Source organism: Lissotriton helveticus, chromosome 11 (assembly GCF_964261635.1).
Source record: "Lissotriton helveticus chromosome 11, aLisHel1.1, whole genome shotgun sequence".
Taxonomy (NCBI): domain Eukaryota; kingdom Metazoa; phylum Chordata; class Amphibia; order Caudata; family Salamandridae; genus Lissotriton; species Lissotriton helveticus.
Window position 1 is genome coordinate 8,369,629 of NC_136072.1, and position 442,516 is coordinate 8,812,144.

Consider the following 442,516-nt stretch of genomic DNA (forward strand, 5'->3'; position numbering starts at 1 on the left):
TTTCCTCCACTATTTTGGCCAGGGGGCTCATATACACGTTGAAAAGCAACGGGCTAAGGATAGAGCCCTGTGGAACTCCGTGTTTGAATGTCATGGTATCGGAGCAGGCAGTTTGTGAGAAGACCTGGAACGTGCGGTTTTCCAATAATGATCTAATCCAGTTGAGAGCTGCCCCACGGATGCCCAGGGAGTGGAGTGTTTGGGCGAGGACCGCATGCGACACGGTGTCGAATGCCGCGCTGAGGTCGAGCAGCACAAGTGCCACTGTTTCGCCCTTGTCCACCATGCGGCGGATATTTTCAGTTACCCCCAGCAAGGTAGTTTCTGTGGAAAAGCCTGAACGAAATCCCGACTGGTGGGTTGGTAATAGGTCATGAGTGGTGATGAAATCAGTGAGGCAACGATGTACATGTTTCTCCAATATTTTTGCAAAGGTGGGCAGCAAGGATATTGGGCGGAAGTTAGCTGGCAAATTGGGGTCTGCGCCAGCTTTCTTCAGGAGCGGATGAATCATTGCATGTTTCCATTCACTGGGTACAAATTGTTCCAGTAATGAAGCATTGAGAAGATCAGTGATGGTAACCAAGACGTTGCTGTTAAGTTGCTTTAAGACTGAGCATGGCAATGGGTCCTTAGGCGAGCCAGATTTAATAGTTTTTAGCAGCCTTTGAACCATATCAGGGTTCAGCAAGGGCCAACTATCAAGTGTGACAGAAGATGCATTAACCGGAGTAGAGCAATCCGGAATGCCTGGGGTATTACCCGAAATAGGTAATGCACATTGTGGGGTAGCTTCAGTGGTTAACTTATATTTATTAGAAGCTTGATTAATGTCTTGATGAATTTGGTTGACTTTATTGATGAAGAAGGCAGCTAGTAGGTCACATTGAGTTTTATTAAGTTCAGGTGGAAGTTGAGACGTATTAGAGCCAGCCAGCTCTTTTACTAGCTTAAAAAGTGTTTTGGAGTGGTCTAAGGCATTTGTGATTTTTGTGCAGATGAATTCTGCTTTAGCCTTGCTACACTGCTTTTGATACGCTGTTAACTGAATTTTGTATTTTTCTTTGATTACAGGTGAGTAACTCCTCCTCCATTGACATTCAAGATTTTTACATCTAGTTTTTTCATTTTGTAAAATATCGTTGAACCAGGGCGCAGGAGAGCGGTGGGTGTTAGGTTTAAGCTTTGTTTTGGGCAGGGTGGAGTCAATGGCTGCAAGAAGCCAGTTTTGTACCGTGGAGGAAAGCTGTTGAACAGAGGTCTTAGTGCAAGGCCTATGTTCTTCCAGGAGGGTATTGAGACTGTCAATGTCAAGTTGTTTCCACTTTCTTATAAACTGGGTGGGTAGGGGAGTATTATCTTTATTTATTGGGTCAACCTGAAGGGCAAATTTAACCAAATAGTGGTCGGACCAGGGCAGAGGCTGGGCAGATTGCGTCACAATATTGTTAAGATTGGAAAAGATGGGATCTAGCAGGTGTCCAGCTCGATGAGTAGGCCCTGAGTTCTTTAAGGTTAGATTGAGAGCTGCTAAGTCATTTATGAAGTCTTTAGCTAAAGAGCATTCCTCATCCTCTAGATGCAAGTTTATGTCGCCTAAGATTGTGAAATTGGCAGTTCTCATGGCTAACGGTCCGATAAGTGCAGACATATTTGTCACCCATTTGGATGCTGCCCCCGGAGGCCGATACACAAGGACTCCGGCTAAAGTGAAATAAGGGGCTAGCGTAAGTTTAAATGTCGCCGCTTGGCAGCCATCACATAGAAGAGGTTTAAATTCGCAATTAAAAATCTTTTTGAAGATGATGGCAATTCCTCCGCCAGGTATCTTTTCCCTGTCAAGTCTAGTGATAGCGTAGGAGTCCGGAAGTGCCATAGCTATGTCTGGACCCGAACTTTCTTTGAGCCAGGTTTCAGTAATAAACAATGCATCGGGTGCTTCATCTAAGAGTAGGTTAAAAATTTCTAGTTTATGCATTGGTAAAGGGCGACAGTTGAGGCTAATAAAGGAAAAGGATTTTGTCTTTGATTTTGAGGAGTTCTTGAGGGAATCAGACGGCGTAGATTTGATCCCTACAGGGTCAATGTGTAATTGACAGGTTTGACAGGAATCCTTCTCCCACCCCAATTTTAACAACCTGCAGGAGGGTTTTGTTGCCGGTTGTAGAGCCTTCAAATCGACAGACGTATATTTGATGTAGGGGGAATCTATTGAATGTATTGCTACATCGGCTATAGGTACCTGTTGTGGGTTGGGGACTGAACCATATGGTGGTGCCATAGCCCTGAGACACGTCCGAGGCGCGGACGGGCGCAGACGGGCTGACTCTGGCGTGACTCAGGCGCTGAGGAGGCGCTTCCGCAAACGCGACCGCTAGCGCGGAGATAGACCGTTTCCTTAAATACCGGACACTAGAGCGCTCTCAGCGCTCTCGCCCCCTCACTCAAGATGGCCGCCGTAAATGCTGTTGTCACTAGCCCTCGATCTACAGCCCTAAAATCGGCTGGGAAGGTCAGGAACAAAGCGAAAATAGTGGCAAGTGAGTGCCAAGTATGCCAGGTATGCTGTATGCAAACAGTATGAAAATTCGAGCAGTTTTAAAATTCGGCGTTTTTAAAATAAAATAGGTTGCACAGTAGCTGGAAATTGCTCCTAGCGTGATCAGGAGTCAAACATTATGTAGGCAAAGCGCTGGGATCTATCTATCTATCTATCGCTGGGATCTATCTATCTATCTATCTATCTATCTATCTATCTATCTATCTATCTATATCTATCTATATCTATCTATATCTATCTATCTATCTCTCTATCTATCTATCTCTCTATCTATCTATCTATATCTATCTATCTATCTATCTATCTATCTATCTATCTATCTATCTCTCTATCTATCTATCTATCTATCTATCTATCTATCTATCTATCTATCTCTCTCTCTATCTCTCTATCTATCTCTCTATCTATCTCTCTATCTATCTATCTATCTATCTATCTCTCTATCAATCTATCTATCTCTCTATCTCTCTATCTATCGAGAGGGAGAGGGAAAGGGAGAGGGAGTTGGCCTAACGGCTAGGGCGCTCGACCTCGGACCTGGGGATCTGGGTTCGAGTCTCGGTAACGACGCCAAAACCTCCTGTGATTCTGGGCAAATCATTTAATCTGCCCGTGCCTACAATGAACGTGTGTCCTCATGTAACGTAACTGAAAAAATATGTAAAGCGCTCTGATACCTGATTGGTTCGGGATTAGTTTGCGCTATATAAAACTCTGCAAAAAAAAAAAGAAAATATATCTATATCTGTCTATATATCCATTTATTTATCTATAGTTAATTACAAAAATGATATAGCATTACATGTATTATTTCAAAAATTAATAATAAACTTCAAGTAAAAATAAAATAAAATTAAACATTTGTTAAAAAGTAATTTAAATTAATTTTACTCATGTCTCTTAACTATGGGCGGGCGATAAATTTGACTCCGCATTCAGGGTTAGCAGAGTTTTGGCCCCTCAGCATTAAGCATGTAACGTGGAGTTCCGGCACGATTCCACCAACCACAGCGTGGTGGAGTTTTTTCACGTGCATGGCTTGCTAATGGCATTTTGGCGACTGTTCGTGGTGAGATAGCTGCAGCTCATGTAGAGAATCTACCCAAGCTGCAACAAAATCAACTCAAGTAGCAACATCCTCTGGTGTGCTGCATGGTGCCGTTCTCTCAGATTGTCCCAGTGCATAATGAGTTTACGGCACCAGAAATCGGTGCAAGCAGCACAATGTGCCTAATTCCACCCATTCTCAGAACTCCATTGAATCTCATGGAGATTTCATGTAACCGCGTGTACCACCCTTGTCTTAACAAACAGGAACACATATTAAATAAAAAGTTATTGTATTCTTTAGGTAATATTATTTATAAATGAATTAACTGTATGTTAAATTCATTTGTAATGTGCATTTAATTTATTGAGTTAGCGTGTTGTCACATTTTGCTTTAATAATTATAGCTTTATCATAGAAAGTTTTGATTCTTGTAAATGTGTATTTTAAAATAAAATGGTTTTAATATATCCATAGGATATAATGGGATTTATATTTTGGTGAATGGGATATCAGTCACCGTCCCATAGGATATAATGGGGTTTATATTTCAGTGAACGGGATATCAGTCACCGTCCCATAGGATATAATGGGGTTTATATTTCAGTGAACGGGATATCTGTCACCGTCCCATAGGATATAATGGGATTTATATTTTGGTGGACGGGATATCAGTCACCGTCCCTTAGGATATAATGAGTTTTATATTTTGGTGGACGGGATATCAGTTACCGTCCCATAGGATATAATAGGATTTATATTTCAGTGGACGGGATATCAGTTACCGTCCCATAGGATATAATGGGATTTATATTTCGGCAGACGGGATATCTGTCACAGTCCTGTAGGATATAATGGGATTTATATTTCAGTGGACGAGATTGTGAGAAGTTGGGCTGATATATGATGCTCACTAGTTCTAGTGATCACCTTGTATCAGTCCAAACAACCATTATGGTGATTGGTTGTAAGTCAACCTTATAGAACAGCTATCCTAGTAGCGTGGACAAAAGCAGTCTTAGGCTAAACTCTTTTGGCATGTGAAGCCAGCTGTTTTACCTCATATAACCCCTTGAATACCAGATGAGAGGACACCACAGAGGTTGTTATGAAAATAAACAATATATTTATTAATAACAACCAGCTCTGAGCTCTTTATGAGATCAGAGGACTAAGCACATAACAATACTCTTAAAGAAAAATACGATAAGTGTCACAAATTACAATGGTGCCCTAGGGGCACGACAAACCATATACTTAGTAAATGGTATAAGGAAATCGATAGAGGAAATGAAGATGCCCAGAGGCTGTAGGATTGCTGGGACTACACTACCCTAACCTTAGGTAAGTAGCAGGAGGCCAACGGGACGCGTGTGCAGAGTGTGAACTCACACGCGAGATGCGGAACAAAGTCAATGGGCAGAACAGATTACGAAAAGGTAAGTAACAGACAGTTCCGACTAGTTAGGACTAAAACGACTGGATATCTGGACACTAGGAGAGTCAATCTACCCTTGAGCACCGAAATGCTCTTGTTACCTCACCCACGGGCTGCGGGTGCATAGGTGCCAAAGTGTGTCGGGTTTCCGCGTTGAAGTCAATGGAGCCTTGAAGAAAGATGCTGCAGGCGACCAGGAGGAAGATGTCAGTGCGATCCAAGGGTGGATCGAGGAAGAAGAGGACCTGAAAGCAGAGGGGACAGTGTTCAAAGTCACTAGCCAGTGACCGGAGTGGAATCAGGAAGGAACCAGATGCCGTCGTCGCGATCAGGTGAAGAGTGGACGCTTGTCTCCGTAGCCACATGGACCAGGCGGTGCCTTCGACAACCAGGATGGAGGCACGAGCTGTCCCACGCAGGCTCTCGCTGTCAGCGGGTCGGATCCGGATTTGGAGTCAACAGGCCTTGGTAAAGGCAACCCACGCAGTGAGTGGAAACGGCATCTGGTGCGGACCAGGAGGGTCCGGGGTGCTCCTCTTTTGGAAGGGAGCAAGGGCCAGTCTGGAGCAACCAGACCAGTGGTGCAGATTTCAAGGCTCGTCGTCTAGGAGGCCACTAGCCAGCCGGCAAGTGACCAGACAACCCGTCGAGCAGCAATCAAGCAAAAGGGCCCCACGCAGATCTCCTGGATGCTGGGGGGCTGATCTTTGGTGCAGGAGCTGCTCGGGCCTGGGGCTTCTCAATCCCCAAAGCACTTACTCGAGGATGCCTCTGAAGTCGTGCTGGAAGCGAAGTGCAGTTTCTTCAAGATGGTCGGTCCCACGTGCCTCGTCGCACCCACGGATCTCAGCTGTGCTGCAGATATAGGTTGAGGTCGGAGAGGTCTGAAAGTCTGGATCTCGTTGGGCTCTGAAGTCTGGTTCCGGCAGGAAGGACGACAAAGTGAACCGCTAGGACGCTTGATGGTGCCTGCAGTTGCAGGGTGGACACTCCTTGCCCACAAGGGAGATTCTTTAGTCTTCTGTGGAGCAGAACGTCGAAGTCCAGAGTTTCTTCTTGTAAAGTTGTTCAGGATAATCTAACTTGGAATGGGACCAGCTCCTACCTTTATCCTGCTAAAGAGGGCTGTACTAGTGACTAGGTCCCTCCCATGGGTGGGACCAGGAAGGGGGGGCGGTTACACCCCCTATCCTTTGTCCGGTTTCGCGCCTGAGCTGGGGCTGGAGTGCCCCAGCAACTGGTTTGAACCTGGGTATGCACAGGGACACCTTGTGTGCCCCAGGCATGTCTCATTCCTTTCAGCCCTCCCTACCTCAATACACAAAATCCTGTCTGGGGTGGTGCTAGCACCTCCCAAGGCAGGAAACCCTTTGTCCAGGCCTCCCTCGCTGGCAGGACTCCCAGCAGCAGGAGGTCAGACTTGTGTCTGTGGTGGCAGCATCCATTTTGTGATGCTGAGGCTTCGTTTAACTTTAATCGGGGTTCACAGTTACATACATGCCGTGTCCTTCTAAAAGAGTGGAATGCTACCCCCGTCGCCGGAACTGGCGAGGGGGTAGTATTCCAATTCGTATGACACCTTACTCGACATGTTTTGATAATGCTATACCAAAGTTAACAATAACCGCAAGGATTATAATGCACATAAGAGTATATGGTATAGCGTTATCATGGAACAGCTATAAGGACTTGGTTCCGCAAGCTGCAGACAGGCTCAGCTCATGCTAGAGCACCATCTCACATAATTCCAAGCACTCTGCCTTCAGGATTGATAAGGCCTGCCATAGGAGTGACTGATAGGAGTATATGTGTCCATTTTAGGTTTAGATATAGGTATACTATATCTATAGCAAAGGGTGATTACACCACCTTGCCCCAGCTGTCGTGCAGCCAGTTGTGTCTGTTTAGATGGCCAGCCAGGGGTGGCATAATACATGCTTCAGCCCCTGGTAGGCCCTGGGTACACCTATGCCCTGGGCACCTAAGGTACACTATACAGGGGCTGATAAGAGTGACCCAATACCAATTGGTAAATGCACCTAAAGTACATGCTTGTCAATTTAGAGAGAGAACAGCTAGGCTGTGGGTCTGATTAGCAGGTCCACAGCCAGGGAAAGTCGTAAACCAGTGAAGCAAAAAGCAAAAATTGGGGTGACCATAGGATAGCAGACCCTACGCTCCTACAGGGATATCAGTCACCGTTGCGATGGAGCAACCCGCGCGCCAAGATCTAAGTCAGGCCCAAAGGCTGGTCTTGTGTTGGGTTTTATCTGCACAGCATATTCCAGCGCGACACAGAGATATGATGAGCGGGTGAGAATAATGAAACAGCAATCACAGAATCCTGGAGGTGGGCGGGTCACTGAACCGCGAACCAGATGCCTGGCTTTGGTGCAGATCAATGTCCTTTTGGAACTTCAAGCCCAAAATGAGCCGAGCGTTCCCTGGAGGAGAGGTGGTCTAGGGGTTACAGCTACTGACCCAGCCATGTTGGAAACCAGGTTCAAAACCCAGCCATGTTCAACTAACATCCTGTGAATCAAAGGATAATCTCTTACTCTTCTCTTGCTGAAAAAGGTTGAAGTAGTCTGGGTCATTTGTGAATGATCTTATGTCCTTGTGAAACAAATGTGGCATCTGTCTGCCATGTACGCTTTAAAACATATGTCAAGAATTAAAAACAAAGCATTACCCTTTGATATGAGAAAGAGATACTCACCTAGTGGCTGGATTGCACAGTGTGAAGCCCGAAAACCTGTGGCCAATTCTAGCTACCCCGCTGGTCCAAACTGGGTAATCCTAAGTGAATACGTTATTTCATAGAACCTCATTTTTCTTCATTATCACATGTGAGAACAATTTATAATATGTGATTGCAGGGTTACTTTGCATAAAAAGGTGCCTTCTGTTTGATTTAATAGCTTATAATGTTTCTCCATCTGCTTCTTAGCCCACTAATGGCATTGGCGGGGAGCCCCCAACAAGTCGGAGTACATGTTTTAATAAATTCTTGCCAACATAATTTTCTGCCTGAAGATGAAATGCTTCAGCACGGTAAAGAAATACACTTTTTTGAATTTTGAACAGACAGAATTGTATTTTTTTACATGATGTGTGCTGCTGGATTCAAATGTCAAATGTTTTCACTGCTTAGGTACAGCCAAGCCAGTTCACCAGCACCGGCTTGGCTCATATGTTGGCTTGCTCACCTCTGTGGCGTCTTAAAGTTTCCCTAGATTTCTGGTTCAGCTCCAACAGCACAGTTGTGGTGGTGGAAAAGCAGGGCACGGCCTTCCAGCGGGGACCATCATTGGTGATGGATGTGGTGTTGACCCTGTGAAACAGCACACAGGCTGTCTGCAGTTGAATCACAGAACAAAACATGCCTTGTCATTGGTACCCATGCCTAATAGGTTGTTGAAAATGGATGGACAAATGAAAATGCGGGAAGGAGTCGTAGCCCGACGGATAGAGCTGCCGACGTTGGAACTTGGGGAGCCAGGCTGTGGTGATTCCGGGAAGGAGATTTAGGGGCTTATTTACAAGCTCCTGCGCTGCCGCTGCATCACTTTTTATGATGTGCGGGCAGTGCAGAGTGCACTCTTGCGAGGCTTTTTATGGCCTCTTAGATATGGTGTAAGGTAACGCAGTGCAAGTCATTGCGTTGCCTTACCCTGCTTCAGGGTGGCACTCGATGGACGTTGTGGTGGGTGTTCCCAGGTAGCACCCATGGGTTTGACACACTCCCAGATCACAAGGATCTTTAAACCCGGGAATGTGTCAAAACTGTACGCCTCCCCAGGGACGGGATAACGTGAAGAAACATCTTTATTTCTCCTCGATGTTTGGGTTTCATCTGCACAGTGCTTGTGAAATCTATTGTTTTTAATATAAATTTTAAAGGGGGCTTACATCCCACCCCCTTGCTTTCCTGGCTCTTCATTGGTTCCTGTGCTTGCCACTTATTTTTCCTCCATATCTATTGGCTGTAGCATATTTCCAGCCTTCACCAATGCTTGTTCCTTGCTGCTTCTCTTATCAGTTTCCCGTAGCCAAAATTCTGTTAACATCCGCTTTTGTGAAACAGTTTTTTAAAAAAAATAAAGTTTTGCCTCTTTCTGCTCTTTTTTGTCTTGCTTCAGATTTATTTAGAGCAATCGGAGGGAGTAAGGCCCTCCTTACGATGTCGGTCGGAGTACTACTGTTTCGTGGAAAGAACCTCCCAACCATAGGTCAACGGTTCCGATCGTTCAATTAGACTGCAGCATGGTGTGGTCACAAAGTTCAATTTTTCAACTTCTGATTATTCTAAAAGCGCCCATTGCACACACTCCTAATTTAAGTCTTAACATCTCTGCCCCGGTGCCTGCCACAATTGTGTGGGCATGATAAGGGGGTCCTTTGCGGAGCTGCTCTATGCCAATTCATTGTAAATGAGTCCCTGAATCTCCCGCCCCTTCCTGTGGCATGGTCTGGTTCTGCTGTTGGGTACTTTAACGCTGAGGGCCAGGTTTGTGCTGAAGAAAGGGAGGGAAGAGAAAAGAAACCTCCAGCAATAAATAAATAACTAAGTAGATGGAGGTTGGGGTTTTTGAGGGAGTCTACCGATTCTGTTGCTGAGTACCAAGCTGCCTGGCCCTGATTCCAAAGTGTGTGTGCTGTCCTTTCACCACCCTCGTTTCCTGTCTTTCACTTGTGCAGGTTGGCAGAGTCCTTCAGCCCTCTCCATCACCTGTGTCAGTTCACGGATGGGGGGCGGCCGGCGCGGCCCCTAGCCCACCTATCTGAGGTGCCCCTTTCTTTCACTGTGCCAGGCTTGGACACCCCGCCCCTGCTCTGGGGTATAACTGAGGATGAACACCAGAAGACATCCACTCCTGTTTTATATAGCGCCAACTCACCCCCAGTGCACTAGAGCGCTTGACATGAGCACAAGATGACATTACACAAGGTCAGATTTCTCTATTTTAGGCACAGGGAGATTGAGTAATTTTGCCAGAATGGCAATATAATGAGCTTAAGCTGGGACTCAAACCTTGCTCTCCAGTTCAAAGGTCAGGCCACATCACCTCGCTTTCACACAGGAACAAACAACTGACAGTTGTACAGATTCTACATGGGCATTTTAGGTAGCCCAGTCAAGAAATATACTGCTAGGATTGAATAAAAAGACAAGCCTCGAGTTCTCCGCCTTTCATCATTTCACAATGCAGAGAGGCAGAGTCAGCTGTGGGGAAGGAGGTAAATGAGAGGCATTTCAGGTCATGCCTTCCCTGCCACCCCGTGACAACAGCTGCTGCGCTCATCTGTGCCAGACAGGACGTCCCGGGCAGGTGGGAGGCCGACTGGAAGGGAGCAGCACGGAACTGATGCTCCAGGCTGATAAACAGAGGAGTGCGCCTCCCTCTGGTGTTTATTTACCTTTCTCGTTCTCTTGTCGGCCTAGGCATCCTGTTTCTAATGTATGGATATAAGAACAAATAAACTAGAAATGGAAAGAGTCCCTTCAGCGGCCGTATACTTCAATTATGTAAATGCATCAGTAAATATCAAAAAACAGTGACAGAAAAAAGTTTATACTAAACAGAAATCATTCAAAAATTGTATTTATTATTTCTCTTTTTTGTAAATATAAGTTCATATAAATATTGTTATAAATCAGACAATTCTATAGAAAACACATCTATTGATTACACAAATTCATGAAAAACACAATAGAATCATAAAAATAAGCAACAAATAAATATATATACCCCATGGTAACAGTCATACAAAACAACTTGCTCTCGTGCCACCAATCATACTACAGTCAAGCCTCATAAATTGATGGAAGAAGGAACTGGTTTACAATTAGCTAGATCACAAAGCTATAATTGTTCAAGGGCTCCAGAATAGAAATAACGGCCCTTGTAGCAGGTCTACGCGCGTTTCGGTGGTTCAAGCCACCTTCATCAGGACCTTGTTCATCATTTTGTGCAGAGCCAGGGGATCAGACAAAACAGAATAACCTAAAAAGGAAAATAAATCTGTCACTCAGACATCCACAAGTGAAATTTTATAAAAAGACTTAAGACATTCACTATTAAGTTAAGCTGTGGGGGCTCATCAACGTGACTATAGTAGGATCCTATATTTAATGAGTGGAAATAGGGACATGATTTGGCTAGCTTCATAACAGAAAGAGAGAGAAACCTGTTTAACCAAAAGTACCTATTCACTCTCAAAGCATATTAACGGCCAGATTTTGAACAACAGATTAAAAAAGACACACAAGTTAACTGTTTACATAGAAGCCTAACCTTTAGAAAGGACTTTAAACTCACAGTAGCACACCTTATCGTTACATATACTAAATACTATATTTAAAAAGGCTTACCATCGTGAATGGCGCTATTGGTAAGCCTTTTTAAATCTGGGGAAACACAAGAGTTTCAGCTAGTCCCCACTATATCTCATTTGACAGCCTCCCTTGATTCCCTTGTAGATGCTGTTTAATCGATCTGGTCCTTCCTTTGACCTCTATAATCACACTTACAAATGAGAAGTACCTCCTGTGCTACTTTGTAAGTATATGTAACGATAAGGTGTGCTACTGTGAGTTTAAACTCCTTTCTAAAGGTTAGGCTTCTATGTAAACAGTTAACTTGTGTGTCTTTTTTAATCTGTTGTTCAAAATCTGGCCGTTAATATGCTTTGAGAGTGAATAGGTACTTTCGGTTAAACAGGTTTCTCTCTCTTTCTGTTATGAAGCTAGCCAAATCATGTCCCTATTTCCACTCATTAAATATAGGATCCTACTATAGTCACGTTGATGAGCCCCCACAGCTTAACTTAATAGTGAATGTCTTAAGTCTTTTTATAAAATTTCACTTGTGGATGTCTGAGTGACAGATTTATTTTCCTTTTTAGGTTATTCTGTTTTGTCTGATCCCCTGGTTCTGCACAAAATGATGAACAAGGTCCTGATGAAGGTGGCTTGAACCACCGAAACGCGCGTAGACCTGCTACAAGGGCCGTTATTTCTATTCTGGAGCCCTTGAACAATTATAGCTTTGTGATCTAGCTAATTGTAAACCAGTTCCTTCTTCCATCAATTTATGAGGCTTGACTGTAGTATGATTGGTAGCACGAGAGCAAGTTGTTTTGTATGACTGTTACCATGGGGTATATATATTTATTTGTTGCTTATTTTTATGATTCTATTGTGTTTTTCATGAATTTGTGTAATCAATAGATGTGTTTTCTATAGAATTGTCTGATTTATAACAATATTTATATGAACTTATATTTACAAAAAAGAGAAATAATAAATACAATTTTTGAATGATTTCTGTTTAGTGTAAACTTTTTTCTGTCACTGTTTTTTGATATTTACTGATGCATTTACATAATTGAAGTATACGGCCGCTGAAGGGACTCTTTCCATTTCTAGTTTATTTGTTCTTCCCCTCTGTCCCTTGGCCACATCTGCTTATTTGAGGGGGTCCCATTGTATATGTTACCTGGATATAAGAACCATAAATAAATACCACAAGGTGTATTCAGCTATTTTTTGACAGGCCCGGCTGGAGCTATTGCCTTTTTAGGTCTCGCCTGTGCCAGCGCATGTGCTGCTCTAGCGAGACATTTAGTAGCTGTATTGAAAAGTGCTACCTTGCCGGCCACCAGCTTGCTATTACGCTCACAAGAGCGCGCGCGACGTGCACAGCTGCCATTTGCCAGGCTGCCATTGTGTGCGCGGGCTGTCACTTTCAGGGCCGCGACAACCCACCACAGCAGAACACTTCCGCTTTCCGGCGTCACTTTCGGGGCCCCACCAACCCGCCCCCCCCTTCCTCGCGCACACACAACTCAAAGTATTTGTGCTGTTTCTCACTGCCACTTCCTGCGTGGGCCGCACTCTGCAGTCAGCACGCCTGAGCCCTCCTCCCGCCTCTGCCTCCGCCGCCTCTACCCATTGGCCGGTGCCGTTTGTTCCTCTCGCCCTCACGAGCCTCCTCTACAGGTCACTGCAGGCCGCGCCGCTCCAAGCACTTTTTTGGTCTTTAAGCACTCCATGAGTGCTTCTGTTTTCAGTCGCTCCTTCGCTCCGTTAGCACTTCCTGCGCGGGAGGCACTCTGCAGTCAGCATGCCTGAGCCCTCCACCCGCCTCTGCCTCCGCCGCCTCTACCTGTTGGCCTCTCGCGCTACTTCCAGCGGTTTCCTTTCTATCTTGCCGGGAGGTTAGGTGCTGTTTGTTCCCCTCGCCCTCACGAGCCTCCTCTCTGGGCTATTGCAGGCTGCGCCACTCCAAGCACTTTTTAGGTGTTTAAGCACTCCATGAGTGCTTGTGTTTTCAGTCACTGCTTTGCTCCGTTATCATTTTTTGTTAGAAAAAAAACAAAGGCACAAGTCTCACTGAGTGCTTTCCCAATGGGAGCACGGACATTCTGGGACAAACGTTACAAAGGCTGCAGTTCCCAGGAGCCACTCTGAAGGGAAAAAATTAGGGAAGGGACTAAGCGGTTTGTGTACATTCTGTTCGTTTATTAATCGATCATTCCTTTAGACACTCTCCCTCTTCCGTATTTGTTTCCTTTCTGGGTTGCTCTTTACAATGCTCCCTCTTGGCCTGGTAGCAGGCTTGTATTCCATATATCGGCATGCCAAAGAGCCAGTCCTGCCATTGGGGCCCCCAGACCAGGTCGCTGTCCACAAATGTGAGTCATTCTAGACTGTGAGCTGGAACTCTACAATAGAAGGGCCCTTGCTTCGTTATACTATTACAGCAGACAGGTTTCCATGGCAGACTCAAACCATTTGCAAACAAAGTAGTACAAAAGGGGTGGTGATGGACGGAGCATTTGTCACCATAAGTTGGCAGGGTATGCTCAGACGTGAGTCCCTTGCTCACATTGCCACTGGATTCAAGCAAGCCTGGCTGAAGACGGCTGTAATGCCAGAAACCGGTCCTAGAAAGCTTGAATCCGGTCCAGGGAAGGCATGGCTTGGCAGTTCGGGTTGGACTGTTCCCATGAGGCACAGGGTCAGACTGATTTGCATATGGCCATGTCTGAACTGGGGTGGCAGAGTGGGCTAAAGAACGGTGATAGATTAAACCCAGATCTGTTGACTGGGTGTGAGTGTTTGATTGGTTCAGATGCTCCGTCCATCACCACCCCCTTTTGTACCGCAATCAGTCCGACACACTGCACCATATCTACAAACTGACGCCATATCTGCAAACAGAGCCAGGTATAATGTATGCAGGCTGGGCGTTCCCACCTAAAAAGCATTGTGGAACGGACGCATTGAAATCTACAATATTTCATTGCATCACTTTACACCTTCACTGCGTTAAAATACCTACGCCTGCTCAGACCAGGCGTAAGGAATGACACAGGGCTTTTTGAAAGGGACTCACCCTTCCGTTGTGGCACATTGCTGGAGTTGCGTCACTTTCATGAGCAACTCCAGCAATGCGTCACTTTTGTGCCAACAAATGCGTCAGAATTTCAGACTAATCTGTTAATCCTTGCGCCATGCAGCACTGTATTATAAATACAGCACATCCATGGTGCGCAAGGACATTCGGCCCTGGCACAAGAAAACTGACGCATCTATGCAGATGCGTCAGTTCCTCGTAAATAATATTATTAAATGATCAGCAAACGTTTTGGACAAAGGTCAATGAGTTTAATGACCAAAATAGGGGCACACTTGTCTGTATGATTCCGGAAGCTCAGTGGGCTACTTATTTGACAGACTTATATAGGGGACCTTCTGATTCAGATGGCCCTCAGAATGTTTTTGGGCAAACTCTTCCAGTTATATGGTTCTCGGTAAAGGAAGTGAAGGCTGTTACTGCGAGAGTATAACTCTCCCGAGCCACTGGCCCCGATAAAGTCCCAGCAGTAATAATTAAAACAAATAGTGTCTGGTGGGCCATGATCTATTCCTCCTTGTTCAGTTGGATTGCTATGTCTGGTCTTTACCCTTTTTCCGGGAAAGAGGCTATAGTGAAACCGATTTTTTTTAAAAAGAAGTGGTACAGACCCTACTCGCTATAGGCTTATTACGCCCTTGGATATTTCACTAAAGATCTTTTCCAAGATTATCCTAGCTAAACCCAAATACTGGGCCATTGAAACTAAGAGAATCGCAATAGAATGGGGGGGTTTGTGATGGTCATTCCACCATAGCCCACTGTTTTGCTCTATGGGCCATTATTCGAAAGGATCTGGAGGAAAATCAAAGGCTATGCTGTTGCTTTGGAGATTTTAAATGCGGCTCCGAGCGGATAAGCTGATCTTTTATTACTTGACTAACATTTGTCTCTAACTATTATCTTTACCAACTTTGAGGCTATATTGTTGATGTGTGGTCCTTACCCCACCCCTCTAACCCCTGCCTCCAAACCGATCTCCAATTTTCGGAGATTCCCTTAAAAAATTCCCCCTAACTCTGGAGCTTTCCCACCCCCCTTGCAACCCTTCTCACTGCGCTTTATACCGCGTTTATTATTGCCGTAGCCCCCTCATTTAAATTGCCTCTCTAACTCCGTGCTCACTCCTTATAACATCGCGCGTTAACATCAGGCTAATATTTACCTCAAAATATTTGCATAATAGCCTATCGAGATAAACCCTACCTCAAATAACCACAGCTCAAGCGTGAAGCCCTCTTTCTCCAAACTCCTGCTCCTATGAAGGCATTAAAGGAATGACCCTCAGCAAGTGGCTCGCTTCATCCCTGCGTTGCCAAGGGCCATTCTTCATGACTCCTGTGCCTTCCCTTCCTCAAGCTGAACTTCAAACAAGATCAAGCTGGAGGCACCATATCCCCATGGAGACTGGCATCAGCAGTTCTTAGGGACACGCGAGCGTCAGTTGCTTGTTTCCCAACCGAAACCAGCTGATGACGAATCCGGTTCTGTAAGCACCCCAATTACTATTTTGCATTTTTTTTATGTGGGAGATACACACAAGGCTTAATCCTCTTAACCCTACGCAGGCTGTAACAAAGACATCAGTCTTAAGCCTATAAGAGCTTAAATCACTTGGTTTAAGATTTAAACAAATTAAGGGCCTAATTTACAAGAGATAACATATAATCCTGCCCTCAGCATCTTACCCAGTGCCTTCAAGACCTTCTATCCTACAGTTGCCTCAACATTATAAGGCTTACAGCAATATATCCACCTTAAGTGTGTCTGCACAATGTCTGACATTGATTCCGACGACGCTGTCGCTGTCATCCATAATATTATACAATGAAGCCTTCAAGAAAATGATTCATAATGAAATGAGGTTGTGCATGCGCGAGACCTTGATTCAAGTCATGACATCTAAGAGGTCCTTCCCTAATGAGGAGCACGACACTACAGAGTTCCAAAGCTCCCATACCTCTGACGACCTCATCGAAGTGAGGAGGAAAAGACATAAGAAAAATAAAAACATCAAGCCTCCACCCCGAAGAGCACAATGGGAGGTCCTAGCACCTCAAATATCTCAGGAGGTCTTAGCACCTCAACAATTAATGGAGGCCATCGCGCCTCAAACTCCCTGGGTGTCCTTGGCGGCACAACTTATTGTGGTGTCCTTAGCCGCACGAAATATCTGGGTGTCCCTAGCGGCACAACACATCTTGGTGCTCATCTGAAATGGGAGATAAAGATGATGATAATGACAATAACGATGAAGAGGCTTCAGATACTGGATGAATATGTCTTAGATTTGGACAATGACAACGACCAAGAATTTTACACACAAACCACCGAAGAGGAACTCCCTTGCTCATTCAAAGACAGTATCTTCAATGCTTTGGGGGAAGAAATGTTCTCCCCTCTTAACATCAGACATCCGAGAAGCTCGGAATGGTGGTCACAGGAGCATGTGGCCAAATTCATTAAGAAATGGTTGAGAAACCTTTTAGAAAAAGATACCAGAAACATGCTCAGAGCTGAATGCTCCAGACCTTCAATTCTGGACAAAACCTGCCAGACACCTAATTTAGAACCAGAATGAATCAAATTCCTTTTTAAACTCAGCAGAGACCCGAGAACAGGCATGGAGAGATCCCTCAAAGGATGCCAAGATCGCCTCCTCGATATCATGGGTCCTCTTGCCAGGATTATCGACTCTGCTGAGGAGAGCAATATTACCGGCACACCCCTGGACACTAATTTAATTAGGGGATGAAGCCAAAGGGTGATGATTCTACTGGGTAACCCCAACGCCAGCCTTAACGCAGAGAGGAGAAGGGTGGTTCTGACCAACATTAGCCCGAAACTCTCCGATATGGATGACAGAGAACCATCTCAGAATGCCAAATGGTTACTTTTTTGGAGAAGACCTAATTAAGTTACTAGGCAAGTACGTGTCCACATTCACAGCCCTTGATAAAGCACAAGATATGAAGAAAGTCTTCAGCTCTAACCTTTTTGGTCGGTCCGGAAGAAGGGGCCTCTCTACCGGCTGCTACAACTAAAGCCCCTACTCAAGATTCTGTTCATATGGAAGAGGCTACCAAGCCTCCAATCCTCCAGAGTTCTACCCCCAAAAAGGGAGAGGCCCTCGCAACAGAGGCTTCAGGTCACGTGGACCCACCAACAGCAACAACCCACAAAGTGAGTATTCTACCTCCTCTTCCTGCTCCTTCTTTCCCCAAAAGGACGGAGGCAGACTCAGATTCTTCTATCAGAACTGGAAGTTAATTACACAAGATCCATGGGTTCTAAACGGCTTCACAATAGACTTTACAGAAACCCCTGCACAAAGACCCAAAGAGATATCCCACTCAATTTAGACCAACAAAAAATAATAAAAGAAATATCCTCCATGCTCGAGAAAGGAGCAATAATAGAAGTTCCTCTGGAAAAGCTGAGTTTTATAAGTACACTTTTCCTTGTAGAGAAAAAGGATAAAGGCTGGAGACCGGTTGTACATTTTAGAGAACTAAACAAATATCTGGTCTACAGGCACTTCGAGATGGAAGGCATACATCTCTTGAGGGACCTACTACTAGAGGGAGACTGGCTAGTCAAACTAGACTTAAAAGATGCATATTTTACCATCCCAAAGGCCAAAATCCACCAATCATTCCGTCAGTTTATGTGGAAAAACCATGAAGTTCAACCTTTTGGCCCCTCCCTTGTTCTTCGTCATTCATTTTACTTTGGATTTGTGACAAACGTTTGGAAGAATTGAAGTTTGGACTTATGCTCTTCTTCACCACATTTAAAAGAGGCAGATTGTTGTTGGCTCATGCCTATTATTTGTTACTAATGTCCTGGAACTTTTACTTTGCGATGTATGCAGCTGCTTTTAGACTGCATTAAAAGTGTTATGCATAATGTCAGCCTCCGTGTCTTTAATGAAATACAGATTCTCTATTCAAGGTAATGGGACAATCGCAATTTATGGATAGCCTTTTATTCTGTGGACAGGGATATTCTACGGGGAAAACTTGCGACTTGGAACCTCCCACCAAACCTTCTTGGGGCACTTCAATCCTTACACTCCTGTAATTGGGCCCAGGCGGAGTTAGATAAGTCTGGTCGGCTATTACAAAGAATTTCAATTGACAACAGCCTGTGTAAGGGGTGCGTTTTAGCACCCTTGTTTTTTGGTCTACTTTTGGCCGACCTCCAAACCTTTATTTCCCAATCTAAATCCTGTACGTCAGAAATTGTGATCCAGCTTCATGCAGACCACTTGCTATTACTGGATTATACCCCAATTGGTCTGCATTGGAAACTCAATGTCCTGGCAACTTATAGTAAGCAGAACCAGCTCCGTATCAATCTGGAATAGACCAAGATCATGATCTTTGGTTAAAAAGTAAAGAGTTTTTCCTAGCATCTAGATACGTAGGTGTCGGAGCAAGCTGATCAATATAAAGAGCTGGTCTTAATCTTTAGGAGGAACATGAATTGGGGTGCACATTAGGATGCCACTAAGCAGAAGGCCCTATTGCAGGCTAGCTGTCTGTCAAGATTCAATGGTAGGTTTGGGGGGCTATCTCACACTCCAATATTAAAGGTTCATGAAGGGAAGATACCTCTGCTAGGCCTGTATGGGGAGAGGTTTTCTCCCTTGATCCAACTTATGAATGGGATAGATTGGAAGGGGTAGTGCTTAAAAGACTCCTACCACTCCCCCAAGGTACCATGGTTCAGGGCATAAGGAGAGAGTGCAATCTGGTCTCTTGGAATATGGCAGACTCAACTCGGGCTCTAAGCTATTTCAACACATTGTTGGAGGATAATGAATTGGTTAAAGTCTCCAAATTGTGTTGGGAAGAGATCCGTTTGCACACTACACAGAATGTCCTCAGTGATCATAATGTTCAATAAGTTTATTATACAAACCTATCAAACAAAGTGGTACTCTGAGTCTCTCAGTTCTATATAGGGGTCGATTCCGATTCTGGAAAAAAACGTCTGTACGATTCGTATCCGGAGCCCTCGCCGTACGAATCGTAAACATGCCATACGACCCGACGAGTATGATCCGGACCGGGGTATGAGGATGCGATTTGTACGGTCCACGTCAGGTAAGGTCGATTTGTACGGAAAAGCTCACAATCGCATACACACCGTACGGTCCATACACCCCATGATCGCGGGGTACGGTGCGTACCCCTGCGATCATGGGGTGTACGCACCGTACCCCTGCGATCGCAGGGTTTACGCAGCGAACATGGGGTACGGTCCGTACACAACATGATCGCGGGTACGGTGCGTACACCTCATGATCGCAGGGGTACGCACCGTACCCCTGCGATCATGGGGTGTACGCACCGTACCCGGGGGGCGTTCCGTACCTGTTTCAAGGCCAACTCTGCTTTTACGGCTATTTTCAGCTCCCGTAGAAAAAGGTTAGTACGGTGCGTACCCGACATGATTCATACTTCCTGGTTTGGAAAAACCAGCCGCGAACCATTCGGATGTCGCGTACAGCGGGTTCCGAGGAAGACTCGTACGGGGATTTGAGTCGTGAAAACGAACCAGGGGTGCCACGGAGAGATGAGCACACAGTTTGTAAATCAGTATTAAATAGTATGTTGCACTTATTTGCATCTAAATTCAACACTGCTCCGTGTGATCAGACCTGCAGTGGTTGCCCTGGGCCTACAGAGGGCAGTGCAACCTCACTTTCAAGGCATCTAGTATCAGGACAGCAGGGAGACGAAGATATTTCAATGCATTTGCTTTCGCACTGTCCCGTGAGGTGAAGCCCGCTGTCTGAGTGTTGGACTTGGCCCTTTTTGCAGGGTTATCCCTGAACTTTTTGCCATCCTCCTGTATTTTGTCTGAGCTGTTTTTGTTGATTTTATGACTCTGGGCACTTTACCACTGCTGATCAGTGCTAAAGTGCCTATGCTCCCCCTATGGTAAATTGATGTATGGATTAGCTATGATTGGCTGATTTGGTTTACTTGTCAGACCCTAGTACAGTGCACTGATTGAGCCCAGTGCTTGTAAACCAAATGCTGCTTGTGGACTTGCAGCACTGGTTGTGCCATCCACAGAAGCAGCCTATAAAAATGTGTCTCAGGTCTGTCATTGCAGAGCCTGCGTTCAGTCTGGTACTGCCATGTTGACTGGGCAAGTGCACCCACTTGCCAGTCCCTAAACCTTCCCTTTTCTTCATATCAGACACCCCTATGGTAGGCCCAAGGGCAGGGTGCATTGTAAGTATTAGGTAGGACATGCCCTGGTGTGTGTGGCATGTCCTAATAGTGAATTACAGCCATTTTCGTTCTTCAGTATTGCAGTGCTACCTGTTCTCCATAGACCAGAATGGGCAGTTAGATTATTATATCTTATAATCCTAACTGACTCAAGGAACATGGTAGAAATTCGAGTTTAGTATGCCTGAACTCAGAATGATAAAACACATCTTTTAGTGAAGTTGGTTTTAACATTCTGTGTTTGAAAATACTAACCCTGGGTGAAGCACTACGCTACGCTCGCGTAGTTTGGGAAGTTTGCGCAACTTCGCACTACGCGAGCTGCACGTAGCACAGTGCGAACACGCGTAGTGCAGTGCAGCGTAGCGTAGTGCACCGGTCATTTTTTGCTTGTTCGCGGTCCTCAACGTCATGTTCGCGTCCGCGAGCAAGCAAAATGACATCCCGGCGAGATTCTCATCGCGGGGAGGTCAGGTTTCTCATTGCGAGTGGTTGCGCATGCTCGCGACCGCTCGCGATGAGAAACTACCAATTCGCGTTGAGAAAGCTGCCGCTCGAGTAAAAATCTACTCGAGCAGCAGAAAACTACAGTTCGCACTGTGCAAGATGCCGTTTTCAATGATTGCACAGTGCCGGATGCTTGTCCGCACTGTGCAATCATTGAAAACGCATCTTGCACAGTGCGAACATGCTACTACGCAGCTCGCGTAGTGCTACGTGAAGTTCGCGCTGTGCAAAGTGCACTTCGCGTAGCTTCGCGTAGCTTCGCGTAGCGCTACTTCGCAAACTACGCCCACCCTTAGAAAATACCACTTTTAGAAAATATGTATTTTCTTGTCTAACTATCCAAGCCTGCCTCTGCTAGGTTGTGTATTCCTTGTCTGGAGTTTGAGTGCAGGGCAGGGGGATTCCAGGAGACAGAATGAGTCAGCCCAGTGGTGAATAGAGAGATCTGCATCTAGATGGGATGGAGGAGTTGTACCTGGGACCTGAATAGGGCTGAGCCTGCCCCCACAGTGCTGGGTCCACCCCTGTGGTGCTTCTGATGTCTCTGCTCTGCACTGTGAAAGAAGAGAAGGAATCATGTCAACAAAGTGCTCCAGGGCTGTGCTTTTCCTCCACAATGCTGGCTCCACCTCCTGTGGGGCGTCTGATGTTTCTACCCTGCACTGTGAAAGGAAAGAAGGAGTCATGTCAACAGAGGGCTCCAGAACTGGTTTGGACTGGGCAAATGCCCCTCTGCCCTCAGAGGACAAAGGATTTTGGGGTATAAGTATTGGTACCCTGATCCCAAGAACTTAGATCACTTTTGGACAAACAAGAAGAAACCTTTGCTGAGGAGTGGAACCAGAAGAAACTGAGGAGAGACTATCCCTAAGCTGAAGTGCTGTTTAGGGGATTGGCCTGCAGTGGTTGCCTGACTGCCACAGAGAGGAGAAAGGGACATTTTCTGTACTTTCATCAACTTGTAAGGATCTCCAAGGGCTTGGAACAGAGCTTGCCTCCGGTTGAAGTCTCAGGGACAACAGACTTCAACCCCCAGCTCCCCAGAGTTCTTTGGAAGTGCCTGCTGCTGTTTTGGGCATTTTGAGGGAGTGCGTGTCGCAAGGAGCTGGAAGCGCGACTCAAGAGGAAGAAGCGTGTCACCGTCGCTGCTGCTGCCATCGCATCGTGGATGTCGCCACTGTAGCTGTCGTATTGCACCATATCGAGAGAAGCGTCTCGCAATGAAGAGGAAGTGTGTCGCCATCGCTGCTGCTGCCGTCGCATCTTGGATGCCGCCGCTGTAACTGTCGTATTGCACCGCATCAAGAAAAGCGTCTTGTATCCACTGAGAAGCGTGCCACCATCGGAGCTGCTGCCGTCGCATCTTGAATGTCGCCGCTGTAGTTGTCGCATTGTGCGGAAGCGCCACGCAACGTCGGAAACGAGTATTGCAGCCGAAGCTGTTGTCATCGCATCACGGAACAAGAGTGTTGCCGCTGCAGCTGACGCATCGAATCGAGACTTATCGCATCATCGGAAAAGCGTGCCGCATCTGGAAGAACAAGGGGTCCCAGACTGGGAGAGACAAAGAATCAAAAATGGAATAAGTGTAAGAGGAATCAAAGAAACAATTCAAGAGTACAGTGTTTTTATTCACAAAGTACTCAACCTTATTATTAGTTATACATTCGCATAGAAGGTTCATCAATTACAGTTGCAGTTGTGCCCAAAAAGGAAAGGGAAAAAAGGGGGGGGGGGTTGGTGCGGTGAGGGGATTTGTGGAAATTGGAACAAGAATGTTCATTCACTTAAGTGAAATCCCAAAAAAAAAAAATTGTATATACATCTATACTACTATTATAAAGAGAGAACACAAGCCTTTGAGCCAGGTAAACTACAAAGGTAATGCACCAATCACTACACCCAATCCACCATTTGAAAGGGGAGATATAGCAGAAGGACATAGGCTATAGATGTGTACACCATATACATTACAAAAGCAGAAACGCCAAAAGTGTAAAAGTAGTCCCTTGGGGGCGTGGTCGTGTGTAAGAACGTGGCCGTATCAAACAACAAATGACGATTTATAACATTTGAAAATACAAAAACATACATCGGAAATGCTATTTAGATACACACATACAGCGCGGTATCAGCGCGGTATAATCAGCGCAGTATAACAAATATACTTATAATCAGCGCGGTATAACAAATATACTAAAATAACAGAGGGGCGCGCTATATACACACATTCCTCGTAGTTACCCTCACAACATTGACGCCTTCGTACTCCCATTACATTCAAAAGCGGGCGTGCCTTCCATAGACGATGACTCTACAATTACGTCACACAGGGGGCAGGGTGAATAAGATTGTAGACCAATGACAACGCAGCAAAAAAAACACAGAAACGACTTCAGAACAAAAATATAACAACTCTGTAACCATTGGCCAACGACGTCATAAAGGGGCAAAACAGGAAGAAAACAAGGCGCCATTTCTTCACAGAGAAATGCTATAGAGGATTCATTTATGCGTTTTTACATGGCGAGGAAATTACCCGAAGGCGTAATTATATAGTGCGGACCCCCTCTTAGATAGCGCTGAACTAAGCCGAAGGGGTCTTTATATATTGCGGACCCGTTCTTACATAGCGCTTAACTTAGCCGAAGGCGTCTTTAGATAGTGCCGACATTACCCGGCGTCAGAGCGCAGAACAGAACAAAAACATAAGGAGCACATTACACGCTAACAAATTACAAAAGCTGACTTTAGGATACATGAGGGAAAAGTGACAATTGTGACCAAACAAAATACATGAGGTAGCAAAAACTGACAGGAGGGAACACTAACAAGTGTGCAACACAAAACAAAGTACAATTAGAGGTATAATCCTGCAATATATGCTCCACACTCAGGCACAAGAATAAACGTTACGTAGGCAATGGTGGCACTTGTGCAAGTATCAACAGCAAACAAAATGTGAGAGGTAGCATACTGTCTGTTACAAGGGAAAAGTGTTGTGTGCAACTAACAGAACTGAAACATAAGGAGCACATTACACGCAAACAGATTACAAAAGCTGACTTTAGGATACATGAGGGGAAAAGTGACAATTGTGAACCAACAAAATACATGAGGTACCAAAAACTGACAGGAGGAAACACTAAAAAGTGTGCAGGTTACAAGACAAAACAAAGTACAATTAGAGGTATAATACTGCAAGATATGCTCCACACTCAGGCACAAGAATAAACGTTACGTAGGCAATGGTGGCACTTGTGCAAGTATCAACAGCAAACAAAATGTGAGAGGTAGCATACATTCTGTTACAAGGGAAAAGTGGTGTGTGCAACTAACAGAACTGAAACATAAGGAGCACATTACACGTGAACAGATTACAAAAGCAGACGTTAAGATACATGAGGGAAAAGTGACAATTGTGACCAAACAAAATACATGAGGTACCAAAAACTGCCAGGAGGAAACAGTGACAAGTGTGCAGGTTACAAGACAAAACAAAGTACAATTAGAGGTATAATACTGCAATATATGCTACACACTCAGGCAAGGGAATAAACCGTACGTAGGCAATGGTGGCACTTGTGCAAGTATCAACAGCAAACAAAATGTGAGAGGTAGCATACTGTCTGTTACAAGGGAAAAGTGGTGTGTGCAACTAACAGAACTGAAACATAAGGAGCACATTACACGTGAACAGATTACAAAAGCAGACGTTAAGATACATGAGGGAAAAGTGACAATTGTGACCAAACAAAATACATGAGGTAGCAAAAACTGCCAGGAGGAAACAGTGACAAGTGTGCAGGTTACAAGACAAATCAAAGGGGCTCATTAGGATGGCGGACGGACTTGCGTCCGTCCGCCACCCTAGAGGAGGAGGGACTGTCCGCAGGGGCCGCGGCAGTCCCTCCAGTGCAATTAGGATGTGACCGCCAGGGTGGCGGTCACATCCTCTATCTTTAACATTGCAGCGGGTGCAGCTTCAAGCTGCACCCGCCGCAATGTTAAAAAGGAATGCACCGCATTTGCGTGCACAAAGCGGCAGGCACCGCGCGGTGCCTGCTGCTTTGTTCACGCAAATGCAGGGGGGTACCATAGGTACCCCCCATGTGCATCCCCCACCCCCCCTTCACCCAGGGGGCCCACAACGGGCCCCCGAAGTGAAGGTCCGTATGCTTTTCCACGGCGGAAAAGCTGCCGCGGAAAAGCATACATTTTACACCATCCTAATATGGCTGGCGGTGTCTGATAGACACCGCCAGCCATGTTAGAGCTTTCCCGCCGTGGTTGTAAGCCAACCGCGGCGGACTGAAACCAGAACCCACCAGCCATCCTAATTTGGCGGTGGGTCTTTGGTGGGTCCGCAGAGGATTTTCCGCATCCGCCGGCCCGGCGGTGGCTTCCGCCGGCCCGGAGGATGCGGAAAATCCTCCATCCTAATGAGCCCCAAAGTACAATTAGAGGTATAATACTGCAATATATGCTACACACTCAGGCACAAGAATAAACGTTACGTAGGCAATGGTGTGACACACATTACTACGGAAAAACAATTAGGGAAAGCAACAGTGAACATCAACGTAACTACATTACTCTCTCTTTTGTAAATATTTAAAACATACATTTCAATATGGTGAAGAGGAAAACACATCTTTCACGGACTACATATAAAAAACGCGCAAACACAAACAAGTGCATAAGACTGACACAGACAAATAATGAGGAAACATTACATAACAGCGATGCACCATCAACCTCATATCTTTCACAAACAACAAATACAACACATTTACAACAGCATCATAACAGTACTCCACAGCCAACAACCTCTAATACCACACACACTAACAACACTAACTACACCAACAAAGACAACACTGACACATTCATTCCCAATCAAACACAGCAGACACACAACATACAAAAACACCAAAGTTTCAGAACTCCAACTATGCTATCACATCAAGAAGAACATACAGTACAACACCCACACACTCTCAGATCTACATTCAACTACAACCCACTTCATGACTACAGCAACAATCCACATGTAAAAATTGGACCCATGAACAATATCTGTACTCACTGCAACACACTTAAATGGAAGGCAGAGCCTAAAGGCCTTTGCTGTTCATCAGGAAAAGTAATTCTTAACAACATTGAAGATCCACCGCCACTCATTAGACAACTACTGGATGGCACTCACACACTTTCAAATCATTTCTTAACAAACACACGCTGTTATTATACTCTATTCCAAATGACATCCTTTGGTGCAAATGAAGTTAGGGAAGGAAATTTCATGCCAACATTTAAAATACAGGGACAGTTATACCACTTGATTGGAAGTATGCTTCCAATGGAAGGGAAAGCGCCACAGTTCCTACAAATATATTTCCTATCTCAACAGCAACAAATAGACGCACGCTCACACATGGTGCCAAATTTGAACACAGACCTTATTCAACAACTACAAGACACATTGCACCATCAAAACACATACATTCGTTCACTAAAGTACAACTATGAAATGCATTCACAAGAGGAAGATTTGTGCATTATTATACACACTGATAAACACCCACCAAATACACATGCAGGAAGATTTAATGCACCAACTACCGATGAAGTTGCAGTTCTTTTAGTGAACAAGAACAAGGGGCCACGCGACATTGTATTACATACCCGAGAGGGAGTACTACGCAAAGTATCTGAATTACATAGATCCTATGATCCTTTACAATACCCCATCCTATTCCCTAAAGGTGAAGATGGTTATTGTCTCAATATACCACAAAGTAACTCTGCAACAAACAAAACCGTTACATGCATGCAGTACTATGCCTATACTCTTATGGTTAGAAATACAACTTTCAATACCTTGCATTGGTTACACAATCTCTTCAATCAATGCATTGTGGATATGATGGCCAAAATGATCACAGAAAGACTCGACTTTATCAGGCACAATCAAAAACAACTACGTGCAGACAACTACATAAATTTAAAAGATGCTGTCAATCAAGATCACAACGTACAAGCTCAAGACATTGGACAGCACGTTATTCTACCAGCTACCTTCACTGGATCACCAAGGTACATGCAAGAAAAAACACAAGATGCTATGACATACGTCAGGCACTATGGCAGACCAGATTTATTCATTACTTTCACATGCAATCCAGACTGGCAAGAAATTAAAGATCAATTGTTCCCCAAACAAAAAGCATGCGATAGACATGACATCGTTGCACGGGTCTTCAATTTAAAAATAAAAACACTAATGAAACTATTAACGCAACAAGGTATCTTTGGATCTGCTAAAGCTTACATATTTACTATTGAATGGCAAAAGAGAGGACTACCTCATGTACACATACTATTATGGCTTGAACCAAAAATTAAGGCAGATGACGTTGATCTCATTATCTCCGCTGAGCTGCCTGATCCTATTAACGATCCTAAACTATTTCTTATTGTCAAGAAAAACATGATACATGGTCCAAGTGGTGAACACAACATTCTTTCACCGTGTATGAAAAACGGTATTTGCACCAAAAAATACCCACGCCCTCTCATTAATGAAACTGAAACTGGAGTTAACGGCTACCCCATTTACCGGAGGAGGAACACCGAACATGGTGGACATACTGTCACAATGACGGTTAGAGGACACCAACCCACTGTCAATAATCAGTGGGTTGTTCCATATTCACCACTACTCTGTCGCACTTTCAATGCTCACATTAATATTGAATACTGCCAATCTGTTAAAGCTATCAAATATATTTGCAAATATATTAACAAAGGCTCGGATCAAGCAACTGCTGCTATTGAAAACAAACACAATGAAATAGACACATATCTAAATGGAAGGTATATTAGCACTTCCGAAGCAGTGTGGCGCATTCTAGAGTTTCACATTCATGAACGCCATCCCACTGTCACACATCTAGCTGTGCATCTCGAAAATGGTCAAAGAGTCTATTTCAATGACAAGAACATTCTACATGTAGCACAGAACCCAATGCACACAACGCTTACTGCCTTCTTCCAATTGTGTGCCACCGACAATTTTGCAAAAACATTGCTATACCAAGAAGTACCACAATACTATACATGGTCAAATTCAAATTTTCAAAGCCGCAAACGTGGACAGCAAGTATTAGAACACCCTGGTGTACAAAAAGACTCAGCTCTTGGTAGAATGTACACTATTCACCCAAACCAATCGGAGTGTTTCCAGTTCGCATTCTTTTACAACATGTTCGCGGACCTACAGGGTTTCACAGTCTTTTAACTGTTAACGAACAACTAATGCCTACCTATCAAGCAGCAAGTAAACAACTTGGACTCATTGAAGACGACCAACATTGGAAACATACGTTAGGCGATGCAGCACTCTCACATTCCCCATCAAAGCTACGTGATTTGTTTGTTAATATTCTGCTGTTTTGAAACCCATCTGATCCTCTCACTTTATCGGACCAATACAAAGAAGATTTGTGTGAAGATATACTACACAATAGGCATCAAGAAACAAATGATGAATCAATACCAATGAGTAATGACATATTTAACCAGGTTCTCATACTAATTGAAGACTCGCTGTATGTACTAAGTGAAAAAACTTTAAAAGATTTCAAACTGCCGCAAACAAATAGAACTATACATACACCGTATAACCATACTGATTTAGAAAACTCTACAGAGAACCTACTGCAATACGTTGCACAACATTTGCCAAACTTAGTGCCCGATCAAACAATAGCATACAACACCATTGTTTAAAGTGTGGAAACAAAAGATGGAAAAATATTCTTCTTAGACGCACCAGGAGGGACTGGGAAAACTTACTTAATCAACCTAATACTTGCAAAAATACGCTCTTTAGTACTATTGGCTCTGGCAGTTGCATCTTCTGGAATAGCTGCCACTTTGTTAACTGGAGGTAAAACAGCACACTCCACATTTAAACTACTTTTAACTGTTTCCACTGAAAATGAATCCACTTGCTCAGTACGCAAAAACGGACCCTTAGGCACCCTGCTTCAAATAGTGGCTCTTATTATGTGGGACGAATGTACTATGACACACCACGCATATATAGACGCCGTACACAAAACTCTACAAGACATTAGAATTTGTCCTACAATCATGGGTGGGGTCACTTTTTTCATTGCAGGTGACTTCCATCAGACTCTTCCTGTTGTCCCAAGAGGAACACGTGCTGATATACTAAAAGCATGCTTAAAAGCATCACACCTATGGGACTCCGTACAAACTCTTACCTTACGCACTAACATGAGAACACATTTAGGAAGTGGAGATAATGTCTTTGCTGATCTTCTACTACAAGTTGGTAATGGAGATTTACACAACACAAATGATAACATTAATATTGAAAATTTAGGGACGCCTGTCTCGAACTTACAGGAACTCATACAACATGTATACCCAGAGGTTCACAATATTATTAACAAAGACTACCAATGGATTTGTGAAAGAGCTATAGTTGCACCCAGAAACACAAGTGTCAACCACATCAATGAACACATACTACTTCAAATCCCAGGGGAAACAAAAGTCTATAAATCCATTGACACAGTATTAGATACTCAAGAATTCCTAAACTCACTTAACCCTTCGGGACTTCCACCTCATGTACTCCAAATAAAAGTTGGCATCCCAATCATCTTATTGCGAAACCTACATCCGCCAAATCTATGCAATGGAACCCGAATACAAATTAAAAGTCTTTTACCTTATGTCATTAAAGCAACTATTCTATCTGGCCCTGCTGCAGGCCAGTTAGCTCACATTCCACGCATACCCATGATACCTACAGATCTACCATTTCAATTTAAACGTTTGCAATTCCCGATTAACATTGCCTTTGCTTCTACCATTAACAAATCGCAAGGTCAAACATATGAAGTTATAGGCATCAACTTACGAGAAGACTGCTTCACTCATGGCCAGTTATATGTTGCACTCTCTCGCACCGGGAATGCGCAAAATCAATTTATTCTACATCCTCATTCAAATGAAACTAAAAATGTAGTTTACCGCGAAATCTTACAATAATGACATACTTCATCTGTAACAACATTAAACACTTTACTTTTCATCCCCGGACAACGTCGGGACGGGCTGCTAGTTATTCATAAATACATTACTATATTGGCTTCCCAGAGGGGCCACATAAACATGCCATACAGGTCAAATGATTCCTGTAACCAGGCTTCCAATAACAGCTGTATCAATCTTGCTAGCGGTAGAAGCTGGTATCACGGGGGGTAGATAGTCTACGTTTTTACCCTATTACGTGTAGAGTATTTTCCCTTACAGTTTGGGTCTTCGTCAGGACAGGAGGGGAGGGATGGGCGGGTTTCCTTGAAATGAAGCAGATCAACGGGCCAAATGATTTTGTGATGGCGGTTCAATCTAAAAGAACGTCGAGTAGACGGTCCTCAAGTGAATTACTCGTACTCCATTGAGCCGGGAGGGTGGTGGTTATCACTCTTGTAAATTTAGCGGGTGTTCAAAGGTCCTGGATCAAGGTAATATTCTATCGTATGGTAAACGGACGTGGTATCAGTCAGTCCGCGGCTGTGGATTCAAACCAAGGTGCCTAACCCAGTAGACACGCATAGATCACGATGTTCCATCACGTAAATATATTTCTGAAATGGGAACTAAATAGAGAGTTTATAAGCAGTGCTTTTTGCACATCTCACAATTATGGATACCCATACAAGCATGTGAATTGGAGGTTATTTTTCAAATTCTTTTTTTATAAATTGTCTTACATTTGAAAGGAAGAAATGCAAAGAAAGTCAATTGGTAATAACACTTGTTCTACTATTCCGTGTTCCCCTAAGTCTCCTGATGAAATGCTACTGCACTTGTCTGGGTAGGCCTAGTGCCCGCGACAGTATCTGGCCCAAAACACAACATTTTTACAGTGAAAACTGGATTTTTAACCCTAGCTCAGCCGACACCTAGGGAAACCTAACAAACCTATAAATGTTTGAAAATTAGACAACCTGGGGAATCCAGGATGAGGTGACTTGTGTGACTCTCACCAGATTTTGTTACCCAGAATTCCTTGCAAATCTCAACCTTTGCACAATAAACACATTTTCCTCACATTTCTGTGATGGGATTTCTGGAGTCAATGTCAATCCACAAACTTCCACCCACCCCGCATTTCTCAAAGTCTCCCGATAAAAATGGTACCTCACTTGTGTGGGTAGGCCTAATGATTAAGACAGGAAACGGCCCAAAATTGCAACGTGGACACACTGCAGTTTTACAGTGAAAACAGACCCCTTTTTTGCAAAGTGCCTCACTGTGGATTTTGAACCCTACCTCAGCCGGTACCTAGGAAATCCTAGCAAACCTATACATTTTTAAAAACTAGATACCCAGGGAAATCCAGGATTGGGTGACTTGTGTGTCTCCCACCAGGTTTTGTTACCCAGAATTCCTTGTAAATCTCAAACATTAAAAAAAAAAAAATCCTCACATTTCTGTGATGGAAAGTTCTGGAATCAGCATGGATCCACAAATATCCACCCACCCCACATTTCTCAACGTCTCCCCAAAAAAATTGTACCTCACTTGTGTGGGTAAGCCTAGTGCGATGACAGGAAACAGGCCAAAATGCAATGTGGACACACCACATTTTTACAGTGAAAACTGACCCTTTTTGTGCCTGGCTGTGGGTTTTGAACGCTAGCTCTGCCGGCACCAAGGAAATCCTAGCAAACCCATACATTTTTGAAAACTAGACACCCAGGGGAATCCAGGATGGGGTGACTTTTGAGTCTCCCACCAGGTCCTATTACCCAGAACCCATTGCAAATGTCAAACTTTAAAAAAACATATTTTCCTCATATTTCTGTGATGGAAAGTTCTGGAATCCGCGTGGATCCACAAAATTCCACCCTCCCCACATTTCCCAAAGTTTCCTGTTAAAAAGGGTACCTCACTTGTGTGGGTCGGCCTAGTGCATGCGACAGGAAACCACCCAAAACGCAACAGGGACACACCACATTTTTACAGTGAAAACTGGCCCTTTTTGCAAAGTGCCTAGCTGTGGATTTTGAACCAGCACCTAGGAAAACTTAGCAATCCTATACATTTTCATCACATTTTGTGGTAGGAAAGGCCTCAAAACGTGTTTTGGAGACAGCAAAGTTACCTATCACAACTGACCTGGTTTTGCAATACGGTATCACCTGGGTTTTTGGACCTGGGCTCGGCGCCATCTAAGAAAACCTATCAAACCCACACATTTCTGAAAATTAGAAACCCATGGTAGTCCAGGAAGTTATGGCTTACGTGGACCCCCCAACATTTGCCTACCCAGAATCCACTGCACACCTCAAATTTAGCTGAGAAAAGCACATTTTTACCACATTTCTATGTGGGAACATTTTGGGATCACCGGGCCAACACAGAATCCCACCGACCAGCGTTCGTCCAGGGCTCAACTCACAGGCAGTCAAACATGTGGGGACCCCTACACCTCTACCTATCATCGCATAAACCCCCATAGGCGCAGAACCCAGACAACCACGAGAGGCACACTCTGCGGATCCACGCGCTGACATAAGGGAACCAGTTTGCAAGGCTCATCACCTCTTTCATTTCCGACTTCTGTCCTTCTCTGTCCCCTCTATGGTCAGGGAGTGGGACAGGAAACCAACCTTGCATTGAGAAGGGGGGCAGCAAGACACAACGACAAGCAGGTCTTGGAAATCTGACATCCGAACTATTCGAACTCGACCTATCGAACTATCGAACTACCGCAAAAAAACGGAAGACCAGCGGCCAAAGGCCAAACACCCCCCCCCCCCCCTGGGTGCCCCCTTTTTTTTTTCCTTTTTTCTTTCCCTTTCCTTTTTCTCTTCTTTCTCTTTTTCTTCTTCCACTCATGTATATTCCATGCTCCATGTAAATATATATTTTTTATACACAATAAAAAATTAGAGAAATCAAAAAAAATGGTATCTCACTTGTGTGGGTGGGCCAAGTACCTGCGACAGACAAGGGCCCAAAACATATTCTGGAGACATCAAAATGACCCGGTTTTGAAAGGGGGGTCAGCTGGGTTTTTGGCATCGGGTTCAGCTGCCATCTAGGAAACCTACTAAGCCCAGGTTAGCTGTGAAGGGTGCAATGTTCCATGTCTTGCATGTAAAATTTGGGGGTGGCAAAACTGAAAGTTGTGCTGACTCAGGGGTGTATTCCATAAAACCCCATGAGCTGGAGTAGATTCAGAGCCTGCAGCACACACCTACCACTTCTTCCATTAATGACCCCTTAACATCAGTCAACAGGAAACGTTTGTGACCTGTGCTGGCCTGTGGGGTCGGATGTGAGGAAGAGAGATGGGTCTGATCTCAGAGTGCTGTGGATGTTGTGATGAAATGAAGCTGTTCCAGGCACACCTGGCACACACCTGGCAAAGGGCATAGGAGAGGCTAAATTGCTGTAGTGGCATGGCCAGCCGTGGCCATAGCTGAAGCAGGGGTCTGGCTTGGCTCTAAGAGCTGAAGCATGTGCAAAGCCATCAAAATATGTAAATTCGGCAACAAATGTCATGAATACATATGATAAAGATTTTAAGAGCGTAAACATGTATTTTCCAACATCTTAGTATCACAATTACACAGGATTTTATCACTGAATTGAGTGACCATTATTCAAAGTAATATTTAGACCTAGACAACGTGCAGTGTAGCTTGAGAGCAACATTTGCTACAAGGAGTCTTAGGCGATGTGCAGCATGGCTTCAAAACAACTGGCCTGATTCACAGAAATGCTTAAGACAAACTCCTAAACGTACTGCCATTTACTAATCTTGGTATTCACAGAAGGCACTTACTCATTTTGGTATTCACGGAAGACACTCACTCACTTTGGTATTCACAGAAGGCACTTACTCATCAATGAGTAAGTGCCTTCTGTGAATACCAAAATGGTAGTAAGTTGCCACATAGACCTAGGTGATGTGCATTAAGTCTTCCGAACAACGTGTTTGTTTCTAGCAGACTTAAACAGACCTCTCTCCCCCCAGGATATTGTTGCTTCGATTCGGAAAAGTAAATTTTGTTGCACACTATTGCATTTTTTGTGGCAATTTTGCAGCATTCTCTCTTTGCAACCATGTGTTATTAATTTTAAGGACCAGTGATTTAGGTTTAAACTAATGTTCTCCACTCTAAATCCTTTCCAGGTGCTCATTAGGACACCTACAGTCAGTCAGCCTTTTAGGAACAAGAACTTTGGGCCATATTATCAAGAAAGGGAGATACATTATCGCAGCTTTCATCGGCAGAAAAATGCCGATAAAGCGGCGATAATGGGCTTGATAATATGCCCTTGTGAATTCCCATAGAAGCCCAGGTTCTGGTGTTAACTGCTTTATCTGCAGTTTCCTGCTGAGAAAAGCTGCGATAATGTATCGCCCTTTCTTGATAATATGGCCCCATATGTGTTGAAATTTCACAATCTCTTCAGTCACAAGAGGGCTGAAGTGATCGTGAGAAGAGAATTTTGCAGGCTCTTGCTGAGTACACACCTGGAGTTAAGGACCACAGTATTCGATGCTATGGGCTTATACAGCTCCCAGTGTCTGGGTCGTATGACATTACCACGCCTTCCTTCACCACGCATGTCTTAACATCGCAAATTTTTTAACACATACCACTACCACCTATTTACATTCACTCGCATTAGAAACACCTTCACCACGCATTCCACTACCATGCATACTTTTTCGCAGTCCAACACTGCCACCTACTGTTCCAAAATGATACATTAATCCTTAACACATTTTAAATTACATTTGTCGTTTACAGGTTTCGTACTATTTTAAATGTTTTAATTCTTCAAGGGAGACCCCACTAGCCCCCTTTTTTAATTACCCTCAAATGCTTGGTTTTGTCTTGCAGTGGAAAGACTTGCATGCCAACATTCTTTACGATGTAAAAAATGTGTGGTAAATTTAATACAAAGTAAAAACTATGGAGTACAGGTTGTTTCCCCAATGAGGGTCTGGTCTTTGCCCATTAATTTCTTTACTGATCAGAAGTACATCCACTCACTGCACATTAGCTATGCATATTGATTTGCTGTTCCTCACTTGCACTCTGAAGGGGCATTTGTGAAATAATTAGCAGTATATATATATATATATATATATACATATTCACTGAAAAAAACATAGGTTTCAGGGATGTTATAGTTAGCTGGATATTTCACTCGTACAAAACCATAGAAATTCCTCCATTATAGTTTGTTCTGATGACATCTCAAAAGACATCACTGATGACATCATCCACATGAAAATCTAATGCACCTTGTCACACTCTAAAATAACCTTTGATACACACACTGTAAAATACAGACTACCATTTTCGAAACCATCGACACACCAATACCAGTTACTACATACACACTCACTGATTCCTAGGTCTACATACACATCCACTCATTCACCCATACAATCACTCATACATACAGTCACTCTTCAATACAACACTATCATATGCACTCATACACCTATACAGACACTCAGGGCCAGATTCACAGAACTAATTTAAGACAAAATCCTAAACTTACTACTTTTGCTATTCACAGAAGTTAGGATTTTGTCTTAAGTTTGTCTTAAGACAGACTTAAGACAGACTTAAGACAAAATCCTAACTAAAGTCTGTCTTAAGTCTCTCTTAAGTCTGTCTTAAGACAAACTTAAGACAAAATCCTAACTTCTGTGAATACCAAAAGTAGTAAGTTTAGGATTTTGTCTTAAATTAGTTCTGTGAATCGGGCCCTCACACACTGCCACTCATCCATGGAGTTACTCACACACCTAGTCAGTCATGCAAAGAATCATTCATTCATTTGATAACTTTATTTCGGTCGGCAGACCATACAAGAGCAGATAAAATACATACAAGAAGACACAAAAGCATTAAGACAATAAATAAGTTAAAAATGAATTAAGCTAGATAGTTATCAAAAAGACGTAAAATATAGAGTTCATAATTTGACAAAGATATTATAAAAAGCTTTTCCTTCTACGCCATATACCAAGTAAAAACCACGATACAGCAAACACAATAGGGGGAAGGGTATCATATCTCAAAACCCTACAGGCTTCAGCACAATGTCTTAAGCCAAGGTTCCTGCATAGTGGAATCAACAAACATTTTCTTATTGCTTGATAGGCAGGGCAGAAAAACAGTACGTGATGTACATCTTCTTAATTATACTCACATGCTGGGCAAGCATTATTTTCTAATTTAGACCATTTGCTGGTAAATACCCTGAGTGGTAAACTGCCATGTCTTAGCTGCATATATAGTTTCCTCGCAAGAGGTGGTTGAATGACATCTAGGAATTCCTCCATTCGTAATTCGATTTTTACTTGGAGGAACTCTACAGTCAGTATTCCCAAAGTTGTTAGTCTCTGGAGAGCTAATGAGTTCTGGTGCCTCGGCTGGCGCAGGAGTTCTAATTTAGTTATCCCAGGGCAACCTAACTCGGGATTCTCCCAGAGTTCGGGTAAGCCAATCCGAGTACTGAGAGCCCCAATGTGAAGCAGCCACGGAATATTTTTACTTTTTAAAAGAGCCCAAACCTCTATAAATTCCTCTCTATAGGAAGCCAGTTCAGGCACTGACCAGAGTCTCTTACAATAGAGCATAGGTCGCAGTGCTGCTAGGTCCCCTATCGATTCCAGCCCCAAATCCAGTCGCAGGGGGATGAGCGGTGTACTTGCTGGTAAGCCCAGGAAGCTCCTCATAAAGCCATGCTCCACCCTCAGGAGGTTAGATGTACTTTGGTGGCCCCATAGTTCGACACCATACATTGAGGCCGTTCTAGCCTGTAATCTATATATTTCAAGGACCGGTGCTGCTGGTTTGAAATCCGAGATTCTGTGGATTTTATTGATACCCCCCACTAATTGGGATAGCCTAAGCGCTGACTTAGAAACTTGAAAACCCCACTCAAAATTTTCCGTTAGGGTGATACCGAGATAATCGAATGTCCTGACTCTTTCCAGAGGAGTGCCGTTCAGAAGGGGATTAGGGTGGGTATGCTTCGGGGGAATAAAAATCATAAACTTGGTCATATCCAAGTTTATCTCAAGTCCACGCGAGGCACGGAAGGCTGCAAAGCCATCCAGGGTACGCTGGATGCCCGTTGATGTTTTAGACAACAACAAAGTGTCGAATGCAAACATCAGAGCGGGCACCCGCCCAATAAAAAACCTTGGGGCATCATTGTCTTTTACACCGATTAAATGATCAACCAGACCATTGATGTAAAGACAAAATAACGTTGGAGCCAGGACGCACCTTTGGCGTACCCCCTTCAATACAGGAAAGCTGGCCGACAGGTCACCATGCCTCCCGCACCTGACTTGGGCATAGTTGTTGGTGTGTAGTCTGATTAAGATGTTCAGTAAGTAAATTGGAAAACCCAACTCTGCTAAAACTCTCCACAGCTTCTCCCTTGACACTAGGTCGAAGGCGGCCCGCAGGTTGACAAAGATGAGGTAAAGGCTGCCACCCTCCACTCTCACAGTTTTCCAAAATAATACCTGCAGCCAAAATATTTGATCTATGGTTGAAATACCCGTCCTAAACCCAGTCTGATATATAGTCAAAATCTCGTTTTCCTCAATCCACCCCAGGATTCTATCTAAAATGATCCTGCCCATTAGTTTTTGAGTGGTGTCTATAAGACTAATGGGCCTGTAATTTGATGGGGTTAACGGACAACCTTTCTTGTGAATCGGGACGATCTCAGCTCCAAGCCAAGTGCCCGGCGGGTCTGTCCCCTTAAGTATCGCGGTAAATAAGACAAACAGGTACGGTCCCCAGATTTTGGGTTGGGACCGAAATAGATCCCCGGGCAATTTGTCTAATCCAGGGGCCTTATTAGGTGGCAATTTAGCTATTGCAGACTCAACCTCCATGAGGGTGATGGCCTCAGTCCCGTCTAGGTGGTACTCATACCCGGGATCCGCGGAGGTCTGAGTCTGTTCAGTATCCAAGGGCCCCGCCAATCGATACTCATGGCGGGGTCCTGGGATAGCCAGCAGAGGGATCTCCACGGCTTCCCCCACCTCCAAGTCCCCCGTCCCCACCAATCTATACTCATGGAGTGGTTCGGTACCTGAGAGGGATATGGGCTCTTCACCAGAACTGGCATAGAGAGCTCCAAAATGGGTCTCCCAAACTCTAGGCGCTATATTCGGGAGTGGTGCTGGTCCACCCCCGCACGCACCAGAACTGACAATGGCCCAAAACTTTTTGGGGTCCTTGCGTAAAAGGACAACTCTAAGTTCTTCCCATCTGCTCTCCTCCCAGTCCTTCTTTCCCCTAGTAATGGCCTTTTTGTATTCAAATCAACAAATCTTTATACTAATTCTGTCTTTTGATTTTATTGCAGTCAGCAGGTCTTTTTTTGCTTTCCTGCAGAATACATCATACCATGGGTGTGTTTTTGCCAGGGGATCTTTTCTACTGCTCACGGGGCAGACCACCTCCGCAAGCTTGACAACCAACTGCTTATGGATCTCCAAGGCTTTAACCTGGGAGGCTGAATCTAAAGTTTTGTTGCCTATTTCCCCCATATCTGAAAGCTGCGGTAAGACCAACTGATATATTTCAGCGAGTTTAGTGTGAGAGCCCTGAACATAAGACCATTTAATCCTCCGCCTATTATTTGATATCGCAAGGGGCGGCAGAACACTATTGGGCTCAGGGGCCGGACTTGACAGCCCAAAACTCCCGGGTTTCAGTGTTAGGACAAGGGCGTTGTGGTCGCTATCGTGCCTTGGGTAGACCCTAAAATTCAGCACCCTGTCGCAGTGTCTGGCTTCCATCAATATATAATCAATGATAGAAGTTTGCCCTGATCTGTTAAAAGTGACTGACCCCGGTCTATCAGATTCCACCCTCCCATTACACGCCCGCAGAGACGTTGTAAGGGAGAGCGATTTCATCTGAAGGACCAGCGGAGTCCAAGCTTTGACAGGAGGAATCAAGGGGTCGGGGATGTGCCAAAACTGGTCCCCATCGTCCAGCTCTCCCATTTCTGTACTCACTGGTGGCTCAAACTAGCAGTTAAAATCACCTCCGACTAGTAGGGCAACTGACGGGTCAAGTGATAGTATAAAATACCTTAATGATTCAATAGTGGCAGATTCTTGTTCACTATGTAGTGGTCTTGAATAGATATTTAGTGAGGCCACCTGGGTCATGTCTTGGGGCGTTAGAAGTATGCATTGGACGTCAGGAGAGTTGGTAGGCATCTGAGCTGCCTGGACGCCCAAATGCGTGCCCGCCCAAATTGACATGCCGCCTGAGGGTCTCCCTCTACCCCTAGATGTTGCCAGGGTATCAAAAGTGGCAAAGCCAGCCCTTACGCTCTCCTCCAGTGCCCATGTTTCCTGCATCAGATAGATGTCATGCTTTTCCATAAAGGAGCCCCACTCAGGTAGAGATAACTAATTTTTCATCCCAGCCAAATTCCAGGACAGGATTTTTTATGCTACCATCAGTTACCCCAGTACTGGCTGGGTGTTTGCCTTTACCTAGTTTAAGCCCACTAGAAGACATTGGGGTCTCATTCTCTAACGTCTTATCCTTTGCCTCATCACTTGGCATCTCCACAGTAGAGCCATGGGCCCCCACCTGTCCCCTATTTTCCTCCAGTTCCACCCTGGCCCCTGTACTCACATATTGGTATGTGATTTGATTTGCAGCAGTATTAATAACACCATCACACTCCACTATTGCTATTTGAAGGCCCGGACCGCTAGCTATTTGAGGTGTTGGGCTTTGTCTCTCAGGGCGTCAGTCCACCTGTTCCAAAACACTAAACCTATTACTTTGAGGAAAAAATGGGAGTGGGGGGGGGGGTATTTGGGTGGAAGCCCTCCCAAGTTAATGTCCCCTGTTGGATTCTATGGGGTAACATGTTCTGGCCTCAAGGGGCTGGACACCCCTATTTCGACTAGATCCCAACTGACGGGTGCGGGAAAAATACGATAAATGTAAGGGCAACATTTGTGTTTTGGACCAGATAGACGCCCCACTGCAGATATGTTCCACGGCACGGGTGTGCCTAAAATTAATTACAACACAATTCCCTGCAATGGTTTTTGGTCCCGACCCTAGCCAGTCGACTCGTCTAAGACACAAAATTTCCCCGGAAATGTTTGTGGGCAGAGGCCTGTTAGAACTAAGCCAATGTATACATTTGTTTTTAAGTTCGGCATGGTCCTCTTTTTTCCCCTGGTTTAGCGCAGGCACCCCAGCAAGCACCACCACATATGGAAGAGACTCCGGGGGAAGATCAATGCAGGGCAGGGCTTTTACAGACCCATCTCCAGCGATTTTTCAACCGACTTGAAGTTGTTGGTCCCGGTGCACTGTCCCCCCTTCCAACATCCCCCTCACAGGTAAAATAATACTACTGACTGCTTTTCTCGAGACAAACAACTCGCTCGACACTTCCCAGTCTGGTTTTTGAGCCAACCACAGCACCGAGACCACCCTCATCGCGGCCACGAACGACATTGGGACCCTGATGGACAACAGAGAAACAACCGCCCTCATCCTCCTGGACCTCTCGGCAGCCTTCGACACCGTATGCCATCACACTCTAATAACACGCCTCTTCAACACTGGGATCCAAGGAAAAGCCCTGGACTGGATCACCTCATTCCTCTCCAACAGAACCCAGAGAGTCCGCCTCCCTCCCTTCTGCTCAGAAGCCACCAAAATCATCTGCGGCGTACCCCAAGGATCCTCGCTCAGCCCAACGCTCTCCAATATCTACATGAGCTCCCTGGCCGCCATCGCACGCAAACACAACATCAACATCCTCTCCTACGCCGATGACACTGAGCTGATGCTCTCCCTCACCAAAGACCCAGCCATCGCCAAAACCAACCTACAGGAAGCAATGAAAGACGTTGCAGAATGGATGAAGCTCAGCCGCCTGAAGCTGAACTCAGACAAGACGGAGGTCCTCATCCTCGGACAATCCCCCTCTGCCTGGGACGACTCCTGGTGGCCCTCAGCACTCGGCCCCGCACCTACACCCTCAGACCACGCACGCAACCTGTGATTAATCCTGGACTCCACCCTCACGATGACCAAGCAATTAAACGCCGCCTCGTCATCATGCTTCAACACCCTGCGCATGCTCTGAAAACTATTCCGGTGGATCCCCACCGAAACCACAAAGACGGTCACCCAGGCCCTCGTCACTAGCCGACTGGACTACGGAAATGCCCTATACGCAGGAACCACAGCCAAACTCCAGAAACGACTACAACGCATACAGAACGCCTCCGCACGACTCATCCTCGACATCCCTAGCCAAAGCCACATATCCACCCACCTGAAAGACCTGCACTGGCTCTCCGTCAACAAGAGGATCACATTCAGGCTCCTCACCCACGTACACAAAGCTCTCCACGACATGGGCCCCGAATACCTCAACAACCGCCTCACGTTCTACACTCCCACCCGCCAGCTCCGCTCCGGACAGCCTCGCCCTCGCCATCGTCCCATGGATCCGCAGAGCCACAGCCGGAGGAAGATCGTTCTCCTACCTGGCAGCCAAGACATGGAACTCCCTCCCAGCACACCTACAACTGATCCAGGACCATCTCACCTTCAGGAGGCACCTCAAGACCTGGCTATTCGAGCAGTAGCAGCACCCCCTCCCCCCCCTTCAGCGCCTTGAGACCCTCACGGGTGAGTAGTGCGCTCTATAAATGTATTGATTGATTAATTGATTACTGTCTGCAGTTCTATCCATTAGTAGTGGTAAAATAACATCAGGCGTGGAATGGTGAGTTTGCCCGAAGAGGAGCAACTGGAATAATATTACTGGTTGGCAAAGTTTGGTAATTACAGCTAATCTCAATTGGACTAGGGATCGATCTAGCAGCCAAGTTCCCCGTTGGACTAGCTGGCTGCACTCTCCCTAGGCCTTTATTGTTTATCATTGAGACTAATCTGTCAATCCTTGATGACAGGGATTTGAGATGAGAACCAATAAGTTGTTCCATGTGGGCCTGCAACTCAGATATTAAGTGGGTAGCCCAAAGGGGAGGTCCTGGGGGGAACGGAGAAGGACCAGGGCATGGGGTGGAGAGCAGGGTATAGGTACAATTCTCTTAATTATTTTTTTTGCAGGTTTCAGTTTCCTACTTCTAGTACGGGGTTTAGGGGCCTTTCTGCCTACTGAATGTGGTTGGGGCGGGGCAGCCTCAGGATTGATATTTACGTCCGGTACCGCCTGAGCACAGGGCAGATCAGCAAATGAGGACATGAGAAATGATGTAAACTCGGGAGGATTGACCGTAGCTGCTGATGAATCCGCTACGGCCTGTAGAGGGGGAATAGCAGGGGTAAGTGAGAGCCACCTCTCTGTATTTTCAATAGCGGTTGCCACTACCCCTATTGTTTTCTGGAGCATCTTATCAATGGCTGTAAGGCTCGGGAGGGGTTGTGTCATGGCTGCTTGGTGCCTAGTCATAGGGCGTGAAGTAATGGGCTTGATATTTTTCCCCATATTACTCATCAGCAGGATTGGGGTGAACAAGTCCCCACTGTGCACAAAATTTTCTCCCCAAAATAATCAAAATATGTCTACACAGTATAGTCTTTTAAATGATGAATCAAACGACGAAGCTCTACTAATATGGAAGTTGTGCTAAAAGCGAAATACCCAATTTTGGATCTTTAACATTACTTTTAGTTTTTTTTCTTTTTTCTCCTTTTTGTCCAGAGGAAAGATGGAGATGTTAGGGGGGGTGCCCAGCCTCCTCCGGGCTATGACAGGCGTTAACGGGCCTGTCCTTGGCCCGCGCGCGTCCCGCGCCACGGGAGGCGCCTCAGTCTTTTGAGCGCCACCGGGCGCTTGGCAGTGGCGTCAGGTGTGCGTGCCCCAAGCGCTCTGGGACTTGTAGTCCTCCTGCAGGGCTGGCAACTCGGCAAGCTGGCGAGTCGGCGGTGTCCTCACGGGGCTTTAGCTATCCTCAACACAGTGCTCGCAAACAACGACGTGAGATCTAGCAAAATTGCAGGCAATGGAGCGCCCCGCGGCGCGGGAGGCGCCTCAGTCTTTTGAGCCCCTCCGGGCGCTTGGCAGTGGCGTCAGGTGTATGCGCCCCCAAGCGCTCTGGGGCTTGTAGTCCTCCTGTTAACTGCAGCAGGGCTGGCAACTCGGCAAGCTGGCGACTCGGCGGTGTCCTCATGGGGCTTTAGCTACCCCCAACACAGTGCTCCCAACAACGAGGTGAGGTCTAGCAAAATTGCAGGCAATGGAGTGTCCCAAAGAATCAATTACACTCCCATTTACTCACCTATACAGTTATACAAATACCACCTCATTCATTCATACAGATACTATCGCATACTTACTCTCTTATATAATCACTGATACAAGTACACACTCATCTATACAGCCACTTTCACAATCACTGACTCTCAGGTATAGTCATTTATATCCTCCAACTCTCACATACACTGCCTTTTACATATGTAGTTACTTGGATATGTACCACTACGACATCCATTCACTCACCAACAGACCCATACACACACTCATCAACCCATGCAACTGTTTCCACATGCACTCTTGAACCCATACACCCAGTGAATCAACCACTCACACATCTATGCACAGAGTCACACATCTCCCACTCACCCACACACACACTCAGTCTCCCATACAAATACTCAGGCAACCAATCAATAACCCATAAAGACACTTATGTAGCTACTGACCAAACCATAAAACAGCTTAGACAACAACAGACAGACTGATACAGACATTCACACAGTTTAGTCACTAACCCATGCATTCAGTAAGACATATTTAATCACTCACTTATACAGTCAGTCATGCACCTACTAAATCCTCCATCCAGGCACTTATACACCCACTCATTCTTCAATACACCTTGTCATATATATTAAACATATTTATACGTTACAGAAACACACAGTCACTGGATGATGTCATCAGTGATGTCATCAGTGATGTCATTTGAGATATCATCAGTGATGTCACTGACCATGTCATGAATGATGTAATATGTGACATCATCAGCAGTGTATTGCGGGAGTGCGAGTTATAGTTAGCTGAACTAACTATAATGGAGAATTCCTCTGGTTTGTACGAGTGAAATGTCCAACTAACTATAACGTCCCTGAAACTTATGTTTTTTTCTGTGAATATATATATATATATTCAAACTGAAAGGTTGCCCTGAGTGAGGACGCCCTCACGGAGAGATACCTCTGGCGGTGAAGACAGCAGAGACATCCGCATACCACTTTCTCACACATATCAGGCTTCAGGCTTTAAGCATTTCAGATTTGCATCCTTGTTCACAAGCCACCCAGCAAGAAAGAACAGCAAACGTGAGTAGAGACCACCTGTGATTTATTGACAGAGTCCAGCCCTTGTGGGCATGTGCTCCCGCCCCGTTGGGCGTTCGCTGCATTGCCTTCTGGTCTTTGTAGTCTCTACTAAAATAAAATCCGCAGTGGGTGTTTGCCGCTATTCTTTGTATCGCAAATAACATCCCCAGTGGGTTTGATGAAAGGGGGATGTCGGGTGTACTGCTAATACTCGAAGTCTTGCACGTTAGAGTTTCTCAGTCCTTTGGTGAGCATCGAGTGCTTCCCGATGCCTAGGATCCGCGTTAATGCGGCGGTTCGTCCTAGCGGCTAAGGCACAGCCGCTAATATCATATCATATATATATATATATGTATATATATATATATATGAATATTCACTAAAAAAAACATAGGTTTCACAATCGTTATAGTTAGGAATTAGCATTTAAAAAACGTTTGACATTCACTAAAAAAACATAGGTTTCACACCAGTTAGCTGAACATTTTACTCATACAAATCCATTGAAATTCCCACGTTATAGTTAGTTGGACTCACTATAACTCGCGCGCCTTCAATCCACTGCTGATGATGTCACATATTACATCATTCATGACATCTCAAATGACATCACTGATGACATCATCCATGTGATAATACGATGCACCTCCTCACACTCTAATCTAACCTTTTATAAATCCAGTGTTCAATACAGACTACCATTCCTGAAACCATTGACACAGCAAGTCAATTTCATAGTTTATTTTAAAGTTAATTCCTTTGTATATCAACTTTGTTACCTACGATTTTTTTTTATTAGCTGTTTTTTATAACTATTAATTATAATTATTATTATTTTTTTTTAATTATTTGTTCACTGTATTTTTCTTTTTTTTATCATTTTGTCCTGGAGCGCTCAGGGTGCGCGCACCAGTAAGCTCTCCCGAGAGCGCAGCGAGAGCGCAGCGAGAGCGCTATTCCTGCGTTCGTAAAAAAAAAATATGTATGAAAACTAAATAATGATGCAAGACATTCAGTACCATGCTTATAAAAGTAGTATTTTTGATTTTCCGAATGGAAATGATTTTGCATTTCCGTAAAGCTACCACAACGTCACTCAGGCGATTTCACTGCATCACTTTTAGGACACCGTTGCATCAAAATCTTGCGCCTGCCTCACAGCAGGCGTGAGACTGACGCAGGCCCTTTCATATGGGGCTGGCCCCATGTGAAAGGATGCATTGTTGGAGTTGCGTCACTATTGTGACACACTCCAGCAATGCATCACTTTTGCGCTTACAGATACGTCAGAAATACTGACGTATCTGTAACTCCTTGCGACATAATGCGTCATACATTAAATATGATGCATGAGTAGAAGACTGGAGGCCTCATTTATGAGGCCATGCGTCACTTTTACGCCGCCGGTGCGTCACTTTTTGTGACGCACCAGTGCTGTAAAAAATGCACCTTGTTGAGTCATATTTACAAAGTGACGCATCTAGGTAGATGCGTCACTTTGTAAACCCCTGCGCCACATTATACCTGCGCCAGGGGTAATGTATGCAAAGGGGGCATATTGACGTAAGAAAGGGTCGTAGAAGTGACGCAGTGAAATCTATGAGATTTCACTGCGTCACTTTTAGGACACCGTTGCGTCAAAATGTTGCGCCTGCCTCACAGCAGGCGTAAGACTGACGCAGGCCCTTTCACATGGGGCTGGCCCCATGTGAAAGGATGCATTGCTGGAGTTGCGTCACTTTTGTGACACACTCCAGCAATGCATCACTTTTGCGCTTACAGATACGTCAGAAATACTGACGTATCTGTAACTCCTTGCGACATAATGCGTCATACATTAAATATGACGCATGAGTAGAAGACTGAAGGCCTCATTTATGAGGCCATGCGTCACTTTACGCCGCCGGTGAGTCACTTTAAATATGACGCATCAGGAATGTCGCAAGGAGAGCGCACTGAGAAGTGATGCATCGCTGCTTTCACGCAGCGATGCGTCATTTCTCATAAATGAGGCCCTGACTGAGAGAGGAAAGAAACCATAAGTGAGGGAGTGCGCGTACCGGAGCGCGCACCTGGGAACGCACCCAGCGCTTACCCCGCAAAAAAAAAAAAAAGTTTATTTGCCCTTCAGGGTCCTTCTAGACTCCCAGAAGCAATGCTCTCGCAACCACAAAGCAGTGTAAACACACACAAAACAAGACGTTTATTGGATCCACATTCAGCCGACACGTGTTTCGTCGTGTTCACAAAAGTGGAGTCGACACGACTCTTCAGGGCTGATAAAATAAAACAACATATGTATAGTATATTTTGCTTTAGCAGAATTTAGTGTTACAGAAGTGCACGGTAGTGATAGTGGGTTTCCATCCACGGGTATTGTGTGTCTAGCATCCGTATTTGTGATTGAAATACCGTGCACATCTACATGCCATTATGGTGGTGAAAGTGCAAGACATGCGTGAGGCAAACCATAATCATATGTATATTGGTTATAACGCAGGGAATCGCGTCACCTGTTGTCTCATGCTCACGAAGACCCGCGTCTGAGAAGGAATCAGGGTGCAAAAATGTGTTTCTTGCTCCAAAATAGAAGAGAAGTGTATCGTGCTCAGTGCTAAAGAAGGGTCTATATATATAAGGTAAATTATCCATGCAAGTCGGATACATCACTAATAACCACTCCCGCATACCTGGTAAATAGACCCAGGCATCTATGGGTCGATGCGAAACGTAGGTATAGTTGAGCGAAGAATCTATGTGGCACAAGAGTAAGAGAATTAATTTGCATAGGGAGGAGAAGCTAAGAGCGGGCACGTAGTTGTAGTAACAGAGTGCCATTCAAAGTATTGTTAACTGTCGCTTACCCAAGTTATAGATTGACAAGTAGTCAATCTCTTTACGATTCAAAGAACCCTGGTTCCGGGTTAAAAGTTATATGTGTGACTAATCTTCTGACGTGGGGCTCGGTAAGGCGCATTCATACAAAAAGGAGACTGTAGGGACAATGGGGAAAAGGAAATGAAAAGGAAAAACCTTAAGTAAAACGAAAGTTAAAAGGGGATAGGTAAAGCAAAATTCAGTTAGAACGGAGACAACGTATGGTCAAACTCATATTGCAAAGTTTACATACCTAGACACGTGTAAGTGTCTGTCTATACCGGGAGGGGATCCAAATGTAAAGATTGAGGGCTGGATTTCTGTTCCGTAATCCTCATACGAGTGTGCACTAAAGTGAACAAAAATAAAACGGAACAACCGGAAAAGGAGTCAAAGAGCCGCAAAAGTAATGTGCTGGGCATCGGAGATGGCAGGTATACAGAGTACCGTAGTCTTACCTATGGTTCGAGATCCCTCCTCTGTGTGTTCCCGGTCGCCGTGTTCCAAGGACGGACACGTGACCGGAAACCGGAAGGAATCATGTAGTTTTCGTCTGCCAACAACTAGAAAGTGCCGTATGAGTTACGAACAGTCAGTATGAGCCACCATCTTAGGTGAGGGAGAAAGTAAAGGGTCACTAAATCATTTTGAAGCACTATCGGTTGAAGGCAGGTTAACCTCCATTAGTAAATGAACTAGCTAAGAGAATTGAGAGATGAGTAACACGTGAGCCAGTGTGACTCCGTATATCCACAAAAGGTTGTATACGTGTGTTCCCATACTATAAGAGATTCATGTTCAGAAACAAGCATGAAAATAAAAAATATAAAACCAGCAAGGAAAAAGGTTGGTTACGCATGTTGGTATGTTTTGAAGGTTCACAGGTCATTTGGAATGAGAGAGCGAACTGTCTAAATGGTAAAAGTATAAGGGTAGTACACTCTCTGGATATGAGTGACAGTCTAATTGTCATGGGTATAATAAAAAATTGTTGGGTTAAATGTTCCTCGCTGTACAGATTAATGCCGCAAAGTAGGTCAGTGTCTCATATAAGTGCATGCCGCTGCAATTCATCGAAAAGCCCCGATTGGTGCACCCATAAGTGAAACCAAGAAAATCCACGCAGTGACTGGTGACAAGACAATCTTCATGTATACATTGCGATACGTATTCTTGTATATTTAGTGCGAATTTATATCACCGTAGGCAGACTTAAGGATACAGTTACAACCTTAGTATCCTTATATATAATCCAATACGAAAGACTAACATTGGTATTTAAGCACAATAAAATCACATGGTACAGTAACGGTAGAGCAAAATGAGCTAGATTTTTGATTGTCACTACAGAATAGTAGTAAAAAAACATTATTCAAAGTGAAAACATCTATGCAGATCTCATTTTCAAACAAAAGGTTTCATGTATGTCAACAGAGTAAGTAAGGTAAAACTGTACGAAGTTCATATACACACAGAATAATTGAGCGGTTAGTATTTAATTCCCCAAGAAAAATTGAAGCTCTGGGTCATAGTTAAGCCCGTGTTCCACGCATTGCAAACGCATGATCCACGTAGCCTCCCTACGTCTCAAGGTGAGTTCCCTGTTGCCCCCCCTAATGTTTGGGGGGATTACGTCAATTCCAAAGAAACGTACCTTCACTTCATCCTCAAGTGGTTGACATGCTGCAACGTGCAGGGCAACCGGGTACTTAGGATCCCTTTTTTGGATAGCCCTCATGTGTTCTGCTAATCGCTCCTTAAGGGGTCTGATGGTGCTGCCCACATAAATCTTGCCACATTGGCATTCAATGATATAGATCACATACCTAGTTAGACATGTGATGTTATATTTGATTTTATACACAACACCATCATGTCCTGTAAAAGTCTTAGTTCCATGTTTACCCCAAACACATAGAGAGCAGAAGCCGCATTTATAGAAGCCTAAGCTCCGCGTGGTAAGCCAGTCTAAGGCTGAAGTGTTGTGTGGGACTGTGGGACTGAGTTTGTTTTTCAGAGTACATCCCTTTTTGTATGTAATGGCCGGTGTCTCTGGTAGCCATTCTCTCAGGGTTACATCCTCAGTTAGGAGTTTCCAATGTTTGTTGAAGCTTTTGGAGATTGTGTGGTGTAGTGCATTAAACTCAGTAATGAGTCTGATTTTATAGGTAGAGGATTCCATTTCGGTACGTTTCTTTAAACAATCTGGTCTTAAGGCGCGACAAACCCTTTTTTCTGCAGATTTCAGAGTTTTCAGGGGATAGCCCCTATTGAGAAATCTGTTTTCCATGTTGGTTAAACAGCTGTCAAATTCTTTTTGATCGCTACAGTTACGTCTAGCTCTCAGGTATTCACCATAAGGTATAGCCTTTATTTGATGTGTAGGGTGAGAGCTGCAAGCATGGAGAATAGAGTTACATGAGGTTGGTTTCCTGTAGAGTCTACTGTGCAGTTCATTCTCTTGCACGTAAAATTCCAAGTCTAGGAATTCCATCTTCTCTTTGCTGAATTGCATGGTAAATTGTATACCCCATGTGTTGTTGTTGAGATGTTTGTAAAAGGTGGACAGCGAGTCTAGTGTACCAGACCAAAGTAGAAAGCAATCGTCGATATACCGACCCCAAAACAAAATTGAGTCGATATACGTGGCACCTTTCGGGCCCCAGATAAGGTCAGATTCGAGGGCCCCCATGAACAAGTTGGCAAAGGAGGGGGAAAATTTCGAGCCCATCGCCACCCCCTTTGTCTGACGAAACCATTTACGGTCAAAGATAAAATAGTTGTTGTCCAAAATTATTTCCATCATATGTATTAACATCTTCGTGTGAGCCCACAACGAAGCTGGTCGATTGGAGAGTATTTTCTCCATAGCTTGCATCCCCAATTTGGGGTTGATGCTGGTGTACAGAGACACCACATCCAATGTGACTATTATGGTGTCTGGTTGCCAATCAATGTCTGACATCACCCCTAGGATGTGTTTGGAGTCTTGGATATAGGAGGGTAAGTTTTTAACCAAAGGGCCTATAAATAGGTCTACATACTCCGCTAGTCTCTCAGTCGGGCCCCCAATTCCCGAGACTATTGGTCTACCTGGCGGGAATGGTAAATTCTTGTGTACTTTGGGAAGTGTGTACAACCATGGGAAAGTAGGTCTAAAAACCTTTAGATAAAGGTATTCGTCATCGTCCAAAAGGCCAGATTGTTTCCATTCAAGTAGCGACTTATTGATTAGGATAGTCAGAGGACCCATAGGGTTATGGGAGAGTTGTTCATAACAAGAATTATCAATCAGTTGTGTAAGTATCTCGTTGTTGTAATCCACGAGATTCATCACAACCACATTACCTCCCTTATCTGCCTCCCTAATGATGATATTAGGGTTATCGCTGAGAGTAGAGAGTGCAAGACGTTCACCTTTAGTCAGATTATCCTTGTATTTAAACTTGTCATTAAGGTTCTTGATGTTCACTTTGTTTATATCTTCCAGGACATGCCTATGAAAATTGTCTATAGCATTCCCCCCAGATAGAGTAGGGGTCCACCTAGATTTATTTTTTAGACCACTGGCCATTCCATAATCTGTCTCAATGTCTAGTTCCTCTAGAAGCCTCTCCATATCGTAAGGGCTATCTTCTCTATCTGTCAAGGAAAGAAGCAGATGAGTTGCTTGAACATCTTTAATAGTCAAAATCTCTTTGTTAAAGACAGTAGGAGAGGGTACAGAAACACTGGTAACATTAGGTTTACAAGCAAAATGTTTCTTCAACTTTAAATTTCGTATAAATTTGAAAATGTCAATTTTACTCTGACAGATATCACCAGTAGTGTATGGGTTGAAATTCAAACCTTTGCTAAGTAATGAAACCATCTCAGTAGTTAAGGGAAAGGAAGAGAGGTTGATAACTTGGACCGTATCTCCCGAATTGGTCACTTCCTTTGTGTGCCTGACCTGAGTTTTCTCCGGTATTCCTCGTTTGAGACTACGCTTCCCCCTATGGGGTTTGGGTCCATAGCGCCCCTGTTTGGTACTGTTCTGTTGCCCTTTCTGATGCGTTCCATTTCTAAAAAAAAGGGCATATTGGTCAGATCAGTGTTAACCACTCTTTCGTTATCAGAATCACTGAGTCCAGTAGAATTCAGTGAGGAGGTACTAGAAGCGACTGAACTCGCCAAGGTCGATCCACCCGTCTGGGAGCCTTGTTTTGTTCTGGGAATTAATGAGTCATATTTTTGTTCATACGTGTAGACCCTCCCATTTCTATAATCAGCCTCATCCCTTCTGATTTGACGGGCTTTCCTGGTTTTGATATCTGCCTGGTGTTTAAGGAGAATTTCATCCATGATGGTATAATTCTTAACAGTAGATTCAGGTTTGTTGAGATCTTTGATCTGTTGTGTAAGATCTGCAACCAGCAGCTTACATCAACCGGCAAAAGCACAGACTTGTTCACAATGACGGCCAGTCCTCGAAAAATTAACATGAATTCCCCCTTGCAGGGAACCCAAGCTCCAGCCTCCACAGCATTTGGAGAGCCGTGCAGCACAAAGGGGACACCCACCCCTCTCCCGCTTTAGGTAAGAGCCTGAACTGAGTTTAATAAGTAAACCGGGAGCCATGTCGGGTAATCATACTAAAATACCCATAGAAATTCCCCCCTAGGGTGGCCACGCTCCAGGCTCCACAAGCCGCCAGACTAAAGTAAGTGCAACGTCACTGTGTGTGGAATGCAAGGAAGATTGTTGTGAATTGGTGGACTGATAAAGTTTTTGTTACATACAGAGGGTGCCTTGTGGTGCTTTGGTGTAGTGACAGATGATCCATACATCAGCAGACTGCTCTATTGGATTCTAGAGGTAAGACATGGAGGCTTGAGTAACAAAGGTTGTTTATCAGGTGAACACCAATTTTTTGATATGACCCTAAAGGAAGGCTTCTTGTTCTCCTTTCTCCACAGCACATTTGTCCTGATGAGAACTCCGCGACTTGTGTGAGTTCGAAACGCGTAGACAATCTTTTTCGCCATCTAAAATATAGGAGTAATAGAAAGAATTCCCTTCAAAATATCGTTAATATTGAAAAATTAACTGTATATGGCGCACTGTGTTTATTTGGGATTCCAGTCTTTTTTGATAACACTGTCATGTTATGTATGAATGTGAATGTTTGAGGGTATGATTGTTTGAACACCAATTGTGAATATTGTAAATGTTTTTTCTTGTGAATAAGTTGTAAATATATGTATATTGAGATGAGGTTGTTTTAATGCATAATGAATTGGTGAAATAATAACCGTTATCCTTGCTTTAAAAAATATATAAATAAAATAGTGGATTCATTCAAACTTTGATGTGTTATTTGACCATATTACACAATTTGTATGGTCTGGTAAATAAAAAATAAGTAGTAGAGACAGTACTGGCATCTTGTTTGTTCATTTAGATTTTGTGGCTCAGCCTTGCTGTTGGGGGCCCAGACCCAGTGGTGGTTTGTTGCAATGACATAAACAGCATAATACCAGTAGGGCGCAACACTATGCTAAGCGCAGATTTTTAGCCCAGGTGTTTTAAACTGCGCTCTTAATTACATCCAACACCCCCTTTGAAGAGACCCCCCCCCAGTTTTTTTACACCGCTTAAAGCCCTGGAAACAACACCATGTTACAGTAACTTCACATCCTGGCACTGTGCATCATGTGTGACTCATGACTTCTATGTTTTCAGTCTGCCTATGTGCAGGGGCATAGTGAACTCTCCCCCACCGCACCCCACCCCTTGCTGTAGTTCGTTCTTGATAAGACTCTTCTGCCTGCAACTCTGCAGACAAAGGCTCAGCTCATAATGTGGAAAGGTGGGTGAATAAGTGAAGGAATGTCTGAATGGCTGGATGGATTACTGAAAGGATGAATGCATGAATGAAAGGGGGAATGGATAGATAATGAAAGAAAGGATGGATGGATGAGTGAATAATTGGAAGTATGGATGAGAGAAAAGGTAAATAGATGGATGTATGGGTGGAAAGGTAGATGGATGGGTAAAAGTGGATGGGTGTGTGAAAGGATGGATGGATGAGTGAAAGGGCAGCTGATGGGTGAGTGAATTGGTGGATGGGTGTGTGAAAGGATGGATGGATGGATGAATGAAAGGGTAGATGATGGGCAAGTGAATGGGTGGATTGATGAATTGATAAGTGAAATGGTGAATGGATGGATGAGTGAAAGGGTGGATGTAAGGATTGATGAGTTAGTGAAAGGGTAGATGGACAAAAGGATGGATAGATGAGTGAAGTGAAAGGGTGGATGGATGACAGAACGGATGGCTGGATGAGTGAACGGATGGTTGGATGAGTGAAAGAATGTGTCCCAATTACTTTAAGGAAGATAACAGGAGGTACATACCACCCACCTACCAGTAAAAAAATGGTGGGGAGCCACGGCCAACTGCCGATTAGGTCAAGGGAGCCACAGGTCAAATAAGTTTGGGAACCACTGCCCTACAGGATGAAAATCAGCTGACACGGTTTAAACCGAGTGTCACTGATTTTCATCGCTGTTGCAGCACTTGGCCACTTGAGGGAGCCAAAGCAATATAAACTGTGGTGCCTGGCGCGGAGGTGTCAGGGGAAAACAGTGCTTCTGGGCAGGTCCACACAGGGGGATCCGTGGTCTGAATGGCCCAAGGGCCAGAGCAACACCAGGCCCCCTGCCTGGCTCACTTGGGGGGTGTCATGCCCAGACAGTGGGCACTAGGACCCCGGGGTCAGGGGTGTGGGGAAGGGGACACCGTACACCACTTCCAGTCAGGGGAGCAGGGCGGAACATTACAGGACCAGGGGGACGAGAGGCAGGACGGGGACATAAGCTGTACAGTAAAGAAGAATAAAGATACCTGAAGACGAAGTCACTGTGTCGTGTGATCCTTGGGGGCTTCACAACACTACAACTGGCGAAAAAGGACGAAGAACACACGTGTGTGTCGACTGCCCAGCAGCTCTAAACCAGGAGCTCACCCTGGATCGTGTCGAGCGCCAAACGACGATCACAGCGAAGCCAGGAGCCTACCCTGGTTTGCGCAACGGAGGAGAGCAACGGCGCGGGAGCCCACCCCGACCGCTGCAGAGGAAAAGAAGAAACATCCTGATTGCCCGGTAAGCGCCGATTTAAAAAAGAAAGTGATCGCGAAGATCGAGAAAATCAAGCGCGAGCTCTCGCCAGAGTCTTGGCCGCAATTTTGAAACCAGGCAGAAAAGGCTAATCAGCGCGCTAGAAGATCGCGCGGCCATCTTTAAACCAGGCAACACTTGGATTGGTCCCGAAGTCTCGCGAGAGTCTCGGTGGCCATTTTGAAGTCAGGCAAAAAGGACCAATAAGGAAGCGGAAAGGGCCGGCAGCCATTTTGAGGCCAAGCAAAATCGAAAATTTAACAAAAGTGCCAGAGAGAGCACCAAGAGGGCTGAAAGACAGCCCAAATCAATGGAAAGAGCAATTGAGTGCCAGAAAGGGGGAAATAAAGAAGAGAAATAACAAAAAGGCACAAAGAGAGGCCAAAAGAAACAAAAGAGGGCCAAAGACAAGCAAGTGAAAGAAAGGTGGAAATAAAGAGAGGCAAAAAGAGATGCTAAAAGGAAATAGTCAAAATAAGAAATAACGTAAAAGAATATTGCAAACTGTGAAAGAAAGGAGAAAGCAAAAGTGCCACTAAGAGCACAAAGGAAAGAAAGATGGCAGAGCCAAGAAGTGAAAGGCAGAGCACCCAATATCGCAGACCTCTCCCATTCAACCTCTCAGAGCCACATGTGGGAATACGATGGGAGCGATGGGTCAGGAGATTCGAGAGGTACATGAAGGCCACAGATGTGACAGAGGCCAAGCAACTGGGTCTGTTCCTCAACTTAGTGGGCGATGAAGTAGATGACCTACTGGTGACCCTACCAGAAGATGAGACATCGACGTACAAAGGGCTAACAAACAAATTTGATCCGCAAAGGAACATTGATTTCGAGCGCTACACTTTCACCATAGCGTTCCAACACGCGACGATGCGCTGGATGATTTTGTGACGCGACTATGGAAACTAGTAACTCACTGCGAGTTCGACAAGTATGACAACGAACAAGCGATTCGCCTGCGCATCATTGAAGGATGCCGTGACACGGATTTCTGTGCGAGAATTCTGAAGGAACCAACCTCACTAGAGAAGATCCAGTCACTAGCTAGGGCCGAGTCAAGAGCGACAGTACAAGCAAAGCAAATGGAGCGGGGAAAAGAACGACGAGTCGAACAGGCACACCGCATGACAGAGAGTAACCGCACAAACAGCTGGAAGAAGGGGCACAATGAACAAGCGACAACAAAGCAACCTGAATCAACATGCTACAGATGTGGACTTGAGTTTCCACACAAAGGCACGTGCCCAGCATTTGGCCAAACATGCAGGAAATGCAACAGAAGCAACCACTTTGCCAGTGTCTGCCAGGGGCTGCAGTTTAGAGGTGAAACAGGAAGATCGGGAAGACCACGGATAACGACAAGCAGACATGTCAGACATGTAGAAACAGTAAACAGAAGTTCCTCGATAGAGTCAGGAGACAAAGAGGAAGAAAAAAAAGTAGAACGACTATTCCTCAATTCAGACACCGCTGCCCTGCCCACGGATGAAGGCAGAATGCAAGAAATCATCCGCCTCATGGACAAGAACACCATAAAGAAGACGGAGTCTGTGACCATAGATGTAGGACCACACAAAGCACGGTTAGTGCTAGATAGCGGTGCAACATGTAACATCATGTGTGTGTGTCGGAATATGAGAAGATGGAAGTGAAGCCAGCACTGAAGCCGTCAAAAGTTGAGATATTCACATGGGGTCAAGGAAACCAGTGACCAACATGGGAAAATTCACAGAGAACCTGACATACAAAGGTCAAACGATAAAAGAAGAAATTCATGTGCTGAGAGGTGACATTCCAGCACCGTGCCTTTTAAGCAATGTCACAGCCCAAGTGATGGGCCTCCTCGAAATGACATACAGCATGTCAGGAAAAAAAAGCATCTTGAAGGAATATCCCAAACTACTGCAGGGACTAGGGAAGCTAAAGGGGCCCCAAATAACGCTGCACATCGATGAAGCAGTGAAGCCAGTTGCTCAACACCACCGGCGAGTGCCAATACACCTGCAACCGCAAGTAGAAGAAGAGATTGAAGCGCTGCTAAAACAGGACATCATAGAACCAGCCGAAGGACCGACGCCCTGGGTGTCACCAATAGTGGCAGTACCAAAAAAAACACGTCCAAGATTTGCATCTGTGTCGACATGAGAGTACTGAACACAGCAATCGAACGTGAAAGACACCCTGGACCTCACCTCGATGATATGATCAGCTGCCTAACAGGCACAAGATGCTTCTCCAAATTAGACTTGTGCAAGGGATATCACCAGTTAGAGCTCGACCCTCAGGCCATGTATATCACAATGTTCTCCACGCACCTGGGTCTGTTCCGATATAAGCGTTTAAGCTTTGGAATATCATCCGACTGCCGAGATATTTCAAGAAACAATAAGGCAAGTAATAAGGCCAGTAAAGAATAGCCTGAACTACAGTGACGACATTCTGTGTTCAGCAAGTCAGATGAGGAGTATAACAAGGCACTACGAGAGGTGTGTTCCCAACTACAGCAGGCGGGGCTAACGCTAAATGAGGACAAGTGTGAACTGGGGCGAGATGAGTTGGTATTCTTTGGCCACATCTTTTCCAAAAAAGGAATGTGGCCAGATCGCAGTAAAGTGGACACACTGGAGAAAGCAAGACAGCCAAGCGACGTTGCAGAAGTGAGGTCATTCCTTGGCCTTGCTAGCTACTGCGCAAGGTACATAAAAGACTTTACCACAGTCAGCGCACCGCTGTGAGAACTAACGAAACAGGGCCAGAGCTTTGCATGAACAGAGGAATGCAGGAAAGCTTTTGAAGAGATCAGACACGCTGTGACAGCAGTAGACCACCTGGCGTACTTTGATCCGCTACTTTGCACCGAATTGATGGTGGATGCCAGCCCAGTGGGGCTGGGGGCGATACTGGCACAACACAGACCTGGCAAGGACTCACCAAGGTGTGTAGTGGCCTACAGAAGCAGGAGCCTATCAGACGTTGAGCGAGCATACTCTCAACCGGAGAAAGAGAGTCTGGCAGTAGTGTGGGCATGTGAATATTATCACATGTTCATCAATGGGAAACCATTCACAATAATAACAGATCACCAAGCACTAATACGATCTATGGAAATCCCAATGCAAAGATACCACCCCGGATAGAAAGGTGAGGGATTAGAATAATGGACTACAATTTCAAAATAATATATAAACCTGGAAAGGAACACAACCCGGCTGACTACATGTCAAGACATCCTCTGCCACATGCAGTTGAGGCAACGACAATGGTGGAGGAATACATGAACTTCATACTGAAGCACAACATGCCGGCATCAATAACAATGGCACAGCTGGAACAAGAGACAAAACGAGACCCCACCATGCAAGCGATACAGAAAGTGACAATACAACAAAGGTGGAGACATATCAACAACAACAGCATCCTGGATGAAGGAGTAATAAAAGAGGAACTGTTGGCATTCAAGAAGATCCATGAAGAGCTCTCAGAGACCGAAAATGGCATCATGATGAGAGGAACAAGAATAGTGATGCCCCGCACGCTGAGGAGACAGACGATAGAGCTGGAGCATGAGTCACACCGAGGAATTGTCGCAACCAAGAAAATGCTACGGAAAAAAGTGTGGTTCCCGGGACTGGACAGCATGGTTGAAGTGACGGTCATGCATTGTCATGTCTGCCAAGTGACGGGGCAGCCGCCCAAGATGGAGCCGCTACATATGTCTGAACTACCGAAAGCAGTGTGGACAGAATTGGCAGCCGACTTATATGGACACCTGGAGACGGGAAACTACCTGTTAGTAATAATAGACAAATTCTCCAGGTTTCCCATTGTAAGGCAAGTATCGTCAACGTCAGCAAGTGCAACACTGTCAGTCTTGGATGATGCGTTTGCAGCATGGGGCTCTCCACAAACACTAAAGACTGACAATGGCCTGCCGTTCTCAGGAGAAGAATTAGAAAAATGTATGGAGTACCTAGGAATCCGTCATCGGAAAATAACACCTCTGTGGCCACAAGCGAATGGGATGGCAGAAAGATTCATGGGAACAATCAAGAAGGCGGTACAGAGAGCGAAAATAACGCAGATATCGATAGGGCAAGCCCTATGCCAGATACTAAGGGACTACAGGAACACTCCTCACAGCTCCACAGGCAGGTGCCCGGCCGAGCTCGTGCTCGGACGCTCAAGCAGGACACCGCTACCGCAGATGGAAATGACGACAAGTGTGGGGCGAAGCAACATAGCTACCAAAGATGAAGAGGCAAAAGCCAAAATGAAGGCATACGCAGATCAAAGGAGGCATGTCACTAAAGCAAAACTAAAAGAAGGAGACACAGTGGTAGTGCGGCAAATACAATAGAGGAAATCAGACAGTGCGTTTGAAAAAGACCCACTGGCGGTGACGGAAGTTCGAGGACCTATGATAACAGCATCAGCAGGGCGGTATCACATCACAAGATGCAGCTCGCACTTCAACGAACTGAAGACAAAAGAAGTAGAACAGAGGGCACCAGCGCCGGAGGCAATTAAGCAGGAAGAAGATGCACAAGTGGACAACGGAGAAACACGGCCGAGAAGGGAATGCAAGAAACCACAGAGACTGATTGAAGAGATGTAATTTGACGAGGGCCTGTGAGGATCTCTTCTCTCTCTCTCTCTCTCTCTCTCTCTCTCTCTCTCTCTCTCTCTCTCTCTCTCTCTCTCTCTCTTGCTCTCTCTCTCTCTATCATTTCTGTCTATCAGTATCCCTCTACCAGTGGCAACAGGCCGCGTCACAGAAATGTTTGTTTGCAACAAAGGGGGAGATGTCATGCCCAAACAGTCGGCACTAGGACCCTGGGGCCAGGGGTGTGGGGAAGAGGATACCGGACACCACTTCTGGTCAGGGGAGCAGGGCGGGACATTACAGGACCAGGGGAACGAGAGGCAGGATGGGGACATAAGCTGTACAGTAAAGAAGAATAAAGATACCTGAAGACGAAGTCACTGTGTCGTGTGATCCTTGGGGGCTTCACGACACTACAGGGGGGGAGAGGAGCTGTTGTGCTCGGCTGTCTTACAGCGGCAAGTCACACCCGAGTACTTCACAGGTCTTTAACCCCTTGGGTGCTGAGCTCGTCATGGCACACAGTGCTCGTGTGCTCATGACGAGATCAGCTCATCATGACACCCACCCCAGGAAATCCCTCTGGTGCAGGCACCAGAGGGATTCCCTCTTCTCCCCCAGAGCCTCGGGAGCTCCCGAGGCCCCCCCCCTGGTTTCCCTGAAATGACGATCAGCGAGCACGTCGCGCTGACGTCATTTCAGTGAAACCGAAACTGAAATGAGCCAAGAGGCTCATTTCAGTTTCCCTTTCTTGGTGCTCAGGGGGCTATCTCAGCCCCCTGAATACGTAGAAAGACGTGAGAGGTATCATTGGAAAGGGGAGAATCTCCCCAGTGGACCCGTGCTTGGGGATCGCCACAGGAGGGCGATCCCCAAGCAGGGATCCACCCACTAGACCCCAGGGCGAGGGGAGCGGCCCCTTGGGCAAGGGCCTTTGCTCCCCCCAATTCTTTTTGGCAATTTATAGTCTTTTTGCCCCCCCGGGGGGGCAGATGGGGGCATAAAGCCCACTAGACACCAGAGATTTTATAATACATTTAAAATAAGGGTGGGGGCTGCCCAAAATGGGCATGCCCATGCCCCCCCCCACACGATTGTTACAGTCTTTCTTCTCCCCCTGGGGGGCATATGGGGCATTGGCCCCTAATCTGCCCCTTTGGGGGGGCAGAAAGCCCACTAAACACCAGGGTTTTGTTTTCTGACTTATTTTTAGGGTGGGGGCTGCCCGAAAATGGCACGCCAATGCCCCCACCCACCCACCACCATTACAGCCTTTCTGCCCCCCCCCGAGGGGTAGATGGGGGCAGTAGCCCCCAATCTGCTCCCCGGGGGGGGGCAAAAAGCCCACTAGACACCAGGGATTTCTTTGGGCAAATTTCTATTAGGGTGGGGGCAACGGCAGGCCCGTTTTGGGCCGACCCCATCCTAATTAAAATTTGCCCCAAAAACTCCCTGGCATCTAGTGGACTTTCTGACCCCCCTGGGAGCAGATGGGGGCATTACCCCCCAATCTGCCCAGCCGGGGTGCAGATGTGGCAGGAGTGTGCGTGTGGGTGCTGTCTGTGAGAATGGTATGGAGAACAGTGAGCAGTGAAGGAGATGTTTCCTGCAAACAAAATCCCTTGTGTAGTGCGTGAGAGAGTTTGATTGCCTTTTCTGGACCTTTTTAGTGTGTGGCATTATTCCATGTAATCACAGTAACTGAAGCATTTACACATGAAGTGCCAGACACCTTCCAGGAATCCTTCATTTCCGGTTCATACACCTTTTTTTTTTTTTTTTTTTTTTTTTTTTTATTTAAACAGATCTTTATTAACAGCATAGCCATTGACAGCACCAGCATGATCACATGAGCATCAATAAACATCACATATAGCTCCAGATACACAAACTCAAGTAGATGTCGTTAGTACACAGCCTTAGTGCCGGCATCCCGGAGGCCCGGCGGCAAGGTAGAAAGGAAGTTATGCAACAGTGTCAAACGAGTACTCCCAATACCAGCAGTGTACTGTAGTGGTGTGTCTACTGACAATCCGTTTGTCCACTCGCTAGATAGCGATCCAACATCCAGGTTACCCTAACAAAAAATGTAAACAGTCCCAACAAACCCCCCCCCCGCCCGCGTGTGTGTGACTATGTGCCTGTCTAATCCCTCCCGACTGTGCTACCTCCCAAGCGTCCCATCCCCGTGTCCCCATCCTGTCCCCCCCACAAACCTACTCTAGTAAAGCCATCCATCAGCAACTCGTCAACCTGTACTCACAGCTACCCTCAGTCAGCCAGGGGCCTCTCCCCTCCCACCTCCCCCGTGTCCCCGAGTTCAGTATGGGCTTCGATCTCCACTACCCCGTCCTGCAGCTCCACCTCCTCAGCGGAGTCGGAGTCTATCTCCTCACTCCTCTGCTTGTACTCTTTGTAGAGGGCCCAAAAATTCTTTGGCCTGCTTCTGGGCGGAAGGAGGTCGCTATACAGCTCCGTCTGTGTGCAACAATACTGCAGGTCTCGTAGCCATGCAGCTTTGGTGGGGAGGGGTCCCCTCATCCAGCATGTCGCCACCACTCGCCTGGCCAGGAGCAGCGCCAGGTCCACCAAACGACGCAGTCCCGGGGCCAGAGGCCTCGAGTAGCCGAGTAGCGCCAAGGCAGGGGCTCGAGACAATGGCTCCCCCAGTATCCGCTCAAGTTCCGCAAAGACCTCAGCCCAGAATGCCTGCACTCCAGGGCACAGCCATGCCAAATGGAAAAAATCTGCCGCCGGAGTCCGGCAGCGCTCGCACTCGGCCGACGTGCGAAGGCCATAGCGGTGTAGGCGAGAAGGGGTGTAATACACTCGTTGTAAAAATTTGAAATGCACCAGGCGGTGCCGACCATTTAGTGAGATCTTGCGCGTGCTTGTGCAGCAGTATCGCCACATTCCGTCGTCTATGGGAGATTGTAGGTCTGCCTGCCAGGCCTCCCTGGCCTTCGACGGTTGCAGACTCTGCTGTGTCACACCAAGCTTGTTAAGCCGTGTGATGAGTTTCGCCGCGGAGGTGGACTTCAGTATGTAAGTCAGTTCCGGGATCTCTTCAGGTTCCTCCAGCTCCGGTCCCAGTAGTTCACGGAAGGCCGAGCGGAGCCTATGGTATTGGAATTTTTGCAAAAGAGAGTGTCCCGCCCCGGCGACTGATAGCTGGTCCCAGGTCTTGAGCACGCCTCCCTCAAACAGGTGTTCCATCTTGGTGACGCCAAGAGAACACAGCGCTTTGATTACTCCCTTCTCGCCGAGCGGATCGAGCCAAAGGGCCCACTCCACCGGTAACAGTGGGGAGTAAAGTAGTGTACAGGCCCGCGCGCGCACCAGGCAGTTCCAGGCGTGGTTGGTCGCTTTCAGCGAGACCATGCGGCCAGTTGCGCGGTCCGTAGGCAAGCAGACAGTGGCAGGTAGAGGGAGCGGAGCTGCGAACAGTCGCTCCAGTATAAGGTGCGGGACCCTCGAGTCACCATGTACCCAGGAGTATAAGTGCGACGCCTGGGCAACTCTGTAGTACCGTTCTAGGTCTGGTGCTCCCAGTCCCCCCATTTCGCAGGGCAGAGTCAAAGTCTTCCAACTAACCCGAGGCTGTTTCCCCCCCCAGGCCAGTTTCACCAACACCGAGGTGAGTTGTCGAAAGAAGGACTTAGTCAAAACCACCGGCAAATTTAGAAAGAGGAACAAGAACCGGGGGAGCACCACCATCTTTATCAGTGCAATCCTACCCGAGAGGGAGAGGGGGAGACGAATCCACTGATCCACATCGTCCACTAGTTTGTTATAGGCAACCCCATAGTTATCTCGAACAAGGACTTCCGGGTCCGAATGAAGTTGGATGCCCAGGTAGCGAACTGAGTCAGCGGACCACCGCAGTGGGTAGTCCATGTCGAATTGCCGCGTCACCGGAGTGAGCGGGAACGCAATCGACTTGTCCCAATTCACTTTCAGGCCCGATAGTGAGCCAAAGCGGACCACCTCTCGGAGGACCGCAGGCAGATTGACTTCCGGTTCTCTGACATACAGCAGCGTGTCGTCTGCGTAGGTTGAAATCCCTATGTTGTATGTGGGGAAGCTAATCCCCTCTAGGCTATGATACTCCCGCATGGCGCACGCCAGGGGTTCCGCCACCAGGGCGTAAAGCAGCGGCGACAAGGGGCAGCCCTGTCGGGTGCCCCTGCTTATGTCGATCGGGTCCGTTACCCTGTCACCCAGTCGGAGCCTAGCAAAGGGACGATGGTACAGTGCGCCAACCAGCTGAAGGAACTGTTCGCCCAGTCCCAACTTGCGCAACACCCGAACCATGAAGGGCCATTCAACCGAGTCGAACGCCTTCTCCATGTCCAAAAAGATCGCCAATGCGCTATGATCCTGCTTAATATGTTGCATCACGCCTAACACTGTCCTGATATTGTAGGTCAAGTTCCTGCATGGGACAAACCCGGACTGTTCCGGAGCGACCAGCCCAGGGACTAATAGGGCCAGACGAGTAGCTAGGACCTTTGCATAGATTTTGGCGTCAACATTCAGTAGACTGAGGGGTCTGTACGAGCCGCAAAGATCGGGGGGTTTACCGGGCTTGGGGATGGTGATAAGCAGCGCCTCGCGCATGGTGGTCGGCATTTCCCCGTTCTCGCAAATGGCATCAAAGAGTGTGAGTATGTGTGGCAACAGTAGGTCCTGAAATGCCTTATAAAACTCAACCGTAAGACCGTCCGACCCCGGCGCGCTACACGAGCGCATGCTCGCCAGTGCCTCTAGTATCTCGTCTCGGTGGAAGGGGGCCATTAAGAATTCCCTGTCTGAATTCTTGAGGAACGGCATGGCTAAATGGTCTAGGTAGTCTTCCATCTCACCCTCCACACCCCGTGTTTTCGTACGGTATAGTTCCGCATAGTAACTCTTGAATGTGTGGAGGATCTGCTCCTCGTCAGTCACCGTGTCCCCCTCCGGGGTCTTCAGGCCCTCTACGACCAATGATCGTCTGGTGTTACGAGCCATACGCGCAAGGAGCGCTCCAGGCCTCTCACCCTCCCCATACTGTCTCGCCGTGGCGTATTTGCCCATGTAAAGGACCTCTCTATCCGCTAGCGCTTGAAACTCAGACAGGAGCTGGGACAGGACTTCAGCTCCGGACTCGCCGCCCAGTCGCAGCTGTTCCGCCTCCAAAGCAGCCATCTTCGTCTCCAGTGTGGTGAGGTCCCTACGTATGGCTCTCAACACTCCAGAATGTTTCGAAATTGCCACCCCCCTGATGTATACCTTGAATGCCTCCCACACCGTGAAGAAGTCCTCCACTGTGCCTACGTTCTCAGTAAAGAACTGTACTATAGCCTCCGCCAGTTCCCCCCTGAAGGCCTCGTCCAGTAGTGCAAAAGGCGGGAACCGCCATGTGAAGGCCGGGATCTCCTTTCTGGGAGTTGCGAGTCGGAGGAGAATAGGAGCGTGGTCTGAGAGTGTGCGTGGGAGGACTGTGCACGTGTGAATATTCTTAAGTACCAAGGGAGTCGCCAGCCAGTAGTCTATCCTGGTGTGAATGTCATGAAATGCAGAGTAGTGCGTAAACCCACCCGCCCTCGGATGTTTTTCCCTCCAGACGTCCAGCAAGTCAGATTTGACCATCTCAGCCGCCATGTACTTGTATCAAACACAAAATTAAAGTCCCCGCCCCAGAGTACCCAATGTTGTGTGTGTGTTCTCGCAATAGCCGCCAGGGTCTTGAAGAATTCAGGGTGGTCATAGTTAGGGCCGTAGACGTTCACCAGCAGCATGTCTAACCCCTTACCCACACATCTCGCCAGTACATATCTACCGTCTGGATCCGAATGTACCGGAATAAGCTGCAGTTGTGACTTCGGGTTAACCCAGATTAACACCCCGCGGGCATGTGTAGTGAAGCCCGCCGCCACAGTGTACCCCAATAGCCCCCTGGACCTAAGCATTCTGCTGGAGAGTGGCAGGTGTGTCTCCTGCAGCAGAGCTATGTCAACATGGTGCCTGTGCAGGTAGTGGAGAACTTTCCGTACTTTGCGGAAGTCGTTCAGTCCCCGCACATTCCACGTCATGAAATTCAGTCCAGTGTGGGCCTGTGTATGCGTAGTCGGTGTGGTATTAGCCATTGTCAGGTGGGAACAGAGCGTGGACCAATAAATGGGATAAAGCGGGACACAGTAGGACACCCCCACCCACGTTCGTCTCCCGGCGCCTGCAGACATGAACAGCAGGGCACCCCAATTCACACACATCACTGGCAAACCCCGTCACCAACCCCAACCAAACTTCCCCTATCCCCTCCCCAGAATCGTCACCCACCCCAAGAACAGTGACCCACCCACAGCCGACCTCCCCCAACCTGGCCAGGCAGACCCCACATCCCCCCCCCATGGATCCCCAAACGTTGTGGTGTCAAATAGTCCGACACCCACCTCGCAGTGAACAAAAGAAAAAACCAACCAAAAGCTCAAGGGCAGAGCGCACCAATGCAGTTCACCCCTAACGGTATCAAAAGTGTTCGAGGTCTGCTCCCCCTCAGCTCCATGCAAAGATCAGTGCTCAAGGCTGGGTTAAAAGTGTCACTCAGCACCCCTTCGTCCAGCCACCCCGGCCTAGTGTATATTGCCGCGAGGTACATACCCCCTTACCAGCGCCATAGGGTAGCCAGGTTGTCCGTTCCAATTGCGTGGATCAGGCGCTATCTCCAGGTCGGGGCGTCCCCAATGTCCGGGACCGTGACCTGGTGCCCGTGGGCAGAGTCGGTCCCATCCCCGGTCGCCATTCAGTCCTGTTCCTCCAGGGATACCTCATCCCCGTCCTCCCGGCTACTCCGGCTCTCCTTCCTCTCCCGCATCCAGGTTTTAAGGGATTTGTGCAGTTCCTTCGGGTCCGTGAAGAAGTGTGACTTCCCTCCAGTGTTGATCCGAAGCTTGGCTGGATACAACATGGCGTAGTCAAGGCCTAGCGCTCTGAGTTGCTTCTTGTATGGCGCGAACTGTCGCCGCTCCTCTTGCACCTTGGCGGTGAAGTCCGGGTAGAGGGAGACATTCATGCCCTCATGCTGAAGGCTGCCCTTCTCTCGCGCCACTCTCAGAGCTGTATCCCGGTCGCGGTAGTTGAGCAATTTCGCGATTATGGGGCGAGGTGGCAAGCCAGGCTTGGGCTGCGGGCCTAGCGTGCGGTGGGCGCGTTCCACAATGAACATGGGGGAAAAAGCTTCTTCTCCCAGGAGTGATTTCAGGAGATTCTCCACATAAAGTTCCATTTTCCCCGTTTGCGTGGATTCCGCCACACCCGTGATTCGCAGGTTGGATCTGCGGGAACGGGCCTCCAGGTCCTCCGTCTTGTCCCTTATGACGGTCAGAAGTCTGTCGAATTGCTTGCGCTCCTTGTCCCATTCCATCTGGGCTTCCTCGGCCTCAGTGAGCCGGCGCTCCGCCATGTCTAGGCGCTCCGCATGTTTATCCACGCGCTCTGCCATACGGTCCATTCTGTACGATAGAGCGTCAATTTTTGTGCCCACTGCTGCTATACTGTCCTGGATGCCTTTCTCCATGGCTGCCAACATGTCCCGGAGCTCCGCTGGAGCCTGGGCCGGCGCTGCTGCCGCGCCCTTCGGCGATGAGTCCGGCGCCGGAACCTCCGAACCTTTCAGACGGCGCCGTTCAAAGGAGATCTTCCCCTGGATCGCGTCGTTTTTCCCCATCGTGTGCACAGTGCGAGGCCGGGCCGTACAAGGGAGTGCGCCGCACAGGCCGAGCAAGTATCCACCTCCGCCCCCTGTTCCACAACTCTAGCGGCCAGGCAGCCGAAGCGATGAAAATGGCGGCTGCAGCGGACGGCAGCACCTCACCGCCAGTAGTTCCTAGAGCAGCTCAGTGCCAATTGGGAGCCAGTCTTGTGCAGTCGTCCCAGATGCTCAGTCTCTCCGTAGAAGGCGAAATCTCCCGTGCACTGTGCAGGCGAGCAAGGCAGCTACGCCGGGACCGATGTCTCCCCACCACGTGGCGTAGCTCCGCAGTGCGGGTGCACCGCCGCTCCGCTGCTTCTCCAATCCCCTCACCCACCAGGGCAGTGCCGTGCAGGGAGGTAGAGGCCTCACCAACCAGTGCCCGTGCCAGATATGTCTCAGCGTGCACAGCCCGCGGCGGTTGCCGATGGTATGGCCGCACGTACAGTGACGTCGCCCGGCCTCCTCACTAGGACAGTCCGCTGCTCTCGGCCTAGTCCGCGCCGAGCGAGTCCCCAGTCGCAACGCACCAGGATGAACAGGGATTCGCTCTCCGCAACCTGCCGACAGGATCTTCAAAGGTCGCCCGGGGTGCCAGCAGATAGCCCCTTGCCCGCTATAGCCAATTCGAGCAATTCAAGGATAGTTAAACAGGATAATGCTGGAGCTTTGCGAGGAGCCGAGGGCTCACGCGTCCACCATCGACGCCGGCTAGCTCCGCCCCCTTCCGGTTCATACACCTTTATTACATCCTGTCATTGGAGGTGTTGGGCCAGATTCCCTTAGGCTGTGAGCAGCAATGGAAACATCTTCAAAACATGTTTTGGTTTCACCCAGGCTGCAGTTCCCCATCTTGACTGATGTGAAACTTCAAGTGGTTTTTGCTCCCGGGTTCAAGGAGTAACTGCCTCCATCCTGGGGAGGGGCCAGGATCTCTGAAGTTATTTACAGACTGCTGTCTTATCTTAATAACGTTTGTTCTATTGAGCTAAAACTGAGATATTGTCGTTAATGACCGCAGGTGGTGTGGGGGTGGGGTGGGCTGACATACGTTTAACAGACAGTGTGTTTTGACATTAGTTTAAGATCTATACCGGCTGGAAGGCTTTCCTCGATAGGGATTTACGGTATCAGTCCCTCTTTCGCTTACATGCACACCAGACACTATTACCTCTCTCCTTTTCTGTGCTTTGTTGGTGTTTCCTTATTGTCTTCCGTTTCCCTTCCCCTGTTTTCCCCGCCAGTTCACTCTCTGTTTTTCTCCCTCCTCATATGCTCAGGGAGAGAGAGTCGCAGGGTCACCTTCTCTTCTGGTCTCGTAGATTGCAATAATAAATTACAATTGTGAAACTTTGTTGTTTTTTAGGTTTCGCCTGGCGTTTACTGCGCAAGCAGTATCGCGCAGGCGAAATCTTTTGAGATACAGTATGGGGCTTTAACCCGCCTCTCGGTTCCATTGGCTAGCTCCATAAATGGAGGCTAGCCATTGGAACAGAGATGTGTCAGTCATTGTCCGAGCAGATTCGTGGGCATTCCGGCGATTTTTTTGCTCTCCGCCCCTTTAACAACGTCATTGCGGCGGTGGGCGGATGTTTTTTTTTTCTGTTATGTTTTGGTCTTTTTCGAAGTGTCTTTTGCCGGAGTGGGCTGCGAGATTTAAGTTGCCAGGAAGTACTTTGTATTTGCGATCAGGTAAGCAGCATTTTGTTTATAATTTTCTTTTCACTTTGTACGTCTACCCCGTCTCATGTCGTCTCCCTGTTTGTTTTACGTCTTTGCGTGTCTCCCGGTCCCGTGTGGTCGTATCCTGCCCCCCTCCTGCTGTCCGTGTCTTTCAGGGGCTGCTTGGCTCCGCTCGCCTCCCCCCCTTCCCTCTGCCCTCCTCCGTCGTGCTCTCACCCCCCCTCCCTCTGCTCAGCTGTGGTCTGAAACTGCTGCTGGCCCTCGGACACGCGAGCCACCTCATTACCTCACCAAGAAATTCCCAGCTGCTGCCTCAGCTTGTCTGCCTTTGTAATTTGAGACTTGTTTTTGTTTTATTAATTTAATGCGTTTTTATGTAGCGCAGACTTTACCCGAAGGTGTCAGAGCGCTTGTTTAACTAGCCGCCTCTTCCCGGCTAGCCCCGCACTCCTCTGTGATCCTCGACAGAGAGCAGTCCTCGCACAGCCACGATAATGGAGAACAGGGTGTTCTGCTTTTCCGCCTTCTACGCGTCGGCCCTGGTGACCCCCCCTGACCGGTGCAGTGGTTGGAGCTCCTCGATACAGTGGCTGGATCTGCTGTTTATCCTGCAGGGTGGTGTGTGAAGGATGCTATCCCCAATGAGGGACTGGCTCTGCAGTTCATCATGCAGGGCAGTGAGTGAAGAATGTAATATATCTCACAGGGGTTGGGAGGGGCCAACTCTGCTGTTCATTCCACAGAGCGGGGTGTGAAGGATGGTATCTCGAGGGAGGGAGGGGCTGGCTCTGCTGTTTATCCCGCAGGGCAGTGTGTGAAGGATGCTATCTTGAGGGGAGGAGGGGCTGGATCTGCTGTTCATCCTGCAGGGCAGTGTGTGAAGGATGCCATCTCGAGGGGGAGGAGGGGCTGGCTCTGCTGTGTATCCTGCCGGGTGGTGTGTGAAGGATGCTATGTCGTAGGGGGAGGGGCTGGCTCTGCTGTTTATCCTGCAGGGTGGCATGTGAAGGATGCTATCTCCGATGAGGGACTGGCTCTGCAGTTCATCATGCAGGGCAGTGAGTGAAGAATGCAATCTATCTCACAGGGGTTGGGAGGGGCCAACTCTGCTGTTCATTCCACAGAGCGGTGTGTGAAGGATGGTATCGTCGCGCTCTCGCCCCCCCTCCCTCTGCTCAGCTGCGGTCTGAAGCTGCTGCTGGCCCTCAGACACCCGAGCCACCTCATTACCTCGCCCAGAAATTCCCCGCTGCCGCCTCAGCTTGTCTGCCTTTGTAATTGGAGACTTGTTTATTTTTTTTTATTAATTTAATGCGTTTTTATGTAGCGCAGACTTTACCCGAAGGTGACAGAGCACTTGTTTAACTAGCCGCCTCTTCCCGGCTAGCCCCGCACTCCTCTGTGATCCTCGATAGAGAGCAGTCCTCGCACAGCCATGATAATGGAGAACAGGGTGTTCTGCTTTTCCGCTTTCTACGCGTCGGCCCTGGCGGCCCCCCCTGACCTGTGTGGTGGTTGGAGCTCCTTGATACAGTGGCTGGATCTGCTGTTTATCCTGCAGGGTGCTGTGTGAAGGATGCTATCTCCGATGCAGGGCTGGCTCTGCAGTTCATCATGCAGGGCAGTGAGTGAAGAATGCAATCTCTTTCAAAGGGGTTGGGAGGGGCCAACTCTGCTGTTCATTCCACAGAGCGGTGTGTGAAGGATGGTATCTCGAGGGAGGGAGGGGCTGGCTCTGCTGTTTATCCAGCAGGGCAGTGTGTGAAGGATGCTATCTTGAGGGGAGGAGGGGCTGGATCTGCTGTTCATCCTGCAGGTTGGTTCGTGAGGGCCCCTGACGTCAGTTGCACACTCGGCCTTGGTGCGGTTCATTGGTGATGTCTGAGCCTGGCTTTGGTCTTTTACTGTCTGTGATTTGATCTCCCAGTGAGGACCTGTCCTGCTCCGGTGATTTCCAATCCATTTACTTCTGTTTTGTGTTTTGGTTTCCGCTTGGGGTGCATGATGTTGTTTGGTTTGTTTTGAGAACAGAGTTGTGTCCTGTGCCTCTGACCACTTCCTGTTTCCTTGAGCAGTGCCTGCCTCCTGTGTCATACACGGGCGCCTCTTCCGGTTTCTGGGAGCTTTTCAGCATCTTCAAGTGTCTGTTTTTAGGTTTCGCCTGGCGTTCACTGCGCAGCAGAGTCGCGCAGGCGAAATTTTTTGTTTTCGCCGCGGGGAAACTATGTGCCAGGCTCCACACATAAAACCTCCATTATTTAAGTGCAGTGCAAGGGGGACAATTTTAATCAGTAATCCCCTGCTGACCATTTGACCCGGGGAGAGTTCAGATTAAAAATAACGTGCCCGTTTGAACCTTACTGTAGATTGGCGAAGGGGGATGCGGGGGGAGGGTTGAGCCAGGGGTGGGGGTGCATGTACTTCAAAATGCAGGTGGAAAGATGGAACGTTCACTTCAGCATCATGCTTAGTTCGGTTGAAATGTACTTTGCAGCAGTGTCATTCCCCTTTCATTGTCCTGACATTGGCGGAGCTTCCGAGCCGATAGTCTTTCCTCGGCTTCTATTGCGCGGTGCAGGTTGTCCCCGCCAAGAGTCGTTGTTTGGGCGACACTATTTAGGCGTTGTCAGTTTTATGGCTCCGATGGACCTCCAGTGTTGCCACATAATACTCGTGGCCGTTCCTGTTTAGTGGTTATTGTGTTCGTTTAATTGTTCGATTGTTAATGCGTGTTACTTGGAGTTGCCGACATGATGTGTTTTTGTTTTGTGGATTTGGTTTGTGTATGTTTGCGGGTGCTGTGCTTCTTCGCTGATTGGTCTGTTCTCCGCGACTATTTTGGGTAAGAGTGTGTGTGTGGCTCTGTGTGTGGCTGTGTGTGTGTGTGTGGGGCTGTGTGTGTGGCTCTGTGTGTGTGTGGCTCTGTGTGTGTGTATGTGGCTCTGTGTGTGTGTGGCTCTGTGTGTGTGTGTGGCTCTGTGTGTGTGGCTCTGTGTGTGTGTGGCTCTGTGTGTGTGTGTGGCTCTGTGTGTGTGTGGCTCTGTGTGTGTGTGTAGCTCTGTGTGTGTGTGGCTGTGTGTGTGTGGCTCTGTGTGTGTGGCTCTGTGTGTGTGTGTGGCTCTGTGTGTGTGTGTGGCACTGTGTGTGTGTGTGGCACTGTGTGTGTGTGTGGCACTGTGTGTGTGTGGCGCTGTGTGTGTGTGCAAATGCAATAGGTCTTGCATTTGCAAGAGATTAAGCTATTGACATTGTAAATGACAATGCCATTTATTTATTTGTTTTCAAAACCAACACATAAATAAAAAGTTTGTCATTTACAATGCCATTAGCTCTAACTTTTGCGAAGGCGAGACCGTTGCATTGTAAATGCTTGTTTTGTTTCCTGCCGTTTTCCACGCATAGGCTACAGCCAGACGGCAGAATTACCTTTTCCTATCTAGCCAGATTATACTGTCACAAGGTGTGTGTGAGGGCCCCCTCCACCATGGGGAAGACTGCCCCCCCCCCCACAGGCACTGCAGGTGGGGGCTACAGGGCCCTGTTTTGGCCCCCTGGTGTGAGGAGAGAGTTGCCTTCTGCCTGGCAGGCTCAGCACTCACTGTATGTTGGAAGGATTATCTGCTGAAATATTCAGCAATCGCCAGACTAGTGGATTTAAGGCCCCCCCCATTGCATTTATATGAAAGACAAAACATTTGCACATTTGCAAGCCAAAAGAAATGCAAACGCTTCACCTTTAGCTCGGAGGCCTTGCATCAGTCATCGCCCTGCCTGCATTTCGCTGGTGAGCCAGCCTCTAATTGTCTGCATTTGGCAGGTTTAACACTTCCTGGCAGGGGGCGATTAAGGAGAAGTATTTGCACATACCTGTCAGAGGCAGTAACAAAAGTGCGCCCCTTTCAATGTGTGGCACCGCTAACCTTAATGAAAGGAAATTACATTTTCTACCAACTTCCCTTCCTCCTTCCCGTCTTGGGACCATGGGGCAGAGAACTTAAAAATAAAGAGGGTTTGCTTTATGATTGAACAGAAATGGTCACATTTCGAATCAAACAAACAGTGGGCCTCATTTATGAGGCCATGTGTCACTTTTACGCCGCCGGTGCGCCACTTTTTGTGACGCATCAGCAGCGTAAAAAATGTGCCTTGTTGCACCATATTTACAAAGTGACGCATCTAGTTAGATGCGTCACTTTGTAAACCCCTGCACCACATTATACCTGCGCCAGGTATAATGTATGCAGGGGGGGGCGTATTGACGTAAGAAAGGGTCGTAGACGTGACGCACTTCTAGGACACAAATGCGTCAATTTCTTACGCCTGCCTCAGAGCGTAAGACTGACGCAGGCCCTTTCACATGGGGCTTGCCCCATGTGAAAGGACACATTGCTGGAGTTGCGTCACTTTTGTGACACACTCCAGCAATGCGTCACTTTTGTGCCTACAGATACGTCAGAAATACTGACGTATCTGTAACTCCTTGTGCCATGATGCGTCATTTAGTAAATATGACGCATCAATCATGTTGCAAGGAGGGCGCAGTGAAAAGTGACGCATCACTGTTTTCACTCAGCGATGCGTCACTTTTCATAAATGAGGCCCAGTGTTCCTGCAACTCTAAGTGTGAGTGTTTAAATGTAACTAACATTTTAAGGGATTGTAATTGTTATTGATAGGAATGCAAATTGCCACACAGGCAAGAAAGAAAGCACAGTTAAACGCTCCCATGCGGGTTCCGGAGTGAGCCTACAGCAGCAACCACCACAAGGCAGATTCCACCCTTCATCCTTCTGAAGTCGATAAAAATAAGTACAAGTTGGGCCGATGTGATTACATTGGCTACTTTCTGCTTTAAAAATATGGCGAATTACACAAAGAATCACCAAGTAAACTGCAATGTGTTGTTGTTTTTTTTAACATTCAAGTAGTTTTATTTGTTTACAATTATAAATTATTTTGTCTTTTTCTTTCTGAGATTCACAAATTAATGTGTTATTGATAGATTAGTGTTGGGAGCAAATGAGGTAGATAGCAGGATTGTATACGTATGTTGTGTTACATCACATTTGACTTTGGCTCAAAAGTAACATCTCAATGCATAACACTCAGCGTATATCGGCAGCCAGAAAACGACTGGGAAAGCAACAAGAACATGGGTTTAAAAAACAGCATTAGCATAGCCTATAGGTCTGGGCTTTGGGACCTTATACGTGTTTAGCCATGCAACAGTTAATGATGTTGCACCAAGGATATTGTGCTGCATAACTAAATAATAATAAGGTCCCAAAGGCGAGACCTATTAGCATGATGCACCTAACAGTACCTTATTGCATTTCAACACTTGCTACACAATTCTGTTGGACAGCAGTCATAAAAGCAAAAGCTACCATCACTGTCAGAAAAAAAAATAAAGTGCAAAAACAAAGCCCCAAATACTTATTATTTTTTTTTGCTAGAGGAAGTATTTTTCTTAACCCCCTATTTTTGACTTGCATATTCCCCTTCGGCCACACCGCAATTTCATCGTAGCATTTTAAAAAAAATTCTACGTATATTTATTGACAAACGCTGAGTGACCAATTCACGCTTACATTTAAAACAAGCATTTGCAATGCAATAGATCTCGCATTTACGCAAGTTTGAGCTGTTGATATTGCAAATAACAATGCCTTTTATTTTTGTTTTCTTTTTTACAACATAAATAAAAGGCTTTGTCATTTATAATGCCAATGGCTTAAACTCGCTTAAATGTGAGACCTATTGCATTGTAAATGCTTGTTAAATATGAGCTGCAGAATCAAAGGACAATGGAAAGTATTTCATGACTGTATTAACTTCTAAAATGTAGAGCAGTATACCATTTCTGAAGAAAACGGATGTAAGCAATAATAAAAGCGAAGCGTTCCACAAACACCGGTAAAACACTGTTTCAGTTGATATTTGTTTGGCGCGAAAATGAGTAACCACTGAAAAGCACTGTTTTTTAAGGTATGGAAATCACTGGAAAACACTGAAAAAACACCACCAGAATTTACCAAGAATAGAAACTGAGAACAGGAAAGCCTACAAACACACTATAAGTCATTAGTTGACAAAACGTGTGAAATACATGCGGCCATGTAGAACAATGTTGAAAGTCCCTCATAGCTGATTTACCACCCGACAATGCCTAAACGAAATCGGCGTAGTGACTGGCATCCAAAAGTGACTGCTAAAACTGCCTGGAACAGAGATGGCGTGATGTCGAGATGACGTGATTTTGTTGGCAAAGAAAATCACAATTGAAAATCATAGAGCTCCAGTGGTGCCAGACAAAAGGAGGCACGCAGCGCGGCGGGTGGCTCCAGGCTCGTTGATCTATGCTGGAATGCAGAAGAAAGACCGCAGCTCAACATGCAGGAAGCGTCACGAAAAACGGAGGCAGCAGAAATGACGGTGAGAGCATACTTCTTAAACCAAAAATCTTTCCGTCAGAGTTTTTCAAGGGTGATGATTAGTGCACTATAAATCAAGGCTCTTATCAATTGTCAGACCTACCAAGACCCAGACCAGACAAATCCTTTCTGTCTGTGCCCTGGGGGGAAGAACTGTTGGGCAAACAAAGAGAACTTAGCTCGGGACTGCTGTTGGAGTTCCGTGGCTCGCGAGCGGAATCTCAAGATGCCCGCCGACTCGGAAGATGAGTCGGCGGTCTAGTGGTTACACTTCCTCACAGGTGCAGAAGGATAGGTGAAGCGTGCGCGCTAACACTAATGCGCACTTCACCAGAGTTTTCTGAAGAGACAGTTTGTAGCTTTAGCGTTCCTGTCACTTTCCCGATATCCTGACCATATGCGTCACGTTTTCTCCCGTTATTTTGGGTCCGCTTTCTAGTTGGACACTTCACTCCTTCTCCTTCTCCCCAGTTGGTGATAATTTAGATACTAAAGAAAGAATACGAAGAGTCACCTTAATATCGTGTTCTTGTCCTCGTTTCAGTCCGTAGCTCGAGCGGTAACTTCAGCACCTACGCAGCGTCCTCGAGAAGAAGAAAGAGCATAGATAAGTGAATGTGGTACCAGGGTTAATGAAGAGAGTGTGGGTGTGCAGTTGAGGAGAAATACAGAGAGATAAACATTATTAGTACTAGGGGATTGGCAGAGAAGAAGATTAGAGTATAAGGAATATACGTACCTTTGTGATAGTCCTAAGAAAATTCTGAGAAGACCTGAAAGACAGAAAATAAATAAATTAAATTATGACAAGAGAGACTAATACACTCTAGGAAAATAAGAGAAAAGACTCAACAGACAAAACTACTAAACAGAGATTACTCTAGAGAAGGTAAGAGTAGAAATAGAAAGGTTGCAGAATAGTATTTGAATACACAACTGAAGGCAAAAAGTTAATACATATATATATTTGCAGATTAAAGTTTCTGGAGGCAAGAATAGAAAAAGAAAGAAGATAAAAGAACGAAGAGTAGCACTAGTCTCTGGAATGTTAGGTAAGAACTATAAAAAATAGAATTAGGTATTTGGAAAAATAGGAAGGGTGTTTAATCTTTCTCTCCCTTGGTGTATTAGGACTTCTAAGATCCGTCAAACTACAGACGAGACCCAAGAAGCAGAACAGAACAGTTCCAGAGCAGTCTCTTCTATTGTTTATTATTTTATCCATTCCCCCTTCCCCCTTAGGGGTCCTTGAGGGTCAAGTTTTTAATAACAGACCCTCTGTATCCTTGAGGAGGAGTTGGGAAAAAGGCAGCTACCTGTTCCTGTGCAAGTCATGGTAAGAATTCACTTATAATCTGTCACATCAATGACATGAAGAGCTAACAGAAATTAACTTAAGAATAAAATCCTTCAAACAAATAACTTCCTACCAGAGTCTGAGATGCGAGTGTGTAATAATTATCGCTCCATAAATCAAGACGCTTTTCAAGCACAAGAAGAGCTAAAGAGAAAATTAGATAAAAAACACATAACTGCAATTTATATCACAAATCTAAAAGCCTTTACTAAATTTGTGGCGCAAGAAAGAAAGACAGAAACATTAAATTCTCAGAACCCCATTTAATACGGCCAGTTCAGTTCAACACACTGTAAGTACACAAATAGAAATAAGAAGCACTCCATTACAAAATTAAATAAATGAAACTTAGACTTACCTGTACCATTTCTTGTGAAGGATGCTGAAGTAGGGTAGGCGCAGGTCATCTCTGAAAAAGAAGAAAGAAGATTACCGAACTGCACTTCTCTTCATGAATTTAGAAGAAAGCAAAAGAGAAGTAAGAAGAGAAGAAGGCTCCCAATCATATCCTGGTAAGGCAAGCAATCTTAAATGTTAAAGGAAGTAAGTCATTATTAGATAAATGGAAAAGTAATGTTACATTACATATGTGCGTTTTAGCACTATAAGAACACTAAGAAGAAGAATAGAAGGTAGGCAGAAAAGCAGAGTGTTGGGCGCTGTCTCTTCTCTGTCCCATTCCCCTTTCCCCCCTTAGTACTTACCTGCAATTGTTTATTGAAATACTAAGCAGGGGGGTTCTGAGAGGGGCATTGGAAACAGGGTCGTTCTGCTCCCGTGCCATTAGAACCATAGTTGCTAGCCTTGACACGTACAGAGAACATCAGGGCCCGTCCCTTTAGTCCTGGTGGACGAGGTCCTTGGCCAGTACGGGTGGCTATATGGTGCTGCAGAGGTACTGGTAAGTGTATGAGTTATAGATTGAGAGTTCTCAGAATGCTCACATGATGTTACTGTACACTAGTATGTGGCTGTGAGTGCAAGCCAATGTTCATGCACTCCAAGTTTGCCTACAGCATGGTCCATACATGACCTAGAATATTTTGCACTTGAGTATGTGGGGAGGATGGCAACATAGACACTGGTGCAGCTCTATTGAAGCCCAAGATCACACATGTTGTTCTGAGACTGGGTAATGTAGATGTGTGAAACACTGCCTAGCATGATGACTTCACATCAATGGGGTGTATAGCCTTATTCCCCCAGATCCCTGACTGCATGCAATAATGTAAATGACATACTGTGGTACAGCAGTTATAAAGTTACATTGCTGATTTGAGAAACTCAAACTCTGAACACACATTCCCTGTGCCATGTAATGTCATAGTTCATTAAGTGCTCATATGCTCATTTGTGACATTTCAAATGTAGATTGGCCAGATAGTACTGAATAATGTGAATTCTGCTTTGAAATTGACCCTATGGAAATGTGACCATTCTGCACAGGAGTACAAGGCCTAGATCTATCACTATTTGCGGTAAATCACCTCGGACACATCTGCTAAATGTAAGGTGGACATGTCATCCTTGTATTGATTTCTTAATGTGTAGAGTCTTGCATGTGTATGTACTGTTTCAGCATTCTCATTGTACATGCATGTGATTTCTGTGATGAACCACGTTTTTCCTCAGTGAAAAGACCTCTGGCCTGCCCAGTAACTGCACAATGTTACAAGGATCCATCACTAAAAGGACTTAGAAAAACATATGTGTTGTACACCATCCTATTTTTGAAGGAGATATTTTTTTTTCTTTTTTTTTTTTGATTGTCCTCATACCACCGTAAGCGTCTGCAATCGTAACATTAGACCCCTTTGATCCTGAACGCCTATGGTCCATGTTCCTGCATACACTACGGGCCGCCAGGCCTGCTTCTTTGTACGATGCTTGGAGTAATCCTTGGATGATCTTAAACCAACCTTAGTGCCTTTCCCCAGCACACCAAGGGCGCCCAAACGTTACCTTCCGTACGATCAAGCCTTGCCATTGCAAGTGCGGCTCTAAGCCACTTCTCATATAGGGGGGCAGCTGGATCTTTCCTTAATATACATAGTTCCCTACGGGCCAACAGAATTAAATTTAAAAAAAGGCCAATCTGTGCTCTCGACATGGAATTTCCAAGTAAAGAATTTAAGACAAAAATAACTAATGCTGGGTCTAAATTAACCTTTTTTCCAAATATACCTGTTAGTGCCTTTTCTACATTCTGCCAGTACCCTTTGAGTTGGGGACATTCATAAAACATATGCAGATCCTCTGCCTTAAGCATACCACATTTAGGGCATCTGGGGGTTGGGTTGTCGACAAATTTGGCAACTCTATATGGGGTGTAATAAATCCTATTTAGAGTAAAAAAAAATGTTTTTTCTTCAAGGATGCTGATTTTACGAACTTATAAAGGTTTGTGATAGATGGAAAAAAATACTCTGCAGCACTATTTTCTAATATTGATGTTCTCCATACCATGTGGGGTGAAGGTTGTTCAATATCTTCTCTATCTAATAGGTACCTATACCATATCCCAACTTCCTTTTTAAGAGGGGTGGGGTTTTGCGGTTTGAACTCTATTTCCCAGTTTCCAACAATATTATTCTTTTCTGCTGTAAACCATGAGCGTAGTTGTAAATGTTGTAAATAGTTTTTATTGTTTTTTTTTTTAAGGAGATATTATAGGCCTGAGGAGTACACAAGACAGGCCTACGCCTTGTGACAAGAGTTTGAGAATATAAGATCAGGTACCTAATTGTGACTTCCATATCACTTGTAGCTATGCAATGGTCAAGGACATTAAGGGGTGTGTAGTGTAAGACACAGTGAGTCTGACCAATACACATCATTTGCAGTGTATCATATGTCTTGCTCACTCACATAGTGCATCACAGATGAGGCCCATTTTCACATTGGTTTCTGTGCTGGCACTCTGCATGTGTATGAAATGGGCATGTAGTGTGTCCATCATCATAGATGTATAAATTGCAATGATATGCCTTGATCCAAGTGTACTATATGACATGGTCCATGGGCTCTGCTCTCCATTGATGTATATGTGTGTGTTATGTGTTTACATGCTCCTGTACTGTCACACAGTGGTACACAAAACAGTGTTACAAAAACTTCCTCTTCTTGTTTCCCATGCCTACAGCTCAAAGTCCATCAGCGTAAGGCCATATGGAGGATCATTGACCTCAAGCTGAGGTCCCTGGGGATCTCAGACCAGCACCATACACACTGCCACATGAGTTGGGATGACGTCTGCCGCCTCAGCAAAAACGTCACAGAAATTACACTGGGGCTGGTCCCTCGGTGTGGCAGGTTGGCGCGCCGGAGCATGACACCACTAATGGCCTTCATCCTGGCAGTCAGAATGCCAGAGCTAGATAGACGCTTGAGGGCCCAACATGTGACTTAGTTGTTGTACTGTAATTTGTTAGATGAAAAGAAGCAAATGTTACTCTGAGTGTCAGTCCTCAGTAGGTGTGCATTGTGGAGGGGGTGTCCATGTGCATCAGTGCATGGTGAAGTTGTGGCTACTGCTTTTAATCAGTGAGTTAATTGTTGGCACATAGATGTGTCATCAATGTCATCAGTCAGCACAACGTTGGAGTTTGAACTGATCAAACTCCAATCCAACTATCCAATCTTCCAACCTTTCCGCCATCTCAGGCACCTACGCTGCTAACCTGTGATTTGTTTGTTTCTTTCTTCCTTGGAAAGACTATTAAGATTGAAAATGAGCTACGAGCTCCACAAGGCAAACAGCCAACTTTCCTATGCCCGACTAATCCAACTTCCCCGCCTGTACCTCATCCTCTGACTGCTATTGTTCCCCCACCCAAAAATATCACCTGCTGGAATAAACGCACTCCACCTCAGCCTCTAGTTTCTTCAATGAAATGAAAGAGTCCTTAGTCCCCCTCTGGACCAAAATAGTAAATGCCTCCCTTCATCAAGGCATGATTCCTGACTGTCCGAAGGCAGAACAGGTTTCACCCATATTCAAAAAACCCACTGCGGACCAAGAGGACTTTCATAACATTCATCCTATCACTAGCATTCCAACTCTTGCAAAGTTCTTTGAGAAATGTGTTCTTGTCCAACTTTGTAACCACATTGATCAATTCCAGCTTTTAGATCAATTCCAATCGGATTTTCGCCAGGGCCACAGTACTGAAACAGCTATTACTCATATAGTCGAAGACGCCCTAAAAATGCTGGATCGGAATGAAGCTTGCCTTCTAATCCTCCTTGACTTATCTTCAACGTTTGATACAGTCAAGCATGATAACCTTCTGGACTTACTGGAACCAAGGATGGGCCTCTCTGGCCCTGTATTAAACTGGTTTACCTTCTTTCTCATCAACAGAACGTAAAGATTTAAAGTCAATAATTCCCTTTCTAACTCCCTGTCATCCACTCTTGGGGACCCTCAGGGATATGCACTCTCTCCCACGCTCTTTAACTTGTTCTTGGAGCCTCTTACAGATTTACTCAATTCATCCAACATTCCCTATCACATGTATGCCAATGATACCCAACTTTACCTGAAAATCTCTTCACAGGCAACATCAAATCACTGAACTCAACCCTACTCAAAACACAACACTGGCTTACTTCCCAACATCTTAAACTCAACTCCTCCAAAACTGAATTCCTCCCAATAGCACCAACCAAACAGACTGCCATCATCGCTGAGTACTTGAACCACCTAAGAGCTCTCAACTGTACCCCACACCTCATTGACTCTGCTAGGTCTCTGGGAATTATACTTGACAAGTCATTGAGCACGAGGGAACAAATTAGCTCAGCCACCAAAGGTGCCAACTTCCACTTGAGTATTCTGAGAAAGATAAAACCCTTCCTCCCCCTGGACGACTTCAAGTCTCGCCGGTACTGAAATCCTTAAATTTCCTTTGGAGGCTAGGATTCATCTCAAGCAAACATCTTCGTGGGAAAGTCCGTATCCAGCTCCTGGTCTTCGTCAACACCTCCTGGTCCATGTGGCTGCGGAGACAAGCTTCAAAACATCACCTGATTGCTTCGCGACATCACCTGGTTCCTTCCTGGTCACTGGCTAGTGACCCAGACTCTTTCCCCTCTGCTTTCAGGTACTCTTCATCCTCAATCCCCCCTTGGATCCATCCGGACACTTCTCTCCTGGTCGCCTGCAGCATCTTTCTCCAAGGCTCCATAGGAATTAGCGACGAAACCCGATACACTTTGACACCTATGCACCCGCTTACTGTGGGTGAGGTAATGCGAGTATTTTGGTACTTCTGTGGGTATTGACTATCCTAGTGTCCTAGTTTCAAGTAGCTTTTCCCTAGTCCATCCGGAAGTGTCCTAAAAGAACCAGTTTCCAATTCTTTCGTTCCCATTCTATGGTAACTTGCGTGCGTTTAAAGACACTGCACGTGCATCCCGTGGGCCTCCTGCTCCCTATCCTTTGGTAGTACAGCGTAGCCCCAGCGATTCTACAGCCCTATGCCTTTCCTTTGTTCATGACGTGGTTCTTATACAACTATTTTAGTATATGGTTCGAAGTGCCCCTAGGGCATTACTATATTTTGTGCAACTTATTGTATTTTAAGTAAGTATCTTGTTATGTACTGGTGCCTCTGACCTCATAAGGAGGTCAGAGGATTGTGTTAGAAATAAATACATGTATATTTTGATATACAACCTGTGTGGTGTCCTTTCACTTGGTATTAAAGGGGTTACATATGGTAAAACAGCTGGCTTCACATGCCCTCTTGAGTTTAACCTAAGACTGCTTTGTCCATGCTACCACTAGGATAGCTGGTCTATAAGGTTGACTTTACAGCCATTACCATAAGGGTTGTTTGGACTGGTGCAAGGTGCTCACTAGAATGGTGAACAACATATACCAGGCCAACTTCTCACAGTCAGGTTCTGTTGTTGGGTAATTAAACACTGAGGGACAGGGTTGTGCTGAAGAAAGGACGGGAAAAGAAGAAAAAAAACACCAGCAATTAATAAATAAAAATGTGGGGATGGAGCTATTCGAGGGAGTCCACTGAAGCTGTTGCTGAGGACCAAGCTGACTGATCTGGATTCCAAAGTGTGTGTGTTGTTCTTTCACCACCTTTGTTTCCTGTCTCTCTAACACTTGTGCAGGTTGGTGGAGCCCTTCATGCAACTCCGACCCCTGTGCACATTCATGGATGGCGAGCACCAAAGGTAGCCCCTAGCCCACCTATCTGAGGTGCCCCTTTCTTTCACTGTGCCAGGCTTGCACACCCCGCCCCTACTCTGGGGTATAACTGAGGATGAACACCAGAAGACATCCACTTTAGTTTTATATAGCGCCAACTCTCCCCCAGTGCAGTAGAGCACTTAACATGAGCACAAGATTACATTACACAAGGTCAGATTTCTCTTTTTTAGGCACAGGGAGATTGAGTGATTTTGCCAGAATGACAATATAATGAGCTGAAGCTGGGACTCAAACCTTGTTCCCCAGTTCAAAGGTCAGGCCACATCGCCTCACTTTTACACAGCAACAAACAACTGATGGTTGTTCGGATTCTGTGGGTGCATTTTAAGTAGCCAAGAAATGTCCTGCAAGGATTGAATATAAAGACAAGCCTCGAGTCCTCTGCCTTTCATCAATGTAAAGAGGCAGAGCCATCAGTGGGGAAGGAAGTAAACAAGAGGGCATTTCTGGTCATGCCATCCCTGCCATCCCGTGACAACACCTGCGGTACTCATCTGTGCCAGACAGGACGTCCCGGGTAGGTGTGAGGCCGCTTGGAAGGGAGCAGCACAGAGCTAAAGCTCCAGGCTGAAAAATAGAAGAATGAGCCTCCCTTTGGTGTTTATTTACTCTTCTCACTCTCTTGTCGGCCTAGATCTAACCCCTTCGCTGCCAGGACTTTCCCCCATCATGTGCTAAGCCTTTTTTGGGCTTTTTGGGGTGGTTCAAGCTTAGGCCCCCATAACATTTTGTCCACATAAGCTATCCTTGCCAAATGTGTGTCCTTTTTCCAACATGCTGGGGATTCTAAAGGTACCCAGGGTTTGTGGATTCCCCTGGAGGAAACTGAGAAATTAGCCAAAAAACAGCCAAATTATAGTTTTTTTTTTAGAAACAAGTGCTGCAGAAGGAAGCGCCTTTTTTTCCATGCTAATGGCATCAATAAAGAATTGGTGTTGCTAAAATCACCATCTTCCCAGCTTTCAGGAACAGGCAGACTTGAGTCAGAAAATCAAATTTTTAAACACAGTTTTGCCATTTTACTGGCTCATAGACAATTTTTCATCATTTTTGTGCTTTCAACCTCCTTACAGTTAGTGGTAGAAGTGGGTGTAAAACCCACGGTGGATTCCAGAAAGCTAAGCGTTACTGAAATGTAGACAAAATTCTGAATTCAGCAAGAGGTCATTTGTGTAGAATCTTCAAGGTTTACCTATAAAAAGTAACAAGGGGTGCCGCAGTGTGGAGGTTTCCTGTTTGTGCCTTGAAACCCACGTGTTGTCCCTTGGAGCGTGGGCTTTGGGAGAGAGGTGTGGGGCTCTTACCTGACTTCTGGAATCTGGGGGCTTGTTGAGCGACGCCTGATCATCGGAGGCGGACTCCAAGCCCCAGAATTCCCTCACATACCACACCTGGGCTGGGATTGAGCAACGCCCACTCCCCTGGCTGCTATAACTAACCTCGCTGCACCCGCTCCGCGGGTGCCGCAGCGTGGAGATTTCCTGTTTGTGCCTTGGAACTCTCGTGTTGTCCCTTGGAGCGTGGGCTTTGGGAGAGAGGTGCGGGGCTTTTACCTGATTTCTGGAATCTGGGGGCTTGTCGAGCGACGCCTGATCATCGGAGGCGGACTCCAAGCCCCAGAATTCCCTCACAGACCACACCTGGGCTGGGATTGAGCAACGCCCACTCCCCCGGCTGCTATAATTAACCTCGCCGCACCCGCTCCGCGGGTGCCGCAGTGTGGAGGTTTCCTGTTTGTGCCTTGGAACCCTCGTGTTGTCCCTTGGAGCGTGGGCTTTGGGAGAGAGGTGTGGGGCTCTTACCTGACTTCTGGAATCTGGGGGCTTGTCGAGCGACGCCTGATCATCGGAGGCGGACTCCAAGCCCCAGAATTCCCTCACAGACCACACCTGGGCTGGGATTGAGCAACGCCCACTCCCCCGGCTGCTATAACTAACCTCGCCGCACCCGCTCCGCGGGTGCCGCAGCGTGGAGGTTTCCTGTTTGTGCCTTGGAACTCTCGTGTTGTCCCTTGGAGCGTGGGCTTTGGGAGAGAGGTGCGGGGCTTTTACCTGACTTCTGGAATCTGGGGGCTTGTCGAGCGATGCCTGATCATCGGAGGCGGACTCCAAGCCCCAGAATTCCCTCACAGACCACACCTGGGCTGGGATTGAGCAACGCCCACTCCCCCGGCTGCTATAACTAACCTCGCCGCACCCGCTCTGCGGGTGCCGCAGCGTGGACGTTTCCTGTTTATGCCTTGGAATTCTTGTGTTGTCCCTTGGAGCGTGGGCTTTGGGAGAGAGGGGTGGGGCTTTTACCTGACTTCTGGAATCTGGAGGCTTGTCGAGCGACACCTGATCATTGGAGGCAGACTCCAAGCCCCAGAATTCCCTCAAAGACCACACCTGGGCTGGGATTGAGAGGTTACTGCTATATAACTATCCCAGCATCCCCGCGTCGCGTGAGCGCGCGGGAGCGTCCCGGGAGAAGCCCGGGACAAGGGCGGGACCGTGTGTGGCCGGGTGAGGCTGGGCCACCTCTCTTGGTCTTGTGTATTTGTGCTCTTATAGCCTGTTATGTACTAAGTTGTAAAGCACATAGCACTTGTTGTGCGAATAGTGCTATTCTCTAGTGTCTCACACTGTGGTATATTTTGCGTGGTATTTTTTTTTGTGTCAACTGATTGTAGAGTATTTGCATTTATACTATTTTTCCCTGCACCCATAGTGATAAAGAATGGTGAAGCACAACCCTCACACCTGTTCCTGCCCCAAAACAGAAGGCGGTTGCGAATGTCCAGCTTCCTAGCCTGACAGCAATAGATCGCATGCTGCAGAAAACCATCGGGGTGGGGCAAATGCCATAGAAAGCACAGAACGCTGCCTTTCGCTCCCTGCTAGTTCCCTTCCCCCCTTGCCCTCTACTAATATTTCGATGTTCACTATTAATTCCCAGGACTCGATATTAGCACAATCTTTTGTTGCTCTCCCAGGGGTCGGCCATATCCCAATATCTAAGGATATAGGGCCAGATGTAGGTAATTCATATTTACCGACTCTTAAATACCGAATGTTACCGATTCGGTATTTAAGAGTAGGTAAATATGAAGGGGGGAGATGTAGGTATTTCCAGATGTTGAAATACCGAATCGTTAGAATTCTGTATTTACTGATTCGGTAAATACCGAATCGGTATTCCCTATTGATTCCTATGGGCTGTGAAGCCCATAGGAATCAATGGGAAATACCGATTCGGTAATTACTGAATCGGTAAATACCGAATTTTGCAAAGGTGCAGGGGGTGTCACTTTGACACCCTCTGGCACCCCAAAAATAGGCATGTGCGCCATGTGGCACACAGACATGCCCTAAGGGCATGTCTGTCTGTCACATGGCTAGGTGTGCATGCACACATGTGCATGCACACCTGAATTCGGTATTTTAACACCCAATTGGATTGGGTGGTAAAATACCGAATTTGTAGGGCCTTTGGGACTCAGAAGAGTCCCACCTACATCTGGGATTTACCGAATCGGTAAAAATACCGATTCGGTATTTTACAGAATCGGTAAATTTACCGAATCGGTAAATTTACCGATTCTGTAAAATAATGCCCCTACATACCAATTCTTACATACCGCTCGGTAACGGCCGAAAATACTGATTTTTGGCCGTTACCGACCGACCTACATCTGGCTCCTAGTTCCTATGGTGGACAACGTATCTCCTGAGATTCTCCTTTTATCTGAAAGGTTATCATTGCCCCCCCCTATTTTCCAGAACGAGGTCACTGCCGATTTTCATTCCCAGGTAGTGGCTTCTAACGACAATGGGTGCTGCGATATGTCATTAAACTCCAACTCGGCCTCTGACTCGCAGCTAAGTACAAGTGGCAATGGACCACGTGTGACAACAAGAGGACAGTTGGCTAGGCTTAACTCTAAATACGCTATCAAGGAATGTCCAACTGTAAAAAGCTGTGAGGGGAATGTAGGTGGTATTAAACAAAATAAATTGACTGTCAAGCACAATATAATAAAGGGGAAGAATACTAATAGTGACGCAGCTGATACCGTAACTACTCAAACAAATAGCAGAGGTCCATCATCTGATGCATGCTTTTGGGAAAGGATGGAGACTCTTTTGGAGAAATCCTATAATATTCCAGTAAGCAGTGGACTGGCCAGTGATAATATTGCCACACCACTCCATACCATCCCAAACATAGTGTGCCCTCCAAACCCTGAAAAAGAAACCCCTCTCATTGCTCAAATGGAGCAAATTGTGAAGTCTCTTGTACTCTCGGTACTCGAGAGGGTAAAAGTTCTAGCAGAAAGACTCGATCGCTTTGAACAAGGGACTCTTGACAACTTTTTTTCTGTAAAGGCTCTAATTAAGTTACACTCTAAAAATAGCCTTGATACAGTTGCACAGAAGCAAACTCCATCGGTTGATCCCTTACAAATGGGTAAACATGCTTCTTCAAATCAACAAGGTGTTTCAGGGCCCTCGAGTGGAACTAATCCCTTAGTGACAGTTGCTACAACCAATAAGACCAGTAAACCACTAAACAAAACATCGACCAAAGGGGATAAGAGAACTTGTGATAGTGTATCCATACAGAGCCAGAAGGGTGAACATATTCGTAGCAATGCAGTGAGGCAGAGAAAAGATCTATCTTTAAAGCCTGATTCGGTTGTTAGTACTGAAACCAATCTTCCTCATATTAATTTGCCTCCAGCTTGTTTGCCCTATGTAGTAGTTCTGGCGGGAGTTCCACAGCTAACGCCGGATAAATCAGAATCATACACTGAACTCAAAAATAAAACTTCATTCTGGCTAAATAACAACAGGTCTCTCCCGAGGCAACTTGATGGCCAGGTCCTCTTTGCCAGAAGAGTTAGCTGGGTGGGAAGCAGGACTAAGGATATCCCAGGCGACTGCATCCTAGTTAACTTTAGGGACGTGCGAGTTGCAAGGACCATTTGCAACCAGCAGAATGTGCATGATGATTCTGGAATTAGCACACATGATCTGGGATACTTTCACTCAAGGCCAGCATGCTGGTACCAGGGACAGAGCAATGGAAACCAATCTTGGGAAGGGTTCGCGGGCGATTACCATGCTTATCATAACTCTGCTTTCCGCAGAGGTCCTGATTATTACTATGAAACCAATATTGGCTACTGACATGGCGACCATCCGCTTACTAATACTAATATCTTGCTTGCCCCTGTTGACAACAAAAGGCCTTATGGGTGCAGGTCTCCAACTATACTCTTCGGTATTTCTCTTACCTCCCCTAATTTAACCCCCCAGGAACTTATCTACCTGGGGGAAAGGCATGGGTTAGTGTCCGAGGATGAGGAGGTCAAACGTTGGAGTATCGATGTGGAGGATCCAGTTAATAATCCTAAGTCTAGGTTTGGTTCGTACAATGGCCAGGACAAACATGTTGTCCCTAATGGCACCTGCATGACTCCTGCAGCTCTACCTACTGACCAGAGTAATGTTTCTTTGCCGCATGTTCTTTTGCCATCGTGCCTGCTAATTGAGAATGCAGGGGAGCAATCGACCCTATTTAGTGTACGACCAAATTGTTCTCAGGATCAAGTAGTGGTAGATAGTCCTATGATGAATATTGTTAGTTGGAATATAGCAGGTATTGCCAGAAAGCTAGACCTGCCAGATTAGAATACCCTGGTAGAGTCATATCAGATCTGTATTTTTCAGGAGACCTGGAGCCTGGAACCTAATCACAGAGTGGGCTACACTACATATTTCTTACCTGCAGTACTCCCAACATCTGGGAGGGGTCGACCCTCGGGTGGGCTTCTTATTTGGGTGAGAATTTGTTTGGGTTGTAGTATTACACAAAAGCATTCCAATTCGCTAGATATCCTCAGGATCTCATTAAGAGGCCCAAGTAGGGGGAGAACTCTCGACATATTTAATATATATGCCAGGGGTACTAAAGGTGGTTCCATATCTCCTACAGTAGCACTGCTAGAAGGAGCACTCAGAGATTGTCATGATGGCACGCAAGTACTGATCGCGGGGGACTTTAACTGTACATTTGAGCCCCTTGCGACAGAGGACATCCTAGACCTTACTGAGGATGATACAAGGAGGGGTATACCCACGTTAACAATCCAACCAATCAAAAGATGGTCACAAAGGGCGATCCAGTTGAACGCTCTGACTTTGGAGTTTGGCCTAAGAGCAACAAATGGCAGAACTGTTTCAGACCCTTTGGGTGCTCACACGTATAATAGGGCCAACCACACGTCAAGGATTGACTATATTCTCCTTGACATAACGCCCTGGCAATCTGTCCAGGAAATGATAATAATACCCACTGTAGATAGGGACCACAATTTGCTTTCTTTAAGTTTAAAACATTTGTGGCCAAGCCAAAATGGCGCAGTGGTTCCAAGTAAGGTAAAGTCCACCTCAAAAATGTTTCCATCTAACTGTGGAAGGCGCCTTAAGTGGTGCAAAGTCGCCCTGGATGAGGAGAAAGTTCAGACCATAGGAATGCCATTGGTAGCCTCACAAAGCGAGCTAGATATGACCCTTTCAGAACACCCAGACCCTTCTAGAGCAACTGTGGTATTTCAGGATACCACCAAGTCGGTAGGAAACTTATTCCTGATACCAACACGAGGGGCCAGGGAAAAAGGTCACCAGAGGCTTACGGGCAAGCAGGGGTGGTATACACCTAAATGCAGGCAAATGAAGTCTGCTTTAATCAAGGCAGTTAAGGCGAAATCACAATCTTTGATCCAGCACGCTAGGAAAGAGTATAAATTAGTGACAGCAAATGCTAAAAAGGAGTGGGAGGACCTCTATTGGCAAACGCTAAAAGAGGCAAGCTCTGGGAGGGATGTGGGTCGCTTTTGGAGCACTATAAGAGCTAGGAAAAGGCCTGTTAGTGACCTTATTACATGTAATATTACTGGTCAGGCATGGTTCGACCATTTTTCTAAATTGTACACCTGCCAGCAAGGTGCTGCTAGCGATCCTGCTCCATGCAGTCCCCATATACAGTTAGGAGAAAACACCTTGTCCCCGTTCACAATTAAGGAAGTCGAATATGCGATTAGTTGTATTGTGCCCCAAAAGGCAGCTGGCCCGGACGGCATCCCCGGGGACCTGCTTCGTTTCGATTTGCCGAAATGGGGGAACCTTATTCATACTCTACTTATCGCTATTGATAAAGGTGCCGCCATCCCCGAATCATGGAAGGGGGCTGAGGTCGCCCCTTTTTTTAAAAAGGGGCATAGGGACGACCCCTCTAATTACCGCCCAATAAGCCTAATAGATTCCACTCCGAAGGTTGTCGGGAAGGTGGTACTCGAGAGAATCCTACAATGGGCTAAAGAAAATGAGATTCTCTCTGATTATCAAGCGGGTTTCAGGGCTGGTACAGGGACAATAGAACAGGCTTTTAGATTACTGTTAATTTATTGGAAAGTGGTCGTCATAGGCAAAGGCAGTCTTTATCTGGCGTTCATTGATTTAAAGACTGCCTTTGACCTTGTGCCTGGAGAACACCCCTGGGGAGTGTTGTCGGATATGGGGATCCCTTCCAATATTTTGTCCATTCTAGTGAGGCTCCATGAAGGAAATTTGCGCAAGTGAGGTGGGGCACCGAGGGCCAGAAAACCAATAGAATTCCGGTGGAGAGTGGGGTCCGCCAGGGATGTGTTCTCGCTCCCAACTCTTTTCACTATATGTGAATGGTGTGGTTGAGCACCTGCTAGAAAAACCATCAGATGCCCCATCCTTGGCGGGGGAGCGAATTCCCACCCTCTTATTCGCCGATGATACGCTTATAATATCTAAGACCCCAGCGGGCCTCCAAAGCCTCCTAGATAATTTTCAGGCTTTTTGTATCCAATGAGGCCTAGTAATAAATACAGACAAAACAAAGCATTTGGTGTCGAACCCCCCGAAAAAACTTGGGCGACCCCCAGTATTAAATCATGTATCCCTGGAAAGGGTTACTGAATTTGATTACCTAGGTATTCGTATCTCTGATACCATGCAGTGGACCCCACATCTTTGCAAAATGTTGTTAAGCCATAAGAGGGTTACAGGGGCGCTCCTTAAGGAACGGCGCTCCTCTTCGATCAGACCGATTGCTCCCGTCATTGACATCTATAAAGCGAAGGGGGCAGTTCTGCCCTTTATGGGGCAGAGTTGTGGGGCACCTCCAACATAGAACAACTGACGAAGTCCGAAAATAAATTCTTATGGGACCTCATGTCACTACCGCAGAGTACCCCAATGATACCCTTGTTGCTTGACCTAGGATGTCATTCTATCAATGATCTGGCAAAAGTCCGGCCGTTGCTCTTATGGGCCCGGCTGTGGCGAGTACCAGAACTTGCCAAGTATGCGAAGGGGTTAGCTGAAGTAATGTCAATGGCGGGATGGTATAAAATAAAATGGCTAAAAGATGTCAAATCTCTACTTGGCGAGTTAGGCCTTAAAGAAGCCTGGGATAGCAGGTCGTCCCCTCCGAAGGCAACTCTAAAGACCCTTTACTGGAAATGGGTCGCCTCTAGGACCAATATAGATTCAACCCTTGGCAGATTAACAGAAGATTTCCTAAGGTATAAGGATGTGCCATTTCGGGAACCCTACCTAGATATTGTTTGGAAATCTGTTGATAGGGCTTTGAACTTTACATTCAGGGTCGAGGCTCTTCCAGTGCGCGCCTTAACTGCTCGCTGGAAACCCCCGTCCCGAACAACACCCTTCTGCCCATCTGCCAAACCAGAATGGAATCTGTGGCCCATATCTTATTTGCCTGCCCGGCATATGTACAGCCGAGGAAAAGGTGGCTTAAACCTATATGTCGGCTGTTGGGCACTAGGCATTCTAATGAGGCACTTTGTATTTTAATGTCGGACACATGGGCATGGTCCATTAGAGCAAAAAGGCTCATAAAAAGTGTTTAATTTGCATCTTAAAGAATATGGTCAAATTACGATTTTTACTTTAAAAATTTGGTGTAAATGGACTATCAAATTTTCTTCCTATGTACAAATGTGTTTTATAAAATGTGATGCTTTTATGATATGTTTTTATCGAAATAAAGCCTTATACTACTACTATAAAAAGTAATGGTTGAAATAAAAATAAATATTGAAATTGGGTTTAGAAAAACAGCCATTTATGTCTACGTTTTTATCTGGAACTTCTTCTAACTAGGGCGTATTTTCAAAAGCAATACACCGTTACATCCACTGGACCCTTCTGGTTGCAGAGATATATATGGCTTGTAGGTTCTCCAAGAACCTAAGCACCCAAGAGCCAATGACTGAGCTGTACCTTGCAGTACCTTGTGTACCGGGTATACAGCAATCCATTTGGTAAAATATAAAAAGTGAAAAATAGTTATCATGGAAACCTATGTATTTCTGAAATGGGCACAAGATATGGAGCTTATTCAATTTACTCAACCTGTAGGTCTAATAAAATATTTATGATTTTAAAGTCCTGTGGACGACGGAGCCCAGGACGATGGACCTCCAGCCCCAGGCCTGCATGGCCCGGTCGAAGCTCATAAACTCAGCCAGGCAGGGGAGGCCTGCTAGACCAGGTTGCAGGCTAGAGGATGGAGCCAAGCACCGGAGTGCCCAAACCACCCATGGCCCAGCGGGGGCCCAGGGCCTCGTTCAGAGCCTCTGAACCCGGCTACGCAGGGAAAGCCTCGTCCGGGCACTTACGACACTGCCCAGGCCAGGGAAGAGAGTCCAGGGCCCTGGTGGGCCTGCAGCCCCGGGTCTGCTGGTTACCTAACCCATGCGCAGCTCCTTCCTGCATGTTCTGCGTGCTTTGAATGCCCTGCCAGGGGCACGGTCAGGTGTTTCCAACCAAGCAGCCCAGAGCCACCGAATGGGCCCCAACTTTGCCCGATCGACCAGAGTCTGGTCTGGACCGGCCCTGAACAGGGCGCCCTGTCTGGGACCACAGACTTCTTCCCTGTGTGCTTTACAGCAATAGGGGCTGCCGCATGGAGCCTGCGCCCTGCCGGAGTTCGGCCTAAGGCCATGGAATCACACCCTGCCAGTTAAAGGGGAAAAGACCTTTCCAGGGCCTACTGCTCCCCCTTTTCCAGGCCCCACTCATTCTCAGAAGAAAGGCAACCCTTGCTCCTGCCAGCGGTACTTCCTAGGTGGCATGGGTAATTGTCTGTCGCTACCATTCGAGACTGAGCCCAGGCTTCTGCTGAGGGCTTCTTGGAGCTCTACTGGGCTCGTATTCCAGCTCGGTGCCATGCTGGAACTTCATGCAGGGCTGTCTAGCCTCTAGATGCAAACCTAGAGGAAGAGCGACAGAGGAATACATGATCTGCAGCCACCATGCGCTGGGTAGTGAGTGCCACCAGCATACAGTGTGCTCAGAGTGCTGTCTTGGGGCTGCTTGCCTCCCGGTGACTTGTGAGGGAGTAGGAGGATTCCAGTCCAGCCATCTGGGCCAGGCCGCCCTGACACCCAAAAAGGGTCACTCTTCGGCGGCCCTGAGCCCACACAGGCCAGGATCAGGCTAGGGTTGGCCTTGGCTGGCAGGGCCTTCGGGGGTGGTCCCAGCCCGGGGAGGCACTGCCATTCAGGTTCCCCAACCCGTGTGCCAAGCCGCCCCTGTCCCCAGTCCCTCAAGCATACATCGGTTGGGTCCCCCCATGTGGAGGAGCATGCCCTGCCCTGCGCCCAGTCCTCAGCCAAGCACCCTGGAGGCCACACTCTGTCAGCCAGGGCACGCGATGGCAGGGCCCGGCCATGTGCTTATGGGGTGCTCCACCTGGGAGGCAGCCAAGGATTTCCGGCTGCCACCGTCGCTCGGGCCGCTCCATCATTATTGATCCTTCCACAGGTTCACCTACGGAAACCTTGTTACAAATTTTACTTCCTCTAGATAGTCAAAGTTCAATCGTTTTCTCAGCGCTCTGCCAGGGCCACTGCTGACCACACCAGGGCTGATCCGAGGACCTCACCAAACCCTCCAATCGGTAGTAGCGACAGGCAGTGTGTACAAAGGGCAAGGACTTAGTCAACACAGGCTTGTGACCCGACTTCCTGGTAATTCCTCGTTCATGGGAAATAACTGTAATCCCCAATTCCTATCACGAACCAGGTTAGCCGCACCTGTCGGTGAAGGGGAGACCCATGCTGATCCATTCAGTGTAGCGCACGTTCAGCCTCAGACATTTAAGGCTGTTTTTGCTCGTTCTTGAAATCGGCCCGGGGTTATCAAGAGTTACCAAAGTGGCTGAGCGAGCCCGGATTGGTTCTGGTCTGATAAATGCATGGACCCCAGGAATTCAGTATTCGTCGGCATGTATTAGCTCTAGAACGACCACAGTTATCCAAGTAACAGATGGAGCGATCAAAGGGACTATAACTGATTTAGTGAGCCACTCACAGTTTCATTATACTGGCCATGTGTACTTACACATTCATGGCTTAATCTTTGAGACAAGCATATGCTACTGGCAGGATCCACCAGGCAGTTGCACCTGCTGGACTTGTTGTTGGGAGCTGCATGCCCGTCCCTGACCAACCTTCACACGCCTCCGGAGCCTGCTGGGATAGCCCACCCACCTGAGAGGTGGGGGCTTGCTGGGGCTCTCCCTGCAGTCCCCATCAGTGATGAGTGGGTGTCCTGGGTGGGACCAGGGCACCCACAGTTGAGTCCGGGCCCCAGGGGTTGGGGGTCTTCTGAGTCGAAACCTCCCCTAATACATAAATTAATAATAAAAGAAAGACTGCCAAGTCAACGGAGGCCCATCCCATTTCCCAACACTCTGCAAACTCACCTCCTGGCACACTACTGGTTGGGGAATTAAGGCCCCTTTGCTCCAGAGGGTCCTTAGGGCCCAACAAGCCCTCATGTTACCTCCAGTAAGACCCACACACAAAGATCACTGAGTGGTCTTCGGAGGCCAAGCTACCTTTCTCCACCACTCTACAAACTCGCCTCCTGGTGCACTGCTGGTTGGGGGGTGATGTCCCCTTGGATTCTGAGTTTGCTTGGGAATCAACAAGTCCTCCTGTTACCACCAGTAAATCCCTCAGAGCATGATTGCTGAGAGGACTTCGGGGGCCACTCCCCCTTTTTCCTAGCCCTCTGGAAATGGGCCTTCTGGCACACTGCTGGTTAGCAGATGAAGTCCCCTTGGATGTTGATGGCCCTTGGGGGTCAACAAGTCCTACTGTTACCTCCACTAAGTCCCACTGACTGTGATTGCTGAGAGGACTTTGGAGACCAGGCCCCCTTTATCCGCCACCCTGCAAACACACCTTCTGGCGCACTGCTGTTTGAGGGATTAAGTCCCCTTAGCTCCAGAGTGTTCTTGGCGGCCAACTAGTCCTTCTGTTACCTCCAGTAAGTCCCCATGCAGCTGAATTATTGAGAGGTCCTGGGATGCCATCCCCCCTTTCTCCAGCACTTTGCAAACATGCCTCCTGGCGCACTGCTGGTTGGGGGATGAAGTCCTCTTGGATACTGAGGGTTCTTGGGGGCTCAAAAGCCCTACTGTTACCTCCAGTAAGTCAGAAACAGCAGGATTCCTGAGAGCTGTTGGGAGTCCCCAACCCCTTTATCCACCACTCTGCAAATGTGACTACTAGTTAAAAAACCTTAGAAATTCACTGAACAAAATCAAACTGACCATGTCATGAGTGACGTAATATGTGAGGTTATAAGCAGTGGATTTGGGGGGCATAAATTATAGTTAGCTCAGGTAACTATAACTGCCAAATTGCACTTCAGTCAGTCAAAATACACTTTATTCGATTTATAAAAACCATAAAAGGCAATAAAATTTCATACAGGATAAAAGATCGGCAATTCATATATGTACAGAGTCAGTGCAGAGCCCGAGTATTGCATTAAACCACCTATTTACACAACTAAAATCAATAAAAACAGTGCCATGATTAATGTAAAGCATACAGTGGTACATGTTTATTCTTAATCCTGAATGCTGCCAAATTGCACTTGTTTTGTACAAGAGAAATGTAAGCCTGACTATATCGTCCCTGTAACCATTGCTTTTTTCAGTGAATTTCTAAGGTTTTTTTAAAGTATATTTCCTAACTATAATAATCCTGGAACTTTTGGTTTTTAAGTGAATATATATACATATATGTATCTATCTATATATGTATTCTTTTTTTAAATATAACCTACTGGTGGTAGACAGTAGGTAGTTATAGTTAGGACCTATTTTCCTTAGAAAAAGTATTTTTTGTTTTGCTAATAAGTTTGGTGCCGTTTGATGAATATTCATGACATTTTCAAAACTAGTTTGCCACTCACTTCAGCTGTTGTCTTGAAAGTTTCAAGGCGAATCGCCAAGTGGGGGCGTAGAAAAAAGGGGGTCCCAAAACAAGTTTTCCTCATGCAAATTCCCATTGTGATTTTGAACATGACTATATCCCGAATCACTGGATGGAATTACTCAAAATTTGGCAAAAAGCTAGCTCTTGGTCCAGAAAGAGTGCTTTATGTGATTTGGTGTAAATCCATTCAGTTGTTTTAGAGATATTAACTGAAAACTAAATTCTATATCTAGGGATGTGGTTCGGCCCATGTGTCTCCATTTATCCATGGGTCCACGCGCTAAAGCAAGGTTCTGAATGGTTGGCCATACCTTCACGGAAAAGTTGCAGCTCTCATTTTATATCTCAGTAAACGCCTGTATACTAATTGAAGCAGTCATGTGAGAGCTTTTCTAACCCCTTGTATATTTTATAAATGAGATGAAAGCATGTTTCATGGGCAGTAAAATGTGAGAACTGTTTTCTTATGGCCACACTTGAAATCTGCGGATCCACTGACCCATCAGGAGGCCCAGCGTGGCCCCAGTATAAATCAACAACAGCTCCACAGATCTCGCAGCAACTGAAAAAAAAGAACTGTCACATCCACTCTGATAGGCATACAGATGTTCTCACGCCCACTCACATACCCATAAAGCCACTCACACACCCACTCTGGACCCATACAGACACTCATTCACACACCCACACACACACCTAAAATACTACTCACACACCCATGCACAGACCCAAACAGCCACTTACACACCTACTCACCGACCTATATAGCCACTCACATACCCACTCTCAAAGGTTACAGTTAGGGAATAAAATAAAAAAAACATAAAATTCACTAAAAAAAGGATACAGGGATGTTATGGTTAGATTCAGATTTCACTCATACATAGAAATTCGGCAGTTATAGTTACCTGAGCTAACTATAAGTTACGCCCCCGCAATGCACTGCTTATGACCTCACATATTACATCACTCACAACATGGTCAATGACATCACTGATGACATCTCAAAGGGCATCACTGATGACATCATCCACAGAACCACTCATACCCACACACACCCACACACTCACTCACAAACCAATACAACCACTCACTCATTCATACAGCAACTCACACAGCCACTCACTCACCCAAAGAGTCACTCACCCATAAAGCCACTTACACAGCCAGTCACTCACCCATACAGCTACTAACAGAGCTATTCACTTTCCCTTACAGCCACTCACCCACCCATTAACTCACCCACACTGCCACTAACATGCCCATTAACACACCCATAAAACCACTCACATGCCCACTTATTCACCCATACAACCACACACAAAGACATGCACGCTCCAATACAGCTACTCACACACCCACTAACTTACCCATACACCCACTTACACAAACATTCACTCACCCATACAGCCACTCACACAACAACTCACTCACCCATACTGCCACTCACACACTCACCTAGGGTGAGATTGTGTTTTTGCTTGCCAGTGTCCACTCTACCTGAAATTACAACAATTCCTTCAGCATGGAGTATGGATAACATCTTCACCTCTGACAGAATGAGGTCATCCTCTGTAAGTGTCTGGTATTGGATACAGCATTCACCTTACCCATAATTCTGGCCCACATTTTCCTTCTCTGGCTCTTGGTCAATGTCTGGATCTGTGTTCTAATAATTGGGACTCCATCCTAATTATCTCACATCACAGTTAGCTAACTTTCTAAAAATATGGGTTGCCTTCCAACAGCTATGTTTCCTGAACACCTGAGCAAGCATCTCAGATGAATCTGTGGATTGTGAGTGGTAAATGCTTTGTGGGGCTGCAGGGGGCTCTTCTGTAGTGGGAGCTAAAGGTGTCTTTAATGAGCAGGGTCATTGTGAGTCGCCCTGCGGCACTCCCATTAACCTTGGTTTGATGCGTGTCTGTCACGGGCAGTAGGCACAGCCACACAAGTAGGATAAAATTTTTATCAGAACAAGTGGATACACTGGATGGTAACACGTTTGTGGATTCCTGGTGCTTTCAGCAGTTTATGTCACAGAAATGCAAGGAAAATTCACACTTTTAGGCAAAGTTTGAGGTTTGCAGGGAATTGTGGTTGTAAAAACTTTGTGAGATCCATGCAAGGCACACTACCCTGGACTCCTCTGGTTGTCTAGATTTATGAAATGTATGGCTTTGGTAGGTTTCCCTAGGTGGCCTATGAGCCCTGCCACAAAACCGCAGCGACCCTCATTGCCAAATCAGGACATTTTTGTGGCACGAAATGTTGATGCCTCCACATTTTGTTTTGGGCCCTTTCCTGTTACAAGCTCTAGGCCTACCCTCACAAGTGAGGTACCATTCTTATTAGGAGAATTGGGAGAATGCTAGGTGGTAGGAAATGTATTGCTCTTCAAAGATCCCAGAGCTTTCTATCACAGAAATGGAAGGACAATGTGTTTTTGTCAAAGTTTGAGGTTGGGAAGGGTTTTTGGTTAAAAAACCTAGAGTGAGCCACACAAGTGACTCCACCCTGGATTCCCCTGGGTGTCTAGTTTCAAGAAAATGTGCATGTTTGCCAAGCGTCACTAGATGCTGGATGAACTATTGCCCAAAATACACAGCTATCCACATTGCAATAAATTGGTCAGTTTTCAGTGGAAAATGTGATGTGACCAATTTGCATTTGGTGCCTTCCTGTCGCAGTCACTAGGCCTACGCACACAAGTGACGTACCATTTTTATCAAAGGACTTTGAGAAATGCTAGGTGATAGGAAATGTTTGGCTCTCTACAGATTCCAGAACTTTCCATCACAGAAGTGTGAGAATAAATAATTCTGGTCAAAGTTGAAGTTTGCAGGGGGCCGCTGGGTAATACAACCTGGTGGAATCCACACAAGTCACCACACCCTGGAATCCCGGGTGTCTAGTTTCTAAAAACGAGCAGTTTTGCTAGGTTTACCTAGGGGCCGGCTGAGCTAGGACCCAAAGTCCACAGCTATCCACATTGCAAAAAAAAATCAGTTTTCGGTTGACAAATGTGTTGTGTCCATGGTATGTTTTGGCCTACCCATGCAAATGAGGTACTATTTTTATCGACCGACTTGAGGAAACCCAAAAAAAGTTTTAACATTTATTATTACTAATTATTGTATTGTAAGGGGAATTTATAATGCGCGCTGACACCATGGGTTTCCTGGCGCTGGCAGACAACTGGGGGACTGGGAGGGTTTAGCCAGATTGAGGGAAGAGCCAAGTTTTTAGGGATTTACGGAAGAGGGTAAGGGAATTGGAGGTTTTAAGAGAGAGGGGGAAGGAATTCCAGAGTTTGGGGGCCAGAAATGCAAATGTACGGCCTCCGGATCTGCAGAGTTTGACAGGGGGAGTGAGTAAGAGGTGCAGATGAGAGGATCTCAGGTTCCGAGAGGGGCTGTAGGTCCTGATGAGAGATTTCAAAAAAACAGGACAGGAACCAGATAAGGATTTAAAGGTGAGGCAGCCGATCTTAAAGGCTGCCCTCGAGATGACGGGGAGCCAGTGCAGTTTTAGAAGGAGGGGTTTGGCGGATTGCCATTTCGGAATCCCAAAGGCCAATCTCGCCGCTTGATTCTGAACGAATTGTAGTCTGCAGAGAGATGTTTTGGGCAGACCATGATAGATAGCATTCGAAAAATCTAAGCGGGAGAGGACGAGGGCCATGATTACTTGCAGGAGAGCTTCAGGAGTGAGGAGATAAGCCACCTTCCTGATCCTGCGCAGCTGGAACATGCAGGAGGAGACAACTGTCCCCACCTGGGACCCGAGGGAGAGACCGGAGTCGATAGTGATCCCTAAGCTTTTTATCGAGGCCACAGGGGTGGGGGGAAGGCCAAGTTCTGCCGGCCAAAAATGCGGACCCCAGTGGGTAGAGCTCTTGCCAGGGAGAAGAAGCTCCGTCTTTCCGGGATTCAGCTTAAGCTGATTTTGGCACATCCACGATAGGATGTGGGACATAACTGCCTGAAAGTTGGGAATAGCAGAGGGGGAATCAAGAGGGAAGATGAGTTGCAGGTCGTCCGCATAATTGAAAACGGTGACGTCCCACTGCCTCAAGGAAAAGAGAAGGGGTCGAAGATAAAGATTGAAAAGAAGGGGGGACAGAGAGGAGCCCTGAGGGACCCCGCAGGGCAAGTGCTCCCGAGGAGCTCTAAAAGTGCCCAGGCTAAGGGTCTGAGACCTCCCGGTCAGGAAGGATTTGACCCATGCCAACGCCAGGCCCTGGATGCCAGCTTGCTCGACACGGTGGAGAAGGATGTTGTGGTCCACCGTGTCGAAGGCAGCCGACAGATCTAATAAAACCAGGGCCTGGGGGGTACCCTTGTCAGCACCGTCTTTCTGTGCCTTCCAAATGTAAGTCAGTGTGTGACAAAGAAGACATTTTGATAATTTCCCCTGAATCACATGCTAGTATGGGTACCCACAAATTCAAAGATGTACAAATAAGTACTTCTCCTAGACTCCATATTTGGAGTCTATTTCAGAAATACATAGGTTTCCTTGATACCCATTTTCCTTCTTTATATTTTACCGTATGAATTGGTCTATACCCAGAACACAATGAAAAACCCTTGTAAGGTGCGGCTCAGGTACCTGCTCTGAGCTTCTCAGGTTCTTTGAAAACCTACAAATCTCATTCATTCCTGCATTCAGAAGGGTCTACTGTACGTATATTGCTTTTGAAATTCAGCCATCGTGAGAAGAAGTTTCAAATCAAAACGTTGTCACAAATGGACTTTGTTCCTACTCATTTTCAATATATTTTTCTGTTTTAGCGGTTAGAGTCTTTGGGAACATGTTGTGTGATCTAAGCAAATGGCCCCTTGTTAACTTCAAAATGTTGTCTACTTTTCAGAAATCTTTAGCTTTCCTGGATCAACTATGGGTTTCACCCCAATTTGTACCACAAATTGGAAGTAAGTTTAATGCACAAGAATTATGACAAATGGGCTACCTCATTGAAAAAGCATTGGCATAGCCAATAGGTTTCGTTTTGGGACCCCAGAAGTGTTCAGCCAGAGGTATTGGCTTTGCTAAAGTTTGTAAGGTATATTGTAGGGCAGAATGGGTGTGGGGCAGCATGTTGAAAAGTTATAATAATTTTCCCTCTGCTTTCTTTTTCTTTTTCTTACTTTGTAAAAGGGCAGAATGCAGTTACTCGCCGTGAAGTTAGCCAATGGCTGAAGTGGGTTGACCCCTCGACTACGCTTTAATCTGCAGTGGCATAACGAAATGTGAATGACACAATAACAGGTGACTTGGTTGAAGAGAGGTGGCTGAAGGCACCCGTAAGTATATTGAACTTGTGACAGCTGCTCAAAGCCAGACTTTACCAGGCACCATACATGCAAGCGCTACCGTTCCCTCTAAAGCAGCAGGGCTGGTTTGGTTGGTAGAGAAGACAATGGCGGTTTCCCAAATAAAGCGATAACCTCCATTACAGCACAATGTAACAAAAACGTTGTCCTGACTTCTTTAGTTGCTCTTAAATTCTTTGTGGCCGACAGAAACACAGGCATCTTGGGGCATATTACCAACAACTAGCAATATTTATCGCTAAATGCGCTTAGCGACTTTTTTTATCGCTGCCTGTCGCTGGATATTTTAGCGGAGAAAACATGCTATTAGCAATGTTTTTCTCCATAGCGCTAAAATATCCAGCGATAGCGGTGTAATGCGAGAATATCGATGAGAATATAGCGATATTCTTGCGTTGGCGACAAAATGCTCTTAGCCATGTTATCCACCTCCCATTGGATAACATGGCTAAGAACTGGTCAGAGCAGGCGTTCGTTTTTGGCGATAGCGGGAATATTTCCATCACTACGCCAGCTTAGTGAATAGGCGATAGCGACGTTATCGACTGCTTTCAGTCGCTAACGGGTTGGGTACGCCCACTTTTAATGTCATTAGCGATAAATATCCCTGACATGCAAAGCGGGCCCCAAACCGCTCGCTATCGCCTTCAAGCTGTCGCTAACTGCTGTTAGTGACAGCTTGTTAATAGGGCGATAGAATTGTTGCCGCTTAGCAGCCGAAAACGGCCGCTAAACCGGCCCCCCTTGATAATATGCCCCCTTGAGTGCGTGGAGGCTATTGCAAAGATGTATGGAATAAGTTCAAGTGTGAACTTCTGCGTCATCATGTGTGGCGGAACCCTTATCCAATCAGCTGTCAGAGGCGTGGCCTGGGAAGGTGATGATGGGACAGGCAGGAAGGCTAGACAGGTAGACTGGGCAGAGTGAATCCTTTGCAATGCCAGGGTTTGCTCCAGGCAAGCTGAGAGTACAGAAAGAGAAAGTGCTTTTAAAGAGCTGCAAAACAATTATTAATTATTGTCAAGCGCCTGCCCCTGCTTAATATAAGTAGGGAGAAATTCAACATTTGGTTCCATTGAATGAGCGCCAGAAGCAGGTGACAGGAATCTGATGGGAACAGCTGGATGTTTATTTACAGCTCGAAAGATATGGTGCTCGAATGTTGCCCCGGATATCAATGTACGTTATGCACCTGACCATTCCTCTGCATGAAATGTATTTGTAATGTTGTAATGTTGCAATGAGTAATTAATATGCAGTTTTCTTGCTGTATATCATTGTGAAAATGGAAAATAAAGTTTTTAAAAAAAGTATTTGATACTCGGGAAGTTCACTCCAGCACATGAGTCTGCACGTGCTACACACTTTTCACATTTATCCCTACTTCCCTATTATAAGTAGTCCCCAAATGAAATTACGAAATCAAGCTGCTGCAGGACAGCTCGAATGACACATATTTATGTGACGTCTTACTTCGCGGGTCACGTGGGGCCCACAGATGAGGGTTGGCGAGTCAGGGATGGCAAAGTATTTAGGGCCTCATTTGTGAGAAATGACGCATCGCTGCGTGAAAGCAGCAAAGTGTCACTTCTCAGTGCGCACTCCTTGTGACATACCTGTTGCGTCATATTTACAGTATGACGCATCATGTCGCAAGGAGTTACAGATACGTCAGTATTTCTGATGTATCTGAAAGCGCAAAAATGATGCACTGCTGGAGTGTGTCACAAAAGTGACGCAACTCCAGCAATGCGTCCTTTCACATGGGGCAAGCCCCATGTGAAAGGGCTTGCGTCAGTCTTACGCCTCCTGTGAGGCACGCGCAAGATTTTGACGCAACGGCGTCCTAAAAGTGACGAAGTGAGTTCTCATAGATTTCACTGCGTCACTTCTATAATACTTTTTGCGGGGGAACGCCCCCTCTGCATACATTATACCTGACGCAGGTATAATGTAGGGCAGGGGTTTGCAAAGTGACACATCTGCTTAGATGCGTCACTTTGTAAATAGTGCGCAACAGGAGGCATGTTTTACGCCGCCGACGCATCCGAAGCGCAAAACTGACGCAAGGCCTCATAAATGAGGCCCTTAGTACTTTTAAGTTTCCACTTACTCACATTCAAACCTGGGGCCTCATTTATGAGAAATGACGCATCTGTGCGTGAAAGCAGCGATGCGACACTTCTCAGTGCGCACTCCTTGCGACATTCCTGATGCGTCATATTTATTGTATGACACATCATGTCGCAAGGAGTTACAGATACGTCAGTATTTCTGACGTATCTGTAAGCGCAAAAGTGACGCATTGCTGGAGTGTGTCACAAAAGTGACGCAACTCCTGCAATGCGTCCTTTCACATGGGGCAAGCCCCATGTGAAAGGGATTGCGTCAGTCTTACGCCTGCTGTGAGGCAGGCGCAAGATTTTGACGCACCGGCGTCCTAAAAGTGACGCAGTGAAATGTCATAGATTTCACTGCGCCACCGTTACGACCCTTCCTTGCGTCAATACGCCCCCCTTGCATACATTATACCTGGCGCAGGTATAATGTGGCACAGGGGTTTACAAAGTGACGCATCTACCTAGATGCGTCAATTTGTAAATATGGCGCATCAAGGTGCATTTTTTACACCACTGGTGCGTCACAAAAAGTGATGCACCGGCGGCGTAAAAGTAACGCGCAGCCTCATAAATGAAGCCCCTGGTTTGCTCTTGCAATGGGGGTTAGTTTTACTTACAACCTCTAAGATGAATGCATCTGCACGTCAAACAGAGAACATGGGTACGGAAGAATGCCATGCCTTGGGCCTCCCATACTCATCTCTATGCAGCTGTTTAAGACACACCGGAAGTATGAGCCCAACTGCCAACACATGTGACTCACTGCTGCAGGGGACCTGTGTTATAAACAGCCCGGAGTGACCCCATCCCATCAGGTAATTGTAAGTGTAGGAGTGGCTGTTTCCAACGCCCTATCATGATTCCCTATCTGTGGTGGGTTGTCATTCGGTTTTTCAGGTGTGTTTGAAATCTACTCCACAGGGGTGACACTCCAGGATAGCAGCAAAGCTTGGAATACTTCAGCTGGCTTTAATGACCTAAGCAGGTTGGTTACATTAGTTCTAACATCCAGGCCAGCGCTGCCCCTTGTAGGAAGAAAGTTACCATGGACAACGGGAGGGGGTGGGAAGAAAGTTACCATGGACAACGGGAGGGGGTGGGAACAAAGTTAACACGAACAAAGAGAGGGTGGCGGGAAGAAAGTTACCATGGCCAACGGCAGGGGGTGGGAAGAAAGTTACCATGGACAACAGGGGGCAGAAAGAAAGTTAACATGACAGCGGGAGGGGGCAGGAACAAAGTTAACATGGACAATGGGAGGGGTGGGAAGAAAGTTAACATGGACAAAGGGAGGGTGGCGGGAACAAAGTTAACATGGACAACGGGAGGGGGTGGGAAGAAAGTTAACATGGACAACAGGAGGGGGGTGGAAAGAAAGTGAATATGGAGAACGGGAGGGGGGTGGGAAGAAAGTTAAAGTGGACAACGGGAGGGGTTGGGAGAAAGTTACAATGGACAACAGGAGGAGGGTGGGAGGAAAGTCAACAGGACAAAGGGAGGGGGGCAGGGAGAAAGTGAACACGGACAACGGGAGGGGCCGGGAACAAAGTTAACAGGGGCAACGGGAGGGGGTGGGAAGAAAGTTACCATGGACAACAGGGGGCAGAAAGAAAGTTAACATGACAACGGAAGGGGGCAGGAACAAACTTAACATGGACAACGGGAGGGGGTGAGAAGAAAGTTACCATGGACAACGGGAGGGGCTGAGGAGAAAGTTACCATGGACAACAGGGGGCAGAAAAAAAGTTAACATGACAACGGGAGGAGGCAGGAACAAAGTTAACATGGACAACGGGAGGGGGTGGGAAGAAAGTTGACATGGACAAAGGGAGGGTGGTGGGAAGAAAGTTGCCATGGCCAACGGGAGGGGTTGGGAAGAAAGTTACCATGGACAGCGGGAGGGGGTGGGAAGAAAGTTACCATGGACAACAGGGGGCAGAAAGAAAGTTAACATGACAACGGGAGGGGGCAGGAACAAAGTTAACATGGACAACGGGAGGGGGTGGGAAGAAAGTTAACATGGACAAAGGGAGGGTGGCGGGAAGAAAGTTGCCATGGCCAACGGGAGGGGGTGGGAAGAAAGTTACCATGGACAATGGGAGGGGGTGGGAAGAGAGTTACCATGGACAACAGGGGGCAGAAAGAAAGTTAACATGACAACGGGAGGGGGCAGGAACAAAGTTAACATGGACAACGGGAGGGGGTGGGAAGAAAGTTACCATGGACAACGGGAGGGGGTGAGGAGAAATTACCATGGACAACAGGGGGCAGAAAGAAAGTTAACATGACAACGGGAGGGGGCAGGAACAAAGTTAACATGGACAAAGGGAGGGTGGCGGGAAGAAAGTTGCCATGGCCAGTGGGGGGGGGGTGGGAAGAAATTTACCATGGACAACGGGAGGGGGTGGGAAGAAAGTTACCATGGACAACGGGAGGGGGTGGGAAGAAAGTTACCATGGCCAACGGGAGGGGGTGGGAAGAAAGTTACCATGGACAACAGGGGGCAGAAAGAAAGTTAACATGACAGCGGGAGGGGGCAGGAACAAAGTTAACATGGACAATGGGAGGGGGTGGGAAGAAAGTTAACATGGACAAAGGGAGGGTGGCGGGAACAAAGTTAACATGGACAACGGGAGGGGGTGGGAAGAAAGTTAACATGGACAACAGGAGGGGGGTGGAAATAAAGTGAATATGGAGAACGGGAGGGGGGTGGGAAGAAAGTTAAAGTGGACAACGGGAGGGGTTGGGAGAAAGTTACAATGGACAACAGGAGGAGGGTGGGAGGAAAGTCAACAGGACAAAGGGAGGGGGGCAGGGAGAAAGTGAACACGGACAACGGGAGGGGCCGGGAACAAAGTTAACAGGGGCAACGGGAGGAGGTGGGAAGAAAGTTAACATGGACAACAGGAGAGGGGTGGGAAGAAAGTGAATATGGAGAACGGGAGGGGGGCGGGAACAAAGTTAACATGGACAATGGGAGGGGGTGGGAAGAAAGTTACCACGTACAACAGGAGGGGTTGGGAAGAAAGTTAACACAGGCAACAGAAGGGGGGTTCGAAGAAAGTGAATATGGAGAACTGGAGTGGGGTGGGAAGGAAGTTAACATGGACAATGGTAGGGGGCCGTAAGAAATTGAGCACAGACAAATGGAGTGGTGGGATTAAAGGCAACACAAACGACAGAGGGAGGAGGTAGAAACAAAGTCAACACGGATAGCCTCCATGATAGTAGCAGACCTCGGAACAGGATAGCCCAGGCAAAATAAAAAGTTGTGTGCAGACACTGTATATTGGCTATATATAAAGGATCCGTGTAGCAGGGCCATTCACCAAGCAGGGAACAAAACAGCCACAAGGAAGGGCAAATGTACTCTGTTGGAAGTTGGCCCGGTATATGATGTCCACTAATTAAAGTGGGCACCTTGCACCAGTCGAAACAACCCTTATGGTGATTTAAGAGGTCAAAGATAACCTTAGAAAGCTATCCAAGTGGTAGCTGTGGAGAGCAGCCTACAGGCTTAGTCTTGACGGAATGTTAAGCACCTTGATTTACCAGAAAGCAACATTAATGTATTGGTTAAATGAAAGGAGAACCACACAGTAGTTATAAAAATATTTATTTATTATTATAACACACCTTAAATACCTCACAGTATCTGCTACACGCAGATAAACACAAAGCACACAATACTGTAGCACAGAAACAAATGTAAGTAACACTGATACACAGTTGGCTCCAGGGGGAGACCAAACCATATACTAAAATAGAGGTATAAGAACCGTGACTCGAGTCAAGACAGTGTCTAGAGGTTGTAGAATCGCTGGGACCCCAAGGAACCACCCAAGGTGAGTAAGCAGGGACACAACGGAGGACAGGTGCAGAATGAGGACACAACCGCATGCTACGTACAATTCAATGGGAGAGTTACGGTAGCAGTTTTAGTGTTTAAGGACCCTTCCCAATGGATTACAAAGATAACTTTTAGAACAAAAAAAGGTTGGAGAGCCTTCCCACTCGTGGATACCGAAGTACCAGAGTTACCAATCCCAGGGAAGCTGGGTGCATAGGGTCAAAGTGGCGTCGGAAACCGCTGTCGTTCCCAATGGGAGTCTTCAAAGAAATGCCACTGCTGGAAAGAAGAAAAGTGTCCGGTGGAAACCACAGGTGGATTCTTGAATGAAGGAACCTGAAAGCAGAGGGGACAGAGTCTGGGTCACACTGGAGTGACCAGGGGCTCGGTAGACGAATGCCCACCAATGTCCGGTGCTTCAGGTGTGAAAAGGGAGACCTTGTCTCTGCAGCCATGAGGACCAGGAGATGTTGGGGACAACCAGGAGCCGGATACGAGCTCTTCCACAAAGGATGTCAAGTGCTCAGGGGTGGGTGTCTGGCGGGAGCACCAACAAGCCTTGGCAGCGGCAACCCACAAAGAAGGTTAAGGAAGGTCACAGTCTGGCCCCGGAGCAGGAGACTCACCACGGCAAGGGGAGTCAGGGCAGGCCTGGAGCAAGCAGGGGAGTCCACGAAAATGAGTGTTGTCTCTCAAATGGACCCACAGGCCAAAGGCAAAAGAGTCGCAAGGGGACCTCTAGCAGTTTTACAAAACAACAACTTGCAGGGCACAGAGTGCAAGGAGGCCAAAGTCCTTTCTACAAAATGTGCGCAGAGGTTGGGGCTATTGATAGCCCAAAGCACTTGGTTGAGGAATGCAAACAAGCATATGCACTTACAAATGTGTGCGGTACATAGGGGTTCTGGTTATGCGGTCCCCATGAGGGATACTGGCCTCAACCTCGGTGAGAGGGCAGCTCGACCTCAAGGAACGTAGAAACCCACCTGAGAGTCCGCAGGTGCTCAGGATCAGCAGACCGGTCAGTTGCGTTACGGTGCCTGTGAATGCAGGGGAGTGACTCCTTCACCACAAGAGAGATGCTTCAGTTGTCCTTGATGCTCCACAGGTCCTGCAGGGAGCCTGTATGGTGCACGGGCACAGACAATGCTTTGGACAGAGAGGGAGACAAAGTCGGGCCGAGTCGAAGCCCTGTGAAGTCCAGAGTGTCCAGACGGTCGAAGGTCAGTGGTTTCTTTATCAGAATCTCGGCCATGTCAAATCTAGGGTCCTACAGCCAGATAAGCCCTTTTGTACCCACGGAAGAGGGTTGGACAGATTCAGGGGACCCTCCCAGTGGAGGGTAAGGACAGTGGGGAGGATAATCCCATGTCCTTAGTCCAGTTTTGTACCAAAGCAGGAGCCAACGGCTCCCAGGACTAGTTTGAACTGGACTATGACCAGGGACACCAAGTGTGCCCCAGATGCAGACTTTCAGGCTCTTTGGAAGTGCACCCACCCAGACCCAGTACACTAAATCCTGTCTGGGAGGTGGGCACACCTCACTGTGACAGGATGTCTATTGTCCTGCCTTCCCTTGCTCGAGCTTGGCTCAGCAGCCGGAGGGCAGAAATGTGTCTCTGGTCGGCAGCAACCATTTTGTGCTGCCCGGGTAGAGAAGGCTGGTACTGGGAAGACCAGTGACCTCACAAAGCTTGCTTCAGAAGGGTGGAATCATACGTCCCACACCGGATACTGGTGTCGAGGTATGATTCCAAGTTGTTTGATACCAAACTCGACATGTTTTGTTGCAGCCATTTTCGAGATAGCATTTTATGCGAGCCTATATTGCACCTATACCTATATGTCTGGCTGCATAACCGACAATCCGGGACAATGGTCTCTGAAGGCTGCTGAGGGGTTCTGCTCATGCAGGAGCACCTTCTCACGTAAAACCCAGCACCCTGCCTTCAGGATTGTCAAGGCTTGCTAGAGGGGTGACTGATAGGTGTTAAGTGTAGTGATTTATATAGATATAGTAAACCTGTAGCTAAAGTAAGTGATGCAAGCACCAGCTTACACAGGCTGCAATGGCAGGCCTGTAGTTCCATTTTGCATGGCCTCTCATGGGTGGCATAATACATGCTGCAGCCCATGGGAGGTCTCTGAGGTCCTTATGCCCTAGGTACTTGTGTACCATATGCTAGGGACTGACAAGGGGACCCCAGTATCCAAGCTGGAGTGTAGCTAAGTACATGTATAACATTTTAAGGAGAAAGCAGATAGACTGTGGTCCTGATTAGCAGGATCCCACTCAGACTAGTCAAAAACATCAATAACATCAAGCAAAAAGCAGGGGTTACCATAAGAAGCAGATCCTACTTTCCTACTTACTCTATTTTCCAACAAAACTATGGAATGAATAACAACTAATGAAAAGCTGTGGGCATGTGATGGGTGTGTCCAAACACCACAGAGGAATTACAGCATGCCTTGCAGAGCTGTGCATGCACGCTGCCTCTAGGCTCGACCTAAAAATGCCAAAAAGAAAAAAAAAAGGTTTTTGATTCTGCTCTGCATGTACCTAAAACCTGGCAATATGGTGACTTTATCACAGCAAACCTTTTGTTGATGACATTTTTTGGGAAAACAAGACACTTTTTTGAGGAGCATTTTTTCACCAATAAACTCAAAATGTAGATATAATTTGGCTACTTTCTCAGTCCTCTCCAGGAGAACCCACAAACCCTGGGTAGGGTAAAATCCCCAGGATGTTGGGAAAAGCCTCAAATTTGATGTGAATTCCTTACATAGAAAATCTTTATGGAGGCTTAGCATGAACTACTGTAAATAGTCCAAAAAAGAGCTTAGCATTCTAGGGGGGAAAGGTCTAGCAGCTAAAGGGTTAATGTTACAAAGCTGTGCCACAATCACTAAATAAACAGCTGTGAAGCTGTTTTTTTCATTTTGATCTTCTTTCATATCAATTTTATACCTGTATTTCTGCATTTGTAATGGAAAAAAACTGTAAAACTGTAAGTACCAGGGTGCAAAGAAAGAAAATAATATGAACTAGCTACATCTGATGAATAATACTTGCATACCCTACTAAAGTTTCTAGATAGGGTCAGCTGAATTCTAAGCCTTAGGGTGGCATAAACAGTTGTTTGTCAAGATGGGCTTGTGAGGGGTGGAGATTAGGAGGGAATGGCTTAAATTCAACGTGATGCAACTATTTATGCATGTAATGCATAAAATTCTGCTGACTTGGCACTAGTGCCCTTCCTGTCAGCAGGGATGTAATCCTTCCATCCTGGACTTCTCTTTAACCCTTTCAGTGTGGGTGTCGGCCAATGGTAGACACTCGCACTACGTCCCCAGTGCCTCTGTCAGCAATTGGCCAACACTGGGGAGGCATGTAAACTCCAGAGCAGTCTGAGTGTTTTTTTATTTATTGCTGTAATGGCAATCAGGCTCAGCAGGCAGGGTGCACCGGCCTCATTACAGCAAAGTGAAAATAAAACAAACAATGGGCTTGTTTTACTTACACTGCATCAGTGCTCGGGGGGCATATCTCATCCCCCCAGGCACTGACTGCTTCTGTAGATATGTCGTTGGAAAGGGGGGATCTTTCCTTTCCAATGATTCCTCGAGCTAGTGGATCCCTGGTAGGGGATCACCACAGGAGAGCGATCCCCAAGCAGAGTTCCACCCGCTGGGCCTTATGGAAATGGGAGAGCGGCCCCTTAGGCAAAGGCTTGTGCTCCCCCACCTGCCCCAATATTGTCAGTTTTTCTGTGCCCCCCAGAGATGGATGGGGTGATTACCTCCAATCTGCCACCCGGGAGGGCAGATCTATAGCTGGACACCAGGGAAAAGCAAAGAAAAACAATATTTAGAGATGGGGGCTACTCACCATAGCCATGAGCATAGCTATGCCCCACACAACAACTGCATCACCAGTCTTTTTGCCCCCTGTGGGGGGAGTATGTGAGTGATTACCTAAAGCAGCCCCCCCCCTCCGGGAGTAAGCCCACTAGACACCAGCGAAAGTCTAGAAAACAAATTACAGGGCCTTCTCTGGGGCCGCACCAAGAATTTAGAACTCTCTCCCACCCGCCAAAAGATGACTTCCGTTCTTGGCACACTTTAAGAAGGAGACCAAAACCTTTTTAATGGGAAAATACCTCATCTAATGAATACTTTACAATCACCTCATCGACATGTTCCACCCTCCACCTCGGCATTATCCACGGCCTCTACGGATGATACATTTTTCTGAACGCCTGGGCATCCCCCAAGAGCTGAAACTGCGTGCCTTCTTGTATGGTATATTTACCGGCTTTAATTTTTATCCCACATGTAGCTTAGACTTTAGACTGCGTGCACCTCCTGTGTGATGTATCCCCATCTTTCCCAATTTGATCCCATCCTTACACTCTGTATTTCTCCCCCTCAATCCTATAAAGCGCTCTGATACCCTCACGGGTCTGGTTCGCGCTCTATAAAATAAATAAATACAGGGTTGGGGCCTGCCCACCATGGGCATGGCAATGCCCCCACCCCATAAAATAGCAGCAACAGTCTTTCTGCCTCCCTGGGGGCAGAAGGGGATGATTGCCACTGATCTGCCCCTCCGGGAGGCAGAAAACCCACTGGACACCAGGGAAAAAAAGAAAAGAAAATGTAGGGGTGGGTGCTGCCCACCATGGGAATGGCCATGACCCCACCTCAACAACTGCAGCATCAGTCTTTCTTCACTCCTCTACGCCGGAACCACAGCCAAACTTCAGAAAAGACTCCAACGCATCCAGAACGCCTCCGCACGACTCGTCCTGGACATCCCCCGACACAGCCACATCTCCGGCCATCTGAGAGACCTGCACTGGCTCCCCGTCAGCAAGAGGATCACGTTCAGGCTCCTCACCCACGCACACAAAGCCCTCCACGACCTGGGCCCCAAGTACCTCAACAACCGCCTGACCTTCTACGCACCCACCCGCCAGCTACGATCGACCAGCCTCGCCCTCGCCGCCGTACCACGCATCCGCAGAGCCTCCGCCGGGGGAAGATCCTTCTCCTACATGGCAGCCAAGACATGGAACTCCCTCCCCATCCACCTCCGGCTGACCCAGGACCACCTCTCCTTCAGGAAGCTCCTCAAGACCTGGCTCTTCGAGCAGTAACGGACCCCTCCCCCCCAGCGCCTTGAGACCCTTCCGGGTGAGTAGCGCTCTTTACAAATGCCCATGATTGATTGATTGATTGATGGGGTGATTTCCCCCAATATGCCCCCTGGCGTCAGAAAGCCCACTAGACATCAGGAAAAGTGTTGAAAAAATGTACAGGGTGGTGGTTGTCCACCATTGGCATGGCCATGCTCACACCCTAAAAAAAGTAGCAGCAGTCTTTCTGCCCTCCCCCGGGAGGCTGATGAGGCTGATTACCACTGATCTTCCCCACCCAGTGGGGGCAGAAAGCCCACTAGACACCAGGGAAATAAAATAAAATAAAATGTAGGGGTAATGACTTTCCACATGGGCATGCCTCCACCTATAGAGCAGCAGCGTCAGTGTTTCTGCCCCCCCCGGGCGTCAGAAGGGGGTGATTATGGATCAAAGCAAGGTTAAAGTGAACACTTCTGAGGGGACTCCCATTGACCTCGGTTTCATCCGTTCCTGTCACACGCACTGGGGCCAGCAACACAAGTGGTGCAGCGTTTGTATCAGCATAAGTGAGGTACCACTTGGTGGTTTGTATTTTATGTATTCCGGAATTTTCCATCACTGAAACTTGAGAAAAATCCATAATTTCAAGCAAAACTTTGAGGTTTGAAGGGCATTGTGGGTAAGACAATCTCATGGAATCCATGCAAGGCACACCACCCTGGAATCCCCTAGATGTCTAGTCTTGTGAGAAATGTGAGGTAAATGTGTTTATCAGTCAAAGTTTTAGGATTGTAAGTAATTCTTTGTAAAAAAAAAAAAAAATCCTGGTGAGAGCTACACAATATGGCCACCACCCTAATTAAAAATAAAGAAGATGAGTATCTTCACTCCAAGGATGTGAGGTTATACTCTAGTGATATCGGTCAATATCACTAGCGTATAACCTCACATACACATCCTTGGCCATATTTCATTAAAATTATTTTGAGTGGACCACTATTCCCTATTTTAATCCACATCCCTACACATCACTATCACCTACACTGATCTAGGGCCCTCACACGCACTACACCCTACGGCATAAGGAATAAAGATTTCCGCCAAGAAGGCCGATCGGGTATAGCAGCGCCGACACGATAAGGAGCAGACCCGATGATGAAGCAAGACACCTAGCTGGTTGGGTGTGTGAGGGTCTTTTTCTCTTCTCCTGATTTCCAACTCTACACCACTATGTGGAGCCCCAGATCATACACAACAACCTGCTCTAATCATTAGGAACTGCATACCACTATCGGCTGAGTTAGTGCCCAAAATCCACAGCCACCCACAATTGAAACAAGCATTTGCAATGCAATAGGTCTCACATTTTAGAAACTTTGACCTTTTAGTTTTGTAAATGACAATGCCTTTTATTTTTGCATGTGTTTTCAAACACATAAATAAATGGCATTGTCATTTAAAATGCCAATAGGTCAAAATCTCGCAATGGCGAGAACTATTGAATTACAAATACTTGTTTTAACTTCTTTCCCGCGATGTTTATCAAATTGATGCAGCGTCTCCGCATTTGAGTTGCCACTGTGTTGAGTACACTTATTTCCTGTATGATACTCTGGAGCGCGCGTGCCATGACTGAATTTTCAATAGTTACAAAGAAATATCAAGACATATTTTCATGCTTCTTATAGTCATCAGAAAACATGCTACGGAACTTCCGCCTGGAATCAATTTCACAGAAAAAGGAGAATAATTTGGGACAAAAACCTGACAATCGCACGTTAAGTGATCAATAAAAACAACGTTTATTTCACGCAAGTTCTATGTTCAGTGTCCAGACAACAGAATATAAATATAAAGGGACTTCATTTTAAGATGACAGCAAAGGTTAAAACTTCTGTTTCCCACTGTCTTTGCTTGGCGCTCCACTGTTGTGACTCACTTACCAGTCAGTGAGTTAACTTACAATTTGCTTTAGAGACTTAGGGGTCTGCGTGGTTTAAGTTTCTTTAGTGTCTGAAATGTGTTTGAGCATGGAGGTACGGTAATTTACTAAAATATGTTATGGTGATACTTCTAATTCTGTTTTTTGAAGTTTAGAGGACACTATTTCTACCACACCGTATCAAAAACAGTATCAGTAATCGATAATGGATGCTCTTCTGGTGCAAGTGACAATCTATATGCATATGCGACCTAAGAAAAACGCTGTAACCTGGGGTTCCGTTAAAATGTCGTTCCAATCATGGCGCATTTCGAAGAGCCAACCACTACATTTTCCAAAAATAGAAGTAAATTGCGTTGTACGAGTGCAGTCGCACCGGCTCTTTAAGTATGCACATTCAGAACAGCAGAGGACCCTTGTTTCGCTGTACCATTCGAGCTTTAATTGTCCAACTTTCAAAAGAGAGAAATGACACGAGGGAAAGCTGATTTACGAGACTAGAGTTACTGTCAACATCATAAATCTGCAAACATCATAAAAAATGGGCGACATCACTGCCGAGTAAACGCGATCCTGGCAGGGACCAGTAAGCCCTTCTCAGCCTCGCTTTGTCGGGCAGAGCCGCCCCTTACATTGTCTTTACTGAAGAGCAATGCCCAGCTATATGTACAGTGCAGTATAGCATTGTTCCGCACATTTAAAACATATTATATGTTGACGCCCTATTGTTTCAGAGGCACAGACCGGTAACGGCATTTACACACAACATACAGAGGCTCCGGTTACACTCCCAAATGTAAAATGTTCAAAGCTTAAGTGGGGGTACACTGATTATGAACAGAAGTAAGCAAATAGAAAAAAATGGTGGCCGCACGCTTGTTTACTTTTGTTACAATTGCGGCACCCACGCTTTATCTTTCAACATCTTAAGATAAAGCGTGGGGGCTGCGATTGCTACAAAATTAAACTATTTGTTTACTTTTAATGCAATTGTGGCACCCTGCGCTTTAGATTACGATTTTAAAAGCAAAAGCAATGGGTTCCACCATTGTAAAAAAGTAAGGCACTCAACTGCTTCTTCCATCTTAATTAAATATAAAGCGCAGCTGCCAAAAAGCTCCCGGCCATAGTGACAAAGCAATTTTGATGTCGGAAGAAGCAGGCGAGTGCCTCACTTTTATACACAGGGCTCCCCCTCCACAACTTACTTAAATACAGTCCAGCCAGGGGGAAGCGCCCGGCCGTATTCAGAAAGCGGTTTTAAGGGATGAGGAAGGCTTGTACCTTACTTTTATGAACACTGACCCCACTTCACAAATAAAATAAACCGTAAACTAAGCGGCCAGAAAGCGAAACCATTAACTGCAGCTCAGCATGCTGGGCTGCCAAAAACGTAAAATAAAGTTCCCCTGAAACACACATCAAACAGAAAAGCGGATGAAAACAGTAGTTAGGCGCTGCTGCTTCCGGACTAAACAGAAGTCAGTATCGGATCAACAGCCAGTAAAAACCCAGCAAACAAATGGGATGCCAACGTTAAACAAATGGCGAGCAGCAGGACATATTAGCCGCCAATAGGTGGAGTTTCACTCAACATATAGATTACTTTACGTCTCGGAGAGACAGCGCATGCGCTGCCTACACGAGACCTAAAAAGGGTCCGTTTTCAGTGGGAAAATGTGGTGTGTGCATGATGCGTTTTGGGCCATTTCCTGATGTGGGCACTCGGCTCACCCACACAAGTGAGGTACCATTTTTAAGGTCTCGCTGTGCCAGCGCATGCACTGCTTGGAGAGACATTTAGTAGGTGAGTTTTCAAAGTGCTACTGGCTGGGCTAGCACTTGCGTTCATGCGAGTGTGCATGTGCTCAGCTGCCATCTGTCTCCTCCGTCACGGACTTTCACTTTTGGCGCTGCTGTGCGCGCACCACTCACACGCGCGGCCGGCCGCTCACGTCATACTATTGAGTCGTGCACTGTACAGTTATACAGTTTTAACACGACTGCTCTTTGCTTCTGCTCTCTTGCTCCGTGAGAGGAATTTTTACAGATGCAGTCACGTCAGTTCATATGAGCGAAACTAGCGTCGTTGCTGACCGCGCACAGTGTCACTTTCATGGCCGCACGGCCAATGCTTGTCTACACAGACAGCTGCCTGTGACTCTGATCTCTGCACTGACAGCTGGTCTCTCTCTCTGCAGACAGCTGCCAGTCCCTCTCCGACCCCTGCACTGAATCCCCCCTCCCTCTACTCACTTAACAGACCTCTTTCCATCATCTCGAACCGTTCATAAACATACGCTGGTCAGGAAACCTTAATGCACACATTTTCACATTTATCAATTTTGATAGTTGAAATTTATTAGCATCTGTTCATACCGTTTATTGCAATATCTGACTATTTACATTCAGCTCAAACCTTCGCAGCGCAGTCTTTTCCATTTCATTGAAACACCATTTTCCCTGGCTACTGAAGACCATTTACTGCCTTTCCCCACGCACGTCTGCACGCGAAAATATCGTGAACAGGCGGGGAAAAAAAACGTCTGCGTCTTCACGATATTTCCGCATGTTTACGGAGATTTTTTACATTTTCGCGATAGTTTGCAAAAGTGAATTTCGCAAATTCCGCCCACCCCTAGTGGGCTGCCTGCAGAGGGTCAGCCGCTTCTCCAGCCCTCTGTCTCCTGAGTCCACGCATTCTGCAACACAACAAACATGTATTTGTAATGCACATGTTCACTCAAGAGTATATGGAGAGGCTCTGCCCTGCTACAGTCCCTCTGTCGCCTGAGCCCAGCACAATCTTTTTTTCATCTAATTGGTATTAATGTGTGTTTTGTGATGTTTGAAAACTGTTGCAGCTAGCATATATCCACATTTTATACTGACAAATGTGCACTTATAACTGGTTGCCTGTTGGGTTTCAGCAGCTGTATATAGAATAAATACACTCCTGTAAACAAGCATTGTAATGCAAATACTAGGCACATGAACAGTATTTTAAGTAAATCTGGCTCCTTTTTATCTCCATGTTCTTTCAATCTGTATAAATATGACCTTGGCAGTCACTCAAAAGAAGACCTGTTTTTGTATTATTCCGTTTTTTTTAACTATTGTTTTCATTACTCGTCCCCACAAGATTTCACAGCTTAATCCTAAAATCTCATCTCACGATTTAGTAGGTGGCATTCAAAACATTCACAGCATCTGGGGAAAAGGGAAGAAAAATAGCCCAGTTTCTGTATTATTACTATTGGTAGCCTCACTGGGGTCCCTGGAGGTGGGAAGCACATTGTTATCCGTCTGTATTTCTTTGAAAGAAACCAGTAAAAACTGTGAGGCCTACTTGTGACTCAACATCTTTGAGCAATTTTATAAGTTTGCAATTATTAATTATTTTATCATGGTATTCTGTGAACTATGTGTAATCAGCTTCACAATAGGTGGATATCAATCAGCTGTCACGTCATTGTTTTGACTGGATCTTGCTGGAAAAACGTAATCTGTCTTTTGTTTCTTTTCTACGCAGAGTGAGACAGATTTGAACATAAACATGTTTCTAACTCCCTCTCTCTCTCTCTCTACCTCTCTCTCTGTCTAACTCTCTCTCTCTCTACCTCTCTCTACCTCTCTCTACCTCTCTCTCTGTCTAACTCTCTCTCTCTCTACCTCTCTCTACCTCTCTACCTCTCTCTCTCTCTCTCTCTCTCTACCTCTCTCTCTGTCTAACTCTCTCTCTCTCTACCTCTCTCTACCTCTCTACCTCTCTCTCTACCTCTCTCTACCTCTCTCTACCTCTCTACCTCTCTCTCTCTCTCTCTCTCTACCTCTCTCTCTCTCTCTCTCTCTCTCTCTCTCTCTCTCTCTACCTCTCTCTCTGTCTAACTCTCTCTCTCTCTACCTCTCTCTACCTCTCTCTCTGTCTAACTCTCTCTCTCTCTACCTCTCTCTACCTCTCTACCTCTCTCTCTCTCTCTCTCTACCTCTCTCTCTGTCTAACTCTCTCTCTCTCTCTACCTCTCTACCTCTCTCTCTACCTCTCTCTACCTCTCTCTACCTCTCTACCTCTCTCTCTCTCTCTCTCTCTCTCTCTCTCTACCTCTCTCTCTGTCTAACTCTCTCTCTCTCTACCTCTCTACCTCTCTCTCTACCTCTCTCTCTCTACCTCTCTATACCTCTCTCTCTGTCTAACTCTCTCTCTCTCTACCTCTCTACCTCTCTCTCTATCTCTCTCTACCTCTCTCTCTCTCTACCTCTCTCTCTCTCTACCTCTCTCTCTCTCTCTACCTCTCTCTCTACCTCTCTCTCTACCTCACGCTCTACCTATCTCTCTCTACCTATCTCTCTCTACCTATCTCTCTCTACCTATCTCTCTCTACCTATCTCTCTCTACCTCTCTCTCTCTCTCTCTACCTCTCTCTCTCTCTCTACCTCTCTCTCTCTCTACCTCTCTCTTTCTCAACCTCTCTCTCTGTACCTCTCTCTTGACCTCTCTATCTCTACCTCTCTCTCTACCTCTCTCTCTCCCTACCTCTCTCTTTCTACCTCTCTCTTGACCTCGCTGTCTCTACCTCTGTACCTCTCTCTCTGCCACTTTATCTCTATCTCTCTCTCTACCTCTCTCTCTCTCTACCTCTCTCTCTCTCTACCTCTCTCTACCTCTCTCTCTACCTCTCTCTCTACCTCACGCTCTACCTATCTCTCTCTACCTATCTCTCTCTACCTATCTCTCTCTACCTATCTCTCTCTACCTCTCTCCCTCTCTCTCTCTCTACCTCTCTCTCTCTCTCTACCTCTCTCTCTCTCTACCTCTCTCTACCTCTCTCTCTACCTCTCTCTCCCGCTCTACCTACCTCTCTCTCTAACTCTCTCTCTCTACCTCGCTCTACCTCTCTCACTGTACCTCTCTCTCTACCCCTCTCTCTCTCTCTCTCTCTCTCTCTCTCTACCTCTCTCTCTACCTCTCTCTACCTCCCTACCTCTCTCTCTAGCTCTCTCTACCTCGCTCTACCTCCCTACCTCTCTCTCTACCTCTCTCTCTACCTCTCTCTACCTCCCTACCTCTCTCGCTAGCTCTCTCTACCTCTCTCTCTCTACCTCTCTCTCTACCTCTCTCTCTACCTCTCTCTCTACCTCTCTCTCTCTACCTCTCTCTCTACCTCTCTCTTTAGCTCTCTCTCTACCTTTCACTATCCACCTCTCTCTACCTCCTGTGGGACCTTATAAGTGTTTAGCCATGCAACGGTTGATGTTTTTGCACCAAGGATATTGTGCTGCATAACTAAACACTTATAAGGTCCCAAAGGCGAGGCCTGTTGGCTCTGCCAATGCTTGTTATCTGGAGACTGTGGGAGCAAAGAATAGTAATACATTTGTTATTATCAATTGGATTTCACTGGATTTGTGCGGTCCAAATGTAAGCCAGTGTGCAAGAAAGAAGATATTTTGAAACATTCCCTCTAAATCCTATACTAGTCCCGGTACCCACAAATTCAGAGCTGTACAAATAACCACTGCTCCGAAGCTCCACACCTTGTGCCCACTTCAGAAATGCACAGGATCCTTGGAACCCATTTTCACTCCACAAATCTCATTATATAAACCAGTCTATATTTGAAAAGAAAAACCCTTGCACAGCGCAGCTCAGTGGTTGGCTCTGGGTACCCTGGGTTCAGGACTTGGAGGGGGCTGGGGGGGGCAGGAGTAAAAGGGTTAACATCGCGGTGTGCAGACGCCTTGTGTCAACAGCAGCCTCTGCAGTGACCCGGGGCCTCTCTGCATGCAAAGCATAAGAAACACAAGGCGGGGGCTGATAACCTGCCGACAACCAACTCCTTTAGCTGCAAATGACCCACAGCCCGAGGCAGAGGCGCCACAGGAGACACATGAAGGGGTGGGGGGGGGGGCTGAGGCTGTGTGTGCCCGGGAGCTGTCTCACCCGGGCTGACACACACGAGGGGGGCTGAAGCCCTTTGACCCAATGGGCGTTGCAGGCCAGGTGTCTGTCCAGTTCGAGGGCTCACCTCCTCCCCACAGTCCATTAATAACAGGTTTTTCCTGCCCTTGCTGTGGCAGGGAGAGGCTTTCACTAGTGTCCAGAGTGACCCTGGCAAGGGTCAAACCTGACTCCAGTCATTAGCACCCCCTATCCCCAGCCCTGGCACACGTCATGAACACCCCCTGCCCCCAGCCCTGGCACACGTCATCAACACCCCATGCCCCCAGCCCTGGCACACGTCATGAACACCCCCTGCCGCCAGCCCTGGCACACGTCATCAACACCCCCTGCCCCCAGCCCTGGCACACGTCATAACACCCCCTGCCCCAAGCCCTGGCACACGTCACAACACCCCCTACCCCCAGCCCTGGCACACGTCATCAACACCCCCTGCCCCCTGCCCTGGACACGTCATCAACACCCCCTGCCCCCAGCCCTGGCACACGTCATAACACCCCCTGCCCCCAGCCCTGGCACACGTCACAACACCCCCTGCCCCCAGCCCTGGCACACGTCACAACACCCCCTGCCCCCAGCCCTGGCACACGTCATAACACCCCCTGCCCCCAGCCCTGGCACACGTCATCAACACCCCCTGCCCCCAGCCCTGGCACACGTCATCAGCACCCCCTGCCCCCAGCCTTGGCACACGTCATCAACACCCCCTGCCCCCAGCCCTGGCACACGTCATGAACACCCCCTGCCCCCAGCCCTGGCACACCTCATTCACACCCCCTGCCCCCAGCCCTGGCACACGTCATAACACCCCCTGCCCCCAGCCCTGGCACACGTCATCAACATCCCCTGCCCCCAGCCCTGGCACACGTCATCAACACCCCCTGCCCCCAGCCCTGGCACACGTCATCAACACCCCCTGCCCCCAGCCCTGGCACACGTCAGGGAAACCCCTGCCCTCAGCCCTGGCACCCTTCATGAACACGTCATGAACACCCCCTGCCCCCAGCCCTGGCACACGTCATAACACCCCCTGCCCCCAGCCCTGGCACACGTCATAACACCCCCTGCCCCCAGCCCTGGCACACGTCATAACACCCCCTGCCCCCAGCCCTGGCACACGTCAGGGAAACCCAGCCTGGCACACGTCATCAACACCCCCTGCCCCCAGCCCTGGCACACGTCACTCAGGCACGCTGGTTAGATGATCAGTGGATGCAAACCAAGACACAATCCCAGAATGCACCAGTTTGTGAAGCATCCAGGGCTCCAGATGTGACACTAACTGGGTCAAAGGCACTAATTCTACCCAGAATGCACCGGAGCCCGCAGGCACCCCGTGTGCACCAGTGCGGCCTCCTTCTCATTGGAGGATGAGAGGCTGACGCGGCCCCCCCGCAGTGTGCACTTTGAGTGAAAGTGCAAACACTGAGTCTACTCCGGGGGTGCGAGACCGGAGCTGCCTGTGCTAATTTGCAGGTATGATCTGTGCTCCTGGTTAAGGGTTCACCGCACAGGGCCCTCAACCACAGGCACGCGCAGGGGGCCCCTCTACAGGCAAGGACAGGGCTCTCTACAGGCACGCACAGCCCCCCCCTCCTCTACAGGCACGCACAGGGCTCCATCCACAGGCACGCACAGAGCTCTCTCTACAGGCACGCCCAGGGCTCTCTCTACAGGCACGCACAGGGCTCCATCCACAGGCACGCACAGGGCTTCTACAGGCACGCACAGGGCTCTCTCTACAGGCACGCATAGGGCTCTCTACAGGCACGCACGGAGCTCTCTCTACAGGCACGCACAGGGCTCTCTACAGGCACGCACAGGGCTCTCTACAGGCACGCACAGGGCTCTCTCTACAGGCACGCACAGGGCTCTCTCTACAGGCACGCACAGGGCTCCATCCACAGGCACGCACAGGGCTTCTACAGGCACGCACAGGGCCCTCTCTACAGGCACGCACAGGGCTCTCTACAGGCACGCGCGGGGCTCTCTCTACAGGCACGCACAGGGCCCCCTCCATAGGCGCACTGAGGGCCCTGCCTGACGCACACAGAGGGGGGGGGGGGGGGGGCAGGACGTGTCTGTAGTCAGGAAGGTGTGTGCTCATCAAATAAAAAAGAATGAGCCGGGATTTTGAAACCACAAACAACCCCGGTGCAGAAGACGAAACGACGTGTCTCCTGAGCCCGGCCCCTGCCAGGCAGCGGGGAGAGGGCAGCTGCACCCCCGGGATGGAGAGGGACCCCGAGAAGCACCGCCATGCCCTGCTCAACCAAGGGGAGGAGAACGAGATGGTAAGAGCGGAGTCTAGGCGCTGTGTCACCCTCTCAGTGGAGTCTAGGCGCTGTGTCACCCTCTCTGCCGGAGTCTAGGCGCTGTGTCACCCTCTCTGCGGAGTCTAGGCGCTGTGTCACCCTCTCTGTGGAGTCTAGGCGCTGTGTCATTCTCTCTGCCGGAGTCTAGGCGCTGTGTCACCCTCTCTGCCGGAATCTAGGCGCTGTGTCACCCTCTCTGTGGAGTCTAGGCACTGTGTCACCCTCTCTGCCGGAGTCTAGGCGCTGTGTCACCCTCTCTGCCGGAATCTAGGCGCTGTGTCACCCTCTCTGTGGAGTCTAGGCACTGTGTCACCCTCTCTGCCGGAATCTAGGCGCTGTGTCACCCTCTCTGTGGAGTCTAGGCGCTGTGTCACCCTCCCTGCGGAGTCTAGGCGCTGTGTCACCCTCTCTGCCTCTCTTGGCACCAGAGTCTAGGCGCTGTGTCACGCTCTCTGCCTCTCTTGGCGCCGGAGTCTAGGCGCTGTGTCACCCTCTCTGCCTCTCTCGGCCCCGGAGTCCAGGCGCTGTGTCCCCATCTCTGCCTCTCTCGGCGCCGGAGTCTAGGCGTTGTGTCACCCTCTCTGCCTCTCTTGGAGCGGAGTCTAGGCGCTGTGTCACCCTTTCTGCGGAGTCTAGGCGCTCTGTCACCCTCTCTGCCGGAGTCTAGGCGCTGTGTCACCCTCTCTGCCGGAGTCTAGGCGCGGTGTCACCCTCTCTGTGGAGTCTAGGCGCGGTGTCACCCTCTCTGCTGGAGTCTAGGCGCTGTGTCACCCTCTCTGCCTCTCTCAGCGCTGGAGTCTAGGCGCTGTGTCACCCTCTCTGGGCGCCGGAGTCTAGGCGCTGTGTCACCCTCTCTGCCTCTCTTGGCGCTAGGACATTCTTTACAGGTTTTACCTGTTTCAACAGATGCCCTGGGGCGGCTCTGCTTGGGGGGGGTGGGGGGGGGGGGTGATACTGTTACAGTTCATTTTCATTGAGGGGATTATGAGCCCTAAATTTTGGTCTTGAGTTAAATTTAAGACAAACTTAAGTTCAACTGAGACAAAATCCTAACTTTAGTGCTCCTAAGTGCCTTCTGTGAATAGCAAGGACCCGTTGTTTTTAGGGTACCTTAATAAAAATCCAAGATTAATCTTTTCAGCAATTTAGCTCAACTACAGTGGGCTGAAGAATTCTTTGCCTAGATGTCTGAGATTCTATTTTCAGTCAGGGTCGAGGTTTTTTTTAGTGGGGGGGGGGGGGGGGCTGTGTTTAGAAATAACTTCAATCAGGGGATTTTAAGCGCACTGCTCACCCGTGAAGGTCTCAAGGCGCTTGGTGGGGGGAGAGGGGGGATGCAGCTCCTGGATTAGTCGAAAAGCCAGGTCTTGAGGCTCTGCCCGAAGGTGTGCAGGGTGGGGGGGCGTCTGATGTTGGCAGGGAGTTTGTTCCAGGCCTTGGCAGCGACGTAGGGGAAGGGTCTTCCACCCACTATGGCTCTGCGGATGGGCTTAAAACACCTGCTGCAGAGTTCCTTGTGGGTCCAGCAGTTTTCAGGCAACAATTAAAATGTCAGGATACCTCTGGTGATCAATCCTCCTGCGGGAGAGGGATCAGGGTTTTGTTTTATCCTAAAGTAGTACAGAGGGTTAATGTGCCTGCTGCAAAGAGCGTGCACCGCGCAGATCACTGAACTGTGCTTTGAGGATAGCTCAATGCTTCACTGATTTGGTTTATTTAGCTACTGTTAAGAGTGCGCGATTACCCAAGAGTGTCCTGGTGCTGGAAAAGGAAGGCGGAGAGACCTAACTAGAGGTTGTTAGCGTAATCCAAACGTGATGCCACTACATAACGCTTGTTCTTGTGCCTGAGTGTCTAGCACCTTTTGCAGTATTATACCTCAAAGGATACTTTGTTTTCTCTTGTAACTGCACACTTGTCACTTTTTCCTCCTGTGCACTTTTGACTACCTCATGTATTTTGTTTGCTCACAAATGTCACTATTACCTTATGTAACGTAATGTATGCTTTTGTAATCTGTTCTTTTGTAATGTTTCTCATTATGTTTCATTTCTGTTCCTTTTGTGAAGCGCTCTGACACCCTCGGGTAAAGTCCGCGCTATATAAAAATGCATAAATACATAAATACATAATTAAATCATGGAATACAGATTTTCGGGTCTGTTAGGAGCAGATATATCACCTTCCTGGCTTATCTGAGCTTCAGGAAGCAGATCAAAGAGATGTCTGATTTGAGCTGCGAAGGTGAGCTCAGTCAGAATCAAATGGGAACCCCAAATTTCTGCCCGACAGGCCGTTTAGGTCTCGCCTGAGCCAATGCGCTTGCGCATTGCTCCTGCGAGATTATAGTAAGCGGAAAAGAACAGTCTACCAAAATGGCTGCGGATCGCATAGAGTTCATGTGATCTATGCGCGTGCACAGCCACATAACACACCACCATTTGTCTGTGCTGGGCATCAGACTTCAAAGGCTGCCGCTCCCCCGCCCACCCCCCCACCCCCCCTGCCACAGCAATGCCAAGAGCTTGTTTCTGGACGAAAGTGAAATCCTACCGTGCTTGTTTACAGTGGCCTTGCTCCTCACATGCTGTTGCTGTGTTGCCATCTCTCTAGGGACACTCAGCTTGAAAACACTCAACTTGCTAGCTGCAATGCTACATCCGCTATGTTTTGCCTCTAGACACGTTGTTCCCTCGCAGACTGTGCTGACTCTGCCCCTCCTGATTCTGAAACTGACCAACGCAGTCACCACACAGTCTCTTCTCTCTGTCTTATGATGTTTGCCCAGCCACCATTTACTTTGGACCCTCACCCTCACACCTCATCACCCTCACACACCCTCACCCTCACACACCCTCACCCGCACCCTCAAAGATCCTCACCCTCATCTGATCACCCTCACCCCATCACCCTCACCCCGTCACCCTAACCCTCACTCAACCCTCACACACCCTCACACACCCTCACTCATCCTCACCACCTCACACCCCCACACACCCTCACCTTCACACCACCACATCACTCAGGAACACCACCACATCACTCAGGGACACCAACACATCACTCAGGGGCACCACTCAGGGGCACCACCACATCACTCAGGGACATCACCGAATCACTCAGGGACACCACCACATCACTCAGGGACACCACCACATCATTCAGAAACACCACCACATAATTCAGGAACACCACCACATCACTCAGGGACACCACCACATTACTCAGGGGAACCACTCAGGGGCACCACTCAGGGACACCCCACATCGCTCAGAAACACCACCACATCACTCAGGAACACCGCCATTTCACTCAGGGACACCACCACAAAATTTGGGGACACCAGCACATCACTCGGGGGCACCACCACATCACTCGGGGGACACCACCACATCACTCAGGAACACCACCACATCACTCGGGGACACCAACACATCACTCAGGGACACCAACACATCACTCAGGAACACCACCACATCACCCAGGAACACCACCACATCACACGGAGACACCACCACATCACTCGGCGACACAAACACATCACTTAGGAACACCACCACATCTCTCAGGAACACCACCACATCACTCGGTGACACCACCACATCACTCAGGGACACCACCACATCACTCGGGGATACCACCACATCACTCGGGGACACCAACACATCACTCGGGAACACCACCACTTACTGAGGAACAACACCACATCACTCAGGAGCACCACCACATCACTCATGAAACCCACCACATCACTCAGGAGCACCACCACATTGCTCAGGAACAATACCACATCACTCAGGGACACCACCACATCACTCAGGGACATCACCACATCACACAGGGGCACAACCACATCATTCGGGGACACCACCACATCACTCAGGGACACCACCACATCACTCAGGAACACCACCACATCACTCAGCGATACGACAACATCACTCAGGATCACCACCACATCACTCGGGGACACCAACACATCACTCAGGGACACCGACACATCACTCAGGAACACCACCACATCACTCAGGGACACCAACACATCACTCGGGGACACCACCACAAAACTCGGGGACACCACCACATCACTCAGGGGCACCACCACATGACTCGGGGACACCACCACATCACTCGGGGACACCACCACATCACTCTGGGACACCACCACATCACTCAGGGACACCACCACATCACTCAGGGGCACCACTACATCACTCAGGGACACCACCACATCACTCAGGGACACGACCACATCACTCAGGAACACCAGCACATCACTCAGGAACACCACCACATCACTCAGGGGCACCAACACATCATTCGGGGACACCACCACATCACACGGTGACACCATCACATCACTCGGGGACACCACCACATCACTCGGGGACACCCCCACATCACTCGGGAACACCACCACATCACACGGAGACACCACCACATCACTTGGCGACACAAACACATCACTCAGGGACATCACCACATCACACAGGGGCACAACCACATCATTCGGGGACACCACCACATCACTCAGGGACACCACCACATCACTCAGGAACACCACCACATCACTCAGCGATACCACAACATCACTCAGGATCACCACCACATCACTCGGGGACACCAACACATCACTCAGGGACACCGACACATCACTCAGGAACACCACCACATCATTCAGGGACACCAACACATCACTCGGGGACACCACCACAAAACTCAGGGGCACCACCACATGACTCGGGGACACCACCACATCACTCGGGGACACCACCACATCACTCTGGGACACCACCACATCACTCAGGGACACCACCACATCACTCAGGGGCACCACTACATCACTCAGGGACACCACCACATCACTCAGGGACACGACCACATCACTCAGGAACACCAGCACATCACTCAGGAACACCACCACATCACTCGGGGACACCAACACATCACTCAGGGACACCAACACATCACTCAGGAACACCACCACATCACCCAGGAACACCACCACATCACACGGAGACACCACCACATCACTCGGCGACACAAACACATCACTTGGGAACACCACCACATCTCTCAGGAACACCACCACATCACTCGGTGACACCACCACATCACTCGGGGACACCACCACATCACTCGGGGATACCACCACATCACTCGGGGACACCAACACATCACTCGGGAACACCACCACTTACTGAGGAACAACACCACATCACTCAGGAGCACCACCACATCACTCATGAAACCCACCACATCACTCAGGAGCACCACCACATTGCTCAGGAACAATACCACATCACTCAGGGACACCACCACATAACTCAGGGACATCACCACATCACACAGGGGCACAACCACATCATTCGGGGACACCACCACATCACTCAGGGACACCACCACATCACTCAGGAACACCACCACATCACTCAGCGATACGACAACATCACTCAGGATCACCACCACATCACTCGGGGACACCAACACATCACTCAGGGACACCGACACATCACTCAGGAACACCACCACATCACTCAGGGACACCAACACATCACTCGGGGACACCACCACAAAACTCGGGGACACCACCACATCACTCAGGGGCACCACCACATGACTCGGGGACACCACCACATCACTCGGGGACACCACCACATCACTCTGGGACACCACCACATCACTCAGGGACACCACCACATCACTCAGGGGCACCACTACATCACTCAGGGACACCACCACATCACTCAGGGACACGACCACATCACTCAGGAACACCAGCACATCACTCAGGAACACCACCACATCACTCAGGGGCACCAACACATCATTCGGGGACACCACCACATCACACGGTGACACCATCACATCACTCGGGGACACCACCACATCACTCGGGGACACCCCCACATCACTCGGGAACACCACCACATCACACGGAGACACCACCACATCACTTGGCGACACAAACACATCACTCAGGGACATCACCACATCACACAGGGGCACAACCACATCATTCGGGGACACCACCACATCACTCAGGGACACCACCACATCACTCAGGAACACCACCACATCACTCAGCGATACCACAACATCACTCAGGATCACCACCACATCACTCGGGGACACCAACACATCACTCAGGGACACCGACACATCACTCAGGAACACCACCACATCACTCAGGGACACCAACACATCACTCGGGGACACCACCACAAAACTCAGGGGCACCACCACATGACTCGGGGACACCACCACATCACTCGGGGACACCACCACATCACTCTGGGACACCACCACATCACTCAGGGACACCACCACATCACTCAGGGGCACCACTACATCACTCAGGGACACCACCACATCACTCAGGGACACGACCACATCACTCAGGAACACCAGCACATCACTCAGGAACACCACCACATCACTCAGGGGCACCAACACATCATTCGGGGACACCACCACGTCACACGGTGACACCATCACATCACTCGGGGACACCACCACATCACTCGGGGACACCCCCACATCACTCGGGAACACCACCACATCACACGGAGACACCACCACATCACTCGGCGACACAAACACATCACTTGGGAACACCACCACATCACTCAGGAACATCACCACATCACTCTGGGACACCACCACATCACTCTGGGACACCACCACATCACTCTGGGACACCACTACATCACTCAGAAACACCACCACATCACTCAGGAGCACCACCACATCACTCAGGGACACCACCACATCACTCAGGGACACCACCACATCACTCAGGAACATCACCACATCACTCTGGGACACCACCACATCACTCTTGGACACCACCACATCACTCAGGAACACCACCACATCACTCAGGAGCACCACTACATCACTCGGGGGACTTCACAACATCACTCGGGGACACCACCACATCACTCAGGGGCACGACCACATCACTCAGGGACACCACCACATCACTCAAGGACACCACCACATCACTCAGGGGCACTACTCAGGGGCACCATCACATCACTCAGGGACACCATCACAACACTCAGGTACACCACCACATCACTCAGGAACACCACCACATCACTCGTGGACACCACCACATCACTCGGGGACACCACCACATCACTCAGGGACACCACCACATCACTCTGGGACACCACCACATTACTCTGGGACACCACCACATCACTCTGGAACACCACCACATCACTCAGGAACACCACCACATCACTCAGGGACACCACCTCATCACACAGGAATACCACCACATCACTTGGGGACACCAACACATCACTCGGGGACACCAACACATCACTCAGGAACACCTCCACATCACTCAGGAACACCTCCACATCACTCAGGAACACCACCACATCACTCGGGGGCACCACCACATCACTCAGGGAAACCACCACATCACTCAGGAACACCACCACATCACTCAGGGACACTACCACATCACTCAGGGACACCACCACATCACTCAGGGGCACCACTCAGGGGCACCTCTACATCACTTAGGGACACCACCACATCACTCCGGGAAACCACCACATCACTCAGGAACACCACCACATCACTCAGGAACACCACCACATCACTCAGGGACACCACCACATCACTCAGGGACACCACCACATCACTCTGGGACACCACCATATCACTCTGGGACACCACTACATCACTCAGGAACACCACCACATCACTCAGGAACACCACCACATCACTCAGGGGCACAACCACATTACTCAGGGGCAACACCACATCACTCAGGGGCACCACCACATCACTCAGGGGCAGCACCACATCACTCTGGGACACCGCCACATCACTCTGGGACACCACCACATCACTCAGGAACACCACCACATCACTAAGGAACACCACCACATCACTCAGGGGCACCACCACATCACTTGGGGACAACACCACATCACTCAGGGACACCACCATATCACTCAGGGACACCGCTACATCACTCAGGGGCACCACCACATCACTCAGGGACACCACCACGTCACTCAGGGGCACCACTCAGGGGCACCACCAATTCACTCAGGAACACCATCACATCACTCAGGGACACCACCACATCACTCTGGGACACCACCACATCACTCTGGAACACCACCACATCACTCAGGAACACCCCCACATCACTCAGTAGCACCACCACATCACTCAGGAACACCTCCACATCGCTCGGGGACACCACCACATCCCTCAGGGGCACCAACACATCACTCGTGGACACCACTCAGGGGCACCGCTCAGGGGCACCACCACATCACTCAGGGACACCACCACATCACTCAAGGACACCACCACATCACTCGGGGACACCATCACATCACTCAGGGACACCACCACATCACTCAGGAACACCACCACATCACTCTGGGTCACCACCATATCACTCTGGGACACCACCACATCACTCTGGGACACCGCCATATCACTCTAATACACCACCACATTACTCTAATACACCACCACATCACTCAGCCCAACCACATCATCACTCAGCACCACAACAGCACTGTCCATGCTTGCTACCAACAAGCATTGCCATAGCCAATAGGACTCGCATTAGGAAAGTGTAAGCTATTGGCTTTTTGAATAACAATGCTATTAATTTATATATTTTCAAAGCCAACACATATTAAACAAAATTGTCATTTACAATATCAATGGCTCTCACTTTCCTAAAGCGAGACCTATTGCATTGCAAATGCTTGTTTTGGGTGGATTCAATTTGCCACCAAAGGTTAACAGAAGGGGGGTCTTCTGGTTAAAGAAAATAACCTCAGTTTTATCAGTGTTTATCTTTACGGAGTTTGAGTCCATCCATTTGACTATGCCTTTTAAGTAGTCTTTAAGTTTGAAAATGGCTGCTTGGAGTGTTCTTGAAATGTGAACACCAGTTGTGTGTTGTCTGCATAGGAGACTACCTTCATTCCCCAGGATTCAACCTGGGGGGCCAGGTAGATGTTGAAGAGCATAGGACTCAGCGCAGAGCCCTGAGACACCCCACAGACCAGGGGTTTTGGAAGAGGAGGAAAAACTTTGGTGAAAAACTCGCTGGCAACGCTCTTCCAGGAATGATCGAATGCAGGCCAAGACTGTGCTTTGAAAGCCAAATAGGCTTAACCTGTTCAACAGGTTGGAGTGAGCCACTGTGTCGAACACAACCAACAGGTCTAACACCACCACCATGGCATTAGAACTGCTGTCCACTGATTCTCTGACTAATTCAGCACTTCCATGGTGGTCCCCACGCTGTATCCAGCATGAAAACCGATGCAGTGTCATGCAGCGGGCCATTATCCTTAACAAAGGATGAAAGTTAGTGGTTTCCCAATTTCTCCAAGATTTTTGCGGGAGTGAGATAGGTCTCAAGATATTGAGCATGCTCGGACCTGCATTGTCATTTTTAGGTCGAGTAATTCATTACTCAAAACCTATTGTGTTAGAACAAACTCTCTGAACAAGCCGGATTTCCTACAATGCATGTTGTGCAGTGGAGCATGAAGCTTCCCCAGGCGTGCGCTTGGCCTCGCACACCACCATCAAAGGCTTATGCTCCCCCTCACTCACACCCCATCCCCATATGCTCCTTTCCTCCCTCCCACTCGCTGGCTCCCCGGCCCCCCCACCAGGCTCTTGAAGCGCGACGCTTCACCAGCGCTTCCCTCCCACTCGCTCACTCCCCTTCTCCCCCGCCCCCCACTCCCATCCGACTTGTTTGTTGTTCTTTGCGGCCCGGCCGTGCAGCCAATGCTTGTTATCCTTTTTTTTTGTTCCAAGCTAAACTGCACTCTCCTCCTACCCTTCTCCCCCGCTCGTTTCTCATGCCCCAGTCCTTCCCTCCCTCCATTTGCCTACCTCCCCTCCATACACAGTCCCTCCCTTCCACATATTTCCGTCTCTGCTCTTTCCAGCATTTGTTGTCTCTGTTTCTCTCACATATCAGCTCTCACCCTCCTCCACTGTCTGTGCCCCCATTCCTAAACACTTATCTGCCTTTCTGGGTTCTGTGCCCCGCCCCACCACAGAGACCGCTGCCCCACACCCAAAGACGCTGCCCCACCTCCGCCCTCACGGCTCTGCTCTGCCCAAGCGGAATCGATTACCGGAAGAAGGAGCAAGCCACGAGCTTACATATTTGTATGTGTAACTAGCTCCTCTCAGCCTCACTCTACTCTCATTCCTGCCCTACTCTCCCATGACTTAGGCCCACCTCCGCTAACTCTCCTCCCTCTCGCCCGTCCCTCTTTCCTATGCCTGCCTTCCTTCTCCCCCTTCCTCCTATTCAGCCCATTTCCTCCCTCTCCTGTCTTTCCTTTCCCAGTATTTCTCTCCCACTCCTCTGGCGCTCCTCCCCAGCCCTCCTCGTCACCCCTTTTGCCTCTCAACGCTTTCTCCTTTCGAACACTGCCACACTCCCTCCCCTTCTCCGCGTCTCTCTTCTACTTTCCTCTCGTTTAATTTCCTTTCCAGCCCTCCGTTTGCCTTTTTTTCCTTTTTCTCGTTCCAAGCTAAACTGCACTCTTCGCCTACCCTTCTCCCTCGCTCGTTTCTCATGCCCCAGTCCTTCCCTCCCTCTATTTGCCTACCTCCCCCTCCATTCACAGTCCTTCCCTTCCACATATTTCAGTCTCTGCTCTTTCCAGCATTTGTTGTCTCTGTTTCTCTCACATATCAGCTCTCGCCCTCCTCCACTGTCTGTGCCCCCATTCAAAAACACTTATCTGCCTTTCCGGGTTATGTGCCCCACCCCACCACAGAGACCGCTGCCCCACACCCAAAGACGCTGCCCGACCCCCGCCCTCACGGCTCTGTTATGGCACCGGGTGCCGCTTTAGCGCCGAAGAACCCTACCTGTTTTCAACATTATATGATCCAATCCTTTGTCTAAGCAAACAGTCAAATTATTTTCATTCTGCTGTCCACTGTTTACAGAGAATGGCAGAAAGGGGCCTCTCATACTAATCTTCAAGAAGAGCTTTGGTTTGTTGAACAGGTTCTCAGAGCACCCCTTTTTAGACCTGGGGAAAAAGGCGGCTCTTACAAGAGAACGTGTTTCATGGGCAATAAAGTAGTAACATCACACATTTAAGAAATACAAACATACGTATGTCCATGAAGAAGACAGTAAAATAAATGCTTTTTGTTTTGATGGAATACAAATTTTAAAAATAGAAATGTTTGCACGTGTGACCTTCCTAGGACTATTATGTGTTCCTTTCTCACTGTCACGGTCCCATTGCTTGTTTTTATTCCCACTTAAAGCCCTGCCTCACCCTGCATCTCTGACTGCCCATGGTAATCTTGGCCTTCTAATTCACAAGAGCTTATGTTTTCTGTAGTGTTTCCATCCAACCCCCCCACTCCATCCATCCATCCATCCCCCCCACTCCATCCATCCATCCCCCCACTCCATGCTCCCATTCCATCCATCCATCCCCCTACTCCATCCCCCCCACTCCATCCATCCATCCATCCATCCATCCATCCATCCCCCCCTCCACCCCCCCACTCCATCCATCCATCCATCCCCCCACTCCATCCATCCATCCATCCATCCCCCCCACTCCATCCATCCATCCATCCATCCATCCATCCCACCACTCCATCCCCCCACTCCATCCATCCATCCATCCATCCCCCCCACTCATCCCCCATCCATCCATCCCCATCCATCCATCCCCATACATCCATCCCCCCAGCCATCCATCCCCCACTCCATCCATCCCCCATCCATCCATCCCCCCCACTCCATCACCCATCCATCCATCCATCCCCCCACTCCATCCATCCATACCCCCCACTCCATCCCCCCACTCCATCCATCCATCCATCCCCCCACTCCAACCATCCATCCATCCATCCATCCATCCATCCCATTCCATCCTTCCATCCATCCATCACACTCCATCCATCCATCTATCCATTCCCCCACTCCATCCCCCATCCATCCATCCCCCCACTCCATCCCCCCAACTCCATCCCCCCACTCCATCCATCCATCCACCCCCCCACTCCATCCATCCATCCATCCATCCAGCCCCACTCCATCCATCCATCCAGCCCCACTCCATCCATCCATCCACCCCCCCACTCCATCCATCCATCCACCCCCCCACTCCATCCATCCATCCCCCACTCCATCCCCCCCACACCACTGAAGGCCACAGCATCACTCAGCACCACTGAACGCCACAACATCACTCTGTGCAACCATTCAACAACAACTGGTTCTAATATGTTCTCTCAATGTTTTAAGCTTTATTACAAATGTCACAAAAAGATGTTAATATTTCACTGCTGTTCTTGGATTTTCATCACAATAAAATACAATGAACATAATCTTGGCAAAAGTTATTTACAAAAGTTTAAGCTATTGCCATTATAAATTACAATACCTTTTATTTAACTATTAATTATTAAACAAAATAAAAGCCATTGTTATTTGTAATATTAATATGTCTTAGTCATGTAAATACAACCCATATTGCATTACACATGCTATAGGTGTTATGTTTGCGAAAGTTAAAACTATTGGCATTGTAAATGACCAAGCTATTAATTTCAATATTTTCAAAACCAACACATAAAAAAAATATTTGTCATTTACAATACCAATAGCTCAAACTTTCCTAATGCGAGACCTATTGCATTGCAAATGCTTGTTTAAGAGTGGCAGCAAGAACGCCTGTTTCCAGATAACCAGAAAGATGCCAGATTTCAAAGAGGCGTTCCAAAGCATATTATGATAAGGTTTGAACGAGTGTGCAGCTAGTCTGAAAATATGAGGGGGCAGGAGTCTTTTGGGAACCAGATTTGCATTTAAGCAGTTCTTCAACCAAATCGTCCTCCTGTATAATACAAAACTCGGAAAGAACGGGCAAGTGACTGGCGGGGGGGGCGGCCACTACTTCGCTGCCGTTTCCATGCATAACCATAACCACGCAAGCATTACAACTAACCCTGGGCGGGCAACTTCACTACGCCCACGAAGTGGGCGTAGTGTTGCCTACTTCGCCCTTTGCAAAGTAGGCTAAGCAGGCAACACTACGCCCACTCCTTGGGCGTAGCGAAGTTGCCCGCCACCCGCCTCCCTCCCGCCCTCCCGAACATACCTAATTTAATTAAATGGGCACAAAAAATGAATAAAATACACTTACCTTGTCCGCGGCATCCCGGGGCTCCCTCTGCTCATTCACGGCGCCGTCTTCTAACCAATGCGCATGCGCGGACGGCCGTGCATGCGCATTTCTCGCGAGAAATGCGCATGCGCGGCCGCCCGCGCATGCGCATTGGTTACCAGACGGCGCCGTGAACGAGCAGAGGGAGCCCCGGGACGCCGTGCACAAGGTAAGTGCATTTTATTTATTTTTCTTTGCCCATTTAATTAAAGTAGGTATGTAGAGGAGGGGGGCATGCGGCGCGTAGTGGGGCTACGCGAAGTGCGCAGGTGGGTGTAGTTTCTCGCCCACTTTGCGTAGCTTCGCGTAGCCCCACTACGCACACTACGCCCAGGGTTAATTACAGCGCATACGTGGTTACAATGAATAGCCTTTACCACGCATACTTTTACTATGAGATACTTAGTAAAGGCATGTGTGCTAAAGTAAAAAACAAAAAGGTGGGGCTTGACGGGGGTCTCTCCCCCCCCCCCCCAAAAAAAAAAAACATGGGTATAAAAAAGGGGGCTTGGGGGGCAACCCCATCAAAAGCACCTGTTTCAAGATAAAGAGAAAAAATGATGTGGAGGCAATCAGCGTCTTTAGAGGAAACAGAAAGACACTTCCGCTTCTTCTTAACGACGTGCAACGTCACCTCAGAAGATCATGGAGAGGAGAGGTAAGGGGGAATGAGGGGGTGGTGTTGCGCAGGGGTAAATTTAAAGGGTATATTTTTAGGGATAATTTGAAGGGATCGGCGATATCCTTTAACATGAAAATGCCATTAACATGCATAGTTTAACAACGAAAATCGTTGTAAAAGTATGCGTGTAAAAGGCATTTTTTGGTAAAGGAAATACATGGTGATGGCATTTGCGTTGAAACGCATGCGTGGTAAAGGCATTTGTTACAACGGAATGCATTGTAAAGTCAAACAACCGCGGGCGGAGTCAGCGGGTCGATTGTGTCGGCAGTTCCAGAGAAGGCAGAGTAAAGTTTTGGGATCTTTTTGTCAAAAAAGTCTGACCGCCTATTGCAGAGATAATGCACAGGAAGAATGGTGCTTTTGATTGCATCAGGTGAATTTAAGGACATAACAATATTAAAGACTTCTCTGGAGACATTTGCGACATTAGCAATCCGTAGTGTAAGGCGCTTCCTCATAGACTTCCGAGTAAGTTTACGAAAATTTGAGAGCTGCCATATATGACTGCTTAGCCCCTGGGTAGTTAGGCTTCCTCCAGCTGCGCTCATGCTTTTTGCAGCAACTTTTCTCTGCTCTGGAACAGGAGAGAACCAAGGTGCCGATGGCTTGGCTCTTTTTGCCGAGTGCAATTTAAGGGGTGCAATAGGATCCAATGCTAAACAGATCCATTGATTAAATGGGATCAATCAATCAGGGATTTGTAGAGCGCACTACTCACTCATGAGGGTCTCAAGGCACTTGTCGCTGTCTGGATTGGCTGTGAGTGGAGGGAGAGTGGATGGAAGAGATGATGCAAAGGGCTCCTTCGTAACATTCTTCCAGATTGTCTTCTTTTCTGGTGCAGATTTGACTTCAAGTAGGTTGTGTGGACCGTGAAATCCAAAGTGGGACAAGGAAATGATCGATCCATACCACACAAATGGGGGCGCTAGCCTAGAGCCCAGTGACATTGGAAAAGATTAGGGCCAGTTTGTGGCCTGCTTTGAGTGGGAGCAGTAACACGTTGTGTTTGGTTGAGGCCCTCCAAAGTCTGGATCAACTGGGAGTAATTTGGGGTGTCCACATGTGTGTTAAAGTCTCCCAATACTGTGAAGTTGTCTTATTGCTAAGATGATTAACCAATGGCATCACATAACTGTGGAAACCAGCTGTTGGGGCAGTCAGGGGGCCTATATATTAGCATGTCAGTGAAGGAGAAAGAGGTGATAAGTTTAATATAAAAGAGAAGACCCTCAGTATTCCTGATTTGGAACAGGGTTGCGGACAATACTTCCAAGGTGGCCCTTAAAAATATTGGCTAAGCCACCTCCTATCTTGTCTCCACACTGGTTAGTACATATGATCCGGATTCTACCCTTCCTTGAGCCAGGTTTTGGAGAGAAACATAAGATACCATGTGTTGTCAGATAGTTAGAGTTGTATGTCGGCGGAGTGCTTGGGGAGAGACCTGCAGTTAGAGACAGGATCTGTAGCCCGCCGTTCTGTAAGATGCAGCCACCACACACTGATCAACAGGCACCACCAGATCCAAATCCAAGGAGGAGCCCTCAAGTGGATCGCATCATACCTCACAGGAAGAATACCGAAAATTACCCTCCCTCCCTACTCCTCGCGCCCTAAGAACATCACATGTGGTGTACCTCAAGTCTCATTCCTCAGCACAACCCTCTTCAACACATACAAGACCCCCTGGCCAACATCGACAAACTTCACGGACTCAACATCCTCTCCTATGTCGATGACACCAACTCATCCTCTCTCTGACTAACAATCCAAGAACCATCAACGACAAGTTCCAAAGATGCATGAAAGATGTTGCCAACTGGATGAGCAGCAACTGTCTCAAACTCAACACCAAATGACAGAAGTACTCCTCTTTGGAAAGGCAAGGTCACCCAGTAGAAGAGCGAATGGTGGCCCCCGGAGACGGGCCTTACCTCGGTACCTACCGAACAGGCACACAATCACAGCATCCTCAACAACCAGCTATCCATGAAGAAGCAAGTTGGCGCTGTCTCCACCACCTGCTTCCTCACACTCTGTAAGCTCCCAAAGATTTTCAGGTGGCTCCTAACCAACACAAGGCAACTGTCACGCACAATCTCGTCACCAGCAGACTCGACAATGGCAAATTCCTCTGTTGGAATAACTGCTCAACTCATGAGGAAACTCCAGACGATCCAAAACCCAGAGGCAGGCTCATCCTCAACCTCTCCAGACAAAGGCACATAATCGCTCCCCTTGGGGAAACTCCACTGGCTACCAGTCGTGAAGAGATGCCAGTACAAGCCTCTCACCCATGCATACAAGGCATTAAACAAAGAAGGACCTGCTCACCTCAAGCAATGCTTGACCTTTCACCAGCCCACCAGGAAACTCCGACCCGGATTGTTCACCCTAACTGCCACCCGTCGTATCCACCAGACCAACGGCAGAGACTACTCATTCTCCCATTTGGCGGTCAAGGCCTAGATTGACCTCCCGCTGCACCTCAGAGTCTCGTCATTGCTCCAGCAGTTCAGGAAGAGCCTTTAAAACGTGGATGTTCAACCAATAGGAGAACAAGCAGCATCATCTGATAGCACCTCGAGACCCTCATGGGCGAAGCAGCCTTGCTCTATAAATTCTGATTGAGTGATGAACGGAGGTAAATCATCCTCATGTCTTTCTACAGCATCCCATACGCCCTTTGGGGTAAAACCGCAATGCCTGCACACCAAGTTGAAGGTACACTCCACACAAAGGTCCTAAGGCAAGGCATGCATGCGAGGGCCACAATTCAGGGATGAGAGTGATTCTCTAGTGAGGGGACTGACCTGGGTGGAAGGGGAACCAGCAGCATGGCTGGCACAGGGCGTGGTCAGGATGTACACACATGGGCTTTCCTTTGGTGCATCCGCTGTGCGTGTCTGCTGTGCATCCTTGTCGCGGGTCTTTGTATGTACGAGATTTTGGGAGCAGGCGTACAAACACTCAACTGCTCTCCAGACAAAAATGGTACTCCAGGAAATGGAGTAAAAATGGCACTCCGCTCCATATCTATGAGCAATTAGTAAGGCCCCAAAATTGATATGACAATGCCCCCAATAAGGTGCACGGTGCAAAATGAATCTAAGACTGCAAATTCAGCGTTGTCTGCCTGAATGCGCGACAGATGCCCTGATAATATGCAGATTGCTATGGAACAGAGAGATTCAAAATTGACAAACGGCTTCAGCTAGCGGTGTTTCACTATTACTCCCTCTCAATATTTCTAGCGCCAACCATATTATTGGCTACAAAATCTCATACAAGTTTTAGGAACAGGTTACAAATTCAAAACACAAAATTAAAATCAATTTTAAAAATACCAGCTATTCTCAGGAGCCCGCAGCTCGTCCACGGCATGGGTTTTCTTATGAAGGAGATTGGGATTATTGCATGTAAACTTCATGGTATAGGGTAGAGGTTTATGCTTTTTCCCCAGTCTTTCATTATCCTAATGTTGCTAAAAAGGGTTAGTTTGGGTAGAAATGCATTCTATTAGTACATGATGTTCAGGTCATTGTGATCGTGTTGTGCGAAGCTAGATGTAAAACCAGTTTAGTTTCAGAGAAACAAATACCAACATTGTTATGCGTGGAAATTTGTGCCAAAGGTCACAGCTTGGGAATGTTATTTGTGAGGACAATGTAGAAATTAAGCTGCTTCGCTACATGGGGCTATTCCGGGAATATAACGCTTACCCACTCAAAAAACCCTGAAATCACCCTTAGTCCCTATACCCATACCCAACCCATAACACTAAAAATATCCTTTTCCTCCCAACACCCTTATCCATCCCTAAGCCTAAAGGCACGCTTACCGCTCAAAACCTTTATCCACCCCTGAACCCTAAAAATATCCCTGCAATCCAATGCTCTTATCCCCACTAAGCCTTATAAATACCCTTACCACCCTATAACCCCTACCACAGCTAAACCCTTAAATGTGTGTATATGTGTGTATATATCCATGTCACCATCTCCACTAGGTAGTTGTAGTCGGGTCTGTTTTTCAATAGAAAGACTGTTTTTTGGTTTGCTAATAACTTTTGACACCGTTTTACAAATCTTCATAAATCTTTCCAAAAAGAAAAGTACGTCCACCTCGGCTCCTTCCTGGAAAATTTTGGGGTGATCCGTCGAGCGGGGACCAAGAAAAAAGAGGAGTCCCAAAATGCGATATCTCTATGCATTTTCCGTAGACTTCTTGAGTCAGGGCTACAGCAAAAACTGCTGAACAGAATTACACCAAATGCGGCAGAAAGCTAGATGTTGGTCTGCAGAAAGTGCTTTTTGTGATTTGGTGTACATCCGTTCAGTAGTTTTTGAGCTATGAAGGGTAAAAAATAACTATATATTTGGACAGTTGGGTCCGAGCGGCAATTTAAAAATCTAGCATTCTGATTGGCCCAAGCAGGTTTCTTTCCCTTAGGCATCTCACTCCTGCTGGCGTCAGACTCCCACAGCAGCAAGCCCTTTGATTGGCTGCCAGAAACATGAGAAAAATGCTGCACGGCAGACATTTCAGGACGCTGGACGTAATCCCTGTCCTGAAATGAAAAAGAAAAATACTAAAAGGGTCAGAGTGGGAGGTGCCCTGACCCCCCCTCCCCCAGTCTGCATGGGGGGACTCCTTGGAGGCTAAAAAAGGAAAACAATTGGCAAAACGTGTTGCGATCCCACAAGACTCTTGAAGGATCAAAAACACCATTCATGATGTGGAGGAGGGCTACGTAGCCCTCCTTCCCGAACCAGCAGAGGCCCCGCGGATCCACCTCCACCGCCAAAATGTATTTATATTGGTGAGGGGGACAGCAAGGCCCTCCTCCTCTACTCTTCAGATGCCTCAAGGAGCCCACTTCAAGGGCCAATATGTGCTTATATAGGAGGGGGCCACGCAGCCTTGCTCCTCCAGATACTACCAGGGCAGACTCAACGTCCACAAAGACTTGGCAGTAGGAGGACGTTCTTACATAAAACCTACAGAACAAAGTCAGGATCCAGTTAGATTTATATATACCTCTAGGTTCCTCGGTTACAGCCTTTATGAGGAGGTATTTTTTAATCTAACTGGATCCTGACTTTGTCCTGTAAGTTTTATGTAAGAACTCCCTCCTGCCGCTAAGTCTTAGGTGAGGTTGAGTCCGCCCTGGTAGTACCATCTTACCAGGGTAAGGAGAGGATGCAGATGATGAAGCATGACACTGTGTGGGAGGCATCCTCTTCCACTAAGGATGGCCTCCCTGGATTGAATGGTCTTACGTGACCTGTAGTAGGTAGCATCTGAACCCAGCCCTAGGTTCATGCTCGTTGTTTTTGATCGGCAACCCACTCTTGTTGTGGTTAATTTGTCTTGCTTAGGAGGACAGTAGGATTGCCATTCTTTCTCCTTCTTGCTCTTGTGATTACCTTGCGGTTAAGATAGACGTATGTTTATATATGTCTTGGTAGCAAAACCCTTAAAGCTGTGGTTTTGCTGAGGAAAGTTAGTAGCCTTATTAATTAACACAGGGTTGCAGGCTGTCATCCAGCCTGGCTAACTTCTGAATGGGGCTACCTAACTGGGCACTGTAAGATATCAAATTAATCATTGCATTAAATCAGACCTGATGCCCAAGACGAGATTTATGTCAATTTTAAAGTTAAGCAACTTTTAGAAAGTTGCCACTCTGTGCCCTAACTATTTCAGTGGCCTCACAAAGGCCCTGACACTCAGGCAGCTTCTGCCTGCCTGTGGATATGTGTGAACAAATCCCACGCTGAGGAACAAAGGCAGTTGCCGCAGAGTGAGGTGTGCCGACCTCTCACAGGAAGGCTACAAGTTGTGTTAGCCCAAAAGGCGAGCTTCAAATACGAAGCTGCCTTTGAAGGGCTGCCTGTGACAACATACCTGAGCCAGAAAGAAAAAACCCATCCCCAAACCAGTTTTGCGGAAGGCATGCAGCCATCCCAATGGGTTGGGCTACCAAGCTCCTCACAGTCTAGGAAGAGATAAGACATCTTGAGCATGGCAATAATATTTCACTCTGGAATTGCCAAATATCCTGCATCGCTGGAATTCATCACAAAAGAAGAGGGGGATCTACTAGCCAATGGCTAGGGACCAGGTTGCCCCCTCTGGCCCTTTCGTGGGGTATACTGGACACCCCTGGTACCATGAACTTCTTCAGAACACCATGGGGTTGGAGAGAGGACCAATGAGAGAAGTGTCCTGCTGCCTTTGAAGCTGCATAAAGAGAAGCTGCATCGTTGGACGGACTGCACCTGCTGCACTCTGGGCTAGTGAGATTGGACTGTGGCTCCTGGCTCTGGAGGAAAAGTTTATTCCCAGCTGAAGATCAAGCTAGCGACTGCAAGGGTCAGTCAGCTGGCCCCCTGGAACAGCACCAGGGGCATCAAAGCTGACGAAGCCTAAAGCGACAGCGCAGTAGCCACCCTGAGGGATCACTGCTGGCCACCACATGGCACGCCAAGAGACAAATCCAAGATGGGAAAAAATTGCACCCATGTCTGACGGACCTAGGTTTGCTCTCAGAGAGCAGGTTCATTGCCCAAGAGGGACATTAGCCCCTCACCAAGGATATTTGCGGTGACTGCTGTGTCAAAAGAACTTAAGCGCCGATGCAGCTGTCCTTCCACCGTCACAAAGACGATGCCCACACCCCCAGTGCTAAGATCAGTATCCTCAATCCACCTAGGGACCAAAGGATTAACTGCACCTCACACCCATCCTCCAGGAGCATCATTGAGCATCTTTTTTGCCTGCATCCCACCACTCCATTGTGGTCTATTGTAGTATTTTCCTAAAGCCTGGAACTGGACTGGAGAAGGCTCTGGTGGCCAGGTAACAGACTAAAGTAACCACACTGGACTCCTAGACCTCCATCCTGCAATTCTTTGCCCAACCCAGGTCAGAGTTGCCAAACTAACTGTTTCAAATTATCCAAAAGTTTGCAAAGTTTTTGTTGATCAATGCTTGTTTGCCGTTGCATTTAAAAGTATATATTTCATGAAAAATATTTATTTCCAGAACCCTCTGGTGGATTTTGATGATCAAGGACTCTAAAAACGAATAACTATTTGCTCTATTTTTTATACATTTTTGTGGTGTTGTGAGAAAGTGGCTCTATATATATACTGGACTATAATGCAGTACAGTGTGTATAGAGTCCACCAACCCCAGAGGTATAGCAGAGGTTAAAGTCAGGACTGACATTACTCTCCAAAGTGGTAGCTTGGTCGAGCAGTAAGGCAGTACCAGAGGACAGTGTAAAGCATTTGTTGTACACACTCACTCAAAGACTGAACTCCAGGTCAATTGTTTTTATATCCAAAGATATAGATGTTTTATTTTTAGAACCAACAGGCATAAAATTATACTTTGCCTAGATGTGGATACTCTCATGTAGTTACTTTGCAAGGAAGCAATACGTTTGTGAACACAATAGATACAGAAGTTGCAGAAGGCAACACAATCCTAAACACACTATAGCATTGAGCTCAATGGGTTTTCAACATAAAAGTACAGGTAATTACTTTATGGATTACTTTGGTAGGTCCAGGACTGGACCCTAAGTTCGGTCCTGAGATCTAAGCTGAAACCAAGTTAGCAAAAACTTTTTAGTTACTGTAGTGAATTTTCATGAATATAAAGCTGTTTTAAAAGTTCACACTTAGAAACTTTTCAAAGGAAATCTGACAATGTTATCCAAAGGGAGAAAATTACGGTTGCAGGTAAAGTATGCTCTTGTTACTTTTGTAATCCAGTACTGGTCTCCTGGGCCAGCACTGGGGTCTCAACTCGAAACAGGTAAGTAATTGCGTTTCAGTATTTCGTACGATTTTTAAAGAATATTTCCAGTTTTCAAAAGTAGACACTTAGAAGAAATTTCATAGAAAAGCATACAATGGGTTCCTATGGAGAAAATACAGGTTACTGGTAATCCCGGTAAGGATTAGTTTAGCAACTCAATACTGGGTTGCAAGGTACAGTACTGGCTCCTCCCCTGATCACAGGTGAGTACTTCGGAATTCGGATGATTTTATATGAATATTTGTAGTTTTCAAAACTTCACACATAGAAAAGTTTTGAGTCCAAATTGGTCAATGGTCAATGTTATCCAATGGTAGGTAAGTGAGTTACCGGTTTCCAGGTGAGTACTTGACTGGTGAAGTTGAGGTTGTGGGCATAGACTCAGGGGTCCCCCAGGGTCAGGTAAGTACAGTTATTTCAGCCCCAGCAGCACAGGGGCGGCCGGGTGCAGAGGTAAGTAGGCCCAATGATATCCAATGAGGGAAAGGGGGGCCTTCGGTTGGTGGCTGCTGGCTAGCAGGCCACGCGGCTGTGGGAGTTGGGCTCCTGGTCACTTGCTCAGGGCAAGGGGGGAAGTAGGATAGGACAAAGGTGGCACAGCCAGTGTGTGGTATCCTTCACTGTGTTCTCCCACCCTAGTATTACTGTCTCACTATGTTCCATTACAGAATGGGGTTGTTTGGGATGTTAAGTTCTGTGACTAGTCATTTGGCAGCTGCTCTTTGGTGGATGAGGTCTCTAGTTATGGATCTACAATAAAACACCTATGGATTTTATCTCTGGTGTCCTGCACTTCATTTGAACCTTGATACCTCATTTTGACGACGATTGGACCTACTGCACACCTAGAGACCTCAACTCAACTCGTCACTATTCTACCTTTTTAGATGGATTCGGACTCTTTGACAGCAGCTTCAAACCACAACCTATCTGTAGGTAACAGAATACTACTATTTTATTCTAACTAAACTCCTATAAAATTTCGGACACCCGTCGCTTTTCCTTTAATTTGGAGAATTTTAAGGGAGCCGTGTCACTGTGTAGCTACCCCATTGACTTTCCTATTTAAAAAAAAACAAAATTTTGGGAACTAATAACTCTAATGCTACCCGAATGGTGTTGGTCACATCGTGTTATTTCTTAAGTTGTTCCTCGTGTATATTTAAAGAGAAAACTATTGCTTTTCCTCGCCTTCCTAACGGCATCTTCGCGCTGTGGTATCTTTCAAACAACGCCTGGCAACCGTAAACTCACCGAGGACAGCTGAATCCCAACACGCGATCTGCTCACTGCACCTACGCCATCACGACACTGGTTCCAAACGTCATAGCGTGTATCTCTTACACACCGCGTTGACGTCACCACGCTCCCTACGTCCTCCACCATCTTGGAGAAGGAAGAAGTCGTCGGGTGAAATCGGCTTCCTAATCAGCCGCAACTTGTAGCCCTTTGGTTTTCCCGATCATTTACAGGTGATTCACATTTACGAACAAACTCGTTAACTGCCGATCCTACTCCCGCTGATTGGTACTGGACGTCGAATACAGGTGATTCCTCTTCACAAATAATCTCGCTAACTGCCGATTCTGCTCCCGCTGATTGGCACAGCACATCGAACTGCTTTCTTCGTGTGTGACTTGCCTTAGTAAGCTGTTTGCCTTGCCGATCATACTCCCGCTGATTGGCACAGCACATCAAACTCTGTACTTTTAGACTTTCATCAAGATCTCTCACATCACGCTGATCGGTTCAGTCTGTACTAACTTTGCTTTTGCTTTGCAGGTTTTATTTATCTACTTTGCCTGTGTTAATATATATTGAGCAATTTTATTGTCATATTCAAGGGTTACTGTGTTCCACGTTAAACGTTATTCCTTAGCGTTATTTTACCTTTTGGACTTGTGAAGTCGTATTTAGACCTTTTCATTTTAATTAATTAATTAATTAATTAATTAATTAATTAATTAATTATGTGCTTATATAGCGCTGGAATCACTCCCGAAGGGGTACCTCCGCGCTTCGACCGCTGCGAAACCCTTCCTGGCTTCCCTGAGAGATGGTCCCTTAATGGGTATCTCCAGGGTGAGACCAGGCATCCCCGGCGGTCTGGTGGGGCCGTTAGTGAAGATGAGGCAAGCTAGTGCCCAGAGTTGCCGAGTGTGATCGCTGATCAGAGTGGGCACCGAGGCGAGAGAATTATCGAGTCCGCTGACCCTGGTCCAGAAACCTTTTGTTTAGACACTGCAAATAGTTGTTTTCTCTCCAACATGCAGAATGTTACTGCTCCTCCTTGCTTTCTGTCTGAGCCTGGGGACCCTCCTATCCCTTGGCATAAATGGAAAAAAGTATTTGCACACTATGCAAGGGTTTGTGGCACCTCGCTCAGTGCAGAGAGGAAATCTTCCCTTTTTATGCACTGTTTAGGCTCTGAGGGGCAGGATGTCTTCGAAAACCTCCCAGAGTTAGACGGTTCTTCCTCTCTTAATGAATATGAAGTTTGCATTAAGAAAATGGACCTTCATTATCTACCTAAACTCAGTATGGTGTTAGAACGTTTTCACTTTGGTAAAAGGATGCAGAGACAAGATGAAACTATTGAGCAATATGTAACTGCTCTTCGCAAACTAGCCTCCACTTGTTCTTTTGCTGGCTCTCTCGATGAGCGTCTCAGAGACCAATTAATGCTTGGTTCTACTCTTGAGAAAGCAAAAGATAGCTTATGTCAAAAGGACAACCCTACCCTTCAAGAAGTAATAACTGCACTTAAATTTCATGAACACTCTAATACATGTTGAGAGGTTATTCGTAAAAATAGTTCTGAAGAGAAGAAAACAACCACTGAGGTTAAAGAAGTGAAATCTTCCCAAAGTGTCTCTCATAAACCTTCTTCTCTTGAATCTAGTAACTCTAGCGAAAACAAAAACTCAAATTCAAGTTTTAAATCGTCGAATATAAAGTGCTATCGATGTGGTAATGTAGGACATCTTGCCAATGCCAAAGAGTGCCCAGGTTGGGAGATGACTTGCTCTGCTTGTAAAAGAAAGGGTCACTCTACTAAATGCTGTAGGTCAACCAAGGGTCAAAAGAAAGTAAGAGAAGTTGATATCTTTGATCAAACACAAAGAGATATTGTTGTGTCTCAAGTCAATACTGTTGATATGGATGGTCCCATAGAGAAAGTGCTAATTGAAACCTGCTCAGTTGACATGTTGTTTGATTCAGGAGCCAGAATCACCTTAATACCTAAAACCTTCTTCGAGAGGTGTCTTGCTGGTAAAGTCAAATTACTCAAGCCTGACATAATTCCCAAAGGTTATGGGGGTCAAATCATAAATCTCTTGGGGTATTTCATGGGCACGATTGATTTTAAGGGAAGAATCACAGCTGGGAAAATTTATATTTCCATGAAGGGGGATTCACTCATTAGTTGGGCACACCAAAAGGACCTTGGAGTTTATCTTGACCCCAACCAATCTCCTTCAGTATGTTTGAGAGACAAATCTTCTTGTGTGGACGTTGTTTCGGACGAATGTCCCTGGGCAAAGAAATATCCTAGTGTGTTTAGTAAAGATCTTGGTTGTCTAGAAAAATATCTTCATTTCATTAAGTTAAAAAGAGACTCAGTTCCCAAAGTGGCCAAGGTTAGGAATGTTCCCCTTTTAGTACGTGACAAAATGAGGGCTGAGTTAGATAAACTAATAAGCAATGGAGTGATAGAGGAGGTGGAAGGCACAGAGTGGGTTTCTCCTGTCGTTATGACTCAGAAGGCCAATGGCGAGGCAAGATTATGCATTGATATGAGAGAATTGAACAAGGCTGTCATTGTTGATCACTATCCGTTACCCAACATAACAGAAATGTTATCATCCTTAGGAGGTGCGGCATATTTCTCAACGTTAGATCTCTCCTCCGATTACCACCAGGTCAGATTACACCCATCTTGCCAAGATTTTACCACTTTCATCACTCCTTTCGGCACGTTTAAATTTCTCAGGATGCCTTTTGGTCTTATATCAGCTGCTTCCGTATTTCAAAGAGTGATGGAAGGTGTATTATTCGGCATTAAAGGTATAAAAATCTATCAAGATGACATTCTGGTTCATGGCCTGAATCGTGTGGAACATGATGAAAGAGTTTCTCTGGTCTTAGAAAGGTTAAAGGATGCTGGTCTCACCCTTAGGCTTGACAAATGTAAACTTGGTGTAGAAACCATTGAATATCTTGGACATTTGGTTTCTAGCTCGGGAATCAAACCTAAACCCTCCTTGGTTGAAGCTATTTCTAATCTTAAATATCCTAGCTGTAAGGATGAATTGGTTAAATTCCTTGGGATGTCGGAAGTTTATAACAAATTTGTTCCAGGATTTGCTCAGAAGACTGAAAAAATGAGGTTCCTACTGAAGAAGGGTCAAGAATTTCTGTGGGACAAGGGATGTAGTGATGAATTTGATCACATAAAGAAGTGTCTTAGGAGTGCGCAGAATTTGGGTAGCTTTGATCCTGAAAAGGACTCTTTTATCATGACTGATGCGAGCTGCAAAGGCATTGGTGCTGTTCTACTCCAAAAAGGTGTGAAGATGGACAACACTATTTTATTCATTTCGAGGCCATTAAGAGGTGCTGAATGTAATTACTCACAACAAGGGGTGGTGAGGGACAGAGTCTCTGAATTAAGCAGAATACTCTCACCCAGTCAAGAGATCAGGGCTAGATCCAACACCGTTTTTTAGCTCACTGCACCATCCCAGTTTCAGAACCTGGCTGTATGCAAATTAGTCTGTTCCTGTCCCAGTGCATGATGGGAACAGGGCAAACCAAACTACAAAAGCCAATTCTTACACTGGGAAGGAAACAAGCTTCCGGGGACCGGTTTCTGGCATTACAGCCGTCTTCGGCCCGGCTTGCTTGAATCCTGATGGTGCAATGAGCAAGGGACTCATGTCTGAGTATACCCTTCCACGCTTAGGGTGGACAAAAATATTTACAACAAGGGGTGGTGAGGGACAGAGTCTCTGAATTAAGCAGAATACTCTCACCCAGTCAAGAGATCAGGGCTAGATCCAACACCGTTTTTTAGCTCACTGCACCATCCCAGTTTCAGAACCTGGCTGTATGCAAATTAGTCTGTTCCTGTCCCAGTGCATGATGGGAACAGGGCAAACCAAACTACAAAAGCCAATTCTTACACTGGGAAGGAAACAAGCTTCCGGGGACCGGTTTCTGGCATTACAGCCGTCTTCGGCCCGGCTTGCTTGAATCCTGATGGTGCAATGAGCAAGGGACTCATGTCTGAGTATACCCTTCCACGCTTAGGGTGGACAAAAATATTTACAACAAGGGGTGGTGAGGGACAGAGTCTCTGAATTAAGCAGAATACTCTCACCCAGTCAAGAGATCAGGGCTAGATCCAACACCGTTTTTTAGCTCACTGCACCATCCCAGTTTCAGAACCTGGCTGTATGCAAATTAGTCTGTTCCTGTCCCAGTGCATGATGGGAACAGGGCAAACCAAACTACAAAAGCCAATTCTTACACTGGGAAGGAAACAAGCTTCCGGGGACCGGTTTCTGGCATTACAGCCGTCTTCGGCCCGGCTTGCTTGAATCCTGATGGTGCAATGAGCAAGGGACTCATGTCTGAGTATACCCTTCCACGCTTAGGGTGGACAAAAATATTTACAACAAGGGGTGGTGAGGGACAGAGTCTCTGAATTAAGCAGAATACTCTCACCCAGTCAAGAGATCAGGGCTAGATCCAACACCGTTTTTTAGCTCACTGCACCATCCCAGTTTCAGAACCTGGCTGTATGCAAATTAGTCTGTTCCTGTCCCAGTGCATGATGGGAACAGGGCAAACCAAACTACAAAAGCCAATTCTTACACTGGGAAGGAAACAAGCTTCCGGGGACCGGTTTCTGGCATTACAGCCGTCTTCGGCCCGGCTTGCTTGAATCCTGATGGTGCAATGAGCAAGGGACTCATGTCTGAGTATACCCTTCCACGCTTAGGGTGGACAAAAATATTTACAACAAGGGGTGGTGAGGGACAGAGTCTCTGAATTAAGCAGAATACTCTCACCCAGTCAAGAGATCAGGGCTAGATCCAACACCGTTTTTTAGCTCACTGCACCATCCCAGTTTCAGAACCTGGCTGTATGCAAATTAGTCTGTTCCTGTCCCAGTGCATGATGGGAACAGGGCAAACCAAACTACAAAAGCCAATTCTTACACTGGGAAGGAAACAAGCTTCCGGGGACCGGTTTCTGGCATTACAGCCGTCTTCGGCCCGGCTTGCTTGAATCCTGATGGTGCAATGAGCAAGGGACTCATGTCTGAGTATACCCTTCCACGCTTAGGGTGGACAAAAATATTTACAACAAGGGGTGGTGAGGGACAGAGTCTCTGAATTAAGCAGAATACTCTCACCCAGTCAAGAGATCAGGGCTAGATCCAACACCGTTTTTTAGCTCACTGCACCATCCCAGTTTCAGAACCTGGCTGTATGCAAATTAGTCTGTTCCTGTCCCAGTGCATGATGGGAACAGGGCAAACCAAACTACAAAAGCCAATTCTTACACTGGGAAGGAAACAAGCTTCCGGGGACCGGTTTCTGGCATTACAGCCGTCTTCGGCCCGGCTTGCTTGAATCCTGATGGTGCAATGAGCAAGGGACTCATGTCTGAGTATACCCTTCCACGCTTAGGGTGGACAAAAATATTTACAACAAGGGGTGGTGAGGGACAGAGTCTCTGAATTAAGCAGAATACTCTCACCCAGTCAAGAGATCAGGGCTAGATCCAACACCGTTTTTTAGCTCACTGCACCATCCCAGTTTCAGAACCTGGCTGTATGCAAATTAGTCTGTTCCTGTCCCAGTGCATGATGGGAACAGGGCAAACCAAACTACAAAAGCCAATTCTTACACTGGGAAGGAAACAAGCTTCCGGGGACCGGTTTCTGGCATTACAGCCGTCTTCGGCCCGGCTTGCTTGAATCCTGATGGTGCAATGAGCAAGGGACTCATGTCTGAGTATACCCTTCCACGCTTAGGGTGGACAAAAATATTTACAACAAGGGGTGGTGAGGGACAGAGTCTCTGAATTAAGCAGAATACTCTCACCCAGTCAAGAGATCAGGGCTAGATCCAACACCGTTTTTTAGCTCACTGCACCATCCCAGTTTCAGAACCTGGCTGTATGCAAATTAGTCTGTTCCTGTCCCAGTGCATGATGGGAACAGGGCAAACCAACCTACAAAAGCCAATTCTTACACTGGGAAGGAAACAAGCTTCCGGGGACCGGTTTCTGGCATTACAGCCGTCTTCGGCCCGGCTTGCTTGAATCCTGATGGTGCAATGAGCAAGGGACTCATGTCTGAGTATACCCTTCCACGCTTAGGGTGGACAAAAATATTTACAACAAGGGGTGGTGAGGGACAGAGTCTCTGAATTAAGCAGAATACTCTCACCCAGTCAAGAGATCAGGGCTAGATCCAACACCGTTTTTTAGCTCACTGCACCATCCCAGTTTCAGAACCTGGCTGTATGCAAATTAGTCTGTTCCTGTCCCAGTGCATGATGGGAACAGGGCAAACCAAACTACAAAAGCCAATTCTTACACTGGGAAGGAAACAAGCTTCCGGGGACCGGTTTCTGGCATTACAGCCGTCTTCGGCCCGGCTTGCTTGAATCCTGATGGTGCAATGAGCAAGGGACTCATGTCTGAGTATACCCTTCCACGCTTAGGGTGGACAAAAATATTTACAACAAGGGGTGGTGAGGGACAGAGTCTCTGAATTAAGCAGAATACTCTCACCCAGTCAAGAGATCAGGGCTAGATCCAACACCGTTTTTTAGCTCACTGCACCATCCCAGTTTCAGAACCTGGCTGTATGCAAATTAGTCTGTTCCTGTCCCAGTGCATGATGGGAACAGGGCAAACCAAACTACAAAAGCCAATTCTTACACTGGGAAGGAAACAAGCTTCCGGGGACCGGTTTCTGGCATTACAGCCGTCTTCGGCCCGGCTTGCTTGAATCCTGATGGTGCAATGAGCAAGGGACTCATGTCTGAGTATACCCTTCCACGCTTAGGGTGGACAAAAATATTTACAACAAGGGGTGGTGAGGGACAGAGTCTCTGAATTAAGCAGAATACTCTCACCCAGTCAAGAGATCAGGGCTAGATCCAACACCGTTTTTTAGCTCACTGCACCATCCCAGTTTCAGAACCTGGCTGTATGCAAATTAGTCTGTTCCTGTCCCAGTGCATGATGGGAACAGGGCAAACCAAACTACAAAAGCCAATTCTTACACTGGGAAGGAAACAAGCTTCCGGGGACCGGTTTCTGGCATTACAGCCGTCTTCGGCCCGGCTTGCTTGAATCCTGATGGTGCAATGAGCAAGGGACTCATGTCTGAGTATACCCTTCCACGCTTAGGGTGGACAAAAATATTTACAACAAGGGGTGGTGAGGGACAGAGTCTCTGAATTAAGCAGAATACTCTCACCCAGTCAAGAGATCAGGGCTAGATCCAACACCGTTTTTTAGCTCACTGCACCATCCCAGTTTCAGAACCTGGCTGTATGCAAATTAGTCTGTTCCTGTCCCAGTGCATGATGGGAACAGGGCAAACCAAACTACAAAAGCCAATTCTTACACTGGGAAGGAAACAAGCTTCCGGGGACCGGTTTCTGGCATTACAGCCGTCTTCGGCCCGGCTTGCTTGAATCCTGATGGTGCAATGAGCAAGGGACTCATGTCTGAGTATACCCTTCCACGCTTAGGGTGGACAAAAATATTTACAACAAGGGGTGGTGAGGGACAGAGTCTCTGAATTAAGCAGAATACTCTCACCCAGTCAAGAGATCAGGGCTAGATCCAACACCGTTTTTTAGCTCACTGCACCATCCCAGTTTCAGAACCTGGCTGTATGCAAATTAGTCTGTTCCTGTCCCAGTGCATGATGGGAACAGGGCAAACCAACCTACAAAAGCCAATTCTTACACTGGGAAGGAAACAAGCTTCCGGGGACCGGTTTCTGGCATTACAGCCGTCTTCGGCCCGGCTTGCTTGAATCCTGATGGTGCAATGAGCAAGGGACTCATGTCTGAGTATACCCTTCCACGCTTAGGGTGGACAAAAATATTTACAACAAGGGGTGGTGAGGGACAGAGTCTCTGAATTAAGCAGAATACTCTCACCCAGTCAAGAGATCAGGGCTAGATCCAACACCGTTTTTTAGCTCACTGCACCATCCCAGTTTCAGAACCTGGCTGTATGCAAATTAGTCTGTTCCTGTCCCAGTGCATGATGGGAACAGGGCAAACCAAACTACAAAAGCCAATTCTTACACTGGGAAGGAAACAAGCTTCCGGGGACCGGTTTCTGGCATTACAGCCGTCTTCGGCCCGGCTTGCTTGAATCCTGATGGTGCAATGAGCAAGGGACTCATGTCTGAGTATACCCTTCCACGCTTAGGGTGGACAAAAATATTTACAACAAGGGGTGGTGAGGGACAGAGTCTCTGAATTAAGCAGAATACTCTCACCCAGTCAAGAGATCAGGGCTAGATCCAACACCGTTTTTTAGCTCACTGCACCATCCCAGTTTCAGAACCTGGCTGTATGCAAATTAGTCTGTTCCTGTCCCAGTGCATGATGGGAACAGGGCAAACCAAACTACAAAAGCCAATTCTTACACTGGGAAGGAAACAAGCTTCCGGGGACCGGTTTCTGGCATTACAGCCGTCTTCGGCCCGGCTTGCTTGAATCCTGATGGTGCAATGAGCAAGGGACTCATGTCTGAGTATACCCTTCCACGCTTAGGGTGGACAAAAATATTTACAACAAGGGGTGGTGAGGGACAGAGTCTCTGAATTAAGCAGAATACTCTCACCCAGTCAAGAGATCAGGGCTAGATCCAACACCGTTTTTTAGCTCACTGCACCATCCCAGTTTCAGAACCTGGCTGTATGCAAATTAGTCTGTTCCTGTCCCAGTGCATGATGGGAACAGGGCAAACCAAACTACAAAAGCCAATTCTTACACTGGGAAGGAAACAAGCTTCCGGGGACCGGTTTCTGGCATTACAGCCGTCTTCGGCCCGGCTTGCTTGAATCCTGATGGTGCAATGAGCAAGGGACTCATGTCTGAGTATACCCTTCCACGCTTAGGGTGGACAAAAATATTTACAACAAGGGGTGGTGAGGGACAGAGTCTCTGAATTAAGCAGAATACTCTCACCCAGTCAAGAGATCAGGGCTAGATCCAACACCGTTTTTTAGCTCACTGCACCATCCCAGTTTCAGAACCTGGCTGTATGCAAATTAGTCTGTTCCTGTCCCAGTGCATGATGGGAACAGGGCAAACCAAACTACAAAAGCCAATTCTTACACTGGGAAGGAAACAAGCTTCCGGGGACCGGTTTCTGGCATTACAGCCGTCTTCGGCCCGGCTTGCTTGAATCCTGATGGTGCAATGAGCAAGGGACTCATGTCTGAGTATACCCTTCCACGCTTAGGGTGGACAAAAATATTTACAACAAGGGGTGGTGAGGGACAGAGTCTCTGAATTAAGCAGAATACTCTCACCCAGTCAAGAGATCAGGGCTAGATCCAACACCGTTTTTTAGCTCACTGCACCATCCCAGTTTCAGAACCTGGCTGTATGCAAATTAGTCTGTTCCTGTCCCAGTGCATGATGGGAACAGGGCAAACCAAACTACAAAAGCCAATTCTTACACTGGGAAGGAAACAAGCTTCCGGGGACCGGTTTCTGGCATTACAGCCGTCTTCGGCCCGGCTTGCTTGAATCCTGATGGTGCAATGAGCAAGGGACTCATGTCTGAGTATACCCTTCCACGCTTAGGGTGGACAAAAATATTTACAACAAGGGGTGGTGAGGGACAGAGTCTCTGAATTAAGCAGAATACTCTCACCCAGTCAAGAGATCAGGGTGAGAGTACTCTGCTTAATTCAGAGACTCTGTCCATCACCACCCCTTGTTGTAAATAATTTTGTCCACCCTAAGCGTGGAAGGGTATACTCAGATGTGAGTCCCTTGCTCATTGCACCATCAGGATTCAAGCAAGCCGGGCCGAAGACGCCTGAAATGGCAGAAACCGGTCCCCGGAAGCTTGTTTCCTTCCCAGTGTAAGAATTGGCTTTTGTAGTCTGGTCTGCCCTGTTCCCATGATGCACTGGGCCAGGGACAGACTAATTTGCATACAGCCGGGTTCTGAAACTGGGATGGTGCAATGAGCTAAAAAACGGTGTTGGATCTTGCCCTGATCTCTTGACTGGGTGAGAGTACTCTGCTTAATTCAGAGACTCTGTCCATCACCACCCCTTGTTGTAAATAATTTTGTCCACCCTAAGCGTGGAAGGGTATACTCAGATGTGAGTCCCTTGCTCATTGCACCATCAGGATTCAAGCAAGCCGGGCCGAAGACGCCTGAAATGGCAGAAACCGGTCCCCGGAAGCTTGTTTCCTTCCCAGTGTAAGAATTGGCTTTTGTAGTCTGGTCTGCCCTGTTCCCATGATGCACTGGGCCAGGGACAGACTAATTTGCATACAGCCGGGTTCTGAAACTGGGATGGTGCAATGAGCTAAAAAACGGTGTTGGATCTAGCCCTGATCTCTTGACTGGGTGAGAGTACTCTGCTTAATTCAGAGACTCTGTCCATCACCACCCCTTGTTGTAAATAATTTTGTCCACCCTAAGCGTGGAAGGGTATACTCAGATGTGAGTCCCTTGCTCATTGCACCATCAGGATTCAAGCAAGCCGGGCCGAAGACGCCTGAAATGGCAGAAACCGGTCCCCGGAAGCTTGTTTCCTTCCCAGTGTAAGAATTGGCTTTTGTAGTCTGGTCTGCCCTGTTCCCATGATGCACTGGGCCAGGGACAGACTAATTTGCATACAGCCGGGTTCTGAAACTGGGATGGTGCAATGAGCTAAAAAACGGTGTTGGATCTAGCCCTGATCTCTTGACTGGGTGAGAGTACTCTGCTTAATTCAGAGACTCTGTCCATCACCACCCCTTGTTGTAAATAATTTTGTCCACCCTAAGCGTGGAAGGGTATACTCAGATGTGAGTCCCTTGCTCATTGCACCATCAGGATTCAAGCAAGCCGGGCCGAAGACGCCTGAAATGGCAGAAACCGGTCCCCGGAAGCTTGTTTCCTTCCCAGTGTAAGAATTGGCTTTTGTAGTCTGGTCTGCCCTGTTCCCATGATGCACTGGGCCAGGGACAGACTAATTTGCATACAGCCGGGTTCTGAAACTGGGATGGTGCAATGAGCTAAAAAAGGGTGTTGGATCTAGCCCTGATCTCTTGACTGGGTGAGAGTACTCTGCTTAATTCAGAGACTCTGTCCATCACCACCCCTTGTTGTAAATAATTTTGTCCACCCTAAGCGTGGAAGGGTATACTCAGATGTGAGTCCCTTGCTCATTGCACCATCAGGATTCAAGCAAGCCGGGCCGAAGACGCCTGAAATGGCAGAAACCGGTCCCCGGAAGCTTGTTTCCTTCCCAGTGTAAGAATTGGCTTTTGTAGTCTGGTCTGCCCTGTTCCCATGATGCACTGGGCCAGGGACAGACTAATTTGCATACAGCCGGGTTCTGAAACTGGGATGGTGCAATGAGCTAAAAAACGGTGTTGGATCTAGCCCTGATCTCTTGACTGGGTGAGAGTACTCTGCTTAATTCAGAGACTCTGTCCATCACCACCCCTTGTTGTAAATAATTTTGTCCACCCTAAGCGTGGAAGGGTATACTCAGATGTGAGTCCCTTGCTCATTGCACCATCAGGATTCAAGCAAGCCGGGCCGAAGACGCCTGAAATGGCAGAAACCGGTCCCCGGAAGCTTGTTTCCTTCCCAGTGTAAGAATTGGCTTTTGTAGTCTGGTCTGCCCTGTTCCCATGATGCACTGGGCCAGGGACAGACTAATTTGCATACAGCCGGGTTCTGAAACTGGGATGGTGCAATGAGCTAAAAAAGGGTGTTGGATCTAGCCCTGATCTCTTGACTGGGTGAGAGTACTCTGCTTAATTCAGAGACTCTGTCCATCACCACCCCTTGTTGTCAATAATTTTGTCCACCCTAAGCGTGGAAGGGTATACTCAGATGTGAGTCCCTTGCTCATTGCACCATCAGGATTCAAGCAAGCCGGGCCGAAGACGCCTGAAATGGCAGAAACCGGTCCCCGGAAGCTTGTTTCCTTCCCAGTGTAAGAATTGGCTTTTGTAGTCTGGTCTGCCCTGTTCCCATGATGCACTGGGCCAGGGACAGACTAATTTGCATACAGCCGGGTTCTGAAACTGGGATGGTGCAATGAGCTAAAAAAGGGTGTTGGATCTAGCCCTGATCTCTTGACTGGGTGAGAGTACTCTGCTTAATTCAGAGACTCTGTCCATCACCACCCCTTGTTGTAAATAATTTTGTCCACCCTAAGCGTGGAAGGGTATACTCAGATGTGAGTCCCTTGCTCATTGCACCATCAGGATTCAAGCAAGCCGGGCCGAAGACGCCTGAAATGGCAGAAACCGGTCCCCGGAAGCTTGTTTCCTTCCCAGTGTAAGAATTGGCTTTTGTAGTCTGGTCTGCCCTGTTCCCATGATGCACTGGGCCAGGGACAGACTAATTTGCATACAGCCGGGTTCTGAAACTGGGATGGTGCAATGAGCTAAAAAAGGGTGTTGGATCTAGCCCTGATCTCTTGACTGGGTGAGAGTACTCTGCTTAATTCAGAGACTCTGTCCATCACCACCCCTTGTTGTAAATAATTTTGTCCACCCTAAGCGTGGAAGGGTATACTCAGATGTGAGTCCCTTGCTCATTGCACCATCAGGATTCAAGCAAGCCGGGCCGAAGACGCCTGAAATGGCAGAAACCGGTCCCCGGAAGCTTGTTTCCTTCCCAGTGTAAGAATTGGCTTTTGTAGTCTGGTCTGCCCTGTTCCCATGATGCACTGGGCCAGGGACAGACTAATTTGCATACAGCCGGGTTCTGAAACTGGGATGGTGCAATGAGCTAAAAAACGGTGTTGGATCTAGCCCTGATCTCTTGACTGGGTGAGAGTACTCTGCTTAATTCAGAGACTCTGTCCATCACCACCCCTTGTTGTAAATAATTTTGTCCACCCTAAGCGTGGAAGGGTATACTCAGATGTGAGTCCCTTGCTCATTGCACCATCAGGATTCAAGCAAGCCGGGCCGAAGACGCCTGAAATGGCAGAAACCGGTCCCCGGAAGCTTGTTTCCTTCCCAGTGTAAGAATTGGCTTTTGTAGTCTGGTCTGCCCTGTTCCCATGATGCACTGGGCCAGGGACAGACTAATTTGTATACAGCCGGGTTCTGAAACTGGGATGGTGCAATGAGCTAAAAAAGGGTGTTGGATCTAGCCCTGATCTCTTGACTGGGTGAGAGTACTCTGCTTAATTCAGAGACTCTGTCCATCACCACCCCTTGTTGTCAATAATTTTGTCCACCCTAAGCGTGGAAGGGTATACTCAGATGTGAGTCCCTTGCTCATTGCACCATCAGGATTCAAGCAAGCCGGGCCGAAGACGCCTGAAATGGCAGAAACCGGTCCCCGGAAGCTTGTTTCCTTCCCAGTGTAAGAATTGGCTTTTGTAGTCTGGTCTGCCCTGTTCCCATGATGCACTGGGCCAGGGACAGACTAATTTGCATACAGCCGGGTTCTGAAACTGGGATGGTGCAATGAGCTAAAAAAGGGTGTTGGATCTAGCCCTGATCTCTTGACTGGGTGAGAGTACTCTGCTTAATTCAGAGACTCTGTCCATCACCACCCCTTGTTGTAAATAATTTTGTCCACCCTAAGCGTGGAAGGGTATACTCAGATGTGAGTCCCTTGCTCATTGCACCATCAGGATTCAAGCAAGCCGGGCCGAAGACGCCTGAAATGGCAGAAACCGGTCCCCGGAAGCTTGTTTCCTTCCCAGTGTAAGAATTGGCTTTTGTAGTCTGGTCTGCCCTGTTCCCATGATGCACTGGGCCAGGGACAGACTAATTTGCATACAGCCGGGTTCTGAAACTGGGATGGTGCAATGAGCTAAAAAACGGTGTTGGATCTAGCCCTGATCTCTTGACTGGGTGAGAGTACTCTGCTTAATTCAGAGACTCTGTCCATCACCACCCCTTGTTGTAAATAATTTTGTCCACCCTAAGCGTGGAAGGGTATACTCAGATGTGAGTCCCTTGCTCATTGCACCATCAGGATTCAAGCAAGCCGGGCCGAAGACGCCTGAAATGGCAGAAACCGGTCCCCGGAAGCTTGTTTCCTTCCCAGTGTAAGAATTGGCTTTTGTAGTCTGGTCTGCCCTGTTCCCATGATGCACTGGGCCAGGGACAGACTAATTTGCATACAGCCGGGTTCTGAAACTGGGATGGTGCAATGAGCTAAAAAAGGGTGTTGGATCTAGCCCTGATCTCTTGACTGGGTGAGAGTACTCTGCTTAATTCAGAGACTCTGTCCATCACCACCCCTTGTTGTAAATAATTTTGTCCACCCTAAGCGTGGAAGGGTATACTCAGATGTGAGTCCCTTGCTCATTGCACCATCAGGATTCAAGCAAGCCGGGCCGAAGACGCCTGAAATGGCAGAAACCGGTCCCCGGAAGCTTGTTTCCTTCCCAGTGTAAGAATTGGCTTTTGTAGTCTGGTCTGCCCTGTTCCCATGATGCACTGGGCCAGGGACAGACTAATTTGCATACAGCCGGGTTCTGAAACTGGGATGGTGCAATGAGCTAAAAAACGGTGTTGGATCTAGCCCTGATCTCTTGACTGGGTGAGAGTACTCTGCTTAATTCAGAGACTCTGTCCATCACCACCCCTTGTTGTAAATAATTTTGTCCACCCTAAGCGTGGAAGGGTATACTCAGATGTGAGTCCCTTGCTCATTGCACCATCAGGATTCAAGCAAGCCGGGCCGAAGACGCCTGAAATGGCAGAAACCGGTCCCCGGAAGCTTGTTTCCTTCCCAGTGTAAGAATTGGCTTTTGTAGTCTGGTCTGCCCTGTTCCCATGATGCACTGGGCCAGGGACAGACTAATTTGCATACAGCCGGGTTCTGAAACTGGGATGGTGCAATGAGCTAAAAAACGGTGTTGGATCTAGCCCTGATCTCTTGACTGGGTGAGACTACTCTGCTTAATTCAGAGACTCTGTCCATCACCACCCCTTGTTGTAAATAATTTTGTCCACCCTAAGCGTGGAAGGGTATACTCAGATGTGAGTCCCTTGCTCATTGCACCATCAGGATTCAAGCAAGCCGGGCCGAAGACGCCTGAAATGGCAGAAACCGGTCCCCGGAAGCTTGTTTCCTTCCCAGTGTAAGAATTGGCTTTTGTAGTCTGGTCTGCCCTGTTCCCATGATGCACTGGGCCAGGGACAGACTAATTTGCATACAGCCGGGTTCTGAAACTGGGATGGTGCAATGAGCTAAAAAAGGGTGTTGGATCTAGCCCTGATCTCTTGACTGGGTGAGAGTACTCTGCTTAATTCAGAGACTCTGTCCATCACCACCCCTTGTTGTAAATAATTTTGTCCACCCTAAGCGTGGAAGGGTATACTCAGATGTGAGTCCCTTGCTCATTGCACCATCAGGATTCAAGCAAGCCGGGCCGAAGACGCCTGAAATGGCAGAAACCGGTCCCCGGAAGCTTGTTTCCTTCCCAGTGTAAGAATTGGCTTTTGTAGTCTGGTCTGCCCTGTTCCCATGATGCACTGGGCCAGGGACAGACTAATTTGCATACAGCCGGGTTCTGAAACTGGGATGGTGCAATGAGCTAAAAAACGGTGTTGGATCTAGCCCTGATCTCTTGACTGGGTGAGAGTACTCTGCTTAATTCAGAGACTCTGTCCATCACCACCCCTTGTTGTAAATAATTTTGTCCACCCTAAGCGTGGAAGGGTATACTCAGATGTGAGTCCCTTGCTCATTGCACCATCAGGATTCAAGCAAGCCGGGCCGAAGACGCCTGAAATGGCAGAAACCGGTCCCCGGAAGCTTGTTTCCTTCCCAGTGTAAGAATTGGCTTTTGTAGTCTGGTCTGCCCTGTTCCCATGATGCACTGGGCCAGGGACAGACTAATTTGCATACAGCCGGGTTCTGAAACTGGGATAGTGCAATGAGCTAAAAAACGGTGTTGGATCTAGCCCTGATCTCTTGACTGGGTGAGAGTACTCTGCTTAATTCAGAGACTCTGTCCATCACCACCCCTTGTTGTAAATAATTTTGTCCACCCTAAGCGTGGAAGGGTATACTCAGATGTGAGTCCCTTGCTCATTGCACCATCAGGATTCAAGCAAGCCGGGCCGAAGACGCCTGAAATGGCAGAAACCGGTCCCCGGAAGCTTGTTTCCTTCCCAGTGTAAGAATTGGCTTTTGTAGTCTGGTCTGCCCTGTTCCCATGATGCACTGGGCCAGGGACAGACTAATTTGCATACAGCCGGGTTCTGAAACTGGGATGGTGCAATGAGCTAAAAAACGGTGTTGGATCTAGCCCTGATCTCTTGACTGGGTGAGAGTACTCTGCTTAATTCAGAGACTCTGTCCATCACCACCCCTTGTTGTAAATAATTTTGTCCACCCTAAGCGTGGAAGGGTATACTCAGATGTGAGTCCCTTGCTCATTGCACCATCAGGATTCAAGCAAGCCGGGCCGAAGACGCCTGAAATGGCAGAAACCGGTCCCCGGAAGCTTGTTTCCTTCCCAGTGTAAGAATTGGCTTTTGTAGTCTGGTCTGCCCTGTTCCCATGATGCACTGGGCCAGGGACAGACTAATTTGCATACAGCCGGGTTCTGAAACTGGGATGGTGCAATGAGCTAAAAAACGGTGTTGGATCTAGCCCTGATCTCTTGACTGGGTGAGAGTACTCTGCTTAATTCAGAGACTCTGTCCATCACCACCCCTTGTTGTAAATAATTTTGTCCACCCTAAGCGTGGAAGGGTATACTCAGATGTGAGTCCCTTGCTCATTGCACCATCAGGATTCAAGCAAGCCGGGCCGAAGACGCCTGAAATGGCAGAAACCGGTCCCCGGAAGCTTGTTTCCTTCCCAGTGTAAGAATTGGCTTTTGTAGTCTGGTCTGCCCTGTTCCCATGATGCACTGGGCCAGGGACAGACTAATTTGCATACAGCCGGGTTCTGAAACTGGGATGGTGCAATGAGCTAAAAAACGGTGTTGGATCTAGCCCTGATCTCTTGACTGGGTGAGAGTACTCTGCTTAATTCAGAGACTCTGTCCATCACCACCCCTTGTTGTAAATAATTTTGTCCACCCTAAGCGTGGAAGGGTATACTCAGATGTGAGTCCCTTGCTCATTGCACCATCAGGATTCAAGCAAGCCGGGCCGAAGACGCCTGAAATGGCAGAAACCGGTCCCCGGAAGCTTGTTTCCTTCCCAGTGTAAGAATTGGCTTTTGTAGTCTGGTCTGCCCTGTTCCCATGATGCACTGGGCCAGGGACAGACTAATTTGCATACAGCCGGGTTCTGAAACTGGGATGGTGCAATGAGCTAAAAAAGGGTGTTGGATCTAGCCCTGATCTCTTGACTGGGTGAGAGTACTCTGCTTAATTCAGAGACTCTGTCCATCACCACCCCTTGTTGTAAATAATTTTGTCCACCCTAAGCGTGGAAGGGTATACTCAGATGTGAGTCCCTTGCTCATTGCACCATCAGGATTCAAGCAAGCCGGGCCGAAGACGCCTGAAATGGCAGAAACCGGTCCCCGGAAGCTTGTTTCCTTCCCAGTGTAAGAATTGGCTTTTGTAGTCTGGTCTGCCCTGTTCCCATGATGCACTGGGCCAGGGACAGACTAATTTGCATACAGCCGGGTTCTGAAACTGGGATGGTGCAATGAGCTAAAAAACGGTGTTGGATCTAGCCCTGATCTCTTGACTGGGTGAGAGTACTCTGCTTAATTCAGAGACTCTGTCCATCACCACCCCTTGTTGTAAATAATTTTGTCCACCCTAAGCGTGGAAGGGTATACTCAGATGTGAGTCCCTTGCTCATTGCACCATCAGGATTCAAGCAAGCCGGGCCGAAGACGCCTGAAATGGCAGAAACCGGTCCCCGGAAGCTTGTTTCCTTCCTAGTGTAAGAATTGGCTTTTGTAGTCTGGTCTGCCCTGTTCCCATGATGCACTGGGCCAGGGACAGACTAATTTGCATACAGCCGGGTTCTGAAACTGGGATGGTGCAATGAGCTAAAAAACGGTGTTGGATCTAGCCCTGATCTCTTGACTGGGTGAGAGTACTCTGCTTAATTCAGAGACTCTGTCCATCACCACCCCTTGTTGTAAATAATTTTGTCCACCCTAAGCGTGGAAGGGTATACTCAGATGTGAGTCCCTTGCTCATTGCACCATCAGGATTCAAGCAAGCCGGGCCGAAGACGCCTGAAATGGCAGAAACCGGTCCCCGGAAGCTTGTTTCCTTCCCAGTGTAAGAATTGGCTTTTGTAGTCTGGTCTGCCCTGTTCCCATGATGCACTGGGCCAGGGACAGACTAATTTGCATACAGCCGGGTTCTGAAACTGGGATGGTGCAATGAGCTAAAAAACGGTGTTGGATCTAGCCCTGATCTCTTGACTGGGTGAGAGTACTCTGCTTAATTCAGAGACTCTGTCCATCACCACCCCTTGTTGTAAATAATTTTGTCCACCCTAAGCGTGGAAGGGTATACTCAGATGTGAGTCCCTTGCTCATTGCACCATCAGGATTCAAGCAAGCCGGGCCGAAGACGCCTGAAATGGCAGAAACCGGTCCCCGGAAGCTTGTTTCCTTCCCAGTGTAAGAATTGGCTTTTGTAGTCTGGTCTGCCCTGTTCCCATGATGCACTGGGCCAGGGACAGACTAATTTGCATACAGCCGGGTTCTGAAACTGGGATGGTGCAATGAGCTAAAAAACGGTGTTGGATCTAGCCCTGATCTCTTGACTGGGTGAGAGTACTCTGCTTAATTCAGAGACTCTGTCCATCACCACCCCTTGTTGTAAATAATTTTGTCCACCCTAAGCGTGGAAGGGTATACTCAGATGTGAGTCCCTTGCTCATTGCACCATCAGGATTCAAGCAAGCCGGGCCGAAGACGCCTGAAATGGCAGAAACCGGTCCCCGGAAGCTTGTTTCCTTCCCAGTGTAAGAATTGGCTTTTGTAGTCTGGTCTGCCCTGTTCCCATGATGCACTGGGCCAGGGACAGACTAATTTGCATACAGCCGGGTTCTGAAACTGGGATGGTGCAATGAGCTAAAAAACGGTGTTGGATCTAGCCCTGATCTCTTGACTGGGTGAGAGTACTCTGCTTAATTCAGAGACTCTGTCCATCACCACCCCTTGTTGTAAATAATTTTGTCCACCCTAAGCGTGGAAGGGTATACTCAGATGTGAGTCCCTTGCTCATTGCACCATCAGGATTCAAGCAAGCCGGGCCGAAGACGCCTGAAATGGCAGAAACCGGTCCCCGGAAGCTTGTTTCCTTCCCAGTGTAAGAATTGGCTTTTGTAGTCTGGTCTGCCCTGTTCCCATGATGCACTGGGCCAGGGACAGACTAATTTGCATACAGCCGGGTTCTGAAACTGGGATGGTGCAATGAGCTAAAAAACGGTGTTGGATCTAGCCCTGATCTCTTGACTGGGTGAGAGTACTCTGCTTAATTCAGAGACTCTGTCCATCACCACCCCTTGTTGTAAATAATTTTGTCCACCCTAAGCGTGGAAGGGTATACTCAGATGTGAGTCCCTTGCTCATTGCACCATCAGGATTCAAGCAAGCTGGGCCGAAGACGCCTGAAATGGCAGAAACCGGTCCCCGGAAGCTTGTTTCCTTCCCAGTGTAAGAATTGGCTTTTGTAGTCTGGTCTGCCCTGTTCCCATGATGCACTGGGCCAGGGACAGACTAATTTGCATACAGCCGGGTTCTGAAACTGGGATGGTGCAATGAGCTAAAAAACGGTGTTGGATCTAGCCCTGATCTCTTGACTGGGTGAGAGTACTCTGCTTAATTCAGAGACTCTGTCCATCACCACCCCTTGTTGTAAATAATTTTGTCCACCCTAAGCGTGGAAGGGTATACTCAGATGTGAGTCCCTTGCTCATTGCACCATCAGGATTCAAGCAAGCCGGGCCGAAGACGCCTGAAATGGCAGAAACCGGTCCCCGGAAGCTTGTTTCCTTCCCAGTGTAAGAATTGGCTTTTGTAGTCTGGTCTGCCCTGTTCCCATGATGCACTGGGCCAGGGACAGACTAATTTGCATACAGCCGGGTTCTGAAACTGGGATGGTGCAATGAGCTAAAAAACGGTGTTGGATCTAGCCCTGATCTCTTGACTGGGTGAGAGTACTCTGCTTAATTCAGAGACTCTGTCCATCACCACCCCTTGTTGTAAATAATTTTGTCCACCCTAAGCGTGGAAGGGTATACTCAGATGTGAGTCCCTTGCTCATTGCACCATCAGGATTCAAGCAAGCCGGGCCGAAGACGCCTGAAATGGCAGAAACCGGTCCCCGGAAGCTTGTTTCCTTCCCAGTGTAAGAATTGGCTTTTGTAGTCTGGTCTGCCCTGTTCCCATGATGCACTGGGCCAGGGACAGACTAATTTGCATACAGCCGGGTTCTGAAACTGGGATGGTGCAATGAGCTAAAAAACGGTGTTGGATCTAGCCCTGATCTCTTGACTGGGTGAGAGTACTCTGCTTAATTCAGAGACTCTGTCCATCACCACCCCTTGTTGTAAATAATTTTGTCCACCCTAAGCGTGGAAGGGTATACTCAGATGTGAGTCCCTTGCTCATTGCACCATCAGGATTCAAGCAAGCCGGGCCGAAGACGCCTGAAATGGCAGAAACCGGTCCCCCGAAGCTTGTTTCCTTCCCAGTGTAAGAATTGGCTTTTGTAGTCTGGTCTGCCCTGTTCCCATGATGCACTGGGCCAGGGACAGACTAATTTGCATACAGCCGGGTTCTGAAACTGGGATGGTGCAATGAGCTAAAAAACGGTGTTGGATCTAGCCCTGATCTCTTGACTGGGTGAGAGTACTCTGCTTAATTCAGAGACTCTGTCCATCACCACCCCTTGTTGTAAATAATTTTGTCCACCCTAAGCGTGGAAGGGTATACTCAGATGTGAGTCCCTTGCTCATTGCACCATCAGGATTCAAGCAAGCCGGGCCGAAGACGCCTGAAATGGCAGAAACCGGTCCCCGGAAGCTTGTTTCCTTCCCAGTGTAAGAATTGGCTTTTGTAGTCTGGTCTGCCCTGTTCCCATGATGCACTGGGCCAGGGACAGACTAATTTGCATACAGCCGGGTTCTGAAACTGGGATGGTGCAATGAGCTAAAAAACGGTGTTGGATCTAGCCCTGATCTCTTGACTGGGTGAGAGTACTCTGCTTAATTCAGAGACTCTGTCCATCACCACCCCTTGTTGTAAAGAATGTAATTACTCAGTAGTTGAAAAAGAAGCCTTAGCTGTATATTGGGCAGTTCATAAACTTAAGAAGTTTGTGTGGGGTAAGAACTTCACAGTTGTTTCTGACCATAAGCCACTTAAAGAAGTCTTTGGGAAGAAGGGTCTAGATTGCATTTCTCGCAGAATAAGGAAGTGGGTTGTGTCTTTGCAGGACTTTGAATTTAAGGTCTCTTACTTACCAGGCGCTAACAATGTGCTTGCAGACTGCTTATCCAGGCTTACCGGCGATGAGGTACAAGACAACCCGGATGATTCTTCTCTTGGTTTTGATGATCCCTTTGAGAGATTCAAAGTTTGTGTTGTCACACAGGGTGTTATCACTGAAAGTGCATGGTTCTCCGAATTAGATTCTGATTCAGTTCTTCAATGAGTTGCTGGGTTTGTGCGTGATGGATGGTGCCAAAAGAAAGACTGTTGTGAAGACATTAAGGGATTTTGGTCTGTAAAAGATGAACTCGCTATACTAGAGGGTTTTTTAGTCAGAGGAAGTAGACTGATACCTCCTGTAAGTTTAAGGCCCAAGGTTATTAATTTCGCACACTCCAGTCACATGGGTATTGCAAAAACTAAGGCGAGAGTCAGAGATGTGTATTGGTGGCCCGCCATGGATACTGAAATTGAAAGATTGGTACGTGATTGTGTGCAGTGTTCAGCAAGCGACAAAATCTTGAAATGTAGAACACAGCCTATGGTTATTAGAAAACAATCTGAAGGACCCTGGGTAGACATCTCTTTAGACATTTTGGGTCCTGTGAAGGTAAATAGTCAGGACAAATATGTTTTAGTGTGTGTGGATATGTTCTCCAGATGGCCTTTCATTAAGGTAGTTTCTTGTGTGAATTCTTCGTCTGTCATCTCCTTTCTAGATGAACTGTTTGCTAGTGAGGGTTTACCTTGTTCTGTTCTCACTGATAATAGCGTGCAGTTCACGTCTGATATTGTTGAGAAATTTTTCAATGAGAGGAGTATTGTTCATAAGCGAGCCGCTGTATATCACCCGAAAAGCAATGGTGTTGTTGAGAGATTTATTAAAGTCCTTAAGGAGGCCATGCAGCTGGCTTTCGTTTCTAAGAGCAATTGGGAAGAAGCTCTTGAAAAGAAAGTTTGTGAATACAGATTCACTACACACACTTCCACTGGTGTCACACCCTTAATTTTTTTCAAAGGTAGAGCTGCTTGTACCCCGCTTAAACCAGCTTGGGTCTCTAAGAAAATTGGTCAGTCAGCGGGGTCTCCCGACAACACACGTGACACCACCAGTTGGAAAGAGAAAGAGTTAGAGAAGATGCATGAAAGAAAGTGTGTTTATGATAAAAGAAATGCTGTTAAAAAGACCGTGGTGTGTGTAGGTGATGTGGTAAGAATCAAGTTACCAGAGAGGAAGTTTGGTTTTTCCAAATTCAGCAAGCCTATAAAAGTCATCAAACTTTTAGGCAACGCAGTCAGGACTGAAGATCATAAAGTTTGGAATCTCAGTAGAATTGTTGTTTGTCACTCTAATACTCTCATTCCTGATGCCTCATCTTCTTCTTCTTCCTCGCTGTCGAATGCAGGGGAAGTGAGAAGATCCACGAGACCGAGAATTCCTTCCTCTCGGTTGAGCGATTTTGTCACTTCTTAAATTTTATTTTGTTGTACTTTATTTCACTTCTTTACTGTTGGTGATGGGAGGGAGGTGCTGTGGTATCCTTCACTGTGTTCTCCCACCCTAGTAATGGTGTACAGTCATATCAATCAATCAATCAATCAAGTCATTTGTAGAGCGCACTACTCACCCGTAGGGTCTCAAGGCGCTGGGAGGGGGGGGGGGTGCCGCTACTGCTCGAACAGCCAGGTCTTGAGCTTCTTCCTGAAGGAGAGGTGGTCTTGGGTCAGGCGCAGATTGGTCGGAAGTGAGTTCCAGGTCTTGGCTGCCAGGTAGGAGAAGGATCTTCCTCCTGTTGTCGCTCTTCGGATGCGGGGGACGGCGGCGAGGGCGTGGTTGGTTGATCTGAGGAGGCGCTTGGGAGTGTAGAAGCTGATCCGGTTGTTGAGGTAGCTCGGGCCTTGGTCGTGTAGGGCTTTGTGCGCGTGGGTGAGGAGCCGGAAGGTGATTCTCTTGTTGACCGGGAGCCAGTGCAGATCTCTCAGGTGTCCGGTGATGTGGCTGCGTCGGGGGATGTCGAGGATGAGTCTCGCCGAGGCGTTCTGGATCCGCTGGAGTCTCTTCTGGAGTTTGGCCGTGGTTCCGGCGTAGAGGGCGTTGCCGTAGTCCAGTCGGCTGGTGACGAGGGCTTGGGTGACCGTCTTCCTCGTCTCGGTGGGGATCCACCGGAAGATCTTACGTAGCATGCGCAGGATGTTGAAGCATGACGAGGAGACGGCGTCATAATATCGAGTCTTTTATTTCGACTGGACAGAATATCGAGTAAAAAATATAGAATGGACATAATATCGACTAGACATAATATAGACAACAAAAATATCGACTAGAGAAAATTAATATCGAATAGAATGGACATAATATCGAATCAAAAATATAGAATGGACATAATATCGACTAGACATAATATAGACAACAAAAATATCGAATTTAAGGTAAGTTAATAATAATTTTTATTTTTTGTGTAATATAAGTCTGTAGCGGGTTGTGGGTTTATAGGGGAATAGGGTGGGAAGTAATTTAATTCTAATTAATTAAATATGTTAATTTATTTATTGATATATATTTAGAATTAATTGTTAATTAATTATTAATTGGTAATTAATTAAAATATAATTGGTAATTAATTATAATTGATTAATTGATAAAAAAAAATTAATTTTAGTAATTTATTTTCTGTAGCGGGTTGTGGGTTTATTGGGGAATAGGGTGGGAAGTAATTTTATTATAATTAATTAAATATGTTAATTTATTTATTGATATTTATTTAGAATTAATTGTTAATTAATTATTAATTGGTAATTAATTAAAATATAATTGGTAATTAATTATAATTGATTAATTGATAAATATTTTAATTTTAGTAATTTATTTTCTGTAGCGGGTTGTGGGTTTATAGGGGAATAGGGTGGGAAGTAATTTAATTATAATTAATTAAATATGTTAATTTATGTATTGATATTTATTTAGAATTAATTGTTAATTAATTATTAATTGGTAATTAATTAAAATATAATTGGTAATTAATTATAATTGATTAATTGATAAATATATAAATTTTAGGGTTCAGGGTCAGTTTTCTGTTTTTGGGTAAAGGGGTATTTTTAGGGTTCAGGGTCAGTTTTCAGTTTTTGGGGTAAAGGGGTATTTTTAGGGATCAGGGTCAGTTTTCAGTTTTTAGGTAAAGGGGTATTTTTAGGGTTCAGGGTCAGTTTTCAGTTTTTGGGTAAAGGGGTATTTTTAGGGTTCAGGGTCAGTTTTCAGTTTTTGGGTAAAGGGGTATTTTTAGGGTTCAGGGTCAGTTTTCAGTTTTTGGGTAAAGGGGTATTTTTAGGGTTCAGGGTCAGTTTTCAGTTTTTGGGGTAAAGGGGTATTTTTAGGGTTCAGGGTCAGTTTTCAGTTTTTGGGTAAAGGGGTATTTTTAGGGTTCAGGGTAAGTTTTCAGTTTTTGGGGTAAAGGGGTATTTTTAGGGTTCAGGGTCAGTTTTCAGTTTTTGGGGTAAAGGGGTATTTTTAGGGTTCAGGGTCAGTTTTCAGTTTTTGGGTAAAGGGGTATTTTTAGGGTTCAGGGTCAGTTTTCAGTTTTTGGGGTAAAGGGGTATTTTTAGGGGTCAGGGTCAGTTTTCGGGTAAAGGGGTATTTTTAGGGTTCAGGGTCAGTTTTCAGTTTATGGGTAAAGGGGTATTTTTAGGGTTCAGGGTCAGTTTTGGGTTTTTGGGGTACAGGGGTACTTTGTAAAAATAAAGTAAAATTACATTTAAATTAAATGTATTTTATAAAATTAAATTATATTAAATTATATTATAATATTTTTTATTAATTTATATTCAAAAAATTATTATATACTTACCAATACTTACGTTGTAATGGTATGCGTTGTAAAGGTATATGCGTTGTAAAATCTTGCGTTGTAAATGTATGCGTTGTAAAAGTGTTTGCGTTGTAAAAGTTTTGTTGTAATGGTAGGCGTTGTAAAAGTATGCGTTGTAACGTCATACATCCCTGGAGTGGGAATAGTAATTTTAACCTATACGCTATCCAGCGCTTTCCCTACTGTTGTACCCACTGGAGTGGGAGTAGTAAATTTTACCTCTACGCTATCCAACACTTTTGCTAATGTTGAACTCACTATAGTTGTAACAATTAATTTTAAACATTTTCTAAAATGTTATATATGTTTATTTAATAATATAAATATAATTTTTTTAATTATATAAATTGTTTATTAAAATTAAAAAAAATTATTAATTATTTCTAAGTTTATATTAAATATATTTATTACTATATTAGTTTTAACTTAATTTTAAGACATTTAAAAAAATCGATATTTTGACAGTCTATATTTTTGTAAGTCGATATTTTGGAGTCGATATTTTGGTACTTACCTGTTTGAAGATAGGGAGTCGATATTTTGTCAATCGATATTTTTGACTCGATATTTGTGTATCTCGATATTTGTGTCGTCGATATTATGTCAGTGATCCCCTAGTAATACTGTCTCACTATGTTCCATTACAGAATGGGGTTATTTAGAATGTTAAGTTCTGTGACTAGTCATTTGGCAGCTGCTCTTTGGTGGATGAGGTCTCTAGTTATGGATCTACAATAAAACACCTATGGATTTTATCTCTGGTGTCCTGCACTTCATTTGAACCTTGATCCCTCACAGTGGCACTCGGGCGGCTGGGTGCAGGGTGCTTTTGAGCCATCGGGCGCTCAATGTTATCCAATAGGAAAGGTCAAAAAGGAACAAATGTTGCATGCTCGGGGGCGGAGACTCTCCAGGGGCAACCAGCACTTCGAGAGGTAAGCTGGGGTGTTGGAGCACAGGTAGGTACTCCAAAAGGAGGCACAGGGGGCTGTAGGGCGCCGGGTGCAGGGGTGTCTTTGGGTGTCGGAAAAGCTTACCCTCGTCTGGTCACGGTTGGGGTGGCCCCTGGTTCTGAGTCTGCAGGCGTCGTCTGGTTCGTCGAGGAGGGTCTTTGGGCACTGGACTTCGGGTCCCAGTCGCCGGGGGGACGTCCTTGTGGTCTTGGTTTGGTTGGGCCCGGCCCGGGCTCGGCTGGTGCAGAGTGAGCTGGTCCAGAGTTTCCTGGCTGGAACCAGGTGGGTTTTTGCAGCAGATCCTCTGCTGAAGGGAGTTCCAATCTTCAAGAGGGTCCCGGCAGGCAGGTCCTCTGGGTGTCCCAAGGTTGCTGTCCACAGGAGTCGCCGTGTTTAGGCAGGAGCAGGTTCCAGGATCAACAGGTGGGTAGGGCTGGGGCCAAGTCAGTTGTTGTTGTCATGTTGTTAGCAGCTGCGCAGCAGGTCTTCTTCTTCTTGATCTTCTTTCTTCTTTTTGGTATCAGAATCTCAGGAAGGAAGGTTCAGGGAGCCCCTAAATACTAAATTTAGGGGTGTAACAGGTAGGGCAAGGTCAGGGACCAATGGGTCCCTGTCCTGGGGTGAGTACACCCCTTAGCCTGATCCTCTCCTGTGGGAGGGGGCAGGGGCCTAGCTGGGATTGGGCAGGACTCCCCATCCGGGGAGCCCGGGGTCGTGCTTCACCTCGCCTCCTCCACCTGAGGGGTGGAGTTGGCAAGGGTTGGCACCCCCCCTTCCTGACGTAGTTTTTCCCGCCAGTCTTACCGCCAGAGTGGGGGTTAGGACTGGTGGGGTCTGGTTGCTGGGTACAGCAAATGGACTGGGGAAGCTCACAGAGGCGGCATGCCTTTGAAGCTTTCCCCTGTCCATCCTGGGGGAGGAGACCCAGCACCTCACCCAGGATGTGCATTGTTGCAGGCCCAGGAGAGCGGGGGCTCTCCTACCCAGGAGTCCAGCAACATGTCTGCTGTGTGGCAGCCTCTGCAGCCACTCAGACCAGACGTAGGTTAGGGTTTCAGGGGGTATCTCTAAGATGCCCTCTGGTGCATTTTACATTAAATCCCACACTGGCATCAGTGCGGGTTTAATGTGCTGAGAAGTTTGGTACCAAACTTGTCAGTCTCCAGTGTAGCCATTATGGTGCTATGGAGTTCGTAATGTCAACCTCCCAGCACCATATACTTTTAATGGCATCACTGCACTTACAGTGTCCAGGAATGGCCCTGGGTACTGGCTCATGCACCTGTACCCACACCTCTGGCATAGGTCACCGAGCTAGAGGGGGGACTGAGGTATGCCAGGGCAGTGGGTTCTGTGGGCATGGCACACAGGGATGTGTGCAGAGAAGAAGCAGTTGCACACCTGCTTTTCGCTTTTCTTTTCTTTTTATTCAAGATAGACTCCTTTTTGCGTGCAGAGTGGGCCCGTGCCTCGCCTCAAGCACGGATATGTATAAGAACACTGATTGCAGCAAAACTGTGCTAAATACCCAATCGCACAGCTATGACAGAATAAGATGCAAGCTTCTCTTTTTCAAATTCATTTTATTCTATGTTTTTCACATTTCATCCAGCTGCTTTTCGACACGATGGAAAACATCCAAACGTACATTTGCTTCACATAAAATAGTTGTGCCCATCTAGACCTCTTAATACATAACATCAGGACACTTACTTCATGAATTAGAGCTAAAATCTTGATCCCGATGCATTTCGGGCATTTTAATTGCCCTTCGTCAGGGGCAGCTGTTTAGATATAAAGATAAGATAAAAACCCATGTTAATCTTCCCAATCAAGGCGCTGGGGGAAGGGTGTGCTGCTAGTTCTCGAATAGCCAGGTCTTGAGGTGTTTCCTGAAGGTGAGGTGGTCCTGGGTCAGTCGTAGGTGTGCGGGGAGGGAGTTCCAAGTTTTGGCTGCCAGGTAGGAGAACGATCTTCCTCCAGTAGTGGTTCAGCGAATCCGTGGGACGGTGGCGAGGGCGAGGCTGGCGAAGTGGAGCTGGCGGGTGGGGGTGTGGAAGGAGAGGCGGCTGTTGAGGTATTCGGCGCCCATGTCGTGGAGCGCTTTGTGTGCTTGGGTGAGGAGCCTGAACGTGATCCTCTTGTTGACGGGGAGCCAGTGCAGGTTTCTCAGGTGGGCGGATATGTGGCTGTGGCGAGGGATGTCGAGGATGAGTCGTGCGGAGGCGTTCTGTATGCTTTGAAGTCGTTTCTGAAGTTTGGTAGTGGTTCCGGCATATAGGGCGTTTCCGTAGTCCAGTCGGCTGGTTACGAGGGCCTGGGTGACGGTCTTTCTGGTTTCGGTGGGGATCCACCTGAAGATTTTTGATAGCATGCTCAGGGTGCTGAAGCAGGCGGATGAGACGGCGTTGACTTGCGTGGCCATTGTGATTGAGGAGTCCAGGATGAATCCCAGGTTGCGAGCGTGGTCCGTGGGGTTCGGTGTGGTGCCCAGCGCCGTGGGCCACCAGGAGTCGTCCCAGGCAGATGGGGATTGTCCGAGGATGAGGACCTCCTTCTTTTCCCGTCTTTTCCCAGTGCACAACTATTCTGATTACACAAAAAACATTTTTCAAAAAACATTTTACAGTCTTTTTACTTAAAGTCCAATCCTAATCAATACACATTAACCAAAACCTCACTAGTGTTCTGCTATCATCAAGAGTTTACTGAATTTTATGTGAAGCAAATGGACGTTTGGATGGTTTCCATCGTGTTGAAAGTCAAGCTGGATGAAATGTGAAAAACATAGAATAAAATCAATTTGAACAAGAGAAGCTTGCATCGTATTTTGTCATAGCTGTGCGATTGGGTATGTAGCACAGTTGTGCTACAATCAGTGTTCTTACACAGGGATGTGTGCCATGTCGACTCTTTGTTTGGTTCCGTACTCAGGCACTCAGCCTGCAAAGGAAGTGTGTGGGTGTCAGCGTACAGGGCCCCTGAGAGTGGCACAATAAGTGCTGCAGCCCTCAGTGGTCTTCTCTGGTCACCATGCCCCGGGTACCTAGGGTACCATTTACTAGGGGCTGACAGGTGGCCAGAGATGCCAATTAGGTTTCAGATGTAACTTAGTTTTAGGGAAGGAACACAGGCCCTGGGTACCTGGTTGGCAGGAACCCAGGGCACACTCAGTCAAAGCACATCAGCAGTTCAGAAAAAAAGTGGGGGCATACCAATGCAAGAAAGATGGCACTTTCTCACAGGTGTCTTTCTTTTTGTATGACTTTCTTATTCAGTTGTTTGGTGCTGTTAAATGCTTTACCTACTGTGCCTTTGTCAAACCTTGCTGCTCCAAGCCACAGCTACCCAGGGTTGAACTAAAGGTTTGCAAACTAGCCTACACAAAAAAAAAGCCTGGTTATAAGAAACGCATAACAACTATAAATAATCTCTGTCAAATGGGTATCACGTCTTAAACCTTGGTGAGGTATGGTTATTTATCAGGTCATGCTCACCTATATGTGTTATTCGTTTTTAAAAAATCATCAGCCACCCAATACTGGTCACAGGCCCATCAGCCAATGGTCTCCAAATGGGCTGATCAGTATAATAAAGAAAAAATGTGAGGTGGGTCAGAAACTGACTCACGTAAGCACCATCCATGGAGCTGCTGGTTGGTACTCACCAGTTTGCTTACTCTCATCATCTGTACTTTCTTGACAGAAAAAGAATGTAACCTATCTCATAAACTAATGTGATGAAAAAGGTGCATAAATAAAGTGACATCTATCCACCATCCACGCCCGGTAATGTGAAAAATGAGTGAACTGAACTCACCAGACATTAAAATGGAAATGTGAACATCTATCCCACATATTTTAAATTTTGAAGTAGTGTTCACACAAAAAGACGTATGTATAGACAATTTTAACCTGAACGGATGACAAGTGTGTTCCACAATAAGACCCCCATGGCCATATCATATCATACACCCAAATCCTCACACATAGTAGTTAAAAGTGGGACATGTATAAATATAATAACATGTCATTATATAGCACCTAAAAGACATTTTCACTGGGGGAAGTCTAGCTGTCTTATGAAGAAAACCAGAGTAAAAATAAAAATCCTAATACTGTAGCTCGGGAATGAGACTAGCTAGAAAAATAATGAAACATTTTTATTAAATACATAATTCAGTGGAGAAGTCAGACTTTTAATAAATATTAAGGAAAAGTATGTTTTAGAAAGTGAGCTTTTCCCTGCTTGAAATTCCTTAATGCTAATTTGCATTTTATCTCCAGCTTCTATCATTCAGTGATGTGAATTTGAATAGGTGTGAAAAAGGTTTGGCATGCTTCCCAGGAGCAAAAAATAGGCCCGGCAGAGAGACCTTGTATGAACCTCACAGACTACAGGGTGGGGCTGTGAGCATCCATTTTGACAATGTGTCAAATCCTGCTGGAGCGTTAACTCCTACTCTACAGATTTGCCGGTTTTACATATAACACTTGGGGTGCACTTGAAAGGTAGAGAGCATTGTCTCAAGAGAATTCTTCTGTATCCACTGTTTGATAGCTAGAGAACCCTTGCTTTTGGCCTAGCAGACTTATGTCACCTGGTTTAATTTGGGAACAGTGGCTGATTCAGTTTGGGGTTTAGAATTGGATGTAGGAGGACACTAGGAGCACCATAGTATACTCCCCAGGCCACAGAGTCCAGGTTTAGAGTGGCCGAAGACTATCCTCTTCCTGAAAATGTTCAAAGTGGGGATTGGTGGCCCAGGAAAATTTTACCCCATTGGTTAGGGTCATGAGTCATCCGCACCTGCTAGCTTGTGTCAAGCATAATGCTCCAACTCCGGGCACCCACTTCGTAACACTCTCTGGGCATGAAGGAGAACAGAAAAGGACTGGACCTGCTCCCTCTATACTCAATACTAAGAGGTGGACTGCAAGTCATAAGGCTGACCTCCTGTACAAGCTATAGGCCTCCCCTCTAACGTCGTGCCTGTCCCAAGTCTTTGCCCTTGTCTTCATTAGCCTGCTCTCCCCGATTGTTCCCTCCCCATGGCTACCAGAGTATCCAGGAGCAAGTCTGCCCAACAGTGCTCTAGTACACTTGAATTTTTTTTTCCCAAGGCCAGTGCTGCGGTCAAGAAAGGTCACACAGTGCAAGACACTCTCCCTGAGGTGATCACTGAAAATGTGTCTGTGGGCCCTTCGGACTCCTCTTCAATTGATGTTAGTACTCCAATACCCCTTCACGATACCCATCTATCACTTTTGGACAGCATTGGCGAGACAATTGAGTCAGTCCTCCAACAACTTAGGACCCCGTCAAACTTACCAAGGGATAGTGAGTCCTTGCGTCTTTCCGGGCGGTGGAGACCACTCCCTATGTGAATTGTGCGGAAATGACCAAGTCGCTGGACGGGGGCCAAGTTGTAGTGCTAACGGAACCCGTAGGCAGCAGAGTGGACCATCCGCCGAAAAGGAAAAGGTCAAGGGAGCTAACGGGGGCAAAAAGGGCTAAAGTGGACATAACCAATCCAATACTGGATGCCAGCACGGATATTTCGGCATCTCCCGATATCACTTCCCCGGGTATTGGGTCTGGTCAATTAGGCTCGCCATCTGTCACAGTTGTACCAGGGTGCTCTGGGCCATTTATATTTGGTGGACCCCCACCTAATGTCACAGATGCTCTAATTAGTTCACTTACGGACATCCTCAAGAACCTATTGGAACCCTTATCTGTAAAATTGGACTCTATAGACGCTAGACTCATAGCTATAGAAAACGCATACAATAGAAATAGTCCTAGCGGGGGGTTGGGCCTAAGCGCACAGACGGCTCCTCGAGAACCTGTGGGGAATGGACCTCCTACTGTTGAAACAAGCACACAGGCCCAGATTGGGGCACAACACAGTATTACAGGTAGTCATGTCCCCCTACTGCCCCCTTCACAAACCCGTAGGCCCCCTGTCCCTGCACCTAGAAGATCCAAGCCACCGACACCACCCCAACCAATGAGTGAGGGGTGTGCCACCAATGAATATACTGGTCGTCCCATTAGCTCTAATACTAGGCGTAGGGCGGTCAACCTGCCCCCTGAGGCAGTGCCTTATACAGCGATTATGGTGGGAGTTCCTGAGCTCACTGGCGACACTAGAGAGCCACAGGACTCACTTCGCAATAAGGTAATTAGCTGGCTCAACATTAACAGGCCCCTCCCTCCTAACATCAAAGGAGATGTGTTGATGGTTAGAAGGATCCCATGGATTGGAGTCACCCCCAAGAATAGGGCAGGGGACTGTATTATAATTAGCTTTAAAAGCCCACTGGTTGCCCCTTATATCTGCAACTGGCTGGTAAGCCCGGATAAGTCCAACATAGATTTAGTATCCCTCTCACACTTCTACCCAAATGTCTCTAACCTAGTTGTGGGGAGGGAACAGAGCTGCACTAGAGTGGGCTTCGCAATAGATGGTTCACGGTATAGACCCAAGCATAACACACTTCCCGCTTATGGCAATTTCATTCACCAGAACAGATTTTCCTGCCTGGACCAAGTAGATTGACCACAATGGGGAGATATACTACAACACTCAGAAAAATCTGCCCTTGGGGTTCCAGACAGGGGGGAGGGTATACCTCATCCCGCAAATGACAAAAAGATCCAGGTCTCTCTCAATGAGGGGGGGACCTTCTTGGGAAGCATCCCAGTACAAGTTGAGGGATCATCAAGCAAACGCATTGCTTCTACATTGCAACCAGTGGAGCTTGTTGTATTACCCATCCCGTCGCCCACCATAACCGGTTTGGGTGATCCGGCTAAGCATGCACACGACATCTCGCCCGTATTAAGTGAAGCAGGTTCGCAACCTCAAGGCTCAGGGTTGAGTATTCTCTCCTGGAATGTGGCAGGCATCATAAATAAGGTGGGCACCCCGGAGTGGGAAACCCTGGTTAACAAAAGTGATATCCTCCTTTTCCAGGAGACGTGGGCAAGGGAACCACAGTCTAGGAGGGGGTATGATATTTCTGAAATCCCGGCAAAGTGGAATGGGAGGGGGAGACCTTCGGGCGGTCTAGCAATCTGGGTGGCGAGCCACATTGGGTGCCAGGTGGAAAGGATGGACACACTCTCACAGGACATTCAGTGTGTGCTCCTCAGATGGCCTGGTAAAAGAACTTGGGCCATTGTTAATGTTTATTCACGACCAGTCGCTGTGGGCAATGAATCCTCTACCCTAGTCGAACTCTCATCTTTTCTAGGACAACTGCCAGGTGACCTGAAAATAGTGATGGGAGGGGACTTCAATTGCCACTTCGAACCCCTGGAGGGTCTAATGGAGGGTCCCTTCACTGCCGAGGACGATCACTGGGGAGTTCCACCCTCCTCCTCACCTCACCCCAAAGCTTGGTCTCCGTTGGTAATACAACTTACTTCCCTCACTTTGCACTTTGCACTGAGGGCGTGCAATGGGCGCACCCCTTCCGACACTCCATCGGTGTGCTCATTCAATAGAAAGGGTCATGAGTCAAGGCTGGACTACATATTCATAGACATCTCCCTGTGGTCTAAAGTTCAAGACTTTAGAGTGGTACCGAGAACAGATAGTGACCACAATTCCCTCTTGGTGGAGATTCAGTATCCAGCCCCTGCAGCAGGGCTGACAACTACTGACACCGGAGTTGACCAGGGGGATATACTCCTTACTACAAGTAGGCGTCGGGTGAAATGGGGGAAGTTGGTTGACAAAGAAGATGCTATTAACAAGTTATATGGCATAGCACTCCCCAGGTTCCAGGAGGTGGATGCTCTCATTAACCAACTAAGACCCTCTGATTACAATGAGAGACTATCTGGCATCCATCAGGCCTTGGTCAGGGACCTTGCAGATGTTTTCAACCCGGTGGTGCCCTTAAGAAGGAAAGTGACTCGTACCGCGACCTGGTACACCTCTACTTGCAGGAAAACTAAATCTGAGCTACTTTCCGCCATTAAAGAAGGTAGTGACAAGGCGAGGGTTGTAGCCCTTAGGAGGGAGTATAAGTTAGCACTAGCCAGCGCAAGGGCAGAGTGGGATTGGAACCATTGGCACGAACTGATTGAAGCCCTGAAATCCAAAGACTCTAGAAAATTCTGGGCCCTGGTTAATAACGGAACAGGGGATCTTATATCCGCAGTAGAACCCAATATAGCCCCCTCTGTTTAGGAGGCCCATTTCGGAGCATTATATCAAGAAACCACTCTATGGCCCGAAGGGATGGCGGCGGAGTTCCCCTGTCCTCCAGATATGGCCCTGGAATTTTCCCTAGGTGAGGTGAAGATAGCACTGGAGCGCTTGGCGCTGGGGAAGGCACCGGGGCTGGACAAGCTACCCGGTGATCTGTTTAGACACCATCCTGACATCTGGGGCCCGTACCTTCTTATCCTTTTTAATGCTATATTAGGAGGTATAGCGGTCCCTCCCTCCTGGTTAGGGGCTGAAATAGTGCCGATTCATAAGAAAGGGTCCCCTCTGAGTCCGGCAAACTACAGGCCAATTAGCCTTATAGAAGTCCCCCAAAAGCTTTTTGCGCGTCTTATTTTGAACCATCTATTAGACTGGGTAGAGGATAATGACATCATGAGTCCCTTGCAGGCTGGCTTCAGGAAAAACACGTCGACCATGGACCAGATCTTCCGCCTCGTCCTCCTCTACTGGAAGACGGTGAGGATCGAGGGGGGAAGATTGTACATGGTCTTCGTGGATCTGAGGTCAGCCTTTGACCTAGTCCCGCGCAGGAAACTGTGGGAGGTGCTGGAAAAGCTAGGAGTTCCCCCCCAGCTACTTAACATCTTAGCCAGGCTGCATGAGAACAACTATGCGCAGGTCAGGTGTGGGAGAGATGGCAATTTATCATCCAGGTTCCCCGTCCGTCGAGGGGTGAGGCAGGGTTGTGTCTTGGCACCAACCCTGTTTTGTTTATTCATCAATAATGTCATCTCACACCTGGAAAATGTCAAGAACAACGACGCCCCATGTTTGGCAGGTAGGAGGGTACCGGCAATTATGTTTGCCGATGACACCCTCCTCCTTTCCAAATCTCCTATGGGGATCCAGAGGATCCTGGATGGATTTGGTCTTTTCTGTCGTCAGCACGGGTTGGAGGTGAACACAGAGAAGACCAAGTTTATGATCTTTAACCCACCTACTAAAACTAGGCCCAATCCCACCCTGGGGACTGCCAGCCTTGAGAGGGTGTCTACCTTCATATATCTGGGGGTAACATTGCAGGAAAATTTATCATGGGACCGCCAGATAGAACGATCTAGGGTTAAACTGTCCCAACTGTCGGGCGCAATTTTGAAGGTGGCCAATACTTCTTCCTTCAAGCCTATAAGTCCGGCCCTTGAAACTTATAGGTCCCAGGCCAAGGCAGCGGCCATGTATGGCAGTGAGTTGTTGTGGGGGCATAAAGCGGTGAAGGACTTATCAACAGTTGAAAATAGTTTCTTAAGGCGCCTATTGGCTCTCCCACGTGCCACGCCACTTCTGCCTCTGAGAATGGACATGGGTCTCCCCCCTATTGCAGAGGAGCTTGTGTCAAAGCCAGTGAAGTTCTGGCACAGGCTCTGGTCTACGAATGAACTTCATTACTATAGGGAGGATCTTACCCACGTCATGAGCTTGAACTGCAGTGGTAAAATCCCCTGGCTTGCCTTTGTGAAAAACGAACAGATTGCCATGAATCTCCGCGACCTCTGGGAGGACCCTGCGCGAGGCTGTCAAACAATCTCGCGCAGAGCCCTGTCACAAATCTACAAAGATAGGTCCCTTGCACACTTGATGGACGCTCAAAACAGCGGCACCCTTACTTTGCGATTTTTAGATTCCAAAAATTCATATGTTTTTGAACCTTTTATGGATTTTATCTTCCCTATCCTGGCGAGGAAACTGTTTGTTCAATGGAGGCTTGGCACACTCCCTATTAACTCATACACTTGCAAGTGGACCAACGGGGACGATAAAACATGTCCCTGCTGTAACAGCCACTTGGAAGATGATCTCCACATTTTGTTTGTGTGCCCCGCATATCAAAGGCCCAGGAAACATTGGATAGCGCCGTTATGCAAGAACCTAGGGTTCAGAGAGTATGCACAGGCATACAGGATCCTGAAAACCAGTACCCTGGGCCACATTGTGTTCGCTGTTTCCAAATTTCTTATGGCTATATGGTTGATTAGAAAGAAAAAAACCTCTGAAGCCTCCTGAACTTTCTAGTGTTTTTTAATTCTTTCCCCGCTGGGCGAGTGAATTTTATTTTATGTATTTTTATTTAAAAAAAAATGTATTTTATTGTATGTAATGTCTTGCACTGCATCTTTTATGGTCTATATGGCCGAAATAAAGAATTTTTGGATTGGATTGGATTGGATTGGCTATAGGAACACAGCAAGCTATCAGAGGCCTTTCTTGCAACTGACCAGTGGGACCTGCTATTGGCCTGTACCTGACACCCTGTGAGGCTGTAAGTGCCTCCTGGGGTGTCCTGTAGGATTTAAAAATAAACTCCTGTGGTGGATTGGGACTAAAGGGCCTAATTCAAAACGTAAAATCTCTGACCATAACACACCCGATTGGTGAATCTGACCTGTAATCGCTCACAGATCATGGACCCGTGCATCAAGGATTACAGGGGACTCAAATCCAGGGATCTTCTGGCACTGGTGGGAGGGAAGCAAGCCACACTACTAGTGCCTCTACTCATCCAGGAATCAAAGGGCACCTTTTTAGTTGGCAAATATGATCTGTAAAAAGAATAAGAAAGCAATAGTTATGCACACCACTAGTTCAGCCGTCGACCACCACTTCACATGCAGAAGATTTTCGACACGGTCTATTGCCAGATACTTCCACTTCCTCTCTCCCCTTCAATATGTGATTGGCTAAGAACAAAGTGGTTTTGTTCTTGCTGGTCACTGTCCGACATGTGTCATTATTACACCAATTTGTGTATCAGGCGCCCAATTCAAATATGTTGATCCTAGCCTTCTTCTGTTAAGTCATTGACCTCACTGGTTGACAATAGTTACATGGGTTTCTTCTGATGTTTCTTTGGTCATTTCTCTAAAATACAGTTCTGTCTTTCACATTTTCCTACACTCAGGAGAATCTGAGGCAATAAACCTTGGTTTTGAACTTTGAAATTTCAGGGATTTCATTTGCCACATTTCAGCCTACACATGACACATTTGTTTAATTAATGAATTGTTAATGTGAAGGTTGTACTTCTGCAAAAGAAGCTACCCATGTACTGTATATGTGGATCAAAGTATGCATTTAAGTAACTCCTGTAAATGTTGCACAGTTCATAACTGAGGGTGTAGAGTGCACTGCTGCAAGTATTTGCAATGCCAAAAAATGTGCAACTACACAGAGATCAACAACGTTCATGATGTTCAATGTCTATGAATTGGAAGAAGGTGCTCCATGAAAGTCAGTTACTTTCATGCTCCATGTTTGTGCTTTTTCTTCGCAGCAACTGTTTGGATACAAGACACATCCATGCCGAAGGGTGTTGTGCATCATTGGTCACATCCTGTCCCTTGGCCTCCTTCTCTTTCTGTTCTACTGGAAGCCGGAGTGGGAGGTGTGGGCGAACTGTACGCCGTCCACCTTGAAAGACGCGGATGTCCTATTACTGAGGACCACGGTAAGGAGCCTTGGTTGTTGAGTTGGGTTGGATGACCGAGTGCTCAACACAAAAAACACATTCTTGGGCAATAGTACTTCTGTTATATTTGTAATATCTCTGTGGGACTTTGCTGATTGCAAAGGGTGTGCTAAGCTGGGGTCAGGACCCTGGGGACATGGTAGGAATCATTAACACGAAGGCAGCATGTATATGGGTGGTGATTTCTAATGCTACCAGATGTCATTTGCTTTGAAGAGATGGATTTTTACAGTCCTTCCTGAACTGCAAGACTTGAGGCAGTTTTGATGTTAATACAACATGGTTGCAGACCTTGGGAAAGTAGAGGGAGGTTGTCTATCTTTCATTTTTAGGTCTCAGCCCAGAGATGTACTGTGCAGCAGTGTTCACGCAGCCAGAGTCCTTTTGACGGGGTTTTCAAAAAGGACCTGAAAATTCCACACGCTTGTGTGTGTTCATTTCCTATGGTCCATTTTGATTGGGCTTTGCGTGCGTGTTGTTTTTTAACAGAACATGCAATAGGCCATAGGCGGTCGCGTAGCTCCGCCTATGGCCTATGGGTGTCTGTTACGCGCACCAAAGCCCATATGTTTTCAATTATCGGGCCCAGACCCGGGCGCGATAATTGAAAACATATCTTGCAGTGGCGCGCGCACCACTCGGGATTGCTAGTCAGTTGGACCTTGGACCTGCCTGAATAAGGTGCTCAGTTATACAAATCCTGACTTTACCCACATGTGAGCAAAGTCACTGATGTGTGCCAACACCACAATTTAGCAGCAAGTGATGTGGCAGTAAAAGCGCGCACCTCAACATAAAGTCAAATTTAAGTCATAGATTGGCTTGAATTATGCAAAGTTTGAGCTAAGTAATCTGAAGGTAGTGTAACCATCATGAAGTTGGAAAAGCATAGCCACAACCCATGCGTGGGCGGAAAAACTGGGTGAGCAGCGATGAAGACACATGTCGTTTTAGGCACAGAGGACGAAGATTTAATGCACTCAGATCAGGCGATGAAGCTGGCATCAGAGTGGAATACATCAGTAAGGTGATACGTGCCACGCAAGATTGCCTTAACTGTAACACTGTAAAGTTGTGCTTCTCGAGTTAAACATGCAGTTGCTTTAAGAAAAAAAGGAAATTAAGAGACGAATAATACATGTCAATCACTTGGCAATAGTATAACCACTAAGTTGACTTGGAATAGTTTAAAAATGTCCCACAACTGTTATACAAGTCCAATAATTAAATTCCCAGTGATTAATTGGTTTTATCTCTACTAAGTACTTGTTTATTATGAGACATGGAGAGATCACGCCATTTGCCCACAATCACAAGATGTTGAGCGGAGCCGAGAGTTGAACATGCTGTCCCAGTTCCAAAGTCGGCAGCTCTGCTCGTTAGGCCATACTCCCTCATTCAGTTGCTCCTCCTTTTAGCTGTCTGGAAATGCTTAAAAACCTTACAGAAATGTCGGAATTCAGATTACAAGCAGAAAAAGAGCCTTGAATGCGTGGGTATTAGATAAAATAGTTCTTCCAAGGGCCGCAAATAATATATTCTTAAGCAGGGGGAAGGGCACTGCGAGGGCTTTCTGAAAGTTATGCCTGGAGTGAGCGCATGCGGTTTTTACGGAAATCATACTTAGCCGGTAGCAAAACTGAGGTCAGGAGACGGGGGTCATTCACTGTACTAAGGCAGTTTATCAGCCTTGCCAGGCGCTTCGCCCCAGCACGACATGACCTCTGAACTTCTATCTCCTATTTTTAAGGCAGCTTCATATAGTGCAAATTCCTAAACTGAGGACATTAGAGCGCTTTACATGAGCCCCAGACTACATGAAAGCATTTTTTATTTTGAGACATGGAGAGATTATGCTGTTTGCCCAGAATCACAAGATGTTGAGCAGAGCCGAGAGTCGAACATGCTGTTCCAGTTTCAAAGTCGGCAGCTCTGCTCGTTAGGCCATACTCCCTCAAACACACAACCATAAACACACAACCACAAACACACAACCAAAAAAATAACTCACACACACAACCACACGCACAACCACACATACACAACCATACACACACACACGATCACACACACACAACCACACACACACAACCACACACACACAACCACAACCACACACACAACCACAACCACACACACTACCACACACACTACCACACACACTACCACACACACCACCACATACACTATCACACACACAATCACACACACACACAACCCCACACACAGCCACACAGTCAGTGCACACTTTCAACAGGCACTAACACCACCAGCCGTCAGTGCACGCTTCCACCAGGCACACACCAACAGATGTCAGTGCACGCTTTCACTGGGCACACTCACACCACCAGCCGTCACTGCACGCTTTCACCAGGCACACACACACCACCAGTTGTCAGAGTATGCTTTGACCAGGCACACACACACCACCAGCCGTCAGGGCACGCTTTCACCAGGCACACACCACCAGCCGTCAGCGCACACTTTCACCAGGCACACGCACCACCAGCCGGCAGTGCACACTTCCACCAGGCACACACACCACCAGAAATCAGTGCACACATCAATTGTTAAATCATCCTTAATTAACTATTGTAGCAATCACAGTATGGCACACTTTGCTTTTAAAAATATTCATCTAAAGCACAGCATGCCACCATTGCTACAAAAATAAATACACATTTTTTTGGCCTACAATTTATAGACTTTTGTTGCAATATTTAGCAATGCCAATAGCTCAAACCTAATTAATGCGAGACCTATTGCATTGCAAATGCGTGTTCTCTTTTTCTGCAGTTTTGTGTTTTATTAGGTCTGGCCTATAACAGCTTTACCTGTCTTGCCAGCTTCCTGTTTCCCGAACCAATACTATGCATAAAATAGTGGGGAGAATTCTTCCACACAGCTGTCAACAGGTGTCCTTTGAGCCAGAATGAAAGGAACATGAATGAGACAACAGCCTTGTAAGTTTGAGGTTATTTTTGACATGAGAAATTACAGCTAAAGGAGCTCTTCAATGAAATCCTGAAGCCCGTCTTTCCTTCAGCTGAAATTCACAAACATTCTGTCAGGAAACAGTCAGCTGCTCATGAGATAAGTGACTTTCTTTGCTTTTAAACACAGAGGCTGCTTCAGGGAAATGTATTTACTCTTGAACTTTGGTTGAACTCTTCACATTGGCAGAGGGGATGGGTGGGTGTTTTCCAGTCAGCAGAGTGTGTGGAGGGAACATTAGAGCAACATTTCTGTAGCTGAGTCTGTGAAAAAGGACTCATTCTGTCAGGAACCAGCCTGATTCTAAAGAGTTAAGAGACATTCCCTTTCTTGAAGTGGAAAGACTGCTGTGTTTTTGAATTGTTTTTGAATTGCTGTTGTATTTCTCACAGACACAGGAGCAGCATAGTAATATGGGAATTCCTGTCAGCAGAGAGTGTAGAGGGAATTTGGCAAAAAAGAGGAACGCTGTGTGGCATTTCTGAAAAAAGGACTCCTTCTGTCCAGTAACAGCCTGATTCTAAAGAGTTAAGAGGAATTCCCTTTCTTTAAGAAGAAATACTGCTGCCTGTATTTGAATTGTTTTTGACTTACTCACACAGGAGAAGCATATAAGAACTTTCAACTCTGAGGTATTTATTTTTCTCCATTTGTCAGTTTAGTGTTTGCTACTTAACATGGGAATTCCTATCAGCAGAGAGTGTAGAGGGAATTTGGCTAGACAGGGGAAAGCTGTGGGACATTACTGATTACCCGGTGATGGTTTTTCAGCAACCCCTGTTTTAAAGACATGCAGTCATTGTGAGAAGTTAGCCTGGCATATGATGTCCACTATTCTAGTGGGCACCTTGCACCAGTCTAAACGACCCTTATTGATGGTGGTTGTAAAGTCAACCTTATAGACAAGCTATCCTAGTGGTAGCATGGACCAGCAGTCATAGGCTAAGACTTCAGAGAGCATGTGAAGCAATCTGTTTTACCAATTATAATTCCTTGAATAACAAATGAAAGGACACCACACAAGGTATATAGCAAATATATATGTATTTATTTCTAACACAACCCCTCTGCACTCTTTAGGAGTTCAGAGGTAAAAGTACATCACAAGTTACTTAATCAGCGTACTATAAGTTGCACAAATACAGTTTTGCCCTAGGGGCCTCACAAACCATATACTATAATAGTGGTATAAGAGCCACTACAGAAAGAGTGAATAGGCCTAGGGCCTAGGGAATCACCTAGGGAATCGCTGGGGCTACACTAGACAACCAAAGGTTAGGAAGTAGGAGACCCATGGGAGACGCGTGCAGTGTCTAAACACAGTCGCGAGTTACCATTGACTTATAATGGAAAGTAAAAGTTACAAAGTTAAAGATTTAGGGCATGGACTACAACAAAACCACTTTAGAGTAGTACACTTTGAGACTCAAGACCCACGGGAGCACCGGAGTACTCGTGTTACCTCACCCAGGGAAGCCGGGTGCATAGGTGCCTTTTGGTGTCGGGTTTTGTCGATCGTTTCCATGGAGATCTACAAAGAAGTGCTGCAGGCGACCAGAAGAAAAGTGTCCGGGTGGATCTAAGGGTAGATCGAGGAACTAAAGAACCTGAAAGCAGAGGGGACAGAGTCTGGGTCACTAGCCAGTGACCAGGAAGGAACCAGGCGATGTCGAGTGGATTTCAGGTGAAGAGGTGAAGCTTGTCTCTGCAGCCACGGGGACCAGGAAGCATCGACGATGACCAGGAGCTGGATTCAAGCTGTCCCACAAAGGATCTAGTTGACTGCAGCATCGGTATCCAGATTGGACACAACAAACCTTGGCAAACGCAACCCACACAGGAATTGAAGATTGGCTTCGAGTCAGATCAGCAAGGTCTGGGTAGCTTCTCCTTTGGAGGGAAGCTGGAGCAAGCCTTGAGCAACCAGGCCAGAAGTGTAAATTCAAAAAGAAGTCTTCAGAGGGCTAACTAGCCAGCGGGCTAACAACCGGGAAGACGCGTCAAGCTGAAATGCAGGAGCAGGCCCCACGCGGCACTCGTGGAGTGTGAAGGGCTGAGCTTCGGTAGAAATGGCGCTCGGGTCTGGGGCTTATTGTACCCAATGCACAACTGCAAGGGTACCTCAGGAGTAGATGCAGTTAGCAAAATGCAGGAAGTCTAAGGTGTTCATTCCCACGTCTCTCGTGTCCCCCACTGGTCTCAGCTTTGCTGTGGAGGTGTATCGGAGTCAGAAAAGTCTGGAAGTCCAGTTCCTGTGTCGCTGAGTCTTCGGGTTCTGGCAGGAGCATCAACAAAGCAAACTGGAAAGTCACTGGTGGTGCCTGTTTGCACAAGGTGGTCACTCCTTGACCACAAGGGAGATGTCTTCAGTCTTCTAGTCGAAATAGAACGTCGAAGGCCCAAGAGTTTTGTATCAGAGTTTCGTTCCAGGATAATCTAAAGTCCTGGGGACACAGCTCCTATCTTAATACTGATTTTAGGGGCTGGATTAACTGCTAGGTCACTCCTATGGGTGGACGTAGGAAGGGGGTTGTTACACCCCTTTCCCTTTGTCCAGTTTTGCGCCAGAGCAGGGCTGGAGTGCCCAAGCAACTGGTTTGAACCGGGCTATGCATGGAGCACCTTGTGTGCCCCAGGCAGCGTCGGGAAAAGCATCTTTCCATTCAACCCACCCTGCCCCAATACACTACAGGCTGTCTGGGGAGGTGCAAGCACCTCCTTGGACAGGAAACCTATTGTCCAGGCCTCCCTTGCTGGAGTTTCCCCCAGCAGCAGGAGGTCAGACTCCTGTCTGTGGCAGCAGCATCCATTTTGTGATGCTGAGTCTCTGTTTAACTTTAACCGGGTAAAGCAGTAACTACATGTCTTCTCCCTCTAGAAGGGTGGAGTGCTATCCCCGCCGCCATGACTGGCGGGGGGGTAGTATTCCAAAGTGTTTGACACCTTACACGACATGTTTTGATAAAGCCAAACCAAAGTTAGCATTAACCGCGAGGATTATAATGCACTTAAGAGTATATGGTATGGCTATATCATACAACAGCTATAAGGAGATGGTTCCGAAAGCTGCAGAGGGGCTCAGCTCATGCTAGAGCACCCTCTCACATAAAACCAAGCACTCTCCCTCCAGGATTGTTAAGGCCTGCCATAGGAGTGACTTATAGGTTGCTGTGTGTCTATATATAAGGTAGATATAGATATACTATATCTAATTAAGGGGTGATTACACCACCTTACCTAAGCTGAGTGATCAGCCTGTGGTGTCAGTTTGGATGGCCAGCCAGGGGTGGCATAATACATGCTGCAGCCCCTGGTAGGCCTTGGATGCACCTATGCCCTGGGTACCTATGGTACACTGTATAGGGGCTCACAGAGGTGACCCAATCAGGTATGTACCTAAAGTACATGGTATCAATTTAGAGAGAGAACAGCTGGGCTGTGGGTCTGATTAGCAGGCCCACAGCCACACTAAAGTCGAAAAACCAGAGAATCACAGCAAAAAGTAGGGGTGACCATAGGAAGCAGACCGTACTCTCCTACAGTCATAATTTGTGAGAATCCCAGAAGTCTGGGAAAAATTACTCATTCTGTCAAGAAGCACAACCTGATTCTGAAGAGTTAAGTGGAATTTCCTTTCTTGAAGTGGAAAGGCTGCTGTGTGATTTTGTGTTACTCACGGAGCGCAGGGGAAGCATATGAGAACCTTCAAACCTAAGGTATTTCTCTTCATTTGACAGCTTAGCCTCTGCTACACATTTAAGAAGGCAAGGAAAGTTCTACCAGCAAAGGGTACAGAGCGAACTTAGATGAACAGGGGGAAGCTGAGTGACATTTCAAATAGACAGTTTTTCAGCACCTCTTGTTTGAAAATATGCATCCATAATTTTTGAGAATCCCAGAAGTCTGTCATATCCAAATATGTAATTGCGTTTAGTGTTACTACTCAACTGCTTTGTGAAGAGACTGGATACCATATTTGGTTACTAGGCAGCACTTATTTCTTGTTTTCTCTAACATTGAAGTATAACCGCATGGCCAGTGGAAAACCTAATAGAAAGCCTTTGTTTACACAAGTAGTAGGGAACCTTTGAGCACTTCTACTACTGTCCCACAAGATACTGCTTCTATGGACCTTATTTTAAGAGAGATCTGCTGTGGGACAATGATTGGGATCTGTGGATGTCAAAATCTCAGATCTTGCGACAGAAATGAAGTCAATAAGGATGGACCTAAACTCTTTTCATAACAAAGTGGAAACTCTAGGTAAACAAACCACCCTTTTGGAAGAAGGATTAGATAATGCAGAGCGTTGGGGTCCAGATATCTCGCATTTGAAACAAAAAGTAATAGATTTGGAAGACGGGGCCCAAAGAAATAATGTTTGCTTTTATGGAATTCCAAAAAAAATGGAAATGAATAATGATGTGAAGAGCTTGCTACTAATCTTTATACCGCGGCTAGTGAATATATCTTCTGAGCATCCCCTTGAGTTACAGCGAGCTCACAGGATTCGGTCAAGAACTTCAACCCTTGAATCTAGACCTAGATCAATAATGGCGTGTCTCTTGCATCATGAACAGGTCCGTCAAATACTAAAAGCTGCTTGTAAACTTGGTCCTTACGAATTGGAAGGTCATAAGGTATTTAATGCTGCGGACTTCTCCCCTGCAACCAAACGAAAAGCATTCCTGCTACTTAGGCCAAGACTTTGGAAATGGAATATTAAATATGGTCTTTTCAAACCTGCTACGTTGTGGATCACAATGGATGGGAAATCAAGAGATTACACAGAGCCTGAGGATCTGGTACGCTTCCTGGACAGTTTAGAGGACCAATACATGGACTTAACACCACCACCCGTGACCGAAACAACTATGAACAGTCAACTTCAATTACAGAATGATCCTCAAAGCCACCGTACTGGTAGATTACACGTTTGTACCTTTAAGAAACAGTCTGACAGAGATAAAGTGGTCCACTGTGCAGAAGTACTCACACAGGAAAATACCAGACACCAATCGAGATCACTCTGGAAGTCATCCACGTCTTTTGATAAAGTATCTGATGCTAAACCTTACACTGTTGCTTCTTCCGGCTAGATGAGTATATATGCATGCTATGTAGTAATATAATTTTATTACTGTTTTACTCCAGTTATTACCTCTGATGGATCTGATTCATTTCCTTTTCTCCTACATTGTTGTTCAATTCACCATGTATATCTCACACTGCATTTGTATATCCAAATCTCCTAGATGGACTTTATAACTCCATGGCTTGGTTCTTTTCATAATTAGTTTACCCTTTGTGTTTTTCACCCCTGTGTCTGCATCTTGCACTGAGGTTTAGACCCACAGACGAAAGATATACATTGTTTGATCTGTAGTGTTCTTTTCCTTTCTAGCAGGTAGAATGGTGTACTTACACCAATTAGTTTAGTATTAACAATATTTTGTGATCATATTTGCACATATTGGTGTCCGGTTAATTCGCTTCAGTAATTTTCCATTACCACATTCCCACATCATTTATCAACCTTTTGCTTTCCCTTTTTACCCTCTTTGATACATTCTCACACAATACAAACATACTCTAACATTTCCAATCAGCATCATGACGACAAGTCCTATGCACATTGTGTCCATCAATGTAAATGGCTTTACTACTTACTTTCAAAAGGAAGATTTTTTTCCTATTTAGCCTCCAAACATACAGATATTGCTCTCATTCAAGAGACACATCTATCTGGTATAGAATCAGAAAAATTAAAATGAGATTGGGTGGGCCAGCTCTTTACATCTGCAAACCTCCTTCTCACACATCAGCAGATCCTGTATCCCAAACTATTACTAGAAAATTTGGTGTAGCCATTCAGTTAAGGAAAACAGTGCAATGTCAGATACTACAGCCCTGGTCAGATGAAGATGGTCAGTTTGTTTTAGCCAAGCTTAAAATCGGTAATAACATATGAGGAGTGAGGTCTATTTATGCCCCCATTGGAAACAAAGCTTCTTTTTCCCTTCATCTAAACAGAATTCTAACAGAGATGTGAATTTCCAAAATAGATCTGGGGGGTTGACTGGAATTTTCCCCGGATGTGGTCTTAGACAAAATGGGAACCCTAGACATGACACATGGCAGAGATAGAGCGATACTGGGAGACATCCGTGAAGATCATGGGTTGGCTGACATTTGGCGTTTACTACGTCCTTCAGATAAGGGGTTTACATATCAATCTGCAGTACATGATTCCTATTCTAGAATGGACTATTTCTTTATTTCACATTCTATCATACCACATGTATTTGATTGTGATATTTTCTAAATTGCACTTTCGGACCATGCTCCAATCAGTCTACAGCTTGATTGGGGTCTGAAACGCCCTTGTAGGAAACCATGGCGTTTAAACATATCCCGATACAAACTACCGACAGAAAAATCACAAATGCAATCACATTTACCAAACAAAGCAACCCTTATTGAGGACGCCCTCACAGATCACCTAAATCTCTGCTGGTGAGGACAGCAGCAATCTCAGCAAACAGTTAGCATCCAAATATCCTGACTTGACGCGTTTCAAGTTCAATACTCTTGTTCACAAGCCCCATCAGGTGAAAACACAGCAGCACTCATAATGGAAACATCTGCTTTTATTTCAAAGTCCAGCCTTTGTGGGCGTGTATTCCCGCCCGTGTGGGCGTCGGTAGCTTTGCCTTCTGGTATTAGCAGTTATACCCCAGTGGATTGCGCTCCGTTTCAAAGTAAAATGTTGATAAATAAAACCACAGTGGGTCGGCATGGGCGTCCGCAGAAATGTTTCCAGGGGGGGGGGGCAACATTTCACTCGCCTTCCGGGGGGGGGGGGGGGGGGGAATGTTAACTTCATCAGTCGCCTTCAAGGCACGTTTAATGCAGACGGCCCATTGTCATTCTTTATGTGATGATTAGCAGCAGACAGAATGACAATAGGCCTGTCCACAGTCTGCTCGAGGTCGGGGAGGGGCTGCTGCAGCCTCTAGAGTTCAAAGACAAGTGCGAGAGGCCCCAAGTGAGAGATCATTTAAACTCCTGGGGCTTCTCGCAGGGGAACAGCCTGCTGTAATCTTGAACATTACGGACCAAAAGGAATGGGACCGGCGATCCAGGGTGGGGCAAGCGCACCCCCTTGCCCTCCCCTGCGGACGCCCATGTGGGTCGGTGCCAATAGCGTGCTGAGGCATGCTGACTATAACAGTCTCTCACTCGTGAGTGTGGTCCGTCCTGACTTCAGCGCCTCGTTACCACCTGACGTTGCAGGTCTGCGTTTCAGAGGCAGTTCGGCCTCGTGACTGGGTTTAGCCGCTACTATCCAACAAACAAAGCAACCCTCATTGAGGACACCCTCACGGGCCTCCTAAATCTCTTCTGGTGAGGACAGCAGCAATCTCAGCAAACAGTTAGCATCCAAACATCCTGGCTTGACGCGTTTCAAGTTCAATACCCTTGTTCACAAGCCCCATCAAGTGAAAACACAGCAGCACTCGTAATGGAAACACCTGCTTTTATTTCAAAGTCCAGCCCTTGTGGGCGTGTACTCCAGCGTGTATGGCCTATTTATATGAAAGACAAGAAGAAGAAGAAGTTCATTTAGCATAGTTAATTAAAACCATTGCACTGTTAACCATAACATGTTTTTTTTGGTTTTTTAAACAGCCTTTTGGTTGCTAGCCATTAAAAGCCCTTATGCAAAAGATTCTGTACAGTAAAACTCAAGATTATATATGTACTTAAAGGTAGCCCTCAGTGGCTTAGTGCTATAGCAGTTCGGTCACAGCCCAGTTCTTTGCCGGGGTGTAGTTCAAAGTGTATCTGCATGTTGCAAGCATTGGTCCAGTGCGGTTAGGGGATCAGTCCGTGGAGTGGTCATTAGTCTTGACTGTTTTCCAGAAGCGACTGCTGTTATTGCTTTTTATATCGCTTAGCAATTTTGCCCAGTGATCATTCGCCGATTCTCTGGTAATGTGCCATTTCAATTTTTTTAGTTTTGCCCTTTGCTCTTTCAAGGTTGCTCGCATGGTGACATTCCCAGGGGATCTTCTTAGGTTGCGGAGAGCTGAGTTTATTATTTGGCTGTTATGTGGAATTCTTGGGGCCGGTGATCGCTGTCTCCTTTGTACCCCATTCCATATCCGCCAATATGTTGAAATAGGCCGAGACTTGCAAACGTATAGTCCAAAATTGAACTAGTTGTTGCAGAATAGTGTGAGTCAACTGGTGGAATATCGTCTGGGAATCTTCCGTTTAGTGCTCGGAGATTTAAGTGTTCCAGATCTTCTAATAGTTGGTTGTGGCAACATTTCTTTTTCCGTTGCTGTGGGGCATGCTGTGTAGGAATATTGCAGATTCCTGTTTGTGCCGCTGCCTCTTCTCCTTGGGCCGAGCCTATGAGGTATTGGTTTAAGACCCCTGTCAGAATTAGCAGCGGGTTTTCCAATTCCTTAACAGTATTTGACACTTGATTGACCAATTCTGTTGCGTCTGTTATTTTTCGTTTGGGATGGATGTACGAGTTAAATAGGGACACCTCTGTTTCTTCGTCCTCAATAAGAATAGAAATTTTAACTGCTATTGTTACGTTTGATTTTGGGCCCATCAAAGTTGCAGCTGGTATGCTTGTAGTTGAAACATAGGTAGCCAACCCCCCAGAACTATGGCCAAATCTGCCGATCCTTGTTGCATCGCTGATTTGTTGTGGCAGATGGCCATGCTGTTGGTTCTTCTTGTTCCCAGTAGTTGTCAAGACTCCGCGGGCTCCTGTAAGGACACAATTTGAAGGTATTTGGCGCACTTGTTGTCCGATGTTTTCATTAATTAATAGTGGAGCTGGGTAAGTTGGATTTTGAAATGGGGATATTTCAATACCCCATTTTTTAAAAGTGCTCAGTTCTGCCAGAATTGTTTTTGCGATTTTGCTGGAGCTCCGCGTTGTTTTTGTGGCCTCTGGGCTTTGGGGATTGTTGGTACATTTGAACTCTATAGATAAGAGTTCCACTGGTCTTATGTCGGCAAGGTTTGGAATGGCAATCATCAATTTTAGAATGTTGCCATGATTTAGTATATCATGGGGGCCCCTGGAGATATATGTTGGATGAAATACCAGGACCGATGTCTCTTTCTGTGTTTTTTGTGTTTAACAACAACAATACAATCTGGTGGTCTAAAATACAAAGAAATTACAGATAAAGAAAGAGAATATAGCTGTGGTATCTTCCTGACAAGTTATATCCAAATTTGAACAACCTGAGAGATTAGGCTAACCCTATAGAGGGAAGATAAGAAAAGGATTTCCATCAACTGCCCTTCGTGGCCATTGTCATCATTTGGAATTCCAGCTTCCCTGTCACAGCACCCCATTCACTCAGGAGGTGACAGTGTGATCTAGGAGCGTGAACCAGATAGCCAGAACACAATAAAGACCAATGTTTGGTGACTAACAGCCTATCATCCAAAAAACACAGGCCAAATCAAATGCAGTGCAAAACTAGTGAGGGATTAAAAAGGACATGGCGGCAAACCAAACAATTTTATTAATGTTCGCTTCCACGCCTATTAAAAAGAATGCAGGTACGGCTCCCAACAAATGTGACACAGGTCTTAGGTCGACTAGTTTCAGCCAATGTGGGCAACTTGCCCTGGCTTTCTTCAGGACCTTCTTAGATTATAGCTACTGCAATAAGTGAAATTAAAAAACAAAATATGAATAAAAACACAATCACAGTGTGCCCACTTGCGAAAATACAAAGTACCTCTATACAGGAGGGGTGACTTCCACATCTAGAGAGGAAAGAAAAGCAGAGTTATGCCTATGAACCTATCAATAACTCAGTACCACGCAACACTCTTTCTTGTTCTGTAAAAACACAAAAATGGGTGCACTCACCTATCCTGTATAAGGTATTAGCCTCACCTCACCTAGTACAGACTCAGGTTTGTAGGAGGCCCCGCCCTGTGAGAAAGGTAATTCGAGACTCTTACTCACATGAAATGACATGAAAACTATGTAAAATTTGCAGAGACAGCCTAACTGATAACATCTGTTGCTCCATGACCTCAATCCTGCCTAAAAACTCCATCCAGACTAAATTGTTTTTTGTGTTGCCAAGTGCTGATGATTCATTATGTCTGTTGGTTCTGTTTGAAACAGACCACTAGTTATTTCTTTTTGCTGTATATCCCCTTTGTAGCTTAATGCCACTGGCTGGTGGTTTCTTAAAGTGAACTTAGGAGTTCTTTGCATGAGGGTAGTCCGTGTTGATACTTGCCCCCGTGCTGTGCCTTGTTGTCCAAAGGCCTAAGACTAGTGCTGCCTTTTATTGGTGAGTCAGGGCAATTGGATTCTCTGGGTTGTAATTCCTGGGTTGGCCTGTCAAGCATATCTGCGTTTTCCCTTGCTACCTTTCTTTGCCCGTGATTTGGTGTTGTGTTAGGGGTTTTTTGTTTTGTGTTATTCTGCTTTTGTGCCCCAGAAATGCATGCGTGTCCTTTCTTTTCATTTGCATGTACAGATTTATTTGGTTGAACCTGCGTCTTTTCCCTTTGTTCATGACACTGTATTTGCTGTTGATTTTGGGTGATCACGAAATTTGTTGTTGTTAATGAATCAATTGATTGTCTTTGTCTTTTCCCTTCTTTCTGTTATGGTTTTGGCACGATTGTTAGGTTGTTCTTTTCTTCTTTCTCCTCATATGCCCTATTTAGTGATGTCTGATTTTGGGCTCGTTCTAGGTCCGAACTTTATTTAAGAGTTATTGTTAGAGAATGTTCTTGAGTTAATGGAGTACTTGCGTCATCTGGGTTGATTTCGCAATTATTGTGAAGATCTGAGAAAATGGGAAAGTAGGACGTTGTATTAGTGTAAGACTTTTGATTGAGATCTTTCCTTTTTAGTTGACAACGTTGCTTTGCGTTGAGTTTTAGTGCTTCTCCATCGTATTCCCTGTGTCCTTATTAGGACGGCCCATCTGAGGAATGGATACAGGGTGATTGTTTGCTGTTCCCTCTGCAGTATTTGGGACGTACTGCCTTTTTGTTGTCGTTGTTGTTTTTGTCGTTACGTTTTTATTCTCCTTTAGCATGCTGCTAAGCATTAGGGGCAAGGTAGATAGTTTATCAACGACCTGATCACAGTTGCATTTAAGGTTTGAGCTTGGTTGGGCTCTTGTAATCAGGCCGTTCAGATTTCCCAATTTTTCATCTATACCGGTGGTGAAAACTGCCAGAGTGTTCAGTAGTGTTAACTGAATCTCCATCTTTTCAGATTGAAATTGCAGTGCGTTGACGGCCAGTTGGATTGTGTTTAAGAGGGAGGGCCAAACGCCAGTGTTTTGTTTCTTTGTTGGCCCACTATTATTGAAACTGTTATTTGTCTGATCTATAAGGATCAGTTCATTGAGGGGTGCTTGGGGACTGGGCACCCAGTGTTCTTGCGCCTCTTTATGTTCTTGGTCTTGATCTTGTAAGTAGACTTCGAGCATGTCCTGTTACGTAGTCACCCTCCTTTCTCCTTTATGATCTGCAACTGTTGACCCTGGATCCTCTATTTCATCTCTTAGGTGAGAGGGAAGTCTCCCTTGAGTATTTAAAGGGAGGTTTTCTATTGAATTTTTGCTTCTTGAATCATTTCCCTTGTTATTGTAGTTATTGTGATTACTACTGTACGTACTGTTATTTGTGCTAATGGTGCTATCGGCACTGATTTGTTCATCGGCCTGACACCTAGCATGTTCTTTGATGCTCTCTCTGCCATGCTGTTATTATTGGGGTGACCTCCATCACTAGCATCATATTGTAATAATGGTTCTGAAGTTTCTGAGATTTCTGAAATTTCTTGTGACAAGTGAACGGCGGGCGGGCGGGCTTTCTTGAAACCTGCCTTGTTGACTAGTTTTCGTCGGAGAGGATCCTAAGCTCCCAGGTGTTGCTGGAATTGTTGTTTCAGTTGTTTCTGTCGTGAGCCCACCTCGTGAATGAGGCTTAGGTTCAGTTTCTCCTCCACAAATTTTATGGGCAGCTGCAAAAGCCACCATTAGGGGGCAAGTTATGAGAGATTCTATGATAGCCATGAAACGTAAAACAGAACAACAGACTATTTTAGAAAATGTTATCAAAACCCTGATACACGCTCATTTTACCAATCCAACCTGAAGCTTCCAAATGTAGATTGGAAAAGGCTAAAATGGAGCTTGATACACTATATACTTTGAAAGCAGAATATATGTTATTGCTTGACATTATGAACAAGGAGAAAAAAAGCTAGTAGTTTACTAGCGACAGGATTAAAACAGAGAGAAGCTATGACGGCTATTCCAGCTATTTATAATTCTGAAGATAAGCTAATAATTGAGACTCTGGAAATAGCTAATACATTTGTAGATTATTATGAAAAGTTATATAGCTCAGAGGTTGATGATGATCACCATAAAGATCAGGATTTATTTTGATAAAATAACAGTCTCCCGCCTCAACGAACCAGATCGGCTCATACTGGCAGGCGAAATAACAAATAATGAAATTCCCCTAGCAATCTCTAATCTTCCATACAATAAAGTACCGGGAGAAGATGGTTTTCCTGGATAATTTTACCATTGGGTAAAGCCAGAAGCAATAGACGCCCTTTATGAAGCCTATAAAGAAGCAGAGGAAACTGGTAGCCTCTCCTCTCTCACAAATAAAGCTATCATAACGGTCCTTCCCAAACCTGAGAAAGATCCATTATACTGCAGTAACTATCGTCCAATTTCACTTCTAAATACAGATTCAAAGATATTAGCCACCATTCTTGCCAAAAGACTCAAACAAGTTAGCGCTAAATTCATACATAATTCTCAAGTGGGATTCATGCAAGGCTGAAACTACCGTAACTATCTATCTACTTTGGCTCACATACTCTGCTTTCCAAGGATGCTGGAGAAGACAGAGTAGCCTTATCCTTAGATGCCGAGAAGGGCTTTGACCTTATTGAATGGGGCGATATGTTCCTTACACTACATAGGTTAGGATTAGGCAATGAATATATCTCCATGGTCAAATGGTTATGAGAAACCATCCACACAAGTGAATTGTGAGGGTTTCCTTTCAAAATCTTTTTTAGTTCAAAGAGGAACCCGCCAGGGTTATCCTTTATCGCCTCTTTTGTTCCTTCTTGCACTTAAACTGCTGGCTGAGGCAGTAAGACAGTGTTCACAAATAGCTGGCATTCCTACACCAGCAGGGATCTCAAAAATACTTATTTTTGTAGATGACATATTGCTCACACTTACTGATCTGCCTACTTCACTCCGAAGACTCATGTCTACCAATTGTCGCTTCTCCATCATTTCTGACTACAGTCAATTCGAATAAGAGTGCAGCTCTCCCATTGTCCAGGGGTACAACGAAAGCAGCCATTTTGGGCTATAATTTTCAATGGAAAGTGGACCGCCTGAAATATTTAAGTATTTATATCAACACAGGTTTAGAACGTATGAGTCAAGATCACTTAGAGCCACTTATTGCCAAAACAAAGTCAGAGTATTATAAATGGTCCCATCTTAACTTGTCGTTTTTGGGGTAGATTACTGGCAGTGAAAATGATTATAGAGCCCCGTTTCACTTCTGCTTTAGGTATGTTATCTTTGACAGTTAAAATATCAATATTGCGAGATACTGACAAATGTATTAAAACCTTTATTTGGGGATCCCTGAGACCTAGATTTAAAATCTCAGTCTTAGTTTACCGTGTATTGTGCATTACTATACAGACCTCCATTTATCTCAATTGGTTTATCTTTGACACAGACCGGATGATGCCCCACTATGGGTCCTCATTGAAAGACAAACTGTACTTGCAACTTCAGGTTTGCACATGTTTTATACTCATAAATCTCCCGCTTTACAAACTTTAAACCCTAATATTCAATCTATGCTTAAGATTTGGATACATGCCCACAAACTCCTTAAGAGTAACCCAAGACTGCATGGAAGGGCCCCCGTATGGCATAACACAGATATTAGAATAGGTAAACAGACTATATCCTGGGATATATGGGAGTGAGCAGGTATTCTAATGTTGGATCACTTACTCACTATAGAAGGTGAGTTAAAAACCTTTGAAATGCTTCAGATAGAATTTCAACTCCCTACCTCCCAAGAGGGGAAATACTTACAACTAAAACAAGCCCTATTACGTAGACTAGGACCATTTACTTGGATAGTTTAGGATTCTCCAGTGTTACAATACTTTAAAATGTGTGGTAAATTCAAATGTGCAGTCTCTGTATTTTAAAATCTCATAGTGTGTAAATTACACTCCTACCCATTACTGGCACAACATCATGTCAAATCGCAAAGGTAATTACTGTAGTTTATTCAGTTGAGGAATGGGAGGATAGGGAATCAGAGAGGCCAGAAGGAAATTTACTCTTCAAAATTCTTCATAACTGGTACTGGTCACCACAAAAACTCAAGCCAGCAGGTTTACTACACCAATCTACCTGTTGGAGGTGCCCACAGGAAGACTGCGATATGCTACACAATTTATTCCGATGTCCAATTTTGAAGGAATATAGGTCTTTCATAGCTGCCTCTCTACACAGAGCCTTACAAGTGTCCATTCCTTTAAGGGAAAAATTAGTTCTATTAAATGATGTTACTGATCTCCCAAATCTCACAAACCATACAAGACGATGGATAGCTATTGCACTCACTGTAGGAAAAATGTGTATATTAACACATTGGAGAACACCACAATGTCCTATACATGATGAATGGCTTATTTAAATGTATAAAAAACTCATTTATAGATTGCAGGACAATGTTGGAAGTTTCATCCAAATTTAGAACCCCTTTCTAGCTAATAAATATTCTATTTCTGGTAATATTTCGGCTTCGTCTAGTTAGGAACTACAATAAGGAAATCACTTCCTTTTTCCTTTCCTTATTAATTTATTACCATCATTACTTATATTTATGCTGTTGATGTTACCATTATGACTATTGATGATTTAGCCAGTAACTCTGTTATTTGAATTAGGGCTTACTGTTCACCTATTGGAAATTGTTGATTTAGTGGGAATATCTCCTCTTGAAATATTATATTTTTATGATATTATCGCTGCTATCTTCCAACTATCTATAATATATGGTTTTCTATAGTATACTATCTATATCATCTCCTCCCTAGTCCACCTTCCTATTTCTTCCTTTCCAGGTTTTATGAGTATCTCAGATATTGTATCTTTTGATATCTGTATTATCCTTTTTTTATTTAAAAATCTGAGAAGTTAACATTTCATAGTAATTTATTGTGTGGTCATAATTTGATTTTTTTATACTCCTTTTTTGTATTTTTTTATGTATTGTTTTTATAAGCTTACATGCACTTCCCAATACAAATATTCAACAAACAATAGGTATATGTCTTATATTCAATTCCATGAGTGGGAATCCCTATGATCAGTAGAATCCTGTTAACACTTCATTGCTTGGATCCAAAACATTTTACTGTTTGTCAGGCAAGCTGTGTCCTTAGTAAACTCACTAAGCACAACCAGGTAATGTAACCTGTGAGAGTAATCTGGGAGTGATCTCTGTTCCTTCACCTTCATGTAGGGACTCCTTTAAAATAAAATGTGCAAATTGGCACCATGGTGTCTCAAATCCAGTAATCTGTACTGAAATTCAGTTTAAAATAAGAAGTTATATGTTGTGTAGCGTTTTTATGCTGCCGTATTTTTTGTTTCAATTGTTGGCATCATAGCCAACGAAACAGTAATCTGTTAACATCAATTAACATAACTAGGAAATGCAAGGAAAATGAAAAATGATATCTTCTTCGAATTTCAGCCCTGCCCAAAAAGAGATTCAAACCTCAACTTTAAATTTCTCACCCATGCTCACCTTGCTGCGGGTGGTTATCTGCCTCCATTTACTCCATTAGTTTTTCTGCAACTGTTCATTGAATACATCTCTGCATTTACCACTGAGAAGAAAATTCCAATACTATTAGGTGAAATTTTTCACCTGCGTACTGAACGATAAGTCCCATTCTCTTTGGTCGCCACTCAGAGGGTTGGAACCTCTTCCAGTTGGCTGATTCTCCCGCATCAAGTAGACATTCTCTACTGGCACAGTCATGCAAAGTGAAGAAAAGCAGTGCAAAGATTATGTAAAGTATGTACATTCTAGCACAAAACTTTATTTGCACTGGAAAGAAGCCTTAAAAAAACAAATTCGTCCTTGCACTACTTTGCATCAAGAGGACATCCCATGGGCGGTACATGGACTTTCACACACTATCTTCCATGTTTTTTTATTCAAAGCCACTGCTTCTAAAATTGGTAGACAGGGCTTTGCACCAAAAATAACTCCTTAAAGTGGGCGCTAACAAGGAGGTGTTTTTTATTCTTCTATTTAAACATCGCCTGTATGCTGCACTGTATTGCACACATCCAATGTATGAAAAGTTTAAAGGTATCTCTAGGGGGAGCACTTTTTACTCAGAGGGTACCCTTCCAACACAAACCTATACTATCCATCACGGCTAAACCTTTGTATATTGGTGCAAAAGTATATGCACACCACTATGCAGCCTATCTGTGCATTAGGAACATAGTAGCATCACTGTATCATAGTAAATATGGATGTGCCCTGCTCTCTCCCCCTTGGCTAAACCGGTCAATCAATCAATAGTCATTTATAAAGTGTGCAGCTACCTCCAAAGTAGTGTCCCGGCACTAAGAGCAGACCAAAGAAAAAGACCAGCCAGTGAAAATACCCCTGACTAAAGAGCCAAGTTTTTAAGACCTTCCTACCTAAACTCCTGCTACGTCCCTACTCGGCTCAGATAGACTGGCAGTGCGTTCTACAACTTGGCAGTCCTTACAGACCTTGTCGAGTCTTAACATATCATGGGACTCAAAGGAGTCGCAGATGATTGGACCTCAGGGTCCACTCCTGCCAATATGGGCTAAGGTCAGAGCCTAGAACTGTATCCTCCTAGCCACCAGAAGCCAGTGTAGTTGTCTCAGGAGCGGGGAGATCTGATGATAGAAAAGGTACCCGATTAATTAGCTTCGCCATTGCATTCTGTACCATCTTCTGTCTGTGAATCAGGTAAACTGGTGACCCCAGGTGTAGGCCTGATTGTTCTCAAAACAGGATGAGGAAATCTGCCGGACTTGTGTCATAAAAGAGAAGTCCATATCCCACCTGATTCTGAGATTTCTTTCTGATTCCGTTGGGATAGGTGGTGGACATAGCTCTAAGGGCCACCATAGATATGAAGGTGGTGTAGGTTATCTGCATTCAATTTCTGACTACAGCCATTCATCCAGCTTGAGATATCTTTCAGGCACTCTTTGAACTTACAGAAAGTTGCAACAGATTGCTCTTTGAAAGAGAACACCGGGTGTCATCCGCATAGGAAACCACCTTCACCCCCACGATGCAATAAGAGAATCCAATGGGGCAATGTAGAGATTAAAAAGCAGCTGCCATGGGACCGATCCCTGAGGCACTCTACACAATAGTGGCTTTAGTGATGATGAGAGGGGACGAAGAAAAACCTGTTGAGAACGGTCTTCAAGTGGGACTGGATTCCTTGAATACCAAGTAGACTTAATCTTTCCAGCAGGCTCAGGTGTGAAACCATATCGAATGCTGCTGACAGATCTAAATGAACTATCATGGCAGAAGCACAGTCCTCCACAGCAGCTCTAAATGCAGTGTAGCTTCTTTCATTACCTCGCTGCATTGCGCTACCTTCTAGTTAAAGTGTACCCTGATAGACTAGGGGCCCCTTTTCGTCTTCTCAGAAAATAAACACTATCGATAAGATTCTAATAACTTCCAAACACTGGGATAGGCTTATCTTCCATGCTCTTGGTGAAGCTTTGTCTATCCTACCCTGAATGCCCACTTCAGTTACACAGACCATGTCAACAGGCTGCCACCACTAATACCATTGCTTTAGAACCAAGGTGCCCAACAAAAGGAAGTACAAAGAATGCCCCCTGGTTCACCTCTCCCTTGATACTCTCAAACCTGAAACCAAACCAGCAGAACTTTAATGGCTTTCTTCATATTCTGCAGAGGTCAAACTAAGCTACTCTCATACAAGCACACAATTTCCAAATTCTTAGGGAATATTCTTCCAATAATATTAGCTCACCTGGGTACAAATAGAAAATATTCCTTGTGGTGGGAAAAGGGCGTTTAGACTCCCCTATACCTTCTGTCCAAATCGCTCAATTTAAAAAACGAATCAATGATTCGGTCAATTATTTCACCAACGAATGCCCTGGTTTGAAACCATAAAGTCCAAAGTCTCTCTCCCGGCCCTAGCTTACTGTGACTCAGCATAGTCCAGCCTGGTCCCTTGTACCAATCTCTTGCATTATTCTACCATGGAAGGCATTCTATGGGTGGAGTGTGGCTGTTCCCACGCATCCACCCATGGGTGTTAGCACATTCTCATATTTACTAGGACTAGTAAACTTGGGACGCTGCGCCTTCTCAGGTGAGGTGTAACCAGGATAAATATGTTTATTTGACTGCATTGTTCCCTCCATCTATGTGCGCTGTGTTCTGCAGCACACATTGAAAAGAGAAAATGCCTCTGAAACAATGCTGAAGAGATGCTGGCTGGAGAGGTGCTGCCCACTGCGAGCATGTAGATGAATAACAATGGGTATAGTCCTTCACAGATGTGCAGGAATTTAGGTCTGTGCCAAGGTACAGACTAAAATTCTAAGAACATACAATTATTGTGCCTTTTAGAGAGTAACATTTCTTTGGAGCCAGGCTGATGAATCCCTCAAGTGAATGAAAGAAAGACAATGACACAGCTTAGGCTATGGGAGAAGTGCTGAAGAGGATCCTGATAAAGGGGAATGTTTCAACCAGAGGTCAGGGAAGACATCCATATGCAACTAGCTGTCAGAGAGAACACCAAGGCACTTCCTTTCATCAGTCATGTCCTTCCATCAGTCATTCATGACCACGTTCATCCCACCTAAAGCATAAGTTTCAAGGAAGGTGCAAAGTTATAGATCAGGCCTCTAGGGACACAACAAAAGCTACAAATCAATGGTGTTTCTGTTCTGCCACCACAACATTGAACATCAGTGAGGGCTAGAATACAATTTTATCCTCAAAAACTCCAATCCCATCTGGACAGAGCCAAGACAAGTATGTGACCTCAAGATATACACACCTTCTACAATTGGATCTCCACTGCATTGACAAACAGATACCAGTAAAGATCACATCCAGGGTTCACCACACAAAAACGCATGTGCATGGCATCAAAAGAATGAAAGCATAAATCAACATATTACAATGCAAGTGGAGAAAATAAAGAGATGAAAAATATATATACTATACCGGTATTACAGAGCCTACAGAAAAGCGATCAGAAATAAGCCTGGGAGGAAGTGCAAAAAAACTCCACTGCGCTACGTGGAGCTCTGCAAGCAGCAGAGTTTCTGTAGATAAATTCCGTTCATGGTGATTTTCAGTGCCAAGTGCTTGTTCGCACTATGCAATCATCTTGAACGGCACCCTGCACAGCACAAGCGGGCGCTGCTTCCTTTCTGCCACTCAAGTAGATTTTTACTCTAACTCCAGCTTTCTCAAAGCGAACGGATGGTTTCTCAACGCGAGCAGTTGTGACCATCCGCGATCACTCGCAGTGAGAAATCTGACAGTTCTCATTGAGAATTTGCCTGGAGATGGATTTTCCTTGCTCACTCTCGCCAGCTTGAAGTTGATGAACGCAAGCGAGAGGACAAAAATAAGTTTTTCGGAACTCCGCTTAAGACTAGGTCCAGAAAACTCTGCAAACTCCGCAAGCAGAGTTCGCCGCCCAGACTTGATCAGAACCACAGAAAGAAAACACTACTTTACAAACATAATTGAACCTCGGCTGCTCATCTAAAGAACTCCGCAAGATCCAAGCAGATAGTCTTCAATCCAGAGTGCCAAAACACAAAAGCCACAAGTGCAAGTCTTTTGTGACAAAATCTCCATGGAATTTATCTCAAAAAGTAAAACGCTTCAAAAGAACCTCAAGGAAAACACCTCCAAAACGTTGGCCAGCCACCACAGGAAGAGAAAAAACACCACTATATAATTTCAGTACCCTCTCAGAAAAATATTGCCTCAACATCACGATCACCATGCAATCAGACCATCAGATCTGACCCCTCCAAAAAGCTATTATTTGTTATCACATGCTGATGCAGTGATCTGATGTACAAAAGTAAAACACAATGGTTCAAGGAATCACCTAACTCTGAAAGATTCTTTATCCCTTTTTATACAGGACCTTTACTGTGTCACTTACAAGATGACTCTTTTGATGGCTCGGCTCATGATGTGGCTCGGCTCTCCCTTGAATTTATTGACTAGATCTCCGTTAGTTGTAGAACATTAAAACTGTGACAAAGGCTTGAAGCTTTGTTGTTCATAAAGGGCTCATGGAGGATGAAGAAACTTTGGGCCATTTGTACTATCGCCACAGGAACGTCACTTTTAAAGATGTTCCTGTGCCGATACAGGGTTTGCCTTCTTTACAAGGCAGCGTTAAGCCGCTGCCTTGTGTTTAAACTGGTAATAATAATGGACAACCCAATCTACCGAACAGGTGAGTGTGCCTTCAAGGGATTTATTAAGGTACTCGGTTGTAATATTCTAATTCACAGTTGGATGCAAGGTTTAATATTTGCTCGCTAGTTAATTTCTTTTGACAACCTAATTTCTAACAGCACGATATTTTTGTACTTCTGAACAAATCACACAAATATGTATCAAAGGAATATATAGCAAAAACACGGGTGTATATAAAAAATTGATTTTATCTTAAGAATTCATAAAGGGTACTTATACATAACACATACAATGGAACAAGAAGGAACTAATCTATTACTTCAGCCTTCACTTTTTCAAAATCACAAGCAAAAAAGGTTAAGAAAGAAGTGTAAAAGTCGATGTTTCGCTCTCTAGGCTTTTGTCGATGAGACCATCTTCAGGACTATAATGTTTTAAGTGGTTGACCCCTAGTGGAATATGGAATAAGCAATAATTACCACATATTCTCTTTATATTTATAACATTTTTAAAAAAACAATAATAAATCACCTGTGTAAATATAACAACATTCTATACTTAATCATTTCATTTAAAGCTGAAGTCATACTAAATATTTGGAAACTCTTTGTATCATCATATTCTATTCTGAGAAACTCTTTATATCATAACCAGATGTCCCGCTTGTGTGTCTACTAAAGTTCATTCAACATATTCATGTATTGCACAATCAATAAATATAAATTATTGAACCATATTGTATTTAGTTGGTTAAACCACTTACATCTATTTAACAAACCTTGATTTTAAACAAACCCTGATTTTAAACAGATCCATAGTTTCATCTGTGGCGGACTCCATCGTTGTCCTTTTCTTCTGGTCTTACTAATCTAGGCTATGAACACGAGATTTATATGGGTTTATAGACCTCTATCTCCATATCTCTTGAAGTACAGTATTTTCTTTACTAACGATAAGGATATAGTTATGATGTAGCTATATCCTTCATATAAACATTGTATCTTGATATGGTAAGATTGGGTTAACTCTACTGATCTCACATTGTGACCATATATTATTTTCTGCTGTAATCGTCTGTATTATATAAGTCAACGTGACTCTTTCATATGCGGTCAAGTGCATTTCTTTAAATAGAAAAGAAAGTCCCTTATCAAATCTTCCATTATAGTGGTCATGATGCCACAATCTTTATTATCATTGGGATTTAATCCTCTAGAAATAAACTAGCATGATTGAAAACAGGGCTAATTGTATTAACAATTGGAATACATTTTAATGAGAGTACCTGAGTTCTGTTGTAAAAAAACTCAACAGGAGAGATTGTCGGCCGTATCAGCTCAGACGATAGTGTTAAACAGTGAATGGGTAGATCTATGTAAAACAAGTAGAAGAGTTGTTGTTCATGTAATTGCTACTGCTCAATTCATTAAGAGACATTAATCTTTTAAACATGATTCAATATTTATTACCTCCCGAGCGAAATCATCCAGAGCAGCGTGTTCGCTATAGCTATTTCGAAATTTCGTCTAGTTAAGCATCTTTAATCGCTTCCAGAAGAGTCTTCAAAGTTCGCAGTATTGCAAATGAGACCTTACACCCTTCTACTTAAAACCCCATCTAATTGTTGGGATTTAAAGTTGAAATTTGGAAACTTTTCGAGAGTGCTTTAAAGTGTACCTTAAAAAAATCCACGTATTCCTTCACACAGAATCACATGGTGTGCACCAGGACAGCAAACCCAGATAATCAATGACACAGAATATTGAGGACAGACTATTGTATCCAAATTATCAACAGGTGAACAAGTTTAGATGTTCTGTACCTTACTCCACAAATATGTACCTACATGCTGTATATATCTTCAAGGTTTCTAGATGTGGGAATAGTAGATTTATACTTCCTATATAAGCATGTACCTTTCAATATTTTGCCCTCTATTCTTGTCCAGTAATATTCTGGGGATCAATATTTAGTAGGACAACCAGCATTGGGGAAAGAAGGCCCCTATAGAGCACAGCTGAGGGCCATGCCCCCCTAAAAGTACACTTCTGTCTTTGGGCCTGATTCTGCATCGAGTTTTGTATTTTGTCCTTGACCGATGTAGCGGTCCTTATTCCATTGAACAGACTTTCTGGAAAGACATTCTAACTAGAGATGAGAACAGTCTACTATGACACTCCACACCTTAATTAAGATTTCAGGGATCTGAAATGTTTTTTCATGGTAAGGTTATCTTCCATCTTGTTTTTTTGAAGACCGAAACAGAGCATTCCTTGAACATGTATGAGTTTACTGTTACACTCCAGAACTAATCAAGATCTCGGATCTTAAATCTGTTTCTACGATTAGTGTACCTTCCATCTTGTGGGATGGAGAAAGAAACAGTAGAGCATTCCTCAACAGGTATGAGTTTACTATTACACTCCACAACTAGTCAAGTTCTCAGGGATCTGAAATGTGTTTCTGTGAGAAGGTTATTTTCTATCTTGTGGGTTGGAGAGTGACACAGTAGAGCATTCCTCAGTGTTTAAGTTAACTTCTACCTCTGCTGTCCATTGACCGTGGACTGACTCTACTGTGAAATCTCTCTTTAGGATGACTTCAAAACCTACTCCAGGAAGAAGGTGAGATGGATCCACCTGCCTGCACTCCTGAACTCATCGAGGGGGAAGAGAGACTATCTCATTGCGGCTGACGAGAACGCCCTCATCAACCGAGCCATCATGAAGCCAGGGCACAAGGTAGAACCATCATATACTCACCATCCGCAAAATCACGCCAGCTGCATTTTGAGAGGGAGGGTGGGGTACTAGATTACAGTCATCCATACTAAAGGACTCATTACGAGTGGTCCAATAATCCCAGATTGGGCATATATTGGTTCTTGCACCTAATACTGGATTACAATGTATATGCAAATTCCACACGTTCTACCTCCACAAGTAACTCCAGGTAATTCCTGTGGACATTTGTACAGGGAAAATACTGTGAATAAGTCTTGCATATCATGACGGTTGAACCAGGAGGCTTTACATCATTATCTAACTGGTTGAACGTGTCATGTTGCGGTACTACACACCTGGGGGAAAACTATTGCTGCATGACTGGTAATTCCAATTTTTAATTACTGCATTATATTATCAGGGTAATCAGAATTGGATAAAAATACAAATATATAGGTTCATGTAAGAATCATTTAAGAATGTAAGATGTACCATGATCGGGATACAAACACAACTATTGATAAAGCATTGAATATCAAACACATACACTAATAATAGTATTTGTGCTGCCAAATACATGATTGCACAATTACCAATTCATTCTATTCTTCAGTCTATGAACACAGTGAATAATTGTAAGCCTCACACACACTCCAACACTCTGATTAACTCTTACACTTGTATTCACATGTATTCAACTTTTCACCTTCGTGAGGGGGTGAGGGTAAGGTTATGCTATTATTACCCTAACTGGTGAATTTCCACACTCTTTATGTTAACCAAACCTTAAATAAGTTTTCTTTCCATTGCATTTTGAGACTTTGCTTGCTTGAAAACCCAAACTCCTTGCTTTAGTAGCCCTGGTTAGCATCAAGTGTCAGAGGTAGTAAAGAGTTTCAATGGTCACAGACAGTAATGCATCAGTGACTAGAAAATAATCCACCACCATGAGCTGAGATATTAATGACTTGAGTGGTAATCAATACAAATGGCTCAAGGCAGGAATGAACCTCACTGGAAGGGAGCAGTATTGATAATCAAAGATCCCAATCTGTAATGGGCATCAATGGATAAATGCCTTAATGAGCATTTAATGTCCTGGTCTTTAATAACAATCAATGGTCTGAGGCCCTTAGTTTTAGTGACACTAAATGTCCCTAAGCATTACTGTGCCTCAGCGGCTCCAGTCCTTAAAAATATACATTTGAATACCACTAGCTCCATGCAACAGTGAGGCTTAATGTCCACAGCATTATTGAGCATGATCGGCCCCAGGCAGTAATGAACATTTGTATCAAGCATCATTAATGGCTCCAGGCAGTAATGACAACAATTGTTCAGGCTCTACTAAGTCTGAGTTGGTGAAGGCATTAAGGATCCCCAATGGTCTCAGACAGTGATGTACCTCAGTGACCCAATGTAGTAATGAACAACATTATTGGTCCTAGGCAGTAATGAACACTAGAGTCTTAAAGTAGGACGTATCAGCAATATGATCAAAAAATAAAGAGCCTCTATGGTCGCAGGCAATACTGAACATTAGTGAGCTCAGACAGTAAAGAGCCTCTATTGGCTCAAGCAATAATGGACATTAATGACCTCAGACAGTACTGAGCCTCTATTGGCTCAAGCAATAATGGACATTAATGACCTCAGACAGTACTGAGCCTCTATTGGCTCAAGCAATAATGGGTATTAATGACCTCAGACAGTACTGAGCCTCTATTGGCTCAAGCAATAATGGACATTAATGACCTCAGACAGTACCTAGCCTCTATTGGCTCAAGCAATATTAGACATTAATGACCTCAGACAGCACTGTGCCTCTATTGGCTCAAGCAATAATGGACATTAATGACCTCAGACAGTAATGAGCCTCTATGGTCACAGGCAATACTGAACATTAATGACCTCAGACAGTGATGAGCCTTTATGGTCACAGGCAATACAGAACATTAATGACCTCAGACAGTAATGAGCCTCTATGGTCACAGACAATAATGAACATTTATGACCTCAGACAGTGATGAGCCCCAATAGACGCTAGCAGATTTGGTCATCAATGACCCAAGCAATAACAAGTCTCAGTGGCGTCATTATTGCCCAACAGTCACCACATGCACTAAAGACAATTAATGGACCAATGCATTAATGAGCATCGTGGCCAAAGACTTCTCTTTACGTATTTATTTATTTTTGAAGTACACCACCACGCAAAGCCACTTTGAAAGATGATTTTGCTTTATTCTAATTCTGTGTTTAACATTCTGAATTTCTGCACTAAAACAAAAACACTGCACTTTGAAAAACATCCTAAATGAATCAGTCCATGCATATTCTGAGACTTTAATGCAGATTTACAGACCATACAGTGGTGTAGGAGACCCCCCAAAGGAGGACATTGCTTAATTTGTGTTCAGCGTGTTTCTTGGGATTGCATCCAGATATTAGTTTGCATCCTCAGCAGATTGTGATGTGTTCACAGGCCAAATCTCTGGGTGAGAACCTGGCCTAAGTGAAAAATTGTAGTGATTGCTGTAAGGTTAAGAAGATATCGACAAAGGAAAAACGAATGATGGCTCATATGAATTTTTTCCAAAAGGGTAGTCCTGGTTGAGGTTCTTTTTAGGACCTGACTTCAGTACAGAGTTTGGTCCTGGTGATGGTGTAATTATGCATGGTATAGACCATACAAGGAAATGGGGCACAGTTTGTGCATGGATAAAATGGATGTGGTAGAGGTTTTATGAACTATATGCCTAATCAGAATGTTAATAAAGTACAAATGAGGAATGGTCTTTGCCACATTAGTGGGAGAAAAAGCCACTGGAAACATAATTTTAGGTTTAATTCAAATAGATTTCAGAATGAGTCACACGTTGTTCCCCCAATGCAGCAGAATTTGAATCAGATATCACAAAATGGGATGATAGTCAGCTGCCCTGTCCTACCTTCTTGTGTGCAGAAGATGCAGAATCCAAAATTGTTAAATAAAAATATGCCTTCAGTTCCTGTTGTGCAGCAATAGCAGAATCATTTGCAGGGCTTTCAACAGAATTCTAGATTTCAGCAGTGGCTAATGATTAATTACAGGTTTCAGGTTCACTCGGAGATCCTACAGGACCGAGTAACGCAAAATGATGATGCGTGAGGGACAGATGGATTGCTTGCTCTGTGCAATCCCAGAAGTATACTAGAATGGCTTATTTATCTAAGGAGCAGTGAATTGCCATCCAGTGTTATCCGTTCTACTGTTAACACCATTGGAGGTTTCTCAACCTATCCCTTTAGGGAAAAGAAGTCCAAGTTTTAGGTATTTGTAATAAACACCAGGTTGTCAGCTAATGTACCAGTAGAAGTCGGCCCATTAACAAATAATCCTGAGTTTGTCATTAGTGAGATGAGTCCAGTTAATCTGTTAGGATGCAACTTGCTTTCCAAATTAAATTGTGTCATTTAAAGTAAACCAGATGGTGATGCAATTTAAACAAATGATAATAACTCGGATTTTAAAATAAAATCGCAAGAGTTAAAATGTCCCCGGTTTTTACAGAAGACTTTCCTCCATATTTAAGACACAGTGAACAAAGAGGTTTGAGATTTTTCAGGAAAAGAAATCTGATTGATCAAAAGTGCACAGCCAGTGCATATCACCGTGAAACCAAATGCAGTGTAGCCCGGTAGTACTTGATACAAAAGGTACTCGTGAAGCAGTAGAGGAGGTCTCATCTGTTATTGATGAAATGATTAAACTCGACATTCTAAACTAAACATTAAAGAGCTCATGTAACTCTCCCGTTGAAGGCTTAAAGAAACCTTGCTTAAAATTGAGTACCGCGGAGGACCTGCAAAAGGTTAATGAACCAGTGACTCTTTGTTGTCCTATGGTACCAAATCCTGCTGTAACATTGTCTAAATTCCCACAAATGACCAGTGGTTCAGTTATTGGTTCATGTTGAGCATTTTTCTTGAGTCCTCTTCGTGAGGATAGTCTTCATCTCTTTGTGTTCAGATTCTGCAATAGAGTTCTGGTTTGGTGTAAGATCCCACAGGGCAATCTCGAAAGGTTTTCAATCTTCTCCCAAATCCTGTAGAAAGATCTAAAAAGCCGAAATCTACCCTGCGACTCGGTGTTAGTGCATTACAAAGATGATCTGCTGGTCGCAGCTAAAACTAGAGAGGCCCATTGACACAGTTGTTGCATTACTAAACCACTTAGCTGAAAGTGCGCATAAAGGATCCTCCGCTAAATTGCAGTACTGTCAGGAAGAAGTGGATTATTTGGCACCCTAGATTGAGAAAAGAGTGAGAAAGGTGCTTAAAGAATGCATTTCTGTGATTCTGAATATGAATCTACCAACAGCATGGAGAAGTGGAGATGTTCCTTAGGATGGTGTTTTTTTTTGTCAGTAGATTCCAAACCTTTCCTTGATTGCAAAGCATTTACAGAATTTGACACACAGTGATGTGAGGAATCCAGTGAGTTTGTACAATTCAAGACTTCTTGGAGCTCAAGCTCAGCTTGAGTAGTGCACCTGCTCTAAGAACCTCAAAATATTGGAAAGATTTTTTATTTATTCTATCATGGGAGAGAGAGAGGGGTTCACCCTCTCTTCTACATTAGATGTGGTGGCTGCCACACTTCCAGGTTGTACCAAGAGTGTTGCTGCTATTTAGTAAGAAAAAGCAAAATGATTGTGATGGGGACACACTTAATGTGTTGGTTACTCTTCAGTCGAGACATTGCCGTCTCGTACGCAGTATCTTACACAAACAGTTGATTGACTTATTTTGAGACACTGATACTTGCAGCAGCAAATGTTTGAATCAAACGCTACAATGCTTTGAATCTTGCGACGTTCATGATCACAATCGTATTGATGTGACCGGGTTATGCACCAAACCAAGACCAGACATTCAAGATGCACCACTCGATTTAGCTGAAATGGGTTTGTTGATGCTTCCTGTCTGACAGACCATGATGGAGTTCTTCGAGCCGCATTTGCAGTCTGCACAATAGTGTATATTGTAGAAGCACCATACTGTGTAATGTAACTCCAGCACAAGTGGCAGAATTAACTGCAATTACAAGAGCAATGCATTATAGCCAATGAACTAAGGGGCATATTACCAACCAATAGAGATAATTTTTGTCTCTAACTTGTTTAGAGACAAAAATTATCGCCGCATATCGGCGATTTTTATCGCAGATAAACCTTGCTATTAGCAAGGTTTATCGCAAATGCGATAAAAAACGGCCGCAATGCATGAATATCGCTGAAAAGTCAGCGATATTCATGCATTATCGAGCAAATGCTCTTAGCCATGTTATCCACCTCCCATTGGTTAACATGGCTAAGAACTGCTCAGGGCAGGTGTTAGCTGTTGGAGATATTCGCGCTTAGCGCGAATATCTCCAAAAGTTGGTAATAGGAGATAGCGATGTTAGCGACTGTTTTCAGTCGCTAACATCTTGGCACGCCCACTTTGCATGTCATTAGTGATAAATATCACTGACATGCAAAGCGGGGCCCAAGATGGTCACTATCTCCTATTAGCTGTCGCTAACTGGTGTTAGCGACAGCTTGGTAATGGGAGATAATTTTATCTCCGCTTTCTTGGCTTTTAAAGCCAAAAAAGCGGAGATAAAGCCCCTTGATAATATGCCCCTAAGTGTGACAATCCATACAGATAACCAGATTGGTCTTGGTGTGTTCCATGACTTTGATCATATAAAGCCACAAAGGGATTTTCTTGACATCCTCTTGTACCCCTATAAAAAGTGGCCCAGAAATTATGGGCTTGTTGCAAGCTCTACAGTTACCAAAGTGTAATGCAGTTGCCAGATGTACTGCACACAAGTGGAGATTGCATGGATTCAGCAGGAAATAACTTTGTAGATGAATTTGCAAAATATTGTGCTTGTGCATCTGTTACATCAGGAATACATGTGAATTAGAAAATGTCTGTAATTATGTGTCCATGCCAACTCAGTCACTTGAAGAGCTAGGAGGATTTGAAAACTAGGAACCAAAGGTTGTGATCAAGGATCAGAAAAAGTAAGTGGCGGTGACTCAACCTAATTCAGAGTCAGGCTTGAGTACGCTAAGGGGATCTTGAGGAGGAAGAACTGAAGGAACAAGTTCAAAATCCAGAACAACAACCAAAAGATGAAAAAGAAAATCAAACCTCAAAAACTCAAACTCTAAAAACCCCAAGAGCAGTTCAAGTTGGTCCAATTGCAAGTGTTTTAAATCATGAGACAGATGATGAAAATGAGGAAAATCTGTTTGATGAAAGCTTCAATCCAACTGATTGGTCCAAAAGTGTAACAGAAGGAGGAAGAGTATTGCTATGAGTAACCAAACTCGATGAGGACTCTGAAATGCCGAACATCATCTAGAGCAAAGGTCTTCATATGTTTTTGCTCTCAGCCCCCCTAAGCAAAATCTTTTGAAGTAGGGCTCCTTCCAAAACTTGATGACCAAAAATTCATAGGGGATGGGGTACATAAGATCACTTCATGGGGACATCTTCTTTTGCTCATAATCCACACTAAAGGAGAGAATTATAAAACACCAACTACATAAAAAAAATGAAACATTACTCCCCATAATTGGGTAGTTGTGTGTCCCTACTACTCCTGGCCCCCAATGCAACTGCACCTGCACCACTAATAATAGCTGCAGCCGTGAGTCGCGGGCCGTCTCCTCTGACCATCATTCAAATCTTGAATCATGCTCTCTGTTCCTGTCTGAAAAAAAGGCGCTCACACACGTTGCCCCTCTCTTTGCAGCAAAGGTGCTTTCAGCCCTAAACTAGCAAGGAAAATGAGCCCCCATGCCTCTTTTGTAAAGTAAGACAATCATAGTTGTGATGCAGTGGCCCCTCACACTTCTGGGCCCAGTTGCCACTGCTCCTGCTTCTCAGAAGAAAATGGCTCTTTTATTGGACTTACAAACATGTTGGCACTGAGTACAATCTGAATACCTATTAAAATGTATTCTTTAAAAGCACTTGTTTATCTTGAACACTAAATCATTTTGTGGCAGCCTGTATTATACTCTGGCCACTGGAAATATGATTCTGTAGCCATGGCTTTATCTGCATCATAATGATTTTTCCGCATTTGTCAAATCTGTCATCTGCTGCATGAAATGAGCATGTATTAAAACATATAGGTTCTAACTCAAATGGAACAAAATTTGCTAAAAAACATGGCGAAGTGTCTCCGCGCAGTGGATAGTCCTTTGCAAAGATTAATTGTTCACCTTTCAATTGCTTATAGTTATGTTTGGGTGTTTAACTGATACAAATAGGATTTAATATTTGTCCAGACAGTTACATGTGTAAAAATGACACCACATGAAACAATACTATCTCAAAATGTCCTGCAATATGTTGCATAATTTCTTTTTTCTTGCTGCATCATTTTAGGTGGGTTCAAGTAATACAGTCCTTGTCGCCCAGGCACCTGGCAAACTATCCACCTTTTTAGAATTGTGCTGAAGTGGGAGGTACAAAAGTTCAGTTTTTATACCCAGTGGTGCCTTTAAAGTGGGTGAGACTTCCAAGAGGGGCTTTGAAGTGCACAAAGATCCTCCCTTCCAGCCCTGGCTCCATACTCACTACAGGGGGGCTAAGCAGTCCTCTGTGTGGTGACAGGACGGAGACTATTCAGGTGTAGGTGAGATTCTGTGCCCAGCCCCTCCCTCCCATCCTACCCAGTGTTGCTTGAATGTAAATTTACCTTGAATAAACAAAAGACAAGAGGTGTTTGACAAAACGGGAACGATTGGTTTAATTAAACGCTTTGTCCAAGAGCACAGTTTCAGTCTGAGGTCTGTCTCAAAGTACATTTGTTCTCAGTGTCATTATGTACACTTCACAGTTTGCAGATTGTTTTTCGGGAAAGGAATGCGGGCCTAGTCTTTGAGATGTGAATTCGGCTACCTGATAACAAATGCATGTGGGTCTCTACCCTGGTAGACACATTGTGGCCAATGGGTAATGTGTCCAGAGGTCCAGCATGAGGATAGCATGATTACTGTGTGTGCTGTGTTCTGATTGACTGAGTGTCCCTAACTTCATGTTCTATCTAACTTTATGGTGTTATGGGAACGTGTGCACCCCTCCAGCTATATGCATTTCTTTGGGGCCAATTTCCTTGGGCTATTGTGGTGGCGCTGCCTATCTGTGGGAACGATCTGGGTATTTCCTGTTTGTGCATTTGTCTACCGGCTATCTGTCACCCCATCTCTGATCTGCCAATCCGTTGACTCTGGCAAGATCTCAAGGCTGCCTGACCATGTATTTCTGACTGGGTTGATGAGTAGATCTCATCAGGTGGATTAGACAGCAGCGATGTAAGTTTGTTTTTATGCACACATATATCGTGGCATACATTAACTTGGCCAATATTAACACCAGGATGGCTCATCAGTCACACCAAAGCTCCCTTTGTGTGTGGCTTTCTAGAAAGAATAAACAAGACCCAGCTGTCATCTACCCAGACATATATTGGAGACTGGCAGCAGGCATACAGGGCTTATGATAAAAAAGTGGCATTTTAAAGTTGTATTAAAAAATCCACATTTACCATTAAAGAGGGTTTATTATGACAAGTCCATAGGTACCAAACATGACAGATCTACTCTCTCTCTATCAGGAATTATACTTATTACATGTAATAAGAAGCCCACAATCTAATCTAATTGGGAGTGTTTCACTACCCAGACATGTAGAACTTAAAAGTACATGTCCTGATTTTTACTTAAACAGAACCCTACCCTATGCACTACCTAGGGCCTACCATAGGGATAGAGGTGCAATAATAGGGAATTTTAAGGCTTGGGGTTTTAATTGCCAGGTCAGCAGCCAGAGGGCACACACAGGCTCTGCAGTGGCAGGCCAGATACATGTTTAAAGGGCTACTTAACTGGGTGGCACAATCAGTTTTGCAGGCCCACAAATAGCATTTGAGTTACAGACCCTGGGCACATGTAGTGCACTTTACTAGGGACTTATAAGTTAATTAAACATGCAAATTGTGTATAAGTCAATGTTACCAGGCCTAGGGGATTGAGCACACATACTTTAATGCTGGTTGGCAGTGATAAAGTGCACACAGTCCTTTAGACTAAAAAAAACAAATTCAGCAAAAATATTAAGCGAACAGGCAAAACGTTTGGGGGGAAGAACACCCTAAGGCTGACCAGTCTAACAACTTACTTAATTGGTTCTAATTCCCTAACCTATTCTTTATCAATATTTGTTTATCAATTCTACTGTTAACCACTTGGCTGCTAAGGTACTCCCCCTTCTTCCCATTGACTTTCCATTGAAATCAATGGAAAGTCCATGACGAGTTACCCTTGTCATTAGCGCTGAAGGGGTTAAAGGTGTATGATGTGGATTAGGATTCCTCTCACCATGAATTATCTGCAATTAAGAGTCTTGCTCATATCAATAATTGAAACAGACCTATTACACTACTAACTCAACCCTTTAATAATACTAATGAAAAGACTGTGTGTAAGCTGAGAGATGTAGAACATACTTTTATTGGAGAATTCCATGAAAGGAGCGTTACAATTGTTAGAAATGCTGTGGAAGCTAGAGAGATTCAATAGCATGAAGAAACTGAAGAGAGATTTAAGAAATGTGAAAATGCAACCTGGACTGAAGAAAGTAATTTGAATGATTCATCAGACATATGATTGGAAAGCTTCAGAAATTATTGGAATGAGTGAGTGTAGTTATAATTAGCAGAAATCATATAATGGGTAATGACCATATATTTAGGGGCATTTATCATGTCTGTGGTAAAACTGTTTATTTTAAAATTCCATTCCGGGTATTTTGCATTAGTATTTCATAGAGTGTGTCAAGTGAGTGAAATTAAAGAAGTAAATAAAATAAGTCTCATATATGTATATATTCGGTGCATTGATTCTTCCTATTAGTGTGGGTTTGAATGTGCGAAGATTAGAAAGTTGTCTTCATTGGTGGGTCGAGTGCCTGCTAATACTGCACGGGCCCCTTACCTAAATTAAATAAATATATATATATAGGTAATTCCAACATCTTCATACACATCCACTCATTCACCAACAGTTCTATATAGTCACTCATGCATGTACTTACTCATCATATGTACTCATACACCTATACATCCTGTTACACACTAATACTCATCCATATAGTTACTCACACACAAATTCACACATGCAAATAAACTATCAAAAAAACATTTACTTGATTATACTGCTATATACACACCACTACACATACTTCTACAGAAATGGAAACATATTTACTCTCTTAAACAATCAATTATAAAAACACATACTCACTAACCCACCCATACACACAATCATCCACCCATACAGTCTTGCACACATGCTGTCTACAAAATACATACAAATAGTGAGTCACTCATTCATGCATCTGTGCTCTAAGTAATATCCCCCACCGAACCATACAGACACTGATACTGATACTCAAAAAAACAACTAATAACCCATATACACACTCATGTAGCTACTCACCAACCCATGCAGCCACTTATACACAAAGTGAGACACAGATACAGATATTTAAATATTTAAACATTACTCGCTAATATATGTATTCACTAAGATACATTTAATAAGTCAGTTAACCAATCAATTTTACACAAAAAAAACATCAATTTAGACATTTATTTACCCATTTATTCTTCCATCAACCTTTAGATATACATATATAAAAAATATTTATTTTTCAGAAAAATACACATTCACTGGATGATGTCATCAGTGATGCCATTTGAGATGTCATCAGTGATGTCATGAGTGATGTCACTGACCATGTCATGAGTGATGTAATATGTGACGTCATCAGCAGTGCATTGCACGCGCAAGTTATAGTGAGTCCAACTAACTATAACGTGGGAATTTCAATGGTTTTACGCGAGTAAAATTTCCACCTAACTATAACTGGTGTGAAACCTATGGTTTTTTCAGTGAATTTAATAGGTTTTTTTAAATGCTAATTCCTAACTATAACTGGTGTGAAACCTATGGTTTTTTCAGTGAATATATATATATTCACAGAAAAAACCATAGGTTATAGACCATATATAGTTAGGAATTAGCATTTACAAAACCTTGAAAATTCACTGAAAAAACCATAGGTTATAGACCATATATAGTTAGGAATTAGCATTTACAAAACCTTGAAAATTCACTGAAAAAACCATAGGTTATAGACCATATATCGTTAGGAATTAGCATTTAAAAAACCTTATTTTACTCACACAAAACCATTGAAATTCCATATATAGTTAGTTGCACTAACTATATATCGCGCACCCGCAATCCACTGCTGATGATGTCACATATTACATCATTCATGACATGGTCAGTGACATCACTGATGACATCACTGATGACATCTCAAATGACATCACTGATGACATCACTGATGACAACATCCAGTGACTGTATGTTTCTGTAAAGTTAAAATGTGTCTTACATATTGAAGAATGAGTGGAAGTATAAGTGTCTGGACAAAGGATTTAGTAGGTGCATGACTGAATGTATGAGTGAGTGATTAAATATGTCTCACTGAGTGCATGGGTTAGTGACTAAAGTGTCTTAATTTGTGCATCATTATGTCTGTTGTTCTGTAAACTGCTGCATGTGTTGATCAGTAGCTATATGATTAACTATATGGGTTACTGATTGATTGTCCAAGTATTTGTATGGGAGACTGAGTGTGTGTGTGGCTGGCTGGGAGGTGTGTGACTCTGTGCAGATCAATGTGTACTTGTATCAATGATTGTATAACAAGGTAAGTATGTGTTAGTATATGTTTGAAAATGTAAGGTGCTCTATGTTTAACTGTATAGACAAGAAAATGGAAGTGTCATTGATTCTTTACAGGACTGACTAGGTGTGTGAGTAACTCCATGGATGAGTGGCAGACTGTGAGTGTCTGTATAGGTGTATGAGTGCATATGATAGTGTTGTAAAGATGAGTGATTGTATGTATGAATGATTGCATGGGTGAATGAGTGAAGGTGTGTGTAGACGTAGGAATCAGTGAGTGCGTATGTAGTAACTAGTATTGGTGTGTCAATGGTTTCAAAAATTATATTCTGTATTTAACACTGGGTGAAACAGAGGTTATATTAAAATGTGAGGAGATGCATTGTATTGTCACATGAATGATATCATCAGTGATGTGGTCATTGATGTCAAATGAGATGTCATCAGTGATGTCATCAGTGATGTCATTTGAGATGTCATCAGTGATGTCATCAGTGATGTCACTGACCATGTCATGAATGATGTAATATGTGACATCATCAGCAGTGGATTGCGGGTGCGCGATATATAGTTAGTGCAACTAACTATATATGGAATTTCAATGGTTTTGTGTGAGTAAAATAAGGTTTTTTAAATGCTAATTCCTAACGATATATGGTCTATAACCTATGGTTTTTTCAGTGAATTTTCAAGGTTTTGTAAATGCTAATTCCTAACTATATATGGTCTATAACCTATGGTTTTTTCAGTGAATTTTCAAGGTTTTGTAAATGCTAATTCCTAACTATATATGGTCTATAACCTATGGTTTTTTCTGTGAATTTCATTGGTTTTTTAACAGCTAATATCTGTAGCTGTAAAATGTATTCTTCTTTAAATCCAAAAATATATTTTATATGTTCATGAATAATTTTTTTTTTAAATATTTTTTTTTCTTCGTTCCCGCTTTGCGAATCGGGAAGCTTCCCGTTAGCTGACCTTGATGCCGCGAAATAGACCGCGAGCCGGTAAACGTTTCTTTACCGCAAGTGCCGCGTTAGAAAACAACATCGTGACGCCTCCCGTCCGCATGACGTTTCACGTTGTCGCGTGATACGTCATATGACGTGCTACGTTAGCGAACTGGTACGCGAAGCGAGTCGCAAAGCGCAGGTTTCTGGAAGCAAACCGGGAGGCCCTGCAAAGCGCTTAACGTAAACACAGCAAGTCATGTGACTTGGTAATAACACTTTTCATTGGTTCATTTCACTTTTGGTTTCCTAATGATGTAAGACTAGGTCATATAATCTAAAATGAACACTTTTGATTGGTTGAGAACTCTTGTTTTTCCCAAATGATGAAAATCCCTCCTTCTTTCCTCACTCTGACTTTCATCATTGTGAGAGAAAGACCCTTTGTGATCACTGAGCAATGGCTTCTTTAGTAGCTTCAGCTGGTGCTTCCCCACCACCTCCACCACCTCCAAGGAAGAGTGGACCACCTGCTCAAGTTATACTTCAACAAGAAGAGGAAGAAGAGGAACAGAACGACGAGCACGAAGAGAGGCAGTTTTTGCCTGAGCAGCCCAGGACGTCTCACCGGAAAGAAAACTTCATTTGGCAATTTTTTAAAATTCCCAAAGGTCAGAAAAAAGTAAATGCAAGATACGTAACTTGCCTTATATGTCAAGATAGACTGTCCAGAGGAACCGAGAAAAAATACAGCTTCGGAAACTACACAATGCATCGCCATATGACTAGGTGGCATCCTAACAACTACAGTGCTGCACAGTTTCGGAACGACCTAGATAATCTCCCTATTATGGCCAGAAGATCTGTTGTACCGGAAGTAACGGGACCAGAGGGCAGGGAGATGGTGCCAAATATACAAATGAGATTTGGTGAAGTAAAACACATCTGCGTATATTGCGATGGATTCATTTGCTACGGAGAAAGAAGCATCACTCTGATCAACAGAGCTATTGACTATCATATGCAAGTTTGTACGAAACGCCCAAAATAATAAATACTTCTTTTTTTGTTTTGTTGCTCCTGTTGAGCCCTTTACAATGAATCGTTTTCATTGCCCCCTCCAAGAAAAACCCAAAAAAATATAAAACTGTTCAGAAAAATTCAAAAAAAGTAAAAAAATGTTCCGAAAAATAATAAAAAATATATAAAACAACAAAAACAATTAAAAAAAAAGTTCTTTTCAGAACTACCTCCCCGTTATTAAAAAATTGGTACAATATTTGGAACTGTGCCAACCTCTATTTCTCTTAGTTCGCTTCCCAGTTCGCTCGCCGGTACGCGAACCGGATGCGAACCAAAAACAGTAAGTATAAGGGAAGGAAACAGACACTTATGTTAAAAGAAAGACAGCTATAGGGGAGTAAACTAGAGATACTATTACCCGTAATCCACTGCTGATGATGTCACATATTACATCATTCATGACATGCTCAGTGACATCATCAGCAGAGGATTGCGGGTTTTTTGGCAACGTGCCTTATCCACGGTTTAATAACGCTGCATTTTGCTTTATATAAGTTTTCAAATTGTATGAAATATATACCAATAGGTCGTTATGAACCTTTAGGTAGTGCTTTTCTTCATGAGGTCTGGTCGCTTCCATACACATACAGATGTTTCAAAGATGATCAAGAAGTTTATCTGAATGGAGAGGAATGCACTGAGACGCCAGATCATTCACTAATGTGTAGGCACATACAGTTACACGGTTCATGCAACAAACACCGACCAAATATGGCTTGCGTGTTGCAAGGCACGCCAGTTCCTGCTATCATCCCCACGTTCAAGTTGTTGGAAAATGGTAGTTATTTGATGCTCAATAATGAAGATTGTTCTGAGTTAATTAAAAGTATTCCTTTTATCGTAACAGTAAGTGAACGGGTTATTTGCTGCAGAAATGTTCTATTTCCTCCCACACATGAACATAGGGAGTTTTCAATCTGGCCACAAATACCAACCTTGGGACAGATTTCAACGGCATGGCAAGAATAAGAGCTCTTTTGTCTCAGAGAGAGGTGGCCTTGAGTTCGGCCCGTGAAACTTTCGTGCTTCACATAGCGAACACCCGTACAGAGGTGCAGACCCTTTTCAATTCAGATTTGCCTTTCAATTTCAGCAAGATGGTTCCGACTATCTTTAACGCATCCTCCACAAAGGCCCTGGCGCACTTTTTTAAAGTTGTTACCAGTGGTCTCGTGACTTCATTTGAGAAAATCTTTGGAGTCATCCCTGCTTCCTTTCATTCTATTTTCTCCACTCTGGTTCGTGGATTGGCATTTTTACTTGCATTACCAGCGGACGCTCTTGTGCTTTTTTACATTTTTAAATATGGATGTCCCTCCTATGCAACCTCCCACCCTGCAGCTGCTGACACTGTTCCGCAATCGCATGCTAGAATATTATGGCACAATGCCGTTGGCGATATTAAGCAGGGCATATGGATTATCTTTTTGATTCTCCTACTTCACCTGTGTCCAGCCTGTATTTCACTGCCTGACCTGTGATTTCGATTGGGCCATTGATTTGTGTCTCTGCGGACCGGTTTCTCCTGACGTCCACTTTAATCAGCTGATGACTCCTATCATTACTCACGAGTTGGTTTGTCCTGGCGAAAGGATTATGGCTGTGGCATTGATGCATGGACTACTTGGTCCCTGGAATTTACTGGCGGCAGCACAGTTTTTCTTGGAACAGAGCTTTCTTGAAAACCCACCGAGCTGTCCTCTGATGGTGATAGCGGATCCGGTGCTGGGAGAGCACGTATGTTCTTTTCCGCTTTTAAATTGGATGGCTGAACTGTTTTCGGGTGAAGACGGTGACTTCCTATTGGAGGCTGTTGCAGCTTATTTTGCATACACAGTTATGTCATAGACCTTTTTCATGTTTGATATGCTGAGTACTAGCATTTCATTGACAATTCATTGACTTATTTGTCAAGTTTTTATTATTTACCTTGCCTATTGGCTTAAGACTCGATAAAGTACTTGGCTGTTTTATTTTTCTTTAGCATTAAATTTTCCTAGTTTTTAATGCTTTACCTTGCGGACCGTCCACATATAAACTTGCAATCTGCTCTCATGAGATGGCACTTCTATTATCTTATTCAGTTCGTTTCCGGATCATGGGGAGGTGTCATCTAGGTCCTGGATATCTTTACACCGTGTTAAGTTAGCATGGGCTCATTACCGGTTTAAACGCCATTTTTCCTTTTTTGCAACTTCTGCACACGACACTTAGTTGTTGCTTTAGCTTTCCACCTAGTAGTTCATCGTGGTTTACATGAGAATAATATGTTATTGCTCTACTATCTGCTTTGCTTGTTAAACTATATCTGTACAGCGAGTGCTAAAGTTTCAAGAACAACACAATACAGAATTGTTATGAGGTCTGATCTCCACGACTTCATACTCATAACATAAGTGCAACTTCTGCCAATTCTGGGCATGAGGCGGGTTTTATATTGCTTTGCCGAACACACATACACAACAGTTGATGCGGTTCACATGAAGAGAGAGCTGGTGTATGCTGATGTGATTCCTTCAAATCTAAGACACTAAAGTATGGGCACGCCCTAAACCAACACAAAGAGACCTTCTTAGCAAATAATATAATATGTGTATTAGGGAGGGTGAGATATAAGCAGCCGCGGGCCGTGGAGGGAGTTACGGTGAGGCAGGGAGGCGGGGAGGGGGAGAAGCAGGGTGGAGCCCTCTCTACCTTGCCCCTCCCCCTCCCCGCCTCCCTGCCCCACCGTAACTCCCTCCACGGCCCGCGGCTGCTTATAAGTGTTGCTAACTCTTATTCATTTACAGCATGTTAACATACTATCACCATTCGCTTTTTATGTACTAGTAACTATGCTGGTAATTTTGCTACTGATAATATGTGTACTTCTATTATCTAAGATACTACGCCTGAGAAGACGGCATTAGTAAATAAACATTTCAAATACACATGTGTTCTTCTTAACTCCATGTTCTGGTTTCTAAGAAATATATAACGACCGACTGTTCATGAGTTCCACGTATCCTGAGGTACTATAAGTTCATATTCTGGATTGTCTAAACATTGAGAGTTTGTTATATCCAATGTGACACTGTACCTAGCTTGCTAAGGAGTTTTTGATTACTAACGTGAGTTTTGGGACACCCTAATTCGCCGAGGTTCCAATCCTCTGTCCACAGTTCTGTGTGAGAACAGAAACCCTGCGACAGGGGCACCCCCGACCCTTGCTGGAGCTTCATCACACTTGCGATACAACTCCAGCAATGCGCCACCTTTACGGCACAGATACATCACGCATCTGTGCTGTTTTTGCCCCATGATGCGCCGCATTGTAAATGCAGCACACCATAGGTGACGGAACAGCGGCACAGAATGACTAACACATCCCTGGTGATGCGCCAGTCATCATAAATGTATCCCTATGCTTCTTATCTTGTTAGAGATGAACCGCCATATGTATCATCAAAGTTTTTTGCATTTCCTAAATAGCGAACTTTAAGGAATAAATAGCGATTCTTTACCATTCCTAGTTTGCGATGAGCTATTTGCTAATTACAAATTACCCATTCATTTCCTTCATTTCCATAGGGCGGTTGGACTCACTTTTAGCTCGAACGGCTGAATGGATTTCCACGAAACTTGGCAAAATTGTAGGGACTGGTAGCCCGATGTGCCTTTGCTATGTCTCAAGATATATGCTCCAGTGGTTTTTACGAAAATTAACTTTGAAAAATATATATTGGGCTACATTGGCCTATATATATGTTGGAGCCCAAATGTAGCCCAATGTAGCCCAATGAAGCCCAATGTAGCCCAATGTAGCCCAAAGATGGCCGCCAGACACACAAAAAAACAAATGTAGCCCAAATATCAGCCAGATGTAGCCCAACTATAGCCCAGTGACAGAATGACCAATCAGCTTCGCAAACCTCCGTTACGCGAAGTGGAGCGCTGTTACAGATATATATCTTTTTTTGAACGTTAATTTCTCAAAATCCACTGGAGCACATATATTGAGACCTAGCAAAGGCACATCGGGCTACCAGTCCCTAATATTTTGCCAAGTTTCGTGCAAATCCATTCAGCCGTTCGATTATTATTATTATTATATTTTTGTGCCCCGCGGGGCCCTTTTAAAACCTCCACATCAAACCTAGGGTGTCAGCGAGGATCTACTATGCCCCCTTATAGTTATTTCCCCCTTTGTTTTGACCTCCTCTTGTCTCTCGATCCTACCGAGAGACAAGATGGCGGCCGCTACGGACTTTTTGGAATGTTGACAGACGCCGGAGAACCAATCAGCTTCGCTTCACAAAGCTCCGTTGCGCGAAAAGTACGCGTCCTGGGCCGCTGCCCGGTCCGCTGTTACAGATATATATCTTTTTTTAAACGTTAATTTCTCAAAATCCACTGGAGCACATATATTGAGACCTACAAAAGGCACATCGGGCTACCAGTCCCTACAATTTTGCCAAGTTTCGTGCAAATCCATTCAGCCGTTCGGGCTAAAAGTGAGGCCAACCGCCCTATGGAAAACTCAATGTTAAAAACACGTTTTGGGACCCCCCTTTTTTCTCAGCCCCCCCTTGACGAACCCCCCCCCAAATTTTCAAGGGCTGCTCAGAAACAAAATGTGCCATTTTCCTGAAAATTTCAGCCAATTCCGTCCACAAACGCCAAAGTTATTAGACATAGAATTTTCAAAAATCCCATAGAGAAAAAATCCTAACTATATATACCTACTGGCGACCGCCAGTAGGTAATATATATATATATATATATATATATATATATATATATATATATATATATATATAAAAAAATCTATGGCAAAGTGAAACCCCTCATTTTGTTCCTTTTCAAATTAAATGTATTAAGTGTTACCACTTTATTCCAATCAAGATGACTTCAGGTGTGCCATACTTTTGTCATAAGTAAGACTGTTAGCGTTCTAGTTGTACTTTAGAACACTCTGGGACATTCTGTCATTGGGCTATAGTTGGGCTACATCTGGCTGATATTTGGGCTACATTTGGGCTCTTTTGTCTCTGGTGGCCATCTTGGGAGACTGCATATCAGAATTTTTTTAATGAAATATCAGAGGATTTGAGAAGTCACTCAAAATGTGCCCTAATTTTTCTTTCTTCAGCACTAATCATAATTTCTATGGCAAAATGAACCCCCTCAATTTGTTCCTTTGCAAATTAAATGTTTTAAGTGTTAACACTTTATTCCAATCAAGATGACTTCAGGTGTGCCATACTTATGTCATAAGTAAGACTGTTAGCGCTCTAGTTGTTCTTTAGAACACTCTGGGACATTCTGTCATTGGGCTATAGTTGGGCTACATCTGGCTGATATTTGGGCTACATTTGTTTTTTTTTGTCTCTGGTGGCCATCTTTGGGCTACATTGGGCTACATTGGGCTACATTGGGCTACATTTGGGCTCTAACATATATATAGCCCAATGTAGCCCAATATATATTTTTTAAAAGTTAATTTTCGTAAAAACCACTGGAGCATATATCTTGAGACATAGCAAAGGCACATCGGGGTACCAGTCCCTACAATTTTGCCAAGTTTGGTGGAAATCCATTCAGCCGTTCGGGCTAAAAGTGAGTCCAACCGCCCTATGGAAATTAACATGGGGAAAACACGTTTTGGGACCCCCCTTTTATCTCGGCCCCCGCTTGACGGATCCCCCCGAAACTTTCAGGGAAGGAGCGCAGCGAGGCAAAGTTAAGGAGAATTACAGGCAGATCCCTCATTCGGCGCCAAAGTTATTCCCAATAGAATGTTGCGGATTTCCTATGGAAAACGATCCTAACTATAACTACCTACTGGCGACCGCTAGTAGGTAATATATATATATATATAGATATATATATATATATATTCACAGTTGTTTAGAAAATGCTCAATGCATTCTATTTTGTCTTTGTCAATAGTCAAAAAATAAATGCATAAAAAGTAAATTTCATCTTGGTCAGAGCTAGTCACCAGATGTTCCACAGAGGCTTTGATAAGGAGGCAGTTAATATGACTTTGAAAATGAGACCAGACCTTGCATCACCTTTCAATCAGACAGGTGGTATATGGGGGGTGTGCAGCATGCGTAGTCTTTTCCTGAGCAGTTTCCAATTCTCTTTTCCGTCCAAGAAGGGTCCGGCTTTTCTCATGCTCTTTCGGTACCGGGAAAGAACTCCAGGTGTCTTGTGGCCATTGAATACTGTTTCTTCTTTCTTTTTTTGTATTTTCTTTTTGTTTATTACAGTTTTGTTCAGTGCAAATTGCCCCCTCTTGCCTCTAATATGCACTTACATTTAAATGGCACCATGTTCAGAAATTAAACTACACCTTAACCAATTTACACCTTACCTGAGACTGCAAATATAAAGGCTTAGCCATCATAGAGACCTATAAGAAAGTAACTCCATAGTTGTGAAGGATGTGTGTCCTTCACAATAAATGAATCCACAATCTTCTGTCTACTGGGAGTCCAGCACCCTGTTGTAGCAGTTGCCTCTCTCAGGGTAGCAAGACAGAGCAGTCCAAGGCCTACTTGGGGAAGGTTGTGCAGGCTAGTACCACAGTCTGCAGACACGAAACATACAACATACAATAATGCATGCCCGGCAGTGCTTTAACTTCTAAAAAAGAAATGCAATTTGTCACACACTACTCAATACTACCCATTAATTTACAAATATATACTTGAAGGCAGATAGAAAACCCCATGGTGACACCCTCCTAAAAGTTCACGCCCCTTACAAGCCCTGAGCTCTATCCGGTCACAAGACCCCCAAATATACTGGTCACACTATACCAGAGAATAGAATGTTAGGCCTACTGGCCTTGGCATGGCAACACCGCATAAGTCAAAGCAGAAATATTTCACAATATTCCAATGCAAAACCAATAAATTCACAAAGGATGTTACCATCTTACAATGAAATTCATTAATAGCTGATGCCATTCCTTTGGCATCTTACCCCAGTCCTGACTGCTCTTCCAAATTTCTCTTGTGCAGGATTTTTTAAGTGATGGCAGAAATTCCAGAAACTCTCCACCTTTGCCCAATTATCGGGTGACACATCACTCCACAGCTGCCCCAATCCTCCTGCAGGTTTCAGGAATTTCCAAGATAGGGCTCTCAAATAGCCTGTTGAAAGACCATATTTAGAGCCTACACCCTGCCCCTAACTACCACAGAAGTCTGGTCCTTTCCCTTCAAATCTTCAAAGGGCAGCTCCTCTTGTGACTGACTCTAGAGGTCTATCTAACCCTCCTTTGTTTTGTTTCTGTGGGGTTAAGCCTTTCTAGGCCAGGTGAAATGTGAAAAGTAATTAGCACATGTAGATTCTGTTCCCACTCTCTCCTCCCTCAGAAGCATGGTTAAGTTCTGGGTAATGGCCCTACTGTGTGAGGAGGCCTTTGATCTACCAGCAGAGAATTTAACTTGACCCAGTAGTGAGTCAAAGCCCAAATATAATTAGAAGCTTATTCAGAGAAAAATCTGTCTTGAAGTGCCACACGGAGTGCAGATATGTGGAATTTAATGTCAGATCTGAATTCAGGATCCTGACTTACCATAATGTTGGTGCTTCAACTACATCTCTAGGTCGAACTATGGCGAAACTGCAGTTTAATGCCGGTTTCAAGATTTTAACCATAGCCTATAACTCCGCAAAGCACTCTAAATACTATTACAAGGCCTGCACAAGTCAACACCAATCCATGAATGGTGCCTTCTGGTACAGGTTACTTTTGCCCAGGTCCTCAACTGAGTTTGAGAGTCCGCACACATGTGCACACAACTGTGTGCATGTGTTTATGTTCAACCATCCCAGAGCTCATTACCAATCAATTATAACAGAGCTTATAGTGACTAAGACTGAGGTAGTGAGACTCATTCACAGCAAAAGTCCATAAATTAGAGTGTCCAAAAAGTGAATAATCCAGTGGGGTTTAATAGATGGGACTAATTTCTCACAGTACCCCTTTTTTTTAACACAAAACTCATTAAGATCATTCCTTAGAAAGCTCATATTTGGAACTCTGCTTATGTAACCTTCTTTTTTATGATCAAACTGTGGTGGAATGATGTGGTCTAATAAGGTCATGTTTGTTTCTGCAGGTTCGGTTTATTCAGGTACAGAAGATTCGGTATGTTTGGGACAGCTCTGAGAACCAGTTCACGAAAATTGGGTATGGTTCATTCTTCTATAGAAATAAACAAGGAACTGTTTGCCTCCAGCTATTTTTGGAGTGGGGGAAGTTCAGGCATCCTATCACCTCAGACATCTTAGACCTGTTACAACCTGGAAAAGCCTTGAGCCAGAGCCCCTGCTCCAAGTCGCACAGCTCCCAGGAAGAACACAAAGATCCCACCATTTCCAAAACCTATAAAAGACAATCCTCATGTGCCATCCAGATAGAGCCGGTTAAAGTAAACCATTTTAGGGATAAAAATACCTGTAATACATCTATTTATAAACCAATAGATCCTCTTTTCCTCCTTCGCATACCCACTGGATATTTCTCTGGTTTCATATAACCAGTGCATGCCATCTGTGTGTTTGTCATTTCCCCTTGCTGTCTGCAATCAGTGCAGGCCACAAGTGGACCCCAGCAAGCAAAATCTCAAATATACCTGGACCTGCCAACATTTGATGATAAAGGGACAAATGACATTTGCAAACTCACGGTTATGATACAACCTCAATTGGCCTGTGACCCCAACTCCAATCCCTCACCCTCTTACTCCCTAATCGTCTCTTCACTTAAACTAATGCATTCTTCTTACAGACAGCCACTACTAAATTTCTCCTCAGCCAAGTACTGCATCTACCTACTAACAGATTCATTCTCAGGTTGAATCCCAGATCATCTAAAATAATATCGCTGTTCAAACTCACATAGAACTCTTGGTTACTGATGGTGGCGTAGCGCTGCCTACAGGGAGAGGATTCAGTCGCGTCAGTGTTGACTCCATGTGAGGTTTCCAGGTAGCTTAGCTCTGCCACCAGGGGCTAGGATTCTGTCACTCCTGGGCTCCCTCTACAATATACTTCCTAGTGGTACATCCCTGCTCTATGAAGCTTGCATTCTGTTACAGCTAGGTATACTCTATATAGTACTTACTAGTGACTTAGCACTGCCCAAGGGGCTAGGATTCTGGTGTTACAGTATTAACTCCATGTAGTTTTCCTGGGTGGATAGAATTGCACCAAGGGCTTGGACTATGTTGCTCCATGGAATAATTACTTGTTGTACATCCCAGCAGCTATCCACTGGGGCTGGGTTCAGTTGTTTCTGGGTGACTGTATATAGGAATACATTGGCACCAATGTTGCCAGATGGTCACTCTGGGCTTACATGGCCGCTTGCAGTTTCACTACACAGCAGCATGTGCAACAAACTGAAGGACAGCCTGCATGGAAGGTAGAATAACCTCTTGAGGACATATTGAGTAACAGATTGCATGACTTATTATGACTTTTATAAAGCAGCTAGCATGACTAATGGCATTCTGAATTTGTTACAAACTGAGTGACAAATTTGTGATAATCCGAAGTATGCAAAAAAGTAATGGGCAGAATCTTGAATTAATCGCAGCTACTGGACTCTTAGTGATCATCTTGAGGGAGCTGCGTGTGTTGTTTCTTGCTGAAGATACTCTGCTGTTCCGTTGTGGATGGTGGCAGATAGATGAGATATCATTAGCTGACTTCTGTTTACACATTGCGACAGTGTCACTGGCCCATAGCTGAAAAACTTAAAGAAACTTAATCGCAGAGTTAGAAGTTCTCCTTGGGGTTTCTGGGAATTTTGGGGCATATTACCAAGCAATAGCGATAATTATCGCTATTGCTTGGTTAGAGACAAAAATTTACCGCTGAGCTGCGGCAATTTTTATCGCAGATAAAGCTTGGTATTACCAAGGTTTATCGCAAATGCGATAAAAATCGGCCGCAATGCATGAATATCGCTGAAAAGTCAGCGATATTCATGCATTACCGAGCTAATGCTCTTAGCCATGTTATCCACCTCCCATTGGATAACATGGCTAAGAACTGCTCAGGGCAGGTGTTAGCTTTTGGAGGTATTCGCGCTTAGCGCGAATATCTCCAAAAGTTGGTAATAGGAGATAGCGATGTTAGCAACTGTTTCCAGTCACTAACATCTTCACACGCCCACTTTGCATGTCATTAGTGATAAATATCACTGACATGCAAAGTGGGGCCCAAGATGGTCGCTATCTCCTACTAGCTGTGGCTAACTGGTGTTAGCGACAGCTAGGTAATAGGGAGATGATTTTATCTCCGCTTTCTTGGCTTTTAAAGCCAAAAAAGCAGAGATAAACCCCCTTGATAATATGCCCCTTTGTTTTCTTTGTCATCATTTTTTTTTTAATTAAATAAAGTAGAAAGCATAAAATGACAAGAAGCCTATGTGTTTAACAAAGCTCCGCGACATCCCTCCCCAGTAATATTTCTGGTCTCAAACTGCCATTGATAATTACATCAAGATGACATTCTTTGTAGAATTACTCATTTCCAATTCACCCTCAGTCAAAAACCAGGGTCCCTAGTACACCAGATGGAGGCCATCCTGGGGGAGGAGGGTAGACACTGCCCTGCACATCGCTGCCACCCATTAAGGACCTTTATTGCCGCCAGTCCCAAGCTTCTGCGCTACTGATCTATATCTGGCCATACATTTGTGACACCTGCCCTGTTTGGACAAAAGTTGATATGAAGCAAAGGGTAGTGCTGTGGTCACATGAGTGCATAATCAACAATCCGCCTCTAAATCCATATTATAGAAATATTTCAGGGTTATGCAAGCCACCATCTCCCTGAGCCTTTGTATGGACATACATTTCCCACTGGTAACTATTCAATATTGAGGAAATGGAAAATGTATGGTTTTTTCATTAGAACTGATACTTAAATTCACATTATCATCGACATTACCATACTGCCCTCCAGGTTATGCCAGGAAGTGGGGGATACTGCTTCTGGAATACTGGCCCCCTACATCCTAAGATCTGCAAATTTTGTTCTACTGGGTGACCTTAATATTCACTTTGATGACAGGTCATGCTGTGGTGGGCAAACCTTAAATGAGGACCTGAAAGCCTTAAACAGGAGCTAATTAATGTGGTACCTACACACAGAGTAGGAAATCTGCTAGATCCTATCCTGACCAAAAGACAAGCACTGGACTCCGCTCCCCTGTGCCCCTAATATGGTTGCACCATTACACAATACCATTCTTGGTCCAAATAGGCCATGGTCCGGTAAGAACGAGGCGGGGAGGGATCAGATGAAGACCAGGTTATGGTCAGAACTGGACACAAAAGGTCTTAATGATCTATTGAAGAACTCAGTGCCCAGTTTAATGCAATTTGCCCAGTTGGATCAACCCAGGAATGATGAATAGTTGTGGGATGCACTGGACACAGTTTTACCAGTTAAAATAGGTCACCCAGTCAGAATCTATCCTCCGGCCCCTTGGTTCACAGAGGCTTTAAGGGCAGGAAAATCTAGATGTAAGGACCTGGAAAGATACTTGAGATTAAACTACATTGAAGAGACTAAGCGCTTATATAAAAATCAACTGAGAACTTACTGTTAGAATGAATGACAGCCACACGATGAATCAGGAGAGCTGCGTTTATTCATGTCTGGTCTCTCGCACTCCGCTTGCCTCAGTGAACGTTCTATGTCAAACGCCCTACCAACATTCCATGGGACAAACAATGCCAGTTGCGAAGGGAGGGGGGAAAAGGGAACATACCATTTACTATATGTCACCAAGGAAGATAACAACAAAACGTAATACATTGAACTGGAAGAGATTACAACACATCTCCCTTTGTACAGGGACAACTCAAGTTGAAGGTCCTCAGGGAGGAAAAATACAAACGTTTAGGTTGCATAGTCTTTATGCCAACCGGGTGGCTGGCGCACCCTGGTCACTCTTGTTTCCTGCATGTCCAATGAATTTTCCTCTGGGTTTTGCTTACCAACGGCCGTTGGTACGCACACATCTGGGCATGCACTCATATTATCCATACTCCATGTACTTCCATCCTCCAACACCAGCGAGTTATTGTTCACTTTCTGTATCCTTGCAGGTTTTGAGAAGGAGGATACTTTAGCTCGACCCACAGCAGGTCTTTTGACCACCACCCATTGACCCACATAAAACTTCCTGGAGGATGTTCCCCATTTCTGGTCATACTTGGTTTTATACTCCTTTTGATGTAGCTCCACCTTGTCCTTTACAGACCGTCTGTCCACCCACACAGGACTGCTCCCATTCAACCAATTGGGGTTAAGCTTACACCCAGGGTTTCTCCCTTTGAGGGAAACAAATGGAGACACCCCTGTCACAGCATTGGGGGCAGAATGATAAGACCATAGTGTTTTTCTAACGGCCTCCTCTACCGGTTTGCACATAGTAACAGCCATTTGAATGGAATTCTTCACCATCCTGTTTGCCCTCTCCACCATACCGTTAGCCTTGGGACAGTAAAGGGGTGTACTTATGTGTGAGATGGCTAAATCTGACAAAAACTTTTTCATGACCTCAGACGTAAATTGGACCCCATTGTCTGTCACCAAAGAACTGGGGATACCTTCTGTAGCGAATACTTCCTTCAGGAATTCTATCATATCCTGAGTGGTTATAGAGTGGACAAACTTGGTGCTGATCCAATGTGAATGGTAATCTATAATTACGAACATGAATCTCTGGTTGGCACTAAGGAAATTCATGGGCCCTATTATGTCAATTCCCAACTTGTCCCATGGTTTACTGGGAACATCTATTGGAATGAGGGGGGCTTTGTGTACAACTTTGGATTTGTCACTTCTGCCACACGCTTCACAATCTTTTACCATGCTTTCCACCAACCCATCCATGCCTGGGAACCAATAGTGTTGTCTCACTTTACTCTTTGTTATACTCCTTCCTGGGTGACCCTCGTGTGCTAGCACAATGATCCTGTTCCTCATGCCAGTCGGGGGAATGACCTTGTTTCCTCTCCAAAGCTGACCATTAATGCTGGAGATTTCGTCCTTCACAGACCAATATGGCATGAGGTTCACAGGTAACTCTCTATTGTGCTCAGGCCACCCTTTCTGAACTAACTTCAACAGTTCCTTTAATTCTGGGTCACCTTGAGAATCATTCTTCCATTCCTCTTCACTTATGGCTGGAAGTTCCACCGCAAGTATAGTTTCATCTGGTGGTTCACTCACACTGTCCTCACCTTTTATGGGCAACCTAGACATACAGTCTGCAATGGTATTTTTATCTCCAGCCACATAACACATTGTGAAATTGAACCCTTGCAATGCCAGTACCCATTTGGCAATACGTGGAGTGGCCCTCTCCAAGTTCTTAGTTGAAAATAGAGGAATCAATGGTTTATGGTCAGACCTTAGGGTGAAAGGGATACCCCACAGGAAGAACTTAAAGTGGATTATAGCCCAATAACACGCTAAGGCTTCCCTTTCAATGGTAGAGTAATTAGATTCAGGGTCCTTCAGTGTCCTGGAAGTGAATGCAATGACCCTCTCGCATCCACCATTGGTCTGGGTGAGGGATGCCCCTAAGCCCTTGCTGCTAGCATCTGTAGTAAGAGTGTTTTTTTCATTTGGATCAAACATCCCCAATGTGGGTGCTCTTGCGATAGCTGACTTGATATACTTGAATTCCTTATCGCACTCCTCACTCCACTTAAAAGTGCTATTTTTTTTAAAAAGTTCCCTCATGTTGCTTGTGTGACTAGAAAAATTCTCCACAAACTTGCTCATGTACTCAACCAATCCCAGGAAGGATCTGACCTCCTCTTTAGTAGACGGAGGGGGAGCAAGGGATACAGCATCCACCAAACTGGTTTTAGGTTTAATCCCTTCGCCTGATATGGTATGCCCAAGGTAGGTCACAGATTTGACTCCTATCTTACATTTGTCCCTTTGTGTAGTAAAACCAGCTTTACTCAATTTACATAAAACAACTCTTAGGATAGAGTTATGCTCGCACACTGAGTCTCCATAAATCAATATATCGTCCTGGAAGCACAGAACTTTGCTGAGGTCTTCCAGGATGAGTTGCATTATGCGTTGGAAAACCGCTGCCGCGGACGCCAACCCGAAAGGCATACGATTATACTGGTATGCTCCGAATGGCGTAATGAAAGAAGTAAGGTTTTTGGATTCCGGATGAAGGGCAACCTGGTGGTATGCCGCCGATAGATCCAACACACTGAAAAATTTAGCCCCCTTTATCACACTGAGCATTTCATTAATTCTAGGAAGAGGATGTCTCTCTACCCAAATATTGGCATTAAGATCCCTAAGATCCACACACAAACGAATTCCTTTGCCTCCACCTTTAGAAACTACCACAATGGGGGCTAACCATTCTGAACTCTCAATTTTTTCAATCACCCCCATGGACTCCAATTTTTCCAACTCTTTTTTCAGAGAATCTCTCACCACCAATGGGACTGATCTAGCTCGGTGTACTGTGGGCTTGCAATGTTTTTTAAGTTTAATTTTGTGAAGGAAACCCCTTAACAATCCTAACTCACTAGAGAATACATCAGGAAACTCCTCACACACTTCATTACAAATATTGGGTTGATCAATCAAATAAACAGGTTCCAAGGCATTGGGGTCTAATCTTATACCCAGGTCCTTTTGATGCCTCCATCCCAGTAAGCACGATCCTTTCTTAGTTAAATACACTTTACCCACAGTAGTTCTTTCCTTAAATCTGATGTGCATAACAATCATTCCCACAACAGGTATAGTGTCATGGTTGTAACCTCCCGGGTTGATATCAGAAGGCAAGACATCATAAACTTTGTCAACAGACCTGGTTTTAAACGTAGATTCATCTATAAGAGTGTATGGTGAACACGAATCCGCATATACTTTATACGCCACACCATCAAGCATAATTTCACATTCTGGATAGCTACATCCTGTATTTTCAAGCAGCTCATTAACCATAAATACAATGTCCTCCCTTGGCTCTTCATCGTCCCAAATCATATGTGTCATTTCCTTCTTTATATCATGACACACCTTGGTGAAATGCCCCCTCTTGTTGCATTTTCTACACGTGGCACCCCTAGCTGGGCATTTTACACTATTCGCCAGGTGATTAGGATTACCACAACGGAAACATTTCATCTTGTGAGATTCTTCCTTTAGGATATTACTACCTTTATGCATAAATTTGCCTTTTTCATACTTATTGGACACTTTCAGGACTTCATCCTCACACACTTGTTTCACCTCAACCGCTTCTTTCATCTCATTCATACAGAATGCTGTGTGTTCAATGCTTTTAGCTATGTCGATAGCTTGCTTCAATTCAGGGGCATCAGCAAGTAATTTTTCTTGTATTTTCCTATCAGAAGTGCACCTGACCAATTGGTCTCTGATAAGCGAGTCTGTGAGATTCCCAAAATCACAGGTGGAAGACAATCCTCTAAGGACAGCTATGTAATTCACCACCCTTTCTTGTTTCCCTTGATTCCTTGAAAAAAATTTGTGTCGCTCCAATACCACATTAATTTTTTTTCCAAACTGAACTTCTAATTTTTTCAAGGCAATACGATAAACATCTGGTGGAGCATCCCCTCCTCCTCCTCCACCAATATTTTCCAACTCAACCTCAGGTAAATTATCGTACATTTCTCTAGCATGCTTACCCAAATTGTGTAATAATATGTGCAATTTCCTTTCTGAAGAAAATCTGTTGCCTCCTATAGCTATCAAATAAGATTCAAATATCTTCTCCCAATTCTTCCATGGAGTGAGAGGTTCTCCATCATCATTGAGAAATGGAGGGGGTTGTGACATTGACATTGCAGTAGCCATAACACAATCTAAAACACTCTACACCCCCGTGGGGACGGCTGTAAAAGGTGAAAATTTCAACAATACAGTGCTGACACCTTAATATGAAATGCACTTTCAAGAAATACACTTACAAGATACTCTTGGAATATATGTTGGAACTAGTACTAATAATGACTAAAGACACAATTACAGTCTCTATAAGCTGTGCCCATCAGCATGACAAGCACCAAATTTAGAAAATTGCTGTGCCTGTCAGCGCGAGTTCACAACAAGCTCCTGAGTACAGTGATGAATAAATGTCCAGGAACGTTGAAAATATTTAGCTGTGCTTATCAGCGTGAAGCGCGACAGTACCCTCTGACAAGCTTTTAGATGAAAAGCTGTGCTTGTCAGCGTGAAAAATAACAACTCTAAATTACAGGAATAAATCCTTAACGTGTGCTTCCACAACACGTGATGCTGGGCTGTCGCTCTCCTTTGTTTCCCCACAGGATCTGCCAAATTAAACACAGGCGCCTTGGTGTTCCTCACACACCAGCTGTGCGCTGGCACCTTCCAGAAGTAAGATTCAAAAGCCCGCGGAAAGGTTTGGCAGCTCAAACATAAAACAACCGTCCTGAAGAACAGTTGTAAACTCCGGGTGTCACCAGAGATAGCGCTATGTTAATTATCTGTCAAGCAGGGAGAGCTACGAGCGGAACAGCTGACTGAAATGAAGCATTTGCGGTGAACAGATGACGCGCAATAACTTAAACGATGCTCCTTAAACGACAGCTCCTTTTAACAGACATAGCGTGGTCAGCCCGATGAAAAGCGCCGACTTCAATTAATCCTCCGTCACAACAGAATTCCGCTTAGAATTACAGCAGAATTAATCATCCGTCGAGAAGGATTCCGCTTAGAATTGCAGCGGAATACAATGACTCGCAAGTGTCAAAGTCAATTACGCGCAAATGTCAAAAGCGCATTAAAAGACATTAAACGCCTGTGCTTAGGAAGCGCGTAACCTCTTCAGGAACGAGTAAAGAGCCACGAGGACAAGAAAGAAACGCTGGCTCAAAAATAACTCGTAAGCAAAACACAGTTCGCACTTCCTCGGAAGACTCACGGTTACTTGACAGGCGTGGTGGTTCACGGCAGTGCTGAATAAACGGGGGAAGACCAGATCTGCCCCCCGCGCAGCCCCGTCGCCAATTTGTTAGAATGAATGACAGCCACACGATGAATCAGGAGAGCTGCGTTTATTCATGTCTGGTCTCTCGCACTCCGCTTGCCTCAGTGAACGTTCTATGTCAAACGCCCTACCAACATTCCATGGGACAAACAATGCCAGTTGCGAAGGGAGGGGGGAAAAGGGAACATACCATTTACTATATGTCACCAAGGAAGATAACAACAAAACGTAATACATTGAACTGGAAGAGATTACAACACTTACCATGGTAATTGTAGGGTGGGCCAGAGCATTTACTACTCAGAACGAATTACCTCTATCTGAAAACGCTCTTCAGAGTGGTCAAGAACCTCTCAGATCCTTACAGGGTTTCAACAACACCTATATTATCTCAACGCCAATGCGAGGTTGAAATGTGCCCACAGTTCATCTCATTAAGTTGTTCATTGCAGTATTGTCTCCACTTCCAAGGAAAGACTTTGTCCCACCTCTCTACAAACTTAGCCACTAGGCACATCAGCTCAATGCAGCAGATTCTCTCAAGCTGCAGAAGGTGTAGTGACCGAGATTTATCAATATTTGCCAACTTGTGGTGCATCAAATGGCGAGGGCAGGAATGCATCATTTATCAAGATATGGCACCTTCCTGCTCTCCCTGCGCTGGCGCACTGTGCTGCCTGGTCCAATGCAGGCCCTCTTTCGCCATGGTGCAAGGGTGCCTGCATAGCAGCAGAATTGTTTGTGTGCAGGAAGGAACACATTCCTGCACAAAACCAATTGTTAGAGGCTTTATCCTTTTTCAAAGTGTGCTGCAGAATGCAGAACACTTAGAGAAAACAACTAGAAGTAACAAGGATGTTTCTCCTTGTTGCACCATTTATAGAGAAGGCGTACAATTTTGACAAATTCCCAGGTATACTACTCTTGGTAAATCTGGGAATACAACAAAAAGCATGAACACCTGCTCTCCACCTATGTAACACCTCCCTGGCGCAGAGTAACACAAGCCAGCTACTTTTGCTGCGTTGTATTCTATAAATTTACCTAGACACATTAAGGATTGCATTGCCATTGGGTCTCCTTGAGTGACGCAAGTGTAACGCAATCCTTTGATAACTCTGGGCTCTACTGTGCATTGGTGTTTCTGGTGGATGTGTTGTGTGTGTAGCAAGGGGTCTCGCCATGAAGTGCTCAAGTACTTTCGGTCCTTTTCTTTTGCATTGGTAGGGTCTCCTTTATGTACATGCCTTAGGCAGACAATCTATGTTCCCGGCCCGGCCCCACCGGCTTGGGCACCACTGCCGACTGTTCCCCCTCCCCCTCCTCCTCTACGCCCTCCACTCTAGAATCCTCCAGTCTGTACCACTTACTCCACTGTGGCCCTATAACTTGGAGGTTGAGTTCTGATGCAACCATGCGACAATCTGTCCTCCATGGGCCGTCACATCTCTGGACCTTCTCCCCCCAAGGTTGTGGCACTCCAACATAGCACCAATGTAGAAGGGGGTACATCTTCCCCCAGCTCTAGCTGTGGTGCTGGGAGTTGTAGGCTGCTTAGACAGCTCACCATAGCTCATCCTCTGTGCCTTCTGATGCTCAGTCAGGTCTATAAGCTCGCTGATGGTGAAGATTACAAGGGTGGAGATATATGTATGGTTCCAGCCGCTGGAGCTGTGTTAGCAAGCAGCTATGTTGGGTCCTGGCAGTCGGTCTCTCGAAGATTACAAACTTTGCCACTATTCAAGCATGCACTTGTAAACCTTTCTGACCCCTTCCTAGTTCTGACTCAATGGACCTCATGTTATCCTTCTCAGATGGATGAAAGACTGAGTCAGTTTGGAGATTATTTTCTGTAGTTGCTTGAAGGTGTGTGCAGCAGGCTCTTTAACACACTGAGCTCTCCTAGGTCTATGGGTAGTAATTACGTGAAGTAAGCAAATAAGAATGCCTCTTGGATCAATGTAGATGTTTGAGAAATGTGTCAATTAGATTATATGTGAACTAATGTTCTGTGTTCTCATTTCAGGGCTCTGGAGGACAGGTACTCCTGCACTGACATGCACACAAAGTTCGGATCTGGATTCACAAGTGAAGAGCAAGAAATCGGGTAGGAAGACTGTGGCCCAGCACTCAAAATGGGCAGCACAGTCCAATTTATTGATTTTAAGAGCGCTACACTCTAGCAAAGCACTTGTGTCGCACTTACACTCACTGTGAAAAAAATTGATTTTGCAAGAACTTTGTGAAAGTTTATGTGGAGGTCTTCTACTGCACTTAAAATATTTTTGGGAATTCAAGTAAAATAGTTTCAACATGCAAGGTTGCCAAACTGCACATTTTGTTGTAAGCAGTAGTGTGCAAAATTCACATAATTTGCTGTCACAAAATTATGCAAAACGTCATCCCTGCTGTTAGAGCTCCATTTTAGTGTGAACTGCATTCTCCTGTTTATATTGAACAAGAGAAGCAGACCATGGTAAAAAAAAACCACAAAAAACACAAGTACCGGAAGGGAACTTCTCCACCGAAATGAGCTAGACAAATGCATGGGCGGATCACTGAAAGAATATCGACGGACAGAATATCGACCATCAAAAATATCGTTGAGAAAATATCGACAGTCAAAATATCGAGTTTCTATCTACAAACAGGTAAGTACAAAAATATCGAGTTAAAAATATCGTTTACAAAAATATAGTTGTAAAAAATATCGTATTTACTAAAAACAGTGTTAAATTAAATTAATATTAATAATTAATTACTAAAATATACTTAAAATTACTTAAATTAACTTATAATAATTAAATAATTAATGAAAGTTAAATAAATATTTTTTTATTTCATATTTATTAAACATATATATATAGTAATAAAATATAATAAAATAATACCCAAAAACTGAAACTGACCCTGAACCCTAAAAATACCCCTTTACCCCAAAACTGAAAACTGACCCTGAACCCTAAAAATACCCCTTTACCCAAAAACTGAAAACTGACCCTGAACCCTAAAAATACACCTTTACCCAAAAACTGAAAACTGACCCTGAACCCTAAAAATACCCCTTTGCCCAAAAACTGAAAACTGACCCTGAACCCTAAAAATACCCCTTTGCCCAAAAACTGAAAACTGACCCTGAACCCTAAAAATACCCCTTTACCCAAAAACCCAAAACTGACCCTGAACCCTAAAAATACCCCTTTACCCAAAAATCCAAAACTGACCCTGAACCCTAAAAATAAAAACGATATTACTTCACTTACCTTAAAAACGATATTACTTCACTTACCTTAAAAACGATATTTTGGCTGTCTATATTCTGTCCTGTCGATATTTTCTCCAAACGATATTTTGGAGTTGATATTATGTCCAAACGATATTTTGGAGTCGATATTATGTCTGTGCACCGGGCTACATACCAGGGTATCGACCTCCCTCTTCTTCCTTCACAATCCCCGTAAAAGTGGCTCCATGGAATGTTTTCGGGCCACAATGTATGATGCATTGTTTTATCTCTTTGGGTAGAGTCAAAGTACTTTATACGGTGTACTTGTGTAAAACCATAAAAGTTCATTATACAATTCTAACGTAGAGTTAAAATACACATTACATGTTACACAGGTTAAAAACAGTGACGTGGTTTATACATCTACGGTGAGAAGGGCAACAGAAAAAGATACTAAGGAAAAGAGAAAAGTTCAAAAACTTTAAAAATCCAAACTTTTTCTGTACTTCATTGAACATTTCAAGAAACCGGCCACAAATGGTATTCTATCAGGATTTAGCAATTGCAAGTAATATAAGGCGGGACGGGCTTGCACAAAATGTAACCTTTTTAAAATTGAATTTTAGATAAAGAGCCCTTGGGAATTCATAATATTTACAAAAAAACATAAAGTGCAGCAAATCCTGTGAGACAAATTGTCGCAGCCACAGGGTGCTAACACTGTCCCTTTATGACAACCCCTTGGTACTGCTAATAAAAGGTGAAAAAGATTAAGCCTAAACCTGATTAGTAAAAATCGCTCGTATGCTGGTAGCAGCCAGAGTAAATATGGTTCCGCTTCGAGTGATGTTTTAAGCATCAAGTGTAAGCGCACACTGGGCTTCATCAGCTCTTTCTCCTCCCTTTCCGCTATCTTACGTAGGATGAAGGAGTGTTTTATGAGCGCCACATCATTTCTAGTGATACCTTCTGGTTTTAAAAACAAGTCCAAGCGACCCTCCTTGCTAAAGCTGGATTTTAGATATTTTATCCAGGGAATTTTGGTCATGCAGTCTAACCCCAAAGTCTCTCTTAGGAGGCTATGTGTGAGGCCAAGATGTTTGCTAAGCCAACATTGCAGCCAAAAGGTGAGGGGGCGCAATGACAAGGTATCACTGATGAAGGGCATGCCGGTTTCTTCATGCACAGACAGGTTTGAGGTCCCCTTGGGGACACTCAGTAGCTGCTTTAAAAAACTATTTTCAATCACCTGGAGACCCTCAAGGCCACAGTATTCCCATAAATCACTCCCGTAGCTGGCTATCGATATGCTCTTTGCTCGATAGATCTTTAACATGGCCGCCACAGGTCGATTTCCCATTTTGGAGGCAAAACCAAAGAGCGCTGCGTTGGCCCTAATGACCTCTCCCCTTTTCTTGTTTAGAAGGTTGGCCCAATTTAGCCGATGATCTAAAAGAACTCCCAGATAAGAGAAGGATGTACATGTAGGCACCCTAGCTCCGTTGACCTTAAAGGGATACTGTCTTTTAGCGCACTGCCCTACCTGCATCACGTATGATTTCGAATTGTTGATGGATAGATCTCGTCTTGCCATAAACCCCTGGAAGGTATCAAGTAGGGTTTGTAGCCCTTTCGGGGTGTGGGCCAGGAGGACGGCGTCGTCTGCATATAGCAGGACGGGCAGTCCCCGTCGTCCCACATAAGGGTAGTCAGCCCCTGTTTCTAATAGTGATTCTTCCAGGTCGTTTATGTAGAGATTAAACAGAAAGGGGGCCAGAATGCACCACTGTCTGACCCCCCCGACTAGTGCTGAAGTTCCTAGATACCTTAAGGTCTGCAGTGTATCTGATGTGTGCCTTTGTGTCTCTGTGCAGATCCTTTAAGAAGCTCACCAAATTTTGCTCCACACCCATGGTCTCCATGGATTGCCACAACTTTCCCCGATTGATACAGTCAAAGGCGGAAGAAAGATCCATGAAGGCCATGTAGATTACCCCTGTGCGAGCAATGGTGTACTTCCCCAGGATCAGGTAGAGATTTAGGCATTGGGCCATGGTTGAGTGACCTGAGCGGAACCCAAACTGGGTATTCCTATGTATTGAAATTCGCTTGCCAATGCAGGTGGGGTGGGAACGTTTGCGTAAAGTTTTCAGTTTTTTCACTTTTGTTATATATACAAACTGTACCCATTGATATTTCCACGTCTGGTAACCTTTCAATATTTTTGTCTCCATGTGGACTATGTCGGGCTCTCCCCCAAGTGTTACTTTAAAACCTTAATAAAATGTTTTCAAAAAATGTTTTAAAAACACAAGTACCACGAACAATAGCTGATCACATTCTGGTAGTACATGTTGCTCCTGCACCTCCACGGGTGCACAGACATAATATCGACTCCAAAATATCGTTTGGACAGAATATCGAGTTTTAAATATCGTTTGGACAAAATATCGACAAGACAGAATATCGACAGCCAAAATATCCTTTTTAAGGTAAGTGAAGTAATATCGACTGTAAATAATATAGAAAGTGAAAATATCCAAGTATATAATCTAGATAGTAAAAAATATCGTTTTTATGTTATAATATGTGTGAAAAGTGTCATTTTATGTTATAATTATTTTTAATTAATGATTTTTTTTAAATTATTGTGTAATTTTATCGGGTTGTGGGTTTATAGGGGAATAGGGTGGGAAGTAATTTAATTATAATTAATTAAATATGTAAATTTATTAATTGGTAGTAATAATTAATTAATTGGTAATTAAATAATATTTGTTAATTAAAATGTAATTGGTAATTAATTTAATTTAATTGATTTATGGCTAATTATGTTAAATTAAAGGGGAATTTTTAGGGTTCAGGGTCAGTTTTTGGTTTTTGGGTAAAGGGGTATTTTTAGGGTTCAGGGTCAGTTTTTAGTTTTTGGGTAAAGGGGTATTTTTAGGGTTCAGGGTCAGTTTTTAGTTTTTGGGTAAAGGGGTATTTTTAGGGTTCAGGGTCAGTTTTTAGTTTTTGGGTAAAGGGGTATTTTTAGGGTTCAGGGTCAGTTTTTAGTTTTTAGGTAAAGGGGTATTTTTAGGGTTCAGGGTCAGTTTTTAGTTTTTGGGTAAAGGGGTATTTTTAGGTTTCAGGGTCAGTTTTTAGTTTTTGGGTAAAGGGGTATTTTTAGGGTTCAGGGTCAGTTTTTAGTTTTTGGGTAAAGGGGTATTTTTAGGGTTCAGGGTCCGTTTTGGGTTTTTGGGTAAAGGGTTTATTTTTAGGGTTCAGGGTCAGTTTTGGGTTTTTGGGGTACAGGTGTACAGTGTAAAAATAAAGTAAAATTAAATTTACATTAATTTAATTTAATGAAATGAAATTAAATTAAATTATATTAAATTAATTTTAAATAACTTAAATTATAAAAATTATTATATACTTACCAATACTTACGTTGTAATGGTAGTGCGTTGTAACGTCATATATCCACTGTTGCACTCTTTGGAGTGGGAATAGTAATTTTAACCCCTACGCTATCCAACGCTTTCCCTACTGTTGCACCCACTGGAGTGGGAATAGTAATTTTTACTGTTTTGTATTTGTACGTTAATAATATTGGCTATTATTTAATAAAATTTTGTTACTATATATATATATGTTTTAAGAAATATGATTAAAAAAATATTACTTTTTTACTTTCATTAATTATTTAATTATTAAAAGTTATTTTAAGTATTGTTAAGTATATTTTAGTAATTAATTTTTTATATTAATGTAATTAAACATTGTTTTTATTAAAGTCGATATTTTTTACAACTATATTTTTGTAAACGATATTTTTTACTCAATATTTTTGTACTTACCTGTTTGTAGATAGAAACTCGATATTTTGTCTCTCGATATTTTCTCAACTATATTTTTGTTGGTCGATATTCTGTCCCTCGATATTATTTCAGTGATCCCCTCCACGACATAGCCTTGCTGTTCAAAGATGGCCACCCCCTTCATGGTAAGTCGCCATGTTAGGCTTTGGCGGTTATTGTGACAAGCAGCAAAGTATCAGTGACATGTTTCAGAGACTTCTTCTGTGCCTTCCATGAGCCAGCATCAGTGTAAAGGGACAAATGGCTTCATTCTCTGGAGTGACAACAGTGCTGCAGGCAGTGATTGTGCACACTCCTAACACACCAGAGACCTTCCCAGCCACCTCCTGTGATCCACTGCTTGCTCCTTTAATTCCACACATAGGTCAAAGGTGACAGATGCAGGGCTGTCAAGATTCCCTTGTCCATGTCTGAGGTTCTCATCAAGACAGGCATTTCTTTGCACTGAAGCACTTGTAGTCCTGTTTATAGCCTCATATGTTGAGGACTGCAAGAGAGCAATGAACAGACCTGGACTGGAGAAGCTGCTCATGCATGGACCTTGGAAACGTCACAGCTCTCATGATGCAGCATTCACTGGGACATGTGGGTAAGATGCAATCAGGTGCTACATCTGTTGAATCCCAGTTTGCATCCTTGAGGGTAAATGTTCCCTTCATCCATGACCAAGTAGTATAAGAATCTGTTCACAGCCAGGAGGAGTCAAAATATTGCAATCATGTGAAGGTCATGTGACCTGTGACATGGAGAGTCTAGCCACATGTGCTCAAGGTGATGGAACCTCAGGAAATATTGATTAATACATGTGGTGTCTTTTCAGTGTTTATTACTAACCAAGGAATTGTTCTTTGTAGGAAACTGATATGCGGACCCAATGCCATTGAAGTTAAGGTAGTCCCAGTTTGGAAACTGCTCTTCAAAGAGGTAGGAAGGGTTTCTGGACTCTTACTGTGTAAGAAAACAACCAAATAAATAACACAGTTAACTGGCTGATAACAGTTTTTAATAGGTTAATCGGTTATTAATCTGGTCAGTACAATGACCGCTCTTTCAAGTGTGTGTCTAATTTAATATATCAAGTTTTAAATATTCTGTGTCACAGCTGTGACCTGATTCCATTGCATAATTTCAAACCTTTGGCTGCAGTTATGCATTTGTGCTGTCCCCGTGATGGTAATTTATCAAACATTATGTAACAAATGCGTAACTCTCCCATAAAACTGTATGCACCAATTTAAATTCATTACAACAATATCCAGGAATATTATGTTATTATGCCCAGTCTATAAATAAACCCCCTCTGTGAGATCTACACTCTGCAGACCCAGTGCTTTCTTGCAGCTTGCACTAGTTCTTTAAAACCATACTGACCTTGAAAATATCTGTTTTATTGATTAGTGTAAATCTTATCTGTAAAGCTACTTATATCTGTTTTTTCTTTGTTCTACACAGGTTCTGAATCCCTTTTACTTGTTCCAAGCTCTTGCTATGGCTCTTTGGTTGTACCTTGGAAACTATGAAATTCCCGCTGTCATCATCTTTATGACTCTAGTTTCTGTCATAGTCACTACCTATGACCTCCGGAAGGTGAGTGCTTTGACTGGCTGAGAAAAGTCATCTCTTTGGTAGACGCTTTGTGGGTGTGAATTGATGAGATTGCACACGAACAGCAAGATGAAAAGGTCTCCCTCTAGCAAAAGGAATGGAAAATCTAGCCTAAGGGAAATAGTGTGGCATGACGTTGTTTCTGTGACCACAGCTGGGGTTCAACAATTTATACATATAGCCTACCTAAAGGTACTGCAAAGGCTAAACATCTCCATTCTGTGCTGCTCCTCTCGTTGGGTGAGAGAATATGTAACAAGACAAGCAGTGCATTTGGTGTGGGTCATCTTCACTTGGATGAGAAGCACTGTACTGTACCATACCATAAACCACACCACACCTTACCTTTTGTGCATCACTATAATTCATGAGCGTCCAAAGCTTTGTGAAATATTCAATAGTCAGATTGACCTTTTTTTGGTCCTCATTCACCTTCGACACAAAACTCTGCCCCCCCGCCCCGCCCCCCACCACTCAACCAGCACCTACCAGAGATATAAGATCTGGCCAATTTAGAGTAGGAGACCAAAACTCATTTCTTTTTTTCACCAATGCTCTGCCCAGACTGATGCTGTACTTAATAGAATTTACCAAATCTGCATCAGTTGAAGGTAAGTTACAAATCCTTCTCTGGGCAAGGAGTATTGAGTAAAAAAAAAACATTTTTTTTTACATCATTCGACATATCATCATGCTTTGGTGGAACCCCGAAAAATACAAGAGCCAAGTTTACCTGGAGTGCAGTGCCAGGTATAGTTGAGATATATCATCCCAGAATTGTTGGACCACTGAGCATTCCAAAAACATGTGGATATCATCCACTTACTCTTGATTACATTTTGCACACCTCAGCGTTCTTCCTTTCCCCAACCTTGGATAATTTAAGGGGTGTCCAATATACCCAGTGTAAACAAAAGATGTGGTTCCTCCTTAAATTTGTGGGACGCACAGTTGAATCCAAAATGTTAAACGATACTTGCCATAAATCTTCCAATTGCATCCTCAGCCAGCTGTTTCCCCACATGTCGACATGGAAGTCTGAAGAAATCCTGTTAACTCGACCAGTAGCCAGTACCATCTGCCTACCTCCTTCTTCCTTGACAAATCACACATCAAACTGAATTCTAGTTCATTTGATGAGCCTATCTCCACTGCAACGGACTGATACCAGCTTTTGACTTGAAGATATTTAAACATCAATATTTTATTGTTCGATATCTCCATCAAGTTTACCCAAGAAACCAACTCTCCATCATCCACCAACTGATCCCATTTCACCACCCCTGCCTCCCTTTAGGAAACAGCCAGATTATCCTTAGTCTACTCAGGGGAACCAGGGGCATTCAAATAAGGAGCAAGAGAGGGAATATAACCAGGTATCCCTCACTCAAGAATGTCACGCAAACAACCTGTTTATAAAGAACACGTTGTAGTCCTTAGAAAGTTTGTTAAACTGGTATTATTTTCTGCTCCTAGGTATGGCTCGGCTAAATTAGCTAGTCATGTCCACCTATAAGTGTTCCTCATTTAAAAATGATCAACAATCCACAGCTATTCTCACCCCCGATGAAAAAATGTGAGCGAAATTAGAGTGCCTCACGTAAGCACCATCCATAGATCTACTGGTTGGTACTCACCAGTTTGCCCGTTCTGTTATCATAGGCAACTTTCTTAACAGAAACGAAAGACGTGTGACCTAACTCTTAGGCTCATGTGAAGTTGTTAAAAAATAACGTGTAAATGATGATGTCATCTATCAAACGTTGAAGCCACGTAGTGTGAAAAGAAGTGAATAAATCTCCTGATTAAAAATGAGTTGCGAACAACTATCCCCCACAGTCTTTATTTTAGTAGTGTCTCCATACGGTTAAAAGAAACAGCATGTTTTAAACCATTTTAACTTGAACGACCACAGTTAACAACGCAAAAGAACAGTTGGCCCGGATACAGAGTGATCTCACTGATTACAAGACCTATCGTTAATTAAAAAATTAAAGGTCTAAAACGTAACTTAGAGTGTTTCTCACACAATTGGTCATTCCCATATGTAGAGGACAAACATTATCAATCTAGTATTGAGCAGATTGCGCAATATCCATATCAAAGAGGAGGCCGTCGACTGGGCAAGAGGGCTCCCTATAACTGGACCTTTGACAATATGAGTAGTGAGGATGAGGAGGAGCTAGGTGAGCAACCATCCACCTCAAACCACTCAGGGGTTAGATTTGGTCCCCAGAATACACAGAAAGAGGATTTGGGAACACTATTGAGGTCTTTTTGAGAGCAAAACCAATGGGGCAACCGAGGGAACGCCAGAGAGGGAGAGGCAGGGGGCGTCAAGATCAGACATGGCAGACCTACTCCCGAATGATAAAACACAGCAGGTGCAGGGTACCCCAGTGAACACAGAGCAGTAAACCTCTCTGATTACCAGCTGAGCTTCATGTTCTCAATAACGTCCTAGGTTACGTGCCAACCCAAAAATAACGATGCTTGTAAATTCAGGACAGAATTTTTTTAAATGATGCGGAAGATCCGTCTGCATAAGTTTTTTGAAGACAAGATATTGGATCCTCCCTTGATATTTTCCGCCAATCTACACCACCCCTCAGCATTCTTTCCCCCCAACTCATCACTGGGCCCAGCAGTTGGTGTTTGAACAACCGGTACTTAAGGATATAACAATGTTGGAACAGTCGCATGGTCAGCAAACATTCCAGAATATGAGTAAGACCGACTGGGAAGCTATTAAATCTTTGCAGACGAATTAAAAAATAATAATAAACCAGGTGACTAAGGCGGTACGATTGTAGTTCTCCATTTTGAAGACAATGAAACTGAAGTAAAGAAACTGTTGGGGGTACGTTCAAACTACACACCAATCATGAGAGACCCCACCGGTGCACTTCAAGACATAATCAGGGAGATGGTTGCAGACGAAAAAGAAAAGAAATGGATAACCCACAAAGAAGCTGAGTTCCTTATTAATCCCAAACTACAAACTCCTACACCTAGAAGTAGATTATAATACCTGTTTATCAAACTTTCTGAAGACTACAGTGTGTTCTTTATAACCAGGTTGTTTTTGTATGGCATTCCATATTGGCGCGAGCCCGCTATAATAGTTGAGTTTTGTCTCCTTTCCGATCCTATACCATACCACTGCCAAACACTATACGACCTTAAGATGCACATTTTTAACATATTTAGCATCTCCAAACGTATACATTAATCCTTGCACTCCACCCCCAATGTCTGATAGCATTGACCTGAACATTTTGCTGATATCCGAGCCGTCAGGTTTGCTTAAAAGCATCTTCCCATTTCTTAAAAGAAAAGCCTACTTATAATAGCACAAGTAAGGCAAACACAACCCGCCTTATCTTTCTTCCTTCTTAACTTTTTCCTGATAAAGATACTGATCCTAGCCTGCATTTTTTTCCCACCCACTCCACATTAAAAGTCAGTGGGATTGCCTGGAATAGGAAAGTACATTTTGGGATAATTGTCATTTTTACCCGATTTATTCTTCCTAAAATACCTTAGAGAAATTTACATCTGGCAGGTCTTTAATACATTGAGTGATCCTTATGCCTAACTATCTCATCTCACTTTTGACTGTCAGGGTTCGTATCTAAATTCCAAGCCATCATTTCCATTTTGGTCCTATTTACTGAGTACCCTGCAATACAGCTGAAGTGTAAAATTAAATTCTTTAGTTGCGGAACCGTTACCTGCAGGTCTGAAGTATAAAACATCAGATCTCCGCATATAAGTCCACCTTTTCCTCCCAACCCTTATACCTAAAAGGGAGTACTTGGCTTTCTTTTCTAATCTCTATTGCCAGGTGTTCAATGTATAGATTAAAGAGCAGAGGAGATAAAAGACAATCCTGTCTAGTTCCCCTTGAGATATTTAAAGGCATAGAGAGATTTCAATTTACCAAAACCCTGGCTCGCGGTTCTCGATCTCATGGCTAGGGTCCTACAGAAGTTTTCACCTAGATTGTACCACTTTAACATTGTCTGCATATAGGACCATTTTACGCGACAAAAGATTTGGTGGCATCTCGTGTGATAACTGCTAGAGGGACCTCATAGGAAGAAGCTATGTCAACTGCCCCTATCAAGTTCTATGTTAATTCCTGTATCCCCCTTCCTCTTACAAACCCTTTCTGACCTTCATGCAGAAGGCCCACCACTCCATTTAGCCTCTCTGCCAAGATTTTTGAGAATAACTTATACTCACAATTTAATAAAGAAATGAGCCTGTAAGAGTTGCATGAAGTTAAGGGTTTTCCAGTTTTAGGAATTAACATTACTGTGGACACATTACATGACTCTGCCATTCCTACTCCCTTCTCAAAGGTTTTCACAAACAGCTTTGTCATGAATGGCAATAGGACCTCTTCCACTGTTTTGTATATTTCTAATGGCAGCCCATCCCGACCTGCTCTTTACCTGACCTCCCTGCCCTAATGGCAGTTCTAGTCTCTATAAAGGTGATGGTGCTATTTATCACTTGTTTGCTACTTTCACTAATGCTGCGAGGAACATCCTGATCCAACCAAGCCTTTACTTCCTTCTCCGTAACTACCAACTCTCCCTAATATAACTCCCCAATGTATCTCTGGAATGCTTCCTCTATTTCTTTACCACCAGTAAGAAGTCTGCCTGAAATCGCACATCCTATTTTTTTCATGAACCACCTTATTTGTTCAGATTTGGCATTCCAGGCTAGCAATTTCCAACAACCCTCTCCCATATTCGAAATGGGCGATTTTACTCGCCTGCCACCTTTTCCTTAAGCTGCCTCCTACTGCTCCAGAGAGCTCCGTTCTTAGGGTTTGAAGAAAGTTGTTTTACTTGCTCACTCTCCCCCGTAGCTACTGATGGCTCCTGCTCCAGATGATAACTACTGCTTTCCAGTTTATCTACTTTTGCTCTAAACTCTTTCCTTCTAAATGCTTTTATGGGGGTTATTTTTCCCCTCAGAAAAGCCTTATAAGTGTCCTATACTACCCTCACTGGGGCGCTATCTGCATTGATTGAGAAGAATTCCTTGGTCTGCAGTTTAAGCTTTTCAATCGCTTCTTCGTCCAGCAGAGAACGATCCATATTCCACCTCCTATGTGTTAAACTGGTGGATAAAGATAAAACCAATAATACAGTGGAATGATCTTACAGATGGGCCCCTACATGCTTAGTACCCTGCATGAACTCTTTAATCCCTTGATCAATTAAAAATAAGTCAATTCTCGAATGGTGGCTGTATTTTGTATCGTTATTCGTGAACCCTTTCCTGGCTCCCATCTTCTCTCTCCATATATCACATAATCCTAGTTGTTTAATGGAGACTTTAATTAAGGCCAACATCCTACCATGTATGCCTGCTCTGCTGTTAATTGAACGGTCCAATAATTTATCTAAGATCATGTTAAAGTCACCGGCCAAGATGATGGGATCAGAAAAATTCAACAACGCTGTTAACATTCCTCTAAAAGGGCCTGGATCATCCGTTTTGGGGCCATAATACCCAACGAAAGTAAACCTTTGATAGTAGCATTTTAGCTTCACAATAGACCATCTGCCTGCCCTATCTACTCTGCTGTATTCTATGGTAATATGTTTTGTTTTGTTTTGAAATCAAGATTGCAACCCCCTTCGTAGTCAGCTGTTGACTAGTGCAGATGACCCCTTGACCTAGCTTCTAAAATTAAATACTTCCCGTATTTCACTTTCAGTTAAGTGCGTCTCCTGTATGATAATAAACTGGGCTGGAACTTCTTTCAAATATTGCAGAATCATTTCTCTCCTAACTTTCACTCTTAAGCCATTGACATGATAAAACTTCGATTTGGACTTCCTGACCACCCCTCATTCTTTGTTCCATAGTCGAACCGAACCGAAGGGGCCATAACTAATCTCTAGATGAAGAGGGCACTCCCCCCCCCCCGATGCTACCCAACCAGTGACCCTATCTCTCCTACCAACCCCTCCCCTGACCCACCCTGGAGAACACTCCTTCCTTCCTCATGGCTAAGCCTTTTGGGGGCACCGAAGTGGGGATGAAACTTAAAAAAAATAAATCATGATTGATTGTGCCACTAGGGAACATATAACTTGCTTATACCCTCTAAACAGCCAAAATGCAAAAGAAATAAAGTGTTATGTGCAATAAATTAAATATAGGATAAGCTATGGGGATGGGGGATATCTACCTCCAAGCCTATCTCACAAGATTGAGCTATCTCTAAATTCCCTTCAGCCAAAAAACGCAGAAAAACCAGGTGTGTGTGGTGTGAGGGGGTAAGTCTGCCAAAACCGTCCAAATTTAACTGACACCCTCTTCAGAAGTGGTTTTTATTAATTCCTCCACCTCCTCAGCTCGCCCAAACATCTGCATTTTATTTTGGTACATCACTCGCAACGTAGCAGGGAATGTCAATTGTGCCTTGGGACCCAACGTCCAGAAGGGCTTAGCAATTACCCTAGTTCCCATTGTTTATTTGTACTGATCTGTGATACGTCTCACCTTATCTCAAAGCTTACCCCATCCCCCTGAGCGTCTTCAGCTTTCATGCCTTGGACAGGTTTTCTTCTTTCATTTTGTAGGTCTGAAATTTAACAAGAATTTTCCTGGCCTTTGTTCAATTGTGGTAAAGCTTAAAAGGATCTCTGTGTACCCTTTGGATGTCACTGATGATATTTTGCTCTGAGTAATCAACATGAGCCCCAACTTTAATTAGACTTGTGACAACATTTTTTAGGTTGTCTCCTTCCCCCCCTTCCAGGATGTTCAGCAAGCGCAAGTTGTTTCTTCTTTGATTGTTTTCCAGGAACTCCTTGCTGGTAACTCATCAACCTTTTTTCCAGCTTGTCACAGGCCGATCTCATCTCTTTTTGGTTTGTCTCTGAAGTCTCAAATCTGCTCCTAATTTCAGTAGTTATCAACTGAATCAGGTCTGCAACTGACTGGCGGCGCTTGTGTTGAGGTTACCTCTGCTTCCTCGGTCGCTGTGGCACCCTGCACTGTCGGTGCACTCCCTGTGATAGTGAAGCTGTTGAGGTTGCCACTGGATCTGCATCCTCTGATGCCAGTTTTTTAATGAATGGGACGTCCTCTTCAGATTTCATAGACTGTAAATCATCTACAACCAGGGCCTGAAATCTGTTGGGACCTAAATTGCCCCATCCGAGTTTGGCATGTTACAGGTAGATATAGGGCTTTCTGATAGTAGGCCCTCATCCTTCAGACCACTCTGGGGCCCCTTTGACTTCCTTCTTACCCTTTTTTCAGGATCAGTGTCTTGGGCACTAGTTTGAAAAAGGTCTGCAGCAAGTGGGTAATTTTAAGCTTGCGACCTTGAACTTCTACCTTTTTCCTTTAGCTCCCCTTCACCAGGCTTGTGCATTCCCCTTTTGTTTCTTGGTCTGCTAGAGATTCCTTAGTACACCTTATTTTGCTGTCTTGCAAGATATGCTCAGGTTAGATAAAACCTGTAGGGACCTCCCCACCACTGCACTTCTAAGAGCATATCTGTTATGAGCCTTTGGTTCTCTGCACTCTCCTGACTTGAACCTGGTATCAAAATTGCACTCCCCCCCCTCCAGCTTAACAGAGGCAGGGTCCCCCACTCTGCTCCCTACCCTTTACAGCCAGTACATTTTATTAAAAGAGGAATGTTTACCTCCTCATCCCTTGCTCTTCCTACTTTATGCAGGGTGTGCAGCTTCTATTGTGGGCCTCTGTCCAATACACTCTGGCTCTTTCTCCCCCGACTCCTCTCGGACTCCCAGGCTGTTTGTGCTTGTGCTGCCTCTGCCCCTCCTTCCCCGACGGGGATCGGGGCCACAGCCCTCTGGCCCCTGTGGAGCTCATGCACTGCTCCCACCCAGCGCAGGTTGCAGCCTGGAAGCACGGCGTGCACTGGGATCACACTGCTGACATGGGGGCTCAAACCCCCTGATGGACAAAGCACTTCGCCCCCACCACGGCAGGTAGGCAACATTTTCCTTGGCAGTTGGTTCCAAAGTTTTAAACCTAGGGCCACAACAGTTTTGTTGCTCTAATGTAATCTTGGACTGAGGTTTGCACCTGCTAAATGTTAGATATGTCCGTCTTAGGGTGGTCTTCCCAAAACCATTTTGTGTTTACCCTCCACTTTTTTCTAAAATGTATCTTTTTTGGCTCTAGGACTCTGTACTGCTAACCATTTCTAAAAATAAAATTCCCGTGCTCTCTCCCTTAAACATGGTAAAAATGGCTTACATCTTATTGCCATATTTAATTTAGTTCTAAGTCCCTTGAAGAGTGGTACATCATACAACCAGGGCCTGTAAATTAAATGCTGCTAGAGGGCCTACAGAACTAATTGTGCCACCCACTTAAGTAGCCCTGTAAACATGTCCCAGGCCTACCACTGGAGCCTAATTGCAATTTTAAACTGCCAATTTGACTTGGCAAAATAACCTCCTTGACAAGCTATACACTTCCTTTTAATTTCATATGTCACTCATAATGGAGGCCACAGGTACCCCATAGTTCAGGGTGGTTTGTAATTAAAAGGTTGGAAAGTACGTTTAAGTTTTACATGTCCTGGTAGTGAAAAGTCCCCAAATATCCCTTTTCCCTTCTGTGCGGAATTACTTTCATAGGTAAACATTGGATTGCCTTATTACATTTAATATGTGTTAACGTTTGATTGGGAACAAGTAAGATTTCATGTTTGGTGTCTGACAAATTGTAATAAAAAATCCTCTTTAATGCCAAAGTTGGATTTTTAAGTTACTATTTTTAAAACCACTCTTTTAGAAAGTTGCTATTTTCTTGCCCCTAACCATTTGGTGCCAGAGCCAGCTCCTGGGTCACATGACTGGGTGAGGTTGGCAGTTGTACTTTCTTTATTCCTCCCAGATCACCACACAATAGAGCATGGGTACTCACAAACTTTCTCTCGGGGGGCCAAATTTACAGTGTGGTTTGTAGCCGAGGGCCGCACCGGTGGGGGCGGAGTCAGAGGGGGAGGGGGCTGGGCTAAAGCAAAAAATAATTGTGACCATGAGGTTGAACACAGGTCCCTGCAGCAGACGCCTTTGTTTACTGAGCCACCAGACCCAGCATACACACATCTCTCTCTCTCTCTCGCTCCCTCCATCCCTCTCTCCTCGCTCTCCCTCCGTCTCCCTCCCTCGGTCTCCCTCTCTCGGTCTCTCACCCTCTGTCTCTCTACCTCTGTCTCTCTCCCTCTGTCTCCCTCCCTCCTCTGTCGCACTCTTCCCTGTCTCCCTCCCTCTCTGTCTCCCTCCCTCTGTCTCCCTCCCTCCTCTGTCGCACTCTTCCCTGTCTCCCTCCCTCTCTGTCTCCCTCCCTCTGTCTCCCTCCCTCGGTCTTTCTCCCTCTGTCTCTCTCCCACTGTCTCTCTCCCTCTGTCTCCCTCTCTGTCTCCCTCCCTCCTCTGTCTCCCTCCCTCCTCTGTCTCCCTCCCTCCTCTGTCACCCTCCCTCTGACTGTCGCCGTCCTCCCTTTGTCTCCCTCTCTGTCTCCCTCTCTTTGTCTCCCTCTCTCTGTCTCACTTTCTCTGTCACCCCCCTCCATCTCCCTCCCTCTGTTTCCCTCCCTCTGTTTCCCTCCCAGTCTCCCTCCCTCCCTCTGTCTCCCTCCCTGTCTCCCCCTGTCTCCCTCTCACTCTCTGTCTCTCTCTGTCTCCCTTCCTCTCCCTCCCTCTGTCTTTCTCCCTCCCTCTGTCACCCTCCCTCCTTCTGTCACCCTCCCTCTGTCCCCCTCCCTCCCCCTCCCTTTGTCTCCCTCTCCCTCCTTCACCCTCCATGGCTGTCAATGTATCAGATTGATATGTGTGACATTTTCATCATTTCAGTGTAAATATGAGTGACATTTCCACAAATATGAGTGACACTTCCTCGCAAACATAATCAAGCACTGAAGACGAGGGAAACATATAAATATCAGACATTACAGCCATTTGAACGACGAGAAACGGCAAGAAGGTCTTAAAAGTACTGCATAGCACCAAAAATGGAAGAGCACCGTGGGACCCAACTGTAATAAACAGGATGTGAGAGGCCATACTTCTTGCAATTGAGCCTCATGTTCCATTATGCTCTGCCCACCCCACTCCAGGGTATGCTATATCTGAATGCATGTGGGATTTTTCTGTATTATAAATACACAGGAACAAGTGTTTTTTTTTTAAGAAGACTCAAACTTGGAGTTAATGTAAATTATCCCTGCTGCATGGATAATGATGAATGCAGCGCAGGAGTGTAATCCTCTGAAGCTAGGAAAAAGGATTCCCCCACTGTCACCACTGCGTGGGAATGATTTGTTCTATGCATTTAGCCCGGCACCGTGACCTTGTCACCCTGTTTTCTAGAGGGAGACCCTCGTCTGCAGAAAGGACGGAAGGAAAGTAATATCTGCCATTGCAGGGGAGGCAATGAGTGCAATGTGAAGAACCCATGAAGGAAGCAAGAGATCTGTGAAGGCTCAACTTCTGTCATCTCACCCGTGTGTTTGTGTGTGTGTCAGCCCTCAACCCGGGCTGAGACAGCTTCCTCAGGGCACACACACAGCCGCGCCCCAGTACTTCACAAATCTGTAAAAGACCATTTATATGTTAATGAGGCTTTGTTGTACTTCAGCTCTTAGCGCCCCTGCAGCTCCCCTCTGACAATCACTGAAATCCCCCTCTCCGGCCCCCACAGAGCAGAGTCTCTTGAGTCCGCACTGCTGCGGCAGTATTTGCTCCCACAATTTAATATATATTTTTTTTAACACGGGTGTCTACAAGGTCCGCGGGCCGCCCAGGAAGGCTTGCCGGGCCGCTGGCGGCCCCCGGGCCGTACTATGAGTACCCCTGCAATAGAGGGATTTGGTGTGCCTGATTGGGCCATAAACTAGCAGGATGGGGGTGGGGGGGAGAGCTGGGTACAGCCCCACTTGTAACTGAGTAAGCTGTGCTTTGCCTTCTCACTAAGAGCTTGTCACCCCTGCATTGTTCATGCAGCCAGCTTGGAGCCAGGGCAGGGGGGGGGTCAGGAAGCTTCAATCACTTCAAAAGGAATTCTCTGGAAACTTACACTACTTCAAAGAAGGCACCAGGTATAAAAGTAGGATGCTCTGACCCACTATTCAATACACTTTCAGGATCTGCAGAAGGACTCTGAGAACTGCCTGCTTCTTTGCTTTTGCTGCGCACTCCACAAGATTTCATTTCTGTCTAGAAGCACTGCTTTGCTGCCTGGAGCTTACCTTAAAACCTCAGAGGCCTACCCTGCTGTTTGAGTCATGTTCTTCTGCTGTACCCAGAACTACTAGAATGATTCCAAGAGCTAGTTGGCTGTTGTCCTGTTCAGAGCCTCGGGGACAGAAAAGGCTCCAACTACCTTGACCGGCACCTGGACTTGGCCTGAGTGAGTCTTACACCCCCAATCCTTAGTTGTAGTGTTAAAGGTCCCAGATAGCCAAATTCAAATACCGCCCTAAGGCTGACAGGTTTATTATGTCCCCCCCAGCTGAGCGTACCAAGGACTATCCAACCTCTTGGGAGTTATCACTAAGGTGGAAGAACTTGGCCAGACCATCAGCACTGGAGTGGTCTGACCCAGGATGGTGTTCCACCATGAAGACCATTCTCTGTAGGGAGATGGACTTCCTCAACAGCTTTGGATTCTCCCCACTAATTTGCATGAACCATATGCGGGGCCGGTGGTCTGTCTAAACCCTGAAGTGAGCCCCTAACATGTATGGTCTCAGCTTCTTCAGTGCTCAGACCACAGCAAAGGCTTCCCTTTCAACAGTCTCCACCGCAGTTTTTTCGGGAGTATCCTCATAGAGTAGAAAGCTACAGGTTGGTTTAGGCTCTCCTCATTTAATGTGATAAGATTGCCTCTATGCCATGATCTGAGGCATCAGTCTGGAGTATACATTTTTAGAAAAAGTCAGGAGCCCTGAGCACAAGAGCTGTGCAGATCAATCAAATATTCGGATTTGTAAAGCGCATTAATCACCCAGAGGATATACAGGCACTGGGTCCAGGCTGCTCAGTGGTTTCAGTTTAAGAGCCAGGTCTGGGTCACCTTCTGAATTCCTGGAGAGAGGGAGATGTCCTCAGGTGGATGAGGAGGCTGTTACAGGACTTTGTGGTGAGGTGGTAGAACGAACGGCCTACATGGTTGCTGCTGTGGATGTGGGCAAGGGCGAGAGGTAGAGCACAGGCATCTGGAGGGTCAGTGGAACTTCAGGTGGTGGTTGATGTATGCTGGTCCTTGGTTGTGCAGGGCTTTGTAGGCATGGGTCAGAATCTTGGAATGCCATCTCTTGTGTACAGGGAGCCAGTGGAGTTTTCTTCAGGTAGGGGGGATCGGGGGGGGTGAGGATGAGTGTGGCCTCTGAATCCTAGATGGTCTGAAGTCTCTTCAAGAGGTGTGATGTTATTCTGGCGTAGAGCGTTGCCACAGTCCAGGCGATTCAGAAAAGGGGGTGGTGATGAACAGAGTGCCTGAATTAAGCAGACCACTCTTACCCAGTCCAAAGATCAGGGCTTGATCCATCACCGTTTTTTAGCTCACTGCCCCATCCCAGCTCAGAACCTGGCTATATGCCACAGTCCAGGCGGCAGGTGATGAGGACTTGGGTGACAGTGCGTCTGGTGGATACAGGGATCCATCTGAAGTTCTTATGAAGCATGCAGAGGGTGAGTAAGTTTGCAGTCCAGGAGGATTCCGAGGTTCTGGGCTTTGTCCACAGGGTTGGTCCTAGGTCTGCGGGTCATCAGGAGTCACCCCACAGCAATGGGGTGCCCCAGAAGATTATAACTTCCTTCTTGTTGGCAGTTGTTTCGCATCATGTTGGCGATGCCGGGCATGCGGAGCTGAAGGTTAGCCTTTGTGGTCTTCTGAGAGTGAGAGGATGAGATGGGTGTCATCCACATATGAGATGTTCGGTCCATGGTTGGTCGATCTTGGCCGCGGGGGTCATGTATTTGTTGAAAAGGTTGGGGCTGAGGGATGAGCCTTGAGGGACGCTGCAGATGATGATCTTGGGCTCCCAGGTGAAGGGAGGAAGGTGGACTCTGAGGTCTTCAGGAGAGAAAGGAAGCCGTCCATCTGAGGACATAGTCTTAGATGCCGATCTAATGAAGCCTTTTGACCAAGCGGTGTTGGGAGATGGTGTCAAAGGTAGGCCTTGGCAGAGATCACAGAGTTTCCCTCCGCAGGATTCCACAGAGTTACCAAAAAATTCTGTCAGGTTTCGCATTGTTCCGCCGACGGAGTATTGCACTCAGCTCCCTACTTCCGGGCCTGACAATCTATGATTACTGCTTCATTACTTCCAAGCGTGCCTCGCATTGCAGCAAAGTGCTCTTGTGGACCGAGAACAGAAATCACTAGTATTTCATCTTATTTACAAATTGTCTTTAGTAAACTCTTATTGCAAGGCAAGACTTATTTTAATTAAGCTAACCAATGCGGACATAACATGTCTGCTCATATGCGGAAAAACTACTTTAAGGGTTCTGGAAACAGCACATACTTCACTATTTGCATGGACCATGAAAAGTGAAATGGCAAAAAGCTATTCTGTGTAAACGGGTAATGCATGTTGTAAAAAAACGGGTAAATGCGGACATGAACAATTTACCATCACGTGTGATGAGAAAACTATACTTCAGTCAACTGGCCACCCAGGCTACGGAAAGAGTTTGAATTTAAATACTGAGGGTACTGAAATAGTCCCTATGTCTGCTTGATAGCTTTGTCAACGGGGTACTCCGATAAACCACTTGTAGTGAAAACAAATGAACTGATGGCAAAAACAGGTGTACCTTGCTTGGCTTCCCATAATAGATGGCATTCTGTGGATTCCTATTGGTCTCTCCAATTCCCGGATGAAAGAGTAAAGTTAGACAAACTAATGTGAGACCACCAAGGGTCACAAAATGTTGTGGAGGGTTTTGAATAGTCACAAAACATTTAATAACACCAAAATATTTATATGCAGTTTACACAGTATAGACTTGAAAAATGTAGTGGCTGAAACTGCCTGATCAAACACTCACCGTGGGCAAATGAAAGTACACCAAGGTGTGTGTCCAGTGTCCTTAATGTTCACCATGTTGGTGTATTTGTATGATAACCCTGAATTCAGGACCCATAGAAAGGGGACTGCTTACTCTGTACTCCAGTAGGGACTCAGTGTAATACCGTCGCCATGTTGAAATTGGGAACAGTGCATCTCTTGAAATACGGGGCTAACGCATCTATATTTGAATGTTTTTGTTATCGGTGATACAAAATGTGATCATCAATGAACACCATGTTGGGTGTCTAGAAGGAACAAATTGAGTAATGGAATATGTCCTGCGGTAGGTGTCATCACACTGATGGGAAATTGGGTGTGAGCTAGCGCTGAACGTGCTGGTAAACTCTGCTGCACTTGAGGTTGCAGAGTTTTTGCTGAACTCCGTGAAAACTCCTGCGGAGCAGTTTACTGCCCCCCACAAGTTCAAGGCTGCCGTAAGGTCGAAGAAGCTGAGGGGGGCTAGGTTTTCTCTGTCCAGGTGGACTCTAATGTCATCCGTGGCAGCGATCAGGGTGATTTCTGTGCTGTGGTTGGAGTGGAATCCAGATTGGGAAGTGAACCGAAAGTTGTACTCTAGATAATCTGTGAGTTGCTAGCCTTTTCAAGGACTTTGGCGGGGAAGTGGAGCAAGGAGCTCTGTTGGTAGCTTTTGAGATTCTCGAGTTTGTTTGATCTTGGCGTGTTTCCAGTCATTCAGGGAGGTGGTTGAGGTGATGGACATGTTACAGTTTACTGTGAGCTTCCTGCTGATGATGCTGTTGCCGAGATTGAATATGTGATGTGGGCAGGGGTCCATGGGAGATACAGAGTGGACAGATTGCATGATGTCAGTGGTCTTCTTTGTGGTGAGCAGGTGCCAACTGGTGAGCCTGTTGTCAGCGGGTGTGTCTGTGGGATCTAGGAGAGTGAGGGTGTTGGCGGAGGGTTGCGATTAGAAGTTTCTGTAGATGGTGGAGATTTTGTTGCAGAGTGTCTGCGAGGGGGTGATGATGTTTTGTGTCGCCCAAGGATTGGTAAATTCCCTGATGCTGAAAATGTCTTTGCTGTGATTAGCACTGGCTTTGATGCAGGTGGTTAGGGCATTCCTTTTGGGGTCTTTCAGGAGTAGGTGGCTGAGTGAGATCTTGAATATTGGCTAGTCAGTGGGATATCTTGGTAGAGTGCCATTTCCTTTCCAGTTGTTTGCAGTTGTGCTTAGAAAATCTCAGTTCGGAGGTGTACCAGCTGGTTTGTCTGGAGGGCCTGTTGGGTTTGGAGAGCTTACTGGGTGCAACACCTTTGGCGCTGTTGGAGATCCAGGCTTTGAAGTTTATGCCAGCTTGGTCGACATTCAAGGGACTGCTTTTGACCTCACTTATTACATCACTCACGACAGGGTCAATGAGATCACTGATGACATCTCAAATGATATTACTGATGACATCATCCAGTGAGTGTGTTTCATAAACCTTTCTGAGACTTAGTTATATACTAAGCTACTACATGAGTTAAATTACTGTTTCTGTACTACTGAGTGATACTATTTCTAATGTATGTTATGTGAGTTTTGCTGTGTGCTTGTGTGTAACCTAGTTCGTGGTGGGGCAACGCGGAGGGTCACGGAGTTGAGAACAAACTCCGTGAGAACGCCGTGGAGCTCCACTATGCCACCCGCTGTATTAACAATTGCTTACAACTGAAATTTCTTTTTACTTTAAAGTAAATAAAAACACCTTAGCTGCAGCATCCCTAGGCTGCCCTCCTCCTCTTCATCACATTCTCTAGAAAAACTGGGCATGCGCAGGGGGACACTCAGCAGGCAGAGCGGAGCTCTCTGCTCGTGGTTACTTGTGTGATTCCGTGTGTGAGTGGTTGTCTGAATGGCGAATGGGTTTGTGAGTGGCTCTATGGGTAAATAAGTAGAGGTGTGAGTGGCTGTATTGGTGAGTTAGTGGTTGTATAGGTAGGATCGGTGGCTGTGTGAGTGGCTGTATGGGTAGGTGAGTCGATATGCAAGTGACTATATGGATCAGTGACTGAATGTAAGTGGCTGTATGGGTGACTGAGTGGTTGTTTGAGTTGGTTTATGGGTAAGTGAATGGGTCTATGTGAGTGGCTGTATTGGGAAGTGAGTGGGCATGTACGTAGTTGTATGGATGTGTGAAAGGGTGTGTAAGTGGTTGCATGGGTGAGTGAAGAGCTATGTGAGGGACTGTATGAGTGAGGGGATGAGTGAGTGGCTGAATGGGTGAATAAGTGGGTGTGAGCGGCTCTATGGATAAGTGAGTGGGTGTGTGAGTTGGTTATGGGTATGTGAATGAGTGTGTGAGTGGTTGTGTGGGTGTGTGAGTGGGCATATGAGAGGTTGGATGGGTGTGCGAGTGGTACTGTGGAAGATGTCATGAGTGATGTCATTTGAGATGTCATGAGTGATGTTACTGACCATCTTATGAGTGATGTAATATTTGAGGTCATGAGCAATGCACTTTAGGGGTGTAAGTTATAGTTACAACTGTTGAAATTCTATGGTTGTGTACATATGATGTGAAATATAACTATACTGTCCCTGTAACCTTTGTTTTTTTTTCATTGAATTGAATTTCTACCGTTTTTTGTTATTTCCTTACTATCAGTAAGGTCACTGTGAATTTTTTTTTTTTTGTTGTTGTAAATTTCGAAGGTTCATATATTGTATTTCCTAACTATAAATTGTAACCTTTAAGAGTGAATGTGTAAGTGGTGGTATGGGTCTGTGACTGGGTGTGTGAGTGGTTGGATGGGTCTGCAAGTGGGTGTGAGAGTGGCAGTATGGGTCTGTGAATTGGTGTGAGTAGTTTGGATGGTGTCTAAGTGGTTTTGTGGGTCAGTGAGTAGGTGTGTGAGTGACTATATGGGGCTGTGAGTGGGAGAGAGTAGCTGTGTTAGTTGGTTTGTGAGTGGCTGTATAGGTCTGTGGTTGGGTGTGCAAATGGTTTTGAGGGTCTGTGTGGGTGTGCAAGTGGTTTTACAGGTCTGTGAGTGAGAGTGCAAGTGGTTTTACATGTCTGTGAGTGGATTTGCAAGTGTCTACATGCGTCTTTGAGTGGGTGTGTGAGTGCTTACATGGGTATGCATGTCAGTGTGTGAGTACCTGTGTGGATCTGCGAGTGGATATGTGAGTTCCTACATGGATATGTGTGTGGGTATATCCATGCCTGCATATATTTGCATATGTGTCTGTGTGGGTCTGTGAGTGTGTGTGAGTGGGTGGGTGTGTGTCTAAGTGGGTCTGTGATTGTGTGTGCGAGTCCCTACATGGGTATGTGAATGGATGTGTCAGTGCCTGCATTATTTTGTGAGTTAGTGTAAGATTGTCTGTGTGGGTATGTGAGTGGGTGTGTGAGTGCCTAAATGGCTATGAGAGTGGGTCTGTGAGTGACTGCATGAGTCTGCGAGTGGGTGTGTGAATGCTTGTGTAGTCTGTGAGAAAGTGTGTGATTGTCTTGGGGTACCTGTAAATGGGTGTAAAATTACGTGTGTGGGTGTCTGAAGGGACAAAAACCCACATTCAGACCCACTCAAAGTGTGTCAAGATTTGCTGATTTACATTAGGGGGGTACGCTGAGCCTTGTGGGGGATCCACTGTTTCAAAAAATGAGAAATAAATTGATATTATAACTTGTGTTACCAGTATCTTGTTTACCTGCTGGGGAGCTGGTGGCAAACTTTAGTGGTTGCCAGAAACCCGTTTTTAGGTCGAGGACCGAAGGCTGCGCTTGCGCAGTCTCCAGGAGGAGATTTAATGTTTTGGAGATAAAGGGGCAGATTTATGATAACTGGCGCATCCCCAGGGATGCGCCAGTTATTTTGCGCCGCTGCTCCGCCACCGATGGTGCACCGCATTTACAATGCGGCGCACCATGGGGCGAAAACGGCAAAGATGCGTGACGCATCTGTGCCGTAAAGGTGGCGCATTGCTGGAGTTGCGTCGCAAGCGCGACGCAGCTCCAGCAAGGCTCCGGGGTGCCCCATCTTTACAATGCTGCGTCAAGACCTACGCCTGCTTCAAGCAGGCGCAGGGTTTTGATGCAGCATTGGCCTGAAATTGACTGAGTGAAATCTTATAGATTTCACTCAGCCACTTTTGCGAGGCGCACCTGCCCCGGAACGCCCACCTTGCGCCGGAACGCCCACAAGTGGCGCAGGGCTTTACAACGTGACGCATCTGCTTAGATGCGTCACGTTGTAAATGGGTCGTAGGGATGCGCCATGTTTACACCGTAGTTGTGTGACGCAAACGTGGCGCATTCCCAACATAAATCTGCCCCTTATTGTTTTGGAGTATGGGGGCTTGAACCCGCCTCTCTCCTCCATTGGCTGGCTTCCTAAACGGAGGTCAGCCATTGGAGGAGAGAGGAGTCACTCCAATAAAGCCCGGTCTCTTTTGGATTCGTGGGCGTGTTTTTGGCGTTCTTTCGCCCTGTGACATCATCCGTCACTCAGAACGCCAAAACACGCCCCCGATTCCGAAATTTTCGGAGTTGCGGCGGCCATTTGTTTTTTTTGTTGTGAGGAACAGCTTGTTTTGTAATGCTAAATAAAAATAATCGGTTTTATATATGATACCTTCCTTCTGTACGTTATATCTTTTTATCAGCTGTAAATTTAAACATAAATGAATATTTCCTTCATATATAACAGCCACCATTATTTAGTGTATTTGTACAAAGATGTTAGCAAACATTGATATCAAGCGGGAGCTTTATTTGCTATAAGAGCTGTACTGTTGAGGGATATAGGCACGGCTGCTGCAGCTCGCCGTTTCAGTCACCCAGCGTTTCCACGTACCAGCACTTCTGTTCTAACACCCAGGAGCAAACCACCGCGCTGATTGCCGGGAATGGCACCGCCTCGTCGACCAATCATAAAATGGTGAGGTAGCGACAGTTGGTGACAGGGGCAGAGCTAATGGCTATGCATGCTGAAGTGGGAAACATCGCAATGATTTCACTATTTTTTACAGAGGCTTTGTCTGTTGTACTATTTCCATATTCTGTCTGTGGAAGCATTAGGACGGTGTACAAAATGCCATGAGATAATTCACTCTCTGAATGTATTTCGTAAAATACAATTTTCGTATTTATCACATACACGGTAATACTTAAATTGTAATCGTAAACTTGAAAAAGAAATTGCCTGACTTAAAAACGGCCCTCGCATGCGACAAATGTCCGACTATAGTGATTAGTCGCTGCGTCTGAAAACAAGAAGCAATTTCTAGTCCGTCGTCTTTCGTGTCCTGCAGTTGTCCGTCTTCTGTTTGTGTTGCCTGAGTGTGGGTGGGTTGGTCTGGTGACGGCTCTTGCTCAGCCTCTTCTTTCAGCCTTTCAAGCGGTCTCTGAAGAGGGGTTGTAGGGCGTGGGTGGTGGACAGTTTCCCACCTGCTAGTTATCCCAGGTGGAGAGTGCTGCAGGAACTAGGCTGAGCCCTTTTTACCTGCCGCATCATGTCCGCCCTGGAGAAGCAGCCACAGACGAGCCGGCTGCCCTTCAGACCACCGGTACCCGGAAGAGGCCAGCCCGGGGCAAAGATGCGCATGGGGTAAGTGAACTCTTTTGATACTACAACTACACCTGGGCACAGCCCGTAGGAGGGGCGGGGTGAATGAAGGGTGTCCCTAATGATGAATTCTGTAAAAGCCGAGTCAAAGCATATTTGTGTCATGTTCAGATTAAGAGAGATCCGTGCAGTAGGCGTTGTTATTACTTGTGATTGAGCAGTCCATCAGCAAAGCCCTCGTAGTTTCTGTTCAGGCTAAATAACCTGTATATTGTATTGCAGCATTTATATAGCTTTTACTGCCCCATGTGAGGCTGTCTGCATGGGTAGCATGATACGCCGTGTAGGGTGTGTAGTTTGAAATATATTGTCTTTGTTTTTGATCGTGTGTGGGGAGTGTTTCCATGTGGTGCATGGTGACTAGTGCGCTGCGATTATCGTGACACAACCCTTACCAGTGTAATGAATGAAGAAGTGTGAGAGTCAGGTACGCAATTTATGGTTTTCAGAAAGCTGGCAGCTTTTAGCCCCTTGTTGTATATTTATGATCATGGTTCTCTTAGTTGGTTATTGCACTGAGTTGTCCATTCTGATATATTGTGTTTAAAGTGTAAAGTCCTGACTAGGCATGCGTTGAAGGGAGTAATGGTGGAGATATGTAAAGACTTCCATCATAACCTGTGCTTGAAATGTAAATGTAGAAAGGTAGGTACTCATTAAACCAGGATATCTGTTAACTACTGCTGGTACTCTCCTACTACAAGTGTTAGGCCTCTCCTGAGAATTGCAGGTACTCTCCTCTTTAAATTAAACAAGTGCAGCTATTCAGTACCTGCCCATTTAAGACACTGTTAATAACTCCTTATCTCTAGGAAGTAGCCCTCTCCTTATCCACACAACAGAATGACACCCACTTAAATCATTGATATTTCTGCAGCCAACCTACAGCGCTACGTCCCTTCTTTCAAATAGGTTGTGGTAAGCTTTTGTGGGCTCGGGCTATACAATGTGTGATGCTATCCGACACTTTTGGTAGAGCAAACTTGACAGGGCATCCACATCGTTGTACGTAGATATTTCTTTCTTCGTCTTTTATCCACTCAAATTCAATTTTTTGGTGTACCTGTGAGAGTATAGCTGTATAACTGATTTAGAGAATAGGAAATAGGCATGAAGTAAATCAATCCGAGGCACCAGCTCTGCCATGTTTACAAGGTTGGTCCAGTTTTTGGAAAAAGGGGGTAGTGATGGACAGAGTTTGTGAATGATGCAGAATACTCTTACCAAGTCAATAGATCATGGTTTTAATCCATCACCGTTTTTTAGCTCACTGCACCATCCCAGCTCAGAACCTGGCTATATGCAAATTAGTCTGTTCCTGTCCCAGTGCATGATGGGAACAGGGCAAACCAAACTACCAAGCCAATTCTTATACTGGGAAGGACACAAGCTTCCGGGGACCGGTTTCTGGCATCACAGCCTTCTTCGGCCCGGCTTGCTTGAATCCTGATGGTGCAATGAGCAAGGGACTCACGTCTGAGTATACCCTCCCACACATAGTGTGGATAAAACCGATTTTAGAAAAAGGGGGTGGTGATGGACAGAGTTTCTGAATGATGCAGAATACTCTTACCAAGTCAATAGATCATGGTTTTAATCCATCACCGTTTTTTAGCTCACTGCACCATCCCAGCTCAGAACCTGGCTATAAGCAAATTAGTCTGTTCCTGTCCCAGTGCATGATGGGAACAGGGCAAACCAAACTACCAAGCCAATTCTTATACTGGGAAGGGAACAAGCTTCCGGGGACCGGTTTCTGGCATCACAGCCTTCTTCGGCCCGGCTTGCTTGAATCCTGATGGTGCAATGAGCAAGGGACTCACGTCTGAGTATACCCTCAGGGGTTGGTCCAGGCCAGGTTTTTGTTTTAACCCTGAGACTTATAATTGTGACAATCACGTACAAAAGCAGGAACACAAGTCACGAAATTCAAAGAATCGTTGTACGTAGATATTTCTTTCTTCATCTTTTATCCACTCAAATTCAATTTTTTGGTGTACCTGTGAGAGTATAGCTGTATAACTGATTTAGAGAATAGGAAATAGGCATGAAGTAAATCAATCCGAGGCACCAGCTCTGCCATGTTTACAAGGTTGGTCCAGTTTTTGGAAAAAGGGGGTGGTGATGGACAGAGTTTCTGAATGATGCAGAATACTCTCACCAAGTCAATAGATCATGGTTTTAATCCATCACCGTTTTTTAGCTCACTGCACCATCCCAGCTCAGAACCTGGCTATATGCAAATTAGTCTGTTCCTGTCCCAGTACATGATGGGAACAGGGCAAACCAAACTACCAAGCCAATTCTTATACTGGGAAGGAAACAAGCTTCCGGGGACCGGTTTCTGGCATCACAGCCTTCTTCGGCCCGGCTTGCTTGAATCCTGATGGTGCAATGAGCAAGGGACTCACGTCTGAGTATACCCTCCCACACATAGTGTGGATAAAACCGATTTTAGAAAAAGGGGGTGGTGATGGACAGAGTTTCTGAATGATGCAGAATACTCTTACCAAGTCAATAGATCATGGTTTTAATCCATTACCGTTTTTTAGCTCACTGCACCATCCCAGCTCAGAACCTGGCTATAAGCAAATTAGTCTGTTCCTGTCCCAGTGCATGATGGGAACAGGGCAAACCAAACTACCAAGCTAATTCTTATACTGGGAAGGAAACAAGCTTCCGGGGGCCGGTTTCTGGCATCACAGCCTTCTTCGGCCCGGCTTGCTTGAATCCTGATGGTGCAATGAGCAAGGGACTCACGTCTGAGTATACCCTCAGGGGTTGGTCCAGGCCAGGTTTTTGTTTTAACCCTGAGACTTATAATTGTGACAATCACGTACAAAAGCAGGAACACAAGTCACGAAATTCAAAGAAAAAAACAAACCTGGATTGACTTTCTCACCACTCCATGCGTGTGTCTTATTAACCAGAGACAACTGAGTCGAGGTTGGTGTTTTTTTAATGACCACCTATGCACAGACACCACCATGATGCGGGTCAACATGCTCCTGGCTATGCTTTCAATTTACCAAAGCACTGCAGTCCTGCTCCACTTCATTTTATTTACTTAAACTATCACTTCTTAATAAATTCATTTGTCAAAGAAAAGGCCTGAATTGGAGGATTGCATCTTTGCTGATATGCAACCCATCTATTCCAGTACAGTGTGCAGGAGAGAGAGTCGTTTCACGCCACACCCCAAACTTTATGCCAGTGCACCTCAGAACCCCTGCCCCCTCGCTGTGCTTGCTCTCCTGTGTGTGTGTATGTGGCTCTGGGTGTGTATGTGGCTCTGGGTGTGTATGTGGCTCTGGGTGTGTATGTGGCTCTGGGTGTGTGTGTGGCTCTGGGTGTGTGTGTCTCTGGGTGTGTGTGTGTCTCTGGGTGTGTGTGGGGCTCTGTGTGTGTAGGGCTGTGTGTGTGGGGGGCTCTGTGTGTGTAGGACTGTGTGTGTGTGTTGGGCTCTGTGTGTGTGTGTGGGCTCTGTGTGTGTGTGGGCTCTGTGTGTGTGGGGCTCTGTGTGTATGTGTGTGTGGGCTCTGTGTGTGTGTGGCTCTGTGTGGCTCTGTGTGTGTGGCTCTGTGTGAGTGGCTCTGTATGTGTGTGTGGGTGGCTTTGTGTGTGTGGCTCTGTGTGGGTGTAAATGCAATCGGTCATGCATTTGCGAGCGATTAAGCTATTGGCATTGTAAATGACAATGCCATTTATTTAACGATTAAGCTATTGGCAATGTAAATGATAATGTCATTTATTTATGATTTTAAAAAAATGTCATGAGCAATGCCAATAGCTCTACCTTTAATAATGCCGAGACCATTGCATTGTAAATGCTTGTTTAAATTTACACCCACCTGTTCTTCGGCTGTGGACTCCGACCAGGCCATAACACCTGACATGCCCTGTGACAGGTAGTCTATAATTGCATCATGGCAGCGCGTCCGTGCAGCCTTTACTGAAGGACCTAAAACTGCACCATGTTACTTTTCTTATAAGCACAAGCTGTGCTACTTTTAGGAGCTGCCTGGCTCCTAAAGGTAACAGGCACCAGCTCTTAGAGGGTTGAAACACCCGTTTTATTCAATCTATTATTTTCTTTTTTCACTCTTCCTTCAGCTAAATTTGTGCTACCAGTATCTTGTTTACTTGCTGAGGTGCTGGCGGTGACTCCAGGGGTTGCTGGATCCTGGTTTGATTTTTAATTTATACCCACCTGTTCTTCGGCAGTGGATTCCAACCAGGCCACGCCTCCTGACACGCCCTGCAATAGGCGGGCTATAAATGCATGTGCACCAAAGGCAAGCCCGCCTGTGCCCGTCCATGCCAAGACTGCGCCTTGCGCCAGAAATCTTGACCAAATTGGTAAGTACACACCAGTACTTTAAAAAACTTTTCAGCTATTGCTCCTTGTGAAGGATGTACTTTTTTAATTTCAATCTAATACAGAATTCTTATACCTGCAATAAATGCCACTTCACCTGTAATATGACTGAAAGGAAGCCTACCCCCTACCATTTAAAAACCATTAACTGCACTCTACTTAACTCTCGATCAATGATAAAGCATAAATACGAGCTCTATGAATAGATTGATTCCTATACCCTTGATATATTCTTTCTTACTGAAACATGGGCTGACCTAGCATTGGGCACTGATATAAATGCTGCCTTACTTATAAATGACAATTATTCATCTGGATAAAGTAGTGAAATGGGGCAGAGGACGAGCTCTTATTTATAAAAACTTTCTAGAGTTAACACATCGCCCTGAAAAATTCATTTACTGTGAAGCTTTTTCTTTTAGCTAGAAACTATACAACCATACCATGTTTCATGGTCTACTGATCTAAAGACCTCTGGGTCCTTGAACCTGTTTCCTGGCAGTGCTTTCTGAAATCCTAGAAGGGAGCATTATCTTCAATAACTACTCAGTTTTGGGGGACTTTAATTTCCACCTAGATGATACAGAGGACATAGATATTAGTACCTTACTTGATAAACTTGAGTGCTTTGAACTAAAAAAAAAAGGTTCACAGCCCTATGCATCAAGCTGGGCACAGTTTAGATGGTATTTTCACGACACTTGAGAGCTTCAAATCAGTGATATCCTCCCCCTTACTTGGTCTGATCACAAGGCAATTCAGTTTGATACTACTATCAAACTTCTGAATGCCCCTTTTAATTTTGCCTTCCAGACCAAATTGGTCATGTCTTGGGATAAAGTGAAGAAAGCTGATCTCAGCAAACTTCTCTATCTACCAACTCCCTGTGGCTAATTCTCCCAATGTTGATGCCATATGCTATCGTATTTGGCTACAAAAAGCAGCGGACAGGGTGGCTCGACTCAAAAGAGTGGCCAACCATTGAACTAAGACAGCGGCCACTTGGTACTTCCCCCCCCCCCCCCCCCCCCCAAACTGAAAGACCAAAAGAAGAAATGACACGGAGAAAAGATTATAGAGAACTCAATATGCCTTAGAAGAAGCATTGAAATATAAAGTACTAATTCAGGAATATAAAAACCTAATCATCTCTGAGAAAACTATATACTTCTCAGAGACCATTAGGTCTACTTCCAACTTCACTAGAAATCTTTTTCAAATGGTAAAAAGGCTTGCCTCCGCACCAGACTTCACCTCCACTCCTACTTTTAAATCACAACATTTTTGTGACTCTCTAGTCCTCTTCTTTCAAAAAACTGTTGAAACCATCCTCAATAATCTTCCTTTGAGTATCATAACCAACCAGAATTCTCCAACTCTTTGTTACTTCAGACAAAATCAGCCAACCTGTCAAGAATTTAAAGTTATCTCCCCAGAACTACTGACGCTGCTGATTAAATCAACTAAATCTGGGGCTCCACAGGACATCTGTCCATCTAAGGTACCACATGATATAGCTGACTTTATGCTTCCATACATGACCAAACTATTTAACAATATTTTTAAGCTTGGCTTTTACCCCGATTGAATGGAAAACGGCTTCCATTTTACCACTACTGAAAAAACCCAGCCTTCATTCAGCATTCGAGATAAACTATCGCTCAATGGCAAGACTTTTTTTTTTTTGCTAAAGTCTTAGAGAGTTATGAGGGAACAATGGGTCCCTTTTCCAAGGAATTTTCATCACATAATCTATAGAAAATAAAATAATTTCTATAGCAGCCTAGAATAGCGTCATATACATAGTAATCTTTAATGAATGTTTTGACAGAAGCACACAGCCAAAGGATGCCTTAATAAAGAAAGAAAAAACTGAACAAGTTATATACATGCAAAACTATGACATTTGCAGAAATGCGCCTTGATATATAGAATTGGCACCACATAATGTTATATGCTGCCCATGCTATTTATATCTCAATTAAACATTTGAAATAGTCCTGGTGCTTTACGGTGGATGATGTTTCGATCCCTCATTGAAATATAGGGATCTTAATCAGGATTTAAGAGTATATGCCTGAAAAAAGAAATGCCTGTACAGGGTGCACCCAAATTACATACGTTCTCGCACTGTACTGCCACGTGTATGGCAAGGGACAAAGGAACACGTCCGGCTCACTGGTGTGGATTCCCGATAAGAGCTGTTGTGGAATAATGAGGATGTAGAGGTATGCCTGGGCTGCTGTTAATAAATGCAAGTGCCAATATACAAAGCACTCTGCATAGTGCTCAAATCAGTTTCTCTTGCAGGCCCTAGTCTGTTTAGAGAATAGCTTAGACGCTATATTACAAACAGACATCTGTGTTCAGCATTAGGTAATACAATGCTAGTTCCCACCATCTCTAAACCCTGTTGGGGTGGTAGAAGCTTTTTCTACGGAACCACTCACCTTTGGAACCAAATGTCGGATCCTTTAAGGAACATCCCTAATCACTTGGCTTTAAGAAAGCTCCTAAAAACATGGCTGTTTACCTCCGCTGTGTATTCCTCTACTATACTCGTAACAACAAGAGAGGAAGGGAACAGAATTGCGCTCCTATCACCCTCAAGGTAATTCAAAGAAAACAACAAAGGAGCGTCAAAAGACTTTGAGAAAAGAGCAAGCATGTAACAACAATCACAGTCACAATCGGCTGTGAGGGAGACCTCTTAAGGTTATTCGGAAGGCCCTCACTCACCAACCTGGTTGGTGACATGCTTTATCATCGGGCCCCACCAGGAGTGGCCGAATGCCACCCTAGTGTGCTGCAACGCCAGTTTACTGCGGAGCTGGTTGTTTTGTGAAGTGTGATTTTTTGAGTGATTTAAAAATGTACCAATTGTGTAAAACAAAAAAGCAATTTTAATAGTTTTGTCAATTGGACATGAGTAAAAACAATGGTGTAGGATAAAGGACCAAAATTAAAGGTCCAGATGTATCCTGTGTTGTTGGTCAACATGTTTCTGCCTCAGTGATAGAGGTATATCAGGCGTTCGTCAGGACCAGTGGAAAAAATGAAGTTAAAATGTTATGATAATAAACCCCGGTGGTATAGGTGCTCTAAGGCCCACCCTAGCCTGGGATACAAGTGTTAAAATCACCATGGGTCTCGGTAGGGGGGGTGGTAGCAATTAGGCACACCGCCGTCTATGCTAGGCACCCGTTCGGTACCTAGATGAACCCTCGAATGCCGGACCCTGAGGGCGGTGTGCCTAATTGCTACCACCCCCCCTCCCGAGAGCCATGGTGCTTGAACGATTAGCACTCTCGAATAAACTCAGTTCCACTCCAAGAAATCGGAATCTAGAAACAGTGTTTTTTGATATCTTTCTTTTAACACTTGTACCCCAGGCTAGGGTGGGCCTTAGCACGCCCATACCACTGGGGTTTATTATCATAACATTTTCACTTCACTTTTTCCACTGGTCCTGACGAACGCCTGATATATCTCTATCACTGAGGCAGAAACATGTTGACCAACAACACAGGATAAATCTGGACCTTTAATTTTGGTGCTTTATCCTACACCATTGTTTTTACTCATGCCCAATTGACAAAACTATTAAAATTGCTATTTTTTTTACACAATTTGTACATTTTTAAATCACTGAAAAAATCACACTTCACAAAAAAGCCAGCTCCGCAGTAAACTGGCGTTGCAGCAAAATAGGTTGGCATTCGGCCACTCCTTGTGGGGCCCGATGATGAAGCATGTCACCAACCAGGTTGGTGAGTGAGGGCCTTCTGAATGACCTTAAGAGTTCTCCATCACAGCCGATTGTGACTATGAGTGTTGTTACATGCTTGCTCTATTCCTCTACTATGTCCGTTTCAGTCATTTTCAGTTCAGGCAGTGTCTAAATGCCTTTCGGCATGTGTCACTCTTTATACATTTAAATTAAATCAAATCAATAACTTTTTTTTGTACCCTACATAGGTCCTTCTGTCACTCCTCTAACACACCCATCGGGTCAGGGTACCTCTACCCTGACCTCTTTAATCATTTGTAGACCCTGGGACCAGTCCCGGATACTTAAAATGATAGCCGCAACCTCCCAGTCTGGTTGTGATCAGCAAATCACAGTGCTGATGGTGGCACGTGACTTTGTGGATGCGCATCCCTGGATATACAATTTGTTTTTTCCTTTAATAACTCTGAATGTATTTACACCAAATGTGTAATTCTGTCCAGCAGTGTGGGCTGTAGTCCTATTCAAAATCCCTATGAGAAATTGCATGGGAAACAGAATTTTTGCCTCGGCTTGACTTACTACCATAACACTTTCCACGCACAACTAGACACAGGAGTGCACTTTGTTTGGAAATATTTGTGAAGACCCGCCACCTTATTAACAATTACTGAACTTGGTGATCTGTTGCATGTCAAGGCCACCCAGGAACTGTGTAGAAGCAGTTATCAAATCACACATGTTAATACTATGCAGTGCTAAGGTATAAAGTGATGTCAAGGTCTCCGGTGTTGGTGCTTCCTGTGCCAGAGAAAGAATAGTTTGCCAAGGGACAGTTTGCTTATACAGGTTCAATGTGCCTGGATAGGTTAAGGATGCATAAATGACTGATGGGCAGTGTCACTATTTGTATATGTGTGCATGTGGGAGGGAAACACAACTTGTACATTCTTGCAATGCAGCATTTCCTCTAGAAATCAAGGATTTACCATTACCATAACCCTTTACCAGGCCTTGTGGAAAACATGCGACATGGTTGGGACAACCCCTCAATATCTTTTTATTTAAAAAATGGATTTTAAGAGCATATGTCTTGGATTATGATTTTTTGGGGAATGTCTGTGCTGATGTAAGATGCCCAATTCTGCAGGGCACATTTTCATGAAGGTTGTCCTACCGGAGAGGACTTACTTGTGTGAGGTAGATGCACACAGTACAATATCCAATTTGCTAAACGACCCTTTCAGGCAAATCAGTTGCCAATCTTTACAAAAAACTGAAGATTCCCCTCCCATTGTATCTCACCTGTGAGGTCTTCTTGTTGAATGATGACATTACTGGATATTAGCAGGTCACTGATCCAACTTATTAGTCAGTCTGGGCCTTCCTATGGAGGTTAGAGGAACATTGATGTCCCACCTTAGAATTCAATTCTAAGCCCAATGTTAGAAAGGGATTATAAATCTGTCTAGGATGTTAAAGTGTGAAATATTTCTGCTCATAGTAACATCTGCATCTTTTTGCTCCCCTCTAACAGCAATCAGTTAACCTGCATAAATTGGTTGCGGCGAACAATAGCGTCATCGTCACCGTGGGTCTGAAAACTGGAGGTGAGTTTGTTGTAAATGTTCTAAGAGGTTGTGCCTTAAGATTGGAAGGTTCAGAATCGGAAGCCCTTGAAGGGCGAGAGGACCTTTTGGCATGAGCCATCAGTTGCCAAAAATAAATATATCTGTGTACATAAGCACATACATTTTAAATGTTTTTTTGCATCTGTTTAAGGACTTGTCATTGGCCCGATTTTCTTTAACCCTTTCTTCTCCTACATTCCTGCTAGATCCCAGCTCATCCTCAGTCCACCTTCTCAATGTTCCTAAGATTAAGAAAGTGCATCAAGGCAGGAGAGCCTTTGCTTATCGGGGGGGATGAAATGTGATCTTCGTTACTCTACATTAGAAGTCAATCTAATTTGGTCACCTTATAGAACCAGTTAAAACCCTGACTAATCTCTTACAAATACCTCTTTGTATCCCCTCAGTTTGATGATCTTGTCTAGCACCAGTAGGATCCCCCGATTACTGTGGGCTAAACAAATACAAATAGCATGCACGACACACAAAATATCATCAGATGTCGGCCACAGCCCAAAATTCACTTGTTCGGATCCTTCTCCCTAAACAGAGGGATGCTTTTCGCCCAAATTTTTGAGTTCATTGTAAAAAACATTTGCTGTAATTCCATTCAAAATATATTTGACTGTAATAGCTGAATCTGTAACAAATGTGTTCCACATCACAAAGTGCAATTTAAAATCTAGGGAACGTGGTGCGAAGATAAGTGGGATTATAATGAAGGAGTTCTAACAGAATGGTTATTGAAATGTTTTACTTTTTACATTTTAAGATAACAAATTGTTTGTCTACCTTACCCACATTTTAAAAGAAAAGCCTCAAAGGCACAGCACCGTGTTGTGAATTAACCAAAATAACAGGAATGTGTAAACAATATATTTTCTTCTTTTGCAGAGTACAAAGAGGTGGAATCGCACAATTTAGTCCCTGGAGATGTGATTATATTGACTGGAAACAAGCTTTATTTGCCGTGCGACGCTGTACTCATTAATGGGAGTTGCATTGTGGATGAAGGCATGCTTACAGGTATGAACTCTATTTATATCTTCTTCTGATCACTAGTTATTGCTGTCACATTTGCACATCTTTTCTCCATCAATAAAAGGGTTTACAATGTGAGAATCATCCTCTTCCCCTGCTAGTGCACCTGTGTGTGCTTGGGGTGTCCTGCCTTGTCTGATGGGACTATTCAGGAGACTTTACAATGTCTTAGTCAAGTAGAATCCCTGCTCTAAAATCTAATTAAACATTTACAAATGGTTTCCACTGATTCACCTTTGGACAGTAAGTTTTGGGGTTTATAACCAGTCATAAAAAAAATCTATTGGTTGTAAACCAGCATTGGCAAAGCTAGTAGGTCTAGATTTTGTGTGTTAATGGATGCAGCATTAGAACATTAGAAGAAGACATTGGAGAGGGAGCCGGCTGACATCGACACAGCTATAGTTGTAAAGTAGTCCCTCCTGCAATTATGAACATCATTAGAGTTAAGGTGGAGGGATACACCAAATAACCAATGTCATTAAGTAAGACATCAATACTCCTCTGGGCTGAACCACGAGGAGATTGACAAAGTCTCAGGCCAATGGCTTACAGAGGCTGATCAAAGAAACCCATGATTGAAAGAGATGAACCCAAAGCCTACTCTATGTATATTGTGAGAAAGAGCTCTGTTTGATAGCTGTGCTGTCAAAACCTAGACCTAGAAACCAATTGAAAGCAATAGACACGAGTAAATGGTTTCAAGTGCATATATTTCTATAAGAGGTTAGTGGTTAAACCTCAACTTTCCCACACACCATTATATGAGTTAAGACGAAACCTTTTGTGATTGATCATCAGGAGTTTGAGGGAAGGATATGCTCTTCAAAAGATTAAAATAAATGCATAAAAATCTACCCATCGTTAACCTGAGTCCTGGATGCTATTCATTTTGGTGTAGTGATACTTGAAGGTCAACTATTTAATTGGAGATATAGGAATGGGGAGGAGCAGACCGTTAACAAAAGGTCACATTTTCTGCATTTGAATAAGGGTGTCCACGGGTGGTCAGGCATGCCACACTGGATCTTGGTGTAAGCATGGTGCACTGATCCTGATGTTTGCAAACACATGGATCTGAAACTAAGGAACTCTTTGCTCTGGCATCCTTGCAGCACAAACAAACTGTTAAGCAAAGGTTGACTACATGTTCTTCATGATCCAAAAGTAAACCCATGCTACTACAAGTCACATTTGTGAATGTGAGGAAGGTGCCAGAACAGCAGTAATTTGTTGTCTCAATGAGAGGAGCTGAAACATTTCCCTGATTGGTCAGTACATAGGAAATAGTGTGCAGAAGACATTGTGACGCGAGAGATTAACTAACTTAGGCAGTGTTGCTGAGTGTAAATGCATGCAGAAAACCCATCCCCCACACTGAGATACCAGATCACCGATTGATGCTTTTTTTGGTCATTCCTAATAGACAAAGCTATATGTGCTGTGTTTACTGTGCCAGGCCAAGGCATGTAGATCAGGGGAGACATATAGTTGGGGTTATCCTGACCCAAACGAGCCTAGGAGTTGCCTGAAGGCCCAGGGAGGCCCTGGGAGAAAGATGCAAGTTGCAGATGGTAGGAGTTAGGAGGATCCTGGTTTAGTGAAAACACTGATAACACCACAAGAGCAGCTACAGGAAGGGAACATGGTGGTGTCAGGCAGTGTTTAGTGTGTAAAAGGAGGGGTGCAAATCCCTCTGGGAAGCTCGCAGACGGATCGTGCAGATTTGCTGTTACCCGCTGCCCCTGTTGCACCGGTCTCAGTAATAGACAGAGCGGTCGGAGCGGGATTCTCGGTTCTAACTGCTAAAGTTACGTCATCGAGGGGTGAAGGTCGGGTACTCCTGCTTTATCGTTATTTACAGAATTATTATTGTACTTCAGAATTACTGCTTTGCAATTGATTCTAGACTGTTTTGCTATTGCTGTGCTAGCAATGCACTATACATATACATGTAACTGTTCTTCTACTGTTTAGCCAGCATTGCCAATATGATTGATTGTGCTATTGGTTTTATTAACATCATACTGTATCAGCTACGTGTGCAGTTTGTTTTTGTTGGTTTTTTTTGTCCTCATTTAACAAAAGAGCTAAAAAATTTAGAGAGATATAGCCGGTTTATTCAGGAAAAAAAACTGCAAGCCACTATTTGAAGTGGAGTGAAAAAAAGAAAAGACCCGGTCACTTCTCAAAGAAGGGGGGTTGAAATAACCCCCGGGTGTATTATCTACAAACGCAGTTGATAGTAGAAAAAAACAACTCTCCTCCACTATGTAGTCCACTCCCACCTAGCCTTAGCTAGTATTCCGTCCTTTCGGCCATACGAGCCATTTGTAATCATTGGACGGGGAAAAAAACTAAATATCCTGGCACAAAGAGCACACAATAAAAGGATAGAAAACAGCCGAGAACAATATAAGGCAGTATAAAGCAGTATAAAAACCCCGCCTAGCTAGAGGAGAAGGATATAAACCAACTATCCCATAGGTCCCAATATCTAGTTTTTTTACCACTTTTACTTGCTCTATCAAGCGTAGAGATACTTTGGACTGAGCTTATCCATTCTGATTTGGAAGGTGGGATAGGAGCAATCCATTTAATGCAGAGCTCTCGTCGTGCCATGAGAATTAAGACAAAAAGAAGTACCCTCTGGTCCCTTGAAAAAACTTGATTTTCCGTCTCATTTACACATACCCCAAAAATCACCATTGATGTGGTTAACCCCACCATACCACCCAAAATTTCAGAAATGATACTACTCGCATGATCCCAGAAGAGCTTGATCGAAGGACATTTCCAAAACATATGTACCTCGTTTGCATTGATGTCACCACACTTCGGGCACTTCCTTGCCAATCCGTTCCCCATTTTTGAAAGTTTCAGAGGTGTCCAATAAGCCTTATGAACAGTAAAAAGATGATTTCTTTTCAAGGGGGCAGCTTTCACACATGACCAAAGAGTAGACATGGATACTTGCCCGAGAGGGTCGAGGTCTTCGTCCGGTATATCCTTCTTCCAGCTTTCTGTGTATGGGATCGCTTTGTTGTCTCCAGTCTCAATCAAAAGCCAATACCATGCTGCCACTTCCTTTCGCATTGATCTTGTGGCGATTAGTTTTTTAACTTCCCCATCTCCTTCTAATTCCTTTCTCATTGATCTTGACCAGCCAAGGATTTGCACGTACTTAAACCTTGAGACGGTGTTGTTTGTTAAGGCAGAGAAACACTGCCATGGAATTAAGTCTTTTTCCACTATCAACTCTCCCCATTTAGTTATCCCGGCTCTGCGTATTGGTAGAGTCAAGATATCTTGCATACATGCCGGGGTACCCGGGGAGTCCCATATAGGTGATTCCTGATTGTAGTATGTTATATCCAATAACGACATTGTTTGAACCCAAACTTTTAGGGCAGCAGTGAGAGTCTTCAGCCTCACCTTTTTATAGAATTTTGGGTGGCCAAATTTTAAAAGGAATGAATCGGCTTGCAGATTAAAAGGCTTAGTTAAGGCTATAAAGAGAGGGGAATATGACTGGGAGTTGGTAAGGAGTTGGCGAAAGCTTTTGAGATGGAAAGCACAGTAGTAGAGATAGAGATCCGGGGTGGCTATGCCACCATTAGATTTCTTTCTCCTGAGTTTTCTTTGTGAAATTCTAGGGGTCTTCCTTCCCCATATAAATGAGGAGAAGATCCCTTGTGCTTTCTTAACCACTTGGATGCTAAGGGCTTTGCACCCTCTTCATGTAATTTCCATTGAAATCAATGGAAACTCCATGACGAGTTACCCTTGTCATTAGCATCCAAGTGGTTAAACCAATTTCTGAGAAATTCTAAAGGGATAGTGTTGAAAAGGAAGGTAAACCTTGGTAAGATCGACATTTTTAATAGGTTAGATCTGCCTATAATCACAAAGGAAAATTCTCCCATGCCTGCATTTGCTGTTCTGCGCTGCAAAGGGTTTTCTCAAAATTTAGTTGAGCGATCTTATCAATATCTTTTGTTATTTGAACCCCAAGATATCTTATTTGGGTTTTTAAAAGTGTGCTCCCACAGCATCAGCTCTGTTTTCTGCTGGTTTATAGAGTAGCCTGATACCTTCCCGAAATGTATTAACTGTGCCCACATTTCTGGAAGCGCTTGTTCCAAGTCTCCTGTCAGGATCATTAAATAATCTGCATAGAGCCCTAACTTTTTCTCCCAACCCATACAGATTAAAGGTGGGATAGCTTGACATGATCTTAATTTGCAGGCCAAGGGCTCCATATAGAGATTGAAAAGGAGAGGCGAAAGGGGGCAGCCTTGTCTGGTCCCTCGGAAAACCCGGAATTGCTTTGTTAGATTTCCATTAACAAGTATCCTTGCCGAGTGAACTTCATAAAGAGCTTTAACTGCCGCTACAAAGCCATCTCCCAATCCAAAGCGGTTAATTACTTCGATTAAAAAGGGCCAGCTGACCCTATCGAAGGCCTTGGCGGTGTCGAATGTTAAAACTGCCAATTGAGTATGGAAAACATTTGCCAAATCTATCGCGCCTATTAGGTCTTGTGTTAGTTCTTTCAGTTGCCTTCCTTTTACGAAGCCCTTTTGATCAGGATGTACTAATGAGTCTGCTACTTTGTCAAGTCTTTTTGTGAGGATTTGGGGGTACATTTTGTGATCGCTATTTAAAAGTGAGATGGGTCTATAGGATTCGCAGTTTTGTGGGTTTTTATTTGGCTTCAAAATTAACTTGATGGTTGCCTCGTTCCACGATAGTGGTATTTCCTGCGCTTCTTGAAACAGGGAGTTAAAAAGTTGACAAAGAAATGGTGTCAGTTCATCTTTCAAAGCAATATAAATTTTGTTAGGGATGGCATCCGGACCTGCAGCTTTCCCCTTTTTTTATGTTTTAGTTATTTGTGCCACTTCTTCTTTTGTGATCTGGTCGTTCAGTTTTTCCTTTTGTAAAACAGATACATCTCTTGCGAAGGGCTTAAGTCTTCACAGTATAGATCTGAGAAGAAATTTACAAAAGCTTCTTCAATATCGAAGTCTTTTTCTAAGATGCTCGTAGTGTTTGGACATTTAAGCCTCCTCACACTGTTTCTGAACAAGTCCGATTTCGTTTTCCACGCCAGAAATTTTCCGCACCCCTCACCGTAGTCATGGTGGGCGAGTCTACTTGCCTCCCATTTTTTCTTATTTATCGCCTCTAAGAAATCTATTAGTTCATTTTTAGCCAACGTGTGCAGTTGTTTCAACCTGACAGTCCTTATTGATTTCTAGCTGATTGATAATGCTTGGGTTGGTTGCCAGCACCCGGCCCAACACACTGACTATATAACATGTTTATCGAATTGCTGCCGCAGGTCCGATTTCTGAGAATCCCACTTCTAATGATCAAGATTACTTTCATCCCCTTTACTTTCAATGTCATTAGTAAATCTGGATATTTCAGTTAGTGTGAAAAAAACTATTAAACAGTTTCTATATTTCTACCAAATACAACAACTAATCTTGAACTGTAATGTTTAAATATATTATCATATATTTCAAAAAAATATATTTTATATTTCTTAAAGTTGTGTTAGTAATATGTTCACTTCATTTATATCTAAAGATGTGAATTCCCACTGTAGCGCCTTGTGAGTAGGCCCCAAAACTTGCTTGTAGTGAACTGGTCTCTACCAAACAAGGAAACCCAAGTACTTCTTTCAATATAGTCCTTTTTATCTTCTGTGATAACTGTTCCATTGTAGAGTCATGCTCAGTGTACTTTAGGCAGTAGGTGAGACTTCAGTCCAGATCTGGCCTTTGAGAGTACAGAACATGTGAGGGTAGGGTTAGGCATTATTGCTTTATGTATTGTTTGCATTATAAGAACTGTCTAATCGCCACAAAGGCTCTTACATTCAAGCTCCTCTATTAACAGAATGCTAACACGATACAGAGATAACCACAGGGCGAACCTTGGGGAACAGTGTGACCCCATTGTGGTCCAAAGGAATGATCTAAGGCAAAGCATCAAAATCCAAACCAGCTTTCTCAATTGTACAGTATTCTGTACATTGTTGATTCTCTTACAGAGTAATGGAGCAATGGGGGTTGGTTACATCAGATGTGAAGGGAGTTACCAACATAGACTTCAGAAGGTTTTCAGATGTGGTGACATCAGAAGCTCTGTCATCATAATGTATAACGCACTGAATAGTTATTAAATATTTATACACCAATCACCTACATTCATAAGATTATCATAGTGCAACAAGTTTATCTGGAAGGCATGCTGCCGTCAATATTTTTAACAATGCGAAAAAGGTCAATTATAAGTTGTGCTGCTGATTTGCCATGTGTTCAGTTTGTTTTGCTGGATTTTATGCAAAAATGCAGACAAGCGGCGGAACCTGGAGAAGTGTGGCTCACTGGTTAGAGGAGGTAGACCCAGAAGCAGAGGTCAGACCCGGGACCAGGGTTCAATTCCCGACGCGGCAGGGTCTTGAGCCCAAATATCCACGGACTCGATAATTCTCGTTTCGGTACCTACTCGAATCACGGGTTCACACTCTACAGCTCTGGGCATCAGCTTGCTTAATCTCCACTACGCCCCCCCCCGTGGCGGGATGCCTGGCTTCCACCTTGGGGATGCCCAGTACGGGTATCTCACAGGGAAAAAGCCAGGACGGGTTCCCAAGGCAAGCGAGGAGATGCCTACGGGTAATCAAGCGCTATATAAGAACGCTTAATAATAATAATAATAATAATGATAACCTCTCCAATCACTGCGAGAGAAATGGATGTATGATGGAGTAGAGGTGGATGATGAGGACTGGCAGATGACAGTGTCTTCCCCCAGAGTAGTCGCTATTCCTGCGCGTCTGAGGCTGGTACAGCTTAAGATCCTCCGTAGAATATACATAACAGGGCGCCAGTTGGTGCACATGAGGTGGTCTGACAATGGTGACTGCAAATGACGCTGTGGTCATATGTGGACGTTCATGCACATAATTTGGGAATGTAAATATATTGCCTCTTTCTGGCTCAAGATACATGACACTATCAACGCGGTGTTGCAGGTCTGCCTCCGTCCAGAGGCACGTCAATGTCTTCTCAATATCTGGGAGCCTACAGACCTAAACACTCATCCGACACAGTGAGTGGGCTACTCTAGAGTTCATGCTAGCAAAAATAAACATTGTTCAATTATGGGGGGGGGCGTCCCAAAAACTTGTCTCATATGTGGGGTCCCTGGAATGCCTACCGTGGAGAGATATGTGTGCCGACTACTTTTGATGAACAAGATGACCCCCCCACCGCATGACATTCCTCTGGTATGTAATAGTTGAACGCCTTTCCTCCTGTACTTATTGCAATGTATCGTTTATCTTTTGGGTTCAAGTAAAGAGACAGTCAGCTAATGCAAATTAGCCTCCAGCAGCTGCAATTAGAGTAAGAGTGACTGTCTAAAAGCTACATGTCCTATATATTTAATAAAAATGTGATTTTACCATTAGAATCGATTTTTGTAAAATATCAAAATGTCTTTGAATTGAGGCTGTAGCTCAAAAGATTACTGATGGTTCCAAGTGGTGCCCCCACAAACTTTTGTCATTATGAGGTGGGGCTTGACTTTGTTGAAGATTGTATAAATATTGCCCCTTTACTTTTATGGGCCAACGTTTTTTATCGGAAGAGCTGGCATTTACTAGAGAGATTATTAAATATTGCCCTAACCTTGATGGTGCATTAGGTGTCCCGTGGCTTCGATTTGTCAGGGATAACTTTCAGAAGTTCGGACTGGGACACTATTTTGATTGCCCAGTCAGTATCCATGAGAATGTGAAAAGAATCATAAAAGGCGCATTCTGCTAGGGCAAATATGCGCCGCTCTCAACCGGGGGTAGCAGGCCCTCTTTGTTTATTCCCTGCCAAAAGGCAATTTTATTTAACATTCTCTACAAATACTCAGACTTGTTTTTACCTAACAAGATTTCCTTTACTGACCCTACATTTTTTAGTGGCTTTTCTGAAACAAGCTGGGTGAACGGACAATTTGGTATCCTGCTTAGGGGTGGCCGGATTTGCACAATTGCGTTATGCAAATCTCCGCGAAATGGTAAAAGATCTTTGCGAACACGCACAAATTCCGCGAACACCTGGAATTGCTTGTTTGTGATGCTTTTTTCCTGTTCGCAATCGCTGTTTGTGTGCTCGGGGGGAAATATCTCGCAAACAAGCATTTTGAGAACGCGAACAAGCAAAAAATTTCGCGAAGTCGCAGAACACAGAATTTTGGGCAATTTTGCGTTCTCCGCGGAACGCGAAATTACCCAAATTCCGCGAGCGGAACGGAATTTACCGCCCAGGCCTAGTCCTGCACTTGTGACAATTTGGCAGCCCAAAGCACATTGGAAAATGATATGTGGTCCGCACACACAATTAAAGATAGTACGTTCATTTAATGATGATCCACACTGATGTGTACTCCTTCAATCTTTATTTTCGCATTACTCTTCACAGTAGCCAACGCGTTTCGTCCTTTTGAAGGACTTCTTCAGGTCTACAAAAACAAATAATATACAAAATATTCATTTAAAAACAAATAATTGTAAAACACAATCTTATATTTACATATTTATATTATCACACCACAAAGTACATTCATCAAATGTGAGACCATATTCTAGGCGTAAGTCCTACAGCACATATACATATCCGTTGTGTGGTAGCATTATTTCAACAATTGAAAATACAAGCCCAAAGCACATTGCACCTTATGCTTTTTTGCACTATTTACGAAGAGCCTAGGAGAACATTTTTTGGCCAGATCTTTAAAAAGAACGAGGCCATGTTTTTATATTTATAGTTTTAATCAGCTACACTCTTTGGCCACTTCTGACATATGTACTGGGGTTTCTAATTTTTATTAAAATGGCAATTGCTATTAGAAAACGCTATTAGTAGTTGTAACTGATCTAGAATAATTGGAACTATTACTGTACCTTTTAAGTGCCTTGTTTAAGATTGAATCTTAAGGATTCTAGTCTTTTTATCTTTTAAAAAAAAAAACAATAATTGAACTGTATGAATTCTCTCCCATGTTGTTTGTAAATAGATCATGGTAATTATAATCTGTATTGTCGATTTTATGTACTTTTTTGTTTTTTTCTTGAAACCGAATAAAGTTATTTTGACTTGACTTGAGTCTGTAGCTGGTACAGGTAAAAAGTTCTAGATTAAAGTGCATAATCTATACCTTTGACTTTTGTATGTGGCAGTTATAGACGGAACTGTTACAATGTAATTTTAGACCTACTTGCTTGAACACCATTCCATTTGTAATGTCATATATGTACAACTTGCAAATGTTATGTACCCCACCTTGTTGGCAGTCAGGTGTACTTAGGGGTGCCATTTAATATGTAACATCAATTCATTCTACCTGTCGTGGTTCAAGCTGTTGATGTCTTGGTACACAGTATAGGCCTCAATCTATATATGCACTGGACTTGATAGCACAATAGGTGCTGCAGTCCACAAACATTATTTAACTTTTCTAGCCTATGGATAATTTTTCACACTGTGGCATTAGACAAACCTTTTAATGCAGCAATCAGGGTTAAGCTAATTGGAACCATGTTTAAATTGGGCAAGGCACAAAGAACGGAGTTCTCAAACTAACAAAAATAGGGTCCTGAAGAGGTGACCCTATTTTGACAAACTGGGGCAACCATGCAGATAAATATGATTTCCTACAGATGATCTAAAAATGATACACAATGTATGGCTAAATAAAAACAAAATACATTTGCTTCAAAATAGGGAAAACTGGAATAAAAAGCACACAAGAATTGGCAGGGCCTATTGTTCTAGATTATAACTAAACGTGCGTCTTCAGTTACTGGCGAGCTTAGGCACACAATAAGTCATAATGCATGCGCTCTATCACTCATCTTTGCACTCACACATCCATTGCTTACCCACCTACGCTATGGCATTTAGCCATACACAACAAAACAGATACACACACTCAACAAACACATGGAAGCTAAAATAGAAAAATACAGATAGAAAAAAGTAAGCATGTCACGACCTAAACATGACAGGCTAATGATGCAATACAAAAATAAAATTAAACATAGCAGAGGGTGGCCATCTTGCATTGCGTTTATTCCAAGTGTATTTTTGTTTTAAAGTTTCAGCATGGCTGCCATGTTTATAAACAATATTTTGCTTGGAGTAGTAAAAACAATGATACACGATGCACAATACCATTCCAAATGGCGGTTCAGTAAACACAGTACATAACCATCTCTGAATTATAGTGTATAGTGTATCACTGTTGTGCTGATTCAAAGGTGTCAGCATAATGCTTCTAAGCACGGTGTCCATCTTGGGATGATAACAATGATACGCTATGGACAATATAATTCCAAAATGGCAGCTCAGTAAACAGAGCACTGAGCGGCTATCTTTGAATAATGAAGCGTATAGTGTATCACTGTTGTGCTGATCAAAAAGAGTCCGCCTAATGCTTCTAAGCATGGTGTCCATCTTGGTATGATAAAACAATGATACGCTATGGACCGTAAAATACCAAGATGGCCGTTCAGTAAACAGAGTACTGAGCAGCCATCTTCGTATAATTAAGCGCATTTTGTATCAAGGTTGTGCTGATCCAAAGGTGTAATCATAATGCTTGTAAGCATGGTGTCCATCTTGGAATGATAAAAAAGTGATACACTATGGAAAATATAAATCCAAGATGGCCACCAAGTTTAGAATTTTGGGGCTCACATGAGAAGTACACTGCAGAGTAAATGAGTTGCAAGTGGTTGTCCCAGTAGGACTTTCTGTATGGAAATCTAAAGCACTGTCACCAGCCCAGACACTCAATGTCAGGTGCATAAGCACATGTGTTCAGAAAAATCTTGTTCCTCAAATAGTAAATGGCAGAAATGGTCTACCATGGTGCTTCTTACCATATACTGTCATGGGGAGAAGAAGAATACTAATGACATTCAACACACGGAACAGGGCTGACCCGAAGACCCTCTATGGTTTGATTCCGATTGGTGCAGTACTGGGGGGAATGGTAATATTGCATGTCCTTATACCATTACCACCTCATAAAATCGCCCCAGTACCATGCAATTATGAGTAGAACTCCATGGAATGGGGAATTACTATTTGGGACCAATTTGTTTCCAGTTGTAAAACCACAAAAAAATTCACCTTTGATTGAGGTTTTACCGCAGTCATTTACCACATGCTCTGAGTGGGTGGCAAATGTATACATGGCCCTGAGGCTGCCAGCTTTAGATAACCCTGCCCCATACTTTGTTCCTCTACTGACTCCAACCCCCAGTGGCCCTAACACCAGTAAGGCTCCACAGCTTTGGGCCTGTCATTTTCATAATGAAACCATATTTACAAACCCGGGAAATACTTCACATTGTTGTGAAAAATAGCTTTTTCAAATGACTGCTTTATGTGTAAAAACAAACAAGAAAAACCAGCACACCAGTATGTAATACTTCTCTTTAATTCTTTTCTCTTCTTCCTCCCTTACTTTCGCCTCAACTGTCTCATGTCGCTACCCTTGCCCTTTCTTCCACTCGCTGTTACTCTTTTTTTCTCTCCATTTCTTCTAGGGCGTTCAGTTTTCCCCTCTTTTTCCTTTGTCTATATTTGTCTATCTCTATCTCTCGTTTTTTATTTCTTTATCTGTGTTCCTCTCTCTTTAGCTCTCATCCCACCAATTGCATTCTCCTTCTCTTTTTACCCTTCTTTGTCATTGGATAGCTGATAATATTAATTGTGATTTCTTAAGCAAGTGAAAGGGAGATGCCTTTGTGGCAGAGTGAACTCTACACAATCATACACTCCTTTTAGAATACTGAGGAACATTAGCTGTGTTTGAAATGTCACTTAATTGACTCACTCTTGAGAATGTGTTCATTCCGCCAGAGGTATGTAAACAGAGTGTAATGCAGAAGCATACCTTTTCCTTAAAGGGGAGAGTGTTCCAGTCACAAAGATGCCATTACCTGAAGCAGACAGCTCCATGCCCTGGAAGGTGTACAGTGGAGAAGATTATAAGAGACACATCCTGTTCTGTGGCACCAACCTCCTCCAGAGCAAGGCATCTGCTTCCGGCCCCGGGAGAGCTGTGGTTCTGCAAACAGGTAGGACCCCTAAATCAGCCTTATCTATGTCTGTGATAATAGTTCCATTGAGTCTTTTCAGAAAAGTGAACATTTTGCAATAGGGTCCAGTGGTAAAAAAAAGCAGGCATGTCTCTGTCATGGTAGATATATATGTCTTAACATACCTTCATGGCTATTGAACTCGGAGCTGACTTGTGATTCCTGTTTTATGCATGCTTGGGGGGTACTTTATTCCTTATAATACACAATAAATCTCTTCTTGAGCCTACAGCAGATGTGGCAAGCAGGAGATTAAACCTGCTTACAGATGGCCACTTTCCAATGTCCTTGTGCAAACATGCTGGTATATTCTTTTGGCTATAAAACCAAAAACATTGCAGCGGTGTGTAAATAGCAAGGTGACTACCTGCATAATGTTCTGTGATTGCATGAAGAAGGAAATAGTGCAAGCAATGTCTGTGCAGAGCAGAAGGCAAACATTACAAGTATTATTTCTGTTTGATTAAGTGTAAACATGGATTCTGTACTTTCAATATGTTAAAGAGAGGTGCACAGTCTGAGCCACATTCTGTTCTTTACAAAAGTTGCACATATATAATGAAATACGTTTTTGTGTTTTTAATCTGATCATAAAAAAAGATTTTTTTTAAATATGTCTGTTACTAGTTGTAAATAATTTATAGGCAATATATAATAGGTTCAAAATCCAAAACCACAATGTTTGCCTCAATGGAAAGCGTGTTTTGTTAAATGGAGTGGAACAGAATCTGTCTTTCATTCCATTGCACAGAGCCAGCAGAAGTAGAAAGTAGAATTTTTTATTATACTTGATGAATAAAAACCATTGCAAACATTAAAACATAATTGAAAAGTATCTTGTTCATATACAGTTAAAAAGCACTATTAAATACCACATTTTTAGCATCATTTACAATTTATAAGGAGAGGAAGAAAGTCGTTGGACACAATTTTTAAACCTTTTTCCATTGTACCCTGTACAATTGTTCCAGAAAATAGCTGTTTTGTTGTGAATAGGTCCATGGCCAACATGGAGAGATTCATCAATGTCTTTGCGTAAAACATATTGTACGTCAACAACATTGCAACACTCCACCAGGATAAACCCCAACAGTAGGACTGTAATGAAGAGGCACTGATGGCAGGTCCACATTTTTTTGCCACGGATTACTGTTTTAAGGAGAAGAGAAGAAGGAGAGTTTTTAAGGCATAGGCTCCGTTGGTAAATCTTCTACCACTTACTCTTTTAAATAACTTAATCCATCTAACGGAACTTCTGTTGTAAATTGTTCCATGGGCAACATGGACACATTTTTCAGTCTCCTAGCTGTTATGTCGAAAAACTTTTTAAGTCGTCAATAGCTGCACTCTCTCTGGATTGAAGCACAGCAGTGCCGCTTGTCTGCAGGTCCTAACTCCATGCCGTCTGAACATAGGTTTTAACAGGGTTATTCTTATATCCCTTAGGTTGTTACAGGTGCAGATAACATGAATTAGGTCCTCCACTCCGCAGCCGCAAAGACGACAAGGCTGGTCACCACCTCTTCTCTCCCAAGGAAGAAGATACTGGTTAATTGCACCGATCTCCAAGCGGAGTTTTAAGAATTTTTACTTGGTGGTGGTTTTTATTCCAATGTTCAAGTATGATTGAGGTTTTAAGGCTTTGTACGTATTTAGTACTACCCAGCCATGAGATCGTTTGGATAGCATATTTTTGTCCTCTATAGCTGACAATTGGCGGGTTACCTTTGTTACAGCTTTTTTAAATACGAGTGTGACACAGTGGTGCTCCAAAGATCTGTCAGCCCTAAAATGTTTGATGGATTCCTGCAGGTACTCTCTAGCTGGCGATTTTTTAGGACGAAGTAACTCAGTCCAAAGATAATTATTCAAGGACCCTTCCTCAGTTTCTTCGATTTTGTGCCAGCATTTTACGTATGCTCCCCTTCTTTCCATTGGCTGGTTTTGTAGCCCAAACTCCAACCGTTTGAGCCGGTGAAGCATATTTAGGGAGCTGAAAGATTGCTCGATATGCGTTAGTTATTGTGTTCTCTACAGCTGTTGCGTCTTTGCCTTTCCTCGCTGTGCTACCGTATGTTATCGTAGGATGAAGTTTTGCTCGCAGGACTTTTATTAAAGGGTCAAGTGTTAGGTCCGGCAGCAGCTTCTTTAAAGGTTTTATAGCTAGGTATGTCATTACCCCTTTCCTCCGCAAAGATTCTATCTGTGGTTTGAACGAATTATTTTAATCTAGTATTAATCCCAGATATTTGCAGCTTGCCTGGTCTAAGCAGTGACCGTCCAGGAACCAGTTGAGGCTTTTCTTCCTATGATTTACTGCCATTCTTTTTGTCTTGTTATCATTTATTTTCAAGGTGTTCCGTTGCGAAAAGCAGAAGTAGTGCAAATTGATTTGATCTGTTTTTTGCACCAGTACAAATTTTCCTTAATACATCCCCTGAACTACCAGCAGCACACGGATTACTAGTGGTGGGAAAAATGCTGACCCTTGAGCAAAGTGTAGATTGGGTATCGAATAGAATTCCAAGCTTAGAGGCCTAAAATATTTACCCTGTCGGGGTATTTGCCCCACCCATTAATTACAGCACCCCCCCCTCCGACCCCAAATTTTCGAAAGAGCGTGAACATGGAAAATAAGTCAGGGAAAAGAGTGCGTAAAAAAACAAAACATGAAAATGAATGCAGTAAACACAGATTCAGCATGTTATGCCTCATTTTCTCTTAGCACATTCAGGAATTAAAGTATGAATTGTGCCTGGTAAATATCCAAGGAACACCTCTTTTTCATCTACCAACTCTGACTAGTCAAAGAAATGAAGCTCATTTGTGCTCTTTAAATTCCTTCTTTTAAATTAAGAGTTCCAGGGACTGCTAGTGCTGTTTTTAGGGAGCTTCTGTTAACATTCTGTTGATTCGACACAAAAGGTGCTCAGTGACCTCACAGTTACATTTCGATATAAGGGATGAAGTACCCCATGCCTTACATTCTTTCTTTTTTTATTTTTATTTTATTTATATGTTCACAGCAAGAAACATACACAGATATAAATACAAACACAAAAATAAGAGCCAACATTCATTTGCAGGCATGAACAAATTCATTACAAATTACAAAAGAACCAGCTAATCAAAACAGATCAATTCATCCTGCCCACAAAACTTGGCCCCTAGCTTTCAGCATTTCATCAAATTTTCTATACAGTTCATACTTCATATACTATCAATCCTCACAATAATCACGAAAAGAACCCCAAATTTGTATGCCCATTTTTTTCTTTCTAATACCCCTAATAGAAAAAAGACCCCACTCCACATTAAATAGACTATACATTTTGGCTCGCCATTGATGAAAAGCAGGTGGTTTCTCCTGAAGCCACTCAGTGGCAATACGTAACCGTGTAACAGCCATAGAGAAAAAAATAAAGTGCCGATATTGATATAGTGGGTCCATTGACCTATCTGTAGGTATTTTCCCCAATAACATCATGGCGGATGTGATATCTACCGGCATTTTGATAACCAGTGACAAAAACTTACCAATTTCAGTTATAAAGCGTTGAAGTTTAACACAACTAAAAAAAATATGTATGCTATCTGCATCGTCAGCCCTACAGCGAAAACATTTACCCTCATTCCCTCCCCCCATTTTGCCATTCTAAAAGGAGTATGATATAAGTCAAACAACGTCTTAAAAAATTGGGCTTTTAAATTTGCAGACATAAATGCCTCGTTGGACAGCAAAAGCAAATCTTCTACAGCTATGTCTGAGTCATCTAGTGCAGTAGCCCACTTCAACCTTACATTGTCAAGATCATCAATTCTCCCCATAAGCAATATTTGATATAACATTCCTATCATGCCTTACATTCTAAGGAGATTGCAAGTTACCAAGGAGTTCCATGACCATATAGAGAAAAGGGGCTGAAGGTATAGTTCCTTTGTAAGGTTATGGAACTCTGAGGTGACTTGCAGTATTCTTATGTATGCCAGGGGGTACCTTATCCCATATAATAAATGGTCGCACCATGGCCTTTCCCACAAACCATTTAAAACCTTTGTGCGTAGCTCTTTTCCATGAATGAGTGACATGTTTGCAAATGTGTAGAATAAAAATAAAACCTCTAGTGCAAAATTAAACACATCAAAAACTGCTTGATATATGTTGTAAACATATATTAGAAACAATTCAGTACAAGTCATTAGTTTTATAAAAAAAATATTAAAAAGCTGCAGTGGCTTGGAATAAGTAGAAAGATTTGAACTTTCTAAGGAGGGCTAACAATAAACATTCTCTCTGCTTGACATTGTAAGCTATTAAAATAGAGCTGAAGAAAAAAAAGCAACGTTACGTTTACAGGCATTGTGACGTCAGATCTCGACTGTAATTACCTTAGAATAGTCGAGTTCTGCTGTGTTCTCTTTTATAATCCGCGACTTGGTGCGTCACAAGTCGGCCGTTTATACAAGGAATACAGAATCCCATGTATTATAGGACAATAAGAAAGTTATGGACTGGTTTTAGTAGATATTGCTGTCTTTGCATATTTTATATTTGCCTAACATGCCTTTGATGCTAGTTTTTCTAGCAGTAAGTGTATATGGAAACCCTAGATATATTCTTTGAATTGGCTGATATACCTCTTTTTCACCTGGCTTCTTCAGGGGCGGGGGAAGGGTCACCAAGCTGTTCCTTCAGTATGTACTAAAATAAATTAATGAAAACTCATAATTTCACTGCACAAGTGATAAACCTATACAAACTATGCAATGTTTTTCATATTTAGGTTGAAAAAGAACTTTGCATGGTCCTAGTTATCTGTCATTTGGTTAAATACAAGTTTTCCTTCATGATAACGAATAAGTGACCTCGTTGTAATCTTACAGCTCATTCATATACCTGGGTGTGAGGAAATGTTCTTTGTGCAAGATCACCCTACTTTTCTACTAGATTTAGCACTGGTTTGCTCACTATGAACACTGGGGTACTGACGTCCAGCGCCCGGTGTATGTGCACTGGCCCCGACGGTATATGTGCCATTGGCTAATACCTGATTGAACAAAGAGATTCTACCAATATTCAATATATTCTTCCTTGTGTAAAGAAATTCTAATGAAAGTGATGGATATTTAGTGTTTGACCCAATAAGTTGTCATGGGAAACACTGAGTGTTTTTAAAATACCCCTCACACTCTAAGAATCCCTTAGTGTCATGCTTCATCATGGGGGTTCTTCCCGTCCCTCTACGGGGCGGGCGTGCTACAACCTACAGAGATGTGGGAGCACTTAATACAGTGCAAAAGACTATGGGCCAGATGTAGGTGAAATAGATTTACCGATTTTAAATTACCGAATTTTACCGATTCGGTAATTAAAAATCGGTAAATCTATGGGGTCGACATGTAGGTATTCCAGATGTGCTGGAATACCGAATCGGATGATTTCGGTATTTACCGATTCGGTAAATACCGAATCGGTAATGCCCATTCATTCCTATGGGCCATGAAGCCCATAGGAATGAATGGGCATTACCGATTCGGTATTTACCGAATCGGTAAATACCGATTTCCACAAGGGTGCAGGGGGTGTCACTTTGACACCCTCTGGCACCCCCAAAACAGGCTCGGGTGCCATGTGGCAGGCATACATGCCCTAAGGGCAGGTCTGCCTGTCACATGGCATAGGTTTGCATGCACACATGTGCATGCACACCAGAATCGGTATTTTACCATCAAATTTATTTGATGGTAAAATACCGATTTGGTAAGGCTCCTGAGACTCTGAAGAGTCCCACCTACATATGGGTGGCTCAGATTCGGTAAATTTACCGATTTTTTATTTTACCGAATCGGTAAAATTACCGAATCGGTAATTTTACCGATTAGGTAAAATAAAGCCCCCTACATGCCAATCACCTATTTACCAATCGGTAACGGCCGAAAATACCGATTTTCGGCCGTTACCGACCGACCTACATCGGGCCCCTATGTGGAGTGCAAGAGTTAGAGTGATAGGGTCAAAGGAGATTAGTGGTGCAATAATTAAAAGTTGCCAGGCTGGTGGAAAAACCAAAATGTATTCACTTCCCTATCTGGTAACCTTAAAAAACTGGGGAAACGTAGGTGGTCTGCTGTTATGAGTATCCTCCTACTTGGTCAACATGTTTCAAAAGCCAATCCCTTTGGCTATCTCTTCAGGACCGTGCGTGATCCCTATATCACTCACATATCATTTATATGTAATATAAACCTAATTTGGTTTAACCATCAGAAAATGCTCAATTTAGCATGTAAAAACATACCTAGTTGGTATCTTATAGGACCTGCGAAATAGGTCTTGCAGTAGTGAAACATTTAAGAATTTTTCACCACGAGGACATCTAAAACTTAAACTTACTTGTCCTACTTTTCAAATACACTGCACCCTGCACTTGGGCTGTCCAGGGCCTACATTAGGGGTGACATGTATATTGAAAAGGAAGGTTAGGTTCAGGAAAGTGGTTTTATTTGCCAGTTTTAAATGACAGTTTAAACTGAACACACAGTCCCTGCAATGTCAGGTCTTAGACATGTGCACAGGACTACTTAAGTGGGTGGCACAATCAGTGCTGCAGGCCCACTTGTAGCGTTTAACTTACAGGCCCTTGGGCACATGTAGTATACTTTACTATGGACGGAAAAATAAATTAAATATGACAATTGTGGATAAGCCAATATTAACATGTTTAGAGGAGAGAACACATACATGCACTTTAACACTGTTTAGCAGTGGTAAATTGTCCAGATTCCTAAAGCCAACAAAAACAAACTCAGAAAAAATGGGAGGAGGAAGGCAAAAGATTTGAGGGTGACAGTGCAGAAAGGCCATTTCCAACATTTGGAGCCAAAGCCAGAGGAAAACTTTGTTTCAGAACTCTGACTCCTTACCATAAGGGAGAGCGACATGCACCAAACACATTTTCTTTTGTGAAACAACTGCTTCTCTTTTTGTTGTCCATTTCCAATAGAATGTATTTGAAATTGAGCCGAAAACAATCATGACTAAATGTAAGGACAATAATACATCAATTGTATTGTCTCTGAGCATGGGACAAAGTAGGTAGCACTACAAGAGCCGCAACAATCAACCATGTTGATGATTGAAACATACAACATTAAGTCTACTAAATATCCTATAACTTATTGGGCCAAGCTCCGAAGCCAAGTGTGAGCCTCTAGTTTCAGCTTATTGCCTTCTCTTTATTGCCACTTTCTGTTCCCGCCATTATTATCTTGCATCATCCTTGGATTGGTTGCCTGCATGCTTGTGGCCTGACTACTCCAAGATGCATCCTCTTCAATCTTCCTCTAGTAAAATGTTGGTGTTAGCCATAGTGTGCAGCTCTACAGATCCTGTATACACACTGTTCACTGCTGTTCACAATGACATTGTTATATACACTTCCTTCATCATTTGAACTCTCATAATCTCATTGTTTTTCTATCTCCACTAGGGTTCAACACAGCAAAAGGTGATCTGGTGAGGTCCATCCTATATTCCAGGCCTGTCAACTTCAAACTTCACCGAGACGCAGTCCGGTTTCTCATGTGTCTTGCTGTATTTGGCATGGTGGCGGTGATTTACACAATTGTGATATATAGCAGGGCAGGAGTAAGTAACATTTTCATTAATACACTTTTTTGAGAGACTTTTAATGACTTGGTGAATTCAGTTTAAAAAAGGTATGGGTATTGGGGTGTGGGTTAGAGCTAGGGGAGGCAGTGGAGGAGCCTGGGGTAGGGCTTAGGGCTTGGAAGGCTGTGGAACATTGATGCTTAGGAGAGGCCAGGGTATGACTAAGGCTCTAGGTGCTAGTCCTTCTGCCTGGCGTACTGCATGTTATTTCCAGTGGTTTTCTCACAAACCTGGATAGCCCCAGGGATCAACTTGAATGTGCTGCAAACACCAGCGGCCATGGAAGGACACATAGTCACAGGATACTTGTGATTCCAGGGACTCATCTTCAATGAATGAAATAGTGTGCATTGCTGCCTGTCTGACCCCGCCATATTAGCACCCATTTGTGGGAGGGAGGCCACCATCGATGGACTGTTTCAAGCATGGTAGCTTGACAAGGCCCAAGGCTAAATCTTCACCTTTGATACAATGTAATGTGTGAATCCAAATGTGTACACACCATTCCTGAATTCTTTTAACACTGATCTCAAGCAGCAAAGAAAACCAAATGAATTTCTAGTTTTTAACCCAGTACCACTCTACGACGTAGAAATGCACTAGTCCCATAAAAAGTGTGCCAATGCCCAGAACCCCCACCAGCCCATCCGCTAATGTAAGCATTGCTTTCAACTCAAAATAATATAGTAGACTACCCATTTCTTTGGGGTATGAAAAATCAGTCCACCCTAGTTGTCCAGTACTCTGCTTTCTAATGTAAAACTAGATTACCCAGATCTAGGTTGTACATCCCATAAAAGGCAATACAGCTCTAAAGTGATCATACGCAATCCTATTCTGAATGTTTACTGGCCATCTAATTTTAATATAATGAGCAAATCTTTCGCCATTTCTACTGGAAGGTCGGTTCTCGTAGGTCCAGATCACCTAGGAACATATCTTGTGGAGAGGATATGGCTCCAGTCCTGCATGAAACAGTTACTCTAGGCTATCAAACAATAACTCAAAATCATATAGGCAACAAAGGAAGTAGCCTAGTTGTTGTGCTCAGGTAAACATTATATATCGCTAAAGTTTACGGCGTCTCCATAAAAAATTGTGAGGGCCTTTTCACCAGATGCAATCCTACACCGTCTTCCTCCTGTAACTTCCTGCACCTTTACAGACCTCCTCCTATTAAGGTAATATTCCCAGACACACTTTGAGACACAGTTTAAACCCTGATAACACTACACTCCAACCTATGCATTGGGTTTGAGCAACCCAAGATGCCCCATCCCTAAGCAATCACAGCAATCCTCTCCCAACCATGATGCAGTTATAAATAGTATGTCTGGTTTGCCTTTATAGCGCGATCGATCATTTATTAGTAGACAGTTTAGAGAATGCACTTTGGAGCTAATGTGACTTTGTTTTGGAGAGGAGTGAGCAGTATTTTGTGGGCTTGTGGCTGGTGTGTCCTTAGTATTGTTATTAAGTATACGGGGGATCTATATCCTAGATGTCATTTTTGATAATAAAGAATGAATTACTTTTCAAACAATGACTCGTCACATGGTCAGACCACCATTTGCTTGCCTTGCAACATAATATAATACTAAGCAAAGCACCTAAAACCACCTTACATGTATCCACCTACCGGCCGTGAAACAAACTCAATTTAGAAAACTTAAACACATCTAACATCCAGTACAGATCTAGAAACAATACATTCTGTTAAACTATGAGTGGCTACAGAAAGCTTTTGATATACTAATACCACTAAAAACAACACAACAGAACAAAAGAAAACAAGCACCTTGGAGAAATACAGAGATAAAACAACAAATTAGAAAGCTGCAATGTGCCTGGCTCAAAACAAACACCAACCAAGACAAACTTTGCCTGTAAAAAACTGTACAAATTACACAAGTCGGCTATCAAAAATGCACAGAAAAAATAGTAGTCATATAGAGTTTAAAATGCTAAATGTGAAAATAAAGAATTCTTTAAAATTGTTAATGATTTCATGAACCAAATTGCATCCCATTACTCGAGTTCACAGACAAACTGGCAAATTATTACACAGACAAAGCAGACACATTGGATTCCTACTTAATATAGGGACAAAGCATCAGCACTAACCCTTTTACAAAGCTACAATCCAAGAATAGTTTAACCCAGCCTCTCCGATGCTTCCAACACAATTCACACGATGAATTTATGGAGCTGGTCAAAGCAAGCAGGCCTACTGCCAGCTCTTCTGAGCCCTGTCCACCCCAAACCTTCAAGACAATTCTTCTGACATCCTCTGCCTCCACTCCATTAAGTAGAATCATCAACAACTCCTTAACTACCAGAATATTTCCAGAAGAACTCAAAAAGCCATGCATACACCCGTTACTGAAGAAAACAAACTTGAACCGCCTGAACCCTGACAACTACAGACTGATTTCAAATGGACCTTTCCTGGGCAAACTGATAGAAAGAACAGTGTTCCCCCTGATGTCACAATTCATTGAAGAGAATGACATACTTTCAGACTTTCAAACAGGATTCTGTTCAGGAAGAGGCCCAGAATCTGCCCACCTTGACATTTGGGATGACCTAAAGAACACAGTTGACCGAACGGGTTGGTGCGCTACGTCTCTTGGACTTCTTGGCTTCCTTTGACATGGTAGACTATGACACTCTGATACATAGACTCTACGAAGCCGGCATAGAGGGGACTGCTCCATACTGGATCGCATCCTAGCTTCGCAACAGAACTGTCATCCATACCCCTCCATTCTCATCCAAACCATACTTCACAAAAGAAGGGGTCCCTCAAAGCTCTATCATCTCGCCCATGCTTTTCAACATCTAAATGAAGTCATTACCAGCTCTGATTAATCAATTTCACCTCATGTGCTATAAATATGCAGATGGCACATAAATACTCCTTCAACTGCAATGCCCCAAATACACTGGAAACTCAACAATTTTCAGTTGTCTCACAGCTGGGGATCAATGGATGATGTGGAGCCATCTCAAATTGAATGCTTCCAAAAGGGAAATACTCACATGTGGCGATTGGAAACATTATGACCCACTCACCTCGTGGCCTGATGATCTCAGAAAACCATCTTAAGTATCGAAGGAAGTAAGAAACCTCAGAATTACCATGGACTCCAAGCTATTGATGAATTCCCAAGTGAACATTCTAGCAAGATCAAGCTTTGTTACTATAAACATTCTGCAACAAATCTTCCCCCATTTGGGATTCCCACTCAAGGTCCAGGCTACCATCTCCCTTGTTCTGTCCATAGCGGATTATGTCAATAGCTTCTCACTTGGATCAACTTTAACGATCATGAAAAGACTTCTACGGATTCCGAACTCGGCTGCCAGATTACTCTTACGCATAAAACCGCAAGGCTACATCTCCCCTCCCTTGAAAGCCCTGCTTTGGTTACCTGTGGCCAGAAGATCCATGTTCAAGCTGCTTTGTAGCACCCACAAAGCGATACATGGAACAAGACTGCTCGTCATTAGGAATAAAATACCCAAACACATTCAAGAAAGGAAGATCCGCTCTAGAGGGGCACCGCCCCTCAAAATCCCCAGATACAAGAAAGAAACTATGGGTGGCACGTCATTCTCTGTTCAAACAGCCAAACTATGGAACTCTTGACAACCCCAACATAAGATCCATGGATAACCACCTTATCTTCAGAAAGCTACTCAAGAATTGGCTCTTCCCCACATCAACACCATATGCAAACAGAAATGTACAGCATATCTCTCTGTATATAAGCATTTATTTGTACTCTAAATATGTACCTATATGTGTATTGCTTTGTTTAAACGAGTAGAAATACTTCTGTTAAACCATATATATACATATATAGATATTCATTAGTTCTGCTTAACAAATGTACATATTACTGATAGTTACATTATTCTATGTGTTTAACATGTACATAAGTGACTGCATTGATAAGTAAATCTTTTATCATAACTATTTATCTATAATTGCTTAGCTATTGATATACAAAAAATATAAAATTTAAAGTACAATGCTACTTGAAAGCCGAAGTTTGTTTAATGCATATGGATCTACATATACTACCTTGCTTTATGCATCTATATATCTTCCATGTACTTATGGATCTACATATGTATTACTTTTCTTCTAATTCAACATATCCAATGCATTACCCTATTTTTCACCCTATATCGATCTGAATATATTCTCTACCTCAACTTTGACTCATCTTAAACCTCTTTCTACTACTCTTTCCAATGCACTACCCTGTGTTTCACCCTATACCTCTATCAATATATCCTCTACCTCCACTCTCATTCCTCTCAAACCCCATACCACTATTTTGATCCGCAAAATAACCCGTTCAAGACTCTTCCCTACACTACCCTACTTTCATCATCTCATACCTCTTTACTATTCCAGTCCTCCAAAACAAGTATTTCTAAACCTTCCCACTGACTCTTCCCCTTCCACCTCCCTTTTACTCTAACCCCTCCACCTCTTTCTACTACTATTTCCAATGCGCTACCCTGTGTCTCACCCTATACCTCTATCAATATATCCTCTACCTCCACTCTCATTCCTCTCAAACCCCATACCACTACTTTGATCCCCAAAATTACCTTTTCAAGACTCTTCCCTACACTACCCTCCTTTATCATCTCATACCTCTTTACTATTCCAGTCCCCCAAAACAAGCATTTCTAAACCCTCCCACTGACTCTTCCCCCTCCACCTCCCTTTTACTCTAACCCCTCCACTTCCCTTTTACTCATCGCAAGCCTACTCCCACTGCTATAAGCTCCCCAAATAATTATAAATCCTTTACTCTTCTGTTCCTCCACTATCCTTTTCAATCCAAATAACAGACTAACATGTCCACCACACAAATTCATTTCATACTTCACTATACTAATTCACCACTAATCCTTTGTGTTCCAGTGTAGAGTGCTACTTGCCGAAAAAGCACTTCAACACTTCATCAGGGGTAGCAAGCGCTATATAAATGCAAACCTTTTTACCTCTTCTACCCCTTCACTATCCTTCTCAATCCAAATAACTGACAAACATATCCACCACTCAAATTTCTTTCATATTTAACGATACTAATTCACCACTAACACTGTATGGGTTGCAGAGTAGCAAGCTACTCACCAAAAAAGAACTTCAACACCCCATCAGTGGTAGCAAGAGCTATATAAATGCAAATTTTTCCCCTCTTCTAACCCTCCTCTATCATTCTCAATCCAAATAACTGACTAACTTATACACCACTCAAATCACTTTCATATTTCATGATACTAATTCATCACTAATCCTTAATCTGTTACGGAGTAGCCTGCTACTCGCTGAAAAAGTTTTTCGACGCCTGGCCAGGGGCATTAAGCACTATATAGGTGCAATACAATACAATAATAACCACAAATTATGAGGAGGAACTGAAGTACCGACTTACCAAAATTCCTCCAGAACTCAACAATGTCTTTATGCTGTTTGATGCACTGAAAGATATACTTACCCACATTTCAGACAATCTTATAAAACTACCTTAAATTGAAAGTGATAGTCTTACGCCATGATGAATAGACTTAAGTCTCTTTTAAGGAAAGGTAACACTTTTTTAAATAACTACCATATTTTCTAACTTAAAACTGGCTCAATGCATTGTAATAATGAAGGAAAGATCTACGCCTGTTTAAAGACAGAGTGAAGACTGTTTAAAGACAGAACACCGTTGGGAAATTTCACTTACTTTTAGAACTTAAAACCATCTTTGGAAGCCTAAGTTAAACAGGTGTGGCACTCAAACACAGGAGTAAGTCCTACAGGTGTATATTTATAAAATGTTCTTATGAGGCAGGTGAAAAGAGGGTGGTTTGCAAACAAAATGGAGCTGCAGAGGCCTTATCTGGTTGGTTCTGCAAAAGCTCAAATACACTTGGTGGAGAAGTGTGGCTCACTGGTTAGAGGAGGCAGACCTGGAAGCAGAGGTCAGCCCCGGACCAGGGTTCAATTCCCGGCTCGGCAGGGTCTTGAGTCCTAAAATGTCCATGGACTCGACAATTCTCGCTCCAGTGCCTACTCGATTCACGGGTTCACACTCTGCAACTCTGGGCAATAGCTTGCTTAATCTCCACAACGGCCCCTCGCGGCGGGATGCCTGGCTTTCACCTTGTGGATACCCTGCCGGGGTTATCTCACAGGGGAATACCAGGACGGGTTCCCTAAGCAAGCGCTTAGAAACCGCTCGGTGATTTGCGCTATATAAATTCCTGTACATTTACATTTACATTCACTTCTAAAGAGAAACGAGAGCAAAACTTTCACCATGTTGTGTGGGACTAAACCAATAAGAAGACCTGCTCATTTCATTAATAACATTAAGGTGTGTGAGGTTGCCTCCTTATCTTATCTGGGTATCCTGTTTGATATGCCTGGAAATCTATTCTGTTAAATAGAATAGCCATATTTGAGAAATCAATCATTGGGCTACAAAGATTTTGTTAAAAAGTGGGTTCTAAACCTATGAGAGGGCTTCTAACAACTTATGCTAGTAAAAGTCTGTTGATTGCTACTTATGGGGCAGGTGTTTGGGGCAATGTGGACAACTAAGAAATCCAACAGGTGGAACTTTCTTTATGAAAAATCTACATCAAGTTCCACAAATCTGTTCCAGTGCTATAAGCCATGATGAACTTGGCACGCCATTATGGGTAGAATTAAATTAGCTCGTCTTTTACCTGGAACTCTATCTACTTCAGGCTGCCCTTGATATAGCATGGTTTGCTGATGTAAATTCTGTCTGCGAGGAGATGGGGCTCCCGGATCCATTTGTTTCACCAGGTTCGTGTCTGAGTATTGGTGAGGCCAGTTTAAAACACATTTTTGGGGCTACGTTTTCGTCGAAATTAATGTTGGGGCATAAACTAACGGTGGTCACTTACAACCTGATCCACATTGAAGAGGGCCCTTAATTCTACCTCTCCTTGATCAAGAATATATACCATCACTTTTGATTTTGTTTGAACCTTTTACCCCTAATGTTGGGATACCCTGCTAAGTATCCCACTATGTCGGGCTTGAGTCTTTGTCCTTGCGACTGTGTTCCTTTTCAGACTAATTTGTGCACCTTGTTCTTCTGCCCCTTCTATGAGCTTCATAGAAAGTGATTTTTATTGCCTTTAAAAAAAAAAAAGTTTTTAAGTTTAGATCGTGCAGACCTGCCTTGTTGTTCTTGCAGCAGGTACATTGCCCCCAGATATGCGGCTCAGTTGCCTACTTTGTTTGGAAAATTTAAAACATTCGGAAACTTACTGTAGTATAAAGGTGATCTGCCTTAGGTAGTGTCTAATGGGGCATTGGATTTTATGCCGCAATGAACCATCTGAAAGTACTGTAAAATGGGTCATTGGGTTTTATGCCGCAATGGACTATCTGAAAGTACTATAGAATGGGGCATTGGACTTTATGCCGTAATGAACCATCTGAAAGTACTGTAGAATGGGTCATTGGGTTTTATGCTGTAATGGACCATCTGAAAGTACTGTAGAATGGGTCATTGGGTTTTATGCTGTAATGGACCATCTGAAAGTACTGTAGAATGGGTCATTGGACTTTATGCCGTAATGGACCATCTGAAAGTACTGTAGAATGGGGCATAGGACTTTATGCTGTAATGGACCATCTGAAAGTACTGTAAAATGGGTCATTGGGTTTTATGCCGCAATGGACTATCTGAAAGTACTGTAGAATGGGGCATTTGATTTTATGCTGTAATGGACAATCTGAAAGTACTGTAGAATGGGACATTTGATTTTATGCTGTAATGGACAATCTGAAAGTACTGTAGAATGGGGCATTGGACTTTATGTTGTAATGCACCGCCTGAAAGTACTGTAGAATGAGGGATTGGATTTTATGCCGTAATGGACTGTCTGAAAGTACTGTAGAATGGGACATTGAATTTTATGGCGTAATGGACCATCTGAAATACTGTAGAATGGGGCATTGGACTTTATGTTGTAATGCACCGCCTGAAAGTACTGTAAAATGGGGCATTGGATTTTATGCTGTAAAAGACAATCTGAAAGTACTGTAGCATGGGGCGTTGACTTTGTCGTGATGGATGGTTTCCGAGTACTGTTTTATGATATCTTATGATGAAATGTTTGTGCCCTATTTATCCTTACATTGTGTGAGATGGATGTATATGTTACCTTCTTTGTTATAGATGAGGTGTGTCTAGTATGCTGTGCTTTTATGCTGCAGAATTGCTCTTATGCTACAGAATGTACTGCTTAATGACTACTCATGATACAATGCTGGTGCTCTACTAATGCCTAAGTTGTGTGGGATGGATGGATGTACATGCTCTCCTTTTTATGGATGAGTCACTTTTATGTGTCTGAATATATATTACATTCATGCTACAGAAATGTAGTGAATAAAGAGATGTGATTGACTGACACATGTCCTGGTGAGTTAGTTTTGACGTAAATACAGACATCCGAAACAATTGATCCTTACCAATCTCAGTGAAATTGTGCTGTTTTAGCTTGCAATTTGCAATTCATTGGAATGGTTACAAAGATGAATCTGGTCCCATAAAACGAATGATAAAAGGAGCATTAAGTACACACGCATGTATTTCCTTCTCCTTAAATTGCTATTTGAGCTCAGAGACAACATGGCGGTGTACAGTCTAGAAAAAAGTTAATAAATAAAGTAAATGTTGTAAAAGAAATATCCAGATACATTGTGATTCAAAGAATCATAAGTAACTACAAAGATCAGTGACTGTTCGGTAGAAACAACACAGAACGAGGACAGGTGTGAAATGACAACTGGCCTGGAAATGAATTCTGCTGGCGGGAGGAAGTCCCACTCTGTAGGAGACCCTGCAGAAGGTCTGAGTAGAGAGCTCCTCATGGTGGAATTAGGCAACACCCAGGCACAACAGATCCAAGCTTGTGATCAGTCTGTGAGCTGGCATCTGAACCTCTCTTGGTCGGTGTTCCATGACAAGTGCATTGTACGTCATGCGTCAAAGCATGAAGGTGATCACAAGAAACTGTGGTGTACAAGGGTTAAGCTTTGGAGAATGAAGGCCATCTCATCCTCATTGGTGGTGAGTCTGACTCCCTGGTGATGGATATCAGTGTGAGCCGACACCTGTCGACACAGAGAGGTATCATCCCATACTGGTGGACAGAAGCACCCTTGCTGAGTCACTATGATGCTGCCTGCCTTTAAACAGATGTTAATGCTGTATTTCCCATTGTTCTAAAACAATATCATTGAATCTGATAACAGGCAAGCATGAGTCCTCACTATTGTTTCTGTTTCAGTTTTCAGGCAGTTCACAAGTTCAGCTCTGGCGCAGCCTTACCCTGGGGGCCGCTCTTGGGAGCCCTTGCGAGCTGCCACTCACTGATGGTCATCGATGGGAAACTTCAAGGGGATCCGCTGGACCTCAAGATGTTTGAAGGCACCTATTGGGTAACTCGTCCTTGCATTGTTGATACTCACCATCACATTGTTATCACAGAGTCAGACCACACAAACTTCAGCAGTAGATAGTACTGCCTTTTACAGGAGCCCTTTTCTTAGTATACTTGGGAGTTAAAGCAGCTCCAGGGGGCCGCTGCATTACTTTACAACACCTACTGCAGCTAGTCATTTGACCATAGGTTATCTGGATCACTACATGAGGTTCTGCAGCAGACAAGTGCTACCAACACTTTTGCTGAGCGGAGAACCTCCAATGCCTGGTTTACTCAATGGTTAAAGCAAGAAAGACCAAGGTTTTTCCACTGACTAGAAACCATAAGACCAGTCCCACATCCCACAACATTCTTTCTCCAGCTAAACTAAAGTGCTTGTTTCATAACCAATAGTAGGAGGGAAAGGGAAACAATAGTGATGCACAATGGCTCCATCTATGCAGACTTTTAAGACAAAATGACAAAGCAAAATTCTAGCAGTTTGTAAACAACTTGGACACCTACATATCTGGCTCTAGGGTGATTAGAGGGGACATGGTATGTTCACACATGTGGATTAAACACACCAAAACCCTATCCAGCCACCCAGAAGATCCCACGACCATCACAGGTGATGTGAAAATTACAGTTAGCATGAACAGGTATACATTTATTAAATATCCACAGAAGGATAATGTTATCACCATCAACCGAGTGATGCATTCATTCGGAACCTACAGATGCAAAGGGGACGAGGACCTCTTAGGATCTCGGCTTGTTAAAAGTCCAGAGGTGGATGGAAAGACTAACTTCCTTATTTTCTGCATCATTTGAACTAGTAATTGTTTCAGACTCGTGGAAAGGCTGTATTTTGCATCAAATATTCAAGATATGTGACAGGCAAAATCCAGCTATAATTATTGCCTTATTGCACCACTAGATGTGCAAGTCAAAGCCAATGCCAGAATCCTTTTGGAGGAGTTAGAATGATGGACCAGTGACAAGCACCTTATTCCATTTATACAGACCAGATTTAGGCTTCTCTGTAGCACAATGGAGAACTTTGTGGTACTAAGATACATAGCACCTACCTCTATCAGTAAATCTGGTTCTTCCCTTTTTCACTTGTTTCATAGTCTATTTGGCGGTCTTCGACTGAGTGGACCACAATATATTGTGGTTCATATTGACAAAATGGGATATCCCAACATCTGTGTGGAGAGCCAAGATCTCACATCTGAAGGTGGAGCTTCACAAAGCTATGAACAAGCTTCACATTTACAACCAGTAAAATAAGCTGAGATGCAGTGAAGCCTAAACTAAAATAATGATCTTTGGAAAAAAGAAACATCAAGCAAAACAGAGCTGGACTCCGGGTAACAGCACCTTGTTTCATGCTGCTATATACCACTATTGGGGCGATGGCTTTCTGATAATGACTCCCTGGATAACAATCGGCAAATATCCAGCTACATTGCCCATCGTGGACTCTGTCCTTAAAGGCAAGTTTCTTCCATAGCCCCAACACCGATGTCCAATCAGAAATTGCACCACTGCTGGACTCTATGTTATGCAACATTTACAGAGAAGTCTTATTACTTCCAAATAAACAAGAAAGCCACAGGCCCATTTGGCATTTGGTTTAAGAAACTAGGAACGTGCATGCAGTGCTGCATTCATTAAACCCTGCAACATCATCTTGAAAGCTTAAGACCACACCCAGAAGTACAACCTGCAGGAAATGATTAAAGGTAAGGACAACCTTACAAACCATTGGACTCTACAACTAAACAAAGCCATTGCAGATCTAGAACTCACTCCAGAATAAACTAACATAGCCTCAAAAGCATCTCTCAAACTATCTAAAAAAGAGGCCGCTTCAGTTTATCTCACATGTCGTTGACTCCACCACCTTCGTCTGCGTCAACCTTGCTGATCTTTCACTGACGCGTGTAAGATGTCATCCATGCAACGCTGCCTGAGGGAAGCATCAAACAAGTGATAGAACAGAGTGTCATAAGTGTGTGCTTTCTGTTGGTTCCATCAAAATGCATTAGGAGACCTGGGGCTGACTCCACACAGGGACCACAGCAACTATCAAAACTAAACTATATTACAACTTTATGGCTCGACATCACAATTGTTGCCAGACACCTATATGAGCATCACTAGGTAGGGGCTTTGGCTTCACACACATATTGGGAGGCTGGAGTAAATGTTTTGGTTGGGCAGGAGTTGTGTGCTTCCACAAAGGAGTGCTTGCCTTCATCACAGTTGTGATCATTTTGTTTATTTTTTCAGCTACCTGAGATTGAACTTTCAGGGGCACATACGTGACATTGTAATACTGTTAAAGTGGCTTACATAATTAGATCCATCTATTACCATGCTATTTAATTGTAATGCTTCACATTAGCATAAAACCTTCCTTTAATGCCAAACCTATTGGCATTACCAGTGCTTGTGTTTGGTACCGTGGCTAAAGAGGAAGGAGGTAAACTTTTAATGATAATTTGTGTAAAAAAGGGCACTTTTAGTTGCAAGAAGGCCTTCAAGCACTGCTTAAATACTGGGGGGCTTATTTACAAGCCACTTACACCACCAGTAACTCACATTTTCCCATATTAAAAGTGATGCACCAGCGGTGCAAGGGGCTTATAAATAAGCCCCTGAGGACCTACTGAGCACTGATGGACAGCAAACTTCCTATCGATTATTTAAAAAATATGAACTGTAGTATCTTGAAACATTTACAGATGGAATTGTTGTGTTAGTAGCATCACATCTAATTTACAAATCTTATATGTGAGAATATGAGTATAATGATTCAAATATGTTATGTTATGTTATATGGGACTTTTATAGCGCAACGGCTACTCCAAAGGAGTGTCCCGGCGCTTTGTGCTCCAGACCTTGAAAGAGACTAGAGAACATAACAGTAAAAACAGAAACCAAAAAAAGGGAGAGGTACACTAACCAGAGAACAGCCAAGTCTTTATACCCTTCCTAAAGACGAGCAAGTTAGATGTGGCCCGCAAAGACAGTGGTAGGGAGTTCCAGAGCTGGGGGGCAAGGAAACTAAAGGACCGACCGCCCAGTCGGGCCCTCTTTATACGTGGTACCACCGCCAGAGCCAATGACTCCGATCTTAAGGATCGTGCAGGCCGGTAAAAAACCAGCCTCTTCTGGAGGTATTTTGCACCATTGGCATGCAGGGCTTTATGGGCTAAGGTCATAGCCTTAAACATTATCCTCTTCCGTATAGGAAGCCAATGAAGGGATAGAAGTAAGTTTGAGGCACTAGTACGGCGATGCAGGCCAAAAATCGCTCGTGCTGCAGCGTTCTGGGTCACCTGCATGCGCTGTAACAGATATTCTGGCATATATATATATATATATATATATATATATATATATATATTCACTGAAAAAACCATAGGTTATAAACCATATATAGTTAGGAATTAGCATTTAAAAAACCTTACTTTACTCACACAAAACCATTGAAATTCCATATATAGTTAGTTGTACTAACTATATATCGCGCACCCGCAATCCACTGCTGATCATGTCACATATTACATCATTCATGACATGGTCAGTGACATCACTGATGACATCACTGATGACATCTCAAATGACATCACTGATGACATCACTGATGACATCACTGATGACATCTCAAATGACATCTCAAATGACATCACTGATGACATCTCATTTGACATTACTGATCACATCACTGATGACATCATTCATGTGATAATACGATGAACCTCTTCAGACTCTAATATACCTTAGATACACTCAGTGTAAACACAGACTCACAGATTGTCACTCATCCATGAAGTTACACACACACCTAGTCAGTCATGCAAACAATCAATCACACCTCCATTTCCTTAACTATACAGTTAAACACACCTTACTTATTCAAACATATACTAAAACATATTTACTCACTTATACAATCCTGGATACAAGTTCACAATGATCCATACAGCCACTCACACATTCACTGGCTCTTATGCACAGTTATTTATATATGTCAACTCTCACATGTACTGTATTTTACATATGTACTTACTTTGACATGTAGCACTGAGATATCTATTCACTCACCAATACAGTCATGCACACAGTCAACCGCCCATACAGCTGTTTCCACATGCACTTTTGAACCCATACATCTATGCAGAGAGTCATACACCTCCCAGCCACCCATACACACTCTCAGTCTCCCATACACATACTTGGGCAACCAATCAATAACCCATATAGTTAATCATATAGCTACTGATCAACACATGCAGCAGTTTACAGAACAACAGACATAATGATGCACAAATTAAGACAGTTTAGTCACTAACCCATGCACTCAGTGAGACACATTTAATCACTCACTCATACAGTCAGTCATGCACCTACTAAATCCTTTGTTCAGACACTTCTACATCCACTCATTCTTCAATATGTAAGACATATTTTAACTTTACAGAAACATAGAGTCACTGGATGTTGTCATCAGTGATGTCATCAGTGATGTCATTTGAGATGTCATCAGTGATGTCATCAGTGATGTCATTTGAGATGTCATCAGTGATGTCATCAGTGATGTCACTGACCATGTCATGAATTATGTAATATGTGACATGATCAGCAGTGGATTGCGGGTGCGCGATATATAGTTAGTACAACTAACTATATATGGAATTTCAATGGTTTTGTGTGAGTAAAGTAAGGTTTTTTAAATGCTAATTCCTAACTATATATGGTTTATAACCTATGGTTTTTTCAGTGAATTTTCAAGGTTTTGTAAATGCTAATTCCTAACTATATATGGTCTATAACCTATGGTTTTTTCAGTGAATATATATATATATATATATATATATATATATATTATATATTACCTACTGGCGGTCGCCAGTAGGTATATATAGTTAGGATTTTTTCCCTATGGGATTTTTGAAAATTCTATGTCTAATAACTTTGGCGTTTGTGGACGGAATTGGATGAAATTTTCTGGAAAATGGAACATTTTGTTTCTGAGCAGCCCCTGAAAATTTGGGGGGGGGTTCGTCCAGGGGGGGCCGAGAAAAAAGGGGGGTCCCAAAACGTGTTTTTAACATTGAGTTTTCCATAGGGCGGTTGGCCTCACTTTTAGCCCGAACGGCTGAATGGATTTGCACGAAACTTGGCAAAATTGTAGGGACTGGTAGCCCGATGTGCCTTTTGTAGGTCTCAATATATGTGCTCCAGTGGATTTTGAGAAATTAACGTTTAAAAAAAGATATATATCTGTAACAGCGGACCGGGCAGCTCCCCGGTTCGCGGACCGGGGCGCGTACCAGAACTTCGCGTAGCGAAGCTGATTGGCTCTCCGGTGTCTGTCAACATTCTAAACAGTCCGGAGCGGCCGCCATCTTGTCTCTCGGTAGGATTGAGAGACAAGAGGAGGCCAAAACAAAGGGGGAAATAACCATAAGGGGGCATAGTAGATCCTCCCTGACCCCCTAGGTTTAATGTGGAGGCTTTAAAAGGGCCCCGCGGGGCAAAAAAAAATAAAAAAAAAAATTGTTTTTTTTCGTGGGTAGCGCCCGGTCCGCGAACCGGGAAGCGTTCTGGGCAGCGTACTGCAATGAAAAATGAATGAGAGACTTTTCAAATGCAGTATGTTAATTGATTGTTGGTTTTGTTGATTATTTTTTATTTTTTTTAGTTTTTTAAGCAATTATTTATTTTTGTGATTGTGGTTGAAAATTTAATAACATTTCTAACATTTAACTAGTTTATTAATTACATATAAAAATGATTAAAGACTCAAACAATTTTTTAATATTACATACAATTTTATTTTTCGGATTGTTTTTCAAAATTTAATAGAACGTCTAGCATTTGACTGTCCGATATGTCCTCTTGTTGAGTGAACATAAGTTCCCACATTTGACCGTCATCATAATGAAGTAAATGATCCACAGATTCTACACATTGAACTAATTCATGGTCCCGTGATTCATCCATGAAATCTGAGTCATCATTGTCCTCAATATCTTTTTCTGTGTTGTTCTCCAGAACAATTTCAAAGGAAACATTCTGCTCACCTTCCATTTTATTGCTGTAATTTGCATAAAAAATAAATATATCAGTAGTGATAGGGCACTGTTGGGTTTAGGTGAGTTTATAACAGAGAAGTAATCTATGGGCACTGTATGGTTTCAGGCGTGAAGTAGTACTATTAAAAAGTGCCTGTGAAGAAGCCTAAGTAAATTCATAATTATACCACAGAAACCTAAATCAATCCATAATTATAATAAAGAAGCCTTTCTCAATGTCTAACTCTTACAGAGGGATAGTATATAACTATCTGAAAATGTTTTCAAATTTATAAAATAATATCTCACCTTCTAAAAACAAGTTTAAGTTGTGAGTGAAAATGATCTTGCAATGTAATTCAGGAAGTAGTAGTCAAAATGGCTGTGTTTCTCTCTCTTTCTTTATATATATTCAGGTACATAACCAATCAAATGTCAGGTAAAAAAAGTAGAAAATGAAAGTAACATTTTAATTGGTTGTCAATTCCAACACTTCAGATGTGTTTTGAGAAGTAATTTACCTCAGGGTATTTAGAGAGGTCTACAGGCTAAATGGCTAAATGGAATTCCAATCAAATTTGTGAAAATGGTAGGGATTGGTATGTAGTATGAGCTAATCTATATTTGGTGAAATTGTCTCCAGTCGCTTTTCTGTAAACTACTTTCCCACCTTTTTTGATGGTGCGCTTCCCAGGGAGCGACCCGGTACGCGAACTGTTGAGCGCCCCGGTTGGCGAACCTTAAGCGTTACGGGAGTCTACCATTTTGTGTTTCGGTCGAATTAAGATACAAGATGGAGGGCAAATAATGTTCAGAATGGGTAGAAGGGGGCACGGTAGACTTATTTTGACCCCCTAGGTTTTCTGAGGGTGGCTGAGGAGGCTTATATGTGCGAAAAAAAAACATTTTTTAAAAAAATGGCATGGGAGTCAAGAACATCGCAGAGTAGGGTTATAAGCTGGCCGGTGCTTGTTCTACATTGGCATGCAGCTCTCCCTTTGAAGACTAGATTCCTGTTTGTATTCCCCAGTCTAATATAAACAAGCATTTTTTATACTGCAATCAAAATAAAATAAAGCGGAACAGGACCGTAAATTACGTGTGACGTACATTGCATACAAACTGAGGATTCACGTGTGTTTGTCTATACACTCCAGCACCCGCTTACACATACAGTGGTACCTACACAGCAGCACACACACACTAACAAACATAGATAGATACACAGCACAGCGTGGGACACGCACACAAACACAGTGGCTCACACACGCACACTCACAGTAGGCCACATACAGTAACTCGCTGTACACACACGCGCACACACACGCAGTACATCACGCTCCACATACACAGGCACTCAAGGTTAAATGCACACGCATAAAGTGGCACAGACACAGAGTGAGTCACACACAACTGCAAGGTCAGTAATTGTCAGGTACAAACCCACTCGCAAACAGCGTGACTCACAAGCGCAGTAGTGCATACCCTCACACTGTTACATGCTTAAAGTGGCACACAGTCTAAGATGCAGTGACACATAGACTATTACTATGAAGCACACACACTTAGATAGACATACCTAGGCACGTGCACACGAGCACTCCTAATTTCAGATTTGGACGTAGCATTCGCTGCGTTTTGTAGTCTGAGAGGCATTTGAAACACACAACCACCTGCCTTTAGCTCATACACTCAGAAGGTGCCAGCACAGGGCTCCCTCCTATATCCGCCTTAATGCGCTCTTGTTCTGCCAATTAATTAGCCTCCGAGGGTGGGAGCGGTCGCTCTTGTGATCCCCCCGCCTGCCGGGAGGCTCGGGCACATTACAGACGGAATAGCAGTGGTCCCCACGCCACCAGCTGCCTAATAACTGAGCTGCCTGCAGCCCGGCAGAGCACAGCTGGGACCTGCCCCACCAGGCTCGGCACCAACAGCTCCCCTAATCAGCCGGGCCAGCCGGCCACTGCGAGCCGCTCTTTAGTGGGCAGATGGTGTGACTTTGGACACTTTTACCTGCGTTAAAGTATTGCATGCCTCCCTCGCCCCCCCCTCACTCCCCTCAAACTATACACCCCTGCTTTCAAGTGGAGGCTGGAGGGCATCTTACTCATTCTAGAGACTAATTACAACTCTGATTTCTAGTGTTTATTTGGAAGGGGCACAGAAGTTGCAATTGTGTGTTGCATTATTTCTTATCAAGCACGTAGCAGCAAACACCTGGGTAGGTCAAATGCATGAGAGTATTTTTCTAGGGTTTATGCCAAGCTCAAGCATTTAAAAGTACTTTGAGATGTGATAAATGTCCAAGATCACACAGGGTGTGCCTGCAATGACACTGTAATTGTGCCCAGCTATCAGGTTTTACAATTTGCACTTCAGCCGCTGGATGGTAGGTAGGATTTGTAAAGTGTGCCCAGGATCACACAGTGTGGTCATGCAGCAGTTTAATTGTCTACTGGACCAATAAAACTAACATTGTCCAGTATACCAATCAAAATTGCTCTCCAAAGACACCAGGCAAAGCAGACGCTCCCTCAAACAGATCACCAAGCGCAATTTACCCTACTTACAGCCTAGCCTGTTCTCTGTCGAGACTTTAGCAATCTTTAGAGCACAAGATAAGATCTTTTCACATGGAAGAGTCAGACGTATTGCAATATTACTTAAGAAACAAGCATTGGCATAGACAATAGGTCTCGCCTTTGGGACCTTATACGTGTTTAGCCATGCAACAGTTGATGTTGCTGCACCAAGGATATTATGCTGCATAACTAAATACTTAGAAGGTCCCAAAGGCGAGACCTATTGGCTATGCCAATGCTTGTTTTTCTTTCACTTCGTTATCTATTTTGTTTTTCACAATTATACCCTCTTCTGTCTTTTCTTCGGTAAATAGATCTATTAAACAGTATCTCTTCTTTACTCCCTATAGCTGTCTTTCTTTTAACATCACTCTCTGTTTACTTTCCTTATACTTACACTTTTAAAAAAAAAAAAAATTTTTGGGGTTAGCTCCCGGTCCGCGTACCGGGAAGCTAACCCGGGAGCGAACCAAAAGAAATAGAGCTTGCCAGAGTGCTAAACATTGTAGCTATTTTTTTTGAAAGGGAAGGTAGTTCTGAAAAGAACTTTTTTTTTTATATTTTTGTTGTTTTATATTTTTTTTTATTTTTTGAACATTTTTTGTTTTTTTTGTATTTTTTGAACGATTTTATATTTTTTTTGGTTTTTTTGGGGGGGGTAAACAACAAAAAACAGGCGTTGAAAAGGGCTCAACAGGAGCAAAAAAAAATTACTGGGGGCGGTTAGGGCAATCATGGTGTTCATATGCAAGGTTGAGTGCATTGATGCTCATGTTGCCACAAGCTAATAATGCACGACAGTGCATACATAAATGTATCATATGCCCAAAATTTTGTTGGATATTTGGCACAGTTTCCCGTGCCTCCTCTGGTGTTAAAGAAACCGGTATTGTTGGTCTGGCCACAGGAGTTGGTCTAGGATTCTCCAGCATATCCCTTAATTCCGCCCAGCTGTAATTTAGGGGATGTTTCCTCGTCATGTGCCTATGCATGGTGTGATTACCATAACTGTATTTTTTGTCCGTCCCTCTGGACAATTGTTCCTTGCATATGAGGCAGGTGACATACCTCGCGTTGACTTTTTTTTGTCCACGAGGCATCGAAAAAAACTGCCAGATGAAACTGGCTTTCTTTCTGGAAACCCGGGGCAACTCTTCCAGGAATTGTGGTTCTTCTCCCTCCTCATCCATTTCTTCATCTTCCTCCTCAGTGTTGGTAATCACCTGGGGAGGTGGTCCTCTCTTCCCATGAGGAGGTGGAGGTGGTGGTGGGGGTCCACCAGCTGAAGCAACCAATGAAGCCATTTTCACACAAGCAAAATAGGTCTTCCAACAAGCAAAATAGGTCTTCCTCTCACAATGATGAAAGTCAGAGTGAGGAAAGAAGGAGGGGTTTTCATCATTTGGAAAAAACAATACTTCTCAACCAATGAAAAGTGTTATTTTTAGGTCACCTGACCTAGCCTTCCATAATTATGAAACGATAAGTGAAATGAACCAATGAAAAGTTTTATTAACAAGTCACATGACCTCTCACGCTCATGTTACGCGCTGCGGAACGCTCCCCGGTTAGCTTCCGGGTCGCTCCGCTTCGCGCCTCGGTCCGCGCCCCGGGACACTTCCGGGTGCGCTAACGCGATACGTCACAAGACGCATTTCGCGGCTACGCGATACGTCGCGCTTTCGCGCCGCGGATCGCTTCCGGGGAGCTGCGTTTCGCGCCTCGGTCCGCGCCCCGGGGCACTTCCGGGTGCGCTAACGCAGTACGTCATAAGACGCATTACGCGGCAACGCGATACCGTCACTATGTTGATTTCTTACCGGTTCGCGGACCGGATCGCGGAATCAAATTGAGCTAACGGGAAGCTTCCCGGTACGCGGACCGGGAGCGAAACAAAAAAAATATTTAAAAAAAATTATTAATAAACATATAAAATATAAATTTGGATTTAAAGAAGAATAAATTTTACAGCTATAGATATTAGCTTTTAAAAAACCAATGAAATTCATTGAAAAAACCATAGGTTATAGACCATATATAGTTAGGAATTAGCATTTACAAAACCTTGAAAATTCACTGAAAAAACCATAGGTTATAGACCATATATAGTTAGGAATTAGCATTTAAAAAACCTTATTTTATTCACACAAAACCAATGAAATTCCATATATAGTTAGTTGTACTAACTATATATCGCGCACCCGCAATCCACTGCTGATCATGTCACATATTACATCATTCATGACATGGTCAGTGACATCACTGATGACATCACTGATGACATCTCAAATGACATCACTGATGACATCACTGATGACATCTCAAATGACATCACTGATGACATCACTGATGACATCTCAAATGACATCACTGATGACATCACTGATGACAACATCCAGTGACTGTATTTTTCTGTAAAGTTAAAATATGTCTTACATATTGAAGAATGAGTGGATGTATAAGTGTCTGGATGAAGGATTTAGTAGGTGCATGACTGACTGTATGAGTGAGTGGTTAAATGTGTCTCATTGAGTGCATGGGTTAGTGACTAAACTGTCTTAATTTGTGCATCATTATGTCTGTTGTTCTGTAAACTGCTGCATGTGTTGATCAGTAGCTATATGAGTAACTATATGGGTTATTGATTGGTTGCCCAAGCATTTGTATGGGAAACTGAGAGTGTGTGTGGGTGGCTGGGAAGGTGTATGACTCTGTGCATAATGTATGGGTTCAAAAGTGCATGTGGAAACAGCTGTATGGGTGGTTGACTGTGTGCATGACTGTATTGGTGAGTGAATGGATATCTCAGTGCTACATGTCAAAGTAAGTACATATGTAAAACACAGTACATGTGAGAGTTGACATATATAAATAACTGTGCATAAGAGCCAGTGAATGTGTGAGTGGCTGTATGGATCATTGTGCTCTTGTATCCAGGATTGTATAAGTGAGTAAATATGTTTAGTATATGTTTGAATAAGTAAGGTGTGTTTAACTGTATAGTTAAGGAAATGGAGGTGTGATTGATTGTTTGCATGACTGACTAGGTGTGTGTGTAACTTCATGGACGAGTGACAATCTGCGAGTCTGTGTTTACACTGAGTGTATCTAAGGTTATATTAGAGTCTGAAGAGGTTCATCGTATTATCACATGAATGATGTCATCAGTGATGTGATCAGTAATGTCAAATGAGATGTCATCAGTGATGTCATTTGAGATGTCATTTGAGATGTCATCAGTGATGTCATCAGTGATGTCATTAGTGATGTCATTTGAGATGTCATCAGTGATGTCATCAGTGATGTCATTTGAGATGTCATCAGTGATGTCATCAGTGATGTCATTTGAGATGTCATCAGTGATGTCATCAGTGATGTCATTTGAGATGTCATCAGTGATGTCATCAGTGATGTCACTGACCATGTCATGAATGATGTAATATGTGACATGATCAGCAGTGGATTGCGGGTGCGCGATATATAGTTAGTACAACTAACTATATATGGAATTTCATTGGTTTTGTGTGAGTAAAATAAGGTTTTTTAAATGCTAATTCCTAACTATATATGGTCTATAACCTATGGTTTTTTCAGTGAATATATATATATATATATATAACATTTCTATGGCAAAATGAAACCCCTTATTTTGTTCCTTTTCAAATTAAATGTATTAAGTGTTACCACTTTATTCCAATCAAGATGACTTCAGGTGTGCCATACTTTTGTCATAAGTAAGACTGTTAGCGTTCTAGTTGTTCTTTTAAACACTCTGGGACATTCTGTCACTGGGCTATAGTTGGGCTACATCTGGCTGATATTTGGGCTACATTTGTTTTTTTTTGTCTCTGGCGGCCATCTTTGGGCTACATTGGGCTTCATTGGGCTTCATTGGGCTACATTGGGCTACATTTGGGCTCCAACATATATATAGCCCAATGTAGCCCAATATATATTTTTCAAAGTTAATTTTCGTAAAAACCACTGGAGCATATATCTTGAGACATAGCAAAGGCACATCGGGCTACCAGTCCCTACAATTTTGCCAAGTTTCGTGGAAATCCATTCAGCCGTTCGAGCTAAAAGTGAGTCCAACCGCCCTATGGAAAACTCAATGTTAAAAACACGTTTTGGGACCCCCCTTTTTTCTCGGCCCCCGCTTGACGAAACCCCCCCAAATTTTCAGGGGCTGCTCAGAAACAAAGTGTTCCATTTTCCAGAAAATTTCAGCCAATTCCGTCCTCAAACGCCAAAGTTATTCAACATAGAATTTTCAAAAATCCCATAGGAAAAAAATCCTAACTATATATACCTACTGGCGACCGCCAGTAGGTAATATATATATATATATATATATATATATATATATATATATATATATATATATATATGTACATTGCTTATTACTGTCCTAATTTATTTTCTTCTTTTTGCTGCCAGGAGGTTGATGATCAGAGTATTAGTGAAGACGTCGTTGGAAAGCGAACATCATTAATTTTCAAGCCTGGACCGAAGGCCACCAAGGTACTTCCATGTGGGTTAGCAGATTTACAACAATTTGACGCAACGCTCTGTAGCAAGTACCACTAGCTGTGCTGTGTCACATGGAGAGGGTAGGAATGTGCCATATCTACTAAGATATGGTGCATTCCTATCTCCCTCTGTGCTGGTGCACTTGTGGCTGCTGAGAGGCAACTTGCAAAGGTGCCTACTGTAGAGCCAGGATTGTTTTTGTGCAGGAAGGGACACCTCTGATGGATTCAACCCAGATCTGTGACTGGGGGTGAGTGTCTAAAAAATGTCAGCGCTCCGTCCATCATCTCATTGTGTTTGCAATGTGATGAATACCCACACCTGTGGGGAGGATGCCGAGTCCAGGTTTCCTGTAATAGAATCACGTCATGGGAATCCACAAAGTTGCCCCATTCGGGGTCGAATTTGTTTGGTGATCCCCGTGACAATCCATACCAAGACCCCTAGCTGCCGATAGGATACATTAATATGGATGTAATCGAGCCTATGCTCAGGGGTATCGCCCCTATCCTCATTTATGGTGGCAATACTACCACCTTCCCCCTTTAAGCCTTTACAAGATGGGGCCAGAGCAACATCAGTGTTAACAGGCGACCCAGACAAGGAGGGATACCTCAATTGCGATTTTGTCGCAGTGGAGCTGGGGGCTCATTTCACTATCATCCTGGGGTGACAATCCTCCATCCTGTAGTCATCCTTGACTACCCTCTTCTCCTGGGATCGCTAATACCCATATCTTTGGAACCGCCCCATTAGACTCATGGCCTATACCCTTGGGGAGTCTATATTTAATGGCAATGGTAGTATTGACAAGTGGGATGGTACAAGAGTTAATTGCCATCTCACTTTCTACTAAGGATCTATTAAAAAAGCTAACTTTAACTACATCTTTTAGCATCCCTGGCAATATGAGTCTTTCCGCTTTCTTAATGTCTTCACTTATGATGGGATAACAGTGCTGTGTTTCCCTGAGCCATTAGGTTGCCCTATTTTTAAGTGAGTCCGAATCCTGGCGACCTCCACAAGATAGATTGCCGCTTCTTCCTGGGCATATTTGTGGATGTGTAAACCCTCCTTCACCACTCCTCTTTCAAATAGTTGCCCAAGGCTTGACATGCAGGAGCAACCCTCATCTAATATCACCTCAACTCTTTCGGGCTCTCTACCAACCACCCAACCCGAGAATGTTCTCAATAAGCTACCAGCTTATCCCTATGGTCATTGTAGCCAAAACGACCTCTAGGAAAGTTGTGAAGAGCACGGCTGTAGCACTGAGGGAGAACATGGTGGGGCAGGTATGTAATGGGAGATGCTTTGTCAGGATCATGCCTCCTTGCTGGCCTGAGGTGAGTGGTGTAAGGGACCTCGTGAACATCAGCTGGTACTGTTGTGTGGGACCCTGGTGGATTGACTTTTCCACTGTTCACCCTCCCTTCTAAATCAGCAACCACCTTTCTCAGAGAGGCAACCTCCTCCCAGAGGGACTCAATAGTGACCTTTAGGCCAAACAATAAAGAGGAATATTCATAATTCTTGTCATTAGGGCCAATAAGTACTCACCCGATCACTCCATTTGCCTCCTCTGAAGGGCCTTGTATCTATTATGGCATTCAACTTGGACTACCTGTACTTCTACAGGAATGTCCAAGTGCTCACTACAAGCCACTAAAGGTTCTTGATCTAGTTCCGGAGTCCTACATCCTGACCCTTTGACACTACCCTCCGGAGTTTTTTTTAAACATCTGTGTGATTCGTTTTGCAGCCTTCTTGGTGGGGGGAGGGACAGGAGAGGGTTCCAACAGAGCCAAAGAATGGCTATCGGATTTATTGCGATTTGCAGATTGAGGGGAAAGCAAAATAGCTGATATATGTGCAATTTCGTGGCAATCCTTAAGTAGGGTCTCAATCCTATCCATTGCAGCAGAGCAAATAGCAACGGAGGGCTTTTTTTTTTAAAGGTCCGTACCCTGGGCTTTGTCCTGTAGTTTCCTTTTGCCCATAGCTCAACAAGCTTCACCGGTAAAGCTTGGAGAAAGGCACATGGGGTATACTGGTAATAGTTTACAAACTGTGTTAACCCAAGGAAGACCTAAATAACCACTGCGTTTTGTGAATTTGAGGTAAATTATTGATAGCCAGAAGCGCCGTAGGCATTTATATTTTCTTTTTTTTCTTTTAGTGGGTTATAGTTCTGAGTCCTGAAGAGAACCAAAAACACCCTCTGGTGCGTTGTAAATTGGGGGATTAAATCCCCTTGAGTCCTGAGGGTCCTTAGGGTCCAACTAGGGCATCTCCAGAACCCAGCAGAGACTCTGGGTCACCTCCAAAACCAGCAGAGACTCTAGGACACTCCACATCCAGCTGAGAATCTAGATCACCCTCAATAATAATAATAATAATTAGTTGTGGTTCCAAGCCCCCTACCAGCCTAGTCACCTGGGACATTTGTGCCATGACATATTATACCTCCATTATGCTACGTGTCCTGAACAGCCTATAGTGCCCTCGGGAAAACATAAAATACAAGAAATGTTAATCTAACTGTTCAAAATCATGCTGGCTTAACTTTGTGCTTCGTCCTTAGGTACCTGTCGAAGGCCTCGCCATCGTGCACCAGTTCCCATTTTCCTCAGGCCTACAGAGGATGTCAGTGGTCACACATGTGATTGGGGGTGACCAGTGTCTGGTCTTCATGAAAGGAGCACCAGAGAAGGTGATCAGCTACTGCAGACCTGAGACAGGTATTCAGAGACATGGAGTAAAAATAACTCTGCATTGAGCATTTACAACATTGGGAAACCTTGCAGGGTTCTCGGGTCCTTTCTCTATAAGTAGGAATAAAGGCCCCCAGGTGAGCAACTTTATAAAGTTCAATATTCTTACTATGCAGATTTGTGATTTTTTTTTAAATTCTTATAATATGTAACCCACTATAAATTATACACAGAAATGAGGAGAAATTTTTAAATTGAAATATGCTTTTTCTTCATGTGAAACCTCTCCTGTATTTTTACGGTTGGTGAACAGCGTTATAAATAGAACTGAGCTGAATAGTAATGTGGAAAGGTAACGCCTTGTCATGATCTTGCCTTATGGGCCCAGAACACCATTTAATTGCAGTTTAGAACAAGCATTGGCACATACAATCGTTCTGGCCTGGGCTAGACTGTGTGGTGCCAGCATATGAAATGCAAATTAAAATCATGCCCCCTGTTTGAGTGCAATTTGAACCATAAAACAAATTACAGATACAGCTGTTTTACTAGTGATTTTTTTAAATAACACATGTTAGAGATGGGGGTCTCTAGTTGTCAAAGGTATGCACTCTGCCCAAGTAGGGACAATCACTTTAGTCAGGGTAATTGTAGTACACACTAAAAGTTTACCTATGCCCAGCCTCTGGCACAGAGCATTCAGGCTAAACTAAAGAGGCAATGTGTAAAATATTTGTGCACACACAGTAACACAGTGCAAGCACCACAAACGTACTCCACACCCTTTTAGAAATTAGGCAATATTTATCTGAGTAAAACAAGATCAAAATGATAAAAATCAAACCTGAACAAGTCAAGTTATACTTTTTGCAAGCATACATCAACATGTAATGCTTATCAATAAATAGCTTCAACTGGAGTTATTTGGTCAAATCCAAAAGCACAGTCCCACAATGATGGAGCGTCTGTTGGGTGCAGGAGTCATGCAGACCCGCTGAAAAGTGCCTTGGATGTGTCGATGATGCATTGAGCAAAGGAGTGGATGCGTCACTATCGAAGGTGATAAGTCGGTTGTGATGTCAGTGACGTATCGATGCTCGAAGACGATAAGTTGTACCAAGAAGGTGATGCGTTGCTGTAGAGGTGATGCGTCAGTCACAGCTCATTTGAAGTGTCTAAAAACCTTTTTAATCTTCACTTCTGGCTACCGATAAATTTAACTCAAAATCAAGTGAATTTGAGGTAAATTATTGGTAGCCAGAAGCGACGTAGTCATGTATATTTTTGTATTTTTTTTCTTTTAGTGGGTAATAGTTCTGAGTCCTGAAGAGAACCAAGAACGCCCCCTGGTGCGTTGTAAATTGTAGGATTAAATCTCCGTGAGTCCTGTGGGTCCCTGGGGTACAACTAGCCCACCAGGTACCTCCAGAAAGCACCACAGAGCTGTGTTGCAGAGAGGTTTAAAAAGGGTGTCTCCTCACACCACCTCTTTGCAAGGCAGCCCTGCGGCGCATACTGAAGGTACCTGGTGGGCTAATTGGCCCCCAGGGGCCCCCAGTATTGAACAGGAATTAATTCCCCAACTTAAAACGCGCCACAGGGCACGTTTGCAGAGTATTGCTGGGAGTGGGCGGGGCCTCAGACACAATGCCGGTAATTCTTTTAAATCTCATTTTTTTAAGAAGGGGGCTGTATGGCCCCTCGTCTTTTTGTTTTTTTGTGGCCCTGGGGACCTCATCCCACAGGGCCTGACCCCCTTTAAAAAAGAAAAAAAAAAATCTGAACGGGAAGGGGGCCGTGTGGGCCCCCCTCCGGTGACCAATTCCGGCCCCGGGGACCCCATGCCCCAGGGTATGTCCACATGTATTTATTTTTTATAGAGGGGGGCTGCGTGCCCCCCCTCCTGGGACCTCCATTAGCCCCGGGGACCCCATCCCCCGGGTCTGGCCTTTATTATTTTTGTTAATACTTTTTTGGGGGGGGAGTGGGTGGCATGCCCCCCCCCCCACCAGGGAAACTTCTGGCCCCGGAGACCCCATCCCCCGGGACCTGGCCATTCTTTTTTTTAATTTATTTTTCAGAGGGGGGTCGAGTGGCCCCCCTCCTCAGGCCAATCGTGGCCCCCTGGGTCCCCATCCCCCGGGGCAGGCCAGCCTTTCTTTTTTTTTTTTAGGGGAGTGGGGCTGTGTGACCCTCCTCCCGGGCCACCTCTGGCCCCAGGGACACCCATCCCCGGGGCCGGCCCTATCTGTTGGGGACCGTGGGGGTTCGTCAATTCCCCCACGGTCCCGCCGGCTCCCCGCCTCCTATGGGAGCCGGCATTGCTTTTCCACAAGGGGAACTGCTAACATGCAGCTCCCCTTGCAGAAAAGCAATCTCGTTTGGATTTTGTAAGCGAGAGCAGCAAACCTGCTCTCGCTTACAAAATCCAAACAGTGTTTTGTATGACAGGGTGGGAGCCGCATGGCTCCCCCCTACCATAGCAAACAGCAGTGTTCTGGGGTGGGCACCCTGGTACACTGCAGGAGAAAGTGCTGGGGGGTGGTGGTCCCCAGGGCCATAAAGGGCTCCAGGAGGGGGGCCGCACGGCCCCCCTCCCACCTAGTACACAGCCCTGGCCCGGGCATTTGCATATTAGTGCCCCGGGGAGGTGGCGGTCCCTGGGGCGTGTGGGGGGTCGAGCCCCTGCGAATAATTACTAAAAGCCTCGGGTGGTGGTCCTCGGGGCTTGGGGGGGCCTTGGAGGCGCCCCACACAATAAAAAGGAAGCCTAGGGGGGGTTTGCAGGCCCCGGGGCTGCGGGGACCCCCATGGGCCCCGCATATATTTCTTAGCAATGCCACCGGGTCCTGGCCCACCCGGGGCCTCAATAAAATGAAGCGCGGGCTCTACCTAGTCACAAGATGGCTGCCAACACCTCCTTTACAAAATTTGAATCAATGTGTAAACTGTCAGTGCATAATTTGCAACCATTTTATACAAATTGATTCTTGGAACATCCAGCCCATATTACTCTGAATAACCAAGAAAATTGTCTGGAATTTATTTTACTAAATATGAGTATTTACTAAAGGGCACTCAATCTGAAATTAAAAATGAGTTATGTGACTGAATGGAATTGTGAAAATTTAAGTTCTAGTGATGGAAAAGAATGTTAATTTGTGATGTTTTTTCTTTGAGCAGTTCCTTCCAACTTTTCAAGTGAACTCCAGATTTACACCATGCAGGGGTTCCGGGTCATTGGTTTGGCGTACAAGGCTCTGCCATCGGAGATGCATCCTAAACTGCGCAGTTTAGCAAGGTAAGACAGTGAGTCCTCCATCCCACAAGCCCTTCAAGAAGAGGAGGTAAGTATTTCCCGACTGAAATATCAGACCTCAACAAGAGAAAGCAGAGATGATCTCATTGTAGTAAGTGGAAAAAATGCTAGACTAGTATTTAGTGGCCTTTTAGTTGACACTGATGACATGATATGACTATTGTATTTTGTTTGATCTCATTTCTCAAGAGATACTTCCAGTGCGACACATGGCCAGTTTATGGCTGTGGCCTCAGGATTACAAAAACATGTTAGGTCTATGCGAGTGCATGACTAAATGACTGAATGGGAAAGCTTGTATAGAAAAACATACGAAACTGAAACGCCTCAAGGGGCTTTCTGAGTGAATGTTCATGTTTTTAGAGGGCTTTTCTTAATTTGTAACCTGAATTTTAGTTTTTTCAACTCACAAAATGTGATTCCAAATAAATACCAATTGAGTATCTGGAAGGGATGTTATTTAGGTCCCCTTCAAAATACTGAATCAGTATATATCAATGTTTTGCAACCCAATCATATTCTGCATTCCTTCTATATTGATCGCCTGAAGGGGGAGAATTTGTAGTTAAATGGCTGCTTCAGGATGACGAGTACTAGCTTCATGATTACATTGAGAATGTGGGCAAGTAGATGGATGAAGCCAGAGGCTGCTGTCCCAGGTAATATTGAATACTTTGGTGGCATCCTGGGAATGTATTTGTTAGTATAGATTTGTAGGTGGGGAAGTGGAACTATCAAAGACGTCACATCTTTGGATGGTGAAGAGATTTAATTGCCTCTGCAGACCCAGAAGCTAAGAAATGCTACCCATGTACCAGTGTGGTTCTCCCGAAGCATCCTCGGGATATCATCCTCCTCCTCGATTAACACATTTTCATGCGGCAGGAGTGAAAAATTATTTTAAGAATGGTAAAGATGAAAGCAAGCTTGGAGGGGCTCACGAATGTACCCAAAGCAAGAGAAAAATTGAAGCAGGATACAAAATAGGGAAATAGCTGTGTATTGATTGTTGGGCTTGGGGGAGAAATAAGAGGATCAGAAGGGATGGCTGTGGCATTGAATCCTGAAAACAGAGTGGAAAATCAGATCCGGAGATTGGCTTGAAAGACAAATACTGGGGACTTTATTACATTGGTTGGTTTACAGTATCTTTGTCTTTTCTGTTTTCTTTGAAGGGGAGATGTTGAATCTAACTTGGAATTTCTTGGGCTACTGGTGATGGAAAACCAGCTGAAGCCGGAGACGAAGCCGGTGCTGCAGGAACTCTTGGAGGCGAGAATCAGGACAGTAATGGTGACAGGTATGTAAGATTACCACTGGGTCTCGGTGCATGCTGTTCTCATGGGTCACATCGAGTCGAGGATTTCTGAAACCTCTAATAAAGGGGGTAACCAAAAATGTAACTTGTCCACCCCCACAAGATAAGCATCTAGTCAAATATGTGAAACTCATTTTTTTAAAATATGATTTAAAGTCTTCTGTGTTACAATCTTGTAAATAGATTTAGCATGTTCTTCAACCCAAGTCCAACCTGCAAGTTATGTGAATTTTAATATTAATCACAAGAATTTGTTTTAAAAGGTTTATTTGCAAACACTAAAAAGTCACTAAGAATAACAAAATCTTAAAGCAAAGATAGGGGTCCACTCTGTCAGAGTGATATACTCTTCCAGTATAAAAAGTACTTGATTTTCTGAAAATAGCATCTGCAGTGGTGCTTTTCAACTATTTTAATACCTACACTAAACATGTCACATTCAGCAAGCGCTTGCAGTTCAGAAGTGGAGTTCTGCAGCAAGTATAAAAGTGTATTGTTAATATGGGCAGATCAAAAGAAATGAAGTCAAACTAAACAGACACAGTCACGCTTATTGTTTTATTGGCAGATCATGAATCCAGACTGGAGTTCCAGACTTTATTTTCTCCTAAACAAAATTATTATTTCTTTAGTATTTCTTAGACATTTGTGTTTTATCTTCATGATAGTGAACAACTGCATTATCAAAAGGCTTGACAATATTATCCTATTAATGTCCCCATGTCTTATCTGGCCAATCTGCTTTTTATATGAGGAATTGACTCTCCAGAAAAAAACCTTCCCTTTGTAGCCTCAAGGACTTGAGGGAGGTCTTAGAGTATTCTGTCTTAAGTCACAGGTCAGTTCAAGTCCCACCAATGTCTCAAATCTAAACCATTCCTAATAGTCTGATTTAAAATTTGATTGGCGTTTAATTTTTGTCTGCCAGGACATTATTTGATTTTCTGCCATAATTAGAGCTGTATGCCGCGCGCATAGCAGATTTACAACTTCTGTGTGGAATCTGAAAAAAATTCCACCCCTTGATTCCAGACTGGCCTTTTATGGAGTTTAGTCCACCAAGGATGCTGTTGATGAGGTGCTTGCAATTCGTAGACCTGTATTGAGGGTGTGCCATGCAGCGGCAGTTCTGAGGATGCTACGATGTGGATTCCAGCATTGCGGATGTGTCGGGCTGTGGCAGTGCCAATCCAGCTGCAAAGAGATATCACACTATGTTGGTTCTGCTTACAGGACCGCAGCTGGCCTGGTAAACCACCTTCAGGCCCGCTTCAAATGGTCCAGTACTGGGATGGCACCTCACTGGGGTCAAGACCCACTGATCGGGAGGCCAGCCAACTAGCCCTTGGAGTCACTCCAAGGTTCCAGATGCAGGTCTAGTCCTTTTTCTCAGGCAGCAGGGCAGCAGTGGCAGTCCTTCTTGCAGAGCAGCACAAAAGTCCTACTTAGTCTTCCACAGTTCCAGAGGTCTACTGCAGAGTTGGGTCTGAGGGTCCATTATTTATACCTCGTACCAGCTTTGACGTAGGAGAAGGTTCTGGAGGTTTTCATCCCCAGTGGTGTTTTGAAATGTTCTGCCTCCCTGCTCTGTCCCCAGCTTTTGTGGGTCAAAATACTAGTGTCAAACGCTTTGTGAATGTGCCCAGGCAGAGCTTTTGTTAAATGCAAGCATGGTAGGGACACCTCCTCCCCCTCAGTTTACCTACACACACCGGCTGCAATGACAGACCTGAGACATGTTAAGAAGGGTACTTAAATGGGTGGCACAAATAGTGCTGCAGGCCCACTAGTAGCATTTAATTTACAAGCCCTGGGTACATGTAGCATTTACATTTCAATATTCTGTCCTAGATATTTTTGTACAGCAATATTCTTTGAGTGAATATTTAATAATACAACCAGTATTTTGGAAATAATCCAGCTATAGAGCACAGTTTTAATGTGTGATCATAGCTGAGGACTATGTCCCTCTTTAAAATATACTTGTGGATATGGGCCTGACATGACTGTACATGGTATGTTAAATTTGAAATTAAAGTTTCTAAAAACAAAAATAACAAATGTGGCCACGTTCATAAACACAGCATTTGGGTGTTTGCTGTTGATGTTTAGGTACCTGCATGTGGTATTTAATAGATTACTGATGTATGTATTCCTCAGGTGACAACCTTCAGACGGCACTTACTGTTGCAAAACGTTCTGGAATGATCCCTAAGTCTAGCAGACATATCCTGGTCACTGCCTATGGGCCGGAAGGTTCCAGCCCAGCATCCATCACCCTACAAGTGGTGAATGATCAGAAGAGCAAGATGGACGGAGTAGAAGTAAGCAATGCCTTCTGGGTATGCCTATCATTAGCATGAGCGAGGAACGGCAAATGTTTTAGATAGAGTTGTTCTTCAGCTTTTTATAGCTTTTTATAGCTTCATCCCTCAGCCCGACACTGTTTAACATCTACATGGCCCGGCTCGCACAAGTCGCCCGGCAGCACGACCTCAAAATATTCTCCTACGCCAACGACACTCAACTGATCCTCTCCCTCACTAAGGACCCCCTCACCGCCAAATCGAACCTCCACGAAGGAATGAAGGCCGTCGCCAACTGGATGAAGATCAGCCGACTGAAGCTGAACTCGGACAAGACGGAGGTCCTCATACTCTGCTCCAACCCTTCAGCCTGGGATGACTCCTGGTGGCCTACGGCACTGGGAGCAGCCCCGACACCCAACGACCTGGGAGTCATCCTCAACTCAACACTCTCCATGACAAAGCAAGTCAACACAGTCTCCTCCTCCTGCTTCAACACCCTCTGCATGCTCCGCAAGATCTACAGGTGGATCCTGACAGATACAAGAAGAACAGTCACCCAGGCTCTCATCAGTAGCACACTCGACTATGGGTACGCCCTCTACGCTGGAGCTCCGGCCAAGCTCATCAAACGACTGCAAAGCATTCAAAACGCCTCTGCACGCCTGATCCTCGACGTACAACGCCACAGCCACATCACCCCCCACCTGAGAAACCTGCACTGGCTCCCCGTCAACTAGAGGGTTTCCTTCAAGCTCCTAATCCACGCACACTAGGCACCCAACAAGACCGGCCCAGCCTACCTCAACAGACAACTCTTCTTCTATATCCCCAACCGCCAGCTCCGTTCCGTGGACCTCGCCCTTGCCACCATCCCTCGCATCTGAAGAACAAACACCGGCGGCAGATCCTTCTCCCATCTTGCCGCCAAGACCTGGAACACCCTCCTACTGAGCCTACGACAGACCCAAGACCTGCTAACCTTCAGGAGGCTACTCAAGACCTGGCTGTTTGACCAGTAGCACCCCCCCTTTTTTTCCCCGAGCGCCTTGAGACCCTCTCGGGTAAGTAGTGCGCTCTACAAATTCTTGATTGATTGATATAGCTTGACAGATGGTTAAAACTTCCACTCTGTATTCTGAGTCTTTCTTATTGTTTTCCAGCATCCATGTTCATAATAAACACATCCTTCGCCAAGCAATCATTTACATTTAAATACATATAACAGATAGTAGACACTGGGTGTTAAAAGAAGGGAATACCCATGTGTTTGTGATCCCTAAAGTGAACCGTGCAAAGATTGTTGGCTTGCAGTGGCTGGCAAGTGGTGTTAAGTACATGTTGCATTTATCAGTTTCCCCAAACATCTCTTGAGAAAATTCTGTTGCTGTCTTCAGTGATGGCAGATTTGGAGCAGGGTCAGCACATCACGCTCATGTCCAACAGCTGAGCCCCCCCCCCATCCCTGAAGTTAATGATTTGTTAACATGTTTGTAAGTTGAAGTCACTAGTGTTATATATAATGAGCCCTTCATTGTTGGTACCGTGATTGTATCATGATTGCATGGGGCATCGCTCGTGGCTCCACCTTGCCCCAATTTCCGTTTAAGGGAGCTCACCATCACCACCACTCACACAGCCCACTGTCCTCTCTGTACTACCTCTGTGAGAGCAAATCCAGATGTGTTAATGAGCTCACCGGTGTCATTAGGGTGGCACAGAGCTGAGTAATATACCATAGTTGGTGGGGGCAATCAGCCAGAGCCTGTCTGCCTAAACTTGTTAGCAGAATAATATATGTAGAACTTGAAATATGTGAATTCTTAGAAAAGCAGAAAAAGGAAAAGTGAATGGCTTGGAAAATAAAGACAGACCCGAAGAATGTCCCACACCACACCAGTATTTTAATGGGAAGTTGCTTAGATGGGTACTTGGTCAATTTAATGATTTTGCCACAAGGTAGATTAGCGGTGTGGTACTTCAGATAAATTAACATTGAGTAAAACTATGGGTAAAACGATTTCTTTGTGGCTGTTCAGAGAGTTCTGCCTTTGTTGAAGGTTTCAATGGCTAATTGAGTGTCCGAGCAGCTTCCCGTACCCACTCTCCCTCGTCTGCACCATGAATGAGTTTCAATCTCTGTTATTTATCAGGAGGAGCTCAACTGAACCTAGGAGGAACTGTTCAATGAAGCAGTAATGGATGTCTCCCTCCTCTTCAGATCCTAGCAGAGCCTCTCTCTGGTGTAGATGTTGGGCGGGCCTTTAAAGGGTAACCATGCAACTATTGTTGCCCAATCCTCATAAGGTATATGCTTTGGGTATCAAAACAATCCCAAGTTTTCCTGGACTAGAAATCCAAAATGGTGAATACCTGTTCCAACTAAGAAGTGCTCTCTGCCGCAAACCGCCCCTACCACTGACCCTCCCTGTTCAGCCCCTGTGAGCTTTAAAGGAATTCTCCTGCTACCTACCACACTTCTTGTGGCCTCCTCTCAGTATGTCTCCTTTATGGCTGCTGGGTCTCCCTTATCAATGCAAAAGGTGTTTCTTTGATAATCCGATTTTAAACGTGTTACTGGTCTTTCTAGCCCAGGTTACCTACACAGTAAAACAAATACTTTTGTTTATAAATTCCAAATAAAAGTTAAAATGCAATATCACATTAAATGTTCCTTGGCTGAAGATAGCAGAAGCTGCAAGGAAAACATGAAGCTAAATCATATGTTGTAGAAGCAGTAAGGAAAATATAGCCCGGATCCTCCTTGAAAGACCTGTACTGTGATATGGGCGGTAGGGGTCAGGGATATAGTTGCAGCTACATACGAGAAAGTGTCATACTAGAGGGGCGCCAAAGACAATTTGGACATGAAAATACCCAACATTTTAGAAACAGCACATGTGCCTGGGCCTGGTGAGCAGCCTGCACCCAGTGTCGAGGTCATTATTCCAGATGTCCAGAGTAGACTTGTGGGGGCATGGAAAAGATGCATTTCCTTAGAATTATCCATATAATTAGGAGATTCAGACATGAGGCACTGCCAAGAGCACACTTAGGTCATGTGATGGGACAGTTTGTTTACAGATCTAAACTTCCTGGCCAGAGGACAGTGTCATAGGGCAAGTGAGCTTTGAGGAATGGTCTGATGGCACAATGTTCTTTGGAAGTGGACAGGGTTGATTTCCTTCCCAAAACCCTGGTGACCTTCCTCTTTTAAAATTGATGAATGTTTTTTAAAATTTATTAAAGAGCTCCTAGTCCTGCCATCAGTCTGCAGTGTCCTGCAGGAAGAGGGATATCACTTCATGTCATTACTTTCATTTGATGTTATTTCTACATGTGACCCATTAATAATGACAATTTTCTACATATGTTTTTGATTACAGGAGATGTTCCTTAGCAGTGACGAAAAATTCAGCCATGCGATGCAGTTGGGAAACTACTACTTTGCCATGGATGGAAAAACATATCAAGTTATACTACAACACTTCTACAGTCTCCTCCCAAAAGTAAGTTTTGAGATTTTCAATTAATTCTTCAAGGCATAATCTTAGAAAAAGATGTTTTCATATTTTCTTATATGTCAAATCTCCAAACGTAATAATATGCAGTAGAACCTAAGCCTAGCTTTAAGTTAACATAACACCTTTTTATACCTTTTGTAAAAAACACACAATACAAGTAGAATTCAATAGGCACATATACAAACTCAAATCTTTTTCTTTTGTTGATAAATGGTTTTATTCTTACAAACTCAGATATTATACAGTACAAGATCCTTTCTGAGTTAACCTATTATTTCTGATCAAAGCAGTTCCAATATCTAAAGATCTAATTTTGAATAAAGTGACTAGTGCTGCTGATAATTTTGTAGCTTGATATTTTCTTAAAATAGGACAAGGGACTTTTTCTCTCACTTTTAAAAACAATAGAACATCCTAGAAGAAATGATAATGTGTATAACTCTAAAATCACGTAGACAACACATATTTGAAATAATTGTATCTCTTTTTGTCACAATCCTGCCAATCACTCTCCGCTCCCCCGTAAATGTCGTAGATGTAAATCACCAAATGCGGACGACATCCACATCTTTTTTGAACGTCCGGAAGTTAAGATCTTACTGGAAAGATGTGGGAGACTCCTTATCGGATATCTTCGAAGTAAACATCAAGATCAACTTTCAGTTGGTGTTTTTTGGGGGTAATGGCTCTACTAACGTGGCTTTATCACTGATCCATAGGGGATTGCTGCTATACCCCATATTACTCGCTCGGAGGGAGATATATATAAAGTGGAAAGACTCTATCCCCCCGAACAGAGAAGACTGGCTTAAAGCCTTGCTCGATATGGCATGATTAGAGCAAGAAGGTAGCAAGGAAACACCGATTAACATTTGGCAACCTTTGTTAAGCTGGGGCCGGGATTTGCGATAGTTTTTTTGTTCGATAATAGTAATCTGAAGAGTGTTGGTCTTCCCCCGGATCCAATGATTACACCAAGCCCTCACTATCCAGGGCAGGTCGGGCTGACCTAGGCGAATGCAGTTAGCCGTGGGGCGCCCAGCTGTAAGATACGACAGCTTGTTAAATCTGCAGATGTCTTTTGGTGAGATGAGGACAAAAAAAAGAATTAACTTTTTTTTTTTAAACATTACTGCCAATCACAATCCTCATTCATAGAAATTGATCCCAGGTATATTTATTGAGACAAATAGGGAAAATGCCTTCAACTCCAATCCCTTGAAAGGAATTCATCAAAGATTTGTTGGAGAACAGATAATTATCTTTAATTTAATTGCTGTCTGTTGCCCTTTCACTCCGATATCGTTTTACTTTGGCCAGAAAAAGTGAGCTTTATGAGTGTAAAATGTCATCCCTTAAGGCAGAGTTGATAGAAAAATATAACTTTCACACAATGGGACATCTGACCAATTAAGTATGTGTTTCCTGGACATAACCAAAAGCATTGCACTGTCAGTAGTCTCAATTAACAAGAATAATAAACTTTAGGGCACACAATTGCAGCAGTAAAACCCAAGAAGAATAGCCCAGATCTAGTCTTAAGGCATGCATAATTAAATTAGCCAGAAATGCAAAAAGTCTTTTTGAGCACAGATTTTCTAGATGTTTCCAATTTACCCTGGCATTAGAGATCAATAGTTTGGTTCCATAAAGGGTTTGAGATAATAATTTTCCTATGAGAGCCTTATTTATTGGCTCTACCGAGAGGCCACCAAATCTGATATCAAACTTCTTAGGTGCGTTAGTGAGGTGAAGACCAAGGTTTTTGTAGACTCTGACCTGCTCAACTCAAGCATCTTCAGGAAACCAGGTAAACAAATTTGCCTGCTTTGCAAAGATTGGTGTCTTGGGGCCTGATTTAGATCTCGGCGGATGGGTTTCTCTGTCACAAGGGTGACCGATATCCCATCTGCCGGAATATAAATCCTATTATATCCTATGGGATTATATTTTGGTGGATGGGATATCCGTCACTGTTGAGGGGGGAGTAACCTGTACGCCGAGATCTAAATCAGCCTTTTTCTACATCGATTTATAATCTATTGACTTCACAGTATTCAGTGGGGACTTAGATTATTCTTTATAAACCCATTGGGGTGTAGACAATTAGTACTAGGTCATCCACATACATAAGACACAATATATGCCTTTCTCCTATTTTTAGGGAAAAATAATTATTGGGAAAAAAAAATAAGATATTTAGAAATAAAAAGGTTGAAAAGCAGAGGGTCTAAAATACACCCCAGTAGTGAATCTTTTTCTACTGAGATTTTTTCAGATGAATAAGAGTCCCATTCAAACCCATCTTCACACCTGAGAGTGTTGGTTAGGTCACAAATAGCAAATCATGGGGAACATTATAACCCTCCGCTTTGTTCCGGTCCACCATGTAGAAAGGAGCTTGGAGATCCACAAAAGAGCACCATAGGTTGCCAACTAATGTGATGCATCTCCTGGCTGCCCGACTGGAGAATCACAAAGTGGTCAATTGTAGAATTATGTTTCCTATAACCAGATTGTTCTCTTGGTATAATGCCAACATCAAATATCTAGGTTACAGTATGTATATAAAGGGTTTTTGAGTAAACTTAGACGAGATGTCAAGCAAAAAAATCTATCTATAATTTGCTGGATCACTTCATTTGCATTTTTTATGTATTTGTACTTTAAAGCCATCTCCAGGGTGAGATGGTCGATAACTACAAGGATAACTGCTTAAAATATTTAAAAAGTTTAAACTGATCCACTGGAACAAATGAATCGTCGATTAGAGCTAGTCACTTGCCATATTTGAATGTGGCTGCAGCTGGGCTGTCGCCTATGAAACAACCTCTAAGATTAATTAGATTGTGTTGAATTAGCCATTAGAACTTGATTACCTATAACAAAACTAAAGTCTATCACTAAAGCTGAGTTTGGCACTCCTTACATAGCTTCATTAAGATAACGTGACTTTTGTAAATTAAGTTTTAGATAGCAACAGAGGTACATGATACCCTTGCAGACAGGTGTCTGAGGCACAAATGGAACATCCAGGTGGTAGGAGCAGATCTCTGAATTACATAAACGCTGCTCCCTCTGCTTGTGTCTAGGATGACATGCGCTCTGTAGGAGCGTGATGGAGGCTGGTGACACTCTATAAACCCTTTGAACTGTTAAGCAATGACCTGTTTAAGTCTATCTCCATGGTAGTACTGCACCTCAAGTTTCATTCTAGTGGCTGAAATGCTGCACATTTAAGTTTGACCATGGACTATTTGCTCCAGCATCATAATGATAGTAATGAATTCACCTTAGATGCATGAATGCATAACTGCCAAGATCTGTCTGACTACACAAAATCTGTTGAGAGTGAAAAACAAGAAAAACACTCGATTTAAATGTTATCACAAAAAGAACAAACTAAGGGTTACTAAACTCTTTTTAAAAAGATGTATTTTGGTTTTGCAGAAATCCAACATGGCTGACGCTGACACTACTGGAGAGTGGAGTCAGCCGTCTAGACCTTTGAAGCGCGCGCCAAGCCAGGTGCTTAATGCGCCAGTTTAGAAAATGAACCGCGCACTTCAACTGTTCGCGTGACAAGGATAGTTAGGCATTTCAGTTGTTCCTGATACTTTGTATTTTGATATAATTTTGGCAACAGTAACATCCCTTTCGAGACTCGGGTCTTGTCTTCAGGTGAATTAGCAAGCGTCTTCCGTGTCCTGGATATTTCAACACGCATGCGCAACGTGGGACAAACGAATCTCCTCAGTGTAGATAGGACGGGTGTGCCGAGAAACATTCATCGTGTCAAGCTGCTGTATGTAATTAGTTCCTGGTGCTGCGGTGGTAAGAGGTGTCTATGACACCAGTTGGTGCTAACCAACCATTTTTCTTCTTGGTTAAATACCCCACAAGCAATAGTGGTTTAAAGTCGTTTTGGTACTTGATAGAGACTAAACAATAAGACGCAGCACAAACTCAACTACTACCAATTCCGTTGAATGCTATTAATAAGAGGTTTATTTGAATAGAGGTAATTTGAGTAACTATCTTAAAAAATACATAGAAGAGTTCCTTGAGTTTTGAAGTCCTGTTTATAGTATTTTACTTTTTCTCTGTAGATGCAGAAACTTTAATATACCGTATTTTCCTGCGTATAAGACGACTTTTTAACCCCTTAAAATGTTCTGGAAAGTCGGGGGTCGTCTTATACGCCGGGTACAAAATTTAAAGGTATGTTTTCAGGCGTTTTTTACATAGCGCGGACTTTACCCGAAGGTGTCGGAGCGCTTTACAGTAGGAACAGTATGGATACAAGAGGAACAATTATAAATGAACAAATTACAAAAGGAAACGTTAAGTTACATGGATCAAAAGTTACAATAGTGAGCAACCAAAATACATGAGGTAGCAATGGGTACATTCCTGGAGAAAAAAGTGATAAGTGTGCAGGTTACAAAAGCGTACAAAGTACGAGCCAACTATGCAGGACTGCGTTGGACTGCGCTGGAAGTGGGGGTAGTCTTATACGGCGAGTATAGCACGAAACCTACATTTTATCAAGCAGAGTAGGGGGTCGTCTTATACGCTGGGTCGTCTTATACGCCGGAAAATACGGTAACACAACCAATATAGAGAGAAGCAATGAACTGGTGAAAATTCGGTAAACAAAGTGTACAATAGACATAGCGAGATTGTAGTAATTACCTGACTGTGTTGTATGCATGCTTAAAGGTTCTTATCGTCCGCTACAGGCACAGCATACTGAATTGTACCAGCTCGACTGATCCAACCGTGTGTTCATCGCCTACAATCCAGACCAGGCTGTCTCTCTTTTTCTTTCCACTTCCCCTTTCCCCCGTGCTAGTGCAATGCCCAGAAGAATTCTAATATATTGGGTGACGAACTGGTAGGAGGCATTGGGTCCGCCTTCGACTCCTGTGGTTCCGGTCTTGGCCTTGACAATAGTTGGCCCTGGCTGGAAGGAAGCATTTGACATGCTGGTTGCATAGAGATTTCTGTAGCAGACTTTAAGCCCACTCAGTAATACATGTAATTATCATTAAAAAAAGTTATACATTATTTAGCATCAATAAGGATGTCTGCAAGTTTAATTCCAAGAAATGGGTGGTGTATGGAAATAAATACACAATCCTTCCAATAATTGTCCCCTCACTGAAGGCCACAATTGGACAGCTTCATGTCATGGATGCCTGAGCCAAAATTGCCCTCTAAGGATGATCACAATATGCTAATAATCCTCACCATTATTGTGGAGTTGCCAAACATGTGCACCCTCGCATCATGGGTGTGCATATTATGCCAAGAATCAATAGCATTATGACATGTGATATGCATGCTTATAACATTTGTTGGACTTGGCCCTTCTGGCAGGTTCACCCCTGAACTTTTTGCTTTTTATATGTGAGCTGGGGATGGTGATTCTTGGTTTCTGCGCACTTTTACTGTGTCCCAGTGGAAAGTGCGTGCGCACTCTGAGTGCGTGTGGTGAGATAGGCCTGCCCTCCCACAGGAATGCATGGGAAATGTATGTGTCCCTGGTAGTTCCTGATGCGTGGGGTGTGCAGGCTCGAGTCTGATATGTGCGGACTCGTGTGAATGAATGCTGTGCAATGGTGTGTGCAGCGTGTTTGTGTCTAATATGGAAGTGCCACTTCTAGAAGTGTGCCTGTCTGTGCTGTGAATGTGCTGGCTTGTGATTGGCTGGAGCTGGCTGGTGTGCCAGGCTCCATGAGTCATGATGATCTGCCCCGGTGGTGAGTGTTGAGATTAGAATGTGTGATGTGAGGGAGTGGTGCACCTGGGACCTGAATAGGGCTGGGCTTTCCCCGCACAATGCTGGCTCCGCCTCCTGTGGTGCATCTAATGTCCCTAGCCTGGCCAGCGAAAGGAAAGGGTGGTTGAGCACATCACAGTTCTCCAAAACCAGCTGCGACTGGTTTTTCCCCCACCCTGCACCCTGAGACAAAGGAATTCACTGTATAAAAAGGGGCTGTGTCCCCTTACAAAATGTTCTTGTTTCCAACTCGAATCTACCAGGGGCATGCTGCTGCTGGGGCCAAGGGGAAGGCTTGCCTCCCTGGACCCTGCCCAGCCCCTGGACTGCTGATGTCCTGGACTCCTGAAGGATTTTGTTGCTCACTTTTGGGCCCCTAGCGCTGGAGAGCGCTTTATTTTACACTAGCTCCTGGGAGCGCTTTATTTTTGCCCCTAAGCGCTTGGTAGCGCTTTTGTTCCACTTTCGCGGCTGCCCACGCCACATGTTGCCGGGTACCTGCTATTGATGTGGCCCCCAGCGAGTGCCCACCTCGCATTAATATTGATTTTGAGGGAGCCTACCCCTCGTTGTATCACCGAGTTCACCGCTGCTGGCCCGGGACCCCTCTTGATGTCCTCCCCGGGCCGCGCTGGGATTGGCTGCCGGCCCGGGATACCCCCGTGACGTCATTCCCCAGGCCGCGCCCTGATTGGCTGCCGGCCCGAGGAGATCCGGAAGTCCCGCCCCCTCCGCGGAGCGAGAAGAAGCAGGAAGCAGTGCCCAAGTGTAGCCGCTGTCCCCCCCCCCCCCCCCCGGGCTCCCTAGAGTGAGGGAGAGCCCCGGAGAGCGAGAGGAGGACGCGACGCCGGAGAGTCCCGAGGAGCGGGAGCTCTCCAGCCCAGCTGCCGCAAAGACCCGGTGAGTGCTTCAAGGGAGCGGGGGGGGCGTCGGGGCACATTGCCGGTGCCCGCCCCACCCCGCCAGTGCGAGGCCCATAGTGTTGGGAGGCCCGTGGGGCCTCACTTGAGTTCGAGTCCCCCAGGGAGGGACTCCAACGACCAGCCGGATTTGTTAAAGAGCCCAGAGAGGCTCCGGGGGCATTGCTTTGTTTTGGAGCCCACGAGAGGCTCAAACCGGCCTATTTTGTTTACGAGCCTTAGAGGCTCTTGGTGGCCATTTGTTCTCGAGTCCCCCGAGAGGGACTCCAACGTAGAAGGGGGCATGGTCCTTGCATAGGAGAGTGGCCCCGGAAAGCAGCGGGCCGCTCCCACTTGCCCCCAGTTATTCTAGAGTCCACGAGACTCACGAGTGTTCTTGGACAGAGCCTGCGGGGCTCCCACGTATTGGCCCCATCAGTTCTCCAGCTGCCCAGCACTTAGTGGGCAGCTGCGATGTTTAGGCCCCCCTGACATTGGGACACAGGGCGTACTAGCCCCCTGAGATGTCAGTTGGCCTAGGGACAGCCACAGGTTGTGGCTTACGTCATTTCTGCGAATTATTCTGTGCTGCACCTCTGAATGTGTTTTGATGCATCATGTGCCTTGTTCTTACACCGCTGAATGTATGTTTAGGCATCATGTGTTTTCCTTCCCTACACCTCTGAATGTTGTGAAGCATCGTGTGTAATATGTTCATGCTTATACCCCTAAAAGTATTGTGATACTTAGGTGGTTGTTCTTTCTAGTACAGGTGTTCCTAGTAAGGCCCTGCTTCCCTGCGTGACATTCTCCTAAGGTGGTTAGGGTTGCGTAGGTGGTACTTACCTATAACCAGTAGTTACTGCTTGTGTGCTCTATTTTCTATTTTGGTGCTAAAGGGATTATTCTATGTTCTACAAGTGCATATTCCTGGCAGTGGTCCCTGTGGCCCTGTCCTGTACATAATCCCCTGTAAATTCTGCGCGTGCCTGTTGGAACATTGTAAAGTGTGTGTTTCTATCTAATGTGTTTTGTAATACAAAGGCTATTTTTACATATACGTTGTGTGGAGTTTCCTTTGTGGTGGGCCTTGGGTGTTGTTGCTGGGTGCGCGCGCAAACACTTAACTCACATTGCCTCCGGGTTTAGCCTTACTGCTCGTGTCACGTTACCAAGGGGGTGAGAAGGGTTATCTTGGTGGGTAACTCCCTTGCCCTGACTTAGGAATGGTGGTTTCTGACTGACTTTGGCGCAAGCCTTAGCCAGCCGGAAATCCCATTTCTAACAGCATTGATGTCCATAATATTTTAAGATTAACCAACATTCTGCTGAGCGGGCATAAACTCATAAATGGGTGCAGGCATGTCATGGAAGCATGCCAATTTTTACCTATCATAATGCCCCAACCCCATGTTATGCTAGGGAGAGGCAGTGGTCATGAGATGCCATTAGTAGGTTAATATATTAGTGAGATCATTGGTAGGAGGGGTGTTTTAAGGCTTAAATATGGAGGCAGAACAGATTCTCAGGTACAGGTCAAGTAGTACTTATGCTGCACTCATCTCAAGAGACCATGAACCCCCTCTGTCAGGGCCTCATACAATCCATTCATGTACAGGGGTCTGATGAGTGGTAGGAATACAGTGGCAGAATCAGGAACAGAGTGCTGTAGGCAGAAGTACACAACGCCAGGCAGTACTCGGCACAGAGGAGCTCCATTAATGCTGCTGTGGTTGCCGAGTTAAAGGCTGGAGTCCATTCAAACTAAGGATACCTCCGAGAATAGTCTACTAATCTGTATCTCATTACAAGGGTCATTGCAAGGAGGACAGGAAGGCTCCCATTATTAAAAGGTATGGATATGCTACCGTCAGACTTGGAGCCAGGGGCGCGTACATTCCCCAAGACACCCCCAGGCAAGACTCTCCTCAGCCAATCCCAGTGCCGGGTGCAATCTGGGTGTTCCATGAGCCATTCTCAGGTAGTGCCTCTGTGTAAGCTGAAGGTTACAGGCTTGAATCCTGCCACATCTACTCAGCTTGTTCAGCTTTCTAAGTTTGATACAATAAGCATAACTGAGGAGTTAGATTACTGTTTATAGGTGTTATGAGAAATACAGATGATCCATTGTCTGTAGTAATTATTATTCGAAATTGAAACACTGGGATCCTGTTGCATTGCAAAGAGTAAATTGGTTTCCTTTTTCTCCTTCTTTCAGTTTCTGCTGAACGCAGTCGTCTTTGCCAGGATGTCTCCTCGAGAGAAAGCAAGCTTGGTTGAGGAACTGTTGAAATTAGAGTAAGAAACCTATGTAAAAATGCATGAAACATGTGGCCCAGAAGAACATATTGACTGTGGATACACACTGGGAGTACAGGCGGATAGAAACTGTACAATGACGAGTGAAAGAACACTTGGCCGTACTTAGTCATTTGATGGTCAATGCATCTTGAAGCTGCCCAGAGAGGTAAAATGGAGTTAAAACTCTAACCGATGTTCAATCATAACAGTGTAATCCCTGGACTACACAATAGGAATCCAAAACTGCTGAGTAAGGTTTGATGGATGTATTGCAAATTCAAAAGCAGACTGATGAATCTTAGTCTCAAAATAATATTATGGAAGTATGGAATCACCAAAGTGAACCCAAAGCCCTGAATAAAATGTTGCATTAGCAATAAGAAGCCCACAAGGAATTCCTTGTCAGTGATAGAAAAGATGAGAAGGAATATGATGGTTAATTGGTAGGTTTTGATCCTCCTCTCTATACATGAAAACATTTAAAATCCTCTCTTTGATCCAATCCTAAAGTAAAGATGGGAAACCGTAATTAATTAAAGTAAAGCAACAAATGTTCCAGCATAGTGGAGACTTCAGTAAAAGTTCTCCAAATCAAAGAAAAGCATAGCATAAAGCCACACAATGAGCAATATAGCAAAGAGGTCAGTACCTCTCAAAGTCCAAAGGGTATCTGCTGTCTGACTAACAAGCAAATGCAATTAAGAACCCACAAATCTACTTCATTGTCTCCAGTAATACTACAGGTTTTTGTGAAGGGATATGGCCCTTAACAAAAATAAAAATCAGTATTTGTAAAGCGCAAACTACTCACGCTTACGGGTCTCAAGGCACTGGGGGCTGTCTTGGAAATTAAGTGAGCTATTGCCCAGAGTCACATGGTGCTGGGCTGAGCTGGCGCCGGAGCCAGGAATCGAAGTGTGAACTGAACTGACTTCTAAGGTCCAGCCCAGATTGTGATCTTGGCAGAGACCTGTCAGAAAGCCTTTGATACCCTCAAGGAGGCCATGTGTACAGGACCCGATCTTAAAGTTACTGACTTCTCCAAAGCATTCATAGTGCAGACAGAGGCTTCAGAGCATAGCATGGGGTGGTCTTAGCACAGTTGAATGAACAGGGCCTAGACCAACCGGTAGCCTTCATTAGCAGGAGGCTACGTCCACAGGAACAGAGGTGGAGTGCGAATGAAACAGAAACTTTTGCTGTGGTCTGGGCACTGAAGTTAAGGCCATACCTGTTTGGGACTTGCTTCCTGGTTCAGACAGGGATTTTTGTATGTGCATTAGCCATTTGAGGGACCTGTGGTCTAACTGTTGAGGTGGTTCATCTCTCTGAAGGGAATGGACATGATGGTGAAGCATCTTCTGGGCTCATACCACTCCAATGCTGATGGTCTCTTCAGGTTCTTCTTCCTTAGTGAAGAGTACTGCCAAGGGGCTGGTTAGCTATCCCCACTTCCACTGGAGGGGGGGGGTGTTCGACCTGACCACTTTAGGATGGTCTTCCTTCCCAACATTTTGCCTTCCTCTTCCACTTTAATGACCTTGTTTGTGCTGGTAATAGAACTCTGCACAATTTATCACTGCCAACCAGTGATACCTTGCCTGTGCTCTCTTTCCTAAACATGGTAATATTGTTTCATTCCCAATTGGCATATTTAATGTGCTCATAAGTCCCTAGTAAAGTGGTAATACATGTACATAGGGCTCTACCAATTAAATTCTACTACTGCGCCTACAGCACTAATTTTGCCATCCATTTAAGTAGCAATTTAACCATGTCTATGGCCTGCAATTGCAGAGCATGCATTTGCTATTTATAAAGCAATGTTAACCTGGCAAAATAAACCTTTTGCCAGGCCCAAACCTTCCCTTTTTATACATGTCACCCCTAAGGTAGGCCCTAGTCAACCCAGACGGCAGGGTGCGATCTATTGAAAAGGCAGGACATGTACTTTTAAGTTTGACTTGTCCTGATAGTGAATAACTCTGAAATTAGTTTTTCACTACGGATAGGGGCTATCCCTCCCATAGGTTAACATTGGGATTACCTTATTATATTTTATAAATTTAATTACCAATTAGGAAGAGATAACCTTTCATGTCTGATGTCTCTGGATTCCTCATTTGAAATCCCAATGTATAGTAAAGTGGGATTTCGAATTGCAATTCTGCTTTAGCCATTTAGTGGTTGTACCCTGTCTCTGGTCATATGACTGGGTGTAGTGTGCCTTCCTCCTAGACACCCACATACAATTGAAGATTATGTTTATGTTAACGGCCAATCTCTGGCAGGAAGGGAATGCGGCGCTGGGCACAGCCTCACTTAAAACCTGAATAGGCTGTATCCTGTCCACAGACATGGGGCTGTATTTTCTCTATGTAGTAAGTCTGGAGCCAGGGCAGGAAAAGGAGGACCGCTGTGCTATTCAAAGGCTTGTCTTTGAAGTCCCCCCCACTTTAGAGGTACCACTGGGTATAAGTACTGAACATCAGACACCACCACTTGATTATACTTCTTGACCTGTGGATTCTATGCCAGAAATAAGGATTGATGTGCTGCTCAAGGACTGCCATTCTGATGGACAGCACTCTACTGGGTTCCTGCTTAGTTGTGCCAATCTGCTGCCCTTTTGCCTCTGTGATAAGGACTGGACCTGTATCTCTGACCCCAGAACCCAGAATGACTACAAGGGCTAGTTGTCTGGCCTCCTGATCTGAAGACTCAGGGACATAGCAGGCTTCTAGCTCCTGCACCTAGACTCTGCCATCTGTGAGTCTACCCAGCCAAGTGGTGCCACCCCAGTCCAGGACCCTTTGAAGTGGGCCTAAGGTGCTTGCCAGTGAAACTCATGCATCTTCTCTGCTGAGTGATGCATCCCTGAGCAAAACACACAACTCCTTGGCTGAGCGGAGCATCCCCGAGAAGAACGGACACATTGTTGCTGCAAGTATAGGACCCATTGCAAAAGACTTGCATCGCACATGTTGGGACCAATACATTCTCTTTGGAACCACAGCTGTGCAACACGTTTCCCAGCGCACGCTCCTCACAGTCCTCAACGAAAGGCTCGATGGTGAAACTCCGCATTGCAGCTTCACCGCTCATCGTAATCGACGTATCCCCTCTGCTGCGCCTGGGTCTTTTTTTTATTCATTTAAGTCAGATCTATTTTTCTAACCTGGTGTGAAATCTTTGTATGTGGTGTTTCACTGTTTTATTGTTTGAAGTGTTGCACAAATACTTTACAGTCTGCCTCTAAGTTAGGCCGGACTGCTCTGTGCCAAGCTACCAGAGGGTGAGCACAGGTTAATTTAGGGTTTCCCTGCCCTTAACCTGACTAACATTGTGGTTGCTGCTTGGTCAGGGGTTGCACCCCAGTCAACCAATAACCCAATTTCTAACACTGGTATATTGTTTAAAGCAAATGAACAACTTATAGATAAAAATGCAGATGCCCCATCACAGGTCTTAAAGTATTATTTTCCAAATGGCAGGTATGCTATGAGCTGACAAGGATACTTTTGATGCTTACTTACATTGTATTATCCTTCTGATGCATTAGGAGCGTTTTGGTGAAAATATCAAGAGTTCGGCTTCAGCCCTCACCTGCTCTATCTTTTGTTTTCCAGTTACGTTGTGGGAATGTGTGGAGATGGTGCCAACGACTGTGGAGTGAGTATAAAGAGCACTGCACCTTGCCATGCACAGACTGCTTCTAAGAGACAAGTTAAGTTTATTGGTGAGGCTGCATGTCCTGGATGCATCAGTGGTAGATGCATCTGTGCTATTAACATAGCCCCTTCATTATTATCCAGGATTGAATGATTGATTCATTTGCCAGTATTTGTTAACACTGATTCCACTTCGCAGCCATCTTCAGTTAGGCTCTAAATCCTTCTCGCCCTTGATTGGTTGGAACCACTGCTCTATAAAGTCCTTGTGTGGCTACAAATGCTGTCAGGAGAAGTACAACCAGCATGTGTCAAACAACGTCAGTACATTTATTTATCACATGAACCAGGCAGACATTTATGCAAGTCTCTTCACGTCTTCAGATATGACGATGGTTTGCTTTCAGGAAGTGGAGTGCCTTCATTTTTTTGGGGGTTTCAAAAACAGAGTATGAAGTTCCTAAAGAAACCAGAAGTGACTAGGAAGGATTGTGCTGGTGACTGTCTATCAGGAAGAAGGATGGGGAATTCCTCCTTTCGGATTCAGGGCCCTCACACACCCAGCCAGCTGGGTGTCATGCTCCATCATTGGGCATGCTCCTCGTCGGGTCGGCGCTGCAATACCCGACGGGCACCCTCAGTGGGGACTCTTTGGCGGAGATCTTTTAATCCTTGCCGTAAGGGTGAGTGTGTGTAAAGAGCCCTATAGTGTAGAAGTGTTGTGAGGTGTTGTGTGTAAAAAGGAAGTTAAAACAGGGAGAAGGAGGATCAGGGAAACTAATGTAATAATCCTGTCTCCCACCTTGGTTAAAAGAGAAGTGGTGGTGACTGTCTATAACATGTTATGTTATAGTCAGTTGCTCAGAAAAATCATGTGGTCAACATGTTTCTTGCCTTGTTTGTCCCATACGGGATCAAGCGGCAATTCTTCAGGACCGTTAACTAATAATTTGTTATGAACTGCACTATTTGACTGGTAGTGAGGTAAAGTAACCTGTATATTACCAGTCTTCTTAGCACCCGTGGTGTCCAGTGTCCATGGGTGCAGTAGACAATCTAAATGAAGTATAAGATTTGCCCCTTCAGGATTATGGCATCAAGTGGACACGTTCGTCCTACAAAAAGTCAATGGCTCACGCCCACTCGGCGGGTAAACCTAGCTCAGTCTGCCGCATCGAGGATGGTAATTTTTTTTTTGCCAGTTGCTGTTTGGGGATCTCAGAAATGTATTACATTGCAGTGCAGAAGCACTTCACTTGTAAACACTATGTGATATTCAAAAGCTTACTCCAGGACCAATAACCTTTACTCCAGTTTTTCTTTGACAGGCCCTTAGAACGGCTCACGTTGGTCTCTCGCTTTCAGAGCAAGAAGCGTCTATGGCGTCGCCCTTCACGTCGCGAACCCCGAATATCAAATGTGTTTCTGAAGTCATCAAGTAAGCCAAATACTGCATATTGTTAGTTTAAAGTGGAAAAATAAATCATGCACTGGTCATAGGAAAAGACACACTGTAAACAGAAGTGCCATATTCTCAAGGTTACATTTATACATGTAGATGTACTTGAGTGTAAATCTACTCCAGCACCAGGGTGCAACTCTAAACTTTTTTTCTAGTCTGCTTTTGTGAGTGTATATTTACGCCTAAGTGTAGACTTGCATTTCCCAACCCCCTCAGCTCATGGGATGAAGACAACTAAGACTAAAATTACATGTGTAAAGTTATTGTTAGTTTTTGTTAGGGCCTTCTCCATCAATTTACTATCAGGAGAATTAATGGAGCTTATACATTAGTTTAACAAATTACTAAGTGTTTTAATGTAATTTCATCAATGTAAAATTAAAGTAAATATTTTTACCATAGAAGTAAAAAAAAAATGTTAGATCATATTTACTCTTCACAAGAATATTTAATTTCTCTTCATTTGTTTTCAAATTGTTTCCAATGTTACATCTTGTTTTTATGTTATGTAATCTAAGCATGGGCGGCAAATCCGTTACGTCCGCGGATTTTTCGGATTTTTGGTGAATACGCAATCCGTGTATTTTACGTATTTTCCACAAAATCCGAAAAAATCCGCGGATGTAACGGGTTCAAAAGTTGAACCCCCACCCACTCATGTAATGGCGCCAGCAAGCTGCCAGCGCCATTGTAAAATAGTTACAAAGTTAGCTTGCACAGGAACCACTAGATAAAACGAAGCAGGTGCTGCTTTATTTTATCTAAGTGCTTCCTGTGCAAGCTAACTTTGTAACTATTTTACAACGGCGCTGGCAGCTTGCTGGCGCCATTGTAAACACACACATGGTCGCTGGAACTAGTTGAAGCTCAAATGCAGTGACTCATTCATCAGCCCAGAAACAATCGAGAGCGTCGTCGAGGCTGGGCAATGTGCCTTCTTTACCACATCTACCGTCGAAAGTCAGCTGTGATGCTGGATAGAGGCCTTTGCATCCTTGACTTTCACGAGCACAATCCCTGTGCTGTTCCTGTGACCTGGAGTCTCTGTATCTTCATCTGCTGCTCTGATCGGCCTCTGACCTTTTATACACACAAGAGGCATGTGCAGCACAATCCCTGTGCTGTTCCTGTGACCAGGAGTCTCTGTATCTTCATCTGCTGCTCTGATCGGCCTCTGAACTTTTATACACACAAGAGGCATGTGCGTGCACTCGCATGGAAGCCCCGTCCGTTTGGCCATGAGTAGGCACATTGTGTTCGCACGGGTTTCTGCACGTTCGCGAGCGTTTTGTACAATAAAACCCTCGCGAACTTGCAGAAACCCGTGCGAACACGCAAAAAAATACGCTAGGATCCGCGGATTTTGCGTATTGTCGCAATCCGCAAATACGCAAATCAGCAGATCCGCGGATTGCCAATACGCAAAATCCGCTCATGCTTAACATTGAATATATAATGTAAGTTTCTGTCGAACTTCATAAGCTGTGTAACAAGTATTACAACAGTAATTTAAAAAACTTTAATCACTGCCCAGATCCCAAGCCCAGGGCAGCAGTGTCTCGAGCTCAAACTCATTCACAGTGACTTCATCGTGAGGCAGCGTCATACCAGTTCATGTAATGGCACCCACCAACATGTACATAGCAGAGTCTTTTATTGGGGGACCTGTGTACACACATTTGGTTTACAAAGTACTTCCGTTATCTCATTTAGAAGATCATTCTATCAGCTGTACAGCATCTAGTCAATGTGAGCATTGTCAATGTACTTCATCACCCCACGTAGGGTCTTGTCCTACGTAAACAAATAATGGACGGAATGCTGAATAAATCATACATTCACCCCTAGTCAAGAGATCTGGGTTAAATCCATCGTTCTTTTTCTCACCATGCCACCCAAGTTTAGACCTGGCCATATGCAAATCAGTCTTGATCCTGTGCCTCATGGGAACAGTCCAGACCGAACTGCCAGGCCAGGTCCTCCCTGGACCGGAATCAAGTACCCTGGGGCTGGTTTTGATGTTTTACTTCTTCAGCCAGGCTAGCTTGAATCCAGTGGCACTGTGAGCAAGGGACCCACGTCTGGGCATACCCATCCCACTTAGGGCGAAAAGTTCTTTGCAAACAAATGATGGACAGAATGTTGAATAAATCATACATTCACCCCTAGTCATGAGATCTGGGTTAAATCCGTTGTTCTTTTGCTCACCATGCCACCCCAGTTTAGTTTGGCTTCTATAGTGGTCAAAAAGCCTTTTCCCAGCTCTTCACCAATTCACCCCTAGCTCCCTGTCTAACAACCTCTCTTACTGCACTTTCACTCAGCCATCAATCATTTCTCCACCTTGTGGAGCCAGGGTGAAGGGGGGGCTACTCCTGCCTTATAACCTATAGCTACGGGGTCTTTGCCTCAGTCCTAACAGACAAACCAAGGGGTTCATAGATACCACCTCCCAAGATATTTACACTGTTATTTTAGTGACAGAAACCCAGTAGTGTTAGATTTGTGGGCACTACCACACCATGTGGCAGTCAACTTGTGTCAGTTGGCCTCTTGGGCAGAGATAGATGTGTTAAGCCCAGGGACATTCTGGCCACTCCCTGGTGCTAAATATGTCTGACGTAAGTAATTTATATGAGTATACATTTGAACTTAGGTTTCCTTGTTAAAATGTCAGGGTATCTCACAACCTTAGGCAATCTACATCTGTGGTTTCTATACCCAGGCACAACTCCCATTGCTGCTTCAATGCAGGCAGGGTAGTGTAGAACGCGGGGGCCATGGATGCTTACAAAGTAGTCACCACAGTCGTAAAGACCCCACCAGTAAGTATTTTATTCAAGACTTCGGAGCAAGCTGGCTCAGAGTCCTCCTGAAGTATACTAAAAATGATGGATGGATGCTTGAAATAATCTCAGGTAAGCATTTTGTATATCAAGTGCTGGGACAAAGTTATGCTATGCCTTCCAAGCCTCCATCCAATGGGCATCCTATTACAGGGTATTACAAACTGTGACCTCCCTGCTAATATTAATTAGTCAGTTCATTTTGTGAACCCCATAAAAGGAACAATTTTAAATGTGATCTATTAGTACCTAGCTTGCATATTAAATTGCATTCCCACTCATAAACCAGTTGATGTACAAAGTGGACATTCTAAATTTGTGAAAGTGAATAATATACCTGACCCAAAAGTCTTTGCACCTTTACACACCTTTAAGCCTTAAATAGGGTGCACCAGATTCCTTATGTGTACAAGTGATATTGCAGTGTAGAGGTGAGAAAAAAGTTGCCCATTGTTTTTAACAAATAATTGGTAACTGGTTAATAAACTCCTTACAAATCTCTGTCAGTAGTGTACCTACTCTGTGGTGCTTTGTCCTACGTCTGGGGTGGGAAATGTGCTGGGTAAAGACAGATCATTTATATACATTTTCATTCAATCAGACTACAGATCATGAATGGTTGATAGTCTTTTCTCTAATGTGTTGTGCATTGACACCATTAGGTCCTGTAGGTTGCACTTGCAGCCACAGAATGAAAAAGTGGTGGACTGTGCTTGCAGTGCATCTGTGTTATTTTGCTTGTGTGACTGGTAGTGGGGACAGAAACTTTGAAACCATGTTTGATTGACTAATTGACAAGTGTTTTTTGTGTTTTCCCGCCAGGGAGGGGCGCTGCGCTCTTGTGACCTCATTTGCGGTGTTTAAGTTCATGACCATATACGCTGCTACAACCCTGATCAACCAAGTTCTACTCAGCTGGGTATGTTTTGAACTCATGATGGGTTCTGATATGATCCACTTGAGACCAGTCAATATTGTGGGGTGGAATCACCCAGGGAAATGTAATAAAAAGCTCAACTGTTCATTGCCTTAGATCCTTGTGATTATGGAATATATGAAATTTCATGAGCTAGGAATCTGTGAAGAAACAGAACCTGTCAGTATCCTTAAACTCATGTTTTGTCCCCCAGGCATTACCTCATCATTTGTAGGAGAGGATAGAGAGGGTCCCAGGTCCACATACTTGGAAGAGTTTAGATTACAGAAACTATGGTTCTACCCTTATTGTGATGCAAATGGATGCTATTTATTAGTATTTTTATTTTTTATTCATTGAGATGGATCTGTTGTTCTCATAGACGTGATGTACATCTCTTCAAGTTGGTCCATGAGAATATTTGCAGATGAGAGGGGATCACTTGAAGGCTGATGGAATATAATGATTGGAGCATGGGAAATACACTCAGATACATTACACATGGGTCACAACTAAACTTGAAAGATTGTTCATCTTCAGGCATCCAGTGCCTCAAACGCTGGCTCCATCACATCCAAACCTGGCTGTCCAAAACCTACCTAAAGCTCAACTATAACAAGGCAGAATTCCTGTTATTTGCCAAGAGCAGCAAACAAGCAGCAGTACAAACCTGGCTCTGTGACAAGAGCCTTGACAGCTTCAAGCCCCAACTTTCACTGAATGCTGAGTCAATTGATTTCACCCTGGACACCAACACTGCTAAAAGCAAGGGCAGCTTAGAACCAGCTCTATGTTCTAAAGCACGTGAAACCCTTCCTTCTAGAAGGCAACGTCAAAAACTGCTGTTCAAATGCTTGTACTCTTGCATCTCTCTGGTGGTGATGCCCTGCACCATGGTATCCCAGACCCCCACACTGGCACCACTTAGGGGGCATTCTACACACTGCATGTCTGTTTTATCTGCTACATATTTGCTGATGTCCTTAGTCACTGATGACCTAAACCAGCAGACCACATTTTATGTAATTCTGCTTAAATTATAACAATTCGCCGAAATTTTCATGAAATTGTGGCACTGTTGACACCTTATTTTTCACAGAGAAAACGATGAGTTTGAAAATTGTGTTGTCAGAAAAAATGATTAAACAGATACATTGCTTCAACTTGCATGTGAACGAGGGAGGACTTATGGCCCCTGCACAGGATTGTCTTAGTTGCTTGAGCACCCCCATTCATCAAATCAAATCAAATATTTGTGGAGCCCATGGCTGATCTGCAGAATAACCCAGCGCAGAAAGCTCGTTGACCGCTGCTCTAACAAATACTTTTAAAATGTATAATTAAACAACTTAGGGCCAGATGTAGGTAAATATATTTTACCGACTCATAAATACCGAATTTTACCGATTCGGTATTTATGAATCGGTAAAATATAAGGAGGGAGATGTAGGTAAATCCAGATGTGGATTTACCGAATCTGTAAAAGTCGGTATTTACCGATTCGGTAAATACCGACCGGTAATGCCCATTCATTCCTATGGGCTTTGAAGCCCATAGGAATGAATGGGCATTACCGATTCGGTATTTACCGTAATCGGTAAATACCGAATTTCACAAGGGTGCAGGGGGTGTCACTTTGACACCCTCTAGCACCCCCAAAACAGGTTTGGGTGCCATGTGGCAGGCATACCTGCCCTAAGGGCAGGTCTGCCTGTCATATGGCACACTTGTGCATGCACACCGGAATCGGTATTTTACCATCAAATAGATTTTGATGGTAAAATACCGATTCGGGAAAGCTTGTGGGACTCAGAAGAGTCCCACCTACATATCAAATTTACCGAATCGGTAAAAATACCGATTCGGTATTTTACAGAATCGGTAAATTTACCGATCGGTAAATTTACTGATTCTGTAAAATGAATGTCCCTACATCTCAAATTCCATTTACCGGTCGGTAACGGCCGAATTCGGCCGTTACCGACCGGTAAATGCCTACCTACATCTGGCCCCAGGTTTTTAGTTGATGCTTGAAAGAACCTTCATAATTAGTAGCATGCAGGTATAGAGGAAAGGCATTCCACACAGTAATGGCAAGAGCAGAGAAAGTCATACCTCCCCATTTCTTCATCTTCATTTTTGGAATCACAGCCAGCAATGCGTCCGAAGAGTGCAGAGTTCTTGCTGGATGATAATGTGTGAACCAGTCCCTTGAACCTCACTCTCTCCCAAATTGGCAGCCAATGCAATTCCTTGCAATGAGAATTAACTGAATTGTTTTTCAGAATATTTAGAAGGAGCCGGGCTGTGGCATTCTGTACCAACTGGTGTCTCTTGAGTCGGTACAATGGTAGACCACAGAATAAGGCATTGGTATAGTCCAGCCAAGACGTTATGAGGACAGGAACCACCAGCTTCTGGCAATAAGAGAGAAGCAAGAATAGAAACTATCTAAAGGAGCTGAGAAGTCTAAAACATGTCCCCACCACACTGTCCACTGGGGCATTGAAGTACAATCCATTGTGAAGTAAAAAATGTGGGAGTCGGGTTCGACCCTAAATTGTCTTTCGATGCCCAAATACGGAAAGTAGTGGGTAAATGTTTTGGCACTTTAACAATTCTGAGAAAAATTCTGGACCTACTACCACTCAATGCAAGGACACACATAGTGCATGCCCTGGTGACTTCCCGATTGGACGATGGGAATGAACTGTATTTGGGAGCACCAAAAAAGGGGCTAGCCAAATTACAGGTGGTGCAAAATGCAGCAGCCTGGTTGGTACTGAGTCTCCCCAGAAGAGCTTCTACAAAGAAAGCCCTGCAAGACTTACACTGGTTGCCGGTTGAGAAAAGAGTCCTATTCAAGTCAATGTGTTACTTCCATAAAATTCTTGCAAAAAAAGGTCTGCGATACCTCCACCGTTTAATAACACAATATATTCCAGGCCTCACTTTGCAATCGGAAGGAAGGGCGCTAGTGAATGTTCCAAGAATACAGAGCACAAGAACGGGGGCTCGGTCTTTCAGATATCTTGCGGCAAAATCTTGGAACGGGCTCCCAGAAACCCTAAGAAGGGAACCATGCGAAACAAAATTTAGAAAAAATCTAAAAACATGGCTATTCTCCTCTGCATCTTAAAGTGAATGAGAGCAACAGAACTGTGTCTGTATGTAACTCAGCGACGATTTTATGGCCGTCTCTTACTAGCAAGTCCGTTCAGCATGGGTACACTCCGGTGGCGTAACCATGCGCTTTAGAAATGGATAAATAAATAAATAAGCTGATGGGTGATGTGGGTTCCTAAGGGTTCCTTATAATGCAATGAAGTTGTAATTAAAACAAGCCTTATGTTAACGCTCCACATAGCTTCCAGTACTATGAGAATACTATTAAGCCAGGCTATACCCCAGAAACCAAACACTTTCTCCATTCATGTGAAATATTACTAAAGCCAAGAAGCTAAGATGCAGCATGCCTGCTCCAACACGACAAATGAGTGTTCAGGGTGTGGGTGTGCTTTGCTTCTTTCTCCCTAAGGTCTATTCATCCTATTTTAATGTTGCATCATGTACAGTGTGATAGATGCATTGCTTGAAAAATTGCACCACACTGAGATCAGAGGTGGACTGGATCCCTCCGGCTCCCCCAAACCACAAAAGTTTAGTGGAAGAGAAGCACAACTGTTAGAGCTCAGGGGCAGCTTCTTGTTGGTCTTAACCTGGGTCTGTGGCTGTGGTGCATATCTGGAGTCCCTGACTCTAGTAGCTCTTCTGCAGCTAACCGAGTGTGCATTGGAAGAAGTCTAGTAAAATTTGGATCTCAGTGAGCATGAGTGTTCTCACTTAGTGAAGATATTTTTTATAGAAATGTATAAACTTGATATAAACAAGAACAACCCCCATCCCCACAAATTCCACAGCACAAAGAGTTCTGTTTCCTATAGGAGCAAATGATGAAATTCCAAAGTCAAGGTGATAAAGGTTGGCAAGATTTGAGACAGTCAGAGAGCCCATCTGTAGAGTGCGACTTCCATGTTTGTTGCATGACTGGGCCGTCCTATGAATCAGTTTGCTTGTATTTTTCTGCTCGTCCATCATCTGCATGTGTTAAAATTGACCCATAGTGCATGTAATCAGTACTTCCCATCAGTCACTGAGCAGATTTTAATGTGGGCCTGCAACTAATATCTTCTCATTTACCTCCACTTTCTTGTCCTTTCAGACTGTGCCACTTAACACAGCTTTGCACAAATGCACTCAAAATAAAACTTTGGGAAATTAGCATCCAAGTGCATACCTGTATGGCTTAATCTCTAGAATAATTCTTTAGAGTTATGTCTTTCTGGGGGGCAGCTCAGATGTACATATTGAAAAAGAAAAACTGAATTTATGACTTGAATTGTATAAGATATCTTCTCTTGATGCACAGTTAACTATGTGTGCATTGATATTCACAATAATAAACTAATTATTTTATGTACTGTTTTTCTTACTATTACAGCACTTTGGACTCTTTGGAAGGTTCCAGTACCTAATTGTTGATGGGGCGCTCTCGACAGGGGTGTGCTTAACAAGTATGATTCTACACTGCTTTCACCATGAATTAACATGTGTTCTTATTGCATGATATTAAAAAATTCAGTTTGTTGCATCCCCATTCCACTTGTTTGTGCATAGAATTTCCCAAATCATTGTATTGCGCATCAGCATATACATTAGGAAATATACAACTAGTGACCCTATTTGAAGATTAATCAATCAATCAGGGGTTTATATATTGCAGCTACTCACCCATGAGGGTCTCAAGGCACTAAATCACTCAATGATCAGCTCAGTGCCAACACAAAAAAACAGACTGCTTGCCAAGACTGACATACCAGAGGGCAAATGCAAAGGCCATGCCATTGGTGGTGTCTCTAATGGATAGTATATTTGGTATACAGCCACACAAACACACACACCCCTAAATTCCTACACCCCCCTAAAACACACACAGATGTGCGAGCACACACAAATATATCTACATTCAGCAGCTCTGATAGACATACACATGTGAAAACAAATGCGGTCACATGTGGGCACACACTCCTGCAGATGCAAGCAGAAGCAAGCCATTGTCTCTATTGTCTCTATTGATGATGTAGACTAACCTGCATCTTCACAGAAAAGGAGACATGAGTGTGGACGTCAACAGTAGTCCATGTAACAGGAAAAATACACCCTGATTGCCTTTGATAATAAAATCCACTCTTAGATGTATCTCAACAAGGTGAAAAGTAAGAACCAGAAGCCTCCATCCAAATTGCTCACAAAGTGTGGCCACCAATCACTGAAGTGATGTCAACACCATTGTGAGATTCTGGATCATTGATTGAGGTGAGAAAGACATGGACTCACTGCCACAAAGTTAATAAACTGTGCTTTGTGGTAAAACATTTTATTCAGAAACCTGGGCTTAACCTGATATAGCAATGCTATACAGCTTTTTGTCATAGAAATGTGTATTCAGTATTTATTCAGCACCAAAAGAATACTGAAGAAAATAAAATAATAATGATCCCAAGCTAATTTAATAAAAAAAGAACATTCATGATTATATCTACACTAAAAATTAAACAATTGGTTAAGAAGATCAGGAGGAACTTCATGAAAATGCCAAAGCAATAGAGAAATACAGTGATATTTATGTATTTATTTATTGAATGTCCTTGGAAGATCAACTGTGACCCCATTTGGCATCCTGGCACAGTGTGATACTACTAGCAAAGAGAAGAGGGGGAAAAGTCAATATAGAATAGGTGTGTTTAAAAAAGAAGCAGCCACAGAAGGTCACTTTGAGAAATTGGGTTGTTGGGAGTGAAACCCTACTCTAGCAACATCTACAATCTTTGTCAGGGTGAAACACTAAAAGTCACTACATTAACATATGCTTTATCCTCTGGTAGCTTGGCACAAAAACATTCAGGCAATGTGTAATGTATTTATGCAACACTTAAGGGGGATGTATATGTAATAAAAAGGGAATTTGTGGACTAGCAAGGGGTTCATTTTGCTAAGTCAAATTGGCAGTTTAGCACTGCATACAGGCTGTAGTGGGAGGCCCTGGATATGTTTTAAGTGATTCCTTAAGTGGGTTGCTCTATAAGTGCTGTGGGCCCACTTGTAGCATTTGATTTACCAGCTCTCTCTATGAGGTATACCACTTTATTAAAGACACATCAATAAATTAAACATGCCAATTAGGTGCAAGCCAATTTTATCATGTTTTAGGGAGTGTGATCAGGCGATTTAGCACTGCTTATCAGAGATAAAAAGCACCCAGTTCCAAGGGTAACAAAAGTGAATTTGGCAAAACAGGAGGAGAGAAGGAAAATTATTTTTGAGAACACCCAAAGACGGACAAGTCGAACAGTCCTTATTGAACTAAAACTGAAAAGCACTTATCAGCACATTTGACCTCATACAGGCAGGAAGGCAGTGGCATAGTCAACTAACTCTCAGGCTGGCAATCTGAAATACTTCCAGTGTTCACTGCAATCTTCTGAGGGGTAGCACAGATACAAAGTGAAATTAGAGCACTTTAAACCTGCTTTCGGCTCCAGTCAGATTTCCCAATTTCTTCAGATGCTGGATATTTCCTTCGGTTTATTCCCAAGTCTAACTGACAGGTGGGAAAACCATCTATTATAAGAGTCCATGTTTATCAGTTGGCAGGAGACTCAAACAAATTCTACTGCAAGGGTGTTCAGCCCCATTCCCAGTGCCAATGGGTTTGTTAGTTCTTCTTCCAAGATTTCCTTTCTTTGCCAGAATAACTGGTTTGACCATTAACAACCTTTCCAAAGCTTATGTACCATAGAAAGAAGAATAAACTGGTCCTTCCCAGAGCATGCACACCAACTAGTTTTTACTCTTGAATTCTTCCTACAGGTTCAATTGTGTTTTGAGGTGCTTGCAGGCCACGTCTTCTCTAGTCAATTCCAAGAGGGCATTAGCCATTGATTGGTGATAACTTTAATCTAATACTAACACAATTATTGATTGCTAAAGTAGCCTTGATTTGCTGCACTTCCTTTTGTGTGGACACTTTGCATTGAGGTCTATCCAAATCACAGGACTCCAGGGTCCGTCTTTTGATTTTGGGAATTCCTTGCAGGGGCTCTTGGCTCCAATTACGACTCTGTGTCAGTATACAAGGCTGATTAATCGTCTTTGAATACTTTATGGCCTTGTCTCGCTCCTAAATCCTAAAGGAAACCGGGAGCAATTAATCAGCCTTGGATACTGACACAGTCGTAATTGGAGGCGAGAGGCCCCTGCAAGGAATTCCCAAAATCAAAGGTGATTCTCTATGGAACCCTGAGCGTGAGATGCCGGAGAAACACAGGCACGCTGTGCCACTAAGTAAAGTATGCCGACGGGCAAGAAGAGAAACATCAGAATCAGGTCAACCATCTCATAAGTACAAGCTGGCGTGCTGCAATAGATATTAGTGTGGAACCTCTTTGAAGGCCACACACAGATTCACTATTTAGTTCTGAAGAAGGCCCCCCTCAGACGATTACAATTTCTCAATAATTTCCTGGGGTCGAAACGTCAAGGCTTTAATACTGAGTGCTAATGATCGCCCTGAAAAAATTGAAAAGAACAGGATAAATTACCTACTGGGCTGGTACATATTTTCTAAAGACTTCAAACTATGTCTAAATGTGTTTTTTGAGTATATGTTCATATGTTATGTATATAATGTGTTGTATTATGTAAATATATTCCTTTGTGTTCACTTCACGTTACCAATTTAAGTGTTATTGTATAGAGTTTATCCGTGTGTGTAGATATATAATTGTTTACACAACTTATATTAATTTACTATATAATTGTTTACACAATTTATAATAATTTACTATAAAATCATATCTTGAAACTAGAATACATGAGTTTTTCTTCTTGGTTTGGATAGTATTAAGAAATGTATATATTTTTTCATTAAATGTTAGTCTCATCTTAAAAAGGGACATAATTGAATATAGTCTTTTCATGCATTTTTGACGGAAATAGGTCAAAAATGTATAAATCCCCAGGTTCTGCACAAAACTGGGTTACCCCATTATCCTATCCTATGCTGGTTTTCATGAGAAAAGCATAAGCAAAACAAAGACACCAGAAAGGATTTCATTTATGTATACATATCATGGTAAATTCACAAATAATATACAATTCATTGAACTTATTGAGCAAGTCTGACAAGGTGACAGAAAGCCAGAATAGACATATACTACACATTTACCACATTTACAAGACCCCTATCAACCAAACAGCGTGCGCCCTGCACAAGAAAGAGCAAATAACACCTAATTCCAAATGGTTGCAAAATATATGCTAATAGTCTTGACACTATAGCTCTTCAGGAGGGGAATATTTACATATTTATGTTATATAATATTTAAACATTATTTGATCCAGTTTTACTGTAGCCTTTCTGTTATAGGAGCCCAGACCTTTTGTCCCATCTCCCGCCTCCTTCGTCCTTTCAACCGACAGACTGAAAATTCAATATTATATATGGCTAGGAGCCTAGAGCGCCAATTAGAGAAAGTGGGGGGATCGGGGTTGATCCATTGAGAGGCGATACAAAGTCGAGCTACAGCCATTGAGATAAATGAAAACCCAAAGACCGCTTGAGACATATTCATGGTTCCATCAACCCCCAGGATTACCAGATCTGCAGTAATTGTTAATGGAATCCCCAGAACCTTAGTCAGAAACAATCCAATATTCTGTAAGAATTGCGCTATACTGGGGCAAGAATAAAACATAGGAATAGTGTCAGCTGACACGTCCGACATGTATTGCATGTTCCCCCCGTGTCCCTCCTCACTTTGCAATTTTTGCCGGAGTATAATAGAGGTCAAAAATAGACATAAAATGCTGACTCCTGAGGCTTCCAGTAATTAATATCTTGTTAGCTAATACAAGTGAGTCCTCAATATTTATCACCTCCTTCCCAAATTTCCTATCCCATTTATTATTCTGAATAGAAATATCATCAGAGAGAGCCTCCAATACATTTTGATAAATTCCTCCTATACGAGATTTACTACAAATTAATTCCACTAATCTAAGCGTTCCCAGATTTAGAGGTGGGCCTGGCAGTTATCCTCCAAAAAAGCTATGGATCTGTAAGTACTTAAAAGAAATCTTGTTTGTCCAAGCTGAACTTTTCTTGTAAAATCACATAAGAAGACATGTGGACTTCGTAACCCAAATCACCCAAGGTTCTAATTCCAACATTTCCCCATCTAAGGGGTCCATTAAGATGGCGGACGGACAAAGTCTGTCCACCATCCTGTTGGGGGCAGGTACTGTCCGCCACAAGAGCGGAGGAACCGTGCCCCCAGTTAGGATGCACCCGCCACTGTGGCGAGTGCATCCCGCATTTTTAACATTGCGGCGGCCGGTGCTTAAAGCACCGGCCGCCGCAATGGTAAAAATGCTTGTTGTGCGTTTCACAGCACAACATGACAGGCACCGCGTGGTGCTTGCCATGTTGTGCTGTGAAACGCAGGGGGGTACCACAAGTACCCCCCATGTGCACCCCCCACACCCCCCCCTTCATCCTGGGGGCCCGCAACGGGCCCCCAAAGCAGGAACCGTATGCCTTTTCGTGGCGGCATTGCCGCCACGGAAAGGCATTCCTCCCAGGCCATCCTAATATGGCTGGTGGTGTCTGATGATAGACACCGCCACCATATCAGGCCTTTTACACCGCGGTCGCCTTGCGACCGCGGCGGAAAAGCGGCGGACGGTCTTCCCCTCCGCCTCTGTCCCCCCCGCCATTGTCATATGGCGGGGGAAGAAAGGTGGCGGATGGGCAAGGATGGCGGACAGTTCGCCACCGCCTGCATGGCGGTGGCGATCCGTCCGCCATCCTAATGGACCCCTAAATGTGGTTTGGTCTCGAAAAATTGGTGGCAAAATCCCACAGTGGTGTTTACCCATTAATATTCGATATGTTTAGGCTGCACTGTATCTTTCTTCCGATCGAGTAGGCTGCCTTGATTATTTTGAATCTGGTCCTTTTATAATAGCTTGGTCTTAGGATCTTAACCAAGCAGTGCTTGGCTTTGTCCCCCATCCCTATTTCATAGATAGTTGGTCTAACTGCCTCCGATCTTTCAGCTTTATCCCCCACTAAAAGTACCTCAATATATTGCAGCATGCATGCCCAGTAATACAGCAGAAAATTGGGAATAGCCCACCCCCCCAGCAATCTTGGCTGCTCTCCTTGCTCTGTAATATCTCCACAAAAAAACGAAAACACATCCTGTCGATTTTAGAAAAACAAGTAGCAGGAAATTCCAGGGGAATGGTCCTAAACAAATACAAACATTTTGGGAATACCACCATTTTAATAACATTGCTGCCCCATACATGGATAGATGCAAATGGTCTAACCTCTCCAATGTCTGACCAACTATGTCAATCATTGGTCCTAAGTTTATACCCGAGATTTGATCCACTTCTGCTGTGATCTTGACCCCCAAATATGTTACTTCAGGGATTATTGGCAAGTCCACAAAGACGCAGTGCCAGAATAAAGAATCTAGGTCTTATTGATGTTTAATCCGTACTCTGAGGAAATACCAAATCATTCAGCCATGTCTTTCACAGCTGGATAAGCAGAGATAATGTCAGAAGTAAGTATTGCAATGTCATCAGCGTAAGCCAATGTCAGATATTCTGTATCATTGACCTTCACTGGTTTAATATTACTACATTGTTCTAACTTATTAAGAAAGGATCAAAGTATAGTGAAAAAATTAGGGGAGAGCACAGGCACCCCTGCCGAGTACTTCTACTTTTACAATTTTAGATTTCTGTCCTGATATATGAATTCCGGCCTCCGGCAATTGATACAGAGCCCGAATCCCCTGGATAAACTCAACACCCAATCCCTTCCACCGCAGGACAGACAACAGGAACCGCCAGGAGACCCTGTTGAATGCTTTCTCAGCATCCAACAGGATCACCCCCAGCGGAGAGCCGTGGCCTGAGCCCAGTCAAGAAGGGCGATAACTCTTCTGACATGGTCAGTCGAATCCCTATTAGGGATAAACCCATGCTGCAGAATAGAAACCAAAGGCTGAATACCCTTGCCAAAACTAGATGCTAATATGTTTGAATATATCTTGCTATTGGCATTAATGAGTGAGATAGGTCTCTATGAGGATGGGTTGAGTTCTGGCTTGCCTTTTTTTTTAATACTACTATAGTAGTCCTTCGCCAGGAATCAGGGATATGTCCCCTTTGTGCTAACTGAAGTAAAGATGTTATATCTGGCTGCAGTGAATTCCGGAATGTTCCAAAAAACTCCAAAGGGATCCCATCCGGGCCTACGGCCTACGGCCTTGCCAGAAGCTAAAGAGGTTATAGCTATTTCAATCTCTTCCCATGTGAATGGGCCGCAAGAGTCATATTTTCATCAGATGTGATCTCCACTGTTTGGAGGTCTTTAAAAAACTCCTCGGGGGATTCCTCCCCACTGAAAACTGCTTCCTCAACCACTCCCTCAGTATAAAGCTGGGAATAAAAATTCTGAAATACGTTCAGGACCCCTTTTGGGGAGTCCTGACTCTGGCCAGTCTGGTATTGGATTCTACAAATTCTGTTTGAAACCTTCCTCTGTTGTAAACGTTTTGCCAGAAGCTACCGGTATTTTCTCAGAATTCGTAGACTTCAGCTGTATATTGCACATACTTGATAGCAAGCTCTTCCCCAAAGTGCTGATGTATTCTAGCCTTGATGACAGTAATTAGCTGCTGACATTCTTCTATATTTTGACCTTCACAAATTTTCTGCATAAGGTCTATTTCAGCCAATTTAAGCTGTTCCACCCAATCCCTAATCTTTTCCTTAGCCGCCTTCCGGCGGTAGCTAGAGAAGTTGCGTCCCACCGCGCACGGCCGCCTTAAACGCATCCCACACTATAATTTCAGGAGCCGTGTTTCTGTTAAAGTTGAAAAATTCTACTATCCACTTAGCCATATGCTCGCGGTATACCTGATCCGGCAGTAACTTCTGTTCAAATGACCATGCCGTCAGCCTTTCTACAAGGCCACTAAGTGGCAGGTCCACGACTATTGGGTTGTGGTCTGAAATAACCCTAGGGGGGATCTCAATACCTACTCCCTCAGCCATTTGAGATGAAATAAAAAAACAGTCAAGACGGACCAATTTGTTATGAGGGGCCGAATAAAAAGTGTACCCCGAATCCACCCGTTTATGTCTGTACCAAACATTGACCAGCCCAGGCTCCCGGGCCAATCCCGATAGAGCCTTGAAGGTCCTATTTTTCCGTCCTTGGTATGGAGAATCACTAGAAAGATTGAAATTACTGTCCAGATGGATATTACAATCTCCACAGAAAATTAGCAGATGTGGCCATGCGGCGAGTTCTATACTTCGGTAATTCAGAACTACCAGGTCATCCAGATTTGGCCCATATATAGCGCAGACTGAGAAGGGGACACCATTACCTATAAGCTCAATAATAACCACCACCCCAAACGGTCCTCCTTTACTCTTTTACAAGTCCCTAACCCGTGCCTTGCCAAAATAGCCAGGCCCTGATTGTAGCACCCTGCCGCGTGTATGCCAGCAGATCGAGGCCAAGTTCCTTCAACCATCCGCTTTTACTGCATGGTATATGGGTCTCTTGCAGATATAACAAGTAAATTTGCATAAATTGTGCACATTTAGCCAATAAGCCTCTTTCTCTCCTGTCATTCAGACAACAGATATTCCAAGAGCATATAGTTATTCATCTACTTCTACTCACAATTTTTGAAAGCACCATATTCTACGACAGACCTTAACAAATAATATATATAACAGTTGAAAACTATTCCAATCTTTACTCATTTCCTTTGAAAACTGGTGCCCTGACAACAGATAGAAAACAACTTTACAACCCAGCCCCAACCCCTCCCCCCTCCTCCAACCCTTTACCAACCCTCAACCCCAAACCCTACCCACTTCACCCAGCCCACCCCACCACCCCCCGACCCTGAGGGAGCAAACCACCCCCCACCCCTCCACCTACCTTAAGAGGCAACAGGACCGTAGGTCCTCCTCTGATGAAGAGCTGGGTTCCTCCCCTCTCCCGTGGATCCCTCACCCCCACTAGGCAAAAGAAAGGGGAAAAATAGGATATGCAAACACAGAAATACCACAGAGCAAGGCCCATCTCTGATCACAGCACTTCAGCTAATCCCCATAGTAGTCAACACATTCCTTCAAAGAAAAAGATATTCGCTTTACCCAACTGATATTGAATGCAAAAAATCTTTTGCCTGTATTTCAGAAGCGAAAAATTGCATCTGACCTTGAAATATTACTTTTAATTTAGAAGGGCTTAACAAAAAGACTTGTGCCACTTTTGCCTGAAATGAAGGGATCAGTTGACGAAGCTGCCACCTTCTCTCAACTGTTGCCTGACAGAAGTCGGGCCTTACAAAAAGGACACTCCCCTTCCCTGCCCCTTTCCTATCTCGCCTAACCAGTTCATACACTACCTCCCGTGCTAAGAAATTATTGAAACAGATCAGAATAGCTCAAGGCTTATCAATAGCTTGTCCAGTTTTCTGCTGTTGTTTGAAAGGGAACTTGTGGGCTCTCTGCAATTTGATATGCCAATTCCAGTGCTTCAGTTCTGGAAATGCTTCCAAGAAAAGCTCTGCCACAAAGTGACGCACATGTGTATCCTCTTTACCCTCCGGGACACCTAGAATCCGTAGATTGTTCAACCTTGACTGGTTCTCCAAATGGGTTACCTTCCAAAGTGTATCCTCATTCTGAGCCTGAAGCGCATCTGTGAGGCCCTTTTGTACTGCAAGTTCGTCCTCCAACAAGGAAATTCTACCTCAGCCTCCCCGATCCTGACTGCAAAGTCAGAGCATGTCTTGGCCACCCTTCGAATGGCATTCTGTAATTTACGACAGGCGCCGTGGGTGCGTGAGCTCTCCACCCGGGTCTCCTCCCGATGGGCCATAATAATTTGATCGATAGTAGCCAGCGTGATCTCCTCAGGGATGCCCTGACTCGGCCTTGGAGCACCTACAGCCATCCCTGCAGTATTGTCTTTAATGCTGTTTGACTGAGGAGTACAAGAATAGTCCCTAACTATTGAGCCAGATAAACCAGTAGCCTCACTTAACAAGAGATCCCCTTGTACCCTTTGTTCGCCAGGTTTCCGAACTGTTTCAGAGACAAGCGTGTCTCCCAGCTCCCTCTCATCAAAGCGCCAGCCATCGCTATCATCATCCGCCCAGTCTTTACCCAGATTATCATCCTACGATGATGAGGAGGGATCGGACATAGAATAGAATGTATCTCCTGCTTCGCTCTCTTTTCCAGGCTCTATAGAATCTTCACCTTTGAGGGGTCGACTGATCCATTGCGTCTGTGACCGTATTTTAAATAAAAGTATTTTCAACCTCCAAGTCCAACAGCCCAACTTCCTGATTATCAACTCGAGGAGCTACATTACCTATAAGGCTACTTTTTGGTAGAATGCCACCAATCCCAGATTCAGCTGCTGATGGTCCTGCACTGACATCCACGTTATCATGACTCAAGACAGGATCAATATTGCTTATGTCCTCAAGTGAGCCCCCATGTGCCTTCTTCTTGCCGTTTTTATGATCCACCCCTATGATCCCCCTTCTTTCCATTGCTAACAGGCTTCCCCAAACTCATCCCGGCTTCACCAGCAGGGAATCCGGACAGACTTCTTAAGAGCTTCTTAGTGCCTTTCTCCCCGCTGTCAGAGCCCGCAGTTTTCTTATTTTCCCAAGCTGCACTTTGAAGATTGAAGGAACCCTCTGCCATCTCCGCATCGGGGACCCTTTAGATAATGCCTCGGCAGATCCCCCAGCATCAGGCAGTGAGTTTATGGTAATGTCCAACAGGACCCGCTGCTGAACTGCGTCCTCCGCTGCCTCCATTGCCTGCGTCCACTACGTCCTTGCCGGAGCTGCCAGATACCGCCTACAGACCGCGAGTCTTAGCGCCCTGTTAGATTGACTTCGGCGCCATCACAAAAGTAAGTCGGGCAAATGTCCTTGTTAATAGCGTGGAGCACAGGGGTCCGGTATAGACCGCAAGGGAAGACACAGGGGGCTGCGACCACAGCAACACCATGTGTTAAATCATGCCACAAATTGCATTGGTTTGATCTGTTTTGCAGAAGGTTTAAGATTTTGACCAGATAGGAATAGTGTGTGGAATTATCCAGGAGAGCGACGGAACGCCAGCTCACTCGGTCGAGAGCACGGCCGCATCTTGCCACATAGCCGCCATCTTGCCTCACCTTCTAGTGAATGTGAAGACAAGTAACTGGAAGTGGAAGTCCAGTGATTACATCATTGTCTTCTCCCCAATAAGAGAGGCATTTTGTTTTCTCACAGGAAAGGTATTCCACAATTCTTTAAAGAGCTAATTGCCACCACTAGTCATGGAAGAGCTTTACCAGAACTTAATTAAAATCTATGTTCACAACAGATTTAGATTTTTTAAATTAGATTACAGCAAATACACTTTTGATAAATATAGCAACAATCTACTAATTATTACTGTGACTATTTCCTAACCTGATTTGTGTAAATTAATTTGAATGATAAGTGGGCTTTTATTGTGCAAAAGAACTACCACAGCTTGATAAAGAGAAATAAAAGATGTGTATCTTATTGCTGTAGATATTTGCCAATCTAAATATTTGATATGACTCTATATTGCACACTCTGCACCCAGATCTAGTGGACTTTGTATAGATGACTTGGCTATTATTATATATTGCAGGCATCTAATCATTTTAGAAAGTACCTTTCTTTAATTTATGTATTTATTCATTTGCAAAGTTTTATATAGCGCTGACTAGACCCAGAGATATCAGAGCGCTTTACATGAGGATCAACAAGATCATCTTAGTTTGCAGCAGTTCAGGACTGCAGTGGAGGTCTGATGTAATATTTTTAAAATCACACATGCGGATGGAGTATACCTAAACTACTGCTAACATATGATATTTACCTTTTATGCCACTAGTGTATTAGTATATAGCATTATTGTGGTCTTACTTCAAATGTAAAATGCCACTTGGGGTTAGCCAATCTTTCACTGTGTTTAGGTGTGTGTCAAATTTGATAAATGTTGGGTTCATAACTGTGTGTTGCATCTAAATAGCCACAGTGGTTTTTATAAGTGTGCAGTGTCACATCACGGTCATGTATGCAGCATTGTAATTATAATACTTAAATATGACAAATCATGGTCTAATAAAAATAATGTTCTGATTAACAGTACTGCTACCATTAAAGGAAACTACAAGATGCCAATTGCATTTTTTGTCATGTCTCCAGATTTATTTTAACCATACCCATCAAGAGAGGTAAATTATTTTACCTGAGAGTTTTTTTTTAAAATTATTTTTCACCTCATAAGAGGATACAGCTGACCCTCTTGCGCCTCTTCCACAGGCCCACTCACCATTTGACCCCCAATATGAACACTGTAAGAACTCCCCCGAAATGCATTGTTGTAGCCCACTGTTAGACCTGTCATCATTGGTGTGGGTTTCCCCTGTATTTGCCTTTACCTCCTGTTATGTTGTTTTGTGTTGGACTTCGTTTTTGCTTGTCTAGATGCTTTGGGCACTTTGCCGCTGATGTTCAGAGCAAGTGTTCCCTGTAAATTGTTGTTATGGATTGGTGATTCCGGCCGACTGGACTACGGAAACACAGTCTACACCCTCTACACCGGAACCACAGCCAAACTACAGAAGAGACTCCAACGCATCCAGAACACCTCCGCACGACTCATGCTGGACATCCCCCGTCACAGCCACATCTCCGGACACCTGAGAGACCTGCCCTGGCTCCCCATCAACAAGAGAATCACATTCCAACTCCTCACCCACGCACACAAGGCCCTCCACGACCTGGGCCCCAAGTACCTCAACAACCGCCTGACCTTCTACACTCCCACCCGCCAGCTTCGTTCCACCTGCCACGCCCTCGCCGCCGTTCCACGCATCCGAAGAGCCACCATGGGAGGAAGATCCTTCTCCTACCTGGCAGCCAAGACATGGAACTCCCTCCCCATCCACCTCCGTCAGACCCAAGACCACCTCTCCTTCAGGAAGAAGCTCAAGACCTGGCTGTTCGAGCAGTAGCAGACCCCCCCTCCCCCAAGTGCCTTGAGACCCTCCGGGTGAGTAGCGCGCTATATAAATTTCTTGATTGATTGATTGATTGATGATAGGCATATTTGATTTACTAGTCAGTCCCTAGTACAGTGCACCACGGGTGCCCAGGGCCTGAAAATCGAATGCTGCTAGTGGACCCACATCACTGTTTGTGCCACCCTCACAAGTAACCTGTAAATGTAACTCAGGGCTGCCATTGCAGAGCTTGTGTGCAGTCTGCTACTGACATTTCGACCTGGCAAGTGCACCCGCTTGCCAGGCCCTAACCTTCCCTTTTCTTACATGTGAGTCACCCCTAAGGTAGGCCCAAGATACCCCTGTGGGCAGGGTGCAGTATATTTGAAAGGTAGGACATGCCTTGATGTGTGTGGCATGTCTTCATAGTGAAATATTGGCAATTTCGATTTTCACTATTGAAAGGCTATCTGTCCCATAGGATAGAATGGGGAGTTTGCTCAAACCATCTTATGAGTATTACTGACCTTGGGAACAATATAGGAAAATAAAGTTTGATATTCCTGAACTCAAAATGTTAAGATGCATATTTTAGTGAGGGTCATTTTTACATTTTGTGTTTGAAAATATCCCTTTTAGAAAGTAGGTATTTTCTTGTCTAACCATCCAGTGTGCCTCTGCTAGGTTGTGTATAGACTGTCTGGCTTTGGAGTGACAGGGGCTGGGGATGTGCATTCTGTTCAGACAACCACTTGGGGGGGGGGGGTGTTAGGTTTTTCCTGCCTTTCCAGGGTGAGTTAGGGCTAGGCTGAATAGACCTGCGCTGCATTTAGAGTAGGGGGAAGGAGATTTCTTTCACACCTGACAAGGACAATGCTGTCTCCATCTCCTGCCAGGAAGCTGCACCAGAGAGGACAGAACTGGATTTGGCTGAGCAAGGAACTTCTCTGCACCAAAAACAAAGTGATTTACTGTATAAAAAGTGGGGCCCAGATCCCAGACTCTTAGATCATTCTGGGAATCAAGATGAAACTTTACCAAGGAGAAGGGCTGGAGAAACTGCGGAGAAGAGCTAGAGAAACTGAGAAGTACTGCCCCTCTGCTGTGTGCTGTCTGGGGTTGGCCTGCAGTGGCTGTTTCTTCAAAGAAAAGGAGAAGGACTTTGCTGTGTGCTGTGTCCCCTGCTTGAGAAAGATCTCCTAAGGTGTGAGTAGAACTTGCCTCCAGTTCTGAAGTCTCCGGAACACAAAGACTTCATCCCCAATCCCCCTGAACTCCTTTGTTGGGAGTTAGTTATGACCTGCTGAGAGGTGCCTGCCAGTCTTCTGGGCCTCTGGAGGTTGTTTTGGGACTGGGAACTACAAGAACTGTAAAAATCGACACATCGCCTGTTTCAGACGCATCGCAGCGGTGCGAGAATAATTTTCCAATGCATTGCCGCACCAAAGAATCAACACCGCGCCTTCTTGCTGTCGAAGTTTTTGCCGTGCGACGAATCCTGTGCACCAACGTCCGAGATCACTGCACCAATTCGGATGCAGGCGCTGCTGAGGAAGAACCGGCGCATTGAGGGGACGCGGCTGAGATCATCCCGTGTCTTCACGCATGCATCGTACCGAATTGTCATGCATCACATCGAAGCTCCAAGTCTGTCGCACTGTTGGTGTGGTGTCCTGTATGTAGTTACACATTCTTTACACACTGCATCTGAGATAAGCCTGTTTGCTTGTGCCAAGCTGCCAAGGGTGTGAAAAGGGTTTATCTTTAAAAGTGTATGCCCCTTACCCAGACTAGGAAGAAGGGTCCCTACTTGGACAAAGGTACCTACATTTGCCAACTAGAGACCCCCAATTCTAACACCCATGGTTGTGAGACAGAGTCCTATGAAGAAGCACCCCCCTGGCCAGTGGGTGGGGGCTTTAAAGGGATTCTCCCCATTTCTGTAAAGGACGGGTCCCCTTATGTTGCTCATTTCCACAGGGTACTTTCAATATAATTATGGCCAGAGACTGTACCGCTGTGTGTTGCTTGATAGTCCCCTATTGTGTTTATACAACTCTTACAGCCAAATGTTATGTTTTCTGTGTCCTGTTTATTGCCAGAAGTATTTTTTTTGTCCATCTTTATTGCCTCCACCATTTTAGCACCCTGGTAATGCCACTCTCCAACAGTGAAGCAATACCCGCTGACAGTAAACACTGTTTACAGTACTAGAGAGATTGCCACCCATCAGAGCAATTTGTTTGGTAGATATTAGCATTATTTTCATTGTAGTGCCAATTTATCTATGGCAGAAGCAAGCCAAAATTGTGATGGAGTTTTAAAGTGTTTGAGTCATAAAAGGCCAGATATCTGGGTTGTCTTTTATTGGGTTCAAAACAATGTAAAGTTGTAAAAATAGTTGCGGACATTTTTTCCAAATACAAAGTGAAATCTTCTTTCTTAATACAAAAAAATATTTTCCCATACCTAGTCAGAAATAAGAATATTTTCCATGCCAAAGCTTGTTTAAATTGGGACTATATTAAGAAGCAATTGCTGTGACAGTGGATTTGTTTGGATCAAAGTGTAATGTATTTATACATGTTTCTTTTCTTTCAGTAAGTCTGAATGGTGCCAACTCAAAGTTATCTCCCTACAGACCTCCAAAGCGACTGATGTCACCCCCTTTTGTCCTGTCGATATGTCTACACGCACTCTTTACTTTATTCATACAGGTCGTTTTCTATGCATCACTTCTACAGCAACCGTGGTATAATGCAACAAATATCCATAGGTAAACAGCAAGTTTGGTCTGAATTATTAATTTTTTTTAATAATTGCAGAATTATGTTGTGTTTTTATGTTTTTAATGTGTGTTATAAATATGTGTTGCTGCTGCAGTTTTCCATTCCATAGCACTGTAAATGTAAATTTTATAACTCATTGGTATTCAATTTGTCACTCTCCTAAAGATGAAATAGTGACAATGCTCTTTTGGAAGGTAAGCCCATTGCTACACTAGGGTAGCCATCTCCCTTTTAAATAATTATGGACACTGTCTCCAGCCTTCAATTGTTCCACAAATCATTACTTCAGGTTTGTGGGTCTAATTGTCAATTGAAGCAAAACAAGTCTAGAAGATCCAGAAAGCATTAAACTATCACACAAGGTGTAGTACTGGGAAAAGTGTTCTTAATGACCTGTAGGAGGGTTGCCTCCTCTGGTTAAATGCAGATCTTTAGAGAAGGCACTCAACTCCGCAATTGGATCAGATGAGTGCGATGTGCATGTAGAAATCTCAAGTAAATGAGAATCGACTTTCCGGACTGTACTCATCCAATTTCCTTAGTTATCCAATGGGTTCAGATGCTGTCACATACCAGATCAAGGCATGAGGTAGATGTCTGTACTAAGAGCACCTATCAGGGCTCCTTTACTCAAAGAGCCCCATTGGAGGATTTCCATGTGATCCGTTTATGGTCAGTTGACCCTAAGGAGATCTTTAAGGCATCTTTCTTCCTTGGAAGAAGTGGATTCACCTTCATGTGCAAGTACTGAAGTTCTGCATGAGTCGTTAAGTCACCCAGAACCCGCTGCCACATTTTAGAGAGCGGATCGGATGGAACCATGAATCGATAAAGAAAGATGCATTTCTAAAGTAGGCTTCCAGTTGTGATCCAAGGTGCAGTTGTAAACGGATCACTGAAATAATATCGAGTGACAAAATATCGACCTTCAAGAATATCGTTGACAAAATATAGACTGTCAAAATATCGACTTTCTATGTACAAACAGGTAAGTACAAAAATATCGAGTTTTAAATATCGTTTACAAAAATATAGTTGTAAAAAATATTGACTTTAATAAAAACAATGTTTAATTGCATTAATATAAAAAATTAATTACTAAAATATACTTAACAATACTTAAAATAACTTTTAATAATTAAATAATTAATGAAAGTAAAAAAATAATATTTTTTTAATCATATTTCTTAAAACATATATATATATATAGTAACAAAATTTAATTAAATAATAGCCAATATTATTAACGTACAAATACAAAAGAGTAAAAATTAGTATTCCTACTCCAGTGGGTGCAACAGTAGGGAAAGCGTTGGATAGCGTAGGGGTTAAAATTACTATTCCAACTCCAAAGAGTGCAACAGTGGATATATGACGTTACAACGCAACTTTTACAACGCACTACCATTACAACGAAATTTTTACAACGCAAAAACTATTACAACGCATGTTTTTACAACACAGATACCTTTACAACGCATACCATTACAACGTAAGTATTAGTAAGTATATAATAATTTTTTTAATTTAAATTATTTAAAATTAATTTAATATAATTTAATTTAATTTCATTTCATTAAATTAATGTAATGTACATTTAATTTTACTTTATTTTTACACTGTACCCCTGTACCCCAAAAACCCAAAACTGACCCTGAACCCTAAAAAAAACCCTTTACCCAAAAACCCAAAACTGACCCTGAACCCTAAAAATACCCCTTTACCCAAAAACTAAAAACTGACCCTGAACCCTAAAAATACCCCTTTACCCAAAAAACAAAAACTGACCCTGAACCCTAAAAATACCCCTTTACCCAAAAACTAAAAACTGACCCTGAACCCTAAAAATACCCCTTTACCCAAAAACTAGAAACTGACCCCTGTACCCCAAAAACCCAAAACTGACCCTGAACCCTAAAAATACCCCTTTACCCAAAAACTAAAAACTGACCCTGAACCCTAAAAATACCCCTTTACCCAAAAACTAAAAACTGACCCTGAACCCTAAAAATACCCCTTTACCCAAAAAATACCCCTTTACCCAAAAACTAAAAACTGACCCTGAACCCTAAAAATACCCCTTTACCCAAAAATTACAAAAATTTACATTAAAAAAATTATTGTATACTTACCAATACTTACGTTGTAATGGTATGCGTTGTAAAGGTATCTGCGTTGTAAAAACATTATTTCATTAATTATTATTAAATTACTTCCCACACTATTCCCCTATAAACCCACAACCCGCTACAGGAAATAAATAATTTAATTTAACATAATTAGCAATTAATCAATTAAATTAAATCAATTACCAATTACATTTTAATTAATTAACAAATATTTTTTAATTGACAATTAATTAACTATTACTACCAATTATTAAATTTACATATTTAATTAATTATAATTAAATTACTTCCCACCCTATTCCCCTATAAACCCACAACCCGCTACAGGAAATAAATTATTTAAATTTACATAATTAGCAATTAATCAATTAAATTAAATTAATTACCAATAAAATTTTAAATAATTAACAAATATTATTTAATTACCAATTAATTAAATATTACTACCAATTAATAAATTTACATATTTAATTAATTATAATTAAATTACTTCCCACCCTATTCCCCTATAAACCCACAACCCGCTACAGAATAAAATGACACAATAATTAAAAAAATCATTAATTACAAATAATTATAAATTAAAATGACACTTTTCACACATATTATAACATAAAAAACACTATAAATAATTAAATATTATTTTAAAACGATATTTTTTACTATCTAGATTATATACTTGGATATTTTCACTTTCTATATTATTTACAGTCGATATTACTTCACTTACCTTAAAAACGATATTTTGGCTGTCTATATTCTGTCCTGTCGATATTTTGTCCAAACGATATTTCAAACTCGATATACTGTCCAAACGATATTTTGGAGTCGATATTATGTCTGTGCACCGTTGTAAACCAGTAAGTGTCGATTTGGTGGGTTATTAGGGCCTGGAGGTTTTCTATTACCTGTTGAGAGGCATCTGTACATGTTATGTCCTGGCAATGGAGGGCTCATGAAAGTTTAGAGTGGGTGACTTTCATTAATACAAAATATTTTTGTTTAAAGATCTTCTCAGACCTTTTGTGGATACACGAATCTTGGCTGGCGATGGGTATGAATCTATAGACATCTAGTCTAATGATTAACTTGTGAAGCTTAGTTCAAATTCTAGTACCATCTGATCATCAGTTATCAGGCAGCCTAGGCCAGACTCCCAGTCCTCGCAGATTTTGTTGTCACTTACAGGTTCCATGTGTGCACATGTTTTATACAATTTAGAAATTAGGTGTGTACTGTGTGTGGTCTCAATTAACATCGTAAGTGGAGGGAACGACTCTGGTTCATTCGGAAAATTTAGCACCGTTGCGCATAAAGCGGACCAGATGGGGGCTAGGAGAAATCTATCCATGAAGTCATAGTCCTGGTAGCATGCATCTTCCACTGACGAGAAGACTTGACCCCAAGGATACAAGTCCCCTAGCTTGGAGGTGTTGAGTATTGTCAAGGTGCGCTGTACCAGACGTTCACACGATATCAGGAACCAGCGAGCATTCGGGAGGGGCAGTGCCGATGAATACAGTGCCGTGGCTTCAGTCAGTCGCCTCAACTTATCCCATGCCCAACTGTTGGTGGAAACAGTTTGTATGTCATAGGGGTCCCTGGGCCACTAAATAGTACAATCGAAAATCCGGTACTCCATACCTTCCTCTGTCATATGGCAGCATGAGCACGGACCAACAAACACGCAGCTGTTACCCTCCCCAAACAAGGCACACAAGATCTGTGCGCAATGTCCGAAATAACCCGTTAGTGAGGGGTATGGGGATATTATTAGATATAGGAATTTGGGAAGCACCACCATCTTCAATATTGCCACTCTGCCCGCTATATATAGACAATGGTATTCGCAACCATCTTTCCACCTGGCTCTCAAGTGCACTGACAGCATGCCCATAGTTTAGGCGAATGATCTGCGTAGTGTTTAGATGGATTTTGATCCCCAGGTATTTGACCAGGTCTGTGCACCATTCTAGTGGATACTCAGTCCCACGGCTTTGTGTTCGAGATTAAATGAAAAATTACTCATTTGTGCCAACTGATGCCAAGTCCAGAGTACCGGTCAAATCGAAGTCTCTATCTGACAAGAGGCTCCAAATTTACCTGGGGTTCTCCAACATAGAGGATTGTGTCACCTGCATACAGCGAAACCAGGAGAGGTCCAGTGTTAAATTGTAATCACCTCTGTAGGTGACGTTCCTGAAAATGACGGATCAATGGGTCCATGGCCAGGATGAACAAGAGAGGGAACAGAGGGCAACCCTGAAGGGTACCATGGGAGAGCCTGAAGGGTCGTGAGAGCAATCCGTTCAAGCAGAGTCTCGCCGTGGGCTTGCGTATAGTATGGCAGAAGTGGCAATAAATCCCGTAGGCATGCCCATACGGTGCATCACGGATATGAAAACGGGCGACTCCAAGCAGTCGAAGGCCTTCTCCATGTCCAGCAGGACTGCAGCCGTGGGGAGCGCTTGAGCAATCCTAATAAGGACTGCAAATAATGTCGTGAGATTGAGAGAAGTGGAACGGTGAGGTACAAAACCAGATGGGGCTGGAGATATTATGAACTCCATTAATTGAGACAGGAGTTAGCGATAACCTTGGCTAAAATTTTATATTCCAAATTGAGAAGGGAGAGCGGCCTATAAGAGCTGCACAATGATGTGTCTTTACCAGGTTTGGGGAGCAGAATAATTACAGCCTCTCGTAGTAAGGGGGAAGCACTTGTTTATCTAAGGCCTCCGCGCAGACCTCAATCAGCTGTGGCGCAAGCAGGTCTTTGAATTCCTTATAAAAGTCCCCCGTGAAGCCATCTAGTCCAGGGGCAGTGGGGCTGCGGAAGGTGTCAATAGCATTAATTACATCCGCAACAGAAATAGGGTCTGCTAAAAAATCTTGCATGTGTTTCTCAAGATAAACTAATGCGATCTCAGTCTTCCTATGCTGTGTGGTTGCTCCCTATTTTAGAGGTATATAGGTCGGAGAAATAGTCCAGAAATTCATCACGAATTTCCGATGTAGAGGTGAGGGTTTGGTTAGTCGCTGAGCGTATCTCAGTGATGAATGCCATGCTGTACGGTGGGTTCAACAACTGCGCCAGTACTCTGCCAGGCCGTTCACCCTCACCATATCGCCGGGCCGACTGGTACGTTCCCAAATACAGTATTTCCCAGTCAGCAGTTTCTCTGTATTCAGTTATTCAGTCAGAAGGGCCATGCGCTGTGCCTCCGCAGCTGTGACTGAGGACCGCAGAGAGGCCACATCTAGGGCTGCGAGGTCCCGCTCTATCCGTAATATTGTGTTACTAAGATCTTTGAGTACCGCAGCATGCTTGGCAATGCAAACACCTCTGATGACTGCCTTGAAGCCCTCCCATAGGACAGCCCAGGAGTCCATGGATCCAGTGCTAATCGCGAAGAAGTCCTCAGCGTATTTATAAGTATTTTACTTTAAATGCTTTTCACTGCTTTTAAGTTAATCACCTCCTTGTAATCTTCGTTCATTTCATGTTTCAAACACAATAGCATGGTGAGTATTTTTTCTAGCATCCCAGGTGCAAACTTAGCTTCATACATCTGATCAGAAATGGAATAATATTTATTTATTTCTGTACAGCGCATGTCTAACTGGAAACCTGAACGTGACGAGGTCAGCGTATCGGAGCTATGAAGGCACCACCTTATTTCCACTGTATCAGGGAACCCTGATCATTGCAGCGTTTGTGTTTGCCAAAGGGAAGCCCTTCAGAAAGCCTCTGTATACAAACTGTAAGTACACATTTTAAGCAATGTATGAGTAGTTTTCAAACACATGCACAAGGGCTCCATGACAGTGATTGCCAACAGCCTGTTGTTGAGGGGTATATGCACAGCGTAAGTCTGACTTACTATGTCTGCTCCTGATTGGTTCCTGATTTCATGACCAGCTACAAACAAGCATGATAGGTCTGTGTGCTTGTGGACAGGATGTGACCTATGATTTTCCACAGGCTCCAGAGATCAAGGGGCTCACTGTCCATTGGAAGGAAGCCTAACCACCCAGTGGACATCCACGGGACTGCTGGGTGGGACCTACCACCCAGTGGACATCCACGGGACTGCTGGGTGGGACCTACCACCCAGTGGACATCCACGGGACTGCTGGGTGGGACCTACCATCCAGTGGAAATCCAGGGGACTGCTAGGTGGGTGCAACCACCCAAACTTATGTAATCTTCATTTCTGCTTATGTTTACCCCACTGCATTTCATGTGTTTGTGCGTGTATACCTTATAACATTTGATGCACTATAGTCTGATAGCTTAGAGGTTATTCATTCATATATATGCAGTCACAAGATCTTAGAGAATTAAGGGACGATGCAAGAAGAAGAATATGTTAATTCTTCCATTTGAGAATAGTCAATGTAAGGCCTCTCCTGAAACTAATCAGAAATGTGCATTTAAGCTGGTTACTAGGCAGAGAGAAAATCTTTGGTCTCCTGGGGAATTTGGATCAAGGAAGCAGAAGCTGTAAACACCCTCCGTGAAGGCCTCAACCAGCCACCTCAAACCCAGTCTCGCCGATATCAGCTTTTTCGGACACCATAGCTACTGAGTGTAGAGACAGACAACAACCTTCTCCATATGGAACAACACTTCTGTGTTCAACTAAGATGTGCAGGTGAGACCCTACCTTAGAAACCCACACAAGGGCTCTTTTGGTGCTGAGACAGTTCAGCTAGAGGTAAGAAGGAAGGGGGTTTGAGATACTCCTGGGAGACTCACTGGACAGTGTTGTACCTGTTTCTCAGCCAGTGTGACTGTGGAGTGGAATGTTGGTGTGAGAGGTGGCAGTGGGATGTTGGATGAGTACCTTCTTTCATTCACTACAGACTGATTCTTACCTACAATTTACCATCCTCCTGTCATGCTTAGATGGTTCGTGGTCTGCAGGGCACTAGGTTTTCTGTTTTGAGCTGGTAAGTTCGCATCCAGCTTGTACTTGTGCCGGGGGGTCTAGAATGCCTAATCTTGGGCCCCATTTGTTTATGGAACAACAGATTTATCAATGGTGCCTGGCCTCAGGGACAATCTTTGAGTAATCTTAAATGACATACAGAAGAATCTGCTAGTATTAGTAATAGCATATACATTCATTGTATTACTGGTTTCCTCCCACTGTTCAGACAAACGTCCTATCTGCTGTGGGTTTGTCAGGTGCTTCACTAGTAAAAGATATTCCTCATTTTGATATGAGTTTTGAATCTCATTCCAAATCGGTTTTAAATGGCAGCTCAACCTATTGTGATACGAGTAATCCTCAGGACACCCTTAAAATAAACCTCACAGTAAGAAATTTCCCTGAGGTGATGGGTGCAGTAACTTTTGTTGTAAATGCACATAGGCTGCTTACCCCTTTGGAATCTTTTACTCATGGGTGGAGTTGTATCCTGTACATCGAATCACTAGTCACTTTCATGCATATAAAGGTGCTCCTATTCCTGCAGAATATGAAACATGTGATTGTCAGAAATTCTGGTGAGATATCAGGAACAACCAGAATGGGTTGGTGGACAGTTACCACATGTAGTGAGGAAGGTCAGAATGGATTCTTCAGTAAAGGATTGTACTGCAGGAGGAACAATTTTTGTGAATATTTACACTCCTTTGGCACACCATCTTTAGCGGTGCTATTGGTGGTGGTAAGACAAATACAAAACAAGCATGTAGCCACATTGGCTGTTGATTTAGAGATGAAATTGATTGGTAATTTTGAAATGGTCTCTTCAATAGTTCTTTGAAATATTCAATGGGAAGCGTCAGTCTTGGCAGTGCACCAATGTTACTCTTCAAGTTCACAAACAGGAGCTTACTAAAATTATTTCAGAAATACATAACTTTGTAGGCTAGGATGCTTTAGGTTCTTGAGCCGCAAAACTGGAATTCAAAACAAAAAGGTCTGAAAATTACATTAAAGAAAAGACCACACCAGAAACTGAGGAAAAAAACAGAAAGTTAAACCGGAATCTTGGACTGAATCTCCTCCACAGCAGGACACCTGCTAGGGCGGCTAAAATTTAAAGGATATGATGAGCTAAAAGGCCTGACCAGTATCTGCATTATTTCTGTTCTTTTCAGGATTCTGGGAAGAGTAAGAGAACAAAAAGGGGCAGGTGACTGAGTATCACAAAAAGGATCCAGGAAGACAGGTGAAAGAGATAGTCAGCTGAGGTTAGAGTGCAGAAAGAAGAGAAAGCTTTAGACTCAAAGGCTTTTTTTAAGAAAGAGTTGCTAGACTAAAGAGGAAAAGTTTCATACTTGGGACTAGGGCAGTGGTGATTCTTGACAATGCAGCAGAAATAGCTACCAGGGTAGGTGCACAGGAGCCGGCACCCGACGCAACCCAAATAGGGTGCAGGCAACCAGCGGTGATTAGCCGTGGGGCACCTCTCCCCTGCTTTGTGAGGGTACCTTTTCATGCTTGGGCATATCTACAAACTGAGATTGCAGACCACTTTTTAGGGACACTTACCCTGCGGTCTACCCCAAACCACCTCACACCTGTGTGGGTTACCACCCTGGAACCCCCTTCCTTTTCTGTCGTGCACATTCACCACATTAGCTAGGTCCTGAAGAAACGCCACTGATCATTCAGACAATTAAGGCGTGAAACACATCGACCGTAAGTTGCACTGGCACATTAGGCCTCATTGTAACTCACCAACCTTCTGGTTTTTAACCTACAAGGGGTACAACACTATTAAAGATCCCACAAGTGGAAACCCCTAGGTCATTGTATCTACTCTTGCATGCACCTCACCACTTTTCTCACTGGATCCCCCCCACACACTCACCAAACGGCTTTTCTCTTAAAAGATCTTCATCAAAGAGACCCTTTGGGGGCCCGTCGGCCATTGCAGCGCGGCCCGACGAGGAGCAAAAGCCCGATGATGAAGCATGGCATCCTTTGCGGTGTGAGAGGGCAACTACGAGGCAAGACTTGGAGATTCAATCCTTGATACTGGGGATGAACCGCTGCCTCTCTCTTTTTCACCCTCCTCTTCTAGATCTTCCCTACTCAATATCTTTCTTCTTCTTACAGACTGGGTGAAACTTCGCACCCTCTTCATGGAACAGTGTCCTTAGTGATTTAGCTATCATTTGTGGAGCACGGACACTGGACCGAAATGAGCTCCTGTGCCCCCTCCTTCTTTTGACTCATCTTTGTTGAAAATACACCCTTTTGGCGGGGTGGGAGCTGGTACGTGCTCCCTTGGCTCCCACTTTGTAAATATAAATGTATCATGATCTAAGCTGTAATTTAATACAACAGCATATACATTGGAGGAGGTTGTACCTGGTTGGTCTTTTAATCATGAATTTTTGTTGTGTTTGTGTACTTGTTTGTCAGCCATTCTGCACACAGTCAGTTGCCAGCGAGGCGACCATTAACCTCGCGCCCTGACGAAATTGCCACGACAAAGCATAGGCAATGAAACCTGTTGGCCTGCTTTGAATAAGTTTGCATCATGCTGTGCTTTTAATGTTGAGTAAGCTCACAAATGTGAATAAAGAGGGCAAAGCCAAATGTGAGTCCTAACTCAATTTTAATTCTGGGACACACTGTCCTGTATAGTTCACGGGGTTTTTCTGCTTTGGAGATCTTAATTTCTAGTTTTTCACCTCTCTTGTCTCTTTACTGGGCACAAATTCAGGTTTTGCAGTGAGAAAGCACCCGATGATGATAGACGTGGGCATGCTGGTGAGAACCCGCCAGTAGCTCCTCTGTTATAGCGTACGTAAGGTGCTTTCTCACTCTTTCACTCATTTTTGATGTGTCATTTTTTATGTGTAATTTTTAATGTGTCTTATACTAACCTATCTTGGTTAAGGGTAATAGTGTTCTGATTAACTATTTGAAAACATTTGAATGTTTGCGGTACCTAGGATTGACTTAGACTGGATAAATTACCAGCTTTTGGGTGAAGGTAGATACCCCCTAAAACACCTTTCCTCTGTAAAAAAAAACTTCAATGCTGCCCCTTCAAAAGCCAGGTCTTTGTTGTTTAAATGGCTGTGTACACACACACAAATGTTTTAGGTGATTGCCTTGTGCAGATAGAAGAAATGCATGCCTTATTTACTCCTCGGAAAGCTGATCAGTCTGTTCACACACTATGGGGCCGATTAGGATGGCGGACGGACTTGCGTCCGTCCGCCACCCCTGAGTAGGAGGGACCGTCCGCATGGGCAGCGGCGGTCCCTCCATGGCAATTAGGATGTGACCGCCAGGGTGGCGGTCACATCCTCTATTTTTAACATTGCGGCGGGTGCAGCTTCAAGCTGCACCCGCCGCAATGTTAAAAATGCATGTGTTGCATTTACATGCACAAAGCGGCAGGCACCGCACGGTGCCTGCTGCTTTGTGTACGCAAATGCAGGGGGGTACCATAGGTACCCCCCATGTGCACCCCCCACCCCCCATTCACCCAGGGGGCCCGCAACGGGCCCCCAAAGTGAATGTCCGTATGCTTTTCCATGGCGGAAAAGCCGCCGTGGAAAAGCATACGTACACCAACATCATAATATGGCGGACGGTGTCTCATAGACACCGCCTGCCATGTTATAGCTTTTCCGCCGCGGTCGGAAGCCGACCGCGGCGGAAAAGCGGCGGACGGAATTCCAGACCCACCAGCCATCCTAATTTGGCGGTGGGTCTTTGGAGTCTCCGCCGCGGTTTTTCCGCATCCTCCAGGCCGGCGGACACTTCCGCCGGCCCGGAGGATGCGGAAAAACCGCCATCCTAATCGGCCCCTTATTGTGTCAGACTCTACATTCTGGTTAGAATGTGGACTTGCCACTTTGTCATCTAAACAGATTCAGAGATGCAAAGGGTACATTAAAACAAGATGAACAGATCTGAGAAATGTAACTATTCTACAGGGCAGGCTCCCTTTGGTCCATGTCCAACACAAGGCCCATAAAAGTGAAGTATTTCACATTAAGAGCACTTTACAGCTGACTTGGCTATCACGACAGCAGTGCAAACCTCTAGGATAGCTGCTGTAACTCTATCTCAAACCAAGATCGATGCAGACATTATGTTGCCAATTCAAGCAACGGATAAAGAAGAGATAAAAAGGCACCAGATGGTCCCCCTTCCAAATAGTCATATAACGTCACCAAAGTTAATGTTTCTTGTTTTTTCCATACTTGGTATCGTGGGGATATCTAATGAGCAACTAGGTAAGTTTTAATTTGGGTAACACTTGAAGGGATAGCGTTGGCTCGTGCTGGCATTGGTGCTACTATATCAATGCAAAAGCAATAATACTGGTGGCTTTATCTAGCTAAGAAATATGTACAGCAGTGTACTATTTGTCAACAAATAAAGCATTCAGCTACAGTAAAATCAGCAGCTACCGCACTCCCAATATCCAACAAATCGTTTGTGTTCTTTGTTCATATTGGACATCTACAAATAGTCGATGTAAGTACACAATGGTTGTGGTCTCTTTCTGATGTACATTCATTTGGGTTTTCCCACAAAAGACTGCCTCTGCTCTATAAGGAATAAAAGACTTGCATGCTTAGTAGCAGTGGGAGCAGTTCATACATTTCTTTGAGACAGTGGTCCTGCCTTCACCACTAAGGTATTTTTTGATGCTATGTCTGTTCTGAGGGTATGATTGCTGCACTTGTATCCTTGCAGTATGGAATAAAACAGCATGGTTTGTGAGCCAGTGCTATGCATAAACTAGACTTAACTGATAAGGAATTAACACAGGACTGACACAGCTTCATAGTCTGCAATGGTCTCAAAGAGCACTAATTAAGGTGCCTAGAGGAGTTCTTGATCTCCCTGGAAGGTTGATGGAGTAAAAAACTGATTTATCTGACCTTGTTTTACAGTTGTGTTTGTCATGAATATTCAAGAAGTTAGGGAGACACTCTCCCATAAAATGGACTCCGCTTCTACTGAAAATAAAGCTGCTAACGTTAGACTCTACAGAGTGAGAGAGCTGCTTCATGGATGCATCCCAAAAAACCAAGTCTTTAAACCATTTTACTGATCACTATTACAGTTCTTGGGGTACACAGCATGCACAAACTAATCCAGCCACACTTCCAGGTACAAAGGAAATCAGGTGTTGAATAATCACATCAAAAAATATGATGCTGCGCACCGATGCCAAAATTTCCCCAGATTAGTGCAGCATGTCCTCTCCCTATTCTGGAGGTACCCCAAGAAGGGTACTCTAATTGGCATTCTTTGGAATTATTGGCCCCATTTAGGGATCAATGAGTTTGCTGTTTCACCAGCGTTACACATGTTACCAATCCCATCAAGTAATGATCTGGACATGGCCCAAGCATCATCTTCAACAATTGAGCCTTGTGCTGCAAATTGAATGATTGCCACTTCTGCAACTGCAATCTCGTGCACCACTGATAGACTTTATATCAATTAAAATTGGCCGGATACAAGGAATCAAATTGTCTGGAGATAAGCCTGATCCATTTACCTTTTCAAGAAACACAAGAATGAGAAATTGCCATACTCCATTCAGGCAGTGGTACAGATGGTCCTTTGCTTGTTTTTGTTTGAGCTACAAGTGCATTCTTCTGCTATGGTCCTTCATTTGTATCTGTCTCCCTTGATTATCCTCACTTTTGTGGATTATGGTGATCGCTTTTGCTCTGATGCTAGTGATTAGCCAATATCTTCCGGAAAGTTTGACACCATCTCCTGCAGTTCAGTAATTGCAACTGCATTTATTTCACAAAGAACCTAAAGGAATTACAAAGCTGTTAACATTGTCAAGCAGAGGGTAAGAGTATGTTATTTGGGAAAAGTTAACTTTTCAAATGTTGGCCGCCTATATAATTGTTCAAGATTCCTAAAGTTTTAAGAATCTCATTGGACGACATTGTCACTCCCGGTCCGTTTGCAAGTTCATCGGACATCAAAATTGTTAAGCAACTGATAACATGCTTAATTGGATAATGAGAATCAGTATCTCAATGCAGAAAATCATCAAGACCTATATTTGAGTCTGTCCACATGTGCATCACTGCATTCATTGTTCTTGCAGCTGGAGGGAAGTGTATACCTTTACACAGTGGGAGCATTGCAGGACTCCACCGGTAAACAGTCCTAAAAGATTTTCAGGAAAGGTTTTCTTATTTTAATGGTGATGATAGATCTGTCCCATCTGAGTTGTATTATTTCCAAGAGCCTGAAAATCTGAAAAAGATTATGATCAGTGATAAATGTATCTATTCATACTTCAATAGAACAAGGTTATGCATATTGTAATGAAGATGCCAATGAAAAAAGTATTTGAGAAACTAGATTTGAGTCAATTTGGGGCATTGAAAGCTTGTTCAGAGCATCTATATTTCCTTTACAAATTATATTTTTCATTATGATTGTGCAGCAAACATATTGCTTTAGCTTTGCATCTGTTCAAAATTTAAGAGCACCATCAATTGCGAAAATCAATTTGACGCACTTTACAGATTGGAAATGGAAGAAAGCATCACTGGCAGTGAATTGACTGAGGTGGTACAGAACGGAACATGCAATCTAAAATTGGTTCAGAATTTATAGCCTTGTGGCTAACAAATGCTAACACGTTTTTGTGGTCCGTCTCTCTGGTCATGCATAATTTACAAATAGACCGATTAGAAATAAGGTGCAATCTGTTTTACCAACAGCAGTGGGGTGATAATGGACTGAAAGAGAAAACACTGTCTAGATCTGGATCACCCTTGTTCTTAGTGGTGATGCCATGCGGCACGAGGGGCCCCAAGAAGCCCATACGGAGTATGGGGATGCCTTGGTCTTAATTTAATGGAGGAGCCCTTCTTCAGTCAGCAGACATTCTACCCAGTGGTACTGCTGGGTGGCAGTGGCAAATCAGTTCATTCATCCCTTATTACCAATACCATTGGTGGAATGGAATTTCTGAGTGCCTTCTCTTTAGACGCAAGTGTTACCCTTTTGGGAACGGTTACCACTTGCTTTGTCGAATGGTAAAAATTCTGTAATGCACTCAGTAGAGCGGAAAGTGTCTGAAAAGCACTCCGCCCTTTGGATGGTTTTTAGGATTGGCTCCATAAACACTGCACACAGCATTCATATTCCAAATCCTTTTGGCATTTAAGTGTCAGCTGTTGCAATGGAACTGTCACAGTCTCAGCAACCACACAACCCTCAAATTGACATTGACTATGCTGCCATTCTTCCCCACCCTCTGGATATGCACATTTATTCTCTGTATTGAAATGCTGTGTGTTCTGTTCACCCAAGTGATGGAGTAGCAACCATTGGCCCTTTCAAAAATAGGCACTTAAAAGTTTGAAAAAACTAGTGAGCAGCAGAATCCTCCAGAAGGCTTCAAACTCCTGCAGGTGCTCCTGTTAAATAATCAACACTAATTACATTTGCTGGTGCAGCAGCTGCTGTAAGTTCCAGAGGGTTCTCAGCAATTCTTCAGGACCTGTAATCCTCATCTACTCTAAGGGGACGGCAAATAGTGTGAGGAAAAACAATTCAAAAGTCACCGTGACAGCCGGCGTGGGGTAGGTCCCATACCGGGCTCTTCCTGGACCGCATTTGGTTCCCCTCGCACAATTTAGCAAGCACACTGACCAGTCCCTGCTGTGGCTCATATACCCTTACCTTCAGGTGCTACGTGCTTCCAGAAGGTATACATTCTTTACCTCCCACATGACTGGTTGTTGTTTTGTCTTCACACAATTAGGACTACTACAGAATCCTAACATAAGGGGGATGTGACTTTTGAACTTTTTTCCCCACACTAATTGCCGTCCCGTTAGAGTAGATGAGGATTACAGGTCCTGAAGAATTGCTGAGATCCCTTTGGACTTTATTGAAGGCAAGAAACATGTTGACCCTGATCCTTTGGACCACTCACTTGAACTGACACGGGTCTAAATTTTCCCACTCAGTTCAGGACTCTTTTATTCATGGCTCTGGAACTCCTCTAATAAACTTCCTTTGGAGAATCCAGGAGCCATTTTTAAATCACATTCACTTAATCCCACCTCTACTCACTAAACATGGGTCTCCCTCACACAAACCATCTGGCTTCACTAAGGCTAAAACCAAGAAGACCTCCGGCAAAGAGCCCCCCTGCGGGGCCCGTTGGGCATTGCAGCGCCGGCCCAATGGGGAGCTGCCCTATGATGAAGCATGACATCCCTTGGGGCGTGTGAGGGCCCTTGCTCCTTATCAGAGCTATCTCTGGACTAGCACTACACTACCCTTCCAAGCACCCATCGACAACTGACTTGGTCTGACATCTTGTCACTCCCCGCCCCCTCTCAGCCGCCCGGCTCCCTCCAACCCCTTAAGAACAAGTACACTAAAGGCCACTATCACAGCCGTATCATGATGGACTCCGCTGGCTCAGTGGAGAGCCCAGCTCCTGTTTTTATGTGAAGTACATTCATTTCTCTCAATATTATTCTGATTTAGAGTATTGTTTTAATCAGCTCATGAACAGACAGGGATAGACCTTGCTTATTGTTTATGAGCAGCATGGTCCCAAAGTCCAAGTTCTGCACAGAGAATTACCAGGTTAAATACATTGATTTTAGACACTGCAGGTGCATACAACTCTGATCCAGCGAGGCCAGTGTTTCCTATCTGGTAAAAATAAAAATGTGTTCTAGACAAGAAAAACTAAATAATAATTTATTGGACCTTTCAGTTAGAGATTTGCACTGATTTCTCCAGACGGTGGCAATTATGCTTTTTATGTCCCATGCATTGCAGAAAGCATGTGTTTGAAAGCTTCTGTCTGAATGATTCAAAGATGTTTGTTTTTTGTTGTTTTAGATCTATTCTCGCTGCTACTGGTTGGACTGACCACAATGTGTATATTCCTGATTTTTGCTGACTTCGAAGGACTTTACATTGTATCACAGGTACAGGTCGCCTTGAATTCAATGCAGTTTACTGTCTTGAACCTTGCATGAAAAATGTTTACATTGCATTGAATGTAATAATTAACACAGAAATGTTAAAGAAGAGGACCCCAATGCAATACCTAGTAAGAGCTTTGGAGAAGCAGCTTCTTTCACTAGGGCGTAGCTAAGTTTACCTTCTCATCTGCCCTCCTCACCCTGTTACTTACCTTTCCAGTTTTAATGCCCTACCTACATAGGCCCCCTTCCCAAGCAAGAATTTTTTCCTTCATCAAGATCCACTCCTCTAGAATGAAAGAGGAATAAACCCACCTCCTTCCTATATTTTCTTTGTGCCCATGTGGGATCTTCCTTCCTCATATTGAGGTAAGGTAAAATTTTGCCTACATTTTCTATATTTTATCTTTTAAGTAATCAAGTGTGTCAATTGACATGTGCGCCATCACTTGGATCCGCATTCTGATTAATAAGGACTGGAGTTTTAGCTTTGCCGATGGGAGAGGATATGTCCCAGTTCCAGGCATTAATGGAGTCCCAAGCCAAATATATCTATCAGATGTTGCTTTGGACTGCCTCAAACCTTCTCCATATCTGTGACTGGTTTTATAGCAGCAAGAAACAGGTGCATTCGAGGGGATAGTTGTTGGATATGTCTAAAAACCCTCACTATTGTAAATGTTCATTAACTAGAAATAAGGTTTCTTAGGAACATTAGGAGTTGGTAATCCATAAGTCATTTAAGAACCAGACACCAACTCAGGTTTTCCGACATAAATAAAGGTACATCAGAGAACCTTATAAAAGACCAAGGTAAAGGAACCATCTTCTAATTTACAATGGTTTTAGCCTAAACAGCAAAGTAATTGCAACAGGAAGAGTCATCAGGATTCCAAAGGAAATCAGAGGCAGAGGTCCTAACTATGATGACCTGCTGATTCTGGAATCTGAAGTAGGTGAGAGTTTGCCTCTGTTTGAAAAAATTTGACGGGATAATCAGTGATGGCTGACCAGTGAAGCTTGTTCTCTCAAGTTATGTACCAGAATTTCAATCAATTCTTCAAGATTCAAGATACAGACTAACTCCCTTGCTAAAAGATGTGCAGAAGAGGAGAGCTTGGCAGGAGAACGTTTGTTGAGATTGAGGCGTTGAATATTTTGCTATTATTGATGAAGTTACACCTCCCCAATACATGTGCGGCTGCACCGTTGCGAGGTTGCCCTATAAATCACCCTTACTTTTTACCGTCCTGATGAAGACCTGAATGCTAGGTTCTAAATTACCTTGACTATTGAAACACTTGTGGGTTGTGTGTTCCATCCAGTCACCACCCATTTTTCAATAAGAGGCAAAAAAGAACATTGTTCAATTTCCTCAGACAGGCTCTTTGGCCTTGGCTAATTGGATTTCATCATTGCCATAGCTATTGAACTAGGATTACTTTGTGAGCTGTTATTAATTATTTTTTTTTACTTTCCTTTCTGATCACTGCGCGCATGAGCACCTCTACAAACACTTTTCTTTTCTCTCTATTTGCAGCAACCAATATGAAACGAACTCTATGAGTTTTTGTTAATTTGTATTAAATGACTTTTTGATACAAAGAATACAGTGCAACTGTTTGATTCGGTATCAAGTGTGATTCATTTATTGATCATGGTTTTTGCTTGCCTACATTGCAAACTGAGGGGTCCATTAGGATGGTGAACAGATCGCCACCGCCATGCAGGTGGTGGCGATCAGTCCGCCATCCTTGCCCGTCTGCCACCTTTTTCCCCCCGCCATATTACAATGGCGGGGGGACCGTGGCGGACGGGAAGACCGTCCGCCGCTTTTCCGCCGCGGTTGCCTTGCGACCGTGGCGGAAAAGCCCTGATATGGTGGCGGTGTCTATCAGACACCGCCAGCCTTATTAGGATCGTAACCTACACTGGGTCTGGGCTCACGGGCAATAAGGACAAGCCTCACTAAATGCAAAAACCAAAAACAAGCACCAGTATTGCCAATAACTTGGAATGGGGGCCTGAGAATGACCACACAACCTACTCAATTAAACAGTAAGTTTTCAGACAACTCTTTTGGTCCAGAATAAATCAATTATTTTAATTTTTCAATTTTTGTCAAAACATATTTAGAAAACATTCAAGAATTTATATACAATAATTATTACACTCCACATTTATTCACAACGGCACTCCTTACACTCAATACCAACATTTATCAACATTCAACCATACATACACATTATAACACACATAGAATCAATTAACATCAGTTTATACAAAACATATTCATAAAGGTGAATTCAAAAAAACATCACAGGAAATCAGATCAATTGTTATGAGAATTTCTTGTTTTAAAGAAACGTCCTAGTGCTGTACACAAAAAGGGTCTACGCGTTTCGAAAACCCTTTCTTCAAGGGAATTCTCTTCAGGACCACGTAGCTCAATGGTGCTCGTTTTCTTTTTAATCAGGGATTATCTATCCATTCTCAGCCGACTTGTGTCTAATGGAGTGTGAATTTTGTGTTGGGACGTGTGAGTGAATCCAACCGACAGGATAGGCACGGGTGGCGTGGTGTCCCCGCTATTTTCTGTTATAGCTTCAAAGATGCAGTCTTCATCTGCTGTCTCCTTATCCTTCCATATCTCAGTTGAGGAAGCCTTATTAGGATGGCCTGAGGGGAATGCCTTTCTGTGGCGGCAATGCCGCCACGAAAAGGCATACGGTTCCTGCTTTGGGGGCCTATTGCGGGCCCCCAGGGTGAAGAGGGGGTGGGGGGTGCACATGGGGTGTACCTATGGTACCCCCCTGCGTTTCACAGCACAACATGGCAAGCACCGTCCGCCGCAATGTTAAAAATGCGGGATGCACCCGCCACTGTGTCGGGTGCATCCTAATTGGGGGCACGGTGCCTCCGCCCTTGTGGCGGACGGTACCTGCCCCCGACAGAATGGCGGACGGACTTTGTCCTTCCGCCATCCTAATGGACCCATAATGTTGCATCTTTATTTGATCACACGCCAGTAGGACCACATTGTTTTACGTACCATATGCTACCCAGGTCCTATGGCCATCTTGGGTTACATCAGTAATTTGTAACAATGAAACTTAATAGTGAGTCCTCATCAGGACAGAAGAAGAGACAATCCAGAAACAATCAAGAAAGAATAGTTAAGAAACTTTATTTAGACTAAGATGACCTCTCCAGTACTTATTTGTCAGGTGCATTCTCTTTATTTAAGAGTTTTGTAAAGCGCTGGCCAGACCGGAAGGTATCAGAGCACTTTACAACATTAGCAGCGGAGAGGTTACATAGTACGGCAGCAATATAAGCATTGATTCATGGCAAGTCGAAAGTATAGGCGCGCTTTACAAACATTGGTAGCACAGAAACCACAACAATATAACGCTGGTATATACATTGACTCCTGAACGACGTCCGTTCGTGGAGGGGGGAGAAGTCCAGGGAATGAGACGGGGGTGGGTGAGGTAAGAGACTTAGATTTAAAGTGGCGGCGAGTTGTTTGTGGTCAGGATTCTGAGCTTGGTGGACAGCTATCCATTTGGGAGAGATCCATCGAGGAATAAGTCTTTGAGTTGCCTTTTGAGTTTTAAGAAGGAGGGGGTCGTCTCTTCTCTTCACACAATTGCATCATACCAAGATTTTATATTCATTCAATGTAAATATGATACCATCAGGGAATAGAGGGAGGGGTGGAAAATGGGTCACATGGCAGAGCTGAAGTAGTTATATTTCAACACGAACCATCATCTTTCACTTAACACAGTCATAGGTTTGAAATAATAGATGTTTTTAAGGTGCAGGAAGCGATATACAGACAGAACTCGTATTTAAAACCAATACATTTGTGCTCCAATAAGTTAGTGAGACCCTCTGCAAAAATTACAGCTGGACAAAACTCGTGGAGTTTCATTCTGCAGGATTCCTCGTAGTTGCATTTAAAGTCCACAAGGTTACGCGAAGTTCCACAAACTGATGGGAAATATGCACGTCGGGCCAGTGGCGTAAAGAAACTTGAGGGGGCCACCCTGCAAACTACATTGAGGGGGCTCCCCCACATTCTGCGTGCCATTCTAGAGCTCTCAGGCCAGCGACCCGCCATACTACAGGGGATGCGGGGCTATTGTTACCCCAATGTCACCAATCCAGCCGTTATAAGTAACACTGGATGGTGGAGTCAAAGGTTGGGCTTAGTCTGCCAGCAGGCTATCATAGGCGGTGGTCCATTCATTACAGGGTCCCTGCCATCGGTAGACCGGGGAAGTTTGACCAATGTTAGATGGGTTTCCTGATGCAGACATCGGGCCCACTCAGTTTTGACAAAAGTGCATCCACTGGTCCTTCTCGTTTCCGTTTTAAAACATTAGACAATGCGACAATGCAGTATTTCAAAAGCAGATGTAACTACAAAGAGCACATTTTGATAATACATTTTTATTAGTAGACAATAGCAATCTTAAGAGGCATTGCATAGCTTCATACACACTGTGACCCACATTCCATCACAGTCTCTCTCTCTCTCTCTCAGTCAGTCAGTCTCTCTCTCTCAGTCAGTCAGTCTATCTCTCTCTGTCTTTCAGTCTCTCTTAGTCAGTCAGTCTCTCTCAGTCAGTCAGTCTGTCAGTCAGTCAGTCAGTTTCTCTCTCTCTCAGTCAGCCTGTCAGTCAGTCGGTCTCTCTCTCTCTGTCAGTCTCTCTCTCAGTCTCTCACTTTCAGTCAGTCTCTCGCTCTGTCAGTCCCTCTGTCTGTCAGTCCCTCTGTCAGTCTCTCTATCAGTCCCTCTCTCTGTCAGTCTCTCTATCTCTCTCTTTCTGCCAGTCTCTCTCAGTCAGTCAGTCTCTCTCTTAGTCAGTCAGTCACTCCCTTTCTGTCAGTCAGTCTCTCTCTCTGTCAGTCAGTCTCTCTGTCAGTCAGTCTCTCTCTGTGAGTCTCTCTCTCTCTCAGTCAGTCTCGGTCAGTCAGTCTCTCTCTCTGTTGGTCAGTCTCTCTTTGTCAGTCTCTCAGTCTCTCTCTCTCTGTCAGCCAGTCTCTCTCTCTCAGTCAGTCTCTCTCTCTCTCTCAGTCTATCTCTCTGTCTGTCAGTCTCTCTCTCTCCCAGTCAGTCTCTCTCTCTCCCAGTCAGTCAGTCCCTCTCAGTCAGTCATTCTCTCTCTACCTCAGTCAGTCAGTCTCTCTCTCTCTCTGTCAGTCAGTCTCTGTCAGTCAGCCTCTCTCAGTCAGTCAGTCTCTCTCTCTCTCTTTCTCTCTCTCTCTCTCTCTCTCAGTCAGTCTCTCTCAGTCAGTCAGTCTCTCTCCAAGTCAATCAGTCTATCTCTCTGTCAGTCAGTCTCTGCCTCTCTCTCTCAGTCTCTCTCTCTGTCAGTCAGTATCTCTCTACCTCAGTCAGACAGTCCCTGTCAGTCAGTCAGTCTCTCTCTCTCTGTCAGTCAGTCTCACTCTCAATCAGTCTCTCTCTCTGTCAGTCAGTCAGTCAGTCAGTCACTCTCTCAGTCAGCCAGTCTCTCTCTCAGTCAGTTTCTCAGTCAGTCAGTCTCTCGGTCAGTCAGTCAGTCTCTACTCTCTCTCAACTCTGTCCATTCTATCTCTACTGTCTCTCTCTACTCTCTCTACACTGTCTCTCCACTGTCTCTCTCTCCACTTTCTCTCTCTCTACTCTCACTCCACTCTCTCACTATCTCTCTCTCTCTCAACTCTCTCTCCACTCTCTCTCCACTGTCTCCCTCCACTGTCTCTCTCCACTCTCTCGCTCACCCTCTCTCCCTTCTCTCTCTCTTTCTACTCTCTCCACTCTCTCTCCACTCTCTCTCCAATCTCTCTCTCTCTCTACTCTCTCTGTCTACTCTCTCTCCACTCTCTCTCTCCAGTCTCTCCTCTCTCTCCACTCTCTCTCTCCACTCTCTCTCCACTCTCTCCCCACTCTCTCCCCACTCTCTCTCCACTCTTTCTCCACTGTCTCTCTCTCCACTCTGTCTCTCTCTCCACTCTCTCTCGCTCACTCTCTCCACTGTCTCGCCATGCTTTCTCCACTCTCTCTCCACTCTCTCTCTCTCCACTGTCTATCTCCACTCTCTCCACTCTCTCTCTACTCTCTCTCCACTGTCTCTCTCCTCTCCTCTCTCTCTCTCTCTCCTCTCTCTCTCTCTCTCTCTCTCTCTCTCTCTCTCTCTCTCTCTCTCTCTCTCTCTCTCTCTCTCTCTCTCTCTCTCTCTCTCTCTCTCTCTCTCTCTCTCTCTCTCTCTCTCTCTCTCTCTCTCTCTCTCTCTCTCTCTCTCTCTCTCTCTCTCCACTCTCTCTCTCTCCTCCCTCTCTCTCTCTCCTCCCTCTCTCTCTCCACTCTCTCCCACTCTCCCTCATACAGTAGTGTGCGTTCCATGGGCGTCTGCAGAAATGTTTCCAGGGGGAGGCACATTTTTAACTTCATCACCATCCCCCTTGCACCCTTCTCCCCTCTACCTTGCACCCTTCTCTGCCCCTTCTTCCCCCCTCCCTGCGGACGCCCATGGTGCGTTCTAACAAGAGTGCTTACCTGAGGACACCATTTTGCTGCCTCATCACTTCTCATATGAGCTTTGCCCTGGAGAATGCTCTCTCTGGGGCCCCCACTCCCACCCTTGTCAGGGTCCCGATCAGTGCTCTGTGCTGCCTCCTGCTCTTGCTCTCTGGGGCTGGGGCCCCACCCCATCCTTGTCCCTGTCTCTTCTCTTCTCTTGTGGGGTGGGCTTTGCTTATGGAGAGGAGAGAGTGGGGGCGGGCTCTGTGCTGCCTCAGAGGAGCAGTGGAGGCTGCTGTCTCTGGGGCCCCACCCTTGTCCTGGGCCTGCCTCCCTCTGACTGAAGAGAAACAATGTTATACTTTGTTTCTCTTCAGTCAGAGGGAGGGGGGGCGAGGGGCTCAGAGCAGGCTGCAGCCAGCCTGCACCTGCTTTGGAGGGAGAGAGGCTTGCTTCAGCGGAAGCCTCTCTCACAGCTCTCAGAAGAGCTGAGGGGCCCGGGGCCCCCTTCATTAACTGTAGAGAGTGGGGCCCCACGCACCGCAGGGGCTGCGGGGGCGTTTGTTACGCCCCTGCATCAGGCTGCTCGTGCTGCAATTTAGCACCAGTAGAATGAGCAGCACTAAAAAATCAATGCGAACAGCACCATGCAGTGAGCAAGAGTGCATGGCCATTTGAGTGGATTTTGCTTCTGCTCAAGTGGCAAATCTACTTGAGCGTCCCTCCCATCTCGTACTTCTGGAGCTACGCAGCGATTGGCGGTATTTGGTCAGAGCTCCGCGTTGCAAGAGAAACCTGGGGGCATAATACCAACAACTAGCGATATTTATCACTAAATGGACTTAGCGTGTTTTTTTTGATTGCCAAGCATCACCGGATATTATCGCAGAGATAATGTGCTATTAGCAACGTTTATCTCTAAAGCGATAAAATATCCGGCGATAAAATATCCGGTGATAGCGGCGAAATGCATGAATATCGCTGAGAATACAGCAATATTCATGCAATAACACCAACAGGGTCTTAGCCATAATATCCACCTCCCATTGGATATAATGGCTAAGACTTGGTCTGAGCAGGTGTTAGGTTTTGGAGATATTCACGCTTTGCGTGAATATTTTCATCGCTATGCCTGCGTTGATAATAGGCGATAGCGATGTTAGCGACTGCTTTCGGTCGCTAACAGGTTGGGTACGCCCACTTTGCATGTCATTAGCGATAAATATCGCTGACATGCAAAGTGGGACCCAAACCGCTCGCTATCGCCTACAAGCTGTCACTAACTGCTGTTAGCGACAGCTTGCTAATAGGGTAATAGAATTATCGCCCTCCTTTATAATATGCCCCTTGGAGTCGCCACATTCTGCCAATTCGGCGGGAGGAAAAAGTTGCTAGCTGGATATTTATTTTTTTCTGTTTACTTTTTCCACATCCTCTTGTTAGTACTTGTATCTCCTTCCAGGAATTCGCAATGGCTTCAAAATATTTTAAATTTTTTTAAGTACATAAAAGGGAGTGATGTAACATAATTCAAATCCAATTTATTGTCTACAAAAGTCTTTCTGCATATCTTAAAAATTGGTACACCCAACGATAACTAATTAAGGCACTTTTTTAAATAATTAACATTGTAAATAAGACAAAAACAATTATGATACTATTTTAGAACACAGTGAATACTGTAATAGATGTCACAATTTTCAGAGTGGAAATATTTTAAATATATGAAACCCCAACATATTGACATTTTTTTCAGGGCCTCATTTATTTCAGGTACTTGTAGCAGCAGAGATAAACATTTCAACTAAATATTCAGCCTTCTGTACTAGAGAGTAAGGGCCATATGTATCAAGGCCAAATGGGTTCGCAAACACCGAAATTCGCAGAATTTCGGCGTTTGCGAACTCATTTTTGCTAAATGGTATGTATGACACAATTTGGGTGCAAAATAAGGAATCGCAAAATTTGCGATTCCTTAAATGCAATGTATCAAGGAAAAAAATATTCCAAAATGCCCTTAAGGAATCGCAAATTACCACCAACTTCTAGTTGGTGGTAAGTTGCGAATCCTTTAAAAAAAGCATTTTTTTTTTAAAAATCCAAATGTGCCATGTGACGCTCATACATGCCCTTAGGGCATGTATGTGCGCCATATGCGCACACATGTCATTTTCAGGGGTGCAGCAGGGTGTTCTTGAGACACCCCTGCACCCTTGAAATTATTCTCAATTTGCGATTAGCAAATTGCTAATCGCAAATTGAGAATAATTTCACATTCATTCCTATGGGCCTCCTGGCCCACTCCTGGCCCATAGAAATGAATGGGTAATTACTCCTTAATTGCGATTAGCAATTTGCTAATCGCAATTAAGGAATTTTAAGGAATCGCTAAAAAGTAGCAATTTTCTTCATACATACCATTTTGCGATTTCTAAATAGCGATTCCTTAAAATTCGCTATTTAGGAATCGCAAAAGGGTATGTTGATACATATGGCCCTAAATGACTGTAAAGTTGTTTTCTCCAGCAGCATGACTCCCTGTGCAGGTGACGTCAGTGAGATAAAGGAATGTTTGACTTCTTTACTGGAATGCTGTGATGTACAGAGGGAGCTGTTAGAAGAAGAATGCACATGCTAGAATCAGGGAGTCTGTGTTTGAGTGCCAGGGAATGGGCAAATCTACCAATTAAGAGCTGTGGGTTGAGAACTGCAGAAACTCCAGCCTACTGGGTCTTGTTGTGGGAGGAGTGGAGAAACAGGATGGAGTTTGTTGACTCACATCACAGCAGTTCAGGTTGGTGCATGTCTATTTATCTCACATTCATGAAGGTATTGTAGGGACTGTATTCCCCTGGTACTTCTAGTCTAACTACAATGAAGACCATTGGACACTGTAAAGGGTATTGATGTACTACAGAAGAACACAATCCTCATTTAAGTCACCTGGGGGCATATTAGTAATGAATTGCGATATTTATAGCAAAACATCCTTAGCGCGTTTTTATTTATTGCTGCCTATCTCTGGATATGTTAGCGGAGAAAACATGCTATTAGCAACGTTTTTCTCCATTGTGCTAAAATATCCAGCGATAGAGGCGAAATGCATGCATATCGCTGGAAATCCAGCGATATTCACCCATTATCGCTAATGGGGACTTAACCTGACAATCCACCCCCCATTGGATACACAGGTAAGTCATCCTATTAGCAGGCGTTAAATTCCAGCGATAATCGCGCTTATCGTGACTTTTTTTATCGTTTCGTCTGCTTTGCTAAAAGGCGATAGCTGTGTTAGCGACTGCTTTCAGTCGCTAACAGGTTGGGTACGCCCACTTTGCATGTCATTAGCAATAGATATCGCTGACATGCAAAGCGGGCCCCAAACCGGTCGCTATTGCCTAAAAGCTGTCGCAAACTGCTGTTAGCGACAGCTTGCTGATAGGGCGATTAAAATATTGCCGCTTTAGCGGTACTAAGTGCTGCTAAAGCGGCGATATTGCCGTTGCTAATATGCCCCCTGATTCTCTGTGAAAGATAGCGGTTAACAAACATAGGAGGATGAAGGCCCGGGATGGAAGCAGAAGCCTTCTAGATAGTACAAAGTGGAGAGAAGAAGAAAACAAAAGGGAAATTAGGGAAACAAAACAAAGGTGCAGGGAAAGCTAAATATGTTGCACAAACTGCCCTTTTAGGAACCAGAAAAACAAGTAGTTGTGATTCAACTTGTTACCAATACCTGGCTGTTTAAATTGTCCTAAATGCAGTGGTTCTTTTGTTCTAATTGGCTGCTGCTTTGCCTGACCGTGGAGAACTGGCTCCGGAATCTACGCAACATCCTACTGTCCCATCATCTACAGTCTACACACTTTGTTTCAAGCTTTTCTTAGCTGTAACGTTTGCCTTTTCCCAGGGTTTTCTCTGACTTTGTGTTACACACAGAACGAGTTACGACAGTGCAGCTATATGCGGGTTCATGCTGTAAAAAGGCTGGTCTCCGGGACTGACTATGAATGTCACTGCTACATATCGACCAGCTGCGAGCCAATTGAAATGCAGCATGTTTCATAGTGTACAGCTGTCTTATTTACAATATCTGATACCATAGCTTTCGATAGAGCTGTGATATTTAAGTTTATCAATATATTCTAATTGAATAATGATACTGGTATGTATTTTCTTCAATCCATTGAGTCTTAACCTCTTTTTAATAATAATAATATTGACACTGTGAGATCCTTTCACAGATAGGCTCTCATGTTACATCAACTAAGAGTAAGCTCCTGTTCCATGTGTTTGTAAAGTCTCACAGGAAGAGCATCATACCTGTAGGTTTTCATGTGGGCGGTCCTATGATGCTTTAGTTGGCTTCCTTCATGATCACTTCAGCTTGCAATGTTACATTTTCTGCTTTCCCTAGTTCACTAAAATGACATTTCTCCAGATATCACTTTATAGTACACAGCCGGGGTTTATCAGAGATCAGTGTTGTATATTGATTGTATTTATTTATTTATAAAGTTTTATATAGCGCGAACATGATCCCGAAGGGATAACAGAGCGCTTTACAATATGATGGGAGGAAGGACAACAGCAATATCTATAACAATATCCATTAGGAATAAGGGAGAGAAAGAAAATACAGTGCAAAATAAAACTAGGAGGGTAATAACAGGTGTAGGCGGGCAGCAAGGGTGAGACACAGTGTACAATAAGGGCAAGTTGTATCAAATGTAAGAACAAAGGTAGCAGGAGCAATGTCAACGGGCCCGTGAGTCTAACCCTATTAGGGTACGAATTTGTTAATTCGGAATCTTTTTGCTTCCACTGTGAACGCCGTCGATGAGGAGATTCTGGGAACGTCCGGTGGAAGAGAGTCCCAAATCATAGGTGCAGCACTGGAGAAGGCTCGGTGACAACTTCTCTTTTTATTAAGGATGAGTGGTTTCAGGAGGAGGGTAGAGGCGATTCTTGAAGCTCTTACGCCACAGGATAGTTTAAGTTTTTGCGCAAGGTACGTAGGAGTGTTAAGGGGAAGGGCTTTGTGTGTAAGAACAGTAAAGGGGGGTATTACCCAAATAAGTCACTGGGGACCTGGGTGCTATGTAGTATACAAAAATGGGGTCCCAATGAAACATTAAACATTAATCACATTTATTCACAATAACAATAAATACATACACTCATCAGAGCTCAAAGCCAATTAATCACAATGGGCTAAAACTACAATACATTAGACCAAAATAATAACAATACATTCATCATAGTGCCCCAAGAGGAGGAAAAAAAGGGGGGTGTAGCGTGATGCTGTGAATAAGGGGTAGGGACGTGTGAAAAAAAGATAGTTAATGTGACCACAGGTTATTTCAAAGTTAGCATGCAGAACTAAATTGGCTTCAGATCCCTGAGCCAAAAATGGAATCACTGATTTCCAACAGTTAATCAATAATCACGTGTATGACGCTGGTATTCAATATCCGAAATAGAGGCGGCGTCAACTGATGTATAATGAAGTAGCCGTCGACGTTTCGACCCCAAAACTACAACTGTAGGCGTGGTTGAAACCTTACACCGGGGTCTTCATCAGGACAAAAAAACGTGAAACCCATGGGTACACTAGGAATTCTATAAAGGTAAATTGAATAAGATATTAATAATGCTCTCGCAATCAAATTTAAAGAGAGTATGTGGACAACACGTTAAATCGTCAAGGACACAGAAGGATTTTTACAATGGTGGGTGGAGTAATTAATTTACAGGGAATAGTAAACCAGTTCAATCACTCGAATAGCTTCGTTGCCATGCAGACGCTGCCAAGGTCGTCAAATCTCTGCAAAAAATGAAGTTCCAAACAGTCTTAATTAATTGCCACTTGGTCATTATCAATAATTAACAAAAATTGCATGAGTGTTACTTCAAAGACATTCATCAGAATATTTCTAAAAACAACAACAAAACAGGCCAGAGGTAGACCAACCCTCTGCCAACACAGTGTGGTATAAAGCACGGTACACATGTCACTCCTGACATAACGGTATATTTGGAAAAAGTTAGCGTGTACGAGACATTCTGTAGTTGTACATGACATTTCTTTGAATCACCCGGGAGATAGTTTTTTTTGGTCCGCACCAGGAACACAGAGACCCGGGAGAAACGATTATAACGAGACGCCATCAGACACCAACCGCCACGAGGCCATAGAGCGACCTCTATCAGCTTCGGTGAATGTTTCGGATACCGAGGGTAACGGCACCGCTCAATTGCTAAACTATCTCCTGGGTGATTCAAAGAGCGCACTACGCTCGTAAGTTTAACAATACTACTTGACTATTGGAACTTCTCATGGTTTTGGGCCCATCCGGGTTGGAATTATCACCGGAAGAGCGACCTCCTGGTCCAAGCACAACCGTTTAGAGCCCTGAAGATTCGCGTGATGCGATGAAACACGTGTCAGCTGGTTGTTTTCAAGCTGTGATACATTAAACAAGGAGACCACGACGCTGTTGTCACCATATGTTAATTTATTTCCTCATTCGTATATCACTTTGTATCACATTGTTGTTTCTCTGCACTTAATTGTTAAACTAGAAATGGCCACACAGTGACCTTTTTACTTACTAAGTGTGTGCATAGGGTATGCCTGGTGGAGAGCATTGGGTGCGTGCAGGGTGAGAGGCCTGTTGGAGGGCGTTGGGTGGGCGCCTTATGCCCTGATGCAGTCGCACTCTGCCAGCTTCTGACTTTGCCTCACTCCTCGTTGAGGGGTCATCACTCGTGACTGCTGCATGTTGGAGAGTGTGAGGGGAGAAGGGTGCAAGGTAGAGGGGAGAAAGGGTGCTAGGCAGAGGGGAGAAGGGTGCAAGGCAGAGGGGAGAAGGGTGCAAGGCGGAGGGAAGAAGGGTGCAAGGCAGAGGAGAGAAGGGTTCAAGGCAGAGGGGGAAGGGTTAAAGATAGAGGGGAGAAGGGTGCAAGGCAGAGGGGAGAAGGGTGCAAGGCAGAGGGGAGAAGGGTTCAAGGCAGAGGGGAGAAGGGTGCAAGGCAGAGAGGAGAAGGGTGCAAGGCAGAGGGGAGAAGGGTGCAAGGCAGAGGGGAGAAGGGTTCAAGGCAGAGGGGAGAAGGGTTAAAGATAGAGGGGAGAAGGGTGCAAGGCAGAGGGGAGAAGGGTGCAAGGCAGAGGGGAGAAGGGTGCAAGGCAGAGAGGAGAAGGGTGAAACGAGGAGTGGGAAAAGGGTGCAAGACAGGGGAGAAGGGTGCAAGGTAGAGAATGGTGCAAGGCAGAGAGGAGAAGGGTGCAAGGCAGAGGGCAGAAGGGTGCAAGGCAGAGGGCAGAAGGGTGCAAGGCAGAGGGGAGAAGGGTGCAAGGCAGAGGGGAGAAGGGTGCAAGGCAGAGGGGAGAAGGGTGCAAGGCTGAGGGGAGGAGGGTGCAAGGTAGAAAAGGGTGCAAGGCTGAGGTGAAGTAGGGTAAAAGGGGAAGGGGAAGAAGGGTGCAAGGTGGAGGGGGAGAAGGGTGTAAGGCAGAGGGGGAAAGGGTGCACGGCAGAGGGGAGAAGGGTGCAAGGCAGAGGGGAGAAGGGTGCAAGGGGGATGGTGATGAAGTTAAAAATGTGCCCCCCCCCCCGAAAACATTTCTGCGGATACCCATGATCAGAGCCCACCTCACATAAACTTCTTGTAACGCCACAGAGCTCCTTGAGCCTTTCTCTAGCCTGGTTACTTTTAGTGGGAGTGCTTTTTACTACTCTATGATGGTGTTGTATGCATTGAGATGTACTTTATAAGATATTTGTGATTGAAAATAAAGTTTTATGACAGTGATGGCTCCTCTCTGAATCCTTCATCACGTCTAGGCTTGATTCTTTATGTAGACCAGTGGTTCCCAAAGGGTGCGCCGCGGCATCCCGGTGTGCGGGTAAAAAAATTGTGGAGAGCCACGGCCAACTGCCAATTAGGTCAAGGGAGCCACGGGTCAAAAAAGTTTGGGAACCACTGCCCTACGCATTTCGGCGTAGACCGCCTTGCTAACGGGCATATCCCAGCATCAAAGGGATACAATTTAGCCGAAATCTCACCAGTATATACCTGTTGTAAATTAGTGACGAATGATAAATAAGTTGAATTCATATCTATTTGCAGGATACTCAGGGCAATCAGGTATGCTTAACTGTTGATAACTTACTATTTGTAAAATTCCGTCTCACTTGCAAACTAGACAACAAGTGAGTTTTTGGATCTTTTTTAGAGATAGACTGGCACAATATAGGGTCAACAAAGAGATGATGTAACCCTGATGCTTTTAATGTAGATTCAACATAACTTAATATTAAAATAATAATACAGATGCTTATAGGGCGCGAACAGCTACCTCTGGTGAGGTGTCCTGGCGCTAGCTAGTCCTGCAGCAAAAAAGCGAGTAGCCAGGAGGAAGTTCAAGATTATTGCATAAAAAGCCAAGTTTTTAGGAACTTCCTAAAGCTAGCTTCTGTCGTGGCAGATTGGATAGCAGAGGGCAAGGTATTCCAAAGTTTCGCCGTGCCGGCCGCGAATGACCTGCCTCCAAGTCTAGCTTTCCTCACACGCGGAATAGTTAGCTTGATCGTGGAGTTTGAACGCAGCTCTCGCTTTTGGTGGTAGCGGGGAAGTCGAAGTTTTAAATAGTTGGGGCACGTGCCATTCAGCGCTCTGAACGCCAGGGTAAGCACCTTGAACTTAATTCTGCTTGCCACTGGCAGCCAATGAAGCTCGTGCAGATGCGGAGAGATATGATGCCTGAAAGGGACACGTTTTATCAATCTCGCAGCCGCGTTCTGCACGATCTGTAAGCGTTGCACCGCATATTTAGGCAGACCAAGGTAGAGGCCATTTGAATAGTCTAGTCGAGATGTAAATGTTGCATGAACAACCGTTTTTCGACACTCGACTGGTAGCAAAGGCAGAAATTTTCGCAAATTTCTGAGTTTGTGCAGGCAGCCAGCGGTGAGCTGTTGTATTTGCGGCAAGAAGGAAAGATTCTCATCCCATCTTACTCCTAGATTTTTTGCCTGGGTTCCGGGAGATGGGGCAGGGCCCATTTCCGGCGGCCACCACAGGTCCGGAGGGGGATGTTTGAGATTACCAAAGAATAACACCTCCGTTTTGCTAGCATTCATTTTAAGTTTATTCGTGTTCATCCATTTGGCCACGTCTCGAAGACAGCCCCTGATTTTACTAAAAGCTGCCTCTGACGTGTCTGTATAGGGAAAGACCAATTGAGTGTCATCCGCATATGATATTGCCTTGACCCCCCATTTAGCAATTAAGGTGAAAAGTGGGGCCAGATAGACATTGAACAGCAAAGGGCTGAGTGCCGACCCCTGTGGAACACCACACCAGAGGCTTTTTGGTCCAGAAGAGAAGGAACCCAGCGCTACTTTCTGAGACCGATCTGTGAGGTAGGAGTGTAGCCAGCTAAGTGCCTTGTCCTCTAGGCCTATGTCCTTAAGCCGAATCAGCAGTCTGCTATGATCTACCGTATCAAAAGCAGCAGATAGATCCAGGAGCACCAGCATAGCTGATGCTCCTGAATCTAAGGACCACCTGATTGACTCGGCAACCTCAATAAGAGCCGTCTCAGTACTAAAGCCGGCCCTAACGCCAGACTGAGTTTCGTGCAAGGCACCGCTTTCTTCAATGAAGCTGTTAAGCTGCCGTTGGATCAGTTTTTCGAGCATTTTTCCAGGGGCTGCAAGAAGGGAAATGGGGCGGAGATTACTCAGATCATCCGGCGCACCCTGAGTTTTTTTTTTCAACGGGAGGAGAGTGGCCTGTTTCCAGCAGTCGCCAACTAATATTACCCACACCATCTAGTTTCAGAACATCATTTATAATATCTCTTGTAAGAGAGAGAGTCTCCTTCCCCCATACCAAGTGCCACATTAGGATTGGCGCCAAATATATATATATTGATATATTTGTCAATTATATACAGGACATTTAATTCCATATGACAAATAAAATTGGAGCACGACTTTGGTAATGGTAATGAGACTAACTTTTTAAAAAAGTTATCTTCTATACATTGCAGTTGAGAGCAGTCTCTAATGCCCCAGACCTTTCAGGTTCAAGTGCTTGTCCATGGTGATACCGAGAGACTTGCCTGCGTCTACGATAAGGGGAGTACAGTTGAAAGCAGTGAGGAGACTCAGCCAGAGGTCTAGTTTGGGGATGAGGTTTGGAGGGGAGATGAGCAGGAATTCTATTATAGAAGTTTTGAGCAGGAAATGGTTCTCCGTTAACCAGTTTTGAGTAAACATTAGGGCAGTATTGAGTGAGATGATGTTTTCCGAGGATGATCTTTTCAGATATAGTTGCGTATCGTCCGCATACACGTGGAAGAGAATGTCCATGGAATTTAGAGAATGTGCAAGAGGTTCCAAGAAAAGGTTGAAGAGGATAGGAGATAAAACGGATCCTTGGGGGACCCCCATGAGTACGGGAGAGGGCTGGGAGAGAGAGTGGTTAGCATTGACTCTTTGAGTTCTGTGATGAAGGAAGGATAATACCCATTGTAACACCTTATCAGTAAAACCCAATATATTTTGCAGGATGGATAGGAGGATGTTATGATTAACCGTGTCGAATGCGGAGGAAAGGTCGAGGAGGATCAGGAGGCAGGATTTATTTTGGTCGAGCATTATTAAAATGTCATCAAAAAAGTGAGTGAGAGCCGATTCGGTGCTGGGACACTTCCTAAAGTCCGATTGATGCTGGTCTAGGAGTTGGGAGTTGAGAGTAGCATTGTGATCAAGGCTACGTTAGGTGTCTGAGGGAATACCTGATCCTTTGAATTCCTTATACCTTCAATAAATTGCTGCTTAATTTAGTATCTTCGGGGTCCAGCAGAGGGTCGCTACAGGTATACCACGGGTGCCGAGCGTCGAGGGCGGTGTGCCAATTACGCCTCCACCCCCCTCCTGTGACCCATGGTGTGAAACCATCACACTATCAAAGTGCAGAAACCGTAAAATTGGAAGCCTCCTAAACCAGGAGTTATTAGAAAGACAGCTTTTTCTTTCTAATTTTCTTGCACTTTTTCACTATTTATTTTCACTTTCACGTCCCTAGGTAAGGGTGGACCTTAGAGAGTCCATACCGCCAGGGTTTATCTACACCAAGTCCTGAAGAATGCCAGGTAAATTTACACCGTTTCGTGGCTGAAACATGTCGACTGACTTAGGAAACTACCACTTGAATAATTGTGGACATATTTCCTACACATCATTTTATTTATAAGTCCTTAGTGATCCTAATAAAATTAATTTTGATACACTACAGACTTTTTTAACCTCACATCACTCACTTAATACTCTTTGCACAGCACTGTCCTTACCCACCAACCCGCTCCGCAGTAGATCTGGCGTTGCAGCACACAGAGGGGATGCTAGGTCCCCTCTGTGGGGCCCGATGATGAAGCATGTCATCACTAGGTGGTGAGTGAGGGCTTTCTTTAAAACGCCTTAAGTGAAGTCGTTTCTTTGCTCCTTACTGATGGTCTCTATAATTGCCTTGGAATACTCTTGTTTTGTTTACTAGATTGATACTGGGGTGTAAGAGTATCCTACTACCCTGCCTCTCCCTTTGTTTTGATATAATTTAGTATTTTGCCAAGTTGGCCTCAGGCTGACAGGATTTTACTCTGTATGAGACATTGGAGAATCTTTGGATAGCAACAAACCTGGGGGCATATTAACAAGGCCAGGCGATAATTATCACTAAGTGCACTTAGCGCTAGGATAATTATCGCCGGTCAACTCAGAATTTTATTGCGGAGATAGAGTGCTATCAGCAACACTTATCTCCACAGTGAAAAAATTCAGAGCGCAAGTTGACAATTGTGAGATTATTGCTGGAAATACAGCGATAATCTCACAAGATTTGGTGATAGCTTGCTGATAGGGATAGACATACTTAGCTATGATATCCACCTTACATAGGATATCATGGCTAAGTCAGAAAAATACCAGACGTAAAAAAGCAGCGTTAACCACGGTTAGCGCTGCTTTTTTATCGCTAATAGGGTTAGCGATAGCCTTGATAATAGGAGAAATGTCGCTTAGCAACATTTCTCCTATTATTTTACTCTGGAACTCCCCCTTTGCATCTCATTAGAGAAGCGTAGAGTAAAAGGGTGATAACATGTGAATTTGCGTGTTAGCACCCTGTTGCTGATAGGGCGATAGTTTTATCTCTGTTTTTCTGGCTTTTAAAGCCAAAAAAGCTAAGATAAAGCCCTTGAAAATATGCACCCTATTGATAGGTGCTCGATGCAGAGCTTTTCATTGACCCATGATGTTAGAAAGTGGGTCTCTAATTAGCAGAGGTATGCACTCTGTCCAAGAAGAGACCACAGATCTAGTTCAAGTTAAGCTAGATACACTCTAAAAGATAACCTGAGCTCACCCTCTGGTAGCTTGGCACAGAGCAGTCAAGCTTATCTAAAGAGGCAATGTGTAAAGTATTTGTGCTTTATTGTTTGATTAAAAAACATTACAATTTAAAAACATCTTCCATTCATTCATAAAAAGGATCGCTGAGTGAAAACCCTCAATAGCATTGTTGACAGATAAGGTTCCACTTAGGAAATGCAATCGATTCATTTAAAAAAGAATACAAGTCTTGCAAATTGCTTAAAACCGTCAAATACCTTGTTTGCAGAAAATGTTCAGCTGGGAGGCCAGGGTCGGATCAGGTAATAGTAGCAGTCTAGGGTTCTGTTGTTAAGCCGGCAGACTGAATGCCGCCCTGCTGCAGTAAAGGAGATTTGGCAGCACTAATGTCTACCAACAGTTTTCACGCCTTGTTGACAAGTTTGGTAAGTCCAATGTTCAGCTTGATCATAATATCTGGGTTTAGGGCAGCTGTTATGGCCTGGCAGCATGATCGAACTCGTAGTCTAATCCATTCATCACGTAATAGTAACCGTCTGTCTGTAGGCATAGCGGGGCGTGCACAAACTATGTGTTCCATTGCTTCGGAGTGATAGCCGTACATCCTGCATTTGATGCTATTGCCTAGGGGACGCCATTCAGGCAGATTCTTTAAAAATGGCCGGTCATCTATCCTCAGAGCTAAAAACTTTTGTTTCCAGTAAAGTGCAAATGTGCTTGGTAAGTGGGGCAACTCCACGCCTGGTTTATAGTTGGAAATTTCTGCCCAGGCGTGTTTGCTTTTTGACAGTGTTGCCCTGTCTGAATGAAAAGATCACAATCTTACACTCTTCTTGATGGCACCTTTCAGCACTGGCTGAGAAGGGTTTGTTCCCCAGAGTTCTTTAACTCCTAGTAATTGTAGGCTGTGATCCAGGTGTTTCCGATACTTCTTGCTGGTCTGGTATTTTGATATTTCTTGCCAAAGTCTGTCCTCCAGAACAATAGACCTCACACAGATTTAGGAAAATAGACAATCATTATAAACAAATCAAGACCAGAACGACCAAATTCCAATAAGTCGAAGTTAAGATATGAATTTTTAAAGATTAAAAAGAGTTTTAGCACCTTGAAGCAATGAACACCAATGGAGGTTATCTGGTCGGGCTGGATGGGGGCAAAGTCAAAAGTTCAAGCTGCACTCGATTAAGTGCAGGCCAGCTACAGGACCCCCACATACGATTTTCTCCATGCCGGAGTGGCGATGCGTCGGTTCTGAAGATGAAGCGCCAAGCCGGGTCCATAGCTTCTGAAGTGCAGTGCACCAGTTTCTCCATGCAGTGGAGGGAATGCGTCGATCTCTCCACTCTGCTGTGGCGGCAATGCACAGTTCTGATGTGCCGGCCTCTTGAGGCTATGCGTTAGTTCTGAGAGGGATGCACGATTACACTCCTGCAAAAGGGTCAATGTGCCGGTTCTGCTGTACTCGGACTGGAGATTCTGTGATTTCTCTGGTGCAAGTATCCGGGACCCCTTCTAGTGAACCAGGCACAGGAGCAGGGTTAGAGACTTTGATATCCCTAAGTCTCAAGCAATAGGAGGCAAGCCAACAAGCCCTTGGAGATCACTTTAGTGCCAAGCAGAGTCTTGCTCTCCTCAGCTGGGTCACAGAGCAACAGGCAGCAGGGCAGCAGAGCAGAAAAGCAAGCTTTCCAGGTCAGCAGTCCAGCAGACTCTCAGTCCTTGATGTAGCACAGCAGTTCTTCAGACAGTTTAGTTTACTCCTGAGCCATATAGGGCAATAGAAGCGCATCTATGCCGATAGACACTTAGCATATCAGGGATGCGACGACTGCCCAGTTTTGAAGCAAAGCGAAATACTCCTGAGGACCCTTTACCCATCTTGGCCTTGACATTTAAAATCTCAGATGCCCACGACCCGCTACTATTAAAAGTTATGCCAAGGTAACAAAATTTATCCACAACCTCTATTCGGTGTTCCCTGAACTGAAATGGTTTAAGTTGTTTCACCTTTTTGCCACAGGCCATAATAAAAGTCTTAGAATTATTAATTTTTAATTTCCTCCCCTGGATAAAATCATAAAAATAATTCATACGTTTTTGGAGACCTATTGGGGTTCTCGAAAGAAGGACCGTATCGTCTGCATAAAGCAGTACCGGTACTGGTTGCCCCTCTATTTGGGGGGTATCAGCTTGAACCCTCTTCAGTTCGGATTCCATGGAATTTATAAAAAGGGAGAAAAGTAACGGGGCCAGGACACATCCCAGTATAAGAATTGGCTTGGTAGTTTGGTTTGCCCTGTTCCCATCATGCACTGGGACAGGAACAGACTAATTTGCATATAGCCAGGTTCTGAGCTGGGATGGTGCATTGAGCTAAAAAACGGTGATGGATTAAAACCATGATCTCTTGACTTGGTAAGAGTATTCTGCATCATTCAGAAACTCTGTCCATCACCACCCCCTTTTCCAAAATCCCAGGACACATCCCTGCCTTATACCTGATTTAACCCTGATCTTCTTAGTGCATTCCCCCGCCTGGCCAAAGCGAATCTGGGCCGACAACTTGTTATATAGTCTAGCCAAAAAATAAATTATGGCTGACGGAGCTCCCATTTCAAGTAAGGTGGACCATAGGAGGGAATGGTCCACCAGATCAAAAGCACTTGAGAGGTCTGCGAAACAAAGAAATAAAGAGCCCTGTTTGGCTTTAGTGCATTTTCCTATGATAATATCTAGGTTGATGCACTGCTTAATTGTGCCAAGACCCTTACGAACCAAATTGGGATTCCGCAAGGATATGATTGGCTTCCGCCCACTCCTCCAATCGCATCAGTAAGACCCTGCTCATGATTTTTAATGAGGAATCCAGAAGGAAGATAGGGCGGTAGTTCTTGGCCTCTCCTCTATCCCCCTTCTTATATATAGGCAAGATTATGGATTCACTCCAAGTAGAAGGTGTACTATCGCTAACAGATGCATTAAACACCTGCGTCAGCAGGGGGCTCCACAGTGCCTGATCTGTTTTATACAGGTCGACAGGGACCCCATCCGGTCCCGGTGCCTTCCCCCCTTTACTCTTACTAATGGCAATATCTACTTCTTGGATAGTAATCCCCAGGGGTAACTTACGTTCAATGGGATCGACACTAGAACTATCCTGAACCTCCCTAGCCGGATCAAAGATTCCTGTGAAGTACTGTACCCAGCTGTCCTCACTAACATGAGCCGTTAAAACGGGGAATTCTTCCTTTTGAAGGAAGGGGCTATTGACTGTGCTCCAAAATAGCTTACTGTCGCGCAACTCCGCCGCTTTGGTAAGGTGATCCCAGGCTTGCTCCCTTAACTCCTGTTTTCTACATAGCAGCTGCTGTTTATAGGTCGCCCTGAGGGATGTAATAGCCTCCCTATCTCTGGGTTGTCTTGACAGAGCCCTCTTTAAGTCTTGTAGCGATTTAGTGCAGGCACTGTCGAACCAACCCATGGCTGTCCGCTTTGATATACCCTTGGTAATGGTAAGGGACCTTTTAATTATATCGCCCAGTTTCTTGAAATCAGCAATAATGCACCGGGGGGTAGCATCATAATCAAGACAGTTAAGTATCACTGCGGAACCTCCCCCACAATTTTCCGCATAAGTTTCTCCGAGTTATCCCCACACCATTTGATACGGATACCGTTTTGCCTACAAGGGGTGATCTCATCAACTATCAACCGCTTATCACTAGACTTGGTCCCCCAAATAGAGGTCAACATTGTGATGGCATTGTGGTCACTATTACCAAAGTCTACAATAATCGGGAGTGTACAAAGTGGGGCAATATGTACTGATAACAATAGGTGATCAATAACGGAGGCAGAATTCCTTCCGACAAAAGTTGGTACGATATTACCCTCATTATCCGTGGCCGGTTGTTGAATCAATAAATCAGTATTTAACAAGAGAGTGTTAAGTGAGTCTCCGTAAGGAGTGCGGGTAAAGTGGGCCCGGTTCTCCCCATTGACCCCATCGAACCCACAGACATTAGTAAAGGAGAGGGGACAAGTACGGATGTTGAAATCCCCACCCCAAATAATATCAAAGATCTTATGGGTATCACTACAAATCTTCCTCACAGCTGTTTCGAGCTCATCCACTACACAGGTACTTGTGACATCAAACATGTTATTGTAGTGGTTAATCAACAGAGAATCACGACCCCTTTTACGTTCCAGCCTTAGAATTTGTGAGTGGAAGCCCACGGTAAAATGGGATTTCACACGTGCAGGAAAGTTCACAGAAAGTAAGATTACAAGCCCACCCTTTGCCCTACCCATGTTAGACTCTTGCGCGGGGTTAATATAGGACACAAAACCGTCAAAAAGGATATCTGTCGTTGCCCAGGTCTCCTGTAGACAAAGAATGTCAAATTGGGAAAGGGATTCCCTCCAACCCAGAGACGACGCTTTCTGTCTCCAACCGGCAATATTCCAGCTAGCAAGTTTGAAGCCAGGAAGACAAGGGGCAGGCACTATAATCTCAGGGGCACTAAAGGGTACTATAGATGGTAATATTTTGTCAGGGGTGTCCATAGCGGCTGTTGAGTGGTGGGTGACCAAGAGGTCTGGGACCATAGGTGTAAAGGAGGTAAGGGAAGGAAGCTTTATAGAGAAAACATCCATAGGTATACAATTAGCAGGGGTTTTTACATTAGTTTCGGCCTTACCAGCCAATGTACTATTTCTGGTGCCAGAAAAAGGAGAACTTGGAACATGTGCTGGGGATAGTCAGTCGACTCCATCTAAACCGTCTAAACAACTGAAACGATTGAAATCACAGAAGGGTGCATACGGGGGCATCATGGCCGGTCTAACATCATGTCTTCTATGTCTACCCCTCCTCTCAACCATAGTCCAGTCGTCTCTACCTCTATCAAGATACCTGTGATTAGGGGGGAAGAAAAAGGACACTGGGAGCGTCTGAATAGTGGAGTCAAAGGATCTATTAAAACGCGCACAAATATACGAGACCGTTCTAGGGTCTCTGAAGCTGACCGTTATGCAGTCCCCATTTATGGTCTTTACAGTTTTACCCAGCCAGGGCACTCTTCTAACCATAATGATTTCGTTATGGAGATGGGCCGGGAGGGGTCTGTTCCAATTAAGCCATCTGACAACTTTGCTTTTTAGAGATTTAAAGGTTTCGACCTCCCCGGCTTCGAACATGGGAGCTCCTGCTGGAACTACCGTAAAACGATTAGCTTCGGGCGGCAGGTCTGGCAAGCGTGGTCTAGGGGCTCTAGGATCATGGCTTATGGGGTCCATGTGGCCATCAACCGCTAGCCCATTTACATTCGCAGTGGTCGGAACAAACCCAGATGGTAGCAGGGGGGATATGTTATTATTATTGGACTGAATAGGGGCCTGAGGGCCTAAGGGAGGGCCAGATGGTAAAAGGGGGGGTAAGTTATTATTATTAGACTGGATTAAGACCTGGGGGCCTATGGGAGGGCAAATTGGGTTAGGGGCCTCTTTCGCTAAAAGGGGACCGGGAATAGTAAGGGTAGTAGGCGAGATACTCGAAATATTTGACTTGGTGGATTTAGCCAGTATAGCAGCTGTGGCTTTCTCAATGTTTGTTAATCGGAGTTCGATTCGTTCCATTTTGGCCTCAATAGGGAATAGGAGCGATTTGAATAGAGCTCCCAAGTTTTCGATTGATACCTCTTTGCAAGGGAGTGGAGTTAAACTTTTTTGGGAATTGATGGTGTCATGTTTTAGCTTGGCTGATTTAGACTTCCCTCCAGATTTCTTATTATAAGACCTCTTACGTTTAGTGGCGGCCCCTTGATTAACCCCATTAGTCAAAATGTTGTTACTAGTATCATCGGGTTCGGAAGAGATAGACACATTGTTGTCAAGGGCTAAATCAATTTGAGGGAGAATTTCATTAACCAGAATGTCCAGATCAAGTCAATCAATCAATCAATCAAGGACATTTATAGAGCGCACTACTTACCCGGAGGTCTTGGCGGCCAGGTGGGAGAAGGACCTTCCTCCTGTTGTCGTTCTTCGGATGCGGGGGACGGCGGCGAGGGCGTGACTGGCTGATCGGAGGTGGCGTTTGGGAGCGTAGAAGTTGATGCGGTTGTTGAGGTCGCTCGGGCCTTGATCGTGTAGGGCTTTGTGTGCGTGGGTGAGGAGACGGAAGGTGATTCTCTTGTTGACGGGTAGCCAGTGCAGGTCTCTCAGATGTCCGGAGATGTGGCTGCGTCGGGGGATGTCGAGGATGAGTCTGGCTGAGGCGTTCTGGATCCGCTGGAGTCTCTTCTGGAGCTTGGCGGTGGTTCCGGCGTAGAGGGAATTGCCGTAGTCCAGTCGGCTCTTTCCCAACTGTGCTGTGGGGTTCCTACCAATACCCTGTAAGCATAAGTGACCTCGGTGGGGCACTATCCAAACTGGGCGGGATTTCCTTGCTGCCTGGCTCTTGATCAGGTAAACCCCATGTTTAGTCACATTCCAACGGGTGTAGGGACTCAGTTCATCTTTGGGCATTGTCAGATATGTGTCGATATCCTTACTCATGTTTCTTATCCCTGCAATCAGTGCCTTGTTACTGGAATCGCTCGCAGCGGAACTGGTCGGGTATGGTTCTAGGGCGAATAAGAACATGGTCTGGAAAGCCCACAGAGAACCATAGTAACTGAATGGCAAAATGAAGTATGGGATCCCCTTATCGGTTGTGTGTGGCATAAGTCCGCATATCCAACAGTTTGACGTGTTCATTATGGACTGGTGTTGGTGTAGAAGCTGAATGAAAGAGTTGTTTGCAAATTCGAGTCTTCGGGCAGACTCGTGTTCAGGTAGAGGGTGAAAGTAGTGTGGAGAAATAGTGGGAGGAGGTGGTGTCTGGGTGTCATTCGAGAAGGTAACTTTAAATACGAATAGAGTATAACCGGTAAAAAACACAAGTATGCTACATAACATCAGAATACATAGTATCAGGAATCTCCTTCTGGACAGTATCGTGCATAACTGTTTTCCGAAGTTCGTGAGTCTGACAGGTCTCTCTACCCTTGGAAACTCCATCCTCTAGTTGCTGCCCGCGGTGGTTGATTGATTCTCCCAGGGAGCGCGCTCTGCTCAGTCCGGGGTAACTCCCGTGGACCAATCAGAACCGTGGACCTAGAACTTCCCAGTTGCACTCCCCAGACTTCAACCGCGACCCTAGCAGCAGAACCGGATGGCGGTTTGAAAAAATCAAAAATCAGCTAGTTCCCTTGGGACGAGAGAGCTGAAAATCCAAAAAATAGTTCTTAGGGGAAAAAGGGAAATTACATTAGATCAAGCTTTTATTAGTCCTCTTTTTTCTTTAGACCGTAGGTTGTATCGTTGTTTCCCAGGTGCGGTGTGATCTTCAAACAACGTCTCAGGTTCAGTAATGTCCAATTGCATAGACGGTGATACAAGTCCTTGCAAAATATGATCACTCTCCTTTTCGGTACTAGTTTCTTTCAAACGGGCATCGCTGAAAGGGATGAAGCGAGGTACGGATTCTGTCTCAGAGTCGGCAAGTCCTTTGTTGACCCACCGGTCGTATGGAAGGGGTAGAGGGACCCGTTTACAGTGGGTCCCATGTACCCAGTTCTTCTTGCCTTCCACCCGAACAGCAGATCTCGTCGAAAGCAACACTAGGTGCGGTCCGGTCCACCTCGGCTGTCCGTTGTTGGTGCGCTGGAAATTCCGCACCAAAATCCACGAGCCGGGTTCGATGAGGTGACCTGGATCGTCAGAGGCTGGTGGAGAGGAACTGTGAACCTGTTGGTGTAAAACACGCAATTTAGTTGTCAATTCGCACAAATAGTCAAGTAGTATGGGGTGTTCTATCTCACTTAGTTTCTTGGGTCTTGGCACGCCCCAGACGTTGGCTGGGCGGCCAAACACAATCTCATGGGGACTAAGTCCTATTCTGGAGTGGACAGTCGTCCTGGTTGACATGAGTGCTAGAGGCAAAGCGTCAGGCCATTTAAGACCTGTACTGGCTTGGATCTTGGCTAGTTTGAATTTTAGAGTGCCATTGTAGCACTCTACTAATCCAGCTGATTGGGGGTGGTTTGCAGCGTGGAATTTCTGGTGGATGCCTAAACACTCACACACTCTCTTCATCACGCATCCTACAAATTCACTTCCGTTATCACTCCAGACAATTCTAGGCATACCGAACCTCGGGAAGAACTCTTTGACAAGTGCTTTGGCAGTTGAGAAAGCGGTATTGTCCTTAAGGGGGTACGCTTCCACCCACCTTGAAAAGGCGCAGACAACAACGAGCACGTACTTTAGGTTGTTGCACCTCTCCATGTGGATGAAGTCGAGCTGTAAAACCTCGAACGGGTACGTTGGAGGTGCAACATGACCAGCTGGAGTTGGGGTTCCCCTACCGGGATTGTACTTCAAACACACCATACACTTTTCGACCACATTCTTTGCACATTTTGGGATATTGCTATTCTGCCATACTGGGGCCAATAGTTTACATATTCCTCTCGAACTGATGTGTGCCATTCCGTGAGCCATCGTTACTACTGCAAGTACGTATGCATTAGGTAATAGCCATCGCTGGTGTTCCGATAGTTCGACCCAACAACCATTCGCATCCAATCTACCTGTGCTTTCTCTCCATTCATTCATCTCGTTCTCAGTGGCCTCGGCTTGTATCGATTTTACGCTTTCAATGGTGTCCTCACACATTCCTACATCAGCAATCCATCTGGCGGGACCCATAACATACATCCGACTCATTGTGTTCCTTGCAGTTTCTTTCGCAACCTCATCTGCAAATGCATTCCCACGGCCAACATCATCCAGAATCTTTTTGTGTGCACTGCATTTTATAATGGCGACTTGTAGGGGTAAGGTGAGTGACTCAAGGAGCTCATTGACTACCTGGCCATGTTGTATCTTTGCACCATGGGACGTAAGGAACCCACGTTCACGCCACAATCTCCCAAAACTGTGAGCCACACCAAAGGCATATTGGCTGTCAGTGTACACATTCACTTGCTTTCCTTTTGCCAACACACATGCTCTAGTAAGCGCAATCAACTCTGCAGCTTGCGCAGAATTGTGGGAAACGCGTGCAGTCTCTACAATGGTGTGTAATGTCGTTACGGCATATGCTGTAGTCGCATCACCATTCGGCAACTTGAAACATGAACCATCAACCCATAAAGTATCATTGCATTCGGAAAGGGGAGTGTCCTGTAAGTCTACTCTCCCTTTTGTCTCTTCTTCTGTCCTGAAACAGCAGTCATGTTTGTCAATCTTGTCTGTCTCTGTCGGGATGGGTAATAACGTAGCAGGGTTGAGTGTATCACACCTCTTTATGTGGATGTGACTTGCTAACAGGGTAAGTTCGTAACTGGATAGTCGAGCGCTAGTAAGATGTTGTGTCTTTGTCCTATTTAGCAAAATGTCTACTGCATGCGGAACCATAACGATCAAAGTGTTATTCATGACTAATCCAGCAGACTGTCAAATGCAGACAGCTGCTGCGGCGGTTGCTCTTAGACAACTTGGTAGTGCCTTAGCCACTGGATCCAGAGTTGCCGAAAAATACGCGCATGGGCGCTGTTTGTCCCCAAAGTGTTGCGTTAAGACTGATAATGCACAACCTTCTTTTTCGTGGACATACAATGTAAAAGGCTTACTGTAGTTGGGGTTTCCCAACACAGGAGCCGAACACAATGCATCACGCAACTCGTGGAAACTCGTCTGACAATCTTCAGACCAAGGCATAGGATTAGGCGTGTCTTTGCGGAGTAGTGACAGTAAGGGTTTGGCTAGTAGTGAGAAATTCGGTATCCATTGTCTACAGTACGATGTAATGCCCAAAAAGGCTCGAACTTCTCTCTGTGTCCTTGGGGCACTTAGTTCTGTAATTGCCTGTATTCTTTCTGGTGTCAGTCTCCTTCCCTCCTTTGACAAGATGTGACCTAGGTAGGTTACTTCTTGTCGGCAAAATTGTAGCTTTGAAAGGGAGACTTTGTGCTTCATGTCACATAAGTGACGCAATAATAACAACGTGGCTTGTTTGCAAATCTCCTCAGTGTCTGCGGCAATCAGTAGATCGTCTACGTACTGGATCAAAGTTGACCCATCTGGCAGCACGATTGTGTCTAGTTGTGTTTTCAGTGCCTGACTGAATATAGATGGGCTTTCGCAGTAGCCTTGAGGAGCGCATTTGAAGCGGAAGCTTCGTCCTCCTAAATTGAAGCCGAAAAGGTCTCTACTCTCTTCGGCGATCGGGATGCTGAAGAAAGCGTTCTTCGGGTCAATCACCGAGAACCAGTCTGCTGAAGCTGGAACCATTGTCAATAAAGCAGTAATGTCGGGGACGACTGGGAACTGTGGGATAACTACCTTATTTACCTCTCTGAGGTCAATCACAAACCTATACACAGGGGGCTGTGAAGGATCAGTACGTTTTAAGACCGGTAAAACTGGACTGTTACAAACGTTCCCTGTTGTTTCTTCGATAACATCTTTATCGATCAAATCATAAATGATCGTTAATAATGCCTTCTCGCATTCGTTAGATATTTTGTATTGGGGAATACGTGGCAATCCGACGTTGGCTTTCAAAGTTATGACATACGGTGCTATCTCCAAACGACCTACGTCATTGGAAAAATTAGGCCGCAGTATATCGGGAAGTGATGACAATTCGATTGGAATACCTTCTTTTGACAAGTACATTGGAGAAATGACTTATTTCCCTAAGGTAAGTTGTACTCCCGAGGGAGAACAGTACAAAGTCGCATACAACCTCTTTAGCAAATCCAATCCTAACAAATTTTCACCGCAACCTGTTGTAAGAATGAGGGGTGCTTCTAATTCACAGGGGCCAATAGAAAGGGATATAGGACTAGAGATCGGGTTTCAGACAGGGGCGCCGGAGATGCCTACTGAGACATTTATTTCGCCAGACAAAGGTGCGCCAGGAAGTTTTGAGTGCATAATAGAACTTTTTGTAGCACCAGTATCCAGCAGAAATGGCTCTGACACTCCTGAGGTAATTACCTCGACATAAGGTCCATCCTGATCTACTGGAACTGAAACAACTCCCTCTCTTTGTCCATGGCTGTCCTAGCAATCATTACCCTCATTGTCGTGTTCGGTGTAGTAGTCGTCAGCATAGTACTGAGCTGACCTAGACGATGCGTTATTCTGTTGATCAAAGCTATTCATGGATTTCTGAGGCGGAAAAGAAATTATATTCTGAGTGAAATTTCCACGGCCTCTACCTCTAGGGGCATGCTGAACACCTCTTCCCCTTACACCTTGAGCATCGTTTAAACGTCGCGCAAGAGCCGGACAATTACCTTTAAAATGACCTTCTTCTTTGCAATACGCACATTGATTCGGGCCATATGTAGGACGCTGATGGGAAAGCTCGTTTCCTTGTGCGTCTCTAGAATACTGCGGATTCTGTTGATAATTGGGCTGGCTAACCATACGGGGCGGATAGGCCTGTTGGAGAAGAACTTTAGTTTTTAAATCTTTCGTCTTTTTGTCTGCTTTGTCTAGCTCGTCTTTACGCCTATTTTCATAGTACTGGGCTGTTGCTAAAATCTGCGCCGACGTAGAGACAGCCCAAGCACTCTCTGAATCTTTTAGTTTAGCACACAGTTCAGGAAGCAAATTGTGTACAAATTTGTCTACAAACAGTCTTTGGCCACCCTCGGTAGCCATATCCTGACCACTATGGTCAGTGAAAGTTTCCTCAAATCTTGTGAAAAAGTCAGACACATTCTCGTCTTTCTTTTGCTTGCACGCGGATAGCTTGTCCCAGTTCACGCGTACTTCAGGCATAATGGTCTTCATGTACGCAATAATTCTACCAGGAAGTTCAGCTATTAACGGCTCAGGCTTGAAACCACCGACTTGTCTAGCATCTGTAGTCGCAATGTTCGCCCACGAGTCACCTAATTCTTGGTCATGATCTGTATGACGTATCTTACTCCATAAAGGATGTGGAACAACGTTCCCAAACAACATGTCTATATCCGCTAAATTCATTATACATGAGCTTGCAGTTTGGGACAACTCCTTATAATACCCAGTCGGGTTTTTACGGGGATCGGGTAGTGTCTGTTTGAGTGCTAAAACTTCGGATCTTTTCCAGGGGACATGTACCCATACACGCTGGAAATGAGGCAGAACCGGTGGAACTGCAGTTGCGTCACCTTCCCTCCAGACCGGAGGAACCTCTCTCATCGGGTACTGTCTCGCCCTTTTCCTGCTAGATGTACCACTGTCAGAGGATGACCCAGAATTACCACCCGTACTTCGATGTGATAATAATATCTCAACTGCTTTTTCAACGTCGGGACCAACTATCATACCCTCCCCAAATTTAAATCGCACACTACACAACTCTTGCTGGTTGCTCTTCTGACCATTATCTTCCAAATCCTCACACAGAAAAACACACATCTGCTCAAAGACGTATCTTTGCGTTGGTTCATCCCATTGACGGAAAACGTTCAAGACAGACTCTACATCATATCTTGCTGTGTCAATAGCCCAATTCCGTGCTAGCTTATTCAATGATTCTCTTTCCTGATAATCGGGCATTTGGCTTCGCAATTGTCTTCGTTCCGTGTTAGGGGTCGTTTTAGGCGACCGAAAAAGTGGTGAAGGAAAGTTAGTAACGATGCTGGCCATTTTATGCCAGACGGAAGGTGAAAGTGGAGGAATAACTGGTGGTAGAACAGAGTCACGCAAAGTAGAAACAGAAATATTCGTAGAACGAGTATCAGAGAGACTAGAAGGTGCGCTAGGCGAAATTTTAGAAGGAACAGTAGGAGAAATAGATGTGATCGGTGAGCCTTGAGGAGGCTGTGCCAGAGAAACAGGAGCCAGCTGAAGAACAGCTGGTGGGTGCTGTAAAGGAGCCTGTATAACAGCTACCAGAGGTGCAACTAAAGGTTGCGGAGGTGCTGTGGCATTTTGTGCATAGGGTGGTGGCGAATTTAATAAGTGGGACATTAATGGATCTTTCTCGGATCCTTTCTGTTGACCTTGTCCCTTATTTGGCAGCATCGGGTAACATTTATCTATCGCTAATTTCTTGCTCCTAAGCATCTGTTCGCTTTCCTGCTCTTCCTCGTTATCTCTGTATGCAACGGCAGCTTGCACCATTGACATACCTCTTTTATTCTTTTTTGCTAATCTTATTTCTTTCTGTTTGGCTTCTTTGCGCCATAGGCGGAAAGAGTCAAACATCGCCGGTCGGGCTTTCTTCTTGAACAGTTTGACCTCTAGGTTATCTAAAACTTCTGAGTCGAAACTACCATATTGGGGCCATTTTAAAACACCATCCTTGCGGGTGTATTTTATCCATACTTCGTTATATGTTATAGGACCTACGCCGTGCCTTACATAGAGCTCATACGTTGGAGTTCCAATTGGAGGAACCGGACAGGAATCCTCCAATCGGGAGTCCTTACTACAACCAAGACAAAACAAGTTTCCAAGTCTGCTAAAACTAGGCATCTTCGCTCACTAGTCTAGCTTCAAACTTCAAAGGATTATCTATTACGATATTTCTCGTGAATACACGAGTCCTTCGGCTTTGGGGCTTGCAAGTACCAAATCAAGTCGTATCTCAAGGATACCAAAAACTAAGGACAAACTAAGGACTGGGAGACGCTCCACTTATACTTAACTGAAGTATTTGAAGATCTGTGATGTCGCTAGAAGACTCGTCTATCGTTTCGCTCTACCAAGGATCACTGGGTCCAAAACAAGGCGATAGTCAGGGCAGCAGTCCTTCGTAGCCGTCGGGACGCGGGGAACCTCGCAGCAAAGACCTTCGGAACCACGTCGACATACAGGGGTCGCTGAAGTGGCTGGCCGTCCTCCGGAATTTTCACACGAAGCTCCTCACGAACATCTGGCTTGGACCGTCACCGCTTGATATCGCCCCGAGTTGGGCGCCAACTGAGGTAACGGGTTTTTAGGAACCCGCTGGTGCCAGGGGATAACACCCGAAGACCTCTGAGTTCACCCTTGTTCCGGACCACAGAAACACGGAGTCTTCTAGTCGCAGTCAAAGATCAAGTTTTATTGGTAGCTACCAAGTAACACGTGTCCCAGAAGTACACCACACGGAGAGTAGGTTCTAGGGAGACTGTTCGTTTTTACAGAACCAGCCGTCTCCTTATATACAAAATATATAGCTGCAAGCAAGAATTCCTAAGTTTATGATATGGCTATACACATATTTCTACAATAATACAAAGAGCGAAGTCATGTAAGCAAGCCCATACTTTAGATGTCCAGTTTGTTGATAGATTACCCAGTTAGGCCTGGAACTCCCATCAGATATCGGTGAAACCTCAATAAAGAAAGGTACAACCCAGTCATAAAACTGGCCATAAACAAAGAACGTGGACAGGTGCATGTTTGCAGAAAGCATGGTCTGTATGTAGTGAATGGTTTGTGGAATGTTATGCGTAGATGCTATCATATCTGGCCACTGGGCGAGGAGCTGCCTAAACAGGTTTGGCCGAAGACAGTGGAGTCAGTTGGGACAGGTCAGGGGAAAGTCACGAAAGGTGGACGTGTCTATTTGGATCAAGCTCGACCTTTAATTGACTTATCATGAGGGCAAGATGCAAGATGGATGCCGTTCACAAAATGGAGTTTTAAGGGATGGGGCGGAAACTGTGATTTAGGGGTGTTGGCAACCCTCGATTGTAACGCGAATACACAGAAATGATGTCCCAATCATTATCGGTTCATAGACACCAAAATCGTCTTGGTACGTTGAGATTTTGTGACACGGGTATTGAACCTCGATATCGGGAAAACAACAGGGTCCGGATTTTGAGAACCACACTCTCAGTATTGAAAAACTAATTTGGGAGGTTTTCATTACCAGGACATAGAAGACTTAAAAGTAAATGTCCTACATTTTAGTTACTACCTATGGCCTACCTTAGGGGCGACTAGTTTAAGGATTGGCAAAGGGTTTTAAATGCCAAGTCCAAGTGTCAGTAAAACTACACATACAGGTTGTGCAGCAGCATCCCTGAGACATTGTTTGAAGAGCTACATAGGTAGGTGGCACAAGCAGTGCTGCAGTATTTACTTCACAGGGCCTTGGCCCCCACAGTGCACTTTACTAGGGACTTACAAGTAAATTAAATGTGCCAATTGTGGATACACCAGTATTACCATGTTTTACGGGAGAAGTGCATGCACTTTAGCACTGGTCTGCAATTGTAATGTCAACAAAGCCCTAAAAAGATTCAACCATATTCCCCAGCCATTAAGTAAAAATAACTATCAACACACGGTGATGGATGGAATGCTTTAATTATTCTCAGTACTCAGGCTGCATCCAAGTCAATATTTTTTCTCCCACTATACCACCTCCGTTTGGCCTCAATCATAGGCAAGTTAGTCTTGACCCTGTACACTATGGCTAGAGTCCATCCTTAATTCCTATGTTAAGTCCTCCCTGAAGAAGCACACAAGCAACGCAGGACACGTTTCACCCTTATTAGGGCTCATCAACCAGGCACAGCTTGGTTCCAGTGGCACAGTGATCACAGGATCCATGGGCTAAATGTCCCAGAAAGAGTCCCTTTTAAGGCCATTTGTATTTCCCTGAGGGCAGTTTATAGGATGAGTCCTGTGATTATTCTAAGTATTTAAGGCAGATGTATCTTACAGATTCCACCGCATATCTCCCCTGCATGCCTAAAGTCAAGAATTTCAGAGTTGGAGGCTGGGCCGTCTCAGTTAGCACAGCCCAATACTGGAACCCCTTTAATTCCATCGTTGAGAGCAGGTCAAGAGCTACTGACTTTCAGGAAAGCTTGAAGGCCTGGCTGTTTCCTCCATAATTACCATGGATGCCTTTATTTCTGTTCAGGGTTTGAAATGGTCTCGAGCTAGGATACCTTCTAGTTCACAGCTGTGCTTTAAAAATATTTTGTTCATTTAATTTTCATTTCACATTAAGCATGGGACCCATGTCTGTACACACCAGTTGTACTTGGGGCATTAAAAACCAGGTGATGAATGGAATGGTTGAATTAATCTCAGCCATGAGCAATCACTTTGGCCTGCATCTGACTCAATTGTTTCTCGTACACCAGAAAACTACTTTGCCACAATTAAACTCAGGCCACCACTAGAGAAGAAGATAAACACTGCAAACAAAAACAGAAAATTTAAAAACCAGAAGACATGTCCTCTCCAGAAGACTGATCATTCCAGGATCTTGAAAAACTTCCCAGTCAACATCAGAAGTGCCCCAACTCGCTTGCAATTCTGACAGGTCTTTTGACTCACCTCGTCTGAGAACTATCAGGGGCTGATTCTCAGAAGCAGTTATGAGTATGAGAAGTACCACTACAGACACACTGCTGTATGTAATCTTACATTCCTCTGTGAATCGCTGTGAAACATCCAACTCTTCATTACTAAAAGTGCAACTACGACACAGACCATTCTGTTGCTAATATCTGTAAATAAGTATTCACATTTTATTTCTATTTTAAATCTTTTGAATCCAATTCACAAAGATATTTAAAAGAATATCAATTAGTACTACTGGAGTACCTTATGCACTACAAAATGCCTTTAGAAATAAAACCCTACGGCCCAGATTTCCAAACTCTCTCACAACACAGCACGCAAAGTTGCTGCACTGCATAAGAGTGAGAGAAGACAGCACCATATCTACAGAGATGTGGCACTCTCCTCCTCTCAATCAAGTGTGGGCACACAATCAGGCTGCAATGAGCCACTCACCCAGACACCCTTGCACTGTGGTGTAAAGGTGTGTGAGTCTAGTGTAGGTTTGTGTTATGGAAGGGTACACTTCCAGCACAAAATACTATGCTTAGACTAACTTTAATAAATGTTCCATGCTGGGTGTGTGCTGTACAATACAGCACACAAGCAAAGTGGTAAACTTTAGGAGAAATAAAGGTATTTCTCCGTTTTAACACTGCTTCAAAGATATTTCTTGACACAAAACCCTGCCTGCTATTGTACTTAGATAGGGTTTTGCATTAAAAACCATGGGTGGTTGCCCGGGAATGTCTGCACACCACCCATGGAATACCCCCTTGATGCAGAGTATCACAAAGCAGGGGTTTGCCTTAAATTCAGGCAACTTTCTAGAATAAACAAGTTTTGACCTGAAAAGTAAATAAAAAACATTTAGAGCAGGATTATGCCGTTTTTGTGCCACAAACGATCTCTAAATATTTGTAAATCTGCCCTACATTGCTAAATAGGAATACCCACCCATTAACATGCTGCTTCTTTGTGAGAGATCCTTACCTACCACTTGTAGTCATGCCTCTGTTCACTACTCTTTTACTCTCTAGCTAGGTTTCACTTTACAAATACCAGACCCTAACAATACCCAGGTGCTACATAGATAGGAAAGCACTGGATTTACCTCAATGTTAAATTTACCAATGTTACTGGGATGAGGTAGGTAAACCAGATGAGACATTCTTCGATAGCTATTCATTAGGGTACCATGGAATGGGATGAGCCGTGCCCTTTTTCCTAAGTCACCAACTATGAAACCTGGAGATGTCTGTGATGCCTTGAATAAAATTTGTGTATTTTGGGTCCATCACTTAGTGCACGATTTAGAGAATGGCGGTCTTTACGCCATCCGTCAGGGTGGTAGAGGACATTACATCCACCTCCCGGATGAGCAGAAGCCTGTGGTATTTAGTGATCGCCTCCAGCCAAGAGAAGATATCAATGACTTCAGAGTAACTGTTGTCATGGCAATTCCTCCGAAGGCACTTTAACCCGTTTCGTGTTCGGAATGGCCAACGGTTCCCGGGAGCACTCCCTCCCCAGTGCTGCGAATGGCCAACGGCCGACAGGAGCACTCCCTCCCCAGTGCTGCGAATGGCCAACGGTCGTCACAGGCCCGCCTACTCTTTAGAACGCCCGCACCGCTGCGGAATTGCCGCAACGGTTAAGGCGTTACGTTTTATGTGTGGCCCTGAAAGCCTAAAACTAACGCCCAAAGTGACAATCTGTGAATGAAAAACCCCCGAAAAATCAATGACCTCAAAACCTGGGAGTTTCCTCCCAAGTTATGGGTGTAAATTTTCTTTTTTTCTAGTTTGATAGAACCAGGTATGTCCTGACAGCCTGGAGCATATTCTTTCCTTCCATCACTATCTGCTCTAAATAGCGCGTGTGGTCTGATGTTCTTACTCTGTTGGCCCCTATTTCCTTAGCCCATCAGAGTAAGTATTTCCATGGCAGAGTCAGTGGGGAAACCACTTCAGAAAGATCTGTCTGCCCAACTCTAAATAGTGGGTGGACCATTTGTTTGGCATGCTGTCTGCCAAGCTTGAAATAAGGCCCTTATTCTCCCGGTGCATAAACTGTAAATATGTGATACATAATGTAATTGAAAATATGTGAATTGTAATTATATAACTCAAAAAGATATAGATTTCTGCCCCTAAATTGTGCAGAGTCCTGTTTCTCCCCAGCCAGCTTCACTCTTCATCAATAATCTATACTAATATAATAAAGAGAGAGCCCAAACCTTTGAGGCGGGTACCACAGCACCATTCACAACACCCAATACAGCATTGGAAAGGACAGTTGCAGCAGATGGACATGGGCTATGCAGGCGGCCACCATATACATTCGAAGGGTAAAACCTTAGGGGCAAAGTAGTCCCTTGTGGGCGTGGCCGTTCTGCTCGGGGTGTTCTGCAGGGGGCGTGTGTGTTGTGCTGGGGGCGTGGCCATACAGCGATGGGCGTGGCATTTGCTACATGTTAGTACTTCCTTGTGGCCGTGTGCGTTGTGCTGGGGCCGGAAATTAGGTAAAACAAGCGTTTACAGGGCTCCGTTGTGGGCATGTGTGGGCGTGGCAAACGCGAAATGTTAGTACATCCTTGTGGCCGTGTGTGTTGTGCTGGGATCGGAAATCAGGTAAAACAAGCATTTACAGGGCTACGTTGTGGGCATGTGGGGGCGTGGCAAACGCGGCGTGTTAGTACTTCCTTGTGGCCGTGTGCGTTGTGCTGGAGACGGAAATCTGGGGGCGGAAATCAGGTAAAACAAGCGTGTGCGTTGTGCTGGGGGTAGAAATCTGGGGGTGGAAATCGGGTAAAACAAGCGTGTGCGTTGTGCTGGGGGCGGAAATCTGGGGGCGGAAATCGCGTGTGCGTTGTGCTGGGGACGGAAATCTGGGGGCGGAATTTGGGTAAAACAAGCGTGTGCGTTGTGCTGGGGGTGGAAATCTGGGGGCGGAAATCAGGTAAAACAAGTGTTTACAGGGCTCCGTTGTGGGCATGTGGGGGTGTGGCCATACAGCAATCGGCACGGCATCCAACGGGGCTCCATTGTGGGCGTGTGGGGGCGTGGCCATACAGCAATTGGCGCGGCATTCAACGGGCATTTGGCAAAAAGGGGGCGCGGAAATCCTGCAAAACAAGCGTTCACAGGACTCCGTTGTGGGCGTGTGTATACCCGTACAAAGTCGGGACGGGCTGCTAGTTGCATATAAAATCATACATACAAGACCAGAAGCCTATTAGGTGAAACAGCAAAAAGCACTAATGGAGGGTGAAGATGTGGAGAGCTGGAGAACAGGATAGCACAGATTACATGTTTATGCAAAACAAGTGTCCACTTGCTTGCATGGATTTTCTTGTTCCCTGTTCATTTAAAAAGTGCCATGTCATGTGTAATCTCTATTAATCTAAACTTTATTCCTCTTTCTGGTCTTCTACCATGGCTTATCTTCACTCCGGTATATTCTATGATGCAATGTTGCTGGCAACAAGTTGATGTTCCTGAGCACCTGGATGCTTCTACAATTGGAATCCAGTGTGTGGATTCCAAGGAGCTGGTGGTAGACAGTTGTTGAGGATCAGTGGCTTGCCAGGGGTCATTGTAAGCAGCACAATACATGCTTTACAGTTATATCTCTACTCCGTCCTGTCAATCTAATCTGGCAACGAGGATGGGATGCTGAAAAGAGGACACTTTGATAATGAAAATATCAAGTTCTGCACACAGAATTCAGGTTGGCGGCCAGATCGAGGGAAGATGACGACCTCAAACCAGAAAGCAATTGCCCATTGATCCTGTTTAAGAGTAAGCGGCAACGAGACCCGAACGGATAATAGTGCAGTGAGTGTTTTGCACTAGTTTGGAGGCAACCTGCAGCCCAACGTGAGCAGTCTGCCTGGAGAAGTTTGCTGCACATTCCTGCACATAGTTGGGGCCTTGCCTATTTGCCCGGAGGCATATGACAGTGAACAGAACAATCCTAGGGCAGCGTGAGTAATTGTGGAAATCGGAGGAGGGATGAAAGTGAGCATTGGACGGTAAACCACTTGCCTCCAAGCAGCATCATTTGAAAGTGATAGAGTGTGCTCCCTGTGGCATTTTTCGAAGAAGGGTGATCTCTGCTCGCATGGCAGAAGAAGCATCGATGTGACTAGGGGTGGGCGGAATTTGCGTAATCACGCTATGCAAAACTCCAAGAAACGGTAAAAAATCTCAGCGAGCATGCAAAAGTTCTGCGAACACGCGGAATTGTTTGTTCCGCCCACTTGCAATGCTTTTTTCCTGTTCGCAAATGCTGTTTGCGTGCTCGGGGAGAAATATATCACTTGAACACGCATTTTGAAAGTGCGAACAAGCATAAAATTCCACAAAACCCCTGATCGCGGAATTTTTGGCAATTACGTGTTCTCCGCGGAATGCAAAATTACCCAAATTTCACAAGCGGAACAGAATTTTACTGCCTAGGCCTAGATGTGACTACGAGGCCTGGGTCTATGGCGTTGGGTGGGTTGCTGTCAAGGTGACTAGTTGCACATTGGTTGGAGCAGCAAAGCTACGGCAGCCGCAACTGGCCAAGATAGGTCAGGCACGGTCAGATCTATTGCATCCGCTACATCCTAATGAGGAATACATTTAAAAAAAAAAAAGTTACACCTTCAGAAGGTATAAGCATTGTTGATACACACAGTAGTTTCTGAAGTGGGCAGTGCACCAATGGGAGGAGGAAGTATCAGATGTGCACAGCAACCTGTGCAGGGAAGGTTTCCTCACTATTGCACAAAACTGTGGGCGTGTTAAGTTATTTTGTCACTGATGCGCACAGTTTTTGTCTCAATGTCAAAGAAGTATCACGCTGATGCGCTCAGTTTTGGTGCTACTTTGACACACTTGGGTGCCTCTGTGCCCAATTACTAGAGGAGGTATTGTGGTGGATATCCTTCTGTGCATCTTTCTCTATAACCTTATTCTTGGTACTCTAGCCAGGTTGAATCTAAGCACTTCATGCGGGGGACAGTAAAAGACTTTGGAAGACATCGAAGAATTTAGTAGGTATTGGGGTGCGTGGAGTGGGTAGGCTCATGTACCTGTTCTGGATAAAGCCGAACTAATCTGCACTTTCCATAAGGTCACGGAAGGGTTACAAGTGACCGCCAGTATATGTTATTTTTGTAATTTTGTATTTGACAACCATGATGGCGCAATCCGCTTCTGCTCCCCCAGTGTCTTTACAGGATCCTAATCTACTCTGCATGGGTTGGGAACAATGGAAAGACTCTTTCCAGACTTATTTAGAGGCCATGGGGGATGTGTTCATGGTAAAGAGGAAGTTGGCGATCCTCAAACACGGTTTGGGTACAGAAGGAAGGAAGGTTCTGAAAACTTTGCTGAGGTCAGAATTAGAGGGAAGGAGTGTGGGTGTTGGGTCAGACAATGAAGAGGAAGATGAATGAGTGTTTTTTCAGAGCGCTGGGAGAGATTTATGGGTAAAAATAAGTATTGTGGTTGAGAGTCACATTTGTTCCCGCTCTTAAGCACATGATGAAGCTATTGGACAGTACGTGGCGGTTTTGAGAAGACTGGCTATTACTTGCAAATTCAGGTACCTTAGGGTTGAAATTAGAAGAGAGCAGTTGATAAATAAGATAAGAAATTTAAAGATGCAAGAGAATTTATTGGGTCTAAAGGATCCCACCTTGAATAAAACAATTGATGTGGCCAGGCACCCTTAATATTGATGTTTAACTATTGCACACTGCACTTTCTATTTTGATACCCTTTTTTATAATGGTTTAATAATGGTTTTAATAATTTTAATAGTATTTTTAAACAGCGTTTTTAAATAATATTGTAAGATATTCTCTTCTTTTATAAAAAATTAAATGATTTACTATCACGAAGGGACATATGTTGTATAGCTGGGACATTGTAAATGGATTCTGATTTTGCTCGTTTGTTCTCGGATAATTCTCCAATTGCAACTATTGATGAATGTTTTTAAAAATGTATTGTGTTTTTTCTGTTTGTACTTTTATGGATGTTTCCTTACTCCGAATAAAGATCTTTTGACTTGACTTGATGTGGCCAGGCACATGGAAAACACTTCTCAGTATGCAGAGGAACTGGGTGGTTCCGGGCATGAGGGTAATGCGGAGTCAGAAAAAGTGTGTGAGGTGGATACAGTTAAGAAAAACACCTTGAATCCCAGTGACAGGGACAAGAAGGATGGGAGAAAGCAGCAATTGAAAAAAAAGAAAAGTGTGTTTCAGGCATGGAAGTGTAAGGCACCCTGCTGAGGCGATCAGCTGTCCTGCTACTAAAAGCAAATGTTTCAAATGCAAGAAAAGAGGCCATTTTGCAAGGGTATGTAGAGTGAAAGACTTTTCCAATACCAAGAAATCTGTGAACTTGGTGAAGGCCCCGGAAACACCGAATCATGAGGGGATTCAGGCATGAGCGAAGATGATATTGAACTAGTAGCAATAAGTAGTGAGGATGCTCAACAAATGAACTTTCCATAGAGACCTGTAGTGTTTCTCACCCCTCAAAATGTACCATCCATGGGCAGATTCATGCTCGCCTTTCAACCTCGTTGATCAATCTGTTTGGGATGGCTTAAATACTGATGGATTATGCCCTACAGAAGTGGAGCCGGAGGATTATTGTGGCAACATGGTGGCAGTTTTAGGATATTTTACAGCCAACTTGGAATTTAAGGAAAGGTAGCTCTGTAAAGTATGAGTCGGGGTAAGGAACATAAATGAGGAGTGCTTGTCCACGTTGCCTTTAGAGAACGAGCGGGTGATTGAGGAAGAAGGATGGATGGTGGTCGAAGCATCAGATGTGTGTCAAGCTATAGAAGAAGTTGACTAGAAGGAGGCTATTTTAGCTGATTCCATGGTATTGGACGTTATTGAAATATTACCAAGGGCTAGAGGATGGAAAGCCGATGATACGTTTGTGGTTATAACAACATGTGGGAGGAGCTCTCAATGGTGGATGGAATTATGCAAAGGTGAAACAAGTGGTACCAGTCAGTTGTGAGAACGATTGTTGTGAGTTTTGCCCAAAGGGCCTGGAGGAATGTCTGCAATGAAGAGAAAAGGCAGGATGTATTTCTGTTGGCCGGGGATGGAGAGGCAGATCAAGAGGTTCGTTCAGAATTGCATTCCCTGTGATTGTTGGGACAAGTCAGATGTATTACAAGAAACAGCGATAAGTCTTGCGGCTGACCCCAAACGAACGTGGGAGAGGGTTGCAATGGACATATGTTGCCCATTTGATAGTTTGGGAGTGAATAAGAGAAATACGTTTGTGATGATGGACTACTACTCCAAGTTGCCGGATTTGGCATTTGTGAAAGAAGTGAAAGTTATAAATGTCATTGCCTTTTGGAAATACATTTTTTGAAGAGAAGGGTGTTTTGTGGAATTTAAAGGACAATGGTCTGCAATTTGTATCTGAGGAGTTCAGTAGCTTCCTTAAGAGGTGGGGCATCAGTCAGAGCAGGACACAGGTATATCATTCCAGGGCATATTGTCTAATTGAGCTCTTCAACTGCGTGTTGGGTGAAAGTATATAATTGGTTGTGTCAATTAATGTGGGTTTGAAAGATCTAGTCAAGGAGATGCTGTGGAACTTTAAAACCATGCCACATTTGGTAACGGGGAACATGTTGCTTTGTTCTTTGAAAGAAAGAGTGCCTTGCCCTGTTGCCGTACTGGCATGGATGCTGAAGTGTGGTCAGAGAAATGTTGACAGTAAAAGATTGTGCAAAGTTGTAGAAAGGTATCAAACATGTTATGTGCTAAGACACAATGAGAGCTGAAGAGAGAAGTCAGGAAATTTGAGGAAGTGATGTTTATGTGGGTATGTCCTACTAATGTGGTGAAAAAATTGTGTTATATGTTTTCGGGACCTAGGAAAGATGCGAAGGGAAGTTTCTCAAGTTGTCGGATGGGAAATAGTAGAACGCATGGAGTGTGTCTGAATGCAGCAGAGTGGACGTATAGGCGTGAAATTTGGGGAGTGATGACGCTTGGCCCCAGGTGCAACTCAATGCAGATCCATGTAAAAGAGTCCTAAGCAAGCGTTCATGAAAAAAGCCTTAGAAATATGAAGATTCTACATGTACATACAATTTCAGCATAGTGTGTTTATGTAAGGGATTGTCTTTTGTTAAAGAAGGGGTCATTGTGGTTTTTTTGTTAAAGAAGGGGGATGTGTTCTATTCTATGACGCAATGTTGCTGGCAACAAGATGCTGCTTCTGGGCACTGGGATGCTTCTACAACTGGAAACCGGTCTGTGGATTCTAAGGAGCTGGAGGTAGCCAGTTGTTGAGGATCAGTCGCTGGCCAGGGGTCATTGTAAGCAGCACAATACATGCTTTACAGTTATACCCCTACTGTGTCCTAAAACACACCATTTGTTCCATTCATGTAATACACTCTTAGTGAATGCCAGGGTGCGGCAAGTGGGAAATTCGCTGCTCAGTACATAGCTGATATTTGAGTGAGGATAATATTAAGCAGACAGCCCACACTCCCTCCCCACCAGACCCCAGTCCTGTTCATGCACAACTCCTGCGGCTTAATGTTTCACCACAAAATTGGTTTCCGTCACAGCTAAAGCAAAGCTGGCATGGGCTCCTGGGCTGCAAGGTGTATAGCATACAAAAATTCTGGCTTTTTGCAGTCCACATTTAGGGTGCCAACTGTTGGAGAGTAGTATCTGCTTCCTATGGTTACCACCACTTTTTGCTGTGTTTCACTAATTTATCGACTTTAGTCTGGCTGGAGCCCTGCTATTCAGGAACCCAGCCGAGCTGCTTCCTCTCTAAATTGATAGCATGCACTTTAGGTACACCCCAGAATGGTTACTGGGTTACCCTCTGAGTCCCTAGTATATAGTACTTTAGGTACCAAGAGCATAGGTACCCCAGAGACCTACCAAGGGCTGCAGCATGTATGGTGCCACCCCTGGGAAGCCTTCCAAATTGACACCACAGGTCTGCTACTGCAGCCTGGGTAAGGTGGTGCATGCACCCTTTACTGAGACATAGGCTACCTATAGCTACCTTTCAATAACAGACACATATAAACCTATAAGTCACTCCTATGGCAGGCCTTAACAATCCTGAAGGCAGAGAGCTTGGTTTTGTGTGAGAGGGTGCCCATGCATGAGCTGTGCCCCTCTGCAGCTTTCAGAATCTATTCTCTGAGGCTGTACTGTGATACAGCCAGACCATATACTCCTAAGCGCATTCGAACCTCGCAGTAAATGCTAACTTTGGAATGGCTTCATGGAAACATGATGTGTTTGGTGTTAAACACTTTGGAATACAACCCCCCCCCCTCTCCAGTCCTGGCGGCGGGGGTAGAATTCCACCCTTCTAGAGGGAGAAGACATGTACAGACTTACCTGACCGGTAATAGTTTAAAAGAGCCCCAGCATCACAAAATGGATGCTGCAGCCACAGACACGAGTCTGACCTCCTGCTGCTGGACGAAACTCTGGCAGGGGAGGCCTGAACAATTGGTTTCCTGTCACAGGGAGGTACAACCACCTCCCAAACAGGCTTTAGTGTATTGGGGCTGGGGGCGTGCAACCATAGAATGCTTTTCAGACAGTGTTGGGGGTACACTAGGTGTCCCTATGCATACCCCATTTCAAACCGGTTGCAGGGGCAATCGGCCCCTGCTCTGGCATGAAACTGGACAAAGGGAAAGGGGTGTAACCACCCCCCTCCCTGGGTCCTCCCATAGGTGGGACCCTAGAGTAAGTCCAACCCCTAAACTTAGTATAAGTATAGGAACCCAGTCCTTAGGACTTTAGATTACACCTGGACGAAACTCTGCAACATATATCCTGGAACTTCGACATTCTATTTCGACTAGAAGATGGAAGAATATCCCTTGGGGTCAAGGAGTGACTCCCCTGTTCAAACAGGCACCAAGAATCATCTTGCCAGTCTACATTTCCGAGGCTCCCGCCGGACCCCGAAGTATCTGTGACTCAGGACACAGACTTCCAGACTTCTCAGAGGCCGACACGAGATCCCAGTGAAGCTGAGACCTGCAGCCCTCACGAGTGACGTGGAACCGTAACTCCTGGACACGGTGCACATTTGCTAGTCCATTCACTTCCCAAGCTTTTCTGAAGTTGTGCATTGGGCTATTTGTATTCCACGCCCGAGCACCATCTGCACCGAAGATTGTGGGCCTACACTCCACGAGTGTTCCCTCAGCCCGCTTCTAGCATTACTGCTTCAGGCCTCTTTGCGATCCCTGGTCCATCGACTGGTGGGTCTCCACAAAGGTAACTCTTCTTTCCTTTGGGCTTTCCGAGTTGCTCCAGACGTGCCCTGACTCCCTACCAAGAGGTGAGTTTCCCAGATCTTGCTGGTCTACACCAAAGCCAAACTTTGCTTTCTGTGTGGGTTGCTGTTGCCAAGGCTTGTTGGGTCACATCCAAAATCCGTCACCGCCGCACTCTACATCCTTTGTGGAACAGCTCAAATCCAGCACCTGGTTGTCGACGATGACACCTGGTCCTCGTGGCTGAAGAGTCAAGCTTCACCTTTTTCACCTGCAAGCACCCGACATCGGTGGGCATCCGCTCATCGCCTTCCTGGTCACTGGCTAGTGACCCAGACTCTGTTCCCTCTGCTTTCAGGTTCTTCCCTACTCCGATCCAGGCTTGGATCCACCTGGACACTTTCCACTTGGACGCCAGCAGCACTTTGAAGCAGCTCTCCATTGAAATTGACGGCCAAACCTGACACGAAAAGACACCTATGCACCGACTTCCCTGGGTGAGGTAAATCGAGTACTCCGGTGCTCCTGTGGGTGTTGACTCTAGAACCTCCTAGTTCTAAAGGGGTTTGTTCCAAGTCCTCTTCTAAGTGTCCTCTTTCTTTAAAATTCCAACAGCGAATTTTCCCATAGAAGTTAATGGTGATTCGCGGTTGTGTTCAGACACTGCACACGTCCCCCGTGGATCCCCTGTGTCACTACCTTGGGTGGTTCCTGGTGGCCCCAGTGGTTCTAAAGGCTCTAGGCCTTGTATCTATGTCAGTCGTGGTTCTTATACCACTTACTTAATACATGGTTTAGTACGCCCCTGGGGCTCAACGTATATTGTGCTAATTTACTGTGTGCTAAAGGGTAAACATCGTTTACAACGATGTTTTCACAACGCGGTACCTTTACACCGCGGCTGTGACAACGCAAGTCGTTACCACGACTTGCGCTGGAGGGCGCTCAAGGTCTAAAAATAGTTAATTTACTATCCTAACACCTTCCCTAGGGTCCACGGGGACTGGTGTTAGAATAGTAAATTAAACTATTCGAAATCCGCGCCCCCCCAACGCAAGTCGTGGTAACGACTTGCGTTGTCACGGCCGCGTTGTAAAGGTATGCGTTGTGACGGTACGCGTTGTACCGTCATATATCCGTGCTAAAGAAGTTTACCCTATGTACTTTTGCCTCTAGCCTCATAAAGAGACTGGAGGGATGTGTTTATAATAAATGCATATATTTTATATATACACCTGATGTGGTTCTCCTTTCATTTTGTAATTCACAAGATTATAGTCTGGTAAAACAAGCTGCTTTACATTCCTTCAAGACTTAGCCTGAAGGCTGCTCTCCACAGCTACCACTAGGATAGCTTTCTATAAGGTTGTCTTAAACCTACCATCAATAAGGGTCGTTTGGACTGGTGCATGGTGCCCACTAGAATAGTGGACAGCATATGCCAGGCCAACTTCTCACACCAACTTACATAATTAAAGTTGATTTTGCTGCTTTGTGCCTTGACTTAGAATGTTTTGAATAGTCCATTTCACTAGTTTAAAAAAAGATTATTGAATTTGAGCTGCTCATGCATTTGTAGCCTAATTGCATTAGGGGATCCAAGAATTTTGGAGAGGAATCAAAAGTGAAAATGTTATGGATTGCCAAGGTACTGATTTGAATTAAAAAGGGACAGTTTTCCATAGATGGTACCCTGGCTATTAGATACTGATTAAGAAAATGTGGTGTACATCAGACAAGACTCAGAGGTATTATAAAGGTGTTCATTGTTCTTGTTTGCAGCTCGCCTGCGTTCCCACGCATTGGAGGTTTGACTTGTTCATCGCTGTGGTCATCCACTTCTTTGCATGCTACGCGGTTGAGGTGAGTACTCGTACTGTTTCTGACCAATGTGCCTAGTCATTCACTTTTACCTTACTTTGTGAAACGACATTTAAGGTTTTGTGGTTGAAGAAAGAAAGTTTAGCAATTAGGTCTAGAGTCCAATAAACAGCCCAAAAAGTCAACCCTAAGCAAAATTAGCTGCCTTTGAAAAATAGTAAAATTTTTGGTTTGACTCAAGACTTCAAATGCACTTTACATATACTGCAGCTTACTGTAAATAAATATGTTCCTTGGGTATTGCTTTCTAATATTTTATCCAGAATCATGTACTGGATAGGCTAGACCAGCTACAAGATATATTCTGTTTCCAAACGTACATTTGCAGATTCCTTTAACTGATAGATAGGCCTGCCTGTACATCTAAGTGTCAACCCAGTTTGTTCCCAGTTCGTTACGCCATTTTGGGGATTTTAGACCAGATACTCTTTGCATCTCTTGATACAAAAGCAAAATAATCCTGTCACCCAATAATCAATTGTGCCATGAGGTCAATGTGAATGGAAAACAAACCTCTTTTTAAGAAATGTAATTTTACTTTATTTTTGCAGGAAGCATTCATCGAGAACCGAGAGCTCTGGGTCTGGATAAAGAAGGAGGTGAACTGCAAATCCAAAAGTCAGTACCGGAAGCTACAACGGCTGCTGGAAAGGGCTCCAAAGTGGCCACCGATAAACCAAACCATCTATCCCCACTCACCTGTTACAGAGATAGACTGGAAATGAAATATATCCACTAATTAGTTGACCGTACCTGAGGGGTCTCTTATTCTTGATACATATGACATTTTAAGAGGGTTTTTATTGGTTTATAGATTTGCACCTGCCCCCTTAGACCACATGGTCTGGATGTTTTTTATGTTTTTTAATTATTTTACTAATGTATTATTGGGAGTGTGTTATTCCATATGTATTTTTATGGAATCAATGACATTTTGCCTGGCATTTGTCTGCCTTGGTGGGTGTACTTTTATGGACTTATAACCCAAATAAAGTATAATGATGATGGAATCTATTGCAACACAGCATTTGACAGAAATTGGCCTGTTCTGACATAGAGGAAACCCAACACCTAGCTGCATGGATTTTAAAAAGAGACTTCCTGGTCATTTAACCTCCACTGTTTACTTGTGAACAATTATCAGTTGGATTATTAATTGCTATAGCCTTGTGATTTTAGGGTTGCATCCTGACCTTCTGCACCCACATACTCAGGGATGACTTAACAAATTGTGTGGAATTTGATCCTCCAAAACAGGTCAGAGCATGCTGATCAGTGCCTGGTTACTGGGGTAGAAGGAGGGACCCTCAGCAGATGGTTCTATTCTTTCCTCGCTCAACAGCCCAGAGTAAATGCTTGGAGAACATCTCATTCATTGTAAGGCAACAACGTCAGGATTTTGGACAAGAAGGACAGACAGTGGTTTTGTGGCACCTGTACAATTGGGAAAACCAAAGTGGATGATGGACGGAGTGTTGAACATTGCAAGCACTCACCCCCAGTCAACTGATCTGGGTTTAATCCATCATCATTCTTTAGCCCACTCTACCACCCCAGTGCAGACATGGCTATATGCAAATCAGTCTGACCCTGTGCCTCATGGGAACAGTCCAGCCAGAACTGCCAAGCCATGTCTTCCCTGGAGCGGAAACAAGCATCCTGGGACCGGTTTCTGTCTAATCAGCCAGGCTATCTTGAATCCAGTGGCAAAGTGAGCAAGGGACCCACGTCTGGGCACACCCTGCCAACTTAGGGCGAACAAAGCAATACCAAAGGGGATGATGGACGGAGCACTTGAGCAAATCAAACACTCACCCCCAGTCAACTGATCTGGGTCTAATCCCTCATCATTCTTTAGCTCACTCCGCCACCCCAGTTCAGACATTGCACGATTGTACACAGATTAAAGTTATTAGCCAGAGACACAAAGTTGGAAATCTGACCAACATTGGCCATGACTCGGATGTCAGGAAAGGATTTGTGTAGAATGAACATATTAAAACCTTGACCACCAAATGAGCTAGTCTACCTAGTCAGTGTTTCCCAACCCGGCCACTGCAGATAATGTGTAAAAGGAAGACACAATCACAGGGCCACATGCATGAATGGAGTACATGAGAGTAGAACTGACTACGCGGGGAGGGTGGATGGGATGAAACACCACAAAAGCGATCACGAGTTGGTGTTCTGACTTAGATGGTTGCACATGGATGAAGTGTTGCTTGAAGAGGATGCTCTGGCCTCCTTTCTAAACAGCATAAGTGATGGAGTTTGGTGGATATGGGTAGAAAGGGAGTCTCAGGTCATAAGAAGCAATAGGAGATAGTGTGTCAATGGGGTGCTGCTGTGTTATGTAACTGGTAGATCTTGTTCATGGTTACCAAATAGATTATGTTTTGAAGTTTGTCCCTTTGATGGTGATCTCAGGTTGTAGAGGGAGCAGTGAAGTTCTTGGAGGGTGAGTGAGATTCTGTCAGAGATGTTGAGACCCTTGATAGTGTCTGCTGTGACCACAATTCACCTCTCAACAGAATAATGATGCATGATAGATGTAAGGTGGCTATTAAAGCCATCAAACTCCAGTTCTTAAACAGGTCTATGTTAACAAGGGAACAAGATGAGCTGGTCAAACCCTCAGTTAGACGTTTTGTAATTCTAAGTTCTGGGAGAGGAATTCAGCCGTACTTAACATATATAAACAAACCATTTCATTTGTTTGTGTTGATAAGATTTAAGTACAAGATGCTTCCATGGCTACTTTCTTTCCCAAAGGGCTTTTCGAAGGAGGGGGCCCTTGGTCCATGCCCCTGTGATAATTTTTCAGACCAAAACACCTTACATATGATTTTCTTTTGCCAATTTTATGTTACTATACGCAGGAAATTCATATTGCCATCGTTAAAGGGCTGCAACTTTGAACAGGTCAGGCCAGCTTTGACATATCTGCAATGTCTGAGGTCCCCGATGGTATGCTTTGGAGTGGCTAGTTATATCACAGGGGCAATTAGACGAAGAAACTAGATGTAGTCATTATGATATGAGCCTTCTATTGCACATGTGGCGACTTATTAAGGAGTACTTACTGACATGAATTTTTAGTGTCATGTAGCTTTTAAAAATGTAAATTCAGTGGGTGACAATATTTTTAATTATTTATTGAATGTAAAGTATTATGTTTGTAAGGGACAAGTTACTCAAATGGTCTTCTCTTAATAATTGTGAAACATGTATGTTGTTATTAATTGTATTTTACGCATATAGTGAATATTATTACGACCTTTGTGTGGAACTGTGCTTTGATGGTTTTAAAAACTTTTTATCCGAATAAAGCTTATTGTTGAAGATGTATCTTTGCACATTTTGTCTACTTTGAATGAACAGAAACCTTATCAGATGGTGTTGAAAAGTGGTTTATAGTAGTGATATGTAGTGACATAGCACTAGTAATAAGGCCTCTAACTGTTGGAGTTCTTGGCCATCACAGACCAGTTACATTCACACAAGATAAGAGGTGTGGAGTTGGGTAATTCTCCACATTGAAAAAGTCTTATGTGACCTACACAGACCAGAGAAATAGGGCTAACTGGATAATCTGTCAGTCCCATAAGAGTTCCATCTCAGGCGTTCGCCTTGGTGGCCGCGCATAAAGCATTTAATCTCCGCAAAGGGGGCACAGTGGAGCGTGCATAACAAAGGTTCCTTCTTCTGAGCAGGAGGAGAGGCCTTTAAGATCTAAGTAAGTTAATTGGACACTAAACAAATACAAAGGAGGCTACAGCAACCTGAAAAGCTATCGTTTGCATGAATGAATGGTGGGATCACTTCGCATTTCAGAGGATTTAGCTTTGTGTTTCTTCTAAATTATTGGCAGTTAACATTAAAGAATTGAGCTCTGGAAAAGGTGGCTGCAGAATTCCTCACTGTATTCACAGAGAAGTCAGTCAACATTTGCTGATGCTTTTTGACTTCAATTTCCACATCTACATTTTTTTTTACCTTTAATATTTGTCATTAAACCTGCATGTTTTGTAAACATTTCCTTACAATAAAAGTTGCTACTCTGTCTAACTACTTCAAAAATACCATCTAATGTTTTGTGAATTGGGGTGAATGGGTGAGACTGGAGTCCACCACCAAATTGTGTATGCATATCTTCAGTTTCCAGAAGTACTCATTGCCAAATAATGAATGTCATAGCTAGCTGGCAGCAGCAAGTGGTGTTGGATGAAAGTGAAATAGAGAGTGAAGGTGAGTTAGGAATGAAGGAGAGTAAGGGCTGAAGGGGAGTGAGGACCGTACTACAGCTCTTGTGTAATTTATGTGCAAGTTGTACAACCTAATGTTAACATTGAAGTGGGATGTGGTAAGTAGATTGTGTATGATTTGCAACCAGTTCAGAGTTGCAGCCCTCAGAATAAGGAATGAATTGTGTGAAATTTTCACATGATTTCCTCCAGTCTGAGGTGTACCCTTTTGCACCTCCCAATTAATGCATGTTTATCCTTGGCACACATTGGGAGATCAAACCATATTACAAGCGGTTTGCACCCCAGCTCTAATCCCAGTTGATGCACCGATGAAAATGAACTCCTGAAACAGGATAAGCAGCTCAGTGGTAAGTAAGGCCTCAGGCAAGTAATGACTAAAAGACAATGGATAAGGGTGAATGTGCTACAGTGTTAGCAGCAAAACAGGAAGCAAGCAAGACTTAGAAAAGCAACAGAGTGACTCTACAGAAGGGAGTGGGGTCAAAACCAGGTCAGAGAGTTTAAGAGCAGGGGCAGCTCTCATCAATGTACACAGGAGCATCACCAAGATCACACATGCATCCACAGGGTGCCCGGATGGAACTGGTGCAGGCCTGTGGGCAGCTCTGCCATTTATTGATGGGAATTGAATACTTTACATTGGTCTTGCATGTGGTGGTCCCAGTTGCTAAATATATTTAACAATATAATTGACAGGCAAACGAGTTGCTGAGCAGTGCCCGCCAGTCCACATTGGGCCTATATGAATGTAATGCACATTGATGGAAAGTGGTTTTTAGTAGTGGTGAGTAGTGAATTACCAATAGTTATGAGGCCACAAGCACAATAAAAGGTTCAGTTAGGGTGTCAATTAATTAATCCCTTGCTCAACCCTTGATTATTGGCAATGAGCAGGCACGCTTTACTCAGGAGACAGTTGCATAAAGCATTTAAAAACACCAATATATTCAA

The 442,516-nt window shown here is 44.6% G+C and overlaps 1 protein-coding gene across 1 annotated transcript; it reads left to right on the top strand.

Moving 5' to 3' along the window:
• Positions 1–122,620: 122,620 nt before the first annotated feature.
• On the top strand, positions 122,621–438,371 carry LOC144792080 (putative cation-transporting ATPase 13A4). Its single transcript, XM_078666931.1, has 28 exons — positions 122,621–122,791; positions 183,542–183,715; positions 209,950–210,096; positions 232,045–232,115; positions 243,001–243,081; positions 248,918–248,987; positions 249,516–249,650; positions 278,994–279,066; positions 279,982–280,113; positions 292,121–292,291; positions 299,803–299,960; positions 309,304–309,489; positions 322,591–322,674; positions 325,268–325,424; positions 328,581–328,698; positions 329,892–330,016; positions 332,195–332,358; positions 335,727–335,849; positions 344,767–344,846; positions 348,479–348,521; positions 349,849–349,958; positions 353,651–353,747; positions 358,246–358,318; positions 373,564–373,738; positions 379,493–379,644; positions 389,728–389,816; positions 437,199–437,279; positions 437,849–438,371. The coding sequence occupies exons 1-28, from the start codon at positions 122,729–122,731 to the stop codon at positions 438,020–438,022; spliced, it is 3,306 nt and encodes a 1,101-aa protein (XP_078523057.1). The 5' UTR covers positions 122,621–122,728; the 3' UTR covers positions 438,023–438,371.
• The last annotated feature ends 4,145 nt before the right edge of the window (positions 438,372–442,516 follow it).

Bases quoted from the DNA above. Each gene is read 5' to 3' on its own strand.
- LOC144792080 (XM_078666931.1), top strand. From the start codon at position 122,729: ATGGAGAGGGACCCCGAGAAGCACCGCCATGCCCTGCTCAACCAAGGG. The intron at 322,675-325,267 runs GTACTTCCATGT...CTTCGTCCTTAG, and splicing joins CTGGACCGAAGGCCACCAAG to GTACCTGTCGAAGGCCTCGC. The intron at 344,847-348,478 runs GTAAGAAACCTA...TTTGTTTTCCAG, and splicing joins GAGGAACTGTTGAAATTAGA to TTACGTTGTGGGAATGTGTG.